Genomic DNA, 576,716 nt, shown 5'->3' with positions numbered 1-576,716 from the left:
GACCATCTCTCTCAAAAGATATTAAATAGCCAGTGTTTCTAAAAGTCAGTTTTATTTCCAGAGAATGTGTAAACAGAATAATTCAATTGACCCAAACTGATGCTTCTTAGATTCCAACAATAGGTTTCTTAATAAAACCAGTGAATCCTTTGTTTTCTAAAGTATGAGCCCAAAAGGCTTACAATACAATAAAATATTGGAATGACCCTACAGCAATATTACCAAAGACACTTTAATTTATTGCCTCTGTAGATATCTTCCGAGGCATTCTTTGTGTAGAAGTACTTTTACATTCCAGAGGTCAAAGACTACCATGCTATGCCTTTTTCAGCCTCAGAAAGGAGGCTTTGGAAAGCATTTACTAGTGGATAAAGAGCACCAACATTATAGCATTTTTTGTTTCCATCATGCATTTTCAGCATTATCTACACAAATACAGTTGGGAAAACACCACTGTACAGGTTAACAGCAGCCAAGTTAATAAAACAACATTGAATCTTCATCATATAGCCCGTCATTGGTTTGTATTGAGCCCTTCTTTCCAATAACAGCATATTCTCCAAGCTGAAACACCTACATATTTGCTCTCTATTCAGTTAGTTGTGGAACGTAATGCTCTAGTGAAAGGGAATCGGAAATGAATGCGTTGCTTTCCAGTTCCAAATAGATTGGGTTATCTAGTGCAGCCTTGATGAAAATTGTGTTAAATAAACAGTTTTGCCTTGGCTTTAACTTCTTATGCATTATCAAATTTTCCACCATCAATGACATTTAATTTTTACACCAAGTGTAAAGAAGCTCTACTTTGATGTGTTCGCATGACAAGTTAGAAGCCAAAATAATTGATCAGGAATAACCTAACAGAATTTGTCCAGACTGTGGAATACTTTCCGCATCCTAAAAAGCTTTATTTGCTGGTAAGGACAGATGCTCTGGAGACAGAATGATTTCAACAAGAAAAACAGGATTTACAGATAACATGCCTAGACAACCATTCCTTACTAGTCACCTTTCCCTCTATCCTCACCTTCAGGAATGCTGCCACATGATTAGCAGACAAAAATCACTTCTTCAAAGTCAAAACATCCCCTCCCCAAAAAAGCCACATGAGAAAGGCCAATAAAAACCTAAAAAAATCATTTTCACTTGAGTATTTTTCCATGGGGTTGTTTTTTTTTTTTTGCTACATTGACATGCTACTTTTGAAGCTCCATTACAGCCAGGCTGCTATATTATCTCTTTGGCATTTGATTCAGAATGCAGGCACTAGAGTTTTCATAACAAACACCAGTAACTACTGTAATCCTAAAAAAAAAATAATCTAGGTAGTAAGTAACAGCCCTATATTTTCTATGCAGGTATTTCTACTACACATGTTATTTCGTGTACCAGTTGTTTATGTTTTTCATTTTCAATGTAACAGCCAGATTATACAATGTGAAATCCTTCTTACAGAACTGTGTCATTTCTTATATCTGCTTTTCCATCCTTTAAAAACGGTTCAGCAAGTTAAGGCAAAATTAAAATTTGAGACCCATCTCATTTTTCCTAAGAGACGGTGTATTGCTATTGTGGTAGAAAGCTGAAGAACAGGGAGATCCATCTCCCAAAAGCACTAGGAGTTCTTGAATTGGTTTTGACTTGGGTATCACTTGGAAGTACTTCCCCTTCCAGGCTTCACTGTGGAAAGAACAAGAATCTATTGCTGTCATCTGTTAAGCCTGCCCAGTATATCCAAAATTCTGAGACTTTTTTCCATGCATACTCCATAGAAATAAGTGTATTCCAATGAATACATCCATTTGTTAACACGCATCAACATCTGAACTTCTGTAGTACTCAAGAAGATAGACTTCTTTAGTCTCCATCAGGTATAAAAGTATCAATCATAAGATACTCTGAACTGAGTATTACATGCATTATAACAGTAAATAGTGAATGAACATATGGATAATCCCACCTGGATCATTATCCGTTTGATAAGACTCCATACAGGCACAGCAACAAGTCATCTTCCCTAGAAGATGACAACCTAAGATAAAGGGTAAAAGGGCAGGGGAATTAGTCTCTTTTTTGGTGAGAAGGAGAAAGAACTGCTTCTTTTCCATCAGAAAAAGAAGAAATTTCAACAACTATGCAAACAGACCATCAGTAATTAGAAGAATCTGCCCAGGCATGAGTCCAATGGAGTAAAATAACAAGTGAGATGGAGTAAAGAGGATTTTACAGTTCAGATGTGGGAGGCAGCTTAATACTATTGAAATGGTAAAGGAAAGAGGGACAGGAAAGCAGGTGAGACCTATGAGAGGGATAACAGAGTTGTTATGTGCCAGGAAAAGGAGTGAGAAGACAGTAAGTTCTCTGCAGAGAAAAGAAATCCAGAAGTCTAGAACCTCTATGTCTTTACTTTCCTAGGAGTGTTATGAAGAAGGAATCTCTGAACATTGGCAAACCTTAACTATATTGGACTGGAGGAACATTGAAATGGCCGAACTACAAAAGAATTGTGGCTCCTTTAAGAAGAAAAATAAGACAGATATTACAAAGCAGTACGTAAGAGGACTTTGCATGCACAGTTTTATCATTGAATACATCAGGAAAAATCCATTCCACATAACACTGCATGCAACTGTCTTACGTAAGCTTAGGAGCCAAGACTTTGGGGTTTTAACCAGTTTACAGCAGCTCCTATCAGGAAGGTTTACATAACAGTAATTTTCTGAAGGACAACTCGGAGAGTAAGCGACTCAGTAATAATTTCTATCTCCTCATGCCAGCTTTGGTGGATCTGGTCCATCAGTACACTGACGCTCAGCAGGGGGCTGGAAGTTGTATCCTTTCCTATTTGAAAGTGTGCTGTGCCAACACGTGACAATCTGTGGGTTACAACATCCTCTTATAACAAATATTTATTATACAATGACCGAGAACAGTCAGAGTTCTAGGAAACCTGCAAAAGATACTTTGTGAGAACAGGCACCAACAAACTAAGTGTGCACGTTTATCTGAATTTACAAGTTTTACACTTCAGAATTAGCACACATCATGTAATAAGGCCCTTTTGGATATCAGGCCCATGCAAGATATCAATACTGTTCTATCAGTTTTAAGTGGTATAATAATGTACTATCAGTACTACCTAGGATGAAAACAAGATATTTAAGAGTATGAAGCTAGTAGTAAGTAATTTTGATAGTTTCCTTCAGCAGCTACGTAATTAAAATTAAAATACCCCTTTGAGAGAGCCATAAAACTTTACAAAGTAAATTAAAAAAAAAAAGTTTAAGCATATGCTAAAAGCAGGAACAATTATAATTTGTTTCAGTTATATGCCTCATCTTCAGTACAGTTTTATAAAACTATCAGGTCTGGATCTGCTTTAGAGTCCACCACGACACATGCGTTTTAAAGGACTAGCATTACAGAGACAGGAAGCCTTATTGGCAGATGGCACTAACCAGGAACAGAAGCATACACTATAAATCAGTATGTTGTCAGGCTGCTGATTTTTCAGTGAATTAGAGGGAAACTTTTTTATTCCTACATTTTTGGCTTTGGGCAGTTTGCCATTAAAAATAGAACCAGTGAATCAGTAAAATTTATGTCCCACAATCTGCATGATATTCATGATAAATCTGTCTTCTCTCATCCTGCCAGCTCCTTTAACACCACTGCAAGTGTCAACTTTGTAGATGACTGACACAACCAAAGACAAATTGGAATTTTTTTTTTTCTATCTGTGTTCTAGATAGGATACACTGATCAAATCCTTTTCTTGTCTAACAGTAATTAGGTCCTGATTGCTTGACTTGCACCAAAAGTATGAGAAAGTGTAGAAGCTTAACTTAAAATTTCATATTCCTTTTTTAACTAAAACTTTCACAGTGCCCTCATTATTCTGAGCTATTTTCAGAACAAACTACCCATGAGGGAGGAGTTCTCTTCTGGTCAAAACCCTCCAAACTGAAACTAGGTCTTGGTCCTATTATTTTCTCTGCAATTTATTTTAGTTATGAAGAATCTTCAGCAAGTCATTTACTCACTCTGCACTTGTCTTCTTGGGATTGTTTAACACATGTAACATGGAAAAAAATATTTCAAAGCTGTCTTATCCATGAAAAAAATATACTGAATTTCTTTTGAGACATGCAGACCTCATCATACATATGTAATCAATTATGCATTACCTCAGTCACCTCTCCATAGAAAAGAATGCGTCACTTTCAACTCGTAAGATTTTCGGAAGGTCTCTGGTAGCTGGAAACTATTTTTTCCACATTCTTTTTTGTTTCTTCTATGATTCAATTTAAGAGGACAGCACAGAAGGGGAGTGAAGTTCTACTAGAGTATTGCTTTTCATCCTCTACTGGCTATAACTTTGTCCACGCGTCAACATGTTAACAAGTTTCCCCATCGTTGCACATATAGTCATAAAGTCTATTTGGATTAGAAGAACATTAGGCACCAGATCCTATTTATTTATACAAAACTTGCCACAGTAAGATGCTATATCTTGTTTGGGACCTCTCCAGGCAGCTGTAAGGAAATTTGTAATTTTTATTCAATCTACAAAGCATTTTTGATTCTTTCCTAAACAACACACTGTAGAATCAGAAGATTAAAGATTATTTCTTTCTTTGAAGCTTGTATGCAGTAATGAATAAAAGACATAAAATTGTAGGAAGGAAACATGCAAGAAGAGTAAAAGAGCAGAGACTTATACCAAGAATGTCAGTATGAAGTAAGTCTTCAAACATCAGTAAACCTCAAATTCTCCTTCCAAGATTTATTACCAAGTGTAATAAGTGGTAAGTAATGACAATGCTCAGAAATGTCAAAGCTGAATACTCCCTTTTTGTCTCCCTGTGGGTTTTTTATTTTAATTGAAATCCATTATCAAACTGGATCCCTAGAAAATAAGATTGAAAGCAAAAGGAAGAACTGCTCTCTTAGCCTGCTACATTGGTTTTAAAACCTGTGTTAGACCTGATACAGCTTCACAAAACAGAGCAAAAAGTTGACAAGTATTTTTTGTTAGATTTTTCTGCATCTGGTTTCTTCAGATGGAATGATCGCAGACAATTCAACCTAGGACTGGTATTTAACATGGCTCTTAACTCTGTACTAGCTTTAGAATATAAAGTACACATTTCAATATTTGTACTATACTGAACTAGGTGAAGAGGGAGTTTTTGAATCATCGCCCTTTGAGGTATGCCTATATTCCAAATGTTACCACAATCTGAGAGAACAATAAAATAAATGAGATTAAGCCTATGACAGATCTCAGTAAAACCAAGGATTATTTGGGAGTCATACAAGATGGATCTAGAAATACAACCCATTCCATAAACCAGTTAAATCCTTGGCGTCAGAAGCTAGAAAAAGTAAATAAAAACTAAGGTCTCCAAACCATTTTCTAATCTGCCATACAGAAAGAAATAGAGAAAAATGTCTCAAAAATAGATGATAAATTTTTGATAACTGATATCCAAACTCCAGATTTCTTAGGTTGCTGTCTAGGGTAAGATACAGTTGTCTATTGCCAATGACTGAAGAATACATTGGCAAAAAATTAAACACTGCAGAAAACGTCAATTAAAAAAGTGAAAATTAAACTGAATTGAAATGCTTCCGTTAAAAAAGAATTTTGCAAATGAGCACAGAAAAGTGACTTGTATGACAATGATCCAGATGGAAATCAGCCGAAATAGCTTGACTATATGAATAAATTTCATATAAATGTTATCCTAAAGAACAATTTTGCAAATATTGTGCTTAATGTTAGACCTTTATAAACAGCTGCAAGATGAAAGAAAAGAACTACTATTTGAAGGAAAAAAATAGCATGTATCAAGTGATTAAATACAATTGTGTATATGTTAAATGAGCTCCTTTATTAAGCTTTATGCATCAAAATAAATTCCCTAACACAAAAAAACCTACCAAAAAATCTAATCACTTTGTTAGGTTAGTGTGATTGCTTAAAAGTTCATTCAGGAATTAGCACAATAAATTAATATTTAACAATATTCATTACCCCACTGGGCTCACAAAATATTTCAGATCTAGGAATTAAAGCCTAACAAATTTACCATCAAAATAATGACACATCCTCAATGATGAATTAGAGCTATTGTGAAACATGGGACAGTACTTCACAATCCTTTTCTGCAGCAGCAAGACATCACACACATTCAGCTCTTTTAAGATTGCTACTGAATGGTTGCCTTCAGTTGCAGATTTCTGTACAAGACAAACTGGAAATAAACAGTTAATCACTTCCTTTACAGTATCCTGACATCTATCAGAATTATAGGGTAGCTTTGGATGTGAATAACAAGACTTAATGAATCAACTCATCAAATCCTCCATCTTGTGGGTTTTGGATTTTATTACATTCCCCAAAAGACATAGATATGGATTTAACAAATTTTCTTTAGTAGCTGTTGTGTTGGTAGGTACATACAAGGTAAGATACTCAGAGATTGTATTTACTGGCTACTGTTATTTCTTAATCGCAGCACTACTGAAGTTGGAGGAGCTCTTAATTCATGGTCTGACATGAAATTGCACTGTTGTACATTACTAAATAATCACCCAGTCTATAGCAAATAATTTTTAACTGTGCAATTCCAATTGTGTAATTTTGAGACAGTGAGTGCACAGAATTCCTTAGATCTCGCAGACATTTAGTCCTATAATATCCACTTTCATAAATCATAGCTTTCATCTCCAGCCTAGATACTGAACTCTTAATATATGATCAGCAGTCAGAGCTTTTCCTACCCTAACACAATGCCCTATTCACATTCATATACAGTTGCCAAGACATTTCTTTTTAATAAATTCCCTTAGTTTAATATCTATGTTAAACAGTTTGTTTGCGACAGCAATGCTACACAACTCAGCACCATTTACCTCTGTGGTCACAAAAGACAACTCAAGACGCTGCCTGAGATCACTAAAGTCACCTGTCCAGAGAGGACCCTTACTTCATTTCTGTTTATGCTAAACTCTGCCTGTCTGGCAGTAGTTACGTTTATAACTCCCTTAATAAAGTAAATGCTAAAATGTACTCGCTTTACCATTAGATTGTAGTGATGAAAGGGATTGCATAAAAGTAGCAGCTATTCCCAGAGCTGCTTCCTCACCACATTATGTCAGGTTTATGACTGTGTAGCATTCTTGACATCAAAATGGAGAATCAGACACTACCTTCTTCATCTCCCAATAGCTGCTTTAATTAGAACTCAGTATATTAATAACAACTACATGGTAATAATGTTCATGACCTATATGCCATAATTCTCAAAGCAGTGCACACATTAAGCAATTAATTCTCAAAACAGCTTTATGTGACAAACAAATTTTATCTCCTTTTTAAAGACTGGAGAGCTGTAGATTTGAAGCTAAATGATACTCCCATGAAACATCATTTAGAAGTAAGATTAGACCTCAGCAAGTCACAAATATGACAGTATACTCATGTTTTCCTCTTCTGCCAATACAACACAAAGCTTTCAAGGTAAGATTTATAATACAACTATGTGAAAAGACATATAATTTGCAAGAAAAATAAAACAGAAAATTAACAGATTGATTAGCTCAGCATTTTATAATTTCACATCATGATGGAAACCTTGGGCTATGTTTCAGCCTATTACACAGCAGAAATAAACCACCAAGATTTCCCGAGTATTCATTACAGTATTCACTCCTGAAGTAACAAGTTCCATGGAAACCACCACACTGCATTTAGTTTTCAGCTTTGCTCCTTAGTTGTTCTAATATTAGAGTCTTAATTTCTCAGAATATAAGGATTCATAAACTACCTGAATTAAGAATACCAAAATATTTTCACTACTATGAATACTAAACTTGCTCTGTGAATCCGTATTACCTGAAGGACGTTTTGATGGTTTTTGGCTAGTCTAAGGGGAAGAGGAACATTGTGAGCCCGAGTGAGGCTAAGATAACTTAGTTACCATAACAATACCTTTCCAGGAGCAAAGCTTTGTTTGAAGTTGTTCCAGGTTCTGCTCTTTTTTACCACGTGCTCTTCCAGCAGTGCCAGAGTGAACAAGTTTGGTTTCATACATGCCAAATATTTGACAGATTTCTTCAGTATTTCTATACCATAGAAAAATAAGCAACTTGATACAGTTTCTTGGTTCAGGGTTGCAAGTTTCCCACCTGCTTCAATTGCAGATGGACCTCCACAGTCAAGTCAACTAAAACAAGGGTTTACAATCTAGGATGTTTGGGGTTTGTTTGGTTTTTTGGTGTCTTTTTTTTCCCCTCTGATCCCAATGTTATAAACCATGCTTTAAAGTGGAGCTCTACTATTTGTGCTTCTCAAGTCACCAAAAAGGACTTTGAGCTTGATACTCCTGTCGCATATTCAGACTTCCATAACCACTAACTCCAGCAATCTCCATTACTGGCTGTGACCATTACTACCTTGTTTTTCTCCCCTGTAGTACTTTTGTAACAGAAGATGAGGAATTCAGTCTTCATTGCTTACGGGAACAGAAAGAAGCTGAGAACAAATTCAAATAAATTTCAATGGACAACACAAAACCTGAAACAGACAACTTTGGCTCATCAGTGGTATGCAGAATCTAACATAAACCTTGCAGTCTTTTAAAAGCAACTCTCAATTAAGGAATTTTGTGCTCTTGAGGTGCATCTTTAGACAGATTTCAAAGTCTTATTCTGTGTATAGGTAAATGTAATTGAAATAAAAAAAGATATAGAGAATGCATGCAATACATTAAGGTGACTCACATTGAAATGTAAAAGATAGCAGGCTGTATTAGCAAGATCTGTTCAGTGTACCATAGTAAATAAAGGAGGCTGACTAGAGGGCTCAGATTGTTCTTGATGTAAGCTATTTACCATAAGAAAGAAGAAAATATCCTATGAAGGTAGGGGGATAAACAAAGATAATGATCATTCCTGGTGAACTGTGTTGCCATTAAGCTGTTGAACAAAAGGAGAAAAGCTAAAAGGACAGTTCAGGAGACAAGAATGGGGATTCACAGAACAATCCTAGGCATGATGTAACTTAGACTGGGTGAAGGCCGAATACTGTCAGTTTTTCCACAGCTTCCTAAGGATACATTTCAAACTTGCTGTTTACTCTGTGAGCACACAAAAGCTAAATCAATCTAGAGCCTTCGGAGACCAAGTCTCCAGAGACCACTATGCAGGTGGTAAAGTTATATTTTGTTTTAAATGAAAGAAAACCTCACTGACATCTGTCATTCCACTCCATACCCGAAATTCTGTTGTGTCCTTGAAAACAGCTAGACAACTGTCCCAGAGGTCAGCAGCACAACTTGTTTGCTTTCAGTAAGAGCACAGCACTCCTGTTTTGATGCTGTCTGCCAATTCCAAGTTACTGAATTTGGTGTGTGATGGTAGAGGCTATTCTCCTCCAGCAAAAAGTTCCACTTATGGCCATGAATTACAAAAACAACTTCAAATTTTAGATGACACACCTGACTGGGAATGTTATTCTCTCTGAACTTCTACAACCAGGAGTTATCGGCATTGTATGGTTGCACTCAGTGATCTCAGAGGTCCTTTCCAACCATGAAGATTCTGTGATTTTCATAAAGCTTTGAAGTACTGTGCTCTCCATCCAAACAGTTAAACATGCCTGTCTCCGACACAGCTATGCTGCATGAACTGTTATGCATCCCATTCACATTCCCCATCTCCTATGATATGCATCTGCGCACAACTACACAGGTTAGAACTTCTGGAAAGATACATTGAAAGGATACAGGCTTACCCTTTAATATGGAAAAAACGCAGGAATGGAGCATTCAGGAAGAAATTAAATACACTAGATGAGCATTTGACGGTGCTACACAGCCCATCTCCAAAACTTTCTTCTTCAGATTCAAATGCGTTAAGACAACCATTTTGCTAATTATTCAGCAAAACAGAGGGTTGCCCATCTCATTATCCATTGACACAACACGAAGAAAGAAGAAACAGGCTTTTGAAACTTAAAATATTAAGAAGAATGCTTCTGGCTAGTCGAACAGCACTAGGAAAAGTGCAAGAAAAAGGAAGCTGGGAAACTTGACACAAATTTCTTCCAAACACCTGTTAGCAATGACAGGCACTTCTCTAGGTAAGTCCTCTTAAAACAAATAAGCTGCAATGTTGGTTTATTAGATAAGAAAGCAACCACAAACTCTGTACAGTTTAGGTCAAGTTATCTTTTGCTACTTTACCCCGCACATTGTTAAAAGACAACAGTTCCAGCTAAATTTGCGAAACATGATGTAAGCTCTGTTCTTTATGCAGTTAAGTGTGCTGCTGGACACACCTTTAAGTGTCCATACAGACACTTCTAACGCAGCTGCGTGGAGCAAGGGGACTGTAAGATTGGAATTGTACTGAAAACAGTTAGCTCTCTTTAAAGGCTTTGTGGAGCTTGGGCACGAGGGTACATGTGTGGTGGTTCTACTCCTTGCTTGAAGTCTGGCTGAAATAGCTACATGTCAGGCAGCAGAGGCTGAGAACAATACTCAAGCCTTTGGGATGCCTTTTGCATAATGACAGCAGTTGTGTCCTCTCTACAGTGAAGTAAACTGTACTCTAACAAGATTTTAGTGATATGATCTATATCCAAATATTGCATGACTGGGCAACTGCAGTACTAACGTTTATGTCAATGAAATGAAATCAGAGATGCTACAAAAAAAATCACAGTTCATTTGAAAAGAATCTTTATAAAACAAATCTTAATTTATAAACATAAATGCAGCTGTAGAAGTGCAAAGATATCCACCCTGTAAAACATTTCCTTACATAAATATGCTACACAATAGATGACACTTTGGAGTATTGGGAATAAAATCCTGCTTCCTAATTAACAAACCAAACAAAACAGACTTGAAAATTAAAATTAATTAAAAAGGCCAGTATCAAATAGGATCAACCACAGGCATTACACAGTGAGGTCAATTTGGGTTTATTAATGACTACTGGAATATTTTTCTCCCTCAGCTAAATGACAGCTGCACTTAATCTGCCTAAAATATCTTCAGTGTAGAGTAGTGGAATGGAATGGAAGTAGGTCAAAGGACAGAGCCAGCAACCAGCTGATAACAAGCTTTAACAATAGCCAAGTGCCAGGTCAACTAGATTTTGACCCCAACATTTTGGTTTCTGAAATGACCTGGAAAGCTTTTCATAATTTAAATAGTTGCTTGTGCTCCAGTTCAATGACCATATCATATGAAACTTCGTATGTAGAGGGGAAACTGATATAGAAATTAAGTATTAATCAATTTGTGTCAGCAGAGGAGAGAATAATATGGAAAGAGAAGGCTAGAAAGCATTCACCAATACTGCATCAAACTGATCCTCCCCCCAGTTTGTTTACCAGCTACACCCCATGAGTACTTCCCTTCAAGGTTTTTCAATGGAGCCACTTTTCACAGTTCTTTGTAAATTCTTTTGGAGAATTACTTATTCAGGGAAGAGAAATCACCATCATTGATCATAAATGTGTCTCATTTCATCATAAATGAGACAATGCCAGGTACAGGATCATTTAAAAGAAACAGTAAGTTGATGGAAGCATATCTATAACAACACCCCTGAGTACTCCAACACTTACTGCCCTCACGTTTCCATTTCTGAAACTTGCTAAAGCACTACTGCAATGCAACAACACACCAGATAATCAATTGTTTAAGAAGTCTGATTTACGGCAATTCCATTGCCCTCCTCACATCTTTCTTTACCATCCTTCCTCAGAGGATTCAAAATGTTTCATACACACAGATATACACACAGATGAAAACTTTACAGTACAGGCAGGTTTGTTGGGTTTTTTCCCGGTCAGGTAATCTGCATGACAGTTAGACACTTTCATAAAACAAAACAGAAGAACACAGAAGTTTCAAGAAAACCCTTACAAATGAAGTTTTGAACAGCTCTAGTTAACACTTTCAACCAAACTGCAAACCTCAACTTCTAAAGCAAGAGCTCTCTTTGACCTTGCTGTCATACTCTATTGTTTTGCTTTTCAGTTTTCCCACTCAGAAGCCAAATATTTTGTATTTTATTATCTCTTATGTGTGAAAGACACCTTATCCTATCAGTTAAGGTATTTATTTTAGATTTTTATTAAAAACAGTGGAAAAAAGCTACGCATAAGGCAACACAGTAAGTAAATATCTTCTGTGGAGTTCTATAATTGCTTCAGAAAATTGCATCTCTTCCCACAAAACTAGTGTTCTACAACTAATTTCTACATAGCAGTTAGGAAGCAATTTCCAAGTCACACTCGTTGAGTTCAACAGAAGAAACAGCTTAACATGAGGGCAAGAAAGAAAGGAACTTAACTCTATCAATTTCTTACTATTATTTGCCAACGTTACAATAAAGGGACATTAAAAAAATAAAATTCCACAATGTTTCATTCGTCATTTTCACACTGACACTGAACCAAGTCTAGCACAGTGAAACAGAATAGCCAGGGAAAGACTTCATTATTTATTTTTAGTCATGAAGCAAATGATACAACAAAGAGCAAAGACTTAAAAAAAAACCCAAACAAAAAAGTCAACCCCAAATCACAACAGGCATACAAATTAAATACAAGAAGCAAGGCCAACAAGAAATGTTCGTATGATTATGTGGGCCTCAAAAGAACCTCTCTCAAGTCACATACACACCCCAATGAAATGCTAAAGATACTCCTAACCCTTGCAGGTCAGCATTTCCTTTCCATACCACTTTTACTTAAAGTGGTCTTGTATATGTGTAAAGAGCTGAGTGTCAGCTTATCAATAATAGTCCATCCCTGATACAATCTGCACTAGAGACCTAGAAAAAGATTTGATATATTGCCTGGAGACTTTAAAATATGATAAGTAGATGAAACTGCAAACTGCAGATTAGCCATTGCTATTAAAAAGGAAAGTCATCCGGAGGGATGTTTTGTACAGAAATGTTTAGCAACTTTCTGTTTCTTTTTCAGCTGAAGCAAGATCCAGCAAATCCCTGACACTAGGATAATTGGGATGCAGGAAACTTTCATTAGAATGACAATCCAAGAGTGCTTTGTTAAAATACCAAACTCTGTTTGCATTTGCTGCTCAAAACAGTATTGAAAACAAACCAGATGTTACTTTCATATTCAAAATTTGAAGAATTTTTTTGAAGTAGCCACACATTACGATAAAAGCTCACAAAATAAAACAAGAAGAAAGAAAAAGAAAAAATCTCTTCCACCACCTGACAAAACAAAAAGTTCCTATTTGCAATTGTGCTAGGCAACACATACAATGAAATTATGTGTTAGAGAAGACTTATCTGCCAGAGCATCCAAAAGTATTGTTGGTACTGCAGAAAGTATTGCACTGAGTAAACAGAAGATTACAAGGGACCATCTGGGTACTCAGATCCCCTGCTCTTCCTTCACTCGCCCTCACCCATGCCCTGCTCAACAGGGCCAGCCAGACTTTTCTTCATCCACTAGTAGGCACAATGCCCACAGAACGCACCCAACAGCCCAATACAAAGAGAAGGCCAAAAGAGCTATGATATGCCTAAGGAGTAAAGCAGGCAGGTTTATGGGCTCTACCAGTGCCCGGGCGCTTACTGCTGCAGGGAGTACACTAAAGAAACCTGCTGTACAGCTCTCACACAGGACAACCAAGCAACAACAAAAAACCCAAAGGAGAATTTTCTTTTTAAGAGCCCCAACCAAGACATCCCAGACAAAAAAACAGACAAACAAAAAAAAAACCCAAACAAAACAAAAAAACCCAAACAAAACAAAAAAACCCAAACAAAACAAAAAAACCCAAACAAAAAAAAAACCCAAACAAAAAAAAAACCCAAACAAAAAAAAAACCCAAACAAACCCACAGCAACAAACTGATTTTAATTCAACCCATATACACAGGACAACACCCAGGCAACACCTCAAACATTACCAAGGCATTATAAACTTTCAGTCATCACGCAGCCACGCTACCAGTCACCCTTATTCAAAAGTTCATATTGCTACCTCTAATTAAAGCAGCTGTTCGGCTTAACTAAGGCAGAAGCCTGGCAAGCACCGCTTGCCGCGCAGCTGGGCACACGACACCCACCGACAGCGTGTGGGAGGAGCAGCCAGTATGGGGGCCCTTCCCGTCCCACCCTCTCCTCGCAGAAATTACCATTAAACTCCAGCCGCCTCCACCGCCGCCGCGGCGGCCCTGAGGGAGGGAAGGGGCGAGCGTTAGCCCAGGGGCATTTAAATAGCCCGCCGGCGTCACGCGGTCTGGGCGACCGTTAAGCGCTTGCTGCCGAGCGGCCCCTCAGACACCGCCGGCCGTCACCTCAGGTTCCAGGCCGCTCCTGAGTGGGCCTAGGAGGACGGTACCTGAGGGCCTCCAATGTTTTTTTTCTCACTGAGTGGCAACAAACGCTGAAAAGACTGCAAGTTTTAATCTGAACGCGTTTATGCTTCTGGTGTGGTCAGAAATACAGCTCTTTGATCTTCAACATCTTAATACGTGCTCGCAGCAAGAGTTCTGGTTTCATCGTGTTACGTGGTGAAACTGTGTTTCATGAGGAGATTATGGTGTGCTTTCTCTAGGGTTATGCAAGCAAGATGAACTGCGTGGTATTTGAATGTATTTAAAAGCCGAGCCACGTTAATTTTGTCAAAAGATAAAAGTGCATGCAAGAGGCTGACTGGCTGAACAACCGAAAATAGTACACACAAAAGACAGGAACCAGAGCCACTGCAAGAAAAACTTCCTGAAGTCAGAGGGTCTCACTGACAAGCCTAACCCAAAGATTAAGTAGATCTTGAAAAACAGTAGAAATTGTTATGAATAAGCATCTGGCCATAAAATTTTATGTTGTAAAATAGGAAACACCAAAATACGGAGCTCACTTTTTCTTCCCTGCTCTGCCCCCTTGCGCCTCACAGCCTGACACTGGCAGGGGTGCTGCGTTTCATGGGGCTCAAAAGCACTCAAAAGCAAAGGTGCCAACAAGATGGTCTTTCCTTGGCACTTACCTTTTTATTCTTTCTTGCTTTGTGTTTTCCCTTGAAGTAAAAATGACTCACCATGGAAACATATGGCATTTTCTAGGTATTAAAAGGACAAGACTTAGGGCTGCATGCAAGAGGACCTCCCCTTTATGGCTTTTTTCCAATATTTGGGCATCACTCTCAGTCACAAAACCCACTATCTAACCTTGTTGATGCTTAAGTTTCCATATGTAAAATTGCAGAGGCTCTTAGGTTTTGCGGCTCTGCATGCACTCGGCCATCAGTGGTGTGATAGCATAGACCTGCCTAGTGTCTAGGTTTCACTTAAAAGCTCTGCCAATGCTCATACGAGGTGTGTGCCTGCCTGTTGCATTTGCTGGGTGGATTCTGCAGTACGCAGACTGCAGTGGCTCAGGAGCACAGAGTTAAAAGGGACTTCCTGACCCACAGGGTCATGGCTCCAACACCATTAATTAAAAATGCCAGCAATGTCTCTTGTAGGCAAGTCCAAGCACCATCTCACAGCTGAGGAGACACAATACTTCCTTGTGCCCATTGAGGCCTACTCAAACGTGCTGCAATTTCACACAGATGGAGCAGTAATAATAGAGTCATGAGGCTAATAACATTCCTATAAGAGCAGTGGCTTTACTAAATAAAGCTCCCAGGTGAGCCTGGTGTAAGATCATGACTCACTCTGGAGGGAAGAGTAGAAAACAAACCTTAATACCTGCTCATGATCTGATGCAGAGAAAATTCCCATCTGGCTCCATATCTGTGCTTGGCTTTATGCTAAGTGGATTAGCAAAACACCAACCAAACACATCTGAATTTCATGCTCTTTGCTCTTTCTGTCAGCTTACTAACACATTCTCCACAGAATTCAGATTTTCTCTTGTGTGAAAAACATAATACATTGAGTGCAGATTTCTGTGTGTACCTTGCCAAAATTCTACCTGTAGCTGGAGCCAAACCCCAATGCTGCAGAGGTTAGTAGAAATAATAACCTTAAGCCAAACAGTATATCAAAATAATAAAAAAAAATTTCTTCCTGATCTCCCACAGGTACATCAGAAGAAACCTGAAGGCCTGAGATTAACACGGTATAAACACAGTCCAAATAAACTGCGTGACTGAGCTTTCTACCATGGTTCTGCAGATACACAAGTACAGCAGAAAAACTAAACATTACTAGGACAGAGTAAGGTGACAAAGATTTTCTTGAAAAGGGGAACATTTGTGAGAAAAAGCTAGTAGCCCCACTTCTCTTATACTATCCTTTCCACACCAGAATCTTCTAAAATGTCTCTTTAATTTTATGCTGGATATGAATGCCATCATTTAATCATCCAGAGGCAACCTCTGTAAATACAAAGCATCAGGCCCATCTCTGGGGCCATGCTCTCTCAAGAAGTTGAATGGTCCAGTCTGCCTAGCAGCACAGCCAGACAGACCTTTCCCCTCAGAGTAAAGGAGAGAGGCCCTCCAGCTACTACCCCGTTACAATGAAAGGATGGATAAGGGGGTAGCAACCTGTACTTGAATTTGCACCCATTCTTTACCCCTACAGACGGCAAATGCAGGGACCAGGTGATAGATGTGTCAAGCATACAGCAAGAGCCAGCACTGTGTAGATCAAAAGATGTCCCAGTCTCCCATCCCAGCAGTTGGATGCCTTACAGAAGCACGAATCTTATGAACTTCACTGAACACTGAGAGTGCTCCTAGCCAAACCATTTGCTGTTCTACTGGTTTGGTTGACCACAGCTTAGGAAAGCATCCAGGAAGTTAGACTTGAACGCCTGGGGTGACAACCTTTTCCATGGTAAACTTATTATTTGGCATACATTTCTCAACTAGAAGGGCTGCTGTTTCAGGAGTTTTTAAAATATTCCTAAACAATATATACAGAGTTTATCACTATTTATGCTGAAAGTTCTTAAAATTTCTTTATTTAGAAATAGTGTTTTCTTCCAGAAGATTTGTGTTCAAACTATGGTGTACTGAGCTTGGGTTTGGTCAATATATTTAGAACAAAGACATTCAGCTACTACAGCTTTTACTAATCAGGAATTAGTAGACGTCAGCCTGTCACCAGGCTGACATCTGAATGAATCAGTGTGTTACATGAGATTGTTCAGCAGATGTTTTACTGGTGCAACCATTAGTCAGAGATTACTTCCTTGTAATTCTCTGGTATTCCTAGAGGATGATTGATATCCAGTGTCATCTCACATAAATTTCTGTTCCTTACTCCTCCATGTTTGAGGGACTACATGTTGTGAACCACAACAAAATCTCCTAATACCTGATTTTGGACCTATAGACCCGTTTTAATAGAATTACAAAAGCAAACCTAATTGACATAACTTAAAAGAAAAAAACTCTCTCTGGCAACATTTGAAAATTTTTGAAGTATGCTTCTGTTGGGTAACGCGCTATCTTTAGACAACCACATTTTTGGAGAGGAAGAAGAGAGAGAACAGCCATCAGACTTCAAAGCATTTCTAATGTTTGGGATGAGGCATTGCATTAGGAAGCCTGTTGATCATTTTTTTCATTAAATGCTTCATGAATATTGCTTCCTCTTCTCTTGTAATCCATGCTTGTTTCCTTCAGAAAGCCTTCCCTTCAGCTGTTTACAATAGCACAGTGGCAGTGAAAACAGGCTCAATTAGAGTTTGCCTATTTCTGAATAGTTGCTTTCATATGTTTCTATTCTTCATGGGAGTCACTAAACACCTGCTTCGTTTTTCCTCCCCTGCCTCATTATTGTTATCTCTTCATTCTTCCTTCTGTTTTGTGTTTTTCTTCCTAATTAAACACCTTTCACCTCTCAAGTTACAGAACTAAAGCGATGTTTACCAGTGTCTCATAATTCACTCTGGATGCATTACATCCATGGCCAGTCCATGCACTCTGTGTAGTACTTAGGAGAAGCTAAAGGGGCTCTCAGGCCCCACACAGAAAGCGTGTGTGAATCTTGGCCAATGCTCCTTTTGCTCAGAAGGGGAGAATCAAGGGGCACGACACTGAGAGCATGCAAAAAAGCCCACACGGTAGCAGAGGCCAGGGACTGTCCTGTGTGCCAGAAAAGGGATTAAAACTCCTAATTGTGCTCTAACTCTAGTCCTCTCGGGGTTCAACTTTAGATCCTGCCAACTATTCTGGGATAAGTGCCTTGCACAGGAGGGCTCAGTCACAGTTGCTTCCTAGGCATTAGAGGAATTAATACAATCTTTAATAATCTCTGCAAAAATCAGGCTCTGAGGTTTTATCCAGCATTCATGCTAAGCACTGAATCTGCATCAGGAGTCATGTTTCAGAGCTATACATTAATCTGCTGTTCTGTATGGTCATCTTTTTTAATACTTAATGGAATTTTGCTGCTTGTTTAGCAAAAAAACTTGTCTGCAAGCCATCATTTGCAGATCTTGTTTGCTATGTTCTTCCACACTGCTTCTCTAATGCTACATTGTACCTCAGCCTTTCAAGCAGGTAGCCTGTAGGGCTGAGCTTTTGAATGGCAGCTGCATACTCGTTTTTTTCACTGGGATTTTAGGGTAGCTTTGCAACCCTTAGTTGTGGCTGAAAGACAGAATTTGTTCCTGTGCGCTTCTTTAAGGTGTCATACAGATTAAGAGCGGTTCTGATTTTTCATTCACTTGCTTCCCATCAGGAGAGCCTGCACAATTATTTTTTTTATTCCTTTACACTGAGATCAAATCTATGAGAAAAATATCTGCTCAAGTCACCCTAATTTCAACTGATATGTAACACTCTCTCCCCCTGGCATTTCACTAACTTCAGTCTCATGCAATTAGAATACACTTTACCAGAGTAAGAGAAGGAGGCATGCACATGCAAGCAAACATATATGGAAACTTTAAATGATTTTATTAGACCCTAATAACTAAAATTAAAAAAAAAGTACATCTGAAAATCTAAATTATTATTATGGACTCATTTGATAGGTGAGCAAACCAAATACACAGGAAGAAAATGATTCCCACAGCACACACTGTACTGAGAGAGTGTTAGCAAGAACGGAATTCTAGTTTCCTGGCCCCCTCCTCTAACAAAGAGATCAAAAAATCTCTGGGTTAGCTGTTTATGAATAATTGTACAGATACAAGCCTTTTGAATTAAGTCTTCCTTGATTTACATCAACAAGTTCATCTTTGAATTACTGCCCTGAGGGATCTAGATTTAGGTTTGGAAATATCTGCTTGCATTAGTTCAAGTCAGTGCCGTCTGGGAAGCAACATGAAAAACCCAGAGAAAAAGCATCATCTACTGATTAGTCCCAGCTGTAGTGTAGGTGTGGGAACTCATGTGTACTAGTGGGCTTCAAAGCCAGCATTTTCCTTCAATTCAGTCTCCACCAGCTCATGGTCTCTCCATGATCACTCCCTTAGAATAGACAAGAGAAGAAGTGGGATCAGATACAGACCAATTTCAGTTCAAAACACAATAGCTCCCCTGGAGAACCGTATCACACTAAAATTAGCCTATGTAAAACCCCAGGAGCTTGCTCTTTTTCCCATCAAAATTAGGCCTCTTTTCTTCACCCTGAATTCTTATCTTGAGTCACTTCCTCATCATTATTTTCACCATTTGTGCTTTGCAACGGCATCATTTTATTTTGCTGCCATCATGCCCAGATGCAAGAGCCGCTGTAGTGTAGTCATAAAATGTCATTTGTGGTAGCCTGCCAGTGAAATAGAATAGAGTGGGTCTTTCAGATAATTCCTGGGACACTTCTGGAGATGAAATGGTATTTCATGGCTCTTTTTCCTGGCATTACCTACAAGCCTATAGATTGTCATGATTTTACAGTAAAACCATTGTCCACTAGAAAATAAACCGAGATCTCAGTTGCTTATCCCCAGAGGAAAATGAACAGTTCTGCTAGCTGAGCTGTGTTCACTTGTTTGAGTTCAGACCAGTCACAGAGAGATGAAAGACTGGTATCTCTCTGCTAATAATTCTGTCCACCTCAGTCATCAGTACCTTAATACCTCCTAAAGAAGCAGAAAAGTGCCTCTCACGACAGTAGATTGTCTCAGAAAACCTTGAAAAGGTTAAGTGAGCAACAACTGAAAATGTAATTGTATTTATAATGAAAATAATTATATTAGTAATTGTGTCTTGCACAGCTTTTTCACATTTCATATTATCAACTTGTATCTACACTTTAATCAGATTAATGGTATCATCTACTTTTTTTAAATGCCAAAAAGACTTTAATAAAACAGTCCCAGAGGAATTAATTGAAGAAAAAAGGAAAAAAAAAAAAAAAACACAGTTCATAGAACTACCAGAATACACTAAGGCACAAATGGAAATATACACTCAAGAGAGCAGCAAGGCAAATGAGTTGAGAAAACCAATTCTTTTACAAGGGGAAATACATTTTTTTAATGCACTGCAAATCTAAGCATTTCTAATCTGCAGCCTTTGATGCCAAAGAGATCAGGTTCTAAAATCATGTCTGCTTTGCATTACAAATACAAATGCTCCTTTCCAATAGAGATAGTGCCAGACAGCATAACTTCTCCGACAGTCCTCGAGTGTTGTCAGTGGAGAGACAGAGGTGGCCGACCAGCAAAGCTGAGATTGCACGTCACCAGCCTGGCCTGAGGTGGGCTGTGGGGTCCTGCTTCACTGTGTCATGGGGAAAGCCAGGCAGTTCTCCCACAGGTACAGCAGGCTTAATCTGAATAACTGAAGGGGCATTTTCTTGAACGTGAAAACAAACCTGAGTGAATTACATGAGCGGAATGAGGGAGCACTAATATAGGAAGCAGCAGAATAAAAGAGTAGTCCAAAGTGTCCAGGGCTTGTGGTAAGAGAGAAGGAGATCTTCCATGCATAGCAAATACTGGATTTATCGAAGTGAATCCAAATTATTTAAGGATGAAAGAGAGTTTAAAATTATGTTTCTATATTTGCCCCATTAAAAATATCTGTCCCTCAAAGGTTTCAAATAGCTTTCTTCAAAGAAAACTGTTGACTTTGAATTTTGTCTCTAAAATAATTTCGTGTCAGATTTAGATACTTGCTACATATGAAATTTAAGATAAAAAGGTCAACTTCTGGTGGATTTTCTCTCTGTAGCAGCAGGTGGAATTCCTGGAAAGAAGTAGTGCTTTATTAGAATGATAGTGCTAGGAAATTTAGATTTTTTTCTGATAGAAGCAGAAAAATATGTTTGCCGTCTCTAAACTTTGAAACAAAGAAATTTTAAAGCGCCTTCTGTCTTTTTTGTTAAAAGCATCATGTCAGATTCATAATAATCCATTTTAGTTTATGGCCCTTACATTACTAAAAGGAAATAGTACTTCTAAGCTTTACCACATGGGAGTTTGCATGACAGAGAAATTTGACTTTGCCAGAATTGCATCTTCTGTCTGCTCTGCATAATGCATTCCATTCAGATGCATGTTGCTCTTTCTCCTGGCAGTTAACATGTGCAACGGTGTGTTTATGCAAGTTTGACCTTCCTGTTCTTCCCTGTCTCATTTCTGTTTGCGTGAGCACTGTGAGCTGATAAAGTGAAGTACATTTTTAAGGTCTCCTCTACTTTGAAAAGCCTTGAAAAGAAGACACCTCTCTCTCTGACACAAAACTCTTAAAAATAGACCAGACATATTCCTTCCCAGCACAATCATGAAACGACAGTTAAAGCACTTCATTTGTTGAAGCAAGGAAATGAGTAGCATACAATAGACTTGCGCTATGCTTAGCAAAGGGTCCATGAAACAAAATAAGTTAACAAGCCTGCCCACCCTGCCAGGTGATGACTGGTTCTCTATAGACCCCCCAGCCTTGAATGTTTTAAGGACATTAGTTATCAAATACAATAAAACCAGAAAAGATCATAACCAAGGTTGACTTACTAATTTTCCAGTTTTTTTTTCTCTTCAAAGACCAAAACATTTGCCCTAAGCATAGTTGGTGCCACGCTCCCACACATTTAACCACCCAAAAAGAGACCAGCTACTCTCACTTGATTTTATCAGTTTGAAAATGACTTTTTTCTTTAGTCGACAGCTGAATGTCCCTTTCCCCAATAAACAGTTACTCCCGTTAATTAAGCAGAAAATTAGAATTAATTAGTTTGCACCAACTAACATTACTGTAATATTGGCTTCACAGTTATCTTTCCAAAAGCATGCTGAGCTACCTTGCAACTCAATGAAATTATCTAAATAAATAATGGGGATTTTTTTTTCTCACTTTTAAGCCAAAAATCAGCTGATAATCACATTTATGAAAGGAAAAGCCTAGCTGTAGCTTTTATTGAATATTAAGCTCTCCCACAGAAGAAAAAAAAAAAAACAAACCCACATTCAAAAAAGACCACATTCCTGCAGACTATCTCATAGGAATATAGGGATTGGTCTGTTTGGTTAAATCAGCTGGTCTTCAAATCATCTCTCATATCTTGGTATTTCAAAGATGGATGTAATAGACAATACTACAAAAATATAGGAAATTACCGATACCGAGGCTAGCTTTTCCTAACTGGAGGTTATTGATTTAATTGAACTTCCAAAACCAGCAGATTTCTAGTGATATTCTCTAACACTGTCAGTTACGGGAATCTGTTATCAGTATATCAGTTGCCATATTTTAGCATCATATTTCCAATAACTTTACATATATTGAGAAAAAATTATTCTGTCCTTTACCAGAAAGATTCTAGGGAAAAAGCTTATAGGTTAACCTGTAACATGAGTATCTTAAAACTGCTAATTGGGAAATTTAATACTGCTGTAGTTTGTCAAATGGACTTAAAAAATTGTGATCTGTTGTGGGATAGGAGGGCTGTTTCCACCAGAAAACAAGACTAATATCACCTCAAGTTTCTGACCTGTGTCAGTACATGCTTTCATGAGAGAGTGTTTCATTGCCTGCTAGTATTTTGCTCATATGAGATGTGGATTGTGGTCAGAGTGGTGTAATGGCACCTTTATCATTAATGTTGCATTTGTTGCAATAGTGTTTAAAGTGAGACAAGGTTTAAAAATGGTTATGGTTTCAAAGGATACAAGCTGCTCTGAAGAACTGCAGAGCAACTACCGAAACAATCCTCAGTATAAATCCAGACTGGGGGGATGAGGTATTGGAAAGCAGCCCTGAGGAAAGGGACTTGGGGGTGCTGATGGACGAGAAGCTGGACATGAGCAGGCAATGTGCGCTTGCAGCCCAGAAGGCCAATCACATCCTGGGCTGCATCAAAAGAAGTGTTGCCAGCAGATCCAGAGAGGTGATCTGCTTTGCTCTGGTGAGACCTCTCCTGGAGTACTGTGTGCAGGTCTGGAGCCATCAATATAGAAAGGACATGGACCTGATGGAGCGGGTCCAGAGGAGGGCCACTAAAATGATCAGGGGGTTGGAGCACCTCTGCTATGAGGACAGACTAAGGGAGCTGGGGTTGTTCAGCCTGGAGAAGAGGAGGCTCCGGGGAGACCTCATAGTGGCCTTCCAGTACCTGAGGGGGGCCTACAGGAAGGCTGGGGAGAGTCTGTTTACAAAGGCCTGCAGTGACAGGATAAGGGGCAATGGTTTTAAGTTGGAGAAGGGGAGATTTAGATTGGATATTAGGAACAAGTTCTTTACCATAAGGGTGGTGGAACACTGGAACAGGTTGCCCAGGGAGCTGGTCGAGGCCCCTTCCCTTGAGATATTCAAAGTAAAGCTCAACGAGGCACTGGGCAACCTCGTCTAGTTGGGGTGTCCCTGCTGACTGCGGGAAGGTTGGACTAGATGACCTTTGGATGTCCCTTCCAGCCTGGACCAATCTATGAATCTATGAATCTATTTTATCTCTGCCAAAAAATCACCAAGTGTGTATTGTTGGGCAACTAATGAAAACCAATGCTTTTCAGCAGGTGCTTATTAAAGTGCTTTTAATTCTTTGCATCTGGGTCTGGTTTGCAGAAGGACTACTTGAAAAGTAGCTAATCAGAACTGTCCACTGAATGGATTCATTAGTATAAAAGGTTAAGATATGTCTTATAAATTGGATATCAAACAAACAAACAAACCAACCTCTGCACCTTTTAGTAGTGCACCTTTATCCTATCCTTCAGTTCCTCATATGTAAAATGGGAAGAATGTCTCACAGGTGTGTTGTGAAGATAAAGACATCAGTTTATGTCAAGTGCTCAGATTCCATAGTAAAAAAAAACCCACAAATAAAAGCCTTTGAGGGCATTAGTGAATGTTCCATCCAAAGGGAGTCAGAGTGGTGCAGTAAATAAGGCACTGAGACACACAATGAATGAGAAGGATGTAAAAAATTATGTTAAATAGCTAGCCACAGAGGGAGTGTAAGGCATGAGGAAAGAGGTCATGAGCCAAGAGCAGGGAATGAGGCAGGAATCTGTTGGAAGAATAAAGCAAATTGATTTAAATGGTGAATTAAGTGGATGCAGTGATAATTTTGGTAGTCCCTGATTTGTTAGCAAATTAATTTTATATTATTTTCTTTGCTCTATCATAATAATATCAGGAGTGCTATTTTCTGATGAAGTTACACAGATTTACTTTGTACAAGAAACACACTAGTTGCAAACGGTTTTTAAGAAATAGGTCAAAGAAAGTATAATAACAACTTTAGAATCAACAAATGCTGTAATTATATTGTACTTCAGGAATAATAAATCACTCTTAGAAACGCTTTGGTGTATATATTTTATTTTATCAACTCATGCATTTAGTGTTCTTGCAGCACTCCACTCACTAGGCTTTCTTTGTTAATAGAGAGCGTGAATAAAAAAAAACAACCAAGATACAAAAAACACATTTGAATTATTCACAGTAATGATTTCACACCTAAACATTACATGAAAACCACTAACTATGCTGTTAAAATAAAAGGTAGCATGACTTACTAGATGATTCTGAGAATGTTTCACTTGTGAAAATGGATTCTGTACATGTTACTTGATGCAATATAACTGAATATTGCAAAAGTCTAATTCCAAGGTTTCGGGCATTGGAAAGCAGTGGCAGGCAGTGGGCTTGCATTTGTATTCCCTTGAAGACATATGGACAACTGTATAGAAGTCCTTAAAAGAGAAGGCAGCCTACTGCCCTCTGAATCTCCCCTGGATAATTTTGGAAAAGTGACAAATCCAAGAAAAGAACTGGAAAGCAGTAGTTCAGAAGACCTGGCAACAGGTAGCAATTTAAAGGGCCTGCACTTAACATCCAATCCATGGCCCAGCCTCATAAGCATATGATATGCCTGAAAGTGCATAAAACCAAATGTGGATTTTAGCACAAGGATGTCAAATTCTTATGCATTATCTCAATAACATCTATGAAAAGGTGAATTCTAGTTCTCATTGCAGATGGGAGTTTAAAGATGAGTGGGCTTATAACTTACAGCATGCTTGTAGCAGGCTGAGAGAGTTGGGGTTGTTCAGCCTGGAGAAGAGAAGGCTCCAGGGTGACCTTATAGCAGCCTTCCAGCACCTAAAGGGGGTCTACAGGAGAGACGGGGAGGGACTCTTTATGGGGGACTATAGCAATAGGACAAGGGGTAATGCTTTTAAACTGAAAGAGGGGAGATTTAGATTAGATATTAGGAAGAAATTCTTTACTGTGAGGGTGATGAGACACTGGAACAGGTTGCCCAGAGAAGCTGTGGATGCCCCATCCCTGGAAGTGTTCAAGGCCAGGCTGGATGGGGCTTTGAGCTACCTGGTCTGGTGGGAGGTGTCCCTGCCCATGGCAGGGGGATTGGAACTCGATCTTTAAGTTTCCTTCCAACCCGAACCATTCTATGATGATTCTATGATCACCTCTAGAGAGCGCTCTGTGCTTTTGTCATATATGTTCAGACTTCTAAGTTTCACTTAGCACAGCATTTCTTACAGAAAAAGACATCCGTACTCTACTAGTGGAGGTGATCAAAATGGTCTGCAAGTGCAGTCTTGCTCCCTGTTTCCAGTTCTTATGGTAGGGCAGGTACCATAGCATGAAGATGAAACTAATGAGAGGGTCCCTGTAGGTGGGAGTTTGATGTCTGTATAGCATCACAGCCCCTCACCAGCTCTTTCATACCGTGTCAGTCAGGAGGCTGAAGTGCTATCGCTCTCCTGATGGCGTTTGGGACCAGAGCAAAATCACAGGCCTACACTGGAAATGGATGCAATGTTGGTTCCATGGTCTCCTCTGTTTTATCTTCTTTTCCCTTGCTGGATCCTGGAAAAGAGCTTACATACTGTCTTTTGGCTTTCAGCAAAATGCTGTAACTGAACTATTTTCAGCTTCCAAAAAATTATGTTTTCAACGACAAATTTAAACTAATTGCTGTTTTTGCTGTTACTTCAGAGCCTTGTGTTTTGTTTGATCAGCTCTAATATTTATTTGTGGGTGCCACTCAGGAAGCAATTTAGCCGATCATCACTTCTACAGTGAAGTGCCACAAACTTGGTTTTAAGCCAGAGGTTACCATGCACAGGGTAAGTAACAAGCACAAGTGATGATTTGGCTCAGATGGAGCTCTTCCTGGGATGCTGGCTCTTGCACAAGAAGTAGTACTTTTGCAGCCCTTGAAAAGGGCAGCCCTAACTTAAAACTGCAGGACAGCAACCTCTGTTGAAGCTTTGCATTCTACCTCTTCTTCTGTTTCAGGCCTGGAGACTAACTTGAACTTCCAGGTCCAGCCACAGAGCTGAGCTGATTTCAGATTTCTCAGTTCTGTAGGTAAAACTGAGTTTTTCAGTGGTGGTGGAATGGGAGAGAAAGGAAGTAAGGGCTGGAAGGGAGGAAAATTCAGATTTAAAACAGGGCTTTGGTTAAAGGACCAGTAGTACAGGCAGCTGACTGTGATTCTTCCTCTGCCTTAACATTTGACGCAGCCTCTGTTACAAACCACCCCTCCTCGCTCTTCCTGTCCCGACCAACCATGTGTCCCCCGCAGCCGTGCTTCCCTCATTCTCAAATGCCTTTTGGCTGACGTTCACAAGGGAAAGAAGGAAGTTGGTTTAGGTCAAACTATCAGAGGACTCCTGCTGCTACTGGTCTCACCACACGTGAGACCTGACAACCTCATCATCGTCCATCATAGGAGCAGGCTAGAGGTGGGGGCAACTTGTCAGGTTAAAATAGCTGATTCCCTATAGTTTGCAAGCTACTGCCATTTTTTGCCTGTGCCTGTGCAACCTCCCTTACAATGCAGGACACTCAGACCCTTTTGGGCACTTCACTGGACACATGTATGGTCCTTGTACTCGTATGAGGTTTGGAGCAAGCCTTCAGCCTTTTAAGCAATTAGACTACAGTTTATGTTCATGTATGCTCAAATCTCAAGGCTGTTTTCATTTGGTTGTTACTCAAACAGGCTGCCGCTCATAGCGCTGGGAGCTTGCCTTAATAAAAAATATCTGAGGGAAAATAAAGTACTGTTGTTGGTACTTAGCTCACAGGCAGGACTGAAGGACTGCAGAAGAATGATGCTTAGCCATCTCAATGGAAAAATAAAGTAACACCCTTTGAACAATAGCAACCTCTGTAGGCTCTCCTAATTTATGGTGGATATATGCGCCGTTTGGTTTTGGAAAAATTTCCTTCAGTCTGAACTAGGAGGAATTTAGCGCTTTCAGTAAAACATACCATCAATTCTGTTGTGATTGAAAATGAAAGAACGTTTCCTTTTTATGTTTCTTTTATATCTTCTTTGTTATGATTTTTTTTTAATAAAAGGTTCAACATGCAGGAAAGTGAATAAAGAAAAGAAACAAGACCCTTATTTTAGTCCTTTTTTCCTGCTAGGTTTTAAAGTGAAATAAATTAAGTTTCCTCAGACAAACTACAGTCCTCTTTTTCTTTGCCTCATTGTGTACAGTGTGTGTATGTGTAAAGGAAAAAGAATTCTTGTCTGAGATCTCTCAGCTGAAAATTTGGGCATGTCATTGGAAAGCTGCAATTTTTTTTCTTTATTTTTCACGTGGCAAAACAAAATTTATACACATTGTATCTGACATTAGAGAGACTAAAATGATGCCTCACTTGGGCTTCCCATTCAGCAATCTAGGATGGGAAACAAGGTGGCTTTTGAGCTGTAGGCAATGTCAGGCTGTAGGATAGCTGTGCATGACAGTAGCTTAACCACATCGGTGACAAAATACAGACTGTAGGATTGTTTCGCTAGAGAAAGGATCAATAACACAGACTTTGATTACTTAAAAAGAAAATAAGAAAAAAAAAAAAGTTGATGAAGCTAACTGAAGTTTAGAGAATTGCCTGCATCTATATATCCTATAGCGGAACAGGAGAGAAGTTTGCCCAGTAGCCTTCTGCAAAAGGAGGGTGAAGCTCATGCAATTTCCATGATGCACATTTGTCCTTCAGAGCTTGGGATTCATATTCTCCCAGACTTACCTATAACATGCCAAATCAACAGGTAGATACAGGCAATGAGTACCATCAGGAGTGCCTGAGGTACTACTGCTGCAGGCTGGGGAAACATCCTGAGGCCTTGGAAAGTCACGCTGCAGTGGTTGTAGAGCATACAATGGCCACATCAGAGATACTTGGTAAATATGTATTCCAGTAACAGATCAGATCTTCCCATTGTAGAACGCCTGAAAGCATTTTGAACTCCAAAGGGAGAAAAGAGATACTCTGTAATGTTTGCCACTCATGCTTTTCTGAAGAAACACAGATCTCAACACACATTCAGCCAGAGTGATCTCCTGTTATAAATGGTGTATCTATACAGGGCTTTGAGTGCAAGCCCAGATTTGGGAAAGACAGAGAGTGAGGCCTTGGTTATTCATAAAACCCCAAGGAAGCTTTTTGGGTAGGACTCCCTGGAAGACTTTAGACCAGGGTTTGGCATTTTCAGAGCACATCTGTTCAATCCCTCTGGAGCTGGGACTCAGCTCTTCTTGGGGTGAATGGAAGGCAATTATTATTTTCATACCATCTTAAGTCATGTACATGTACATCTCAAGTACCATCCCAAATTGATGGATGCTTATTTGGGAGTCCTATTTCTTGATATAAGTTATTTTAACCAGGAAGAAGGAGGCACAAATTTGGCGAGGCTAATTATTTGCCAAACAATTTGTTTACTTTCTGATGTGTGTGATAACCTTTGTAGTAGGTGCACATGAGAACATGGCATTTTAGATTAAGAGGAGTGTCATTGTGTTTAGCTCAAATGCCTCTTGGCAGGCAGTGAAATGGCTGGCTGTGTATTTACATGCAAAATGTCATTTATATAAATCAAATCCTGAACACAAATACCTAGAGATATTGTTTTCCTGTATGCAAAAGTTCATCATGATATTTTGTGTGTTCTTGAGTGTGAGGCATGAATTAATTATTTGAAACAACATTCAGGAGCTGAAGACAGTCACTGCCCGTCTCTTGGACAGTGTGTAGAGAAATGGTGAAATCTGTCCCCAAACCAAGGATTTTAAGATTTTATGACAAAGTGTCTACTGTGTGAGAATGTCTTGCAGAGCAGAATCCTAAGCATTTAGGGAATCTAAGCTAGAAAAAAAGTTAATACCGTAAAAAATAGCTGGTCAGTCTTGAGAGCTAAAAATCAGAAAAGAAAGACAATGGAATATCTTAAGTGAAAGAAAATGAGACAAGAAATAGTGAATTACAATAGCACTTAAATTTCTCACCTGGGATTAGACTCTCTCTTGCAACCTGTTGAGTCAGAGAAGGACTAAAGGAGATATTTTTTGAAAGGCATGTGGATGCTTGAAGATGAAACTGGTGGCCAAGGTATTTACAAATTGCTAATTTTAGTGGAGCAAGGCAGTTAATTGACTCTGGATGTTTTTTGATGCCTGTTTACTCTGAAAAGGGTTTATCACTGTTATTTGGAGAACATTTCATAGTCACACACAATGTGTATGCCAGTGTCTGCTTCTCGATTCAGAAGAACCTGAAATTTAGCAGCATCTTCTTCACATGACACTTAAGGTTTTGTTTTTCCCTAAGAGTCATTCATTGAAAATGGACTCCACCAAACTACTGTATGGTGCTGAGCACAGCAAGGTACAGAACAGGATCTTTTTTGTCTCGTTTGTGTCTGTGATTCAAAGACTCACCTGCAGCTTTCAGAGATAAACCACTGTTGAAATTTGTGGTTATGCTTACTATAAAAATAAGCCCTTCTAGTCCACGATTGTAACACTTCCCCATCCTGAATGGTGTAAAAAGCAGGAAAACAATCCTTGGGATTCATCCCAAACAGAACTGACTACTAATCTGTTAGCAGAAAAAAGAGAACTTAGCTTTTCCCTTCCCTGTACGCTCCTCTGAACTGCCAAACAATAAGATAGAATAAAACATTTTTGTTTCAAAGCGTCTGGAAAGGACTGCAATAAATAAGGCTTGTGGCCCTCCGGCCTTCTTTGGGTCTGAAATAACACAGGTGCTCATACCATTTCAGCCCAAGTTAGAGGCATTCTCCTCCTAAAAACTGCTTCCTGTGAAATATTCAGCAATCCCAAACTGGATCCAAAAGCAACAGGTGATGTTCAATACTCCCTGTCTCCTTAATGAGGAAAAATGGAGAACTGGAACACATTTGAGCAGGTGGGAAAAAGTTACTGCAATCTTAATTTCCATTCTCTGAGAAAACCCAGAGGCCTGATATGAGTGAGTTTCAATCAGATTTCCACAGAGAAGTGTGTTGTTATTTTATCCATCTGACATACGGAGAGATTGTCTTGTCATGGTCGTTTCAGTCACGGACATCCACTCTTCTCTCTGCTCCATTTGGTTTTACAAAATGTCTAGTTTCTGCAAGAAGACTGGTTTTGCTTTTATTTCTTCAGCTGAATTGCCTCTTGCTGCCTTAAGCAATTTTTGTTGGAGAAGCTGGGCACACGGGCATAAGGGATACTTAATGGTATCTCTGTTTGCAGGATGCCTTCCTCATACAAAGATTCAAATCAGAGATTAGGTGACTTTGTGACATTTTATGACATTTTTACATCCTTTTTTTGTGTGTGTGCTTGTGTGTGCTATAGCGTGATTGTTATCAACAGATTTAGTTCATTTTGGGGATCTTGCTGTGCTATGTTTTATGGGGAGAATTAATAGGTTTCATTCGGCCATCCGATATGGCTGGAAAATAAAAAGATGCTTGCTTGGGCTCACCCCTTCTTTTGAGATCTGAAAAATAATTTGCATGCTTGCAGTAAGAGTCCTAGCTATGCAGCTGTCTCTTATCACACACTGTTCCCAGCTTTAAAATGTATGAACAAATGTATTTGGAGTGATGAATAATAAATAACCTTTATCTCAACACACTCTTTTATTCCACAAAGTCTCAAGGTACTTCACAAAAAGTAATAGACTTTCTACAAAGAATAAGGACCAATGTGCTGCCCCCTCCAGAAGGAGAAGTGGGAAATCCTTAGCAATACACAGCTACTCTGCAGAGGACAGATACACACTCACACACACAGAGCCTTTACCTATTGAAGCATGCATAAAAAATAGGAAGAGTTCTCAGGGTTTTGCCTTATGTCCACAAGCACTTGTCTGCTGATGAAAAGTAAATGGGAAATGAAAGATAAAGAAACGACAAAGGTTGCATTATCCTGATTTCCGAAGTCTTAATTGGATTTAAAAAAGAACAGATAGTAACCCATATTTTGCAATGCCAGGTGAACTTTAAAAATAAAGTGGGACTGACCAGCTTGGAATTTGCCCAGAACACCAAGTTTGAGACACTTGCCTATTGGGAAACCACCCAGTCACTGTCAAATATCTTGGTTTCTCTGTATGAAGGGGCACAGCACCTCCAGCGAGGGCAGCGTCCTCTCCAGATTCTGGGCATTTGCTAAGTGCCAGCTCACAATTTCCTGACAAAGTTACTGCACCGCAGTGTCACGCACTTGTCTCACAAATTTTTCTTTGAGCTTTATGCTGCAGTTCTTTACGTCGTCGGGGCAGCTAATGTGAATTGGCTTGGGGGATATAACCCTTCATAGCCTGTGGCTGGGGGCTTCAGCTGTCTGCAAGCCCCGGCCTACTTTTGCACAACACAACTGTCGCCGTGATAGAGTTTTATAGAAAAATGCTGTTAAGGTGTGAGAAAGACCATGAGTTAAAGCCATGCAGGATAAGAAAATCAAAACAGTAGACCCAACAGTATTTGCTGAGATGGGGTTACTTAAAGCTCAGGGATTCAAGAGGAAAATACTGACAGGAAAAGCTGTAAAATCCTGGGGAAGAAAAGCAAGAATAGGAAGACAGCAAATCAGCAACATCAAAGATCAGCCTACACCAAGGAGCTAGATGCAGACCCTTCCTTGCCTGACTGATGACTGAATCTTCAGCAGAGACCCATCCAGAGTCACAAGAATATTTGCATGGCCCTGTAGCATGGTGGTCCTAGCTACCCACTGCACGCAAATAAATGTTACGTACTCTGAAGCCGTTTTTCTTGCTTCTAGACTCAAGCACAGTAGAGGTACCCAACCAAAAGCAACCCAGAGGCAAAAGACTAAGGAATAAGTGAGCCTTTGCATGAAGGACACCTGGTTCCATTCCTCTTCCCCTCGTTAATTCCCCACTGTCCATTTTCTCTGGGAAGCCCAAACTGTCAACTGGCTCCATGTTCATGACAGCTGATCATGGTAAGGGAAGAATACTGCTGGCTGAAGAGAGGAAAGGAGATACATTAATCAACCCTTTTCTTTCACCTTCCTCTTGGCTAAAGAAGACGGGCACAATTAAGTGATAAAGGAAAAAGGAGCAGACATGGGAAAAGGATCCAGCAAGATGAGGTGGTTCAGAGTAGAACTGGAAATGAATATTGCTGCCTTTGGTATGATGGCTGTGTTGACTCATGACGCACGCTGGTACTGATCTAACTAGGCTAGAGCCACATTTCTGTTTCTGAAAGGAAAAACAGGAAACTTAATCTAGATTAGATGTTCCCTGAAAAACAGAAAACAATGCTTTTGTCCCCTAATGGTTGCTCTTCCCATAAGAAATTTGGTAGTGCAGTAAAATTTCCATCTAGTCTGGGCAGTAGGAGCTCAGGCATTCGTTGCCAGCACCCACAGGCTTCCAGTAGCCCAGATAGGAGTGAGTTGCATAAGCAAGGCTGGGGAGAAAGCCTGCTTCTAGAGAACTGACATCACTAGTTTCAGCAGTGATCTGAAACTATAAACAGACCTATTCTGATCCACATCAGCTGTCAAGCCTGGCTTATAGCCCAAGTCGGTAATCCTGCAAGCAATGCAGATTTTCTAGTACAATGAAAGAGTTCCTTTCTTCCCATTTTTATTTTTTAAAAAGCTCTCTTTTTAAATCAGGGTTAAATCACAAACAAACAAATGCTAATAGAAAAGATCACACGCATAACCCCCGCAGTGTATTTACCTATGTAAATAACATGTAATTTTCACTATCTAATTACTGTTTCATGTCCCATTTCCTGCTGTAATCTATATTTAAATTGCATATTTGCCTCTATCTACTTTCTCATAATGTGGCTTGATATGAATATTCATACCACCATTGAGTGTTTGATTACTTCTGTGCTAACCTTGAAAACACTACCCTTGCAACACAGCAAACAGCCGGGTGCTGTGGTTGTATAACAGTGAAGAAAATAAAATACAATAAATAATGCTCAGACTGATTTAACAGCACTCTTTGGGGTCAGACCATATTTTCCTTTGTTTTTTTCCTCAGCAGTCTTTTTTTCCCCCTCTTATAAATGAAATGAAGTTAGTCCTTACTATGGTTCCCCAAATTATAACTCTAGAGACTGGATTTCCATGGAAAAGGATTGGTGCAAGCAATAGGTAATGCAGAATTCCTGCATGTTTTCCAGACAGGAGAGAAAAACAGTTTCTATTGCAGCTGGATGCACATTCCCTTTTCATCACGTGAAATTTCAAGGAGCATTTTTGCTGTTCAAATCAGAAGAAAAAAAAGAAAAAGAAAAAGGCACAGTCCGGAGGAGTTCTCAGAGGACCAAAAAAAAAAAAAAAAAAAAAGGAGAAAAGGAGAAAGATCAACAGAATTAAGTCTGCTGAAGCATCCTGGAGCCAGTCTGAAACAGTTTACTTCCATTATGACTGCTTTATATCAAGAAGTTTTGATGTTCATCTTTTATTTCAAAACAAAGGTGTTTTTAAAAAAAAAAAAACAAACAACAGAACAATTTCATTTGGAAAAAGAATGAAAAGACAAATTATTTTTAAGACTTCGTTGTTTCATAATTCAAGATCTGGGAAGAGAAACAGACTATTTCCCTGCTCTCTTTTACAGTTTAATACCTAGGACTGAATGAGCCGTGCCCTGGCAGTGCCCGTTGCCCTGCACTGACTGTGGAGGAAGTCTAGAGCCACTCTGAGGCTGCCAAACACAGGAAGGTGTGCCCTGGGCTGGGTGACTCCCCATCACCAGGACCATTAACTCGTGAAAGACAGACAGACAGGCTTGCAGGTGGCAGGAAAGGGGATTATTTTATGTCAATGTCGTATTGACTCCTAGCCACATACAAAACTTTTCTGGTCTTGTTTTACCCCCTTTTGAGAGACATCTACACATCACGGTTTCCCCACCTTGCACAGTTAAGCTACTTGAGGGCATTTTAAAGATGCCTATGTAGCAGCTGCCATTCACCCTTAAAAAATAACTTGTCCTGCCTTTTTTTTTTTTTTTTTTTGAAGAACCCGTTACTTCAGTCTACACTGTTTATACGTTCACCTCTGGGGGGTTTCTTCTAAGTGTCTTCACACAGAAGGCATCATTCTCTAACAATTTTGCAGTTATGAGTCAGTGACTTCAGAGATTTCCAGCCTACAGAAGAGGGAAAGCTGGTCTGAGCTAGAAAGTTACTTCTGTGAGAAGCCATGGGGCGTCTCCTACTGAGACACGATTTTATTTCATGGCCTCCACTGATTTATCATGTGCTGCAGAGTAGTTAAGGAAGGGAGCTATAGCTGCCGAGAAAACACAAAAACTTCAGGCTTCTAAGGATCGTCAGCTAATTAAGGTGTAGTGGCTGAGAGTTATCCAACTCTACAATAGTCTCCTCTGTTTGCTGTCTCCATTGCTACCTATAGAAGTCGGGCTCTCTAAATCTGCTCCGCAGAGGCTGAATATATTCACTCCTGTCCACGTTAGGATCACAAATGGACACGATCAGCATGGCAAGATTTTGATAAGACAAACTTTCTCCCGGTTCCTAATTATCAGCTTTGTTACAGTACTGGCTAGGGACCAGGCTGAAATATATCCCCACACTTCTGCACATGGGGGTTTCATGGAAGTAAGAACTCTAGCATTAGCTTAATGGCACTCTGCAGAGCCGTTTATTAATTTCATCAACAATGTTGAGAGCCAGCGTTTGATGGGGGCTGAGCTCCCAAGAGGTTTGAGGGGACTGCACCCCATATTGGGAGATGACAAAGGTACACTCACCGTCAGAGCCCATTTTTGAAAATCAGATCTTAATAACTTCATTTTATGGGCAGATGAGAGCATTATTCACTGAGGACCACTTCTTTCCCACACAATACATTTAAGAGAGTTCTACTGGGATATAAAAATGTAAAAATGCAATTGCCAAAGTTATTAAAATTAGATCGTTGCTATGTAACATGCTGCCATTTTTTAATCTATGCAGGCTGCATCTTGCTCTTGGACACAGTTCAAAGCTGAAATGGACAAACTTTAAGTAACTCTATAAGGACCAGCAGGAAACAATAAGATCCCAGAACTGTTCTGAGCTTTAACTAAGTTTCATCTTTAATGATTCTGTTCAGCCTCCAAATAAACTGAATAATGACTAGAATCTAAAGCTTATTTAGGAAGTTGCCATAGTAACAATTAACTACCTCTAAGCCTTTCAGCTTTATTTTATCTTTTTTCACTGAGGTGCCCTAAATTACTCGAAACCTGAATAGCTACAGTAATATATCCATGTCTTTGAACTAAATGACATGGTTTTTCTAGAACTCTCATTATGTGAATATTGATTGAATTTCTAATTGGGACTAGGCATCATCTTGCTGACAGCATCACTGAGAGAAACCATGTGAGAGTGAGAAAGATTATGAACAGAAAAAGTAGGGGAAAAAAAAGAATGCTGTTTCCACTAGGAAAGCAGATAGACTAATCAAGCTGAAGAAACAGTGAATGGAGCAGGATTAGCTTAAATGATTGAGTTTATATGGACTACAAACCTCTTCCAGATGCAGTGCTGTTTGTTTCTGCTATTATCCTCTTACGTTCTATTAAATATAAAAATATCAGAGGAATCCAAATTCTGATCTGTGGATTAAATAATTATTCGTGCCAGTTGAAAGGGTATATTAACCCTAATTATTCTAATTTAGGTGCATTTTCCACTCACTTTGTCCTGGCATGAACAATCCTGAAAGCATAAATCATTTTGTGAAATGTTGTGCCCTGTATTTTCCTCTGCCACTTTACCTATTGTTATTTGACTTTATCTTTGATGAAGCAGAGCTGCTGAAGAGAAAGTTCTTCTGATGTAATCAAAAATAATTGTCATATTCTCAAAGCTTAAATTGTGCCCAGGCACCCATTCTCGGTGTTTTTCCTACCAACTAGCTTTAATCCTCAAATGCATAAATCTGAGCCGGAGAGGTTACATCTAATCTGGTGCATTGAGATTGTCCTTGGACTGAAAATCTCTGAAAGGCTCATACCAGCGTTTTATTTCCTTCAGAGACTTCAAGTATTACTGAGGGCAGACTGTAGGAAAACGTGCCATGCAGAATACCCTTACCCTGCGTGTGCAGCCTCTGTGAGCTGGTGTTAATCAGTATGCTCCATGCACGTTCAGGTTTCTACTTATCTTTTTAGTTGTTTCTGTTGATTGTTTTCTCAGGAGTCGCTGTAGGTGCCTGGATTTTCTAAGTTACCTCTCCTGGGCATGGCCAGAAGGAGCCACAAAGTACAAGCATTTATTCATATTTCTTAGACAAGACTGAAGTCTGTAGCATTCACACATGCTGCTATTCTCATATCTGGTCTGTATTCACGGTATTTTGGTTATCCATCTTTCAAATCAATCCCACTTGTTTTGTGCACAGCCCTTATTTATTTATTGTACTAGAAAAACGAGTGTGTTTTCACCTTGTGTTGTTTTTTTACTATAAAGACAGTACATTTCTAACGTCCCAAATGAAAGGGGGGAAAAAACCCCACCTATTAGTGGCTCTATTCAGAAAGCAAGTAGTCTTTCTTACATCAGATAACTACAAGCAGTAACTGATAAAAATTGAACTTTAGAGGAATTGGAGCAAAATAATTCCAATTTCACTTGATGGTATGCCTTTTCTAAAGTTGGTCCTAAGGCAACAGGGAGAAAGCAGATGACTTCACTATTGCTTTGATGAAAACAATATTCATCTGGATTACCCTTAAACCTGCCCTGGGGTTTAATAATCATTTTAACTGCAGATAGCTTAAGAGAAATAGCTCAATCCTAGTTTTGTATTATTTTTCCCACATCTTGAAAAGAGTCTCTGCAAGTCTGCTGATCGCCTCTTGATAATGAAAGAACAATATCCTAAAGCAAAGATGTTAACTCCATCCCTATATCTGACAGGAAGAAACACAATCATAGAATGCAAATAAAACCTGGAACAAAAGGATAAGATATGGTCATTTTTGAACCAGAGAAAATGATTCAGCAGCCTTAGATTTCTTGTCTGCACTGCAGTTCTCAGAATTTTCATAATTTACATGACTAAGAGATGTTTGGCTGCTCAACCTTGTAATTCACAGGCAAGTAGCATCTGGCTATTTACACTGTTATATTGACCTTGGAGAGCTTCCTGTACATATTTTTTCTCTTGCAAAAATGCCTATTGCTATCACATAAAGCAAAATAGCAGTGACGCTAGTCTTCAGAACAGTATGTAGCATTGAAGTAGACTCAGCTCCTGGGCCATACACTGCTCGCACTCAGCATAGGACAGGACAGTCATATGGAATGGAAGAACGAATAGACAGAGTTTTCAGCCACCACTATACTCTATAGTGTACGGTGCAAATTTGGGCAGTACAAAAAGGTATCTATCACTCACACACCTTCCAGCCAAACCACCTTTCTTCCTTACAAGCCAGCTGCCGGTTTCTATCTCCTCTTACTCTTTTGCTAAAATTCTCCTAACAGACTGGTAGGACAGGACAACTGGAGGTGGCTGACTGTTAAACTCTGACTTGCATTACAGGGAAGATGGATGAGCGGAGGAGGGAGAGCCACCAGGGCTGGGGGCTGTGTTGATGCTGCGCTAGCTGTGGCTATTACTCACTGACTACCAGCTGGCTGCCTTATTGACTGGGGGATGAACTGGGCTAGGGAGGCTAGAGAGTAAAAGCAGCATCCCCTCAGTGGGTGCAGGCGTGCTCCAGTAGATGCAGGGCTGGAGGCTGCTCTGAGTAGACTGACCACACGTCAGCTGGCAGGTGAGTAACTGCCCACCCACTCTCAGCAGCTCTGGAACAGACATCACTCCCATACCCAGCTTCTCCAAGGGCTGCTCACAAGATAAAGGTGAAGAGCTAGAAAGGCAGTTGCAACATATACAATATCTATTCAGCAGCAGTTTTCAGAAATGGCTTCTGGAAGTGCCTACCCCACCCACCCAGCTTTCTTCCCAGGATGAACACACTGCATTTTCCAAAGACATCTCTCTTTGGGAACAGTTCCTTACCCTAGGCACTGACCTCACAGCCACCACGTCTTCAGGGCTTTCGCCCCTGCTCCTGATGCCCTCTGATGCTCTGTCTTTCGTCTCCTCCCTCCTTCTGCTTTGCTCATGTGGGCCTCTGGCTTGATGGGACAGCTGTTTGCCAGTCCTTTCCTTGAGACCTGTGTGGCAGCAGAGCAGAGAAACATCACAGCCCCAGAGTCTGCCCCCCTCCACACCTTGTTTTCAAGGAAGGCTCTGACATCTCGCACGAAGGGTCTCCCCAACTCTTCCTCTGGCCTGTCTGCCTTCCTCTGTCAAGCTAGACGTGGCCTCCACACCGTGTCCCATGCCACCTGCAATGCTCAGCACAGTACCTGAATGTACAAACACAACACGCCCGCTTTCATACATATGCTTCATTCGTTCAGCCCTATTTAATTCAGACACATTGATTCATGCATTTACTTTCCTTGGAGATATTAATACCAGCTCATACATACAGAATGAGAAGGGAAGTAGCAATAGCATTGAAATTGGCCTGTAACAGATGTTAGCAAAGATAGTTATAATGTCTGCCTGGCATACATCTTTGTTTCTTGGGTGACGTGAGTGGTAGAGAAACAGGAGAGAGAGAGAAGGATTGTAAACCTTAGGCATGTGTTTGGAAATGAAACAATTTTGTACATTCGTTGCCTCTGTCTGGAGAGAAGACATCTTAAACCTTATGAATTACACTCTGAACCTAAGGAGAAAAAGCTATACTTTTGATTTCTTGCAGAAACGTGTTGTGGTTTTTCTGTAGCAAGCAGAAAAAAGAGCGTGCTTTCAAAAGTGGTAATGGGAGGCAGTTACAAAAGAACCCAGCTGTTAGAGTCCAGGTGTCCTAAGGCTGGAGCTTGGTGCTGAAAGGCAAAATGCTCAGTTAAGATCTGCTTTATATCTTCAATTAAAATAGTCAATTTTAGACAAATGCACAGCTATTTTCCTCTGATATTTGTGAAAGCACATTTTCATTTTACCAAGGAAAGTGTTTATAGTTATTAGACATGAAAGATGTAGTAAATAAATGATTTGTTGTCAAACACTGGAACAGGCTGCCCAGCAAAGTAATTGAATCACCATCCCTGGAGGTGTTTAAAAGATAGATAGACATGGTGCCGAGGGACAGGGTTTGGTGATGGTTTTGGCAGTATTAGGTTGATGGTTGGACTCAGTGATCTTAAGGATCCCTTTCAATTTGGACTGTGGATTCTGTCTCAAGGGGTGGTTGTGAGTATGAGGTTTCTCTTTTTCCCCTCTCCCCCAGCTTCTGAAGTTCTCAAATAATATTTAATCATTAACAAAGGTTTGTAATCATTTCTAGACTAGACCGCTAATTTACTTCTCATTACCCAAAACACACACCGACACTATTAATGTTCAATATTACATACAAAGGCAGTTGATTTTTCATGATGCTTTTAATATTGTCTTATTTTGTGATATGTGGTGTAACTCCTGGGGTCCAGCGTTTGTTTCACATTCACAGAATGGCAGAGTCTATAATCATCATGATGTCCATTGTAAAGGTCTTGGTCTTTCTGATAAAAAAATGACTTAATTGTTTTGCTTTACTAAGTCACATTAAATACTTGGTTTGGTTTTGTCCTCTGCTCTACACTGTCCACTGAAATAAGTTCACATCCATTATAAAAAAAAAAAGGGACAAGGCACTGAAAGATGCAATGGAATATCACAATGCTTGTAGCTGTCACATATCTTAAATCTCCATAATTATACTTTTCTTCAGAGACTCAGATCTACCATTAAACCTACACCCACCTTAAGCACATTTGTATTAAAAGTAGTTATTCAATAAATTTCAAGTTCTGTTCCCTAAATGTTAAAGAAAGAAATTACAGAAATATGCTAATTTCTTTATGAACTTTTTCAGAAGGACTGCACATATCTTATAAGCAGATAGTTGAGAGCAATTTTTTTTAAATTATTCAGTGTGTTCTTTGTATTTAATAATATGATTTACTATTTCCACTTGACTAATACCCACAATTAATTATTATAAATAATTATTTCTTTATATTATGGCATTTTCACCAATGTTTTTGAGTTACAGCTTTACTGATTTTCATTAATTGTAAGAGCTCACGTTTTCTCTACATACGTACCCCTGTGTATTGCTACTGGGTTGGCAAGGCTGTTTTGCATGTCTGCTATTGGAAAAAGAAAAATATCTCTGAGTCTGTGCACTAGTTCATTTATTTTGTGAAGCCTGGTTTTATCTTTTGATTTGATGATGTAGCTCATACGGGCAGAAAGTATCTGATTTAAAAAAATAAATCTGTTCCTGTAGCCATAACAGTGGCACAGTCTAAGGATATAAGGAAAATAAAAGGTGAGCAAGGGAGGCTGAGCCCAAAATACTTTTTGTTTTGCCACCTGTATGAATTAATTTAATAGAAGATATTACTTTTCCACTAAATTGGGTGAACTCTTAAGAAGGGGCTGGGTGGCACTTTAAAGAAATAGATAGGGAAAGACAAATAGTCCATTGAAGATAAGCAAATTCCCCAAACCCCTCTGCCTAACTTCATTTTATACTGTATGATGAGTCAAACATATGTTTACGCTTCTGTACTTTCTGTCCCAATCACAGGAACAGAGAAGCACACTTTCAAAGACATATGTTTGTCCAAAAAGAGACCTCTTCCTACAAAGTCTAAGACATCCTTGAAAACTGAAACTTGAAAGATTTGGCTAAGGCAGGCTGAGTCCTGAGCCCTGTCACTGCTAAATTGACGAGCTCTGAGGAGTCAAATTCACAAACTGGACATCACCACAAGAACTTCAGATAGCGTTATTGCGAAGGTAATTGTTAAAAAGTCAGAAATAGAAATCCATACACTAAAAAAATCCCCAACTCCGTACTGTGCAAATAGAAATCAACATTTTTCATAAACTTCAAAATGTTTTAGGGAAAAAAAAAAAAAATCATACATGCGCTTTCTACCCTGCAATACACTAAACACTAATCAAATCTTCCTTATACTAATACTAGAGGTAAAAAAAAAAAAGCACATCAGCTTCACCTTAGAAATCTTTTTTCAATGACAGCAAATCAACTTTCAATGACAACAATTCTCTAGAGATACCCATTGAACAGCTATAACAATCGATAAAATCATGCAACACATTGTTTCCTCTGTTTAATAAGGAGGGATTGAAGACAAGTTTGTTGTGCATTAATTAGTAAAAGTAATTGTTAAAAGCTCCTGTTCGTCAGATTTCAGAGGGTTTTTTAACAACAGAAGCTATCTAATGACATTAAGTAATTCAATGTAGATGAGGTCATAAAATACCATTGGTTAGGATAAAAGCTCATGCTGATTTCTTGTTCTGTAGGTTCAAGGACAAGTCCTGAAGTATTTCATCTGAGGCAACTAAGTTTAGAAAAGCTGAAGTTAAAAGTTTAACAAAATGCAAACAAGCCAGTTCAAGAAAGCATGCAGAGAAGCAGAAAATGGGGTTTTTCGCCCCAGAAGATTTGCTCTTAAATTTAGTATCTGTAAAAGTAGCTCTTGACTGTTTAATGTGAGAGCCTTATAGCAACTAGATGAACAGTGTTCAAAATAGAGTTTTTATTCTACATACACACACACAATGTAATTCTAGCATGCTCCTGCCCTCAAAATGAGCTAAGGAAGTAGCTGGGACATTATTGCAGTAGTCTTCATACTCCCTACCCATCAATGGATGTGCAGTATCTGTGCTGCAAAGATTTTTCTGCTCTTTAAGTCTAATTATGAAGAGGTAATATATACAAGGCTTGCTAGCAAGTTTCTTTTTTATGTGATCTTGCAACCTATTTAGAAAGTAAAGTATTCCAGAGGGAATAGAAACATTCATGATTGATGAAATGCTTTGGGCACAGACTCAGAATGACACTTACCGGATCTGTGCTGTGTACCCCTCCCTATTCAAAATGCATCAGTTCAGACATATGCTTCAAGATCATAAAATTCAATAAGATTTAAGAACATGCTTGAATACTTTACTAAGTAGGAAGGCATTCTTTGGAAGTATTGGGCTGAAAACTGTAACTTCTTAAAATAAAAACGTCTGGCTATCATTTAGTGTGATATCCATAGTTTAGGATTCCTCACAACAATCTACAACTCTTCCCACTAAGGTTCCTAAGACTTTAGAGCAGAACCTTAGTTATCAAGCATTTAATAACAATTTTAACATTAATGAATGGTCTCACAGAAATCAGAGCATCATCAAATATCAATAATTGATGACTAGGAATAAACATTACCAGGTGCTTAAGAGCTTTGCTGAGTCCAAGTGTGTGAGAAATTGTGGCACTAAAAGGGCAATGATGCAGAGGAAGTTTGTTTTCACAGCAATTAATTTGCTTAGAGATGGTCTTTTAAATAGAGTTCCCTGGCTGATAGGGTAAATATTTGGTTTGGTACCTAAAACGATATATTATCCTAAGAAGTCACTTTGTAATCTGCCTTTAAATACCATGAATTTCAGTATTTGAAGAGACATTCTGCAAATCAAGATCCATTGCTTTACATCAGAGCTTGCAGTTAAATACACTGAAATGGAGATTAACGGGCTGTATAGATGCATATTTCCATAACTTACCTTCATCTGCAAAGGCATTGACAATTGAAGTAGATTATCATGCTGTGCTCATGAGTTAATGACCAGAGTTAGAACTGAAGGAGTCAAGTGAGTCCTTCTCCATTTGATACTTACTCTGTACCAACTTTTGTCTTGTACTCTGCAGCTGTGGCAAGATATTTTTCTTTTGCTAATTACTTTTTTATATATATATATATACACACACACAATCCATAGCTGGTTTAGGGTGCTCCGTTACCTCCAAAGTGAAAATATCTACAAGCAATGAGAGTCTTGTAAAATGATGAATTGCAACCCTATAACAGTTGTGGGGAGTTATTTCATTGCACCTCATTTTGTGTGAATCTGCATTCAACAGCACTAGAGAAGGCTGTCAGTGCCAGTGCACTGCTTGGACTTGCCAAGGCCTGAACACAAGGGCACAGCAAAGCACTTAAGTGGTTTGTCAGATCTCACCAGTACCACAGTGCACTCCCAGTCAGGCACAGCATAGGGCGTTTCTTCAAAAATTCATTATCATGATCTGCATGCCATTTTCCATATGCTTCGAATCAAGGCTTACATACATCTGCTGAGCTCATCCCAGGTGGAGTTCAAACCATCTTGAGATTGAATTCATAAAACTGACATCGGATCACTATGCATCTTGCACAAGTTGCTTAGTAATTTCTTGTTCATATTTTCACAGACATAGATTTATATTCACATCCCTAGTGACTATATATATTAGGCTAGATAGATTACTGGACTCATCTGGGAGGGCATGTTTTATGTCCCTATGGATAGCCTTCTGTCAAGGCAACAGTAGCTCCCAAAACATTAAGGATATTCATCTCAAAAAGATGTTGCTCCTCTCTCTGGAGCATCCTGTCTTCCACACTGCTTTGCATGGCAAGCCCCTCTATCTGTTACAAGCAGGAGAGAAGCACAAGGAATAGAGTGAAAAGTGATCTATGATGGACTTTCTGGGGTTTTTTTCAGTGGTTAGCCTCTGCAGTGGATGGTACCAACTTCAAGTTAGTTCCCTATTCTAATTTCTGTGCTCCTTAGTTACCCATAGTTGGTAAATAAATGCTTCACAGTGAATCGATTGAGTATATTGGGACTTGAACTACAACTGCTCCTGCTGTGGGGTATTGAAATATAGATAAACAGCAAGTCAAAAGTGATACAAGTCAGTAGAACAAATATAGCAGCAAGATACTGTTTTTAACTATATAACACAGACCAGATCCTAAATCACATCGTATCTTTATTTACTTGTCCTGGACTGCATGAAGGGAACAGTTGGCAGACAGCAGCTTACTCTCTTTTCCTGTTCTATCTCTGGCAACTCTCTATATTTATTGCTGAATGACCCTTCATAACTTGAAATTTATACTAACAGTTGCATGACAGGTAATCACTTGCTTGAAAAGAAAATGGAGGCTGGCAAATTATCCTTAAATTGTTTGATTTATCCTGGAACAACAGAGGTGAAAACCTTTTCCATCCCAGCACACTTGTCATACACTTGTATTGTAACTGGGAATCTTGGAAAAGATAAAACAAAATCCAAAACAGAGAGTCACTTCTGGTTTTGCTGAAAGGCAATTAATTTTAAAAATCCATGTATAGTTTACATTTTTCATTGCCTACCTAAGAACCACTTTATGGGCACTCCTTTCTGGTATTGCCTTGCAAGGATATTATGGTTGCCATTGGGAGAAGTAAGGTAAAATTCCACTGCTCAATGTACTGAAGTTTGAGTCTGTCTCCTTTTATTATAACTGGTAGTTTTCTTAATATGCAAATGTATGGATCACAGACCTCCCTTCACCCCTCCTATTTGTATTCCTTAGTGTCTACTGCAGCTTACAATTATGTTTCTAACTCTACCTAATATAAAGCACTCCAGTTGCCTCATTGTAAATTTGATTTTGGAAAGCTGACTGTACTTCAAAATGACTTTACTGTTGATGTTGTACACTGTACAAAATAGACCATTCAATAACATTCTGATTTAGAAAGATTCACAGTTTGCGTAAAGTAATCCAAACTGGACAGAGAAGTAGCCATTCAGATCCTTCTTGCGCACTGGTGAATGAGTTTCCCACTGTGGGGAGGTTCATATCTCATCCAAATTCAGAGGTCCCAGTAGCATTCAAGATACCAGCAAATCAGAACTACACCAGAAGTCAATCAATGCTCTCACTGTGACTAACAGCAGAATTGGCAGTAGCTCCCATGAAAGCACAGAAATTAAAGAGAAAAAAAAAAAAGAGGGTGTGAGATACTGTTAATGGGCTCCTTGGCATGTTACTATTTCCTACTGAGCCAAGTTTCAGAGAAGAAATTTTAATGCAGATAAAATGTGATAAGTTAGTTTTAGATAAGATATACAGAAATCATGTTTCCTCATCTTACCATTAAACACACCCAGTCTGAGTGTACCTGCAATTTAAATATTTGAGAGCTTACTATGGATTAAAGTGTTATATAGCCTCAAATATCTCACCTCTACCAGAAGCTTCTTGAGGAACCTGAAGGAGATGTCAAATGCTACAGTGAGTTGTGTCAGTATGTGCAGATATCTAGGTACAAGATTTAATGCATCTTTGAAGTACATCTTCTCCTACCTAGAGAAGTTCTGTGGCAAGAAGGAGGGGAACCTCACGAGAAATCATTAAACAGGATCTGACGATGGATAAGAATCAAAGGAGTCAGTCTGGAGCTCAGTGCAATCATTTCTAAAAGCTAACCACTTTCTGTGAATACTGACAACTTTGGAGAAATGCTGCCTGGATTGTAGATGAACAAGAACTTCTGTTCTGAATAGTAAAGACAATATCTAGAGCAATAATGAAGGTCAGGATGTGCTTGTTTCTGTTTCACCTTAGCCTGTAAACGATGGATATGTGGGGCTGATATGCACAAATTCTTTGAAAATGAGTCAATGGATTCATTAGAACGTGGATCCAGATAGAGGTAGTGTTTTGGCAGATCACTCTGCCAAAACATGTATGTATGTATGTACGCACATCCAGTGAACATTACTTATACGTTACACTGCTTATTGTTTTTAATATAGCAGACTAGAAAAACAGAATTTTGAGGGCATCAAGGGCATAAGTGAGATCATGACCTATTATGTATTAAATGATATCATCATGTATTAAATCACAGCCTCCTTTAATCTCTTAAAATGAAGAACCCAAAGTAAACAAATCCTGTATCTTTTCTCCCTCAACTCCATAGTCTCCATTCTCCTCAGATGACCCACTGGCAGGATAAAATAAAACACGGTGCAAGAACTGGAAGATTGGTCCAGACAAGTGAAAAACCAAACACACAGCACTGCTTTTTAAGTGTGACAGCAGTTAACCATTTGCTGCAATAAGATGCAAAACAGATTCTTTGGTTCTAGAACTCTTTCAACCAAGACCAGATTGAATATCATCCCCAAAACTTTGCTCCAGCTCAGCCAGAATTTGTGAACTTGATCAGGACACTGGCAGCTGAAACTCTCTGGTTTCTGTTATGTAGAAAGTCTGATTTCATATCATAGTAGTCCCTTTTGGTCTTAAAATCTATAAATCTGTTTTCAACCATGTCAAGTGCTCTTCATACAAAATGGAATCTCTCTTTGCCTTTACTCTCTTGGCAATGGATCCAGCTAGCTACAATTAAGTTTGGCAAATGAAGAATCTACAAGACTGACTTTTTTTTTTTTTTTTTTTTTAGACTGCCTGCTGAGGCTTTGGCTCTGTGTTAATTCCAAGAGACTGCCCTCTAGCCAGCCTTTGCATTTTTTCATTCCATCTTGCATATGAATATTTTACTGTGCTCCAATATAAAAATTTGATAGAATTTGAACTGAGGAAGCATAGATGAGACAAGGATATTCAAGCTTATCTTTATAAAATAAAAATTATTTTTTTCTTTGCTCTCTTACTAAAGCAATTGAGATGAAAGTGTATTTGTTGCTCCAAGTTTTGGAGGAAAAGATATTTTATATTCTCATATTAATCAGGAAACATATTAGAAAGCAGATATACATCGTAATAGCCAAACATGACAAGTGACTGACCTCAGTGAATAACCACACAAGCAATGGAATCCTTTCCAGTGCCAAAAGAGAGATTGTTAATCTGTTCTGGGCGATAACTCTAAAAAGTCACACCCACAGAGCATCTTTTCACTAAGACTGAAGTGTTAAGAGGCCAAGCTTTTGTATAAAATAATACTGATTTACTAAATGTAAGTGAGCCTAACAGTGGAGGGAAATGGTAAAGACAGTTTACAAGTAAATTGGTTATGAAATTCTGGGTATTTTATTGACAGAAAGGAAAAAAATTATTACCAAGTAGGTAGATAAATATATTCCAAGCTTGAAAGTATGGATTACTGAACTGAAAAATTATATCTTCTTGACTATAATTGCATAGCCCCTAAAAATAGCAAAAAAGTGTATTTGGAGTGTTGGGTTCCAAAAGTTTGAAAATTAATGATGAAGTAGTGATGTAATTTGGTGCCAATATGTTTCAAGTTATCAAGATGTGAGACATGTCAGGATTTTTCTAAATAGAAACTGAAAAATGCTACCCACCTTGCAGTTACCATCTCCAAAATAGCCAGTGCTATAAATAGTAATACAAGTTTTTGAGCTATCTCCCTTTTAGTAGAAGTTTTAAATGCATTAGCCTTGACACCATACCCGTGCTTCTGTCACTTAACTTTGCAGTTTCCATTTCCAAAACCAAGATGCCTGTACTGCCAAATCTGCCCATGATAATCCCTTAAAACAATGTTTATTTTTATCCTATTAATAATTTTAAAAAATCAAGTCAATATACTTCCCAAACTGCTCAATGCTGTTAACATTCTCCTTTTAGCTTTGCATCATATGCAACAAGCATTTCATTTGCCTAATGAAAAACATATTTAAACTAATGAGTACACAGTGTTTTTATTTACATATGCAATTAAAATTTATCACTATTAATAGCTGACAGAGGGGAAGAGAAAGTGTGATTATTCCAGTAAATGCACACTCTTTCAAGAGGGTAATACTTCATAGACGGCACTAAAGATAGAGATTAAAAATTGGCATTAGTGTGGAAAAAAATAAAACTCGAAGGTGTCCTAATCCACATGGTCCATTTCTGCAGACAAAGCAATTAACACTTTCCCCATCCCTAGGTGCACCAGAATTTATCATCCCTTTATAGAGCCCCCAGCTTGCCTTCCTATGCTTCCTGGAGGAGCACAGGTGGGTTTTCCCAGCACAACCCATTTCATATTTTATTCTGCAAGAACAGAGCTGCAGGGACCAGTCAGATTTGTGCTTCTCAGAGTCTGGTGGGAGGTCAGTTAAGTAAGAGAATATGCTGTTCTGCAGATACGCAGGAGAGAAAAAGCAACAATAAACATACACTGAGTGAGGCAGGAGAGCCAGGGTTACTTGCTACCAATGGCACAGGAGTGAAAAAGATGAAGATGGGGCTGCCTTCAGCAGAAAACAGCTATCTGGCATTGACATATAGACAGGGCACAGTGAAGTGAGATTAATCAAAAAGAGTCAGTGATACAGAGATCTTTAGCCCACCCCATTCTTCTTAGAAAGAGAGTTCAAAGACAAGCATTGGACACCAGCTATCACCGCATGGACAAACATGGCAAAGAGTGCTATATCTTCCACCTTTCTGCTGTTATCTTTCACAGGTGTTACAGAACATGCCAGGGGAAAGCAGATTTCTGCTTAAAGCTGCACAGTGTGCAAATGTGCTCTCACTAAACAGTGCTGTTAAAACAGCACACATTGTTCTGGCGAGTGACAATTTTATAAGCAACACTATAAAGGCACTCAAATCTATGGGATACATCATAAATCCTTGATAACTGATATGCACTGATACTAATTTTTTCTAAACATTTTTTGAATGGTGCAAACATAGCTAGGACATGAAAAATACTAGTAATATACATTAAAATAATCTTACTGCAGTTTTACAAGCATTGATAATTTTGCTTTAATTTGAAACTTTGGGTTGTCCATTTTCTAATTTAAAGCAGGACATAACGAAGAGATAGCATGAATAGATATGAAGATTTAATAGATTTAATAATAATACATGTGCTGGATAGTGGGATTACTTTTTTTTTTTTTAAACAGGCATTCTTGATCAAAATCGTTTCAAGTGGAGAGAGAAACTACAGTTGAAAAATCCCGAGTATAAAAGCAGTACGTGTTTACTGCAGCTGAAGGTTTGTTACCATGCAGATTGCTGGCTCAGTCACTCTATACTTATGCGAGATCTTCCTGTTTGCAGTGGGAGAGGGGTCAGCAGCACTTGTACCAGGGCTGATTGAAGTAGTCATTGCTAGTTTGCTTGCACAGAGACAGACAGACACCCACATGTTGCAATGCAAAAATGATTTGAAAAACTAAAAGTATGTGAAAAGTCCAAGTCTTACTGTCTAAAGATTAATAGTCCCTGCAATAATTTTTAGTAGGGTGAATAGCTTTTTAAAAAGGTTAACACAATGAAAGGCCCATATGGAGTTCTGAAGTGATTAAAGACATTTGGGATAGTTTTGCATACGCAGTCTCTGTGCAAATATCTGGACACAACCATAGCTAACCACTACAGATCCATAGTTGGATAATGAAATACACCACTTGTATGCTCAAACGTGTGGGTGCAGATTTAGAGGCTGTAACATTTCTGTGTCTCCAGATGGTGCTGTTACAAATTGAATTTTACATTCTGTTTATGTGAAAAGGCAGGATTTAGTTATCTCTTGGAGAAACTTGTCGGTTGTGAAGTTCATTGTAAGAGCTGAAGAAGTTATTTACTACCTAAACACTCAACTCCTAGGTGCTACTGCTGTTTACAGCATGGACCATACAAGGAAACAAAAGGACTATCCAATGCCAAAAGACTAGAGTATCACTTCTGAATTTAACAGTCTTTAAGGAAATATGCAAATGATAGAAAATAGGCAAACAAATCTGTAAGCACAGACTAGAGGAATCACCAAGTGCTACGTACATTATAAAATCAATCCTCTTAGTCACAATGCCAGAAGACAGATTTAGAATCCTGCACTTAGGTAACCATTTCTTCCATTCTTCCCCTTCTCTCTTTTTATTCATGGCCATAATGTATGTGTTGTGGGGAGAATAATCAGGAGGATAGCTATATAAAAATACATACCTTTTTCTGCTGTACGTCTTTGATTTGTCTGTCTCTTTCCAGTACCATACAGTACCATAAAGCATGAGCAGGGTTGTGAGCACAACAGAGTCAATATTGCTACGGAAGACTAAATTGTACTCTTTTCCACCTTCTGCTACGTTAACAAAATTGCCTGGTAAGTTCTGATTCTAGGACATTTGCAATTTGGAGTAGCTGCTGCTGCTGAATAAAGCAGAAAGAACATGTTGATTTTTTTAACTGGATTCAATTGTTACAGTAGGAATATTTTTAAATTATTTTTTCCAAACTCTTAAGATTCATAACGTAGTGCTCTAACTATATTAATTATGGAATACTGAGCTGTTATTTTAGGAGACTTAATTTTCTAACTAATCGCTGCATTGCAAATGTAGTTATTAGATGGTTCTAGAATCTCTTCCCCCCCCCCCATTTAATTAGTATTTCAAAATTAAATAAATTGTAGTGTTATGGTAAAATGACTCAGCTAGGTTCTAGAGGGCTGTAGCTGCTGTAGCTGCAGCGCCTTGAGTTCTACTGACAGTCTGAGCTCCCAGGAGAAACATTAAAAAGCGTCTCAACACATGCTTTTTGCCTAACGATCACTGAGTTCTATTAAAACATGTATGTACCAGTTTGTTTGAAGAAGCACAACATATGAATTAGTACAAAATGGCTTTCAAAAAGAAAAGAACTAATCAGTGTGTGAAGGTAAGTTTAGGCCTCTGTCCTTCCTTTTCTTTTAAGTTTATGGATTTGGGTTTTTTCCCCACTCTGGAAATTCATTGAAGCTTTTGCCTTTAAAATTCAGCATATTTTCACAAGAGTAATTTCCAAAAAAATATGTGAAGTGTACTGCTCAAATGCAAGGATATTGCACCCAAAAAAACCTGGCCAAATAACATAGCTGCTTGGATAGCCAGCAGAGAGTGTTTGCATCAGAGCAACTAAGCAAGCAGGATAGAAAATGAGTTTTGGCATGATTCTAGGAATTAGCATTCTCCATTTCTATGGTAACATTGATAAAAGCTTGTAAATAATAATGATATATGTGCAGAATAAAAATAAGTAAGCTAAGTAGAGAGACACCTATTGTAAGCTTAAGTGTTTTTCCCTTTTTAATAGGAAGCACATGCACAAATTCGCACACATCTAAACTTCAGTACAGCACAGTGATACATATTATTAGCTTAGTTTGTCAGCAAGATGGGCGTGTGATGAATATGTATTTGACCAAGGATAGCTATAGAAAGACTATTAAAATAGACAAATATATACAGTGATTATGGTTGTTCAGCAGGCATTTTGTAGAATCACAGATTCATTACTAACTACTAATGAATTCTGGGTACATTAAAATTCTTGGCAGTTTTTCTCTGACAAGAATGACACAATGACAGAAAAACAATAGAAACTTTCTCAGCTAGGAAAATTTTGCCTGATGTATTTATATTCTTACAGAGAAAATAATTTGCTTTACCTTGAACTACTTTCGATATAGCTATTAACATAATGTCTTATAAAATTCTTATATCTGTAAATATATACATATTTATATATTCTCATTGGTTTATAGACCTGTATCTAGGAAAAAACCCACAAAAGTTTCTCCTTATCAGGATTCTCAAATGTCAGTCGCACTGGAAAGAAAATCACAATTAAACATAATGCAAATCTTACCATACCCTCCCATTCCTTAGTGGAAAACATGTTCCTGATGATAGAGAGAAGTCTGATCCCATCATCAAATAAATCAAAATCCATTACTGGGAAACAAGGAAGAGCAGGAGGGATGAAGAATAATAAAACCTCATCTTCATGTTAATCTTTGCTTCAAATATGATCTGAATGTGCAGCAAAGCTCTACCAGCTTTACATAAGCAGGGCTTTTCATTCATTTTCACAGGGTTCTGTATTTCTGAGTTCTTGATAGAAGAAAAAAAAAAAAAAGCCACTGAAAGTTGTCAAGTCTTTTTAGCTTCTGGGTGGAACTGAATCCCTGATCTGAAAGACTCTGATTTAGCAAGGTTTCCAGGGCAGACTCAAAGAATTCAAATAATTTAGAGCCACTGTGTGGGAGATGAAGCATCTAAGTGAACCAGCAGAAGCAAGAGCAGTCGGGGGAAAGTATTGTCTAAATCAACTGGAGGTATGACTAATAAAACACATACCACATTATGCTAGAGGAGGTATAAAAACTGTTGCCCCAAAACAAACGATATTTGGACAAAAGATACAGTACAAAACATGACAAAAAGCTGCTGAAAACAGCTACAGTCAGTGCTGTTAGTGAGCACGTGTCTCAGCCTTCATTCCTTGGGTGCCCACCTTCAGCTCCCTGTGCTGTCTCGTGCTTTTGCTTCCCATCCTTTGGGGGCCAGACCCCTACCCCTTACCTTAGATGTCCTCAGGTCTGTATGAGGGTTCACACTTCCTTCAGATTTCATCCCTCTGGATAACTGAATTTTAAAACTCTTTGCGTACAATCTTTTCTGTTTGATAGACTTAATCAGGAACAAAATCAGGAGGCCCCTTTGAAAGTCCCAGTCAGGAGAGTGGCTGGATGACCACTGGAGCTCCCTGTGAAGTGCAGCCTTGCTTGCCTTGCCCCCCAGGAATACCACAAAGCTGCTCAATTCAGGTAGAAAGTGAAATGCTTTGTTACATGTACTTGTTTAGCATAGTTGCATAAAAATAATGAAGATATTTAATTCTGCTGGCTATTCCAGACTGTAGCTATTAGAAAGCATCAGTTGACCAGCACTCAGCAGGTCACGCTTACCTGAACGTGCCAGAGTAGACCTGCGTAGAGGGTAATACCTGTCTGGATGAGCTGGAGCAGACTGGTCCTGACCTGTGAGAAAAGAGGTTTTGAGCCCTCAGACCAGATTGGTTTTCTCTGACAGAAAATGTTATATAAGAACCATGACAGCATAGATTGGGGAAGAGCGAAGAGCCACACTTTTCTCCTGGCTTTTCTCATCAAAGAGGTCTTGAGACTGGCTGTCTTGGCCTTGGAGATTAAAGAACATGAAAATATGAAGCCATTGGAGACAGAAGTACGGCATCAGAGTCTTGATGTTGTCACTTGACTAACCTGTTTGATTAGTGCTTGCTTTTACAGCTGTTATAATTTAGATTATCACAAACTCCTTGCCAAAGAAGCACCTGCTTGAAGTTTGGAAGTTTGCCTGGTTTCTCACTCTATCAGAATATCTCAGCTATCATGGCTATCCCTCAGTTCCCTGATAACAACAGTTATGAGAGTACAACATCAGAGAAGCTTTATCTCCTTTCCCAACCCCTATCATTAAAAAGCAGTTGGAGTTAACACAAACGGTAAGAAAATGCTGCCAGGTCTGGAGTGCTTTGTGCTGGCCCTCCAAGCCCAAGCACATCACTGGGTGTCAAAACTTTGTAGGGATAAAACTTTCAGCAATGAGAACTAGTTAAACATGTTTAGTAAAGGAATTTTAGTTTCCACCACTTCCCACCATGCGTCAGTGCTGTGTGCCTTGTTTCTCACATACAGTTTCCCCAGGGAGAACATCAGCTCTTAAGGAAGATGTTAGGAAAGGCTGGGGACAGGGAGAGCCATGGCAATTAGTATCTGAACTGTTTGAAACCAGAATTCCTACAGAATAGAGGTAATTTGAATAAAGCAAAACCGAAATAATCATCTTTAAGTCCCTCGGTGAAAACATTTCAAAAGACCATCCAAAATGCTCTTCTGAGAGGGACGTGGAACATCATTTAGATGCCATGTATGTTACAGTAGTAATTTTGGAAATTCAAACTGGAATTTTCTCTAGTCATAGCTGTACACAAATCAAGATAATTAAAAAATTATAATGCATAAGATATGGGTCTTCCTGGGATAAAGAAAACTAATTTGAAGGGTAATTTTCATAAAAATGAAATAAAGAACAGATTAGAAGATGCGCAATCCATGAAATATTAAAAAGTTTCATTTAGGTACTTGCTATAGGACTTTAACTTAAAAAAATAAAAAAAGAGGTAATTTAAAAGATTGACTGGCCTCAGGTTGAGAGATACAAAAACATTTGGATTATTAGTTCTGATGAATCCTTCATCTTGTTGTTTCTGCAGCTCCATCCTTTTTCCAAATGTTAATAAATTATTTTTTTACAGAATCTTTTAACTTGTTATTAGAATTCTGTGTGTGGAGAGGTTTGTATTGAGTTCATTTATGCCCCAAACAGGAAAAGACAGAATCCCCTGCCTTTTAATATTACACTATAAGTAATACAAACTGTATTCGCACTGCAAGTTCTAACCAGTGTCTTAATTGGTCAATATCCTTCCTTGTCAATTCAACTAATTAACAAAAAACAGAGCCATGTCATAACCTCAGCACTATTTATGGAAAGTACTGAACAAAACCAGACTAACAGGATTGACACAAGGAAGTAAAGCAGAATCCGCCATTTATCACTTGCAGTATTTTTCCCCAACGCTTCTGAAGTTGCTCATTTGTACAAGGCAGATGCTTTTATCCTTGTATGCACATCTGTCTCTCTCTATATATACACTGATCTGTAAAAAGTGTTTATGTTTCTATAGATAATAATCACACTTGAATATTTCACTAGCACAATAATTTTTCCCTGGAGTGCCTGTATTTATTCCAATGCTTTACCTTAAGCATACCACTCTGAGGTGCTTCTTACTAAATATATTTCTTCCATCATTTCCCAGCTGCACTTGTCTTGACATATGAATTCATAAACCCCATACATTAAAAAATTCTATTACATCAGTGCTTTTATTTACAAACACAGATTGAAATTGGTACAGAATTGTCTTTTGCTGTAACCAGTGCCACCAAATCTAGATTAATGCCAGGACTCCAGCACAGAAACACAGCTATGACTCCTAACATCCTAAGTCTTTTCTCTTTTTAATCAATTTTGCCTTTAGCTAAAAATTGTGGTAATGTAGAAATGAACCTGTCAGATGTAATTTTACTTCTCCAGTTTCTCCGTTGGAAAGCACAGAGCCATGCTGTTCATCAGTGAGAGTATAGCTGCTTGAAAGCCTTTAGCCAAAGTCTCTTTTTCAGTGTATCTCTCCTTGCATGTTTTAATTTAAAAAGAGTATTAAAAAAATAATCATTCAGATGTAGAACTCTTCCTCATATTCAGAAAGAAAGCAAAGATTTCATTGCTTAGCTCTTGCAGCATACTGTGGTCCTCCCATTAAACACAGGTCCCAGAATGGTACATTTTTAAGCATGCATTGATTCACTTTTCCAGAACAATACTTTGCCATGATTGCTTTTCTCATATCATTTACCCCTTTAACTAAAAATCAAAGTTATTCACCAACTGAGATTTATCGAGCCTGACCACTCCTGGAGCCAGCACTAGCAATATTACAGAAAGCCTTCATACAGATAGAGGCCCCCGTGGTAAGCTACTGGGTAGATGAAAGCACAGAGAACTGAAATGACTTGCCAGAGTTTAAGAAAACTGCTTAAGTGATTTAGGAATAAAAACTGGGATCCAAGGAAAAGATAGGCTCACAGTCCCATCGGGCTGCTCGTGTGCCTTACACCTGGAAGAGCAATATTTTGCTCCTCAGTGTACAAGTTGCAACTTGCTCTGACAGGGTTATTTGAAGCCCTGTATGGTACATTTTTTTTGAGTAAGAGCAAACACAAGGTGGCTGATTCTGCCAGCAAAGGCTGTGGGGACTCTCCCGCACATGATACTCCTGGGGCTACGTGCCAGGGGCCTCAGCCCAGCCTTTCCCTCAGAGGGCAAGCACCAATGCTCTTCACAGAGTGCCCTCAACCAGGAGTGCAGCCTAGGAGGAACAGTGTAAAAAACACATGAAAAACATTGCAAACATTTTAAAAAAAGTTGTTTTTTTTTTTTCCTTTTAATTCTGGGCTGAATGCATAACTAGCAGTAATTTTGGAAAAATACTGAAGGCTGGTGCCTTAGGGCAGTCTCTCACTGCTGTTCTTTGCACTTCAGTACATACTTTCAGCGCTTTGCCAGCAGCCCTTTCACACAGCTTAATCCTTATCCTGGCAAATCTTAATGCATAGGGATTTACAGAAAAGAGATGTAGAATTTCTTAGTTAGGACTATGTCATATGTGTAGATTTCTCCAGGAGTCCCTTTGAGTCCCCTTACAGAAATAGTGCAATGCAAAGGAGCAATGATAATAGCCAGAATTTGGCCCAATTTACCCATCCTTAAAGAAAACCAAGAAGCTACACTGTGTACTGAATTACAAGAAAATAATCTTTGTTTACTGGACTAAAGCCTGGAGATCCTTACTTGATACAGAGAATGGAAGCAGTTTTGTGGCGAGCCAGCCAAGAAAAACATCCGTTGCTCAGCACGACATCCAGCTAAACTAATCTTTGTTTTCCACAGGAGATGTTTTTTCAATAATTTCTAAGAGCTAAAGGACTTCATTAAAAAACATGCAAGCATTGATCCAGATGTTAAGCCTCTCTGTTCAATGAGAAGCCCTCTTGGAAAGCAGTAAAGAACAATTGGTTCATTGTTGTCTGGTCCTGAGAAGAGAGAAGAATATTGCATATTTATTTAATGTTACTATATGAAGGAATTTATTTCATTGTTTAGATACCATTTGAAATGCATTTAATTATAATGGTTTTGTGTAATTAAAGTGTAGGTAAATATGCCTTATTGTGGCACTGAAATTCGTTATTGTTGCTAAGTCTGATCCAAAGAAAAGCATAACACAAGAAGTGAAACAAGGCTCATTTTTAAACAACCAATACTAAGCAGAAGTAATGTTTCTCAGTTGCTCCTTATAGACTTTTCTTTAGTTCTCATTTTTAATATTACTTTTTTATAAACTTTAACCTTGGAAAGTTATAATCTTGTAAGAATAATTCTTAGAAGGGTAGGTAAGACCTAAATTGAAAAGTAATCCCATTCATGATGCCAGAGAGATTTGTTGCATGTTAAATTTGTTTCCCAAATTTCTGTATAGGCCTGGAAAATCCTGTTGTCCTTTGCCAGTTTACTTAGACTTAATAAACTATAATTAAGGAAAAAATAAATTCTAAATAAACCTAGCTCTGAAACCTGAACGCTGGGTACCTTAAATGGCAACTGTCTGGGGTCAAGTTCTTTCTCAGTGTCTCAGCAAGTTATTCTCTTTCTGCTCCATTGGTGGAGATTACCGTGAATTTTCAGGAGAGTTATGCTTTGATCTCCACTCTCCTTTAGGTTTGGGACATCAAGCCTCAATCTTTCCTGCAAAGCCACCCCACTTCACTACAGTGCTTGCAAAGGAGCTGACAAAGCAGATGCCTGATGGCAGGTCTGTTAAAGTCAGTAGAATTATAACAACATGATTTTTCTTGTTATTTTTTAAATGAAAAGAAAAATCTGCACTATCATGTCACACAGCAGGCTTTGATGAATGTCTCAGTTCCCACTGAGCTGCCCTGATTTTTCCTATACTATCTTCTAGCTAACTTGCATCAGTGGTTATGTCTATAAAACACACTATCTTGCTCTCCCAACTCCTAAAATACTTCAGTTCTGTCCAGTTGTTAGACACTTGAGCCCAATGTTTAGCCTCTCGTCCTCTGCAGAGCTGGAGATTGGCATTCAAGAATCAGCAACCTAGTGTTCTTTAGAAATGTTTTAAAATTTAATGATGTGACATGTCCTGATGAGAAACATTTAGATCCCAGTCTATTCATGTGAAAGTCAAACGCCCTCATCACTGTGTTCCCCACAGACAGCAAATTAAGTTTGTAAGTAGCACTAAGTCCTTCTCTTCCTCCTCTGCAGATTTGGCACAGCAGTGTACAAAGAGAGAGGAGGAAAGCAGGGTCCCCGTGACTGCCAGGTGTGACAGATTCAGATGATGTGAGACTTCACTAAGCATTTCTTCATAGGTCTCTGCCATTACAAATGGTCATAATTAATGGTCTTTTTTCTGTTTCAAAGACTGCCAGAAAGAACGTACAGCAATTTAGTAGGGAAATGAAGTGAGGAGGAGGAAAGGGGACTGCTGAAGCTGTGTCCTGAGAGTGGTTTTGTCATACTTAGCACGTAAGACTTTGACTGGCTTTTGTGGTGCTGGACCTCAGAGATCAGGCTTCATCAGGGGCATGTTTTTATGGGAAAAACCAACAGCCTGCCTTGGGCCATACATTCTTCAAGTGGGGGAAGTTTTGCCTCCACATCTGATACCAGGTATCTGTTTTCCTTTAGGGTATGGCAAATAAAACAGATTTTGTCGTATCACCTGGATAGCAAATTTCCACTGCTAGCATACTAGCATGCTTAATTCTGAAATATGCTGTTCATTTTAGTTCCTCTCAGCCTCAAGAGTTAATGGATTGTTTCTACCAAGGAAAATATTTTTTTTTTTTTTAAATCCTAATTTACTGTAATCTTCGGATGTTACAAAGAGCTGAACTGAAGTCAAATGAGAGAAGGTATTTTGACATGAGGAACAGATCACGAATTGTAATTGTGTAATTGTGTTTTAGTTATGCAACCTACAAAAAACTTAATTTTGTTGATTAGAATAACCTGTGCTTTCAGTGAGCTTGAAAGTACTTGGTTGCAAAAACCTGCAGATCGGGATGTCATCTCAAAGGAAGAGCACCAAGCCCCTCTAGGAAGGCTGAAGATATTCAAGAACTCCTAGAGGTAACATTTGAATTCTTGGATTATCCAGGTCAAAAAACCTGAACCACCCCTTGTTATATCTTGTACTCTTCTTTTCACCACAAAGGAAAAACTGGTATATCTGCAAAAATAATTCTAAACATACACTTATAAAAATTATTTTACTTTACAAACTTCATACATTTTTCCATTAAAGAAAATAAACCCTCTAAAAGTGATAATTTTACCTAAATAATCCCCTGTGCACCTTCTCTAACCCATAGCTATTAAGCAGGAAATAAAAATCTGCAGTGCTATTTTGCCTCTTAGAACTTAAACTAAAGATGTTTGGCACTGGAGCAATGTCCTCACTGTTAGATCATTTGTAAACTCCAGAACTAGCATTTATCAATGTTGAAACCTACTCTGCACTTAATTTTGAAGGGCTCTTAGGCTCTCTAGTCTTCTGAATAAAGTCTAACTGTGGGTCTCTCATTCACAAGCAAACTATTTGACTGCATGCAATCATTTCATGGTATTATCACCTAGCTTTTATTGCCTCAGTTTGCCTTTATTACTGTTTTTATTACCAAATTATTAGTGAATCAACATTAGTTCAATATAAAGGAGGAAGGAAAAATAAACCAATCAACCAGCCCATCCGTCTTGAAATGGGTTGATAAAGCCAGGGCATTTCCACACTAAGGAGGAAAATCAATTTGTTAACCTGCTCATTTCTAAGAAAGACAGTGCTGGTTTGGGAAATTTCTCATCATATTTATAAGGTTCCAATTGTCTATATACTTATGTCACTAAGATTATTGTTATTGAATAATTATGGGCAGGCACTGAAGCTACCAATAGAAAATACTAAAACCTTCAATCCAATAGAGTGTTAAATTCTTGCCTAATTTGAGCACATAACTTCAGGAAGTTATTCAAATGTTTCAAGCTAGGTAGATACATTTTCAGAATGGGAACCGTATTTACTGTCACTTCAAAGATGATATTTTCAGCGGCAACAGCTTAATCAAGATCATCTCAAGCAAATAAGTTGATAAAGTTCAGGAAAACCAAACACAGAACGATTGCATTAGACAGTAAAGAGAATAAGGAACATTTTATCAAAACACAAGCTTTTTCTTGGAATGTTTTCTAGTTCATTAGTGCACAGTTTTGAGCCAAAGACCAATAGTAAATAAGCAGTACCCTAAAGGCAAAAAAATACACTCATTAACCCTAGGTCAGGTTCTCTATGAATTTCAGAGAGAATAACTCACTAGGAGAATAATGTTCAAACATCCACAACTTTCACATTTTCATTTCTCTTTCTGTTCCTCAGAGACCCTTCTTTTTGTGGTCAAAAGAGCGCTTGCAACCCAGCAGCACACAAAGTTTAGCAGAGTTCAGTAAGAGAAACATCAGGCAGCAGGAGGCCATAATTTCTTGGACACTGAACAGTGATGTTTCCAGCAGCCACTCACCACAAGTGGGATCCTCTTAAATAGATAGATCCTTAAATAATGGGAACCTGCTCTTAAATAGATTTGTCCACCAACCACATTAAAGGTGCCTGATACCTTGCTGGAAAGTTGCCTTTCAGAAATTTGAGAGTCCTTTCAATGTGCAGATCTGGACATCTCTTCTTGGGGCACGTGCTTTTATTTGAAGGTGTGTTCAAATAAGAGAGAGCATGGCCAGGGTCCAATATCTAGGTACCATCGGTGATTAGACTTTCATCTTCACTACTACTTTATTAAGAAAACAGCATAGTAAAATGTCTAAAAGTAATGAAAGAAGATTACGGGCCTGAACAAATACAAAGAAAACAAAATTGTTTTTGTAATTTGTAAAGCGTGCCAGGCTAGTACACTAACAGGCAGTTTAGAAATGCTTATTAATACAAGCACAGAGACAGAAGGAATAAAAGGCTAGATCTAGAAAGGCTGTGGATATAATTATGGGTGTCCTCAGAGCCTGACATATTAGCAAATTTTGAAACTTATTCCTAATGAAAATCCTTTTAATGAAACATATTCATGAAATCTGCATTGATATTATTGCAAGCATCTAGACAGAAATTTACTTAGGAGAATTACTTCCATGCCAGTCAGTTTTTCCAATTTAATTTGGAGCAGCCTGAATTTACTGAAAAGTACAAAATTGATTGATTTCTGAAAATCACATCTTGTAGTAAATGGCATTGTTCTGTCTGGGGAAGGAATTTGCCATCATTTCTCTCATGTGCTTGGTGGAATTCGATCGATGCAGCTTCAGGCAAGAGCCTTGACTCTGGACTTTTTCCTGCAGAGCTCTCTGGAGACAGGGCCGTGCCTCCAATGCTAGGGGCTGATGGGCAACGTTGGTAATACAAAGCTCGGTCTGCAAGCAGAGGCATTCTATTTCTTCACAGACAAACAATATGAGCAGATTTGAGCTTCCCATAATTAATCTGGCCTTTCAGATTTCTAGCCTTTTTAGATTACCTAAAACCACTTCAGAAGGTAAAAGTGAAACAAACACAAAAAAGGCTAAATCAAACTGCATTAATTTTTGGGTTGGGGAAAAGATCCTGTTCTTTCTGGTTAGATCATTGTCACTATTAAACTTGAAACCTAAGCCACTTCTGATTGATACAAAATAGATGATAACTGCTGATAACTGTCAAAATCTAAAGGAAACCCATTAACTCTTCTCCCATCTCACTTCTAACCAGAAGAATAGTACCGGGAAGCCCTTCATAGATCAGCAATGCCACAGTAGATTCAGGGAGCCACATCATTCAAAAACCAAGTCATGCAAATACCATGAAATGAAGTTGACAGCTTTCAAAAATGGCTGAGTGATGAACAACCCTCAAGCCATCAAATACCTCATTTATGACAACACACAGATACAGGCTATTTATGGCCACCTCAAGTCTCCAGCAATGCAATGGTAAGCTATCATCGCAGCGCTGTATTACATTAACTGCATTGTCAGAGATACATTCCTGAAAAGTGCAAGAAAGAGAGAAAGAATGGTTATTTTTTCTGTGTGCTCTTTTCACCTGTAGATCTGCTAAAGAATTCACACAGGTCCCATTGGCTGAAGGAGTAAAAATCTCTCTAACAATCCATATCTATATTGAAATTTTTTTTTTTTGCAGATGACAGACACAGAAAGCAGTTTAAAGGCATTTACTAGAACATATTCATTCACAAACAATATTTTATAGCTTTCAGAAATATTCTTGATTATGGTTCTGCCCTCTGCAGTAGAAGGCAGATATGTTTTAAATTGTTGGGATAGGGTTCTAAATATTGTCTCTTATTCAGAACAATTTGCTCCTAAGTCAGGCTGCACACATATACACATGTTCATTTGTAGCTTGCAAGCAGCCATCCCGAGACACTCCTCTGCCCTAGCTAGTCAGCTATGCTTGATGCTTGATTCCCTTGCCAGTGCCCTTCCACCACTTCTGTTGTTTCAGTTATTACAAGAGGCTTTCCATTGCCCACGAGGAAGAAAAAAATTCACCTGACACGTGCTTTCAAAGAGAAAAGCACATTTGTTACCATAAGAAATACAAATACCTTCTCTACTTCAGACTTATAAACTGAATTTCTATTAAAACATTTTCTTCACCTGACACTGGGAACTGCAGCCAGAAGGGATATTGATTGCCCTGTACAAATGCTTCAGTGTTGGTTTTAACAACACTGTCAGCCTGCTTCACCTATCATGCTAATATATTTAGCAAAACCCAATCTGCAGTCTGTCATTTACACAAACCACTGCACATTCACTGTTTTAAATTCTCATTCCATCACATTTATACTGTTACCTACATAGTCCCCCTTACAGCACACAAATTGCTGTATCCATTTGAATTTCTGAAGCAGGGAGAAAAAGCCTACGGCAAGGATTTTAATGGAGCCACACACACGCCCCGTTAGCTCCTTTGCCTTTTGTTGGAAACCCAGCTCCATCCCTCCATCTACAGTGAGCCTTTAGACATAGGTTTTGCTGAGCATCAGAGCTCTGTGACAGAGTGGCACTCCACCATTCCTGCTTTAAAACAAAATGAGTTAATCGACTAAACCTAAATCAGTTCCCTTCAGCACCCGTTCCCTTGGCAGGGTCATGGAGCCAGCCCACCTCTCCTGCCACTCACCTCTTCCCACAGCCCCATGACTTTTTCTTCTTGTGCCATGTGACAGAAATAGTGACATTTCCAGAGAATTATTTGCTCTGCACAGTTGTTTCAGGAAGCATGTGTGTGATCAACTTTTAAAGCGGGGATTTATAAAACAATCATTGTGAGGTCTGAGGATTCAGTAATTACTCAGTGCAATTAGTCCCCAAAGTAGCATGAGACTGCATTTCCGGGTGATCCAAGCTACAGAAACATGACAAACATCTGAAAGAAAATCATTCTATCTAAAAGAGGTTGAATAGGGCAAATGATCACTTTGGGGAGGGGGAAAAAACAAAGGACTGGAGCTAAAAGGCAGACCAAGGGAATTTGAAATTACTTTCCTATCTTTGAGTCCTCTATCTCCTCTAGAAGTGGACACCTTCCAGATGCAAGGTGTTGTAAGTGCTTTTGCTACAGCAACAGTTGAATAATGGCGCACAATTTGATATGAAGTTAGACATTATTGAAGCAGAATAGAATGGTTTCATGCCTCTGAATACTACTGCCATCTCCCCTTCAGTGGCAGCCACCAGCTCACAGATTTTAAAAGGTTTTCCATGTGAAAGCTTCATTGCAAACATCTCAGCAAAGAAAGGATTCATCATGGCAGAGACTGTCCAAAATTATGTTTTTTTTCTTAATTAAAATGTGCTCTCCTGCTTGCTCTCAGTATTTATGACAAAAACAACATCAGACAAAGCACTTTTTCCTTAACAGATGAAGATGACAAATGGTAAATCTTCCTTACCCCATCACTGAAGAAATATGGCAAAAGGAATTTATGAGTGTCACGAGGGCCACTAACTCCATGCCTTCTAGGACAGCACACTCTGTTCAGAGTAATGCCTGCCAGGGAAACGCACGGCATCTGCCCTCATAAGAGCAGACCCAGAAGAGCACTTTTAATCCCTCATTCCTTCTCAAACACGCCACTGCGGGAGCCCTGCAGGAGGTTTTAGGTCTCCTGTTTGCTCTGATTTGAATCAGCAACAGAGATGAAGGTTGCCTTGCCCCTCCCAGACTGCATCTGCCCCATCAGATACCCAAGTTAAATCCTCAGTGAGCAAAAATGCTCTGTCAACAAGGAAAGGAGAAGTAGTGCTTTCTACTGCTGGGATGGTGGAATAGCACTGGAGCAGATGAATCAGTAAAATGTGGGTGGCTGTTTGGGAAAACGCATCTCATCTTAAGTGTAGATACCTGCACTTAGATGAGTCACACCCCGTTGTTTTCAAATCAATAATTTGAACTAGTTACTTGCAAGCAAGATAGACAACATCAGCTCTGAAGGTCTAGACAAAACTCTGAACTGAGTGTGGGACTTGCTATTAATTTTATGACTTTTTTGATCATTACCTCAGGGAGCTCATCCCTCAACAACGGCCAAAGAAGATCAGGTGTGAGGGCTGCGAGAAGCATGTTCCCACAGCAGGAGTCTTTCTGCACTGGAACTTAGGGAGACGAAAGAGGTTCAGGGGTTCTTTAAACAATATTGGCCACCAGAATGGGACAGATGTGTTTCAGGAATATCTGATTTTCAATACCCCCAAAACATCTAATCTAACTTGAGAAGAAATAATAACATAATTAGGATTGTATCAGAACTTAAATCTTGACAATTTGGTCTGTTGCTCCAACTGTCAAGATTTCCATATTTGGATTTACTTACAGAAGCCTACAGTTGATAGATCTGTACTTTGCCACAGTCCAAAAGTTACGTAGAAACTCAGAAATGTGTCCTTGCTTGAATATTATTTCATCTGAAGTGCAACTAATAGGAAGGTCACATTCCACCCTTTTTCCTCCCCCCTCTCCCTTAAACACCTTATTTGCTACAGCCACAGAGATTTAGAAAGAAAAATCAGGGCATCATATAATGATTCATAGCCAAGCATAGCAGAAGCATTAATCATTCACATCTTTAACTCTAAAAGCATATAAACTTCCAAGGATGATCAGTCAGTGAGACACATTTATATTTTAGTTGGAAATCAAATTTAGAAATGGAACATCCTGAACTCCTGACCAGAGAACAAAGTATATTAAATGCCACAGAGCCATTTTCAAGGAGTTCAGCACATGGCTACTACTCATTTGAAAAGGTATCCTTTCATATAAGCAATCCTATTATTTGCAATTCAAGTCATGATTCAAGAAAATATCAGGAAAGATGAGCCAGAGGAGCAGAACAGAGCCAAGCAGGCAGAGCCTGCCTGTCTCTCTTAACAAGAGCACTAAAGGAAGGATGCTGATGCTCGATAGCAGAGTTGAGAACTGGAAGACCTAGTGTGATTTATCCTCCTGTCTGAATAGTCCTCAGTGATCTTTCTAATGATTCTCATACATTTCTAGTGGGCCTTCTGGAGCTGGAAATGATGAAAGTGAAGGCACTGACTGTAAGCTCTGTACAATGATACATGGCAAAAAGAAAAGGCATTGAAAACATCCCTAGGAAAAAAAATAATCCAGCAGACAAGTGACCAGCAGCGACAAAAATCTATGCAAGTAATGAGCATAGGAGGAGGCACACTATACGATATTTTTACATGTGTAGTAGCATTTTATAAAACAGTCCACAGTCCAGAAACTAGAGAAAACTCCCTTCATTGCTTAGAGTCAGGTTTTCATTGTGATGGTGATACAGCGATAAAGGCAGGTGCCCACACTACCATCACTTTCACTGCAAATTCAATGTGTCCTTTTTGCCACTCTGTATCTCCCTTTGTATTCTTTACAAGAAAATGAAATGCCTTCATATTGTCTTTTACAAAAAGCAATGTATGTTTTTTAATCTCACAAAGTAAAAACATTTTCCCATAACACAAGCTGAATTTCTGTGTAAATTAGAAACCAAAGTTGTTAAACTCTTACAAATTCCTCAATTATACAAAAATCATAAATAACAAATATTAGGGGAGAAGGAAACAGAAAAGGTGATGGCAAGACCCTCTTCACAAAAAAAAAAAGAAAAGAAAAGGTTTTGTTAAAAAGTTTAGATTCTCTTTATACAGGTAGTTTTCTGATAAAACAAATCATAATTATGTGCCATTTGCATTATTTAACTTCAAACAAACTGAAAGTCATATTAAAAAAGCAAACTATATATTTTCCTTTCTTCACTTTTAGGTTTATTATACCAGTAAGTTAACTTACCATGAGTAATATTTGAACTCTAAAGCGATTCTATGTATTTGGTTGTCACAACAGCAGCAGTATCTTCTGGGAATGAAGCAATAGGAAAATAATTTTAGCTATAAGAAAAGATTCTACTATACTCTTGATGAGACTGTTTTGGATTATGTGCTAGAAATGGAACCAGGACCGGTGAACTAAGAGCAAGTTTGAGAAGTAGTAGAAGAAAAGCTGGCAACAAGCTCAGCTTTGTAGCTCGGAAGCCTTGAGAGCATGTTTCATTTCGGAAACTGTTGATACTCCCAAAGCAAACACTTCCTGGAAGCCTTGATGCTCTGGAAACTGGGTGCAGGGCGAGGTTTGCTTCTTTTTTTGAGAACTCCCCACTAGCTAGAAATCTTGCTTTTTTGACTGCTCTTCTGCATAGTGACAAATGTACAAGGCAGCATCCCAATTAAATGGCATCTTGCATTCTGCCAGAGCAGGAACCACTGCTCGGCATTCAGAGAATGGGCACCTCCCACCCGCAGATGCATTACCCACATCAGCATTATCTATGGAAAGTCAGCTTACTTCTGTTACGGAGGAGAAACACTTACAGGATAATAAAAGCCACTAATACAAGATAAGAACTGTTAGCAGGAAATCATTTGTTAAGGCTGAGAACCGACTTGGCAGTCCTGTCCTGCCAACCTGGTCGCTGGGGAGAGGTACTGCTTTACATAGCAGATAACGCCTGTCCTGACAGATAGATCTTTCCGCCCCGTGTCCTGCAAGTTATCACCCACTGTTCTCTGAGTACGAGTTTTAGCTGTATGCTCACTGATGCCTCTCGTCACCTCAGTTCACAAAGACCACAGCAGACACTGCATACAAGAAATTAAGTGTTTGACTACTACTAGTCCTGACCTGGCTACCGTCACAGCCTTCCGGTCAGACAAGCTCCAGAGGGGCTACACCTGCAGACCAACCCAGGTGCAAGTACCCCATGGGCACGTGCCCCATTGCTGTGGGGCAGCATTCCAACCCCCACACCCCAGCAGTGCTCTGGCAAAGGAGCAGATTGCTAGAATTTATGATTTTTCCCTCCAAGTTGTGGCTTGTCTGTGCATAGTAACCTGTGATCTACACTTCTTTCTCATTTATAAGAAATAAGAATATGGTAAGATGGTAAACATACCATCTTCTAGGATGTCACTCCACACATTAATAATACATGTAAGAATTATTTAAAGGAAAATGAGAAGTTTATCATTACCTTTATCATAAAGCTTGCCAGAAATAAAGCCAGGATGGCACCTGTGATTGTCAGTAACCCCTAGGTATCGCTATAGTTTAGGACAAACCACACCATTTCTAGGGCTAGAAAACAGCTGAAAAAAAAAAAAGCAGGCTCTGATAGCACGTTATTGCCAACAAAATTGCTTTTGTTACAAGTAGGTTTAGTGGCACAAGGTAAAACTGTGGACCAGGCTAAGAATATACGGCAAAGAAGTTACAGATCCTTCATAGCTCAAAACAAAGACCTGTATATTAATATTAGTTTGCAATACAGGGCATTTTGAATTCAGGCTTCCAAGATTTAGCTTGCTAGCACTTAAACCCAAGGACCTGTGTAAGTGCCATTGGTAGTCATTAATTCCAATTAAAATTATCCCTGCTCAGACATTGGTGTAGCAAGACAAAACAGCAAGAATGCCAGTGAGAATTTCATTTATTAAATAACTAAAGCAAAACATAAAGTAGGAGACATAAAAATTACTTTATCATTAGCGTTTCACATGCCTGAAAGGTGCATGGTTGAATGTAATTTTCTGCATTTATATGGAAATCAAGATAGCCTACTGCCTGAATGTATTATTGCATTCTGCTTTAATATACTGACCCTTGGCTTTCTGCTGCTATGAGCTTCACCCCAGACGAGGCTGCCGTAATGGAAATCTGCTCTCGAGGCAGCAAACTCTTTTTAGATATCTCCACTCAGGGCACAACTGGTAACCAATTTGAAAAAAGCTCCAGAAACTTACAAAACAATGGTTTTCCAACAGGGAGGACGAAGTGGCTTGCATACCTGTGCAGGATGGGAGGGATGGGAAATGATTTTGGGAATAGGGGGGGCCAGCAGCACAGCAGCATTCACCTTGCTCATCAAGCAGGTCTGCAGGCAAGCAGCAGCTGGGGCTCAGCTGACCAGCAGCCGCCTCTGCACAACGAGCTCTCTGTTGTGATTTAAAGCAAGAGTCCTTTTTGTGCTTGCCAAGAGAAATCTCTCTCCAATTGCTCAAAGCTCAGATGAGCTACTTCAAAAGAAAATAAGCATTTGTTGTTTCCTCTCTAGCAGAAACATACCCTAGAGCCTCAGGTTTATTACCGACTCCTGTATTTGTGCTCCAGCTCCTAATAACGCCCATGGTGAATGGGCTCTAAACAAGGAAAGAGCAAAACAAAAGCAAAATGGATAAAAACCCCTGAGCAGTATGCTCATTAACAGTGTAATCAAGCACTCCCTGCTGACAGCAGGTATCTTTTGAGTGATTTTGCTGGATTCTTGCTTGGTTTTTAGTCTTTGACACTCCAGCAAGTACACTTGGGAGGGCTGAGTGAGAGAAAGGAGGTACACGCTGGCGAGCGTGACAGAGCCGAGGAGGACAGGGACCCTGTGCCTGACGCCTCCCCAGCTCAGCTGGCACAGACGGTAGCAGCATAAGCCAAGAAAAGGACACAAGAAGAAGCTGTCAAACCCAAATTCCCTGAACAAGATCAAGCTCCAATGGGTCTCTTCTCCTTTAGCCTCACCTGAGAACATCACAGGTGTGATGTTGCAAAGCCTCAGAGACAAGGCCTGGTTGGTTGAAAGTTTTAAATATCCTAGTCTCTCTCTCTTTAATTCTCCATTCTTCTTTAAGATTCTTATTGTGGTACTGAACACCTCTATGACTTGATAACACACACCTTTGTCTTTCCTAATCCAACCATAAAACAAAACTCGGTTCCATCTGGTGGGGTTGTCCTCTTTGTGAGTGGTTATGTCTCACACAGGGAACAATTGCTGTGCTCAAATACACCTGGGGGGTCTCCTGCACAGGGAAATCATTTGAGCACGTGAGGATGTGCTTAACTTTTTATATGCAGAAGTTCTATCTGTTCTTAAATGTAGAGTTAAACAGTTTTTGAATATCATAACCAGATATAGACTATGAAGCCTTTACTGCACAGTTACAAATAAAGGATTTTTAACATAATCTTTGTATTTTCACAAAGCAGGTGTGTTCTCAGCTTTAGTCAAGGCATTGAATATTTCCCCATATCTACTTTGACTGTTCCCCACCCCTGTTTGCATGCCTTTAGAAGATCCCTACATGAGTAAGTCAGAGGCAAGTCTCAGCATCACGCTGCTAATGCACTGAATTCTGCTTTTATTTCTGACTGTTCAAGTTGAATACGCAGGAAGCGGCTGGACAAAAATAACTCTTGAGATGTACACGACATTTGGGAATGAACTGACATGTTGATAAGTAAATCCTGCAGTGTGTGCCAAATACTTTTTCTTTTTTTTTTTTTTAATAAATCTACAGTATTAATGAACTAAGTAGCAATTTCTTCCGTTGTAAACTTTCTCCTTGCAGCTACACAGCACTGTGAATAAACACCCCATCACGAAGTCACAGTTTATGGCTTGTCGATACACAGCACAACAGTTATGGCAGCTTTCAGAAATGCCGCTGCATCCCAGAAGGGCCAGAGCCTTTCGGCAGCAAATGCATCACCTCAGGCTGTACACTTGTTAGCTCTACCCGCTGCCAAACTGGGGAAGCAAGAGGGCACAAGATCTCTGTGAAAAAAAAACCCAGTATGTTTATCCCTAGCACAGTGCCATCCTGCTCCCATCACAGGCTGAGGAACCTGAAGGAGCAAGGCTGCCGCTTACCAAGCTAGAGCTGCAAAATCGTAAAGACCCTTTCCAGAGCCTGCCACCCATTATTCACACCACTATTTCGCTTTGTACTGTAGGAATTTCACACATGGAAGGAAGTTATTTTTATTGCTATGCATGATGTCAGAATGTTGAGTGGGTGCATGGGTTCACCTATCTCCACAGCTATGGTTCAAGCCAATGAGATTTAGTTCATTTTTTTTTTTTTGCGTGTGTGTGCGCCCCTCCTATCCTGTTACCTCAGCCTTAAAAGAGCTGAGTACTAAAGGGATATATGCCTATCAGATTTTTATTTCTTATCTGTTTAGTCTGAACAACATAATAGAATTAAAACAGTAAATTATTACAGAAGCAGAGAGCTTATTATAAAGCTGTTATGGGACACAGGAATTAAACAGCCTTTGTATCCTCTTTACAAGCTACCTGCAGGAGCAACAGCAGGGAATTAGCAATGACTGATACTTGGCCTTTGCTCAGCTTTCCAGGGCAGGCTTCACCAAGTGCCTCCTTATCTGGGCTGCACTGGAGCTGTATCAAATTTAAATTAATTGATGTAAAAGCTGTTTCCTGTGAGGTTGTTATCTTGGCTTGAAAGCGAACCAACACAAACTACATTTTAATATAGCCTACTATACAATCACTGACAATTCGCACTGCTGTAATTAGAGGCTTCTAATGTTTCTCACCCTCTTAAAACAGCAGTTCCTTTCATGAGGCATGCAAGCTTTGCATATAGCTTATACAGCCTCCAGAACACTGTTCGTTCAAAGCCTAAAACATAAGCAGGAGAGATCCGTTTATAAGCTTGTGGTTGCACTACCTAGGAAATGAAGTGACCTGAACTCAGCTCTAACTATAAACAGCCCTTCTCATCATACTTACTGTGTTAACAGCCTGTGAGGAGATAGAAAACTCCACAATACGAATGTTTTTCTAATTAAATAATTTCCCAAAATACTGGATTGTGAAGAACAGGTGCCATTTGATAGAGCCATTTGAACAGCCATGGCATCCTCTGCAGACTTTTAAAATCAATCTGTACTTGGGAGGAAAAAAAAAAAAAGTCTTAGGAAAGAAGTCCTCATCTGTGATCAAGATTGTGAATGTGTGTGCTGTGGGCAGAACAAACTGATAAATGCACACTTGTATATGGGAAAAACACATTAGTCAATATTGCTGTGTGAGAGGGAGTTAGAGTCCTCATAAATTTATAGCTAGACATTAAATACACAGAGGTTTCTTTCTTACCTGAAGTTATCCTTGACTGATTTACATCTTGAAGTATGAGCAATAGATCCTGCCTCCTGCTCTGTCATGTATCCTCTTCACCTACATCACTGTACTGACACTACAAAATACCTGGTGGTGGTTTTGCCCGGTGGAGGAATGAGTCATCCCGCCACAGCTTTGAACCTCAGCAAATCATGCTTGAATTCTAGAGGAGCACAGGATTTGATGCCTGTGCAAGGTGATGCACGAAGGCATTTAGAGACCAAATTAGACTTTTTTTTTCCAAAGAAAAAGAATGTAATTCATAAACTATTGAATAGGGCAGTAGGTTTTTAGCTGTTCTGTTCAAGTCTAAAATTAATTCAGTATGAAGTTACCTGTGGAAAAATCTTCTGCTCTCTGCTTTGGTTATGGAGAATCCCCCTGTGCTGGGGACGTCCACCCCCCTCTTCTGCACATTCATAGCCCTGGCCAGATTCCACTGGTGTCTACACAAGTACCTGGGGGGCTGATAGCACCCCAGCAGGACTGGGTTAGGATATAATAGCAGTGTCACTTGCTATTTCCACTAGGGAAAATTTATATAAAAACATAATGGAAAAAGCTCAAAGCTCCTGATTCCAGAACTTAAAGCAAACGTGATATGGTTTCTCTGAAACAATCTGAACAGCCCTTTCCTTGGGACAGTAGTAACAGAGACACTCTGGCTGTGACTCCAAGACAGAAGACACCAAGTACCCCTATGAATCAACACCTGATTTCCTTTGATCCACCTTCTCTGCTAACACTCTGCCAACATACCTGGGCACTTGACTCATCATTAGGAATGGCAACCACCTGCAGGGACAGCTGAAAGCAATTCAGGGTTTCTCATAATTTGAATTCAGTGGATCATTCCTCTTACATTCAAACAATGACATTTAATTCCCACTAGATTATGCTGTGCATGTTTGAATTGTGGGCTACTAAGCAGTCCAAAAATGGGAAATAAATCCATTTCATCTTTTTTTTCTCCCTGTGCTCTAAAATAATGCTCAGTTCATCAGCCAAGAGTCATTGTTGTGATAGGGTACACAGAGATAAGAATAGATTCATGTATAGAGTAGGTACCAATATTTGATCTACTTATTACACCGAAGTCCTTAAAGGGTCATGAACAGAAATGATACCTTCAACATAATATACGTCATGCAAAAAGTAAAAGCACCAATTAATATGCATTTCTTGATACCATCCTGGTCTTATCCTGAATATGAATTAATCTTCAGACACTTGGAAGAAATGCATTTGCTTCTCTAACTGCATTCAAAATATTTTTGGCATGCTTTCAAACCTGATTGCCTGTTGATGGGAATCTAATGCTTCTTTCAGTTTAACAATATCAAGACAAACAATTTCCTTGTATTGAGGCAGCACTGTCTTAAGTGAGAACAGTTAAAAAATACGAAAAGCAAGAGTATCAAAGAGAATTACCTAGTCAATAAAGATTGTTATTTATGTTTAGGAGGTTTTCAGTGTGACAGACTGCTTCACTTCTGTGCTTTGGTTCACTTTCCTGCCTTTCTTTTCAACCCAAGACAGAGAGAAAAAACCAAAATAAATAAGTACAGTGCAGCTACCAGAGACTTTTAAAAAAAGAAAACTGCTGGAGTATTCTTGCGTTTAAACAGACAGCATGTGCCACAGCTGGAAGATTCATAAAGAAAAGAAACATAAAATGACATGTAAAGAAAGTCGACAAACATCTTCCATCTACAAGTGCTCTGAAGCCCGATTTCTGCAAACATAGCTTTGATACCTTCGCAGTTGTAGTCTTCCCTGATAATTGTATTTGACAGAAATTCTTTTAGAAGTCAAAATGAACCTATTACTAAGCACATTTGCTACAGGGGGGACAAAAATGGAGCTTTTACCAAGTTATTCATTTTTCTTACTTTTACCTAAGTGCCTGTCACTCTAAATCCGTGCAAACATTTGGAGCCCGGTTTTGTCACACGGTTCAATCCCCCCAGCCCACTGCGCAAGGGAGGATTCTGCATTTCCCACTGCCAGAGTCACTCCAGATTAAAGTACCTGGAGGACAAGCATCATCTCACTCCCCCCCAGTCCTCTACTTTCAAATGCTAGCTGTATCATTACTCACCTGGAGCAGTGCTTTAATTCATGTCTCAGAGGAATATTTACAGCTAACTGTCAGTGCAAGTGGCACCCTGAGCTTATTTTTGTTTAGCTCCATCTTCTCTGCCCTAAAAACCTTGAGTCTGTACATTCATTATCATCTGGAAGTTGTGGCTTCCCATCATTAAAGATACGCTCCAGAAAAGCTTCAAAGGAAAGCCAAACTTTCCTGGTTTTTCTTTTCCCTTGCTCTACGGGCTCCCCTGATGGAATTTAACAGAGGTTAATTTATTCTGCTTCTGGATGCTCTGCCTACCATTTCTTTGATTCTCTGCAACAAATTTGGAGTAGTAAAATGTTTGAAATTGGCCTCTAGCCATAATCTGACAAGGTTTCCCCAGGTGATTTTCCTCTCCATTTTGTTGACGTATACCAAACAACACTGCCTACACAGCACACATATGCACCAAAAAAAAAAAACAAAACCGAAACTTATAAGCCCTGGGAGGCACTGGTACACTTACTTTTTTTTTTTAATCAAGCCATTAAAATAAATGTAAAAAACATCATTCTAGATATTGAAGACGAGTTGCTCTGAGGGAGCTGGTCATGCAAGGCACGTATCTGAATCAATGGACTCCTGCTCTACAAAGCTTTTTCACAGATTTGGAAGCCACTAAGGCTAGCTGTCTTTGGCCAATAAAGACAGACATGTTTATGACCCCGTGAGCCACAGAAATAAGCTGTCACTCCACCAAAAACATACTCTGACAGAGGTGCATTGCGCAGGGAGAACCCAAAATTCTCATATCACCTTTTTTGCCCCAACTGTTGGACATAGTTTATCTGTGAGTTTCAGAAGCTGCATTTTTGTCACCATAGTGTTTATAGGACAACACTGACCTTCAAGATGAGATATAAATGGAGCTTTCCCCTTTTTAAATTAATGTTTTCGCCTTATTTCTACAGAATCCATAAAATGCAAATGTACACCATGAAAGTCAAGTCAACTGCTCTGCAAAATATACACCCTGCTGTGGGCTGGTTAGATCCAGGACTGTTCATCTGTCATTTGCCTTGTTCTGATAACAGTGATTTTCTTCCACTTGAAGTGATACGTGCTTCTGTTTTCGGGACAGCAAAATCAAACTTATTTTTCCATTTCTATAATTATTTGTTCCACTGCTTATTGCCCTTTAAGCTCAATGGTCCAGCCAGTTTCCCACTCACCTTATCATCCACAGCTGAGATGCGCTTTGCTATATTTGCCCTGGCATAGCTGAACACCCTGAGTTAGAGTATGTTACATGAAATATATCCAAGTATCTCCAAGTGTAAAGGATTACAAACATCACGTAAGAGTTGTTACAGGAATACACTGTCATGACATTCAACTGAATACAGGAAGTCTATGACTAAACACAACTTCCATCATTGGATGTCTGTGTCTTCACAGCTGAATAAACAAACAGCCCTCCAGTCTCAAGTTTGCTGTTATGTGGAAATCTGCCAGTATTTAATATTATGATCACTAATTTTTGACTTCTACATTTGATTTCCTATTAGTTCTCCCCCTCAGAGATAATGCAATTATTTTTATTCCAGAACTATGAGGAAAAAAGGCAGACTCACATTTAGCAAGGTGGTGCCCAACAGCCAAATGGTTGTGAAATAATCTCTGCTTGAATTTCATCTAGTTTTCACTGGTTGATTAATGACTGAAAGCAAATATATATACACACACACATTGGGGTTTCTGCCTTTTTTAAAAACAAAAAACAAACACCAGAACACCAAAACAAACCACGCCTCTTAGTCCATTCCCTGTTCCTTTTGTTTTCCTCAGCTAACAGTCCAAGGGAAAAACACTGACCAAAATACATATCATGACAGTTATAATCACAAAAGTATAGATGCTTCCGATTTTTCAGCTTGAATTCTGAACGCAATCAACAATATCTAAGATTTTTAAAAAACAAACTGCACCCTTTTTCCAGGCCTTTCCTAAAAGTAGTGCTATGAAATCTCCAAGTTAAATTTCTCTTAGCAACCACAGAAAGTACATACATAAATGACAACTTGAGCATGAATAGTAAGTCTGAATTGCAAATCTCTCATAAGCACAGAAAAATGTGAAAGTGAAATAGAATGCAGTAAGATTTAATTAAAACTAAATTAAAACTTTACAACTACTCTAATACCACTCTTCCCTACCACTTTTAGTAGGAAAACAAGAAGTAACTGTCACATGCCAAACTACTGAAATAATCTATTTTAGAAATACATGGAGGCTATTTTTTCTGTGCATGGTCTTTATTTTTTTCCCTCCCGTCCCTTTTCCCCACCCCCCTGATGTTACTTCCCCTATTCTGAGATCCTGTCATGCAGTTTTCCCAGCAGGCATTAGGGCGATTCTCTGGCTGGAGAGCTTCCTAAAAGGAACGTAGAGGGCAGAAGGAACTTTAGCTGTGGAAACTGAAGCTGTAGATCTTCAGCAGCTTCAGTAACTTCATCAGTCTTTCCCTGCAGACCTCTCCTGCATCCAAGACGTAACTTGTACGCACATATCTGAGGTGCAGTATATCACCTTGTGCTGTCTCCTCACAGTCCTATGAAAAGTCTAAAATTTGTGGAATGATGTCTAGTATTTCCTCTTGGGAACAGTAACATTTTCATTGGGTTTCAGCTACTTGAATTGTTTTGAGGAAATCAGTAGGCACACATACAACACAACTACATCAAAATAGGATGCTAAAAGCACATCTGATGGAAAAGGCTATCCTTGGTGCTACAATATGCATATGTTTTGAAAAATTCAGTCCATTTTTTGAGACCATGCAGGGGGGCTCTATTTTTTGGGTAGTCACTGGTGGGTGATTGGTAAAACTGATTAAACAATTAATTAGCACCAGCAAGCTCTCTAACTACTGAAAGATAAACTGGAAACTTTTATTTCAGTTAGGATAAGTAACAAAGTCTGTCCAAGCTTTCATAAGCATTTATGTCAACTAGCCACAACAGCTTTTTCTTTGTTTTGATCTTTCCTGGACAGGTGAGATTATTCTTCAGCAGTGTGACTCAGTGTTTTCCTACTGACTGAAGCAGAGGGGGCAGTCATTCATGTCCATTCTAGCTACGAACATGATATGAACAATTGTTCCTTCCCAGCTTCTCATCTCCATAGGGAAGTATATATAGCATACATGTAGTAATATCTCCAGTATTTAACATGTCACTGGTAAGCCATGAGAATACTTAGAGAGCAACCAAGTCAAGTATGACTCTCTATTTTTGTTATTCCCAGTATAGCTAGTGTAAAGAACCTTCTTTCCACATTTACTATACCTTTTTTAGTGTTACTACACATTAGATATCCCAAGACAAAATATTTATTTCTTGAAACTTCATTTTGTCTTCCTGCAATTGTGAAAAGTCTGTGGAAGATATTGCTCAGGCTTGTGTTTAAACATTAATCTTTATTTAAAGATTTAAAACATCTAATAAATTGATCACCTTGAACTAGCTAAACCTTGAACAGTAGCCACATTAAAAAAAAAATAACTACTTTATTTCTGAACTGGAACTCCCACAGGGGGCATTAAAAATACGAATTCTAAGTACATTAATTAATTTGGAATAACTTTTGTTGGGTATCCATGGAAATATGCTTTTAAAATACACATGGAATAAAACTATGGCTTAGTGCATCTGTTCTTTGAAGTCCACAAACCCATACTTTAAATCACTCTTAAAAAAACCCAAGCTGTGTGTTGCTTACAATACTGCCTGGAGTTTGTGTGTGGTTACACCAGAGAGTACATGAGCCTCAAAGCCTGGTGCAAGTCAGAGAGCAGAAGTGTCCACCCTGGGAGGATGAGCTCCCCCAAGCACAGCCAAGAGGTGGGGGAGCACTGTTAGTGCTGACTTGTAATAGACTCCTCACGCCTGCCAGGACACTGGCTGCAAGAGAAATGCTTTATTTCCCTTGCTCTGTAAATAAAATAACTGTATGGTTTATTAGCACATACAGGTGTGACCTTTCACAAAGCAAGCAGCATTTCCCCACTGCCTGCCATGGATTTCTGTTTGTGCCATTGCTTGTCATGACTCTTGATACTTGCTAGTGTTTGGGGACATTACCTTCTCTATTCCTGCCTTTGCAAATACTTTCCTTGGGTTTTATGGAATTTGTATTAGAAGACATTGCTTTGGCCAGTTTCTCTCTAAACTGTTAAACATTACCTTTAAGAGCTCACATATGGTCTGTAAATACTGGAAAAGTTAAAGCACAGTGCCCCTGAGAAAGAAGTAAGGGTGGGAAGAAGGAGGAAGGCTAACAAGTAAGTTTCTTTTCTTAAAGGATACCAGAAGGACAAAACTATTTGTGAGAACACAGAATCAGATCAAGATACTTCTGCACTTGAATTCATTTATTTAATTCATTTGGGTTAAGTTTTGCAAGAGTCTGCACGTACTAACAAGAAACACAGGCTTGTGAAACACCAACTGTACCAAACCAATCTGATTTTCTTCCCTGACAAGACAGCTGACCTTGTAGGTAAAAAAAACACAAACTAAAAAACGCCCCAAAACCCAACTTTTGGTACTCTGATAAAACACAGTGGAAACATGGGCTAAATGAAACTACCGCAACATGAAGGCTGAATTAATGGCAAAACACTTTGCACTCAGTAATTATTGAGTCTTCATTGCCAAAACTGGGGGAGGCATTGGCTGAGGTCTTCCTTGGTGGAAGGGAGTCATGGGGGCAAAATGGCTCCAGAACAATGCCTCTGCAGAGACAGGGGCACCTCAGGCTGAGGGATTTGTAGCAGTCTTCAAATAGTCACAGAGCTACAGGCAAAGTGGGAAACAGTGATCTCTGCATGTCAAAGATGAATAAACCAAATGAAGTAATTGTCTTCACTTGAAGCAAAGGCAATACAGGATTCAAACATGAAACAAGCAGAAGAGGTTGCCCAAAGAAATTACACAAGCTTTGAAGAAAAGTTAGATGAGCACCACCAAAAGGCATGAAAAAGTTGCTGTTACTGTAGCTTCTTGATGTCCCTTCTCAGCCCCATTTCCTGAAACTCCTGGAGAGACTTCTTGCCTTAGCCTTAGAAAAAAGGATGGCTTATTTAACAGGTATTTACATATCTATTTAGAGCACTTTGTATGAATGAAGCTAAAGCAACTAAAGTCAGATAATTTCTTAGCCTTTTGCATCTTACCAGTCCTTAAACAACTCTAATATAATTTAGCATAATGCTGTTGATGTGTCTCTGGGACTCCTAACCCCCCAGAATTTATTTTTATTATAGTTAACAGTAGGTTTGCTTTCAAATGTTTCAGTAATCTTAACATCTCCTACAAAAACACTCCTGTTACAAGTGGCACTATCTCTTTTCACAGCAACCAATAAAAGTAAATACTCTTATCCTTTAAGCAAGCCAACAAGACAGCATATGCATCTTTCTGAAATTCTGCCATGTTGGTGGGAGGTTAATATGTGCCTACTCCATTAGCAGGCTGAGACGCATCATTTGTGTTAGATATAGCAATTGTTTATGATTCTAGCTGCAGCTATTTGCACTGATGCTTAAGCTCACTGGGCTGATGTCGTTTAGAACGTCCTAGGGAATAGCCTGTCCCTCTCCATCTGCTCATTTTGACCACAAAATTAGATCAACTAAAACAGATAATAGCAATAAAGAAATCTAGAAGGAAGTATATTGGAAGAATATGAACAAGGCAGAAGCACATAAGTTAAATAGAATTCAATTGTTGTAATGAAAAATACTTTCTTTAGGTACAGACACAACAACAACCACACTCTCTCTTTGCTCAGAAAGCTATATGTCATACTTTAGAAACACGGCTAACCTGCTCTGTACTTTTCCTGCTCAATGCTGGCCACAACCACTAATTTGATGAAGGCACTGCAATAGTACTAACTGAAAGAGAATTAATAGCTGGGAACTACCTCACCCTATGGTAAACTCCCTCCTTGCCACACTGCTTTAGCAGACACTGGATCCTATCCACATCTAGGGGTCTAGGACAGGCCCCATGTCCAGCTTCTGGCCAAGCAAGGACCAGCATGGCTATTGACACAGGTCTTGCCATCAGAGCTAGGATCTACTGTCAACTCACATGCAGGATTATTTACTGCTGACAAGCCACCAGGAGTCATCAGATGTATTTCATTGCTGCTTTTGGCACTCCTGCAGTCCGCTGCCAGTGCTATTTGCTATGTTTAGAAGGTTTGATTGTCTTCCTGCATGGGAACAGAAACCTGGACTCCTCATTTTAGGATACTGAGGCAGCCGTGGCCACAGCGTAGCCAGCCACTGGGGTTTGCCAAGCCTGGCTGCTGCTCCCAGCATAGTCAGTTTGTCTGCAACTCATTTCTCCTCTCCAGAAAGTCACAGGTGCTTCTGCTTCAATTGCCAAGCACATAGATATTCCAAAACACTCTCAAAACAATGGTACTACCATAAAAAGTCTGTTAATTGTACCACATGCTCCTTCTAGGCAACATAGAGAAGAACACCCCAGTGGGAGGAGGGGGCACACATGCCTATGAAAGCCCACCTGCAGGGTGGGAAACAAAGTTAAGCAAGAGAAAGACAGACTGTCACTAATAAAGAGTAATAGAAATAAAATTTCAGTATGTGTTTTGAAACAGCAGCCACAGCAGGAACACTCCTTTGATGCTAAAGATTAACATCCCAAAAAATAAAATGAAAATTTGGTTCAAACTCTCCTACATATGAGCAATAACAAACCTGACTCGCACAAGCATGATTCAAGCACAGCTCTGCTGCAACAGCACCAGCTGCTCCAAGAGCAGGGTCAGGCTAGGACCAGGCTACAGCATGCCAAGGGGTGGAGTGACAGCACAACTCTATGCACCAGATACCTGTGCCAGCGCAGGAAGCCTGATGAAATCTCCTGTCAGCTTCAGGCTCAAAAATATCATCTCCATGTGCTCTGCTCCCAAGTGACAAGCGATAGGACAAGAGAAAATGGCCTCAAGTTGTGCCAGGGGAGGTTTAGATTTGATACTAGGAAAAATTTCCTCACTGAAAGGGTTGTCAAGCATTGGAACAAGCTACTCGGGGAAGTGATTGAGTTACTATCCCTGGAGATATTCAGAAGATGTGTAGATGTGGTGCTGAGGGACATGGTTTAGTGGTAACTTGGTAGTGTTAGGCTAGTGGTTGGACTTGATGGTCTTAAAGGTTACTTCCAACCAAAACAATTCTATGACAGCAGGGAATACTGCTTTGGTTTGGAGGAGCTCTACTCAGTCCCACAAAATATTTTAACAGCTGGGAAGCCACTTGTGTGGATCTGGACAATCCAATACACTGAGAAATACCCAACTAATAATGAAAACAGGTACTCAAGACCTCAGCAGCCAATACGTATGGCACCCCACCATTCATGGAACCAAAGAGCCAGAAGAGACCTGGAAGATATGGTACTGGAAAGAAACCATCACAACTGGGAAAATGCCCATTATAAAAAGCTAATGAGGATTGACAGAAGTGCTTTCCCAAAATGGGAGAAGATTATGGCTGTTAGATCAGTACATGCCACTTAGTCCCAGGCGGTTTCCCACATATTTCAAGATGACAAGAACATGATTTTCAATACAAGAAATAAGGTAGAGGACGCATTTCCTGTTCTCCAGTCCAAGGACCTTTGCAAGTCCTTTATCCTTGCTTTCCCCACATTCATTAAATTCTCCTTTCCATGTCACTTCCTCTTCAGTCCAGCCTATCATGCAGCTCAGTTTGTAAACCATAGAAATAGTTAAAAGGTTTTCTTCAGTTTTAAACTCATGTTTTCCCCCATACATTCTGAAACAAAATTAAAATTCTATGTCCCTCCACACCTTTTTGCACATTGCTAGGGGCCATCCTCATTACTTGTATTTGCTGCTTCTTCAGGAGGGCTGCTGCTGGGAATAATTGCCTTTCCCATAGTGGTTACTACAAAACGACAAAACCATCCTTGGCTTCCTTTCCCCAATCTCCATCCGAATACAGATGAGGTGTATCATTAGTTTATGCCAGAAATCACCATGCTTGGATTACAAAGTCTTCAAGTCTCTCCCACATTCAGCTGAGAGCTGCTTAGAAATACTGTGCTAGGAAATATTTTAAGGGAGTTTTTGTTCAGGCTTTGTTATATTTTTGTCAGACCAACTGCTAACCCCTATCAAAAATGCAGACCAAAATCTGGGTTAACTGACTAATTTGAGATAAATTCTTTCAAGACTACCGATATGACTTCTAGTACCTATGTCTTCAGTCAGCTTCCCAATTCTTTGTTAGCACTGTAGAGTTAAATAACCAAAATTAGACATTTCCTATTATTTTAGAAAAAAATAAAATCTGAAAACCAGAGCAAGAGGGCTGCCTTCCTAACCAGGCATAACTTATCTGCAGTTTGACAGAAAGCCCCACTCCCCAAGGTCTCTGGCTGGATGGATTCATCACCTCTACAAGTAACGTGATGTATAGTTTACAGTTATTTTAGTTTCTTCTCAAACTCATTCTTATGCTTCTGAAACCATCTTAAAGCTTTCCTGATGTGTATATCTTACATAGCCTATTCTAAATTACTTAAATAAAAAATAAGAATTTTTGTTGTCTGGCCCAAATACCGCAGGGTTGTCCTACACATAAATCATGTTTCTAATCAGTTTATCTTCTTGTTCCAGATGGGAACCTCATACCTTATCTTTCAAACTGACTATCATTTTGTTTGTCTTGCCCAAGATGGTTTTTGTCAGACCACAGATCAGCCACCTGTCCACTCCAGCATAAACTGCTTTGGGATTTTGCTTCCTTTAGATGCAAATTTTTGTTTGTTTTCCTCCAGAAACTCCAAACCTGTCCTTTTTAAAACATGTTTAAATAGTTACTGATCTGTTTGGCCCTGGTTATAAAGCCTAAGAAGGTATCAGACATCTACACTTTCATCAACAAGCTATATGCATAAATACTTAGGTATTTATAATACAAAAAAGTAATTTGAATTACACTGAAAGAAGTGTAATCTAAGGAAAAATCCACACACTCTCTAGCAAAATACAGCAAAAGCACCAGGGCAGAGATGCAGAGATACTGTCAGGGACCTCTGACACCTTTCTAATGAGCAGCTACAGCATTAGTGAAAAGACCACATCCAGCCCTTGCTAATCAGTTGCTAAAGTAATGATGGTTTCAATCACCCTGATGAAGTTGATGACAATGATTAAACTGGCTACTTAAGACATCTTCTTGATTAAAGTGATATTTAATTCATAAATCGTGAAATTCACTCCTGTTTAGCTTCATGACATACCTTTCATGAAACTCAGGTGAGAAATTTTCCTCTCAGATGATAGACCCCTTTTCAGTTCTTTCCATTTATACATGGGATGAGGTAGGCTTCGCCCACCTAAGAAATAAGGTATCAGACAATTGACAAGCACTTCACTAACACCTCTTCTTGCACACAACAGGAACCCAATATTTTACAATTCTAATAACACAAACAAGAGAAATTCAGCATTTGGCATTGTGAATTCTGGACTCTGGGCAGTCTCACAGACTCCAAACGTGCAAGAAGTCATCATCTTATTTTTCCATTATCAACCAGATAAAATAAATGTCTTTTAGATGCTAGGAATCATAAGCCATCTAACACATACTAATAGCAAACACCTTATTCTTTACTCAAACAGGCATGTGATTATCCCAGTGTGATTATGCAGAGGGGAAAAAAGGAGTACTAGTCTGTTAGGGTATCTTCAGCTAATGCTCTGATAGTACTCATTGAAATTCCCTCTGTTCCCTGTTATTCTTTCCCAGTATTTGCAAGACTTTAATAGAAGCAGTAAATTTCAGCAGAAGAGTGCTAAACCAAAGGACTTCAAGTAATACTGAAGTTTTAATTACTTCAGGCCAATGTAGCCATATAAAAATAGTAACTTCTTGAGGAAAAGAATTAATGGCCCAGTACAGTAATATAATTAGTGATAGCCTTCTAGGAAAGATTAATTAATTCATGGAGAGGAAGAGCTCTGTTAGAGAATTTAATCTATATTGGCTCAATTAGCTAGATAGGAATAAAAGATTCATGTGATCTGAACCCAAAAGTTACATCTCTATCTTGCTGATCTACATTTACAGCAAAAGTTATCACCAATAAAAATCTATAAACACTGCTCAGTTCAAACTGAGAAAGCTCCCAGAGCAAGGCATACCCTATAGAGGTTGGGTTGAGAAGCTATTATATCCACTGGTGAAATACCAGACTGTTAACAAAGAGTAGCAACCAAAAAGCACCTGATCCCTGCAGTGCTCTGGAAAGCTCACAGATCAAGCACAGCTCAGAGGGAAATGCAAGATCTTCCTTTCTCCCAATTCTTCTGCTAGTTGCAGACATCCATCCCATCCATCTGTTCCCACCCACCACATTCACCTGTTGGGAACTACATTGGCTTCACATGTCCCTTACACTGCTGGTTGCAGAGGGGACAACAGATGTCCATAATCTTTAGTTCACCATGAAACTCTTCCCTGCCAAATTACTGCTACAACATTAGCTCTTTGGATAGCATTGGCTCAGCAGTGATTTCACAAGTGGTCTCAGCAGGTGAGTGCACACACCCCAGCATCTCCCAGAAAAGCCCCAGGAAGCTTTTCCCACCCCTGAATAGACATCTTCACCCAGTGCAGCTTTCTGGTTATCAGGACCAGCCTCAGGCCCTCTGGATTTCCCAGAGACTGGGACAAAACCAGAATCACTTTTTTTTTTAAAGAAAGTCCTGAATAGCTGTCAAGTCTGTTATCCCTGATATAAATCACAGCCTAGAATAGCAGCAGTATTTTTAGAAAAATAGCAGCAAACTAGCAAGCATGACACAGAAAAAGAACTAGAGCATGAGATACCATAGAAGAAACTCCAAGAAGGGCAACTGGAGATACCAAAAAGCAAGTGGGGGACACACCACAGCTGTAGGGATTTGTATAAGCTATTACCACCACAAGTCCACAGCACTGAAAAGTTTTCTGAATGGAGAAATAGTGTGAAGAAACCATTATAAATGGGAGATATTGAGTGAAGTGAGACAGGCATATGTATGCCTGCAGTACCCTATCTGACTGTAGAATCAGTACCATTATCTACCATTCCAGGCTACAGAAGACTTCTTAAAAAGTTTGTTTTCCTCAAGTTAGCCCCTAAAATTAAAACCCTGTAACTTTCTCTGGCCTACCTTCAGGAGAAAAAGTAGAGGAAAGAGCTAAACAAATCTCTCAAACTGAGTAACTTCTTTCTAGCAATAATAGTGCTTTTTTCCTCTAGCCACTTTGATTCCTTAAAAAGAAATCATCTCTGCTGGAAAACATCACCAGCAGATTAGTCAATGGATTAATCAGTCTGCTTCATCCACCACACCTAGCTCAAGCTATTTGTCACACTGATGAGTTAGGAGGTACAGCTGTGGATCAAGAACCCCCAGGCACCAAACATCACAGGTTTTACTTGCAAATCCCTCTCTGGTTTTGCTCTCATGGGATTAAGCTGAGCAAAAATTTGTATTTGGAACCACCTCTTTTTCTGGTAGATAACTGCCAAGAAGTAAAATCAGGAGTCCTATTTTCAGAGTAGATTCCCCCACCCAGTTTTGCAAAATAGCTCCCCTTTACTGACCTGGATCTGGCTGGCTGATACCCATCTGAATATGGAGGAGGTTCACAGAGAATTTGTTCTACACCATTATTAATGCTTGGCACACAGCTTTCCCAAAAAATCTCTCTTGAGCTCAGGTGAGATCCACCCTTTTCCCAGGCCTTGGCTTACTCCAATTTCTCTGCTGCAAACAGCCAGAGCTTCCCAAAAAGTTAGCCTCTTCCTTGCGTCTTTGTACCTGGCTAAGTCCTATTGTAACAATGCTTATGAATAACTACAGTTAGTTAGTACTACAAACCCCTCATTTTATGGAGCAGTGCTACTACTGAAACAAAACAGCTTCCTGATCATCTTTGCTTCTTCAGCAGTGCTGGAGTAGAGACATGTTGCAAGCAACTGAGCACTTCACTGTGATCTGCATGTGCATGTACTCACAGGGTCCTAGCAAAAAGTATTCTTACAATAAGACATATTCTTATTTTGCATAATACCAGTAATATCCCTATGAGCATTTTACTAGCAAGTAACTGCAGTGTTTGCCATTAGCAGTAGACATAACTTAAATATAGCTTAAGAGGTACTTGTTAGAATTTTTGACAGCTTGCTATGGATCTGTGTAGAGTATGAATTAAATTATTTAAATGGTTTGAGGAAAGTTTTTGTTCTGCATATGATGGCCTAAGCAAAGTGGTTTGAATTATTAGGTTACAGATTGTCACAGGAAAATTCTGAAGCTGTATAATACTTGCTATAGCTTTGCTTCAGATAGCAGCCATAATTAATGTGTCTTTGACAGTGGCAAATGACATTCCATAAGCACATGAAATTTTAAGCAAGTATCAAACGTGACTCTTAATGGGAATTTTATGAGCCACTCGCATTACATTCTTATTTCTTACATTTAAGTTGCACCCTTGAAAGGTAGCATAGTTCCTCAGCACATAGGCTGCTTGATTGGATGGTTGGACAGTATGCAGTGCCTATTGTGGCATAAACCACACTCTAAATAAGCTTCAGATTTTTCCATTCTGGAAAGCAACAGACAAGAAACTTGCAATTCACCCTTGGGTGAAAGGGAAAACAAAGGAGATATTCTTTTACCAAGCAGGTACATTTCAAAATAATCAACCATATCTCTGAACAGAGAGAAAGCTTTAAGATAAAGCTATAAGACTGTTGTGCTCTAATATCTTAATCCTTATGCAGTCTAATAAACTCAGTTACTATGCCATAGAGCAAATAAAATAACAACTACAGAAAATATCCAGTGAAAAGAAAAAAAAAACAAACCACAAAACAATAACAAAAACATTTCCTAACACAAATGTTTTCTCAGAAATGGCACATTTAGGAAACAAACCTCCTGCCAGAACCATACCTCCAGAGCTGCCTCCTCTCAGCAGGACAAGGCCCTTCCGGTACAGGCACACAAGGGGGAAAGACCTGGACTTGTGGCCACTGGTGGGGAGATAAAGGGTGTCCTCAGTGATTTCAGCTGTGACTGCAAACCAGGTGAACAGCTTCATCCAAGACAGGTGTGTGGGTTGCATGTGGGTGGGAGCCTTACCTGCAGCAGCATTATACTCCCACCCAAACCTGTCCTTAGCCCTGGGCAAAAGGAAAAACCTTCTTATTAGACCAATGGGTTTCGGCATCCAACTCATCTGAGCCTGTGCCCAGGGGATAAGGTGCCTGGAAGAGCAGCTTTGAATGTAAAACATATTTCTGCTATTTTGTAACGTCGGTGTGTTCAAAAGCACTTGGACTAACACTGCTAAAGTAAGGCAGATTTCAAGCAAAAAACATGCATTAGCAGAAGCCAAGTGACAGACTCAGACAGCTATTCTGAGCTACATGAAAAAAAAAGAAGAAAAAGCTGAAGTGTTAGCCGGGAAAGCAGGGTGCTGCAGGGCCAGGAGCAATGTGGGGGAAACTGGGAGAGCCCAACTCAGGCTGAGCAGAGCTGTGGAGCACCCGCTGACCTCCCAGCCCTGCACCCTCCTTCCCTTTCTGGTCCTTGGCTGAGATTTAGCGTGCTTGGCGCACTGTGAGCGGAGCCGGCAGTGGCAGGGAGCTGCAGAGACTCGAGGCTTCACCCAGGGGCTACCTGGCATCAGCTAGAGAGGTGGTTTTGGAGGCACTCAAGCAGAAAGTCTCTTTGGGGCTTGGATGATGAATAAATGTGGCGTGGAGCAGTTCAGCACAAACTGCTGGGGATGCACATGAAAACACAACCCTGGGCACAGGGGGAACGGTAGAGACAAGAGGAAATGGGCCCAAGTTTCACCAGGGGAGATTTAGGATGGATATTAGGAAAAATTTGTTCACCAAAAGGTTTATCAAGCATCGGAACAGGCTTCCTAGGGAAGTGGTTGAGTCACCATCCCTGGAGGTGTTTAAAGATGGCTTAGGGACATGGTTTAGTGGTAGTTTTGGCAGTGCTACGTTGATGGTTGGACTCAATGCTCTTAAAGGTCCTTTCCAACCTAGACAAGTCTATGATTCTCTGATTCTCTCTACACAAGACACTGGGGGCTGTGAGGAGGGGTGGGCACCATGTCCCCTGGGCCTGCCCCAGCTTGGGGGGCCTTGGGAGGTGGCACCATCCCAGTGCTGTACATTGGTCTGGATGTGGGTGGGTGACACTGAGATTTTGCCCCGACCCCACAGCCACTGCTGGGACACCTAAGTCTCTTTCACTGTGTTCAGGTGGGAAGTCATTTTGCAAAGAACTTGTGCTTCCTTTTTCTGGGACTCCAGAATTAAAGATATTGCTGCCTCTGTCTCTCTTCTTGGTAGATCCTCCGTGCTAATTTTGACACTTCAGGCTTTCTACCGGTTTCATTTAGCCTAAAACCGAGGCTTGCAGGCAAGACTGGAAGGATTGACTTCAGCAGCAGAAGACTTGGGCTTTCCAAGCAGGTGCCTCTGTGTGTGCCAAGATGCCAGAGACTCCTTAGCCTTGTTGTCTCAAACTCCAGCTAACCCCAGCCGATCCTCCCTCCAGCGAGGCTGAATGAAGAAAGCTTTTGTCTTCAGACGGATGAGTCTCAACCCTCTTTGCAGCTTTGCTGACAAATGAAAGCTCTGAGAGAGAGATGGCTGGAGACAGCAGGAGCACACCGCTTCAGCAGGAAAAAAGGTCTGAATTCAATAACACAGTAAAACTCATTTGTGACACTAAGTAGAAAAATGATACTGTTCTGCTCCGCTTACACATATGGTAAAGCAACCTGGGTGCTGGGAGTATAAAAACGAGTCAAAATACAGATTGATTCTGAAATCAGTTCTTTTTTTATCCTTTAAAACCATGGACAGGAATGTACAGCTCCACAAAAACGGAGGCCAAACATACTGAACCAGAACATTTCCTGGGATGCTGCGTGACAGTTTTTCTAAGGCTGTTTCCTTTCAACCACACTCAGTCTAAAAGCGGCTTCCATTTGCAGTTAAAATAACTGTGGTACACATTGCACACTCCTGGAAACACAATCTTTGTCATAGGCACTATGAATATTTTTCTTCTGTTTTTGTTTCTGTTTTTACTCGTGAAAAAATAAGCACAGTTGAAAATAAACACCTTCTACCCCCTTCTTCAATGTGTTTAGGCTATGTGGTTAAGTGGATATTCTCTCCAGCTATTTAGATGAATAAACTTTAAGTTGGAGCATTCTTTTCTGCATTCTAAAAAAAGTTTGTGTATGTAGCTTTACATATATATATATTATTCAGAAGCCCCAAATCCATCTCAAGTGTTTATCAGTGATTTTACTGACAACAGAATCAATTTTCTTGAAATCAAAGAGTTGTCTTATTTCAGTGAATGGTTCAAGACTTTCAGCTGGTAAAAAGGTTTCACAAGACTCGCCCTACACATTGAGAACACTCAGACTTCATGTCCACATTCGGTGCTGTTTCATGCACACCTACAGATCAGTTTTAAAGTAAACCTAATTTTATGTAATATGGAAAAGATCTAGTGATCAATAAAGGAAATCATGTAATCAGGTATAACTACAATAAAAATTCATCTATTTAAATGAAGCCTGATTGATTCTAATTGATAAGTGCTCAGCAAAAAGTCTGAAATATTAGATTTGTGACTGTAAAGACTAGTTCTGGGAACCAATCATTCCACTTTTATTTCTGGACATCTTAATGTCCTTGACTAAACAGTGAGGTCTGAAAAACTATTTAACCAATAAATCAGGCACATGGTTTGCAAAGGCAATTCTTCCCTTGCAGTTATTCCAACTATCCCAGCTGGGTATTCACAGTGAATAAACCACGTTTTCATCACCTTTGTTCCATTTTTAAGTGCTTTCAGTACAGGGATTTGCTCCAGGTCACCTCAGCAGCCAGTGAGGGGTGCAGGGCACTGCCTGGCATTCTCTCGCTGACTGAGGAAGCCAGGCAAAGAGCTGCCACCCAGATCCTACCCACAAGGACGGAGAGTTGCCCATCAGCTGTAGTGCCTTCCTAGAGCACAGGCGTTTGCACAGTGATGTGTTCTCTTTATTCTCTGAACCCATCTAGAGACAACTTTAAATTAACATAAATGCAAAGCTACTCTACTACTTACTGGAGAAACTGAAATGAAAATCACAACTTTCTTGCCATATGGGGTTATAGAGGAGCCTTGTTTTAAAGGATTGTGATTTCTAAGTTTTTTTCCAAGTCACTCTTTCATTTTACTCTTGGGAGAGTTTCTCATTTTTAGCGTTGGAGGTCTCCCCTACTGTGAAAACCTATTCCTCGCCCCACAAAAGGGATGATCTCTCATAGCCCAGAGTGCTGCCTGCAAGGCTGAAGGAAGGACTGGTTTGCCCTGCTTGCCAGAAAGCCATGTGAGGCTTGCTGTGACACCCACATCTCCGGCAGTGGGGTGGCACTGCCGCCTATGTCATAGAAATGTCCATTTGTCCAATGAAACTGAGATGGAGGTTAAGGAGAGTGGTAAGTGCTGTCCTGAGCACTCTGAAAGTCCATCCTGAAACACTACAAACCACCAACAATCTCAAACAGGCTACCAGTTTACATACATCACAGCCTGCAAATTAACGTGACCAAACCATACAGAGTCATTTTAGCATTACCAATCTGTACGAATGCCAGTGGAACTAACTGGAAAGGTTTTTGGTAATTAGCCCTTACTTACACCCCTGTCCACACTACAGAGAAGGCAGAGCACATCTCTTGCCTTAGCTTTGCTTAATGTTTTAAGTGTTTTTATGTACACTGGCTCTTGGAAGAAAAAAGGTTTCTCAAGAAGAAAGACAGACTAGATAAGCACACACATGGACAAAACCTGCTCAGAGTAACTCTCCCCTGCCAGGGTGTCAGTTCCTACTCTGAGGTCAGAATTTTAAAGACGTCGTCTCCTGAGCTGCCTTGGAAGAAACCCTGCCATCGGTAACTGAGATGAAGATGCAGACAGGCCGAATTTGCCTTCACTGCTTCTCTATACAACATACAGAGAAGCAGCATAGAGAATTAAATCTTAAAGATAACTTTGTTAAATAAAACTAATAACGTGAAAAATCAGCCTGGAAGCTGATCCATGCTTAGATGTCAATGCGTACAATTGCTGCAGAACAAGCAGGGAGAGTTTTGCTTGTACATATACTTGATTTTGGACTGCAAGACCCAGCTCTGACCTGTAGCATCGGAGGACCTTGCATCACTGTCAGAACTGGAGCTGAGTGATCACAACCAGTTACTCTGGCAAAGAAAGATCAGCGATGACAGCTTTAAGAAGTCTTTGGAAGCAGCTTCAGCTCTGCAATAATCAAGGAGAATATGCAATGAAGTATGACAAATGAGGTTAGTTGGAATCAAACTGCTTTAATGCTGTTCTGAAGTTACCCTGACGGGCAGAGATTTCTGCTCGGATTGCTCCAGCTCCAGCAGTGGGAACTAAGGGGTCAGGTCAAACCATGAGCCACGGCCTCACACACTGTAAATCAGCACTGCTGATGGCACTCCGTATAACCTGACAGCAACTGTGAATCTGTCCCATCATTTTTTAGTTCTTATTATTTCACTTCGATTTAATGAGACTTCATGGAAGTCAGTGCTGACACCTGCCTTTCGGTATGGCCGCGACGGAGGAGCTGCAGACATCTCTGGGGCTCGGGGTGGGCCAGCTTTAGAAAGGAGCACAGTTTAGCACCGCGGAGGTGGAAATCTGGGTTTTATTTCAGTCAGCTCAACTGCTGAGCCACCATAAATATCTTCCTCTGGGAGCCTCGTTCCCTTCACATTACCTGTGCTTTCAGTGAAACAGCTGCCACTTGCACAACACCAGAGTCTGACCTGGAAATTTTACATAGTCCATTTCTTAATTTGCAAATATATTAGTTTTATTTAACTTTCCATGTAAAACCCAATGTTGCCATTGATATGCACAAAATTCTACAGCATTTTATGGGCAATTTGATACAAAAAAGAACTAACTTGAACATGCTTCTCAGAGAATGGTTAGAAAGGTTTCGGTTGGAAGGGACCTTTAAAGGTCATCTAGTCCAACCCCCCTGCAATGAGCAGGGACATCTTCAACTAGATTAGGAGAAACATGAAACACAGATATTACCCATGCTCCCTTACTGTGATGTAAATCTTAATATTTGTAATTTAGATATGTAACATCTAATCTTTTAAAAAATACATAACATAATGCAAGCATTTCAAGTAAAGGTAGTTTAAAAAAATCACAGAAGAAATTTTTTTTTTTTTTTTTTAGGTCTTTGCTTCCAAAATTCAACACTTTAAAGCATCCCAGAATTTGGAAATCACTAACTTAAAAACAAACTACTGATGATGACCACAATTTCACTGACATGAGAGAAATCTGAAAAAGATATAAAAGTAAGGCAAGTTTCTCAGATGACGTGACCTGACACAACTCAAAATCCATCCCTCCTCACCCCTGGAAAAAGCTGTGCCACAGCCAGAAGCTCCCTACCCTCTTCTCCACAAGTTCACAGTGTGCATGGTGCTGGGTGGGGGGGTTGTAATACTTCTATTAGCTGCTTTTCCCCCATCAAGAACAGTCAAAATCTCAGCTGTTTCTAGGACATTCAAGTTCAGCAGATAGCCCCAATCTTAGTATCAATTGGTAGGTTTTTGGAAAATAGTCATGGAGTAGTCATACCTCTTTTCTTTTTTTGGGATACTCATTTACTCTTTCCTGGAAAAGATCAGAGATAATCTAAAGCAAATGAGTTTAACTTGACTCAGAAAGCCAAAGTGAAACCTATACTGCATTTCTGTCCTGCTTACGCTGAAGTATGCGATACTTGCCTCCGCTCGGTATAGGAGTAAGCTTTACATTATAAAAGAAACATCGTCTTAATGTATTGTCCAGCAAGGGAAATGCTAAGCCTGAATTCCTTAAAAAAAGAGCTTAGACATATTACTGGCATGACTTATAAAATGGCCTCACTCAGTCTTCCTTCATTTCCCTGATGCACCTCAATAACCTTCAGCTACTACTGTTTATTTCAGACAAAGCAAGGAACTATCTTCTCATTTTACAATATGAATTATTCTTTGTATTCTTTTCAATTCTTGTATTATTATGTTTTTAGTTTCCAAATATTTACACAACTGAGAGCTCTCATTCCATAGTCCTTCAAAGCAAGACGTACATTAAAACAATAACATTTGTGATATAACTCAATTTTATGAACTTTGGCATTATTTATATTTATATTACATAACTTAATCAAACACATGTTAGAGGTCTTAACCTTTGGGGAAATTTTAGTATAAAATTTCAGAAATTTGCACCTCGCAGAAAATTGCATTTGAATATATATTTATCTCGGGACACTTCAGATGACTTCTGGTCTTTGGTACTCTGAAAGAAGTCAGAGGCTTCCGGTCTGAAAATCTCACAGTAGTTCCCAGTGCTGGTCAGGAGAACCCAAAGAAAGCATCTGACTCAGAGACTGGAAACGTTGATACTGACAGATATGAAGGAACAGCAAGAAAATGCCTTGCAGCACAGGCTGCATAAATCCTTCTTCAAGGGCAAGATTTCCCATTAGGTCTACCCAAAGCAGATAAATGTAAGTGTATAAAATTTTGAACGTTTTAGACCTTAAATTTACTCAGTGGACATCCCCAGTGTCCCAAACATTAGGCTGTAAATTGTACTCTTGGTTCTGAGGGAAAGGTAAAATTGAACGTGATGCTGAGCCATCACAAATTCGGTGATTTCAGTAAAACCAGAGTGGGCATAGGACAGCGCAGAAGCGGATCTTGCAATGCAAGAGCAAGGAATAAGGACAAGAGTAATCAGTTCCCAGTCACTATAGCGATGTGGTACAGACCATGGTCACTGTTAAGGAAACAAGAAATATAAATTGCATGTAGGTCTCCTCCTGATGGTGTTAGAGAATATATTGCTAAAAGCTACAGTACAAATACAGGTTTTCCATGCCACATACATACGTTATATCCTATATTTTATTTACATTCTTCAGCCATCAATAAACCCCTTTCCATTATAGCTATAAAATATTATAGTTCCTCATAAAAAAAAAAATATTATAGGTTGTCTTGCTTTATTTTATTATTTATCTGGCAAAAGTTTCATAAGAATAGCCTTGTGGTACTAGGAAATCACTCCTTGTTTACAGGACTGTTGACCAAAGAGGAGACTGCTAAATCTTTTCAAGAAAGGAATGATCAGTGTAGCCTGTTGGTGTCATGTGATCGCCATCTCCACAGCCAACATTGAAAATCATGCTGTAATAATAAAGAATCAAAACATAATTACCTTTGTTCCAAGGGACAGTACAAGCATTACAAATCTGGGATTTTCTTCCCCTTTTCCTTTTCTCAAATACTACCAACGTTGTCATTAATAAAGTCAGGGAGTTTTACTTTTTGGCATTTTCAACAAATAAACAACTATATTAGTTTTTTACTAGTAAGATGAAAACACATTTACCCCCTGCAGCGTACACTGTGGACGGCTCTTTCCTCCTCCTCTGCGGCTTTCCCCAGTCCTGGGCTACAGCCATGGCTTTCCACTGCCATTAATATATTCTGTGACTGTATTTCTTGCAAGAGACTACTGATTCCTATGGCCCAATCCTCTAACTGCTATGTAATAAAAAAGGAAAAAAAACCACTTTATTAGTAAGCTTACTGCTGTTGTAGCTATTTCATTTATATGTCATGTTTGAACTTTGCTATTTAAAATAAAAAAATCCTGTTTGATACGATGATTTGGAAGTGCCAAGTCTAAAACCTGAATAACTGGGTGTCACAGTTGTTTTCATGTGAGTAGACACCAAAACAAACAAAGCATAATCTTGCTACAGACTTACAGTAATAATGCAGTACAAAAAGAAAAGAAGTTTGCATCACCTTATATTTGCAGCAAGATAAAGAACTATATTATTCTATGAATAATTTTTAAATATCATTTAGATAAAAACTTGTTCTCTTTGAGGAAATCTAACAGTCCAGCATCTGGACCACAAAAAGGGACAGAGATGGCCTTTAAGATCATGTGTCAGACGATACAGTTAATGGGATCACTGACCTGTTGGGCTACCGAAATAAAAAAAAAAAAAAAAAAAAAAGCTGAAAAATCTATAATAAATATTTTCTTTTTCCCAATCTGCTTGAAGATGAACATTTAAATTCATGCCAAGATAATAAATCACTTCATAAACTCCTTGTTTTCCCAAATGAAAAACAGTTTATAGGGAAATTCCATTTTATTGAAAGGCAATTGACATTAATGCCGTTTTCAAAACCTGTTTTTATTCCAGGTCTGCTCCTTCAAGCTTCAGTTTTATTTACTGCAGCTAGGACTCGGAAAGGGTTCTTCTTTGGTATTAATTTTTCATAATTTCTTATAAGAGTAAGAAATGTTCAAGCAATTCCCAAAGTTAGACTAAAGGGAGCTGGGGATGAACTGGGAAGAGGAATCCAGATTTTCTCCCTACTTAGATGAGAAGTAGACATGAATTATCTGATGGAACATTTCGATTCAGGAGTGTATCTAGCACATCCCTAGTCATAAGCACATGCCATTTTCACATTGTTTTTTCAAAATTTAAACCTGAAGCTCTAGGATCTTGATGACTAACAGCGGAATTAGCTACATGGTGGTAAATTCATTGCTGTTGGAGCCTGCTCAGTGATACTCAGCCCTTTTAAAAGATAGACTGACAAACTGATCACTTGGCCAACAAACCTTGTACTATATTCTCATGAGGGTGTTCACACACTGATATGAGTATGATTTTCATAACCAAAATGAAGGTGGCTCCATAAATCAGTGTAAGCTACTAAGCTTTGTGACACTACATTGGACACTGAGCAAAAGAGATTTGGGATGTGATCCTCTATTAATAGAAACTGTCATTACTGCATTGACTACATCAGCTGAGAGTGTGGCTAGGGGGCTAGATACCAGAAGCATTCTGAAGAGCTCTTTTTCCATGGATGCACTTGTTGATCTAAACATGATCCTGTAAGGATTAGAAGGTTTCACCTTTGGGTCATGGGTGTACTGAAAAGTTTTTCAGTGGTTAATGCTATGAAATGTGCCCATACTCACCTACATTTCCTATTTCAAATGCTGGGATCATTCTACTGGCTTTTTTGGGGTTTTTTTGTTTTTTTTTTTTAGGGTTATTTTGGTTTGTTTTGAGGAAATTCTATATGGAAGAAAAAAAAATCAGGATATCCACCTCTCATAATTTTGCTCCACAGTATTATGCTGAAGAGACACAAGCTTTCTCTGTTCAGAGAAAGTTCAATTTACTTAATTAGCTATTCTCCCAGTTTACTTGAGTGTAATGCTGCGTGTGTGAATTTTCCCACCAGACTACACTTGGAACTTCATAGGTCAGATATAATTTTTAATTACGTTACAGGTAAGCGACTGAGTTCAGAGCCTCTTTTAGGGAGATTACAGTCTGTTTCCAAGGCTGAGAACAGATGTAATTTTAGGAATGAACTGCATTTTACACTGAATGGCATCCCTTCCTATCCACTTAGTTCAGTGGCACCATAGGGGTCAGAAGTAAAGCAAAACTTGGCCTACCATTTCGGCTGTTTCATTACAGCTTTCTTTTGTGTCCTCTACGTAATTACCAGACCTCAGAGAAAATGTTGTCCCATTCACTGTAAAATAGGAAGGTCCACGGAGGAAAATAGTTGCATTAGCGAAAGACACAAACGACATTAAGGCTACCTAGTTTGATGTTTTCAAACCTTTTTCTTTTCCTCTGCAAACAATGACAGTTTCAATAGGATCTGAAGCGATACTCTTAACAAATAATACACTAGTCTGTCATATGGTTAATATTAACGTCTCTCTATTCAAACATGCTGAAAACTGAATAGAACAGTTAACATATAACAGTCACACATCCTTTGCTGAGTACAAGATCGCATCTCTAACATGAACTGAAGATATCCTCACCATTTCAGATCTTCATCTGTCATTCAACATTTCATTCTCTTAAATACATTGCTCTTCCCCTCTTTCTGGGTCTTTCGGGGGTGATGAGTGAACACATTCTCTCCATAAAGGCATTGCTTATGATATGGTTCTTTCTTCAACAGAAATCTTGCCATGTGTTTCCAATATATTGCCAGGTGAATTTGCAGAGTTCAGTAGGATTTGGGGGCAAGAAGGCCTTACATCTGGATTGAAAAGATTTAATTTTGGAACATCTATTTGGGCAGGATTCTGTACTTTAGTGCAGAGAGACCACGTCTTGATTAACTTAATGGTGAACAATTAATCGTGATCGCGCTTCAGAAATTATTGAATTAGAGCTTTATATAGTAGCCAGTTTTTTATATTACAGTTATGGTCACAGGGTTTATGGGCAGAGGCAACCTCACTTTGCTCATGTCCTGAGCTGGTGGGATGGGAACGGTGTTGACAGAAAAGTCACACGACTGTAGGGTTATGAAGATGAGCCCCATCTAGTACACCTCGTCTTTCAGAGGTGGTGTGGGCTTGGGGCCATACACACCAGCTCAGCTCATGCACAGGGAGATTGTGCCCAGCCACAACATATTGCAAAACACGCCAGGGTGAGACCACTCCTCACGGTGATCCCACCTTACTGCTACAACAAAAGCTCTGAAGAAGGGAGTCTGAACAAGGCATGCTCCATCCTGGGCCGTAAAGCATAGCTTGCCCTCAAATCTTTTTTTATTGAAAACACACAGCAAAGATTACAGCCACAGAAAGTTCTGTAAACAAGACAATTTCATCAACTTTATCTTAGGAAAAAACAAAACCAAAACCACAAAAGAAACTCAAAATAAGACTTGCTGAATGAAGACTGTGAATAGTAATTGTTTTTACTGCCTTAACAAAAATAATGACATACACCTTCAGCATTTCTTTTTCCAAATTTACTTGACAGAGGTTAAAATATTGCTTTATTCTCACTCAACATACAACAGCACTGGATGATCGATTGTGCTATTTTGGGAAGTCTTGAGACTTGTGAACTGGGAAGTGTGGGGCACATTAATAAATTTAACAACTAATTTGCTGCAAAGGAATATTTTAATACATTCTGTATATACTGTAAATTTTTTTTTAATCAATCTTCTGACATTAACCAGGGAAGGCGATTTAGCAATTATTTATTATAGTTAATTTTCTTTTTCCCCACAAATAAGCAGATATTTTAATACTAATAAAACCAGTAATGTGTCTGTTACTGAACCCAATTCATTGCATTATTGGCACATTGTGTTACAATTTATGGGGGGAGGAGGGACTCAAAAGAAAGCAAATGCAAAAAAATGCTTATAATGCAATTGGGACACGGCAACCAGGAAATGACATTTCTTCTCTAAGGCCTTGATCCCCTTCAGGAAGTGATTTGGTAGAAAACATCTGCTCTTATATGGCCCCATTAGAATCAGATCTGTGCATGCTTGTGGGTCTGCCCATACGGAACCATCTGCAGGGTTGAAGCTTTAAAGTTCACAAGCCTAAGCCACGATTAATTAAAGTGACTGGAGTACTGAAAGCAGGAACAAATTAGGGCAGCGTGGACACTTATCGGCTGGATTTTGATCATGTTGGATCTCCCTGACTCTTCTCTGAAAAACCCATAATAAAAAATAAGTTAAAAAAAATACACACACACACTCAGAAGTGCTCCTTGAGAGCTTACAAATACTTTCAAAGTATAACAGTTTAGAAATGTTGAGGGGTTGGTAACGAACAACAGAGTTTATGTTCCCACTCAAAAAAACCCAAACCCAAACCTGTCGTAATACACACTTTTGCGCTTTCTCTTGTTCTTCCTTGCTCTCTGCCAAGGCAGCTCTGATAGGCAAAGCTCAGAAGATGGAGCAGCCATGGGCTCCTGACCACTGCATCTCTACAGACCCCAATCCCACTCCACACTTGGCCAAACCCAAAGCTCCTAAAGGACTATTTTGGGCTTACTGCCACACTAAAGTAAGGTCAAGAGTTAAGCATCTGGCTCAATTTAGGGATTTATTGTCATTCCACAGTAGGTACCAGACCTCAGAAGTAGATGTCTGTGTGCCTAGTATGAACCTGGAACCAAGAGGAGAGAGGGAGAAGGGACCAGGTCTGTGCCGGGGTGATGGGACTCGCTCCCCAGGGTCTGCATCCCTGGCCAGCAGCTCACTGCAGCGCTGCCCTGAGACCAGAAATGAATCTAAGAATGATCTTGGCCTTTACTGAAAAGACGACACATAGCCTAAGCCTTCAGACAGCTGAATGGGACTGTGGTGAAATGCTCTGTAACAGAAACTGTATGTGTAATCCTGCCTAGAAAGCACCTGATGTACGCTTCATCCCTCCTGGAACTTTTCCCTTAAAAAAATATTTTGTTAAAAAACACTATGATATGAGGGCGATTGACTATTTGGTTTCTTCTAAGTAGATGCTCTTAAATTAATGCATATAAATAATTTGTATTTAATTTCCTCCCTTCCTCTTTAGCAAAGTATCGAATGCACAGATCTCGTTTTCCCTCCCACAACCCCCACACAAAGTCACTTGGTCAATACCGAGTCTCTTTGCGTTTCGCTTTTTAAGACAAATTGTGCCTCTCGCTCTGACTTGGCCATGGGGCTCATGGGCAGAAAGGCCGTGTTTTCACTCGCGCTGCTCTCTGCTTCTACGCTCGCCAGTTCATAGTCTTCCGACCGCCTCGCGTCCGTCAGAATCCGGATCTGCTCCTGCACAGTTTCTAGCAATATTTTGACTTCGTGTTGTTCTGCTATAAGACAATTACTGACTGGGGAACTCACATTGACAAGTTCAGCTGAATAGGAGTTTTTGCACCATTTGATGCCTGTTACTTCAGAAACATTTTGCATTTGCATGCAGGCTTCATCCAAGCCCACAGACGGGATGATGGGAACGGAGTTGGCCCTTGAAGATGAATAGCCGACCAAGTCCTTCTGATCCACGTTATTAAAATAAGGGGTTGTCTCTCTTGAAGGCAGTTGCATATTTATTGAAGTATTCTGAGGAGTTTTTAAACCACTGGATGAATACCTGGAAAGAGTAAAAAGAAGTTTTTGTTGTACATCAAGCGGTCAGATGCAATCGGCAGCAGGAACGCTGTATGAGATGCAGTGAACTGTGCCGAAAAGATACATGTCATTCTTCCCTCGCGCTAGGAGCACTTGGTAATAGTAGGGCCCTGGGGAAAACAACAGACTCTGGAGACCTGGTTTTGATTCTCAGATCTGCTGGTGGCAAACCACTGCTTTTCTCTCAATCTCATTTTGCCCACCAGTATATGAGAATAACGACAATTCCTTTTTAGAAGATTTCAGGACTTATACTGTATTATCAATTTTCTTTGAAATTAAATTTGAAAATCTGTTCCTACATTCCTAACTGGGGAAATGGATTGATGCTGTCTACAACACCAGAACTCTCGATGTCAAATGGCTATTTTAGGAAAAAAAATTTTTAAAGTTGCAGGAAAAAAGAGCTTTAAACAAAACACGGTTGTGTAGTCTTTCTTTACATCGAAATGAAAATCTGTGCTCCTCTTCAAACAAGCAGAGCATCTAAGTGTAGCGTACCTCTGAAAAATATGGTGGTTTTTTTTTTCCAATAGCCCATACTCCTAATGTTGGCCTGATTTGTTTGCTTAGATCTCATCTGGAAATACAGGTAATATATTGGGCTTGAGCAAATGTCTGTGTTTTCCTGATACTGAAATCCTGTGTTTCAAAAAAAACCCTCCACCTTTATCCTCCATTAATACATATCATAGCATGATTTTATTTATTGTGAGGCAACTTTGGTGAATTTTTATCAACATTTCCATTTTGTTTCAAAGCCAAATTCATTATTCTGATCAGAAAGTGTTTTCTTTTACAGGAAATACTTGAAAAACAGAAATGGAAAGTATACTAAATATAAAATAAAGGAAACAATGACCAAAAAAAAAAGATGTTTCCCATCTGAGAAGTAGTATTACTGGCAATTTGGTGCTCTAAGAGTTACTATATCTAGTCATGATTGCCAAGGACCACAGACATCACCTCAGTACCGGAACATATTTTATTTATAATCAGCTTTCTGATCATATCACTATTTTATAAGGCAAGCTAATGGTGAACTCTAATATGTTTTATCCACGGACGAGGAAAGCAACAATTAGGTCTGTTGTGGAAGCAGGTGCTTTGAGCTCTGACTTGAAGGGTATGTTTCTGAAAGCTGCTTAAGCCTGTGGACTTCACTAGGGATATCCTTCTACTCTTACCTACCTTGCTGCTTTTTGGCATTAGCAGAAAGAGAACTAAGGAAAAGAAAGCGAATTGCATGAAACAGCCATAGTCCAATATTAGCACACAATGCTAATTAACTGGAAAGGCTTCCTTTGGCCCCATCCTTCTGGCAAGCTGTCAGACAGGAGCGAGGAGGAGATAGATATCTTTAGGCTCATTTCCAGCAGAACACCTCTGACTTGTAATTAACTTGTCTATGGTGGCAGCGTGTTTGTACAACTGCTTGACACATTAACCTGTACACGTGCACGCATGCAGTTCTGCGCAGCCCCTGCACCAGCACTCTCCAGGCATCCCCAAAAGACCGGCTGGGAGCTCTGCGATAAGGAGGTGCTGTGATCTTTGCTGCTCTCTGATGGAAAGAGATACTGCTTTGGGAAGCAGGACCCAGGGGAATAATATAGCAAGCGGCTTTTTTGGACACGTGCTAGAAACTTCTTGTACATGCCATACAGCTGCATTTATGTTTTACATCTGAGCCAGCTGGGACTCAGCTTTCGGTTAATTACATTTGCACTATGCTTAGCCACATTGTAGCCATTTATAGAGGGCCTTTTTACAACAGACTTCAAGAATCAGTATGAATGAAATACTGATCAGGGATATTATTCCCGAGGGAGGACAATTAAAAAAAAAAATAAATGAAAAACAAAAGAGTGCAGACCTTTGGGTTGTGCCCATTCTTGTTTCCTTTGCTTATTATATAATTGTTCAAACGACTATAGCTGGAGAGATCGCATCAGTTGCATTATTCCCTTTTTTGGTAATTCGGGCCCTAAATATATTCTGGGCTGCACCCTGAAAACAAAGGGAGTGAATGTTTTTAATGACTTTCACATGCAATGGATGTATTATATGGATGATATATAAGCAAAAACAAGAAAAGACTGAATTAAAATGTGTTTGGTGAGAAAACAGTAACATTTGCCAATTCCATAATAGAGATTCAATTATTCTTGCTATTTGGAAAGCTAATTGGCAGCAACAATAACATGTAACGCAATACCTGGCATATTTCCATAATATTTTTTGAAGTAAAGATAGACACACCAATTTTATGCCAGAATTACATGTTTCTGCCCTGTGCTCACAGGGCTTTCAAAGGAGGACTGAGGTTGAACTAAAGCACGTACACTGTGTGCAATAGGAATGGTCTTAAACTAGTAGGGATATTACATCTAAACCATGTGAGATTCAGCTTTTGCTTAATTACAAACTGATCCATGCTCCTACTTCGAACATCCAATTGCTGCTGTTTTCAATAGACTGAGACTTAGACCTATAATTGCAGAATCTTAATTACATTTTCTTATAATTAACTTTCCCAGAACTATAGTTCCTCCTAAGATATCTTTTTTTAATCTGAAAAATTATTTTGTCTAAGTAAATCCATTCATGTGCATGTATTCCAAAGCACAGCTTTCTCTCCACCCTCTTTCTAAAACCAAGCAAAAAAAGAAACTCAAACATTTATAAATATGCAACAGTAATTACGTTACACTCATAAGGTGTTTAAGAGTTTAAATTAAAGAATAAAACTGAAAGAAGCATAATAATTTTACTGCCCCCTTAAAATAGATATTAAAGAGAGACAGAAGGGATCAGAACTTAAAATACAAAATGTTTTTTTATTTAGCATAGTACCAATAGATTTGCTGTAAGCCCTATTGCTATAGGTTCAGTACATGAGACTGACAACAAGGTCCGTTGAGAGGATTGGGAGTCACTCCAGTGGCATCACCAGGCTTTGGTCCAGCCTTGTAAGCACATATACCTATATCCCCCCCTCCCCCGCCCGATATGACACATTGGGTCTTGTATACATAAACACATTTATGTACACAACACGCATTGGACTCAATGATCTCAAAGGTCCCTTCCAACCAAGAAGATTCTGTGATTTATACCTGTATATGTACGCATTCACAGGCTATAAAGCAGTACTTCTAACACTTCATATTGTGCAACGCAAACAGCTGTCACCGGAAGCATTTGATCAAACCACTGTCCATTTAACTGCACGTAAACTCCTGACACCCTCAGGGACTTGAATCGGTCTCTGAGATGTGACTGGCACGGAGATGGTTTGTTTTCTTTAAGCCCCTCATTTCAGGCAGGTTTTTCAACTCCTTCAAGCAGCATACTGATGAAATAACTGATATTTGACTCAGACTCTGCAGATATTAGATCCTGTTGCAAATAATGACATCTGGCGCTTCCTGAAGGCAGCAAAAGCTTTTTTCTCAATGTGGGATGGGAAGAGGAGCACTTTTACAGGACTAGACAAAAATTCATCAGGTAAATTAGCCTCTTATTTATAAAATATAAACACATAAATTCTGACTAAACTTCAGCCAGAGCTGCTGATGGATGACCTTCAGGCTCACAGAATTGGAGATAAGCCACTTTGATTTGTGCATCCCTATAGGGAAAGATGGAGGTGAGAAGGGAGAAGAAAGGAAGGAGTGCAAGTTCTGCAGGGGACGAGGGAACTTTTAATTTGGGTTGGAAATCTAATGAGAATACCAACACTATGAAACTAGCAAATATTTAGATAGTAAAAAGTCACCCAATTTTGGGGAGACCTCTTCCTAAGTTAGAAGAATTCCACATGAAGCAGAATTAGTGAATTATTTTTTCCTTTTGTTCAGAGATAAGATGCATCCTTATATTTTGGTTGAAAAGATTACTTCATTGCTGCAACACAAAATAACTTGCCAAAAGGTTTGTTACACTCTTAAAAGCCTTCATTTTCATAAAAACCATCAATAGTAAAGCATTGTAATAAAGCATGATCAAAGAATTCCTTTTGTGTTCATGCCTAACACTGACATGAAAAAATTCCCTTCCATGGGTACTAGTTGAAGACTTTTGGAACCGTATTTGTGATATACACAGGCTGCCGTGACTCCCTGTCACAACACCACCTGTTGATGCACTCGGAGAACTTCAGAGAAAGGTCCCAATAGAATCCCAAGGACTCTATTGACTTAGAGTCAATATTAGGAAGGTCTAATTCTACAGACATCCCTAGCGCACAAAATACAGATGAAGTGCTCTAATGGACTGAGGCCAGAAGGGGTCACAGTCTTGTCCAAATATCAACCTCTTGCAGAATTGCAAACTTAAAATATAGGCCAGTACAAGATGATGCCTGTAATATCCCACACCCATTTCCTATAGAAGCGTAAATACAACTACCAACAAGACAGCTTTGCTGGTTTCTAATTCACTTCTCACGCTAGGAAGGGGCTGCAGAACTATCCAAAGCCTGTGTTACAAGACACGGCCACTGAAGGGGGAAGGCTCTTAGCCCTGCCCCTTTCAGCAAAGGTTGCATTCAGAGTCACAACTTTCATAAGGATTTATACATACATTATCATACAAACAAACAATAATATATTTACTGCAAGAAGCAATAAACAAGTTTTTCCCTAGAAGCAGCAAGTAGTAACAATGAAAGAAGTATGAGACAAATTTGTACTTTTTAAAAGAAGACACCAGACACCCAAACCTTTTGCTGCTTTGCTTTCTCCCTTCCTAGCTAAGCCGTGTTCTTGGCCTGTCTTTACTAATTGCCGAGGCCAACTTTGTTAAGTAGATTCAGCTACAGATGTTTAGTGAGCTAAGGGCCCCTCTCATGGAGTTCCCCAGACTGGGGAATCCCGCTGCAGGTTGGGAAGCAGCTAGGGAGGTCCTGAGGACACATGCAACAACACACGCATGTAACGACGCTTATTCTAGGCCAGCATTTGTGGCTGTCATTTCCCAGGAGGACAGAGTGGATAGTGATAATAGCTCCTTTATTCCCCGAGGAAAATTAAACATGTAGGTAACCTCAGTTCCGCACTTCATAAAGACAGTTCTGATACCAAAACGTGCAGCTGCCTGCTCGCGGTGTAACCGTTTGCTTCGCTGCACTTAGCTGTGACTTACACATGTCCAAATGAAATTGGTGTTTTATTCCATTCCAGATATCACTCCTATTTTTACATATAATATACTTGTAGTGATTCTGGAAAGTCTTCGGAAATCTATAGGGATATGTAAATATTATACAAAATACCTCAGCAATTGCAAAAGACTTCAAAGGCAGCTGCAGGTGCTCAGGAGCACCTCTGAAATTCAGACCTTATGTACAGCTGGAGCTCACATTCAATATTATAATAAGCTGAATTTAAAAAGAAAAAAATATTGGATTCTTTGTGCATTTTCAAAGACAAACCTATGTGAAGTGATTGGTCTTCACTCTACAGCAAACATACTTCACAATGTACAGAGATTTATTTAAAAAAACATGAAAGATGGACTTCTGAATTATATTCTCTTATTTGCCCAGTGCTGTTGGAATCAAAAAATGCTATGCAAAAGTTACTAGAACATCACGGCACCGCTAGAAAAAGCATCAGTTATAAAGAGTAACATTGTCAATCACTTACAGTTTGTTCTAATCACTCCTTCTACAGCCTTCAAAAGGCTTAAAAAGAGCAGCCAGCCAAATAAAACCGCATTACCTTCAAAGAGCCGGTACGCTGAAAACATTCCTCTGCTTTCAGAACTATAAACCCTGGATCCACAGTACGTTACACCAAAGTCGGAAGGACTGTAATGGCAAAGCGTATTAACCGCATAACAGCAGCCACTCACAAACTGGCTCACTGCAGTTATGTTAGTGCTTACCCGTGACAAGGTATTGTGTCCTGGTCTGTGATCCTTGACTCTTCTAGCTGTTGATATGCTGGTCCTGTAATTCCATTGAACCTACCCCGAGGTAAGGGAGGAGTCCTCCGAAAGGCATTTCTATGTAGCATCCCACTTTTTTGTCCTGGGCTGCAGCATGAAGAAAGACTTCTAGGAACAACACCAAGAGTACAGTAAAAATTATCACAGAACAACTGTAATCTTCTGCAAATTAAAGATTCAGGATTAATAACTCATGGATTACTGTTTTTGTAAACTTTGTTGTGGTGGTCTATGACATCAGTAGAAATTCTTTTTGGAAATATTGTACTATAACCCACAGTTAGCTGCTGTCTGTGCAGTATTTAATACACCACCTCTCTTCTAGGAAAGAAAGTAATTGCCTGGTATATTAAATGTTTTCTTGTACTTGATGAAGGATGCTTCTTTTTTTTCCATGCTGCATACCATAATCCCGCTATATAGAGGTGACTCCTCAGACAGTATAAATGAACAGCATCATACCTACAGCTGAGCTTAAAATCAGATCTTAGATTTAGAGTCCACTGTATCATCTATCAGCCTACGGCGTCTTGCTTCCTGAGACAGCAACATTAAATTGGAAAAAATATTAAGTGAAGAATGTAAGTGAAGCTTATCAACTGCAGCTTAAAGAAATCATCTATGACATGTTTTCTCCATGTTGAACAAGACTTCATTTCTATATTGTTTTATTATTGTTTTATATACATTGTTTTCTTCTTTATACATAGATAAATACTGTTTCTTTATGTGATACAATACAAACTTGAATATGATAAAAACAAGTAATAGTTTTTCTACTTATTTTAGAAAACTGCTTTTGTAAATAACAACTTTGTACTGTTTTGGAAGGAGAATGGATTTTTTCCATTTCATACAGGAATTAAAAGATATCTAGAAACTATAGATTTGGTATATTAACCATAAATACAGCTGTTGCTAATGCAAAAATAAGGGAACATAGAATTAAGGCATTCCTACTGTTAACAGTAGGTCACAGTACTGCATGGTATGACTGGCTATTCATCTTCCAGCTACTCCTACTTCACTTGACATCTCTTCGGTCTCAGAAATGAGTATGTATTACCTAATATTCTGTCACATCCTTAGCAATGTTTTAATATAGGTTTTGTAGATGCATTTTAAGAATTATTATTTTTGATTACATGAATAATTTGAACTTCTGATACAATTCAGCTATGCAAAAGTCTTTTGGTAAGTTTGCTTCTCTTTTCCTATTATAATGTGACTTAAAAGCAATCTGCATTTTATACCTAGTGGGAACTTCATTTATAGTTAGGGCCACATCTACTCCCAAAGCAAATCTTGCTTGGACCAAATATGTTGGACAAATTATCTTAGTGCCTTTCCATTAAACCTGACCTTTTCTCCCCAAAGTCAAAACATAAAGAAATTCAACAGTCTCTATCTACTGCTCAGGCTAGCAGTGTTCCATCACAGTCTCTGCTCTGTTCTCTTCCACATTTTTACTTTCCTGGTTCTTTTTAATTGAAAAGATTGATAACCCATAGTAATAGCACTCCCTCTAGGATTTTCCGTGCTTCCTTAAATAGGTTTTCCCTTAGCTATTAAGGAGGCTGCAAAAAAACTTTTAAAAACCCCCAAAGTACTGGCCTTTCAATTCTGAAGGCTGAGTTCAAGTTGTGAGTTGCAGTTCATGTTCTGTAAAATAACACTACCACTTCACAAAACAACTGACAATTTCTGCTCAGGAGAGTCTGAGATTATGACAGCAGGGGATCTTAACAGATGCAGCTGAATGAATAATTCGTGATGGATAATGAATTTCAGGAGTTTTTATTGATTGCAGCATATTCATCAATGTAGTAGAAAAGTCAACAAACTGATTAATTTAACAGACTTTAGATTGATTGCAAATATGTGAGACTCAAAAGGCATTGTTTAATTGTGGTTGGTTTGATGCACGTCTTCCTTCTTGGATGACAGCACATGGTCTCCCATCTAATAACATGCAAATTCACAAAAGCTCTGTATTACATAAATGTCATTGCAACACATACAGGTATACCTGAGATAATTCATATAAACTGCAGCAAAGACGCATGTAAATGCCCTGTCTGTGCTTCCTTCAACTTGCACTGAAACTCTCATTGCTACCTCTAACACTAGACACTACAGGCTGCTGAAGGTGCGTGGGCTGGTTAGACTGAAGGGATCTGGCACATGCCAACATCTTCCTGCAATCACAGCAGCTCCAGCACCGACAGAGCTTAAGCAATCAATTTGTTGCTAATGTGAGGTTCTTATGCTTTCAGCGTTTCTGACAGAAATACCTGAGAGGAAAAAGAACAAAGATAATTTGTGGTCACGGACAAGACAAATTCACTAAGAAGGACCAGGAAATATTTACAGATAGTGCAGCTGCACGCTGCAGGATAACGCTCATTTCTGGAAGCACCAAAGACAAGATAGTAACAATTTGTGTTAAAAGGTCTATGAAAAAGTAACTCCAGTATAATAAAGTTTTTCCTTTTTCACAAAACTGCTATGAATGTCAAAATACTCTTCCTCCAAAAATGTTAATATAGTCCCTCTCAGGCTTCTGCTCTATTGCTCACGTAAAGTGTTCCTTTCTTTGAGGAAGTGTTCCTCTCCTTTCGGATTCTTCAGGGAAAACATTATGGTTTCTTCCTCCCTGCATTCCAGTCTAACTGGGTGAAAGAATCCAGCCCACATTACTGAGCTGTTCAATAAAACAGACCAATAATGAAAGCTATAGCAGATAGGTATTTAAAATCAGTTACTCCAGAATAACAAAAATCAGAGTATGTTTGAACTGATTCACAAGTTATGCATAAACTAGGGAGAAATATAGTTCTGATGAATTAATGGTTTGAAAGACGTAGTTCAACCATCTCTAAAGTTAATTAAGAATTTGGGATTCACTGTTGTAAATCGTTTTGTGTGAAAATTTTCTTTAGGTTGAGCAACCAAGTAAAAACGAAATCTATCTCAGCAGTTGGAGGATTCTGTTCTCAAGGCACATACACAACTCCCAAGGGCAGGTAACCATGTTCATGAAGAGGAGAAGACTTGTAGTGAATTTACGGTAACTCTGGGAATCCTCCTGCACTACTTTTTAGTTAATTACTAAAGAACATTGATTATACATCACATTATGAACACATTCAGAAAGAACTTTGTCAACAGAAATATGAAGAGAATTAACAAGTGTTGAAACTTTGGATGGGATCCCAATCCTTCCCTTCTTGTTCAATAAGCACAATGGAGGTACAGAAATAGTGAGTATAACCGTGATTGTGTGTATATCTATTTTAATTATTCATGATTGCAATTCATTAAAATAAAGATGTTAAGTTGAGGGAGGAAGGAAAGTTCTAAAACTGATTGTAAATACTCTGGCTCTGTACCTGCAAAAACTATGCAGAGAGGCATATTATATTACGCGCTATATTACGTACTGATCATGAGATGCAAACATTAGTGTTGAAGACATGGTTTTGTCCTTGCAAGACAAAAACATTAAATACATACCCCAGTGACAGAGCTAGCTGCTAGATAGACTGTGTCTTCTGATGTTTCCTAGGAGCCACATTTTCAGGCTGTTAGACTGCTACCCTTTGTACATATGAACTATTCAGACTTTCAACCAATTTTCAGTTTTAATAAAAAGGGTCTGTTATTCCTGAGAACATAAGCATCTCTCAGTAAATACGGTGCAACAATAATAACACTGTATCACAAAGCCCTTTTGTCAAATTGGTTACAAGAACGAGATAACCCACAATAAGCACGTCTCTGTTGGAGCCTGTGTTACAGATGGCTCCCCAAAGGGAGAAAGTTAGCATAATATTTGGGACTTCAACAACACTGTATGTGATTAAGATAATACTACGATTGTAAGATTATTATGCCAAAAAAGCCATGGCATAAGCGAACTGAACCTAGTAGTTTTATTCCTTTTTTCTCTATAGCATTCTGTATCCTAAGCATTTAAACATCACTCTTTTCCCGTGTCTTTGCAAAGTAATCATGTTCTGCCTCAGTACATGATTATTGTCTAGGAAAACTTCTAATCTACAATGGCTCGATGACCTGTGTTTCCTAGCTTGTGTTTATGAACAGTTACAGCTGGTCAGGTTCTCAGCCCAGGTGATGGAGTAGGACTGTAGCCTGCTGTTTGCAAAACTCTATTGTCCCTTCACATATGCAGGAGAAGCTTTCCAGCAGTCAGCCTATACCTACAAATCTACTCTTGATTTTGGAAATGTGTGCATTGTTGCTTCCATTACTTATTATTCACATATTCAGTAATAGCATGTGCCGGGGCTGATCGGGGCCTTTGCAACTCAACATAATTTCTTCAACACTACCTATATCATCTGGTCCACCATGGTTCCAACATACTAAATAGGATACATACAATAGGAAAAGGGAACAGAGCATTCGAAGGTACCTCAGTGGCACTGAGTTTAATCATCTGCCATAACTTCATCATATACTTCCTATAGTGCATTGATCAACCTTCATCCTAAAACTAGAATGATAACCAGGCTACTACTCCAGAAAGTTATTCTATATTGAAAACTTTGAGGCTTCTTTTCAGTTTAAAATTATTTATGATGAGTATACATCTATTTGTCATATGTGCCACCATACTCCTTCATTTTCAATGTCTTTTACTCCTCATTAAGCTTTCTCTGATGTATTCATAAGCAGCAGTCATATACTCTTTTCAGTCTTCTGAACTAAAGACTGAAATGAGAGAGACTCTCTAATACTTTCTATGGAACACAGATTATTCATTCCTCATATTAGCTCATTAATGCAATTTGAGCCCATAGTAATCAAGCGACCATTTTAACCAGGTGAGATAATAGTGGTGTATTCTCATGCTATATTCAAATGAAGTTACAAGTGTCTCATAAAGTGGTTTTAATTTTTCTGACTTTCTGATGGAAATGTCTTGATTAATACTTCCTCTCATCCCATTTATCTTTTGCACGTCTGCATCACTTTGTGACTTGGTTTCCTTTGAGCAAGTAGTATATACTGAATCTTTTCTTCCTCATTTGCTTCTAAAATTTTGTTATTAGTTCCCAAATGCCTGACCTTGTAGTTAGTACTGCTGAACTTCAATCCACCTCTGTTATGCTACTCTTCAAAGTTATTCAATTCATTCTTTATAACTAGATCCTTATCTGCACCAAGTCTGTCTTTTAACAATTTTTTTCAGTATTTTCCAACTTTTTTTGTACCAGTCATGCACAAAAGCATTAAACAAAATTTGTACCCAATGTCAACTACTACTTTGAGAGCTCTATTAGTGCTCCAGTGGTGAATGTCTTCAGCCCAGCACGTACCTTCTCAATGTAACTCCTTACTATCTCCCTTTTAACCACCTCTGTATATGTGCATTATATTTTTTCTGCCTCTCTTTACTTTCTCCCATTAAAGGCATTAGACGCATGACAACAAATCAAACATTGACTCAGGCTGTGCGATCTAGCTCACCTACACCAAATACAAAGAAAGTCATTAGTGTAGTGTTGCAGGAACTGCTTCTGGTAAACCTCATGAGAATTTTTAGCCTTTTTTACATCCACCCACAGAATCTGCTACCCCCACATTTGCCCTAAAGGTAGTCTAACTCAACATAATAGGTCTTCAGTTCCTTTGATAAATTTTTTCTCTTCCTAAATATTTGACATTTTCTATTCCATCATTACATGGCACAGCTCCCATTTTGATAGATTTTGCTACCACATTTGAAATTTCATGAGCCAGTTCTCCTTCCAGACTTCTTTGATCAAGATTAACCAGATCATCTTGACTTGAGGGCTTTGATTTCTGCATTTTACTTCCACTTTGACTGTAGTAATGTCTATTTTCATACATTTGATTCCATTTCCATTCTACCTTTGCCGTCAAATAATCATCCTAACTGAAAAATGAAGTATATTCATTCAGGATTGCCCTAACTGCTTCACATATTATCTCTGTCTCACCACAAGCTTTGCTTCTTCGTGTATGGTACTCCTTCATACAGCAAGAACAACTGATTGCTTTCAGTATTACCAGCAATTCTTAACTCTCAGTGTTTCCTGGAAATGTTCGCTTCAAGCATGACTGCTTGCCCTCTGTGATATAGTTTGTTTCTTCTCCTACACCCCATTCCTCTTAGGCATTCTTTTTAGTAAGTTGCTCCAGAAAACTATGTTCTTTCCTTGGGAAAATACCAGATCCCTTATTCTTCCTCCCTTTCAGGCTTCCTCTGCCTTTACATTCTTAGTTGCTTTAGTTTATCAATACTTGTTCTTTGAAATTGAATAGCCTTATTTACAGAATAACTTACATTTACTCTTTCTGTTAATTTAAACTAAATCAATCATATTGGGAGCATAAAGAATAAAATGCTTAATAAAAAAAATGTTTTTACTGTGTTTTTTGTAGTGTTAAAATCTCATTAAAATGTGAACAAATTATTGTAAATTTCAGAGTAAGTTTATCCTATTTTGCATTTTTGTAAGACAATACAACTGCTCCAGGCTGAAAGCCTCTGCGTTTGGCTTTCATCATGGTATTCTCTGAAATGAATCCCTCTAAAATCAATGATGACTGAATCAATGAATGAAAGTCAGAATGACTAATTACCAAGAAAACTGCTATTCAAAGGGATCACAACTCAATCCCATAATTAATAAAACTCTAATTTGTTTCTATCCATTAGAAATTAAGACAGTACGGGTTTTCTTCTTACTAAAATCAACAAATAATCCAAGATGAACTTTTGAGCACATTGTGTATTTTAAAGGAAGTTTACTGATTAAACACATTTGTTACTTTCCAGTTCTGACAGCACTTAGAGTTGTTTTACATACGCAAGCAGATGATGTAAAATTCTTCTACCGTAATAATAGTGCATAATACAGGTGAAATATTTTAGAACTAAGATTCAGTGGAGATTCAAATTTTCAATTCAATCTCTGCAGTAATTCTTAGCATGCAGCTGAGGTTGGTAGAGACAGAAAATTGTGATTACCTAGTAATCTGAGTGAAATAACTAGGTGATCTCGGTCAGTCAAATTTCAGCAACCCCAAATGATTCTCCACCTTGATAATCTTACTGCCAGGCCAAAACTGTACTGGTTTTGGGAACTGGAAATAGACAGTTCCTGATTTTAAGAAATAATCACCCATCATTAATGCCCTTGAAATCACCAGCAGACAAAACAGCTCTGGATGTGGAACAAAATATATCTGTAGCAAGCAGAAACAAAACAATAATATAGCTTAACAGCAGCATAAAACAGAGAACCTGTAGAGCTGCTGTAATTTTTCCAGGTTCATGGCAGGTTTGGAAAGGAATTAAGGGATGTTTAGGACAAAACGTACCCCAGTAGAAAAAGAATTTTCCTCATTTGGCCACATTTGACCATTTGGCCAAAGTAAAGAAAGTGAGTAAATTAGGAAGCTGTCACATGGTGCATAAATTAGACAGCCTTATAAGTCTTAAATGTTCAAATCTGTTGCATGTTTTATGAAGCAAGGGCCTTGTATAATAAATCTTAAGTTACAAAACTACAAAAAGAATTCTTTATAAATTAAGCTAGTCATTCCACATCTTAAAACAGTTCTGAAGCAAAGAGTCTTAAGATATACCGGTGCTTGACATCTGCAAAGATGACAGATGACTGCTGGGCTTTTTTTTGTTTGGTTTTTTGTTTGTTTGTTTTTCTGGGAAAGAAAGATTTTGTGTGCAAAGGTGTTGAAATGAGCAATTTGGGATTATGCATTAGTTCACTATAAATTCAGTGTGTCTTATTCTGTAATTTCCCTATAGAAAATAGGGACTCTAGAGAGTCATTCAGCTTTTATTTTAAGTGACGTTCATAAATAAAATATTTTCAGTCTTTAATTTATTTCCATTTATTTTTAAGCTTAGGTAATGTCATGGTAAAGCACCTAAAACATTTCAAACCTGGATATTGCGATTGTGTTATTAAAGGTAAGGGAATGTCACTGTGTGTTTGCTGAACTTCACCCTTTGACTAAATGGAGATAAAGTTTCCCCCAAAACTACAGTGGGAAGCATTCTAGGTAGCAGTTCCATAGTTCATCTATGATCAGTAAAATTATTAAGCATATTTTGAAAATCTCTGTGTAATAAGGAATAAGCCCTTAGAAATGGATCTGACATGACAGTTGGCATCATTTTTTCATGCCAAATTAAAGGCTTAAGTAAGGTAAAAGTAGTTAGGATCCAAATATCCCTTCCTGGCTCATATGCTGCACTTTGGTAGGTTAAGCAAATCATTCATTCAGAAGAAAGGGAACATGTAGATGACTGGGTACCGCAATGAAAATGCATCAAATACTACAGAAGCTAGATCGTAACTTCGTGCAATCTCAGACTTCTTTTCTTAAGAAATTTTAAAAAATAAGTCTTCCCCTCCAGATTATCTAGCTAAAAAAATTCTGAACTCATTTTTCTCAGCCTTTTTTCTCAGTGTGCTCGGCACCAGACATTACCACTGCCATTCCACAACGCTATTTCTTATACCAGACATGAGTTTGGTTTCTAGTCCCGTAATGAAGCATCTGCACTCTTTTTCATCCAAAAAGACTATAAGCAGAATTCTAATCCAAATGCTATCCTGTGATGGGTGACTTTCCTCTTTTTTTTCCCCTTGGAAACAACCATACAAACTTTTCAAAGACTAGTTTTCAAAGGCCACCATGTGTTCATAAATAAGCCATTATTCATTTCAAGTATTATTTGTTTAAAGAACCAATGAGAAAGGTTGGAATTTTGCAACCACGTCTTTCTGCAACAAATGAGTCATTAACGTCATGAACATGGATAAGGAAAGTCTTGTTTTTAATGGTTTCTCAAACTACAGTTGTTTAATTCACTGCTCTGTGTCTGCAGCTTGGATGGTGTCTTTAAATGCTTCCTCCAGGACTTTTACAAAATGCAGATAAAGTCACTGAGCATTTTTATTGCCTTTTATGTCTGCAGATAAGAAAATGCTTGGACATCTGCTTAATGAGCCAGCTGTTGGTACTGTACCGTTCAGCATCTCTCCAAGTCACAGCACAATAACCCCAGACAGGTATCAGCAGTTCAACACCATCCCTCGGCAGCCGGCCGAATCTCCCATCAGAGAGCTGTTTGCTTACCTGTGTTGCTTGATGGGCTGGGTTCCTCTGTCGGGAGACAAGGCCTCTGGGAAAGACTGAGGGCCTGAAAAACTAGACTCCATAACTTTGTCCAGAATAGGCCCAGGATGCCTATCTGGTTTTGAATACTGTGACACAGAGAATAAAATTAATTAATACACAAAAGGCAAAGTACATTGTTGATGCTATTCAATCAGAATTCATATCAGAGCAGGGTAAGAAGTGCTCTAATGCATTTTTAAATTAAAATTAGGCATTGCAAGTAATGTATTCATTCACTACTGTTTACATAGCGGAAAGTGCTGGTGCTCATTATCCCCATTACCTCCTCCACATCAAAATGCTGATATCTGCATTAGTAGCAAAATTACTGACTGATCTGCCCATAATGATAGGGAAAACCAATTCCTTTGACTAAAAGCCTGTTTTTTTTTGCGGCTGAACAAGCAGACTGAGATCAAGAAACGCATCTCAGAGGATGGTCAGCACCTTCTAGGGTCCTTTGGTGATTTCAGTCAAACAGTGCTTTTCTCAGCATGCGTAACTATGAAAACCAAACTGAAAGGGCATTTCTATCATCAGATAAGTAGAAAAATATCTGAATCCTATCCATAGAGCCAGATATCCCTCTGAACAAGTCTGAAACTTTTGACCTGTGAGTATCTGTGCTAGTAAGAACAGTGTAAACATAATTCTTCTTGTGACAGTTGTAGGCGTAGGGCAGTCTCTGGGCACATAACAAGACACAAAGGTCTGTAAAGCAGACACCAGACATGAACAAGAACAGATTTCCTCCTTGCTTTGTGATTCAACTGGAAATTCAGCAAAAATTGTGTCTGATCCTGAATGGAGCCAGAAGGTAAAAGTATAAAAAAGCTGCATTTTGTCTTGGAAGAAGAATCAATGTTGTTGGTGGTTACTGGGCAATATCTCAGAGATATGAGAGATTAACTCACATTTCCACTCAAGTATGAAAAATACTGCATTATGAAGATTTTTTTGTTGCATTACAACGACCTGCACTAGAACTAATTGGTCTATTTTTCTGTATTGAGTTTGTATTTTTAGTCCTAGATACCTAGATATCCTAAATAGATTTTTACAATAAATTGGTATTGTGGAAGCTATTATATGATTAAATATTTTCAAAAGAAAATACAAAATAAAATAATAATAATGTAAAAAAATCAGTGGTAAAAAATGCCATGCTATGATACAATAGCATAAACAATCATGGAGAAGATACTAAGATATCTTTCAAAGTACAGTTCTTCATAATTATTTTGTTGTCTAAAAAGGACCAATAACTCCTTAAAAATACAGAATTATTTTCTGATTCTCACTTATTCTTGTGTACATTTGCCCAGACTTCAGCAAAAATGAAAAAGGAAAGTCATACAGGATTGCTCTCTTTTAAAAATGGGTTACATGCAATTTTCATCTATCTACTCACTTCTTATGACTGATTTCTATAGATAAAACAACTGATCTTCAAATTTTTCTCCAATGCTCTTCTCCTTCTTTCTGTTGTGTGAAGTACCCACATAAACAGGGCCAAAATCACTGCTTACGTGTTTCTGAAGGCAAAGCTATGAGCATGACAATATGCAAAATGTTGCTGCATGCATGAAGTAAACACAAGTGAAATAATAAGAACAAACATATTCCACTCATATTTCTTTCAGTTACCATGATCTTAGTTGTCACTTGTAAATGTTGTAGATAAAATATTCAGACAGAAGTATGATTTTTAAGCTACTCATGTCTTTGAAGGTTTTAAACTTTAATAGTTATCCTGCCAGCTGCAGAAATGAAACTGTCTTTGATTTCTGACCTGAATAAATCAATGTAAGCTATGTAAAGAATGCGTTGTTAGTGCCAGGAAGCTATTTCTGTCCTTTTTTTGTGTTTGTCCAGGACACTAAATTGAATAATCGAATGTCTTATAAGATCATGAGTATGAAGTGAATCATGAAGGGTAATTAGAGATAAGTTGTGCCTTTTGCTACATCTGTGGTTAAGGAGTGATGGTATCCAGAGCCTTTCCTCATCACAACTGTGCAAAACCAGGACCCCCATAAGCTGCTCTGATGCTGACTAGCAAACTATACTGAAGCACCACCCAGGCACAGCCTGCAAAGTATATTTTTTCCCCCCAACTGAATGTTTCTTTTATGCCATCTTCAGATAAACCACTTACCAATTATCATAACAGCCATAACATTAATTACAATGAAAAAGTGAATCACAATTTAAATTGAGGGTGTGCATATACAGAGAATTTGAACAATGTAATTGAACTAATTTGGATGCATCACATTATTCATACATTGCAATAGGTTTAAACAGTTGGGTTCATTCTCCTTTAGCTTAACCATAAGTGTTACATCCTTTCTCTGAGATCATCTCTGGAGAAAAATATCTTCATATTTCTGTCAGGATTTTATAGTAGTACCAGTTGGTGTCCCTAGAAGTATAGTATAGGATTACTCCCCACCCATATCCCAGCAGAGCCCATCCCGCTGCTTCCACAGCCCCGTTCTCGCCTGGGTTGAGCTCTGCGGAGCCCACTGACTGTTGTGAGCTGCTGAATACTCAGCCATGATGGAGAATAAGCTGTGGAACACTTTTAAAGAACTGTTGCAGTATGTTGAAAGCATCATTGAAAGCTCATCTGTATTATTTTTTTTAATGGTTTTATTGTCTTCTTGCTTAATTATTTGAGCTTGTTTGAGCAATTACTAAGAAACACTGATGCATATGGCTCAATAAATTAAAGAATAATGATAGCATTTAAAAATAAACCATTTTGCAAATTTTCAATTTTTCACAGTTTCATGGAGAAAAATCATCTGTTATGTACAATTACTCAACTCTTTGACAATAAAATTCCACCCCCCACTAGTTAATGCTAAGCAAATCTGCAACGGCAGCCTGGGCCAGGAGACAAGAAATCAGCCTCTGCCACTGACCTCCTGTACCACTGTGAGCACTTAATTCCCTTTCTCCGTGCCTTGTATTCTTTATTCTAAAATGTAGGATTCATGAATAACAAATGCTACGGTACTCACATGGTACAGAATAGCTTGACACTGTTGTCCTAGTGCTATGCAAAACAAAACATCCATCCCTCCCCCTGGCTTTTCTTAGCTCTTCTGCCGCAATGATTTTCCCAAAATAGTAGTAACAAAAAGTCCAGAAATGAATGTGGCACTGGAAAAGAGGTGATGTGGGGATCCCATTACAAAAAGGACTGAGAAGACAGAGGGGCCAGCTTTAAATTACCTTCAGAGAGGGTGCCTCAAGGAGGTAAAGAGCCAGTGATTTTCCTGGGCTGACCTTGCAAGAAGAGCCCATCAGGTAGTATATTTATCATCTTTACAGCTGTTCCCCTATGCTCTATACATTTTGTTGCCAACACTACCTCTAGACAGAGGCCAGTAAACCCAAGTTTGTCTATTCTGGCAGTTCTTCCTAAGTAGTCATACAATATGGAAATGGGAAATTTACTCTTGATCTTAGCTGATAAATCACATCGTAACTCAGACAAAACCACACTGTAATCTTTGAAAGATTTAAGTGTATCTGGTGCTCAACATGTATTAATTGCATTTCTGTCACAGTGACTAAAAAGAATTTATTTCCTACTACTATCAACAAAAGGCAACAAGACACAAAAAGAACATTTTTTTCCCCCTGGTTATAAGAATATCAGAAGCCTGGAGCTAGTGATTGCAAGCTATTAGAAACAAGTGTAGTGAAAAGTGAAACCGCACACTACAGCATGAAAAGCATATTAACCAGCTCAGAGGGAAAGTGATGGGGAATTAATAGATCTACTTAGTGCCATGGGAGAAGGTATTAAAATCCACAAAGGTGAGAAAGGCCACTTTAAACAACCATGACAACTCAGAATCACTAAAGAAATGGCAAGGCTTCAGCTGCTTTTTTTTTTTTTTTTATGTTGCATGACGTATTTGTCAAGTTACGAGAATTTAAAGAAACCCTCTAGTCAAGCAGGAAAAAGGAGCTAATAATCAAGAGTGTGATTAAGACTCACGAAGACTGGTGAATTACAGAAAAATCAAGAAGAGGGCCACACCACCTCCTCTCGCCCCTTGCACAGTCTATGAGGGGGCACAGAGAACTTCTCTTTCTAAGAGGGGCAGCTGAGAATGACAATTTATTTCCTTTTGCCTATGAGGGCATTGAACTGTTTGCTGCAGTCTTGTGGAGCACATTTGTTAAATATCTCTTGAGGATAATATAATCTCTTTGGGAAGGAGTAGGTAATACTAGGAAGTCCTAAGTTTCATGCATGAAATAAATCTGTATCTCCTTTTACCTCAAAAATCTTGCATTAAAAACTGGCATATCTATCTCTTCCTGACTGAGGACTTACAGAAAAAATACCAGTGCATTAGCTAGCATCCAAATCCAAGATGCCAGAAAACCTAGCAAGAAATTTAGTGTGTTGCTGCCAGAATATTTGGGAAAAGCAGTGGACTTGAAGGAGATTCAGGAGGAAAACTAGGAGCTGTGTTCAAACAGTTATTTATGAATCCTGCTTACAGTACACAGTATTTTTAATCTAATTTGTATCTCCAACAAAATATTGGAATTGATAACAAGGAAAATAGACTCGGCACAGGTTACACAATTACCAGCCATGAGCAGCAGGAATTCGGAGAGAATACAGCTGTCCTGACAAAATCTAACCCTTTTTTTTTATTATTTTACGGAATCACAACTGAGCAGAGGAAGGAAGTGGCGGAGATGTAATGCATTTGAGTGTGGGAAGGAAAAGCATACGATACTTCAAAATATTGTCAATGCAAACAAAAAGCTATATTCCCTGCAATATAGCAAATGACAGGGAGGCATCCATCTTTTAACTTAAGTGCCTAACTCTACTTGCATTCTTCCTCAGCCTCAGGGCTTGCCAAGGCAGGTGCTGGGATGTGGCCATTCTTCCTCAGGTGTGTTTACCATGCTGACCAGAGAGGGCAAAAACCGCAAAGAGAGTAACTTCTTAAATGAAGGGAGTTTTAAAAAGCCTACATTTTTCAGTTGGCCAGCTCCATTTTTTTCTGAATATCCTGTTGCTTAACTTGAATATCCACATATGAAATAGCAATCCAGCCATATGGATGTTTAATGAACTTGGGGGGAATGTCCAACACTTCACATTCATTTCTTAAACACTGCCTTTTGAAATAAGGATTGCTGCAAGGTAACCCGTAGTCTAGATGCAGCAGGAGAATTCTGATACAAATGGAGAGTGTTTTAAAAGCAAACATTCAGAGCTCTTAACATTGTATATGGTTCTCATAATTACACTACTGTAAAAAAGTTTTAATTGGCATAGAGGTAGGATATCATGGGGAATGAGGTGTGCAGTCCCTTTCCTTCTGCAGTAATACAAATAGCTGCCAGTATAATGAATTAGGCTAGAATAAAATGCAAATTGGTAATTAATTTTCATATTTGGTTAAAAAATGAAATGTGTGGCTTTTCTGTTAGCAGTGATTTTGATACATTCACATGGCTTCTCTCATTTAAAAAAAGATTAAAAATTGGCTTTGAAAATAAGTAACAAAAAATAATTCTTTTCCTAAAGTCCAGTCAAGAGTAAAAAGGGAAAAAAGGGATAATGAGGAAAAAAGTACTTCACTGAGATTGGTCAAGCCCTTTACAGCCACAAACCACTTGAAACACTATCTGCTATACCCTGGGTCTTGGGAAATAAGTAAAACCTCTTTCTAGGACAACACTGCATTTGGAAAGATCCATGCATCCTTTACTAAATGTAGCAATCTCTGAGCCAAAATGTGATGGCTCTTTCAGAATAGACATTATTAGAATGGTCATCAAGAATAAGGAACATTATGCAACTATTCTCAGGTCTACACTAATGTATTCTTCTCTACTGAAGAAGAAAAAGCATGGTGAAAAAACTGAAAGCATCACAAGGCCCATTCAAAATAGGCAGGTGAAAAATATGGGAGAATCTTTTAGAGGAAGTGAGAAAGGTGACATATAAGCAAGACAGTTTTCCCATGTAAGAGGAGCACCTGGAGTGGGAAAAGAAACGGCTTCAGGATTACATAAACCAAAACCCCAGATCGCAGGACTAGACTCCAGAAGATAATCACCTTAATTTAAATTTCTTTATTGGCTTCTGTAAATGAAGAGAACTAAGATTTCTCCCCTAACCTACATGGTGAGAGCTGCAGGTGGAATCGCAGAGAAATGGCACCCAGGCAATGACAGGCAGAAAGGCAGCAGTAGGGCTGTGGGAGCCCTCTCCTCCCTGTGCCTCTGCCCGCTCCCTTTCCCACCCAGCAGATATGCCCGGGACAGATCTCTGGTCTCTGATGGGGAGTCACTCAGCCAGTCCTATGAAACGCCATTTCAAAGTTCTTTTCTGCTGCCTCGTCATACCCCCTGCCCTTTATTTTCCCCTCTGATCTGCCAAGTTTTGTAAATATTTCATGAACTGCCTACATGCATTCCTGTACTAAAATCTTGCTAACAATAGAAACCATTATTACCCTCCACTGTTACGCTACATCCTGCACAAGGTCATTCTGTTTTTCTTCCTTAGCATCTTTGCTCCCAAAGGGAAAATGCATTAATAGCAAGGAGAAAACAGCTGCCTGCAAAGCAGCCACAAGACCAAGAAAATGGCGTATTAATTACCAGCACTGATAATGCCAGTCTGAACAGCATTAAAAGCTGAAAAGCAAATTTAGATTAAAAAAATAAATAATAATAATGGTTTTCAATCTCTAATATCTGGAATCTACACACTGCTATTTCAGCTATTATGGCTATTGTTATGGCAAAAGAAAAAGAATTAAATAAAACTTGTTGATATTTTCTTTGAAGATGCTCAGAAGACATCAAATAGTTCACCGTGATGATAGGTTGACAAAATATTGCACTGAATTACAGTGAGAAAAAGGCAAAAAACATATTCTTAGTGTTAACCAAGACCTACTTTATGTGTTAGAACAAAAGGCTCACAAAAGCTCTTTACAACTTTACCTTTTGTTGCCATCATTACAACCCAACAAGACACTCAACAGCTTTTTTTTAGGGGCTTAGAAGTAATACGTGACTGAATGAACTGAAAGGGAAACAAAGAATTGCACGAGGTTTTTGCAACTGTGATTATATTAATTTAGTGGGGCTATCTTCCTTCTTGAAATAGCATATTTCTCCTGAACCACAAAGCAGATCACGACCACAATGGTGCTCCTATAAAACAAAAATTTAGTGAACACAAGCAATGCTCTGACAACTCCTCTGTCATAGCGTGCAGGCTCTGCTTACTCTGAATTGGTTAATGGGGCTTATACTTATTTCTGCATTAATTGGATGTAAACCAGGCATTGTGACATCTGTGGCTAAGTGGGCATGAGTGCTCACTTTTGGTAAACTCCCACTATTTTGATGGAATCTGGCAAATAAGGTAGTCAGCACTTTAAGAAAAACTAAGATACTGTCTTTGTTTAAAGAAGAGTTAAGCATTTAGAAAAGCTTCCATACATCTTTTATGATTTCCTATTGTATTGCTATCAGGATCCTTCTCAGTTGTTCCAAAAACTTTGTTTAAAATAAGCACTAAATATGTGTGACCGGGGGGAAGAAAATGACATGCATTGGAAAATATCTTACAACCAGAACTAAATGAATCGGTCACCGTCAAGTTCCTTATTTCAAATATGCTTTATGTTTTTCATGATTGTGGGATTGTATTAACTTACATATAACTATACATAGAAATTGACTACATAATTTTCAAATTTAGTTTGAACAAACTAATCTCTTTCTGGTATCAAAAATCCTTTTAACTCAAGACCCAGGAAAAGGAGACTGTCTGCACAGTCTTCCCTTGGGCACTAGTTTACATGTGCAAATTTAGTTCTAGATTTTGAATTTACTCTGAATTAACTGTAATGTATTTCTACATTTTTCTCATGTATGTTTATTAATTATTGGAATACTTGAAATTGAAATCACTTAGGATCAAGGACCCCCACTTCACATATAAACCATACATACAAGCTAAGTTGTTCCTGGAAACTATAGTAGTAATTTCCACTGCTAGATGTAGAGCTAGGGGGCTCAACATGCTCCATTACATGAAGAAAATGTACCACGATCCACTGAAAAAACTTTAGAAAAAAAATCCCTGCTTGGTCTTTTCCATTAACAGGCCTGATAGAAAAAATTTTATGAAAGAGGTGAGAATTCTTGTTCCAATTGCTCAGATGCTAATAGCAACATGGCGATGTGCTGCCATCAGCAGCAGGAACTCAGCCAGGCTATTAAGTGTTGGAGCTGGCAGGATTACTTACATTTTGCAGCTGGACTCGGCTTTGTGCCACACACTCTGACTTTGCCATCATGCTGGAAGCATTTAGGCTGTAGGTTTTCCTATTCTGTGTTTCTTTCAGCTGTTCATGAATTTGCTTTGTTTGTTTCCTGCAGAGAGAAATAAAATTCATGTAAGAAAGAGTTAGTTTGATCTTCCACTATAGCCATGATATTTTTATAGTCATAGTTCCCTTTGTTCAAAACTTCAACGTATGAGATTAACCAGCTGAGCTAATTCACTAGTGCCTAATATTTCAATGCAGTGGTCATTTTCTGGCGAGGCTTAAGAAAGGAAAAAAAAAAAAAAAGGAGCTCTTCTGTTTAAAAGATCTTTTATTCTCAGATTATATAATAGCATGCTAGTTGTTTTAGTGCAGGTTTTTGTAAGATCATCTATTACATATTTAACAATAGCTTGCAAGTAGGACTGCATATTAAAAAAACATTTTGCTCCAATTTGGAACAAAGATTTTGGCAAATACAGCAGGCATGAGTCCCTGTTGGCTATAAAAAGTATTAAAGAATCAAAGATTTCTGCTAGTAGCTGATTAGACTTGACCTATAACCCAGTATCTTGTATAGACCAGCTTTTGCTTACATGATTAAACCTGGAAAAAAACATCAGTATGGTATCTGAGGCTGTGTTTTTGACATATTATAGTATGATCCACTACGCCAGAGCTAGGATTACCACTAGATGAATCGCTTGCAATATTCAGGAGATAGCTACACTATTAATAAAGCTTTTCTGTTTCTGCCACACTATATTGGCAAACTGAGTTCTGAAGTTCTTTACATGACTGGGGATATGAGGCAGCAAACTTCATTTTAAATATTTCTTTTATATTCTGCAAACAGATATCTAAGATGGGCAAAAACTGTTAACAGAACATATTTAAGGTCTTTTATAAGTCTTCATTCTTTTGATAAACTACATTGTCTGAGACTATCACAAGAAATAACTTCACAATGCTATTTTAATTCTTTCTTTCCTTCCTTCTCTTTTCCTTTTTCTGTCCAGCAGATGCATCTCCAGCAATGAACATGCAAAGGCCCCTATTGTAAGCGTGTTACAAATATGAATGGCATGTTTTAGGTATAGCTCGGAGCTAATAATTAGTAAGATTTATGAACATGGGTGGGTGAGGAAATAATTTCTCAAGTGCAGAAACTTATTAGACTTTCAAAATTCTTCCTTAGCCAAAACAACTTGTAAAGTTAATATTGGAATAATCTGAATAGATTTATAACTTGAAGGATTATAGTGTCAAATTAAATTAATTAGTCAGATGATTCTGAAGCATCTCTTTTCAAAACATTGTTTGATATCTACTCCATTTTGAAACCAATGAAATCAAATAATTTAACTTGTAAAATGTCAAAATGAATGCGTTATCTTCTCATAAAATTCCAGGGGAAATTCATGAAAGCAATTTTAGAGTTTTTATGAATATTTATTTTCTGACCAGCTGAATTATATACACTGAGGAAATAAGCACATATATCCATACATCCTACTGGAAAGCCAGCCACCTGCGCGTGTTGGTCTCCATAATGGTTATGGAACATCCAGTCTTTTTTGATGACTGTTTTTGAGTGAAGACTTCATATCAAGTCTAAACAATGACAGCGAAACACGATCACAGCATCAGACTGGGAATCTCCTCTATACATACAAAGTTCTTAGAACTTAATCAGGAAAATAACAACACAAATGACAAATTTTTGGAACTCTAATTGGGATTTATTTAGAAAACCTGAGTTTAGAGTTGTTTCTACATCTATAAACATGTGTAAGTAAACTGCAATATTCAGCTTCACTGCTGCAATCTTTAACAATATAATTGAGATTCCCAAAGGCAATTTACTGAGAGAAACAATCAAATAATTAATTTCCTTTTATGATCATGCAACCTAACAATTGCATTTATGCATTTTCATATTTTTATGAATGTTTTAAGGTTCTAAAAGGTTTGAATCTTTTAAAGGTTTATGCATATTCATTTTGCCAAACTATAAGAGGCACAGTTATAAAACTAGAAACTATTAATAATTCAAAGTTACTCACTGACCAATATATTTATTTTATAATTTTTGTTTTCAAAACAAATGGGCCTTATGTGTTCTACTTCTGAGATATTTGGCAATAAAGTGTTGTTACTTTAGCATGAAATAAAGTCACTACACATCTACAAAAGTCTAGGCCATAAAGAGCAGCCCATTACTGTACTCTCCCTCTGTTTCTAACACTTACAGCACTTTTTTGATTACCCTAAAAGGAATAATTGAAAAGGCATAGTGCTTAATTATAGTTCTAAACTTCCTCAGATTTAATTTATTTAAAGAAGGACTTCTAATTTAATGGTGCATAGGAAGTACATATCTCTAGCAGCAGGTATTACACAATTGTCAGACTAAGAAAGTCAGCGTCAGTGTCTTCATGAAAACTTTTTTCTTAAAGGGTGCACCATTCAGAGTTTCTGTAGCTGTTAGTAATGTTTTAAATTTTTGATACATCAAATTAAACTCAAGGATTATTCCCCATGCAGGAGGAATGCTTTGATAATGCTTAAGCATGATCAAGATACATCTGCCTGATGAAGAAGCTCCTGGAAATCTGTTGACTAAAAGCTAACATATGATAATGGTTGAGGCACTTTAAATGTGTTGTTTTTTACACCCTTAAGACACTACCCAATGTCACAGTTGTGATACTGTTTTATGTGGCCTCTATGCAACCCAATCTAGACACTCTTATTTACTTTTTGGACAGTTTGCCAGATGGAGCAACAGCCAGGGAGTTAGGGATTGACTGGTGTCTTACCATTACTGTGTTTCACAGAATTGATAAGATCACTTGACTGAACTGGAGGGGCTCATTTTCTCATTACTCTTCAAACCTCAATTCCCAGAATCTGGCATGAGCACACTTTAACTCTTCCCAGTAACTCCTAACTATCATCTTTATAATGCAGGTAAAAACCCAACCCAAACCCTCACCTCCTGCTGAGATATGAAGCACTATTTGTCTTGTCAGTTCATTTTTGAAGCATTATTTCTACTAAATATTTTTAGACACAGCTCTCCCCATGACCTCATCCAAGTCATGTTACCTGGAAGGCTGTTCCAACCCAGCTCTCCACGACTCCCTAGAACACTGCAAAACCAAGAGGGGCACAGCTGAATGACAGAGGGACATTTTATTCACGCTATGCTCAGTTGTTGACTGCATGTTCTTCCAACTGACAATCTCCTTCTGCCTTTTCTGAATCTCTCTTCATCAGTAAAACCCCCAAGCCTTTCCAGGAAGAACCTTATTCTCTCTTCTTTCTTCTGCAGATCTAAAATGCATAATGACATTTCTAATGCAGTGGCAAAATGGCTCTTTGCTCACAATTTATACTACAACCAAGGAGTCTGCAGAGAGGTACTGTCCTGCCACAGCATCCTCCCAGCTGGCATCACTGTCATACCCCAGGTCCAAGGAACAACTAAATGAAATCCCTCAAGACATAAGAACAGGTAGGAGCGTTTAGGTGAAACATGAACGAACTCAAATCTTCACTCAAATCATGCACGAACTACCCCTGAAGTTTGGGGGGATGAAAAAGAATAAAAGCGGATCTAGTGACTTTTCCAACTTTTTATTTTTCCCTGATTGAAATGTCAAAACATTTTCTTTTTTTTTTAAATAAAAAGTAGTCCTCATCAGATTTCCTACCCACTAAAATAAACTCTAAGAAAGGGGATTCAGCTAAGCATCCAAACTTATAAACAGTGCAAACCTCCACATTTTTGCTGCTTGGCCACCAAGACTAACCTCATGCAGGTACTATTTATATTGATAGGTGTTCTCTCATTACCTCCAGATGGAACAGGAATGAGGGATGACAACCATACGAACATATTTATAGATACAGTAGCACTGACAAGCGGGTCATATAATTGATATGAGGTTTTTGCAACTCAAATTACACACATAACAATAAATATTATAAAATAATATTTAGTTGAGAAGATAAAGAATAGAGTGAAAAGTATTTCACTTGAAACTAGCTTAGTACAGATGATTCCACCATACTTAGTTGCAGTTATGCAGCTACATCAGGAATTTACAACTATTAGCTACAGGTTACAGATATCTGCAGAGAACTTGTCTCTCTCTACATTTCTAACTTTACCTTTGTTCTCAGCATACAGAAACCACAGGGGCATTCAGGGATATGAAATGAAATGCAAAAAGGAGATGGTACGTTTAAACTTTTATTTTCAAAAGAGGAAAGTTATTATTGTACTAATAGTAAAAGACACAAAATTATTATTGTCAAAAACAGAACTGGAAAGGACACAATCTCTTCTTTCCTGATATCAGAGAACAGAAAAAAGAACATATATTACTCCTGTTTACTTTTTTTTGAACCTAGAGAGTGTAGCTAGCCATGGGGAACTGCTCTAGCCTGTCCAGAGATAACAACAGCTTCAAAAGGAGGAGAGAAACTGAAGAATTGTAAATCCATAAAAAGGACAGAAGCTAAATAACAAACATGCTAGACAAAGGCTCTTACTTTGTTTTGAAGTAGAACGCTGCACAAAGCATGCCCACTACGACTATGCCAAAGACGATACAGGAAATAGACAGCACCTGGCGCTGGTACACTTCTTCGCTCTCTGTGAACAGCAAAATTGAGAATTATGAAAGCATCAGGAAACAATACTTGCAAAAAGTGGATTTCAGCACATCATGATTTCACTAATGATGGACAGATGCGAGCTATTTGGAGGTCTAGGTTGCCCAGTTCCTCAACAGAATGGATGCTTCTCTGAACCTTTCACCTCGATAAGGTTCATAGAGTCATGGCCTCTTAGGAAAGTTTTAGAAAGTGGTTCCAATACACACTGAGAGATATATAATCATAAAAATCAGGATAGTTTAATATTTTCTCTGCCCTACATGCTATTTTCTGGCTTTTTTAGAAAGCTTCTACTGTCAAGAGGATAAAGAGCCGTACAACCATGGAGTTATTCTGGCTTAAGGCAAGACCTATCAGAGATCTCACAAGGTCTCACAAGATTCAGAGCTCTTTTTTAGCTACCCAAAAAATGTAAGGTTTTTTTTTGATTGAATGGTGATTACCATGCCTTCCATGTTATTCCCTGTACTTGAAGTTTACGTACAACATACCACAGTAAAAAAATAATTCAATCCACTTGGATGGAACCCAGTGACTACTATGCTACAATGCACCAGATATTGCTTTCATGGGAGTCTATTTTTTTAAAAGAAATTTCTTTGATCAAACTCATAATCTTCTAATTAATTTTAAAACAGGAACAGAATGAAAGTGAAAAATAGAAAAAAAAAGCTAAGAAAACACGAGAAAACAGTCATTCATGACAGCAGACAGAAGCTGATAGGTAACTGGAGTTACACACACTGAATGCATTAACAGCTCCTAAAGTGTTATATTTTATTTTTATAATTTCAACTGCTTCTCTAGTCCAAAGTGCTAACATGCTAAACAGTTTGTTATTTTGTAAGATCAGTTTCTCCAAACATGCAACATACAAAACAGTATTTCCATTCATATATTTTAGATAGAAAACCAACATGTAGGATTGTCAAAGCACAGTACAAGCACTGTACACTGACAAACCCACATTTACTTTCTATGTTGGTGACCTTCAGTGCAGACCCCCCCATCAGTATCAATACCCGTCAAGTAGGTGACAGTAACTCCAAGTTCCAGGTTCATAAGTCTCAGGTTCATTAGAAGAAAATATTGTATGACAATATCAAGGTGAATGTAGGCAAATACTGAAAAAAATCTACCCCTAACTGGAACTTCAGTCAAATACTATCTGTTGTTATAATGATTGAGGACTATGTACAGTATCCTAATCAGTATTAATTATTAATTTCTCAATAATTAATATCACAGTGCTCTTACTAAACATTTGGAATCATAAATGCAGTCATTTTTCTGTTGTAGGAGTCCCAGTCGCTCTTTATAACGCATTAAAAAAAAAATACAAGTAGGAAATCTTTATTCCGTAATTATTTCTTTACTTGCTCAAAGAACACCACAGTGATTCAGAAGCCATTTCGAAGATGCAAAACATCCTCAGCTCCTGTTGAATTATCTCATTTAATTTTGAAATTCTAAAAGATGTACTTCTACAATATTGTCTTCAAAATAAAAAGAAGCAAATGCAGTACACTGCATTTGCAGTGCATATACTCTTTACATGTCTAAAATATATCTGGAAAAGTTGTAATTCAATAGGAAATGCTGATAACATTGCAGTAAAACTGATTCCAGTAGAGCTTTAGGCCTGTTCCTCATTAGCATATATAAAATTTGGTTCTAGACAGTAAATCTTCATTGGCAATGAACTAGATGTTTGGGAGTTTAATTTCTTTTTTTGTTTTGTTTGTTTGTTTGTTTTTACTAGGTTGTGTAAACACAATTATCGACTTCTCATTTTCACTGCAGTACACAAAGGAATAATCTTACAAATTTTAAATTCTTATGTTGAGGTGGATCACAATGCAAATAGTTAAAGAATTGTTCCATTCAGAAATTGTTAATCTATTCTACCTGAATACCAACTTCAGCACCTATTGCTTAAGACCACAACTAAAACATACATACTGTATGTAATTTCACTCAAACATTGAACCATAATTTCACTCAAACTTTGCATATAATAATAATAATAAAAAAAATCTATTCATTAAAAGAAATTGATTTAAGTAGTGTGTGCAAACAAGCTTAATTTCGTTTTTATTTCAACCAAAGTCCTCATTAAATAATTTACTTTCTTTTTCTTTTGCTATTTTTTTGAGAAATGTTGAGTTTAATGCAACTATGGTCTTTTGTCAGTCTTGAATAGCTATCACTGTCTTGTTAAAGATGCTTTAGAATACGTCTTACCAAGATAAAAGCACTTCAGAGACTGGACAATATTATCTTGCTCAGACAACTGTGTGAAGATTTAAGTCTTTTGTGTAGACAGATTAATCCCTGTCACTAGCTTTCAACACATGCTGATCGATGCTTTCTTTCCTTTTTGTTTATTTTGTACAGTGCACATTTAAAGAACTACTTATCGATTAACTTTACTCCATTTCTTAGACACTTCTGTTCATTTTTTTTACATCCTTTAAATCTTTATTTATGTATTGGACTCTAGCATATTTGTCTCCAACATCTTAAAATATAATCAGTTAAGCCTTTTTCTGTTCTCTGATCTCCCTCATTGGCTTTTTTAAAAAAAAAACCACCTTCTTCCTGATAGGAATGTAATCTTTCTCTCTGTGCAAACTTTGAAGATCTCCTCATTGTTGCTTTGATTTAACCTCACTATTGCTCTGTAACACGTATAGCACAGCTGAGATCCTCTCGAGCCAAGGTGTACTGAATAGGGCCTTTAAAGAAGGCCGAAGGCTACAGCTGAGTACTGCAAAGCACTTTTGTTCTCACAGAGCAGAAAGCTGTAGAAATTCAATGTTTAGAAAATAGAACTGAAAATTCCTTCTCCTTAGTTGAAGACATGCATCAACTTGTGCATACATGTATTTACATACTGAAAGAAACTTCCCAAGGTAATCTAAAGTGTGACTGAAACTTACTATGATAAGTCTCTCTTTATTCACATATATTCATATATTCCTTGTGAAGTAAATCACCTTAATTACATTTGACTGAAATAAATACTCTAGGGAGAGGATTCCTCTTTTAATGAGCAGCCAAGAAAATATTTCAGCTAAAAAAACAAATTTAAACTGCCATGGATATTCCTGGATAATCCAGCTGAGTATTTAAGACTACAGAACACAAATTCCACCAAGCATTCAAATTATACAAAAATACGTAACCTATAGCAACACAAAAACAACCACAGAGCACAGTGCTGAAAAATAACATAGTAAACTCTTTAGATGCAGACTATTTTGCTTAAAAAAAATTATGGAAAGAAAGATCTTCCCAGAAGACAGAATGACAAAATAAACTCAATGGGACATGAAGCCTGCTGAAAGGTTGGATTCCCATAGACAAGTCCCCATTCACTGTGTGCTGTTACACGTCTATTGATTCTTTCTTATTTTCATTCCTGCTAAAAAATTGTCTTTCTCCCTTCATCTCTGTCGTGTCACCCAACTGACTGTAAACTTCTCGTGTCTTATGTGCTCCTTTTTCTAAGCTTATCTCACACACTTGCTATCACAACGAAACACAAAATAACTACTGGTGACCCATGGAAGAAAAGTTTCTTCCAGCACTCACTTCACAGTCACATTTCATCTGTCTGTTACTACGAAAAAGTACATGCCATATTAGGTCCTAGAGTTTGGGGTTTTTGTGTTCTCTTTCTCTTTAAAATTTATTCTTAACAGCAGACATCTGTCTGCTTTATGCATTTGGAAAGACCCACTGAAGCATACGCGTAAGTCTTTAGAGGATTAAAAAGTGTAGGGTAGACACATTTTTTTCATGATTGTTACTTCTAAAGGATATGGTAGTTTTGTTGTGTAAATAAGCTGAAACTCGCCTCTTCTTTGTGACTTTATTATAAAAGGAAGAACATTGGTACAAGGACCTTGAGAAACAACCATGTATGTTTCTAACCATATTACTGAGAAAGAATAATTTAGTTAATTAATATCATTACCAGCCATAATTACTGGATCTTCTAGTTCTATTGTGTATTTTCTGAATTCATCTTTGAAAGGTATTTCAAATATGAAGAACAGTATTGTGCATGTGGCCTAAGCAAAATGATAACAAAACAATAATTGCAGCTTTCGCCCTTGTGGTGCTTATTTCAATGGCTCTTGAATAAAATCTCAGTATGGTCACAAGCATCACAGAGAAGAATTACTGAATATTCAAACTGAGCCAACTGAGAAATTATGACATTTACCATATGAACATATTACTTAAGCTTTGCTCTATAAAGAAAAAAAAAATACAAATAAATGTGCAGATTATTTTTTTCTGAAGTTTTTACTCCCAGCTCCAAAAGTACCACAAACCCCAACAGCATTCAGCATTCCCTTACTTTCCTCACTCCCCTTCCCTAAATGGACCCGCTCTGTGTTGATGTAAGTAACAACATGCTACAGAACAAATATGGAAAAGCCAGTATCGTGTCATTGGTATGTATGATAAACAGTAGCTTTCTGTGTGCTTTCTCCAATCAATAAATGCCAATGAAAATTTATGAAAATAATTCTAACCCTTATTTTTCACCACAAAATTTAGAGATGTTCTTCCTCACCTTTTTCTCAATCCCTGCCATTTAAGAGTTAACAGAGGAAGCATGACCTGATGGATAGAACATAAAAAGAGCTTTTCCTCAATAAATTATAAGACAGCATGAAGGCAGGCTTTCTTTTTGTGCCCATGCAAAAACTAAGCCATAAAGCCACCTTCACTGTAACCTTACCGCCACACACTTTTTTCACTCCCTGCCCATGTATTTTCTGACACACCTGTTCTCATGCCATATTGTATTGGAATGTCCTGCAGAGCCAGAACTTTGCTACTGAGGTGAACCTCAATAGCATCATTTGCCACTTACGCTCTTATTGGTGTCCTGCATTCTCAAAATCCCATATACAACGACAGAGGAATAGTACATGGAAATCCCATAGAAAACGTCAAGATTTTCAATAAAATACAGATTCCATAAGTTAAAAGGCAAGAGAGTAGTTAAAGCATTTTTCTCAATATACTTAGATTTATGTGTGAAAAGTGCTGAACTATATAAGGCATTCTAAATTTAATTCATGAAGAGAATAAAAAAAGCCTGCATGTTCCGCAAAATCTGTGATTCAGACTTCCAACTCTCCCAAGAGTTTTCTCTGTTCTTTCACTTGCAAAAACCTACCGTACAGATTCACTGCCATATGCTGTAGCTTGTGCTAAGGCAAAACGATTTAACAGTTGAATGCTGCAAGCCACAGTTCAAACATTTCTTCCATAACCTTGGGTAAGTCAAGATCCTTGTTCTTTCTGTGACCATGAGGATAATATTGCCTCTTCCATTTCAGTGATTAACATGATAAAATTTGATATAAACATATTAACCTCTAAAGGAATGAAGTCTATGCAAATGTATAAAACAGATAAAGCTGCCCCAGATAAGCATGTTCCAACATTTTTAACAGCATATGCATAACTTCACATAAAATACCATGTTTTATTCTAATTCTCAGCTACCTTTATTAGACGCTGAATTTTCTCCCTTCAGTTTTTGCCTGTCTGCGTAGAATTTCCCTTTTAAAAGGGCTTCAAAACACTTGGGTTCACAAATTAGGACCTGAAGTTTGTATCTGCTATCGTTTACAGAAAGGGCAGAGTCAAGGTTAATAGCACAGATTCACATTTCAAACTGGAATCAGAGCAAGCTGACTTCTGCTGGCAGAAGTTCATAAAGCATTTCATAGTTTCGATAGTGATTCTCTCTTGGGAAGAACTGTTCAATGATTCTGATTGTAACGAAGATTAACAAAACACATTTTCTTGTACTTGTGGAACATGCATAGCAGGAGGATCTTAATGAGAGCAAAGTGAAATAGATGTAGCCCATTATATATTATAATTGCATTATATCATACATTGTTTGGCTATTGGAATTTAACACTCATGAGATCATTTTCCACATGTACTGAAGGCAGAAAAGGAAGGGATAAGTATTCAACCAGACTGTCCTGTTTTGAGTACTTGATTCTACAAGATTAATGCTGCATTAGCACTAGTTTTGCATGGAATATTAAAAACGAAGGAACAAATTAACTATAATGTTATAGATTCATTGTGAAAAGGGATGCAAAGGTATGTGCTCTAACCCTGAGCTCTCAACCAACTATTTTAGGTTAGTGAGTGAAAGGTGAAATCTCATTCACAAATTTATGAACCAAAATCTCCTGACACTTCCACCAAAGCCATCCTTAAAAAAACGCACAAAATAAAATGAACCAAACAGTGGAGAGTTATTTGCAAAAAAGAAAGAAGAGAGGCTAACCTTACACAAGAATGTCTAGTGTTGTCTATGGTTACAATAATTGAAGTGCAGTAATCAACAAGTGAAGGTGCCAGTATTCTTAGTAACTGCTAGTTGTTATGAAGTAAAAATTTGGTAAGTACTTTTAAACAGCAAGGTCATAATTCTGAAGGTGAATTCATTTTAACTTTGGTTTCCTAAGAAACAATCATTTCCTTTTGTCTGCAGGCAACTTAGGAATTTGGGTCAGCTATAACCAGAACTCAAATCTAACAAACTTTCAAAGCCTTAGTTAAGTACATTCAAATCAACATATTTATTAAATCTTAGGCTTGAAATAGCTCAATAGTAAGCTAAGGGATGAGAGGTTGCTTTTTCCTTTTTAAGAAAAAGACTGGTTAGGAGTTTTTGTGTATTGACAATTTGAGTAAGACAATCCAATTCTATTACAAACTTTATCTACTTTCATTCTAAGATGGATAAGGTCAGTCATCTATCAACAAAATTCATTACCTAAGTTTCATTAGCCTCTGTGCGCGAGTACTAATTTTCCTTTTTGAAAGATTCTGTCTTGGAATTTATTACAGCAATTCTAAGTTTCTCTAAGACCTTCTATTACTGCAAAAATACACCCAGTAAACTAACCTGTACTAAATTATTATTATTATACACTAATAAGAATAAAAATTACATATGAACTTTGTTTTTATCTTACTCGTTTTTGATACAACCTGAACATAAATATTTTAACTTGAGTTTGCTAAGTATAAGAGAAAAACAAATATGAAGGCAATTCTTCCTCCTCCAACTTAACTTCCAGTCTGGATAAAGGGGAAAAAAAGTTACCTGGTTAAGAGGTTGACAGCTAATATTCTATGGCAATATTTTAGACAATGAGCACACTGAAAAAAAACTTATGATAAAAAGGGTAAAGCTGTCTAAAGCTGTGATCCTCTGACAGTAATCTCCCTGCCTGATGGCTGCCTGCATTTTTGCTGATGTGTGAAAGGGATGAGCGACTAAGCAGCAGCCCCCTAAGCAACAGCAGTCCTGAAGGAGAGAAACTTGATATCTGGTGGAGAGAAAAAGAATTCCCTAAAAGATCTGAAACATTTCATTTTTATCTTATGTTAGACCCCTGTTGAAGGCATTTCTACTAAAAATGCATCAGGTCACTGAAAAATAATGTCATGGTAATACAGTGTGAAATTCTGGGTAAACAGCTACAACTAAACGAGATGAATTCTTGCCCTAATCTCACATGAAAAGTTGCAGCTTGAAGATCCAAAGCTAAAGACTTACTGGAGATGTTCCTGGGCAGTAAGGACTGCACATGGCCCTGAATGCTGTGGTATTCCTGCAACTGAGTAGCAACTGAGAAAAGAACAGCTTTCAGCAGAAAAGAGGAGGGAAGTAGCAGGCATTTTCAAAGAAACTGTGTCCCTTTTCCCCAAAAGGGCCGTGCTGTGTCTGAAATGGAGAGGGATGGGACCCCACAGAGCACCTATTTTTTGGCAACTCCTATTGTTCAGTGCAAAAAGGCACTGACCATCAATGATACTCCAGTCACCAAGCCAAACTCATCCAATTTAGTTATAACCAAATCAGCCATCAGCAATTAGTCCCATAAGCAGTATAGCAGTTACTGGTTTCTGGACACACAAAGCTCTGCCTTTATTACTACAAATGAAAATGAAAAAGAATTGAGAATAGAAGACGAAGTAGACACCATGAGCAGCAACATCCAAATCTTAATTGCATGATGAGGCAGACCAATTTGCCCCCTCATTCTTTGATTGTAAAAGAAACTTTAAAGTCTCATACACTTTTTCTTTGTGTGTATTCACGTTGCACAAGAGAACCTCAGTGTCAATGCTATGTGAGCGCTCTTCCTGGCATGATGGATGGAATGGCCAGCAGCACCGAGAAGCCACCGGAGATGGGACAGCACCAGCAGCACCGACACATGGATCCAGCAGAAAAGGAATAGCAATGGAGTGGTACCAAAGAAGCCAACTGCAAAATACACTGGAAGAAAATCCCAGTGGGACGGCTGGAGGTTTTTAAATCTTTGCAGTACTCTGCAAGTCTAGGTGGTGCAAAACCTCTTATAGTACCATCGTTATGCTTGCTAGTACCTCAGTACTGAACTAATAGCTATAACTAACAGCTACTGAACTAACAGCTAAAACGAATTGTGTTTTAGTTACTGAAACCTCTTAGCTAATAGCCAAAACTTCATGATCTACCACTAAGTTTTACTCTTTATGTCAATTCTGCTTACTGACAATCACAACTCCAAGTATCTCCAGCTTCTACTGCAGGTCCAAGAGATGCAAATTCAACCCCTTAAATGAGGTCTTTTACCATGAGACCACCCTCGGTGACAGGATCATACCAACTCAGCAGGCAAGGAGGGCATGCAAGATGCTGATAATTTAGTTTCATGGCCAAACACCAACAAAGAAGATAGTCTGCACAGTTCCAGCTACCTTTGTGTTGACAACATTGTTGACTGTTCTCATATAATACTTTTGAAACCATTTGAAATTTAGGTAAGAAAATCCACATACCTCTAATATCTTACAAAGTCTGAATGTTACCTACTGGTCATCCATTGAACAAAGAAATTTGCAACATTTTCTGCACTGTACAGAAAAAAGCTAGTCTTTCAGAGATATGCAAAAATTTTCAAAGCATAAATCACGAAAGCTTAAAGATTGGAAAATATTACAAATATACAGTGATCTATTTTTTTTCTAAATGAAATAACATTCTTTTGAGAAGGATTTAGTTTTGGAGGTTTTTTTTTCAGTGGTGATGTTTCCATGTATACATTCTTCCAGGCTATCAATTATTTGCCAGGTTCTAGAGACTTTTCATAACGTAGATTTCTCACAGAAAGCATTATTCCGTTGCTCTCTCTCTCTGACAGAGCATGTAAGGTCCACAATTCCGTATGGGAATCCTAAGTGGGGGAGAAATGGTATACTATCCTGCTCCAGAATGATAACTCACCCCTTTTCCCCATCTTAATTTTTGGCTGCTTCTTGGCATACCTCTTCATCTTCCCTCTCTGATTTTGTCATCTTCCTTTTTTTTTTTTTTTCTTATTTTTTATTGTAAGTCTTAAAACCAAACGCAGTTCTGCACTTTAAAAATGTCTTTGCTATCATATTTTTCCCCCACAATCAGCATGAAAAATCTTTCAAAGTGAAACTTCTGTTAAGCATTCATTCTTCTTATAATATGACCTTCTATTTCTGCAAAGTCCATGCTCAGCTGAGCTTTCCAGCTCTCCTGAGGCCCTGGTTCAGCCATTCTTATTGCTGGTAAATGGAAGAAGCAGAAGGAAGGACATTTAGACACAAGATTCCTGCATGAGTTATTATAGAGTGTATCACGGTTTCTTAAGACATACATGTATATACAGGGACTAATCCAAAGACCATTAAGTGTAATAGGTGTCAGATCAGATACATAATCATTGCACTTTATTTTATAGGGAGCTCCATAAAGACAGTTTCTGAGACGTTTATTGCATAAAAATATTATGGCTTTATAAAGCAATAGCATTCTTTAATTCTCTGTTAGTAATTCCTTGGCTGATGAGGGTTGTTATTCCTAAGATCTTAAGCATGGCCAACATCTAATATAATGATGTCTTAATTTCCCAGTTGATATTTTATTTGATCTCAGAGTTTGCATTGCTATTATCAACAAAGCCCTGTCATTGGAATATCTCACACAGTTGAGGCTTATATATTCTATATCTTGCTCACGTGCTAGTATTGAACATTCCACTCAAATCTCAACCTCACATCAAAGCTGCCGAAGTATATTTGGCAGCTATTGTTGATGGCTACATTGTCAGGAGCTCACAGTAAGTCAAGCAATATTATAATTAAGTGCCATCTCTGTCTTGACTGCTGCTGTTATAACCAGGGTACTTTTATAGATTTCTTTACGACTAAAATATGGTGTGAGCAGTGGCAGGAGAACAATAGAAAATGATCGTTAATAACTTGAAAAATTTTTTGCTTTTCTTCTTCATACGCTAAAACAGAAACACGGTGTTCTACCTGGGAAGGGTCTGGAGGGTGAGGACAAGGGCTTAGCCAGCTGCAGAGAGATACAACAAGGGACACGGTGTTGCTACAGAAGTACAACAGTTTCTGAACAAGACTCTGAAGGAACAGAACTACATATTTATGCATTACCTTTTTGCCAAACTCCTTGACCTGCCTTCTCCTCACAAGCCAGTGACCAGGAACGGATGGGACAACAAGGAGATAGACTGCCAAAGGGAGTCAGTGAAGTGTCCTTCACAGAGTGTTGTATCAATCTCTGCTCCCCTTGAAGCCATCCCCACCCAAAGCTCCCAGATGAGTGGAGGATTAAGGGACTGTATACTTGTGCGCTCATTACTTGCTCTGCTGATTTGCCTACCCATTCCATGAGCCAGTGCAAACACATGTTCACTCACCGTAATGACTACAACACTTAAGTCTAGGCAGAGAGAAAACCGGACTATGCTGGCAGAGAAAGAAAAGTAGATACAGTGACTGTAAGGAGCTATACTCTTCCTCTAATCCTCCAGAGGCTTTTTGCCAACATGAGGGATAATGCATCCAGTTGTTCATACCGAGCAATGGCAGATGCTTAAATTCTACTCATACGAGTAGCAGTGTTAAGACATGATTAAGCCCTCAGCCCACAAAGTGTCTAGCAGAGCGCTCCCTGCGCTCTCCCACATTGAGGGATCTGCCTCGTGCATTTGGCAGCAGCGGCAGGTAGACAGCAAGCTGCCAAAACCAAGCCGCTCAAGTGCTAGCTTGTACGTGTATGCGACTGCTGGGACGGCGGCAGTGCAAGCCTGATCGCATTCCTCTGCTTCAGGACTGCAGGGCATTAAAATCCTTAGCAACTAACATATTGCATGACATCAATAATACATCCTAACTGTGTCCCTAGTTAAAAGAAAGTTCTTAAAGTAGTTGAGAACACAGTTTTACTTATACTTGTAGCTCCTCTTCCTGGCCCCAAAACATATACACAAAAAGCAATATACAGTCCAATCTCTCTATATTAATCTATTTAGGTGGGTTTTAAACACACGTGCAAACTGCAGCTCAAAGGGATGCAAACACATGCTTAAATGTAAGCATGTACATAAACACAAATACATTTTTTACTAATAGATTTTCAAATTGCAAAATCCCTTACGTATGCCGATTTTTTTTCCAAGAATGAAGCACAAATGGTCATAAAACATTCACAAACTTGCCTTCAAAAAGACGAATGGCTATCCAAAACCATACAGTGTAACATAACTTCTAATCTATACAATAAGAAATTAAACTCAGGAATAGCAAAAGTATTTTCAGAATGACACATGAAATGATTTTAAAGTTAAAAGTGACTTAAGTAAATAAATATAATAACTATCAAACTCTCTCTGACCCTGAGGAGGTTTATTGATAAGACAGAGCCAGCAGTGTATGGCAGGAGAACAAGACAAAACAGACAGTATTGGAAACAACAGTTTCCCACTGGATATGAGGAAAAATTTCTTCCCATAAAGACAGTTGGGTGGTGGGCCAGGCTGCCCAGTGAGTCCATGCCTTGTCCATCCATGGAGTTTTTTGGTACCCAGCCAGTTGGCTAGGGAGGTCGTGAGGTCCCTCCAAACCTGAATTATTTTACGACTGCATGAAAGGGAGCTGCTTTACACAGTCACTGTGTGGCAACCTGAAGGACATGTTACACCAATGTCAAACGTTTTCAAGTGAAGCCTGACTGGTGGTACCAGTAATAAACATTTCTACAGAGTGACTGGGTGGTTGTTACAAGCCAGTAACTGTCATACACGATAGTGATGCTGGCAGCACAGGGCAGCTTTTGATGTGCTTTGTAACATCTCTGGTCATGATTTTTATCTAAAAATTGCAAATGGAAATACTATGCCAGAAGTAAGCACTACTTCTGGTTCATCACATTTTAGCGTAAAGCTCACTTTGCCAAGCAGTCATGGCAAAGTGTTTTCTGACTCATGCTTTATACGACAGCCCTTTCTGTTCCGCTCAGCTTCATGTCTTTTAAAAATATTCACATTATTTTCCACGGCAGTCATGATGGACAGCTTATGACTATAGGCACAAATAGGTGTGGAGCCTTGAACAAGCATTTCTGAAACATCACAGCTCTGAGTATGGCTTAATGAAAAGAATAAGCAGACTTGGAGAGGCTGAACAGAACAACCCAAACAAAGGCAGCTGAATAGCATGCAATAATTTGGCCTTCTTGGGTCTGCCCATGACCCAGTTTTCTTTTCTGACTAGATGAGACATATTTTGAGGGTCTCGGATAGTGCTGGGCGACCGAGGGCAGGCTGATGGGGAGGCAGGAGGTGACAGCTGCTGCATTTCCATGTCATGAAAGGAAAAGGTGAAAGAACACAAAAGAATAGACTGCAGAAGACAGTGCTGTTTACAATCCCAACACCATGAAAGAGGTGTGAAAGTTCATGGAGACACCTTTATGATTGCAGCTAAAATCCCACACAAAAAGGCTTCCTTGCTGGCCGACCTGCTGCCTGTGGCTCTAGGTCATTGTTCTCTCCTCTACATCTGAAGTTACTCATGTTTTAAAATTATATGCCTTCATATTTCCTAGCAGCTTTAAATAGATGTGATTAATTCTCCTGCCATTAATTCAGGAAAAATCCAGTTTGCAATATTATGAAGAAGGTAGCTAGGTATAATCTCGACACGTCTTAACTGTCTTTGAATTTTTCCTTTGCTGTCAGGTGTTGCTAAAACCAAGGAAAACGCATTGCCTTTCCATGCTCTCTTCATACATCCTCTTTGACAACTCCTGTCTGTTTTTTGTCTCTGAGCAGGAATACAGAGGAAATTCCTTCAGATGACCCTTCTTTACTCATCATCTTAATGGTATACATCTTACTCCTAATCTAAGAAACAATCAGAAAACATATGATTTATCGAGTTGCCAACATATTGCTGTCATCAATTTCAATTTTCACAATACTGTCAGAGAATGCAGAGGTGGCATGCAAAAATGGTAGTTATGAACTAAGAGAAATGAATTAAATAAATTGTCATTAAAAACCTAACGACTTACAGCTTCCTCAGTTGCTAACAATAAAGGAGACATCAAATCTCAGTTTAGATGTCTTTTCCTCTAAAACAGTTTTGTTTATATATGTTATATATATTACAAACATACAAAGATATACATTTATACTATGTTAATAACTGGGAACTAGATTCAAAAACCTGCCAGACTGATATTCCTCAACCTCCAACTCTTCTCACTTGCAGCTTTTATTAAATCTTTCAGTGTATTTCCACATTGTTTAGTCTCATTTTTGAGTTGAAAACATTTAAGCAGTGTTTCGATGGATTAATCTGGGAAATCCACCCACTGGGATTTGTGTGCAGAGTAAAGCAAGAATTGCTAGGAATAGTGGGGCTGATTCTGGTCTACTTTGCAACATGCAAGAAAAATTCACTGAAAACTTAGAGTCATACTGATGTAACCTCAGAATGTGCATGACCTGCCATTGCTCCATGTTGGCTGGAACAAGATTTGTCATTCAGATGTGAGCTCTCCTCTTCTATTTTGTCTCAAATGGTTCTTATTGAGCCAAAAACCATTTCCAGGTATTCTTAACTGGCACATGGAACATCAAACATTCCAATAAGGCAAAATCAAACCCTAGAAAATACAGATAAGAGAATCAACTATCAGCTATGTGTCCCAATTAAGCAAAGCCTTCATTGATTATGCCTCTATTAGGTAATGCCAAATTTCAGCTCATAAGAGTATTTCATAGAATCATAGAATGATTAGAGTCAGAAGGGACCTTAAAGATCATAGAGTTGCAGCCCCCCTGCCATGGGCATGGACATCTTCCACTAGACCAGGTTGCTCAAAGCCCCATCCAGCCTGGCCTTGAACACTCCAGGGATAGGGCATTTCCGTATAGTACAGTATGTGAAGCATGCAAAAGAAACTTCAGTATCTAAAGAAAACAGATCTTTTCACAGAGAAAGGCTTGTGAATCCTCTGACGAGATTTTGAGAGGACTTAGAAATGCTGACCAGGATGCTCCCTGAATATACGGCGTATTTATGGTCACCTGTTTCCTGCTCCTTGCTTTACTGTTAGTCATCTCATAATGAAATTACATACTGAGTAATTTCTTCTTTAAAAGTTGTTGGTTTGTTTTTTTTTTACCTTTTGACAAAAACAATATTATATTCTAAGTATTCTAGAATCAGCCTAAATTTCCATAACTTTATGAGCCAAACTATGTCCTGCAGCGTACCATAACACTGCGATGATTTCTGACCTATGCTACTTGAATTTATGGAGAGAATCATATCTGACATCTCCATCAAATGTTGTGGATGCCTTCAAATTCATTGAGTCATTGAGGTCATTTATGAGATGTTGAACTTCAGTAAGTGACTGTGTCAAAGTATATATTTTTGCTTCAGTGAATTCACGAGCATGAGCCAGTCCATGGGAAACAATTTAGGGGGGGGATATAATTTTAACTCTTGCACTTGCAGTGTATTTGTAGCTTACTATCAGGTTTATCCGATTTTTTTTATAAAGACTAGTAACTTTTATTCTATGAACAGTATAGAAATAATCCAGACTTTAATCACCATTGACAAAATGCACTCTGCTTAATCATTCTCAGTTATATGCAGTTCAGGTACAGAATACTCTGGAAGGCACTCTTGCCTTCTGGCAGGTCCCTAAATTGAAACACATAAATAGAAATCACCTTATACATAAGCCAGGACACCTCATGGAATTTTTTGAAGATAAAAAGATGGGTTTTCAGTAAATTAAGATCTTCCACTATAAAGTTTAATGAAAAAGTTGCTTTTCCGCAAAAATAATTTTGGAAGTGAACCCCTTTCAAAGTCTGGAAAATGTAAAAATTTACTTAAAATAATAAAACTATTAGTTCTATTTTTATAAAGAAACCTATAATGTAAGAGCTGTTCACGTATTATTTTACATTTGTAAAAGAAATAATTAAAAATTCTGTCAAATATTCACTGCAAGTACTGATGAAACAGTATACTAAATCAGTAGAAAACTTCCTACCTACTTGTAACAGGTTTTTAAATTACTCATTCCATACTGTTAGTAACATAATGGTTTTAACTTGTTAAAACTACCTGTGATAACCAAGACCTATTTGTAGTAACCAAGGGTAAATCATTGAAAAAAACCCCCAGCAATTATTTTTACTAATATAATGTATACCAAACTGTCTTCTTTCCTTCAAAAAAGTCCACTAAGTATAGGGAGATGCTACTTACTGATTCTTCTCACAGAAGAAACAATGTTTTATATGGTGGAGAAAGACTCTTCTTTTTTTCAGAAGAGTCCTTAAGTTTTATTCTTCAGATGAAAACTAAACAAACTGCAATGAAGGCTGTCATCATTTTACTATTAGTCAGAGAAGAACCAAAACCCAGAATTAGAAAAGGAACATTGCAAGTGCTTTCGAAAGAATTTCTCTGCAAAACTCACTCCCAAAACATCATAACTAATATCCAATATTTCAAAGATATGTGAAAATCTCTTCAGATGTAAGGTCAAAATTTACTCTGGATCAAAGCCCATCCTTCTACTTTTTCTAGCGTAGCATTGGGTCACTATCAGGAAACTGCTCCTGAGTGGATGGGAGAGGAAGTAGAACAGCGAAATCGTCCTCCCAAGTCAGCCGAAAATCAGGATGTTTTGAAAGTCTGTAAGTTCTGTTGAATCCTATTGTTACCTTAACTATCATGTTTAAATTCTTGTGGTCTATGTGTTGCAATTATGTACACATGCTAGGATTTTCCCCAAAGGTTTCCTCAACAGTTAAAGAAAATTCAAATCTTGCTAATTAATCTTTCATATGAAATGGATTAAAATTGACAGAACAAATCTGTGGCCAGCTAGGTACAAGTGATATAAAGCCCTCTCCTATAAATAATGGAGCAGAAACATCTGAGATAAAGAAAGGATCTCAAGGTCTAAGTTCCTGTCTAGATGCTTTGAGGTTTGCTTTTTTTTTTTTTTTTTAAATTACACTTCTAGAGCCTAAGAATGAAAATTTTAAAATAACCAATTAAGAGAAGCATGTAAGTATTCTTCTAATTTGGGGAATTAGCAAGTGTGGGGATGAAATTATTAAAGACAAGGAGGAAGGGTTTAAAGAAAACTAGAAAAATTGATTTATGTGCTTTCCCAGCACATACTGTTCACTTCTCATGATGCTGAAATGTGACAAACTTTTCTGCTTGTCTGTTTGTAAATTCAGTAATGATGTTGCTACGAATGAAGAGAGGCTGAATAACATGCACATGATGCATATGATCTGGATGTACGTTAGCTTGTCTTTAAACAGGCTGGAGCTACAGAATACTAAGCTAAACACCAGGGCTTTCCAAGTAGGCATTCAAAGGTTTATATATGTATACACACACAGAGGCACCTTTTGTCAGTCCCTCTTGGGTGCTCTTATTCCTCTGCAGTAAATCTCCTCCGGCAGTAGGACTCCATGAGTAATAATTTGACCAAGTTTAGGTGACTGAAGCAAGTACCCACGATGAAAGCTCACTCCTAGTACAATCAAAACAAGTAGTACGTTTCCTGAGAAAAGGCAATAGTCCAAAAAGCCATTGACTTTTTTCAGCGGAACAAAGCATTTCACTCCAAGTCTTCTTTTGCATATTCGGTGAATTCATCTCATAAAATATTTTCTCCTAGAGGTAATTTTTCATTCTCTTAGTAGAGTGACAACAGATTGAAGAACTATTATAATTTAAAAATCATAGTTTTCAAAACTAGTAACTATTAACTATTCAAAACTAGTAGTTTTCAAAACTACATAGAAGTGTAGGTTGGCTTTTCTTTCCTGCTCTTCCTAATATGAAAATCATATATGTTTCTGCGAAGCAAATCACACAGATAAATCACATATGCTCCTGTGAAACAAAGAAAATACATCATACTTCCACAGCAAACAAAGTTTCCTAGCTATACCTAACACAGTGTTTCACATATTTTTGGCATAGTACTATTGTTCAATACCTAGCTCTTAAACTCGGTGGAATCTATGAATAGACTCTGTACTTAAGGTGAAAACATTTAACGCTGCTTTACAAATTATCACTTGACAAACCAAAAAGCAGTAAATGCTATTTCTTGTTGCCTTATATTTAATATGCTGTAATTACACCACTATATTGCTTTTACTCATAGTAAAAGGAACTCAAACAGCAGTGAGATCAACAATGAATTTATGTAAGATTTTCTTACAAAAATATGTTGGAAGACAAATGTGACTAAACAAAAATCATTCAACATCTTAAAGTAAAAGCAGACATTTCTTTCTTTACCACTAAAGAATAATAAAGAAAAAAAAATCTTTTACTGATAGTCTAAATTTTTTCTTCTTCCCATCTGCCAAGCTTCCTGTCATTCCAGCTCTACCTGGGAAGCCTCTCAGGTTTAGCAGAAACAAAATAAAGGACGCCAGAAATTTTTCTTCAGAAAAAAAAGCTCTTTCTTTTTCTAAACAAATTCCCAAACATGGACTTTCTAAGTAGCTCATGTACACGTGTATTTTAAAGGTATGCATTGGTACAACATGGTACCCTAATGTATCTTACTCTATTTAGGTTAATATTACACTTCCTTCTCTTTTAAATTATAAATATCCTTGAAGGCAAAGTATCAATAAATTTAAGTTTTGTAGGTACCCATGAGGACATAATCTGACTTTTTCATGTCTTCTAAGTCCTCTTATACTAAAATGTCCTATCTACCTAGTTTACAAATCAAAAGACACTTTGTGTTAATATTGACTAGTGCTCTCCAAGTAGCAATGCAGCTCCCTCAGGAATAATGCAACGTTTTATATTGAAGTACTTTACAAACTTATTTCAAACTTTCTGTACAAGATCTTTACCTATTGTTAAAATTATCAAATGTCTAACCAGAATTCTCATAAACTTATCTGCTTTTTGTTTGTATAGAAAAATAGGATGCCAATATCTTATAACAGTTCATGTAATCATAATGAATTAATTATAAGATTTTTTTTTCTATTTCTGGCAAAACAACAAGAACTCTACCTCTTAGACCACAAAGATGCTGCTTTTAATGGAAACATCAAAAAAATCTCATCGTTGAATCCATGCAGTTATCTCTTTAATCCAAACCTTTAATTTCTCTGTAATAATCTATCATCTTTTACAAAAATAAAATTTTAATAAACAACTCCAATAACTTCTAATATAAGAAGTAAGTATGAAGCTTCCAGAAATCATTATCTATTTAGCTACCTATTTAAGAATTCAGTTAAATATTTTTTGCTTGGTTTTCAACAAAGCTGGATCATTTTGATATAAAAGAAGTCTCAGGACACAAGAACCTTGCAAGAGCTATGAATTCAACATGGCCCAGAAACTTTTTTTTGAGTTTAGGATTTGCTTTATCTACTATGACTGATAAATTTTATTTAATATATATTTTTACTCAGTATCAAAATTTTGGCCCTAAAGTAACCAGTTTATATTATGATTCCAGTGAAAAACTGTTGGCTGAAGAACTCCGTAATCTTGTAGTATCTCTTCAAAGCCAAGAAACAATACCATCTGCATCCCCCTCAACAGGCATAAACTTCTCTTTTCATACCATAAAACTAAGGATTATAGAGACATTTAGCAATGCAACCAAATGCAATCAATTTTTTCTTTGTAAACCAGCATGAAATACAAGGCTTTTTACAAATTCAAAAATATTCAGATATGAAATGAGGCAATAGCCTTTTAATGTTAATCAAATAGCCTGGTGTCAGCAATAGCTCTGCTATTTAGCAGCTCATAGAAGCTACAACAAAGGAAGAGGGGAAAAATATGTTTGAATATATCCGGTCCTAATAAATTTTACCTCCTCAGCCAAACTGTACCCTGTTGAACTTTCTCTACTGAAACATTTCACGTCTATGAAAAACTATAAATAGGACCATTAAATAATTTTATATATGTATATGAAAATAATGTCTAAGCACTGCCCACTGGACCACTGAATACTCTTACATGTTCCAAAAAAAATTCCTCTCCAGAGAAAAAACCACAGCATTGAAAGAAACATTTCAGAAGTTTATGGCCATGTGACATAAGAGATGTTATGAAGAAAATGATTTTTTAGCTTAAATTGTAGCAAGTCTATTCAGGTAATAAAATACAGAGCTATTTCAGTAAACTGCCAAGGAAAGAGAACTTCGGACAAATGCTACACTAGGGACACTCAGTTTTGTTGCTATTTCTGTGATGTTAATACATTGATTACAACTTTATTCACTAATGAGCAGTAATTACCACTAATGAGCAAGTGAAGCTATTCAGGAGATGCAGATAATCAATTTACTTGGTTTACTATGCAATGCATGGTAAACTACTTGGATAGCTTTTCTTGCTGCTAATTGAAAAAACAATGAGCCCCCAACACCAGCCTATATACTAATTGAAGAGACACAGTAAAAATTGAATTAATGTATTGTACTGAAAATTGTACTTTACATATATTCAGAGATACTTGTTATCTCATATCCTAATTATTTTTAATTTAACAGTTATTGCACTCCATTCTGGTAAGATGTGCATCTCCTTCCTGTTTTTGGTTTTTTTTTTAATGCAAATGCTCTTTCAAAATTGGATATTAATTTGTATGACCTTTTCAATAGTTTTGAAGAGCAGGTTGATTAACTAAAATTATCTCTAAATATTTGACTAAAGAAAGAAGTGAATTAGCTTCAGTTGTATTAATCCCATACTGTTTTCCCTGTGAAAATCTACTGCTTGCCTGCACAAACAATTTTCTAGAACTGAAAGTATTTAAAGTAAATTTTCATTTGTTTTCATATAAATTCCTATGAGACATATGATTCATACGGTATGTGACGGGACATGGTAAACACCGTTTCCAAAAAACTAAGCACAGAGAAACTGCAGGATCCCTTCTAGGAAGCTGAGAAGCGATCGAGTGAGCCACATAAAACCCATTCTTTGAAGATGAATCCACATTCCGTGCCATATAGTTTTGGGATACTGAAAAGGAAGCAGCACCCACATAAACCCCTGTGTCTAACCAAGAATGGAGTTAGAAAGAACCCATCCTGATACATACCCGCTTCTCTCCCATCTACAGTCTTCTTTGGCACAGAAGTAAAATTCACAGTCTGTCTCAACATCTCCTCCTGTAACAGGTTTCCATATTGGTCAAGTGCAAGGCTTGGTTTACTCCCCATGTAGGTGAATACTTTAATGGCATGTGAGGAATTCCCCTCTATGGTATCCCAGGGATAAATAGCTCCCTTTGGCCCCAGGGCATGTGTCCTACCAGTGATTCCATCGTCATGCTGCTATTCCATCTGAATACAGTTAGGAGGAACTCAGTTGGCAAGCAGAGAAATTTCACTTCATAATTTAGGGAGCACTGCTTTATACTGAGGATTTCAGTCAAGCAGTACTTAAGACATTATTCAGTTATATTTGGTTAAGACATCATTCTGGCAGCATGATCAGCAGCATCCAATCAACCCAGTTCAGATATTTTAAACACAAATCACTGAATTTTTTCTAAGAACTAGCTATTTGTAAGAGTGGTAATACAACAGACAAAGCCAGGATTTGAGATTAAAAATCGAAAACACACACACACAAAAGGTAATTATGTTTTATGAAATGTTTGCTCAACTGTTATTAATGTTAGGAGCAATACGAACACAGTCAGCAAACACCAATCACAGCCAGGGTTAACTCTTCAGCTGAATGGCAGATGTTAGTACCTCTGATATGGGGAAATGACTCAAGCTAAATAGTAAGTGAAAAACATGCACCCTCTAATTTACGGTACTTTTCAGTACTCCTGAGCTAGTGGGATCTATATTAATTCTCATGATAACATGTTTGATAATGATCACAACAATATTTGAAGCTTTGTGGAAGGAACAGTGACAAGAGTTAAAAAGCCAGAACTAATATTTATATAAGTTATTGTCCCAAGGTGGGAAACCATATTTTCAGTAAAAAATTTTAAAGCAAACAGCCTACCTTTCCTCCCCAGAAAATTTAAGATCTCAAACTTCAGTCAAGGTTTTAGGATTAGAACTTTTAACTACTAAAAAAAAAAATTTAAGAAAAAAAAAGACTGGTGAAGGTATTTAGCCTAAATAGTTTAGAAGAGATTTTCCTAAGGAGCCCAATGAATGTTTCAGCTGCATTTTGGTTTAAATTAAGTGGCTACTTTATGTTGTGCTTCTTTGTTAACTGCTGCTGATGGGCAGCCACAGCAGTGCAGATGCAGAACGGCAGTAAAAGATTTTGCATGACGTGATTATTCACCAGTAAATGAGTCTGGGGACAGACAAATACTGCTTTCTATGGACAGCTGTATTAAAGTGCCTGGCATGGGCATTTTTAGTAAACACTGAGATGGTAGCTCCCAGAGTGATTATTGGTCGTGTGAGGTTATGAATGGCAAGATTAAAACTGAAGGAGCTCTATTCAGCAGCAGAAACTCCAAATTCTGCCAACAGGCTTTTTAGAAAATACGTATCAATTTCCTTTCAAATAATTAAATTCTCTCAGATGCTACTGGGGTTCATTTCTTCCTTCACAAAGGAAATTATTCTCCTTACTGTTTGCAAGATTAAATAAAAGTAGCCTGACTGAGTATGTGTGTCAAAGCCACCAAGTATTTTCATAGACACATTGTTTCCAGTTATGGCTCAGGCTCTTCCACGCTGAATAAAAAGAATAAATTACAGGAAATAAAATATGAAAGTGAAATGCAGGTACTCTTCTGGTTCCTGGATGATCAGATGGACAGATTCTTATGTAAAATTAACAAACCTGAGAGGGAAATACTGCACCCCTGCTATCACTGGATCAGTCCTGATCTTTTATTTTAGTTTGAGGTTGAGAAAAATATATGACTGTATGTTTGCAGTGTCAAAAACACACTGTCTGAATAGAACCTAGCAATTTGCAGAATAAACTCTCTGGGGCATTGACCACAGTTGTATTTTGCTTAATGTCCTGGACTCTCACTCTGGATCCTACACACTACATAAAACAAATAAACAATTATAGAGATCTAGAAGATTTGAAGAAAAGCAGCAATAAATTAATCTCTCCATCTCAAGCTCAGTGGATATTTGCTGGGAAGTACTTTGCATAGATAGAGCTTCATGTTCAGAGGAAGCTGACTAGAAGATAAAAGGTCCTGATAACCTTCAAAGCTCTACTCTATCACTGGAAAATGAAAGTCTCCCAGATAGCTCTCCAATGGATTAGCAGCTTCGTTGTGTGCAAGCCCTCCCCATGGCTTTTCATTATATTTCATAGTCACTTAAGCCTTTTCCTAATAAAAAGACAATGCCAAGGGTGAGATTATGAAATACTCCAAAGTTAATTTGATAACGGTTTAATTAAATGTTGCTCACTAACAACATTTTGGGCATGACTCAGACAATAAAAAGGAAAAATGAATGCTGTAATTGCTTCTTTTGCTGCCTTTTCATAATCTTCTAAGATGCTCTTCCCATGACATTGCCTTTCAGAGCGTGCTGCAGAAGATCTGGTTACATGACACGGTTGCTCAATTCAGTTTTACACCAAGCACGAAGGATTCATTTTGACTCTGGGTTTCGTATGGAGCAGGCTCTGCGTGATCAGATTTTGTCTGCTGCTTCTTAATCAAAATAAGAGGGGCAGGTCCTCAAGGGGAGTAAGTGAGCGTAGCTCTGTTGAAGCGAGTATTGACCAAGCCTTCTTCCAATGTCAATAGCAAAATCTTCCTATTAAATTCAAGCTGTACTTTCAATGGTGATGCACGTCTCTGTGCGGAGAAGGTTCATGGCACTTCTTACAAGCAAAATTCTACAAGCAAAATTAATTTACTTAATAAAGACACTTAATAAATGCACACTTCTCTTCTGTATTTTTCTTCAGATGTTGCTTCATTCCTTCCTGCTGCAAATACTGCATAGTTTGTGCTCTATGTGCCACGTAGCATGCTTTCACCCTACAACTCCTCCATGATGGATAAGCAAACGGTTTCCCCAGTATCGCCTCTATTATAACCTCTTCTACAGGGTTTTGTTTCCCATACATTGTATTCTTTCCATATGTAAAACAACTCTGATTCAATGCCAGCTTGGAAATTTTACTTTGATAAGTAGTTTGGGGTCAGTGCCTGATCATCTGTCTTTGTCGAAACAGGCAAGTTAGTAACATATTGCAAAATGTGCACAACATCAACTATTTTCTGTTGAAGATGTGGAAAGGAGTGATTAAGCTTACATTTCCCCTTAACACAATAATCTGGTTTGTTAAAAACCTATATAGCCTTCCAGTAGCTGTTCAGCATAATTATCCATTAATGAGGCCCAATAAATAATGATGATGTACTACAGTTTTAACACAATCTAAGGGGATATATAAGAGTTTTACCTGGGCAAACTAGAAACCTAAATAAAACAATGCATAATGTCAGGGAAATTAAATAAGGAAAAAAAACATGAGTTTGTTTTCAATCACAGAAATGCCTATAAAAACATGCACAAGTAAGAAATACTATCACATGAAAAGCAAATTAATTAAAACCCAAGAAGAATATTAGCAATACCACATTTACTAAGTAGTGTACAAAGCCAGGGACCTCTCTGAATCAGATGCTCTTATCTCACCTACAGAACGGCCAGGAAAAAACATTTCTTGTGTTTGCAAAAGCAGAAACTTGCAGCAGTTCAATGTATGATAGGTCACCATCCACACCACAACAACCTTCATTTGTCTCCTGATCACTCATGAAAACGGCACATTTTATTGATTGTTTTCCCCAGATCAGCACTGATTTCTGAGTCAGAAGCAGACTGGCTGTAACATTTATTGAATTGTTTCCTCAGCAAAACTCCTGGCTTCACTTTCGCCATAAGAGCCTTTGTTCCCAGACTTTGCTTTTAGGGTAACAACAGGAAACAAATCCTTTTCCTCTACAACAGAATCACAACATTTCAAAGGATCACTGCTGCCTTTTCCAGCCAAGCACACTGTTGTCTCCTACCCAACACTGAAGTGGTTTCTCCATGTTTTCTTGAAGAGGCGCTGGACTTTTCCCTTTGTTTTTAACTTTACTTTTCCTGCCTACATCAGCTTCTGTCTTAATCGATTTGGTGTACAAACATGGGTCAACAGGAGGGATTACAGCATTTTACGACCCTGATACATCATGATCCATGCTGAGCAAACAACCCTGGGAAGTAATCCAGCAGACGATGGTGGTTTTCAGACACTACTTGTCTCCTCCCTAAAAAGCAGCAATTTAACAGTAGGAGCAGGAAGGCACAGCAGCAAAGAGAAGGGCATCAGGCATACCATATCACAGTATTTTAGATGATAGAACATTATTTCTTCACTGTATTCATAACAAATGCTCTTGAAAACACCAAGTGTGACACTAACAGTGTAAACTAAATGGAATTTTCTTATCTTATAAAGGTACCCCTGTGGTTTTGGACGCGGCTTCAATTGTCTCTTTACCCCTACTTAAGACAAACTAGGCAGATACCGGGGGATATACAGACATAAAGGAGTGATCAGCGCATATACCCCGTCAGGCAGTTACGCAGATGTGTTATGCTGCCCCAAAAAGTATCTAACAGCAGTTCACAAAAAGGCTGGCAACTCTACCTGGGAGCACTAAACCTACTACCACCATTAAAATCCCACATGCACCTCCCCTCACAGGTACACGTGAACATACCCTCCCACGCGCAGCAAGTGGGTGAGCAGCTCAGCTACTCCACGCAGCACTTGTGCCTCTTTAGGGAGGTGGAGGAATCCAAGCACAGCTGCCAAAGTGGCTCTCATGCCACGGACTACATGTGGTGTGAGCTGCATTTGGCAGGAGGAAGCCAGAAAGCTGCTGCGCATATGCCCCCCGATCCTTCCCTGTATGCTTTGGCTCAGGGAAGGATGGAAGGCATAAAAAGGCATCCCAAAAAGCAGATTGGGACTGTTACTAAGTAACTGCAAACCTTTCTACAAAGGCCTCTCAAAATCAGAAGGCATCCCCATATCAGGATACCGTCTTCACACCACCCGCCCCCTCCCCACCCTGCTTCTGTAGAAAAGGAAGTAAATTTGGAGTTATGGCTATCACACCATGGCCAAACCTTGCAGGTAGTGGAAGGCTCTGACCTTCGCTAGTAATGGACTATGTATGATTGGTTCATCTCAGGAGCTGAGGTCTTCTAATTCAACAGCATTAAAATAATGAACTGCTTAACCTCTTACCTGCGTGGTACTTTAGATATTTAGAGTAATAACAAACTTATTAACAAATAATGATTAAATTTGGAATTATGAGCAAGAAACCATTTTTCTTTGTAATATTTCCTAGTAGTAGAAGAGCTGAAATAGTTCCTTTCTGCTTTCTGTTCAGCGAACAAAAACAAGAAGCAGAGCATCCACAACGTGATTGTCCATATTAATAGTATTCTTAAGGGAAGTAAAAAGTACTTTCATAAATTGCTATAATTGTGCCCGGACAAAATGGGATATGTCATTAGATGACGCACGATTAGCTCAGTAGTTAGATTAGAATGACAGTATAGGGATTTTTCTGTGTGTTTGTGTATAGCACAATGAAATAAATGTGACTTTAATTAAATGTGTGTGTAGATGCTTTAACAAAAGTAGAAGCCAGAATAGGAAAATAGAAAACTAGAAAGGATTCCAGAAAATAGAAGAGGAATCTATACACTCAATAGCTGGTTTAGGTATTTTCACAGACACAAAAAATTTGTGAGTTCAGTAATTTTCCATTAACACCTTCATTTCCTTTTACCGAGTCGTATTTTAGTTCATGAAACTTGATTTTAGAACGGATTACTCTGAGATTTTCTGTCAGGAATTAAGCTTTGTTTCATCTAATATAGTCATGTATTTATACATCTAGCCACTTAACAAACCTTCATAAGATATAGGTGCACTTGCAGGTTATAACTTTCAATCCCCTATCAGTGTAAAAGGATGCTCTCTTGACAGGTGCAATGATAAAATATGTGAATGTCAGGTTACATAAACAAGCCACAGTTACGTTACTTTTTGAAAATTATTCTTATTAGAAGTGTAAGCTATAATCTATCGTGATACAAAAGTATGGTTTTGATTTTTTTTAATCAATTCTATTCATTTCAGAGACAATTCAGCCACTTGTAATCAGAGCGCGTTATCTGAAATGACTTGTTCACTAATGATACAAACAGTTTCAGATCACTTTGCTACCATGTATTTTATCATATTGCACAAGAGAAATCTCACATTTATACCCAGAAACACAGCAGAACCAAATTCTTCAAAAAGAGCTTGATCTCTTCTTGGTTAAGAAAGTAAAACTGCTGTCAAAATTCTTTATCTGTTTCTTGTCATCAACCTGTCAATGAATTCGTACCTGCCTGCAAGTCTGCTTCTGTTCGCGTCTGTGCTACTGTTCCAGCTCACCTTTTCATTAGCCCTAATGGCAACACTGGCTGCCAGCTGGCAGCCCTCCGCTGGCCAGAGAATTCCTCTGGCCTCTGACATATGGCTCCGTGTTATTCCCATCTAAATGGGACAGGTCAGATATGACCGAAGGTGGAAGATATTTTTACCATCAAATATCTTTAACAAACTGCAGGACAAACTTTAAAAAAAAACAAAACCAAAAAAACTACCAAACAAAAAACCAGAAACAAACCTAACACGCAATTACCAATTACCGTCATCAAAAGCATAAAAGGTTACCTCTGGTTTCCAAAATGGAAAGATCTTCTACAATTAATTTTTTTGGGCAGAGAACTAAAAAATCTCACACAGTTGCATTCAGAGTACTTAGTGTATAAAACATCTTAATGCACGATCACTTGCTGAAGAAAATGAAAAATAACGTTAATGAAAATGACTGTATCCTTTTACTCTCAAGTTAAATGACAGGGGAAAAAATATTAATGTATATAACAGAAAGGGAAAAAAAAAAGCGAAAACCATATTATTTTCTGCCTATTAACTGCCTATCATGATGAATGGGAAAATAATTTCTTTTTAAACTATCAAAACAACTTCCTAGCTTTTCAGTTATGATCACCTAACCTAAACCAATGGCCTTCAGCTTCTTAATTTTAGAACCTGCTTTTCATAAAGGTGATAAAATACTGTAGGTCTGGATAATTACAAAGCCGCAGAGGGAGCTTTACTTTAGAATTATATCACATACATTTTCTGCTAGTAAAATGACAAAATTAAATGAGGACTAGTATAGTTTTGACAGGGCAAGAAAAGACGAACTATCAAAACTAAGACTAAATAATAGTTTTTACCTATGAAAAGCACAGCATTCTACATAAGCAGAAAATTGAGTATCAATAAGCAATTATTTTTCTGAAATACAAAGTATCAAGCAGCAGAACAGACATAATTACAGAATATTTCTACACAAATAATAAATGAAAATGAGACATTTTAACTAGATATAAGGAAAATCTTTTACCACTAGGACAGTCAAGCACAGCCCCATCTAGGAACGGGTTGACCTAGAGAAGTCGTGCAGCCTTGCTCCGGTTTTTAAAGACTAAGCTGGATAAAGCCCTGAGCAGCCTGGTGGCACCTAAGTTGACCCTGCTTTGAGCATCAGATTGGACTAGAGACCTTCAAGTCTTCAGGTTCTACCCTGAATTATTAAGTGGTTCTGTGACTTCCGTTCTACAAACACTTGTTAAGGAAACAGGAAAACTCACAGGCACACCAGCTAATGCTCTAGAGGACAGACGTGGGGAACAGAAATAAAAAGTGCATGAAGGAGCAAGACAGTTGGCATAGAGCAAAAGAAAACATTTTTTTTTTTCAATTACCACATCTTCAAAGGTAAAAAAACAGGAAGTATCAAGTAATATTTGGAGATAAAATTAAGAATTAGAGAAAAAAAGATTTGTATGCTAGTAAATAATATATAATAGCTAGTAAACAACATATTATAGATCAGGAACCACTTCAAATATATTGCACAGACAGATTAGTACATAAAGATATAGCAGAGAGATATATAGAGCAGATAGATACAGAGATAGCAAAGAGGGAAGGGATACTCTAAATTATTTTAACAAGTATGTAGTTCCTTGCACTGCAGTGCTCCTCACAAATAACTAAAAGTTATTAACTAGATAACTAACAGTTGGGACCTTGGAGATAAACATGAGGTTGGCAAAAATGCTGAAAAAAATGAAGGCTAGCATTTATTACTGAATTACAAAAGAGGTTTTAAACTATAGCAAAAAAGAAATAAAATAAGAAGTTCTGAATAATAGATGTGGTGTTCATATATGGACTTATGAATAATTCAGAAAATTTAACATTACAGACTTTTGGTAAGAAAAGAAATAAAGATAACATCAACAGCAGAAGTAAGAGCAATACCAAAATAATCAGGGAATAAGAGATGGCGGCAAATAGGTGTGCCAAACAAGGAAAAATAAAAGGAAAAACACCTAAAGGAATTAAATAGCTAAAAAGCTATTCTTTCAAGAACAGTGACACAAGAGTAATGACAGAGAGGGACACACTCCTTTGAACAGCAGAAGACCTTGCAAGCAGGTCTATAGGCACAGCTGTGCTATCAACACAAGCATCAATATTTTTTAGAACACCGAGAGCAAAAGAATGAAGGATAAGATGAAGATATCAAAGAGATTGAGCAAGCAATAAACATGACAAAAGAATAAATGAAATTATTGATGGGACAAACCTTGATACCATAAAGAGTACAGAATGGGCAAAGAGAGTAATGTTACGTCATGGAATGTCTTTATGAGAAGATAATTCCAAGACAAGTGAATCACATACTGCTATTTTCATTAATTGTTATCAGCGTACTTTATTGGGAGAAGAAACTCTACAATTTTAAACTGAAACTTTAAACTTATAAAAGAATTAAAGAAATTGAGCACATTTTGGTGGGGGTGGGGGAAGAGGGGGAGCAGTGAATGGGCTTCTTAAAACGTGAAATGTTTCCCCACCACATTCTTCACAGTACTGAAAAAGCGAACAGGCTATGTCTCCATTTTTGCTGCATGGGTGAGATGGTGAACCAGCAGGAGCAGAATCCAGGAACACAGGCTAGACATGCAGCAAGGTATCTGTAGTACATTTCAATCCTAAATTCACAAGGCAGTTCGTCACAATAAGAGTTACAGCTGTAAACTTAAAGGTGATTCCGAATTTTCTTTGCACAAGGACTATAACATCCTCACTGCACATGAATGAACAGACTGAAGGGGATGATTACTGAACTGATTCATGGACTACAGATGCTAAATTCAATCCATAAAGGTATTGAGGCAATGAAACGATAAAAATAGCTGATACCTGAATACTACCAAGTCCTAAAAGATATAGAAAAAATTACAAATCACTTGAAAAAGCAAGCCAACGGCATTACATTACTCACCCCTTGAGCAGAACAACTCCTGCTATAAAAGTTGAATAAAGCCGCATCAATGACAAGGCATGCATTTTAATTGTCTTTCAGATGTCCTCTATCCACAACAATTGCATCACAGTCAATTAAGAAACTTTGGCCCAATACAAGTCAGACATTGCCCTTCCAGTGTAGTTCTTGCAAATCACTAGCGATATTTGGCAAACCATTCGTAAATAACAGAATTCCCATATTTTTGTTGAGGTTTTAATGAGATAATCTAGTTGTATTGGAGCAAAATCTTGCAGAAAACATGTAGCTTAAAATAAGCAATTTTGAAAAAAACATGAGTAGTTACTTAACTTCAAAGAAACAGTGTAACTTAAGACAAGGACATCCACCTTTTCTTTCCAGTTCACCCTTAAGTCAGTTCCTGGAATAAATTCATTTAAAATGACTTGATTTGTTTCTACAGGATTTTTATAGGATTCACTCACCTTTTCCCACTAATGGTCAGCCACCTTATTTCAAGACAAGATTCACTACTAATTCAAAGAATGAGATACTCTGGTGCTACCTTACCTTTAAAAGAGACTCCATCAGGCAAGAGAAACTCTAAAAGCACACTAGAGAGTTTTACAAGAAAAAAATGACTGAAATAAAATGTTTACTTTTTTTGGTGATTTTCTCTTCATCAGTTATGAAATGAACAGTTAACTGAGAACACTTTCTTCTTTTTGTCTTAAAAAAACATTGCCCAAAGTAAAGAAGCATAAAGAAACTTCATGCAGCAAAACGAGCAGGAGAGAGAGTACTATTCTCACTAAGGCAAGTTATTAACTTGAATTTACTAAGTCTTATGTTTTATGGTACACATTATAACAATGCACTACATGCAACTATTTCTAGCTCAACAATTTTTAAGGTCTAACCTGTAAGTCCATTGTAATGTACAAAATTTCCAGCACAGCTGGCTTTATATTAACAACATAGACTCTACCTTACAGACTCAAAGAAAAACGTAGCACAAAAAATATCTAAACTTTTCTCATTGGAAGCAAATTGTCCTTATCCTGAAAACCAATTTAAATTAGTTGAATGAGATTAATGAGCACAGTGTAGAATAAATACAGAAAATTAAGTAGCTGGTATTTTTTCATTAATATCCCATGCAAGTGTATATTATAGTGATAAATACTTATTTTTGTTTTTCTAAATCTGATTAACAGTATTAACACTGCTGTATTCATTTTCTGAGCATTCATATTTTATGAGCTGGGCAAGTAAGTGTGTATTGTAACTCCCATTTTTCAAATTCTGTATCACTTCTGGATACAGGAGGGGACATTACAATAATAAATGACTAAGACTTCAGTGCGCGCGTATCATACTCTCTATTAAAGCTAAACAGAGTAGTTGTGATACAACTGATTTGTAGTTACTCCCGTGAACAGCAACACACACTTAAATAAAGTTACATTGATCAGCAAATTTATGAAACTGCATGGGTATAGAAAAAAGAAAAGAATGAGGTGGGTATAAGAGAGAAAAAGTAGGGAGAAGAATGACAGTTCAAGAGAGGAAAGGAAGATACTCCTACCTTTGCACAATTACACAAAATTAGCTCTACATGCTAGGTTTTGTAACTACTGTTGAGAGATTCATCTGTTTTTCAGTTTTAGGTGATTTAGAGCCAATCAGGAAAAGGACAAACTCACTTCATGTGTGAATCCAGTCACACAATCTTGCTTTCAAGTTCTGTAGATTATATTGGAAATAGTAGAAATAATATGGAAATATCCATTGACTTCCATCTGGTTTAGTCAGAAATCACGAGCAAGACAAAAGTAAATCTTAAGTTCAACACTGCAATTCTCAAAATTTCCAGCCAATGAACACTGTGAAAACACCCGAAGTCCTTGTAGGCATCAATTTTAAATATTCTTGGCTTGCACAGAGATACTTATGTCTTTACAGCAATGAAGAACTTGGTGCTTATCCCACGCTACGGCAGACTGGCAAGAAGGCTGCAAATGGAGCTGGCCACCGCACAGGATGGAGGTAAGGCTCAGGCAGGGCAGCGTTCGGCACTGCAGTATGGAAGTTCTTCAGCTGATTTAATTCCATGTTCCTTTCATGACTCGAAAGCTCGTACTTTTGGAGACTGAGGTCATTATTGGAATGACAGAAGGAAACAACTTACAGTCCTAGCCATTAACAGCAATGGTTGGGAAACCTCTAATCAAAGTATTAACACTCTTAATGGCAAATAAACTTCTTTTCTCTTACTTCCATCTCAAACGGCTTGGTCTAATTTATTTTGTCTAGCTCTTCTCTATCTGTTATTTTGAGTGAATTATATATTTTGTATTTCAATATCAGCTAGTGAAGAATGTAAATTGTTTCAGTTATTTCTGCTGAGAACTTCAATACTGTCACATTTTATGCTCCTCCATCACCAGGTTATTATTTTATATTTCCATTTTGATTTTCCTTTCTATTTGAATGCGAAAAGCAAAATTACCAAGAAACCTGAAAGAATAACCATAGAGTAATACTATATTACAATAGAATTTACTTGCTAATGTAGGCATGAAGTAGTACATAATTAACTTATCACAAAAATAAAAAAAGGATCATATTAATTCATATGAGAATTACTGGATAACTGATACAATAAATATAACCACAGTGACTAAATTACATGGACATGATCCAAATGGTGTTTGAAAATTCTGAATCCATACTAAATGAAATACCTCACGGTGATTAATTTTACCATTCAAAGGCAAAAAGTCAGCACTGGTAAACAAAAAAAGCTCATCTGTTATCTGCATGCAACAGTTTGCAATTCTATGATTATTTAAACTGTTGTTCAGCATTGAGCACACAAGAACAATATATGCACACTAACGCACGCTACTTGTTCTTTTCCCCCTCCTTTGCTGCTGCTCAGGCTTGTTTCCCAGAAAACTAACTGTTGGGCTGTCTGGTCAGAAGCAAATACTGATACTGACAGACACCCTGGGTAACCGGACAAACAGCGATTTTCAGCACAGAAAGGTTAGCTTTGAAATGGGAATAAACCAATGCTGATGGGGACAGGAAATGGGATCATGAGGCAGTTTCCAATTATCATAAAAATAACTTTATTAAAAACAATCAGCCAGAGTAGGAATAATATCTCTGCACTTCTCCACGTGCCAATATCCTACAGCTCCTGCAAAAGAAAAGAAAAGGAAGTACATGAAAAAATAATTTAGCGTTCTACATAGCGCATTGGCAATTTTTCCACACTGCTTACCCTTCTCCTCTGCTTCCAGCAATTACTGGCAGGACACTGTCTCTACTCATTCTAGGCATAGAGGACACAGAAAGATTTAGTTCACTGTCAGAAACATCAATTTTTCTATACAACCGTAATATACATTACAAGCGTACCACTGTCATGGAACATTTATTGTGATACTCACCTTCTGCTTTCCGAATCCTTGCATCATTTACTGGATGAGACTTGACATCTACATAACACCTTCAAGTAGGAAAAGGACAAAGTAACACTGATTCACCATGGCTGCGTAAACAGGGCACAGCTCTGGCGTTTGGAGCCTCTTCTCCTGTAGCAAGATAACTTCAGTACACAGTAAACAGCCTTCTACTAGTAAAAAACCCCATCCTAGTAGCCTAACAATGGATTCCAAGTTCTCACGGGCATGTCCGGGTTGTACTTACTACTTTGAAGCCTCCTCCCAGGTCCTCTCTCAACTGGAAATATAAAGTCTCACTGGTAAGTCTTCTGACAGCTGTCTCTACCATCATATTTGACATGTAGATCTCGCCTTTGTCCTGCTAGGCTTGTTTCAGCAGCGTACAATATATACAACTCACTGCCAACATAATTTTGCATCTGGTTAAACTGCAACTGAGCCCAAACAAGGCCAAGAGTAAAATCGCAACATTGTAAGTCATCTAATTGCATTAGCATACCCTTGTGGTGTCAGTTTTAACAATTCCTCAAGCGCAGCAAAGCACTTACCTAAATACCACATTCAAAATGCAGGTTATGAGACTGACTAAGTATAAGGTCACATTTAAATACACAGCTGTCTGTTCAGTGCTGGTGCCATTGAATTACCTGTATATCACGATAAAAAGTGTTTACCTCTGAGATACACCAGCCATGCAGGAACCTTGGGCACATGCCTAATCCCAAACCAGAAAGTACACAGAATTTGCACACACAGAGACATAACACAGAAAAGCCCCTCTGTATGCAGATGAGATGCTGTGTCCTTGGTTGAAATCCAGCCTCAAAGCACACATCCTTTCTCCGCAAGGTGACAGTACAGAACAACTCTTCTCGAAACCAGCACCATGGAGAAGTTTGTACCTGGCACTAGGAGTTACATGGAAACTTACCTGGAGGCTTGTACTCGATATCCATTTTTAAGGCTTCACAAATTCTCTTTTCTAATGTACAGATAACACTTTGACCTTTCTAGTACTAGTATCAGCACATTGTGATACACATTACACACTCACATGGGACGTGACAGGCTAGTGGTTATATGCAGCATTACTGATGGCATATACCCACCTTTACAGATTGACACCCTGCTTAATGCAACTACTGCCTCCTCCTAACCCAGCCTCCAGCAAAACAGAGAAACCTGGATCAATTCTGGCTTTCTAAACTTGTAAACATACTGTATTACCAATTTTTTTGAAGTTTCCATAAGTTTCATCACAAATTATTAGTAGCTTCAGTTAGAGAAAGCAGAAGAAACCAATCACAGAGGAAGGTCATCAGAGTAAGTTACATATATTGAAATTATTTTATCCATTTTATCCACACAGTTCACAGCATTACTGTTTTGAAAAAGCACTACAGGCTATGAACAGCACACTTAAGTTTACCACATGGTGAATCTTAGTCTTGTCTTTTAAAAATAATGCAAGTTAATCCAACCCAGTTCATTGCCAATACAGAAAATGCAGATAAAGTGGGAAAAGGACATACCGAGGGAATTGCAGATGGTAGCACCAAACCAAGATGGTAACTAGGTCACAAAACATCCAGGAATAAATCTCTCCCTCCCACTAAACAAAAACCAAACCATATTCCCCAAACGGAGTCAAGATGTTGTAAGGCAGCCTGAACCATCTTCACCAGATGCACATTGACTTTCATTTAAGAGGTACATTTTCCTAAACAGGTACAACCACTGGCAGAGCTTCCTCCAACCCCTGAGGAATCTCTGCTTTATCCATTACTCTTACAGCACACGGACATCAGATATTTCTATAAAATTCTCTCTTCTGGTGCTCATGTCTCTTTTCTCTAGAGGTGATAAATGACTCTTCTTCCCAGCTAAAAGAATCCCGTGGAAAGTGCTGAAGATCTAAAGCCATTTCACGCCTCAGGATATTATTGTTATTTTGCAGCATACTTAAAAAGAACTTGTATTTCACAAAGCAAACAGAAAGACAAGGTCCCAAGAGTAAAGCTAAAGCTAAATTTAAGAAGGTAAAATCAGAAGAAGGTAACGAAAAGTTGGGGCAGGATGAAGAACAAAGGGATTCAAGGAGCAATGACAACAACGACAGTAAACATTACAAATATCAATGCCTATCAGGATAGCCCCTCTTAATTTTTCAGGAATTTACTGGAGGAGTACTGATGAAATATTTTAAATGCTTTTGATTAATAACAATATAATTATTAGTCAGGTATGCTTTGGTAATACTGGGGGATGACTGTGATCAGAATCTCTAGTAACAGATTTTGTGTAAACAGGAGCATAAAACAGTGTGCCATATTACCAGAAAAGGATCTATCTGCTTTACATTTTAAAAAAGGAATCCAGGGAAAATTGAACTTTATTTTTCAAACATATGTCCTTTAGAATATGTACATTCTTTGCTCATGTAATTGAACATTCATCCTCTCTTCCAGTGAGGACAGGAGTGTTACAGGGTTTTATAACACATAAGAACGACTAAATGGTAACTAAGGCTAGGACCATCCATGCAAACACTGGTTATTTATTTTCATTGTCTCTTTGCTGCTACAAGACATTGAGTTTCAGAGGACAGCTCACCAGCTGCACATTTTGTGAGCTGTGCAAGAACTAATGAACTTTGCCTTTTTATTTCTTCACAAACAGGAAAAATACTAAATTGTTGCTGTCTTGCTTATACTGCCCATTAGCAAAACCAACTTTTGTGGTCTGGAAAAGTCAAAATGTATCTGTTGCAGTGCATGACACAAGGTCACAGAGTCAATTTAGTTAACTGGATCATGTATTCCTGGAGTCTTAAGCATACAACTGTCTTATCGCAACAAGGAGGCAGCGAGAATCAGCACAGTGAAAATAAAGCATGCACCATCTTCTCCAACATTAACTGTGCAGAGTACAGCAAACTGAATACATTTCATGTTGTAGTCATTGCAAGAAGATATATAAATTTTCATAGGATCCTGTTCTTGAGTTACTTTATTGCTTTGCTCAATTAAATTTTATTTAATGATTCACCACTTACAAGGGAATTATATATCATTGTTACTCCATTGACTTCAGTGAAGGTTCTTCTGATTTATCCAGAAAAACATTTCCAGAAAATGTTCTAAGGAAAAATATTTATGTGTAAAGGCCTAAGTATCAGCACATTAAAAGTAGCCACTAAATATAGAAACTGCTATATTATTTTTACAATTTACACATGGGGAAATTTAGGTTATCACATCATAACTGTTTTCACCATTTATATTGGTTTAGCTACTAAGCAGCATAAGGATGAGGACTATTTCATGTAATGACTGTATTTCCATCAAAACTGTAGCGACCTGATTGTTATACTTTCTTGGGGCATTTCACTTTCAACTGTATCCATTGTACATTTCTGTTACAGAACAAAAGATAAAGATTCTGGATCATCAGATTAGGTGAACTGCTGTAATAGTCATGTTTGTTCATGTATTGTAGCAGGTTATTAAAATACTCACTCACCTTCACATTTCATCCCTTAACACAACTTAACTCTACCCATTCTCAGTGTAAGAAATAAGTAAAACTGACGATTCCTTGTCTCAGGCACTGACTTTTTGCCAAGAACACTTATTTCCAAAGGTCACTCTTAGGCTTTTTGCATCTCCTTGCATCTGACAGTTAAAGTAATGATTTCACTCTGCAGCTGGGACCACATGCACGAGAGCGACCTCCACAACTCAGATTTCAACTGCTACCTCTTGCTCCAAAGTAACCTGATCAGCCACGCTGGCTATCAGAGAGATTTGGCTCCGTCATCAAATTTTCCGGCAGACAAAAATAAACAATTAAGTCCCGAGGTGTGATTAACCACTTGGGTCAAAAAAATGATAATAAGGTGTAGATACTCATATCCTCGTGCTATCTAATGCTAACAATACATCACTTAAGTTTTCTCATTGAATAAAAGCTGCTTCTTTCAATCTCTCTTTTTTTACAAACTAGCTGTCTCACATGAGCATTACCAACAGCCAGCCTGCTTTCAGTTGACATGACGCTGTGAATACGAGTAGATTTCCAGCTTGTAGGAACATTGTAACAATATTTACTTACCTTTGCGTTGGAAATTTAAGTAAAATTGCATGCATTATCATTGGTGAGACACTTTGGGCACCATGCAGACACGTGCAAGAACCCAGACCCGTGCGAGCTGTATGCCCTTCTCCCATTACGAGGAAACAGGGAACACAGGCAAGGAGGTAGCGAAGTCTGCACCCTCTTGCAAGGAAGAAATAGTTTCTGCGTTACACACTACTGAAAGCGATTCCCCGGAGAGCTGAGGAATCTAAATGCAAAAAGCCTGGCAAAAACTACTGTAACTGAGAATCTGAGGCACAGAGAGATTAAAATACCTTGCCCAAAGCCTTTCTGGAAGATCGCATCCAAGAAGGAAACTGAATGTAGCTTTCACAAGTGAGTCTCAAACACAAGACTTTTTTTTTTTTTTTTTTTCCTTTGAGGTACTACAAAGTGTAACTCATTTCCTTATCACCAGAAATTTCATAAAGCTTGGCCACTTTGATCATAATACTTAAACGCACATTTTCAAGGACACAGTGTCCCTTGAGCACATACTTGGCTTTAATTTAATTCAAGAGAAGCTGCACGTGCATACATGAAAACTGTACATTGTGTTACATTTGCAACATTTAAAAACAGACATGCCACATTAATATGCCTGCATTTATCTCTGCTACTCATACAAAGAGACAGACACTGCAAACCAAAGCCAGAAACAATATTAAAGTATCACGTATTCATGTTTGGGAATGCACAATATTGAATATTGTACGGAATATGAACCTCACAATATCCAAAAGGGGAAGCGGGGTGTGAGAATATGAGAGAGGTTAACACAACAGTCAGTGTGGTATATGAACTGAATGCAAGTTCAAAAAGTCCTGGACATGAGACCTAAGGATCTGGTAGGAAACAGATTTCAACAGGTAACGGACAAGCAATGTACACAGCCTTGAACTACTGAACTGGCTGCCACAGGAGCTTGTGAGGGAAGACAGTATCAACTGGTTCACAAAAAGATACACAGATACACAAATTCATGGACAACAGATTCCTAATAAGACAGTAAAAGGCCTGGGTAGGTATATACACTCCAATGATTCTTGAGAGTCTAGCAAAAAAAAAAAAAGACTATGCTCATCTACTTTTCTTGGTGAATGTACACTAAGCTGGATGTGTAGCTAGTCTACATTTCATCTGTCCCCTGATGCACCTCTATAGACAGATATTCCTGTCCACATGAGATTTTAGCTTTACCTACTGCGGAAAGAGTTCAACCTTTCCTGGGAAGCCAGGCTCACATGGTTGTCAAGCAAAATTTCTGGAAGATGATGATGGAAATGGAATTCCTAAGGCAACTGAGCCCACAAACGCAATGAAAACATCAGAAAGAGTGTTCCCTGGATCACATAAAACAAGGCTAAGTTCTGCAGCATCTATACGTTGTTGTCTTTCATAATTGGAAAATACACTTCCCACTAATTGCAATTATTTTCTACAGTACAGAAGTAAACTCATGGGAGAGGCTTTGCATAAGTTGCCCTAATTTGGTGAGTATATTGTCATCTGATCTCTGTATCCAGGGTGGGAATTTGTACTTTGCTACGTGTGCGGTGATGATTCCATATGTGCTTATGCTTCCTAAGTATTCTTCAGAAGGATTGGAGGAGGGTTTAAGAAGCACAAATATTTCACTTTTGTGTATGATTCTGGAACTTGCTTTTTTCTAGCGCACAGAAAACCACCTCAAGCCTCATTTTAGACTGCTGTCATAATATTTTCAGGCTCAAGACACAAGATTTCATTAATTTCTCTACCATCAAGATCTGTTCCAATATTAAATAAGACAATCAGAAAGCTACTCATATGAGATGACTGCTCTGTGCCAAGACTTCAGGGGTTGGCTTTATTTCAAGCCTTAAGGAGATGTCTTAAAAAAAATAAAGAGGAAACTAAAATGCTCAAAATAAAGTTAAAATAATTCAGCTTTGCCTCCTGGGTAACACTTCTCTGCTTCCTATGGAAAGGCTCTCTTGAAGAATCCTATATATATTCCTTATCCTGTTTCTTTTATGTATATGCTTGTCCTTCAACTAGTTTGCCTCAAGACTGCTGCCTACAATTTAAGTTAAGCAGTAAAACTGGGATATATGCAAAGCCTTTAAAGTAACCATTTCCCAATTGTGCTTGTCCACTAAGTCTGTGAAACCACTTGCATCAATTCCACCAGTACTTTTCAAGTTTCATACAAAGTGATGTGAAACACTAAACTTCTGGAGATCACAGAATATTTCTCTAGAGAGAACTCTTCTCTAGAGAGGAGACAGGCAGTTCTCTAGGTATGGTGCACAAGTCCAAAAGCAGTAGGAAAAAATCCGTCAACCTACTGGCTATCCTCTTACTAACGCAGGTTTCCACATGGTTAATACTCATCACCATACTGATTTCATGCCAATTTATACTCATCAACAAAATCCCCATATCACTGCTTACAATCACTACGCTAGCATATTTTTATTTTTAAAATCTAACAAAAATAAGTAAAAACATAGGGAAAGGACACATTAAAAGTAAGTTTTTATGACTTTCATATGAATTTGCAAACTTTTTGTTATAGTGTTTTCAGTCCTATTTAATAGTTTATGCAAGCTGTTTTTACACAAATAATGCACCAGTCCACTAACTCTGCTAAAGACATACCTCCGCTTCCTCGAGGAAATTACCTATGCTCTCTGCAGATCACCAGCTGAGAGGTGAAGCGGTGACCTGCTAAGCCTATCATTCCATCAGGCTATGCATACATTACAAGGCAGCAACTGAGTCAATAGAACATCACCTTTTCCTTTCCAAAATTATAAGAAGCATTTATTCACTCCTGCTTTAGCTTTTTCCTAATGTGACGTTATTTCACAGAATCACAGATATTTGTCCCTTTTCTTAAAAGCATTTCTCTGACTTGTCTGTTAAAACGTAACATGGTTCTTATTAAACCTAGTTACATTTAACATTGTAATCAACACCGAATTCTGAAAAAAAATATTTCTAATTCAGAATTTACTTTCCTTTACATGAAGATAGGCATTAACTCTTTCCTAAAACCTCATACAAAACATTACTCCTCAAATATAATGATATGGCCATATAATTCTTATATTACATTTCATTAAACACCAATAAAATACCAAAACATCGTTATGTAGTCTTTAAAGCCCCTAGTGGTGGGCAAGAGAAAAATTAAATCTTCATATAATTTCAAATGTAAACAGTAAATGTAATAGGAGCCCAATCCAAAATCCAGTGATGGAGGCCACGGGAGTCCTCCCATTAACTTCCATGTGTTTTGGGATAGGGCACCAAGATAAATGTTAGCAAGTACAAGGAAGAGAAACGAAAACTTACCCATGAATTCAATTCCTAAATGGTCTGCTATATCCAAGAAAGCATGTAAAAGAAAAAAGAAGAAATGGAAATGTTAGAAATAGACTAAAATGTAAACATCACCTTAATCATCCCATGTAGCATTCAATATTTACATGGCAGAGCTGCAGAACACAATGAGGGGTCAGGGGCCCACTGTGTGGGTACTGGTCACAAAGAAAAGCAGAACCCTGTCCCTCGAAGGGCAATCCTAAAATGGGAATTTAGGCCACTGAACTGTCACAGAAGGGAATTGTATTTGGGACGGATACAAACACCTTTACCCGTTATATTTATATTCGACTGAAGTGGCTCAAGCCAGCTACCTACAGGAATTTCATTTTCTCTTCCTTCTGAAACTCCTCTCTCAACATGCTAACCCCTATCATTACTTAGACAAGGTTCTTGCTTTCATTTTCTCTAGCAGAGATCAAAACATAAAGAGATGAATGGAAGGCTTTTACTGAGTTTTGCAGCTCTCATTACAGCACAGTGGCCATGCACCCAATGTCATTGCATCACTGCTATCTCTTGGGTAACAGAAAATCTGACTGCAGGAAATAGTAGCCATGTTCCCTCCCTGGCTGCCATGATGCAACAATTTCAAGATGTTTAGAAACGAAGCAAAAATTTTAACCTTTTTAAAATATTGACTGAATTTACTACATCGAGTTCAAAATATTTCAGAACCCTTTTTTCACATGACAAATTAGGCTATGATGTCTCTAATAGACAGATGTTTTAATGCAAAATAGATTTTAATTTATATAAAACACTTATTATTTTTAAGTCAACAGGAAGTTTGTTTAAGTTGATATGCAATTAAGAATAACAAACTCCATCCTGAAGGAACAGGGCAACAGAAATAACTGACTTTTCAGAACTGACTGTCTCAGGAGTAGTAGCTTAAAATCCAAACTGAAACCGTGGAAGGCCAGACATTCAGAAAGGCTACAGAATGCAGTTCTCTTCTATGCTAGATTTGAAATATCTTGCTTTTCCATGGGAGGTAATAATTTGGATTGTAAAGAACAAAGGCGGCATCCAGGAGAAGGCATCAAGGATCAGCTTGCTCAGTTCACTTAACATTCAAATCTATATCATAGTTGCTAAACTCCACATTTATCGTCACGCAGAAGACACAATATGCATCTCAAAAGAAAAGAAAATAAAATGATGCTATGTGGGATAAATACCTTATTACCATGGTGTTAGGATAGGCACATTATGCAAGCCTAGTGACACCCAAATGAATTTTTCTTTTTGGTGTTAAATATGTAACTCAAACCCATACACATATGTATTCCACATTACAAACTTCGAATCTGTATTTTTACATTTATGTACAAGTGCCACATACAAACATTCCTGGTGCATTTGACACGGGGATGTAATTTTTATAAGAGCGCAAGATCAGAAATATCAAAAGGGCATTCAACATACTCTAGCCACAGAGATTTGTAACTTTTTTTTTTCCTCTAATTTTCTGTACCTGTGAAATCTGCAAATATTATCTGCGTGCAATTCACACCTTACATCCTTCTGTAAACTAGATCAAGATGCAGTCAACTGCTTACTTTAAAAAATAACAGAGATCAAAGCACCGTAATCTGGTTTTCAAGGAGCTAAGGATAGTCACACATGAAGCAAGATCATGCAATATCATCTTTTTAAGTCTATGTAAAACAGCTGAAAAAACAATCCCCCTTTCCTACCTGGACTATACACATTCTCTACAAGTTTTCCATTTGCAATCTCCTCACTGACTTCATCAAAACGGTTAAAAGGCATTTTCTCAAAAACTGCATACAAAATATACCTTTCCTTTAAAAATATGGAAAAATGTATCTTAGTTCGTCTTTGGGTGGCTTATACATAAGTGAGAGTCAAGGGTACCTGTAGCCTTCCTGGGAAACATGTTCAAGTGGAGAGGGTGGAAACACATCAGGTTATTTAAGTATCTCATGTGCCTTGAAAGCAACGTCAGTAATCAGCGTAATATATATTGCTGGCAAAGCTGATTTACCCAGATTACGATGAAAGGATGTCTAATGGGATAAACCTTTACAGTAAAATATCCAAGCTGCCAATTTATATCATTAAGCATCGTTCAACAACCTCCGTGTGCAGCTATCCGGGAATAGAAAATAATAAAATTATAATTCTTGCGGATTTAGTGCACGCTGCCCCTGGCGCAGCCGTGGCACAGGCACAACGGCAACCGCGGCCAAGCCGGGGAGCCGGCCCCTGCCCTCACCCTCCCGCCGGGGCCGCGGCGGCAGCGGAGCGGGGGCCGGGAGCCAGGCTCGGGGGCTGTGCATTGCAAACGAGCCTTCCACGCAAGCAGGTATCACCCAAGCGCTGCTGTAATGCAGTCAGCCATGGCTGGTGGCTTGTTCTTTCCTCCCCCTCCTGCCTCTTTTTACAACTGCAGAAAGACAGTCTGGAACAGGACCGTTCTCCGTGTCTTCCCCTCGTTCCCGGGTTAGAGTGTCAAGCCTCTGTGTTTAAAAAAAACCAAAAGACATTCTGATCCCAGAAACAGAAGCGCTACTTGGGCTGCTCTGAGACTCCAGAAGGAAAAAAAGAAAAAAAAAAAAGAAAAAAGAAAAAAGCTTAAGAGCCCAAATGTGCTCACGTTCTTCTCATCCTTTTCCCCACTCGCTGCAGAAATGCAGCTGAGCTCGTGTTATCAAAATCCTAACTTTGAAACTTGTTTTCCTTAATACAAATATGGCTCCTGCAGCAATGGCGTTTACCAAAGTGTTCAGCATATTGAATCAGGGACGCAAGGCAAGGAAGGGGGTTAGAAGAAATGTCAGCAGTCGTTAATCATACCCTCTGTTTGGTTCTTAATGTTTTTATCATTCCAAGATGTTTACTCCACTAGCTACAGGAAAAAAAAAAAACCAAACCAAAATGAAAAAATATTACAAAAAATAAACAAACCTAAAGCTCACATCTTTGCCTCTGAAAAAATATTAGAAAAGCAGAGGAAATAATTGCTTCCAAGCCCTTAGCTCAGCTGGCCCCGGGGAAAGGCCACCCCCACAAGCCACACACACCTTCTCAGAAGGCAGGAGGCAAATGTTGTCTCTCTCTCGAGAAAAGCCTTTGCACTGCAGCTTGCCATTGCCAGCAGAGGAGTGACGGGATTCTCATACGGGTCAAAGGGCTCAGAAACCTCCCTGCTGGAACTGCAGCGACAAGAGGAGTCCCCAGGGCTGCTTCCCCCTGTACCCACCCCAAGTTGGCAGCGAGGGAAGGAGGGACGGGAAGAAGTACATGGAACAGGTTATATCCATCATCAGGCTGCGCTGCTGCGGTGAAAATAAACGCTTTTGCGAGGTTGAGTTTTAGAGATGGGTTTTTCCCCCTTGTAACATCAGCAAGAAACTCCCTCCCCTAGCAGGTCCATATGAGAGACCAACATGGCACTGGGAACTGCACAGCGGGGGCAACTGGGGGGAAAGCAAGCTGCAGTGGCAACCTAAGGCTGAACCAAACATAAAAATGTAAAGTATTGACCCCTGACATGCCACAAAGGACTTTCATATTGCTATACAGTCGTAATACATAAATGATAAATTGCCTGCAGAGCACTTCCTTGGACACAGCGCGTGCAATGCCAAGTAATTCACCATCAAGCAATGCAGTTTCCTTAAGGACCCAGTTCAGCAAAAATGTATATGAGAGTTATTAATGTGCTGAAGCGTGGGCGCTGCTCCACAAGATGGGGTCATTAACCAAATAATGGGACTGTATTTTATTTTTGTTATTGTGATTTCTTCTTTCTTGCTAGTATTGTTATGATCTTATAACTAATATATTACTCAGTGAGGAAGATTATTCACTTTTATATTTTATTTTATGAATATTTCTGTATTTTGTTGTTGATGTGGGAAAAATACTGTGCCTTATGGTCCTTGCACTATGTGAATTTGTTGCTAGTATTAAAGCCATTTTAATTTATACTTTATGAACACATACACACCTGGGAATACTTGATAACAAGCACCAGAGAAGATAAATTCGCACTCACTAATGGATTAATTTATTAGTGCTTCACAGAGAACATGCAGCCTTGTGTCTGGATTGTGGTTTGCTGGGGCTTTTTTCTTAGTCATGGTAACACTGAGATTTTTCCCCAGTTAAAGACAGGTTTCATTATCCGAGGTACATTGTAAGCTACAGTATGAATAGAAATACAAACTCAACATGTAAATCTCACTGATTTATAGAAGAAAAATTTTGAACATGAAAACACTCATTGTAGAGCACTACAGACATCTTAATCTGTTCTAAGGATAGGTTGACTTTGGCATGAAGGAGACAGCTTTAGGAAATGAGTCCAACAGCAAAGTATTTTGCTCTGCAAATGAAATTTATCTGTTCCAATAAACTCATAAGATTTGTTAAATTGTCCTTGGTAGATTATTGTCTTGAACAGAACATGCAACACGATAATATGCTGCAAACTATTTTGGGACAGAGCAAGTACTCTGAACAGATTATCTGGCTGGAAGGAATAGGACAAAGTTTAACTCTTAAGTATTAGACTGATCAAACTTGGTCTGAAATTAAGAAAAATCCTTCCGTTCAGAAGGCATCTAGATTAGGATACTACCTAAACATACAAACTGTTGCTGTCTTATCCATTATGTTTTATTATGTTTTACAGCACACAGTTATCAGCCTATTTGTGTATTTAATGAAACTAAAACCGTTAACTGGTTACACACATATATATATATGAGAAAGTATGTTATTTTTTGAATCCTCAAGTATACTCTTTTTTGATGCCTCATTTTGCATGTGAGCATATAGAGTTATGGGACAAGGGATTTCTCTATTCAGTAGGAAAGACACATTGCTTCCGTTTTCTCTCTGACATCCACAGGAGGCTATCAGACTTGGCAAACTGGCCAAATGCTCTCAGAGGTTGGTTTGGGGAATTTTCAGTACCACAAAAAACCAGCAACAGCATGTATTAATGTATTTTATGAATCTCATTAGAAAGCACAACATTTAATTTTGTTGTTTCCTTTCGAGAGATTCTGGTGATTTGTTTCTGTAATTAATTTACAAAAAAAGACTCTTCATATTTTTTAGAGGGGTGGAAGAAATGGTTGGGATGGTTCAGGGGAATCAGACAAGTAAAAGCAAGACAGTTCAACTGATTATTCAAAGCTTCTTCATTGAAAGACATGATAGAAATTTTCCTCTGTAGGACATTTAAAAAAGGACCAAACTAAATCCTGAGAATGACTTTGAACAGACTGATACCTGGTGCCTCCTTTTACCCTCTCGAAAAAAGAGGATTATTAACATTTTTCCAGATGTATATTTTCCTTGGCAATAGGTAGGCTGTTCACTACTCGTTAGCTGGTGTAATAGTAAGTATACAGAATATCAGTAATTTGCCCCGCCTATGTCAAGAGACAATGATGAAAACTATACATACACAGCCCTTAGAAGATACTTGGTCAGTTTTCAATGAAATTGTAAATCACGGTTACAGAAATGATAACTTTAAAAAAAAAAGAGCGAAGGCCATAAATCTATAAAAACATTCACAATCTGATATATTCTCAGTATAAACAATGACAGAAGATTTACATTCTCAATTTATATATAAAGGATTAATTTTTTTATTTAAACCAAATTAAAATCCTCAATCTGCAAAAATAAATATTGAAGCCAACATCTAGAGGTTAATTGCTTTATCTGTTTCTTTTTAAAGGGAAAAAAAAAAGGCAAAGGATAAAAAAAAATTGACTTGCTGTGAGTATTTGTACGGCTCCGGAGAGACTATAGTATTGTCTCAGGACAGGATCTCACCACCCACCATCAATTCCATAACAAAGGGACATTTGAAAAACATCCAGCAGAACCTGTTGTTATATAAATAATACAAAGTGCTGAATAATGGAACTAACTATTGATTTTCTTTCCCTTTGAATGACAAAAGCTCTTGGTTGTGGTTTACATCACCATAGCTGAAAGATTGTTTCTAACTTTGAAAAATAAATAATAGCAACGCTCCCATCTTCACAGGTTTGAGACAAGTTGGAAATCTCAGCTACTTACCTCATCTGCAGCATGCAGGCTCAGAAGATTAGCTTGCCTCTTTATAATTTTCGAGCCCTTAAATTATCATCTCCACAACTAACAGACCAAGTAACTTCTCTTTGAGGCACTATGTTGGATTTTAATGAAAAAAATTTAGTCTTGTCAAACAATGTAAGTAATCTCTACTGATATTCACAATACTGTAAATCAGTGCAGATTTTAACCCTAGGTTAATTTTTGTTACTGTAGCTATAAATTCAGTAGAACAAATAAGCACCTGTTTAATTTCACATCTATGAATAGCCTGTTGAAATTACTCCACTAAACTGAAGAATTTGTTTAAGAATTTTACCAGATCCAGGCCAAAATGTTAAGTGTTAGGTGTCAGCCAAATGCAGCAGTGCTTTATTTTTCTCTGAATTGTTTTCATCAATGAGAGGACAGAGCAGGTAAATGTTTGATGCTGCTGCTGTATGCAGATATATTTTGCTGATTTACTTAACATTCATAAATCAACGTATAAGGACTTTAATCCATCCCAGAATATCAGCATGCAAACACTAAGTCCACACAGATTTGTCTCCACTCAGACGACCTGAAGATGCTTTCTTATTTTATTTGCTTAAAATGTAATGCTGTTGGCATCAAAATTAGTAACTATATCAAATGAAAACGAAGCTGCCCTTATAAAGCCTCGTAGCTCACAGTGACAAGGTTATTTATGAAGTTTTCTCTAAATATATGTTGAAAATGATAAAGCAATGTGTGATCACTCCAAGATCAACTTCCCCCCCACACCCTGCAATGAGACTGCAGTAAACATTGCACATTGTATCCTAGTTACTTGATTACTGCTGTCAGCATCAACTGTTATAAGCAATGATTCTGACAGATATTCCTAGAAAAATAAAAATTTCTCCGATATTCTGCAGTTTTGACAGATCAGCAAACCCCTGAATTAGCATTCTAATTGCAAAAAATGTAAATTTTCTTTTTTGTTTCTGTTCATTACTGAAGCCTATAATCTCCTGTAAAGTTCCTTTTTTTCCTCCCCCCCTCCCCACCTCTTGGCTCCAGACATGACACTTTGATACTGCCATCTAAAAGTCCAACCTCAAGTACCAGGATCTCTGCCTGTGCTAAGAACTACACAAAGGCAAAACACTGATGTAGCTATTTGACCTACTTTTACAGTTGTGAACTCTTTTCCTGGGCTTCTGCAGTAACTATGACAATGACTGCACTTGTCCCACGGTCGCAATCGCATAGTAGGTGATTATGTCTGTCACAGCTGAGGAACTGTCATAAGAATTAAGCTATGGAGCAATATATTCTTCTATCCTTCTCTGTGTCATTAATGCAATGGTTCCTGCAGAGCCGAGACTCGCACTGCATAAAATCCCGGTCCCATCTCTTACAACTGCTCCAGGTTTGCACAGTGGCATCACGCTGCTCTGCAGATGGGCTTGCCTTTATCTGCAGGAATGCTGGCAACTGGGTTTGAACGTATTTATCTAAGTTGAGCTGAGATGTTTTAAGTCATTAAGCACTTCCACTGAATTTCAGTAGCAATTGGCATGATTAGCCACGCGGAGTCCTTTGAAAATGCCAGCCTCTACATTGGAGAAACTAGTCCTTTCCCAATTACGTTGTGACAAGGTCTCATAAAGCTAGACAGGAGAGGGGTCTCATAAAGCTAGACAGGAGAGGGGAGGGGAAGCATATTTTTCACCAAAACCCACAAAAAAGTACAAACCATACCCCAAAAGCATATTCAGTACTTTCAAAACATATGGTCTGGAAAGTTTTTGGAACCATGTATGAATTGGATTACTTATCTTGTCATAGGCATGAAAGATTTCCCTTGACTGCAGTGTTCTGTGGGAGAAAGAATCCTCTTCTGGTTAAATAAATGACACAAAATGTCTATTAAGGTGGAATAAGTCTACGAGTTTCTTAGCAATTACTGTAGGGATTTTTGCACTATTATTTCCAAATGGGTATTTGATAATATGGGTCTGTAAAATATAACCAGGCTCACAGAAACATTAAAGGAATTGCTAATAGCTCCCTCATCTTATGAACACATGACATTTAATAAACATTTCTCATGCTAAATGTTACTTTATTCCTTCCACAGATCATTAAGCTGTCCTTCACTTCCCTACTACAGGAAAATGTTTCAGATACGATCGTGTTTACTGCTCTCTAAAGGCAGAGAAAATTTTGTAAGTTTTTGTCAATTTCTTAAAACCTAATTACTTTCTTCAACTTCAGGACAAGGAATGCACATCAATTTGTGGGGGGAAAAAAAAAAAGCTTTATTCCCTAACACACCAAGTAATTTAATTCTACTGCAGTCAAAAATAAACTGGCAGCAGCAGAGTACAGGTATTTGCACCACGATTTTTACAATATTGACTGAAAGTTTTAATAGCTGTGAATTATACATCTCTATTCTCATGACAAGAAAGTTGCCAGATTTATTTATATCCACATTTAGCTTCCCAGATAACTGGCCTCAGTTTTGCACAAAAGGATTTGGAAGACTCAAAGATGTGCGATTCTCAGATCTTTTTAGAAAGATGCTGGTTTTTATCTGCCTTGGTTTGGGAAACTACATTTCTTTAGGCATCCAATTCTGAGAATAGTAACTATATTTGGTGTACACATAAGACACTTTCTCATATTTTTCGTTTTAAATAATGTAGAATGTAGTAAGAGAATTATTTAAACTTACTCTGATTACTCTGTGCGTGTGTCTCATACTTGTCTAAGTAGGGGCCTTACGCAGCAGCGTTACTGAGCCTCATTTCCAGTAGTCCTGTGTTTCGGGCTCAGGTGATGATAAAAGGGCATAAGCTTTAATCAAAATTTTCCTAGTGTTTGTGGCACTTGCTGCCTTATGGGCTCACTGGTCTCCTGTGCAATAGGTACTCCCACGTGTCAGGAGTCTCTCAACCCACCTTCCTGAACCATCAAAAGTTTTTTAACAGCAAGATCTCCAGTGTTCTTCCAAATCTTACTGAGAGTCCTTTCTCTGGGAGACCAAGCATGGAAGTCCTTTTACACCTCAGATCCAGCTGCAGGTGAGCAATCCACACATATGTGGTGCTCAAAAGGGTTTTATTTAAAAGATGTTTTCACCTATGTAGGTCTCCCCTATTTAGTGAGGAAGAAGAGAAGCATCCCTCCTTTTTGTTATGTCTTTCAGTTTTCACAGGGCCATATACTTGAAAAGTTAAAAGAATTTATTGCAGCAAACTTTATCAGAAAACATAGCATTTGTCCAATGCCAGTTCACAGATTACTCCCGTTACTGTACAATTCTCCCATATCTGTAAGAAGGTAATATCATAGAATCATAGAATCATCCAGGTTGGAAGAGACCCTTGGGATCATCGAGTCCAACCATCTACCCTACACTACAAAGTTCTTCCCTATATCATATCCCCCAGCACCACACCTAAACGTCTCTTAAACACATCCAGGGATGGTGACTCAATATGTATAGCAAGGGAACAACTCCAAATTGAGGCACATCTCTCCTTTTTTTTCCCCAATGCTAACTCCCTCTCTGTTCATTTTGCAGCTCAGCTGATACTGTTGGGTTTGTTTTCTTTTTTTTTTTAAAGAAGCTGCTGCATTGTTTGTTGGCTGTCATGGTGCGCATACCATGCACATACACGACATTGCTTGCACTGCATTTATGAAGTATGTGGTATTAAACATTAGAGGGACAAAAGTTCAGGTATAAGTGACTTGCTAGAGAAACTAATAAGTTTTATTTTTGTTTTTGGTTTGTTTTTTTTTCAGCTGTGAAATGACTACCACAAAAATTTGAGTTTCCACCAAAACATTTGAGCAGTTACATTTTATTTAAAGCTAGTCAGTACACAGAGACCTTTAAAGCAATTATTTTACTAGACAGCATTTTCAGATTCAAGGAAAGGCTCCTCGAAGGACAGGAACACTTCAGTACTCCAATTTGAGTGCTCTCTCAAGACACCTACCAGATGCCTTCCCCAAATCCTGTCCTGTGGGGTTGGTGTAATGTATGAACAGTCTTAATGGAACTATACTGGTAATTGTCACCCTATTTATGGTATCAAACCAGATGGGAGAAGAACAGCTCCATTTTTCTCTAAGTTAAAATCCTTTCTTGACCTCTAGGAATAACTTGTTCAAGCTAATCAATACTAAGCCAGGTGCACTGGAGAAGCACAATGATTTGGACAATAGCTTTGCAGCATACAGAGCGCTGTGTCTGAATCGACAGATTTTTGAAGTGAGATAGTGAGATGAGTTATTTGTTGAGATGTGAAAACTATGGAGTTGAGGTATATTACCAAGGCATCAAGGAAGCGTGTCTCTTACCTAGAGCTGTGACGGTTCAAATGTTGCCATTTCCCTTTGATTGTGGGTGTTGGTACACGTTCCCTGATGACCAACTTGTGTTTATGAACCCACAGATAGTACAATAAATAAATCCCCATATCACGCAGTCAGATATAGTACATGCAAATGGAATCATGGCTTTTTTCCATGCCTAAGATGCCTTGTTTATTGAAAGGTTATGGAAATATATTCTGCTTAGAAGCCATTAGCTAATAATATAAACAAACAAGTAGCAAGATGGATGGCAAAAAATAACCATATCAAAATAACCATAACTTCCTCACAGAGTCTGAGCATCTTGTGTCATTTTGGATACATGACATGAATTTATGACTCTGACACGTAGGTAGCAATCTGAAAAATTATTTAATTGCTATTGTGTTTGAATAATGTAGATGTTCAAATTCTTTGCTACTATAAATACATTAAAACAACATTAACTACTATAAATAGATATAACAAAGGTGGTCTAACTACGTTAATGTTTGGAATGGTAATACGACTGATCCATGAGATTTGAAGCAGACATAGGGCCATGATAAAAAGAATCATTAGCTGCTATCAAAAGCAATAAAAAGCAGCATATTGGAACAAAAGCATATGATGTGCACACAACCCAGAATCACCTACAACAAGAGCAGCAAAATTAAAGCTGCTGTTTGGCCCCATTTGTATATAGCAATACACTGCAATTAACTGTTATGAATATAATGTGAGATTAGTGCCAAAGGGCCCCGTATATAAAAATATTAAACTCATTGAATGTAATCAGTCAGAACCATTCAAACAAATTAATTACTTGTGCATGGATCGGATGTAAACCAAAACAACCAGAACTGCTGATCCCTGCAGCACTTGTGGTTTGCACCTGGCCCTCAAGCCAACTCATGGACTACTGCAACACCCCACACAGAGCAGCATATTAAAAAAAAAAAAAAAAAAAAAAAAAAAAGTTAAAAGGAACAGAATTTGTTCTGTAACCTTCCTGAACATCAACCATCATTTAAAAGCTAGACAAAGAGGTTTAGATGAATGTAGATCTCATTTGTTAAAAGACTCCACGGAAAAAGTCAACAGAAAGCCAGTAGGGAAGATTGGAAGAGCCACTATGGCCCGCCCTCTAGCACTAAACCAGACAACTGCAATTCAGGTGGAGGGTAAGCCTGTCATATACACACTACAGAGGGTAGGAAAATACCCACGTGGGATTAAAGTGTATTAACTGTTCCCGTATTGTCCAAAGCACTTATATCTCTAAAAAGTAAAAATAAGGCGATTATAGAATTTTTCTCTCATCGTTGGTGAATTAGAGCCAGAGCCAGGAGGAGTATCGAAATCACCTTTACATGAAATCTAAATTAATTTTGAACCAAAGTCTATACAAGAGGAAAATGAGTGAACACTACTAGAGCTTCTACTAAAGCAGCCTTTGGATAATCTGCTACCCAGATGAAATGGGGTTTCTCCCCTTCAGATGTACTAATCTGAGAAATTAGACGTGTATATGGTTACAAAGTAAAAACTATTGCATCTCACATGTAAATTCCAATAAAATCTCTAGGAAACATTACAAGCAATTTCTAGCAGAAATTCAGGATACCTTACCAAAAGGTATTCTCTTTTTAGCAAGTCATAAAACCAAAGATGTATGTGACCCACCGAGAAGAAAATTCTTTCAAATTACAAGAGGAATACCTAATATATCAGCATTTCAGGAGGAAAGTAAACAATCCTGCTACCTGTGCACATTTTTATTTTATTTTTACTAAATGAAACTGCATCATGAATTCATTCATTTACAAATACAGTTACATTGACCACAGCAAGGTGAGGAAAGCTCTGGGTTATCAAATGGACCTGCATTTTATCTGCCAATGCAGCCTGCTAAAATGGAGGCACAAATTGGCAGGTGACCTCTCAATTAACAAGACTGTAGTCATTGGGTTGGGAGCCTACATGGAAAATTCCTTTTTCACAGTGGCAATATTACAGAGCAAATAGTTATAAAAGTGTCAGACACACTGTAAAATGTTCACAAAGCTTAATACATTGAAGGGAAAAAGAGACAAAGACACACTTCTGTTGTGATTTCCAATATATTTATATTTTACTTGAGGGTCAGAATTTCAGGTACAGAATAAGATCAGGTAGGAAAATTGACCTGAAAGATGGCAAAAAGGTGCCAAAGTTGAGCAGCACAATTTTCCAATGCCTGCTCCAAACCCCACTAAAGTAGAATTGCTGCTGACCTGAGATGAAAACTGATTTCACAGCAAACTTTGGGAAGCTGAGTCTGTTAAGCTGAGTCTCATCAAAATCGGGTTTTGTTTTTTTAAAAATTTATTTTACTTGTATACAGTCTCAAAACCAAGAAGTCCAGCTATCGCCTCTTTTTCCTGTATCTACACATCTATTTTACTGTCATGTTAGTGGCAGGATTGAGAAGGAGCTTTTAAAGGGGCTATAACCAGTGAGAAAGACAAGTCCACTAATGATGCCATGAAGATGCCAGACATCAGTGAAGAAGACAGCCTAAGGTTTGTGTTCAGTGAGTAGATCCCACCCACATTACTCTAACTCAAATTCATTAATCAGACTGTTAAACAAGGTAGTTTTTCTTTGGAGCACATACATGCCAGTAAACAGCAGAAAAGAGAGGTTTAGAATATGCTTCTGACCCAAATCCTCCCTTTCCCAGAACGTTTAAAGAAGGGGAAATATTATTCTTCAGAGGAGCTATAAGGCTCTAGCAAAACAATATCTGTATTTTCTGGGACTCTTGCTGCAGGTCTTCCCAGTCAACCGGGCCATACATCGCATTTACCAGAAGTGCTCTTTTTCGCTAAAATGCTGTACAGAATAGCAATCTCATCCTGCTGTTTCCTCAGCCCATTGCATCAAATGTGGTCTGAAATCTGTGTTACAGAAAGGACCGTATTGTTGCTTGAGCTAACAGCAGCATCAGAAACAGGTCTTTACATTTAAGAGTAGCTTCACAAAGGACCAGAAATAAGGTCCTGGAAATAAGCTGATTATCAATGAAAAAGTACTACCTGCTATTTCTGTAATACCATTAACTCTATCAGGTATGCAGATAAAACCAAACTTTTTTTTCAGGCAGATATGCAAAAATTCAGTATTTTGCCCTACTACCAGAGAACATTGTCAGCAGCAGCAACATTGTTTTCCTCAAAGGAAAACAGTTGTCTATTGCAAGTTGTAATCTCCTCCTTTTTTTTCAGCAGCTATGCACTACATATAACTAACTATCAAGAATGTTTTAAGATGAAAAAGCATCTGTCTCTATTTTTCATTTGCCAAATGCACCTGCCATTGAGGATTAGTGATTTTCTTCCCTTAAATAAAACACTAGAGAGGCTAACACATTGTTAAAGACATATTTAGGCACCTAAATACCTCTGTAAAATACAAAACCCCAATACCTTTACCTTCGTAGAACAAAGCTAAAGTCACTTTCAAAGTGGAAACCAGTTGTCTTAGGGACATACTTCAGAAGCTCTCCGGAAAAATTTATTTCTTTGGGGTAACATCTACATTATAAGAGAGACAAGTGACGCTTGCACCTAGCCTTACATCCACACATTCAACAAGTCAGCAGGAGGTTTACCTGCATGCAGTTATTGCAGCATGGAAGAACAGCCATGCATGAACTATCACGGTCTAGGAACACCTCGTGGTCTTGCACCTGGTTCTTCCATGACATTGCTATTATTGCTCATGCTTGGTAGATCAGGTTAGCTTGGAGACACCTAGATTTGCTATGTGATATCCATTTTGCTGATATGACTACTACTGCTTTTGCCAAACAGTTGCATTAGCAGAAAGAAAGCAGGGCACCAAAAGCTGGAGTCTGCATACACACATGTGGAAAATTTCTATGGAGGTTCAGCAACCACGGCAGGGAAAAGGCAGTGAATCTGAGTCACTTGTGCCATCATACAATTATGTTGACCAGCTGAGGTCTTAAACATCTCTTAGGCTCTGAGGTGCAGATCCTGATTTTTCCAATGTGTAAGAATTTTCTTTTGATTTTCAGTCTAAATTCATACTGCACCAAAGTACACCCATTCATTCTTGCACCAACTTATCTTTCAGCTTCAATCATTCTTATCTTTCCTTTATATTTATCCACTTGATGTATTTATAGACCCAACAATATCTCTCTGACATATTTCCCAGGCAATCATTCTATACAGTTGTAATTTCCAGACAGACATTGGAACATCTATCAATTATTGTACTGGATCAGCAATATATTCACTCAAACAATGGTGTTCAAATACTTTTAAAAAAACTAATCACTGCCCCTACCATCACCTCCTGCATTCCTATAAAACATAGCATGTGAAAAGAGCAAAAACCATACCATGTATGTATTGGTGCTGCCAGAATCATCAGAAACAAAACAAAAAGCCCCACTGAGCAAGAATAAAAGAGGTAAAAACTTTGACTAGTGTCTTTGAGTCAGACTCTTCGAGAGAGAGCAGTATACTAGATCTGCCACCGAAAGTGCAATTTCACCCCAGCAGGTACATTAAGCCTGTGCTGGCTGGCATGGCTGCTCGCTCCACTACTGGCCCAGCTGTGAGAAAACTGTCATAGTGAATCTGAAATTTTCCTTAAATCCCTTTTGCCTAAGAAGAAAAATTCTGCCCCACTAACTAGATTTTATCTAGAATTATTAAACGGAGAGAACATTTTAAATAGAGAAAATGCATTCCCATTGTATTTGTGTGACAACTTCCAGATGAAATAAATCAAAACAGTTCAAGAAGATCTCTTTTTCCATAACCAAGTTTTGCAATAAGGAACAATTTTCAGAATACAAATCCTTTGGTTTTAGAATGGAACATAAAATTCAAGACAGAGGTCTTAAGATTGCATTTCTGAAAGCAACTTTTAGAAAATCATGTTGTGATAATTACAGGTTATGTATATATATAGTCATACAAGAAATACAGTCATACGCTGTACTTTCCTGTCTTTTGTGTAGATACTAAACACTGCTGCACAAGACCATCATAATATAAATACTTTTTTCTTTATTTCTTTTATTTATTATTTTTCCTAATGCTCTTTAGATTGTTTGGACAACTTACAATAGTAATTTTGATGTCTTGTTGACTTCTCTTCCCTGTTCAGTATGCCATTTAGACAAGTTTAAATACATGCAGAGTAATTACATATGAGTTGTTAAATGCTTGCCTACCAACTGCCACAGTACCTGGAGAAGAAATGCTTGTCGAAGGATTAATACAAGCTGAGGCCCACGTATGAACCTTACTTCTGGAAGGTATTCTCAGTCAGTGGTAAAGTTTTACAATAAGCACTAAGGTAAGTGGCAGAAGACAGACAAATACACCAAATGCCATAAAAAAAAAGGCACGCAGCCCTAGTCTGCCTGGGTTGAAGTCAGTGTCACTGTGATGGAGTCTCAATTAGCTGCTCTACAATTGCACAGCTTCATTTTCTTACAGTCCATTAGGCTAACTTTAACAAAATTATACACACTCCAGGGCAAAATAACCAAGTAAACCAAAACAAAACACTGATACTGTTTATAAACATTTCCTTAAGAAATTGCAATTTTGAGGATAAACGTTTCTCTCTTGAGCAAACTAGAGCCCATTCCTCCCAGTTCTCCCCTTTGGATGACCACAGAACCGGGATAGGGGAAAGCAGAGGTATTTTGTTTCTATGAAACACATTCCCCCAGAACACATCACCTCTAACTGGACATTACTAAATGGTATCTCCACCATAACAAGGGAGAATTAACCAGAACAATAATGATACAAATCAAACTCTACTGTGATGAATACAATTAATTAGATTAACTAATTAGCATATACCTCAGCTAGATTAACATTACGACTAACCTACTCATGGCCTTTCATCGGTTGTGCTAATTTCTGTTTTCTTTACTTATGGCCATTAAATGCAAAGTATGTTAGATCAAAGAACCATTTGAAGTGAATTATAAGGAATGAACCACACCTTTTTAACACTATCATCTTTTAGACATTCAGAAGTAGGTCAGATATTGAATGAAATAAATAAGACCTGTTCATTTGCTTCACCTGCAGCAGACAGGGATAGCTTATATTTGGATTTGACCTTTCACATGTTTTACCAGTAAATGTATGTTTTTTCAAGTCACTGGTAGCAATGAAGGTTCTCTTCTCTTTTTTCAAAAAAGGTGCTTATAAACAAATTAATTGGTATGCAGGATGTGCCACCAAGTCAGGAGATTTCATCCATTTTGATGGGTATTTTCTACGCGTTAAAGACAACATCACTGAGGGATGGAGCACTGGCTGAAGGTGTTACCAAAGCAGCTCTGAAAGTCGGGGGTCCCTGAGCCCCGTGGCACAGTCCCCTTGCAGCACAGTGTCGACTATGTGCGTGATAAACCAGTGTCAAAGAATACAAACTCCAATCCAATCATTCCGTGATTCCGTGATTTATTTTTGTCCTCTTTGTAACAAATTTCTCTGACACAACTAATATGTTTGATTTGAGGCCTGGATCTATCGTGCCCTAACCTGAGATGATGACGCAGATTTTCACAAGCCACTCAACATTTTGAAATGCACGTGGTCTGGCCAGGATATTTATACTACTTCTCAATGATTACAAAACCAGAGCGATGAAAGTTAAGCACAGTGCATGCTGGCACCTTGAAATCAGCTGACAGCCAATAAAATGATTCCTCATGGAAATAATTTTAATTCCAAACTATTCCAGTGCTTTGTAATGAATTCATACAGGGAATTTGAGATCGAGCACCAGATTGTTCAGGCTCTGTTCTCCCTTCCCCTCCACCTTCTACTGTTTATTTGCGTAGAAACCCACACTGGAACTGTGACTTCTCACTATTTTTACGTTTACTAGTGAAAGAAAGGCAGCAGTGGTATTTTAAATGTCTGAAAAATTGTTAGGATGCTCTGCTCTGCCCTGCCATGAAGCCACTCCTTTGTATAATCAAAGTGGAACAGCAAATGTGCTAAACACAGAAATGGACACCACACCTTGTGCCTTGTCCTGTCAGACACTGTCCCGCCCTGACATTGAATGCTAAGAAAGGAAAACCAGAAGGCGCTCAGCCATGAGCAGCACAACATGCTAGTACAAGCAGATTTAAGTTCATCCCATTTGTATGTGCTGGTCCTTCACTTTCAGGTAGTGTTTAATGTAACTGAAAAAGATGCTTTTGTGATTGTGATGGAAAGGTAAAATCTTTGCAGTATTTTTGGATTGTAGTTTACTGTTAAATTGTGTATTTTAGTGCACTTTCATCTTAGAAAGAGGCTGACTGCCTATATTTTTCTTAAGTTATGCCATGAGGAAATATAATTTGCCTTTTAATAGAACCATCAAGAACCCGTTCTCTCCAGTTTACTATATAGATTTGTATACTCCACACAAAAATGTTATGAGTTTAATTGGAACAGACAGCATGACAGCATAATTTTATACAACTGTTTACAATTACTACAATAGCAAGTTCCACATAGGTCTCGGTGATTTTTCAAGAGCATTTGCAGGCATAAAGTATGTGTTAGAAAAAAAAAAAGTAATTTGCTACAGCTGTGCAAAGTGGATTAAGGAAATCTATCAGCAGTGACACAGATATTTAGAAGTGGGAGATATTTTGCCCATGTGAGCACAACTGTAAGATTTGGTGATGTTAATAGCTTCTTTAATGGTTAGATTAAATAAACTATTCTATTTTAGCTTCAGATTTATGGTACGTAAGAAAAAGGCAGACTTATAGGTTAGGAAAGTATTCTGGTTATTCTTCACTTAAGGAGAGAATGAGATCAATTAGGCAGAACCAAAGACCTTTGGTACTCTAAACCAGAGGAAAGCACACAGCGTACACAAAGTTTTGGCAAGTTGTGCGAGAGAGAAGTAGCTAGACAACAAGAAAGGAGGAGTGTAAAAGGCAGAAACACATAGATTATGGGCCTAGGAAAAAGTGGTGGGAAAGGCACTTCTCTGGCAGGTTTAGTACCAGAGCTGTGAACACCTTCCTTTTGTTTGATGTGTCCCATTCAGACAAGAGAATTTGCTCATTCTATTGTAAGCATAATCGCATCAAATATACCTGGGTATTACCAGCTTGTCTTCCCAACTGCTAATTTCACAGAGTCTTCAGTTTTATGGTGATATAAGTTCTTCAGATTCATCATGCTATAGATTTATTCTTTATTTACTTTTGAAGATATCCTCAAGACCCAAGAGATCCTTTTTGACCTTGAACTTTTGTTGTTAGATTTGTCATCCGCCCAAACCAGATTAGCATAATGCAATAAGGACAGACAGGGAAGAAAACTGGGCTGTGATTAATACACGTAAATTATGTCAAAAAAGGGCCCCACGAGAGTTACTGGGTTGAAGACAGACAAAATTGCTTTTCTCCTTTAGGGAGAGGGGCAGGCAGAGCAGTATTTATGCAAGCAGGCAGATTAATAGGCTTTTGCTGAGCTCTGCGCTGCTGCAGCTAAACTGCTTCCACAAACTGACCTAATTCATTTGGAATTTGCTTGGGTTTTTCCTCACTCAACCACAGGACAAGCATAGTACGCAGTGCACTGCAGTAATGATCTTGGAAAGTCACACAGCCCCATACCAAATAAATTTCTCATGAGCAAATTAAAAGTTCATAAAACATTGTTGCAGCACAAAAACTGATCAGCCAAATCAGAAAAGACTAGATTAAAACTCATATACTGTAGTCAGAAAACTGGCATAGTAATTTAAATGCAGTCAATGACAATTAGCAAGCAGCTAATAAGCATCTAAGTTACAGGACACTGCATATCCAAGTGCTTTGCAGCATCAGTGACCATTACATTTATATACTGACAGACCTCCTTTTCTCCACTGTACTCATCAGCCTGATTTCTCAGTCTCCCAGTTTTCCTTACATCCACAAGATAGAAAAGCCTGTGTGTGGCGTTGCCAAACACAAGGTAACAAGTTTCTTTTACAGATTGCCTCCTCTCTGAAGATGGCCAAAAAGAAGCTGCTCTTGTTCCCTTGTTTGTGGCAAAGAAGTCTCATGAGTGCAGAATTTCTATAGAGGAAAAACACACTGCTTCCATTCCCTTTGTGCCACCTGAGTAATATGAAAGCAATGATTTGAGTGGAAAAACATCACATTTTCTTTCTAGACAAAGCTCCTGCTTCTGTGCAGGACATTAGTGAAGGCAGCAGACCACTGAGTCAAGAACTAATATATATGTATGTATGTATGTATGTATGTATGTATAATGTGGCCAGGTCTTATGGTTCTACTGAGCATGCCTCTGAAAATTTCAGCTCCAAGAGTCACCATTTCAGTTTTTTTTTTTTGTTAAATATAAATGGAAGAGAAAACATGTCTGTCCTCTGTGAGAATACAACTTCCAAGAACTCAGGAAACAAGCAGAGAAATAAAGAAAATTAAAATGTATTAAGTTTTCAAGTCCTACTTTTAAGCAGATGCTACTGTTTTTAGCTAGCTCATATATTGCAAAGGTAAGTTATGAAAGAGTAAGAATAAATTTGTGAAAATTACTGGGTTGATAAACTAAAAAAGTGAAAAGGGCTTTTTCTTAGTGTGAGGGCATAAAGTAATGGATGTCTATGTACTGTGCACAAAATTAAATTTATTTTTAAAAGGGTGGGTTTAAAAACAGAAAAACGCTACACTCAACGTCCTTTTCACTTAGAACAGAAGGGCTAGAAGTGCCCAGTGCAGGACAAACACATCTTTAAATTTTTGCCGTGCTATAGAGTTTCAGCAGGCACAATGCAACCCCACCACTGATCAGCCTGACCTACGTTACCACCAAACCTTAGAACTCACTGATCACGTTTTATAACTGTGAAGAAGATAAGTTATGACCACGCCAAGTTGCAGTCCTATAACTGCCTGTTCACAATGCAGATCTTGGGAAGAATTGTAATCAGACAAGTCACATTATGTTACTTGACTTTGTAAAATAAAAACCAACCAAACAACCAACAAGGTATGCATCGAGCCTTTTCTTTCCCAGTTGATGTTCTTCTCCCTCTCTGTCTCCTCCCTGTTCTGCACTGGTGGTTCTGTTTTACTTCTCCTCTATTAATAGGTAACACAACTGATAACAATTTCCACATCTCTGAGTAGAGAGGCTTGTACACCAAACACCTAAGTACCAATTTAGTATCTGTAACAACTTCCGTAAGACTCCACATATTCCATATACTTCCACTCCACATACCTAGTGGCAGCCTTTAGAAAGGGTTGTTGAGCTCTGGGCTCTGTCAGATTTGCAAGAGTTGCACTTAGGAACAGTCACAATGCACACATGAAATTTAAGGACAGATTCTAGGGAAATTCTGTATACGTTTTGGGGTCAGCTCTTTCTCCACAACCCTGTCTTAATGTCTCCCTGGAACAGTCCCTTTTCTTGTGACAACCAGATGCTGGAAAGCATAGAGGATCCTAGATATTATTACGAGTCCACGGGTGCTGAAATTCCGCTAATAATTTTGCGCTTTCTGCCTTTACTTTTTCCTTTGTGTAAGAGATTTTGCATTCTTACACAGCAGACGCATTGTTTTACATTCAAATAGTGGTGCAGCTGCTGGTACCTAAGGCTTGAGAGATTTATTGTGCACTCCTGTTATTATCCATAAACAAGTACATTTGGATGCATACCAAACAGAAGCTGCATCAGTCAATCAAACTGCTGGACAACTTATCCAAGCTTACAGATAAATGTAAAACAAAATAAAATTCTCCAGGCTGCTTCTTCAGAAAAATATGTATTTCATAGTCGTGCACTGACATGGATAACGTACTACTTTCCTCTTCAAACAAAGCAAACCATAGAAATTTGTTTTCTAAGCCAATGAATGTATTAAAGCAGAAAAAAATAATCATTCTTCTGCATTGCTGTCAATAAAAAAAAATAGCAACCATATCAATCAGTTTGTGTAACAAGAAAAAAAACTATGTGACAGCATCAGGATCTCAGCACATCCCACTTTGCACACAAAACAACCGCACTTCATCTGCGGTCACTGTTGTACTGGGCACACACTGCTTCTTTCCCAGTCACTTAACTTATTCTGACATCTAATTTTTGCTTTTTTTTTTTTTCTGGTGTAAATGCCATATTTTGTACAAATGGAAACAATAAAAATTTCTGTGTATGCTTTTTCATGAACAAAAGAGACCAAAATAAAGAACCATAGCAGTCCAAATCCAAACTTGGCAACCTTATGTAGTTCTTTTTCAGTCTTTATCAATCAAAACCACTGAAATAAAAATAATGATACAGAGAAGAGCTCTGAACTAAATTTTTGATTGTAAAGCTCTACCAAAAGTCAAAATTGTCTGAACACAGTTCTCATTAACAACTCTGGGGGAAAAAGGTGTTTTGAGTTTAACGTGCACCAGGGACGAAGAGATATAAATTGGGACATCCTATGGTCAAAACCTAGAGAGTAACATTCCTGCTGCATTGATCAAAGCAGATGTGTCCATTCTAATTTTTCTTTCTCTTCTAGCTTTTTATGGCCAGCAATTCAAGACACTCGGAGATCTTTCAGAACATCCCAAAATCTCTCTTCAGCAACCTGCCTGACCCTGGAGCGAGATCCTGACCATGAGCCCAAGGCAGCAGTCAGGGCTCTGAAGACCTGAAGTCCAAGTTTGCTCACAACCATCACCTTGAGAACGACTTTCCATCTGCTCCTCCTGGCCTTCTAACCCTCCTGCTCCATTGTCTTACACAATTAAACCCCCATAAAACTCAACTTAAAATGTAGTATTTATCTTGTATTCCCCCTGATTTGGTTTTGTCTTTTTTTTTGGAGCCAACCACCTACTACTAAAATATTTATCTACTCCTACCATGTATACGGTAAGCAGTAAGGGATTTTGCATAAAGAATAAAAAGTGATGTGCTTAGGCACTAATCATGAATTCCTTCCCTGATCTCATATTTTTCCAAATTCCCTCCTCTTGAAGAATCTCTTACCTAACGCCTAGCACACAGCTACATTTACTGCTTTTTAAACTTTACTACCACTCTTGGCGATATCATTTCCTTTGCGGCTGCTCTTTCTTCCACGCAGACACAGACCATCTGCCATCCTGCTCACCAAACTACTTGTCAGCTTTAATATCTGTAGGCAGTGAAGGATATTATAGGCACGAAGTACTTCCATATTTTTCTTCCTAAATTTTGGGTTAAGGAGAGTATTGTATCGTAATGAGAAACTGACTACGAAGAAAAGCAAAAGTCCATACCAGATAGGACAGGCGTAAGTAAGTTTCATTCTCATTTTAGTAAATTTCATTCTCACTTTAAGCTTAAGTAATTTTCATTTTCAGGACAAACTCAGCTGCGCAGTTAAAATACACAGCAGACTTTCCAGGTCTTATTCTGGGCAAGCAAAGGCTCATTTGGAATTCATTTCAGCAAGTCTCTCCGCTTGGGCAAAATACAGTTCCACAGTACACTTTAAAAAAAAACCACACCAAACCCAGCACTCATTGGATTTTATTTTTGAAAAAAATCTCATCCACATTGTCCATCTTGACAGACCTGTGCAGGGCAGTGTAGAAAGATCTGGATATTATGTGTAACACACGAATGAGAGAGGCTAACTATTAGCACCCTGCCAAGTTTTAGAAAAAGCCTTAATTTCACAAGTACTGAGCAGTATTGACCCAAGAAGCAGGTTGCTGATGTTGCATTATTTCATTTACAGTTGAGATATACCTAAAGTATCCTAAACTAAAATCTAAGCAAGGTCTAGTTCAACCTACTCCAAGCCTATTTATTTATTTATTTTCCTTTTCTTTCTCAGTTTCCTCTTATGCTAACTTTGTTAACAGGGGAAAAAACAAGAAAGAAAAAAGAAAGATATTTTCACCTTATTATGTGCTGAATTCTGGCAGTCAGCTTCACGATGCTGACAACTCACTGAGTTCAGCTAAGCATCCCTGGATTTGAGATGTTTTGCTGATCCAGCAGGGTCAATGTCCCTGCTCTCACTGCAGATCTGCCCTAGCAGATACTGAATAATTTCCCTCTATTAGGAAGCTGCCAGACATAGAGCAGAGATGACTTTGAATCTTCCTCAGATTTTCCTATTGAAGCTTCTTAAATGGTCAGAAGAGCTAGTATCATCTAGATAGCACCTAATAACATTGAAATTTGGCTTTTGTCTAATTTGCCATATTCTAATCAGCCTCTGGTGGAGCAGAAGAGTACATCTCCAGCATTAGCTGCCTTGGGAATATAAAGTTATCTTAATTCAGAGATCTGCAGAGTGGTATGAAAAACCACGTACAGCTTATGCTGCTTTCACAACATTTTCTGCTATGAGGTTTCTGACTGATGCAGGGTTGAGGAAAGGAGAATTCCTGGAGGGAGAAATGGGTTATTCTAAATGTACCTTCAAAGGCACAAAGAGCTCATAAAACAAGAATCAACTGAAATGGGTCATGATCTCCCCAAGCAGATGCATCTCTATATTTAGCAACAACCATTATAGCTGTTGACACCTTAAGAAAGTGTCCTTATCACTACCCCAACTGGGTTCAACTTGTTATCTTTTTACTTATAAAACCATGTAGTAGCATTGTCCCTTAGTCACAGAAGTAGCAGCTATACAATATTGTGAATATGCTATATTTATTTTCAAGTAAAGAGCAGGAAAAGAGTTTTCTACAAAACTGAATTGGATAGCAAATATTGGCTTATACAAAACTGAGTCCAAATTCTGAAAATTTTCCTCCTTGCATGACACACTGTGACAGATATTGTCAGCTAATGGTTTTGCTTTTTTTCACATGGCATTTACTTTTGTCTTTAAGGAATAAATTCTGAAAACAAATGTATAGCTTATAACTATTACTGTATGAAAGTCCTGCTATGCTCACCTCAACATGAATTCAAATTAGAATTACTGATGACTGCAAAGTCAACAGCTACAAGAAAATAAAAATTGATGAGATTAATACTGGGTCTGATCCATCAGTTTCCCTTTTTCTCCCTCAGAGGAAACATGTATCATGTCAAAAAATGATGGTCTTCCAGAAAATACTTGCCTTTGTCCACCAGCAGAAGCCAGGCTCCTATGTTAGAGCTGCTCAGCTTCAAGGAAAAAGTCTTTTGAGAACAACTTATTAAATCCAGAGAATTAAAATATGGCAGTTCATCTCACTATCAAGAAAACAGCAAATTTGTGAGGTAAACCACCAATTAATGCAAATAATTCACTTTGATGCTTCAAATGTGCTTAGTATCTTTTATATGAGTAGTTCTCCTGAGAAACAATATGCATCAGTATAGTTTTTTGCAGAATCAAGACCTAAGTCAATATCATACATTTTGTAAACTCCAGCACATTCTATAATATAGATGAGCATTAAGGGAAAATTTTGTGCTCTCTCCAGGGTAGGGCAGTACTGTAACAATACACATTTTACTATGGCAGAGATTTCAAGTCTACCAGTTCATCACTAGAGCTAGCTGGGAAATAGCAGAAAATGCTTAGTCTTTCTCTTCCAGAAAAGAAACAAGAAAATACACCGACCTACTGTCTTTTCTGTGGCGTGATTTAAGCATTCATCTGGAAGAGAGGAAAATCAGGTCAAGCAGAATAAGGACTTGAACCTGTGTTCCACCTGTTATGGACAAATATTTTGTTCACTGCTAATTTGGGGCCTCACTTCTCCTATCAAATCAGAACTGTTTTATTCTGAGCCTGAACAAACTTTCCCAATAAAAGTTCTGTCAAGGCACATAAAAAGCTTTGGTGCTGAAAATGCAACCTTTTTTCAAGAAAAAGTCAGTTTTATTAAAAAAAACCCACAATAAACTAGGTTAAATTTAGACACTGCTTTTCACAAACAGCCCACACAGTGGATATTTTCTCCTGATAAGCATCAGGTATTAACCTCTTTCTGTATCTTCAGGGATAATTGGAGCCAACTTCTTTGGAAACAAAATGGAATGTGGACATCTGTTCACTATAAACATGTAAAGAACATTTTGGACACTAAATTAAACTGCAAATTATATTTTTTTTATTCCATTTTGTGGCAAAAGTAAAAATGATATATAAGGAAGAAAAGGAAGTCTAAATGAGACAGACCAGACAGCATACGAAACGCAATTTGTGATCTAGGTATTCATCTGGAAGATGGGAAACAGGTCAAGCAGAGCAAGGAGTCAGAGAGGTTTCAGAGAGGGAGCGAAGGCCACACGCAGTGGCAAAGTGGGAAGAAACCCACAGCAAAAGCATGTGGCAAATATTGAGTGGTAGCAGAAGTTAGCACAGAGTGAAGAGTCACTAACAGAAGTGTAATTCAGATGCTGAAGGGGAAAAGCCCCTCAAATGGGGAAGGAAATAAAGTAGATATGTTGGAATACAAGGTAAGAGGGAAAAAAAGAAAAGAAACTAGAAAATAGGAAATTAGGCAAGTTGGCCAAGAAATAGAGAATGGGTATCTTAAACAGCAGAATATGTAGTACGCTCAAATCTTTTCCTTTGATGATGATAAACCAGCTGAGATGCTAAAATGGCTGGGGAAGATGGAAAGAAGATCAAAGAGCAGAACTGCTTGCAAAATCAAATGGGCAATGACAGGCAGAGGTTAGCTATTATATTCAGTCCTTCAGTACTGTTTTCTCCATACGACCTTTCAGACCTGTTTCAGACCATCAAACCTGTTACTCGGACTGCGTATAGAAGTAACAAGAGAAACTTTCTGTTTCCCAGGCCCCTTCTTAACCTGTAACTGCTGATGGCAGCAAACAATTGGACTTTTTCTCTACAGCAAGCTGGTGCTTGCAGCGAGAGCAAAGAGTCGGGGGCCGTGGGAGCAAGGTGCTCCCTGAAAAGGCTGGAAGTGAATCAAGTCCTCCCAGTATAAATAACCTCATCAAGAACTGCCTGTTACAATCTGTTCTTTGATTTGCTCCTGGGACAACAATGGTTTGTCTTTTAAGAAACCATTTCCATGATAAAATTTATCACTGAAGAAAATGAATGCCTATCCTCATGGTTGACAATCTCAACACCGCAATGGTCAATACAAAAATCTCAAGCAAAATAGTAGTCATGCATGGAATAAAAGTCACAATAGGACAAAGTAACCATGAAGGATTCATTAATAAAACATTTACCAGTTTCAGTGAGACCAAGATTTTACCATTTTATCTTTTTGATGCAGGGAATAACAGTTTCATAAATTGCTGGGTTTGCACAGTAAAATTGTAGCCAGAAATGGCTGTTCCCTGTTGCCAAATATGATTATTATGGAAGGCCTGAGAAATGAGCCTGAAAATGCCTTCAAGACTCTAAGTACTATCCTTCCTCTTAGAAGAAAATAATTACCTTGATGTGGCAATCAAACTCATAGTATTGCTGACCCTTAATGTTTTCAGTAAGATTGCCATTATCTGTGGAAGATACATATACACACATTACCCCCAAAGTATCTGGTCTTCACAACAACGCAGAGCACTTACTACATTAATATTGAATGATACACTTATTCCAGATTTTCCTTAATAAGCAGAGATAGTTCAAATGAGCTGAATCAACACTGGGAGAAGCTCCACGTGAAGTGGAATCAACAGTAATTGCCTTAATAAGCATCCTTGTATGGACTTAATGTAAAGACTGTAGATCGTTTAAGAGCACAGAGGCTCTTACAAAGTATTAATTTTGGGAAGATGATCAGTACACAGCAGAGATCCTTTCAGAGGAAACTGTAGCTCTCGCGTATGAGCCCCTTAATATTTCTGCTCTCAAGATAGTTAGTGTGTGCTGGACTGATCTTGAGATTTGTGCCTGTAAGAATCAGTGCAGAATTTGTCTTCTTGGTTTTTATTACTTACAGACCTAAAACTGTATTGCGGACGGGACAGGTCAGAATATCAGGCATCCCACAAGTTCATGATTTATCTGCACATGCACTGCTGTGTTTTGTACTAGAATCATTGTAACATAGAACCACTTATAGAAGAAGGCAAAACACCCAGTTCAGATTTAGATTTAATACAGACAGATATATTTAAAGGTATAAGATTAGTTACCAATAAGAGAAATCCATCTCTTTTCTCCATGTTCTTACTAGCCCCTGCAACAGGTTATGACATCTTTATGAAACCTATACCATACCATCTCAATTAATCCTGACGCATTTAACATCAAAAGCGAGACTAAGTCACTGAGAAAAAGTGAAATGGTATTGCTAAAGCGAAAAGCTATTTGGACAACTGAGTAACTAATTTACAAAGACAGAACCTGACAAAACGAGTGCTTTTCAGCTAAATTACTGTCATGTTTTGTGCAATTTTTCTACACGTCATCTCACAATGACCCATCTTTGCTTATACTATTCTCCCTCATCATGAAGAGCTATGCTGAATTTTCCTCTCAGAAGGCCTGCAAATGTGTTCTGACAAGTCAAATGACTGATTCTACCTTGTCCATCCAGGCAAAATCAGAGAAGTTCTTCTGAAAGACAGTGGGAGATTGACACCAACAGTAACATGTCATCAGTATGAAGAGTATGCAAGTCAGAAAAGTTAGTTATTCAGACCAACAGGCTAAATTAGACACTTCCAGTGTGTCACAGAACATATACTTCAATCTATATTTATACTTACGGTTTTCCAGACATGGGATGGCCAACAGCAGATTTAGGAAATCATAACGTGTTTGTAAGAGGAGTGGATAGGAGAAGTTGATGTTTCACAGGCTCATCACATCAGAAGGTGCTTGTTTAGCGAAAGCGCTGCACCGCCTCTCATTCAGGCACCGAGATGAACCCAGCACTCGTGGCAGAGCGGGCTCACCAGCGGGAGAGCGCGATTCACAGCTCCCGTCCCTTACGTAAGGCTGTAACCTCTATTGACAGCCATCTGCCGTGGCTGTTGTGTAACAAGCCGTAGTTGAGTGTTTCTGCCATCATATGGTAAATTTCCTTAAAATACACATGCAAAAATCACTACACAAAGACCCAGAAATTATTTAACTAGATGCAAGTCCCAGATTTCACAGATGAATGGTAGTTTCGAGCAGACTTCAAACTCCTCTGCATGGGGGGACTGTAATTTTCTTCTTGATTTCTAGCATCTATGGCTTACAGGAGGACACATTGATCAAAACTTTTTGTTGAATGGGATTTGCATTGCTAGTTATCTCCATTTTCTGTCTTCCTTGAGATTTATACGCAGATTAAATAAAAGGATTTTTTGATTTCATTATTATCCTTCCACATATAGGCAGTTTTTAAGGAAGGAGAAGGCAACAAGTGGTTTTGATGCTTGTTTGGTTTTTTTTTCCCTGCTATTGCATCTATGTGATTCCAGCTTCTCATCACAAATTTCTACAGAGACACAGTCTTCACAAGCTGAATTACAGAAGACCACCTATGGCCTAAAAGTCATGGAAAAACGAGACATACTTCAATACTTTAAATGAAAAATTCTGAAAATAAAACAGATACATTCTTATCTTCCAGGAGAAGGGATGAACAGAGAATAATAAAGAACCGATGTTCCCTTAAAACTAATAAAAAGGATTTTGGTCAAATTCAGACTGAATTTTTCTACTTCTCCAAATAAAACTGTGTGACGACTTCTTTAAATGTTATTTTAGCCTATACTAAGTATAGACAGATATGAATTTTGTAAAGGCTGACAATTAATTTAAAACCAAAATATGAAATGGAAATAAATTCTAACCCCACCTTCAATCTTTCCAGAAAGAAAGCCAGGGGGTAGGTGAGAGGGTGGATGGGGGCATTGTGCAAACTTACTGTTGGTTGTTTTTCTAAAAGGACTGCAAATTCAATGAAAGTGGTGGTGGGGGGAAGCTCTGGTTTTGCACACAAAAGTAATGAAAGCAATTAGATTTAATGCTGTTTGGAAACGGCTCTCACACTGGTGGATTTTGTTGGTTTTGTTGTTTTTACTTGCGAAGATGAACACAAACTTAGAATCCGAGATTTAATTTAAAATAGTCCCCTCCTGCCTTCTACATTAGAAACATGAAGATCACCAATACTCTTGTGATTTTTAAAATCTATCCTGCAGTACTGATAGAAAAAAAAAAAAAAAAAAAAATAAAAAAATCGCTGAATAACATCTGTACTGCACATTCTGTACAAATCACTGTTAGTTTACCTATAGAAACAAATATTACTTCCAGTTGCTTACTGTGTTACTATAATATTTAGATTTTGTTTTTTAAGATTTTGAGAAACAACTATACTATCAAAAATGACAGTGATTTTGAATGTGGTTTTCTCTTCCCGCTGCATTAGTAGCAAAGTTGTGATTTCAATTAATCTCTCTTGAGCTTTAACTTTTCGATATGTTTTGACACCAAACACATTCATGCTTCCATTTATCACTGGTCAACCATTTTACTAAAGTTTTGTTAATGTTGCACTTCTGATTTTGAGCATTTGATTGCAGTTCTGCAGAATAAAGCCTAGGTTCCTATTTTAAAGAAAAAAGAACCCCACAAAACAAATCGAGAAGATTCATACTATTCACACAAACTAAAATTTTACAGCTTCAGCACAACTCAAATTTGAAAATACATCATCTTTTACAGTTTGTATCCTGAGGTCTCTACGCACACTTGATCAAAGAGGCAGAAAAACATGTCCCTCATTCCCCAAAGGATATATTTCCTTTCTTATTTTACCTTGCTGAGGTTTCATATTCCCCAGCCCATCTCTTATGTGATGCATCTTTTCCCATCTATAGATAAATTCACTAAAACTTCTGAAGTGACTTTGTTGGTTTTCTCCTTGATTGCTATTTCTATTAAGGCAATTCCTTCCTTCCTTCTGTTCAACCTTTAATGCATCAACACTAATCTAGGTTGATTTGTGATGCATTTGAACTGGAGGAACTCTGTTTATATATCCTTATAAAGAAACCGTAGTTAACAGAAATGCCATACCCACTTGATGGATGCTAACAGATCTTATACGGATTTGTAATTTTCAGGGACTTCACTTGACCATTGTCACTGCACAGCTCTTAAAATCTAATTTTACAAGGCAATGAAACATCACCTTTTGATTATTTCATTTTTGTAAAAGCTTAATGTCCTAGAGCAACATTAACGATTTTTATTCTGTGAACATACAGTTGATGTAGCACTCTCTTTGCAATTAGATTGATAAAACAGCATAAAATGACAATTACTACAAAAGAAATTTGGTCTGCAGCCGCTCCCTGCACATGCTTTCTTTGAATACAAAACAGTCTTAAATAGATGGCATAATTACTGCAGAAAGGCTTAAAAACCTTTTATTTTTGAAACAAAGTCAAGCCACAAAATTCAGATTTAGATCCAGATTTCAAAAGGTTGGGGGGGGGATGTTAAACAAGCCCCATGTTAAATCTGTTTTAGAAGGACTTCCCCTCTGCAAAACTCAGATATCCTCCTCTGGCTAGTAAGTCCTCCTATTTTCCCTAAATTCTGTTCCATTCATAACTGTCCCTACCTACATCCAACCTTCAAATTCTTTCCAATAGCAAAATCTTATTTTCTCCTATGTCTTCCAGAAATAAAAAAAAAAAAAAATTCAAGAGGAATGTTGACAAATTCAGAAAGATTAAGTAAAGTTGACAAAAAACCCCATTCAGGTTCTAGAAAAACAATCCTTCAGTAAGAGAGTCAGATGTTTCATGTATTTTATTTATTCAAATTATTTGAAAAAATAGTCTATAGATATTTCACCACTGTGATGTGATTCTTCCCTCTATTTAATAACAGTCCCTTTACAGACTACCTTCGTGGAGTCCAGTGCAGTTAGCAGAAACTTCAAAGCCAGTTCTGCTTAAAGCAGGAGGCTGAACTTCCTGAGTTCTGCACAGAAATTCAGACTTCTCTTTCAACCTAAATTATCCTATGATCTTACAAATACAAAACTGGACAGGGGGGAAAAAAAGTTAAAAAGAAAATAAAGGGAAAAAAAATCAGGTAAAAAGCCCAAGATTTCTACTTGGGCTTTTTGGTGGGCTTTTATTTTTTTGGAGTAGGTGGGTGTGGGTCTTGAGGCTTTGAATACATTTCTGGTAAAACACCTTTTTCCTTCTTAAACTATCTGGAGTTGTTTTACTTCACAGTCACAGTCTTCCAGGAGAGGGGGTTTGATCCTTTGCTACATAAAGAGTTAATGTAAGAATGAGTAACTGCAGATTCCAGACATGACACTTGCAGGTTTCTCTTTGATGAGGTTCAAAAAGAAACATGATGCGTGCCATGCTGTCACAGGTTAAAGTACTGTAAGAGCACAGGCCATAGCAACCTCTATAGGAATAAGACTTCTGACATTTGTAAAAGCCAGTTTAACTGACCCAAAGTGAAACATGGTGGAAACCAATAGAAAAAAATATCAGTGTAGAAACAAAGTGTGCATTTTAACAAAGAACATAACTGATGAATTTGGGCTGGGCAAAAATTTTGTATGGAAGCTGAAAAGCCTTGAAACCCTCAGAGAAGGGATGATAAACAAAACCTGTTTCCAGTGGCTAGTTCTTGCTGATTTAAGTGGTTTACAAATGAACTATGATCAGCTTACAGAAGGAATTACGTGATGGGGCTGACTGCAACAGCAGGAGTGTGTCCTAATGACCTATAAGCTTTCTATCCTTTTTTTTTTTTTTTTTATCCTTTTAGAAAATAATGCATTTATTTTGAAAAAGGTTTGGACAACATTCCCAATATTTGATAGGGGTTCCCTCTTCACTTAAGCTTCTGAGGTCAAATAGGACAACTTGAACGTTAATATAACAAATGTAAAATTAATACTGCACATTTTAAATCTGAAATACATTTTTTTGCATAGGAAAATAGCTTTCAAAGCTAAGTTAAGAGCAAAATAGCTGAAGGCGGAGTTCAGCAATTCTGTAGAAAAGGGGTAATGTGACAAACCCATTCTCAAGGCCTTGTTCACTGCTTTGGAATATCCGCACAGAACAGTCAAAGCTTTAAAGTTTATACTTTGCCTCAGGATAAAAGATGATCACAATAAATATCCACAACCGACATACCACTTACCTTTCAAGACTTGTTGGGCCAGGCAGGTCTACTCCAGAACACTATAAAGGATAGTACATGAGTACATTTGTACAATTTATGTTGTATATAATTCCCAATCCTATAGATACACACAGGACTGCACATGCCTGAGAAATGACTTGTACATAAAGTTATATTAGAGTTGTATTTATAATGTTGAAAATGTGAGTGCTCTACCATTGCTATAAACTGTATTTATAGAGGAGTTAGCTCAGATGGAGAAAGCTGAAGCAGTGTTTCAAATATACTCCTATCCTTTCCTTCCAGCATGTGAGAGCTCTTTCTTTTCTCTTTGTTCCATTAGTACTTCCTTCAGAGATGACGCAGAAGATGACTGAAAGAGTTCAAGGACTTGTCCTGCCCAATATTAGCAGGGCTGACAGATCCTCTTCTTGATAGCATTGTCGGTGCTTATTGGTGACGTTATTAATTTTGTTAGGTTTTTTGTGGCTCCCATGGTTTAGACAGGTTTTTCCCATATTCCAATATTAACAAACTTCTCAAACTACTTCCATTTGGATTGTTTTTTTTTTGTGTGTGTGTGTTTTCTTTTGTCTTTTGTTTGTTCTGTGTTTTTTTGTGTTTTTTTTTTTGTTTTTTTTGTTTTTTTGTTTTTTTTTTTTTAAAAAACAAACCCATCTTTCACTTATAGCCAAAAAACCTGGTTAAGAGTGGAGAAATTAAGGGAAGTGGAAGCTGTTAATATCTGTGATGCTTGAAAGTCCAGTAGAAAGGCCTGTGTTTGGGGTGTTTTGACATTGCTCTATGTGTGTCCTACATCTGTTTCCTTATAATTTGGTCCTAACTTTGAGCTGAAGAAAGGTAGCGGACAGCAGGTCTGACTGCAAGAAGCCATGGATGGCTATTCAGGAACTCTGAAACACCAGCAGGTGGTTTCAAGAGGTTTCCTGAAAACAGAATCTTAAATATCTTAACTGCTTAGTTTAATAAAACTACATGTACACGATTTATCGTGCATTAACCCATATAAAGTACTCCCATATTAAATAATCTGTATTCATATCTGTGATGTAAAGTCAAGACCTGCCCAACAAACACCTAAAACAATGTAAGAAGCTGGTTTTGGCATGATACTGTTAAAAATATTGCAGAGACATATCACAGTACTTGTCACTATGCAACCTCAAATAATAGCCATGCTGAACAAGTTTGGTTTGTTTTAGAGGACTATTAAAAAAAAAAAACCAACCCAAACAACGAAACTCTTGCACATCTAAATAAATAACAATTTTAAGACAATATTGTTGCTATATTCCAAGTTACTGTGGTCCAGATTCACTTCCCATTTAATGAGAAGTGAATATTCTAAAATGTAACCTGCACTATCATAGGCAAGGTAAGATTAAAACTATGTTGCTTCAGTATTTCACGTACGCAAACTTCAACCCTAAGCAATCCCACAAAACTCAAATGAGCTGGACTTGTTTATGGAGCTTGACTGTCACCAGCCAGTGTTAGCTCCGTGCAGTCCAGACACAAGGGCACTCATCTGAGTGTTCAGTTTTTGGAAATTAAGCCTTGCATTCTGAAGCCACCTCCAAATTCACCCTTTAGTGTCCGCCAGAGTTCTCTTCCTAATCCAAACACACATTCAACCACAAAACTAAGTTTTTGCAAAGTAACACAAGAGCCTTTGGAGATGATCATATTAAGCTTGACTACTGCGTCATACTTTTTATATTCCTCAGGTTATGTGAATAGGAAATATTTCTGCCACTGAGTGCTAATTATCTGCACGATATTAATTTTTTTCCTCTCCAAAAGGAAGATAAATCCATTACTGATTGAACTCCTGAGCAAAATGTTAACGTTGTCAGTGTCCAGCTGCAACACAAAGTTTCTAACATCTACCTTTCACGCTAGGCATGCTTACAAGTGCATACGCACATACATCCACAGAGATATATCACACTATGCCAACACACAGAAATGCATCTGAGCAGAAGCTTTACCTCTTTTGAATACAACGGAGGATCAAATATAAGTTAAATTTCAAAACTGACTGGGAAAGTAATGAACTTACGTTAACCTTCTTTATTTACATTGGAAGAGGCCTTCTTGGGCCATAGGTGTTTCCAGTGGATCTACATCAACATCAAGCCAAGGTCCCTTGCTCTTACATACCCTAAATAACATAATTTTGAAAGAAAGCCTCAATAAAAAAAATAATTTTGAAAGAAAGCCTCAATAAAAAAAATAAAAATTGCTTTTGTAGTCAGAAGGTGTAAAAAGGACATTTCAGGAGAACCTTAGCTTACTGAGCAGAATCAGGTGGCTGAACAATTCCACAGAAACAACGCAGTTAGAAACCAAGCAGAGTAAGTAAGCATCTCCCAAGAAAAGAGAAACAAGTCTGCGCAACCAACACAATGCTGCAAAGAAACAACAACAATACTGTCTGCAGTATATAAACACTGTAGGGCTTCTGGTCTTGTTAGATGCAGCTTAATCTGGAAAGTCTTTTCTGAGCTTTGTATTGTATCTATATGATTTTTACCTCTACTCTTGAGAGAGTAAAGCTACAGTTCCCTCTTAAAACCAAGTCAGACAGGCATCACCTGTCCTGTTGTTAATTGATTTTCCTTCCAGGATGCAAAGTACCTTTTTCCTTGACATATACACACCTTCTTTTTATCTGTGCACATACAGCTTGGCAGAAGTAAAACCTGCCTATTCATTACAGGCTTTGCACTTTACCACTAAAGGTTAAGCAAAAGGAAAAGCTAAACCAAATACAAAGCAAACTATAATGGGAGCTGTACAACATCAAGAATTACAAAACAACAGGTGTCTTTGGCAACAGGCTTTCACATGGAAAAGCATGAGGAAAAAAAACATAAAGCGCACACACACACACAAAAAGACTAGAAGAACAAGCATTATGCTTCAAAAAACACAAACAAAACAACCCAAATCAAATTTTAAAGAGCACCCAAAACCAGGAGACATACATTACAGCTTCCAGGTATAAGAACAAAACCAAGAGATTGGATATGACCCTTTGTTGTATGTCACTTCATTTAGAAATTTAAGATGAATGTTAATTAGTAAATTAATTAACTTCCAAGAAATTAATCTTGGCTAATATTTTTTACATAGTTTTGTTACAGAATTTTAAAAGTGCAACAGTGGAGCAGGAGAACATATATGCACAGATGGTATTCTCGCATATATTGAGCAGTATAATAGAAAGTTACTTTGTCTCCACATTACTACCTAAAAGCACACCTGTACTCCACAGAGAGCCTTCACTTGTAAAAGTGAAAAAAAAAATGTATTTTGCGTAAAACTGACACTGTGTATTTCCAAGGAGATTATAATCTCTGCAGTTCCAGACAATATGAATTTATTTTCTTTTGAAGGAACCGCTATGCAGCCTATACTTGGCTTCCTTTTAGGTTATGTAATTTGATTTGTTCTCGGGTCTAACATAGAGAAATGTGAACTTTCTAGCTTTAAGCAGGGACAGTATTATTCCTAATCATTAGGAATCAAGTCCTCTGATGGCCTGCCCTGCTGCAGCAGAACATGTTTTGTAAGAACAGAGACCGGAGGATGCGTTTTCATCCTACCAACAAAAGCCACACCGTTCTCTACAGGCAACTGCAGTGGTCCGTAATATGCTTTCTGACAATAGGCAAAGGGTCATCTTGCATGGCAAGAATAGCCTCCAGCATGGATTAAAAATATAAGAAAAATGTTTGACGTACTTGGATCTGACAAGATTGAGTCGGTTTTCGGCAAAAATTGGTCACAGCGAACTCCTTGGTAGCCCTCTTTGCACCTGAGAAAAAGGGGATAAATGACAAACATACGCATGCGATAGTAAAAGGTTAATTTCAAGGCAGCAAAATCAACTGACATTCTCCCTGCCAATGCTCCGAGGTACTTGCATATTTACAGCTATTTCAACTATTATGGAAGCAAGGTTATTACTGAAACACAATGGAAGCACGTAAAATCATTTGTAGTTCAAAAAATTCCCCTCAACCCTCTTTGATTGTTTTAGAAACTATGAAAAGAAATATCATTTAAGCATAACTCTCCTTTTAAATATCAATTCAGTGAAACAATCAAAGAAAAATCCTCAATAAATTAGACATATTTGTAATAAAATAAACTCATTAGGTAACACAAAGCTTTATAAAGCTTCTGTATTGTACAAGCATCACATTAACAACTTGTATATCTTTGGCTGTTTGAATAAGCAAGGAACACTTATATAGCCATTAATTTTAAGACTAGTTCTACTGTGCTTAAAAGATAACATGTTTAGGCATGATAGACAATGTCAGGTGCTGTTTTTAAGTGAAGAGTCTTAGATGTCCATGGAATTAGATTTTAAACACAACATAAAACAGAATATCCTCATAGCTTAACAAACATGAACTGGCTTTGACTGAGATTCTAATACTACTGTCTATCTTGAAACCTTACTTCGAAGAAACTCCATTTACTGCATTTGGACTGTTCACAAAAGTCTCTCTCTCTCATTTCAACTAAATGTATCAGAATCAGGCCTTTAATTATTTATTCACCAAGCAGTTTTTCAGAGAAAAGTGATGGACACTTTAATTATAAACGATAGCAACAGGGACTCCATATCTCCCACAGCTCTTGCACATCCTATAAACAATATGCTCAAATCAGCATCATCAACTTCATTAGGATTGACAACTGCAGCTTGAATTATGTGATAATGTCGAGAAGTTATCTGCTCCTTCACAATGTTTCAACTCGGGCTTCCTCTAGAAGTTGCCTTTTAAAATGCTTTTGGGTTAACAAAGTAATGCTTCAGTGAGAAGTACATCTCACCAGCCTTGATGCAGGGATTACAAAACACATTCGTGAACAAATATATAAAGTATAAGAATTGCCATCAGACCCCAAAAAGCAGTAAAAATCTATGGTAAAAAGAAGATTTTAAAAAAATTTATATATATTTCAAAACTTCCCTTTTGTCTTTGTGAAGGATACTGAGTTCTTCTCCGGAGGTCAGCTTCTTACTGGCACTCCTCTATCTATAAAATGACTAACTGGGAAAAAACTGAATTCAGATCCTATAGCAGTGGTCACAAATTACCAGTTAAGGAAAAAATGTTTGGTTTTTTTTTTTTCTTAAATGCAGAATATTAAATTAAAATTGTCCACTAGTCAGGAAAACTGAAGAAGTGTCCATATACTCAGACACTGCTGATTATGAAATATCAGAAGTTGTCTCACACCAAATGGAAACACTTCTTCACAGTCTTGAGAAGAGCTGACAGACCTCATTTCAAAGCTTAAGAACAACTTACATGGGTTGGGGATATTCTTGTCTTTGCATTAGCATTTCCTATTAACTTTTTGACATACATTTGTACCTGCCTCAGTTACTATTACCCTTAAAACCCTCTGTGCTAAACTGTTGGTCTGCAAGTCACAGAAGCGTTCATCACACAGCCTAATTCCACAACTGAACACCTTGATGTTACATGTGAGGATAAAGAGTCAGAGAGTGGTGACACCTGAAGAGCTGTACCGAGCACTCATCAGCACGTGTGTGTGAATGCCCATCGGCCAGAGGCAGGCAGAGAAATGCTACAAACACCCTCAGGCCAGCAGGAGCAGCCCCTTCCCTTCCTCTCTGATGGCCAACGGGGCACATCTGAGCCAGAAGCTCTGCTGCCTTCCTTTCCTTACCACTCCATTCCTCACATAACAGCTGACAAACAGAGTCCACACCATCAATTCCCCTGTCAGATGGTCCAGGTAATTAATTTTTCATGTCAGAATTGAAGGAGAGAAATTTTGCTACTGTTAGCTGCTAGGGTAGATTTGGGGGTCTCTATTCCAATCCTACCAACTGTGTCATGGTCTGAATCAAATATCAGACTTTAAGAAAATATTTTTTGTATCTCCCCAAAATGACAAAAGGTGCTATGGATATTTTCACCTTCCATTTAACGTTGTTCACAAGGATTAGATTTTATCATTTGCAAATATGGCAGATACCGATAAAGTTGGTGGCCTCAAAAACAACCTGATGGGAGACTCCTGTAACTGGTAAAGTATCACCCCAGTACAGGACTCTAAATTAGATGTGTTTCCATGTCTTTCTTTTCCTGACTTTGTAAGAGCAATGGGTTGGAACATCATATATCACACTCAGATTTATAACTTCTCCCTTGTAAAACTCAGCATCCCTGGTACCTGACTGAATGGCATGCTGTCACAGCTATGCTGTGCAATCTGGAGATAATGATGGGGGATGGATTTCTGCTCTTAAAAATGTATTGGCTATCATATCAAACTATTATTTTTATCCTATGTCAGACATATACTGCTACTTGTCTCCATCACTGTGAAACTGGAACATACAGTAATCAGCTGCCTGACTGACCTGGATGAGTCTAAAGCAACATTTTCACTTACCTGTACACTTCGATAAACATGCCACAGGAGAAATTTATTTTTGTTACTTTCCAAATTTAGCACAGAGGTGACTGATATACCAAAGAATAAACATAGTCCTTTAACGTAGTAACATAACCTTATACTAAGATAACAACTACTATGACCATGTACAGCTTGTGTTTTTAAAAAAATTTATTAACTTTTTCAGCAAAGATAAAAACCAAGCCTCCTAGTTTCATTAACAAATTATTTTTGAAATCCATAAGATACCAAATAATAGCAATAACTGCTCTGCTAATATTAGACCAAAGTTTAAACCTTTGTAATTAAGTCTTGTGAAATAAGTCTTATAGGACACACATTTGACAGTCATAACGTTACAATATGATAAAAGCTGATTGTGTTATGGCATTCTATAATCTTTGCTAAAGCATCTGCCATCCGTCCTCAATGGGCAGATGCAATAATTGTGCCCACGATACCTGACATGCATATATCCTGCCAATTGGCATCACACCTCTAAGGTAAAAAAAAACCCATCCTGACAAAAAACCCTATTACAACAACACTGTTGTGTCACCTACAGAAGTTCAGGAAAGTCCAATTGCGGTCATTCAATATTGCCACCTGCATTGTGAATGATCACTTCATATTTGTGGATGTATTAAAAGCGCTGTGAGTAATCAAAGAAATCTTGAGAAATGTTTTGATGCAGCTGTTTCAGAAATAATAATCTGATGATGTGACAAGCAAATGTTTATTAGATATGCCTTTAAAAAATAGAAAAAGAAAATGAAACTAGGATAAGACATTGCTTGTAGTGAAGCGAAAGCTCTGATCCACATGTGGGATTCCCACAGCAAAGGCCAGAAAGGATAGTCTAAGCTCCATTCCAACACCAGAAATCAGTTCTGTGCTGAAGCACTGCACTGAGTAAGCATGTGCCCAAGCCTGCTCAAGTGCAGACCAGGGTGAACGGCTCTAATAAATAGCGTTAATTATAGCCTCCTTGCAAAGTAAACACGAAAACAGAATTCCCTATTTTGCATTCAGATTTCATCAAAATAACTGTATCTGTCTAGGCTCTAGACCAAAAATAACAACAAAAATGTATGAATGGAATGATTTAATCAGAAATTAAATGGCATGAAAAGAGAATCACAGGTAAAGCTAATCTACAGCTGCTAAAACACTTGCAAACAGTACATCTCTAAATGGTATTTGTTAAATTCAGCTAAGGTTATTTTATCACGTGTTCTTCACATCTTTCATTGGTAATGTACTTTCTTTATATTATTCTTTTTAAGATCACCAAAGACAAATTGCATTGTGCATTGCACTTTACAGAATCACCCACAACGTCCTGTGTGTGAAAACATACACACAGAAACACTTTTCTCTTTCCTGGTAAATTTTTTTTTTTTCTTTTTACTCGAGCATATTTGCACTTAAGTATTAAACAGTAAGCAGTTAAGTAGGCAGTAAGTAAGTAAGTAAGCAGCATGACAGTTATTAGGTGAAGATTTTATTCACAACGGAAGAAAAATGTAATCTTAACAGTGAGGGTCAGACAGGATGTCTTCTCATGCAGCATGGCACTATAAGCAGAAAACAGGCTTCATAGATTCAACAGATTAGACCACTAAATCACAATTTAAAATTTTTCTTAGTGGATGCCATGATCAAAGCCAGACAGAAAATGAACGCTTCATAAAAATCAATAGTTTGCTGGTCAGGCACTCACCTGAGAAGTAAGAGATTCACATTCAGTTTTTGGTGTGAAAATGAAGTATTAAAGACTTGAGCCCAGTTTTCTATATCACAGATATGTCCTGATCACTTGATTATTATCTGTTTTAGGAAGGACTGCTCTTGTATTTACTTGAAAAAAAAAAATCAGAGATATTCAATTTCATCTCAAAATAGATTAGGGAGGGAAAAAAGGCAATGAAAAAGTTTCCAACACAGCTCTAATCACGCGTGAGTGAAACAGTCATGTGTTGAGCCTTGGACAGTTACTATTGTTATCAGGTAATTGTTTACACCCAACAGAGCTTGTAGTGAGATACAAACCCAAAGTAATATTTTAACTGCAAATCAGCTAATGGTTATTGGAGACTTTTCCAGAAATTGCAGGGCTGAGGAGACAAGGCATATATTGAGGAGTGCTGGCAGAGATGACGTTTTTCCCTTTGCAAATCTGTTTCTGTAGTTTCACAATGGAAAGACTTTTTCAAGTTGATATGACTTTTCCAATATTGTTTCATAAAAGGATCATGCAACAACTTACGAGCAATCTGTTAAAGGAAAAGGCTTTTCTTAATTGTGAGAGTGACCGTGGGTGTTGGACCGTAGGAGCTCTGACTGTGTGCGGTCTGTGGGCAGTAAGCACATGGGGCAGGGAGCACAGACGGGAAGAAGAGTGGGAGGAAGGGTGACAGCCCCTAATACAAAACCAGTTACAAAAGCAATAGGGAAAACTGCCCTTCATTAATTCCTCCCTTGATCGATTTAAGACTCCAACATATATAACTGAATAAAACTCAATCTCTTCCTGAAATGAAACACTGGACTTTAAAGCTAGATGAAAAGAACTTGCAGTTTTTCAATAGTTTCCGTGAGTGATATAGCACATCTACCTCACCACAGTCCAACCTATTACAGAGAATCACTTTTTAAAATATGCTTCTAACTGGCATGTTTCTAACTATGCTTCTATCCTTCTTCCTTGTCCAAAGATGACAAACTGTAGGTATTTTGTAATCAGACTTATGAAATGCACCAGAGAGATCTTCCATGTGGATTCACTATCTAACACAGCCTTCAGGTCTTGGTTGTGGTAATTTTTTTAAAACCCACAATGCAATCATTTAAGTCATATACGACCACAAAAATCCAGTAGCCTCTACTACTTTATATCACTAGAGTAAAGCAATTTCAGTAGTATTTACAGACACCATCAGTAAGCAAAAGAGAAAATGCTCCAAAAATCCAAACATGGATTTTTGACCACCCTTAGTAATCTTCAATAAAAATAGCCAAGGCTTCTAGCACCAAGAAGCAAAAATGATACCTTTTGTGCAAAAAAGAGTAAACAGAACCAGTCATTAAAAGGTATGCTTAGATAGGTGGGTCTTTACTTTGAAATGCTGTGGATTTATGACTGCAGCAATACAGTATGTGTACCTCTATACCAGAAGACTTTTGGGCACTTCTTGCATAAAGTTCTAGCCCTTACAGTCTATGTCATGCACAACATATAACTTACTAACTAAAATTAAACTAAAGTCAATATAAACAGATGAAATCAACTACATTAAATTAAAATGAATGCATGGCATTAGATAGAAGAAAACTAAGGACCCAATAAGAAGTTGGTTAAAGACACAGTATTTCTTGAACAAGAACATGAATCCCTTCAAGATGGGAAGGCCAGAACACTTGCCCAGGAAACTCTCCCCCCTCCTCTTTTTCTTTCAGATTTTTAGGTTGGTTTTTTTTTTTCTTTGTTTTTTTTTTTCTAAAATAATGTCCAAAACAGAGATGCAACTTACTGCATAACAAAGGTTTCATATCAGGATTTGAACATACTTTATGTTTTGAAGACTTTGCAATCTATTAGGAGATGGAATTAAGATATGTATCTGCCTTTTTCTTTTCTAAGAAATAAGGTTGACTATTATGTAAAGAAATAGTACAATTCTTACAGAATGGACAATATCAACTTTAGGGAAAAAATATCACTTCTCTGTCAATTTTCTTTTAAAACATTGCAGCTGTTAAAAATAAGTAGAGCAAGTAACCACAAAGGAAATTATATTGAAAAGGCAGCCAAAGAAGGGTATGAAAAGGTTTTTTCTATACTATTTGCCCTAGAAGCAGGCTAGCTGAAAAATTCTAACATCAATAGAGAAATTGAATCATTCTTTTTAAAAATCATACTTATCATTGGTATAATTCACTATATTTTTTCAGCATTTAAATTGCCAGTGCACTTCTCTGAAATAGGGAATTGCTATTATGCTCTTGGTGCAAATGGCATTGAGATTGAAGGTCACAGCTACAAAACCCCGAGTCATTGCCCAGATTTAGATAATACAACTTTCAACTAATTTGTTGACTCCAGTGTTTCAGGCTCCTTTAGCCTTGGAGAAACTAAATGCGTATACTTTTGTAAAATCTGAATTCTCAAAATCCTCTGTAGGAACCGTTGAGCTAAGTGAAGCTTTTAGCATTGAAAAAAACAGTTATGTCGATTTGACTTAAATGCCTAAGCCAAAATTATGCTGGAACTACTGAATTATCATTCCTCTCCTGATCTGGATGGCTTTCCTTCTTTGTCTTTCATAAAAGGTAGGTCAGAAAAAGAAATAAAAATTAACAAGAGATGTTATTAAAGCCATTTAAGCCATCCAGACCCATGGCAACACCTGAACTTATAATCATTTCATGTCCCCTCAACAACAGAACTTTTTTTTATTTTATTTTATTTTAAGGTGTTCCCTTAAAAAAACGAAAAGGTGTTTCATATACTTAATCAAACCACAATATAGTGGATCTATAATACAGTACTCACTTAAAACTCAAGTTAGGTTTTGTAACCCAAGATATATTTATTATATCTTTATATATAAATTTATTTTGTTATTGATAGTTACTTGGTGTCAAATTTACTTGTGGCATATCCACATGCAGGGAGTCAAGATTTCACACTAATACAAAGGCTTTAGGCTTTTCAGGGGATAAGAATTATCTTCACCCACTGAAGATAATGAAAACCTTAAGAAATTATTTTTCCTTTTGTTTCCATAATATGTATATCTGGATACAATCCTTAGGCATAACAATTTGAAGTGGCAACTTCGCAATTGACTGTAATTTAGTTTCAACTAATGCAAGATTGAAGAAAGGTGTTGCATTTAGTTTTTTATTGTAGCAAGCATGTGAGAATTTGAATAGGGTACAGTTAGAAGTCAGCAACAGGTAGCTAGAATACAGTCATGTTTCAACTTTAGTCAGTTGTCAGTGGTGTATAATCATATATATAGAAGGCACTGGGACCTAGACAGACCTACTTATGCTGCTTGTCCAATCAAAATAAATGTATTTATTTAAATCCGTATAAAATAGACAGACGCTTAACGTCAGTGCTGAACGGAGCCTGACTGATGTGACTCTCCATCTCTGGGCTGCTACTCTATCAATTATGCATGTCAAATCTTGCTATGTAGTTTCAAAGAAAAAAAAAAACCAAAAACCACAAAAACCTTTTACTTGTGATTGAGCTAGGATGAATGCTATGATTTCAAGAGATGACATCCTCTCCTGTCGTCTATGCTTCATTTTCCATCATATATTTTAACAACAAATTTTCTAGTTTTGAAGTCCTTTGTTTCCTTTCAGCTGGAGAACAGTCTTTGAGTAAGACTGTGTTCAGGAACTATCAAACCCAAGCGTATTTGGGTGACTAGAGAACAGACATCATGGCGATCACCTGGCTTGCTCAGTAATCAACAAAAATGAAATCTTTGTCTGTCCATTCACAGCTTCATAATACAGAGCAGTAGTCTATTGTGCTGGAGAAAAATTCAAATCTGACAGGACTGCATTACTCTACTGCAAAAAACATGGCTAGAAACACAAACACCACAGACAGAACTGGGCAGAAGCAGTCACCAAAAATAAACAGAGGGACCAAGGCTGACCAGCATTTACATGCCAAAAATAACCCATCTGTAGAAGAAATCCTAAGAATCCTGAAGTATTGCCACATGCTTAGCATCCATATTCCAATGGACAAGGAAGATGAAAGGAGCAAAGATGCGATACTGCCTTCTGAAATTAAGACTAATTAAACAAAATTATAGAAAACCCCAAAACTTTAATGGAGCAGTGTATGGAGGAGCACTTTAACTCCTAGTTTTCATGGTAAAACTGGATTTGGATGAAGGCTGGAAAAAGTAATCAATAACACGCAATGTTGACAAGGACAAGGCCATGCTTGCTTTATGCTAAATCTTTTAAAATCACGGTCCCAGGAGACATATCCTTGCCTATATCAATTAGAAAATCATGCTTAGTATCAGCTCAATTTTTCACAGGTGCACTCTAGTAAAATAAAATGTTATAAGGTCAACAAGTGATAACTTTTATTCAAAAGCTCATATGCGCTACTAATTCCATCTGCTACTGCTTACAGTACTTTGCAACTCTTTCTATGTCAGACAGTACTGGACAGGCGACACAATTTTTTCATTATAAAAGTCTTGACCATTACAAATATACTACTCAAAATCAAATAAGATATCAGTATGTGGAAAAATCTTTTTGAAAAGATAGAAATGTGAACAGGTTTTGTGAGCATTCTTCATTTTAAGAATATACATTTTTTAATGTTTAGCTTTTGTTACTTTATGTTATCGCTGAAATAAGGAAACTTGCAGTTGCTGCATAAATTGAGTCCTCAATGCCAATATTAACTCTAAGACCTGGAAATGCTAGATTTAATTCAGTAGAGGTGGGCAAATGTTTAACAGGACATTTTGGAAGCAACTCTGTGCCTGCACTTCAGAACTGCAATTTCTACATTTTCTTTTGCTTTTTGAAGGAAGATTTTAGTGCTGATTTGTACCAGGAGCAAGTTGCCACAGCCTGTTCATTCTAGTAGTTCAATTCAAGTTCATTGTATATATCCATACCGTCTGGCAGCATTTTGACCAGCCTCAAGTGTGGCACAATGCAATAATACTGCCCCTGTCCTGGTGCTTTATTTTTCAGATTTAACTCAACAGAAAGATGAACACAGACTTTCCTAGTCCATGTTGCACCATTAAAAAATAATAAAAAAAAAATATTCCCTCCTCCTTAACAAGAAACCTGTAACAAATCTGTAAACCACAAAAGCATTAGAAACTGTCTTGGAATATCATCTAATAAACATAATGTTTAACCAACTAACTGAGCAATCATTTCTCTGCTATTTCAGATTTAACCAATCAAAAAAACTGAAAAGCTTTGATTAGGTTTTTCCACAATATATCTCTGCTGTGTGATAAATGATTTACTATGGATGATAAATGAATATAGTCTTTCATTATGTATGGCATTCATCAGCTATGAGAAAGCTTTTGAATAAATGGAAAGTGATTTCATACCATATTCAAAGCATCATGCAACTAAGGCACAGATGAAAGCCACATTCAACACTTGAAAAAACAAATTAAAATGAGACCTTTGCTTTACATTGTATCTGCCCAAGATTACTATCTATATAAAAGCCCTTCAGAACTCTTCTTGAAATCATCTTTCAGGGACTGGACTTAGGTAGGAAAAAAAATATGTCCAAAAATCAATAAAGAAGGGATTAAAAGATGGAAGATTGATAGATGCTATCATGGTACTCGGTCAGAACCTACCTCACCTTCAAGTGGCTAGTTATTAAAGATGGCAATTACAACAATAAGTGAGGCAATTCTAAACAGGAGTGCAAATTCACTAGTAGGTGGCATAACAGGTTTGCTGGATGTGTTTCTTTCACCAGTTTCTTTCCCACATATTACAAGCTCAACATTGAAGCCTTTTGCTTCCAGCTACTTAATGAAAGCAACAGTCCTGGACTTCTCTCAAGAACTTACAAATGTTTTTCATTTTGTTTCATGGAGTATTTCCCAACTCCAAAATAGAGCCAAAAATACACAGAGAAATTAAATTCTCTTTTTCAAACCCAAGACAGAAGTACAATGGATCCTTTGCTTATCATGAAAAAGTCATGCAAGATTTCCAGTCCAGCCCTGCAGATTCAAAACACTTGTCAAGTTTCAGCAAAACTTTATAATTCTTTTTTTTTTGGACAATTCAAAATTCACGTAAGAAGTCAGATGCTTGACTAGTAATAATATCTGTATGCAGTAATGCTTGTCACTCCTCTCCTCAACAGCTCAAGGCCACATCAAGCCAATGCTTATCCTCAGAGACAGAGCACCTCTGCCAGGCCCTCAAAACCCCTCGGTTATTCAGTTGGGTATTTTTTTTTTGTACCTGTTTTTATACCTGATTTGGAAAGAATAATTGAAGCCACTCTGGAGATGCCAGTTAAAACATCCTTAACTACTAACAGATGGTCTACATAAATGATGCCCTCTCACTTTATGGCAGGAAATAAACATGCCTCTGCTACTGTATTTTATATGATCAGCACACATCACATTTTATAGATAAGAACAATTTGACATGCCATGTAATTGCCTAGCAAAGTTCAAATAGAGAAATATTTTCCAAAAGAACTCTTCCTTAGCATATTAAGTAGAATTTAGAACCCAGAAAATGAATGGTGTTAACATTCAAGCAAGCCATTTTTTGGAGATATTTAAATTTGTAACTGAAAAACTCCAAATCTTTAAAGCTGTCCCATTGTACAGAAAGGTTTAGTAACAAGTCTTGTGTAGAATAATTTACTTCTGCACAGACAACTATATGTATTGTAATGACATTATGGCATATGTATTACTATGTAGATTTAGCATAAAACTAGCAGCTAAAGCTGTCCTGCTAATGGATCAACAGCTTACAAGTCAGCAAAAAGTGCTGGGGTCAATTGACTAAACCTAGAGAGTTTAACTTCTAGAGAGGGCAGGAAGATTCAGCCTTCGTCTCATTACTGTGCCTACTGCAGCCGGCAATCCACCGCCTTAAAGCTTCAAAACATGCAATGAAGACTCCAGCCCAAAGTCCTTCTGAGTTTACTCTGCTCTCTCCTTACTTCAGTGACAAAAGAAAAAGTCTGTAGGAGCTAATGTTGGAGAAGCACAAACCTGCAATAGGAACAGCACCACCCAAAAGAAAAAAACCTAGTTACCCAATCATCCACATAAAATGCAAGTGGATTTCCACAAGAACAATATGGAAGATCCTTACTACACTGAATAAGCAGGAAAATTAATTGAAGCGGAAATGACGTGTCTAACATAAACCCCCCCATATTATGTTTTACACAAAATTTTATTAGAACAAGGAAAAAACTCCCCTCTTTGTTCCACTGTGAAATCTTGACCTGAAGCCTTCTTAGTTAGTTTCTTGCTTGTAAGCTAAAAGAACCCGCATCATTACAAAGTGTTAGTGATTCAAGCATTTTTGTCCACAAGTTATTAGTGCAAGTTTATTTAAAGTTTCACCAGCCAACATATTTGTAATTTAATAGGGTTTGGATGAGTATGCTTCAGACTACAGGATGTGTATTAACTGCAAGAAATTCCATTTGACTACTGGCAGTACCCGACCCATCAATGCACTGACATCATTCTTTATTTGTGGAAAATGGAAACTTTTTCAATGGAAAACAAGGAACGTCAATTTATTAATTGTAAATAGCAACACAGTTCCACGTTATGAATTCAGCTCAAGCTCCATTTTTTTCACATCTGTTCAAGAATCTTTTAAAATTATAATTGTGAGCATGTTTGGTACTTTACTACTGCCCATCAATTGTGGAGGGTTTGTTTACATGACACCAAGTCTTGTAACAATCTCCTTGAATGCAGCTATTTTGTATACAGGATAAAATTTCCAACCACACCAAAGCCCAAGGATGTCATGATGCTAAAAAAATAATCAGGATAATGTTTGTTTGCTAAGCTTGCATTTAAAAAAAATAATTCAGTTACCTGGCAAGTCTGGATTAACACAAAAATCACTGAAATAGTTGGAGACATGCTGATCAACATAAGCTATGCATTATTTGGAAGAAATGTACGCCTTAGTTTAAGAATAAGAATGACCCAATGTAATAAATATTGTTAAAAGAAAAAATTTCTAGCAAGGGTGGGGAGCGGTTTGCAAAAATATATAGCAGAGATGAAAGCATGCTATTTATTTCTGATTCTAATATTATAAAAGTTATTTTTAATACATTACCTCCAAGTAGGTTAGCTACCCAAAACGTGATACGCAGCAAGTAGGGGCAAATTGATGTTGTTCTACGTCCATTTTAATACTCGCCCAACATGCAAAGCAGCTGTCTGGCTGACACAATTCTCACTACCGACTATGTGCTAACACACAGAAATCCAAAACATGTTATTTCAAGATTACTTGTGGGCAGAAAGTAATATAACCAGGACATTTTAATTTGCTGTCTTTCCTGCGGCTTCTGTAAGAAGAGCAGCAGAAACAGAAACGTTATTAGAGGCAAGGGAGCTCCCAAGAATTGTGTCAATATTTACACTCAGGTTAACACTACTGAGAGGATTAAGTCCTTCCTAGCAGTTCAGCTCTGCAAAATGCCAAACTCTCTTACATTAAAGTATACGAAGTGCTTAAATTCAAGCAAATAAATGGAAGCTAGATGAAAAATAATTATGCATTGAAGAGAACAGCATTCACAAAAAGACCTGCTATATTTGAGTTGACAATTTGTGTCTTTTCTCAATACATTTTTTTTAAAAGCAGGCAGTTGCATGAAGTCACCATGCTCTGCCACAACCTGCCAAATTCAACAAAAAAAGAAAACTTTGAGAATTGGAATATTATTAAATAATGGCAATTCCAACAGCTAGCGCTGATCTGACATGCTTGTCGCCAGAAAATACTGGTCATACATACAAGATTCTTGCTTGATTCCATTTTCAAAATAATGGCAGCTGAGGGCAATAATCAGGAAAGTCATTATGTCCCATTTAAGATCATTTTGTAGATTAGAATTAGTCTCTGACAAGACGTCCCTATGAAATTTGAGGAATACATTTGCTTCTCTTGAATTCCTAATCATAAATCAACTTAACTCAGTGACATGTTTCTGATAATTCTCTTCTGAATTCAGGTGAAAGAAAAGCAGCACAGCTCATACTGCTTCTAGACAGTGCTACCAAATTTTTCTTGTCACATCCACACCAAAAGAGCAGAACGGGTCATTCTGATCTTATTCATTCTTATTTCAAAGGAAATAAATACTAAAGACTAAAGCCTTTATGGGGAAGAAAGCAGAGGATGTCTGCTCCGCAGCTCTGCTCCAGGAGCCACACTGCCTTGCTCTGGTGTGACCTTCAGCCAGTCACTTCCCAGTACCACCGCTCCCAGTGCTGCTGCAAGAGCAGCGCAGGAGGATCAGCTCAGCCTTCCCCTCTGCTGGAACTTTGTGAGGGGAAATTATCAAAAAAACATGCAGTAATGGCAGTAATGTAAGCATTGAAGCTATACAGGTAATGAAATAAATACACCTTTGTCATTTTCTGCAGAATGCAGAAATCTTGCATTGTCAAGCTTGCTCGTCATTCAGCATTTTTCTCTTCAGAGAAAAAATGTTGAGACTTTTTAAAAAATGAAGCAACATTAAACATGCGTTAAACACTGGTTATAAGGAAAATTAGGATGTTCTCATTTCCTTTTTAAAATTTAACTTCTAAAATATTAATATGTCAAGTAACAGTAAAGCAAAGCTTGGCATTCCCCATCCCACTGTCACGCAGGATATGAGTTCCTTTCCAGAAATAGGATATAAAGGCTCCTTGTATTTTGGAGCACAGAACAGTAAGAAGGGAGGAAAACCTTCTCTGAATGATCTCTCAAGGCTGGATGGTGAATGCAGTCATTGTGGGTATCAGCTAAACCATTCGCATGCTGAGGCCAGCACAGGGATGTTAGTTAGACATGCGTACCTTTACTATTTCAGCTTCAAGACTTTTACCATTCCTCCTCCTTCATTAGGGTCTTAATGCTAGGAGACCCAGAGAGATGCAGAAGCAAGACTCTCCAGATCAATCTGGAGAGATACAGGTGTCACTGGAAGAAGCCTGGTCCCTGCTACACCGCCCCCGCCGCCTCACCCCTCCCCCGCCCCCCCCAGTTTTCCACCTGGGCAAAGTAGGATGGAAGTACTCAGCAAATCAGAGCAACTTTCAGGGGCTGCCTGTTGAGCCCAGGATCTCAACAATGTAACCGCCAACATCACAGCCTGGGGCTCCTGCAGGTACAACCACCAGTTGTGCACTCTGGATGCCCAAAAAGCACTCTGAAAACCAAGACAGTTGGTCTGATCCAGTCTCCAACATGTCAAAGAGATCGCACTAGTACTGTTATAAGATACAAATCGGTTGTATTTCACTGTCAGGATAACCACTGTGACAAGCCACTTCAATCTCATTCTTCTATATCTTGAGACCATGTTCAATTCTATAAGCATCTGAGAAACAGATGATTTTGCTAAACAACATTATACTAATTTATTCAAATATGGTTTATATCATGACACAGTAGCATACAGCTCAACACAGATTACTACCCACGAATTTACTGAGTTTTTGGTAGAATTTGGCAGCCAGAGTTGTGTTACATGATGCAGCAATTACTTTATTAGGAGTAACTGAGTTAGCTAATCCAAGGTTAGCTCGGACATTTCTTCACTCCCGTTGTTACAAACTATTCTAAATAACATATTGCCATCCTTGATATTTTCACACCATTGCTATTTACTGGTATTTCTCCCCTTATAACTGCACAACTAAATAATTGCACTTATATATAAATTGATTACTTAAAAGTCAGCCAAGCCCTGCAGTGAAACATGTTTATCCCACTTTTGTGCATGGAATATAAATCTTCATATATCAACTATGACTGGAGTCATTCCTCTACAAACTCATCATCATTATAAGTTTATCTATGCCTCTAATAAGGCAGATTTTTTTCCCCAGTGGTGAGAATTTAGTAAGTTCCTTTAAACATCAGTACACAGATCAGAAAATAAAAAACGACCAGGCTTGCTTTTTCCAATTATACCAAATAGCCTTTTCCTTTTTGGTTGTCTTTACTGCCTTTCAAACTTACTAGAGATGAGGTGCTCATTAATTTTATTTATTTTTACCAACTGAGTGTGTTTCCAAACAGAAGAGGACCCCTCTAGAAAAATATCGTCATCACATTGCCCTTATTGCCCAAATAAGTTGGCTCCTTCTGTTAAAGTATCTGCCCCTCTACTCACCACCACAATTCAAATGACCTACGTGGTAAATTTAATTTGGATTCTATCCTGCTAAGGATGATTTATAATATATTTTGCATACAGAATAAATGCTTATGTTTTGAAATATGGTAAAAGAATAAAACTGGTGTTAAAGCTATGCTACTCCATTTCTACAGAGAAAAGGTATGATTTGGTAACAAATAATGCCTTATTTCGTCCACTCGAAGAGCTAAAAAACCACAGTTCTTCAGCCCCCATATGCTCCTACCGAGTGCTTAGTGGAGAAGAGAACTTCTCAAAATAGATTATTATGAATAATATTTTAAAGAAATTGAAGAGATAACCAGCTTAAAGCAAGTGAGGGAATCCATTTACTTGCAGTTTAAAATACTCTTAGTTTACCTCAGAAGTTTGAGTTCAAGATTTATGAGGAAAGAAACATCAATTGCCCTTAAACCTGGTGCACCTTTCAATCCATTTTGTGCTAAACAATCAGCAAGCATTCACATGGGATTTACAGTGAAATGGTTTCATTTGATTTGATATAAAATTTAAAAAAAGTACCCTGATGCAATAGAGAGAGATAAAACAGTGTTACCAACTTAAAGCTAGCACAAGGATTAATCATCTGAAGTCTTAAAAATAACATTAAGAAAAATACACACCTCTGTCCTTTCCTTTTATATGCTTAATGAACTTCTTAAAGATTACACTATTGATTTTAAACCATGTTTTTAAAATCCACGTTCTCATTAATTTGCTTTGTTTCCAGTGTTCCTCTGAAACAAGAATAAAGCAACATGAATGGAACCAGATACACTGGGGGCAAAAGTCAAGTTAAATCTGAGCTAGAAACCAGCCTCAGGTTAACATAACCTAGTATGATGCACAAAATTAAGTTCTAAGGTTTTTTCTTAGTAATTTTGCCTTGTCAACTCCTGACTTTAACTTACACAGTCTAATTACAAACTAAATGCTAACAAAAAAAATAATTCACCCAAACACCTAAAAGCATCTTGGCTTCTAATACATAAGAAACTGACATTATTCCATTCATTTCAGAATACAGTAGCATATGGGTACTACACTTGAAAAAAATAATATTAATAAGCATATCTGCATTAATTTTATAAGTCAGACAGGTAAAGATATTTTTGTGCATTCCAAATAATTCTTTTCAAGAGTCTCATCTTTTGATGGTAATCATAAACACAAGAAAATCGCTCATTTACATCATCTACGAAAACATGCTCTTAGTTTCATAAATAATGGTTTTCTCAGATATGAAATATGAAATTATGCCTTATTTAAACAAACTCAACCTGTAAAGATTTACAACTTAATATAAAGGCTTCTGTCTCTAGAGTCATATAATGGAAAATTAAATCCATCAATCCTGAAAAATGTTTTTCGTTTTTACTTTACTTCAAATTATATGAGAGTCAGGAAAAAAGTTTTAAGTAATTAGCAGAGTTTTGCATATCTATCACCGTTAATAACCTGAGACCCAGAGTGCTATGGAAGGGAACCAATGAAATGAATAAACAATATAGGAGTCACGGGAAAGAACTGCTTCCTTCAGCACCTTCCTGGAGTTTGCTTTTGGAAGACCGAGGCCTTTCTGTCTCCTCCTTTCCCTCCAGCTTTCTGTAGTTATGTTTCACCAGTACTTAAACTTGGGAAAAGACATTCCCTGGTAGCAGGTCTGAAATGCTTCCCCGCCTTTATTTCTTGCAGACTGGATTAATTCTTACCCTCCTCTATTCTACAGGTTTAACAACCTGCCTCAAAAACAATATATCCTCTGAAGTGTCCTGATCACCTACATATCCCAGACTGATCCAGAATTCCAACTCTCAAAGATGCTTTCTTGAAATAATACCGTGTATAAAATTTCATCGACAAAGTCACTATGGCACAGAAGCAGCAGCTGTATGACAATTAAAGGACTGGGGTGTCTGTCATGAGGAGAGGCTGAGAGAGCTGGGGTTGTTGAGCTTGAAGACAAGGCTCAAGGGGGATGTTATTGATGTGCACAAATGCCAGGTGGGGGGACTGCAGAAGACAGAGCCAGGCTCTTCTCAGTGATACTCAGTGAAAAGAGACAATCGGAATGCATTGAAATACAGGAGACTCCACTTAAAAACCCCTCTGTTTTACCGTGATGGTGGCAAAACACTGGAGCAGGTTTCCCAGAGTATCCATTCTTTGAAGTATTCGAAACTCAAGTGGACAGTCCTGAACAATGTGCTTTAGCTGACCTTGCTTGAGAAGGGGTTGGACTAGGTGATCTGCAGGGGCCTTCCTACCTTAACAATTCTGTGATAACGGAAAAGATCATTTCTCTGAGAATTACAAGACCTCCCACGGCAAAACCAACAAAAAAACCCCACAACAAGATCTCCACTAGTGCAATCTTTACTAATGAAGCAAAATTTACCTGAAGCCCAGCATATTTCCTGAAACCCAGCATAATTGTTAACAATCATTTGGCATCATGAGAGACAGATGAGAGGAAAACAGATTTACATAGCTGAAAACAACATTCCCTGCTTTCTAAATGAAGTGGTCATATCAGTCATGGAAATCAATTATACAGGCTTCTTTACTTACTAAAGAAAGACCTAGGATCTATACATAGCCATCGTTTTCTCCTCTCCTTACCCCAAAGCTTGAGGTCTGGTTTCATAGTCTTTGCTTTAAAAGTAACTCACCTCACTTAAAGCTATAATACAGAGAATAAATGACATAAATGAAATGCCATGTGTGAGCTGATTAAATTATAGTTTCATTTTTTTCCTTTTTTATAAAAACATTTGAAGACTTTTGACCTTTTTATCCTATTCTGATTGATTCAGTAAATTGCACCCTGGGGAGACAAAAAAGAGGAAGCAAGAGCTAAATCAGAGACAGAGGCAAAGTAAAAGACTGCACACAGCTTGGAGAAAGCACTTTACCCACAAAGCAGATGGTTGTGAAAAACAAGACATTTTTCTGAAGTCTAGCTGACGCTATCTGTACTAATTCACTATCGGAAAGCAACTGTCAAAAATATCAGTACAAAAAATACAAGCATTTGTAAAACATTACACCTATTTTTCAACCACCTCTGTCAGAGGCTTACTAATTTTTTTTCCTCAAGAGACACTTATTTCAACAATCACCCATAACTTCTTTCAATATGTTCCCACTATCTCTATATGAAGCTGCAGATTTCAGAAAAAGGAGAGCCTTTAACGATTCATAAAAGTGAAGCAGCACTAGTTAGATCAGAATGAGAGTAAAGCAAAACCAGTGTCTGAAATTCACTGTGTAACTGAGCTCATCCAAGCCTCATACCTTCCTTGGGAAGCAGGAATGTACACAGGACAAAGGTTTCTCAAGGAAAGTCGACATTGAAATAAGAATTAGTCATGGGACTAATATTCCAAAGTAGAGCCTCATTTTTTGCCACCATCTTAACATCCAGCCAGTATCCAACATTATCTTAATGATACATGGAGAATTTAAGTTATTGAATACCCTTTCTCCTCCCCCTGTACTTCCAGTAGGAAAGGATACCGATGTACTAACCATTGCCCTTCCATTTACAGGTTTTCCTAAGGAGAGGGGATGTGAATAGTATGTGATAACATCCTGATTTTATCTGGTATCATACAATCCTGCTCACCTAGCTCCAGCTGGACTAAAAAGCAATTGGAAGAATTACAGCTCTTTTCTATTAAATTGAAGCTTGCCTAGCAGTCAAATGTTAACATAATGCTAGTCTCCTCACATGTTACCTGCAGTGCATTAAGCACAGAATCTGTTTTTCATGCCCAACTCCCTACCATGCCTCCAAAATTTTTCAAACACACACTGACTTCCAGCCACCGCAACTGATACTACTCAACAACTCAGCACAGCATCAGCTATCTTCAGAAGGACAAACATCAGAACTCTCTAAAGGCTTAATTGCACTCTAATCCCCTTCTCAGTTTAGCACCTACTCTTCCCCTCCCAACCCACCACAGATGTCGAAGTAAACTCTACATGACCCAACATTTGCCTAATTCAATTTTAGAAGGACAATATTGCCCCTAAAGCATTCTGTTCTACTTAGTGATATAGCCACAAGAGCTGCCATCTGGTGGTGGGATTTCAGTTAATTAAATTAATGTTTCAAGATTTGTGGCCATCTGGTGAGACAATAAAGCTTCCTTGCTGCAGCAGAGAGGAAATATGCCCAGCTGAGCCGCATGCACTTACCAGTATGATTCCTCTTGAGTGAAACCAGTTCTTCACTCTCTGAGCTTTCTTGACAAGCAGCCCGACAAGACCTCCCGAAAGGCAGAAACTCAGGCTATGGCTACTCAGGCTACTCCAAAGCAGAATTAATTCTACGGCTGCCTTGACTTTTTGGCACGCCAAGACAGTTGCATTAAACTTAGAAAACCTGCAGCTCAAATGGGAAGTATCTCTAGGTGGAATGAAGTCTAAAAATTAAAGCATAGTGTGGACCCACACCTCTCATGGCAACATTAAGATTTTAGAATGCAATAAAAATGTGAAGATTGAGATGGATTCCCCAGGCTATCATCTTATTTTAATACCTTCTCCTACAGCCTATACACCATGTTATGAGGCTAAGCATTTACACCACTCAAAAGTCTCTTGTTAATTATATTAATTTCCTTATGTGCTGCAGAGTGGATCAGACTCCCTTCCTACTTGATGTGAGTCGAACCCTCTCCACAAGCAAAATAACAAGTTTAAGAAAGTTGACTACAACTGGTGAGACAACAAAAGGTTCATGATTGGTTTTTCTTCTTTTTATGCTAGCACTTTTTCATGCTAGTTGCTTTGTATTTTATCAGTTAGTTTTGCTTGCCTGCTTAGGCATGTACTTCAGCTCTCAGTAAACACAGGTTTCACAACTATAAATAAAACATACATGAAATATGTTGCTGTCTACAGTTTCATCTCCCTCTGCATTTTCCTAAACTTCTGCATTTTATGCACCTATGTTCTCTAAACACAGACCCTGTGGCACTTCAATACACTTGTGGATGCTCTAGATGTTCTAGCAGAAGAGGACTGCTGTCATTTCTAACTATTTTAAAACTCTGAACAGATGTTAGACTGCACAACATAACAAATAACTTCAGACACATAAGATGAGATGATTTTTCCAAGACATTCATAAAATTCCACTATGTGTTTTTAAATCCTATAACTGTTCCAAGGCTGAAAATTGAATTTTTACAATTATGTGGATATTCTATAGTTTATCTGAATTTTTCATTATCTTTTAAATACTCTTCCTTAGTGACAGAACCTACAGGAATTACATAAATATCTTTTCCAAATATGCAGTACCACTGAAGGTCCCAAAATGATGGTTTCAAAAGTGTTTCTTTAGAACACCAAAACCCCCCTTTTAAAGCATCTGAATAATTAGTCCTTATTTTCAGAGCTCAAATATGTGAAGGTCTAAAAGTCAATGGAACTGGCACTTGGCCTCTGAGATTGATCCTGTCAGCCTCTGAGCTTATTTCCTTGCTCCAAAGAAGCACTTAACCATGTTTAATATCTAGTGTGAAGTTTCAACGCCAGCACTCACACACCCAAAGTTTAAGTGATTTTTGGAAAGGTTGCACAGGTAACTTCCCTTATATCACAAAACATTTCTCAATTATAAACTCTCTCCCAACCCTCCGCTGGACAAAAAAGTCTTCCCTGGGGAAAGTTAAAACCCCCAAAATCCTGATAAAGTCTGAAGGAATCAACATCTCTGGAAATGAAATTAAAGCTTTTAAACACGCTAAAATAAAATTAAAAATCTCAAATTTTCAACACTTGAAGAAAAAGTGTTGAGCATTCACTGCTCTCAAGAAGTGCATTTACACAGACAGGGAGGTTCCCACTGCTTCAGAGTAGCTGCACAAAACTAATATTAATAATAAAGCCTCAGTATAGTTCAAGTCATAAATCTAGGACTTTGGCTTACTCTAGGATTTAAGTGGACTGTAATCTAAGACAAAAGTGGATTGTAGTTCATACCTATTTCCTTACATATTTCTGATTTTTCTTTTAGAAGAATAATAGGAAATAAACTATGATTCTGATACTTCTTGTGTGTTTTATTTTTATATTCAATTTACCTTGCACAAGCAAAACAGAAAATCATCATTTATATAGTCTAACCTCAGCCACTTTCTAGTGTTTAGTCAGTAATATTTTTTCCTTTTTTTTTAAAAAAGAGAGATGGTTTAACTTATTTTAACTGAAATACTAGGTGTATTAATTGAGAATAGATAGAGAGAACCCCCCCCAGCTTAAAACACAAAAAGTTACATTATGTAAAGGATTTTAAGTCTTGTGAACTAACTTAGTGGAGCTGGTACCAGCACAAATATATGTCTAAAACAAGCCAAAGTAGTACACTATTTTTTGCGTTGTAAGAGAATTTCACTGAGCACCTTCAATATAGATGACATGCACAGAGAATTTTAAAAGAAAGATTCCTAGAAATATTGCAATTTTTTGTAAAACCTTTTCTTTACAAAACCTGGGGTTTTTTGAGAAAGTTTATGACACCACTTTTTGTATCCTTTGGCAACAGAAAGATTTGTCCTTATGTTATGTTAAATTAAAATGTCCCATGTCATAAGCCTCATGACACTGTGGCTTATAGGGTATTAGAGGTCCAAGAACTAGTATCATCAGATTTTCATCATAAAGGCTCTTATCCAGAAACAAGCTACAGCCAGTCAGGCATTCAATATATACACATAGAAAGACAGTAAGAATATTAAAAATATTAATACCTAGAATAAGGGTGGAAAGCACAATCAGACCTTGGAGTATGATTTTTAGCTGCAACTGACCAAGAGCTGCATGGCTGGCTGACTTTTCTGTAAAAGAGTAATTCTTAAAAACAAATGATAATCTGAAATGCCTGAAGCATGCTCAAGAGCTATCCATTTTTCATGGGCTCGAAACCATCTGGACCAGTTCCAGGTGATCACGTCACAGATACACCTGGATAAAAAAAAAAAAAAACTAGCCACCCAAACATTTCAAGTATTTCTATTGTGTTGTTTTGTTTTTTTTAAAAAAATATACATTCAAATCTTAAAAGAAAAAAATCATGTCATAGACAGCTGAATCCCTCCCCCTCATTTACAGTACTGAAAGATTCGCTGTCCTTTATTCCTTTTGAAATCAACATAGATACAAAAAATGTCTATTTAGCCCAAAGACGGACGTTACTTAACCAAGAAAAAGAAAACAAGAGACCTTTGTCTTCTTGATAACTTCATCATTAGTTATTCCCACTTTTTTTTTTCTCATTCTGATTTAAATTAATTCTGTATTCTGTTGGGAGCCAACCTCAGTACAGCAATCCTCTTGGTTTTTAACTCCCAGAAGACCACCACCATCACCAGGTTCTCTCCCCTCTGTCTCGGCACTAACCTGGAATCACAATGAAAAAAAATATTGCATGGAGGGGTTCTCCATTGTTACTCTAAAATTATCACTTGTATATAAAGAAAATATACATTGTCTTTTACTCCCTTTTTCCAAGACCCTGCTTTAGGAATGATATTCATATTTTAAAATGCTTTCTCAGAGAAAAATGTCTACAATAAATGGTGTTATACGCCTCACAGCTCTCTGTTACAAAGTTTTTAAATCAGAAGTCTCAAACTCAGGGTTTCATCTAGATATTGGGCTAGGGAACATCATCTCCATTTTTTCCCCAGGCAAACTATGAATTTAACTACATTCTTGTCCTCAAAGAATTGTACAGAGTCATAAAATAAGACAACAGAAAATAGGCTGATTTTATGGATTCTTGAAAGCCTGAAGTTATCAATCTGGATAGCAGAGGGGAAGGAAAAGAATTGCCTCGCTGGAGATGACAGGTAAATGCTGCTGGTAGCAAGGACTGATGTGGTCACAAGAGCCATCATTTTCTTTTCTTTCTTTTCTTTTTTTTTTTTTTTTTTCAGTAGACGTTTTCCTGATTTAGCTGCTTGAACACCAGTTTTACCTATTTTCAGTGATTTCCTTAAGCTTTAGGCTTTTCTTTTTTTAAGTTCTGTGACAATGTAACAGCCCCAATAATTATATCATACGTATATGATATAATGCACTGATAGCCAGGGTAAGCCAATTATTCAAATGACATAGATATTTCTATGTAGAGAATAAGACCATTACATCAATGCAATTTCCAGATGGATACACAGGCCTTGGAAAGAAATTGTGTACCTAACTTCAACTTCATTCACTTAAGAAAATACCCAGTAGATGTGCCCTAAATTCTATCATTAATAATAGACAGAAAATAAAAAGTTGTATTCATACTTGTCTCTGGGCATTTAAAATTGTTATTTGCTTACTGTTTAAAAAAAAAAAATGCTTGTGCTGTATGAAAAGAAAGTACAAGTAGAAAGCTTGTTTGGCCAAAACTTAATTACTCTATATATCACTGTGCCATATTTTTTTCTGACTAGAGGCAAATTCAAATGAAGACTGAATGCAAATCAATCTGGCAACAACAGAAGACTGACACCCAGTCATCAGAGAACTCCCTTTTCCAAGAGCTCCCTAGAACTTCACCACAGACCCCAGGCAGCTAAGATTCCTGTGCATTACAGCAGAGCTTTGTGTGCTTGAATATGACGACAATTATATGGTAATTGTACCAAATACGGATAGGCGGAACAGTTAATATTAAATTGACATTTTTCCTATGACAAAAGCAGTACCTTTTTCAACAGCAGTTCTAAGTGAAATTTACAACTACCTCTCGTATATGTTTATATACATTCCTATATATACACACTACATACTGAAAATACATTTTTTTATATATATATCACAAAGATTGGAAGAGGAAAAAAAATCCCTTGTGTAAAGAGCTAACACGTCTCTGGCCTGCAAGAAGTCAAAGTGGCTGAAATGATTTGAAGACTTTCTCTATTTTATAGCAAGTGGGTAGGTTAACATGCACAACAACCAGAGAAAAACACAAGAAGGAACTGAGAAGTCTTACACTATCATTTTCTTTAATCAAATGTAAAAATAATTCATCTGTACTGTATTTTTTCTACTTGAAGAAAACACTTTATAGGGAAAAAGCACTCACAATTTACTTTGCAATACAAAATTGCTAACAACCTCCCCTCTCTAAATTTTATTAAAGGAACTATACGATCAATCAACAAAACACCTTGATGGAACTGTGCTTAATTTATTTGTCTAACACTGGTGGTAGAAAGCTTACCATACTTTACTTATGAGAAAATTCAATGATTACATTTGGTAGAAGAAGTGTTCAATTGAATGTGCTCGTAGCCCTCTGGCAGAAAGCAGAGACTCAGACTCGCTGGCAAGTAATGGGAGTTTTATGTCAATCTTAGCCTATCCTGAGGATTATCTCCTGGTCCCTGTTGTTTTATTATTTGTTTGATTTTCCAAAAGATTATTTTCCGTCAGCTCCCAGAAACAAAAGATTTCATGATGTCAAATCCTTATCACTACACACAGATTGATTTCACTTTGGCATCTTTGCAACGTGATGCTGATAAAAAGCAACAATGACTTCAGGATAATTATCTAATCCCAAAGAAGTGCATGAATAGTGCACGAATAACTTCTTCACTGAGAACACACAAACCCACAGAAATTTAGAACATCCAAAATACTCTCATTTAAAATCTGAAATAAACAGGTATTTGGCAATGATACACTCAATATAAATATGCTTTCCCATTGCTGCTTCTATCAATTTCTATTGATTATCACTTAAAAGTATCAATAAAACACATTGCTTATTTGATGGTGGCTGTTAAACTGTTGTAGTTTTATCATGAAACACTAGCTAAAGTGTTCCTTCCACATACAGTACATTGAGGGACATAATGCATGCTAATTGAAAATACAACAAGCATTTCAGCCATGCACAATGAGGTTTCTCATAGCTCTCAGACTGAACGTTAGCCCTAACTTCAGGAGCCTGAACTTCCCTCATTCTGCACATTTTTCATACCCAATGTTGTAGGTTGCAAAAGGATCCATATTCCTTAACTACAACAGCATTATTAGGCAATAGCAATTTGGTGAATTTTGTTCCTTGGGAAAATCTCTCATCTAAAGGAACACACAAATGAAAGACAATGTGCATGGATACTAAAGCATGTTTATAAAGAAACATCCTGTTGCTTTCACAGATACATCCTTACCTTGGAATAGCCGCCTTTTTGTTAGTGTACAGCAATAAGGAATTAAAATGATGTGTTTGCTACTTTTAAATCTTAATTTAAAAGAAGCATATTATGCACTGTTACATTGTCATGCCCACACAATTTATTCATCGCCTACCTATATACAGGCATTTCACACAACATAAAGGGATTGATGAGCCTCAGAGTGGGAAGGCCCAGAAAAATCTTATTTCTCTTAGAGAGAAATCCTCTGATTACCGTTTAATACACAAATGGTATTGACAGCAAAGTTGTCAATGCCTGGCAAGTAATCTATGTGGAATTAGTTAACACACTTTCTCCAGTTGTGAACCATAGGGCTGTATTTTTCTGAATCTCCCAACAAACCTGTGTTAAGAGGACAGAATGGGTGAACTGAAAAATATAACTCCCCATGGTCAAAAAGTGTTGTAATCATGCAGAGAGTAGATCTTACAGTCAGAGTAACAATATCCTGAAGTGGGAATGAATACTCCATTTTGTTGTCCATGCACTTGATCAGAAAAATAAATCGTTCTCAGATGAAATGTGTATTCAAACTTCTTTGTATTTCAATGAAATGAACATAGACTCAGAAGCTACATTTTTTTAACAGAAGATCCTGCATCCTGGCAGGATAATCCCTTTCAATATTAGAGATTTATTTAATAAAGGTTATTGTATATCTGGATTTCTGCAAAGTATTTTATGTAATAGCACCTGACATACTCATTAAAACTTTCATTATGTGGAAGTAACTACTCATATGTTAGATTAATTAAGAGTGCCTCTCAGACTTTAGTAAGTAAAATTACTCAGGTCTTCTGCCTTGATTGGCTGGGTGGCTTGTATTTGCTGAGCTTGTTTGTGGAAAAAAAAGGGTTACTGAGACACTTTAAAAAAATAAAATACAACCAATACCAAATACTTTCATCATGAAAGATGAGCATGGCAGAATGAAGTAGGTGTCTTAGAAGGAAAGTGGAGCTGGGCTAAAAATAAATAATAAAATTAAATTCAGATTGAATAATAATATTTTAATAAATTTCAAGTTGGAATAAAATTAAGTTCTGATTAATAAATACAATTTGTTTATCATAATGAAATTCAGTTCTGAATAATAAACCTTTTTATAGGTCTGAAAGAAAAAAGAATAGTATCAAAACCCCCTGCCCTATACACTGAAACTATTATACTGGAAAAAGAAAGGAATCATTTGCATTAAAACATGTAGAAAACAATGGCAAAACTAAAAAGGGAATCAATCTTTTCTTTCCAGCAAGTTTCTCTAAGTTCTCTATTGCATAAATGCTTCATAAAATTGGTACAAAGTTTAAAAGACAGAATAAAAAATCTATGTTATATAGAAATGTTGAAAATAATCTACTGCTATGTAAAATAAAACAAATCCCACTGCAATTTAGGTACCATTGTTTACAGTTACAAAAATATTTAAAAGACATTTACGGATGCACTTTATTCCAACTCTGGATTACTCTTCTTCCACTTCGTTTCCATTCAGGAACCACTGCTGCCAGGAATTTCTAATTCATGTCAATGAGGAAGTTTCAAATCTTCCTCATCTATTTATTTCACAAAGAAATGCAAATTAGAATAAATATAATAGGTGACCTTATATCAAATGAGAAAAATCATATGCGTGATACTCTTTCCTAAATATATGATTCAAAAGAGGATAAATGCTCAAGCACCAGCAGTATTTTTAACGTATGCAGTTGGTGGATTTAAATTGCATTTTAGTCAAACATTTGGTTGTAGTTGCAAGCAAGTTTAAACTCGAATCAGTTCAGTGTCTAAGTCTGCTTAAAGTTTATTTTGATGATAAGCCCTTTCTAATCCAGCTTTTTAACACACACAGAATTTTTAAAATATAGAAGACATGGTTCAAGGATCTCCACAGATAGTAATCTAAAAACTGAAACATGTAACTAATTTGAAAATATTTAATTTTAACGGGCATTGCTTCATCTTCTCCTGTAATACAGATTAAATTTCACATTAATTCCGCACTCCAAAATATTGCATAAATTAGGCATATTTCAATTGTTTAACTTCAAAACCAGAATGAACTTACTAGTTGAGGATTAGTATTGGAAAACACCTAAATGAGAGAAAACGCTGCCTTAAAGCTGCTTTTTCTGTAATTTACTCTCTGGGAAGAAATACTAACATTATGCAATGTTGGAAATAATTCTTCAGGTGCTGAGACTGTATCTCCAGTGAACTCAGGGAAGTCTTATGGCAGAACGGTAGGATTCTTTGAAACTGGGAGAACAGAGCTTCCTTGGCTTTGGTATTTTTCTGATTCTCTCCGTATAATTTGATGGTTACACTCAATTTTCCTATTTATTACTTACTTTTGAACACCATGTAAGACAGAACTGCTTAGACAGATGTCTAATCATAACTGAAATAGGAAAGAAATGGGTCTTAATCCAGCAAAATGCCTATGCATAAGTTAAACTTTAAACAATTAAACATATACTTTGGGTAACACTAATCCAAATTTTTCAGTTTACTAAATTTAACAGTCTATTAGAGAAACTGAAGAAGTATGATTTTGGCACAGCACTGGACACAGTGGTATGTGACTGGCAGTTATGGCAAATCAGAATTATTCCCTCATTCTGGGCTTACAGAAATTGTTGAAAAATAATCAGCTTCGTTAATCATCACACTTTGAGGACACTACAGAAAATAAGCACAAAAGGGTTATAATTAAAGTTTTAGTTGTCAATGCCCTTAGACAAGAATTTTACATAGACAAAAGCTGTCACCAGCTACCTCTGGAGCAGCTGATTCCATAAGAAAGGAAACGTTACCCTGAAAGAAAGTGAAATAGAATGTGGAGAAATTTCACGAGTATGACTCAAAGAATCAAAAAAACCTAACCTGTTAATAAGAAAAGCCACTGATCAGAGTCAATTGCTACTGATCTGTCACGTCAATGAAAGCTGAAAACATACTCAAATAGTGTGAAGTAGTCCCACATCTTCAAAATAAATTGCTTTCCGTGAATATAAATTCAAAGAGAAGACTAATGTAAGATGATTTACTCAAAGATCCTTAGGCGCACTGATATTTTCTGTATTATTTTGGTAAATTCAGTTCTGTTAAAATACAGAAGGAAAAGGTTAACATTCACATGTCAGCTTTCTTACAGATTAAATCAGCTTTTGCATCAAATGGCAAAAAAGAATGGTTGTGTGACATTTTACAATCTGGGGAAGGAAAAGTTGGAATAATCAGCTTCAGTGAGAGCAGGGAAAGTCAGAGAGAGAAGCACAGGTTTTGAAGTGCAGATGAGGAGGCATAAACCTTAGCAGAGAATAGGGACTGGAAACAAGGGTAACACGTTAGTAAAAAGGAGGAAAATTGTGTTTGAATCTCTGCATCAGGGAAATAAAATGAGGTGGTAGAAAACATAAGGACGAAAAATGAATGTAAAAGAAAAGAAATTCTGAACTTTAAAGATAAAAGAACAAAAAGGAATCCATTGCAACACACCCAGGCAGTAATCAATGAGAAGCCAATTTTCCAATATTTTGAACTACAGAACAGATAGAACCATTTCTTTTAGCTGAGAAGTATCGAGGACCACGCTCATTAAAACCAAAAAGAATTTTCAAGTTATCTACATTAGTTCCACAACTGTGAATTCTGAACACCGAGGCAGTAAAATGTAAGCAAAAACAGTCTTTCATGAAATAGCTTATTTTGCGTTCAGAAATACCCATATTTAGAAATCAATACCAGCACAATTTTTCCATGTCCAGTGCTTCAGCACGAAATGAGTCCATGGACTCATATTTCTTATTCCCTTCACCGTTACCATGCAAAATGAGTTAAGTTTCTAGAGGGTAGGAAATCAATTTTAAAAATGCACAGTATAAGACTACCTATTGCAGTTTTCCTTCCTACCCATTCCACATGACAGAGCTCAAGACTTTTTTACAAAATCATGAACAGCCTGGCTCCTACAGATTCCTCTACTTTGCTGCAGAGGAATTTCTGAGCCCTTTAATCCCAACAGACACAAAAAGATGGACACGTTAGAGAATATGCTTCTGCCTAGGTTTAAATCCCTTCCTCTCTGACATTCAATAAAATGAAAAAGTGATATATACTAGATTAAATATCGTAATTGCTATCACATGGCTATGACTATGTTGGATTAAACATATGTTGTAAGGATATAGCAAAACAAGATATGTCCCATAAAATGGATCCATCTTAGATCTTATTTTTCTTGTGAAAGCTCAAGGAAGCAGTTACATAAGATTTGGAAAATTTAATTAATAGTTCCCCAAATCCTTCATATTTACAATCTCATAATCTGAGCGTGTAATACCTTATGGAGCAATATTGCCAATTCTGCTAGGTGCCTTTCTAATGTTTTAGCTCAAACTAATGGAGGGCTCAAAGTTTTTGACTGTGCCATATGACCACTTGTAAGTATTTTAATTTCATTCAAATACTGTATTTGTGCGATACCAAAATTCTTAGATTTTTCTTTCTGAACTGACACACAAGGGCACATTTTTCATGCTATCATTTATTGTTCAAATACATGCAATATCTTATTATTTTTACATTCTTTTTCATTATTTAGAATTTTTGAAAAAAAAACACAAATTAGGTTTTTACAAAATAGCTGTTAAAACATTTCAATAAAACTTTGGAGTTTTTTTTTTTAGTTACCTACATTAAAATAATATACAGATATTAAAAGTCTTGAAAAACTGCCATTAAAACAACTACGAGAAGTGTCTCTTAGCAACAAATACTCCAGGGATTCCAAAACTAAACTTTCTCCTTTGGCATGAAAACAAAGCCTGGTAGAGGTCAAGATAAACCCAATTATAGACAAGAGAGAAAACAAGACACATGAATTCAGCCCAAATGCAGAGTGGCAGCAGAGCTCTAAGTCAGGGTGAGCTTGGGAATCCCAAGGCAAATTTGCTGCCATTATAAATGCTCCTGACACCAAGATCCATTTCCATTCAACACTAATTACAGTACCTCAACAACCTTTTTTTCCATTTTATATTCCCGAGAAAAGCTCAGCACTGTTCTGGTACCACAGGAAGCACATGCTTCCACCTCCCAGTTGCGGAGTCAGGTTGACAATCATGGGTAATACATGGGGAACTGACGCACATCTGCCTGGTGTCAGGCACAACTGGTTGTCTTGGCCAGTTACATCTTGCCCATTTGCTATAGAAACAAATACAAAACAGTCAGAGAAGTATTTGGCCAAGTAATCAGTTTTTCAGATAATTTCAGATGGCAGTGGTCACCGGTGAGAGTACAACAGCATGAATTCAGCATGGGCACACTCCATGCAGCACTATAACTCCACGCTCTGCTCTGGAGGACAGAAGGACTGGGGGAACATGCTGATGAACAGGTTCTTTAAGCATTGAACCTCTGATACAGCAAATCTGCTCCTTGGGGGAGCTTCAATAGAAAACCTACTCTTACAACATATTTACAGCAGCCCAGGAACTCTTCTAAATCCTACTGATGTTACAGACAGGCATGAGAAAAAGTACAGCACCGTTTAAGTTGGGAATGTGATTTTTAATAGGACATCATATAAGAAACATAAGAAAGCAGCCAATATGAGAGATGATGATCTGACATACAAAAAACAAAACAAACGCTGTGAGTGGCTGCCTCAGCTGAGGCAGGTTATCGCATTTGGTTGATATAATGCAGCTAATTTCTCAAAGAGGAATATTTTATGTTTTTGATTTAAGAACCTTCAATGCTGTCAATTCCATTGGGACAAAAGAAGATAAGGTTTTTAACTGAAGATGAGGCGACAGTGACTAGAAAAATGTAAAATTTTAATACAGATTCCATGCCTGTGTCACAAACAGGAGAAAGTGAGCTGGGTGAAAACACAATAGCAAATCCAACTGTACTCAGAGGAACATTTTGTGAAATACTTATCACTTAAGCCCTACTTGTCACTTAGAAAAGGAGTTACTCCACAGAATACGTCTAGCGCTAACCTTATCCAAATGCAAATATAATCCAGAGGGAACAATCTGTTAATTGAACAAAAATGCATGTATCAATGATATACAACCGACATATAAACACCACCGGAATCACATACCTGAGCATCCCCCAGCCAACTCAATGAGCAAAAAATTGAAGCAATCACAGGACTGAAAAAGCACGTGCTTTATTTGGCCAGATTCTGAATTAAATAATGTAGCATTGATGTCTTTTAGTGTAAGCTTACATGATTAAGAACCTGAACTAACAGCAATGCCAAGCAAAACAGAATTTTTTTTTTCTCTGTGAGCAATTTCATTAAGATTTTAGCCTTGACCTCTCTGTTGTTGAATGAATAAAGGACGGATCATTTTAAAATGGAAAGACAAAGTGAATGAAAAAAATCCAAAGTAAATCTTTAATTAGGTAAGTCCTCTTTTGTTGCCTGGTTCAGGCAAAGCAATAGAGCATATGTTTCAAGTGACTAAATCTGCCTTCAGGTTTCTGATGAATATGTCTCTGTGGGCCTGTTTCTGTCAACGGCAACATTTTTTTTTTATGGCTTTGAATTTGCTTGCTGGCAGCCACCTGTTAATAACACCACTACAAATTAGTGGGGTGCTCAGGAGTTTGGACAATGATTAAAAAGTAATTGAGAGAGTGCGCTAAAACATATCTAGAAACCATAACATCAACTTTAAGCCACTTCTTTCTTGTTTTGGAAATAATTTCTCTTTGGGACATTCAGTTCATCAAACAATGACTGGAAATGCAAGCTATTTCCAGTTCTGTAATTGAGTAGTTAGTAAGCCCAATTTCGACTTTCCTCTCCACTACTGCCACACACTATTTGCTTCAAGCATGCATAGATACTGTCCCAAATTTTGATCCAGTAACTCAGTGGTGAGAATTACTATGAATATCAAGTTATAATAAATTCAGAAGATTTCCTCCTTGTCACTGCAGTACCACATCCAGAAGCAGTAGAAGTCTAACCATGACAGGATGCTCAGATAACTATGGTTAAGCACAGCATGGGACCTCACCTATCTCCGGAGATCTGAGATAGACTTCAACTAGGTCTGGCTCTCCTGATTGAAGTCTCTTTTGGTTAGCTTCTTTCAAATCTGTTTTGACTAGTTCAACCTTGCACTTGGCCAGGGAGCAGCACTGACCAAAGGAACCATCACATCACTATGATTTATTGCTCCTCATACTCAGTCAGCCAACGTCTGCTCTCAAACCTCTCGCTGCCAGAAGTTCCTAAACCTGTGCATACGTTTATGATTTAATTGACTTACCTTGAATCTAAGCATCATTTTTTCACAGAGCAAATATGTTAGTGACTGTAAACAATTGATAAAAAAGAAATGGAAAGACCTGTAGACTACTGAAAGATCACTAGAAAGCCTTGGGTGTTTTATTTAATAGTGATCAAAGGAACATAATGACTTTGTAAGTAAATTAAATGGGCAGCCTCCACACCATTTATTCCCCTTTCTATCAGACTTATATCCAAAATAAGTTTTAAAGATTTAATTTCATACAACTGCTATTAAATGACTGTAGTTGGAAAAACAAGCCATGTGAAGTTCAGCAAGCACCTTAGATTAATGTTACAAAGTTTCATGTTACATGTATTTTCTATTCTTTTTTTTGTTGATAGGAGGTTTTCTCCTCCTGTATTACGGAAATAATGAAAAAAATCTGTAAGGTTCAGCAGGAAATGGTCTGTTTTTACAGAGCAGATGAAGTATAGGGTTTTCATAGCCATTGATCTTCGAGGACAGAGGTAGCCATGTTTTAATCATTTGCATAACACATGCCCGTAATCAGGAGAAATACTGTTTCTGCAGTTTATACTGTTTTGGTGGTTGGACACAATTTATTTGGGGTGAAGTCGGTGGTTACACCAGCTTATATCCGAGTAAGGTTTATTTCAGCAGATCAATACTGACATACAGTGCACTAACCCTGAAGAAAACACAGACCATGGCAGTGCATGAAACAGCCTTCGCCCCTCTTCAGACACACCTGTGAACAATAACGTTGCTGTAGCAGGAACTCAGAAGAGCCCAGATGAGACTAGTTTCCTAAAACACAGCACTACAACATTCTGGAAATTACAATTCTACCTAGAGTTTATTTTTCCTGCTTCTGCCATGACAATTAACAACTATTTTGAGACCAGTAAACTGCAGATTGCTGTAGCAAAAGCAATGTGTTCCACCACTGTGCTAGCGATGAAATACAGTGCCTGCTGCAGCCTGATCTGCTCTGCCTGCACTATGATGCTGCTGCTGCAGACAGATCACTTGGAGTACTTACTATTTCCGGAAGGGGTTCCTAGAATTGATGCCAACTGAATGTGCTCTCATCGTAGTCATACGAGACTTTATCATAGAATCATAGAATTGTCCAGGTTGGAAGGGACCTTTTAGATCATCGAGTCCAACCATCAACCTAACACTGACAGAACCCGTCACTAAACCATGTCCCTAAGCACTACGTCTACCCTTCTCTTTAATACTTCCAGGGATGACGATTCCACAGCTTCCCTGGGCAGCCCGTTCCAATGCTTGATAACCATTTTTCCTAATATCCAATCTAAACCTCCCCTGGCACAATTTGAGGCCATTTCCTCTTGTCCTATTGTCTGTGACTTGGGAGAAGAGACCGACCCCCACCTCGCTACCTCACTACAACTTCCATTCGGGTAGTTGTAGAGAGCAATAAGGTCTCCTCCCAGTCTCCTTTGCTCCAGGCTGAACAACTCCAGTTCCCTCAGCCTCTCCTCATAAGACTTATTCTCCAGACCGCCAACTTACCTGCCTTTTCCTCTGGACATGCTCCAGCACCTCAGTGTCCCTTCTGTAGTGAAGGGCTCAAAACTGGACACAATACTGAAGGTGGGGCCTCACCAGTGCCGAGTACAGGGGGACGATCTCTTCCTTAATCCTACTCACCACACTGTTCCTGATACAGGCCAGGATGCTGTTGGCCTTCTTGGCCAGCTGGACACACTGCTGGCTCACGTTCAGCTGGCTGTCAACCAACACCCCCAGGTCCTTTTCTGCCAGGCAGCTTTCCAGCCACTCTTCCCCAAGCCTGTAGCGCTGCATGGGGTTGTTGTGACCCAAGTGCAGGACCTGGCACTTGCTCTTGTTGAACCTCATTCTATTGGTCTCGGCCCATCAATCCAGCCTGTCCAGATCCCTCTGCAAAGCCTTTCTAACCTCAAGCAGGTCAACACTCCCACCTAACTTGGTGTCATCTGCAAACTTACTGAAGGTGCACTTGATCCCCTTGTCCAGATCATTGATAAAGATATTAAAGAGAACCGTGCCCAGTACTGAGACCTGGGGAACACCACTCATGACTGGCGTCAACTAGATTTAACTCCATTCACCACCGCGCTCTGGACCCAGCCCTCCAGCCAGTGTTTCACCCAGAGAAGAGTACTCCCATCCAAGCCATGGGCAGCCAGTTTCCCCAAGAGAATGCTTTGGGAAACTGTGTCAAAGGCTTTATTAAAGTCCAGGCAAACAACATCCACAGCCTTTCCCTCATCCACCAAGCAGGTCACCTTGTCATAGAAGGAGATCAGGTTTGTCAAGCAGGACCCACTTTTCATCAACCCATGCTGACTGGACCTGATCACCTGGTTGTCCTTCATGTGCTGCATAGTGGCACTCAAGATGATTTGTTCCATGACCTTCCCAAGCATCGAGGTCAGACTGACAGGCCTGCAGTTCCCCAGATTCTCCTCCTTTTTGTGGATGGGACTTTCTCTATGATTTTTCTTTAACATTTATTTTGCTTCACATTTGAAGACCTTACCTATCCAAACACATCTGAAAAGAAAATCTTAATTCTCAGAAGAGAAGATCTAGATTACTTTAATATTGGAGAAAGAAATGCATATTCAACTACTTTGGCAAAATCTTATCAGAGAAAAGTCAATTTATAATTGAAACACAAAGGAGAACGAAGTTAAATATAAAGATAAAAATGGGAATTCCACCTTACTGAAATATAGATAGGCGTGTGGGTCAAATTTAATGACTTGACTAAGCTAGCAGTAAGTGACTAAGAATGGTCTTTAAGAAATTGGGACATTTAATCTCAGGCCCTAAGGATTAAGAGTATGGTCTGAAGCTCAGGTCCCAGACTTGCTTTGATTGAATCATATTCTGCTTGGGAAGTGTTAGAGAGAGTCAGAAATATATCTTCACCTTCACACAACAGTTTGCCATAGTCAGAGAGGCAAAGACTGACCTCCAATGCTGCAGTTAGTTTCTATTATAAATTCTTGCACACAAAGGTTTACTCTTTGCTAATTATTGCCTCAACTATGATGACGATGAATTCATTAGTAGTAGTAAAAAAAAAAAAAAGTATTTCTATAACACCATATTATTATGATTAACATTTAAGTTGATGGATTACTAGACAGTGAAAACTGGTGCTAGAGTTTAAGTGGGGTACTTGACTAAAAAGTAAATGAATACAGAAACTTTTTCACTGCGGGACAACACACGACCTACTGCATTTGGCTGATCATTATTCTCCAAAATCCTGACATTAACAGCCATGCAAATGATACCATGATTTACTGTCCTTTTACTGCTGTTTTTCCTACATGATTTCCCTTAAATTGATAAATTGAACTTAGAAATTCTATAGCAACTTTTACTAAAAATGTCAAAAAGATTTACAAAGTGAATGAATCAATTAATCAGAGCACCACAGTGAGGTATTTTATGCAATGACATCGCAAAATACAAATGCAAATTTGGAATACATATAAAAGGAATAAATTCAAATGTCATGATACCAGAATTGTATTTTGTAACTTGGGTGTAATTGAGCCTGAAAATTGGTGAGGACATAAAAATAGAAGGATTTTTGATGAGGTTTTTTTTTTTTTTTAGAATTATTTTTTTTTTTTATCAACAGTACAAAATGAGAGAAAAATAAAGGAAAAAGAGCTCTGTGAAAAGTCATTTCCATTCTTCATGTGATGGTCTTAAAGTAATCACCAAAATCTATATCTTTAATAAAAAGGCTCCTGGGTACTTTGAACTGTGTAGCTGATTATGGATTCTGTTTTACTGTTCATTTATTTGCCTTTTCTAAATCTTTGCAAGGACCAGCTATGCCTGTAGCTCCCCTAAAACAATGCAAATCAGGAAGAGCTCCTCCAAAGTCAAAAACATCGCACATACTTAATTTTGGACAGCAGTTGCACTGCAAATCAGCCTATACTCATACAACAATAAACAGCAGTCATACAATTAATAAAAACTTTTCCTATGTCCTCCTTCTTGGAGGGTAGCCTCATATACCCACACTTACTACGTTAAGTATGAATCTGTCCAGAAAGCTCTAGTGATTTGCCTAAAGTGGAAGAAACAGACCTACCCCAGCTGCAACCACAGAATACAAGCAGGAGTTGGAGAGATTTCATTTTTTCATTTACAACCCTAAAATGACAATTGTAAATGAACTTCTTAAGTTTTCTTGTAAGTGTTGATATTTAATACGCAACCCTACTAAATGCATTCTAGTTCAACAAATACATGAAAAAATAAGGCCTGCTACTTCCAAGGTCAGCATAATAAATAAAAAAAAAACTTCATAAATATTTTTTCAAGTGATATATTGAGAGTTATAAAAAAGCGTAAATGTATAAGTTTATAATTTTTTCAAAATAAATTTTTTTCTTAACTAATGTTCTTTTATTAGAGAAATATGTCATGAGAGAAAAATTCAACTTTCTATCTTTGCACATCATTGTTCAGAAGGTGTATGCATCTGCACAACTGACCAAGTAATGGGTTAAAATCTGCACCACAAAGAGACTTCAACATCAAATTATAAATGAAGACTTTTCTTTTGCTTCTAAGGTGAAGTTTATGGTAGCTCAAAACCAGCTTGTTTATGCTTGACAGATTTCCCATGAGATCTATTAGCATAATATTGATCAAACGTATTTCCATGTGTGAGGCCCCACTTCAACAAACCCCATCAAAACAGGTTAACTTCAAGGCAGTGAATTCAAGAGAACTATTTATTTTAAGTGATTTTCTTAGATTAGGACCTAAAATCCAAATCCCAGTCCCTAGCTTCAAAATACTCTCAAAACTCAACTAGATTTGCCTTTAAGTCTATGTGCCACACGTATCACACATAGATGCCTTTCCGATTTTTTTTTTTTATTTAGGCTGAAAGCAAATGATCAAATCTATTCCATAAACCCAGACTGTACAATATTGCTATTCTGGACAAGATAGGATGAAGTGTGTATCTCAACAAAGAAACCTTGTCTCATGCAACACTGTCCATTTTTAAATATATGTTTAAGATCCAGAAAGCTCTAATTACCTACTCCCCAAATCAAAACTATTTAGAACCACATTCATTGTTCAAGTAAGTTTGTCTGTCAGAAGACAATCACACTGTAAGTCACCATTACTCCTTCTTCCTGTTTTTCTAAGCACAGACAAGCTATATCCAAAACATATTTATGCTGTGCTGACCAAGAAAATCATCGCTGGAAAGCCATGCAAAAAGTGGAGTCTCCTACACTTCAGCTCTACTCAAAACAAGTAAACTTGTTATTTAGAAAGACTTGCAGAATGACTAGATGCGCTTGCCAAAAAGCCTGCAATAAGAGAGAAAACGCTTCATAACAATAAAGCGAGTTTATAGCCCTCTCTCATTTAGCATCGTTTCTGCTCTGCGCTGCAAGCCAGGGACGCGGGGAAAGAGGCATGTTGGACCTGTCACAGTGATCTACTGTCAGATATGATAATATCTGGTGAAACAACGAGAAGAAAATGTTGGTTGTGGCTCTATTTCACAAACCCTAAAACTGCAGAAATAATTTATTTCTGTTGCACAACTACTACCCACACATTCCTTCCCAGCTACAAATTTTGGCTGCCACAGAAAGCCTGTCTCACCCAGTGCTCTGAAACTCAACAGTGGCACCTCGTGGCTGTTCTTTATCACAGCTCAGCATCTACAAGATACTAGGGGTTTTTGTGGACTGCTTAAACACAATTTTCATTTTTGCAGCTGTCTAAAAGTATGTAGAAATTATTCTCATTAAAAAAGCTCTGCTATCTCTGCCCAGCATTATAAAGTTAATTTTCTCATTTCCATCTGTTTCAGGTTCTATTCTGCTCTTTTTAGATTTGGGTTTGGTTTTGTTGTTATTGTTTTGGTTTTTTTTTTTTTTTTTTTTTTTTTTAATATGACATCTCCTTTCTAATCAGCTGGGCATTGTTATAACAGCCCTTCTTGTCTCTGTACAATGAGAACAGGAGCTGCTGATTAAGCCCTCCTCCCAGTTTAAGTGTGTTTCAGATTGGTGTTTTGACTAGAGAAATTTAAACAGAGCACTAAAAGAAAATTCTACTTTTTAAAAATTAAATACTAACGTAAAAGCTGGGACATACAGAGACCACATGATAAGCTAAAGAAAAAAAACCCCAAAATGGAGAGATTGCTGAGAACTTTTTATATTAAATAGTGTGCTAGATTTTTTCTGGAACACAAAGTTGGACTCCTGTCCCAAGGAGTTCACAGGCAAGTATGGATGCTCAAAAGATATGACAAAAGTATATAAACCTGCACAACGATGGTGCACACATCACCAGTTTGAGCATATTGAATTGCAATTTTACATCCATTTGTTCTAGGGTTTAAAACCTTACCATTTTCTTTGATCAAGCTTTAAGTTCACAACCAAACATGCCAGATGACAACTGTGCACAAGTGTTTAACACATGCAGGAAAATCTCTTCTGACAGCCTCAGCTCTGTATTTACTATACAAATTTGTATTTATTACCTCCATATGAAGATGTCAAGCATACTTTTTCTTCTCTTGCTTCAAAGCTGATACCCTGTAATATCTTGTTACTGTTTTCAAAAAACTCTTGCACTGAAGAGATGGCATAGTAAAATACTTCCTCATCGTCATCAATATCTAACAGGACACTGGGGAAGGGGGGTGGGAGGCTGCCGAGGAGCCAAGCTGGCAGGTGTAGGCGTGTGAGAGAGTACCCTTTCTTCCCTAAATTTTACAGAGTGTAATCAGCTGCCCACATTTTCAGCGGTATGTAGTAGTACAGTTCCCTGAGCAACAAAAACAGCCTCCTTGCAAAAAGTAGACAATTCACCTGCTTGTTCTTCAGGAGGTCAAGTGGCCAAAGCCTTTTCTCCCCAGAAGCTATACTTCACCAGTACCCACACATGAAAATACAAAATGACAAAGGTTTCCATGGACACTGGCTGAAATCAAACAGTCCATTGGTGACAGCATCAGTTCTTTACTAGTGAAAATGGCAGTTTTGACTGAGCTTTCTCAGACTCATTGCAGGTACTGGCTGAGGTAAGCACTATACTATCTATGCAAAGAATTAATAATCTACCATCAGTATAAATAAATTCTTTTTCCTCATTAAAGGTGCTTCTAAACAGATATAAACAATAAGTAACTCAAACATCAATCTGAGTGATGTCTCATGCGAAGACGTCTCTTTGGCTCACCATATTACCACTTCACTAGATAAAAGCTAGGGAAGAGATAATCCTCATGTCACGACCTTAAGTTCACTAAAATATAGCATAAATGGAGGAAAGAATCCCAGAACTGATGGCTTTCCATTGAGAAAATTCTGCTTTTAGTCCTTATGTGTTTTAATTTACAGGATGCTATTAAAAGCAACTCATTTACTTCCAATACGCCAAGCACTGCAGGAGTAGGCTTTATAGGTAAAGCTCATCACCTTGAATTGTACCCAGAAGCAATTAAAAAAGCAGCACAGGCTCTAGTGAGCAGAGGGGAAGCACAGGGTCTACCATTAGCACTGCTAGCGCAGTGCGCACATCCTCAAGTCACGAAACATGACTGCACACCAAGTCCCTTCTCTGCAACATGCCATCCACTTGAGCATTCCCCACACGCACGACCGGTAAGCAAGTTGCAGTAGTTAAGTGTTCTGAGCACGTACTGTTGTATTCAAAACATACACAAGGATGCTATAACAACAAGTCTTTGTACTTCATATCGCTTCTACAAGCTGTGGCTCCTTATGCTGAAAGTGGAATACTGCAAATCCTCGAGGTCCAGCGCATACCAGCAATCTGTGCCCTAGGTACGGGGCTGAGTTTTCATGGGAGTGACAGGGTTTGGCTGGTGAGGCAGTAGAAGCTTTTGAAAATTAGAGAAATAAATAACCTTCAGTGTTCATTTACTGACCACAGTAGCTTGGAAGAGTAACTGAAACCCAGTGATGGAGGTATAGGCAGCTTAACCTACTGTCCCTCCTGCCCTCAAGTGATCCAGCAGCTGTTTTCCAAATGCAGTTGTTTTGGAAAATGCTATGCATTTGGAATAATTATTCCAAATATTCATAGCAGTTCTTTCCTATGATTATAATGAAAAAAGCCACCCTGTATCTTTTATCAATTACTAGATATTTTTCGTAGAACAAACTACATCCCTAGCACCTTTTCCAGCATGAAAACAACACCTCCCTAAAGTAAGTTTCCAAACTAGACTGTTAATCTAAAGGAATTTGACATGAAACTCCCGTTAAAAGTCAATGGATCTTTCTGAAAAGCCTAGTCCTAAACTAGCAGGATCCCATAAATACAATCGCATTTGTAAAGATGCACACAGATCCAGGATTTTCTGAAATATTAAGTCCATGACAATCTCATTCAAATTATCAAATTTATTTTAGCTCTTGCTTTGCACCAAAGCTTATATAAAGAAATCCTCCATCTGCTACTGCAGGAATGACTTCTCTCCCTAAAATACCTTACATGTCCAGAGCAAACTAGGCCTAAATAACGATTCACTGCTGTAGATTAATTGCACAATAGGCCGCTTTTGTATCAGCACATGTTTATTTCAGAACAAGACACTGTGTAATTATTCCAAATATATTAAAAAAATCCAGTGTGCATTGATAGGATTCCCAAAGGCATCCCGTTGTAAGTGGAATATGCTTCCTATTAAAGTACTCCCTTTTCCAATTAAGAATCAAATGCAAAATTCAGTAGGCTTCCAAAAAGTTAAAGAGTACAAATAAAAGAGCTATTTTCTATTATGCTGATCACTGGATGGGTATGGCTTAATCTGCTTGTTAGAAGAGAAATACCTTGCCAAAATTAACAGATCTAATACCTTAATCTGTTGTACCACATGCATTAGCCTATTAGTGAGCAAATTATGGAGAAATCCAGACAAGAACCACACACAATAATGTGCTTAGCAGAGACATGCAGTGCCTTCCAGTATCTGCAATTAACTATGAATTACAGAGACCTCAACCACCAACAGCTTCCTCAGTTAAAGCCTCATTTGGTTTCCATGTTGGTTTCACTGCATCTCAGAATGACTTGAGCTCTTGAGAATATGATCCAGCCCATTCTTTCTTACCCAGAGTGTGCACTAGTACTTGCAATAGGTTCAATTCTACCAGATGAAAAGAACCAGATAAAAATATCACCAGTGGGGTGAGAAGGAAGTAACCCTAAAAACTCATGATGCTCTCACCCAGACTTCTGTATCCCCTGAGAAAGTTGCATCCAAAACAAAGATTTTTTTACACGATTGTTAGAAGTCTTATTACTGAAGAAAGCATGGAGAAGAGTACACAATGTTGTGACAATCACATGGATCTACTCATCTGGCCTCCCAGCTACTGTTTCTTCTTGCAATGTGTCCATCACTGGATGGCTGAGGAAAGTGCCAGTAGCATCACTGAGTGGCTAGACAAGCTGCACAAAGCTCTGATCGGCTCCTTCAGTTCATGCCCTGTTAGCAAAACTACGACAAAAAAGTTTTATACAATAATACCTCAGTCTTCAGAAATGTCAGCCTGGCACTTTCTTAAGTACTAAATTTACTTGCAAAAGTGAAAGTCTTAGAGGCTCCAATGATGTAACTTCATCTACTGAAGCTGTTGATTCAATATGATGGAAATGTTTCATGCATTTGTATTCATATCATATTCATAATGGTTCCAAAGGAGCTATTTAATGTCAATTAAATGCTATTATAGTGTCAAAGGGAGTTCATTTTCAATATATTTTATTCTTCCTTAATACTTTGTTGCAGTACTTCTACACTTTTATTTCAATAACAGTACAGGAAAGTTAACTAACTACAAATGAACTGAAATAATGAACAATTTCCTTTTGTTCCCAAAGCAAATTACTCTGGCACTCGCCTGTCTGCCTGTCCAGTCTAAAACATGGTCTCTTTGTCCTCCAACACTGAACAAACCAAGAGGAGTAAAGAGTGTAACAATATAGGAACTACTCTCTGAGTAGGTCCTCTTCTTCCTCGGTATATTTCTAATGACGTTTCATCTCTTTTCTGGTATCTACACTTAGCTACTGGGGATAAACTCATTCCTTTTTGTCTTTATCAATGCTTCATTCTCCCACCCTTCAGCTGGTTTTAGGCTCTCTCTCACTGTAACCATTGCTCTGATATCTTCCCAGCAGTTCCCTGCTTCCTGCTTTAACTAAAAAGTCACGACAACAGTTTTCTTTGGGTTTTTTTTCCCCATTAACTGGCAGACCACAGTTCAACCTGGCTCTCAAACTCTTTTTGAGCTAATTCTGGTGTAATAACTCTTTTGGCTACTCCTCACAGACTCGCTGCCCTGTATAGATTTATTTAGTTATATTTGTTTAACTAAATCTGTGCTTTTCATCAACTTTTAATAGCAGTACACACTGCTATAGACCGGTACTCTTAACCAGTCCCCTATGTGATGGGAGTTTCTTCTATTATTTATTTATAAATGCTTTCAGATTTGTCTCACATCTGTTCCATATGAACTGGCACAGAAATGACTGACCTGATGGCGCAACAAATCTGATTGAAAAGCATGAATTTCTTTCCAGTTTACATCAGGTCTGATAGATGAAGGTTAGATTGACCGGTGTGAGAAAGAACAAGATAGAGAATATTTCCCTTCTTCTACAAGACCTAGAAAAGACTGGTTTTCACAATTTGCTGTCCACTGTCACTATTACAAGACTTGTTTCAAATAATGTTCTTTGTCTCTAATGACATCCTCCATTCAAATTTCATGTTTATGTCCACCTGCTTAACACAGAAAAGTGCCAGTTTAAGAGGGCGATAGGGGAGCAGTTACTGAGAAAGGGTAGAAAGCATCGGTTTTGCAGCAGAGTACCTCATTCCTGCAGCACAACACAGTACAGCACTGTCGTCTTCTTCAATAGACATCACCCTGCTTGGCAGGGAATTGAAAACTAGGTCCCATCTTGACATACCAGAATACATTTAAACTTTAGGTTAATTAGCTCCAAAGGTTGTGATTGCTCCTGTCTCCTATGGTGTAGATACAGCTACTGTTGCCCCTTTTGCCTCAAGAAAGTTACATATTTGAGGCTTCACAATGCGTATGCTATAAGGAATTAATGATGATGTCTACTCTTTTTAATTTACAAGCAATTATATGAAGTCAATTATGTAAGCTTAGCACTTAAGCAGGCCAATCACCCTGCTCACAGTTTCACTTCTATTTCCAGACAGTGGCTCATATTCCCAAGAACTTGTTCTCAGAAGAATTCTGCACAAGAATTAGTGAAGGCTCCATTGTCTTTGGCCAGCTTTGCGACCCTGAGATGCACATACTCCTGGAGTCTGTAACTGGACTTCCAAGACATTTCTTCTCTCTGCTCCTTACCAGCTTTTCTTTTAGTCTACTACCTTGATTTCTACTGTTTTACTAACTTAGTTAACAAAGGGTTTTAATGATGCTTTGCGTTGACAAAAGTATAAATGGTAACTAAGTTGCTCAGTATCTTCAAGACAACCTGTGTTTGCCTGAAAACGCTCCTACTTATAGCACCTTCAAATATAATAATATATAATTTACCAAGATGACCAATTAAACTGTAGCATGAATACATTTATAAACATTAAGTCATATTAAAACAAAGGCACATTCAAGTGAGAAAATTATATGAAATTACAATGACAGGGTTGTGTAAAGGCAACCATGGAATTCAGTTCTGAATATAAAATTCTGATGAAAAGGAAGTAAATTGGGAGGTCACAAACATTTCTGCAGACTAAATGCCAAAGTAATTTTGTACCTTGGGTTGCAAAGAGAAGGTGCCATTTTCCAGAGGTAAGTAAGGACAGGCAGATACAGAAAGAATGTTTGTGCTAAAGGATGTAGCTAGAAAATGTTCAAAATCTGGAATATGTAGGATTGGCACTGAATATTTCAACCATAATCGTGCTAATTCAACAAATGACAATATGCTTTACTCTCTCCTCTCTTATCAAGGAGACAAGGGTATTCTAAGGTGATCTACAAGACTTTTTTTCTTTCAGCAATTATTCCTATGCATGATGCTAAGTCTCACCAATGTGCACAAGGTAACCAGCTCTGTTTCTCAGAGGCAGCTTACTCTAACATTCACAGCAGGCAGACTTGAACAACTTGGAAAGGCTGCTTGCTTCTTTATCATAATACTTATAAAACTCATGGCAGATATTTTAAATAACAATAATTGTAATCTGCCTTACACCTTTTAGAACCTTACCGTAAACTTTTCTAAAAACCAGATAAAAATAGAGGTATTGCAAGTTAGTCAACCAAGACAAATATATAATTTTGAGAACCTTCATAAATACTCCTTGAAAAGTGTTTATGTTGTGAAGTCTTTGGCTAGTTACTTTGAACTTTCTTTTCTAGTTTCATAACGGATTCCAGAAGCTCTCATTTCAGACACGAGCTACAGCACACTACAAAGGTGGCTAAAGTAACCTTACCAAGGTACCTTTTTCGCAAGTGGAAAAATCCCCAAACTGTTTCTGGAGCGAAAGAAACAGTTTTTCTCCTAACAGGTCAGATTCGTTTCTCTATAAAGATATAATGGAGACAGTAAGGTTAAGCCAGTAAAGAGGGATCTCTCATCAGCTCCAGCTTTAAAAGTAGCATTTTCAGGTTTTTTTCTAGCTTGCTGTCAGTCATTCGACAATCAAGCACTCCTAATGCTTCCCTATTCTTCCCATGTCAGTGGCAAAAATGTTCTATTAATATAAAAATGAAACTGGGTGGCAGTCTCTAATGCAAGTTGCCTTTGCTCAGCACTGTCAAGAGAACAGAAGAGTTCTGTACAGTCAGAAACCAGATGAAATAACTGAGAAAAACCTCCCCAAAACAGCTCAAAGGGACTTGCTGAATAAAGACAGCGTTCATGCTGCTTCCCTGACATCCTATGAAAAGATGATCTCTCTGAAGATTTCAGATCTTTCCTATGAACAAACACAATTGTTCTAGCCAGAAAAAAACCTAAAAGTTATGATTGCAAAAAGGGATAAAGACAAAAGATTTTAACTAATTGAGCCTGTATTTAATGCCTTAAAATACTGATTTAGCAAAAATATCATTATTGCTTTTTGAGTCTTTACTGGCAAAAAAAAGTAGTGCATTTTACAGAATAAGCATGCATAGTTACAAGACCAAGCTTATTGCAAATAAATACTTTTCTTTCAGTAAACTCACTGTATGTGTTAAAAACAATTTCTTAAATTAATTGTGTTAACTTAAAATAGAAATTCTACAAAGTCTGCTTATTTCCCTACATGCTGAAGGACCATTCAGACCATATTCTCACCTTTCCAGCTGCATATCTTTTTGGAAACAGCAATAATCATACATTGTGCTTTTAAAACATAAGTTTTTCAAGAGTCCCTTTAAGCCCCTGCTTATATCAAAGCATATTAGCTAAGTCCTATCAAATTGGATAAAACCGTTGGTATTTGGTACTACAGAACACAATACCACTATCAAGAACAGTGATTTAATTTTTTTTTTTAGACTCCTTTTCTCTAAAAAAACATCCAGGATGTCACAGTAAAACACTGCCAAGTGCCTCTTCCATTCTATCTTCTCTTCTTTGCACGGTTTTATGCATTTTTGTGATGTATATACATCAATTATATCTCTATCCTACAACTGGGATAAATAAATGAGTTTCGGGGGGTTTTTTGACATATGTATCACTGTGTACCTTTCCTAAGCCTGATACAGGTAATGGAGAAGGGTTTAACACTGCAGTAATAAATGTCAAAGAAATTTGCTCTTTACAGAGATAAGCAACTATCTTCAGAAACACTTTCCTGCTATCTGGAAAAATGTATACTTCATAATCTCTATTGTTCAATTTATCATTGCCTATTAAACACAGAAAAAGCCTATGTATTAAACTCAGTTTTCTGATATATGAAATACATACTATTTTCATTTTAAATTATTACTACTGAATATCTGCTGCAATGTTAATATTTTGTTGTAATACGTGGAGATCTGCAAGTCTCTCAGGTCAACATGACTCAGAAGGCTAGAAGAAAAGTGAAAAATAAATATGTCAAGAATCATAGCATGGGTTTCAGCATCTGTTGATCCACTTGGTTTCCCATGGCAATCTTTCATTATAAGACTGCAAATTACTCATGCATATCCTTTCTTCCTAATTATGGGCCTCAATTTTATGAAAGCCTCTGTAATTCATAATAAACAGGTTACCCTTTAGATTCAACGCAAAACGAATCACCCTTGGAGAATGAATCTCCTGTAGCTCAGGTCTATTTTAGCCATATAATTTGACAGCAATATTTATTCAGGAATATTTCTAGTTTTATTTTTGTGAAAGGTAGTATGAAGGAAAAATCCAAAGAGACTGACAAGCAGTACATATAATGCACAAGCAAATGTAATCTTGAAGAAAAGAACTCAGAGTAGTGGAACACATTGCCACAGCATCTAGATATCAACCTCAAAAATAAGGATGTACAGGTCACAGACATGTCTGCTATGTTTCAGTGAGAAGCAAAAGCTTTATGTTTCAACTGCTTTGAGCCAGCCAATAACAAGTAGGCTGACATAAAAAAGATTATACTTGAAGATTAATCCATAGCTACCCTTTACTTGATAAGTTTGACTGTACTTTCTTTTAAAGCATCTGCCACGTTCCAACATCACAGAAAGAACCACTGGACTAGACCTGGTACATAAGAATGTTCAAGCTCTAAAAAAAAAAAAAAATCTAACTTCCTATGATTTCCACATTGTATATAGAAGAAAAGTAAAAACAACAGTATCTGCAGAATATCTATACTATTCATTACCACTGTGTATTTTTTGCATCTATTTAAAAGTTGAGACTGCTGGTCCAGCTCTTTTGAAATACAAAGGAGAAGGCAGGGCTGTTTGTGTGTGTGAAAATGCATCTATCAATATTATAGTGTCTCTGGAGCCTTGACTTTTTTTTTCCACTGAATTTATACTTTGCCCATGAAAATAAGGCATTAATCCACGATTTGACTCCCTAAGGCCATCCCAGTGTTAAATAATCTAGATTCACATCTGTACCATTTATTACATATAACTGCATTACTGAAACTTACAGTAATTCCTCCCTGGAGTTTCTGCTTTAGTATTTTTCTACTCTCTCAATGGCTAACAACTCTGAATAAGTTTGAACTATGAGGCAGTAGATGAGTCGGGCGCTTAAGAACAGACAAGAGCTCTAGTCCCAACTATGCATCGAAGTCTGAAGAAATGAGAGAAATCACATTTCTCTGCCTCTGTGAGGTTCTAGCTGAAACCAGTTTGCAGGACTGAGTCCAGTGATGAAATATAGAAGAGCGTACCATTACAGAACAGAGGCTATACATATGGGTTTAAGTTTTCATTCTTTAAAAAGCTACCGTCTAGATGGCTGAGCCACTGGGATTGTTTCGAAAACCCAAACAGCCACCTATCTGCAAAGACTACAGGCTTTCCAAGCCCTGCAAGTCATATCTTCATCTTTACTAGTAAGATTCAAGCAACTTTACTGGCTCAGCCACAGAGAGATTTCATGAGTATAAACACAGTAGAGACTGATGAATATGATGGTAAGACCATGGTGACCAGGCAATTAAATTTTTGGGTTTCATATGGACAGAGTCTGTCTTCAGGATGCTGCCTAAATTCAAGGAAAAGAAGCTTATTAAAAATGTGGAGCTTGCAGCTCTTCCACACCTTTGCTCTCTGAGCTTCAAATGGTGTAGTGGTTCTTTGTGGATTTTTGTCCAGAACCAGTGAGGAAGCATTTCCAGGGCACTGAAAACATACTAAAGTGCTGACAGAAGCTAAGTGCTCCACATTGACATTTAGGGGATTGGAGAGTATCAGGCTAAAGCTCTTCTGTGTCTAGAGATACTTAATTTCAGCAGCATGCTTGTATTGTATTCACAGCATTAGTCCTAGAGAGTTCTTCCAGATGCATTCCTAAAACTGCAAGTGCATTTAAGATAGAGGAAAGTATCTCTCCCAGCAAAAGTAATGAATAATATATTAATCAATTAGAACTTTTATGGGATAGGTAATTACCCAGACTTTTAAGAAGCTGCTAGAATATCTAGCATCACTTTCAAATCATTGACATCTGGAGCCAGGGATTTCCAAATCCTGATAGAGCTACTACAGGTGTACCAAGTTTTAAAGGGTCCTTAATTATGAATCATAAATGGTCTAAAACCAACCCAAGTAGGAATGACTTGGGTTTTTTTACTTTTCGTGGAATCACTAAACTTTGTCCATGAAGACGATAAATTAATCTAATCAGAACTCTTATATATAATAGAATTTCAAGTGTTTTTTCCAAATAATCTCCCTCTAGTAATAAGCACTAATCATCTGCTACAATTATGTCTAGCTAGAATTATGAAATACAAATGTGTAATGTCGATGTTTAATTTTGTCTGTTCCTTTTGTAAAACATGCAGAAAGATTAACATTTCAGAGAACTCATACTAAAGATACATAGCAGAAACATGCTTAAACTGTCAGATTACCGCAGAAGAAAATCTGACTCTCATATTCTGGCCTTTTTTCTTTTACACTTTTTATTTGGATTTAAGTAGCAGTGTGATGTTTCTGTTCCACCTACCTGTCATCTTTGAAGCTGATTTTTAAATCCGTTAACCTGATTAGTCAAAGTAAGTGGTAGCTTGAATAGTAATTTAAACACAGTGTAATATAATTTGGAGAATGGAGAGTTTATTTTAAATGACAGTGCATAGAAGTGTATGTCTCATATACATACTAAAACAGGCATAGCATTTTAAATTCTAAGGCTAGTCCTATATATCAATTTAGACCTAGTCAGAATTAATTAGGGAAGTCATATTTTCAAAAAACAGATTTTAAGAAGTAACACCAGAGAAGTATTTATAGAATTTTAAAAAGTAACATCTCAAATGTATTGAAAATTTAATGATGATTGTGGGCAGACTATTCTGATTTTGGGAGGAATTTTGCCAGAGACAAAATGAAGATGTGTAATGCAGATGTGCAGCATTTTCAAGACGTCTATCGCATGATCTTGGACAGAGACACCATATACAACCCTGGAGTCCCTGGGATCCTTCTGCAAACCTGAGGGCAAAGTCAGATGGTGACACACAAGTGGCTGCCTCAATCCTTTAGGAAATGTGGGAGTGCATTAATTTTAAGTTTCTGATCATAAGGAAGTCATGATATAAGTAAGTTATGTTAATAGCAGTTTTAAGTGAAAAAGTTGTTTTCTGTACAAAATCTAGCCAATGCAAAAAACCTCTTGTTGTGAAGGGCTTTATTTCCAGCAACACTGCTCTTTGTGGGTCCCACTTCGCCTATTGTTTGAAATCTCCTCATGCACAGCATAGAGCCTGTGCTGGCATTCTTCACTTGTATGAGGGGTTTATTTTTAAAGCACTCCTACCAGCTAGGGACATTAGATGCATCAGAAATGAGATATTAAGAGCATTTGCAAAATCTGCTTTGGCAGCCTTGCAAACTCTGGAAGCAGAACTAGAACCTAGGACTTGGTTGGTTCCTTGGCTAAGATTTAAGGGAAAAGGAGACTTCACCCAGGACGAGTAAAAGCTCCACTCCTGGATCCCAGTAAGTGACCCCCTTATTTCAGGAATACTGAGTTTCAGCTTCCTTTTCACCCTGTGCTATTGTTTAGACTGTGGTTTCCTCTGCACTATCTCAGCCTGTGAATTTATATATGACATCTAGAGAAGAAAAGTGCAAAAAAATTTTTGAACAAGTTTACTACTGTTGCAATTGGAAAAAATGGATTTTTAACAGATTTAAAACAACAGTCACAAAAAGCTTTCAGAATCATATCACCTGGATATTCACTGTATTCAGTGAAACTGATTTAATTTCTGCCAGCTTATCCAGTGATAGAATTGAGTCTCTTACTTAAAAAAATGCAATAGGCCTTTTCACTACAAATCTAATGGCACAGAAATCTGATCACAGACTTGGAGCTCAGGACTTGAATTTGCTAGTTGAGGCCAAATCTCACTCCACTCCCTTGGCATTTCCTTCAGAATACATGGCAATATTTTTTATTATTTAAACAAAGCTTTCTGAACTTAACGCATGACACCTTTTGTCTCTGGAAAACAAATGAATGAACTAATACATATAGGCCACAACAGTCAGAGCTAGACTAGGCAGTATGAGAGCCAGTATAATTCTAGATTTCCTCTACTTTAAGTTCTTTTTAAGGCCTCTTTTCAGGCACAAAGAACAGGACCTTGCACTGCAAATTATCTCTCCTTGGATCAGGACATCAGCCTAAATACAAGAGGAATTTTCCTTTAAAATTATTTTGTTTTAAAGCTAAATTTACAAAACAAAGTCTAGTGCTAAAAAAATAATCTATTGCTCTTCACATACCAATTTACAAAGTGCTTAGTCTGCATAACTGACATCAGCCTATCAAGTTACTGCACACACAGGAGATCCCACTCCATTTCAGAGAATACAATGCCTAAATATTTTTCACTTCTGTGATAGTTATTGACTTTTATTAGAAGCAGTTTTATTTTAGTCTTCAGAAATTTGTACACAGATCCTCCCAGCAGATGCATACAAAAGTTGTCTTCCAAAAGAAAAATAAATGAGTGTCTGGCGTATGTGATGTCTCATACATCATTAGAAGCATCACGTTTTTAAGAAAGATATTTAATTTGGGGTAAAAATTCAACAACTTTTACCCATTGGTCTCTAAGGCTTTCATACAACTATGATCTACCTAACTACATTTCATAAAAACTCAAGACATAAATGCATCACTAAGCATTTTGAGATTCATATTTCAATCCTGCAAGAGCTCACAAATCATAGCATGTCATTTAAATGCATATGTTATGTCACACATTGCAAGGTCACTGCAGCAGATTAAAGCAAATAGTCAAGCTTTTAATAGCCCAAGAAAGTACAAAAGACAAAGAATTGCAAGGAACAAAGGACTGCACTTGAGCCAAGATGCAATAAAACAGGAGACTTCTGACAAAATCCGGGAAAAGGTTTTGTATAAAGTCTTTCTCCAGGAGTTCTGCAGAGCTGCTCAGATTTTGTAGATATCCTGCATCAGAGGATTCCTAATCCTTATCATCATCTTTATTAAAAGAGATAAAAATACTCATCAGGATTCTTCTGTCAAATGGGTCTTCAAGTGGTCCATTTCTTCCTAAAATACCAATTATTAAAAGCGAGTGTCTTTTCTTTCCAGTGTAAGATTGTTGGAGTCTTCAATCTGGATACTTCAAGAGCTCTACTGAATAGATTTAGTTTTGAGTGGTAAATGGATGAGAAAGGTCAAGTGTGTCAGATGCAAGATATTTTAAAATCATAAAATAAGAAATAGCTCAGAAAGAACAGAGGAATTAACTAAATTAATACAACTGCTACATCCTCAAAGTCCTTCGTAGGATGTTGGAGACAATTGCATTTATTCGATAACACACATTAACATAATCACATTCTATTAATTAAAAATATTTCTCATTAAAATTTTCAAGGGCATGTATGTAAATGCAAACCCGCAATCCTTAGACAATGGTGGTATGGAATCAAGCAAGAAATAAAAGCTTTATGCTACTTATTACTGAGCTCAGAAGGTCACACCTGTGAGCTGTCTCACAGAGGCTTCCCTTTACTCATCATAGAAAAGCTCTTGGAATAAACAAGTCTCCACTGACAGTGATGCTACTGGAAAATACACTGAAATCCATATCAAAGTAAGGCCCACAGGAAACTTGTGAGGTTTCAGAAACTGTTCTCATTCCAGCAGGCGATAACTGATATCTTTCACATCTCTAGCTATAACAACAAAACAACCAGGACACTGGAAAGACCCACGTCATTCTTGCAAAAAACAGACCAGACCTCAGCAATTAAGAGTTCCATGTAGCAACTGAGAGGCGTACACCACAATCACTGCCTCGCTACTCTCGCTTTTTGTGTTACTCAAGGGCTTGGGACTGTTCTCGAGTGTACATTTTTATAATTGAAACAAAGTTATGATGCCAGATGTGGTTAAAACGATAAGACTTTTACTTCCTGAATCTGAAGAGTTAATTCACATCTCCTCAGATTACTTTATGGAGGTGAATAAGCTGAAGAAGTTCCTGGAAGAAATATGCTCACAATAAGTGCCTACTGATAAAAAAAGTGTATCCGCCAGATTAATTGAAACACTCCTGCCTAGCCTCTTACTTTCTGCATTCTCAACTCAGCAAGTCAACTGCAAAAGTCACATACACAATTTATAAAATAGCTTTATAAATTACAGTTTCATCAAAGTTTATTTATCTTAATTTTATCTTCTCTGCTTTGAAGTCCATACGTCAAGTGCAGATGATAATCACAGCAGAAATACATCTAATCCACCTTACAAAGAAAAGTTTGTGTCTTGTGCTTTTAAGAAGGTACCTGTTGCGTTTGCAGATGATACTGAGAAACACTTTCCATTTTCAAGAACCATTAAGAGTACTCACGTAGCATAGCACTCAGGCTTTTTGCTTGAGCTCTAACATTTGTTACTTAGCTGCTCTTTCGCAGATGATTACTGTTTATTAACTTTTGCAGGATATATGTTTGTCTATACTATTTGTGACCTATAGTGAATATAACTATGGTGTCCTGCAATATGTTAGCTGGTTTAAATGATTCCCTTAAACTGCTTCACTGAATATCACTAATTGATTATAAATGTGATGATCATGAGCTGTCAGATTCTTCCCTCTAGAGGTCTGCCTGATTTAACAGCAGAATGATTAGACTATGATATATTAAATTCTTTCATAAGCTGATTAAGAAAACATATACTATACGTAAAATACACAACAGTGTATATGAAAACCAATAGATAAATATCACAGTCTTTACTATAACAACCATTTTATAAATTTAGCATAATAGCATTTAAGACATTGTTCTTTTCTCTATGTTTCTGAATTGACAAATTCAATGTTGCAGTGTTTTTAATATAAATTTTTTCACCTATCCAAAACTATCACTGCATAAAATCTTAACACAAAATGAACAAAAAAAAACCCAAACCAAACCCCAAATCATACACCACTGCTATTACTTTTCAGGGAGCTTGGACTAATGTTAATGTTAACATTAAATAATATTAGAATTATGTAACGCTGACAACCATAATTAATGAACATTTTGTCATCAAAAAAGAGAAAATAATGTCATGAAAGAAAGTAAAGAAAAAAAAAAAAGGAACCTGTGACTGATCACCAGAAATACATTCCTTTATACATTGTTTAGTACTGGAAAGGGACCGTGGGCGATCAACCATACCAATGCTATGCCAGATACATGAGTAACTACGTTAAAATCTCAAACACAAGAAATTTTTTTATTATTATTATTTTGATGGTGAATCTTCTCCTAATAACCAAACATCTGAGCTAGTGCAAACAGAAAATTTATTCCCCTCCCACACACAGCCTCCTTGGAGAACAATCAATCACTTTACAAGACTCTTCTTAATTTTTGAAGTTCTGCACATACTCTATGGAGTCTTCTTTTATATAAGACAGAAAAAGTAATCCATTAAAATTTCCTTATGTATTACTTCACTGAAATTGACTGTTGCAGCTCTTGTTCTTCAATGGAATATATTCAAATTACCGGATTTTTCTTTAAAAAAGGGGCTCAAAATCTGGCCAAAGCCTTCTAGCTGAATGCAAACTGGAGTTCTGTTAATATGTCCTTAGATGGTAGTTACCTTATTTTCCAACTATCACATAGGAGAGTCAGACGTAAAATATTAAGAACCATTTTATTACTCAGCACTACTCACTTCAGAGTTCACCTTCCCAATTATAGTATTTTGCATTTTCACAGACAGTCCTTTCAATTTCTCAAAATTATTATCCCATCACCAAAACCATTTACAATTTCTTCACATTGGCATTCACAAATTATAAGCTTCACTATCACCATTAAAATAAAAATAAATATGAAAATAAAACATTAGAACTAGATCAGGATATTGATCTTGGTGCAAAACTGCTGACAATTATTCTTTGACATTCATTTGCCAACCACATGTATCTTTGCATTATCATAGTTCTTCTTGGAACACACCTTAATTTGCTCAAAAACGCAGACAGACCCCTATTAAAACTGAGGTACTGATGTATAGGTTCTCCCAAGCTATTATCTAGATTACATATTCCAGCACAGAAAAAGATTTCACGTATCTCCCCTGCAGCACAATTGTACCACAGCTCCACCAAAAGGGTTGGCAGCAATGGCCCTGCCATCAGGACTATTACGTTCAACTCAATAAAAGCAAAACTTTTTCTTTTCCCCTGCTACTAAAGAAGTCCTCTACAAGCAAACCAGTTTTCACCATTCATTACATATATATGAGCTAATACCATTTTCAACAGAGAAAGTAACTCTGTTAATACTTAAATGAGATAATACTTCTATTCAGCGACCCAAATATTGCTCATTACTTGTATTTTGCAAGCATTTTAAGAACTGATGAGTATTATCTACATCTCCAGCTATAAACTGGGCAGCCGCCTTCATCACCTGAAGGTTATACTTATTTATTTTGGCTAAATGTTACATTTCTACCAACTAAAATATGGACAAAGACGACCTATTGCTTTGGGTGCCAGTGAGGAATACAATGGGTGTATAAATGCAAAAATGGAAATAAATGACATTTGGGATGCTTCATTATCCTGTTAAAATATACTTCCAATTTCACCATCCAAATTAATTCTTTTAAAAGAATAATTCACGCATGCCTTTACATGCCAGTTTTTCTTTTACTTATCGCTTCTACCAAAATCTACCAACTGTAATAAAAACGACTAATGTGCTTTTGCCTTGAATTACTTCACATAACACAGGCAGACAATCAAATCCAACTCTGGATGGCTGCATAGCTGTGATCACATCACATTATATAAGAACAAACATGAAGATAAGCAAAGAGGGATAAAACCTCAGAAGCTCTTTTTCATGACTCCACAGTCCTTTCATTAGACAACAAGAAACTAAAAAGTATGATCTGCTGAGGTGCATTTTACAGTGTTACTGGAATATTTGGTAAGGCTATCATTCAGTTCAAGCTGTGATCAACAGTCTCTATCTTTTTTTCTATATTCTCCAGGAGAACAGATTGGAACACAAACTGCTACAGTGAGTTGTTTAAGTATAATTACAGGTTCTTCAGATATATTTTCACACTTCACGGGATCAATATATGTGACAGATAAAGCCCGACCTAGATTCGTACTCCCACTGCATCAATTTAGGTAAAGGAGTTACCTGAGAACCAACATATTAAATAGAGAATGCAAACTCTACTAGACTTAACAGTTTGTCTACAAGGGAGGGCAAAAGGTTCACACTGTTACACAGTTACCATCATTATTCTGTGCCTCCTCAATGCATTTATTGCTTAGTGTGCAGAATCTAACGTACAAGATGTCACAAACTTTGTGCAGCTATTTAACAGGCTGAGACAGCTTTATATTGAAATAACAGGTTCTGAACACTCATGAAGAAAATAAAAGTTTTCATTAACTTTCATCTTCCCCTTATTCTTGATTGAAGTTGTATTTTCTAAACTAGTAACAGAATGGCAAATCAATCTAAATACTTCGTATTGATCTGTGGTTATCCAAACGCAACAGAGACAACACTCAATGACAGAACGGCCATCTGACTTGTAAGATGACCATCTATTTTATTTTCATTTACCCACAAGGGACAGGGAACAGCAAGTCTGCTGAGACTTGCACTACTGGTACAAGGTCTCCATTGCTTCCCACCCTCAAAACCAAATATGAATTTGTGGGGCAGTGAGCCCGTTTCTGTCCTGCCTTAACTGGACCCAGTGCAAGAAGTTGTGACGTAAGATACAGGTATGGCACTGGGCATTGTCTCTCCCCCTGGGAAATCTTGCCCGAGGGCACAATCTGCAGATCAGAGCCAGTACAACAGCCCCTGGCCAATTGTGGGACACAACATACCTGTCCACACATCACCCTGATACACCACAAACCATGTCATGCAGTCAAGGGATTCTCACACCAAACAATCAAAAATCCCCTTTTGCACCTATGCACATAGCCTGGCACTTAAAGATGAGTAAGAGTCACATCATTAGAAAAGAAAGAAAGCACATCTTTTCCTGAAGCTTTATATAGTGAGCACACGGCCCTTATTGCTGCAGAATCTGTATCCTCCTGCTGGACACAATTGATTCCAGCCTGAAAATACAGCAACTCTACAGTGAATAGCCTGCAAAGAATTTCTAAGAAACATATTTGCACATATTGAAGTCCTGTTACTGTGGACTAGTCAATGGAAGAAGAAACATCTAAATTTAAAGTCAAATTTGTTCCCAACTTGCCCAGACCCAGGCCTTTGCAGCCTGTAAACTCAGTGATCCAGCTTTTTCCTCCGTTGTTCTGGGGAAGAATTCCTCCAGTTAAAAGATAACCTCTATCCATTACCTTCCTGGGTAAGAAGAATTTATGGTTTGTGCCGAAAAAAATCAGACTCTCAGTAGTTGATAAACTATGAAGTATTTAACAGTAAATTACGTTGGAATATATTTCTACAAAATTTCATAAATCAACCAGGTGCAACTCTTCTATTCAATTATCTCCATCAAACCATATTTATTCTCACCCAGAGTATTTGTTCCCAAGTAAAGCACTTGATATCCTGAACTCCTAAGCATATGCCAGGTGAATGAAAGTACCATGTGGCTAGAAAAAGTCTGCACGGAACACTTCTTCTATTTCAAAATAGAATAGCTACCAAAAATTCTGAAAACCTCTTCACAAGGAAGGATCATTTTTGTAAAAAATGATAAAGATAAAAATAGCAGATTAGGAGTATGTTCATATGGAAAAACATACTACTTACAAGCCCTGTAACTTTATAGATGAGGTCCACACTACAGCATGGGATATACGCAGCAAAACATGGTTCTCCCACTAATATGTCTCGTAGCACAAAAAGCAAAAGCATTTCTACAGTGGGACCCACAGGCACTGTCATAAAGTCTTAAATGAGTCTCTGTGCAATTATGTGTAAAGAAAGTTGAGAGATGTCTCCCTGATTCTGTGAAATCATTGCTCCAAATGTATGACTTTGGACCTGCAGGTCCCAACAAGCATTTGAGAAAGGACAGGGTTGAGTCCTCCTAATACCCCAATCTCCTCTAACTCTGGGGTATAACATGAAGAGAGTGCTGTGTACAGAAAGCCAACTCCACTCAAGTTGCCTACAACATAAGAGGTTATTTTACATCACAGGAACAATGACTGGATATAACCGCACACTGACTTAGGCAGGAAAAGTGGTCAGAGATGAAAAGCAAGGGCACAACCTTCTTTGTGCTACATTCTCTTCAGCACATAGTATTGTCATTAAAAGAAACTAGTTGCTTTTCTTTAAATAATTTCAAATGGTGACACCAAGCTAATCTTTCTATACATTTAAAATATTAATAACAAGACAAACACCTCGGCATGTTTCAAATTTATGCTACAGGTATATGAATAGAAAGAAAATGAATAGTTTCCTTGTCAAGAGCATGAAACATACAGGATGAGATCAGGATTAAGTCTGTCAAAACCTGCCAACAGCATTTAGAAAGAACCATATTGTTCTGTGTATCATTGCAAATCCAGATAATATCCTCAATGACTGGAGACCAGATTAGGATTTGCATATGATGTCAAAAATGGGTTTGTACCATGATCATAAGCAAAATAGTTTATAAAGATCTTGCACTGTCTACTTCAGAGCAAATCTCTGCGCTGCTTTGCACTTAATACATTCAGAATTGTATAACACCTTGAATCAGCAATTTAAAAAATCTTCTATTTCTTCTTTACTGTATCAAAAGCAAATTGCATATGAGAGTACTTGTATACACATAAGAGTATATATAGGAATGAGTCCATATAGGAATACTATTGTATATAGGAATAGAGCAGCTATCAGCAGCTAACGAACAATATGCCATGCAATGATGATGAAGATGATAGAGAATAGTTTCAGATAGTCACTGAAACCAATGGCTTCTGTGAGCACTTCAGTACCTCCCAAGGGACTAAGAGCTCATGTGTGATCAATGACTAACATTTTTAGCAAGAACGTGAGAGCTGAAATGCATCTTTAACCAAATAGTATTAACAATAATAGTGAGAACAATGATTTCTGTTGTTTCTTTCACAATTAAGAACAGAGTCCTACATGCATTACACACTGTAAATAGACAGCAAGTATTTGTCATCCCTTGCTACAACCAAGACCATCAGTAGCAACAACAGAAATTTAAAAAACTGTCTCAGCACTTCCCAGTATATGCTCTCTGTCTCTGCTCAGCTCTCTATCCCATCACCGTCATCCAAGAACATGCAATGAAGTAAAGAGTCCTCCTCGGACTTTGGTACTTTGCTACTCTGGAGTTACAAGAGGTACTTTTACACTGAGAGATACTTTTCACTGGAGAAGAAGGAAAAATTACTATCTTGCTGGAGAGCACCTCTCTCTCCTGAGGCCAAAGAAAATTCTTTCCTCTGCTGAACGAAAGCGGGCCACTGTCAGCGAGTTTCCAAAATCAGTTATTTTGACATATATGATTCTATTAACCGAAAAAAGCTCAAGTTGGCTCTAACCTTGCGAAGGGACACAGAGCAGCACATTTATTATAGTTTTTATCAGCTGCATCTATAAGGAAGGATTAACGTTAACTGTGCATGTTGGTATGTGATCAGGCAAGTGATTACATGGGAGTAACATTTCAATCACAGCAGTATGACAGTTGCAAGTAGAATAAAACATTCAATAATTTTCAGTATTGTTACCAGTCTTGTGTGATTTAAAAGGAATCATACTGCAGAACAGCACAAACTATATACAAAGGGTTTGTTAGGCAAGTAAACAGAAGTTTCTAGAAAGCTTTATTTGGGGACAGCATTTTTGAAAAAAATATCTGCTTTCAATTTTATGTAAGAAGACATAATATGTTTGCCTTTTAACAGAGCAGTAGTAGGTCTTCCATAATCCCACAGACTAGTGAATGAGTTATGAATGTAAAAATCAACCCAATTGCCACATCTGAATATCTTTTGAGAGTGCAAGCTGAATAAACATGGCTAATAACAGACATCAAAACAGAAGCCTTACACACTGACAGCTGACCAATAAGTCATTGAACTAGCAATGTCTGAAGACAGAAAGCCTGAGATTTATGCCAACAAACAAGACTGTCTTGACTGGTAATTACTTTCTTTCCCTAGCAAACCCCAAACCACTTCCACTTCAACATGTGTTTTAGGCAATTTTTTCTTGTGCTTCCTCGATTCTGTTTGCAGAACTTTGGTTGCTTGGAAAGAACCAAATGATGATTATGTGTAAACTATGACCATGTGTGAGAAGCTGTGGAAATCTCAAATTATTTAAGAGACAGTATTTGCACATTTTCACAGATAGCTGTTCATTTGTTCATAGTAACATTTTCTTACTTGAAAATAAAACAAAACAAAAACCTTTTTCTGCTGCATAGAGAAAAATTCTTTCCCTGAATAAAATGCCCTGAAATTTCATCAAAATTCTAAACTGAAAAAAGATTGTGTTTTTCTAAATAATTAATTATAACACATAATCCTAAATGATTTAGAAAGCTCCGTGCACCTTTAAAATTTATAAATATATGCCATACTTATTTCAAGAACTGTTATAACAAGTACTGTTAATTTCTCTATTTTGATTAACAACTGCAAGGAAGATTAAAAGCCTTGTTTTTTTTCCCAGGCACTTTATTCCCAGGCTCAAATCTACTTACTCAAGTAAGCTGTAACACTTGAATAAAGTGGAGATTTATATTCCAGTTTTCACAAATTCCAGACATTTCACAAGAGGAAAAAGTGGAAGTGTCTCTCTCTTTGCATGCATTTAGCAGGTTTCATTTTTTCCTGTTGCATTCTAAAACATAATACTGTATGTAAGCATGTATGCTTACATACAGTATTATGTATCGCACAGGGAAGTTGTGGATGCCCCATGCCTGGAAGTGTTTAAGGCCAGGCTGGATGGGGCTTTGAGCAACCTGCTCTAGTGGGAGGTGTCCCTGCCCATGGCAGGGGGGTTGGAACTCAATGATCTTTAAGGTCCCTTCCAACTCTAACCATTCTATGATTCTATATATATATTTCTGTGTATGTCTGTATATATACACATAAATGGGTGTATAAATGTATGTATAAGTATGTGTGTATAAAGTATATACATGTAAATATACTTTTAAAAAAGTATACAGAATGCAAATCAAACTTAATTACTACAGAGTAATAAACAATAATCTTGATATTGAATAACACTAAAATAATACAGACACAAGAAGCCTGCATACAAACATACATGGAAAGAAAACAGTTAAAAGTAATCAGCAATTATTTCCCTCCACTGTTTCTGAATGAGAATACTTCCACCAGAAGCACACCTGTACACAGCAGTGCGAAGGGCCGTTCTAATTCACTCTAACACCCTTCATGCATTTTGCAACAAGGCAGCATCCTCAGGTCAAAGGACACAAAATGTTAGCGTCAGCACTTGTATGACAGATAAAGATTTTCATGCCAATCTTATCATTCTGAACCTTTAGGGTTAATTATATTGCATTAATGTGTAACTATTTTATAACAATTACCTAATAAATCTGCTTTTGAATTTTTCAGCTTTTTAGAATTGTTATTTTTATAAGAAAATAGTTGCCGTAGCAACACCAATTGTCACTGCTGCTTATTATAATTTTACCACTTTATTCATCAAAAGTAAATTAAAATTATGCAGAAAAATCAAATATAAAAATGTTACTGTTATTTATTCTATTGTATAAGATTTTTGTATTGTAAATTATTGTAACATTTCTGAGCACTCCTTTTTGTATAACTGGAGTGAAAAGAGAGCTCCGGGGCAGAACCCATCAATTCAACAACTCAACAATATTCAAATTTACTGAGAACTCATTATTTCTGAATAGATTACCTGTTTCATCTATTTCACTTTCAACAAGGCCTTTGCTTTGAACTGTTAAGAAATACATTTTAGTGACAAAATTTTTCCACTGATGTTTCAGAAATTCATTCATTTTCAAAATGAAGTAATTAAATCTGACTTCCATTGTACAATGGTTCAGACTGGGGCAAGACAAAGTGGCCTGAACATTCAGTTATTAAACCTCTCCAAATGAAACACTTAAAAACCAGAAAACCAAAAGAAAAGAAAAGACCGAGTAATCATTTTCAAATACAAAGCCAAAATGAAAAAATCAACATTCAGTATCTTGCAGGGACTGGAAGCTTTGTGTGAATAAAGATTTAGGGCATGTTTAAAGGACGAAGAGAATACAAATTAAATCTTTTACCCACTAACATTTACTCAGTATTTAAGAGGAGCCAGAAAGAATAGAGAAATTCTGCATGATGAATTCCTTTTGGCCTAAAGTTTCATCATAAAGAGGAGTTGGGGTTTTTTAATGCTTAGGAGTCCATGACATTGCTGCTTTGGTGGACCTGCAATACATTTGCTCAGCCTTCAATAAGGACAATTGGAATAAATGCTTATTTTCTATGGCCTTATTGCTCCTGCTGCCATACCACACTCCATCTTCTGTCACCAGAACTGAACATTATTTAGCTAGTAGCAGAACAACATTGTAAATAAAATTAATGTTTTAAGCTGCCAAGATTGCACAGAGCCTCAGTCCCTTCTTATACAAGTAACACGGGTCATCTGGAAGTAATATAGGTCATTGTCTCAAGTGTGGCCCTCTTCCCTTACCAGCAATAAAAGCTACGGTCTTCTAGTCTTCAGCGCTTTCACACACAGGAATTGTTTCATACTTTTTTAATGCAGAAGTTGACAGCGGCGCCTCTGATAATTGTTGTCCCCTCCACCAACTGCCAGACTGCAAAAGCTTAACCTCTATTTATTATCAAATGCCGGTTAATAAAAGAATCAGAAATTACTTGTGAGTGTACTAGAGTATCATATCTATTGAATAACATCCTTAAACATTCTTTCTTCACTTTCATTCCCTCACAGCTGTGATGTAAAAAAAAGTAAATAAAAAAAATTTTAAAAAAATCAGGACTATTATTTTAAAGAGTGTTTTGGCTGTTCTTCTGTATCCTTTGTGCATTCAGTTTCCCCATAATTTGATTAGTAATAAAATATATAAATAAATATATATAAATATATATATAAATCAATATAAAATGGAGGAGGGGATGCCTTTGAAAACTCATATGAAATAACAAAGTATGTAAAGAACAAGTAGGTGGTTTATTTTTCCCAGAGATTGATATTCTACAATAAATACTTCCAGATGAATCATTAATTTCAGTGATTTCTACACCCATTCAATCGTAGTCTTAAAGAAAAGAAATATGCTATTTTCAGTAACAAACATGACACAAGATCCAGAATTTAGTACAGAAACAGCAGAAAACTAGATGACAAACCGTTCAAAAACTGTGAGTACAAGATGGTATTACAATGAGAGACTGTGCATGAAACTCTCAATACCTGAATTCATGTAATACACGTACATGGATTCAGTACAAAAAAACCTCCAAGCTATTAAAGTACTATTTTATTGAAAAACTCCAGAAAACTGAGCTCTCCAAGAGAAGTGAGTGAAGATGCAAGTATTTCAGAAGATGTACTATTTCAGAAATACATTCAGAAGTCTCCGTTCAAAGGTAATTGTAGAGCAACGCTCCCAAAGTTTGGAAAAGATCTTACGGGAAATGACAGTAGGCTGACCAAAAATAATGGAAAATAAAAAAGGGAAAATACTTATGGGCAGCCATCTCACTGTAGTCTTTTGAATTCATTTTGTAAAAACTTCTAACTTCTGGGCACACATGCACACACCTTGCTCCAACACATTATTGAAAAAGATGCTTTGACTTTATGAAGCCCATTTTCTCAGTAGGCCTCACGTTGCTTCACTGCCGAAAAAAGAAAACATCAAGAACTACAGCAGAGTAGGTGGTAAAGCTACTATCCCTTATTAGGCTGAAAAATAAGGGAAAACATGTAACCCTAAGTGAAGATTGTGACCCTAGTACATCTGTATGTAAAAGCCTCATTATTCACTCAATGATGGACTCTGAAAATATCCCACAAGACAGACACTATTTTGGAGAATCACAAACTCCTGTAGGATTCAGGAAGCCTCTTTCTATGAATTTCTCTCTGCTTACCCATAAAGGCATACCAGTTCATCAAACAGGATGTTGCAGGATTGCTTCCGTCATTTCGACTTTGAACTCTATAAAGAGCTATTCTGAAACCATATTAAAATACAAGTTTATCTGCCTGTTTCATTTCTGTATTAACTTAAAAAATAAAGCTTATTGTAGCTTGGGTCCTCAACTAACTATGCAAAAAATAAACAAACTGCCCAGTAATACAGTATTTATTACTCAATGCCTCATTTTTCCAAACTTAATAATAGATATGCTGCAGTATTAAGAAATAATACACATCCTAAAGCAATGTAATATAATATTCTAATATATCACCAGCGTGGAGCTCATGCCCGTATGGCATAATCAAAGTTCTTATGACAAGCACATCTTCTTTCACTCACCCAAAACTTTAAAGTAGTTTTAAACAGATATCCTGTAAAATCCAATACTTTCGTGTCATTAGAAAAATAAGAATGTTTCTTTTTCCATTAGGACATGGCTCTTGCTTCTAACCTATATAGGTCAGACCAAAATATTGAAACATTATTCAGGGAAAAAGTTATTTTGACTAGGTTATTTAAAGGACTCAGAAACATCCTATTTTCCTTTCCCCTTCCCATCCCAGAGGCCTATAATATTGATGCATGGCATGGGAGTCCATTTTCTTACAACAGAAAAAGCATAAAACATAGCAGAAATAAGACTAGAATGTTTACAGAATGCTAGAATGTTTAAAGAAGTTGAGCAGTTTTAAACAAAGTTGGCCTCAAAAAGCAAGACTGCTGATCAGAGCATAAGACAAAACCGTCAAAAGCAAGACTTGTCATAAAGTTTCTTTTCAATCTCTCCTTCTTTCTTACATGCCCCAACACTTAACCTTAATGTACTAAGCTGATGGCACACCATCTACTTCTTTGGGGAAATGCAATGATGTATTTTATAGTTTTTTCACAATAATAAAAAACCTCCTTCTAATTACAAACATAGGAAAGAGGGGATGAACTAGAAGAGTTAGAACTAGAAGAGGCACTGCGTTAGAATTAACTGTGATTTATGGTCATGTCTATCAAGTACAACACATAAAGGATGAGCTGATGAAAAGTCCAATTTCAAACTGCTTCATCTTCATAAAAATATCATGGAAAAGATATAAGGTAAAAATGATAGAGAATAAAATGTTTTATATTAAAGAAAAAATTCTGTAGAGATAAGGAAGACTACTCCATTCATCTGGAGCCTGTTCTACTCTAAATTAAACCACAAAATTTAGTTATTACTCCTTCTGAGACACAAGCTTAGTGCTTTTTTTGATATTAATGTGATAAAAACTGAAAGTTTTCCAGAGATACCAGAAAACGTTTCATGCAATAGTGGCTCTGAGCATTTCACCAGTGTGTAAGCATAGCTAAGTTAAGCTTCCCATAAGGGCTTCCATGCACAGAAACCATTTCATTGAAGGTGAAAAACATAGCACTGTATTTGCTTTCTTAATACATTCCTAATAATATCCATTGAATGTAAATAACCCAATAAACTTTATTTCCATAAACAAAGAGGTTTTCATTTATTTGAGCTATCAGTCTGGACTGTAGTACTCTTCCAACTTCTGCACAAGCTGTACAGCAGCTATGGAGGTAAAGACAGCAGGATTATAATATTTACTTATATTGCCCTTACTGAATACTGGATGATATAGCTAATGGGTCAAATTGTGACTCCTCTTGTTTGTATACAAAACTACTTGTATGTTGATAATATGTAATTCTTTAGTTTGCAACCATTCTCTAAACATTAATTGAAATGTAAAAATTAATCTGAAAGTTTCATGCGAATAAATTAAGTTACATGAATGTTGTTAAGTAACTATTCAAAATTAGAATATATGTTTGCGAACAAGAGTTGTACATAACAAGCTAACCCCGCCACTATAACACCACCAGGTAAGGCTCTTTTCAGTTTCAAAAACAGCACTCTACCAACCTATGACAGTAACGAAGTTTGAGAATTTTAATTTTTGAATTTGCTAGTGGTTTCCTTCTCTCCTGCTCTCCTTAAAAAAACCTGCTCTCCTCTTGTTCCCTATCCCATATGTTTACTTGACTAGATGAGACTGGATTATTGAAAGAACTGACAAAATGAAAGCTCAAAGTGAAGCCAGAGCTGCTGCATCACCTTGATCTAACAGAAGTGAAGAGTAAAATTTGTTTTGTACCTGCAGTTCAGAGCTGGAGCATGGATGTTACAATACATATTACACAAAATCTGAGTGCAGTTGAGCTAAGCACTAAGCCGATGTTGTTTGCTGGCTATTAATTCCAAGGAACAGGGAAAGCAGGCAGAAGTCTGGCAGGAAGAGCCAGAGAGAAAACTGACTTGATTCAAAAAGCCATTAAAATTGCTAGAACAAACGAACAGCAAATTATTCCCAAAGAATAAAACAAGCAGCATAGAAATTACGCATCTTCCAGAAGTGATACATGTCAGATGTTGCCTTATACATGGTTCTTTATTCAGTTTACTCATTAAAAAATAAACCTTAGTTGTCCTTGCAGCTTTCTTACATTTTTTAATGCACTTTTTTAAAACCTACCCAACTTTCTTCTTTGGGCAAGCCATGTAATATCTCCTTACATCTTTAATTCACTTTTAAAAAATATTGTAAGCCTTGTCTGGTTTTTTGAGCAAACCACATAATACCGTCTTCATCTCCTCCTTGTCCCTTCTTCCCTACAATATAAGTCAACAGCAAACATGATTTTATACTGAACCACCTTCCCTCTTTACTCTCTCCTCTTCAAAAAGTCCAGTGTCCCTGAGGGCTTTTCTGAATAATAACTTGGCCAACTCCATAGTTTTATCACAGAGCTTTGGTGAAAAGAAACTCTTCATAAATTATTACCTACACTTTCCTACCAGAAATAATCCCTATAATTCAACGCATAAGACACAGGCACCATTAACTAAGAGACTGTTTAATTAGTCTCTAAATTGAGTTGGTGTTAGAATTCTCATGCTTCCAGTCAGATTGATATTCTGCATAAGCAGATATCTAAAATGGGGTACCTTTTCAAAAACCCTTGGATTTCTTCAGTTTCTAGTTTACCATCTTTTTTTGAACGCTGTGTTACAAGCAACAACACAAATAATGTATATCAAATCCCACGAGCCTGCTATCCTGCAGAAAGACCATCTAGAAACATTCTCCTTACCCTTTCAACCTAACTCCACATATTCCCTTTGAAAATTTCTCCAGAGTTTTGACTTACTACATTTGCATGAATACCAATTCATGTTGTATATGAATATATCCAGAAAAAAAAAAATTATACTCCTGAATGTCTTCGATATTCAGAAAGAATCCTTTTCCAAAGGGAGAAAATAAGCAAGAGGGGAAAAATAAGAAAAATATAAAATACCAGAATAAAATAACTTTGGAACCTGCAGCAATAACCATAAGTTCAGTCTTAAATATTAGCTAGTCTTCCATGTGAGACTAAAGTAAAGATTAATAGCCTGAATATTATCTTAGCAAGTCTCACATAAGCCCATTGACTTCACTATAGTCATGTGCACCAGAGCAAGAAAGAACACAGTCGGTCTCATTATAAATACATACCGTAACATGCCCTGAAGTAAAAAGTTACGCTGTGGCAACGCATTAAAAAATAATATACAACAAAAAAAATCTCAAACATTTAAGAAGTAGGCCTTCAGTAGTCTTTCAGTCTGAACATTTCTTTTCAGTTCCTTTTAGACTTCTTTTCAAGGTTTTAGAAAGTCTGAGCTGAAAGCAATTAAACACAACCCAGGTGTATACTCTGTAACTGAAAATAGAAGTAATGATAATTGAAAATGCAGCACTGAAGTCCTACCTTAATTGTTAACAATAGTAATTATAGCAAGCGTTAACAGTAGGTTAAGAATTTGATATCTGTAATGAAGAAGCTACAAGTGAAAAAGATTTCTGACTTATGAAAGTTTACTTTTCTTAGAAGTGAAACCAGATATAAAACTGTATGTTTCATCTCAGATTTGAGAAAGCCTATGCACACATATACCAACAAAAAACAGCCAAATTGACTTCTAAGAAGTCTCTGCAGGGCAAGGATTATTGTTATGGAAATGGACCTGAAATTAAGGAAATGCTTCTAATACAATAACACAGGACATAAATAAAACCATTTTCTAAAGCAGCAGAAAGGAAAACAGATTAAAACCTGATTCAATGTGGGTGCAGGTGGGAGGAAGAGCCATTGAGACTGGGAAACAGTAGTATGAATTTATAGGCAATTGAAGTCTTCTGCAAGTTGGCTATTTTTTTTTTTCCTAGAAAAATACCTATATGGCAGACAGCATTTATCAAATGGAAATTTTACAGATGAGTAAAATAACTGATTCAAATAAGCTATATATAATCTTACCAGAACAGTGCTGCTCTGACTCACCTGTCATATTCTATTCTCCATTATTGGAACCCACTCCCTCACCTACTTTTCCAATCTACACAGTGCCATTTAACATCACATCACACGCTTAATAAAAATTACCTATCTTTAAAATTATGGACTAATCCTGAGCTGAGTTCATCAAAGTTGAACACAGATTTCTTTCTCAGAACCTGCCTCTAGGCCTGTTTAATCATTTATTTTTTGTCTAAGACTTAACAAATAATTTCAGTAGCTATTTATAATTTTTGCATGAAAAGTATATATGCATAGCAACTTAATTTTCTAAGTTGAAATTATATAGGACAGACATGGTGGAACTCCCAACTTGCATCTCTGATTGCAGCATTCTGACAGTAATCACTGGGTTTTCACATGCAAATCAGGATGCCAAACTCACAAACCATCTTTCCATAGGCATTAAGATCCACGTAGCTATGTTTGGGCACAGCTGTATGGACCACATGCAAACCGGCAAACCGCATGTGGGAACTGAGACTCAAAAAAATCACCCACATTTTTTAATATATATATGACCGTATCCACACAGTTTGCATCTAGCCTATTTCTAACATCCTTGTTTCTGTTAACAAGGAGGAAAATAGCCAAAACTAATGTTCACACATTGTAGTATTTTAAGGGGGTTTATTTTGTCATTTCCCTCATCCTCTGTTCAAAAAAGATGTCATAGCACTGAACTATTTTAACATGGAATAGGAAGGAACATGGAAAATCAATTTTAACAGGAAGAGGACAATTTACTCTTCAGCTTAATAGAAAAAGACGTAAGGGCAACCCTAGTCTGGATAGCAAGACAATCACAACGCAAATAAGACACACATTTTAAAGCAAGATAAAACTACTGGATTTTCCTTTCAGTGAAAACTTTGATTTAAAGTTGGATGCCTTCTGAAAGATTAGGTTTAGTCCGTTTACTTTGATGGGGGAGACCTGCCCATTTTCACAGAAGGTACACTTTGTTTATTCCTCAGGCGAAAAGAGTTGAAGTGGTGATTTAAATGTGTGGCCAAGTGCCAAACAAACCACCTGCTCCAATTTCAGCCTCAGACCTGTCCACAGATTCTGTCACCATGTTTAGCTCAGTCCAAGAGTCTTCTTGTAACTGGAAAAGAGTAGGGTCAGATACATGCAATATTTACAAGAAGCTTACAGAGCACTCTGAGGCATCCTGGAACCAGAAGTACTAAATGACTTGACTTTATTCCAGTATCGCCTTTCTGTAATTTCAATTGCACCACTTAACGACTGTTCTTGAAGTCAGAATTTGAAATAGCCCAATCAAATTAGACACTTCTGAATTTAATAGCAAGTACAGAAGTTACAAGGTAATCCAGTTATTATTCCACATAGTTTTCGGTATATAGCAGAAGTTTACCACTTATCATTTATATTCTACCTGATGTTTAATGTAATTGAAAAACAAATATGCAGACATTACTTCTTGTACACTAAGGGAAAAATAAGAGTCTCATCCAGTTTATTGACTTCTACTGGATTTCTTGATACATGTTCAAACTTATTTTCTTTTAGACATATACTGACCTGTAAATCCAAAGAGACACCAAGTAAAGAAACTGAATGTTAGAAGAATAAGAGTTTGGGTGTGTTAAGAGATTACAAGGCTGTTCTGACCTTTAATAAAGTATTTGGGGGGAAAAAAAAAAGTAATTTTGTTAGTCTTAAGTAAGACTTTCAAGGAAGAGTTGGGATCACAAAGCACAAGCTAGATTACCAACAGGTCAGCGAAAGTAAACCTGATTTGCTCCCCCTAGGCCAAAGCACATTTGCAGCTCAAAGCAAATGAACTCAGGTGGTGCTTCTTGCACCAGCTATGGAAAACCACGACCATTAGGGGTTTTTATCTGGTTACTTGTTGTAGCTACAACTATGAACACGTGGACAGGTGTCGCAAGATAATTTGGGTATACTCACATCATTTGTAATTACAAGAACTGAAAAAAGTATCTGTCCTGGTAGAAACACCATACACTCACAAACTGTAATGAGGGTGGGGTGAGCTTCAGGATAACTCCATAATCACATAAATACCTCTAAAAAGAAAATACACTCCTGCAAGTTTCCCTCACTTGATGAATACAATTCTAGGGTATCACTTTATAGTCTTAGATGGGTGCTATATATTAATATACCTGAATGAAATTAAGATCTCAAGTACTAGAGGTAACTTCTGAATTCTGTTCACAGAGTTAAATTTAGCCACTCTGTTGCCATATCAAAATTTAAGCAACAAATGAAATAGTAACATTTTACTTCCGTACCCTTTCAAATAACTAATCAATGGCATTGTTTTGCAACCCTTTATCCACTCACCCCCTTCAGCACACCAGTGGTTCAGAACTCCAGATCGCTGACAGCCAGGTCACCACTGGGCTTTTTGACTGAAGTCAGAAGTAGTGATTATAGAGTTTAAAAAAGATTTCTGTGCAGAAATCTGAGTCACCACATAGAGAACACGAAGAGCAAAACTTAAAGTGCAGTAGTGGACAGAGGAGATGCACACAATAAAGAAACCCCCAGCCTCTGAAGTCAATAGGTACTGCAAAATTGCTGCTGTACAAATCACACCGCAGCGTTGTCATAAAGAGGGTGTTTCATTAAAAGTTCTGAATAGATTGACACTTTCTGAAATCATGCATTCACTTCCTTTCATGAAACTACACATTTCTATTTCCCTTTCAAAACATGCACACAGAGTGATTTAAATCTTCATATGATGGTTTACTGTTAAATGAATTCTTCAGAAGTATCGTGACAAGTACATAGAAAAGCTTATATGAACAATGCCTACAATAGAGAGCCCTACATGTACCCTTTATTAACACACTTCACTTGGCCTCATACAGTCCAGCTTTGCAACATAGCCCCAGAATAAATAATTAAAAAAATTAAATCCAGTGGTTTTTTACTTATCTGATCTTCAAAAGTCACCCAAAAAGATAAAAAAAGAGGAAGTTTAGAACGCCAATGAAGATTGGCATACAGAAATAGCAGAATAAAACCTGGAAGGCAGCAATTAACTTGGATTTCAAAAAGACTTTTCAGGAAACTCAGCATCCAGGCATAAAAAGGATTATCTGTCCTTGCACAGATACTTATCAGTAAAAGTTGGTAAACAACAAGTGAGAGGGAATGGTTGGTTCTCACAGCAGGAGGTGATCTCTAGGAATGGAATTGAGCAAATGTCTGTGCTGGTACCAGCGATGTTCAGCACTTTCATAAATAGACTAAAACCAAGCTGAATAGTGAGGTGCCAAGCTCCTCAAATAGACAGAAAGAAGTACAAATGGGGAAAAAAAATAATAATCTTTACCTATCAGTAGTCGTTGAGAAAAGTAAACCAGGAGTTAGGAACTTTTAGGAAATGAACACAAGACAGCACTCATTTTGCTATTGTATAAATCCATGGTCTGTTCACATCAGTGCTGTGAGTTATCCTGGTCCCCCCACCTCAAAAAAGCTGCAGTAGAACTGAAAATTATTTGGAGATGGAAAACTTAAGATGGACAAAGGTAAAATAACAACTTTGGTGCAAGAAACCCCTACATACAGCAAAACACTTCAGTCTTTTTCCAGAAAGACATAGCTGAGGGGAGAAATAACAAATGCCTATAAAAACATGGTCTTCAAGGTCAAGGTGATAAAAATTGATTCTTCACTCTGTCTTCCAAAATAAGGAGCAGGAGGCATCAGCTGAAACTAACAGGAAACAGCTTCAAAACTAGATAAGGTGACTCATCACTCAACAAATAGTCGAGCTGTGAACTTCCTTGCTAATGGATGTTTAGAAAGGTAAAGGTTATACCTAGATTTAAGGGAGACCGAACACATTTGAGTAGGAGAAGGTTGTTAAAGATTTGTAAGCCCAGAGAAACTACACTGAGCCCTGAACCGCTTGATCCAAAAAAAGGGGTGGAAAGGTATCAAGAAGGAACATAGATACTTCAGCCATTTTCTTACAGCCATCAATGTAAACAGAATAAGGGATTAAATGGACCTCCAGATTGACCTGCTACAGTCACCCTGATGCCAAGCTGGATATAAAACTGTAGTATTACAATAAAGGTATGATATTGTTTTTTATAGTTAAAGGAAATGTAATAAACAAAATAATTGCTGCATGTGGAACAGAATGGTAAAATGCACAGATTGATAAAACTCTGCAAAATGATTTTGAAATGTTACATCTTTGCCACGTATTTAAGAATTTTATATTACCCTATTGCTCCACAGCCATTCTAAATGAAGAATTTTAGAGCAATTAATTTTAGGAGGTTGATTTTTTTTTTTTTTTTCAGAAGCACAAATAGAACATTAATTCTAAAATTCATCTAAAATTATTTTGTTATGAAAGCTGAAGTATTTAGAAAAACACTACAGAATTTATTCTAATTTTTGTAAGCAACATCTGGCCATCTCTCATCATACTCCTGTGTTCTGGGGCTTTTTTTGGTGCTGTTTATTTCGGTTCTCTGCCCAATAAGATACAGCAGAATCTGTAAGCTATTAGTAGACATTGTTGTTTTCTCTCTTTTCAAATGTACAGTCTTCACCCAGACAGGAAGCTACAGCTAGATGTTGGGGTGACGGGGTGGACAGCGGAGGTACAACACAAAATAATGTTTTCTGAATTTTCCATGTCCACCCTCTCCTGTACAGACTTCTGTTCTCATTTTATGGCAAAAAATGGATTGTCTTTATAAGTTACTGATAAAGGCAGAAGTTATTTTCCAGAGAAAAAAGGAAAAATAGATGGAGTACGTCAAAACTCACAACAACTGGTGGGTTTTTTTTGCGTTTTTCTTTTATGAAGTACAGTACGTGTTTTGGGTGAAGGAATGAAGGAATGTAGAAAAACGACTCCCTAAAAATCATGTGTTCTTGCACAAGATACTAAGATGCAAAGTATCATATCCCATTCTGCCTGTCCATGCCTCAAGCATTTCAAATTTTAATAACTTGAAGAATGCATTATGAAAAATATTCTACAGAAGATGAAGCAACTTTTTAATGGCTTTTTCTCATTTTTTCTTGCTATTTTCTTTACCTAACACTATCAAGCATGCGACGACTGGAAGCATCATGTTTTAGCAAGGAACAGGCATCCTGAAAGAAGCTCGTAAATAAGCTTACTACAGAATCATAAGAGACTGATAGAAAACATCATGTAAGCAAAGCTACCTCAGAGCTAGAGAAACACAATAAATATTTTTACTGCAAAGCTGACAATAGAGAACATTTTCTTTGCATTACAATCAGGTCCTATAGCAGAGATAGAACTGAGCCACATGCACCTACAGTTTTATTGTATTTTTTTAATCAGACTATGCCTTAGGCAGTTACCTGCCTATGGAGCTGGAGACGGCAGTGTGCAGGACGGTGACTGGAATCAGAGACCATCTCAAGATCTGTAAAAACCACAAATGGGCATCTCTGGTTTCGAGAAGTCCTGCTCAGGAAAGGACAAGAACTGCCACTGCACATGGTGGTAAAATGCTGCTGGCATTTTACTCACATGGTGAGCTTGTACCCTGGTTAAATGCTGCTCCCTGCTCCATTCCCACTTTATACATGCACGTTCAACATAGGAACAACTGAGCTCTTTGTGCAATTTTCTTCACAGCCTGAATGTCCCAAATCGTTACAGCACATGTGAAGGAACATTTTGTTCAGATAAGTAGCTTGACAAACTGCATTTGCTTCACGTGCAAATTTTAATTCTATCCACTCAGCAGAAAAAAAAGGAAGGACATAATAATGCTTTTAAGAAACCAGCTGATCATTAAGGTTGAAGCACTCACTACCTGTGCTTCTTGTGGTACTTACTAGAATTCTTGAGTGCAGACCCTTTCTGTGGCAGAATTATTGATCTTTTTAATCTCAAGTTGTGTGACAATGCTCAGGATTCTTTCTTCTATAACTCCCCTTTCCTGGTTGGGTTGTAAAATTATTTATTTGTATTTTATGGGATAATATCAACATCATTATCAAATTTTGGAAAAAAACCCCACCACACTTCGAAAGTAAGAACACAAAATATGTCACACTGCTTTCTATGTAGTCACACATCACCTATCTAAAATTCTACGCCACTGAGAAATATACAGGTTATATATATATGTATATATACAAAAAGCACAGGTTATGTTAGATATATATGTATATAAAAAACACAGGTTACTCCCTGTGTTGAAGTGGAATAGACTTTCTACATAAATACTCTCACAAACATAGCTCACAAGTGGGAAAATCCAGAAAGAGCTTTTCATGGATGACCTCAAAGAGATTTGATCTGTGTACCTTAGATAAATGGATGACTTGGGTTTTCTAAACTGGAAATTTTAAATTTGGTTAGCGCAACATTTGCCTATGGATCATTTGTTACAATTATGCTACTTAAAAATGCATTCTTATAGGATTCATCTTCCTGAGGCATCTGAGCTGTTTATAAATATCCTAGATAACATGATGAAAAATAACACTACATGTTTATGAAAAAAAAAAATTATCAGTATTTAAGCTCAGAATACCTTATTATAACTTTATTGCAAACTTTCAAGAAAAGTCGAAGTGTAACATTACAAAAAATGTTTTCTTTAACTTAATCCATATTGAATGAAGTTTCTGGAGATAAGTTTTTCAGTGTCAAAACTATAAGCCACTAGTTGGACAGTTATTTTATCCAGCAGCTGCTACAAACCTCAGCTGACAAAACAGAAGAATCAAACCCTGGAAAAGCCCTTTTCTTCTAAGCTTTGGTAATTCTCATAACTTGCAAACTGTAAATTAGGTCCTAAATAAAGGTCCTTCCTCCAAAGTTATCCTAAATTTTACTTGCATTTTCCTCCCCACTTTTCTGTTTGGTTTTGTTTGTTTGGTTTTTTTTTTTTTTAACATGATGGAAAACAATTTGGTTTCTTCTCCTAGAATTATGACAGATCAAGGTTTCTGTGGTTTTATTATTCAACATAAGAAACATACAGTTTACTTACAGAAAAAAAAAAAAAGAAAGAAAGAGAGTAACAGACAGAGTAACAGAGACAACTGCAATATGCTGAATAATTATAAAATATGTAGAGATGCACCAGGACTATAAAGCAGGGGTGATGTGGATAGCATGGCAGACTGAGATACAAAATGCTGTTGTCAGAACAATTTACTGAAAACTAGTCCAACCAAAACAATGATGAGCAAACAAAAATAAAATAAAAAAATAAGCAAGGAAAACCAAGAAAATATTAGCTTATTTTAAAAAATCCAACCAAGCTAACTTTTTTTTTTTTTACTTTTAATTCCACACAGTGCTGGCTATTTTTGACCAGAATAAAGACCTTCATGTACTGAAATTAGTACAGCTGAAGGCCACCAAATGGTCAGACTGCTACAGCACATCTATAAGGCTGAGGGAGCTCAAAAAGATAAGTTTCAGGGAAAGTCCTATTCCTGTCTTCCAACTATGCAGTGGGAGGGTACAAGCCTGACTCTTTTCTGAGGTGCAGAGTGACAGGATGACAGATAAGGGACATAAGTTGGAACATGGAAGATTCCAGTTAGATGTAAGGAAATTTTTTTCCCCTTGAGGCAGCTAACACAGTGGAATGGGTTGCCCAGAGGGGCTGCAGAGTCTTCATTTCTGGAGATATTCAACACTCAGCTGGACGCAGACCTTCTAAGTCTTAAGCTTTAAAAAACAAAACAAAGCAAAAACAAAACACCTAAAAATCTGTAATATGTTCTCAGGTTGAAGTGCTTAACCTCCAGCACTTTAGCTAGTGATCACTAGTTAACAACACAGAATATTTGGGATTTAATTCCAGTGTGTGGTCACATGGCAAACTTTCAGCCATTCAGATACGACTTGTTAGAAAGAGCACTACTGTCAGTAAACAAAGAGGTACGTTGTAACACAGTTTAGGTTACCGATAGCATTAAACAAGCACTGGCTGAATATACCAACCAGTCAATAAATTAAAACAGCATGAATAACTCTTTCATACTACACTTTTCTAGGAAATTAATGTCAACTTTCTCAATGAGACAGCTAATAGAGGCCAAAAGTTCCCTTCTGCTATTCAGAAAAGGAGATGTGATGAATGAATCAGTTCCAAAGTCTCTGGACCCATCTTATGAACTGTGATGATGACACCATTTAGTCAGACTCAAGCTCCTGTTCTCATTTAGTTTGTCTGTTTTGTCTCAGCACTAGAATCATGCAAATCTAATCTGGAAAGCCAATGACCCACAGTCTCTCACTATTTGCTCCACTAAATTGTGCATTGTGTATATTGGAGTGAATACTGTCTATTGGAATGAATAATAATCCAATGCAAAAACTCTCTCTCTTAGAAACCTCATACACATGGACCAGCAGGTTTTGAGTACATCAGCAATTTCAACAGAATTTCTTAGAAAATAAGACGAGGAAAAAAAATCCCACAACCCCAAGGAAGAATTCCATACAGAAGCTAATAAACCAGCAGAAAATGTAGTTACACTGGCTTGTGTTTAAGCAAGAATATTGTATTACAATGAACTTTCAGCAGAGTTCAATAAAATAAAAGCTCAGATATTCATTTTTATTAACTTTACTATACTTTTTGCCTTAAAATAAGGAAAAAAAAGATAAAACAATTTTTTTAAACAAAGAAGCAAGTGCCATATGCATTTTCATAAATACTTAAATTACCTAAAATATTTTGCCAAAGAAAAAAATCTAACTACTCCTGTAAGTGAGCTGAATACCATTTCACATATTTCTATTACTTTCAAATAATTATGCCTATTTAGGATGGAAAAATGGTTTAGTAGTTATCTAGAATGAAATTCTCTCTTGGTAAAACCCCCAAACATTAGCAGAAACCTCCTTTACATTATAGAATTCTGTGTGTACATTTAAAAAAAAAATAATCAGAAAGAAAGAACATCAAAACGCTAATATTAAACAGTGACCACAGCACATTTAGACCGATAGGTACACAAAAGCTTTACAGAGGTTATCTTTTACTTCCCTCTTACTGTATATGAATAGAATTCAAAAGGATGCTTTAGCTTTTATGAGGACCATAAACCAGCAACCGCTAGTTTTGCATTCTTGTCTAAATGTAAATGTAATGGCACGAAACTATTAGTGTTCTCATACATTCAAAGCCATTTGACAAACCATCCCAACTGCCAAATCAATCATTGTATTATTAATGTGTCATGTGTGATGCCTTTGAAAAACTAAATGTATCAGAAAAATCTAAATTACCCTGTTCTACTGTTCATAACTTTTATTATACGTAACAGGTTTCAAAGCTATTTCTAAGTACAAAAGTAATGCTGTTTTGGGAAAATCAACACAACAAAGATTCTCTATATCTAAAGTTACTGGAGTTGATATGAACCATGCATTTTAATACCTATAATGAAAACTAGGAACAGTAAAGCAGGTAGGTTAATTCATTACTACTCAATTCTGCAGCCCCCATCTGCTAATTCACCTTGAGTTCAATCGAGTACCCAAGAATAAGCAGATATTGAATAGTGTCCAAAGCTGAAAAACCCCTTCCCATGTGAAAACCTCATTCACTCTGTTAGTGTGAAAAAGGACTTTTCCAGTGTTTGTGTTAGCCACTGAATATATAGATAAAACTTCAAAAAGGAGAAATATCGTTACTAAAATATAAAGATATTTTTTGCTAGCGGAATATCTTGAAATTAATGTCTATTACTAAGCAACATAAATTATCAACAGATTTCTATCCAAAGCATGATCTGAATAGATTATTCAAAGCAAATTGTTATGCAAAGACTCTGACAAATCCACAAGCAGAACCAGCCAACTGAATATTTCATATTCATATTTTACACACAAATAAATAGCATGGCTTCCATAAAAGATGTTTGTTATTTATATGCTGGGCAAAAGAATCAAGTAAAACAACTGCAAATGGTTAAGATTTTACTGATGAAAGAAATCAGTCCCTCCCAAAATAAAGGGATTAAATGAGAAAAATCTGAATCAATTCTTCGTAAATGTTAAAAACCTATGAAACTGCTAAGTACCAAAACTTCTGAAATCTTGCAAGACTGAGCTCCTTGCTTTAGGGACCCCTGAACACAAAACGGAAGTTGTTCTGTGGCTTTCAGGCTAAAGATCATTCTCCTCTAGCAGCCTGCAAAAATCTGTTTATAGTACATCATCTCTACCTTTTCCTAAGTCCATGATTCCTTCTACCACAAGTAAAACAGATGGGAAAATCAGCCCAAAAGTGAGGGAGGAAAACAGCTGACAAACTTCAGACCTGCTGGATCTTGTGGCTGCTGACCACAGCTGCTGACCAGTCAGATGATGTAAAAAGCTGTTAAAATAGAGCTGTTATTGCTCTATTTCCAACCTGTTCACATATGCGAAGTCATCACCACAGACTAGGAAGTAAATCCTTATTATTTAGATAATTTTTTAAAAGTTTTACAAGTTTTATTTATTTATTTATCTTTAAATATGCCAGAGTGAAATTTGCCCTCCTTGGTCAAAAATATAACAGCTATCTCTATTTTTAGAAGTATGAAAAATTTTACTGATTAAGTGCTCCATTCTCTTAGAGCATTATACACTTCTGCCATTTAGGAAACACCATTTTTGCTGAGAATAGGAAGCTTACTAAGAACAGTCTTATTGCTCAGTGTTTTTCCTGTTACTAACTGTTAATCTTTTCCTTATTTTTACATAAAAATTTGTGTGATTTGGATTTAGTAACCAACAGAGCTTTGCCTCACTCTCACTTTCTGCTCAGTAATCATTACTGGAAGGTTGTTATTTTACAATGATTAGCTTTAATATTGTAATTCAATATACTTGAAATACTAATTTCCAGCATTCTGATGCTTACATCTTTTTTCCCTTGATCCAAATATACACTTGAAGACTAGTATTAGATATGATAAATAGGTTTTTAAACAGCAATTATACATATCTCATTGCCAAAACCAGCAATTAACTCTTTTAAAAAAGATTCAACACATTAAAAGCAAAAATTGACGCAAACTTATTTGAGCAGATGACATTTATAAAAAGAAAACTATTGTATGAAGAACTCAAAAAAGAAAATGAACAAGAACATCCAAACTTCATGCTAGATGAGCCTATCAAACAGAAGATACTGAAGGATTCAAGATGGGACCACACAGGGTGAGTCCACAATTATTACACTATTAAGCCTACGATTATTACACTAAAGGATTCTTTTCTACTGAAGATAAAACATGATCTAACGGTATCAGCAAAACACTTCACAACAGTCAGAGAGTTAAAAAATTAAGCACAAAGTCAGTCAGGTTCTTCTTACATGTATTACTGACAAAAAAACCCCACCTCGTGGCTATTATTCAACTAGTTCTCAGTGCAGGAAGATTTACATGTAAATATGGATATACGTAACAGGAGGAGGTTTCTAGTGCAGAGGTGATAAAAATCTTTTTTTGATAATCCTAAGGACTTTTAGTTGTTCTTTTTCAGTTGTTAGAAACTTCTGTCCTTTCTTTCTTTCTGAATTCTCCCACAATCCTAAAGAGATGTGAATTAAAACACTGGAGCTGACGAACAAATCTGGCATACTTCGCACAATGAATTAAAACTGACTCATGTGATATTTCAATCAGATGCATTTGAACACTTTCCAGGCAACATAGACAGCCAAATTATAACCTGTGAACTTCAGGGGCCTGCTGGGAAAATATAAAGCTTACTAATATAATCTATTGTTGCATTACAGTAATGTCAAGGAAAACCCAAATGCCAAATTACAGGGCAGACAGTAGAAATAAGAGCGGGTTCTTAGAAATAACAACCTACCAACTTCCCCCGGCCACCCTATTTTTGAGATGGTCTCTTTTGTTAAATACAAAATATTTCTTGAACAGAATAGTATTTTTTAAAATAAAGTTTGACTAGTAAGCGTAAGAATGGTTAGTTACTTATACGTGGTTTTGTCAAATATTCTTCTCATATTTACAGGTCAGAATACTGGTCAGAAAGTGATTCTTAAAGCATTTGAGATTCTAGATGTTGTCCAGGAAGATGGAGGATCTTATTCCCAACCCATGTCAAGTAAACTTCTGCATGTAGTCAGACGCTGGTACCAAAAGCTACACAGCAAACCAGAGTATATGACAAACGCGCTTTGATTTTAGAAACTTTGAATTCTATTGATGAGATTTTTTTAATACTTATTTTATTTACCATTTTACCATAGATTTCTGATCACTTCTGCAAAAGAGTAGCAGAGTAATAATGGAATGAATTCTTTAAGTTTACCTAGGAATAGCTGCTCAGTAAGATCTTGAAATTATTTTACCGGCCATACAAAAAGGACATCATCATCATAATCAATTAAAAAAACCATACATTATCTGTGCTTAAGGTGAAACAAATTATTGAAGTAGTTTATTTCTAAACTATGAAATCTATGCTTTACCCAACTACTATATAATTAAGAATATACTATTCTTAATTAATTTATGCACAAGAACACATTTGAACAGGACAAAACATTTGTGTTCATGTTAAGTTTTTAAGACACTCTCCTACTGGTTATATTAAACCACATAGAAGCTAACACTTAAGGTGATGCAATAGCAATTTTTTTTCCCCACATGTGAAAAAAGAATGGCTATACTATTTCTCTAAGCATTAAAGATTTATCTTGCCATACGTTCTCACATGAAGTACCTTAGCTTAAATGCAGACTTTGTTCGCCGTTCTTCCAAGGGAAAAAAAGAATGCACCTTCAGGAAAACACCCTTTTAGTATAATATCTCCCTTATGTGGGAAAAGAATTTTCTTACGAAATTACATTTTTATTTTCAGTTTACCTCAGGGTAACCTTTCAAATGGCCTAAATTCTGGATATCTGTCTCAGATATTTATTCTACATTTTCTGAAGGGCTTCTGGATTTAACACTGCTGACACAAGCTCCTGTAAGAGGAAAACCTCAAATACTGACAAGCAAATCAACCTGATTATCATCTCAAGCATCCAACCCCTCTGAGGCTTACCTTGCACTTCTAAGCAGCTCTTTCCCAAATATAAGGACTCTGCTTTATTTTGCTTTCAAGCCCTGCTAGATTACCCTGTATATATGCATACTGATTTAAAGAAAGCAGCTTCAAAAGACGACACATGCAACAGTATAGCAGTTACATTGAACAGCCAAACAGTATTTTAAGCAAAAACTGCATTGTTTACAACTACAAAATTCAGAACACTTTCCTGACACTCAGAGAGTTCATTTTCCAATACTTGGGATACACATCTCCTTTTTGAAAGGCACAACTGGGGAAACAGGTATAAACGTCTCTTCTTTTAGATAAGGATAAATATAGCATAAATGGAAACCAGAAGATAATGTGGAAAACTTGCTTAAGAGAATGTATGTTTACATCTTTATTAAAAATTAGGAAGAGGTAAAATTAAAGCTGTCTTCAAATTTCAGCGTCCTAACACTGCTCTGAAACATCTTTTTTGAGACATTTCCGTAAGTAAAAAAACCCCACACAACCTTTTATAGAGTGGCTTAGCACTGCAACAGGCCATTCAGAGCACATGGTGTAATCTCTGTCCATCAAAGTCACCAAAACTCAACTGGAAAAGGTCCTGAGAAACCTGATTTAAACCTTACGTCATCCCTGCTTTGAAGGGGAGGTTGAACAAGATGTCTCTGACTTCAGAATGCTAGGCAAGTTCTTCTAAGTAACCATGAACTGGCATTTTTTTTCTCCTGACACCCTAAAGACTAGCAGCTGACTCACAAACAGCTGTATATAACCCCTCACAGAGTCCAGCATTTTAAGTCAGGCACTCAAGAAATGCATAATTAGAACTGAAAATTCCTGTTTAAATGATTTTACTAGGACCTTGTGGAGAAAATGTAGCAGAAACACGACACACACTCCCTATTTTCAAAGGTCGGCAATCTACCCTGTTATACAGCTCATCTCTTTCTACCCTAACATTCTGTACTCTACCCATTTTTTCAACACTTCTCATTCTCCCAGTTCTTCCTCTACAGTGAATAGAGGATCTTGTAGAAAAAAGTAAAGCCTTTATTAGAATATACATTAACTATACTATGCATACATATATGTATATGTATAATATTGATATACAATAACCCTGATGAACTAGTGTATCTAGTCCATCTTTCTCTTGAAAATAAATCTTCCCACCAAATGAGTATTTCAAAAGTAGTGAAGAATTTACACTAACAAACGTCTCAGTGAAAAAGCAATTACTCAAAGCATTTATATCAAGCTCTACTTCAAGTACAAACAATGAAAGATTTTGACTACAATTCCAGTAAGTATCAATGTTTTCCAGTGCTTTGTTTTAAACTACAAATCATATTCTAAACCACATTCTGTTTGGAATGAAGAGATGTGTCTAATACTCCTTAGAAATGCTTTTCAGCCACAAATCTGCTAAATGCCAGCCCTGCCACTCTTAGAGTTAGCTGTAATTAAATACACAGACAATATAATAGCTGTAAGTATTATAATTCCAAGCGGATGCTTTGTGTATACTAACAGAAAAAGCAGAACTATATCTTCAAAACGGACCAGAAAACACAATATTTTATATTCTGCAATCTACCAAAGTAATCTACATGTTAAGAAAAGAAAGTAAAAAAAATATATAAAAGTTCCTTCCCAAAGTAACCTTCATGCTTTAAAAAGGAAAATAAATAAAACCCCTCAAATTCCTTCCAACCACTAAAGAAAGGAAACGAACCTCTTTAAGCCTGCTTTAATTTTTTTGTTAATTTTCTAATCTGCTGGGTAGATGTACACCCAGTTTTACTGTATGTTTTACTGTATGCACACTCAGTTTTACTATGAGAACTTGGAAACTAGTAAAAAGTTGAGAAACATTAACAATAAGCTGGTAGCTAAAAAATAATAAAACAAAACAGGGAGTTTAAGGTTTTTTATAACTTAATTCATTTAGATGTTCTTAATTGGAGAACACAACCCTTTTACAAAGTATCACAGTTGCTGTTGAGCTTTCATCACTCTACTCAAAAAGAGTCCATATTCTTCTGCTTAACTGACCTTAGATGTAGATTCATGAATCTAAAATTTCGGTGAATTACAGTTTTCTTAAGGTTTCAACAAGTCTCTCATCTCAACATCCCATGCAAGTATTAAATATTCATTGGTACCAATGCTATATATGAGACTGTTCTGCTCCAGAAATACATCCTGAGATTATTACCAAACTGCTCTAGATCTAATAAAGCCCTAGTGAGTAAAGCTGAGGATGTGGATAAGGGTAAATGAACACAAATTTTGCCACTTTAAGAAACAAGGAGCTTATTCACTCCTCGTTACCTCGACATTACCTACTACAGGGGCAAGTACACCTAACTCCTCTCTAGAGGACAGCACACATGTTCCTAAGGTCTCCAAACCTACCTTTGAAGTAGTGCTTCAGGAAGTAAGAGGTTCTGGTAATTTTACTTTGGTACTTCTAAAACATAATCATATCTTTCACTAGATCTGTCTGCTAAAAGCAAACTAATCTGTCAATGACCTTGGTAATGCATTATGAAAAAATTAAAATGAAAAATACTATGCTAATAGTATCTTAAATAAAATAATTTTATGTCTTCGGTATTTAGTTTTCTTAACATACATTTTTAATAAAGAATATATAACTAGATAATTCGTATTCATAGACAGAAAAAACTACTGCTTTTTCTTTTTTTTTTTTGGCAAAAGAAACTTGCCAAAAGCTGGTGAGCCAACAGATTCAGAGTGCTCATTCTCCTCATGTTGATACTGCGGAACATTAATTCTTCTGGTCACTTTGTACCCATATTTATATTCTTTCATCACAGAAAAAGAATGTGGCAGTGTTTTGAAAGTGAAATAAGCTATTACAAGTAATGCACTACCCCTCTTTTTGCATCCCTCTATCAGCAAAGCAGCATTGAAAATTCTAATTAGAAAGCAACTACAAAGCAAAGTGATATTTCACTAAAAAGATCAAAAAAGGCCATCTCACATTTAATGTTTAGAAATTTAATTTCTATTTTGTCAGCTAGCACATATAACAATCGTGTTTTAAACTAGCTATTGCTGTTTTGGCCACCTACTGCACAAAATCAAACTACTTTACAAAGGTTTTTTTCATTATATTTAATTTATGATTACTGTTTTAGCCCAACCTGAGGAACTCCTATATAATTTATTCCCTTTCAATGAAGTAGTACTTGATCCCAGCCCTACAGCTATCTTGAAATCTGTGAACCACAGCCTCAACTGGTACAAGTAAGCAGAGCTCTGTTGAGATTACAAAAAAAATAAATCTCATTGCTGGTGCTCACAATATCTGCTTTTAAGATATAAGCAATAAGAAAATTGCTTGAAGTGGCTGTATAATTGAAAAAATAGTCTTTACAAAAATCAAAGAAAATTAAAAACAATGCAGTACTAAACGTCAAAGAGCATGGAGGAAAATGAAGTAGCAGGGAGCTAATTGAAATTTTTATTACTACCTTACAGGAAAGGAAAAGAGTTCCTGGTTATTTGGTTTGTTTGGTGCAGAGTTATATTAAGGAGCTATTACAATGAACCTTGAGGGTAACTTAACTTTCTTTAAATATAAAAACAAGAATTCTCCCAAACAGTAATATTATTCCTTCCATAGTGATAAATAAATGTGTGGTATTCAAGTTCTCCACAGTAAACACTGCTCAAGGGCACACTGCTGAAGATATCTGCAATCCTTGATAAGATGGACAGAGAAGGATAGCAATCACCTGAATGAAATCAATTTCTCATGAAGGATCAAACAGCTTCATAACTGAAGCTTCAAGATTAAGCAACAGGAGCTGCACTCAAGCTACTATTTTTTAGGCTTTATGTTCCCTGTTCAGAGAAACCACCAGAGCACAGTATACAGGTACCCAGGCAAGCCCTACAGTAAATAACTCCAGGTGTGGAAAGGTTGCATTAACCAGCACCACACTTCAGCTGATCAGACTTCAAAAAGGCTGAATATCCTCTGAACCCAATTCTGTAGGAGAATTTCCTTCTGTGCATAGAATCTAAACGTTCTTTCTTTAACTCCAACTCAAAAGTCTGGTACTTCCCAAATATGGTGTCCCATTTCTTTCCCAAATGAAGACATCCGTGAAACCCTCAATATGATTATCATCTCTGTTCCACTGTATTGTAAACTATCTCAAACACTAAATATAGTCCCAATGCCACTGTAAGCAAAAATGATCCCCCAAACATCATGGATGGGCAGCATCAGCCAGAACACTACTACCATATGTAGCATCAAATTATACGTAGTATTAGACAATTTTCCAATCTAAGATTCCTTTCTTCATTTTAGATCTAATATATACACTACCAAATAATTCATCTGCAGCAAACATTACATATTATGTAGCACAAAGTAACATGGAAATATGTACAAAAGTCAGAAAACTTGAAAGAAGAGTTAATATGATTTTTTTTTTTTTTTTGAAATACGGAGTATTTATGGTAAGGAGTATCTGCAGTATCATACATACAACAAGTGCAAATATTTTGTTAGAATGTTGTCATGGTTTCAGTTGGGATAGAGTTAAATTTCTTACTAGCAGTTGGGATGGGATAGTGCTGTGTTTTGGTTTTGGGATGAAAATAGTGTTGGTAAAACATTGATGGTTTTAGTTGTTGCTAAGCAATCAAGGCCTTTTCTGCTCCTCACCCCACTCCACCAGCGAGTAGGCTGGGGGTGCACAAAGCTGGGACAGGTGACTCCAACTGACCAAAGGGATATTCCACGCCATGTGGTGTCATGCTCAGCATGTAAAGCTGGGGGGAGAAGAAGGAAGGGGGGAACATTCAGAGTTATGGTGTTTGTCTTCCAAAGTAACCGTTATGCGTGATGGAGCCCTGCTCCCCTGGAGATGGCTGAGCACCTGCCTGTTACTGGGAAGCAGTGAATGAAATCCTTGTTTTGCTTTGCTTGTGTGTGTGGCTTTTACTTATTAAACTGTTTTTATCTCAACCCATGATTTTTCTCACTTTTATTCTTGCAATTCTCTTCCCCATCACACCGGAGGGGGAGTGAGCAAGCAGTTGCATGGTCCTAGCTGCCGGCTGAGGTTAAACCAGAAAAAGACTTGAAATAATAAAGGAAAGGCATTACATCTAATTAAGGAAGAGTGGAGGGAGGAAGAGAAAGGCAACATTACTTAGAAGAGCTATTTATGAACAAGATATCTTTCCACTAGTTGTAAGCTTTGATGGCCCTAGATAACCTTTCACCCTCAAAGCTACACAAGAATAAAATTTCACTAAATTTTCAAGTGCAAATAGATACTATCATACTTTTTCCTGGTGTGTTTATAGAATACTTAGGCAGGCCAGGTCTTAAAATATTTTGTGTCTGCAGTAGCAGATGGGCTATATTCCTTGATAGGTTTGGGTTGGATGAAAGATAACACCTAAATGTGGAATAGTACACACATTTAAATACAAAAATGTAAGATGACCCATCGTGTGTGCCATGTCTGCACAATACACTGTCAAGCAGTACATCAAAAAAAGATACAGAGTACAGGGAATAAAGAGTATAAGCAAACTGCAGATGCTTTTTTTCTTAATAGCTTATAAAAGATACACACATTCATTTTGAGATTATGTATCCACAGCAAGAACTAACTTTCTGGAGCATAAAACTTATGTAAAAATGCACTTAAAGGCACTATAGTGATTTACAACAATTAAATATGTGGTCAATAACGCATAAGGTTTGCAAAAACATGTTTCTGTTTTTTTTTAAAACAAAAGTCAAATTAATACTGCAGATGCATATAAATGCTGGGAGTGAATATGACTCTTCTGGCATGCTAATAAAAAATATGTGACACTCTCCTCAAGAAGCAGGAATAGACAATAAAACATATTACCAGACTGTATCACCTTCAAAATGTGGACATTAACTGATGTGTATATGGAAGAATGTTAACTACATGCTCTTACTTTCCTTCACATGGCATGAGGAAAGCTTTCAAGTTGTAAAGCTGTCAAAAATATCAGGTCATATAGTTTCACCTGTCACTGAAATACTGTAATAAAATTTATTCCTGAAGAGGCTGTGGAGAAGACATCTAGTCTATAAAAGAGAGTGGCAAAACAGTGGCTGTTAAACAGTACAAAGTGCTCATTTTTATGGAACTATCCTGCACACTGGGAAAGTTCAGGTGTGCTGTCTATCACATCATGCCTCCCTGTAGCCTAATTCTTTCCTCCCTGTAACTAAAAGTCACGTGGAGCTGTACAACAAACCAAACTTGTTAGTCACAATGTAAAATAAAATCACATAAAATTCTCCACAATGACTAGCAATGCTAACGCTACAAGAGACAAATGCCCCTAGGCAAGCAAGTCATAGCTGATTTATTTTTACCACCACAGAATAAGCTAATGGTGTCTAAAATGAAATCAAAGGTCCATCAGAATTGCTGGTTTCAGCAGATGAATGTGCTCACCTCCATGGCCTGGACAGCTGCCTCTGAGACACGTTGAATTGCAACTAGCATCAGCATACAGAAGCCTGATTTTAATCTATTACAAAATGAAAGGCTGAAACACAACAGTGGCAGTATTCTTGCCACATGGCTCATCAGAGAAATATACTGATTCCATTTTGAGTGGAAAACACAAAGTATTTCACTAAATTGTAACTTCTGCTTTGCATGTATTGCTTAACATACCCTCTTCTGGAAGCAAAAGTGTTTTAGCTTTGAGTTAGTGGCGTGTTCAGCAAAATTGCAACACTTCTGACTCTAGGAATTTGACTCAATTTTCACTCAATACTTTATTTAGATTCAAGTAAGAATGTGACCACATGGGCCACTGTCCCCCAACAACAACTACAGGGCACACAGCACTCCAGCTCATGGTTCTAATGTAATTGTGTGATTCTCTTCATCCCGTTCTCTGTTAAGTCATCTAACTTTGCTAAATTTTAAGCAAATTTCAGCAATTTCAAGCTAGCTTGGCTGATTTGGAACTGATTGGAGTTTTCACACAATCCCCCACAACATTTCAATAACCCCAACCTCCAAATGAGGTTTTTCACTTCAGATGTTTTCAAAACATCTGTATGATCAAGCCCTAAGTAACTAGGAAAAAATAAAAATAAAATTGCACTCTTGTTTTTATCTTAAGGATAACCATACTTTCCTTTCCTTCATTCCCCTGTTATTTTTCATTTTCATATGGACCTTGCTTCTAGGGTTTAGGTACTACCAGCAGCACAGCTGCCAAAAATACTCCCGATTCTTCTGGAGGCTCTTAAGGCTCAATTGCAAATATGAGAATGAGTTGATATTTGTTACCTCCACTTTTTCAAGTTTAACTTGGCAGACTCAAAAGGTCTGGGGAAAAAATTAATAAGGTTGTTCATCTAAACACCGAAAACCAGACTTGGAGATGGAGTTTAGCTTATAGATGTTCACTGAACCATGATCTGGAGCAACAGCTGTAACTCAGCAGTTTGAACTCCATGCACTCATAACCCAAGGTCTTGGTAAGTCCTCTGACAGTCACAATTAAACACAAAATACAGAAGGGAAGAAGATTTGCTCCTTGTGACTTGAATGATATGCAGGCACTGGAAAAACTAATTATTTCAAATATGTCAGCATAAGAAACATCACACAGCCAAACCACAGTTACAAATCTCAGAGAAAAGGCCATGCTGCTATGAAGAAGCTCTGCAGTTTTGTCCTGCAGGGCAATGACAAGACGCCAGTCTCAGTGTCACCACTTGAATTCATTTATGGGCTTTCAATTGTATGAGATCAGTAATTCATACTGAAGGCAAGAGATGTCACAGCTAGTGAAAGTCATACAGAACAACAGAACGGGCGCGTGCTAGCTCAGTGTTGTTATTGAAGCTGGGTGATGATCCCTCTCTTAAGTAAGCAGAAGAAATCAATATAACTGAATTCAGTAGCTGATTTGTGTGCTTTCAGCAATTAATCTGGTTGTGCTAGGGGCTTTCACATGGGATATTACTAGAATTAAAACAGAAACCTTTTATTCATGAGATAAGTGGATAAATGTTAAAATTATAACAGAATCCTTCAAGGTTGAGACCTAATAGTATGTCTGGAAGGAACCCTTATCTTTTACAGTGGGAAGTAAGTCTAAATTAAAATGTTATTCTATAGTTTAGGCAGCTCACATCTAGCACCAAAGAGAATTGATTCCCCTTACTACTAGAAGTAATTCAGATCAATGCCATGGGATAAAAGCCCAAACATCCCTTCTACAGATTAAAGCACCATGTGCCAGGCTGACTGAAATGCATCATCTCTGACAAAGTCCACACCTCAGGCTCTGATGAGAAGGTACATTCTTACAGAGAATATTCTCTTGAACCTTGACACCATTTGTGCATGGCTGAAAATAGAAGGCATCTAACCTATTATCTCTTCTTCCAAATTGTTTATGTGTGCTGAAAGAGAGGCAGGCACCTACCCAGCAGAGGCAAATTACCAGGCACCAATAGATACGATACTGCACAGACACAAAACAAACTGGCACACAGCCCAGAACCCCGCAGAGAAAATAATAGGTTTAGGTCTAAAAATCTCAGAAGACCATACCAGGGTTTTGTACCAAAGAATGGCAACAGGAAGCTAACTGTTCTGTAGCCTTGAACTTCTGTTTGCCAGAGGAAGCTGCCAGCTAGGTTATAAATTACACATTTATAGCTATTTATTAAAATTTGCCTACAAAGTAATCAACATAAATTCTTAAGCTGCCCTGCTTTTCCATATACCAGGTTGAAGCTCAGGCCTTGTGAACTGTCATTTGATTCTCTTACACAGTATATATCACACAGGCTGGAAGATGGTACAGGGGTATTACAGGGATTAAAGCAAGCCTCTGATCTTCACACATAGCTCCTGCCCACCATGGGAGACAATTTATCAGTTATGTCGGTGAGGGAACACAGATGGATGTTCTGATAAAATGTGATGTACATCAGTAAGCTATTGATACGGAAACATCTGTGATGCATGTGTGTAACACATAAGTAAATCTATCCAGAATGGAATTTCCAAGTGCGTCACTGCTTGCAGCTTAAGAAGTGTTTGAAACTTGTTATTTTTTTTTCCTTAATGGAAGAAACACAACCAAAACCCACACATGCAATACATACCATTAAAATATATGATTTGTTTCTCATCTTTGTTTTTCAGTGCGGATGCAATATACTGCTAACCTAACAGGTCATTCCCAGCCTGACCACCCAGGAACACATGTGCTTGCACTTAATAAAGCTGAAGGGGTTTTTCAGACAAGTAAGAAAAAAAATATAAAGATAAAATAAGCATAGGATCATGTACAAATTCCTTTTTTCAGAATAAACATATTAGTTGTGTTGTATGTAAGAATGCAAAAAATCAGAAGTAGATTGAGATGACTTAAACTATGGTGAAGGAAACCACCCAAATTATTTTCTCTCAAAATTTCATGTTTTACTTCTTTCAAAAGTACACCCACTCTTTGTGCAATAACAAGTGTGTTTAGAATTCAGGTACAGGTTCATAATTGACACCTGAAGTCCATTTTCAATGTAGATTTTACAAAAGTCAGAAGGAAGAAGGGTCAAAGATGTCTTTCCTGTGAAAATCCTCAGTACTATAACCAGTGGCAACGTACCTGATTGTCATATACAGTATGACCATATGAATTGTTTTTTCAAAAAAGTGAAAACTCCATCACTGAACTAGACAATAAAATGAGAGAGAAAAAAATAATTTTAAGAAATATGTGGAGTATTGTCCATGCTAAAAAGCCTAATTCTTTTATTATGTCATATAGTGCAATGCCTAATTGAATTTACAAAAGTCAATTCTGGGGAGAAAGAAAGAAAACATTTTGCTGTAAATAAAACTCCTAACAGATTTTTAAGTTTTCTTGCTAAACACACTCTAGAAACAAGACAGCGGTCAGATTAATATCATTACAATTGACAGAGTGACATATCGAAACAATAGCATGAGAAGTCTGAGATCATACATAGTGCACTCAACATGAAGCATTCTCTCAGACTTGATCTTTAGCAAAATGGAAGAGATGTGAAAATAGCTAGCTCCGCTACATACATGGAAAGAAACACAATGAAATTGTGGACAATTTGGGGATTTAGACTGTCACCTGCTGTCCCTGGAATATATAAATACACTTGTATACCTTAAATTAAATCCTACAATTTATTCGAGGCAAGCTAGACAAAGAACTAACTTTTTAAATACACTTAACTTCACAATCAATGTTTTAAAATATACCATGTGGTGATGCCTCCGTCACAAACGCAAAGACATAATAAAAACAAAAACAAACTCAAAATTATAAACAAATTGACACTATAAATCCACTTTATGAATCCTACACCTTCTTTTCACAGTAAATGTGATTAAATGTGTAACTGCAACTGCCATTGCCAGAGATTCACCTTTATAAAAAATGATTTGTAATGGTTTTAGATTTACACCCTGACTAATGAACAAATAAGTTACTTCTCTTTAACGAATTATATTGTTACTAAAAGGAGAAAGGTGCAGTTTCCTTAACTGAACATGGTCTCTTCAAAGGTTGCTGTCACAGGCCTTGCCAAATGCAGCTGTCTTTGCAGTGCAAGTGCAAGAAGGTGAACACCAGACCAGGTAGACCTTGTATTTCCCAGAAAACTGTTGCTCCTTTATGAGTTTCCTCTGGGAGATTCACCTGAGCAAATACACTCAAATCATGTGTGATGGAACTGAGTAGCAAGGCAGACATTTCGTATTAATGCACTCTTTGTTCTAAAAAGTCTAAAAGTCTAAAAAGTCTAAAAAGACTGAGTAAGATGTGGCAAACAGTATCGGTTAGATAGCGATTCTCATCCTTTCATCTTTTCAGTGAATATTATGTCTAATATTTTTATATAAATATTCAGCTGTTCGGGACATTCTCTGTGTAAAAGTGGTAATATATATTTGCCTCTGTTGACTCAGAGATCTAACTTTTTCCAGATGTGATCAAATTAGATTTATACTCCTGTCTACTTCTTTCAAAAATTAAAAAAATGTTAAAAAAAAATTAAAGGTAATTCCAACAACAAAAAATAACTAAAGAGCTTTGTCAAAGTGGCAAGAGGTTATGGACGTGCATCCCTCTTCAACTCTTCACTCGTTCACTTCTCCTGACATTTCTTCCATCGTATAAGTAAAGGAAACAAATCAAACCTAATCTGATCAAGTAATAAAAGTGCTATGATTTCTTAAAATACCTTACCCTGAAAGGATTACTTGGACATGGTGAGTAAAATACCCTTTTTTCTGCAAAATAATGTATTTAGTATAAAACCATCATAAGTAGGCAGCTATAAAGAGCTCTCAAAAAAATCCTTTTTTCCACATAAACAGCACCAGGGTGGGCTGGACTCTGCCTGCATAAAAAAAAAATCTCTCCAATGCTCAAAGAAAAACACTGTCAAGACTCTAGAAAGGCTTTGGATTCAATTAAGTATCTAACTATACAACTACCTTTAAACATATAAGTATTTTCAGTGATGTGAGACAAGCCATGTGCAGAAACATATAAAGAATCAAATTACTTGCAATTTCCATTTTCCTTGAATACTTACCTTGTAAACATCAGATGAACTCATATACTGTACTGAGGCATCTTAGGTATGCTTAATTCCTGGATTACAGCACTGAAATTTTTAAAATTAATTTAAAATTATGAATAGTTTGAACTCAAACTCAAAGAATTGCCATCTGTTCTCAAATTTACTACTATTTCTTTCTGTTTCCTTTTTTGAAACCTCAGTACTACTTTACAAAGAAAGAGAGTAATAGCAAGAAGGTAAATTAGCAATAAAGACTAGACTTCTTCAGGAGCCAGAGCAGGAAATGAAGCCCAGGAGTCTTACGTGCTCAATGTCTGTCAATGTGCTTAGTCAATGTCTCTGACTGCTAAAAGACTAACAAGGGAAAGAAAATCAAAGTAAATGTGAACTACTTTGCCTCAAATTAGATACACATACTGAATTTTTTCCAATAAAGAGGAAAAAAATAGGTTGCTTTTTTTCCCCAACAAACTAAACAGTATTATCTCTGGATAAAATTATCCCAATTGCACTCTTTTTCTCCACAAATACTTTGCACATCGATACAACTGCATTATATGTCCGAAATAACAGCTGCATGTAATGTCAAATGTTTGATCTCATAGTTTTCTCTCTTTCACTTTATACTATACACAGATATGCCTATGGCATGCATATATACACTCAGAAAACTACATTAAGTAGTTTTACAACTTAGATCAACCAATATTTAACATAAAAATATCACATTAATAGACGCTTTACGTTTCTTTAGGTTCAAAGAGGAACTTGTTCCATCTTAAAATACTGCCATATTTTACAATACTGCTCTTATCAAGAGCATAAGAAGAGTCCTAAGTCTTACTCTTTGTGCTCACTTGCTAATTTCCCTAAATAAAACTTGTCATCATTAATTTGCCCATAAGCACCCAAACCTATTCTTAATATTTTATATGGAAAACTGCTGAACAAGACCTTCCCCTGCCCCACACCTTTTTAAGCTTTAGATTTGAAATTAGGCAAATAATCATTTATTAATACAAATTGTGTCCCTTTTTGTTACTAACAATTGTTTATCATAACCAAGAAGCTTATTCAGGATTCTTTTGACCTAAAAATCATAGATTAAATAACTAATAGCTAAAATCAGTTTAGATGCCATGCATCTACCTTTCTGACTAAGACCTGGATTAGAGATTGAAAATGCAGTGGTCAAATCCAATGTTATCCTCTCAGAACATTTGGCTTTAAAGTCAGATTACCTGATGTGTATCTAAAACAACATTGATACCATTCTGTCTATTTAAAAGGCTTATTTAAGTTTTCTTGTGACATTCAGGTAGGGCTGTTAAGTAAACAGAGTTGGGAAGCAATAAAGCAGTATGAGTTTGGAACCCGTAATTGAAACTAAAAAACCCCACATAATTTATGCAGAAGAGTATATACAGAAAAGTACATTCTCTGCTCTACCATGAAACCCAACCATATCCCTCCTCCTCACCATTCCTCTTTTTTAGCATTAAGCTTTCCCTACCTGATGCTACATCTGAAGAGAAGTTTCACAAGTGTATTTTCACTAGCATTCACATTACGCATGAACACTTGCTAGCTGTGTCAATTGTTAAGATAAAATCAAAAAAGCATGTAAATATCTATCTATAAAATATATTAGTATTAAGCCTTCCAATATTTTTACTAAACTGATAGCAATTTCCACCTCCATCTCTTTTCTCTTTTTAAAGGCGTGAAGTTCATTCCTTCCTAAAGTTCAGTATATCCACGAGTTCACAAAGATAATTCCCAATGGATCTGAGATTTTATTAGCAGCTGTTTATGTACTTACTAAACCAACTGAATACATTTCACTTACTAAAGTGTTCTCTAACAGGAGACGGAATTCTTCTCCCTCCCTCACTTTATTAATTGCAACCAATTCACTGCAGTTGACCTTATTTACGAAGGCTAAAGAAAAAACGAGTTTAGAAACTTCTTGGCATCATACGTGCATGGCTGTATAATACTAGCACATTGAGCCTTGGAAGTTACCTGACAAGGTGAGATAATAAAAATAACATACACGGGACATAACATACACAACCCAAGAGGGTTGGTTGAGAAGGGCAGTAAAATCACATAACATTTGCAGTAGCTTATTCAACATTACAAGTAAGTTTGCATAATTAGTGTCCTTTTCTAATTTTTTTTTAGCCAACTATTTTTATAACATTTTTCTGTAGTAGCTCAAAAGCAGAGTGCAACAGACGCGCAAAGCCCGATGTTGCTGAAACAAGGTACAAATTTTATTAGAATAATATCATTTTTCTGCTCTATTAATATAATTCTTTCTTTAGTTTATATTTGGAGGGTTGGTGGGGTTTTTTGTTATAGAGAATGGCTTTGGAAATAGGCCAAAGTAGCAAGCCTGTTTCACACCTAACATCAATCTTTTCTTGCCTCTTTTCAACTAAGAATGGAAATTGCCAATTGGAGAGGTCTCCTGCTGCAGTACCTACAGAAGCAAACAGAGAGCACTCTCCATGCTCTGCCAGACTCCTCTCTCTACCTGCCACCTCCGTGTTCTCAGTTTTCTTCAGGCAGTGCTGCTATCCTCAGTAGAGAGGTTACCAGTCTCTTCCCATTTCTAGATTCTCCTCAGTACTTTTCCATTCCCTACCTGGAATTAAATGTGTAGGAGTACACATCAACTACATGTTTTTATTTATTTATTGGGTGTGTCTGTGTGTGTGTCTGGGAAACAAAGATTGAACACTTTTCAACAGATATGAAAAACACGGGGAAAAAACCCACACCAGAAACCTGAAAGCTATTTCCATACATATAAATACAGCAGCTGAGGTATATTCCTCACTTTCCATTGCTTAATGAATAGAGTTTGTATCCTTATTTATCCTCAGTCCTGAGGTTGACTCGTTCTATATTGTATAATGGAGAAAAAAAAGAAGATAGCTTCTCTAGCACAAGCAGTTTGAATACTGAAATTAATTATTCTCAGCACTAAAAAAAATTAAAAAGGATTAGACAGTTATTCTCCATTTTTTTTAACTAATTGTTTACACTTCTATGAAGTATAAAAGGATATAACAAGGTATAACAAGTTTTAAAATTAATTTTCTAAACACTTAGTGTCTGGGATTGTCACTGTGATTTTTGGACATATTTTTTGAAGTGTCTGTGTACAACCAGCTGTGATGATGTGGCATGTACAGTTTACATCCTTATTACCTGTTCTAATGACAGGTACATACACATTAGAATGAGTGGTAAAAGAAAGAAAGAAAAATACCTTAAAAACCCTTATTGAGAAGCATATAAAAACGTAGTGTGACCTTTCTAATTTCTGCAGCACTAGTTGGGGAAATGTAACAAAATAACCCTCTCATGAGCTTAAGATTTTACCACAAAAATAGCCATAGATAGAGACATTCTTAAAAAAAATTATACAAAATGTATGCATTAAGGCAGTTATTTAATAACCCCACTTCATAACATTGCTAATACTCTAGATTTTTTGTTGAAAGAATCAAACTAATTTGGTACAAAGTGAGACTAGCGCATGAGTACTGCTTAGTAAGTATGTGCATGCACTATAGGGGAGAAATCTGATCTTTCCCAATGGCAAATCACAACTCAACCAAAGCAATCCATGTCATATGCTAGAATTTACTAAAACAATTCTAACTCAGTGTTGGAAATTAAAAGTAAATAAGTAAATCTATGTATATTGTTTTTCTTAGGATATTTTTTTTTAATTCTGTAATAATTCCTTTAGTCATACAAAGATTTAAGAATTTTACAAAATGTAATTACAGACTTTATGTGCCTTGATTTTTATAGTACGTTACTGGTATTTGTCTAAGTACAAACACTAAAAGTTACAAAGATACAAAAGTAAAAGGACACCAAATATATCAGGAAAGAAAACTATTTTCATTATTTCACATTGGGTTTCTAAAAGTCTCTTTTACTATAACTTAACATTCTGTTCCTTTTAAAATATACGATTCCTATCACAATAAACCCCAAGCTACATGGCAAATACACAGGAATATTTTTCCAGTGTCTTTTATCCATTTGCTACCACATCAAGTGTAAACAAATAAAATGCATTTCAGGGTTTGCAATCTCCTCCATAAAATTTAGAATTTGTTTCACCAGTAATTATTTGGTCTTTATTTTCACAAATACCACGCTCAGAAAAGACAACTTGTTGTCTCCTAGCAAGGAAGACGGGGAGAATTACTAAGATAATTTACATGCTGCAATTATCCTACAGCTTTCACTTGGCAGAAATCATGTCTTATGACATTAAACCAAAAGATACATTCTGCTATGCAAAGATACCATTTTCAAAAATGAGTACATCAAGTTGTCTCAAGGACTTGTTTCCTGACGGAGGAAAGAGATTACCCACAACCATATGATCCCATTATAGGTAGAACTCTACAATACAAAGCCCGAAAATGAAGCAACATGCAACTTGGCTTCAAGTTTTGTTACAAAGTCAGAAAGAGACAGACTGAACTGCTCAGTGAGTTTATGACCGATTTGTTTTATTTGGACAGATTTGTGTCTCAGAAAAGAAATCATGCTAGCTCCTCAGTTGGATAGAATTGCTGCAAAAATCTGATAAATGGAAATAACTTCCATTTATTTTCATTCTGATTTCATTCAAATCTGAAATTCAATGAAAAATTCATATGGATGAGTAGCTTTGTGTGACATAAATAACCATACAGTAAAAAACTCACCAATAAATTTCACAAAGCTCTATTTATCTAAACCATTTCACTGAGATACCCTAGTACTGCTAACTACCCAGTCAACCCCCAACTTCATCCTTCTGGGTACTACTTGCCTCTGCCCTTCGGAGGTCTTGCACCTGCATCACAAATGTTTTCTCACTGGTTCAATATGAGCAGAAAATTACTGATTACATCACTCTGTTGAACTGAATTCACTCCATCACAGAACCGAATAACCTATGGTAGGGGCTTGATTCTGTGGAAACTACAGCAACTGCCAAGTACATATGATAGCCACTGATGGTGACCCTGGTCCTACACATATCAGTTGCTTTTCTCCTGACTTGTTAGAAGCTGCATAGGGACCGGTTCAGGGACCCCAGTTCAAGAAGGACAGGGAACTACTGGAAAGAGCCCAGCGGAGGGCTACAAAGATGATCAAGGGAATGGAGCACCTCTCTTATGGGGAAAGGCTGGGACACCTGGGTCTGTTTAGCCTGGAGAAGAGAAGACTGAGAGGGGATTTAATCAATGCTTTAAATATCTGAAGGGCGGGAGTCAAGAGGATGGAGTCGGGCTCTTCTCAGTGGTGCCCGGCAACAGGACAAGGGGCAACGGACACAAGCTGGAACACAGGAAATTCCATCTAAATATGTAGAAAAACTTCTTTCCTTTGAGGGTGCCAGAGCACTGGAACAGGCTGCCCAGAGAGGTTGTGGAGTCTCCTTCTCTGAAGATACTCAAAACCTGTCTGGATGTGTTCCTGTCCAGCTGCTCTAGGTGAACCTGCTTTGGCAGGGGCGTTGGACTAGATGATCCCTTCCAACCCATACAATTCTGTGATTCTGTGAACAATAGTCCTATTCAATCCCAAAATGCCATTAACTGCAAATTGAAAAGGTTTGTCTTACTTTCTTTTTTTTATGCCTCTATGGGTATTTTGAAAATGGAATTTATGAAGTAAGCAAATATTCTACGATAGTGTTTTATTTTATAGAGCATGCAGAAATCCAGCACAGTTTCAGGTCTCTCTAGTTGTAGTTTAGAAATCAAATTATTTCTAGTCAAAACCAAACACAAACGCACTGAGTTTTCAAAGAAGCCTTTCAATATAAGCCAAGTGATCAAAACACTTCAAACTATGTGCCGACTATCTGTAAGCACAGGCAAAAGCAATACAAACTTACTCAATACTGTCCTAAAAGTGGGTTTCAAAGCTAACCAAGGAATCAAGGGATTACATTTTCAAGCTGCCTTACTTTCACATTCAAACTGAAAAGCAATCAGATTTCACTGTAACAAGTTTAGTCTCTCAAAGGAAACAATCTACTTAACTCATTCAAATGGACATAAAAGATCATCATAAAGTAATAGCTTCTGGCAACGATCAACCTTGAATACTGTGACCTCTAGTAAAATTCTCTGAGCTACTCAATTTCCCTCTTCAGCATCTTTTGGGCAGCATCATTCTGACACCTGTTCATGATTACACTGGACATGCTTTTCAAATGCTGACCAGAGCTGCAAACTTCAAAACCAAACAAGCACATCCAATGCCATCCTTTAAATATGAAAGCCAGCTGTCAAAAAGCTCTGTAAAACTGAGAAATCACGAAGAAATGTTCTTTATTTTGGGAGCAAATATTCCTCATCAGGAACAGATAAATACCAATTATAAAGAACCAATGCACCTGGGATTGTTATTCTTGAAAACACCTAACAGATTTATGGATAGCTGTTGTATTCACCTTTGTCCTGCAATAAACATCTGTGTGCAGGTCATGTTTTACTGCTTCAGGGATACCTGTTTGTGTATTGATTGAAAATTAAAATGGTAATCTATGTCCTGTGCTCCCATACTGGACCACTGCAATGTTTTATTTTATCGATTTCCTGGTGGTTCTTTGCATACATTTAACAGCTTATGTGAAACCTTGACAGCAAGGTCATTTCAAACAAGCCATTCCCAGTTTCCCTCCCTTCACCTCTCCACAACAACAAATCGTTAGCTTCTAATTAAAACTTGTACATTTGGGGCTTTTTTAATCTATAAAGGTTCTTAAATATTAAGTCAAAATTTCTCTTTGCCCTCTAGCGTGTGCCCTGTTTCCTTCATATACTCAAGCCCAGCAAAGCTTTTCTTGAAAGCATTTCCCTGTTGAGTGGGTTTCTCCCCCTGCCCCCTGCCCCAAGCTTTTAGCTGCTGTTAACCTTGTATGTCAGATCAACAATTTGTTACAATTAGGCTGACAAACTTTCAGCTTTTAACTCCAGTCTCAGAGCTCATTTACTTGATATAATGTAAGCTTAATTACCTAAGCTGCTAATTCTTTTAAAAAAACAAACCTGAAATATTGTACCTGGCATGAAAAGTCTTCCAGAAGTACACTTTGATACCAAGATAATTGACAAGGCTTTGATTCTTCTGAGCACGTATTGATTTTGGACTCAAAGGACCAAGATTAAATGATGATCCTTTTAATAGCATAGAGGGTGCTTGCAGGGCCCACCCTTGGCAAATGGCTTGGACAAAAACATGGACTAAAGTAAGAGCATGAACGTAAATAGCATGCGTGGACTGAACACACAGAATTGTCTGCAGGGTGTTTGCCTAAAACTGATCATGTCAAAAGAGGCTACCATGAGCCCCTGTGTTCACAAACCAGCTGCGTTATACATCCATGCACATCCACAGACATTGCAGTCACAAGAAATCTCCCACAACATCTACTTTAGCATCTTTTCTACTCTTAAGAAAAAAGTAAGATTAAGACATTTGCCATATACAAATGAGAAATTAAACAAGTGCAAAACCCAATTGCATGCTTTCTTCATGTTAAGATACTCAGTAATTACTAAAACTAGGACTATGTTGTCACTTCATTATAGTGTTCATAGTCTGAAATTCAGGGATTACTTTTCACATAAGGACCAGAGAAAGTGTGATGAAAAGAATTATTAGATTGCTCTTTGACATCATTGGAATTATTGGGTGAAATTTTCTCCTATGTAAGAGATCTTTTTGCTGCCCCACCTATGTACTTTACAAAAGGGAAATGTTTTTTGCATGCACTGTATGGGTATATTGTTTCAATTTTATTATATATAGCCTTATGCCACACATCATTATGGATGCCATTCTCAGCTGGCGTGAACTTGCAAAGTTAGCATTTTAACAGAGCTCTGATGATTTTCACCAACTGCTGAACTGTCCAGTAAATACAGTGAAGGCGATATACTGAAAAACTAACTGCAATAGACTTCATGAATATTCAGTACTTTGTGATTATAACTTGTTTTAAAACTACCTATGGACAACACACAAGTCAAAGCACTAGAAATTTCTTTGAGAATAAGGCTACATTCAGCATCCACTATGAGGACATAAATTGACAAAACAGAACCCCAAGCCCTCTCCAGTAAAGGCTGAATTCCCACTGCTGATGGCTATCGGAATACGACAGGAAAAATTGTATGCCAATTACATACAGATCTAAATGTCCCATGCTCATGGAATATTTTTAGACAAGGAAGATGGTTTTTCATTGGATATTTATTATCGGAGTTTCATATCATATTTAAAAATAAGATTAATATATTTCACTATATTTTAAATAATTAATACATTTAATGTGTTTACATAACAGCATGTACACGAAAAGAGTATGGAAATATCTAGCTCATCACATAAAAGTACCTCAGGCTACTGATGTTTATCACTGCATTTACTAAAAGAGTGATTAATCTTTAATTAACTAGATGGCACAGGGTGTGTATGACTAATCCACAAATATTCCACAAAAGAAAGTGGAACATAAGACAAAGTTTTCTGGTCCTTTCAGGAAATTCTTAGGGCTTCTTAGAAACACAACTTTGCAAGATGAAGCAAGGGATCTTAATTTTCTTTTCTGATAACCTCTGGTCTGCACAAAGAATCAGAACAATTCAGATTTGAAAGGAGCTCAGCAGGTCATCTAGTCCAATCTCTGATCAAAACAGGGTCACCACTGAATTCAGACAAGGTTGTCCTGAGCTCTCTCCAGTCAAGTTTTGAACACGTCCAAGAACAGCGATTGCACATCCTCCCTAGACAGGTCTTTCAATACCTAAATACCTTCAGAGCGATATTTACACATACCTCCCTCCCATACCAAGTCAGAATGTCCCACTTCAACTTACAACCATGGTGTCTGCTAAACTACTGCCACCAGAAACAGAAGCTAGTTTGGAAATAACCGACACTATTTACACTACTGTGCACAAAGGAAACTGTGTCTTCTGTTCTATGTATTGTTCCCTTCATGTTTTCAGTCACTGCCTTTAATGAATTTGGTCAAGATTTACATGCCATAGTTCCATTTGTTATTTTAAATAAGAGTTCTACTGCTGAAATGACATCTAACCTATGGGTTTTGCACACTGATGTGGACTTGTGCACTTATATAAAAATTGAGGACGGTACTTTGAGATTTGTATCTGCAAAGAAATCCAAGTTAAAGTATCATCATCATCTGTAAGACCTTTCATTTAAAAACAAGAGAAATAGGTGAGCAGAGGAGACAAGTTTCCTAATTCATCATGGGGACTATAAAGACCGATTATCTTGGTTTCATTACAAGAAAAAAGAAAAAGCCCTTCTTGAAATACTGCAAATAATAAGTAGTTTCAATTATAATTATTGTGTTGACAACTGTAGAAAACAAATATTTCATAAATATTAGTTTATACTGGTTTATGTGGTTGATTTTATATAGACACCAACATTCAGTAGTTACTGTTAGAACTACTCATGATAGCTAAGGAAAGTGATTAATCATGACTACAGAATTACACCTTAATTAATGCACCACAATACTATGAATAAGGTAAAATGTGCCATACTGACTACTTGCAAATGTGGGGTTTGAATCCATACATTACCGTCCTGGTGCTTAAGCTGAAGCAAGTATTCATGCACTTGGTACAGAAAATCCAAGTGGGACTAAACAGAAGGCAGGTTTGAGGATGTTCTCAATAGTGCTGACCTGGGACCAACCAGCACTAATGTGCAATACGTCTACAGATCAACTAAGGTATTTTGCATGGATTGCCCTCTATTAAAAAAAAACCAAAACCAAAACAGACAGAAAATCCCCACAAACTCCAGAGAGGCTGCATAAAAACTCTTACTAAGTTGATTAGCCCTAACTTTTCACCCTGAAGAAACAAGTAAGCCATTTCTCTGTTTTCATTCGGTTTTTTTCTAAGATCAGATCCTGAAAGAGAAGTGAAAAAGCAAAAATTTGATTTGGTATTTGTTTTTGAACATAATCCATTTATGCATAAAGTATGTGCTTCTTTCCTGACTATATCTAAAACAACAAAATGACAATCACAAAGGATTCAATTCCAGCAGCAGCTGAAAGAAGATAATACGTATAATAAACTATCTATAAAACCTGAAGTCGAGAGACAACGCAGGCTTCAGTCATGAAGATTTACATCTGACCCTGTTAGGTTCAATAGATTGGTTTATAACACAAGTAAAAGGAAAAGAAGAGATAAATGGGAACAGGCTAAAAGAACAACTCCCAGAATATTAGCGTCTGAGATAAGAGAGCAGGCAAAAATTCAGCTAGTGATACATATGCATGTAGACTTTTCATTCCACTAAAAGCCACTTCTTGTTATTTATTTAGCTACTGCTGTGATTAAATAGTATTTAAGGCAACGATCAGGCTCAGCTTAATGTAACATCAGAGAAAACTAAAATAATTGCAGCAATCTGCCGTGCAGCATGCACATTCCACCTCATATGACAGCAGAAACCAGAGAGCTTCCCAATTAGACTTGTACATGCATCAGTCCTTACTAATCAGCAGTGAGTTAATCGCAAAACAAAGACCTGCTTGGTAATGATTTATCAGGTTAAACTACACATCATCAGCCTGGCTAACAAATGTATATTAGGTAACTCCATCTAGTTTTGTCCATTAGACAAAAGTCTAATGCATAATCAATTTCAAATGCAATTAATAAGCCCACTTTACAAAGCCATTGGAGTTGGGTGTTTGAGAGGCAATAATACAAAATAATCTATTTTATAAGGAAGGTCTTATAGGATAAATGTATTTTAAGCACACAGAGAAAACAAGGATGGGTTGAAGGTACATGGAAGTCTCAGACTGTGACACTGTTTTCTTGACCTACAAATCCCAGGAGATCAAGACCACCCTATGGCAAGTGCAAACTTCTAGTAGAAGGGAATCAAAGTCCCATGTGGAAATACCAAGACAGGCAAAAAGACAAAGGCAAAATGACTGTTTCAAATAAACTTTTACTCTCTATTCAAAAACCAGGAACAGACAAGCAAGTATAAATGTCGCCTGGCCAATAAACATTAGAGGTTAAAAGCCGTAGCCTATTTTAGGACCGGATGACTACTCCTGAAAAGTTCAGGGTTAAGTCAGTCCTAAAAAGGAGGAAGCAAAATAATGAGATTTAATGCATAGCATGGATTCTTCTAAGAAATACCACAGGAATGTACCTCTGGATTTAGACAGAAGAGCAAGAGCTCTCCATGACAATGAAACGCAGCATAATGTCAACTCCAACAAATTCCTTGTAAGAAAATGGATATGTTTTAATTTTTATACTTGTACACCTTTTAAGAAAAAATAACCACCTAGTACTTAATTATTATAAAGGGTAATACAGAGTTTCTATTAGCTACACACAAACTGCCTAATCATTTTATGAATTATAATTGTAAACTTCGAATCTGTTTATTAGAGCCCCCTCTAATTCCAGCTGAGTATAAATTAAGAGGAGAACAGGGCTTCCATACCCAGACTTTATGGATGATAATAAAGATATTTATTGCCACCATTGTGTAGCACAAATATAACACAAACTAACATCTGCTTTTAGGATGAATCGAAAGAAAAATATGTCAATCTCCTAATTCCCCACAAAACACTATGAAAGTCTTAAGGTCGCAAAGGCTGCCAAAGCTACCAAATTTTCTGATGGTGCAAAGACTTGGAAAAGCTTACATCTGTCAGTAATTAATCTGAAAACAACAATGGCAAAATAGAATCCAATCTTCTAACTGACTGAGGACCCGTTCAAATAAGTTTAACAGTTAAATAGCTTGTATGACTATTAGTCTATAAATACCATATTTTTTTATTTTTATTTAGAAAGGGGGAAAAAAACCTTTTTTTTTCAAATATTAATTTTTTTTTTGAGACGTCAACAGATTTATTGAAAACAGCTGATGGGTACTAGATCTCACTGTTTTTTTCCTATAGGAATTAGCTGAGTTTCAGCGCTAGCAATATTGGAAAACCTTGTCTGGAATTTTGCCCATTTACAGACACTAGGGAAGTTTTTCTGGTTAGTCTGCAAACATTTTCAAGCAGTAAAAGGCTGAGATTTTAGTTCTTAGTTTCAACTTCATAGTTATATTACTCTGATCCTGGTGTGAACAATGATTCATTAAGCATGAACCCATATTTTCTCCCAAACCATACAAGCTCATGCTGTCGTGTAATGCTCTAATTCTCTCTGTACCTAAAAACTGTGTTCCGGGATTAGCATGGTTACTCTTTTAAGGTTAGATCGCTTAATCCCGAAGTAAAAATAAATTACAGCAGCATCAGAAGACAATTTAAGAGAAGACCCTGTTACCATCCCACTTGATCGCAGTCACTTTTATACATTCTTATTTTCCTGTAATGAACTTACTGAGTCCTTTCAGTAACTATACATAGAGCAACAAATTTGAAATTAATTTGGAATTACAGAAAAGAGACAGAACAATCCCCCAAAACGGATGCCTGGATAAATAAATAATCCCTCAAAGTTTCCAAAAAGAAAATAGAAGGTTTCTAGCTTCTGTTAACACCACCACTAAGAATTTTTTTATATAAGAGCCTGAAACTGAAGTCATGTGTACTCATAAATTTACTTGTGAGCATTGTACTCTTGTGCACAAGGCTTGGAATTATAATATTTTAAAAAATTTAGATCCTGCATATACTTTACTTCTCTACTAGGTAATGATTAACTTTCCAATCTGTTACTACTGCAAAGCTCTTTCATTTCTTACTTATCACTGAATGAGACCGACCCTTCTCGTACATACGTAGGTAAACGCATATATGTGTGTGTGTATATATAGATAAAATTTTTATGCTTTAAAAATATATACATACAATGTTTTGTTCCTTGCAGCTATATTGTCTTGAGTTACTATATTTTTTTTTCTCACTTACTGGCTTTCCAATATTTTTTTCAGAGAGCTTAAACATTTTTCATATGAAGCAGAAAAATATCAGCAACTAATCTCCAGCATAATTTCATAATTATGGAGATCAGTTATATTAAGCAATATAACCTCTACATAAGAATTTATGTCAGATTGTAATTATTATGCTTTGTAACGTCAGATGTCTCATACTCAGGCAGTCTGTTAGTCTGTCAGGAAACTATCAGAATTTAAAAGTTAAACATAGAAAAAGAGTGACAACATATTCTGACATATTCCAGGTATTTTATTGGGAAATTCCAAGTCATTGCTGTAGGAGAAAAGGCTTTTGCCCAATGAGTGCATTCACCAAGAGAGGAGTATAAGACACGGCCCCTGATATGCAGCATAAACTCAAGAATAAGACGTATTTGGGATGAAACTGCTGTGTCTGGGATACAGTGACCATTTTCCCATTTTTCCCTTAAGACCTTGGGAACACTATGGCTCTAAGGATGCATTGCCAGGATCGAGTTCAGAAAGGGATTTAACTGATGAAATAATTAAAAGATTAAGAGCAACTCTCTTTGTGCTGTGGTGAGCATGAGATTAATACTAGACAGCTATTACAAAATGAGACAAACAAGCCAAAATTAACATTTAAACAGGAGAAGAGTACTTTGGACTAGAGAGGCAGATCTGTGATCTGTTTGGTTTCACCAAAATGTTTAGTGTGATTATGGATTATTGCTTGAAAATAACCGTAGGGAAAAAAAAAAAACAAACCCAAACCAGATAAACATCTTATCCTTGAAAACTATCAAAAAATTACCAAATGCAGCAATAGACGCAGCAATGTTTTTCTTCTGTCTAACCCAACAAACCACAACATTTGGGACAATTCTGCAATAATATCCAAATAAATTCATTAATTCACTTTCTGTCAATATGTGGCATCTTGTTTGCTGATTTATGTTTACAAGGTCAAAAAAAAATCAAACTACACAAGGAAAGAAGCTACAAAGTCCCCCGGAAAAGAGCAGAAGTATCTTGATGCCCAAAATTCAGCATTTAATAAGGTTTACTAGAAACTTCATCTCTGCAAATATTATAGTTATCCATCATGCATAATGAATTAACTTTGCATTTCACTTAAAATTCATACAGTCTGTTTTTTTACTAACATGTTGCATATATCACCACTGTCTCATCCATTTTCTTGTATTCAGGAACACTACGCACTACTTGCAGAAATGAGGCAGAAATAAAAATCTTTGTAGTGCAGCGTACCAAACATTTCCACTGCTGCAAAAGTCATTACCATTCCAGCACAGAGTGCTCAGGGTTTCACAGGAGTGAGCATTTAAAAACCACTGCTATGAGAACTTGATAGCTCTTTCCAAAAGAGAATTTCTCTGCTTCTTGCTTTAAGATGTTTTTTAGCTGTACATACAGAAAAAAAACCATATCAAATTCTAGCTGTTGCTGTTTTCTAAATGTTCTTTTATCCCATTTACTCAGCCTCACCTTGCAATCACACATACTTCTCCTTAACCAGTTATTTTCCTCAATTTAAGATGACATTATCACAAAGGATCACTGAATACAATCAATTAGCTTTTAATTTCATAAAGTTGCAAACAATTTCAGTAGAAAGTACAGTCCTTGAGTGGTGCTACCATACTTTCTTTCCTTGAGGAAGTTCCCTCTTCTCTATATTGAACTTCTTAATCTTACAAGTTCTTACAAGTCTGTATACTTGTCATATTCTTTTTTAAGTACGTGTTTCCTGTAAGTTTTGAAGGCTTGGTTTCAAAATAAGTGATAGCCACATCTTGCACTCATAGACAGAATGTGTTCTTTTGCACATTAGCATGTTCTAGTAAGTGCTTACACACTCCATAGCTATTCCTAGAACATGAACATCAAATGAGACTTTTGTTTTCAGTATTTTCCTCCCAACAGATTAATGATTAACTCTAGTAGAGATTTCATCAGAGGGCTAGCATCTAATTCATAGATTCATAGATTGGTCCAGGCCAGAAGGGACCTCCAAAGGTCATCTAGTCCGACCTCCCTGCAGTCAGCAGGGACACCCCCAACTAGACCAGGTTGCCCAGGGCCTCGTCGAGCTTCTCGAAGGCAAAATTCGAGAATCTAAGCATTACTTAGATTAAGTTTAGTAACTTAAGAGATGATTGACATCAACATGACCCAAAGCAAAGGCTTGGCATATTGACCACCAGCAAATTTCTTCCTCCAGCAGTTGGGCACTGTCTTTTATTTCCCAGGCAAACACATTTTTCCTGATTTAAGTATTACATCAGTCTGTAAAGGTTTAATCACAAGGGTTCACTTGTCGTGAATTTCCCAGGGAACTTCCATCACTGACTTTTACTTTAAAAACAGCAACAATAAAATAGCAGTAATCAATAGCTCTACATTTACACTCAGATTCATTTTCTAGACTAGCTGACAAGCTGTGTAAACTGAAACACTAACTATTCGTCACAAGTAATGCAGAGAGCAAAATATTTTAGGAAAGATGAAGAAAAACAAAGCTGCGTTGTCCTGCAACGTGGAAACCAGTGAGTCTTACTATGGATACAAGACTCTCAAGGATGCCCTTCTCTGTTAAATCTAATAGCGTAGTCTTTAATACCAGTTGTGGCTGACTTTGCTTGGCCGCTTAATTCATCTCCATGAGATGGTGGCTGATATTTCCCGCGTTCTCTCTGCAGCAAGACAGCCCTCATTACCTGACTGGAAGGCAGTTAGGTACCTCAATGATTCATTTCTTTGAGAAGAGCAGCAGATCTCAGAATAAAACTGCGATTTGTTCTCAGGTATAAGAACATTCCACTACAGGCTTACTTTTCTCAGAAATGACACACTAATTTTAAGGTATTTTAGATGTATGTTCTTTGCCATTCTTGTGTGAACTTTTTTTTAAAATCATCACAAGTCACATATAAATCCTGTTTCTGTCCTTAAATAGAAATCCACCAAGTTACTATACAAAAAATATGATAGTAATAATTTGTCTTCAATTTTAAGTGGCTGTTTTGTTTTAATTATTATTTTACTTTTCAATAGGACAGACTAATATGCTAAAAGGAGCCATCTTTCTTAATTATTTGGCATTTTTCTACAGCAGGTTTCTCACTCTGTAAATTCACATTGGCAAAAACTTCTTACTGCAGAACCTGGAAGTGCAGGTGCTACAGTAGCTGTGCAAGGAAGCTGATGACAAACACAAGCCATGAGGCTCATCAGACTTTGCCAAAGCATGGGGTGTCCTGCCCTGTGGGACACGCCAGGTAGAATCAACAGTTCTAGGATCCAGGAGCCTTTGTGAGGGAAGGAGGAAAAAGCAACCATAAGCATTCCACAACCATTCAGAAAAGAACATTTTGTCAGTTTAGCAGAATTTTTGTAAAACATTAAGCGTTTTGAAGAAAATATATTTTGTTCAGGAAAACAACATTTTCTGACAGACGTTTGTTTTGCTGCTAGTGACTCCTGGTTCCCAAAGAGTGGGCAATTCTAAAGCTCCAATACACAGAGCTAAACTCTCAGCCCCACTCTAAATGCAGGAATAGCGAAATAATGAATAATAATAATAATAATAAAACCCTGAAGTATTTAGTTATCAGCTCTATAGGTACCCAAAATTGAGACACATCTCTCTCTCCTGAATGGAATAATCAAAATGGTCAAAGTAATAGACACAAGGAAAATCCTAAAGCTTTCCTGTCCCCAGTACTACTACCGTTTTTTTCAACATCTTGTCTAATTTGAACCAATACTGCAATATGAAGTTAATTCTCCTCTTCTTGACTCCATTTTAGCAAAGCTTGTCTCTATCACACTAGATCAATATCTCATTGATACATACTCTGCCAGACCTGCTGCAATGTCATGTTCTTCTGCTGCTCCGTAATATGAACTGATTAAGTTCATGTAGCTGAAAGCTTCTGCACGTGCCAAATGCTTTATAAAACAAATGAACCATTTTTCTAATAAGACAAAAATTATATAGACCCTGGACACCGCAGTAACATGAAGTTCCAATGATTTCTGTACTGTTTTTTGGTCAGCAAGTGATGTACACACAGAAGCAATTTGGCATGAAAGCAACACCACAGATTTATGGGCAACATTCCCTTATGTGTAATTTTCCTCAGCACACAAAGACTTTGATGGTGCTTGAATACAAAACCCTCTATATTTACACAGTTAGGCCTATTTAATTGTTGCTGGCTTATTAATTCATCACATTCTAATTTTTGTTTCCCATGTTCTCTGTGTACTAACTCATGAAAATTCTCATTCTCCATCTTTTCCTCTGGAGTCCTCAAAGATGATCAGCATATAGTCACTCTACTGCCCTAACTATGCCCCTCAGCCAGCAACCACAGTCTTTACCGGTAACGTTGCCCACCTTCTCTTATGAATTTGGCAAGAGTTTGAAATGAATTTTTCCCACTGGAGGTGGTGGGGGTGTGGAAATCTGCTTCAGGCTTTTATTAGTATTTCCCTGAAAAGATTAGAGAAAACCTCACTTTTAGGATTTGGTCATCCTCATGAGCTCTATCTGGAGCCTGGGCCACAGTGAGAAATCTAAGCAGAAACTTGAAAATTCCTCCAGAAGGCGGTCCACTAGCAATGCTCCACCCAGAACAGTCATCACACTTTACACTGCTCTCCTCCAGACTTCTGAAATGGTAGTAGACCCAGAAAGCCAGAACCTCGCTACTACCTGAATGGTATCAGAAATGACAAGAAGAATGAGAAGAAAGGGACACAAAGAAGAAGGGCAGAAGCAAAGTGGCAGCATGATTCAAGTGTAGCCCCTGCACAAAGTTCCATTCTGCAGCGTCAAAGAGTGCCAGGGTGACCCCATCAACTCCAGCCCCTTACCCTTCACTTTAAATATTCTATTTATTATTCTAGCTTTTACTTTTCAAAATCAGAATAACAGAAAGAAAGGATAGAAGAAAACACCTCACATATTTCTGTATGAAACATGAAAGGCCAGGAAGATCAAACTGAGGCTTTACTTGATTTCTAAAGCTTTTCCCCCCCCAATCCTCAATAAACCTTTTATAAAAACAAACAAATATTTTTTTTTTTTTTTTTTTGTAAGTTGCTTTTAAAAAAATAAAATAAAATAGCCCCATAAAGTCAGAATGAACCATCACAGGACAGGAAAAGGACAGACAAAATGCCTGTTGCAAAGACCTTACACATTCCCTAAAAAGACCAAGTACTACTGTTTTCTAAGAAATATGCAGTAGCTGATGGAAAGAAGCTACCATGTCTTCAGCCTTTCCCATTAGATAGTACTTCAGTTGTAACGTATTTACCTGCTCAGTTTGAAAAGTATTTGGTTTTCCATGATACTACTGAGATTTATTCAGTCATTGAAATACTGAACTCCAAGCAGGATGCCTCCTGCGTAAGAACTAGCAAGTATATCATCTAAAAAAAAGATACTACAGATAATTCAGCTGCCTCATGAAGAGATAATGAGGCAATCTTAGAGTTTAAACTCAAAGTTAGAAAAAGGGTTTTCAGACAGTTATAAGCAAAAATCACAATGACGATAAATTCTGTCACGTGCATATAAACTTAGCTTTCATCAAAATATGAAGGCTTTTAATACAGATCATGCTTCATTAAAAATAAAACACAATCCTACAGAGCATTGGAGAGCATGTCATCCAGCATGTCTCGTAATTTACCTTGCAGAATATTCTTTTTCTTTGTTCCAAGCACACAACTATACCTTACACCCAGTCTTCTTTCTTTATATCAGTCCTTTAACAGCAATATTCTTTTTTTGTATCACAGCTCCAACTTCAAATTGTTTGTATTCAACCAAAGAACAGAAACTACAGACTTAACTACAATATCCAAAGTGAAATTCAAACTTCGTCCTTGAATATGTTGATATGTTTAAATTATCCAGATTTAAATGTTGTCTAACTTTCACTGTTTCACTATATTTTGCTCCAAGAGCAAAAGATTGTTACCATGAAAGCTAGACAATTGTGATTGAAGACCTTGAGTTTTCATTGAGTATTGGATTTGATTTTTTGAATTTGCAATTTTGTACCTTTTTACAAAAATATTAACCAAAAAATGGCAAAAAAAATTTACAAGATTCCTAAATTTTTTATTTTCTTGCAATTAATCACAGTGTTGCCATTTCCATTCAAGGTGTAAAGGCTAACTAAAATAATGTAATCTCAGCTTGTTGTAAAAAGAAATCTAGTGACTACCATGTACTCAAAGTTCATGATTCAACTAGACAATTTTAATTTTGCTCCTATTACTGTATTATTGCTGTTACAGCATGGAATCAGAAGGCCTTGATCAGGACAACTGAAATCAACTGAATACTGCAGAAAATTTGCACACCAGCTCCAACTCTCCTAAACCATGCAGGGTCTGCACTTTCAGGGAGGGAACTGCAGCATTTGCAGGTCCTTGCCAGGAGAATAAAGGATATTAAGAAATACAGACTCACATGTAAGCAGAAAGCAACCTACATCAGCAACCTGTCCTGAGGTCAGGAAAAATTTCTTTTCAGATCTAACATCAGCAGAAGACAATAATTAAAAATAATTAAATAGTAATGAAAATAAATTTTAATTTAAATAATTAAAAATGCAATAATCTATGCAGAGACATTACATTTTCTATTTGCATTTATATCAAAGCTAAGACAATGGTAAATACTATAACACAGTAAGTCCAAACTTTTCTTCATGTTCAGTCGTCTTTCTTGAAGAACATGGTGATTTAATAATCAATTTATAGTTAATATCAGGTGCTTCTTTTGCACCTTCCAACAAGAATAAAATAAATATGCAAACGTTTAGTTATTTGTTCAAAATACAGAATTCAAAAGCAACACTTTAAAGCTAAGTTTCAATTCAACAATCACTGCTGATAAAAAAGAAGGCATAATTTAAATTAATTTGGGTGTGATACTCTTCAGAGATTTAAAATATACATGTTAAATAAAATATTGTGGCTCTCTCCAGAATAAAAACTCTGCTTAAAGATACCCAGCTAAAGCTCTGCCGAGCCTAACGGCACTTTTCAGCAGACACAATAGCGACCTTACACCATAAGGTTTTTCTAACAAGTGTTAAATATCCATAGTGGATACACTGACCTATTTATAGGTGGTTTTTTGTTCTAACTTGCTCAATTATAAGATATGGTACATGATATAGCAGAGCATATTCACAAATCACAAGCAGTACACTAAACTATGCAACAGAAAATAGGAAGTTGGGATACATGGGGATCCTCAGGTTTGCTGCCAATGGGAATCAATTCTGCGTTAACGGAGATTTAAAATGTAACAGCAAGTTACACATTTACTCCAGGGGTGATCACCTTGGAAAACAACAACTGAGCAACACATGTAGCACACAGCAGGTCACCTCCTGTGGCTAATATAACTCTGGAGGGAATAAAAAAAAACCCTACACGATACTGAGGAGTCATCGTTACATATCTCTGCTTTAAGAGTTTAGTGAGAAGTCAGAGTAAGGCAGCATTCTGATTCTGCCTTTTGTCCTCTTTCTGTCATTCCACAGTAGGGTTTTGGTTTGTTTGTGGGGCTTTTTTGTGGTTGTTTTTTTTATGTGTGTCATCAATTAACTTTAAACACTAAATTGATTCTAATAATATAATGTTCCCCCTATTGAAATTGCATGTTCAGCATTAATCAGAGATACTTAACAGAAATGTCTATTATAATGTCTACTATCAAGACATGTTCTCATAGTGGTCTTAAAAATCCCTCCTCTGTTTCAATGCACATGGACATTCATAATATACTGTGGCACCAATGTCTGTTTATTTTCAAGAAACGCATAATAAAAAAAGTTCACATTTGGACTCTGACGCAGCCTAAGACACTGGGAAAGGGTCCCAGAGTGTCCTTAAATACACCAAAAATCTCGAGTGTTTTTGGCTGTGTTTTCATTACTCAATAATTTGTAACTTCTTCTCAAAGCACTTTCATACAAGACCTACAAATCTTGGCAAATCAGAAATTTATTTTATAGTATAAACTAACAGTTAGGTCTGCTCTCGTTTCTTTTTCTCTTTTCTCTCTGTTTCTCCATGTGGGAACATGGTCCTCCATGGCTTACAAATTCAAAGAAACCAAAAGCCTTGGGGTTAGGGTTTTTTTTAGTTGAAAGAGGACAAAATAACAAGCTTCTACGTTTGAATTTCCCACAGGTCCAATTTTAATTTGAAGGAGAAAATGAAAAAAAGCATGAAGGGAAGAACTTGTAGAGAAATAAAAGAATGCTAGATATTTTAAAATCATCTAACGTTCTATCCTACAAAAACAAGATGTGTAACATAACTAAAAACATATCAAATCTCTGGAGCTTGCTTCTCCATTCTACAATTCAAAGTAAAAAATTTCTCACATAAGTTCACTCCAAGTCCCCACTCCCTTAATATGACTAATAATAATTTTTTCCTTTGCCTTTATATTGGACACCTTTAATATCAAATTTCTGATTTTTAGGCCATAAGTCAGCAAAAGATAACAGGTCATCACTGAGTCTAATTATCCTCACTACTGTTCTTCAAGTCACTTCTTTATGCACAAAATTAAGAACACAAAGAGATGAGGGAATAATGGATGGCTACACATATAAGCAGTTTTGCAGAAGTCAATTGTAACTGAGGTTGCCATGACAAAGCAGAATAGAGAAATGCCAGGAAAGAAAAGTGTAGACAGCTGTAACATTTATCAGTTTGTTTAAACTAATTATTCAAAAAAAAAAAAATAATAGTATATATAACACACAACAGAAACTTCAGATTTCATTCAACTCTAGTATTCCTACTGAAATCAGTCTAGGACATAATTAAATACACATAAGACCAGTTATGAATGTTTAACTTTTAAAAGCAAACAGTATCTTAGTTTCAGATAACAATAAACACCAGGTAGAGTTATTAGGATAACTACCTAGTGATGTATAAACTATAAAATCATAGATACAGTCATACCATGGCCTGAAACAAATCTTTGTCCAACAGCCATAACATTACATTAAATAGCACACATTAGAAATTTGTTTTCTGAAATATTCTATATTTTCTGGCGTGTTCCTCTATTTTCCCAAGATGCAAAGTCCTTTAAATACTTAATTTCATACACTGAGTGGCAAGCAAGGCAGTGTATATATATAAATTATGTTTATTTATATAAATATATAAATTTCAAAATAAATATATAAAAATACATATAAATATGTGTTTTTATATCAGCATATTAATATATATAAATGAATATGTAAGTATCCCTTTAACAACATTCTGCCTTAGGTTATACCAGACACTGTATCTGAAAGATAAGTAATTGAAAAGCCTCTGAAGAATCATGATCTTAATGATTTTTTTTGTCTCTAAATTGGCTACTGTGGATTTAACTTGCCTGTATAATATCAATATTTAAAGGGAAAAACAATGAACTTTCTTCTTCACTTACTGGAATAGTATCCCTGTATAGTCCAAAACTATAATCCCTTCAGGCATCCCTTTTACCCATCATAGTTGTGTATCTAAATGACATCATAAACCTAACGTGCCATATAGGAAAGAGCTGTAAACAGCAAGAAAGAGGATCTAAAAAGTTTCCGACACTGTTGATCAAAATTCCTTTCTCTTACAAATTTTGAAGAAATTTATAAATCGTTACTTTTTCAGCTTAAAACATCTGTACTGCTTCCATGAGTTGCAACTTCAGAAAAGTTAAAATAAACAGTGTTTAACATCCCTCACTCTCTTCTCTCAACAAGTTTGATATCAGGCAAAAACACTTTCCCCAAGTGTTTACTGATAATAATTTCCCATGATGCCCACCATAACAATACAGACTGCAAAACAGGCAAACTGTAATTTTTAGCTGCTTTTTAACTAACAGCATAATTCTTGTTAAAACAGCAGTTTGCTATCCAACAAAGTGGCTGATAAGGCACAAACACAGCCCAAAAGATGTTTCATTATATCCTTCTGGAGATACCTCTGAATATAAAATACATCTGCTTCTTACTAAACACTGTTGGCAGGTTGCTTGAAGAGTTCATCCCTGTCTGCACTGGGCTAACTTCAAGGAACTTGTTTGAAATTCAAACAATCCATTCTCTCCTAAACACTACAGTAATTGGTACAGGATAAGAATCAGAATATTTATATCTTTAAAATTAGACAGGCAGGTAATCTGTCATATATGACTTATCTAAGATACCTCATTTTTCATAACAGTAGAGAATCCACACATTTTTTCTCACTTCCCCTCTTCCTACTTGAGACAGTAGGAAGGGCTTTCTTTGCAGAATGAGGGATAGAGGAAACAGGTGTTTTTGTTTGTTCTTCTTGTTTAGATTAATCTAGAGTACTGGTGGATTAAAGTTTCAGTAGTTAGAAACAAATGCCAACTATATCAAAATGCTATTTAAATGACTCAGTTATCCAGAGTTTATTTCTTCTCCTAGCGAGTTTTTTTCCGGCAGATCTTCTGGGAGAATGTCTGCAGATAGGATTAGATTGGAAATGCTATTGCTCTCAGTGTACTTAAGACACTGGCAAGGATGAGAATTTAAATGAGAGATTTCAGATGTCTGCATTACGCACTTCACAAACTCCTTCTTGCCTAAGGGAGGTAACAACAACAACAACAAAAACCCTAACTCATTTCCAAGTTAATTTAAAACCAGAGTTTGATGGCAGAATATTTGCATACATTAGCTTCAAACCAGATTCAATATATGCCATCAATATTTGCACCCATACTTTCAAGGGTTTTCCTTTCTACAAATACTTTGTGTGTACTATAAAAGCTATACAATCTGTTTTTCACTGGCAGGTTTTGGAAGGCAAGGGGGAAAACCCGAATTCTTATAAATTGATGCAATATTCCTTTGCAGGAGAAAGCCTTCACCATTTTGTATTTTTCCAATTTTCAGAATGTAGCTTTTCATCTTGTATTTAGTTTCAAAGAGCATGTACTGAGTAATAGCTTTCTGTAGGTCACATAACTTTATTTTCCTTTAGAACCAGGAAAGAGGAGGCAGTTTAGAGGCACTTTCTTCCATTTACACATCAACTTTCTTCATAGAAGTTTGCATTTTATATAGAATAGATTTCAGTCACCTCTACCAGTAGAGATGTGCCATACAATCAAGATGCCTTGCTAAGTTATAATGACAAGACAGCTTCAGAAACATGTGTAGGCACAAGAAAAGATGGTGATAAAAATTTAAGGTTCCACCAATTTTAAGTACTCTTGCTAGTGAGACATGAGAATAAATGCTAGCACAGCACTGCTTCCTAATCTCCCACTTAGGTGCCAAATCAAGAAATCTAAGAATTATTAGCAGCCTCAACAAAAACCTATCTCAGCTGCTGAGCCAGCAACTATATTTCTCACTTCTCTCAACTGAAATTCAAGCTTATAGCCCAACTCTTACTTTAACCAACTGAAGGGATCTTGCCAAATGCAAAGGAAGCTGAATCAAGTCTCTTTTTCTTCCAGTCCTCCATAGAGAGATGATAGTTTACTTAAAGCTTCCAGAAATATTTTTGTTTCACACATGCTACTGGTTGTTCTTTGAAATAATACTTCTTTTACATTTGGGAAATAACTGTGTATACACATAAATGAAAGAATTAACACTGTTTGATTTGACAGCTATTATCTGTGAATTAAAAGTGTTTGGCTGAAAAAAAAAAAAAAAGTAGGCAGGGGAACATGCTAAGTCTGTAACTATGTTTCCCCACACTTTGTTAACTGAAAATGGATTTACATTAATCTTTTAGTATTCTGTGAAAGAGAGGTTTTCAGTCGTCTATGCTGACATAAGTTTAAAAGAGGTAAATTCTCTGAAGCATCTAACGTCAACTTTGGATGCACAGCTAAACAATTTATCCTTTATTTCTTCTTCCTCAAACTCTTTCAAGAATATTAATTTGAATAAGCATTTCAAACAAGATTAAATGGACTAAGAATTTTATTTTCTTTTTATGGATATTTGCTCAAATCAAATGAATCACAGGTGAATTAAGTTAAATTAGTGTATAATTCAAATATCTTGGCATGCATTTTGTGTGTTCAGTATTGTGGCTTTTACCTTATTACTCTGACTAGAAAAGTCGTGTTCACCGTAACCTGAAGCAAGAGTGTAAATTTCATTACTTCAAAAGACAGAAATGGAACCAGGAAATTAATACTGTTTAGTAATCAAAGCTTTTCAAAGGGAAGTCATTAGAAAATCTGGCCTGTTTAAGGTGCTCAGCAGAAAGCAAATGAAACCTGAAATTCTAAGAATACAGACCATAACATCTCCATAGAAACTTAAAACTATCACTAAATACAAAGCTTTATTTTATTTTTTGTTTTCACCATGAAATTAATTTATCCTCCCCTAATTAATAAGACTAATACAAACTTGTTTCCAGGAAATATTTAAGAGGTATAAATGGGTAAAAGATGTTTGCCAGTGACTCCTCTAGTGCATAGAGCTGTTTGATGCAATGATACTATGTGAACAGCAACAACAGTAATAAACACTGATTTACTGCAGTACTCAAAAACTTAGCATGTGCTGAAGGGTGAATTTTTGTAAACACATCAAGGAAAATGTCTGTCATGATGTTTGAAATACAGACTGTTACACTGCTGCATTAGAACACTCAGTTCTGCATATATTTGAAAGTAATTGAACTTCATAAGACTTTTCAATTTGCATATATATATATATATATTTCAAACTGAAAGTATTTTCCAGTGCAGAAGTTACAGAAGACTGAAGAAGGTAAGTATCTGCTAAATGCAATAATCCAGGGGAAAAATCTGTAAATAAAAAAAAACACTGTAAAATGGAGTGTTGAGACTGTGAAAATTAATCAACAATTAAAGTACTTTGACAAGAAGCTTTCTCAAGAGCCTCTATCTTCTGAATTTTAAATTATGAAAGCATGAATCAGGTGTTATTGAATACAGTCATGTTTAGTGTGTATATCACATATTATGTTGTTGCACTATTTCACCAGAGGAGAATGTTAGACGGTATTATCTTTAAATTTAAAAGCTATTTGTTATTTATTGAATTCTTATAACACCAGACTTGGAGGGTTTTAATTTTAGAGGACTATTAGAAAAAAGAGTATGGATATCTGAGAAAGTTTAGCATTTGGACAAAATAATTTAGTTTTGATTCTGATTTGTCCTGGTTTGAAGTAAAACAGAACCAATTTTCTGTTCTGTAATTTTACATTTTTAGCTAGGCCTCCTCTAACTCTCTGAAATTAACAGCATATTATGGAGAAAACTGCTCGTTTTCAGAATGATAAGACCAATGTTTGTGCTCCATGCCAAGGAATGATATGCAGAGAGACCCTTGCTTATACTTACTGCTATAACAACTAAGGTCAGCCAATTTCATTATTTTCCCTGTTAGAGGGTCAGAAACGGAAAAGTGTAGAGGGGTCACATCTGTGGGGAGGGGCGGACAAGACAGGCGACCCAAACCTGACCAACTGGGGTATTCCATCCCATCTGCCCCATGCTCAGTATAAAGCTGGGGGATCAAAGGGTCAACTCTTTTTCTGCAATGGCCGATGTCCGAAGAGGACTCTGTCTGTTCATCTGCCTTTGATCCCGATCCGTGTGTTCCTGACTCCAGAGCTGGAATCCAGTTCCCATCCGTCACTGAGTCCAGTCTGGGACTTCCCCAGTGCCTGCCGGTGACGTGACTGTCATCCTGGGAGCTTGATACGGTTTTCTATATATTGTATCTATTTCATTATTTTCTTCTTTATTTTTATTTTAATATTAATTCTTCATTAAAGTAGTTTCGTTCATTCTAAACTTCTAAATCTCCTTATCTCTTCCTCTCCTCTCTTTTGCTGGGGGCGGGGGGGGAGAAGGGCCATCTGTCGGTCTAGTTTTGGTAAATTCGGTTGAAACCATTACATGATTAAATGATTCTAATTAATTAAGCTCAAATCTTATGTGCTGATTACAGAAAATATCAGACCAAATGGTAAAAATCATGTAAGATCGGGTAATACCAAAAAACGTATGATACCTAGGTAACAAGTACAAGTCCTACAGTTGTCTTGGGCTTTACACCATTTCATTTTGAGGTTTAGAAACCATTTTTCTTAACAGTTCCTATCTAAAAAGGTTTAAAAGGATAAAACAGATACGTGACAGCAAAGTCATGCAACCTCTTCCTGTAATTTCAAGGGGCAGGAGCTTGAAGGAGAACACACAGAAGTGGTTTGGCTTTTGGGGGTGTGTTGTTTTTTTTTTGTTTGTTTGTTTGTTTTTGTATGAAGGAAAAGAAATATCTAAAGCTAGACAAGAAAAGCATGACGTTTTCCAATAAAAGAGGGAAAAGTAGTCAAACTGCAGATTTGTTATCAATATTAAAGAAATAAAGCTATTTATTTATTTGTTGTTTACTAGCACTCTCTCAAGTGCTTGCAAACAACTATGAATGTGGTCGAGCCGATTCTACCCTTGGGATATGCAGTCCGTGTGACAACATCTTGGCCAGAATTTCTGCTTCCTGACTTCTTACAGGCCCGAGTTTTGAAAGGTATCAGAGTCACCATGCTTTAAGCACACAGGGTTTTTCATTTGAGCTAACAGAAACAACCGCATTGCTGAAGGCAACCATGAGTTGTGAAAGCACTGCTGAATAAGCAGGTGAGGTAATAATAATGCAATCTGATATCTATATTAAAATACAGTTGCTAAACAACAGCTTGGAGCTACCTAATGTGGTATTTTCAAGTTCACCTCAGCTTTTCTGAGGTAAACATGAAAGTAAAAATGGCAGCATTTCCAGCTCATGATGTGTGCAACTACGCAAATATAACCTGGGTATGTGCTTCAGCTATGCTCATAAACCAGTAATTTTCACAACAGGAGGTCTGTTGATTGCCCTTGACATGGAAAGTAATCCTAAATTTTAAGCACAGCTTTCTTCCTCCTTTAAACTCTTGTAGCTGTATGTTACATAGTCAGCTTAATGCAATGGATTATTTTTGATTAAACTAACCTTGTAATACTGTAACATCAACAAAATGTTTTATTTGTTCAATGCTATTCAATAGTGAATAATTTTCTGGGTTTGCTTTACCTACTTGTTGGAAGCATTCTGGAAAAGCGTCACTGAAATACAAGATGGGGGAAACAAACAAAATGGAGTAGCTGGTATTTTAAAAGACCTAGGTCAGACTGCAAAAGCCTAGATAACAAGTCACATAACTAAAAGGGGGAAATGGTCTTATCTTTTTAGATTTTTAACTTACAGTTAAGTGCACATATCATATGCCATGCTCAGAGCTGTTCTAAAGTCCAGTCTGTTTGGTTCCTTTCTCTGGCTTTTACTGACAGCAAGGGCTATGCCTGGATTACAGTTACTACTATGCAAAAGACTCACAATTAAACCTGACTGTATATAAATATTTATCCAAATTGGACTTTCATTAAAAGGGAATTCAGTCCTTCTGGTCTCAGGACAGATTTAAAAAAAGCTGAGCAATGCTTTTATAAATTTTTAATCAACTAAATGTGAAAATGGAAATTTTTATGCATTAAAAAGAGCAAGATCACCAAGCTCAAAATTCATCAGAACAAGACGAATGCATCAAAACTAGATTCTCCTGTGAAATCTGAAAAATCTAGAATAGCAACTACATTGGTGCTCTTTGGATGCTTATGTACAACCTGCTGTAATTTGGTTAACTGGGAATGATGTTTTGCTTATTGTGCATTTGTGAGTCTATTCTTTCACCCTCTGTTGTCAGAAAACTAATTCAGGTGTTATACTGCTTGCTTTGTGAAGGACAGATGAAAGACACGAACAAAGGACAAAAGGAATATCTCATCCAACACACTCAAATCTATAAAGAGTACATTAGAGTTCATTGCCAACACCAAGATTTCCAGTGTGTACACAATAGTCTTAATGGCTTCTTACAAGAGCGAAATTTAACAGCGCAATCCACTTCTCCCCTCAGAAGTTTTAGCCACTCATTCATTCAGTGTTTTCCAGTCCTAAATGGGTAATCTGAAGAAAATGAATGGACTGAAAAGAAAATATAATGTAGAAGGACTCACACAAAAAAACCCCGCTGAACCCCAAAGACCCAGAGTGACTTGAAATAGGGTCTTTGAAATAAAATTGTATAGACAATTTAAACTTTTTAAAGCCCGCATTATGTAATACCCAGTTAAATGCCAATGTGTCAGTGTTGACTGTGTACTGGATTTGTTTTATGTAAATAGCAACTAAAAGCACCCTCACCATTCAGCTTAAAATCTCAAGATGACAACAGGGAAAAAAATCAGCATATGGAGAAGCTAAATATGAGTTTTCCTTACTGTTGACCTACCGTATCCTTAAACCAAGCCTGTGTTAAACTATTCACAAAAATAAATACTGAAGTCACACCTTTTAAATAGCACAAACAACATCCAATATTATCTTGTTATCTAACCATGCCGGAGAACTCTGGCCAGTTTACATCCCCAGGCAAATTTTCACCAAGACATGGAAGATGCATGAGCAGGGCTGCTTGTTTACTGTATTCCCAGTGGTTTTCTGAAACATGGCCTCCCTCTTGCCCTTTACCAACAGTGCACGCTACTCCCACTCCCCACAATTACAGGTTCAAACTAGGTAAGGTACGTTATCTTACAAAACAGAAGAAAGTTTCAGAGCCAGTGCTCTACAACATCCAGCTGCCGATGTCATTACTGACTGCCGGAATTCGACACATGCTCATCTCCTCCTATTGTCCAACAAGAGCGTTATGAATTTTGTCAACTCTGAAAGGTGCTTGACCTGTCAGTTGAGACTTTTTGCACTGACAATATGGTTCACGAGGACAGAAAAGTAGTCCATGATGTAACTCGAGTATTTATTAATTGCTATTGAATTTTTTTTCTTTAACAATCATTAGCATATTTGTCCTTAAATACGTGCACACAACAGGAACTGCACAACTGCCTAAGCATATCATCTACCAACACTCTTTAAACCCGACAAAGTGGGACAAAAGTTTTTTGCTACATCAAGGTCTTCTATCTGCAGCTGTTCCACATGGCAAATTCCCATTTCAGTAATTGGTACTCTGTCCCCAGAACAGATGCAAAATCAAACTCCCAATGAGAATACACAATGCAGCCTGATTCTAAGAACAAAGTATAATTTCGCTCTCTAAGTCTTCATAATTCTGTATTCAAATGATTCTTTTAATTGCAATGGGAATTCCATAACTCTTTCATTCTCAGGGAAAATGACTTTTTTTTCTAGCTAGAGGACAAATACAGTACATCAATATTGTATTTTACTATATGTGTACATTCTAGCTGCTATTTCAGAGCATGGTTCTAGACTACAGATAGAAAGCACCTGCATACCACTCACTACAGCACAGGTCCTGACAAAGACACATATAGTCCCTTACCAACATAGAGATACAGAATTTGAAGGGCAAATTAAAAGTTTTCTCTTCATTAATGACACACATATCAGTATCATAAAAGCAATTCTGAACTGAACACTGAACAAGCCACTGCTTGCAGTGTTGAAGGTCCTCGTAGAATTAAACAGAGCATTATAACTAGTTTAATCACATTTTAAATTTTTAAATCTGTCCTCTCTTGTTATATGCATTTTTATTGCCTCATACATGTCTTTTCGTGTTGCACACTTCAAAGTACCCACTGAAATAAGCAGATGTTTAATTCCCAGAGAACGTGTCAATGCCTGAAACTTGTACAAGCAATGCAAATCTGTTACACACAGGAGCTAACAGATTCACAAACGATACCCAGATTTCCCTATGGAAGAATTACACAAGAGAAGGTGATGAAAAAATTTCACTGTGCTGGAAAGAAAACTCAACATTCTGGCTTGTTTATTCTGGGGAAAAGCTTGGATGGAAAAGCTTCTAACCATTAGTCAGACTGCAGCATTAGAATCACAGCAAATAAACAGGAATTTGGCAAAGGCAGACAACAGGAAAGATCTTGAAAGCCAAACCCCCAAAATGATATCTCTTATGAGACATACTCCTGTAGATATTTGAAAGTTTAATCCATAGAGTTTACTAAAACAGTGTGTTCAAATAAATTAGCTAATACATTTACCAGCCTAATGAAAAATCACTCAGGAAAGCTTCCAAGTATCTCAGGTTATTGTTTATATTAGAGATAGCTATATAGAGCTCAGTTTATAATTTGTGCACATGAAAGTATTAGATATACCTTCTGTATCTTAGGAGTAGATTAAAACATCAAAAGTAGAGGTTTTCATTTTTGACCACTTCTGTTTAAAAGATCATTTAAATAGTTCAGAATTTTTTTTTTATTCTTATCTTTAGGAAGATGTTACAGTATTCCTTCTGTGTATCGCTCCCTTTTACTGGCCACTACATCTAGAATAGTTATATTTGGTAATCTGGCTTTCTTTTCTGATATTCTTTTAAATACATTCAACATGGTCATAGATAATAACAGAAGTTCAGGAGCACAAAACTGTACAACAGCTATATAGCAGATTCAGATGGCTATTACAGTCAATTTTATCTTTCAGTAATTAAACTTATGAAACCCTAATTCTTAACACTACTAACTGAACAACTCTTCCTGTCCCTCAATGAATAGTGTATACAGATATAGTCAAAGCTCTACTTTGAGTACCCAAAATAAAAGAACGCTTCTGGTATGTAGAGGAACATAAGATTTTAGTATGTAAAAAAGAAAACAAAACATTAATCCTCACTTTTTTATATGATTATAGAATATATTGAAGATTTTTCTTACCTATAAAAGTAATCAAAATGTTGCTTTTTGTATTTCCTTATTTGTATTTACAAATATTACAGACTGGTAAAAAAACCCATCAACTGTGATGGAGCCAATCAAATTGAAGACAAATTCCATTGCTTTGTAACATTTTAAGTCTGAATGTTTATTTTTTCTAATGCTGTCTCCCTTGGACAGAAGACTTTTTCGTAACTTCTTCGCATATGACTTACCGGCAGTGTTTATGTGATCCCGTTAAGGTTTCAATCACAAAGCATTCCCCTTCATTGAGACAATATGCAAGATCCTTGTCTTTGCATGGCTTAAAGTGCTCAGATCGCTCAGTGGAATACGTTGTAGTATCTATGAAGGAAAAAAAATAAAAAAATAAAGAAATGCTGTAAGGCTAAAAAGGCTAAATAAGATATACTTTAAGAATATTCAATAAACAAATTTGATCAAATTGGTCTCAGTAACATCAACTGATCAAGACAGACTAATTAACAGAAAGCAAAAGCACAGGGCAAACAAACTTCAATGTGACTGCAATATTATTTCCAATCAAGCTTCTTAAAAAGATTCACAAAAGGAATCCTATATTTGGAAACATTATCAGAAAACCAAACCAGGCTGCTGCAAAGTTGAGTATAATTTCAATGACCTCCAATTTCCAAAGTATCCCTTCTAAAATGTAAACACACTTATTTTTTATTTTTCAACCAGAACAACATTTTCATATGATTTTAAATACAATACACAACTATTTTCATAAAAAATTAGCAAAATTAGTGTATTGGGCTTGCATGGCAAGGTTTTAGTAGCAGGGGGGTTATAGCGGTGGCTTCTGTGAGAAGGTGCTAGAAGCTTTCCCTGTGTTTGATAGAGCCAGTGGCAGCTGGCTCTAAGATGCACTCACCACTGGCCAAGGCTGAGCCCATCAGCAATAGCGGTAGCACCTCTGGGATAACGTATTTAAGAACAGGAGAGAACAAACACCCCGCAGACACCAAAGTCAGTAAAGAAGGAGGTGAGGAGGAGCTCCAGGCATCAGAGCAGATTCCCCTGCAGCCTGTGGTAAATACAATTGGTGAGGCAGACTGTCCCCCTGCAGCCCACGGAGGTTAACAGAGGAGCAGATATCCACCTGCAGCCTATGGAGGACCCCACACCAAAGCAGGTGGATGCCCGAAGGAGGCTGTGACCCCATGGGAAACCCCCATGCCCGAGCAGGCTCCTTACAGGACCTATGGCCCCATAGAGACATAAGCCCACGCTGGAGAAGGGGAAGAGTGTGAGGAGTCCTCCCCCTGAGGAGGAAGGAGCAGCAGAGATGACGTGGATGAACTGACCACAACCCCCATTCCCTGTCCCCCCACACTGCTTGGGGGGAGGAGGTAGAGAAATGGGGAGTGAAGTTGAGCCCAGGAAGAAGGAAGGGGTAGGGAGAAGGTGTTTCAGTTTTTATTTCTCATTATCCTCCTCTGATTTGACTGCTGATAAATTAAATTAATTTCTCTTAGTCAAGTCTGTTTTGCCCGTAACAGTTATAGCTGATCTCTCTGCCCTTATCTCAACCCAAAGCCTTTCATTATATTTTCTCTCCCCTGTCCAGCTTTGGTGGGCACCTGGCATCCAGCTAACAACACTGAAAGAAAAAAACAAAGCCAAAAACCTAAGGACATTGCTAATTTGATTCACCAGTCACAAAAATTGACCCAGAACTTAAACACAAGCAATGCACTATAGATTGTGTCATTTCAGGTACATCATCTGTAGGTTTTTACAGGTCTGTTGAAACACCCCCACAACACAGTTCAAAAAATTAATTACAGTTTAAACTGTTGGCTGTAGCTTTGGATTATATAGTTAGATAATGAGATTTGGAATAGGCTGACAGTATGTCAGGGTGAGCTATCATTCCTGTCTTCTAACGTATCTCTTTAACCTTTCTAATCCAGTTGGATTAATCAACAATAAAATGAAATTTTCAGAGCAAGATGTCTGACTGACAGATATTTTTATTTTCTCCACTAAGACAAGGATTTTTCTAATGAACTATGATTTTCAAAGCAGACAACTATTTCCATAGAGCCATCGCTCAATATTCACATACAATCTTAATTCTCAAAGTTTAAATTCCTACTCACTTTGTGGGCAAAAGGACCAAAATCTAATATAGTAATACACAGTAAAACTATAAGAGAACATTTTATTATAAACCATATAGACTAGCACAAAATATTTTGTTGCCTCCTATCAAAGGAACGAAGCTGTGCTCAATGCACATGGAACTTTGCAAACTCAAAATCATATAAACACATTAACTTGTTTTTTGCTCATAACTCGATACAAAGTAAATATCCATTAAGCTAATACCAGAGTTGAAAACCAAAACTGAAATACAAGATACCGGTAAGTATGATTCTGCAAGAAAATTCAGATAATTCCAAAAATCTTTCACAGTAACTTTTTTCATTCTTAGTCTGTTTAAAATAACACAGTGCTACAAGTTTCCCTTGTTATCCAGACTAAGTGAAGGAAGATTAATAAAATACCTTTGAAAATAATATGAAAATCTACATTTAATCTTTGTATACAAAACTTTTTTTTCCCCCAGAGAGAAAATATTTTAGCTCAAAGTTTTCAGTGGAGAGAAAAAAAAAAATCCTGGGAATAAATTCCAACAGTCTTCCCTTGAAATGTTTTTCTGAGTCTGTTTGCAGACTCAGAAAGAAAGGTCCTGCCATTTTTCCAGATAGCATCATTTACAAAAAAGGTGTAGGCTATATAAAAACAACTATGCTTTTAATGACTGCAAGCAAACCCAAAAAATGACTGCAAGAAGTGAAATATATCAAAATGAATTTTGGAAACAACAGAAGATGTTTGTAAATGCAAACACTGAGTAGCACATCACTATCAACATTTCAAGAATGATCAGCTTTTATGTAACAAAACATCTTCAGGTAGAAAAAAGGTAGCCCAGTTACCTAAGGTCAATATTACATGGGAGAACTTAAATAATCATTTAAAATTTGCTTAGAAAAAAAACAAAAACAAAACCAACAACCAAACAAAAAACAACAGTAATCAGATATGAACTTTCTATCCCTTTTAAATATGGAAAACAGAAGATAATATTATTTGAAAGCACTTGTGATAGTTACAAAAGGTAACTAAAACTGTTTGATGAACAGCAACTCAACTTGATATGGCTTTAGAGAACAGAACACTTATATTTGTCAGCCTGCTCTGAAGAAAGAATCCATGCAAATACCTTTATGAAGGCAGTCACATTACATAGACCAAAGTAATCTGAGATGTCCCCAAAGGACAAGAGCAAAACTAAGGAGAGACACAGTTTCAGAAAGTGTGTCTTCGAGTTACTGATGTACCGAATTCTCAGAGTGTTTGAAGTGCAGGATACTCCTACCACAATTAACTCAAAAATACCTTGTCAAGGTCAGCATTTTAAAGTTTTAGATTAAATATATTCTTCAGAGGTTTCGTTCTCTTTTATTTTAATCTCTTCTCTGTTCAATATTATTCAAGATTAAATCAAGTCCACAGCAGAAACTTTTGCCAATTCAGCAGTGTCAGAACAGAGCGAAGACTGAGCACGTGACATTTTATGCTGGCAGAAGTGCCACCGAGGATACAGCTACAGCATAGCTTAATTTGAGAGCTAATGGAAATTACACAAGTAATTGGACTTCTCTGCTGATGTAAATTGTTAAACTATGGTCTGCTGTTCCAGCAAGCCAGCCTTCCAGAACTGGGGTTGCAGACACTTCCAGAGGAGTGACGTGGTGCTGTGCCCATGCAGAGTGATGGGGGGCTGGAGTCAAAACACTCCTCTCAAAGCCCCATCTGTTTAATTTATAAACAGGCATAAGTCGTGATACTTCATTTTCTCCACTTGCACATGATTTCAAACCTTTTTTACATTGCTGAGTTACGTCTCTGGTCTTTCAAATTAAGTAAAACTCACATTGAAAGGTACACAATAATTTGTGACTCTTTTTTTTTTTAAATGAATACACAGTCTCATTAAAAGTCAGTTTTAAGTTATAGCCTTTTCTGTCTTGGAAGTATTTGTGCAAGTCTAGCCAGGCTGATGCTCATGGGAACATCCGTCTATGTACAGCTGATCTTTGGTCTGCAAAGACTAGATGTCTTAGCTACAAAGGTCGTTCACTAACGTTCAAATGCTCAAAAGCCATGTTATCAATTGATATTCTAGATACCTCTAGAGCTGTTTCGCATTTTCTGCTGGATATACTCACATACAGGATATGTAAGTTTTCAGAAAAATTACAATCCTGCTGTTATTTCATGTTACACTCACGATGGAACAAACTTGTTACAGCTTCATCAAATAACGAAAAAACAAAATGTAAAAACTTGGTCTAAACAGAACTACAAAAAGAACAAACAATAGCAAACACTGTAGAGACTATATAGTTTTCTTCATTCTTTTTCTAATAAATAATAAGTCTTATTGTCTGATTTGTTCCCCCTCCCTCCTTTTTTATGGCTCCTAACCAAGCACTGAATTGATTTTTCCATGGTGGAATTGTCCTTCATATCTTCAGAAGCCTGCTAGGTATCCACCATTCTATTATGAAGTTTGATTTTTTCTTATTTTAAGTGATAAAACCTAGTCATTCACAAAGTGACTCGTACAGCCACTTAATTTATTTTCTAGTCTTTGAACATGGGTAACAGACCTAAATATTTATAGGTAAAAAAGGGAACTTCTGTTATGCGTGCAGATGTCCTTGAGTCCAGTACTTAAATGCCAATAACCCATAATGCCTTAAAGTCTTCTTTTTCCTTTTTCTTTTTTTTTTTTTTTTTTTTTTTTTAATTCCTATGTGTTCAAGTGTTTCATGCAAAAGCAGCAGGGACTATTGATTTCTGCTGGAGTCTTTCCAACTAAATTGGAACAAAGAATTTCTAGGCACTTTTGTTCTATTTTTCTTGCCTCACTATCAGCAATGCTTTATGTATGATTCCCATACTCCAGAAACAGATATACCATTGCCAAGTCTCAGATATCACTGTTTAATCAAATGAACAAGAACACAGTTCACATTTCACAGGAAAGCTTCAAGATCTTTTATTTAGCAGCACTGAGTTGTTTTTAAAAAACGCAGTCTTTTGGGAATCTTGAAAAAAAATTCAGTAGGAAGTTTTTAGATGTTATTTTATTTTGTTAAGGTCTAAAGCTTGGTCTAAAGCAGTGTTAGTGACTTTGCATTCTTGTATCATTAATCTATTTCATTATGGTTATACCAGCACAGAATGGCTCATTATAGCTAATTTATTGAAAGATCTTCAAGGCATAATATGGATACTATAAATACTATCTCCCCTTTCAAGGCTACCAGTTTCACTGTTTCCAGTACTAAGCTCTGATATTAACAAACCTGTAATTGCAAAGGGCAAATGCAGGAAAAGAGAGAATGCAAGATTTAAAATATCCTGGGAAACAGCAGCATTGATAGCAGCTGTTTCTGTGCAGACTGCAGCAGCAGCAACCTTTTCCATCCATCACATCTGTCTGGCTATAGAAATAGATTTTACTGGGAACATCTCAAATTAAAAAAGGTTTTGCATGCAAGCTTTAAATGATACCCACACTGCATGCTCCTCAATGTATACATTTTTTCCGGATAGACAGCCTTATCCGAGAGTGAAAAAAAAATGATCTAGCAGAACAAGAGATTAGAAGATTCCACTTAACTTCTCTGAAGTCTCTAGTGGAGGGTCATACAAATTTTGTAACTACATAGTAACATTCACTTCTTAACGTAGGTATAGTGACTACTTAGTGCATTATCAAGGAGGAATATTTAAGGCATCTTATTTGGTTTAATGCAGAGCTTACACATGGAAAGGCTTTTTAAAAATACTGCCTATTTTAACTACCATTGGGTATTATCAGCTTTATAGATTTATCAACATGCAAATTAGCTTTTCCTTTACTTCGTTATCCATCTATAACTGAGCATTTCTGAGAACCATTGACTTACTGAGGCACCAAAAAAAGTGGTGCCATTTTTAGATGTACTATAGAAAAGTATGCCAAGTACAAACAACTTGACTTCCTCTGACAATCCAATTGCAGTTACCAAAAAAAACTTTCACAAAAAATCCCAACATTTTTTACAATATATTTTTATATCACTATTGCATTCTATAAAGAAGGTAACATAAAAGGTCATTTAATAGCATATAAAGACTTAAATTTTACGTTCACTGAAGTCAATGGTAAAATATTTACAATGACTCATTATAACCAGGGTTCCCCACACCTCTTATAGGATCATACAGTGCTTCTTCCTGATATTTTAGAATTATGTGGTAGCCCTACTAGAAAGACTCTTGCAAAAATGAAAATTACACACAGAATAGTTTTTGTACGACTTTGCTTGCTCACAGTAACCAGAATCTTATAAAACATATAACCTAAAATGTTTATTCCTGTGCTTTTAGAAGTAAATTAAATGTGGATAGGGAGAAAAGATACCAAGCCCTAGCAAGATATTAATTAAGGGAGGAGGAGTGGAAAACTTAAATATTGCTTGCAAGTGTTTGTTATGATATAGCCTTAGCTGATGGTAACTCTTAAGTATTTGTATCTGTAAAGTAAACATTCAAGACTACTCATTTTTAATGCAAACCAGAGATCTTCCTTTGTCAGTGTTAACTGAATACTAGTTGGTGTTAGCCATGCGAGACTGCTGGCATAATTGAATTTAAAAATTCCAGTAATAAATTATGAGAAAAAACCTAAAGATATCTAGAAATTAAAACCTTTTATTAAATAGTAACAGGGTTCTTGTTCTAAATTTACTTGAACTGTTTGCATACATTTATCTATGATTAAAACCAAAAACTTAATGAAAATATGAAAAATAAATTTATTGCATTTACAGAGCCAGTTTTGTATTAACTAGCAATTGAGTTTTGAATGCTGATTACTCAAGCAGCTACTCCTTAGCCATTTTGTGCCAGACAAAATTTACTTAATCCAATAACACTTAAAAGGATTTGATTGCATCGTGATATAAAGCAAAATTGTGCTATAGATATGGAAATACTTGTAGCTTTTCTATTATCCTTCAGATTTAAATGAATAAATCTGTATAATTTAGCAACAAACTGATAAAGCAGCAAATGCATCAAAACATCGTAATTTACACTATAGTTGGGTTCCCAGCCAGATTGTGGAGGTGGCCGAAATTGCTATCAGTGAGGGATGGTCTGAATGTTTTTCCTTTGTGTTTAATTCAGAGGATTATATAAGGCAGCTCATGTAGTATTAACTCAAGAAGCACATTCCTGTGGAACATTTCTCTGTAGGTACAGCCACATCCTTGAGCAGACCGCTTTTCTCCCTGTATCAGCAGAGCACAGCATCACATTTACAACTGCATAGAAACAACAGCTCCAGCTCCAGAAACATAGAAGAAATTAAAGAGACAGTCATCTCTCCAAAAATCAGCACACATTCCCCGTGACTCCAAAATTAATTCTTAAAGTGTGACCTTTTTCCAGAAGTAAATGTTTTTCACATTTTCCAAATGCTTTATCAGTTAGAAATCACAATACACAAGTACTAAGCCATATCTTGAAAAATATATTAAAGGATTTTCAATCTACTAGTACATTATTAGCAGAATATCATGTGCTATTAGAGAAATGCTTCCTGCAAAACTTACATATTAAAGTATGCCTTTGCTTGCACAACTTAAAAAAATAACAAACCAAGCATCACAATTTCTAAAAACAATGTACAAAAAAATGCCCATCTAATGATATCTTGCAACTGAAACTCAAAAGCAGAAAAGCAAATAAAGACAGCATCCCTTCAGAATGCATTATGTGATCACATCTGTCAGAACTAAACCCTGAACACCAATGAATTTCATCTATATATGTAGAGAACTGTACATCCAAGGCTGTATTCTCCTGTACAGCTCAAACTGAAATCGGTGAAAGCTGAACAAATGGGAGATGACTCAGGAGAGAGCCCTGTGAGACACAAAAGGCCAGGGTTTTTCAGAAGTTCAATGTCTAGGAGCCAAAGAAACAGAAGCGACTAAAACTCTAAAAGGCTTTTGCATTCAATGTGAAGAGTTATTCTGAAAATTGAGTCATGACAGTTCTGATGAGCACTCTAGGTGCAGAGTGCTTTTGCCAATCAGGCATGTATTCAAGTGTCCTTCGGTAGAACTTTATTATCTCATTAATTGGTCTAAAAGAAACTCATGAGGAATTCAGTGAAAAATCGGTGTCCTCAAGATTGTGCCAAAAGTGGATCTACCATCCCCCACCATGGCTTCTCTCTCATTTGACTCTTAGCTGTCCTGTCTCACTATACTGACAACCTCTGCAGTCACCAAAAGCCCTTGAGAGCAAGCACCCACCAAAAGGGGACAACTTTCTGGGGATGTGGAAATAGGTCTAGGAATTAGTCTCCAATAGATGGATAAACTAAAATACAGTTACATTTTGCGTTTTGCAGCATGATGATGCAATCAATACTTAGGAAAAAAAACAAACCATAACATACAGAACAATTCTGCATAGGTTAAATCTATAGGAATAGTAATAAAGTTGCCTTAAACAAATCAAAATCTTTTTCCTTTATTTTTCATGCTCAGCTTCAAGTGATCTCAAGAGGATTCAAATCTCATGGCCTAGAGAGGACTGTTACTTTAACTGGATTTGGTTGGAGTTCCTTGTAAATATGTGAAGAGTTTCAGAACTTTGCACTTTCAAATCTGATATATTTGGAAATATAAACAAAATGAAATATAAGAGGAAATAGAGAAGAAGGAAATATAAGAAAATACAGGAGAATTGCAGTGAGCTAAATAACTCAATATTGCTACAGAAGGAAAATAAGAGTGATGTTACAATCATTATTACCTGCAGTAAAGAAAAAACCAAAAACCAACAGTCCTCCAAATCTTTTTCTTTCTTACATCACAGCTTTCCTCTCTCTCCTCCTGCCCAGGAAGCACAATGTGTGCGTGGGAGTTTAGACACAAGGACCAGAGGAAAGATAGATAATGACGGAAACTTTGGATCTCGATTTCTGTGCTGGTATATGCGGGTAGTTCCTCCTGCACCCACCACCTGCACTACAGCTCAGAGGTAACAGCGCAAGAATTAATTGTAGCATAATTCCTGCAGATCCCACGTGTAGCTCTGTCTTGTTCCACACCACCTGGTTCCCATCACAAGTCACATCAACTATCCAGTTTCTTTATCCTTTATACGTGTCATCATAACCCAGCACCAAACCTTCAGCAGTTCATTCTACAAACTCCAAACACCAATCTAGATTAGTTAAACTCCATAGGCTCTTCACTTCTATTTGAAAACTGCATAATAGGTAACTATGAAAAGTATTTGTGCAATGGACAGATACTGGTAAAAAAAGAACAATTACCTTGTAGTTAGCTATTTCAACATAAAATAATAGCTTAATTAAATCACCTACTCTTTTTCTTTTGGATGAAGTGATTTTCTCCTTTATCAGCATATCAAACAACTCAGAGAGGAGAATAAGTGCTTCTGTGGGTCTTGGGAGGGTGGTGGGCACCCTGTTTTGATGCCCGTTTCCTAGCCTGCATCACCCTTCCCATCACTCAGAAAAACTGAGATGCACACATAAAAGTCTGTGACAGCTCAAATTCCTAGTTGAAAGGTCCCAAACACTGATTGTCTCGGCTCCTGGACCTTAACTGGTCTGACCTTTATCATCCTCTGCCTCCTGCCACCCAGCATTTGCTCTGCTGCCACTATCACCAAATCAAATTATGTTCCCACAGCTGAGAAACCTTCAACTAACTTTAAGGCACATAACTGCCACTTGAGAGTTCTATAGAAGAGAAGAAAAAAAAAGAACAGTAAAAATTAAATGAATGACTTGTGATTTTTCTGCAAACCAAGCTGTTATGATAAATATATAAATTAGAAGATATCTCATCAGACCTCCTGTTCAAAGTATAGTTAACTTTATAGTTAACAGAAGTCTGTAGTAATTCTGGCCGATTTTTTTAAATCTACAAGGATAGAGATTCTGTGACCCTTTATAGCCACCTGCTGCAGTGCATAGTCACTCTCATTCACAATTTTATTTTGCCTCCTTATATCAGACTCTGAGAATATATAAGGCAATACTCTGAAGCTGATTAAAAAAAGCCCAAACAATACTGAAAGCTACACAACTGAAATAGCTTCATTGATGTATGAAAGAATTCCTTAAGAGTTTCTTAGTAGAAATGAAAAGTTTGATATATGCCAAATAAAGGACGGGAACTGTTTTGTTTACTTTCTGACTTTAATACCCTAAAGAGCTTTCCAAAATGATATGAAAATGAGATATGACATTTAAGATTGTGGATACACCTAAACCACTTCTCAGAAGAGAAAAGGGAGTTTTATTGCCTGGTATAAAAGGTTGCTGTACTGATATTGGCAATGGATCTGGTGTGAATTCTGCTTTCAAAAATCTGTTAAACTATTCGTGATGAATGCTTGAGCAGACATTCACTCATATTAATTACTCTTCTTTTGACTGCTCAGGCCTCTCCAATATTTTCTGTCCTTACGTAGTAATCATATCACAGATAGCAGCTAGGTAGGCTGTACTGTGGTAAAGTAATGGAAAATTACAAGTAGTTAGCATTCAATAGCGATAGAGCAAACATTATCAACACTGAAGCAATCTTCCATTTCTAAGAATAACTGTATCATAAGAAAATTCTTCTGGGAACAAGTATTTTGTGATTTACAGCTCATTAGGACCATCTGTAAATTCCTTAAAGTGTGATAAGAATTCAATTACTCACCTTTGTATTTTAAAGACTTAATAATTATTCCTTCTAAACATTCACGAAATACAAAGGTTAAAATAGAAAATAAAAATGCTACGCACAATACAAGGAATAGACATCTTGTTATAACACAAAGATATTGATTGTCATGACGCTGTTCGTAAGCTTCATTGCAAATTCCAGTTTTATGTAGAGATTTTTAAACATTTGGCAAGTGATACATAACTTATCCAGACATTGCTGAGAAATTAGTGATTTTACTAAGAAATTAGAAGTGGCACAACTGTAAATCTGCTCAGACTATTAAGTACAACAAGCAGTTCAGAGCAAACATGTTTGCTTTTCTCTTATGAACATAAAAATACAACTCAGGCTTTTTCACAAAAAACTTAAAAAGCCTTCAGCTCTGAAGACCTGAGCCCTCCTGAAAGGACTGGCTATTTTTGCCAAAAGCTTGTCTTTTGTGTATGCAAATAAGCAGCACAAAGCATACCCAAGAGTGTAAAAAGGTAAACATTGCTGTTTAGTATATGTAGGGGGATTTAGCTTCCCCAGCTATTGCTAAAGGAAAGAAAAACTAAAACTGATAATGAAGGCCTCTTTGTTAACGATAACTGGCGAGTTTCCTCACTGAGCACCAAGGCTTTTTCAAGCACAGATTTGTAATAATCTGCATTTGCATCTCTTTATATACATTATAGTATAGAAAAGTTCTTCTGGAAACAAAGTATTGTGCAATTTTATAGATTTTTGTAATAAGCAGAAGTACAGGAAAACAGAGGTCTGTGGCTAAACAGGGCGGGGAAACCGGTCACTAGCAATGCTGACAAAGCCAAGATTCTCCATATCTCCTTTGCCTCCATCTATACCGGTGCAGCTGGACCCCAGGTGACAAGATCAGGCAGCTGTGACAACCCGCATATCAACCTACCGGTGATGGAGGAAGGGCTGCCTGTGGCCTCTTGCAAGGCCTCAGCCCCCACAAACCTCCTCACATGGGGGGAATCCACCTCAGGGCGCTGAGAGAAGCAGCTGACATGGTTGCAAGGCCTCTGTCTATAAAGCTGAAAGTCCTGGCGACCAGAGGATGTCCTAGACAGCTGGAATAGGGGAAATGCTATACCCATCTATAAGGGGAGAACAGTGGGTATTGTTTACCTGGACCTCATCAAAGCACTGGACGCTATTTTTCACAGGTTCCTCCTGGACACACTCCTGGACACAGGGGGCCCATTCAGGTTTGCAGCCTCTGACAAGTTGGTTCTCTCAGGCATCAAACCAGGACACCCCCATGCTGCTCAACATCATAAATGACCTGGGCGGTGGGATTAAAAATATGGCACTACACTGGGTGGCGAGGTGGACACGTCAGAAGGGAGACCCATTTTATGGAGATATCTGGACACACTGGAAGAGCGGGTGAGCAAGAACTGTACCTAGTTTAACAAAGACAAGTGCACAATCCTTCACCTGGGGCAATGTCACCAGAGAGTCCAGTACAGGCCAGGATGTGTGTGGCTGGGGAGCAGCCTTGCTGAAAGTGACCTGGGGGTCCTGGTGGACAACCAGCTGAAGATAAGTCAGCATTGGGCTGATGCAGCAACAAAGGCAGATCAGATCCCGGGCTGCACAAGCAGGGACATTTCTAGCAGAGACAGAGACATCATCATCCCACTCTACTCAGTGCTTGCTGGGCTGCACCTGGAATACTGTGTTCAGTTCTGGTCCCCACATTTCAAAAATTATGTGGACAGATTGGAGAGGGTCCAAAGGAGGGCTCAAGAACCTGCCTTATGGAGAAAGACTGAAGGAGTTGGGTCTTTTCTCCCTACAGAAGAGAAGGCTCAAGGGGAACTCATCGCAGTTTTCCAGTACTTAAAGGGCAACTACAAAGAGGACAGAAACTCTCTCTTCACAAGGAGTCACATGGAGAAGACAAGGGGCAACAGGTAAATGGTGCAGTGGGAATGGTTTCATCTTGGTATAAAAAAAAAAAAAAACAAACCAGGAAGTTTATAGTTAAAAAAACAAACAAAAAAAAAAACAACAATCACCAGACCAACCTCCCCAGAGATGTGGTCGGAGTCCCCATCACTGGAGGTTATCTTTTCCGTGACAGGTTGGACTAGATCATCTTTTGAGGTCCCTTTCAGCCTAGGCTGTTATATGTTTCTATGGTTTATAGTTCTTCTGGATCATTCAGAAATTCCTTAAAAATTGCACAAGAATTACCCAGTACTATGTTTTAAAAATTTAATAGATCACTTCTTACAGTCACTGACAAAGTGCTGTAGGCTAAAAAATGCCTAATGTAATAAAAGGATTATACTAGTCATATAGGGAAACACTTTACATTGCAATGTAAAAATATTAATTATCAAGCAGCTATGAGTAGTTTGTTTGACTGGCAGTGTGAAGCTCTTTCTCCAAGGAACTGAAAGAGGTCAAATAATGCATCGAATAGAAATGAAGGAAGAAATAAATGCAATTTTAACTCTAAGCTTGTGCATATTTCCAAGGCATGCAATCTAAAATTTATTCACTATTGCATTTATCATTTTGACATCCTTGTGGGGCAGACATGCAAAGTCAGGCTATGAAACATTAACATTACTCTCAGCATTTCTTTTCATAAATAAACCCATATATCCTACGTTATATATACTTTTTTTTAATCTAATCTCCTCACCTTGATTCTTTTAATTCAGTCTTCCAGAACAGAAAGGGGATAGGTATGAAAAGGCAAAGTGTCCTTGCAACAGTTCCTTCATTCTGTACTGCTCTGTTCCTGTGTATGGCTTACCTCGCAAGATTTCTCTTGTTCTCTTTCTCAGGTAAGGAGAACACTTTTCCATCCATTTCTGACGTGGCATTGTGAGAAGTGTATGTGCTGCAAATACCCTTGACCTTACTACTAGCACACAACAATAAACTGCTCAACTCTAACGCAACTCTATCTGCAATTCAAATCTAAATCATTACCCAATAACTGAGACAGAATTTTCTGCTAAATTCTTGGCAATTGAAACTTACGTTGGTACAAAAGGCGTTTAGAATAGTTGAAAATTCTTGGCTTGGCTTCTTACCATTAGAGAATACACAGCCTTAGTGCAATATACATAGACTGGCTAACTGTGAACAATGGAACAAAGGGAAGCAATGACATGGAGTTTGCGACTATAAGGAAAGGCGCTTTTGCAGAGATACAGTGAAGTGCACTCTGCAATCTCTCTTGGGACCACGGCCACTACGAAAAATATTCAGTCAGGGCTCCTGTTTTTCACTTCAGTTTCCACAAACCACAGCGCGCTCTGAAGTTGCATTTGGAAGCACGCTGTCTGCATCCAGTGTGCTCTGTAGTTCTAATTTTATAAGCTGTCAGCATACTCACCCTGAGTAAAGTAGCACAGGTCCCATATCTTATCAACTCAGTGCTTGATTAGCAAGTTTCATGAGTCCCAATTATTAGTCAAAATCTGCATTTCCCTTTGCAGTGTGTTTAATTCATTAATTTTAATATTATATTAAAAGTTAATATATATTTTCTTCCTAGAGTGCAGGTGGTTTACAACACGGATGACTGGCAGGGAAGAGAAACATGCGCACAGCTCTTTTATATAACGCTACTGAGCAGATTATAAACTATCAGAAACTCAATTAATACAAAAGCTAGCTACCAAAAGGAAGTCTAACTTATTTGCCTACCACATTTAGTAACCTCTACGGCAGCTATATCCTGCCACAATCATCAAGAGAGGAAATTTAATTCAATCCAATCTTTCAACAGTGACAACAAGCTAGTAAACTAATAAGTCATCACTGTCACTCTTCTCTGCATCTTTCAAGTTCTACTAGCTCCTTCTGAGACCTAAGCACCAGAAGCACACAAAGCTCTCAAGCCTTGGAGTCTGCATTGGTTCAGTGACTTAAAAAAAGCACTAACACACCATCATATACACCTTTTCTAATAATTCCTTACTTATTACATACACAGAGTTTATAATATTGTATACACACATATAGGCAAAAAAAAAGAAAAACAACAAACCAGCATCGACTGCCACGGAGTTTTGATTATCATTAGCTATAGAACTTAGATTTCACTTCCAGGTTCCAGGCACCCATGGTATAAGAGCATGGCACCCTGATTTGCTGGTGGCATTGCATCTCACCACCAGTTCTAGCTGCCAGAGCACTTTGAGGTTATAGTTCTTCCTGGGCATTGTATTTTTCATCATTAATCAGTACTAAGCAACAGAAGTATTATTGCAGGCAAGCATAGTGCTATGCAGTAAATAAATACACTCTCCTCAGCTTTTTGCAGTAGAATATGCTTATTTTGATATAAGTTATGATTTCTTTGGGAGGCAGTTAGATAATCTAGTCAGCCTTTACAGTGCATACTTCAACAAAAAGTTGTGAAAGCTATGATTAAGAGCATTCCAGTAATTGTTTAACTCCACTGATGACCATGAAGAAAAATGAGAAATAATGAGAACTAATATTAACTAGAATTCTAAAGTTCTGAAAAACTCTTGGGTTAATTTTCTATTCGTTAATTACTGATTAAATTTTGTAGGTATTCTCCTTTGCCTCTCTCCCTTTTTTTTTTTTTAAAGGAAAAATATTATGTATTCTTTTTAATTAAATCTTAAAAAAACCCCAACAACTCTAGTTTCATATATCTGATAAAGAAGTGTAATTGAGGGAAAATAAATGAAATAACCAGTTTTTCCCTCCAGTGTTATATATACTCAGAAAACACAAGGTCTGCAGGATGGGCTTCTAGCACTATAAATTCCAATGCTACAAAACCCTCATTCTTCATTCACACTTAAGTTACAATGAAAACAACGTGACAGAACAAAGTGACCACTGCTTGCATGTGAAAAAGGGTAAAATTGATGTTAAAATAGCACCCACAAATCTGCACTATTGTGATATTTTATGAAATTTGCTATTTTCCCTTATTAGAAAAGAAGAGGAATGGAACATCTGTAGCAGCTTCTCTTCTCCCTCTGAGAAGCATTAAGATGCAGCCTCATCTTTCAGTTCTCTCCACTCTGCAATTAATTGGTTTAGATCATACAGACTAAGCACAATTGTAGCAAGCATTTTTCAGTAAAACTGTCTTTGCAAGAAACTAGTCTTGAAATAGAAAATAAAAGAATTCCTCAGCTTTCCTACGCTCCTGAACCAAGTACATGTTAACATAGGCATCCACCAGTGTTAGCTACTACAGAACATGAGATATTAAAGTTGCATCCCTGGTTTATTACTCAGATTAATTCAGTATATAATTTAAATTGAAATGATATCTCCTACCTTTACCCATGAGAAATTTGGGCATCATCACAAGCACTTTCTGTCTCACTGTACCAGTTTGATGGTTGCAAAGCAGTCAGCTTTCCACTGCTAAACAAAACAGCTTGAGGTTCAACAAATCAGCAGTGTTGGCATCTGATATAGCTAAAGTAAGGGGGAGGAGAGTAGTTGCGAGATGGCACTGACAACTTCATTTCCACTTCTGTGCAAATTAGATGTAGGCTGGGGCACAGAAATGGAACAAAATTAGACATTAAATGTAGGACTGCAGGCCCTGGTTGACTAAAGATATTAAAAGAAAAAGCCAATTAAACTAGCAGTTTAACTTACAAACTGCAGCATCAATAATGTTCGTAGAATTACAAGACAATAGCAACAGAAGTCCAGCTCTGGAAATTCAACACTGAACACCTCCAATGGCAGCCTAATTCCATTCTACAAAGTCTCCATTGGAAAATGCATCGTATTCACTACTCTAGTGCCACCACATTGGAGAAAAACATATACAGAAGTAACAGCTGTGATCACTGAAATATGAGCATACAATATGAGCAATTAACAGCTGAGTAATAAAAGATAACAGAAAAAGTGTAACATCCTCTTCTGATGGTTTCTAATTCTTCCTTAATGCTAATATATACAACATATTTAGCCACAGCTGAATAACTGTTCTAATTTATATCACTCGGACATCTTTCAACCTGCTAACCAGAAAAATAAGCACAATATTTCACAATCTTCTATTGTGTTAGGCTATTTTTAATGGCATTTTATAACTAGTAGGAGATTTATTGTCTACTCGGAAGCTGCCCAATAGGCAGCTAACGTATCATTGCTGCAGCTGTCTCTGAATTTGTCATGTTACAAAGCTGACTCAGATGGCTACTTTGTGCCAGAAGATTTTTGGCGGCAGTAGCAAAAATCCTAGTAATATCCCCTCTGGAGAGCACAACTGCTACTCTTGGAAGTGTGGAAAAGGCCAAGAAAAAAAATACATCAGCTGATAAATCAAATAAGCTGGTTCCAAAATACTTCAGTAATCACTGTCAGAAGTTCACAGGAGACGAACCTAAGGCTAATCAATTCCTCTAAGAGCATCCCATTAAAAGTTTGTGGAAAGAACTCCAGACACAAATACTTGTTCATTACAGTATTTCTCTCCCTCCTCTTCCAATGAATGATTAATTTTTGACTTTGTTTCCCCAGCCATGTTATTTTTTTAAAATAATCTTCATGTAATGTTGCCCAGGTAACACAGAGAAACACTTTAATATTTGAGGCTTTAAATAATGGAGAAAGTGGATTCTTTACAGCAATATATCACCACGTTCATACAGGTTCAAGGTTTGTGCTCAGCTGGGAGAGACAAGAAACAAATGCCTGCCATAACCAAGATGCATTTGCTTCTCAGACATTCCCAAGAAAACATGAAGATGATTTCCTTTACAAACCATCTGCCCTACTGTTTTCCTATGTAAATCTTCCCAAGGCAAAGATTGCTTTATTTGTGCAAGTCCTGACCAAGGATAACAGGAATGGGTGTGGAACGAGAGGGTTAGGGAAAGAAGAAAAGCCAAAAAAAAGTCAGATGCTAATGCATAATTTCTCCAAATAGATATGACAGAGTAGCAGGTTTACAAAACAAAACACAAAACAAACACAAAACAAACACAAAACAAACACAAAACAAACACAAAACAAACACAAAACAAACACAAAACAAACACAAAACAAACACAAAACAAACACAAAACAAACACAAAACAAACACAAAACAAACACAAAACAAACACAAAACAAACACAAAACAAACACAAAACAAACACAAAACAAACACAATTGCAATTAGCTCACACACAGATCTCTTCAGGAAAGAAGCGTTGAGAATTACAAAAAGACCCACCTAACATCTCTATGTAAACCTATCTTTTACATAGCAGAGATGCAACTTGGATTACCTCAAGACTGCAAAAGCGTAAATCATTAAACAGTGGACCACATCAAATTTTTAAATAGCAGGTATATATTTAGGAATCAAATATTTATTTACAGATTTTATCCATTTATATATATAAACAAATATAATTTCACAAATGAGTTAAAGCTTCCACTTATACCCCAGTTTAAAGCAGCTAAATTGTACCACTGCTTTTTCTCTGATTAGACTTACCTATAAAACCAATCCAACATGAAACCAAGGTTACTAACATCACTAGTTAAAAGGGAAAAAGTCCCAAATAGCTATGCCTGGTTTGGAATTACTCATTCAGATTGAAATTACATTCATTTTGAATGTGAGTTTTTACTGATTTTGGGGTGGTCTTCTTTTTTTTTTTTTTTTTTTAAAGGAGTTATTTTTGCATTGCCTCAGTGTTCAGGTCTTTTTGCCAACAGTAATTTTAGACTAAATGCACTCAGAAGCAGCCGATGACGTGTGATGGTTTGGACCTAATTAAAATCTGAGCAAAAGCTTGGAGAATTTGGGGACACAGGGAATCAAAGTACACAATCAGAAGTTCTCTGGCATGTAGAAAGGGAAAACCTTTGGCTGCAATAATGTCTTGTATTGAATTAACCACCTTTTGCATAGGAAAATGCTTTGTTAGTGCAAAAGTTGTTTAAACAGACCCCGTGCCAGCCTCCCTTGAACAGCAACTGGCATGTGTAAGAGGACACACACAGATCCACATCTAGGAGGAAGATATAATCAGAATTTCTTTCTTCCAAACTAATCTCATTTTTGCTGCAACAGCTGCTGCGGGGCACTGGAAGTCGGAGTAAGCTAGAACAAGCTAGAACGTTTTTCAGATTATCTAGTTTGCATGAGCAACGTGGCTGGCATCTGGTGGCTCTAAAAATAAGTATTTATCTTTAAAAAAAATTAAAAAAAAAGAAAAATCAGTCCTGAGATGGTGGAATTAAATGTTTCACATCCCTTTTGGCAGCTTGTATCTCTCCATTTGCCAGCTACTCTATCTTCTTTCTATTTTCTCCGGTTGAGTATGTTTCATGGTTATTCAGTAGATTTATGTATTTTCTTTATGCTATTGCCTTAGTACTATCAAGCATCCAAGATGATAGTTTCTGCTAGCTAATTCTCTTCCTACTAGATGACAAGGACTTCAAAGACAAAATTATCATCTTGAGTCTTTATTATCCAACCTTCCCACTTGTGCGTACACTGCATGTAAAGTTTGTTTGAGGTGCAACTTGATAGCAAAGCAAGACACAGAGCACATCAGTATCTGCAAAACCTGTCAATGCAGATGAGCTGTTAGAATTCAGTATCAAACACAAAAGGAGCGATATGCCCTCCATGCACTTAATCACCAGGCTAGGTAAGTATATTTGTCTATGACTACACATGAGATATGGATACTACTGAAAATTGCTGCATGTTTTAGTGGCATATCAAAGCTTAAAACAAAAGGAAATGGCTTTTGAGTGCCAAGATCTAAATCCCACCTGAACTGACTATTTTAAAGAGAAAAATCTGCAAAATCACCAAAAGCCAGTATGGAAGAAAATTAGGATTTCCAGACATCCTCTATCACTAGACAAAGTCTCTGCAGGTATCAGAAAAGCACACAGATCTGTCTGTCCATGTTGCATACACCATGGCTACTTAGATCAATATCTGAGTATGATTAATGTTTTTTATGTTCCAAGAAATATTTTTAAAATCTTTGCATCAATAATTAACTTAACATGGCCAATTAGTGCTGCTAATGATTCTTTCAGAAAATAAATAGATCGCTGATGCTGCATTTTTCCACACCAAGACAACTGCACATGAATCATGAGACCATGGGTCTAAGAAATCTCACGTCGCACAGCACTTTTCATCTTAGAACCTGCAGTGTCCTTCTACATAGAGCAATGCAATGTAAGAGCTTCTGGAGATTTTCCTAGGCTCACACTTCACCATGGCATTATAAAGCAGATGCAAGATTTCTGATGAGAGCAAATAACCAGACAAACAGCTGAAAGCTTGCACATTTATAAAATCTTGGCTGAAATTCAGCCTTCTAACAGCTGCAGCCATGTTCATGACATTTTGAAAAAATCTGAACTTCAGTCCTACAAAGATTTGCTTTTGTGTGCAAGTTTTTGCTGCCCTATTTTAGGACTCAGAAAGGACTCATCGCATCTCTCTCTCAGGGTGAAGCTTAATTTTTAATGAATTGTAATTAAGAACTCAAGCACCACCCTCTGTCCACCCCCGCATGGCTTACAACTCCAGCAACCATCTCTTCACTATTCCCTTTCCTCCCTCTTCAGTACTGGAGGCATAATGTACTGAGTGTAGGACCCTCCCATCTCTTCACAGAATTAGACAGATGAATAAACTGGGACCAAATCAGGAAGCAATTCAGATTATGGCATTATTTCAAAAGCTGTGTACTTTGAACATTCCTTGAAATGCCCGCAGAAATCTGAAGATCAGTAATTTTATCAGCTTTCATATCTAGGACACATTTTACATAGCGAGAGCTTTCAAGGGTTGAGGGTTTAGTATTCTGAGCTATCCTAAAAATCAGAGTATAGAAAAAAAATCCAGGACAGAATCCACCCTAAGAACTAGAACAGTTAGAAGACTCACACTGCAGATGTTAATATTGTCCGTACTGCTGTGAGCTGTGTTTGATATTATTTGGCTAGTGCCAGAGCTATGCACAGTACTACACAAAACACAGGAAATCAAGGTTTACTCCAAGGAAATTTGTCTCTCCAGTTTTAGGAAAAAACCACAACACTGCGTAGAGTTTCACAAACTACTACTTAAGTAGTCTTCCTCTCTTGTTATTATTTGAGTTGTCCTTACAGATGGCCTTTAATAAAAGATTTATAATTGAATGCAGTCCTGGCCACCCAGGATATGGAGAAGGCTGAGGTCACAGCAATCCTAAGCAAAAATACAGGTTGGGCGGAGAATGGCTGGAGAGCAGTCCTGAGGAGAAGGACTTGGGGGTGTTGCTGGATGAGAAGCTCAACATGAGCTGGCAAGTTGTGCTCACAGCCCAGAAAGCCAATTTTATCCTGGGCTGCATCACAAGACGCGTGGCCAGCAGGTCGCAGGAGGTGATTGTGCCCCTCTACTCTGCTCTGGTGAGACCCCACCTGAGTACTGTGTCCACTTTTGGAGTTCTCAACACAGGAAGGATATGGACCAGTTGGAGCAGGTCCAGTGGAGGGCCACGAAGATGATCAGAGGGCTGGAGCACCTCTCCTATGAGGACAGGCTGAGAGAGTTGGGGTTGTTCATCCTGGAGAAGAGAAGGCTCCGGGGAGATCATATAGCAGCCTTCCAGTACCTGAAGGGGGCCTACAGGAGAGATGGGGAGGGACTCTTTGTATCAGGGAGTGGAGCAGTAAGACAAGCAGTAACGGTTTTAAACTGAAAGAGGGGAGATTTAGATTAGATATTAAGAAGAAATTTTTTTACTGTGAGGGTGATGAGACACTGGAACAGGTTTCCCAGAGAAGTTGTGGATGCCCCATCCCTGGAAGTGTTCAAGTCCAGGCTGGATGGGGCTTTGAGCAACCTTGTCTAGTGGGAGGTATCCCTGCCCATGGCAGGGGGGTTGGAACTAGATGTTCTTTAAGGTCCCTTCCAACCCAAACCATTCTATGATTCTATGATTTCAGACATCTAAGCTTTTGGTACCATACTCATAATTATGACATATCAATGAATTTAAAAAGAAAAAAAAAAAAATCACCATCCTTATTTTTTCCTGCAGACCCAAAAAAGAATTTATAATCTTCTCCCCCTCCTCAGTCTTTCATTTCACTACTTCCATACTGCTTTCATCTGGACCTGTTGAAAGACACACACACACTTCCCAATTCCATTCCAAACTGGAGGTATCTTATTTTGCAAGCTATACTTCATTGGTTTACAATTTGTTATTGAGTGTCCTTCTCATATAATTATGGTATACAGAAATCTAAATGTGCACAAAAACTGCTGCATAGTAGTTTCACTAGAACAGATGCCAGAGCTAGTATTATATATTAGTTGTTCACTACAGTGCAAAAATTTAGACTGGTGGGTGCTCTTATCTATGTCTGATTGATTATGGAGCCATGCAGGTGCTGTATGGAGCATGGAGCTATGTCGTAATAACTTTTGACAGTCATTTTCAGGATTTGTGATTGATAAAATAAAGTTGTAAGTCTGACAATCTTATAATTCACTTGGGTTTTAATAAAATTTTAGTCACATGTGTATGTGTGCATACAGTTACATATATGCACTCTGGCTTGCTTGCTTATGAGGACATCAGTTGAGATTTATGGGCAGAACACCGGTAAACAACTTTGACATCTCATTTTAATTTTATCTGGGGAGAAGCAATAACATGAAAAAGACTAAAGAATTATTCTGTGCTTCAGCTACCATTTTAAAACTATAATGTACAACACCTCCGCCCCAGAGATTTGCGTACTTGTGGCAATGTTAGTATTTCAAGAACTACAGGTTCACTTAGAGGTACGAGAAAAAAACAGCAAAAAAAGCTACTTCATTATCTTCAATCCCAACAATAAACATGGTATATTAAAGGCTTCAGCACATTAGTTAATGATCTTAGAACTTTCTAATGATATGAAACATTTTGAGATCCACTATTTGTCACATATAGTATATTCCCTGGGTTTATTTGCTATGATCTAAACTTTCATATTCAAGCAATGTTTCTAAAACACTGTTGACAGTAGTTAACATGCTAGGCTTGTTTCATTTTAACTACAGAAGACAAACCTCTGTATAGATAGCGCTACAGAAAATTCTATTCCACTAGACGCAAGTTTAGTTGGATATTCACTGGGAAAAAAACATCTTGAATAAATCACCGTATCATCATGGCTCCTTGGCCTCACTGACTGACACACTACAGGACTATGAAGGGAGTGGAAAGAATAGAAAAAGAAAAATCACTCTTTTCAGCCCAAGTCTGTTTAGAAAGGTATGAGTTTAAGCAGCATCATTTTCCTGCCTTCTCCATCTTTGTTTTGCGCTTAGTTCTTTGGAAAGCTTTCCAAATGGTAAAGACAGAATTTGATCTCTGAACACATCTTTTACAGACACTTTTATCTCTACAAACTCAAAACTAAACTTTTGCCATCCAGTAAGTGTGAAAAAAAACCCAAACCAACCAACCAACAAGAATCAGTCTCAATAATGTACATCATGACACAAAGCAGCCCACAATTCGCAGGGGTGGAGGAGGAGAATGAAAGTTTAGCCTATTTTGGAAGAACAGCTTTTCAAAGTGCCCTTTTTGCTCAAACGGGATCATTTTTCAACAGAAAGTTCCAGCCAAACTCCTGCCTGGACCACTCCAAGCACAGAAGTGACAGGAGCTTCTGGCAACCTCCAGCACAATTAACAGGGAAACACAACAAAAAAATTTCCCCCCCCCCCCCCCCCCCCTTTTCTTCAAAGTACCCAGAGACAGACCTTGTCCTGGAAAAAAGTAATCTAAATCAAAACAAAGAGGAGAAAAATATCATTATTAACCTTCAACAGAAGTACAAGTGAGCCACAGAGGAACTCAATGATTCACTAGATGTCACACACAGTGTTTATAGCAGAGCTGGGAAATAAACCAAGAATATCTGAACCATGCTAGATCTGCTGTCTCATAAATTTAATTTTCATTTTCACCAAAGCTTTAATAAATAAGAATGTGCATCCCAAACACCAGACCTTCATAAGAGTTAGGTATAGTTAGAAGCTCTTTAAAATGCAGAAGTAATTGTCAGAGATCTGTAAAAGGTACTGGGAATTAATCAGCTATTTCTCATCCTAAACCGCAGAAAACAAAGTCACAGAATCATCAAAGCTGGAAGGGACCTTGCAAAGTTAGCTAGTCCAGCATCCCACTCAAAGCTGGGTCAGACGCTGAATTTAGATTAGGTTGCTCAAGGCTTTGTTCTGAACAGTCTCAAAAACCTCCAAAGAATCATGTATTTAAAATGAAAGTGACATGAAACATATCACGGAGAAAATATCCTGAAGAGATATCCTATGAAGCACCTTTTGAAGAAAGCAGGCACGTTCATTCTGATCATAGACAATACTGTTTCACGTTACCTCTCTGAAATACTTGACCTGGCTTGGCTGTGCAGCAAGCGAGGGCAACAGGAGGCCAAAAAGACAACACAAAACATCAAGTTAGACATCCAGCCTGTCTGTATTTGGGTATCATTTTTCTTTTAATTTCAGTTTAGTGTAACGACAAACTGTGTTTAAAATGCTAGAACACCCCCACCCCCAAACCAAAAAGTCTTGGATCAACCAACTGTTTCAACAGAGACACTCTGTGTGTGTGAACACATATATGCACACCCCTTGTACCATGTTTGGGAAAACCATGTTATGACATTTTTACAATATAAGGTTTCCCAACCACTGAGTATGGAAGCATCTGGAAAAGCGCCTAGGTGAAATAATGATAACTGGGGCTCAGAGTACTATAAGGAAATTACTATGAAATAATAGCTTATTTAAGATATATTCAAGATGAGGTATTTTGTCATATTTTGGGAGGCTAAGTTTTTCTGCTACAATACCTGTATCATTCTTTTTTTCTCTTCTATACAAAAACAAAATAAAAAGAATTGTTTTAAAAAATAACATAAATCAATATTTTAAGAGAAAATTATTTTCTGAGAAGTATGTTCTTGAGATAACTCAGTGTAATGGTGGTGAACTGTAAATCTTAAAACAAATTACACATTTATTTTGGAGAATACTCTCTAGCAATCATTGTCATTTATGCCTTTTAAAGAACATACGATGTTGCCTGTGTAAACATTATTTTGTTCCTCTGATTGGTTTCAATAAAGTAATTTTTCCAGGCAGAACCTCTAAATTACCACATATTGAAAAGCGTAATGTCCTACACCCATCTGGTTTGGATTTGTGAAGTAGATTGTTTTTCATACATTTTCACCTGCATGGAATAAAACTGTGTTGATGAAGCAGTAAATATTTGTTTATTGGACACAATGAAAGATGAATTCTGAGCACAGGCCACCATTAATTACTATAGGTACTCTGCCAAATATTTACTTAAAAAACATCAACAAACCAACCAAACAAAACAGAACACACTTGCAGAGTGACCCATGGGGTTCAAGCACACAGCCCAGCAGCTCGCTGCACATCAGAAAGCCTTTTTGGTTACCATCTGCAACTGAAATATCCTCTTGCTTTTTTGACCTCTGTTATGTTAGCTTTTATGCACCTGAAATAAAACCTATTCCTGTTTTCCTTCTGATACACTGGAGGGTGTGCTGAGTAGCTATGACGCATACTAAGATCCCAGTTTATGGAGTTGCAAAATAGCTCTGCCAAATCCCTGGATAAGAAGTGCTTTGTAATTCAGTTAAAAACAAACCAACCAACCTAGCCAGTAAACCCCACTCACCCACAAAACCCACCCCCTAGATCAAGAGAAAAGATAAGAATTTAATCAGAAGATACGCAACAAAGTTATATATTAATAGAAAAGTTGGGGGGGAAGAAAACCTCAAATTCACTAAACCAAAAAAACAAATGTTTTCTTGCTCCTCCTCTTAGCCAGCTGGCATGCTATCTTCTCCAGACAATGTTGAAGCCCTGGTTTCCTTTTTTATATCTCTAGGTTACCTATCTTTACATTATGCATATCATAGAGATGAGAATCTCCAACAGAGAATGCTCCCACTGCTGAGCTTTCAAAGACTGCTGTACATCAGTCTGGTTTTAAGTTCCTGATTAATTAGAATGTGCTTAATTCAAGACATCTAGAAATGACAGCAAGATACAAAAAGCAACTGACTTTATTCATGTCATCTGGGAACTCTTACAGTCCAACCTTTAGTTAAGCATTATGTCTACAGATTAGGTTACCTGCATGAATGGTACTGTTGATTTCTCATACCGAAAATCACGACTAACTTTGCAACTCGGAGTGTAGGCATCCACCTCTTTAGGACAGGCTTTTACAGTGTACTACACTGTACAGTAGCGTATGGCACAGAGATGTCCAGCACTTCGATAAGAGCAGGCAAGTGTGTTACTGTGTCCTCTTGCCTGGATTTCAGAGGATGCAAGTCTCTTAGAGACCCAGAGCAAGAGTACCCTGAGTGTCCACTCAAGTTAAGTGCTTTGAGAACTATCCACTGTCTGAAAAAAATTCGACGTGGAAAGTTAATGCCTTGCACATCTGAAACAGAGGTCATTATTTAGGAACACAGGTTTGCAGATATTCATTTAAATGCTCTTATTTTAAAAATAAAATCACATGACATTCTATTCCAGTGCATCTGTACAGTCAGTGATTCATCTAATCAGTTTGCTCTTGTGCAGTCTGATTTACTAAGTAATTGCAAGTATAAGTACCTCTTAAATTGTTTTACTGGATTATTCCACGGCAGTTACATGAGGGTGAACTGCAATTTACCCCCTGTCCAAAGGCAGAACTCTTGAAAGCGTCACTTCTTTTGGACCACATCCTAACTTTCATTGACACAACCTCAGCAGAGAAGTCTTAACCCTAAGAGGTCTCTGGACTGTCTTTTCAGTGTGTTAATATTGGTTATGTGGAAAAGGGGTGAAGAAAAATCCACATCAGCGTTCCTAAAATTAGTTACTCCTGATCTAGCATTCTGGCCTTCACGTGACCAATATTCAGAGAAGTTTTTGAAAGACAAAAAAATAAATAATTGTTATATTAGTATTCATATTTAGGTTGCATTTACTGCTGTTGTCGCTTCTCGATTCTAGCATCTCTTCATCAGTTTGCTGCCTGTGGATTTATGCATTCAAGATATGCCAACTCAGGGATCTCCGCAGCAGTCTCCACTGCAGACCATTCACAGGTTTGAAGATTCATGAGAAGTCTGTGGAACAGATTGAACTGTTACAGGGGCTGAGTCCAGCCTACAGACGATGCCTCTGGCTCCGTGTTCTTACACCACAGTGACTGCGATGAGTTTTAAACTAATTAGTACGTGTTCTACTGGCAACATACAGTCTCAGAAGCATGAAGCTCTGGACAACTAAGTGTGAAAATGTTTACTCAGTTCTCAGGTTCTTGCAGCATGTGATGAGCTGCTGTGGTTAAGAGCAGGCTGTATATGCAAACTAGTAGAATTCATTACCACTCTCATCTGCTGTGAGAAGATAGCAAGACTGATTTCAATCAGCATTTTTTAGATGCAAGTTGTTTACATTACATACCTACAATTTCTAATGACAATCAAGAAGCATTTCACCGTACAACCTCCTTTCCTTCCTCCTCAAGAGTTTTAATCTAGAAGAGATTAAAAAGAGCAGGAACTGTGCAAGGTTTATGACTTGTTCAAGGCTGCAGAGCAAATAACACTGAGAACTGCAGTTATCTCATTTGACAGCGAGCCCAGCACACAACCGTCCTATGCTGGTTTGAATTAGCAGAGTTAAGATCCCATGTTTCAGTACGATACCCGTTCATTGATTATGTTCTTTATGTTTGGTTAGAAAGAATGAGGGAAAAAGAAGCCAGAATTAAAAAAAAAAAAAAAAAATTAGAAAAAAAAGGAAAAAAAGGGTGGCTTAGGATATCTTACCAGTCAGCTGCTGTTCGTCACAAAGTAGTCTTTGCAAGATTTTAAGCATCAGGACATGAAGTAGCATAAGTTTTTATGCCCATGCTAATGTGCCTCATTCATATGGACGTGTTAGTGCAGTTATTACCTTTGTACTAACATGGCTCTGAATCAGAACTAGCCCGGAGTAAAGGCAGAGTTATTGTACATCTGTACAACAGAAGCGATATCCTTTCCACTGTGATCGGGATTTTAGTTTGCGATACACAATATTTTGTTCATAATTTTATAAGAATATCTACTGAGCTTTATAGAAATAATTTTGAGTGAGACAGGAAGAAGTTTAATTGAAATACAGCGTTTTCTGCTCCTTAGGACTTAGCAGCCTGGCATACAGATACTTTAAATACAGTTCTAATAGCTGTTGTCTTAAAGTGGTCATGTTAGGAGTATATAAAGAAATGTGGTATATAAAATACTGTATTGCCTCTAGCTGTCAGTTAGAGTCAGCCCGATTTTTGAGGGCCAAAGTCATTTGAGTGGCTTGACACTTAATGTTTTAGTCTAACTAGAGTTTGAATGGCAAGTAAATAGTAGGCTTGCCCTTATTTTTATGAAACAGTTATATAATGTAGATCTTTCAACTTCACATTCTTCAATAAGAAAACAACTATGGCTTCTTATATTCATACAGAATATTTTTTATGCATAATATTTTAAGAACTCACTGTTCCAGAAATTAAATCACTCTTTGTGAAATAAAAGCAATAAACTGATGTCACCCAACATTTAACAAGAAGTGAGACAATTGCATCAGTCGCCAATAGAAGTGCATGTCTGCAGGCAAGTGATACTCAGTTCCTGCTTACATCAAAAATCACTGATTTGGGGGTTTTATTGTTGGTTTGTTTTGGTTTTTTACGGGTTCAGAGTTTAGAACAATTTTTTAACTTAGTTTATCTGAATTAATGGAATAGGAAAAAAATCACTCTTCCTATGAAAGCAACACTTAAAAATATGATACAGAAACGACCTACTCCATGAACATTAGGCACCAACGAAGATAACAGCCAGACTTGTAGATCCATATTTGTGATCCAAAAATTCATTACAGGAATTCCTAAAGAAAGTCAGTAACCTAGTCTGGCTAGCAGCATGATGCACCTTTAACTTCACTGCATGGTCACGTGAAGGTTCTTAGCAGGATTGTCCCAACAGCCTGAGCATGACTGACTATTACAATAGTACAGCTTTAAGCACATATATGGCCAGATGGTTATACAGTGCATCTGCTGCTCTATAACCATCCAGTATCAGTCCTGTGCACGTTCAGTGGTACTTCTGAATGTACATAGGTGTTTTGATTGTGCAACACCACAGTGCTCTTTGCTAAACAGAGCATAATGGTATGGATTAAATTTGGAAACTTGAAGTGAGAAGTCCCATGGAAGTCCAGACATTATGTATAGCCTTAAATGCCCACTTAAGAGCATAGAACAGGTGCTGCAATAATTCTGTAACTCTTAAGAAATACATATGCACGAGTACTCCCACTGACTTAATTCCGAACACTCATCTGAACGCTTCTTCATATGAATAAGACCTGAATAAATACGTAAGACCATAAAAAAATTCAGCGCAAAGTATAACTAAGATACACTTTGCATGAGTCATATAACTTCACTGGGGTTTAAGATTCACTGTTCAGATCTCGTCTTGTAACTCAACTGAAGTCATGTATAAATCAGCTAGGAAAGTAGCTACGATCATTAAGGAAATGCTGGTCTCTCTAACTTTGTCTTAAAAACCTTTAAATCTTTAGAAAAGTAAAAAAAAAATAAACAAACCAACGAAGAAATTGCTGACAAGTTATAAAAAAACATAGTAGAGCCTAATATTCACATTACAAAAGTTTTGGTGACTGGACATCTATTTCACAATACTCAACTGGCTGGGGCTAGGGAGAAAAGAAGGTAGAAGGCTGGTTAAAGAAATGCCAAATCTATTTTAAAAGGAAAGATTAATTATTTCCCAGAGTTTTCCCACTTGTAAAATCAAAATATTATACTTAGTTTTAGGTCAGTTTGCCCTGGATTTGACTACTTCACTGTGCTACTCTAAATATATTAGATCACTGAAGTACCTGCCTGTTCGCAAAATACTTGTCAAGGTGTTTTATAGCCCCCCTCTCCTCCACCAAGCCTGTGTCTCTGCTCAGCATCTCCTTTGATCAGCACCATCCACTCAACAACCGCTTATTCACTGCACAGCTGTGTCCCTTTGCTTTCCCTCAATGCTTTAAAACGTTGCAGGAGATAAACTTGCAGGCAATACCCTTTCCTGCTGAGGGCTGGTTAGCAGACCATTTCTTATCTTCTGTTACAAATACCCAGCCTCAGTGATCCATGCACATAGACACTGCTACTCAGCTCTGTTTATTTGGGAACACAGCCAAACAGCTGAAGAGGCAGAAACCAAAACCCACAATCATCAGCTGGTACAAAACGTAGCCGCTATTTGCTCGGTAACACAGGTCATTCTAAAACCAGCACAATTCCTCTGTTGCAAGCAGGTCTTCAGTCAAGTAGTGAATCAGAGCCTGCCTCTGGCTTTCTATACCCTGCAGAGAACTACCCTGAGTTCACAGAACAATTGCCTCTCCAGCTACTGTGCTGATTTCCCAGCACTATACCGGAACAATGAAAAAGTTACCCAATTGCAGGAGACGTATGAGAAAGGTCATTTAAAAGTGTTCATTAGGTAATAACAAAGTGACGTAAAGATGGGAGAGAGGGAAACAATGGTTAAATTAATTCCTTTGACTAGGCTTCTCCATATTATTCATTCTCCATATTGTCCATTTCACAGACAAGAAAGAAATCTGACATTTTAATTTATAGAAGTAGTCAGAGCTTCATTGCACATATACTTAATTTGTGAAAATAAATTGATAGCTTTCTAGGCAAAATAGATCTGCAGCTAAGGTCTTAGGAAAGCATGCAGTTGTGACTCTGAATTCGAGATTTCGAATCACTAGGGTTGAAAGCGCTTTTGGGAGGTCCAATCTCCTGCTTAAACAGGGACAGCACTGAACTTAACTGGGTTGCCCAGGGCTTTGTTTGAGCACATCTCAAAAGCCTTCATTGAGAGCGAATCCACAACCTCCCTGACAACCTGTTCCAATGCTTAGTTACCTTCAAAGTAAAAGTATTTTCCTTATATTCCATCATAATCTTCCTGTTAACGTTTCTGACCACTATATCTTGTTCTCCTTCTGCGCACATCAACCAGGGGTTAGTCCATCCCAAACACAGGACTTTGTATTTGTCCTCACTAAATTTCGTAAGATTCCTGTTGACCCATTCCTGCAGCCTGTCTAGTTCCCAGTCAAGGAAAAGTGACAAAGGTAATTTCTGAGGATACAGATATCAGGGTAAGTAAGATAAAGAATCTAGACAACTTTGAAATACAGTCTTTGAAGGTTCAACTTAATGGCTAAGATGCATGATTTTTCATAAATAGAAGATTTTCAATTCATAGGTTATATTACAGCTAGACATCAGGAGGAAAACTTTCTAATGATAAGGACGGGCTACTGGATCAGATTACTCAAGGAGGCGGCAATGACACCTTCATCAGACTAGATGATCTCTTGATTGCTACATTATTCTATTATTTAAATAAGTGCATATAAAATAATCATAGGAATAGGAAAAATAGTGTATTTTGCTTTAAAAAGAAAAGTGTGTAAATAAAACCTTCAAAAATTTCATTTAGAAAGCATTTCTACAGGGGTTTTTGTTGGTTTTGGTTTAGGTGGGTTTTGTGGTTTTTTTCACCCCAATGGTTTGCAGTGGATTTCTTCCCTTACCTCATCAGAACAACCTCTGGGTAAAGAATCTGAAATAAGCATGTATGTGGCAGGGATGCTTTACAGTAATACTGTTGCTAGTTTAACTGAAATTAAAAAAAAAAAAAAAAAATTATTTTCAAAATTGAAGTCTATTCAACTTTACTTCCCAGAACAAAACACAATAAAAACCTAGAAACACTCTTTAGTATATCCTTTTTGACAATTTGAATGGGTTACTCTATTTTACTTATTTTCTAACCTATTCTCTTTAACCCAGAATCATTACTGATTATATTTAGCAATTACAGAATCCATCAAACTATTTCTACAAACTCATAAGTGAAATAAATTCAAATAAAATGTTTTAAATACTCCTCAAATTATTTTTCAGATGTTACAGAGAGTATAAATACTTGTCTATATTTTTACTCTTATCCTATATAGTGACTATATGTTAGTACTTTTGTACAATTTAAGGAATAAACAAATAAGTCTGCATGGCAGCCAAAAAAAGGTCTAGAAATAATGTGTGCGTGCTGAACGGTCAGCCTGTGAAAGCTGCAGTCTGGCAGCATATTTTTCAAAGACCTGCAGGTATTCTTTGAGCTATGCTATGTTAACCTAGAAAGAAATCATCCAAAACCAGAAAAATCTTAGCCTTTGAAATTGCAGTGAGGCCAAAAAGTAGCCTTTCGTTTGCCTTTCATCAAGCTAACACCACCATAAGAATTACAAGTAGGAGGAAAACTTTTCATTCTCGTTTCCATAGGAAACTAATGCTGCCCTCAGATGTACAGAAAATATGACATACTGTGCTGCTCTTTCTGAATTAATTTTTTAACAGAGCGGTGCGTAGCAGGATGAATCCATGTGTTCTGGAACATCAGCAAGCATCGCATGTGGCTTGACGCGCAAGTTTGGCCAACGTGCCATACAAGGCACAGCGACTTCAACAAACCTGAGATAATTGGCATGGCATGATTTACCTGCTGGCTCTGTTCAGCTCAATTAGGACTTCTGGAGAGCACATCTCTGGAGACAGTTATTCACAGATGTGTCTGTCTGAATAATGTCTAAAATTATTATTTCTTCATCATTTTGCTCTCTTGCCATACCAGTCTATAGGTAAGGATAATAATAAAAAAAATTTACTCTTGCAATTTTCTGATTTCAATTTATCTTCAATTAGACCGAAGTTTTATACATAAAATTTTGGGTTTGCCTTTATACCATTACAAAATGAACAGACTGGATATAATTTCCTTCTCAACACCGTACTTGTTCTTGATACATTCAGAAAACATTAAACCTGTGATTTTTCTCTATATTTAAGAGTAGTTACTCCCTTATTTCTTCTAATGTAATTTTCTGGATCTATTTCTGCCAGTTTCATAATGCATAGGCATATCTCCTTTCAACATTTAAAAATAAGTAAATTCACATGCACTAAGAAAAACTATTTTATAAAAACTACATATAGTCTACTTAAAGTAACCATAATGTACTACTCAGTAGTACAGCTGGAGATATTTCAGGGAATATTTATTATCAGGCATTTCCTACAAGTGCTCTTGTAGCTCTGCAATGGCAGGTAGCCTAGATGATGCCAATGGCTTGCTGATTCATGTTTGGAGTCTACAGACTAACAGAGCTCCCCAAAATGGGCTTCCCTTTCTCCATTTACATATATTGAACCTTCAGTGAAAGGTATTCTATAATGAGGGCAAAGCATAGTGGAGAACATCAATGAAGTATCTTCGAGACAGAGATGACAGAGATGGCAGATAGCCATCCCGTAACCGGAATAACTTAAAGGAAAAATGAACAAAGCGAGTCTGTGTTTAAAAAGGAAGTGATACTTGTATCTTTCAGTAGCTAATCCATAGTTTTAAATATCAGACCAGACATTTATTGCTGAATGAGAGTTTACAGGCTTGTATTTTATTGTGATTTTTCTAACCCTCTCTACTCCAGGATACAAAGGCAACAACTACAACTTAAAAAAGTACCTCCCCTGCTGCCTACGCACACATGCACACTCAGAACCACTTTTTCCCTAGCAAGAAGTGGGGAGCCGAGACAGCTGCCCCTCACCGTCAACCAAGAAAGAACAGTTACTGCTCTGAAATCCATGACAGCAGATAAAATACCTGTTTGCTGAGCCTTTCGAAAATAATCCCACATCTTTCCCTTGTCTTCCAGCAAATTCCCAACAATGTAAGCTGAAGCTCCATTCACCACCAAGTGTCTAAATTTCTAGCAATGACCATAAGTACCCAACATTCAAGTCCCAAATCACACAACAAAGAAATAAAACGAATCACAACCATATATTCACACCTTTAAATTGTAAAAATACCAGAGCAATGCATTCTAGACACTGTTAAGTATTTATAAGATTCCCACCGCAGTAGTGCCATTGCTTTAATTTTATTTATTATTACAACACCTCTATGAATAAAGGAAGTCCTTTCTTCCCACACTCCTTCACTTAAAAAAGGAAAGGCAGCTTTGTATCTTGCCCAAAGTCTTGAAGGCAGTTTCTGGAAAGGTCTGCTGCTCTGTCTGAAAATCTTTTCCTTTAATTTCTGTACATTTCATCCCCATAGTAAGGCAAACACCACATATATTAATTGTGACTTAAAATGGGCTATGGGCAGGCTCTAAAATTTATTGTGAAAATAGGAAAGGAAAAGTGCCATCATACAATTAAAGAACATGTCAAGCAGTACACTGATTTATTTATTTAATATCACCCAGAGAACTAAAACAATTTAATATAGCACTCAAACATCTGCTTAACAAAGTCACTGCCTCCTGTAAAACCCACCTGGACATTGTAAAGATGATCATGTTTCAATATCATTAAAGTTGCTATTAAGAAATGCGTATTAGCCTTCCCGCTTTCATGATGAAAACATCCTTAAGTCCCCTGTGATACTATTCTAGTTTCTTTCTAACCTCCACAGATGTAATCAGAGCTGCACCTGAATCTGCTGGTGGTTGCAGATTTGAGTACCATGTTTTTTCTAAAACACGTGCTACCCATGTCTCTCCTCTAGCTCATTATCTTTAAAAGATAAAACTCAGACTTACACAATGAAATGCATAGCAAGATATAACCTTCAGTTTTACGTGGCGGAAATCCATCATTTTTGCAATGAGAAAAATCCCTATGGTGATACACTCCAGACAACAAGATTACTCTTCTTTCAGAAAATTTTAGTGCTGTTAAAAGTTGATATATCTAAAACGACTGGAAAGTAAAGTTTCCTATTCATCCACAAGAAGCTACACCACAGGAACTGTAGCTGGCAGTCAAGATAGTACCTTTACTTAAAGAAAGCATTTATACACATAAGGAATGAGGATAAGGTTATAAGCAATAAGGATATAGATTGCAAGCAGGTTACTGAACACAAAGCTACTGCAATAAAGCATAGAGGCTGAACAGTTTGCCTTATACCTGGTATGCATTCCGGTCCCCGCAAGTTATCAGATGAAACAGGCAAAATTTAAAATAGGTAAATTTAATGGGTAAAATCTTCATCATATCACTTCAGTGATTCTATTAACTTCCACAACTTCTAAATGGCAGAGTTTTCAGAAAAAGGGAAAAGAAGTACACATACTGTGTAGCAAGTAACTATTGAAAAGCCTCTTCTTTTTCCATCCTAACATTTTCTCTCAGATATATGATGTAGGGTGAGGTATGTAAAATTCTGCACACTTTGAAATGTTCTGGAAAGAATTAATGGCCTACCTAATTGTCTACCTGGATCTCTCCAAGTCTTTCAACATGGTTCTCCACAGCCACCTCCCAGAGAAACTGATGGGTTAGGGTCGAGACAAGTCATCTGTACGGTGGGTGGGGAACTGGCTGACAGACTGCACATAGAGCATGCTGGTCAATAGCTCCTCTTCAAACTGGCAACCTGTTACAAGTGGGGTCCCCCAGAGATCCCTATTGGGCCCAACACTGTTTAGTATCTTCATAAGTCATCTGTATGATGGGATCAAGTCTACCCTGATGAAGTTTGTTGATGATACATAACTGAGTGGGGAAGTGGACATTTTGGAAGAGAGCACCACCCTGCAGGAAGACCTGGATAGGCTGGAAGAGTGGGCTAACAAGAACCTTATGAAGTTTAACAAGGACAAGTGTAAGGTCTTGTACCTGGGAAAACGTAATCCACGAGTGCAGCACAGACTGGGGTCTACCTGGCTGGGGAACAGCTCTGTGGAAAGCGACCTGGGTGAAAACAAGTTCAATATGAGTGACCAGCGTTCTGCTGCAGCAGAGACAGACAACAGGGTGCTGGGTTGCATCTACAAGGGCATCACCAGCAGAGGTAAAGAAGTCATTAGCCCATTCTACTCAGCGTTTGACAGGCTGCACCTGGAATCCTGTGTTCAGTTTTGGTCCCCACTATGCAAAAAAAGACATGAACAGGCTGGAGAGGGTCCAGAGAAAGGCCACAAAGAGGAGCAAAGGACAAGAAAGCCTGCTGTGTGAGGAAAGGCTGGGACAACTGGGTTTGTTCAGCCCAACATACTATTGGTTGATGTGGATCCTGAAGGTACCAATTCTAATTTTATTTCCTAAAATATCTAGAAATGGATTGCATATTGATTCCCTCCTTTGCAAGGCAGAAGAGATGTGCCACGGTTACCTTTGGATGCTTCCGCTGGATTGTAAAACCACAACATTACTAATTGAGTACAACTATAATTCTGGGACAGGGATCCATGTTTTAAGAGGCTGGAACTGTGTTATCAAAACATCTAAAAGCTTTCTGAGATGTTCAAACTATTCTGACCTTGGCAAAGGAAGTACTGGTGAACACACTCTCCTCTCCTCCCCTACCCCTTGTAATTGCCCATTCCAAGTAATTGACTTTTACATATATTTGATCAGAACACCACGTCAATCTTTCCACACATTTCATGTATACGTGATGCAAGTCGTTAATTAACATTAATTACATGATATTAAGTCACAGAATGCATGTCAGAAGCCATATAAATACTTAATCTGAAGAATTACTTAGAAAGTACATTTCTGCAGTAGTAAATAATTAATCCTCTCTGATCATTACAGCAATGGCAGTAATTAAAGAAAATAAGGCAGCACTGAAACCATTAACACATACTTTTTTTAAAGCTGGGATTTTTTTTGATGTGGTTACCTTCTTTGTTTACTGTAAACTTATTCCAATAGGTACAGAAAGACCTCATATTTTTGAGCGTTAAAATAATCTAATGTTTATCTTGACCACCAATGCTTTCAGAACTTCTGTGACTTGCAAAAATCTCTCAGTAAATTTTCCACTGTGTATGCAACCTGTTACATCCTAGGGTAGTATTCTCTATTACTATAAATTCATCGAGATTGAAAAGGAAAATCTGCATTTTTGCTAACATGCCACAAAATGCATATTTTTCCTTTTATTTCTAAATTGTGTAGAGCAGTCTGTTTAGCTGGCGTTACTGATTGTAATATCTCCATGCAAAAAAAAAAAAAAAAAAGATACACACAGCAAATTCTTTCAGCCCTAATGAAAATAAAACCAAAAAATGTTACCATTAAAATGAGATTTATCAGACGCCACTGATAAGTGAAACATTTTTGGTACAGGAAACAAAGTTAGTATTTCAAATACCAGTCTATGCAAATCAAGAAGTGTTTTGGTCCCCTCACCACGCTTTTTCTGTAAATACCAATTTAACTGCTGAAACTATACAGCAACAAAACATGCAGTTAAGCTTTTCTCTTAAAAGTTTGCATAAACAAGCCAGCAAACTAAATATAAATGGTAAATCTATTATTACTAGTACAGCCTTTAAGACAAAATAATTCCTTCAAATTTTCATTGAATGTATTTATATATCTAAAGAATGGTTTCATCTTAGTCCAGCTGAGTTTAAGGGCTTTCAAATTGCAGTCGCTGTGGTATGTGTGTAGAGAGTGGTAAATTCCGGCATATACAAAGGAAAGAGAAATTAAGCTGTGAAGCTGAATAAGCAACAGGGCAGTAGAAGAGTCAGTGCACAGGGAAAACAAAGCAGTAGTGTTTAGTTTTAATAGGTAAAGCATTTTAGAAAATCTGGAAATTCTTAGTGCATTTGGAGACCCTCACCCTTGCAGTCTCATTGTGTGAATTCCAGTTCCTCAGTTACAAAATGAAGTGCTTATTATCCCCCAAAAATGTAAACATGGTCTTAACATTACTTTGGTGTACAAAGAAAACAAAAGGCAGTGCCGTGTGTATACTACATACCAAGGCATTTTGAGATCAACCATTACAGTTTTGTTTGAAGTTCAGGAGCTAGTCCAGCAATATCCCAACGCTTGAGAATATTGACACAGTCAATGGTTAAACATATTAGGGGAAAAATAGCAAAACCCAAGCCCCATTCAAATCTAAATCATATTATAGAATACATTTAGAGGGGGGAAAAAACAAATAGGTATATAATATAGCTTTATTATAAAAGAAAGCTTTGTTCTGATTAATTGCTTTATGTTAATAGAGATCATACATGATCTTTATGGGATAGTCTTTAGACTTGCCTACATCGACAATCAGGCCAAAAATGACTCTGAAGCAATACTAAATAGGAATTTGAAGTAAACTACAATGTTATAGCTATTTACTTTGATACCATGACATAATCCACATCTTTTAAAAAGTGAAAAATAAATCCAAAATGATAATCAAGTACAAAACAAAACAAGTTACAAAGATAAAAGATTGGAACAGGAAAAAGTCCCCAGAAGTAAGGCTGGGTACCGAAACAAAGAGGGTAAGGGACAGAAGCAGCTCCCAATTAAAACTTCCCTTCATATGTTTACACTTACTTGCAAGTTCTCCTTATAAAGCTGAATCATAAAAAGCTCATAAATCATTAGAGTTTCTCATACATAATTACAGAGTCCTTAATTGAGCTGAATTAACCAAACTAAATTACAGCCATTTTGATTCAAATCAACTTTAAAATGAACTAAACTACAGCAAACCTTTGTTTAAAACTTTAAGAATTTGACTCTACATGAATTGCTGTGTACAAACTCTGCAAGTGTTCTACAGAGTTCGTCACTGTGCGTAAGAACAATTCCAAAGTATATCCCACACAGAAGTCAAAGCACAGAAACAAATTTCTTTCACCTTAATGACATATGGCCATTGAAGAATCACTTGGGTTTTGATAACATATGCACTCTCATTATTTTCCTGAAAATGTAAGCAACATGAAAATAGTGAATAATTCAAAAGTTACTCAATACTGCGATGTCTTAGAAGTTTGCAACATATTTTGACTAACCACCTACAGATTAGAAGAAGAATCTATCATCCATCTTGCTTGATAAGATCATAACTTTAATAGTTAAAAATCACAATGAAGAGGTTAGCTCCAGCTATGATATTTACAGGAATTTAGGGTCAAATCTATGCACAGCCTGATCATCTGCCAAAAAAAGAAGTCACAAAGAATTAAATGAGTGTTTGATAAATTGTAAGAACATCTTTGTGTTTTTCACACACAGCAGACTGTATGTGAAACAGGAATCCCAGAGGGGTTCATATTCTTTAGAGCAAGAACTAAGATAGAAATTTTAATAAAACCTAACCTTCATTTTTGGAAATGAAGAAATGTAGCAAATTACTAAAGTAAAAAAAAAAAAAAAAAAAAAAACTGTCAATGATACTCAGATTAAGGAACAAGGGTAAACAAAATATTAATACAACCTTTCCTTTAACTGATATATTACTAAAGTAATAAAAGTCATTCCACCCCAGCAAAACTCTTTGTATTGCAAGCACACTGCTATGGTCCCGAGTGTTTAAGTCTATCCTTCAGATCAGTTTCAACTCCAATTTCACACACACACTTTCAGGATAGGCCTTTGCTTCAAAAAAATTTCTTCAGGAGTTCAAAAAGTACGTGATACCAAGGCACTATTAGCTTTTTCTTTAATGATGAGAACTTCTGAAGACAAATAATTTCATTATCTTTTTGTCTAAAAAAATAAAAAGCATTCTTATCTAATAATTGTATCACCTCCCTTCTGAATATGCTGACATTTTGACTGCAGGAGTTAAAACCCCAACAACTGTTAAGCCAAAGGTTGTGCTGCTCTTTGCGTGGAACATCACAGGAAGAGATCACTAAGCTACAGCTGTATTTGCCATCACCCAGATTTATGGAGACATAATATTAACACAGTGCAAATACCAATGAAAATATTTGCAAAGTAACCATTTCCAGAGATGTCAATGGTAAAATAAAGAATTTCAGCACAGACTCCTCTGGAAAACAAGATTAAACAGGCAAGTAGAAAAATTGACTTTAAATAGTAATGGAGTGAAAACGGGCAGGTGGCATGTGTGTATCTGTGAATTGCAGCACACTGCAAGTACGGCTCACTTTCGAATTGTGATTTAGCTGCGGTATACAATGGTGCAGGCAGAATAACTTGAGGTGTTGAAGATCATAGAGCTTTCTCTAAAGTAGGACAGTCATGATTACATAGAGCTGATGGACTGACAAGCACTACCAGTTATTTTCATCCTTTTGTTACCAATGCCAGCACCAAAGGAGGGGGTTTCGAGATTGGCAAGATGATCTACCTACCAATCAAGTCTATGATGTTCACCTTTAACACTTCTCCAGAGAGTCTCTTACTATGCTTTTTAATCAGCAAATCTACAAAAATAAGGTTTGGGATCCTCTACTAAGTTCATTGGCACAATGTGTGATATATGATTAATTTAGGCACCCCTGAGATAAATAGCATAATGCTTCCTCCTGTAAAGGCTGTAGCACAAAAAAAACCCCACCAACAAAAACAAACCACCACCCAAAAAAAACCACCCAGAAACCAACAAAACTTCTTACATGAAAGTATTTTCTTCAGTTGAAGGGCAACAGATCATCCTCAAGATTTTATAATGGACCCCTTCCCCCAAAAAAACCCCAACCATTCCTTCTCCTGCCTCCCTTGCTCACCTGCTTACATTCTCCTGAAACTTCCCAGCATTGCCACTGTTACACCGGGCAATAGTATGAGGCCATCTCTTTCCTGAAGATCAGAAAAATCTCAATTCTGTATCTTTTTTAAAACAAATTTAAGCAAAGGGAAAATTAATGGTTATAAGCACAGCTTAAGTATCTTAAACCACAGCAAATGGAACCAAGAGTCCCTTACTTTCCAGCATCTGATTCTTCATGTGTATTTCCCTCCTCCTCTGGCAGCACAGGGGAATCTACTTGTTTTTTGCCGCTGCTAGTTCTTTTTCTTTCTTTTTAGAAAAAAAAAAAAAGTCTTCTAGCAGTGTCAGTTATATAGGTTACTAATTAATTAATACTATGTGCATGCTATATTCTTTGCTTCCAGTATTTTTGTGCTGCTCTGCTTATTCTTTGAATTCATTTATCTACAGTAACTGTTAATTTGAGACAGGACACGAAAAGGTTCACCCTCCCTGCTCTGCGGTTTTGCCTATTTACTCTTACTGTGGCTGCTGCAGGGATTCATAGCTGTCCCCCTGTGGACTCTGACGCTCTGAAATGGCGATGTTGAAGAAGCAGAAAGGGCAAATGCATGCAAAAGAGAGGCAGCAGCGCAGGGATTTAAACACAGTCACATTTTGCCTTTAGTGATCTGGGAGGATGCGCAGCATACTGCAGGTGACAAATGAGATGAGTCTAGCGCTGCCAGCGTAATCCAAGACACATCTGTTAAAAACACAAATCACAGCAGGAGTGGTGTTGTCTGCGAGATACGCCTTCTCCAGAAAAAGGTCAATAGCGATGAGGACCGAGATACAGTGGCAGTACAATGCAGGGGTATATCTGTCTTTACCTTATCAAATAGCACTGAGCAATCTGACAGAGGCCAGTGAAGGGTGGCTTTATCAAAAGCAGACAGATTGATTCAAAAATCACTCGAAAAGTTTGAGGGTTTTTTATAAGCTAACAATGTTATTCTATTCTCTGAAGCGATTCCTAGGACATTGGTGCTTTTACTCGCTGCAATTTTAATAATCCTTTAATCTTGACAACAAACATACGAATGACGCTGCAATATTTTTCCAATCATTTGCATTTTCATCTGCAAGTCGTTTCACATACACCATATTTTACAACTTTGTTTATGGGGACTAGAACACTCTCTCCAAACAGAAGAGGAGAAAAGTATGACTAAAAAAAAAAATCAATCAATCAATCAATTATTTTGACCCAGTGCAGAGCCATTTCTTAAGAAAAAATTACTGTGTTAAAGGAAAACAGGTTGAAAAGGATCAGGTGCTTAATGCTTCTTGGAGTACTTATTCTAGCATTCTGATCTGTTTATTTGCTATGCCATAAAAACCATGAGCTCTTTCTTGAGTTTAAAAAATAGTTAAAAAAAAAAATCAAAATCCTTTTCCAGAACAATCTTCTTTCTTATACTGACAAAGTGAGCACATACAAACAGTCTTTATGAGAAAAATAGTGAGGTCAGGTTTTAAAATATTTTTGACTTCTACTGTTTGCACCTGTGTACACATTTTGTATTTTACACTTTGGCTACTGCTTTATTTTTAAAGTATGAAATTCTTCTATAACTGCTTGTGTCTGAGAGACACGAGAGCTTCAAATTCTGCACAAGTATTTGCACATAATTGGGCAGGATAAAGTTGGCAAGGAACGCTGCACACACTTGCCCTCACTCGAGACAACAGCAGAATACTGCAGTAGGGTGATGCTGTAAATACTTCAAAGGAACGGATGATGTTTCTGCCTTCCTGAACTGAGGGGTGGGCCTTACACACCCCTGTGTGACAAGCAAGACCTATAGGTAGGGGCATGTGTAATTAAATAGTCAACAGGACCTTCTGCTTCTGAAAGTCCATTCCATTGACCCTACAAGTCTCATCTTCAGTCTTGCACCTTCTCCTCCATTCAGTCCGAATTCCTGTGAACAATTGGAAATCTCGCTGAAAGAGGAAAGGTGCTTTTTCCCATATCAAAAAGGCTACGCTGCTGTGTTTGCACGGGTGTCTCAAATAATACAGGTGCCACATTCATTCTAATCATATTAGTCTCTCACTCCATATGTTCCTTTGATAAAGCAAAAGAATAGAAATGTAATGTGGTCTTCCTGAAAAAGAATAACCTTTTTTTCCTACAACACAATGCTATGCTTTTTTCATTATAAGGCTGGAGCCCATTTTATCAGCTATTTCTAGTTTATTTCTTTGGAGTGGTGTTCTGTGCTGTACCATTTCCTTCTCTGCATCAACTGGAAATTCAGGGAAAATTTGCCCAAATTGACAAACACATTAAAGAATTTTATGTAAGTATTTTAGCCCTGGACTTTAAATCTTATTTTTCTTGTTCTTGCTCTGTTCATAATTTTTATTTAAAATAATAATAAATAGACTGTTTTCTATGTAAATAGCAATTAATTTTGTGTATCAGTCAGAAGGCAGCACTTCTATACAGGAGCACCAAGTTTGTCCTCTAGTGACATAACTTCTTTATAGCTATAAATGACATCAGACAAGTGATTTTGCCACAAATGCACCATTTGGCTAACCAACGACATAAAATAATAAAATACCCCAACATACAGGCTAACAAAAAACCCCCTCCATAATCAGTTATTACTGCTGAAATATCCCCACGTGATTTAAAATTGAAAAGAATTCAGAAAACAGGAAAGTATTCAATTCTGTAAGCTTTAGTAGGAACGAATCTTACCACAGAGTAAGCATTGCACACTGCTAGTCTGCATCAAAGGAGGATGTGGCACCTTATTTACAACCTTAATATTTTAACATTATTTTTTATAAAGTGAATTACCAGAAATTACTCTGTAGGTCTCTTTGAAAGTCACCATTCTTCCCACCCAGCCCCCTTTAGAGCTAAGAACACAATCCAAAAGTGTCAAAATGCTTCCTAAGGATAACTAGAAAACTGGATATTCCAAAAGAAACCATTGCAAGTGGACTAATAACGTATTCCATTTCAGTGGTAACTTTTTGCTTTATATAAATCAGAACACAAAATGAAGAGTTGTGTTAAAAAAAAAAAATCCAAACACCTTTTCAAGAATGCTGGTACATGACCTTTTAAAGCTTTTAAAAAGGTGTGCTCCACTGTCCTTCCAACCCTATCAAAAACTAGTATAATTTCACAAAACATTAAGACTCTAAAGGAATGGCTTTCTCCAAGTGTAACAGAAGTACAATTTGCATCCAGCTCTAACGACAGACAGCAATCTATTACCTCCTGTTGGCACTGTAACGGCAATAAAGCAAAACATGGCTTTTTTAACCAGACAGCAAATACAGCTTGTCAAAACATCTACTCATCTCTCTCCCTTTCAAAGAGCCATTAGCTTCTGGTGCTGTCCCTTATCTAATCCAGAAGGATCACAAATCACCTGTTATTACAAAAATTAAGTGGTTGTTTGGTCAAAAAGATGCTCTATTTGACACGTCAAGTGCGCTACTGTTATTCCTGCTCCTCTTTTGTCATATCTAGACTCACCTGAATTCACATCAACAGTAAACTTTAGCACAGCTCAAGAATCAGTACAGTGATAGCTGATAATTAATGGCACTGTTTGCATTGAGACTTCAAAAATATGTATCCAGCATTTGTCACATAGTTTACATGAATACATTATCTTTACATAGACATTTGCAGCAGAAAGACTTGTGATCAATTAAGGTGACAAGAAAATTAGCATCTAAATTCACTGCACAATTCACATTTTATGAAGGCACAGAAACCTTAGAAGGGCAGAAAAATTAATGTAGCATCCAGAGTCTGGCAAGCCAAGACGTACGATACTGAGAACGCCTCACCTCAACAGCCTATCTGAACAGGCTTCAAATCTCAGTTAGTGTAAAAAAGGAATGAGAAGATGAAATCAGATGAATCTTCATATAACAGTAAAATTCTGAACTAATATAGAACAACATCACTCCTAGTGAAGGATCTGGGAGGAATATTTGTGTTCCCTATTGTACACACTTAGAGAATCCAACATTAAATCTTTCAGGCTATATTATTTATTACTTCAAACCACATAGACCTCTTCCATCAGACACATGGAAAGGAAAATATCTCAGCTGTATGTAAAGATATGTTTTCCTTTAAGAGGTAGACAACAGCCTTTATGGTTGGTTCTTGGTATTGTGGCACTGGACAACTGCAAAACAAAGATTTTGAGAGATGTAATCTACTTTTGTAAGCCAGTTCCTTCAGTTGATACTCAGTTCTCCTCAGTTCAAGACGTTACCATGTCTAACTGAAAAGAAACAGTAAACTGCTTTACCCAAATAACATTTATGATTTTTTTCAGCAGAGGATCAGCAGCAATATAACCAAGAGCTAGGACCAGAATTAAAACCAGGAAGGTGGCTGAGTAACCTACGCCCAAGCAACTACTGACATCAACCATTTCTGATGTGTTCTGAGACAGGAGTCCAATAATTGATATATTTGCATTTAGACAGTGTTAAATGCTTGTGTACTTTAAGAAAGAATTCAGAAGAAAGATGGGCTGCTTTGAAATGTTTTCTAACTCATAATCCCTAATCCTTTGCCTAACCAATATTCTCCTTTAAAAATTATATATCTATGCCATGGGGACATTAAATTTTTTTCCCCACAAGTGTCTCGCATAACTTGTCAGTAAACCAAGCCATTTTAACACATATTATTCAACTCCATGTCTTAGAGCAATTGAAAAAATTCACAATCATTACATAAAATCCATTGACAGCTATTCATATGACTAGACAACACTGGAGAAATATTGAAAGATCATGATAAATCACTGCCATCACAACAAACAACATAAAGAACTCTGTACAAGTCATTTAGTAAGTGACCAAAAAAGAAAAGATCTGACTACAAATCTAAAATATCCCATTATATTAATTCCTATGACATTTTGTCTATCAGAAAATAGCGTCTGTGGCCAGATTCTACCAATTACAATCATAGTTTAAAACACACAACACATACATAAACAAGGCAAAAAAAGAAAAAAATCAGTACAGGCCAAGAAATGGAAGCATATTTCTACCTTATGATTTGTTTTAAAAAAAAATTGCCTGACTTGAACCTTCACAGCAAAGAACACCGAATAACATTACAGCAGATGCAAAAGCCATGCCTATAGCACTGTTTTAATCTGTACCACATGCAACACCTCATTAATGATGTTAGCCGATCCTGTTCCTACTACTTCGTATAATTGTTATCTTGTTAAGAAAGAATTATTTGATAACAGTGTGTGGGAGAAGTAAACCGGAATATTTATTTTCTGGTTAAGTTGGGATTGAAACAAAAGGTCTGTGAATTAACATTATATAATTACTTTTCTCGCTTCTAGCGTGGGTCCCACACAATTCCACATCTCTGCTAATTCAAACAAACTCCAGGGGGAAAAGGGCGGAAGGGGGAGGGAAGGTGCAAATACCAGTAATTTGCCCTACAAATAGCAGCAAAAAAATTATAGTAATTTTACATGCGTCCATACTAATAGCAAAATACAGAACTGTATAAAGGCATTACATATTGCAAGATAAAAACGTATATTTTTTAGACTTTTCTTTCTATTTCGAAGTCCATATATGACATCAAGAAAAGGAACTGAGATTGGGTGAGTAAATTCACAGAAGCCAGAATTTTATCCTAATCATCTTCTTCCTCTATGAAGCCTAAAGATGCACAAGTTTCCATACTCAAATAATAATTAAAAAACCACAAACAATCTACAGCTGGACACATCTTCTGTGACCCTCCTTTATCCCCTGCCACTTTCTTTGTCCTTAAAATCTTCCTGAACATTTTGAGAACCTTGCTCTTGTGATTTCAATGGGAGTTATATTCAGATCTTCATATATGAAATATACAAAGAGATTGCATTTAATTGTCTAAATACAGACTTATTTATCCACATGCATGTTTTGATTTAGCATTTTGCTATCTGAAGCGCTAATTTTCTCCTCACCCTACTAGAAACTGTTCATTATCTCCAGAGACTTTGGAATTTTATTTATTTCTTTGTAAAGGTTTTGTTCCTTAGTTTGGTGTTTACCTATTTTAAATCCTGTTATTTCATTATTTTTTATTTGCCCCTTCCTGCTTTCCTTCTCAAACACAAGCTGAATAAGATACATAGTGCGGGATTTTGAGCTTGAGACAAATTGCCTGTCTCACTATTCACATTGATACCATGGAAATTTCCAGATCATTCAAATTACTATTTCACAGACAAACTGGATGAGTTGACAGTTGTTACCACCTATAACTTTAGTTCCATATCACAGTAAACTGTGATATTGAATGACAATGTCTAATTATTAATTCTTCATACTTAATAAATTTGTCACTGAATTACATGTAATATCATGTAATTTTTTTTAAAACATAAAACATGTATACAGAAATAAACATATAGGCAAACTTCAGTTTGCCAAAAGGACCACAAGATTGATCCCAGAGCTCACAGAATGAGGGCATTGCCCGTTTTTCACAAAGAGGCGAGTAGCCAACCCCTGGATAATTTTACTTGATCCCCACTGCAAAGGTAGCCACCAGATTTAGATCTACAGTATGAATGAATATTCATTCTTCTTCTGTGTCTTAGCTGTAACCAGTATCTTCTGGTTATGGTTCCAAACGCTTCCAGCTTGATAATCTCAGCGACTCTTTTTGATCCCGTCTCTCTGTGTTTGACCCAGGACACAAAGCAGCCCCTACAGAAATGACTAATGATTCATTCTTTCAGCTTTTACTGCCAACACTCATAACCCCTTTTATATCCATGAGCTTATAAAAGATTTGAAGCACTGTGAGCACGTAAAAATAATTTATAATCACTGCAAAGTTTCAAATTTTCCTGCAGTTGAAAATTTTATCTGCAGAGTCAGGAGAGCAACTTTTGGGAAAAGTGAGGGGGTGGGAGGGGGAAATATACCAAAACATAAAACAGTGTTAGTTGGAAAGACTACTATACATGCTGTTTCAACAGCCATTCCATGAGGTTTTGATTTGTTTCCTTATGTTTCCCTACATCGACTATAATGGTAAACACCAATGAAACAAAGAATCACACAGAGAGACATCAGCATATGAAGTGATTCAGTCCCCAGCAACACTTAATCCCTGAAGCTCTCACCATCTTTAGTAGGATACACTGCTGCCTGAACTCATAGGCTGAAAGAAAAAAAAAAACTCCCCAAACTAACCCACCAGATGCCTTATTCAAGTGACCCACAAAGGATTCAGGAATTTCCATCTAGACATGCTGGTTTGAAACTGTCAAGCCAAGGACAATATTTTATGCATTTGTAATGAAAGAAAAAAGTTGAATACACACAGGTGAATTCTGACAAGCTTGGGAATTAGGACCGAGAGCAAGAGTGACAGCTGTGTTTGTACTCCTGCTCTGCAGCTAAAGAATGTCCTGTGTTGATGCTCAAGAATTTACCTGAAAATGCTTTCCCAAAAGTTTGCAATACATTCTTAGCAGTTCTCTGTATTTCTTCTGTTTCTTTTTTCCTCCACTTTTTGCTGCTTTTTACATCTCACTTTAATTCTTCCATACACTTTAATTAAACCCATTGAGCTTTTGAAGTTTTCTATTAAATAAAAGCGTATCTTGCACACCAGGTGGGCAATTACAAGCACTCACTGCTCTGGTCTGCTGCTGAATTTTTCAAATTAGCTCGCCTGGATCTTATAAGAGTAGGAACACATCATTAGACAACATTCAAATTCAAAGGAGGCATTAGGAAAAGTGAAACAACTGCATTTCACTTATTTTTAAGATGTAAACAGAACTGATGATACAGCCACTTACAAGTTATTGAGTAAAAAAAAAAAGAAGTGAACACCAGTAAGATATGTGGAATAAGTTTGCAGAACTGCGGTATTTTGACTGTTATATTTAAAGACCTAGTTACTGCTTCCCTCTGCTTCCTGCCAGAAATTTTGGCAACAATAGTAGACTACTACAGTCAAATGAGACACGTACCAAAAGAAGCTAACTCAAATGAAACTACTGATTTGGTTTAGATTTTTAATTTTTAAGTTCTGCATATGTTGAAAGCATTTATCTAGTATTTCATGCCTAATAAATAAGGATTAAACCAATCAAAAATTAGCAAATACTGCGCAGGATCAGTAATTCATTGGCCAACATGACAAACCCTTTCTGCCAAGAGAGGCAGAAAATCAGCTTCAATGGACCTCGTTGAGCAAAATTAAGCAGCAAGCTGTTTACATATTGTTTGTCCAAGCAAAAGAAACAAAGGACGCCAGCATCTCACTTGACATTTTTTTTAGGTCACAGAATCATAGAATAGTTTGTGTTGGAAGGGCCTCCAAAGGTCATCTAGTCCAGCCTCCCCTGCAAACCAAGTATCCAGCTATTTATACTGAGCATTAGCTGATACACAGCTGAGATAACTCCAGGAAGAGAGAGAAAACTCATGGCAATTCGTACAGGTTTAGTCTCCTAATCTCAGTTTCTTTACCCCTGTAAGATTGGTTATATAATGTACAAAACCATTAGAAACAAGGTGTAGAAGTCCAGAGCCATGGCGATCAACACCCGTAGACAACCAGCCAAAACCTTCACAGGGGAGTGGCAAAAGCTGACATTTATGTAAACATGTTCCAGCTCTTGGGACCTACAATCCTGCATGGATGTGCATTTCTGTTGAGGCTGGACACGAACACATGACATCTCAGTGAGGCAACAAAACTGTTAGCTGCTCTGAAAGACTACTTCTAAACTGAAATGAATGTACAAACTGCAAGGATGTGTGGAATATAAGGATATCTGGTTACTGACAAATTCAGAGAAAGACAAAAGACAGGAAAAGTAATAAATTAACCACCCAGCTGCACAAACCTTAAGAAGGAGGGGAGGACAGGGATGATAGGGCAGTGAAAGAAAGAGGGGAGGACAGAGATGACAGGGCAGCGATGGCCCTGCTTTCAGAGCTCTCTCTGTTGATGTGCGTGGCTGTGAAGTGTATGTGCCCACCTGTATCTCTGGAGACTGTGCCCAGCCTTGTTACTGGCTGGACCTACAAATGGCAATGGCAAAAAGACCAGATCTATGCAAATCACAGAGTCTAGTCATACTGTCCAAAGACCTCTACCTGAAAGCAGCTCCTCAAGTGGCACAGCAGAACTTTCTAGCTTCCTTTCCTGTTGCCTTCAGAGAGAGCATAGTCAATAAAATACGAGGATGGACACTGATGGCAATTGTTAAATTGGCTTTTCATGGCAATAAGGGACTCTGCAATCAGTTTGAGTTACAACAGGCTGCTCTAAATTAAGCAGTGTGACACAGTACAGCTGAAGTTTCTCCACACACAACTGATTGCATTAGCGACATCACATCTTTAAACAGAGAACAGCCGTTCTCAAGGCACTGCTGTAATTATAAATACCTCTCATACTGGGAACAAATTTACTTACCAATACTCTCCAAGCAGTTCTCTAAATCTTAAAAACAGATGACCAAATCAAGCGGTCATTCAAGCAGCTTATCCTATTAATCATGAGGAGGGAAAGATCTTACGATTTACAATCAAAACTAAAAATAATTTTCTCTCAAATCCCAAAACAATTCACCTGAACATCCTTAAAGGAAACATAAGAATGAGACAGTTTATAATAGCTTTGGACAAACCTACTGGGGTTCGAATGTTGATTGCATTTGGCTTGTGTGACTGCATTATTTCTTCTCAAACTTCTTCAGAGTGGATAATTAAGGAACAAGTCTGGTCAAAGCATAGATTATTTGTATGTGTCTTGTGGCCCCTCTGGTTGAACAGGATACAGATCTCCCAAGCCCCTCCTCTCTCTCTTTTTTTTAAAACACTTCCATACATGTAAAAAAAAAATCCACAATTTTACAGGAAATCTGGCTGAACTTATTTGGGCCTACAAGCCCAAATGGTCAACAATGGTCAACAAGATAAAGTCTACAAGGTTAAAACATATACAAGAGCCGTAATGTAGCCTCACCATTACATCATCTTTTCAGCTATATTGTTTCATCTTCAGTGTTTATCACAAACTTGCCTTCAAGCAATCCCTGTCTTTTTATATGGTCTCATTGGATTTCCTAGTCACTGAATTTATGGTAAAAAAAATGAAGCATGTGTATCTCTGAAGTGTGATTGTATCTATTCAGTTTGTCAAGCAATACGATACCTATAGTCCCACCATTATTTATAGAATAAATAAGGAAGTGGAATACAGCCTTTGGCTGGTTTGGGTTATTTTTTCCTCTACACAAGTGAAGTTTTCAGACCTGATTTTCATAAGCAATACACACTGCTTGCAAAGTCGGAGAACATTGAAAAAGACAGCCTTATAAACTGGCTAAAACTTTGGCTTTGTACTCATACTCTTCTTATTTAAGTTACCAATTTTTCTACTGATAAATGAGAAGAGTTGTAAACAAAATAATCTATAATTTTCTATTTTGAAATAGTTATTTCCTGCTTGATTATCTAAAGGTTTTGGTCAGCGTACACATTAGTGCTGCATTCTTCGTTTCAGGTCTAATCATTTTTTCTCTATTTCACATTTAAAAGCATGTGCAAATATAATTCTAGGATTGTTTTCCTAATGATTGTAGCCAGTGATTACAAAGAAGGATTAAATGAACTAACGCCTTCTATGTTTATTTCTATCTTAGCTGTAGATTTATGTGAGAAAACTATTGGGAAATATTTTTTCTTTTAATTTATTTCATACGTTCTGAGATTTATATTTATTTCCAACTCTTACCTATTACATCAGAACACACACACAAAAAAATCAATATTGTCTTGATGTATCTTACAGTGACAAAGAAAAATATTTAGGTGAGATATTTGGAGTTATCAACTCAGAACTAACACACTTTAAGGGACAAGAAAGTGTTAAAAATATACAACTACAAGCCCTCTTCAGTGGGACTTGATTTTGGGGGCCTCACTGGTGTGATGAGATCAAAGGTAGAAACTGCTCCATGGCAAGATAGGATAGGGAGGTCACTTAGTTTTGAAAGCACCTTTGTATAAAGATTTGCAACTTTATAGATTAAGACTATAGCAAAATAAAGGGTGTATTTGATTGTCACTAAATAAACAAAAGCACTCCTGAAATGAGTTCTCATCAGGATATAACAAAGAGCAAATCACTCCTTAGAATTTCCTCCAGCTCTTATTTTAAATGGATTTCAAAAGAGAATCAAAATGAGCATATCTAAAAAGAAGTCGAACCTTACTTGGAGGCAGCTTAGAGGTTTCTCACAGACAACATGCAAAAGGTGACAGAAAGCCCTTTGCCCTATTTACTGCAGAATTTGGAGGCTTAAAGTACTTACGCTGCTTTTATGAAGCACGGAACATGAAACTTTCATCTAGTATAGTCTTTAGGCTACACACTGTGATAAGATTGAAGGAAAGGTGGCCTGGACGAAAATCAATTCTTTTTGCTTGCAGCCAAATTTACTATAGTGAATGAAAGCTAGAACATATTGACACTTCTGGCAGAAAGTTTAAAAAAAGCCGAAGAAAATAGAGACTTTTCATTCTATTATGAGCTAAGCAGCTGAGGACAGCACATATAGAAACAAGAAATCATTACTAAAACAGAACACAGTGGAAGCAATTTGAAGATATTAATTTTGCACCAGACAATATTTTCAGTGCAAGGAATCCAAGGTGGGTTTGTTCCTTCTCTCACTTGAGAAGATGAACAAGATCCTCAAATTAATGAAGCAAGCTGTAACAGAACAGAGCTGGACACCACGTGAAGGCGTTCTGTGTAGACGTCTTCATAATTATGTGGAAGCAACTAACTATATTTGAACCTACTAGGATACAGGGTTGATGGCTTTACAGGCTACATTTCTTGAAAACTGCAATGTAAATAGAAATTGATTCTTTTTCTCAGTTAAATAATGTCAATTCTATTTCTTTGGAACAAATGAGCTCTCTTGCGCTACAGGTTATGTGAAACTCTGGGAGCAGGTTATGTATGGAAAGGGCAGCACACTCAGCTGTACTAACGTACTATGGCTGTGACTGAAAATTCAGCAATACTGCACAGAGTAATGGAAAGATGCAAACAGCTTTGATCTAATATTGCCATTATCTAATATTGCAAACATCAACCTCTGTATCACATACATGGTAGTAAGAGTTGTTTTAAGATCATAAAAACAATTAAAATATAATTATAATGAATGTTCAAGTGTTCTAATTTAATTAGCCTACACCTGGTTTTACTACATCAAATTTCTTTTAATGTTTTATATGTTAAAAGCACTTATGAAATTACAAGCAATACAGTAGGGGGAAAAAAATCTTTTACCAGAAACAAATTTTATTTCTTTAGAAGTCTTCTTACAGTAACAGCATTTAAAATGCTTATATTGAGCAACACCTGTCCTTGCCAACTTTTAGGATAGGCATAATAACTTTTGGCTAATAAGAATGGGAGAGAGACAATAATCATGGAATATTTTGAGAACTGAGTACATGCATTACAAGCCCTCAATCTGAGCACAAAGAAGGTATAAGCAAAGCTGTAAGGTAAGATGTTCTTGACCACAAAGACACAAGAAACAGCTCTGCTCGCCAACTCCAACATGCAGGTGAGGGATGACATGGTCAGAGAAGAGGAATACAGAGTGACAGGCTGCAATATCCTTCATAACCAAACTATATCTAATTCAAGGCATAAACTGAATCTAGCATTATAAAATTTCCTTGGTCCAAGAAGGGATTATGCTGGAAAAAGAACAAGGAGATCTAGTGCACATGAATGCAGAAGCACCTGTGCCCATCTCCAGATGGGATGACCGTGGCCATTGCTCAAGCTTTGCCACTGTGCTCTTTCCTGTTACGCCTCCGAATGACAGGGCCAAAGGCCGTTTATCCGGATCTCCCGCTTTCAGACACATCCTTTTCTGAATTATGCCTGTCCACTCTTGCAGCTGAGGTGATTTTTCTCCGCAGGTACACTCCTCTCGTGAACACCAAGCTCTTTGGCTGAATAGCTCCATCACAGAGCCATATGCACCAGCAGCAATGGGGACAAAATGAAACCAAACCTTCTGTTTGCTTTAACCTTCTTCCTCACCCACACAATGCAACACCACATGTCCCCTAGCACATGGCAAACCACATGCAGGAGACATCTCAACACGCTTTCCATCCCACACCAGCTATCCTCCTGGGGCTGTTCTTTCCTCAAGGAACCTGGATTTTGGCAGGCTGCTTATCCTGTGCCCAGGACTGACCTGCAAGGTGGTCCCAAGCTCCACTAGTACTGCCAAAGCAGAGTAGGCAACGTGATCCCACCAGCAAGTCCAACTGGCTTCCTTGCTGATGATGTACAATTAATATTAAAGCCGCAATGGACTTAACAGCCACTTAAAGGCTTGGTCACTATGCAAGACAGAACCCAATGACAGGCATTGACACCAACTGCAGAAGTTTGGAGGAAACTGGGAATGGAAGAAACAACAAGAGGAAAATGTAAGAAGCCAATGTATTATTTCCCTGATCCCCTTCCTCTCTCCCTCCCTCTATTCCCTCAATAAAACACGCACATTTCAATACTGGAAAGAATTACCTCTACATGTGTTTCTTTCATCAGTCTGGCACACACTGTGTTTAAGATAATAAGGAGAATGAATACGTTTTCCTCCTGCCAGATGTGATCTGGAGTCAGAAACACCTCAGCTACAAATAAGTTCTACCAGCTCTGCAGGAATCCTTTATTTTATTTTTAAGTGACTTAAGTAATTTGAAAATTATTTGCATCCACAAATTTTCAATCACTGAATGGTTGGAGGCTAATTAGAGAATTATCTTTCCAGCAGGGAAGTATTCACACTCATTTTGCCTTGGCAGGTTCTGCTCATTGTTAAAGTAATATTTGCCTATTTGTTCTAACAAAGTATGTTAATAAATGATAGGTTTTGAAAGTAGATAAAAACCCTTGGAAACAGAAATCCGTCCACTGGTGTACTTACATCCTGATGGCACCAAATGCTTCCAGTCAAAGAGCTGGAACACCTTCAAGTTGCCATGCCTACAAGTAACCCCATCCTTCTCCACAGCCTTCAGATAAGCACAGATCTGAAGATTTTGTAAATATGCTCTCTTAGCTTTGTCACAGACAAACATTTTTATTCATTGAGACATTCTCTTATTACTCATTCATATTGGCACAATTTTTGCCTCTTTAATTAAAACTCAATGAGAATACTATGCTGTTGTTGTAAGTCACCTGATTTGTCAGAAGAAACAAAAATTCTGGCCAAAAACTATTAACTCCATCTAAGCTTCAGCAGAAACCAGAAAGGGTTGCAAGCTCTTCCCTTGTTTGCATTGTCTACCTGAATTTCCACTATGGTAGTTCAGCCAAGTCTTCATCCATTTTCCAGAACACGGGCTTCAGTTCCTCTAGTAGCTTCAAAACTTCCTATTTGAAACAGTTACAGTATTTGAGTGCTTACAAAACCTTGCTGAAGCTTTGATGATATCATTCCAACAAAACTGACCTTTACCATATGTATCTGGGGTGGGGGGGACACAACCAAACCAAAACAAACAAAAAAACCCAAAACGTAATTCAAAGTTTTCATCTAGTTCTACTGAGTAAATCCTGGATAGAGTTTGGTGTGGGGTAAAGGCAAACAGGCCCTATGAGGTTCTCTAAATGATTTACAAGTTTGCAGAGCGCACTGGCACCTCATTTGCCCAGATCGCTTTTGCAAATCTCCAGTTCTTAACACAGCAGCCACAGTTTAATTGCAACAGCATGGAATCTGCTAGACCCACAAAGTTTCTTACCCATGTGTTGGGTAAGTGGCTTTGCTACTACACAGAGAGCTTGGAACCGCTGTGCTAAGTTGTTCTTGAAATGTGAGCTAGATTATGTTTGCACTCACACTTGTCAGCAACACAGACAGACCTCAGGATCCCATTAGCCACTGCATTTTAACCACACAAAACAGAATTGCACTCTCCCTCCAAACAAAACCCCACAGTATAACTTATTATGCTGTAACACCCCCAGACTTCAAAGACACTCAGAAAAGCATTCAATTCTATCTTTTGAGGGATCAGTTCAGAGAGCTTAGTTTCACTATTTGCCCAAGCAAAAGAGCTTTACGCGATCTAAGATGGAATATTCTAATAGGAAAAACTGCCAAAATGAGCAACATTAAAAAAATGAGGGGTGGGAACTGAAGGGGCATTAATGTAACTTCCTTCATAAATGCAGATCTCAAATTATGAGGAGGCTGATCACACTGAGGAACTGAAAGATTTTAAACAAGGTAACACTAGTAGCATTCAGCAAAAACAAAAGAAATGTAAAAACATGAACAACATTAATAGAGTACAAGGAAAAAATTTGATACTGACAAAAATAGTCTCAGAATATAATGATGTGGAACAGTTGTGTTGTACTTCCCTGAAGGTAAAGCTATAAGTAGCATTATTAATTGTATTAGAACACCACTTTCAGATGTGATGTCGCACCACATTAATTCTTATAAATGCATATAACCCAAGGCAAAGTCTTGAACTCCCACTAGGTAAAAGGAGAGGTGCATTAAGAGCTGAATAGAGTAGGCTTTGGACATATGGGAGAGCTGGTACTTTTGCTGTCCTTCCTTTATATTGGACCATAAGAAAATATCTAGAACATCTCAGACATTAGGCACATACTGCAAGTACGCACTGAGACTCACAAAAGCTTCATGCAAGATGTCTAGCAAGAATCACCCTGTCTACAAGAAGCAGACTTGCAAATAAGCAGTCAAATGTCACAAATATTCTCAGGTTGTAATTCAATTAATGCTTTCAATAACACAACTATTACAAAAGAAAACTCTACTTGTATAATCAATATTAGTCATTACGAACTTTATATCAGCAGTTTTACAGCTAGACTCATGCAATAAATGTATTAATCTCCAAGTACTTGATTTCTTGATGTTATTATGTGAATTAAAGATTATACTTGATTGTGTAGAAAAATATATGGAACCATCAAAAGGAGTGAAACTGCAGGCAAGTACTTCATATTTCTCAAATTTAGCATGGCACGTATTCCAAAAGACTAGAGACAAGAAGATGAATGAATTCACTTTGTGTTAATTGCAGTGGGTAGCCTGTAACTCAGTGACTTACTACACTGTTTGTACCAGCCCCCTGCAACCACATCATATGGCATAAAACGACCACACTCTTTACCAATGGCCAAAGAGCAGGTGTCACTGCTTTCACATATGCTTCTTAAGCAACCATTCAAATAGAAATACCTAGCCTATCTATACCAACATGATGAAACTACCTTGTTTTCATGAGGATATGTACTAACAGCTAAGCAGCTTAATATAGAAGGACAAACCAAAATCCAAAGTGATTTTTAAACGTTATCTGTTAGACTACATAGAAACCCTTTAATGTTTTTTTCGAAAAAAAATAATATAAAAATCAAAGAGCCACCCATTAGACTCAGCAATTCACAGCACAAAGTGAATTCTCAGTTATACAATGGGTTAACAACTTTTTTTTTTTTTCTAACAGCCATTTTAATCATATTCACCACATTTCTGATGAGTCCAGAAATCAATAGATGTGCCACGGTTCCAATCGTAAAATGAAAAAATATTGGTGTTTGCAATATATGAAAATAAGTCAATGTTAGTGAGGCCTAAAGGCTACTGCCTATTTTCTACTTTACTACAAAAGCTCTTAGAAATTAGCAGGTTCCATAAACGACTTCGCTATTCTCCATCTCTTGTGCATTGCACTTATAATTTCTTGCTTCCCTTTGAGATTTATGTTAAGAATCTACTTCTCACTGATAATGCTTTATACGTTACAAGCATGAGAGTGCGCAAGACAAAAAACACAGACAGTAAAAAGCAAATTTCTCTTCCCTTCAGCCCATATCTCCTCAATGTCTAAAGCTGGTAACGCTATTTACTCATTCCTTGCTTTTATGAAGAATAAGTTTTGCTCCTCCACTAATTTCCAGGCTCTCGTTTAAAAATCAGTGAGACATCAAAAGAAATTAGTACATTTTCCTGTAGGTGTGCCTAGTTCTTCCAGAGTATGGATCAAAGCAGGAGTAAATTTCTATAAACACTTCTTATTATTTTTTGGAGCATCCACCAACTCTTTCAAGCATGCACTGGGGATCTCAAATTGGCCAGTAACAGATGACAGTGGTTCCAATTTCTATGGTTTCACAAACAAATTTAACTTTTTTTTTTTACCCTTCAGGTAAATGATTATACAGCAGCAGTCCATCAACAGCCCCCATTCCCCATTTTTTCAATTGTAAACCCACACTTTGCAAACTGATAACAACCAAAGACCCTCCATTTTGATCTGATTAGACTGCTGCACAAATAAGCATTTGAAGAATCTAAATGCAGGCCAGTACTCCCCTAACAAATATTCCCATAGACTACTGTTCGGCAGCTTCATTCCCATTAAGTGAGGCCACAGAAGAGAAAGACATTGATGTGCAGAGGAAAATTTAACAGTTAAAGGGATCAAACTCCAATTACGATGTCCTTGCAGTACTAATTGCACATACCTCAACAGGTCAGTGGTCACATTTTATGATCATTCTAGAACCGTGAAAAACATGACAGTATATTTCAGGTTACTGGAATGGTAAGAGCTGTAGATAGGCCATTTTACTTTTTTTCATTTATAAATAAAGCTATACATTATAATCTTAATAAACACACTTGCATATACATCCCTTCTACACAGAATCAAAAATAGTCAGAGAGAAGAGAATGCAGAATAGTAAATTAGGTAAAATTTCTCTGCTCAAAAAGAAGCTGCATTCAGTGGCCCAATTAACTTCTTCAAACAAGGCAGCTGATTGTAACTTCAGAAAACCATGCCAAGTGGCTAACATGAAGATCAAAGCATTTTACTGTCTGCCTTGAGAAGATTACAGTGCTAGAGTAAAAGTGATACAGACAAAGACTGAGGAAAGATGAATCGATTTTCTTTCGGAACTGAGCAGTTGGACGTTAAAGTATTTGGGCAATTTTACATTAGAAGTCCATGTCAGAACTGGCAGTCTCAGTTCTAACACTTAAGGTCCTTCCTCTGATTAGTTCAGTAAAATACTTCTAAGCGAATGTATACAGTATTATTACATAGCCAAAAATAAAGTTGTAGCAGAACTAGTTAGTTGCTCTTTGTACAGTTATACCATTATCTCTGGTCTCAGAGGGTTGAGCCAAATCCTCATTTTCCAATACAAAATAGGCAGCATATCGTAGCCTACTGGTTGAGATTTTCACCCCTTTGCCAAATAAATGAAGGACTGGGTAACATACAATCAGATTTGTCACATCTGTGAAAAGAAAAAACTTTATCCTGGCCTCAGAAAATTGGTCAGTTCAATGGTACTCCAAGAAACACGGTACGTGCTGGTACTTGCACACATTTATAATACAAGCACAGAAGCTGCAAGAATAAAGTGGACAAGGCTCTAAAGAACAGCCAGGCAGCACAGGCTTTCCAGAAAGATGGCCAGCTAAGCAGGGAAGGTGAGAGGTTCCTGCAGTTTCACACCAAAAGCATTGAATGACAGGTGAAAGATATCTAGAGAAAGTGAAATTGCCTGCAGCCTTCCAAAATGAGACGTTCATCACCTGTACTCTCATCTCTGGCAAGTTCAAGATGCACATACTCATCCTTATGTAAGTTCATTTATAAGCGTTAATAAAATTCTCGACCTCCTTTTTTCCCCAAAGTTCAACTGTAAATATTTGTGTGCTCCATCATGAGCACTGTGATGAAATGAAACCTTACACAGAGGGTAACAATATTCTCGCTCCATAAAACATGATTTTGAAACTATGCTAAAGGAGCTTCTGTAAATGCTTGCAGGCTGCCTATTCTAAGCAACTAGAGACAGTACAATTCACATATAATTGCCTAGTTCATTACGTCAAATCTTGTAAATATTTTATTACACTGCTTTACAGAAAATGCTCTTTGAATCTGCCACTGCTGCACATTCTACACCTACTCAGCTATTATGCTCAAAAGAGGTGAGTGCCCTCATCCACAGCCAAGAACACGGTATCAGAAGCAATACAGCAAGAGCAAGTAACTACAGAGAATTTACACTGGATAGTTTCTGTGCATGGCAGCCTAAAGATTTAAGCATGTCTTGTTCAAGTTTTGGTTGCCAGTGGCTCATTCCTCTAGCAGAACCCCTGCCCTGCAACAGGAAGTGTGAAAATGGGCAACAGAAATAGCATAAAGGCAGCTATACCAGAAGGCAGTTACACGAGCTATACATTTTAGATGGGCAAAACCCCAGTATAGTATTATTTTTCCAACTAGTCCAGCCCTTCTCTTCCACAAAGTAAATAACACTCTTGGCTTACTTGGTCCTGAAGTCTCCTATGAAAGCAGACAACAAATTAGGTATTGCCCAGAAATGCTTAGTATTTTTGCATTTTGTTCCAGTCTACTTCACTATAGTATCATGCAGTCAGAATTCATATGAGATCATCCTTCCACACTTCACTCAAAACCTTCCTTCATTAGCTTGTCTTCTCCCTCTCACAGTTAGTTAAAAAGCTATTAAAAATTTATGGCTAAAAATTATTAAGGTGTTCCCTTTCTACGTACCGCATCATTCAATGTATATTGGAAAAAGCCAAGTATCGGGTTTGATCAAGAACAGTTGACTGTAAAGCTATGCTTTTGTTAAACAGTAACGACAGCTAGAGGCGGCAAGATTTCAGGTTTCATTTGCTTTTGCTAGCAATTTTCTTGTACTGCTTACACACAAAATACTGCTTTAATTTTTATATAAACGTTTTAAGTATAGAACTGGTCTTTAAAAATGAGTATTTGTGGAAAAAGATTAAAGCTAATAAATAGTTGTGATAGTTGAAATGAGGACCGAGCTATGAAACTGAAATGAATGATTCAAGCATCCATACCAGTTACAAGTACAATTTTTCAGTTAAGAAATAAGATGCAGCCCTGTAAAGAAAAGTCATACATTAAACCACTAAACCCCTTAAAAGAAAAAAACAAAGTTAACTATTCAATCATTACCACTCACAGAATGAAGAATCTACAAGCAGAAATGCTCTCTTACCTCCTCACTTATTACTTGAAAAGAGGCCCTGGGTTTATTAAGTCAATAACAGTGGGTACTACCACAAGACCTAGCATATTTAATACGACAATTTCTGAACGTACTGAATAAAAATTCCAATTTAGCCCCTAAAAAACACCGGTATACTTCCATGAGCCAACATCCTACCTGTTCTCTTGGGCTAGATTTATCAACAGGAATAATACCTAGGGGGAAAAACTTGTCAGTAGCACAAATATCGAAACAGCGTGGCTGGTGCTGTTTAAAAGGTTGCGCGAGAACTTTGGTTTCAGGATTAGAAAGGCAGAACTCTCAGAAAATCAAGCAAAACCCCAAAGCACACATTTTTATGTACCACTACTTGATTGTTTGCTTGATTTAAGATCACATTGTCTTGAGTTTGGATTTTTATGGTTTTGTGACTGAATCGTGACCATATTTTTCGTATTTTCTATGGCAAAGAAACCCTGTTTATGGCAGATATTTAAGTTTACTTTACTATCACTATGACTGATGGTTCACCTATTACATGTGATCACTTACCATCACCCAACTGGTGGTTAACAAGACTCAGAAAATTCCTCCAACCTTCTTACAATCCTTCCATAGCTTTTTCTAAATATGCACCTTGTTAAGTAATGGAACAGTCAACACATTTATTAGCAAAACACACGACTTAAAATGAGTTGTGGGAAAACTGAGCCATAGTTGTTAGAAAGAAACTCCCATAAAGTTAAAAGTTCTTGCAAAATCATAAGGAATTAAGTTGCTGTGTCCATCTGAATGTTGTAAGCAGCTATATTCTATATTTAAAGGCTAGAATAAATGGCCATATATTTCCAATTACAGACAAAACTATAGTGCTTACAATATTAATTGACTTCTGAAGCCAGATCCTCACAGCTTTTAATATAAAACATACAAGATAATACACTGTTGGATAACTTCAGTTTCAGTCCAATTACTTTTGCCTACGTTAATTCTCTGTTGCAGAAACATAGCCTAAACATTCTGCATGTGATATTACAGCAGCTACATGAGGATAATTGTTACAGTTGTGATAGCAACAGCTAGAAGAAAACAGCAAAGTCACAGTCTGGAAAGTTTCAGTTCAAAAGACTGAAAACATGGATTATGGAAGTCAACAGACAAACTTCTGATTCAATCTTTGCTATCTAAGAAAGATGTTTTGAACTGGGAATATTAACTGTGAGAGGTTTTGATGCTGACATAACTCAAGCGTATAATTACAAAGTGTGAACATTTAGAAACACACCACTTATTTCATCCAGCACTATATTATCTTCCTTCTTTAGGATCAGGAACAAAAACCTCCCTTATATTCTACAGTCACTTTTAATAGGCCATTTACATTCACACGTGTTTATATATATAGCCATAAGCACTTCAGGGTACTTTTATACCTATGTTAAATAAAGGAAGGATTATTTTAGACAAGGAAAGTATAAGTGCTTCTACGAAGCTCAGAAACACCTATGGCAAAACCAGCTGAACTCTAGATGAGGGTACAGAGAGTATGTACATAAACTTCAGCAGCATGAGTCAAGTTCCAAATTGTTTTGATGAAAATTTAAACAAAAAGCCTGACTTGTTCTACTCACTTGATATTGACAGCTGCAAAAAAATAATGCTTCTTTTCAGTGACATTAGCCATTGCAGGTCTTTTTTAATTAATGCAATACAAAGTTGGATGACTTCTCTCACCTGCATCCTGGTGTCTAAGCTGTCACATGAGCAGTTCACTCGTTCTCCACTTACCAGATAAAACCATCTCAAAGTCACTTTGAACCGCCACTTCGGCACAGGCCGAGCGCTAGAGAACATCATTCATTTCATAAAGACAGTATCTCACATTTCAATCTATATCAGTATTAACATGCAATCTACATACAGCAACTTGGTCTGAAAACATCTCTGGAATCAAGTTAAATGGTAACCATTTTCAGGAAAAGTGCATGTTAATACCAAGTTAACTGCTGGCTCCTCATGATGTCCACAGACAGACGTGCCCCCTACGGGTTGTGCTCAATAGCGCAGATACTGCATTAGATTATGATTAAATCTCTCCATCATAAACAAGAAGAAACATTAACAGGTACTTGTTAGCATTGAATCACATCTCTTTATTGCAATGTTTCTCTTTATTGCAATATAGTTTTAATTAGTGTTTACAAGACAGGCCTGTGAGATCTAGTGAAGCATGGGGCGCACAAGATGGGTTCTTAAGGCATCCACTTCTGTCTATTTAATCATTATGGTGATATACTGAATACCATGCAGGATATTAGACACATTCATTACGATATTATCTTTGCTCTCCAGGAGGGATTTGATTTTTTCATATTAGTTAAATATATGCTGTAGAGTTAACCAATTTTAAATACCCATAAAAACAGGGAAGATGATTCAGTTTAATCCGTGTTCGCATTTTATAAACTTATACTGTTTGAAAAAGTCCAAACTTTAGATAAAACCCATGCTTTTCATTCATGCTCTCTGTCCTTGCTTGATCCCCCAAAATCTCCCCCAAACCAGCCAGCAAACTATTTTTCTACTTGTCCAAATAAGGAAGGGGGAGGCAGGGAGGAGAATCATTATACACCTGCACTTCATATGTAAACTTTGAATCCCAGGAAAGGAATACATAAATACCAGCAGTTTTTCTGTCTCTGCAGAGCAGACAATAAAAGCAGAGCTTATAAGGTCTTTTGCTGCAAGGAGACGCTCCTTAAATCTATTCCCAGCAGGAATTTGATTTAGCCAACCTCAAAGGAAACTAGAAGCAAAGAAGAAACTGGCAACTCAGAAATGTTTTTCTCCAAGTGTTTCCCAGGATTACTCTGTTTTAACTATCCTTGCTGAAGATTGCACCTTATATCATAAAGTAGCACTTAATTTGCAAGTTTGATCCTCCATAGTCTTTCCAATTACTCATTTTCCCTGCCTTCTCAGGTATCACGTGTATGAGTAAAGACTGCTGGATAGAGCAGCGAAAAAAAAAAACAAAAAAGAAAGAGAGGACAGTTTCTAAAACCTACTTTCACAAAACGTGAACATTAGTATAGTATTGTATCAGCCATGTTTCAGGATCATCTCATTCATTTAGAAGCTTTTACATTAAAGTGTTTTCAAAAATAGAATTTATAAAGAACATTTTTAAAAAATTTTTTTTGATCAATTTTTCTGCTCTGTCCTTCAAGTCATGCATATTTTTATGGTAGACTATTCACAGTAGAGCAAATCTTGAATCACATTGCAGAGTGAATCTTGTATTATGAAAGCTTTTCTGGATTTAAGTTGTCAGTTAACCAAAATAAATTTTAAATTCACACTCTCGTGATGTAGATAAAGGAACATGACCAAATAACTTCATGGAGCCTCATATTTTTCTCTACAACCATGGGTAATTTGTTCTGCTCTGGATTAAAAACATACCTGAGAAATTTTCACATTTGAACAAGCTACCTTGAGAAGAAAAATGGAAGGACACAACCTTCCTATAGGGAAATGGAAACACTTACTCTTTTCTCTGTAAAACAAACAAAAAAAAAACCGTTAGAACCTTACTGGCTTTGTACAAAGGATAGCTTTTCTCTAGCGTTCAATTCCAGTGAAGATATAATTTTATCCCTATTACACAGCTCTTTGTGTAGAATCATAGAATCATTCAGGTTGGAAAAGACCCTCGGGATCATCGAGTCCAACCATCTACCCTACTCTACAAAGTTCTTCCCTACACCATATCCCCCAACACCACATCTAAGCGACTCTTAAACTCATCCAAGGATGGTGACTCAACTACCTCCCCAGGCAGCCTGTTCCAGTGTCTGATCACTCTCACTGTGAAGAATTTCTTCCTAATGTCCAGTCTAAACCTACCCTGTTGCAGCTTGAAATGGCTATTTACTTCTTTTCCCTGACTTCCAGGTGCTGGTTGATAAAATTGTATCCCTGCTCCACATCCAAGAGAGTTTTCCCTTAATGTGAATGACATAAAGTTACATTTCAAATGTGTTACAAAGCTATACTGATTCGGGAAGCGAACAGCTTTATCCATAGTCACAGAAGGTGGTACATATGCTTCTGATCACATAAGGCGACAGCGGTCACACATCTCTACATTCACAGATCATATTTAAACTGAAGCGCTCTGTGGCTGGGCAGAAGCTAGAGGGAGAGTCCCAGAGATGGAAGACTCTTGGCTGCAACAGTTAAAGCAGGTGCACAACTTTCACCAATAAAACATATAGATTCAGGTTCTCTACAGGAAATCTCTTCACCACTTTAAATACTGTGAAAAGGAGTACTATGGTAATATTTTAGATTTATGAAAAAATCAACACAATAAAGAGATTAAAATATTTTCCTAGCAGTTTACTAGGTTTTACACATACTGTCCTGGTTTCAGCCAAGAAAGAGCTAATTTTCTTTCTAGTGATTGCTGTGAAAGGAATGTCAATAATGTGCATTGGTTTAGTTGTGGTTAAGCAGTGTTTATACTTTTCAAAGACTCTTTTCAGCTTCCCATAGAAGCTGAGAATAAGCATGGACAGCACAACAGAACGGCCAATGGAATATTCTGTACCACAGACATCACGCTCAGTATAGAAATGGAGGTTGGCCAGGGAGGGCAGGGGGATATCCATGATCAGCGCTCAGGAATTCACCGGGTGGTGAGAGTGATGTATGTCATTATTATTATTGTTATTTTCCCTTTCTGTTGTTGTTCTATTAAACTTTATCTCGTATTAAGCTTTATCTCAAGCCACAAGTTTTTTCTTTTTCTTTCCCCTCCTTTTCTCCCTCTTCTCTCTGCTCTCCTGGGGAACAGGGGAGAACTGTACGAGCAGCTGCATGGCCCTTGCTGCTGGCTGGGGTTAAACCACAACACATATCAACACCCACTAGTTTCTATATTTTACAAACATCAATATTTATCCAGCATCATGAGAATAATTCAGTGTTGGTGATCTCATGAGCTGCATTTAGCTGATGTTACACAAGTCATAATAAACCCTCTACTACACCACCCAGCAGGACATACTAGGTCCCGAATTTTCCTAACCTGCTATCAAAAGTAACTGCAGTAGCTGTATAGCATACCTTCAGTCACATTTAACATTTTAACAAGTTGTCTGCTACAGGCACGCAACACTAGAGCAACAGGGCTAATAAGAAGGCAGAACACAAAACCAGAGGTAGCCACTTCCTCTACTCAGACACAGCACACAGGTACCCATGGCAGGTTTTCCTTACTGCTGCTGCCAGGGACTACAGTTTGTTTCTGGGACAACTCACAGTTTTTAAATGGCAGTAGATTCCATGACTTGCACCAAATGCTTTTTCCTACTATCCTCTCTCCTGCACTGTGACCCCCTCCCCCCAGGCACAGGAACATATTCACATTTACCACATTACATATGAGGAATCGACACCTACTACCATTACCACCACAATTCACCCAGACCTCACTTCAGCATAAAAGATCTGCAAGGAAAGAAACAACTATAACAAGAGAATAAATGACAATAGCACAACACAAAATAACCCTTACTTACAATGGGATCCACAAGCTTCTTCTTTCATGCTTAAATTGCAACGTAAGCCTCTGCCAGGCCTGCTGCAGCAGCTCTAACACCATCAGTAATCTCATGCACGTTTTTAAATTGGCAAGTTCATCTCTCTGAGGCTGAAAGATGTCTCCAAACCCACAAGTCGTGTTGCCTATCCTGAACCTTTCCCTAGGTCAGGACTCCAGGTCAGCAACGCCTTCAGTCATCCAAGATTTAATTTTTTCTTAAGAAAAGGAAAAAGCTCCCACACTCTTTCCCCAGCAGGTTTCCTACAGAGGCAGAAGAGCAGCAGCACCCCAGCCTGCCCGGCACCCTGCCCAGCTCCCAGGTGTTCCCCATCCCTCTGCACAGCCCCCTGCACTCTGCCCAACTCCCAGGTGTTCCCCATCCCTCTGCACAGCCCCCTGCACTCTGCCCAGCTCCCAGGTGTTCCCCATCCCTCTGCACAGCCCCCAGCCACCCTCCCACGGCTGCTCCCGAGGCACAGCTGAGCCTGGTCAGCAGCCTGACCATAAGTCAAAGAGGCAATAAAGGTCAACAACAACTTCATCTGGGCTGATTAGGCCTCGTGTAGCTGGCCTCTACAAACGTTCAAATATTTAAACATGCTACATGCATGCCTGGGTGGCAAGGTTAGTAATCTACTGAGACTGAAGTACTGGCTATCAAGGTGTGGAGGGGAAAATACGTTCATTAAGAACACAAGGATTTTAATTTTAAATAGGTGACTCATCATTCAAGGTTACATGTTTCAGTTATAGTACAAACAGGAAGGAAACATAATATATCTGCATAATAATATTTTATTAATGATATTAACTGAGAAACATCAAAGCCTTCTTTCATAGAGGCTTGGTATATTCTTATCCACCCAAGCAGCCAGGAAAAGCTGCCTCTGGGAGAAGAAGGTATTAGATATGGTCAGCCCTCTTTCACCAAAAGATAAAATGGGTTTATATTAAAACCTGGAGAAGAAACGATCAAGCAAAGCTTTGATAAATCTCACTGATTGTTTGTGTTTTCAGCAAATTTTGGATGTAGAAACAACTCCCTGAAGAAAAGATGTGATCAGAGTAAAAAGGAAACAAGAGCCAGCAAGAACCTATCTGCTCCCTTTAGTGATTCCTTACATCTGTGAGTCTGCTGCGGCTGCACACCTTCGGGCAGGTCATTCTTACACAACAACATCCTCATCCTGGCTGGGGAGAACAGAGCAGCTCTTACCACTTACTGCCTGCTGCACTCCTAGTTAGAGATAACCACACCAGCTGCATGGGATTCACTCATAGCAAATTAATAAACAAAGCCAATAAATAAAAAATTGTATAAATAAATAATTAGAAATAATACATTCAGACCCAACTGTGGAGGATTTAGTATACAATTTTACAAATATCTAAAACATTTTCATCAAAATAAACAATTTAAATATAAACTTACATTTTAAAACATAATGAGTCCGCTACATCCATGAAGTTCGGGATAAATTTCAAAGGGAATATATGTACCTGTAGGCATCATTTCTTTTTCTCTTTATTATAATCAATTAACAAACTTAATCTATTCCTTGCGTCCATATTCATACCCATAAATTTAAATGATGTTTTTAGGATACTCTTGCTCATAAAACAAGCAGGTTTAAAAGATTTTTACTGCAGATAAATCAACATGAAATATATTGTGTATATTATATATAATTAAAATTTATATACAAATATTTTTCCAAAGAAAATAGATTAAGCCAAATCTCACTTAGATTTTCTCACATGATGGAGATTGCCATCCAATAGTTTGTTAAAAACCTGCCTTTTCTCCCAGCAGATTTTATTAATGGCTAAGCATAGCTCTGACATCTGCTCTGTTATGGATGAATTTAAAAAAAACACTCCCACAGAGCACTCTAGAAATGAGCATAAAAAAGGCCAGCCTAACAGTAATTTCTTCCATGGGATAGAGGCATTGCAAGTAACTGCAACATTTCTTAACAACACACAGCTTTATATCATATTTACTTGCACTTGCATCAATTATTAAGCAAAATTTTCACATACAGTTTATCCATCAAAGTAGAAAAGTCTCCGATGAAACGCTGAAGCCAGCTGTATATTCAAGCAGAGACACCCTTGCTACAGAGAGAAGCTGCTTGTTGTTTAGATACATGCTTTGCCATAAGCAATCTTCATGATCTGAGACATGACAGAGAGGGACCTCAGCAAAATATGGACCACCCTGTAATACAAAATAGTTTTCATCTAACTTCAGCGTTCAGAGCCCCAAACCAGATAGAGGTGGTATGAAAAAAAATCCTCCATCGTGCGCAGGTTATTAAAAGGAGCAGCACAGAACCCTTTGGTGGAGGCTTCCTCAAGCCTCAAACCACATCTGTAAACATTACTGGTTATCCTTTTTAAGGATAAAATGGTCTATCTGATTGTTTTCCACATTTTCAGAATACCAAAGATATAAATGCAAAATAATGTTTTGTTGGGTTTGCACATGAAAGGAAAAATGATAAAACCATTCCTGAGCCTACTGTTCTGACCTGCCTGGTCTCAGAAATCGTACTATCAAGTATGTCTAGAATGAATTCTTTTTTCTCACTGTGTATCATTTATTTTACACAATATGATATCTGGGGACTTCAATGATATTACAGCCTTCAATCGTTTAAAAAATAGGATTAAATCATTTTGAAAGTTCCAGTAAAGGACATTTTTGGCACAGTCTGCAAAAGAACTTGCTTCCTGCTTCCCAGTTCAAATCACCAGATCGTACCACCCACCACAAGACAGAGAAGGTTGGAAGCACAAGCAAAACCAGTATAAAAAATAAAAAATAAAGATATGATGACTTTAAGATACTGCCCTAGTAATGAGTCTGTCAGGCTCTGTAAACTTGGGAGTTTCTGACAGGAAATTCTGCCGCTGAGTTTGCAGGAGAAAGGAATTTCATTTTTATTCTTCTACTATTTGCCTCGATGATTAATAAGATCCAACAATTAACGATTATTTATATGCTGCCCATCAAACAAGTTACATAGATCAAAGATGAGCAAATATTTCTTACACTAAAAGTGCACAATAGAAATGGGAGAAGGAAGTAAAGTAATGAGGAGCAAAGATATTAGCATGTAAACAAACTATCATAATCATTTGGGATTAATTTATTTATGTGCTCTAATTTACTTGAGTTGCACCAGAATTACAGAAAATGATACTTTAGAAATGCAAACTAACATCTTGGCTGTAGCCATAATTCAATTGCAAAAAATTAATACAAATTTCAAATTGATGTTCGTGTTTTCAGGCTTTAAATATAGATACAAGTACTGCAATGAATTTGTTCTTCATAGCTGTTCTAATATTTGACCATTTCTTAATGGGAATTGAATAATTTTGGCACAGCAGTTTTCATCTGGGCACATTTCATTCGAAGTTGTTAATGTTACTGAAATGGCTGACCCATGTTTATCATGTATATAACAATTAAAGTTGCAAATAGCACAACTGAACATTACTAACATGACTGGTTACAAAATCTGTAGGACAATTAGTCTTTATATATTTTAAAGCCATTAAGCATTCCTACATTGAAACTAGATGGTACCGTTTATAAACTAAATAGCTCTTTCATCTGTACTTCCCATGTTAGCTCAGTAAATTAATGCTTTCAGGGCAATTTAAAATGTAAATTAATCTGGAAGCACATAGTCCTGCTGAAAATGAAGTAATATATTAAATGGATGTTTTGTTCTCTGAGGAATCAAATTTTGAAATTGCTGTTTTGAGAAAGTTCAGGCAACATATTTTTGTCACTTCTGACAGAATAAACAAACATAGCTGTGCTTTTCAGAAACTATTTTCCAGCATTTGGTGTTTACATGGACCTCCTGACAAAAAGTAGGGAAATGTTAGGTGAGCACTGAAATGGCTTATGTTATATTTCAGTGTTACATTGCTAGATTTTTTGAACAATTTTTCTATCATGTAAGAGCAGAGAAAGCCCATTCATGTCAGAAGATGAGGACATTAAACAGGTTAGGTTTTTCTTTATAAAAATATGGACTATTAAACAAAATAGTAGATGTAAAATACGACATTTACTTCATATACTAACTTTACCTAAAATCTGGAGATGTAAGACACACAGAAATAAAATTTCTGGAAACAGAAATATAACCTGGAAATAAAATTTTATGAATGAAAATACCTTTGTAATAATAATAGTTTAAAAGAATGAGCTGAAGCAGAGAGAAGCTAAGTACGGACGCAGTGATGTTTTGGTTGCCTTAAGCATATGGACTCAGCAATCATAATGGGCAAGGTAAGGTTTTCAAACCTTTTCTGATTTGAGAAACCACTCTGCTCCCCAGTTAGAAAGAGGGAGAAATAAGAACCTTTGCTCTTGCAATATCCATATGCAATACATTGTTTGTTGATAGTTGTGCACATAAAATTGTACAGCTGGTAAAGATACCATGTAACAGCACTGGAAGAGGGAGCATGTGCATACCCATAACAATGTTTGAAATCACTGAATTTTTTATACCTGAAGTCAATGTGTTCATATTCATGGGTGTCTGTAATGAATGTATACATTTGACGTTCTTGTATTCAACTGTCCGAAACAGGAGAATATTTTTTAAAGTAATTTAGATTACCTAATAGGACAAGTTATAGAATGTTTCACCACGTAGAAGACTTTCCAAGAAAATATAAGTAAGCAGAAACGTATGAAAGTGCTTTGCTTTAAATGTAACATTTGATAACAAGAGCTACAATTACTAATCAAAGGACATCAAAGACAAAATGCATACACTCCAAGAGTTCAAATGCAAATTACTCCTTCAAACAGACACTGCTTCATGCAACGTAATTAGATTCCTACCAATTATAGCATTAGAAGCATAATAGTAAAATACAAAACATAAGTAGGAATAGGAACACATAGGACACAATAGAAACTCATATTTTACTCTTTTTCAAAAATTCCTTTCCCTATTTTGATTTATGTTAATCAGTTAACAGGCAGACAGGGAAAAAAAGCAAGCCAGGGCTAAAAGACTGAGATTTTCTTCTTCATTTCTTCTCTTTGGTTCTCTCCTGTTTCTTCCCGATACCAAGACTCATCCCTCAAGCTTGTTCTCTTCCAGCCCTTGCTTTTCCTCAGGCCCATTTTCCTCTTATCTAACTAGATCTGCCTCTTTATCTAGCCCAGAAATCCCTCCTTAAATTAAACAATGGTGTTTGGCTTATGTGTGACGTGCTCTTTGCCACTGATTTGACAGTTTCAAATAAACCACAGAGGGAATCCTGGCAGAACTTTCCTCTATTTGGTATGGGGGAGAACGGGACAAAATAAATGCAAATAAATGAAGCCTGAACCTTTGGAGCCTCTACTACGATATTTCTTCCATTCATAGGCCAGGACAACTTTATTTAATCATTTTTCCTCTGCATATATCACATTCAACTTCCGTTCAATTAAAGACAGTTTTTGAAGTTTGTGGCTTGACAGTACAGTAAATCTAGCTTTAAAGCTGACAGTGCCGGATCAAAATCAATAGAGTCATACAAGCTAAAGTGCTGATCCAGCATGGGCTCAGCCCGCTCATTCAGATTCATTCTGAAGCGTTCATAGAGTAATTTATACTAAGCACCTTTCTGCTGAATAAGATGTCTCAGTGACACTGTTCTACAAGGAGACATCACAGAATGCATCTCGCCACCAACCGAGGCAACATAAACTCTACATCATGTATCCCTTGTTTTATAATCTGCCAGACAGATTATTTCATTTCCCCATCACACCTAGATCTACCTTGTACAGCAGCGCACTATTAAATTACATGGAACAGCCTGTCCCCAGGTTAGACAGAAACACAGGTGCTTCTTGGGTAGGAAAGCAGCAGCCAGGTCTTCATGGACCAGGAGTGCAAAGGAGCTGTGACTACAGGTTAGAAGTTACAGGAGCTGGATGAACTGCTAATTGTCTCTGATTATTGACATTTCCCTTCTTTGGTAAATACCTGTTACCAGTCTTCTCCATTCCCTGCCCTGGAGGAACTGATCTGTTGCTATCAAATCCAAATCTTGACATGCCTTGATTTCTCCCTCTTGGAGGTGACCTGAAGGGCTGTGTGCTTCCAAATCAGAGGACAAAGGAGCCAAATTGTTCTTGTTCTTTGTACAAATTAGAGAAATATTGATCTAAAAGCTATATGTATAAAGATCCCAAGAGGGCACTAGGTTTACATTGCCCCAGAAAAAAAGGGGAGATAGGAAAGAGTCCAAATCTGCACAAAAGTGTCTGTGGGCTCCAGTAGGCAATAACAGCACCTTTTAGGAGGAATGAAAAAAATCCTGGAGGGCTCCAGGCACATGATAAGGCTGAGATCCTTGCCTGAGGCTGAGCTATCTCCCTAGGTGTGAGAAACACCTGGATATGCCCAGGCAGTAGAACAGAGGAGTGCATGTCCCTGTTCACAGTGTAGATTGAGCCTCAAAAATTCTCATTGTTGTCTTCTCTGGAGCCATTGACTGTTGTCTACTGTGGAAAAGTATCACCAAGTACACTCAGCTGAAAACATTCACAAGTAGCTCCACAAAAATAAACAAGAAACTCAGTAGCAACCTAAAAATAGTGTTTATTTGGGAAAAAACGGGAATAAAATTTTAAGTGTCAGGGTATGAAATGTCATTCTGAGAGTGACAACAGTGTGGAAACCAAAGATTGTAAGAAGTATGAATTTTGCTTTTAAATTGGTCTCTGTTGTCTCAGTTTATAAACACTGACAGTCTACAGCTTGGCAACATAATTCAGTTTTATCTAATATGTTTTTTCCATCATCTGCCGCCAAATAAATATCACAAATAATGTGTAAGCAGTTTTACCTAGAATAAAAGCCTGTAACAGTGTTACAACATAATAGTGGCATTCAGCAAATGCAGCCAGGAAACAGAATGTGATTCAGTCAGAATTAATATCCTAAATTGATGCACAATGAAAACACATTTTCCATCAAACCTATTTAATGCAGCATGTTTTCTCAAGTGCACCAAGGCAGCAGAACTAGCTGGGATCCTGCGGGAAAGGATTACAGATTTCTTGCCTATCCATATTCTGGCACACGGAATTAAAATTGGAATTGACTTATCACTTTGTCCCTTGATATTTTACCTTTTTTAAATTCTTGTATTATAAAGTTGGTCAGATGCCTTCAAAATTTGCAGCATATGCTTCCCTGGCTTCCACCTTCTCCCCTGACTAGGCAGAAGAGAGCGGATGGCTTCTGAAGCGGGTCAGACCTGGGGAAGGGCTGGTAGGGATTTGGAATTGGTGAAATGTAACAAGCTCTACAAACATTCAGGCTTGACCATTGGGAAGTCCCGTGTATAATTAGGGAGCTCTAGTCCCTCTTTCTAGTTCAGCTATGTTAAAAAAAAAAAAAAAAAAAAAACCCAACCCAAAAACCTTTGAAGATCTGTTTTGCATTTAGTTTCAACAAAGAGGTGGTTTTGTTCCAGGGCTGAAAGTAGACACTTCACCAATTTATAAAAAGACATAAGTAAAGAAGCAGCGATCTCAATTATCATACACTTGTTGGGTTGGTGTTAAGATCCAGCCTTTGGAGAGAATTCACAAATGGACTTCAGAAATTCCTATAGTTTGTGTTTTAGGCCTCTCTTTAATCCCCATATCTCAGAATCACAGAATAGTTTGGGTTGGAAGGGACCTTTAAAAATCATCTAGTCCAACCTCCCTACAATGAGCAGGGGACATCTTCAACTAGATCTTATAACCTGTATCCTGTAGATTATACCAAATATGTTTTCTTTCTTCACTTTCCATGGAAAAAAATGCTCTGGGTCATAATTGCCACAGAAGGGACAATATATTTAATAAAACAAATGGAAAGAACTTTTGAAGATCAGGTATAAGATCAGCCATATTTCACTGAAAACTTCAAAGAAGTGAAGAAATTACTCTTAACAAGCTAGTAATGTGCCTGACTTTCAAAGAAAAAGGCCTGAATTTTTTGAATGAAACATTTTGAAAATTTCATGTAATATATCCATTTTTCTAGTAATTGGTTGCCTGTGTTACAAAGACCACTTGCTGACTTTTGGTCTGCCGAAGACAATGCTCAAGAAACAGAGTGCCAAAGGTGAGTTTTCCCTCTCTGCCTTCTACATACCATTTAGAAGCAGCAGAGCAGCACTAAAAAACCCCTTCAAAACAACAAAATAATCTATATCCTGCCAAGAAAAGAACCCAATAGGGCAAGCACACGGGGAGCTCCTCATGGGTTCTCCTATGTATGTCAGGGCGTTAGGGATGGGATTTTGCTTTCTAAATAGAAAAAAATTACAACTCAAAGCCCAAAGTGATTTTAAGCAGTATCTTTCATGAAATCTCCCCTCTTCCCCCATAAGATCAGCATGTGCTTTTTTCCACTCAAAGGCAGCTACCAATCACACCTTCAAAAAGCACTTTCTGGAAAGAGCAAGTTGGTGGACAATGTTTTAGTTAGTATGCTCTTACAGGGTCAAATTCTGAATCTAGGATCGGGACCTCAACTAGACCAATTCCTCCTCATCAGCACTTTGGATTCATTCTAGGAGCAGAGTGCAAATACTCTTACCAAAATCCAAACCAAAACAGCTAGGTAAGAGAATTTACAGTAACATATTTGAACCTCACACATACAGAACATTTCTAAAATTACTCAAATGGAGAATCTTACGGCTAATTCTGGAAAATATAGTACTGTGAGGTGACCCACAGTCTTAAAGCATTTGAATAATTTCATTCCTCTTCAAGAAAGCACATAAACATATGTTTAACTTTAATCATAGATCATCTTACTGCTTTCATCTGGGCCTAATCATTAACCATAAACACGTGCTTAAATGCTTCACTGAAAAAGGATGAGATTACTCACACACTTACAGTTAATTGTATGCTTAGATGTTATAGTGGCCTCTTGGCAGGCTGCACTGTGCGCTGTGACTATTCAAAGCAGAAGTAAGCTGTAATGTCCTACAGCAAAACCTGTGATTGTGCCCTTCCTTCCTACTCCATGGTAAGTTGTGTGGGGTAGGTCATGTAAGGCAGTCTCTGCATGGAGTTCTCCAGTGGGACTTGGCCAAAAAAGGCCTGAAAAAAAAAAGTACATCTAATGAATTGATCCAATTCCAATAAATTCTCTAAAACTGAAAATTAATTCTTTCCCAGTAAGAATACTGATTACAATTAATAGTTACTATTAAGTCCACTTGTCAGACTCTAAGATTAAAGTCTAGTTACTAACTAGCCTAATCAGCTATTGTGAAGGCTGCAGAACCATGCTTTTTGTTACATACGAAGACTCTATCTTCTGTAAAATATCAAGCTTATTTTTCCCTAGAGCCTCAAGCAATGGTACTGGAGATACAGTCTGTGTTTCAATTCTCTCTCTCTCTCTCTCTCCCCTCCACATACCATATTTATGGCCCTTATGACTGCAATGTCTTACTGCCTTCCTAGAATTTGGAAGATAAAAGTAAACCAGACAGAGTTCATAGCAGCAAGCTGAAATCCATTTCCACGGAACTAATTTCAGTTCAAAACATGTATCAAATATCAAGTCCTTCTTCTTGGAATAAAAACTGCGTTATAAAAGGACCAAGCAGTTTTCTTCTAAATCTCCCATGATTTCATATTCAGTCATGTCAAATTGTTTAATCCAGTCAAAGGCTGGTAACCAGCACAGGGATAGACAAATAAGTATATGAGCACTTTAAGAAGAAAATAGGATCTGTAAAACTAATAGAGATCAACACCGTAACACAGCTGTTTGGTTTGTATCCACTCACAGAGCATTGCATTTAGCATATAAGCCACTTGTCATAGCTGTTGGTCCCCTTACTGAAGCATTCCTCCTAACTGGATTGCTGTACTGTAATGCAATGCTACATTGACTGTCATGATTTTTTTACAGCTGGGCAAGTAAATAGCCTTTGATAAATGCTACCACTTGTTATGAAACCAAGCATCACTTGTCCCAGGGAACAACAACTCTAGACTATGTCCATCACTTGGAAAAGACTTCCACATACTGTCTGCCACTCTTCTGTCACAGTCCCTGAAAAATCCACTCCCTGCCTCATAATACTTCTGTAATTAAAATGCCTTTCATTTTACAGTCTCAAGGCACAAAAAGAGAATTTTAAATACACATCTTAAAAAGCAACGCATTTTGAGTAGCTATTTGACTTTTACTAAACTGAAAATATTTTTCAGCATCTACGGTGACATGAGTGGTTTTGTTCCTGTGGTTAACATCATTTCCAAAATCAATTCTACTTCTCACAGAGCAGACTAACTTGAAATGGGATATTCAGGTTGAAATAAGGTACTAATCCAAACTGAGTTCTAGGTTTGTCATTTGGTTGTTTCTCGGTATTTAAGAAATATACAAAATTTAATTGCCAGTTTTTGTCTGTGGAATTCTCTAGTCAACTGAATTCCAGCCTGGCTTACAGAGCAAAAATCTAGGCATTTGCATTGTTAAGCATTTTTTTTTTTTCCAGATAAACCCTGCAATACAATAAGCATTTTGATGATTTTGGTAAGACTAAAACCAGTAAGAAATATTAGTTAAATATTTTTAGATAAACTTCGGCCCGAAATATGTGAGGAAGAAAACATTCAGTGAAAAGAAAAGGGTAAAATACAAACCAATCAAGTGGAGGGGGAAAACTAAACAACCTCCATCCACCCCAGCCCCAACTTTTAACAGTGTGATATTTGAGGTCCGAAAGCTGAGAAAAACATTTAATCTCTACGCCCGGCAATATAGTATCTATATTTACACTGGTTTAAAAATAACTGAAAAGGTTACTCCATGTCACAATGTTACTATTTTCTTAATTTAAATTTCCAGCGGTTGCTTCTGCACATCAGTCCCTTTGGCAATCCCAGCAGGGAAACTGAACAATGGAGAAACACACACAGAACCCACAGCATCCTTTTGGATCTTTTACATCTAAGACTTTTAAGGAACATTAGCGTCACGAGGAGGGAAAGCCTGAATTGCCTTTAGCTTTATCATAGTTAGCACAGCAGTTGTTTGTAAATAGGATCTCAGGAGAGAAAGCAATGTGTTAGGTTCTAAAAATAAAGGAAGAACTTAACTGGGGAAAGGGGGAGTATTATCTCTTTGAATGGTTGTAGGGCACAAAATGGATGGAGTACAATTTAAACGCAGAGGCAAACTCCTGCCAGGGGGTAACTGCTAGCAAAAAAGCCTGATGAGTGGAGAGCATTACGGAATAATAATTAGTTTGATTCTGTCTGAAATTAGAGCAGTGCAGAGCAGCCCAGACAGCGGCTGTGCATGGCATCGGGAGCCAATACGTGGGTTAGGACATTGCCGTGCTGTTACCCACCGGGAGACACATGTGGCTTGGAGGTGATCAAAGCAGACAGTACTGCCAGGATCTTTAGGGCCAGCATCTAGCAGAAACTTCTTAAAACTACATTCCACTTTATTCTCAACTGACTTCAGTTTTCTAAACACATGAACAAGCGATTTCCAGCAAACCACTGCTCTTGTGAGGAAAAAAACCCAAGATTGTCACCACTGACCATAAGCCAAGCTGATGTAACCTACCATCACAAATTTTACCCTGCTCAAAAGAGATAAAAAAAGTCCACGACCCTAATTATTTTTTTCAAATTAGTCTACTTGTGAAAGGACCACTGTGGCACAGCTTCCCAAGCAGTACTCTTCAAGACATCATGGCAAAGCACACTATCCAAAATTTCTTCTTGCTAATTTTTTTGTGAAAAGAAATTCTTGCTTTGCAGACATGTGCAGATGTCTTAATCTCCCTAAAAAGCCTTAAAATTACTTTATTCTGATAGTGTTATTATTTGCAAAAACTACAAGCATTCAGACTTTAAATAGTAAAGAAATTAATTATATTTCTGAAACAGTCTGAATGGTTCAGATCTACTGACAAGGAGGTGAATTACTGATAGTAAATTTTAAGGTGTACAATTAATCTAATATAATTTGTCATTATCAAATGTGTTAAACCTGTGAGAAACAAAAGGTACTTTTTTTTTCACTGAGTTCATGAAAGAAGAGTATTTGTTAGTCTTATGGGCTTAGGTATCTGTCATTTATTTGGATAAATAAGTATTGCCAGAAGCATGAAAATAACAGTCCATTAACCAACCAGTTCTGTCTGTTTTTTGGCCCAAACTCCTGGTTTGGGCCAAATATAAAAAACTTATATAAATTCATTAGCATAAAGTGACAGCTCCGGGATTCCAGGCTCACTTAGGAGATTTTAAAACCTTAAACAGAAACAGACTTTTTGATATATAATTTAGTCACTGATAATTCAAACAAATGTATTATATGGGATCAGATTAATTACCCTAAATCCAACTTTGATTCCTAATAACACCTCAAACCAAAATGTTGATAGATGATTGATAAAGCTCAGATTGATCGTCTGAAAATTAAATGCAGTTTACATTGGCTATCATCACAAGCCCCTATAAATTACTTTTACAGATCTCTATTTTTCTAAATAAATTTACTGTATTTGCTGGCATGCAACCAACATTTCATTTAAAAAATAGTTCCTCCAGATCTGTGCAAAATGATTTCTAGAAGCCACTAAAAATTTACGTAAGAGATTGTAAAGGGTGGTTAATAAAACTAGAAATGCAGAAAAGAGCCCATCTCTACTTATTCACCTCTTCTAAGTGGAAAGCTGAGTCCTGGTTGGCCCCTTGCTGCTAGGGTTTTGTTTCCTGTTCGAGTTTTTTACCTGAAGTTAATAACAAAGATCAGTAAGCACAAATGTACCACAGGAGCAAGGCACGACTGAATTACAGGCAGGAATGTTGGAAAGAAACATGACAACTCAGTGTCCCTGTGACGATTCAACTCAAACTCCACGTAAGCATTAATTCAGTTCTGAATCAGCCATTAGGTGGGAAAGGGAATCTATAGCTTTGTTTTAAATATCTCCTTATATCCATTCCAGACAAAAAGAATCAGGTTGAAAAATGAGTCCTGTTTCACGAATTTGAAAGACTGAATAAAATTATTCAGAGAAATAAAAATTAATTTTTAAAAAAGCTGTAACTGAACAGCAAGAAAAAAACTTTGATGGGGGCAGGGAACTAGTTGATGGGGGGGGGGGGGAAGGGAAACACCCAGCATAAAAACAAACGTATTTGATAAAGGGTGCATGTTGGAAAAAGGCAATCCTCGTACTTGTTTTTCAGTAGCATCCATGCCTTACCTTTATACTACAGCATATACACTACCCATCCCCAGCAATACTACCTGCAATGCACGGCGTGCTCTGATTTCTGCTGTATTACAGCTTGAGGTTTAGTAGGCTTATCGCTTCATGTCATCTCCTGCATTTTTGAACAAAGTACACAGATTTGTAAGGAATACTGATAGCGTTTGCTGTACACATCTGTTTTTAAGAGACAAAGAAGCTATTTATTTATAAGTCACTGCCTGGTATCTGCCTAGTATCACCTTTCACAACACTTGGTATTTCCAAATGCTTTGCTCATGTTTTCTTTTTTCCTGATGTTTAAAACGGCAAGGGAAGAGAGAGAACTTCCACATTCCAGCCATCTCTTCAAATCTAAAGGAAAGGCAAAGTATGTGTCTGTTAATGATGACACTCCCAAATGGACTGAAGCTCCAGGTTCAGGAAAGATGCTTTTGTAGTACATATACATAATAATTTTATCACCAGGATCCTTTGCTTCAACTGCTACAGTCAAATAAACAAGCTCTTTTTGGCATGTAAGATAAAAGCCTTGCTCCAGTCTTTTGGCCTTTCTTACCAAGCAATCAAGAAAGTAAGGACATGAAGTATTCATCAGAATAACTATTCACGTCTGTCTGACTTTGTTGAGCAGTGAAATTCCATCTTCTAGAAAAAACGTAGCGTGCTCCTTTAACTCCAACTTTTTATTCTGCCCACTGGCCCAGGCCCTCTGTTTACTTGGTAAATAGAGCTGAGTCCTCCCTGGATGACACCAGCCATATATACACCCCCTGCTGACTCTACTATACATTTTAATTCATTCTTCAGTAATACTCAAACCCCTGAATAAGAGTTAGAGTTGTCTTGGTTTAGATCCTGTATAAACACAATGTTGAATATAAACAGTTGTAGGAAAGAAAGAAAGGGACATGGGAAAGAAAAGGAGACTTCTCAACAGGTCTCAGATGTAAGGAAGTTGCCAGTGAAGAGAGCACTAAAAACTTTATTTTTCTCTAGGAATTTGTCTCATGTTGAACTTCAAGCTCTGTTCCAAACACAAGACACTATGTACACAAGTACATATGGTAATGATTAGAGCAGATCAAAAAGGAGAAGCATGCTCAGTTCTTGTAAGGAATCAATCTATCTCCAAACCTCCTTGCTATCACATAGCAGCTACAAAGAGAGAAATGTTGATACTTACCATCAAGAGCTTGTCCCTAATGCTCATAGGTGGGAGAAGACCACGCTCCTGGTTACTAAGGAAGCACACTATAGTGGGGGAACAGAAGAATGGCTCCATGGATGAAGCCGTACCAGCCAAGCACCTCTGTGGGAAGGAGGCTGCTGCACACACACTAGTACAAGATGTATGAGCAGCTATGCAGAACTGATGCCCCAGGAGGGAAGCTCCTGGGTGTAGATTCTGCCTGCCCCAAACAGAAGCCTTTGCAACTGCTTCGGGCCTCTCGAAGGAGCACAAGTGCCACTGACCTACTCCTGCCCGATCTAAGCAAAGCAATTTTTTGCTTCGGGGGAAAAAAAGACAAAGTTGTAAGTCCAAATAGAAATAAAATAATTTGCCTGCTTGTCTTTTAACTTTTTTCCCCTCTGTAGCTAAGCACAGACAACTACGTAGGACAAATGCATTCAAACAAAACTTTATAGCCATACAACAATACCCAATTTGCACTCAACCATTACTTAGGAATAAAAATGAGGACACACACAATGACCATATACTACTCTGCAGCCTCCTTTCTTATTTTCTAACATTTTATTCCAAAACAGATTGATGCACCAAGCTGCTGAAACCTTCCTGCCTCCCATTTTCATAAACAAATTTTTTCCAAAAAGTGTGGTTTGTTTTCAAATTAGATACCATGTTCTTACTCATTAGCTACTTAACTCATGCTTCATGTGTGAGATAGATACTCACAAACCAAGCTGGAAAGATGAAGATTCTTGTATATGCTAAGAATAAAAAAGCAAGACTTTCATCTCCAGCTTCTAGTCACAAGCATCAGACCAAGTCTGCATGGATAGCAATTACTCAGAAGCAGGTGGTATCAAGTTCTGTTGTTTCTCTAAATAAAAGCCTTCATGGGTGGAATCAGCAAACTGTCAACTGATAAACAGGACACAAATAATTTTCCCTAAAATACGTCTGGTTTGTAGTCTAAACAATTCCTGGAGAATTTAACAGCCAACATTTATAAAACAGCAAAACCTATATAAAACCAGTGATGATTATTTTTCCTTACTTTTGAATTCCTTCATCTTTAAAACCAAAGAAAAGATTAAAAGTGTTATGTAAGTTTATGCTGACTGAAACTGTTTATACAAAATGCAAACAGCTAAAGAAAAAAACCAAGCCTGTCAAAGTCTTAAAAGCAGATAAAGATAAAAGATTGAGTACTTACACAGAAGTAAGCTTGAATTTTTATATTTATCTAGGGATCAAGAAAACAGAATTATACTGATAATTTTATACTTTTTCTGATATCAAAAATCTTGACGGGCTTCTAAGAGTTTTTTTTCCTTGAGGGAAGGAAGCTGCAGAGCAGGCAGGGATGTGACACCGGAGCAGCGGTGCTGCCTCCCATGGCCACAGGCACAGGCTCCCAGTTAACCACCGTACTCCACCTAGGAGGACAGGGTGATAGAACAGCAGACACACAAACAACTAGAAAAAGCAATTAACGGACTAAAAATGGATTCACAGGGACTGAATATCCATTTTCCCACAATATAGGGAATTACAGCCATTCTTTATTGGGTCAGGGAACATATAACTCCAACGGCAGTTGGTCTAAATGATTGTTGTAGGTCCCTTCCAACAGAAATAGTCTATTTTATTCTAAGTGTTTCCCACTTGGGGAAATAGGTTAGAAGGATAAGTCTAGCAGAAGGCTAATTCATATGAACTCCTTAAGTAGGAGCCTGTATCTCATTGTTTACATGGAAAAATGGAAACACGTAAAACAGTTTATGAGAATCTACTTTTAATTACATCTTTTAAAGGTACTAGCTGATCAGAATAATGCAATCAGTTGAAGAAATTAAAAAGGAGGTAAAACTGTTAAACTGGTAAAACAGCTACTTCCTCCAGAGCTGACTGATAGCTATAAATAGGTTTTTTTGATTAAATAATTACAGGAAAACAAAACACCACAAAAAAAAACCCCTGCACAATTACCAAGAGAACACACATTTAACTTTTAGGTGCAGAAAAAGGGCAGATAAATTTGGCACAACAGAAACATCATAAATTTCAGGAAAAGCACAATTTACTTGATGATTCTATGATTCCAGTTGACAGAGCGTTTGAACATGAAAACAGTTTTCAATAGGTTTTCAAATCTCTGAAAAGTTATTCAAATATAGGGAATGAAGGTGATGTAAATCTCTCATGTCAACTCCATTTGAGAAGTTTTTGCTCTTTATCTTTTAATACGGTAAATTGTACTTGGTGCAATGATCTGATTTAGAATCTGTTTGGTTTAGCATAAATTGTATCTTCTGTTACCTTGTGCAGTGCATGACACTGGAAATGCAGCCCAAATTCAGGTCTCTGAATGAATTCTTCACTTAAAAATGTCTTTCAGCTCAGGTGATTGGGAACACAATCATGCGCTCTCCATCACTTTGCTGTACTAAGCATTCATCTTTTATGCTGGTGTCAGCACTACTGCAGTTTTACCGCTTTCCTATTTCTTTTGTATGTAAATCTCCAGAATAATGAACTAGAAGCTATCATGCTGTTTGAAAAAAATCTCCACCAGACATGAATTGTGTTTATCCTGGCTAGGCAGGTTTTATCAGGATTTGGAAGGTGGCACGTACTGCCTTAAAAGCTTTTAGCTAAAACTCAGATTGCTTTAAAGTCGATGCAACTTCCTAAGTTTTGTTCTATGCCAGATGTTGCAGAGGGTATCAGACAAACCTAGCCTATACAATGCAACAGTTTGAGTGAAGAGGTATTTTTCGTGAAACCACCAGTCATCAGTACAATATTACAGCTTGATTATAAATGTCTGTGCTTGTTCATCAAGATTGGCCTGGTAATATGAACCTTGGCTTGTACACAGAAATTTCCCCCCTGCCCGTAAGTAGATAACTTTCCATTGTTGTCTTCGTGAATTTTTGAAATTGGTGACCCACCTCTGGAGTTAAAAGTATTTTTTGGCTGGCCTCTTCAAAGCCTGCTTCTGCACATAAACAGGTGAGACGCTATGGCTCTGTGGAACTGTACTGAGTAAGCATGCAGTATGACCTCAATTCATACTGATTGTATTCATTCCCAAAGTGTTTACAAGCGGATTTGCAGAGCATGCATGGGAATTGCTAACTCACCACTGAAATGCAAAAATCTCTCAGGTGAAACAAAGCAATTACTTAGGAGTGCCCAACTCACTCGATTTATCAAAGCTAATTATTTGAGGTATGAACTGATGTTTCACAAGGTAATTCATGGTTCTTTCAGAGGTGTAATTAAAACTGTAACTCTGAGCTGAGTATCAAGGCCATGCCCTGCCCTTGTCTCTATGCTTTCTAGACAAGCAGTGAGGCATATTGAAATGCACACAGTGCACTGAATCTATTTAATGTATTTTCTAGAGGCTGGATCGATAGACTGCTGAATCCATTCATAGTTTGATCATCCCAAAGAAAATTAGATGCTGTTAGAAAAATAACAGAGAATTTTCTTCTTATTTATTTAAACACTAAAAGAGGTCATTTCTAGGAAGGTTTCCATAGCAACCACCACTGTCAAAGATTGAGGAGAAAGGTGTTGGTTGCGCTCCCTCCCTAATGAACTGGAATTAGCCACACTCCCCTTCCCAGCAGGAGGCTGCTCAGCCCCTGTTCACTTCATCATTGATGCATCTCCCAAGAGCGTGCCTGGAACCACACCTAAAAGGAGAGCTGCTACTTCATGAGCACATTAAAATATGAATTCACTAAAATTACTTTTTTCTTGCTGTGTGGAAGGCTTATCCTGATGGCAAACTATGATCAACAACCAGGTACTAGACTGAGAATCCATAGCTGATCTGAGCAGAAAGCAAGAGATTAGCGTAGTGCTTAATATTTCCCAGCTGGACTGGGGTATTATACACATTAGCTCTTTTCGTTCAATACTACTAAAGCCGATGCAGCATAATATTATTTCTGATTTTTTGTATCTAAGCTTGAACTCAGTCCCTGATAATAAAAGGACAAGTCACTAATCCTCTGCATCTCACAGTTGCTATCACCTGACAATTTTATATTCATACTTTATTGATTCCTGTGAAAGAAATATTCTCTGTTGATTTTTAAATTACATATATACAAGAAATGGCTCAGCCTTATCTCTGCCTTTGGCTGGATACAACAAAGCTATGAAGATTTTTTTTTTTTTTTTTAAAGGATGATAGTACAAAGGAGCGTGCTGACAATGTGATTTAGATCTGCTTAAAACCAGAGAGTAAATCCAGTTTAAGACAAAGTTGAAATAATAAGTTCACCTTATCTACCAGCACAAAGATGGAGTGGGAGAACAGTCACATTACTGGAAGGATGCAGTTTGGAGAATGACACAGCATCTTATTTAAAATTTTATTATTTCTGAAAGACATACTACATGTTTTCTTGTCATCAACACAAAAGTTTAAAAAAAGTCAGGTTTCTATATTAAATATGTGTGTGTGTGTGTGTCAAAAACAAATGAAACAAAAAGCAAGAGAAGCTATCTATGAAGCACTAACTTCCTCTGCTACAAAACCATCATGTGAGTCATCAGGAGTAGTAGAATTGAAACCGTTTGACCAGTGACAGAGAAGAGAATCCAGCCTTAAGCGATACAGTATTTTTCCAGAGAAAAATGCCTGGTCCTGCAAAGTGTCTTGTAGATGGCCTATATCTTTGTTAGTATTTCTACATCTCCAGGAGGTTACATTTCAAACCACTCTCAGTACCTCAACAGTCAGTTTCCCAATAGGCTTATAAGTGAAGTATTCAGAATTTTAAAAGCCTTGAGCACCCTTGAGCCTTGAGCTATTTTCCAGCACTCTGATGGAAAGCATTTCACAAATCTACCCTAACATAGCTTTAAACATCAGCTAGCAGTTCCTCATGCATCTTTCTCTTGAATCTCTTTTCATTTGTTCTTCTGACAGAAACAAGCACAAGCACAACATCCTCTGGACACACAAGCACTTCCAGTACTGTTAAAGGTTTCGGCCCTGTCAACCTTCCTCTATAATTATATTATAAATCTCTTCTTTTACCATTATGCAGAGATCAAGCACTCCAAGGAACAACCCTCTTACTATAGGTCATACATTAATAGCTGGATCCTGTTCTAATTACTGTGATGGTAAACCAATATATAATTCATACAGTGAAGAAACAAGAGAGTCTGGCCAAGGCAGTGGTACTAGTTCCCTAGCCGATTCAGAACTACCTCCAGAGTGGTTCTTTCATTTGTGCTCATCAAGAGTCAGGGAAGTTCAGGGCGAAATCAATAAAAAATGTGTCCTCCCTCTACAGCCTGGGCAGAAATAGCCACATCGATACAGAAAATCAATTCATTTTTCTGCAGTTGCATAGGATAAGCATCAAGGAAGACTAGACACATTTGACTTTTAAAATAAGCTTAGAAAAGGCCCAAAGAACCACCTGTAAGTCTGACATTTATGAAAAAGATTAGCATGTCTCCACTCAGAAGTAAGATTTTGAAAGTACTAGAAAATATCCATTTTTAGAGACCCTTTACTTGAAGATCTCAGACCTCTTTACCTTTGTTATTTTGACATATTTTATTACTGGAACCATATAAAATGCAAAATTCTTTCTATATCAGCCTTGTTTACTGAAAGCAGCAGCAGTCAATAGCTTCCCACTTTTTAGGCCTTCAACACAATCTTATTTCCCAGCTAAATAAAATTTAAAGTAGCATTCATGGAAGATAAATCACATCATACAATCTAATCCAAACAGAAGGCACCGTGCGTAAGCAAAGTCCATATCCTTTCAGAGAAGGTGGCTGAGAAGCGTGCATGCTGCTGGCAGACAGGGCCTTCCAGTTCATTAGTCACCACTCACCAGTGAGTTGAAAGACCGCAACTTCTGAGGCCTGAACTTTCAGGTGAGTTATGAAGTCCCTCCTGTTGCAAAGGCTGCTGTTTATAGCTCTGTATTTCCAGAGGATCTCTTTGTGGCATTGCTTAAGCAGCAGAGAGAGAGCTGGAAGCTTTCCAATGGAAACAGGTAAACAATGAAGCTACTGTTAATATATCAGGATTAAAAAAAAAAAGCGATGTTCTTTCTGAATTAAGCACTCCTGCTCATTTGGCTAGAATATGCTAAGGAGAATTTTTGGTATGACAAGGAAAAACAATAACAGAATCAAAAAAAAATGTTTCTTGAGTTGAAATGTCACCATTTCAGTAAGAAGTTCTTAATTTTACTCTATTCTTTACAGAGAAGTAGCTACACAGTATAACATGACATCTTGAAGAAAGCTTATATGGTAATTAAAGAACAATGAACGTATTGCAACAAGGCTTAAACTGGTTGAAAGAGATGCGTTTCATCTTGCAGACGCCACCCTCCAGCCTGGGCTGTGAATGAAACACACCAACACAAATGGCCTGGGCTTCCTAAGCAGATGCACAGCACAACCTGTCAGGGGCAGCGCCAGGGCAGAGACAAGGACCTCCCCATCTAGGCTTCCTCCGAATTATTTAAATTATCACAGAATTCACTGCTATAGAACACCACACTTCAATTAGCTGCAATGTCTTTGCAGAAAGTCCAAAGATGTGAACGGAATGCATTGTCAGCAGTTGCTGCCAAAACTCTCTATTTCTGGAAATTCTGATTGATGATATTTTAAAGTATCTGAATGGTATATGTATATATACCATTGGATATGTACATATACCGTTGGATCATAAAAGATAAAATACATAGGGATGTCACTAGGAAGTATGCTATACTTCTAATTTGAAGTGGTAGCAAAATAAATGCAATTTGATCCAATGTACTTTACTGCACCTGGGGGGGAGTGATTCATTACATAATTTGAGATATGTTGTCCAAAAGCAAAACGCTGCTTTTAATGCACACTAATCGGATGTGTTTCCTTTACTATGAATGTTGCATACCATTAAAAAAACCCAACCAAACAAAAAAAAACCACAACAAAAAAAGGCCCACACAACCAAAAAACCAATACTGGTCTTAAAGATTCCTAGCAGTGTTTGCAGAATGTCCCAAGTTCCACCATACTGTACTCCAATGGGAGATATTGTTATTTAGACATATTGCAGCTCCCAGAATAACCTGGTCATATGTTTACTAGGCAAGAACAAGAGGCGAAGCAGACCTTGTTACATAGGATGTATTCTTACCGTTAACCAAATTCAGTGATAACATGAACTAGATTGAGGCAGCCAGAAGACTGCAATAGATGGAGGAAAAAGTGAAGTGAGTCAGCTGGCTGTGGTGGACATGGACCCAGAAGCTTGAAATGTTGATGGAATCAAAGGAAAGAAGAGAAAACAAAAGAGATGGTCCTGACTTCAAGGACCCAAGAAACAACACAGCACAATGCCTAAGATCAGATTGGATCTCACTTAATTTTAGATTTGCTTATTTGTAGTAGACATTTGAATCAATGTATGTATTCTGCAATTGCTGATGATCAAGTCATACATCAGGTGTGTTGGTGGCGCAGTGTTTCAATACATTCATGTTTTGAAGAGTCACAGTAAATTGGATTAGCTCTTCGTCCTCTCTGTGGGAATTTTCTTACCCACTTCCTTTAAACCAAGGAGTGAGTGGACTGAAAGCATTTTGACATCTGGCTGGCCAGAGTGACAACTGCAATGGCCCCAAGCTGATGTGCAACGTGTAAATCCCCATGCATCACGGTGTAATGCACTGACTTACAAAGCCACTCCGGTACACAGCAAGCAACACACCTCAAAATATACACAACACTGTTTTGTACACTACAAGTTTTTCATTTAGGTGTTTCCCTAGATTCAGCCACCCTGGGGCTGATCATCAGAGAATATAAAAAGACAAACCTCCAAGTCAGTCAGTATAGCTTGGCTGAAATAAACCCAAAGACCTCATTTTGAACATTTCCAATAAAATTGAACAAGAAATACCAGCAAAAGGTATTCTATCATCATCCTCAAAGAAAAAAACCAGAAATTATAGACTTGTAACACTCATAACAGGAAAGCAAGAATTGTATTTTTAGCAGTGGGAGATAAAATGCATCTATTCATCACTCCTTTCACATTTTTTCAGAAACTATTTAATGGCCATGTCTTCAGCTTTCTTCTTACTTGCTCACATGGTCTTTCACTTTGAGTAACAGCTAAGTTCAGCAACCCATAGGCAACTATTTCCAGCAATTTCATAACAATTTTTAAAAGTGTTACAGGATATTAATGAAGCACAGAATTCACAATACACCTTTCCTACAAGTTTTCTCTAATTTATAAATGGAATCAATGGAATTCTGATTAATTTGTATTTACTGCCGTGCTTTGTTTATCAAAGAAACAACTTTAAGCTCCTCATCTCATTATTCTCAGAAAGGGCTTGTAGCTTCAATATTTAATGTCAGGGACAAGGAGATGGAGTTATAAAATAACCACCGCTTCATCACTGATTCCATGAGTATATGAAACGAAGACATTGTGATGTACATGGTAAATTATGAACAGAACAACTGGTATTGCATTCCCTGCATTAGAATGGTTCTTGCTGCAAAAACAATTCAGTTTTTACCTCTGGTAATCACACTTCAAAACTGGTTGGGATCAAAGATAAAACTGAATATAGCAGTGACATCTAGTCTTCCCACTCTCCCACAGATATCAACTCATAATACATCAACTCGTAATACAACACAGGAAAAATATTAAACCTTTATAGTATTTTCATTTCTAGAGGAATAAAATAATAGGCCTCAAGATCTTATCATATTGTTCAAAATAGCAATGGATAAAAAAGGAAGAACAACTATGGGTTCCAGGTTCAATTTTTAGAAATATTAAACCAGCACATTTTGACACTTCCCATTTTAAACAGTTAACCTTTTTGACATGCTGGTATCTTACAAATGAATGCTGAAGGTTTCTTGGAAAGGCCACAGGTACTCCAAGGGCTATGAGAGAAAAAGACAACTGCATTCTATACAGCCATTCATGCATTAATGGTCAAAACAGCAAACATGTTATGCTCAATGAACGGAAGCACAGCAACACTTCTAAGGAAACCATGTTCATTATTTTGCAATTATTACTGAATTTGTTATTATTAGCATGCTAGGCAACAAGAGCCATAGCACTAAGGGATCTCTAGGAAGGCCAATATGGTAGCCCAAAATGCACATTCTTTTTATCCACAAGTAATTTCACCACATCAGTGAGAACCTTTCCAAATGCCATGACACTGAGGTCTGATGTGTATGACGATGGGGCTGACTCAATAATAACAAGCGGCCTAATTATTTCAGTGTTAATCCTACAAAAAATGAGGTCACCCACTCTTGTTACAGCTGCAAATACGTAAAGTCAAATCATTCTTCACAGAAATTTTACAACGTGGTAAAACAACTGACTGTAGATGGAGTGGATCAGCTAAGCAAAATGACTTCGGGAATAACAGTATTTATTTAGATTGATAGGAGTAGGCTTGAAAGGTATATGGTCCAACTACTGCCCACTCAATTTATGCAGCTATAACTCTTACCCACATTTTACTTGGCACATGCAAAATCCAAAATTCAGTGTTTCACTGATAACAAACATTTTACCAGATGGTCACTTAATCAAACGTATTTGCTTGCTAATACAGAAACTTTGCAACTGCTAGCACATTTTTATAACATTGACATATTTATAAATCTAAAAGCTGTTTCAGCTCTTTCTATAAAGTCAAATATTGTACAATAAATACTGCAACAGAGTTACCGGTTTCAAAGAGAGTAGATCTAATACTTTTTGGTTTAGAACTTTTACCTCTATGCTTAAAGATTTGCAAGTTTGAGTACATCAGAAAAAACCATTTTCAATCTATTACCTTTGGAACAGAAGTGAGAGTATAACCATTGTCTGCAGGCTTAATTTTGCTATGCAGAGCTTGGGAGTACACTAAGACATGTACATAATGTTCACACTGCAGAACAGCGCATCAGAGGCTATACCTCCAAAAGAGAACCTACCAGCCATAAGGCCTTCTGCTTACTGCTGTTTCACACTGCAGTCAACTTCCATGCTAAAAAGCTCAAGTGTAGGAGAAGAAATTAATTTTTAGGGGAATACTCCAGATGGACCTGTTCAGACAGACAGAGTCTGATCCAGCCAAAACTCAACTCATCCATCACATTTGTCCGGAACAGCTCATGCTGAGACACCAGAAAGCTGACAAACATAAGGCTCATCACAAAACTTACCAGACTGCCAAGACAAAGGATTTGCCATGTCCAGACACGTCCATTAATTCATAATAGCTTCTCAGGGTTTTTTAAGTTATTTTCTTCTCTACATAGCTCAAAAGACAGGAATAGAATGGATTATCAACCAAGCTACTTTGATGAATATAATCAGTGCATAATGTTTTTTGTTTTGTCTTTTTTTTTTTTTTTCTAAAGTAGGATTCTCTGTGCAGTGTGATTAATTAAATGGAGCTAAGGTCTAGTCTCCGTTTAAAAAAGCATGACTTAATAGGACAGATGTGTATCAATGTATTTGTCCCACCAGCATATTTGTCCTTTTATTTTCATCATCCACTCCACCTTTAGTTACTGAGAAAAAACCTCAGAAGAACGGGGTTTAAAAACCCCCTGATTTACATACTAGACCAGTTAAGGCTAATTATGCAGACAGGGCTAAGTAGCATCACTTGGACTCATTGTGTCAGCTTGAGAAGACATAGCTCAGAAAAACCAGGAACAAACCAACCACCCAACAACAACCAAAACAAACAAAAAGCATTAATGCTCTTTCTAACAGTGTCAGCAGGTTTCAAGTCACAATTTGAAAGAACAAAACCCACATTAAATGGAATTTGTACACTTGCCTGCCGCATCAGAGTCTCAAGTCAACATCCAACACACTCTTTATAGTGATCTGAGAAGGAAATCTAATTTTCCATTTTAGTCTGCACATCAATACCATCTTCCGGTGGTAAGCCTAGCTCTCTTATTCCCATGCCATATGGCAAATCAAATTCACAGCTTAAAGTCAAGCAGTCGCAACTGACTGACTGTAGGCAGACTTTAAAATAGGAAATTCCTGTTTTCCTATACAGCCCTCTGCATTATCTCTGTTCAAATATTTATTAATTTTAACTAATATTAATTATTAATTTAGCTCCCAATGCGTTCCTTTTCTGGCAACAGTATAGCTTCAGTTTAAAGTGTATTCAGTAAATGTTTTATTGATCAAATACCAGTTCTCTTTAGGAACATCCTCAGTGATATGACAGGAACAAAACTTCAGAAAATCCTTTAGGATGCAAAAATTTGAAGTCACTTCTTTTAACTACTTACTTTTCAGCATGACGTCTGAAGTGAGAATACAGAAAGAATTTACAGGTGCATCGATCCAAGGAAATTGTTCTCCTCAACATCTGAATTTAAAGCCAAATTATAATATTCAGGATAGACTCTTTGATTGCCCTTGGTTTACCTTTAAAATTGACTATAAAAAAGGATAACATGCATGTTTTACTATTCTTTTTTGTGCCATCATTCTCCCTCTTTCATGGAAGCAAAAAAGCAGTATAAACTCCAGGAACTTAACAGGCAGCAAATGTTTATTTTATCATTACGTTTCCCTTCCTGCTCTCTCCTCATGCCCTTTGTATGCCAATACACATTTGTACTCATTCTACTTCTTAATGAATCAGATAAACACAATACACTGGAGGATGCATGAATACTTTTTTGGTGGGTGTCAATATTTACTACTATCATTAAATGATACAGTTTACAGCATTATGTACAAAGGCTATTTCCAATAAAAAAAATACTTTATCTAAGGAAGTCTTAAGTGGTGTAAAGAACAGGTATTTTAATGTCTCAGAAGACATTCCAGGAACCTTCCCCTCATCAAGTTTTTCTTGATATTCAGCCTACATCTTTCCACTATTGTTAGTAATTAGTATTAGTAATTTTTTACTAGTATTGTTATATTATTGTACTAATATTATTTTGATGCTTATATTCTTCTATTACTCGTAGGATGTTATGGTTTCCTAACTCCCAGACATTACTATTACTATTATTACTTACACCAAGGTAGAATTTAAGAGATTTCTTGTATGGATCAAAAATATTTTGGTAAGAGTTCTACAAAAACGTAACTCAAAATATTGTCACTTACAATATAAACATGTGCAATAAATACATAGGTTTAGTCATTCATTCAAAATTAAATCCTTCTCTTCCCCTATAATTGTTATTTCCCTCTGAATGCCTTTCAGTTCGCTGATATAGCATGATGGTCAGATAGAACATAGCAGTTAGAATGGTTTCCAGGTGTCTAGATCATACAGTTGAAAGGATCATACACTTGCAGACGATTGTCATCTTCTTCAGAGCAGATATAAAGCAGAGTGCGCCTTTTTGCACCATAAACTCATGCTTATAAGGCGCGCACCCAACAGAGTCCACTGACATGGAGTTAAATGTAGTTTTTCCATTGATATATCAGTTTGCATTTTTGAAAGCAGTCTCTCAATTTGTTATGTTATGCCAATATTTCAAAGCTCGCTACTTTTTCCTGATGATGATGAATTATAGTCAAACATCTCTCTCTATCAATTTTATTCCAATGATGTGTCTGTGGCCATATAAAGCAATCATTATAGTTTCCTCAGAGCTGTTTCCAACCCTTTTTTATCTTTACAGCACACTGAATGTTAAGTGCTGTATTTACCAAATGCTAATATGGAAATTAGAGAGGGAATCTTACAGAGTTGAAAGGGAATACCGATATTAAAGTCTGAAGATTCTGTGCAGAAAGCTAAATCATTAGGCCTTAATATCTATTGGCCTTAGGAACACAAAACAGCTTATTTATGCACGAAAGATGCAATGTATTTACATTTTTCCAGTTCATGAGTGTTTTGATAATTTCCTGTCCTGTACTTTGTCTCCCATATAGTCTGTACAAAACAGACATGTTTTTCACATTTTGGTAAACAGTATACAATAAATACAATAGCAAGAAAAGAAAATCCCACATATTTTGGTTGCATAGAAAATCTGAACCTGAAAAATTGGTTTTAAAGTATTTTTATCAAAAATCCTATTTTTTTTTGAAACTAAATCTAAAAAGTTGAAGTGAGATTACACTGAGGTATCCTTTTTTCATATAAACATTTCAAATGTCTCAAAATGCAATGGAAAATGATGGCCTAGTTTACTGTCTTTTTCTTTGACCTTTTTTAGAAGAGCAAATTACAACCTCTTTTTCAGTATTCTTTCTAAAAGTTGGCTTTTACTACATAGTGCTGTAATGGTAAAGGCAGGATCAAAGGCTTACAAAGTATCACACTATTTCAATAATGAGTTATTAATTAATTAATATTTACTGAATTTTTATTTTAAAAAAACAAAATCAGTGCTGCTTTTCTAGATCATGCTTAGTCATCTAAAAAATCAGTATTCTTCCACACAACAGAATTATCCATCACCTTTAAATAGTGTCACAATTAAAAGTCGTGGTATTCAAGGAAATTTTACAGGTTAACCTAAGGACTCGTGTGAGATGAAGCTCTATTTTTCCTCCTTGATCTTAAAGCATTGGCCCAGTTTACTATATTTTATTTCATTAATGTATCATCACTGGAAAAGAAAGTATTAACTACAAAAATACATGGCTTATCAAAAGTTAAAATGGAATTACACTTAATGGAAGATCTAATACCTTCCCCAAATGCATTTAAACCAGCTACAATTGCACTAACAGTTTCAGGGAAGTTGTATTAAGAAAGATTTATCATCATGATCTGATCATGTCATCAGAAATTTTCTGTGGACTCCATCTTACATATGTTCAACAGGATAGTCTGCAGGAGAAACGGGCAATTGCAATAACCATTTTATAATAACTTCCTTTCAGCCCACTATTCCAGCTGCTCAAAACTTTCTAAAATTTCAACTTTCTAGATGCAATTTCAATAAACTGGATGCAAAGAACAAATAGATCTAGTGTCTGATATCTGGCTAGAAGTAGAGTTTAAAGTGAAAAAAACGTGAAGAAAGCAAGAAAAAGCAATTCCCTTCCATGTTTGTTTTTAAAAGGAGAAGACAATCACCCTAGTCCTTTAAGAATTCAGGAGATCTTAATATGAAAGAAGGTATAATATAACACTACATAGGAAGACAGTTTTGGATAAAAATGTCTAGTTAGACAATACCATGACTTCTGATCTGAAAACTCCGAGCAAATTTTCACTGTATTATTTGCTATGTTCCCAATACAACCAACTTTAATGATACTATCACAGCTTCTGAAGATGGATACCTTTATAGGTAACTGAAGGTGATGATATTCAGCAGTGAATGCAGAGATAATCATTGTTTTTAAAGGACATTGCGTCGTAGCTCAAGGAGGTAAATAAGAGCTCCTGGCAGCTGGTGACAGAAATACAAATTCAGTATGGCAAGGGAAAAAGCGGCTTATGTGAGAGGTGTAGAGCTGCAGCTGCTCCACTGTACAACTGATGAAAAATCAAGTCGTTCACCAAGACGAAAGCAAGCAAACACCCTGCTAGTTAAGAAATCCCTACCTTCCACTTCAACACAAAATTCTACAGCTTTATCTTTTCACAGTTAGAGAACCTCAAATTACTGAATATGTCCTTAGTTCAGTTACTCTCCTGACATAAAAGACAAAGTCGTAGAAGCAGAAAATGCACTCAGCTCCCTTTGCACCTCCCTCGTGTCATGTTGTAGCTCCCAACCATGATTCTTCTTTGTGTAAGCAAACTGTAATTGTTTTCTTTCCCGTTTCAATGGGAATAGAATTAGACCCAAAGCTGTTCAATTATAAATGTTGCCCATGCCTCACTTCCACTAGCCATTTGTGATGACCTATCAGTGTGCAAGTGCCCCATTTGTGCCTGAAACCTTTTCAAATCATATGAACCCCACACAGCAACAACTTCAGACTTGTGAGTGAAAGCTTGCTGTTTGCATTATTTTAACTTTGCCACAAAAGGGGTCACATAGCAGTTAAATCTTGTCATGATTCTGCAGGCAGCTAACGGGTGTATCTCCCATACATAAAACAGTGCTGTGCTTCAACGAATAAAGAATTTTTAATGCAAAATACAACTACAGAATCTTTCTTTGATTGGTTGGTTTTTACTACAAGTCTGTCCCTGAAAAGCCCTATTACTTGTTTCACTGTTGGCAATATAGTAGAAAGGCCATTATTAGTGGTTTCCAAAATGCTGTTAACAAGACTGGAGTATAATTCATGCAAATAATTTTCATTTCAGAAAATATTTTTACTCCATTAAAGATATTTTCCCATTTAGTTTCCCTGATGGTAAAAGCCACCGGTAAGAGACGGAACCAATCAAGGAAGAAGCAATTGCTTTTCTATTGCTGATCATACAACAAATTAGAGCTAGTCAGGCTTCCACTGAAGCATCAGACTGCTGACAGAGAGAACAGCACTGTTAACTACCGATTCCTGTCAATCATGTGGCAACTTTTTCTGAAAAAGTGTTTAAGGCTTCACTTTCCTAAGCCACAGAAATGCTACAGTAGTGTTCTAAAACAGTACACAGCGATAGGCTCGAAATGATATGCATATTCATTTTTGTCTGAAATACGTATGTGAACAGTCCATGATGAAAGAATCAAATTTCATGGGTAATAGGTTCAGTGATTATTATGAATTGTCGGTATTTAATTAAAATACTTCTACTCAGCCAAGAAGGTCATTATTTTCTAATGGAAGCTGGAACATTTCGATGCACTCTCTCAGTTGTCATCACATCTTTGGCACACTAATTATTTCTCTCAAATCTACTGCATTTGCACTGGAATTGTGTTGTGCATGTAAAAGTAATTAGAAAATTTCCAAAAGCATTAACCTGAACCATGACTCAGTTCTGATATTTAAATGCAATAGGCCAGGGGAAGGGGAGGGGAGGGGGGGTCTTTTTTTTGTTGTTTTTTTAAAGTTACACAGAGTTACTTGAAAAAGAGCAAGAGTATTTATTTTTTCTATCAGTTTGTGAAAGCACAGCTAAGGGTCTACCTATGCAAGCTGGAACGATACCCAAAACAATAGTTACACATGCATATGAGATAGCTGAACATCTCATCTGGGACTTCTGAAGTTGCCTCAGAAACCCAGCTGTCTGGTTACACAAATTTATGGTAATTGCGTGTTCAAACACCCAGGTACAGATGAATTATTGGTGGATCTGTGAGAAAAGAAACTTGGCTTTAAATGACTGCAAAGCAATTACCCTGCTGCCAGGGCCAACACTAACGGTGCATCTCGGGAAGTGGCAGAGTCGGCAGCCGGTCCAGAGCCACTGATCTTCCCTGGTTCTCCTCACGTCTGCCCCACAGCCCAGCTCACCCTGCCCAAGGGCAGCCTGGCTCCTTGGCACACACACAGCACTGCCGCCGCACCCAGGATGGGTGGGAAGGCAGAAGCACAGCGAGATCCCCAAGAGCAATCCAGGGATACTGGACACACAGAGTAACTCACATCAAAGCAGGACGTATATAAAGCCAGTGTTTGCACTTGCTCCCTGTGACCCTGATCCAGGATCTTAGTAGCCCTCAAACATGCTGGACCTGAATCCGTGAAATTTCTCTCAATGTTCAGTACATGAGCAAATGATATATGCTGTGATTCAGGGAATATGTGATAAATCATAACACGAGACTCTCCTCAAAGCATCCACATCATCACGCTGCTGTAGTTCTCATATATTCAGCAAGGACAGTAAGTGGTAAAGAAGAAGTAGAAATTTTAAGAAACCGTAAAGGACAGTTCCTTAAAAAAATCACCTTTCCCAAAGAGGTTGTGCATAACATCTGATGGTGTCTGGGAGATAGGCACCATTTATTAAAATGCACCTGTTGCCAAATCCTTCCAATAAGTGTCACACAAATGCACAGCTAATAGAAATCACTGGCATCTACACAAATCGTATAGAAAACTAGTAATTTTGTTATTAAACATTTATATCTCTCTGGAACTTCTATGCTCACTTGGTTTATCAGATGGCAGCGCTAAACACTAAAGAACTGAAGATGAGATAAAAATCTTTAGTTTAACTACAAAAAATCCCAGAGACAGCAAGTTAGTATGATTGGTCTTTAAAAAAAAAAAATAATTATTTTTAGCACTTGTTTTGTCTAACAGCAGCAACTGAGAAATTTCCAGTGCTATGTACTATTAGAGTCATTAAGAAATGACAGATACTAGGCCAGATTGTACAGCATTATCCCTGACACTGTTCTCTGGAAAGTACCCACTATAAAACCACCCAGAATTTCAGATTGCCTGGCCAGCTAACACTGAGCGGAGAACAAAGATGCTTTCTCTTCTGGTATGATTTAATACTCATAAATGTGTGCACCAGCATGAGAAAGCTGTATTTCAAATACCATGTTGTAAAACAATAAAGTACAAATTTCTGCTCCAGTAACACTGGCAAAAATCAGTTTTCTGGCTTTCATTACTGTTGTCAGAGGATTTACCTGTTTGCAAATCAGTACTGCTAATAAGATTCATCTCTAACCTGGTTTAAGGTCAAAACATGCTCACAGTGGCTGACAATACTGTAATGTAGCCATCATTCATTTCTAGATCCAAGCTTCTTGCTTTCTCTCTTTCGATCTGAAATAAACCAGCTGAATTGAACATAAACATCCCTGGCCACAATTCCTTTTCTAAAGGAGATTAAATCTGTAACTGGAATTGAGGATTTCATACTGTAAAATAGCAGGTGATCAATGCCCGAATGACACAAAGAGGCAGCACTAAAAGAGCACTGGGATTTGAAGAAGGATGTGTAGAATAAAAAAGGCACAAAGCTTTCCTCCACCTGCCGCATAATCCTCATAAATCAAACCCTGCAGGTCACACCTTCTTGCTGGTGGGTCTCCTGTGTACATTGATGGATACAATCTCTAGTATGGAGCATTCAGCCCACCTCAGGAAACAAAATTTGTACATACTTACCATGGCTTTTAAATTGAATCAATTATTGCATTAAGATGGCTTAATAATATGAGTAAATTCATAGTTAGCAGGAATTCAACCACTTTTTATTGTAAATTTGATATTCAGAAGATGGAGAAGGTAAAAAACAGATTAGGATGCTACAGTAACTCATTGTAGAATCTTTGAGAATTACATTTTTCTAATCCAAACTGGGCAACCTTTCATTTAAATTAACTCTATAGAAGATCAGGGACGAGAGTGATTAGAACGTCCTTTCTAAACATTTACAGACTGGCTGAAGATGGGGATTGTGGTTTGGATTCACATTGCCACACTGGGAAAAAAACCAAACACTTTTACACTGCTGTAGTAACTCCTGAACATTTGTCTGTTTGGTTTATTAAGTTAGAAGTTACTGTCTGTGATATAACCAAACAAATAGCTATTGAAGTTGGAACAGCTCTTTCAATTAGCATTGTCATACAAACAAGAACATTTGCGCTGTGAATGAGTAAGTGGCTGGTACAGGCAAGAAGAAGGACTGCTGTCTGGGGGAGACTGAAGAACGACTGCGATGTTAGGATGCGAGCACTCGTGCCAGCTCCCCCCACTCACCCACACCCTTTTCCAAGACTGCATTGCGTGCGCTGTCTCAAATCAGCCAAACGTTATCAGTTGGAAGATGGGAAAGTATGACTGACATAGCGCGAACGGCTGGCTCCTTTCCCCCTCGGCAGCAGGAGCAACCCACACCAGATCTCGAGCAGGGGAAGGTGGAGCTGGAGTGGGTTTACACGCTTACGCAGCAGCGGGGCAGAGAAAAGACCCCAGGACACACTCCCCTGCACCTCCTGTGTGTCCCTGCCAGCCAGGCCTACACAAGGAGCCTCAGCATTCCCCCCTCTCACTGGAATATCCAATGGCTTGACCCCTTCCCCATGGTGACAAGGAGAAAGACCACAACGTTAGCCTGATGCTGGGCAGGGGAAGCGCCCCTGAGGGACCTCGCAGGAGGACCAGCCTCTGAGGGCTCTTCAGTGCTAGGGCTCCACAAGGAAACCACTGAGTGAGACAACCAGTCGTACCTGGCCCACAGAGAAAGCTATGGCGCTGAGTTGCAGCTCCATCCAGCACCGAGCTGTTGTGAGGACTGCCTTGTGGGACGTCGCGCCTGGGACTGCCAAACCTGTTGGAAGTTTCTGAGAATTGGTCAGTGGGAAAGCAGGGTGTTTATTCTTGAGAGGCAAGTACAGTCTTCCTTTCCTTCTCCTCCCGGTCCTAAACTGACAAGCACACACACACAAAACCCACCCAAGCTATAATGAAAAACCATAAAATCTTTCCTAAAAGTGTTCACCTTTCCTATGGCTGAAAGCAGCCCAACAACAGTAAGAAAAGGAGTGGAAAGAGAGAGTGAGGGGAAGGCAAATGGAGCCTGTAGAGCAGAAAGGCAGAAAAGAGCTTAAAATGTCAATAGCCACATGTTCAATCAGAATGGACAAAGTTATGTTCCTGACCCTAAAATTACAGCACACCAAATAAATAATGTAGTAGCATCTATCTTCATCCTTCTTCTGATTCTCAGTGTCTCCTGACAGACCAAACGGAAATTAACTCCAACAGTACAGAGTCACCGGACTATTCAGGTTATCCATCCCACCCTGCACAACAGCGTCAACAGGCTGCACCACAGAGTGTTATACAGACAGCCAACAACTGTCTGACTGTAAGCACTTAGATTCTTAAATGTTTAAACTTTGAATTTAAATGTTCAAAATTTTAAACATACCTAACATGCCTATGCCTAACTTGTTCAGATTGAAAGGTATCAAGCCGTGTCTTGACAGTGGGTTTAATGAAGATTTAATTATATCATTTATTCTATGTTAGCGGCCTTTAATCCCCTTGACAAAACACTCTCTTGCTAGTATTGAAAGGATTGGTTTGGCTTTAATTTAAATGAAAGATTGGCCAGCTCGGTGCCTGATTAAACAGAGGTGTAGCAGCCACCACTGTACCTTCTCAACAAACATGAAGCAATGTATCTGAGAAGTATGCAGACACTAGGGTCTCTCTCTTCCTCTCTGGACACTTCACAGAAGTCAAACCAAGTCAACTGGGTTGCTAATCAAAAGGGAAGCTGGGAAAAAAAAAAAACCACAATCACATAATAATTGGAGGAAAAAATGCTGTTATAAATAAATGTATTAAGCACCTCCTAGTAATTACCATAGCTATTGGCAGCAGGTAAGGACTGTCTTTTCAGATGTCACAGAAATTGATGCTTTTACAGAGTATGAACTACAAAACCTCTAAGACTACTAAATTAAAAACAAAGTAGATTGCCTCAATGCAGTACATTTACTACTTTGATCCTTCATGCAGGCTACAGTATTTTTAGTATGTAATCACTGGTATTAATTTAATTTATTTTATTAAAAACTATTGTCCTACTTTATCAGGTTACTCTTATGCCACTGTAAATCTTATCTGAGGGTGTACCAATCAAAGCACCTTCAAAAGACAGATTTAGAGCTGCCTGTAAATTGGAATGCTAACCCCGCTGTTAACACATCCAGGGAAACAGCCTCAATAATTACATTACTTAATTATTTATGATAGGTCAAATTTGAAGTTAGCATAATTTAGTATTTCTCTGAAGAGCTCCTAGCTAGGATATTTTAGTTGACTTAGTGAGTAAATGAAACCAGATCTGATTGATGAGGTAGTAACATTGGAGATGTTCAGGCTTTGCAAGAATGGTGGTGTTTTCTAATGCCATGCCTCAGAGCACTGCAGAAATAATGGGATCACATTTTCACTTCTTATTGTCTGCACCGTCTTCATGCTGGGATAGCCACTGGTATGACTTAAGGACAGCACTATAGATTAGAAGTGCCCATTACCTCCTCTGTAATTACATCAGAATGTCTCTCCCAATAAACAACAGAAATGGAAATTGTTACTATGAATAATGGGTTTGGATTCAACACTGAAGAAACATAAGCAAGCAGAATTTAGGAAACACTGGCAAACCTGAAAGCAGAAGAGAGTGGCTTTTCTTTTTTTTTTTTTCTCTTAAGATAGAATATAACAGTCTTCACTCTAAGGTCACATTTGCATTTACCACATAAATACATCTTGCTTCCATCTCAGCAGCAGTCAATATCTTAACAGCTGTAACTGTCAAAAAAAAATCCAAGAAGCTTTAAATTACAGTAACTTCTATGACCCTCCCGTAGACAATTCAGCCTTTTATATAATATTGTTTTCTGTCCACGAACAGCACCTAACATTTAATTCCAGTTTGACAGACCTGCTTAGCTTGCCTTGTTTCACTCAGGACATTTTTCAAAAATATCACACAACAGAACCTATTTTTCCAGGAGAACTTTACAATACAGTGTGTTACCTGCCAAGATAAGAGGAGATTACACAATTATACTTGTGTATACTATATTGACTGAACTCAATACAATATTTTTGGTAGGGAAAGATGCAGGTGGAGATACAGTGGATTAGTACAGGATCATAGAATAATTCAGGCTGGAAGAGATCTTTATAGGTCCATCTGGTCCTTTCCCTGCTAGCAGGGCTAATGCCAGGTTAGATAAGGATGTTCAGGAACTTGTCCAGCCAAGTTTTGTGTACCTTCAAGGTTGCAGATCCCACAAAACTGGGTACTTGTCCACAAACTGGTTCCGCTCATTTTTTAAGATGGCACATACGATGAAATCTTCCATGAGATCCTGCTATCATTCAGTTCAGCAAGACTAAGCTCACAGCACAAATTGCTCTAAGTATTTCACCTCGATGAATGAATGAATTTTGTACAATTCAGATTCTTACCAATTGAGTAATTGTACCAATTACCAAATTACCAATTACCAAAAGTACCAATTACTTACTATTGAGACTGAGATCTTTTAATGGACATGGAAAGTAGTTTTCTACTCAGACAACTTTACTGTAAGTTTTTATACTGTTTTTCTCCCTTGAGAAAATTACCACAAACACAGCATTTGCAAATTTTATTTTTCTTAGACTAGATTCTAGCATTGCCTTATAAGACTGAACACAGAACTATCCTAAATCTTCTTTTCTGAGAAGAAATGAATATATTTACTACAGAAAATGCAATTCAACGTCTGTCTTAAAGTCTTGGGGCTATTTTCCTATAACATCTTGTTTGTCAGCAACACATGCAAAACTCCAGTGGCACAGCTTTGAATGTCTTTGTAAATAACGGCACTGAGAAAAAGCAACTACATTTAGTTTCAGCGAAAGGCGATTTTGTTTATCATAGAGAAAAAAAAATGGGGGAAAAAAAAAAGATTTTGTTCCACTTACTACACATCAAAATTGATTAGAAAACTATTCATGTTAGATTGTGCAAATACAAAAGCAGTTTTCATTAATATGATTATATCTCTCACTATGGGAAGTAACATGGTCGTTTAAGAGATGCCAATTTGTGTCTTTCAGTGGTGACTGTAAAAAGCCTACGCGGCATCTGCCCACTGCTCCACACTTTCTGTGACTTCTGAAATATTTCAATCATTGTCCTGGAACTGCCTACTGAAATAAGCACACATTCATCAGATTTAACACCAGCTTCCATCTCTTTAGTGAATTGCCGAGTGTAAAACTACAGTGTCAATTAGTGACAACTGATATGACTAAAATTTCATAAAAGCTTTCAAGAAGCGACCTTTAAACAATAAAAACATCCCATGGTTTGAAATATCTGAGTCAGATATAACAGATGAGATGACTTTTCTGTACCCCTTTTTTCTGCCTACTTGCTGGATATGCATTGATGAACTGACCATAACTGCCATCATGAATTTAATTTATACATACAAGAACACAAACAAAAATCCTAACAATTACCAAATAAAGCATCATGATTAACTTCCCCCAGGTTATCTACTCACTTTTCCCTATCTTTTCCTAAAAAATGATCCTTCTAATAATTCCATTGGTACGTTGTAATTTTCTTAGTAGTGATCTAAAGAAATTAGCGAGGCAATGATTTCAGGATGAAGTGTTTTTAAATCAGTAATTTTAAATCAACAAATATAAATGAAAAAATGCAAATCCAGAAACATTGCTTCTCTTATTACTATCCTTAGCAAGTTGCTTTGAGATGTGAAAATTAAACTTTTTCCATTAAAATGTCAAGTTACGTTATGTTTGGCCTAAGTCTAGTTTTTGTTTTCTAGACGTGCTGCAACATCAACAATGTCTGGCACTGCCCTCCAATCACCAGTACTACGGTGCTGAGATGCATTAACAGCTTGCACTGGGGTTGGCGCACAGCACGTTAAATGGCATTTCAAATAACGTGATGACATGTGCAATCCCTGGGAATTTCATCATTCATTTTTGGACCTGCAGTCCTCCACAAGGTGTTACAAATCCACGTCATTTTCTTGAGGGATACATTCAGCATTTAAGTATCTGATTAAAAAAAAAAATTAAGTAAAATTGTCAGCACTTTATTATCCATTCCCTATATATCTCAGCTGCTCAAGAGCTCAAGTCTTCTTTCCACATGCTAACAAAGAGATTACTTTAGAGCATATCCTTCAGTATGTTTGTCCTGACTACAAAGATATTCCTGTGCTTTCAATTAAAAAAATGGCCAGTGATTTTCAAATCAGGCACCTAACGGGCATGCAAACACAGAAAGATTCTGCAAGGAGCGGCACAGACTCATCCCGCCCACCACGTCTTCCCCCATTAAACTCTATTGGCAGTGGGATAAATAGTCTTCTAGATGCAAACCACAAGAAATAGCATGTGCTCATTTTCTCAGTATGAATATCTGGGTCTCTCTTAGTAGCATTAGGCTGATTTAATTCTGCCTGTACAGCTACACTTTGTTAGCTTTATCTGCAAATATTCTTACTAGCTGGAAAAGTCTGGCCTAGTGGAAGAATAGCTGTTTATTGTTTCTTCACCTAACCTGGCAGTTCTGTCAAATTACTTGTACTCAGGGTATCTGCAGATAGGTGTGAAAGCAATTACAGAGATACCTAGTCTATTTTTCTTTCTTTTTTCTCCTCAAAATTTACCCACTTCAGACCAAAGTAAAGGTTTGGAACAAGTAATATTCTGGGCTTCAAAAAACATCTCAGTTTCCCTATCAGTAACACAGAAGTTGCAAGAAATCTGGTATACTCAAGAATGGCAACAGATAAAATTATAATTTTTGCCACATTTTATTCCATCATTATTGCTTTTTCAAGAATGACAAGAAGAAAGGGATTTCCTTCTGTTTTGTCAGGAGACTGCTTCTTGCAGTCTGTGGAAAGCCAGCACAGATATTTTGCTAAAAACATGGTGTAGAGGAGACCTGAGGACCTTACGCTTTACTGCAAAAGACTTCTCTCTCCAACTCTGACACATCCTCCTCGAATGTCAATCTCATCAGTCTGTGGCAAGGGTCAGTAATCCCTACGTGGAGGGAACAATCCCCCCAGTGAGGCCCAAGTGCTTAAGAATCTGTGATTAGTTGCAGCAGGAACAAGAACTGAACAAAACTGTTCCAGCCAATTTGGAATCCAATAATGAAAACTTACCTAGAAGTAGCTGACAGTCTTTTAAATGCAACTCGCAGGAGTGGATCCTGAAGTGAGACACTGCAGAGTGCCTTCGTGTCCACAGAGCTACATGTGCTACAACTGTGAAACATCTGCCGGTTCTTCCTGCTGGCCATCATCCGCATTTTAGAGACTCCTCGTGGTTTTGGCATGTTTAAAGGACAGTAAAAAAACCTTTTGTACCCTTTACAACAAATTTTTCTTTTGTTTCAGTCACCAAAAAAATGCAGTTTAAAACAAAAATCAAAGTACTCCCAAACCAACAGGAGAGAATTCACAAGAAGTTTCTGAACCCAAAAATGTGACATCTGTAGCTCAGTTGCATACCTGATAACTCAACTGCTATATTATGGAGACAGATGATTCTCCTACTTATCATGCCTGTCTTACTTGACATGAAGACTATCTTATCCTCTTTTTACTTGTACTTTTGTACTTGCAAAATAAGGATAGGGTAATTCCAAACATCACAAGTATGTAGTGAAATGCATCTCACTGACAATTAAACAACTCTGACTGTAACACCCAAACATTTTCAACTGCTTCAGAAGTCAGCTTTCACTCTCAGCCTCCAGAGCCTTTGCTAGAGGTATGATATGTCTTCTTTATGTATTTCTTAACAAACAATTTTCACTAGGAAGAGTTGATTTGATTAAAAGAACTCCATGTATGGTATAAGTTGATTTGGTAAATAGCCTGCCTCTACATTTTGAAAGTAAAGCTAAGTCACGTGAATTCTGAAGTTAATTTAAATTTCAAAGACCTTCACATTTTAAGGAAAAAAGAAAAGCTTAAATTTAAATAAGAAATATGATATATATTTTTTCACACAAACACACGCTAATGGTATTTTTAAGATCGTTAATTTTTCTTTCAGGGACATATTTTTCAGGGTTGACTCTTCATGAAAATATAATTTCCTGAAATACTGAAAATTCACTTAAGTGAGAATGCCATTTCTTACTCAATTCATATCAATAGGTATTAACATTGAAATACAATCACCATTGTCATTTACATGTGAGTGTTAATCTTGATGTGGCTGATTATAGGTATAAACATTTAAATACTTATCTTCTTCAGCGAAACCCAGCCCAATAATGTTAACCTCACTGTTTTTCCTGTGAAAACCTTTACCACAGTTAGTGTTTCCAGGAATCAAAGGTCATTAACAGATGAAAAATGGTCTGTAAATGACTTCAAAATTGTCAGGGATTTAGATTTAAATCTAATCAATTATTTCTGTATTGTACACACTGAGTCGGCTTTGGCTTATAAAATTTACCTTGCATAAATGTTTCACATACTACAATATGCCAATTTAATAAGCAGAAAACACATTAACAGGAGGATGACAGTATCAGTGTTATCCTGCCTTCTGCAGAACAACTCCACAGAATTCCATAAAGCATATTAACAGCAAAAGTTTGACCGAAAGATGGATGTTTATCCTCATTCTTGGCTGTCACAACAGGAATCCTTTAAAAAGCCATTGAGAAGTATAGGGAGTTCATGAACATCTAGGCACATACTTCATTATCTGCCATGGAGAAAGGGAACGTGGGATGGGGAAGGCATGATCTCCTTTCCTCCTTTACATCTTGCCCGGAAAGGCGTTTAAGCTATTCTGCAGCTGTCCTACCGTCTGACACCATGCGCTCGGGAAGGACCAGGTAGCAGCTCTTTAGAGAGATCTAACCAAATGCCTCCCTGAGGAGGCTAATTACTCTGGTGCAAACACCAGCAAAAAGTTCAGTGTGTAAGCCAGATCCCAGCATAAGCCCCAGGGCACAGGAAAGGAAGACAAAAGTAAACGTCTCTTCAGATCTGCATATTGAATTAGCTTTGTTATATATTTAAATAATAAAATGAGCCCTGAAAATTAACTGGTTAATGAACTCCTCAATTCTCTTGTAAATGAAATGAGAAAGTTCATCTTTTGATGATAAATAACACAAAGCAATTCCTGTTCTAGCATGATGCCATGCTAATGGCCCTTTAAAGCCCCTGGTACTCAACAACTACTGTCTCCTAGATCAGTGGGAAACATGGAAATGATATAGTAATGTTTTTGGCAGTACTTCCTTTCCTTGACAATCATGTTAAACAAAACTGTTTCATACCAGCTTACTAAATAAGTAAATCAATACTTAGTCTAAACAAAAAAAAAAAAAAAGCCACATAAAAATTTTCAATAATACTATTATAAAAAAAAAAAAAAATTAAAATAGTGCCTGGCTGTGATACTTCTGTCTGTCTCCACACTGCATGAGAATCGGTGAAGCTCTCGCAAGGAACACGGGATGGCCTCACTAACCTCGAGAGATTTGCAAGAGAAATTTGCCTGCCCAAGCAAGTGTCTGACATTCAAAACTAACTTCCTGAAACATAACCAGTGTGCAAGAGTTCAGCCAACTAATGGATTTTAACTAGGCAAAATCGGTACATTTTTATGATGAAACTGACAGCTTTGGCTCCACACTTCATCTTTTAAATGCCACGTACACCTCAGCTGGAGCACATCAATAGTACCATTGATTTTTTTTTTTTCCCATCAGTGAAATTACTCATTTTCTGCAGTTGTAATGATACTGCAAAATTAAAGCAGCTATTTGGATACTTGAGACCATTAGCTCAGTCCTCCTTAAGGTACGTGCCTTGACGACACCTCTGTATATGGCTAAAGCTTTAATGATATCTGCTCATGGTTCCTTCCCTTGCCTCCTATTGAAACTCTCACTCAAAAACCCCAATGCGCCAAATAATAAAAATATTCTTTACGCATTAAAAAGAACTTGGAGGAAAAATGTAATATGGATCAGGCTTCGTGCTGGTCTCTCCTCCCCATTGTTGAGAATAATCTCAAATATCATCCAAGTTATCACTAGACAGTTTTTGTGCTTCCACTGCTCCAAACTTGCTTCTTTCATAGTTTTAAAGTCTTTTTAACTGCAGGTGAGTTATGGAAACTTAGCTTTGAACTAACATTCATGCCTGAACCTTGTGCATTCTCTGGCTTTTACAAGGTAATTGGATTCTGCTATTAATGGTCTAATAATGTCCACAGGACATCTTAAACACAAAGCCTTCTCTGTGAGCTGAAGTCTACTATGTCTCATGGTTTAAGTTGGGATAGAGTTAACTTTCTTACTAGCAGTTGGGATAGTGCTATGTTTTGGTTTTGGGATGAAAATAGTGTTGGTAAAACATTGATGGTTTTAGTTGCTAAGCAACCAAGGCCTTTTCTGCTCCTCACCCCACTCCACCAGTGAGTAAGATAGGGGTGCACAAAAAGCTGGGGGGGGGGACACAGCCAGGACAGCTGACCCCAGCTGGCCAAAGGGATATTCCATACCAGGTGATGTCATGCTCAGCATGTAAAGCTGGGGGGAGAAGAAGGAAGGGGGGATGTCCTGATTTAATGGTGTTTTGTCTTCCCAAGTAACCATCACGTGATGGAGCCCTGCTCCCCTGGGGATGGCTGAGCACCTGCCTGTTACTGGGAAGCAGTGAATGAATTCCTTGTTTTGCTTTGCTTGTGTGTGGCTTTTGCTTTACCTATTGAACTCTTTATCTCAACCCACGACTTTTCTCATTTTTACCCTTCTGACGCTCCCCCAGGGAAGGTGAGCGAGCGGTTATGTGGCCCTAGTTGCCAACTGGGATTAAACTATGACACTATGTTATTAGCTATCCTATTTCACTTTTTTTCTCTCATTTGGATCTCACCCTGTAAGTGAGATGTTAAAAGCTGCTACTTCATTATCTACTTTAAAACATTTTAGACCTAAACGTTGCATTATGATGTTAGGACAACGTGGGATTTCAAAGAGGAGACAGGGAGCACCGACAGACGAGGCCTAAAAGTTTGACAGGAAGGGGCTATAAAACAGAGATGTGCTTTTAATTGAACAAATCACTCTCCTGCAACAATAAAAGAGAGTCCATTATTATCTAGATAAAGTTAGGGGTTTTCCTTTTTAAAGTAAATTGCTAGATGCTAGCATACTGAAACAGAGAAATGTTTGCTGTACAAACTCACTAATTTTAAATGCATGTTCTACATTGTTCAGAAGACTATAAATGTTGTAACAATTAAGCATGAAAACAATATTTCTCCATTCATAGAGCACAAAATAAATAATTATCTGAAAATAATTTTTAAGTTTCATTATTTACATAGAAGTAGGTATTTTATAGCACATAAAGGTAAATATGTGGGATGAAATCCATAAAATTTCAAATCAAAATATATTTCCTGGTTTCTAGGTCATTCTTAACAATCAGACCTTCTTTTAAATGTCATTCTCCAAGAGGTCACCACTCCCTCCCCACTTCACACCACACACAGCTGCTACAACAGTTAGCGAAATTTATTTTACTCACTTTTTTTTCTCCACACATTTATTTTCTGTATCTTTTCTTTAAGCAATAGGAAAAACATTGGACAAAAGGAAATGGGGGGAGCGTTAATTTAGTTTGCCTGTTTAAAAGGTAGACTGTAATCTCAAGGACATTTAGTGATGCCCAGCTCTTATCAGTACAACTGTTTCTTGTGTGCCTTTGTGTATTCAAAATAAAGTTTCATAACACAGGCAAAGTAAGCTTTAAATTATTTCTTCTGCGATCTTACTAGATGACAGGAATCTCTAAGTCATATTTACAACAATAAGTAAGAACTTAGGATTTTAATATCAGTAATGTTTTCTTAGGATTAATCCTTATCTTACAAAGAGTGCTTAATTACAAAAGTATGACTGATCCCTAACAACTACATCTGCATTAAATTAAATTCTCCTATGATCAACAGGCCAAGCTCACTTCTGCCTTTTCTTACAAGAGGAAATAAAATTGTCAGTCCTTATTAACATGATAACATTTAGACTTCAATCTCAAGTCTTCCGTAGTCTTTTCATGGTATTTTTGATGAATTAGACTTTGTAGACAGGCCTAATTTTATACAGGAGAAAAATACTGATAATGGGCAGGATTAATTAGCAGATAGTATCATACTAAGAGGGCTTTTAATGTACCCACTAAAGAAAATATGCCCTAGCAATGTCTGTTGAAACATTATGTTCATTTAAATTTCATTGGGAAAAGATCCAAACATTGTTTTGTTTTTTTTTACAAGGTATACAAAAATTTTATTCCTTAAAACATCTTCTACATTCACATTTTTTCTAACCAGCAGTATTTTAGATCAGTGTCAAAACAAAAATAGACATTTACTAGATGCAAGCAGACCACAGATATAACCAGAATGTTTTGGGGAAAAAAAAAAAGAAAAATATATCAAGCTGCTACAGATAATTTCAATGAAATCAATGGGTTCATCGGCACCCAAAGCAATTGCAAAGAAGAAATTTTCTAACACATATGATCTGAAAAAGAGAATTAATTTATTATGGCACTATGCTTTCAGCATTTTTTTTATATGGTACAAAATTTCCTCCCCAAAGCTAGCAGTTACAGTTTAAAGTGAATTACAGAAAATAATAAAAGCCTAAAAATCACAGGGATTTTTTCAAATTATTATATTGGCTTTCGACAAAATACCTTGTGCACATAATTACTTGCAGTTTGAATACCTCGAGTTCATGTAGCTTAAAAAAAAAATCCCATCTATTCATTTTTCTTGTATCACTATTAATACTCAACATCATGATAACATTCCTACTTGCTTAGGTCTGCAGAAACAGACCTCACTCAGTATCACAATACATGCTGCTCCAATTCTTCAGGAAGACTAGTAGTCGCCTCCTCCAGAGCAGATGGAGGTGTCAGCTCCATTCTCTCTCTTACCTGACCTCTACTTTGAGGAATATTTTTAAGCCTGTATTGCTACTAACATAAGGAGTTCTGTCATTCCTTTGAAATTTGTCTTAAACTCTCTCTATATATAAATGGACTAGTAATAATCTAGCAATTCTTGCATGATTTCAACCATTACTTTCAAAAGAAAATTGTATGCCTGACTGATTTCAGTATGAGGCTTTTTACTTTCAAAACTTCTACCCTGAAACTTTGCCTTATTTCACTATTTTCCCTAACTGTTAATTGTTCACAGTTCAGCTGCGCTGAATGCATCCTTCCCTGTACACTCCCATCTCAGCACTGAGAAAAGCTGCACCAAAATCTTTATACACCTTACAGACATTTCACAGTTATTCAAACAACACAAAGCTAGTTATTTAGATTAGTCGGGAGACAAACAAATTGCTAGCTATATACACAGAGATTTATATCTGTCTGTATAAATACAAGGGATTTATTTGTTTCAAAAGCTTGCAAATCTTGATTACCCTGACTCTGCCATAGAGGTTGGACGTGCGTGAGGATTTGTAGTTCAATCCTTACTGAACACGAAGCTAACTAAAGCAGCTTAGACAAGATCTTTTATTTGATGGCAGAGAACTAATCTTGGATGCAGTACAATGTGTACAATCTCAAATGACTATAGTGATTCTATCACCCCACTCTTTTACATCATCTACACGTCATAATTGCAGCCAGATAGCCCCCATACTTTTATGCTGCAGCATCCCATCAGTTTACGGTACCCAGAGCCAGCGCCACTGTTTGAAAAAGGCACGGTCAGATCTCTCACTCATCTCTGCCTCCTCAAACAAAGCTGTGGAAAGCATCCATCTAAATCCTCCCTGATCGCCTTGACGTGATCTCGCTTCCAGAGCTGTTCAAACATATGGCCAGCAATCAGGCCGTATCTAACCTCACATTTACCAGAAATGTTTAGAACAGCTCACTGCCCCCTCTTTGTTTGTATTTTCAGTTTATACATATGTCACTCCCTTGAGACACTATTACCTCGCTGAAGTGAAAAATCATATCTGTATACATGAGAAAAATAACACTGCTACAGAAAATGTGAAAACTATTGCATGATAAATCCTCCATGCTGCTTAGAAGAAATACCACAACTCATAAAAGGGACAAAGTTCATATTAATGCGCATCCTGTAAACTTTATAGGACAAGGTTCCTCATCTATCAAATCACAGGAAAAAGGTGAAAGAATGACTGTGCATTTTTGGCTGTTATTTCAAAACCAAGGCTGTTGAGCTATATGCTTATTGGCAGAATTTAGTTTCCACAAGGGCTAGAAAATTTCAAAAAGTTTCATGAAGTCAGACATGACACACACCTACTGAATCTGATTCTTGGGGAAAAAAAATGTCTTTACCTGTGCGAAGGTAAAGCATTGTTACACCTCACTGTCTGATCCAAACAAAATAAAAATATACTACCTTGAAGCAAGAAAGTATCTATAGCATGATAAGGGAGATTCTCAGATTTGAGGTACTTTTATTAGGAAACAATGTTTCATTAATTAAACTGATATAAAATATTTTTAAGCATTTCTGAGAATTTTTTCTTTATCATCTAGATACTTGAAACCACATTTAAGAAAAATACCTCGTACAAAAGCAAATTGATGATTCGGTGACTTCTAGAAGCTCCAGCCCTTGTACTAGTTGACTTCTGCTAACTTTACTGCCAGTCAATGAGATCTGCGTGACAATTTGTAGAGAGAATGACAGTGCTGACAGGCTGGAGTAATGACAGACTGAAACCAAGTGAGGCAGGATGCTTATGCTCTCACTACTCTAGCTCAAGGAGTATTTACATAAGGCCTCTAACAGAGAATAAAAGCACATATGGAAGAATTATTGCTGTATTTCCTGGTGAATGAATACATGAAATATTGAAGCGTGGATTACATACACAAGAAAAGCTTCTGAGAGAGCATGAACTCCAAAGGAATACAGCAGAAATGATAAAGTTTATTTGTTACGGTAAAAGCCAACATTGCATGCAGGATAGCTTAGAGCCACTACATATTTCCTGATTTTATTTGGACACACTACTACTAAAGACACACTACTGGCTAAAGATAATGTGAATATAAAGCCTCTGGACACAGAGTTTAAAGAACTGATTAGAAGAGAGCTAAAAAACATCTCTAGGAGGAAAAGAATTCTGTTACTTTTGCTGAATTGTGCATAAATATACATACATATACAAATACACTATATATAAAAGCATACATATATAGTATAAATATATATACATGTATTTTATATGTATCTATATACATGCAGACTGTAAAATTGTCAAAAACATTCAGACATTTCTTTTGTATTACATATATGAATATATATATGCTTATCTATATATAATGAAAAGTTAGTCCTGATTAACAGTTTTTAACCATAAAACATATAGCAGCAAACACAGTAAAGATGATTTTAAGTAAAACAAACTTACGTACTCTGAGTTACCCTAAAAACACTGCACCCATTGTCCCACCATGGCAGTTTGCTTGTGATGTATTTGCGGACTCCTCTTTAGGCATGAAATGGTATGGAAAAAAGCCAGAGTAAAAGCTCTGCAGAGCCTACTTGGAACTCATGAACGAAGAACAAAAGAATTCTTTTCACACTGTAATTCCCATTTCCTTTTATTGCTTATAAGCTCTGGTTTCTAAGAGCATATAAATTAACTCTGCGTTTCCTATCTTAATACAGGTAAAAATTGCCAAGCTAACCTTATCTGGTTTACAATTTTTAATATTCATATTTCCAGTGTAATATGACAACTTTTATGTATTTTCAAGTTGAATATTGTATTTTATATCTTATCTGCATATGTGATACATTTTCATTTTACCTTTCACAGTGAAGCAATAAAAACTTGTCTTTCTCGTATATGTGGATACTCAAGGAAATAGAGACAAGATACCTTTACGTGCCAGTAGTGTCATTAAATCCTGATATTTTACCAAGAGCAGATGTTCAGAAAGCAAGGATCTCAAATGTCAGATTTTGTTTCTTTTTCAAAAAGATATTTTGTCTTCCTCAACCTGCAAAGTGACATATACACTGCTAAAGGTTACAAACGCTAAGAGCTAAAGAGTTAAAGGTACCCAATACAAAACAAACCCTCTCGTTTCTCATCATTTGTTGTGATATCTCTAATCACACTGTGTACGCCTTAATTGGATTCAGCAAAATCACTCGAGCTTTTTGTGTTCTGAAAGCCTGAACAAATGGATTAGCATGCTGAAATCTGCACCTCAAAAAAGATAAAGGAAGGATTTTTATTTCCTTTTGTTTAGCCCAATGAGGGAATTAAAAAGATATTTGGAAACTAGAATTATAGCAGGATTCCAGACAGTTAAATCTAAGAACACATAGTCTCAAAGGAATATTCCAGACAAACAAGAAGTTATAAAATAAACATATTCCCTTTAGCTACATAGGAAGAACATATGCAATGCACTCTGCATCAACTCTAGTTCTATAAAAATTACTTCTGTGTCACAACTTTCTACATATATTCTAATTTAAATATGTTAAAACCAAATTAAAAAAATGCCACTGATTTTTGTGCCCTATTTAAATTTTTTCCTAAAAAATTAATACCTAGACTTTTTATCATACAATGTATATAACTAATAATTCCTTGAAATTTGCTGTTAGACTAAAAGTTTGGGTGTAATTCTAGGCCTAGAAATGCTAATTTTCAATTTCACACTAAGTCAGCAAACCAGAAACCAAAAAGATTTACTCTAATCCAAAGAAACAAAACTGGCACCTCTATCAAAATGTTTTGACTAGCACATGAGATACTCTAAGCATCCCATCAGATCAACCAGCTACGGGTAATTGCATCTTCATTAGGAAGGTGTGTACCAGAACTGCTTAGGAATCCTACACAGCTGAGTGCAAGCTGCACTGTGAGGGGCTACCTAGGGGGCAAACAATTTTTTTGCATACTTACATATTTCAAGTAAAGATGCAGTCATAACTTCTGCATTTTATTAGATGGAGATAATGCTGATTAACAATAACAGCTCTTTAACTGCAGGCTGGAGGGAAATGCAGACCGATTTGGAATAAAGTAATTGACACAGATCTAAAAACATTGCTTTGGAGTGCACAAGAGAAATGATGTTTGCTTATTTTTCTACACAGATTGAAGGACAGCTTGAATGAGTCATCCTTAAATGAGTAAACAAAAAAGAGAAGCCTGGGTTGAACAGTTTCCTTTAAAAACTTGCTGTGGACATATGGCTACGCTGTCTTGTACCAATGAATGTGAGAAGGACAAACACCGGACGCACATAGTGGAAGTATAGATGCATAGGACTAGTCTTTAATGTTAAAGATGGGGAAAAGCACAAGCAAGAACTAATTTTCGGCTTTGTAGTACCATCTATTTAACCCTTTGAAAGTATAATTGCTTTGCAGCATCAATGGTGGACTCCCTCAAGCCATGCTCAAAACTTCTTCAGTAATTCACAAAGTAATTATGTTCTCAATTTAGAAATACGTATGGTAGCAGCTTGGTATAATTTCTATTTTAGGACTGAACCATGTTCAGTGCACATTTGTGCATCATATAGATCATTCAGTGTTTAAAAACCATATTGCATGGAGGAAAAATAGCTAATTTATTCAGTCCTTTTAGAATTAGTTTTCATATTGGAAAATTCTGAGGAGGACTAAACACCTCCAGCTGCCATAGGCTTCAATGATGCCTGAAATGTGAAAGGACTGAAATCATCTTTATAACCCAACAGGCACAGATTAAGATTCTCATATCTGAACTTCTTCATGCAGATAAATGAAGAAGCTCTGCATGAACTAAGGCTCATAAAAGGAAAACCTTCAAAATTAGTGTTTATTCAGCAAGAAAAACAAATGTTATATCTACCCTGAGCAGATGAATAAATCTACTTAAGTCAATAAGCACTAATGAAATGAATGGAACTAACATTGATTTCTGGGCAGCCAGGACTTTGCCCAACGTATTTACTCTGAACAAAATCATATAAACACATTAATTGACTGCAAGGTTAGGGATTTAGAAAGATACAATACAAATTCCACGGACACTTTTTTAAACCAATACTTTTGACTCAAGCCTTATTGTTATTTGAACTAATTTTCTCTTTAAGTTCTGTATTCTGAATCAAATCAATAAACTATTATTACCAAGTCTGTTTTTACAAAAATAAAACACTTTATTCAATAAAAACATAGGTGCTTTCAGTCTATTCACAGCACATGACCAGCCATGAATGCTGGTCAGATGTGGAACTTCGTTGCATTTAACATAGAGTAATTATTAAAATAGAAACACAAACTAAAGAAATATTTTGTAACCTGATTTTTTTAAACTATTTAATATTTATCAATAAATATGTAACTCAGAGAATTATTTATAAATCATATCAGATCTAGGCTTAGGAAAAGACAAAGATCCAGAATTACCACTTCTAAAAACATTGAAAAAATATGATTAAGTGCAGCATGAATAGCAGTGGCAGACTTCCTCCTAACTTGAGACTTTATATCAAATAGACTGTGTAAGTTTTGAGACAATGCAAGCCAATCTCATATCCAAGAACTGGAACAAGTAAGAAATATATTAATCATTGATACATAAAGAAGTGTCGTCAAACTTAACTACTCAAGCTGAAATGTAAAGTACCTATCTCAATATAGTATATTTCCCTATAATATATGGAAAGTTTTCAATAGAACACTTTGGATAAAGTTTGTTTTAAGTTCACAACAGCCCTAAATGTACACATCTAAAATTTAAGAATTAATAATATTTATTTTAAAATTTATTTACTGATATAAAGGATCTGGGAAGACCTCAGGAAATGATTCTCTGTCACTTTTAGCCACAGCGCCAATGTGACCAACAATATTCAAAGTCCATTTTGTAAACTTAATACGCATCAGGGACCAGAGAGACACTACTCTAAGACACCTCTGTACAGAAATCTCTTTTACTTTCATTCATATACCCTAGACATTAGGAACTTCCTATAAGCACACAGGAAGAGTTATAGGAGTTCACACCAGTTTTAAAATGATAAAAGCCTCTCACAAGTATAAAAAGATTCAACGTTTCATCACTTCAGCTAGACAATTGTTAAGCGTCACAGCCCAAATGAGACAGAAAAGCATTTTCTTTCAGTTCTCATTATCTGTGATGGGTTTCATTCTTCAAAAGATAGCAGTGGAACTTCAACATTTTACAGGTACTTTTATTATTTCAGTTCAAAAAATAGAGAAGACTCCATAAGCAAAAAATAACAAAAACCACTTATGTTTTTGTTGCTTGCAACAGGTATGATGGAACAAGGTATAAAGGCGAATGTATGCGTTGGTGTGAATAAATGCCAAATCATTATCAAATAAGCATGCCCTATATGACCTAAACATTTTTTTTAAAAAAAAAAAAATCTACCTTATAAACCATCCGGAGACCATGATTATTTTATAATGAATGAGTGGATGATTTTATACATGACATTAGGAAAAATAACTGCAGTACTCATGGTCATTGCATATATAAATTCCTAGACTGCTTTGTTAGGTTTGTTATATTGGTTAGTTTTAGATATGAAAACATATTCCAGCTGTATGAGAAATGCAGGGGATTACTAATTCAACTAGAGTCAGCAAAATGAATGTGTTGCACAACCAAGCAGCACTCTACGGGAACTGGAAAGAGATGCGAGGCATTCTGCTTTGTTAAAAGCCCCATGTGGCACTGTATCCACCTAGGCTAATCCCATTTAATTCCTACCTATAAAAATACTACTTGTAGTCTACTGGACTGGATTTCAAGAAAAGTTCTTAAATAAAAGGGAGATGAAAGATATTGCAGAGAATTAAAAATGTTACCCTATGTCCCTTCAAAGTGTGCACTATAACTTTTGAGATTTTTTAATCTCCTTTTATTTTTTTAATAATAGAAAAGATACATTTTCCTGGTATACTTATGTTTAAATAATTCTCCTAGCAATCAGGGTTAGAAGGAATTCAGAAGATTTCAAACTTACTATTAAAATAATTTATGAGCATATTACTTAATCAAGGTACATGCATGATAATTAAAGGCATTTCTACTAAGGTAGTTCATGCTTTCTAGAATCATGGAAAGCAAAATCAATTCTCAATTTTATGAAATACTTTTACCCTTTGAAATTATTAAATGATTAATTATGAAATCCAGATTCTTAAATGGTATCAAAATACTGAGATATTTGTACTTAACATTCAAAGCTATGTTCTTCAGCTCTATCCTAACGGTGTGTAGCAGCATTGTAAATAGATTAGACAGAGTGTGAGGAAGGGAATGTTATAGTTCCATCATAGAGATCAAATAGGAGAGTTTATTACTGGATTTACCAGCACTGTTGCAACTGAGCTGCTATCACTGATGGACATGTACAGGTATGAGTTTGACAGAGATACAATGGTTACTGCACCTGAATTACTGAAATTCTTGTATGGAAAAAGAAAAGCATGAAGGCAAGGAGCAGCTACGAGTATGAATCAGGATTTCTGAATGACTCCCCTCTCACTGCAAAAGCGTAGCGTAAGAATAAGGTGATTGTGAGAAAGAACTGAGTTAAATGTTTCTGTGGGAGCCTGGAAAGAAAACATACAGATTAATACAATGACTTTACTTATTGAATAGTTTCAGCATAATTACAGCTATATTAAGACTGTCAGAGTGAGGCATCAACAGTGCCATCATAATGCCTACATAAAAGGTGACTCATCAGAGCCCAGAAATTCAAGTGAAACACTTACTGTCACTTAAAACGGTTTAGGAAATGAAAGCAAATTTATGCAGCTTAACAGACTAACTTACTATGCCATTTTAATTATTTTTCATTCAGACAGGTTTTTCTTGGCACATAGGACCAATGCAACAAGAAGTTTCTTTTGAAAACGATGTAGCAAGATGGTATCAATTAAGGATGCAAGACTAAAAACAGAAGAGAAAAAAAGGAAAAAAAAAAAAAAAAGGAGAGATGGCATCTAAGACACTAAATGTTACAGCTCAGTTTTACAGAAAGAGGAACAAGGAAAAAAATTAGGAGAGCCCGCAGGCCTTTAAATTTATACATAGTCAATGAATGAATTAATGGACATATTTTGCTGGAAATGTGTCTAATAGAGAATTATGCAACAATTATTCCTGAGGCTGTAAGTAAGCAAACTTATAAGCCATTCAAAAAAAGAGCACATAATATTTCAACAGTTATTCAGTATTCCAAAAGTATAAAATCTGGACAAAAAAAAATCCGAACCACATTTTTCATATAATGCAGAATATCATATGTCATGTCTGTGAACATCCAGTGATCTGAGACAGTAATACAGTGACTTCAACTCACTGGGACATGACTTTTCCAGCAGCGAATCTCCAGCACAACAACAGATGAGCCTGGCACCACTTCCCTCCTCCCTGCAGCCCACTCCACTCTGGGAAAGCAAAGCAATGGTACTTGTTCTAGTTACTCCATACGGAGACTCCAAGTGATTTTGTCTTGTTTGTTCTCCTACAGGTTGACAGTATTTTCAGTTATGGAACTGTACAATTTGTGTCATATAGCAGAAAAGCACAATTGAAAAAAAAAAATCAAAATGGCTTTTTTAAGAAAAAAAGTATATTTAACAATCCTATGCAGAGTCGATTACAAACTTTCTTTATTGCTGGATAATGCATATCTTTAAATTTTTTTGTGAAATACAGGAAACTAATCTTCCTAGATCTATAGTACGTAGGATTGGTTAATACAGCTAGAAAGAAATTCCACCTTAAATGCATATATTTAGATATCGCTTCAATTTTAACACAGCCTAATAATATAATAAGCTAGAGAACTGTACTAAATTTTTGTGAATTGCATGATGAAAGCGCAAAAAGTGTTATGAGAAAACCTATGAAAACCCATGAGCTTTGGAAAAATACATGCATCCTTTAAATATCAACGAAAATGCTGTTTCAACAAAAGAGAAAGTTCTGAAAGAAAGCCTAAAAGTTCCTTCTTCTACTTTAATAAAAAAAGGTGTAATCTCTAAAATTTAATCTATAAAGTTATACTACTTAAGTACAGACATAATATAGCCAAATGTTCCATTAAACAATATAAAAGTGAGCCATTCCTTTTGAGGGAAATTCTGAAAAAAATATTAAATTTTGGAGTAGCGTACTCTGATTTCAGTAGAAATTTCAATTTTCCAAGCTCTCAAAAACATATTTCTATAGCATTATCATACACTAGAGCTTACTTTAGACTGGAAGTTTTAGGTTTTGTGAAATAAAGCTATAACCTCCAACAAATGTACTTAATATGCTTAATGGTTTGTCAAGGTCAGTAACATACTACTTCCTCAGATGCTTTTTGAAATTATTCCTCACGATCCATGTATTATGAAAAAAATACAAGGGAAAATAAATGGCTGAAAATTATGATATATACTGAATAATCGAGAAGCTACTGACCATCAAACTGCTTATTTCAGAAATACTGAGGTAAATTGTACCGAAATCAAGTATCTGCTAGAAGTAGCAGAAATATGAGACAAATACTGGTGACTAATCTCCTGGCCGTAGCAAAGACTTTGAACGGAAAGTTTAGCATTAAAGTATTTTACTAAATGCTCAATCCCTGTGAATGGTTCACATTGTACCACATCCTTAGAACTGTTGATGTCAGGCAGATATTACATGCTCTCTTCCGCTTGGATGGGAACAAAGCCTGAAACTACATCTGTGTATGAAAATCAAAAACAGTCCAAGTATTCTTTGTTTAGAGTGGTAGGGTACCTTCAGATTGAATTTTTCTTTTAATATTAAACTTGTTAGGTTTTCATTCCAGTTACATCATTAATAATGTAGGAATGTATCCTACACAGTAGCTGCTTCAAGCAAAGCATCCTTCCAAGCAACATCCCAGGATTGGATTGCGCCAGCCTACTCTAAAAATAAAGTCACCTGTCATGTGGCATCGCACCAGCTATGAGTAATCTGTGTTCTTCCATCTCCAGCTTTCAACTAACATGGCAGTTTTGAATACAAGTCTTTTCCTGAGCAGAAAATAAAATAGATATTAAGTGAGAACAAGCCCAGCAAAACTGCTTGCATTGCGTTATGGGTTGCTGTAGAACGACACCAAAAATGTACTTCCATGTGGCTGCTCCTACCCACTTCTATTGTAAAATACAGTAGATTCTTTTTTTTAAGTTATGTAACAAGAACTCAAAATAAAGCATTCACATATTCACTTGTGTTGTAAAAGCACAAAAAGCTTCAAGCAATAAATAGCATAGAGCTGTTAATTAGTTTTCACGGGTTACATTCTGCCACCATAAAATGTGACAGAAATTGGAAAGAAGAAAAGGCAGAATATTCTCCAGAAGACTATATAAGGATCCGAAGAAAAACTTGGTCTCCCGATCTCATGCTCTGCATCTTGTATTCAAATGTTCGTCTGAAGGGAAGTACACAGTGACAAAATGCAGTCATTTTGACTGAAGAAAATGCAGGCATAAAACAGAAAAATTGGCACTTTACAGATTATAATAATAATAGATAAAATAGATCAAGGACAAGCAATGAAACAACATATTTTTGAAAGTATACATATACTCAACTTCCAGAACAAAACCACTGTTTGACAGTAAGGGCCGGGGAAATTTTTTTCTCTGGTTGTGGATTAGATCTTTCTTGAGCAGGGTTATGGGACTTTTTGAGGTCTTTATTAGCTCATGCTAGAATTAATTCTGGTGGTCTTTTTCTCTTCATACATAAGCCAAATACATACTGAGAGGTGAACAGATCACTAAAACCTGTTTTTTAAAAGGCAATTGCTGCCTTCTGTACCTAGAATTCATCACTGAAAACCACCTTCAGTCCAAATAATATTTTCTGGACCTCCATAAAATACCTGATTTTTACTAGAGCGTTGATTTGTTTTTACTTTTTTTTTTTACCTAGTGGTTACAGGTGTGTCGATTTGTTAAATAAAGTGTTTCAATTTTAACTCAAGAATTTTCCTTTTTCCTTAATCACTAATGCAAACAGAAACAAACACACATACACTTTAGAGTGAACAATCAAGTTGACCAGCACAGCAGTCATTTTTGGTTAGCAAAGCCTTCAAGAGCAGCATGAATTGTTTTCTTCTGTCAATGATGAGGAAAAACCCCACACTATCCATTAGAAACCCACATGTACAAATATAACTCACCAATAAACAGACACACTTCCTGATGCAAAAAATCTTCGGTGTCTGTGAGATTTATTCACACCTTCACCTTAGCTGAAAAAAAGGCAACAAGACAACTTCCTACTGGAGCACATTTAAGAGGAATTACGAACTCAAAAATAATTTTCAAAACTGACATAAAGGAAGAGAGAACTGACCTAAGGCATGTTATCTCAAACTTGCATCAAAAATCCACATTGCCTGCCGTGTTCAACCTGCACTAGCACAATTTACACTTCTGTGGCTGGTAATTCAAGCATGCAATGCGGCTCCGGTCAGTGTAAGGGCTGTCTCTAAGAAAAGATGCGTTACACGTGTATTGTTTGTCAGCAATTACACACAAACTTGTCCTTTCAGAAAAGAAATAACTTCATGACAATCAACAGCTAGCCTAGCTGGAATAAAGGTTTTGTATTGTGGTGGGTTGATCCTGGCTGGACGCTCTATCACTCCCTCTCATCATCAGGACAAGACAGAAAATATAACAAAAGGTTTGTGGGTCGAGATAAGGACAGGGAAGTCACTCAACAGACTCAAGGAAACTAAATTCATTTACTACCAATCAAATCAGAGTAGGGTAATGATGAGAAATAAAACCCTAAATCTTAAAACACCTTCTCCCTACCCCTCCCTCCTTCCTGTGCTCAACTTCACTCCCCATTTCTCTATCTCCTCCCCCTGATCAGCACAGGGGGACAGGGAATGGGGGTTGTGGTCAGTTCATCACATGTTGTCTCTGCTGCTCCTTCCTCCTCAGGGGGAGGACTCCTCACACTCTTCCCCACAGCCTCCCACAGGAGAAAATCCTCCACAAAATTCTCCAACGTGGTCCTTCCCACAGCCTGCAGTTCTTCACAAACTGCTCCAGCGTGTGTCCCTTCCACAGAATGCAGTCCTTCAGGAACAGACTGCTCCAGCGTGGGTCCCCCCACGGGGTCACAAGTCCTGCCAGCAAACATGCTCCAGCATGGGCTCCTCTCTTCACGGGACCACAGGTCCTGCCAGGAGCTTGCTCCAGGGTGGGCTTCCCACAGGGTCACAGCCTCCTTCGGGCATCCACCTGCTCTGGTGTGGGGTCCTCCACGGGCTGCAGGTGGATATCTACTCCACCATTAACCTCCATAGGCTGCAGGGGGACAGCCTGCTTCGCTATGGTCTTCACCACGGGCTGCAGGGGAATCTGCTCTGGTGCCTGGAGCTCCTCCTCACCTCCTTCTTCACTGACCTTGGTGTCTGCGAGGTTGTTGGTCTCTCCTATTCTCACTCCTCTCTTCTGGCTACTGTTGTGCTGCACATTTTTTGTCCTTCTTAAATATTTTACCACAGAGGCACTACCACCATCGCTGACGGGCTTGGCCTTGGCCAGCAGCTGGTCGGTCTTGGAGCCGGCTGGCATTGGCTCTATCAGACATAGCAGAAGCTTCCAGCAGCTTCTCAAAGAAGGCAACCTGTAGCTCCCCCCTCACCAAACCTCACCATGCAAAACCTATACATGTATGATCCTCACAAAAATTAGAAGTGAAATAATAAAAATTCATCATTAACATGCTAAGAATATCGGTTTTCTGCAATGAAGAAGTTGCATATATTACAAATGAGTTTATAGAGATAGAAAGAAATTACATAATGTGAGAGCAAACAAGCCAGTTGCACTTATTTCCCTCTCTTCTTTGATTTCAGCTGACCACTTTTCTTTTGAAAAGCAACAGCAACCACTAACTTTATCTGTGCAAGAAAACATTGCATTTCAAAAGTATAAAGGACTTCTGTAAATTTGTAAGCTATAAGGCTCCTTTGAAGCTACACAAACAAAAAAAGAAACATAGCTTTTAGTAATCTAAAACATTTTCCCTTTTGTTTGAAGGCAACAAGGCAAAACAAAAAAGGTCAAAAAACCCACTTCAGAATCTGGAATCAAAGCCATAAATCTGTAACAGTCAGGGTCAGTGAAGATGGGCAGACATATTAACCCAGGGAATACATGATAACAAAGGGAGAATAATCAAAAGGATTATTGTGTGTCTCACCTCTGAAACTAAGTCTGAAATGGGGTATTTTGACTGGAGACTTTCCATGTAGAAGATATGATATACATTAGCCCAGAAGGCCTGAAGACACTTTGAAAATTAGAAAGGCTCAAATGTCAGCATTTCTATTTTACAGCATTAAAATTATCAGAAGCCTTCTTTAATTTAATAACCAGCTGCCTAGCACATAAATGAAAGAGTTAACAAAACAATAAACAACGAAGGTATGTTAAAGAAATGTTTCATAAGGAGCCTGAGAACAGTGACATTTTACCTCAAATCAAGAACTGAAGGATGTGCCCTTATCAGGTTAAAAAAAAAAACATGTATCCTGGAACTATCACACACAATCCACAAAAAATTTTCTTTCTATTAAGAGAAAGAAAGTAGACAGAAATACTACAGAGAGAGGATAGATATTTTTTTTTTTTTTTAATGTTTCACCTCTTATCTTTTAACTTCTCATTTCTGCTTCTCATCTACTTTGGGCTATTATTTATGACAAAACGGGTGACTCCCAGATAGTGAAAGCCAAATTCAACTACTAACCTGGCTGATATTTATATCCAGAATGAACTCAGTCTTATACTCAATACTTACAAACTGTCTGGAACACTTCCATCACAATGTGCTGAAATTCCTGAGTAAACTAGCTGATGGATTTTTCCATTACCTTCTGAAATAATAAATATATTTGCCAATAATTTTGTAAATATTTTTGTAATATGTTTAGCAAGCAAATAAACACAACAAAATTCCAAGAAAAAAAAAAACCAAACAAACAAAAAACCAAACAAAATCGTTTAAATCACCAACACAAAATTGGAGAACATGAATTCACAATCATTCAGGCCTGCCATGTCAATCATCATCGGCTCATAAACTGATCGCTGCTTGGAACAAGTGATTTAAAGGGGTTTATACATTCAGATTGCAAAGTGCAGATTAATAAGAAACTACAGCATCCCAAATGATGCAAAACACCACTCTGCCTCATCCCACACCTTCTAGTTACCTGCCACTAGTTTATCTACGTGCCTTACACACACAGGACTTGCTTCTGAGTTAGATTTGTAAGAGAAAAAGGGCATGAGATTTCTCTAACCAACACCTACTGCATACACATCTACATCTAGTCTACTAAGCTTTCTCTCTTGTCAATGAAGAGACATAGGAGCGGGTATGCAATAATTCATCTAAACTTTTAGACAGAGATGAGATAAAATGAGTTGCATTAAAACTATGTCTTCACACATTCAACATACTTCAGTTAACTGTTCTAGTCCCTTTGTTTTTCTTCCCCCTTCCCCAGAATTTGATGTAGGCTAACACTGAACTTCTCAAAGTTGTGTATATATATATATAATATATACACACATATATATATAGGCACTTTGTCACACTACATCCTAGGCAGATAGATACAGAAAAACACCTTCTACTAATTAAATCACTAAGGCCCAAAGGAAAATGATAGTTTTCTTGAAATGTAGGGCTATGCATCCAAATTCCCTTCACTCAGAATCATGGAAATAAATCATAATTCTACATTTCATTAAAATACTAAGCTACATTTACAAACAGTAGCTTCTAAATGTACTGTTCCAAAGTAGAAGTGGCTCATCCACCTCAGTCTCCAGCAGTCACCATGGTCAGTGACCAGAAAGCCAAATTATTACTGCGTGTCTATGCTGCTACCCCTACACTGCTTAAATAGTCCTATTTCTTCCGGGTTCTCGGATCTTGAAGGTCATGCTACACAACATATTTATTCTGACAAAATTTTAGAAATCTGACACGAAGTGACAGTGAACAACAAGCTTTACAGTGATTGAATTTAACCAGTTTAAAGTTATACCGGATTTAAATTGATTTTATCCTATAATATTTAGGGACGCACTGTACAAAACTGCATTTTTTTCCTTCCTACTCGTCTACACAAGCACATTTTTAAAACAAATCCATATTTTTTTTTCTAACATTGTACAGTAATAATTTCATTCCCTGAATATCTTAAGGATATTATTGTTAAAGTTGTTAAAGATCAACTGAAGTGTAACCTTTATGATAGGTCAGTAAACATCAGATCAGTAAACAGAAACATGCTTTTGCCTCCAGTGAATATATTGCATTTTAAGAGCTGTGTTCATCCCATCTACAAATACAATTTAGTGTAAGCATTCACATTTTATTTTCTCACTTCAAAAATGCCCAGAGTTCAGCTGTAACATTTATGCTTTGATCTGCTTGAATAAAAGACTATTTGAAGTTTTTGGTTGGTGTAAATAAAAAAGTCAGATAAAAACATTTCCTACAATTCTGAAATAAAAACCAAAATCATATTAGAGTTGGATATCTGATGTGTCAAATTATGATGACTGGAAACACATTAAATAAGAAAAACCTCTTACATTGCATTTTTCTTTAAACAATTCATTTCTATTCTACACACTTAGTTAAATGCAATCACAGACCAAGTGCAGCTGCAATTAGTTTGCACTTCACTACCCGTATCGCTGATTATATCTGGAGAGGTGTAGGGAATAATAGCACTCGTCTGGCTTTTTCACTACCCAGTAGTTGTTCACTACAGAGGTAGGACTCATGAAGAGTGGCTACCATTCCTTTAGTGTTTGCAAATAAGTGGCTCTCCTAGCCCTCAAATTACCTGCTATGTGATTTTACTGTATTAGCTTAAGCATTCTCGTAACAACCTACCGCTCTATTCTGAGCATAATACCATCTTGAGAGAATTACAAGGCATGTTTTCAAACAATAAATTAAGTGTATTGCACACAGGACAAGCTGATACAACAGGGGGGCATGTGCAACAAGGTGAAAAAGCTGATGGCTCCAAGTAGAGATTTTTCTGCACAACAGAAATACAACAGTTCAATAGTTTGTATAATACGTTGACAGTCCTTGAGAATTACTAGACCACTCCAGAAAACCATAAAAATAGCTATTGTTGTGGCATTTCTTCCCTGTTAAGACTTAGGAAATATTCCCAGAGCTGTGACTCCAGGATTTTAGACTGAGACAGACAAGATTACAAAAAGGATGTAAAGTACTTTATTGCCACTTCAGATATAAAGCTGGAAGTGGAGAGCTGCGCTGGTATTTCAGAAGCCTGGGGTAAACCAAGAAAGCATCCATGAACAGACCACTTCGAAGCGCTTAAAATGTTTAAGCATTTTGCCAGATACACTTGTAGACTCAGAAGTTGCACAAATTTGCTGGTTCTCATTCACCTCTTGCGGAGACCAGCTGATGCTGCCAAGTTGCATAATGTGTGTGAAGTATGGAATAGCTCAGTGACATCCACAGACAAGGCCAGAAACAGCCATTTTATCTATTTTGGTAAAAACTTGTCTCCTCAAGAGAAGCAGGTAAAGTAGCAGTTACGTTGTTTCAAGCAGCAACTTCAAAGTGCCACACAAAGGGATCAGTGAAGTGCAAAGACAAGCAGAAGAGCAGCTGTGCGCTCTGAACTGCCACATCGGTGGTTAAGGCAATATTCTCTTGTTAATTACTTGTGCTGGTGGTCTGCGCTGATTTGTAAAGAAAAAAGGGCCAGATGAATTTCACCTGACTTTGCGATTCTTGGAAAAAAGGGTTTGAGTGTGTACATACATGTACCTTTGTAACAAAACAGAGCATCCAGCGCAAACCTAGCATATGCTTAGAAATCTAGAATTTAAAAAAAAGTAAATCTATTCTACATGGAAAACATTAAAAACCTTTCAAAACATATTTTTCTTAAAAAGATGAACCACTTCATCCTAAGGAAAAAGATACCTGAAAGACTTGAAATTATGAGAAAATTCATAACAAAATGTGAAAGTCTCTTACGTGTAATTCCAAAAAGATTAGAACTTCTTCACTGCACCACTTCAGAGCGTGCTGTATCCAGCACTTCAGTTAGGCAGTGTTTAGGGTTGAAAACCTAAGACCGCATGAGAAACAGGTAATCATTTTGGTATTATCCTTAATTTTCCCAACAATCATTGCCAGAAAGAGAAATGCAAGTAATGGTGCTTTTTTTTTTTTTTTTTTAATTCTCATTACAAACTCTGTCTTTCTGAAGCAATATCAGAATTTTAATGACTCATATATTCTGTGAATGAGCATAATGAACACTACCACTCTGACACTTTCAATGTTCTGTAATTTGATTTGTTGGCAATTCCTATTCTCTCCTGTTTACAACCTGCAGGAATGAGGTGAAATATCCAGCCAGTCAAAATAGAGAATATTTATAAGACTCAACTTTATGGATTCACTTTAACTCTCCAGTAAAGTGAAGAGCTTTACCTTATTAAACATCTTGAAAAACCAATATGCACATAGCCAAGCAATAGCAATCTTTCTGAGAGCAGCCATATTATGAGTTTAAACAGCTTCAGGGGAGAACTTAGCCATATGTTTAGCAAGTCTCCCAAAAGTTTAAATTCTTCTGCTTAATAAAGTAGATACACAAATGCTAATGCCCCTTTCTTAGTGCAGAGCTAAGATGAATTTTTAAATTTTCAGTTTCTGTTTTCTCAAGGACGCAAGGAGAAAGCAAAGTGATGTGCCCGTCCCTCCTCCACTGTGGACTGACCAGCTGATACGGGAAGGTTGCCCAGCAGCGAGCTGTACGGCAGAGGGACCAGTTCATCTCCTCATTTCCAAACTGTTTCAGCGTGCCGTCACCCACACTCCCCCTCATCAGTGTGATTCCATTGCCAGGATGACCCTGCTGTCACCCAGATAAGGACTAACAGCTACTCCTTTCATGGTAAATGATGCTCCCTATATAAATCATACCTGACACCTGCACGGTTACGATAGCTGGAACTTGTCTCTTCCATCAGTTATCTCAGCTGTGCCCAACATGACCCTTTGCACCCTCTGCCAGAAAATGAGGAAAACCTTTGCTAAATGTTCCCCAAACATTTAGGTTAATAAGGTTTTGTGAAAATAACATTTTAGGGTTCCTAATTCACTTTTTTAATGGATTAAACAGAAAAACTTATAATTTTATAACAATACACCCAGCATATCTCCATATGTTTATTGTCTAAGCTTTCAGCAGATAAACAGACACATATAACACCTCTAGTTTAGGAAGTTTATAGTCACTGTGTGTGACAATCATTATCTCATTGTCCATGCAACACGCTGCATGGACAGCAGTAAAGATAGAACCCTCTTGTCTCTCCACAAGCAGAAAACAGTAATATGAGGTTTCCTCAATATCCCTCTTCATTCGGAACTGGAAAAAAATAAGAAATAGATATTTCTGGGAAGTGTGGTTTAGTCTTTTTCCTCCAGTGTTCTCTGTTGCAAATGCTGATTTGTGCCTAATTTGATATTTAATCCCTGTGTCTACTAGTCTATAGTGATATCCATCTATCTATATTTCACCTACTGGGGGATGGTAAACAACTTGTTTTCCTTCATCTCTATTCCAACATCTAAAACCAGTCATTTTTGACATTTCAGATTTGCACAATCAACTTTGATACAAAAAGCTTTTTTATGGCCTGATCTCTTGGACTGAATATAGTTTTAAAAACTAAGCAATTTTTCTTATATTTTAAATGCTTAGGAAACAATTAGAATCCTCTTTTCCAAAGAAGACTCCTTTATAAATCTTAACAGCAGTTTCAAACTATTTCTTAATGGTCCCTCTGATTTATACAACACTTTAAACACCACAACATTTTAAAATTAACTTTGTAATATTTTTTAAAATTCTGTTTGAAACACCAAAAAGTACCTCAGCAAGGAATAAGATGCAAGCACCAGCATTACTGATGAAATCCCATTGATACATTTCATATACATGAAAAATTAATGCAAGTTGAATGGCAAACACTGAATAAATTTATTTTAGCATGGAGACTTCCATGTCACACTTCTGGCTGATGACAGAAATCTATTAACAAAATTAAGTCACAACCTTTTAAGTGTATGAAATATTAATGTATCAGGGAACAAAAGAAAACAGCTTTCAGACAAAGCAAAAATACCTCACCTATGGTGAATGTGATAATGGTGAATGCATATATATTTTACTGTGAAATACTATAACATGGCTCAATGGTTTAAATAGAAAAGCTCTTAACTTTTCTAGTATTCACATTAAAAAAAAACAACATATAAACAACAGCTCTTCATTGTATTTTGCTCAATGTACAAAAAGAATGAAACAGCATCCTCTTAAAATCTGCTCATTTAATCCAATTTTAAGAATTAAAAGATAAATGCTTCATCTATCAGTTCTACTATTCTCAAAGCGCTTTTGTAAACTAAAATAATTTTCAAAATTGCCCTTAAGATACATTTCAAGCTTTCTGAGATATTTGCTTAGCACGTGTATGATATACTGTGGCCCAAGGAAATAAGTACCTCTCAAAACCAGTTAAAAAATTCAGAATAGTAGGGGTCCTTTTCATCTGTTTTCTACATAAATAAGGAAGCAAGAATACTTCACAGTAAATTTCCAGCATTTGTGTGCTTTGCTTCTGTAGTACTCATCAGCTTGACAGAAAATACAGGAAAAAATGCTTAGATACTCAGCTTCCACAGCACCTTTTGTTCTATTTGATGGGCAAGAGCTCCAGCCACAATACTTCTTTTCAGTGCCAAAATCTTTATTTTAAAGTCATTCTGCCCTACTTACCTGGCATCTGTTGTGCCTCTACCCCTAGAAAATACCGTTTTCTTATAACCTTCTCACATCCTCTAACTGTTCCTGCTTCTCCATGGCAGGGTGTGCACTTTCAGAGGGCTAATTACTCTGAATTGACTTGCTATACAGGCCCTCCTAGCATACAAGAAGAGAGTTTCTGAGCAGGGTAGGTTATATGGCCCACATAAAGTGAAGCACCATGCTATCTGAAGCATACTAAGAGTGTTTACATAAGGAATTCATGCTGGTTTACTACCTTCTATCTGGGCTTGCCTTTTGAGCCCTTGAAATGTCAGCCAACTCCAGGGAAGATTGCATCAATTTACCGACTCATTATTTGGGGTTTTGGAGGCTACTCCTAGGGAAGCAATACATGGAAATAAAAATTTTGCATCATCAACTTCTGGCAAATCTCACAAAGGAATCTACACTGAAACAGCAAGCTGAAAAACTTGAAACAGCAAGTGAAAACACAGCTGTGATTTCAAGAATTTTAAAAGCCAGAATCCCTCTGGTCATTTCACAGGTAAATGTGCATGTAGAGTGGGATCAAACTGTTTAGAAATACTTAAAAACAATAGATCTGCTTGATTGTCCACGTACTAACAATGATATAAACACACAGTAAAGGAACAAGAAACCTGAGAAACTGTCAGAAATGTAGACAAATCCCCTGAAGTCCCACCCACATATGAATCCCAGCTTTTTGTTTGCTGGACTCACGCAATTGAAACAGCCTCTCTCTCCTGATCTCTAGCTCCTAAGCCAAATCCTTCCCTCAAAGGGGGAATCGCTCTCTGAAAGCCATCAGAGAGCCATCGCTCTCTGAAAGCTGAGGGTAGAGAGGAAAGTTCGGGAGAGGAGCAAGTGAAAGCGTGGAGGAGAAGGAGCAGGGAGCACATACACAAGCTTACCAACCGACTGCCAGGAAAATAGTACTGTCCCTCACCTCAGACGGTAAGAGTCAGCTCTTTAGAGGGGATGAAGAGGATTCATGCTAAGAATTGCTAGGCAGGAAAAATCTCACCTTTGACAGAATATAACATGCAAATTTTCCACTCAACAGAAGTATCCACTAAAACTACAGAACAGTTCCTCACTATGACCAGTAAGCTTCCGTTGGAAAGATTTCCCCTGATTGGGAATATATTCTTCTAAACTTGACCTACACCAGCAGAGTTGATTAAAATGAATAGTTAAAATATGGAAATCTTGCCAAAAAAAAAAAGACATGCTTACCAATATTAAATATGCCCTGGCTTTAAAAAAAACAAAAACAAAAACAAAACAACAATAAATCTCAGTTAGTTACAGGCTTGCTTCATGTCAATATTAATATAATGCTAAAAAGAAAAACCCCAAAATATGGAAATCATTATTACTTGGACTCCAGCCATTCTCCAGATCTGTATTAAAGCAAGTTTGCAAGTGGAAAGCATTACAATCTTCATGGATATGTTCAAGGATACTGCTGCAAGAATATTCTGGATGTATATCGGTTTGGGGTTTTTTTCGCCCCAAGTTTTGATACAGGTTCCTTTTTCCTTTTTGGAAGACTATTACAAGATGGCTTCCTAACTTACAGTGAGAATGCAGGTACACATTTCAACAGCCTCCAGGAGCAATATTCCAACACTGTCTAGTCATACATCTTTCTCTCAACATATTGATACATAAGTAATAAAGTGTTAAACAGATTATTTTCTTATCACACATTTCTGGGTGTCATCCTCATCTGAGTAGAAGCTGCTCCTTGTGCAATAATTATAAGCTTATCAACCAGAGAATGACAGACAGATTTTCATTCCTTCAAAGGAGAAGCATCAAGCTGTTGCTGTGGTTTATTATATAAAACCCTTAGTTTTGATAGGCGATTAAAATGACAATTTTCTAAAAGAGCCATTCTCCATCAGATAGATTTGATTAAATTTGCATAGCTTAAGTATGAGAATTAAAATTACTTGAAATTGAGATAAACTATGATTGAAAGCATACACACGTTGTCTGCACAAGTGCCTACACAACAAATTCTTTAGAGCCACGACTATCAGACTATTGGTGTGGCATTTACGCAACGTCTCACATGGGCTCCAGCAGCCCAGGCAAGGATACTATGCTGCCAAAATAGTCTTCAGAAAGTAGATACTCAAGGAGAAGAACAGAATGGATGTAACAGTCAAATCAGGGAGAATTACAATCCATAATTCTCTATGTGCACTATATAACTCCAGGAGCACTTCAGCTAGACAGCAATGGTGCTATACAAGTACCACAGAAGCAAGAGAAGGCTTTAAAGTCAAGACAAGAGCCTGAATGAAAATCACTGGTCTATAAAAAAAACATGTTAGAGACAGAAATAGCAAGTAATTGCAGCCCTGCCTGGATAGGGGCAGAGACTAATGTAAACGCCAAACACAGCAGCCACACGCTGCAGGGTAAGCAAAGTAAAGAGCATCTGCTCCTTGGATTCATGGTCCAGATACCAAGGGACCGAGGCCTTGGTCCAGGCACAAACCTGGCAGGGGGGAGATGGCCCAACCCAGGCTGAGGACACGAGGCTGCAGACAACCTTCTCTTTTTAAAAGGGCACATCTTTTTCATTGCTGAAATGAAAACAACAGTGTCATGAAACAAGAAGGACAGCTTAAATTATGTCAGTAGACTTTGATCCCTGTTTGAGAGCTGGCTGAATCCAGCCCTCATTTGAGGGCACAGCACCCAAAGTTACATTGTTGAAGTCATGGCAAGATAAAAAAAAATGAATTGCATTGGATGTATCGGGATGTATTTGGCCAAACTCTACTATGTATAGAGTTCTAACTGACTACAAAAGGAGTCAGGTTAGAAGGAAAGAACCCTCCCCTTACCGTTTTACACTCTCAAGTTTAGAAAACATTCCAGAATTTAGTACAACTCTGTACGACAGCACAACACAGCGAACCATTAAGAAACAAAAGTGACTTACTGACTGGGGTTTTTTTGATGACAAATGGGATAAGTATAAGCAAATAAACACCTATTGAAAGGCCACTATTAATTTTCTCCTTTCGATAGTTAAAATAATACTTGAAAACACTTATTTTTCTTTGTCATTTAAAAAAAAATAAATTATATATATAAATATATTCGTTCCGGGTCAAAATAAAGCACCATTACTGGCAAGGAAAACAGTGCTTTTCCCCTGGAGCTCAAGAACTGATACATCCTAGATCCACCAAAACTCAGCAGAAATGTGTGATGTGTTAAAAAAAGTAATTGAAAATAAATATTATACTTATTTGAAATTACAAACCACTTCACACTATTAATTACTTCAGCAAGCTGTGTATTTTTACACTTGTAATCACTCATAGAGATAAGATTGCTGCTAAAGCAGACTCAAAATAAATATACATGCCAATAGCTGTTAAAAAAAAAACAAACCACACACACACACAAAAAAAAACCAAGCTAAAAGAACATTTTCCCCAACCATCTTGAAGATGCTGATTTGTGCTCATGGTTGCTGAGAAATCCTGTCCCTACTAGCCCTGTAATGATGATCTGGAAGCCATGAATGATCAATCCATAATCCCCCCTTACAGCTACCAGCTCATAAAAGGTTTTACTGTATTATGGAATCAATGTTTCCTATATGATAGAATTATAGAACAGTTCCAATTAGAAGGGACCTCCCTGGAGATCATCTAGTCCAAGCCCCTGCTCAGAGCAGGTTTAATTAGATTAGGTTGCTCACGAACTTGATCACCAGGTATCTCGGAGGAAAAAGGAATAAAAAGAAAACAGTTCCTCTAAACTTCTGAGATTAGTAAAGAGTAAGAGTAATTTACCATGCAGAGAAACAGATTAAAAGCTATAAAAGAACATCAGAAAAAGGGTTTATTTTTAAACATAGAAGAAAAATTAATGTAATTGCAAGAATGAAATTATTAGCAATATTCTTTAAATAATGGCACATAGGACAATTTGATTATCACATGATTAAAATGGGTCAAAATCGAACAAAATTTCCCTGTAACTTATTAAAGACAGCCACCCTTTTCTCAGAATTGCATAAACCAAAAATAAACATCTCAGTAATGGATTCTCACTGAACTTAATAAGAGAGTCTTCCTTTAAACACGAACAGAGTAACATCTTCAGGTCTATTTAAGATGACAAGCAGGCTTTTATGTATTTGAGTGGGCAACTTTTTATACATTTACACAACCTCCAGCACATGAAATCTTTAACTCAAGATTACAGGTAATATGGGTAGAAGCAACTTTTCAACCTTTGCAATCAGAGCCTCATCGACACCAAAAGTGTTCTTGCAGTTAAAAATACAAGTTCCCTGAAGTTAGGAGTATTTATGTGCTAAGGTTTCCTTTGAAAACTTTTACAGCATAGCTATTCTGTAGCTATGTCTCTCTTTGAAAGAAAGGGGGGAAAAAAAAAAATTATTTACTTGACTGTGGTTACCATTATAACAACTGAGTCCAGAAACAATGAGGGGGGGGGGGAGGGGGGGGGGGGGGAAAGAGAAAGAAAGCATAGATTTTCAAAGAAAAGAAGAACCCAGGAGCACTGAAAAAAGTTCTGAGTAGCAGATAAATCAGAATGAAATAATGAAAATTGGCAACACAGAGCAGAATATTTCAGTCACCTCAGAGCCTCTGCTGAATGCAAATCAGGAGATCCAGACACAGGAAAACATAAAGCTGGATTTCACTAAATCTATGGGAGTGCTTCTACAGATCAATTTCTTTTCTCAGTTTCTAATCTCCTAAAGTAACACATCTTTGCTTTAATGTTCTAAAGATCTCAATACCACATTCCTAGTGCAGGACATGGAAGTACGAGAATATTCCTTTTTAATCCTGAGCAGACTCCTCATTTCCTGGCAAAGCAATACTATATCTATCCATCTGATTTCTCATGCCAGTCACAGAGCGGTGCCCTACATATTCTACAAGGTCTCCATAAAAAGTGCAGAGACCATGCTGCTCTTACTTCCATTTTAGCAGATTATTCTGCAGCATTTTTACCTCTCTAACTCAGTGTGTGTTAGAATAAGTACTCAAGTAAGGAGATTTTCAGAATATGTAAAACCTTTACTCTTTCAAATGTGTGACACATTAGCACCATCCTAGCTATAATATTCAACTAATATTTCCATGCATGTCTGGTTCTTACAGCTAAGAAAGCTTTCAGCTTTGACTTTAAAATTTAAAAATATTTCCATTGCTTGTTTGTTTTTCCCAACTAAATAAAGTAGCATCCTATATGGGAGGTCAGAAAGAATGCAACACCTGTTTTACAGTTTCAGAAGATAACCGTATTACTCACTAAGTGTGTACAGTAATGACCTTGGATATCGTTGATGCCAACTTTTTTATACTGTCCAGTGACCTAAATTTCTGTTCATTATTTTCATTATAGGCATTTTTCTAAGTAAAACCAATTCTTCAACAGGGAAAATTATAATGAATTTTCCTTTGTTTTTCCTTTGTTAATCATATATGCTAATTCTTGTGTGTGTTAAACTCACTGAAAATTCTGTTGTAAAAATTCCATTGTAAAAATTCTGTTCAGAGAATTAAATGTTATGAGAAAATATATTAATGTTTACATAAAGTCTGGAGAGAGATGTCCCTCTTTATACTCTGAACGGGATTCTATGAAAAATGAGCTTTGTATTAGATCTGACAAAAAAGCCAAAGAATCAGTTTTTTCAGACCACAGATTATACAGTAATTGTCTTGAGCAATTATTACACATATTCAACTGAGTGAAAAATGAGGCGCTTATACTGGACATTGCATCGCTATCTGTCACCTCTCCTCCAAGTTCCACAGTGGCATTTCCTATCCCTATTTCCATATATATATCAGATCTAGTACCATCTAACAGCAATAGACTAAAACTGAAGAGTAGACTAAAAGCAATGTCCAAGTTACCTTTTGGGCAAGAGACCTGCAGGTTCACTTATATTTGTATAAATTATGGTATAAGTCAACTGTAGGTAAAGTTTTTTTAAGTGCCAATAAAACTTTTCTAAGCAATGCTATGATCTTCTAAGGTGTTGGTACTATAAAATGATATAAACTAAATTTGAAGTGCTAGTGTCCTTTTATTTTTTTCTTTTAATATTAACACTGGCTACCAATGGCAAGAGAGTGTGCAAACAAAGAAAAGCAAACTACAAGGACCTCTCCTGACAACAGCAAAAATTCGACATCAGAATTTTCTATTATTTTTTTTTTAATTTGTTCTGGGCTTTAAGGACATTACTAATTTAGAAATTCCCACTGAAATATATTATCTTTGCTTTCATTAAATTATTATCCAATTCCAGAAGTTGGAGCTAAATCAATAAGGCAGATATCAAAGTTTGCAATACCGTCGCATACTAACCCAGAGATGTTTTGACTCAAGTTGTGCCAGTTTTTATAGAAGTCAAGTATTGCTAAAGAATCCTAGTGCAGTCTCTGCTTTCAGAGCTGGGATTCTGGAGAGCAAAGTGACTGCCAGGTCCCAGCCACGTTCAGCCCCCTTCTCTGAGCTCAGGTGATACAACCCAGCAGCGCCAGCAGGTAAGGCCAGAGAGGAACAGCAGGCACAGAGCAAACAAGGATAAATTTCTTACTGGTGACACAAGGATAAGTTTGTCAAGTTCATACTGCTCCCAAGTTTATCACAGAAAAGCAATTTGTACTTGTGGTTTTGTAAACAAAACAGGCTCTGTACTCTACATACTGATTACCCTCCAGAAGTTAACTCAACTGACTTAGTTTCTGCATCCATAAAATGGATGTATATATCACAGATCTCAGATGGAAACACAGCTAATGGACCACTTGATAAATGACAAATCAGAAAGCTGTGGCTCAAAGACCGATGGAAATCAGATGGAAAATAGTTGAGGATATGTGGAGAATCCAGCTCAAAGCATGGAAGTATATCTGGGGGAAAAAGTAAACTAAAAGCACAGGGACAGTGTCATCAATGCGCTAAGCCAGATTCCTGCAATTTGCTGCTCTCGTTCAGGAACGCTCCAATTAGAATGAGGTAGGGCTGAAACACGGAGCCCTACCTCCCATTGAACAGTTGCTCTTGACACGGCACGCCAGGGGTCTGCCCCCTGAGCAGCAGCAGTGGTATTTGAAAGACAAGTTCTATTGAGTGAATTGAATCCAAAAGAGCACTTAAAAGTGATGCGCAAAGTGATATTTCTAAATCAGGTTTAAACCAGTAATCTACTATTAACCCCAGTTACTCACAGCTGCAATGTTCCACAGCAACACACCCCGCTTGACTTGCCTTGGCATCTATAAAGTGACAGTTTTTGCAGCATTTTCTGTTAATTACATGAAAATTATTAATTATTCTTTAACATTTCCCCTGAGACTGGTAATTTTCAGGTGCTAACTAATAAATGAATCATTCTGGTAAGCTGAAACATCTCAATTGCTCATTCTAACTTGGAGAGCTCAGAATTATCACCGATACACAAGAAAGCTCTGTAAAATTTCAACGAGGTGGCAAATAACAATTATACATCTATCAGACAGATGCACACTCAATAATGTAATTAAGTCATACAATGAGGAAGTTCCAGTTATCTGTATTTCCTCTGGAATATTCTACACAGTCCAATTGCAGTACTGTTCAAATTACTACTGATTTATGTAATACCACATGGGGTACATATAATGCAGTTTTGAATGAGAGGCACTTAAATTTCAACTATCTTGTCTAAAATTACACAAACACTCACACAACATTTTTTGCTCTCGCAGCACTTGCTTCCAGCAGGGACACAGCACAGAAGAATGGCCCATATTGCCAGGAGGAGGGCTAAGCGCTTGCTTGCCGAAGTGATTTGCAGGGAGCTCTGTTCAATAAAGGAGCAGCACGCTCTTATCGTGTAGTCCTGTGGTACAACTGAAGGGAACTGACATATCAACTGTGCACAGACCCCATTTCCAGCTGAAGAACCATGCTCCCTCCTTCTGTTATCGATTCATCGCTTTTAAAACACAGCAAAACATCTACATAAAGAAACAGAAGTTTCTGCTTAGTGCAGTACAACAGGGATAACGTGTTTATTCTGTACCAGTACAATATGGGTTTGAGAGATAATAAAGACATAATAAAGAACTATGGGATGGATGTTACACAGGTCATATGTATTTCCTTTCACTGTAAAGGGCACAGATTTGATTTGGTTCACACCCTTTACCACAAAAAATCAAAATTTAAAATGATCAGCAACATCAATGGTAAGATGTATGTTCCAATAAAAAGCACCAGCAGAAACACATACAATGGATTATAAGTGAAGAGCCAATTCTTTCCTAAGTGGATATTATTTTATATACAGAAAACCCATTTTAAAAGTACCAACACAATTTAGACTAACTATATCAGATATCAGCACAGCTTTTGCTCTAGATGTTGTCCTGTAGATTCTTTTGATATCATTTGTCACGCACACTACCTCAAGATAAGGAAAAAATGGCATAAAAAATGTTGAGTAATGTTTTCATTAAAAAATTCAACTATGCTAAGCACAACAGAAAAAATTTAGCCGTTGCAGTCACCTGCAAAAGAGTCAAGTGCAACATGAAGCTTAACAGATTTTTAATTACACCTGAAAAATATATTTTTATTCCCCTTTATTTGATACATCATACAGTGATAGAGTAATGAACAGAGACACGTGCAATTTCAACACATACTTAATATTTTAAGTGTAAAGCACAGCATATTTGGCAACTCCTTCACTGCTACTTCCACTCAAGTGTAAAACAACATTACTGTGAATTCTGATGTGCCATAGTCTTTCCACCTCAGGCAATGATCTTATACCTCATTAGCTAAGTAGGTCTGAGCGGGATCAGAACTGAAAATGTGCAAAGGGGTCAAGATTCAAACCTGGAGGATATTTGTACGTGAGAAGAATTCAAACGCACAAATATTCATCTGAACAGCTCTAATCCCCTCATTAGACACAAGGACCCGCACTTTCTTTCATACACCAGAGCAAGCACCATGCTGAGACTTTTCCCCCAAGACCTCGAGAGATCAGTTGCTCCGGTTTTTATTTTTTGGTCTATTTAACATGATTTTACATGATACATACATACATCGATGTTGTATACCACTTGTTCACTCGAAAGCATTTCTCCCTTTTTCTACTACGCCATGTGACAAAATTGAGTGAATGATGCAAAGGCGTAAATCAGCCAGACTTGGTATTCTCTCAGAATATTATAAATGAGACAAGACTTCCTCTCTGCTACTCCAATCAGATTCCCGCTAGCTAACTACCAGCTCTAGCTTTACCATAATTCCATCCAGAACAGCTATCACTTTATACTCACCTATACTTATCCTAGTCATCACATTTATGGTTTTTAAATATTAGTGGTCATTCACAAGACTTTTTGAGCCTATGTAGGATACCTTAGTTGATTAAAAATCCACACTAGTCATTCAGAAAGCTCCTTATCCAGAAAACAAATATTCTTTTTTTGGTGTAAGCTACCTAGACCTGCAGTTCAAAATTTTTTAACTTCATACCAAATTATTCAATATATTAGTTAGTTTACTTGTATTTCATTATGTCTGTATGGCATACAACTTCTCTCTTCTTAAGTATTTCTGAAAAATTATATTTTTAGTCTTGCTTCCACCGTTCTTTACCAAACCTAACTATGATTAGACCTATGTTATTTTTAGAATTTCACTGCTGCCAAATAGATTGTAAAGAAAACAACAATAATTCATATTTGTTCTTTTCAGTTACACTCTGAGATGATATCATTTTGCACTTGCTGACTTCCTAACACATAGTCCTCTCAGCTTTTCCACTTTTATCTATTTATTGTTCATCCTTATTACTCCCTTGTTGATTAACTTCCCTTTTTAATCACATTTTTTAATCCAAAGAAGTTCTCTTTCATGATTAATGAGTTGTATTCTTTGGCATCTAATGAATCAGACTTGCAGTTCCCAATTATCACCGGTATTCCTATGTATGAGTACTACCTCCCACACCACTCGCACCTAACTGCTTTTGACTTCACATACATATATTTATATATTAAACTGGCAAGTATGCCATGTTTACTCTGTAACATTGACTGTACTGTGTTTCTACATACCAAACAAAATTATCATAATCACTTTTCGTTCAGTGATCGGTGACCTAAATTAACAGTAGCACAGCAGAATGAGGGTCTTTATGTAATCTAAGGTAGCTGTAGTATTTTGCATAAAACACTAACTAAAGAATTAATAGCATGTTATTACCTGTGACAACATGAGTCCTCTCCTCATTCCCAAAAGGGATAAACGAAGAGGAATCAGTATGTGAAGAAGCGTGCTACATTTATTCTACTCGTCTTCCAAGGCAGGATATGGGGGAGAGGAAAATCCTGAGGTCCACAGGGAATAAAACCTACCTTGAAAGGCAGGCTGAGGAAACAAGGCTCCCCAGGAACCAACTGCTGAGCTGAGCTAGAAACATTTTTTCATGTTTCGAGAGCTGAGATATAATCATATAAATATTTTCTTGGATACTCCCCAAACGCAAATGCATGCTCTAGGTCAAAAGAAGTTTGGATTCTTATCAAAGAATTCTCTCAGCCTTATTTTTCTTCAAATACCGAAAAAAGAAAGCCCCCAAATCCAAACCAACTAGACAGGAAAGTTTTACTATGTGTGCTTGTACTTTGCACTTTCACAGAGACACAGGTATGCTAATCTATTTCAAGGGACCATTTTTAATTTGCAATGAGGAAGAATGTAGTATTACCGAACTAAGTTTCCTGAAGGTTCATCTTAGGTTCTATATTCCTCAGCTGTTAGATCCTGTTTTGCACATGGTTGAAATATAAGCGTATCTCTGTCAGCAGAGGCTGCACCTCAGTAATGAAGAAAGCAAAATGTGTGTGCACACATGTATCTTAGCAATCAATTAGTCAATTTTACAAACATTAAGTTGAAAGGGATGGCTTATGCCATAAAACCAAAATCATTTGTGCAGACTTAGGAGGATAAATATTCCCTTTCTATGGCTAAGGCTTTTAAGTGTCTAAATCACTACTGAAAAGAAAATTGGAAAATTTTCTTGAAAAATGGTAACGCATATATGGTAATAATCGTGCGTTTCCAAGAGTTGATAAAATAAGGTTTTAATTACGCAAGTACTCGTACATCAGTAACTTGCATGTGAGTAAGCTCTCTGCATAATAATATAGACACATAATATACATCCATAATACACAGTTATAACTGAATGCTTGTAATTATTTTCAGGATCAAAGCCCTTATTAAAAATTCAAATTAAAGCCTTATAATAGTAGTAGTCATGATGGACTTACATGCAGATATAATGAAATTAAGTCCTGTAATAAGTGGTATGTTTTGCATATACAATTAGATAATCTTAAAAATTATCAGTGTAGGGCTGACAATTGCTAAAAGAAAAGAGATTAAATTGTGACGATATTACTAACATTTACTAGGCAAATAAAAATAACAAAACTGTAGAAACAGTATTCCTTAGGAGACTTGGTGAACCTACCAAATCATCAAAGTGATAGGAAACCTAAAGGGATGGGATGTTTGGCTGTCTCTGGGCTAATGACCTGAAACTAATCTCTGGGTAATGACCAACGTCGAGGGACTGCAGTAAGAAAGAAAGTGAATTCTGCTGCCTCCGACCTGTGTCAGCAACAGCAAGGCTGAGCTCTTCCCAGGAAAGCAGGAAGATGAGTTACAGGACACAAACGTTCATCAGCGGCAGCCACACAAGGATCTTCGGGGAGTTGGATTTTAAAAAGCATACCAAGAACGGAGAAACACCATCTCTGTCCTGCCTGTTAATGCATTAAACACTGGTCATGAAAGAGCCACCTCTTTCCCAGGTCTTCTAAAACTGCAGAGTGTCAGGAGGCAGCTGGAAAGCTGAAATTTTATAATAGACTGACCGGTCAGTGAAGGATTATTTGGAAAGGTATGAAAACTTGAATAGCGAACAAAGCTTTTACATTTCTTAAGTGCTTCTGATTTTTATAAAGCATTGACAGAAGTAACTAGCATCTTCCCTTCATTATCTACCAAAAGTGGAATAAAAAAAATACTAGTCTGGGGTGAAAGTCAAGCCCTACCCTGATGATACATTTGAAGAGCTGTGTGATTAATTTATTTAGAAAAAATGGTCTGTATTTATATTGCATTAGAAATAAATTATGAACTCAAATATCACCATTTTCAGCGGAAAAAAAAAAGTAAAAATATCAATTAGATACAGAATACAAATACTTAAGAGTTTAAACTGAATTACATTGCTTGAACTGGGATAGACTTACAAAGCATGTTTTACAGCTCATACACAATCTCAAATAAAAACAATCAGCAAAAGTTTGAATTTACAAGTAAGAGCTGAGAAACAGTTTTTTCCGAAGATGGCACTCAAAGATGCCATACTTCAGAGGACACTCCAGTCTGACTAAAGACTTGTTTGTAAGAGTAGGCTCAAAGAGTAATCCAAATACTTCTGAAAACTGTCATTCCTGAGCAGAGACTTTTACTACTGGAATGTCACACACAGTCATCAGCTCTGCTGCAAAATTTTTTAAACAGTCTGAGATTGAAGCTCTTTTCGAGAATCTATACATGTTGCTGAAGGCTACCGGGAGCGTCACAGAAATCTACAACAAAGCTTTAAAAAGGGTTTGAGATTGAAGCACAAATTTTGCTTTTTACCGTGTACCCCTACATGCCACTAAAAGTTCTCAGTAGTGTTGCAGAAATTTACAGATTGTCTCAAAGTTAATAAACATTACTGGAAACAGTCATCTCTAAATCTTTGTGTTAAAGACTGATGAGGGTGAGTTTTGTACACTACCAAATATGAGGCTGGGTCCCATAACCACAAGCCCTCACTTTCAAACATCTATGTATGGCTGGGAAAACTGCTTCCAATTTGAACATTCGGAGTTTCAGCCTCCACTCTTGCCAAATGTTTTCACTTTGTCTACTACATTGTAGTATCTTCTGCTACCAAGCATTTCAGCCACAACAGAGGAATTCCCTTCCTCGTCTGCTTCAAAAACAAAACATCTGAACAGCAACAAAATAAGAAACAGAAAAATCAAGGCATTACCCTGTGTGGTGGAGCAGGCTGGCAGCCCAGCTCTTACAGCCCTCCAGGCTCACCTGTACTCTCTTCTGCAAGAGGAGACCAAATGGTGCTGTAAGGAGGACTTCCCCTGGATAGACTGAAACTTGCTACCTGAGAAGAAATGTTTGCTCATCTTCCCTCCGTTCTGCAGTTTTTTCAATGTGGTGCTATAGTCTAAAGATTTAACAGAAGTTTTTGCTTCAACATGCTAGGTCAGCATTAAGATCATTGAACAAATAGGGCTCTGTGGCAACAGGGGTGTGTGCTTATTAAAAAAATATTTCCAGTGCAGAAGATTGAGACTAACAAATATTCTCAACTGATGAGTTACAGAAATTCTGCAAGGGAAGCTACACAGCCTGAATTCAGCGTCATTAACTCCCAAAGGCAAAAATAGGCCAAAGCATGTGAGCTGTGGTATCACTGATGCCCTCTCCCTGTTCAGAAGCTGGACTTCCAAGTCCTATTTAAATCACATGCAGGTAGCAGGGCTCCGAGACACTCATCGTGCTGCTAAATTTAAAGACCACTTCCATAAAGAAGCTCCAAATTTCTCTGTTGTTAGGGATCAAGTAACACTTCCCAAACTCTTATTTTGTTTTAACTGAGACAGCAATGATGCGTGGTTTGCACTTAAAGCCAAATATTCTTGTACTACTGACAACAGTAATCATTGAATTGCTTTAAAAATAATAAACTATTTCTAGCATTAACACACTCTTAAAAGGTATCTGCCATCAGCAGAGCAACAGGTGAAATGGCAATGGCAGAGAGAGCTTCAGATGACAGCAAAGATTTCAGTGTGCGCCTGTTGCGCTGAGCAGGTGGGTGCTGCAGGAAGCCCCGGGCACGTCAGGAGGTCTCCCCAGCCCCTGGAGCATCCACAGGCTGCAGGGGACAAATGACAGGGATGGAGGAGAGCACTACACTGGTCTTCCATGTGAGAAACCGAGGAACAGTTTTGCAACCTGATACTGTAAGAAGTTGCAGGAACACAGGAAAGAAACTATGTAGGGAAATACCACTGAAGACAGGGAAGACTTATGTTTAGGTTTGTTTTCTGGCTTAGTAAGGATTAATATTTGCTTTCATAGAAAACAAAGGTTAAAGACACTTAGAGCTACCATTTAGGTATAACCACTTTGATGAAAAAGATTATATATAGTAATTTGTTTTAAAATTTTAAACATAATTAGAACATAAACTTAAAAACTAAACTAGGTCCACCAGGGAAAATTATTTCTAAACAAGAAGATACACATTCTAACATTCACTCAGATCTTAGGAATATATGCTTGCTAGCTAGTTCATGCTGTATTTCAAAGAGAATCCACTATCGGTATTAAGAAACAAATGAAAGGACAAAGGAAACAGCATCATAAACCCTACAAAAATAATTGCAAATTCCAACAATCTGTCAGGTGCAGTGTTGCTAACGCTGTATCACAGCTGCATCCTGTCACAGATGTGGCAGGACAGGAAACACTTGCAACAACAGCAGCCTCGAGGCTTTTGGTTGGTTTTAAAGTAAAGCTTTAGATCATTATTAAAGTCAAATTTAAAAAGTGTAAAATGGATTCTTTTTGTAGTATAAAATGGCTTATTTTGTAGTTTCGTGTAATAGCTCACCCAAGTATTAATTTCTTGAATTTATAAAAATGGTGTCTAGATCATTTTCCCTGTAGCTTCTTCTTAAATATTCATTCAACATACACATTTAGTTTCTCCATAAGTTTCTTACTAAAACCTTTTTTTCTTAATCCTGCCTACTGCAAAGAAACAACTCTATAGCTAGTTCCTGGGGGGAGGGGAAGAAAAAAGAAAAAAAGACATTTTTATTGGATTCTTCCCAGATGTATTGGATTATTTTTTTCACCTTTAAAAAGTAATTGAAGACATAAATAAAATGCTTGTTTCTACATAAATAGTGAAAATATTTCAACAAAAATATTGGATTGTATCCAGTCTGTATCACTAACTTTTAAAAGGAAGAACTGTCCCCCAGTCAATATTCAACAGCTATGACAGCTAAAGTTAAGCAGCAGAGTACTTAAATTAGATTACTAATTAGGGAATACTAGTAGATTCAAAATGAGGACTCTGGCTTCCTCACAAAACATCCTGCATAACTGACAGTTCTTTTCACTCCCATTTATCAATCTTTAAAAATAAAGCCATTTTTATACCATGTTTGCTATGTCTAAGATGACATTTGAAATGTGCTTTGGGATTCCCAGCTACTAGTAGAATGAAAGGCAGCTACTTGTTTTAAGTTCAAATAATAGCAAAATGTAGAACATATTAAGAAAAAACAAATACAAAAATTAATATAAGTACAGTTTTATTTTGCACATAGGGAGGGCAGGAAACGTGAAGAAAAGAGGCTTTATTTTCAGTCTCTATATATCTGGGTATTGATGAGCATGTGTTCTGTCCGCTCAGACATGCTGGGAACATTTTCCTTCACATTGTGCAGTCAAGAAGGGAACTACTGAAGAAAAATTTGAGGATTAATCAGTGTGTTAATTGAGGTTATCTAGATCATGATAGATGGGGACAACGTATTAAGCAAGTTACTACAGCAGCCAAACTCCTCTGTTAAAACCAAAGTTAATGGATAAACAAACTTAAGTTTGCTTTCTTATTGATTTTTATCCAGCTGCAGTGGACAATAAAAGAGCTATCAGGGAAAGCTATCCATTAGCTGTCGACTCAGAATGCCTTAAGAAGCAATTGCTAATCCTCCAATGATATCGCACTAAATCCTAATCTCTTCAATTTGTTCTTGGAAGAAGCATTAAACTAGTCATCAAATCAGATCTTTAATGCTTCTTAGAGTTATTCAACCTGTAACCCATTAGAGATCATACAAGTACTAAAACTTTCAAATCCAGTTAAATTAAATACATCAAATGGATGTTGTCAATGGCAGGTCTACACCTTCCTGTGTTTTGTGTGATGTGAAAAAAAGTCAACACAGAAAAGTGGATCATTATAATAAATTTAAAAAAAAAAAAAAAACACACACACCAAAAAAACAACCCTTGAGATTCATAAAAATTGCGAGACTCCTGTTGTGTTTCAGTTTTGCTTTGCAATATGATCTCCTTTTATAAAAAGGTATAAAATACTTATTATGTCATGGAGATAGATTCATTAAAAATTCAGTGCTCATATCATTCCAAATAAACAGTAAAATTAAAAGACATTATTTTTCTCATGTTGCTAAAATCTTTGATTTAGGTGATTGACTCACCTAGAATTATATGAGACACAACCACCAAAATGGGTACGGCTAAACCAGTAGGAAGCGGATATAAATTCTAAGACTAACTTAGCATTTTAGGAAAGGAGAAAACAGTGATGGGGCTTTAAAAAATATAGAATATGGATATTAATTTCATGAATTAACTGTAAAAACAGTAATATCTCCCTCATATGTTGTTAAACGAAACAATTCTTTTTGCTTCCCAGTGCCATAGAAATAGTTCACTTATAGGCTTTTGATTAGAGTTCTGGTTAGAGCAAAGAGGTAAAAATTAGCAATCGCAGATAACCATCTAAAAAATTCAAACTTCTTCAACTGGGACAAACACAAAATATGATGCTTAAGCAGAAATGATCAACCAAACAGCACAGAAAACAAATGGCTACTAACAAAACAAAAACAACAAAAAAAAAAGAAAGGAAGGATGCCAAAGGGATGCAAAGCGCATCATCTACTCTACCTACGCACCTCAGAAACAACAACAATAGTAGTATCATATTAGACATTAGAAGAACTTTCCAAAGATAAGGATTGCAAAACACTAGAATAAAACTATCTTTGTGGAAGCTCAAAGACTGGGCAACAGAGTGTTACAAATCCTCAGATTATACCTGACCCTGCCCTGAAGAGGAAACTGTGAGAAGACAAGGGAAGGGACTAGTTAGTCTGTTCTGCTTTTGTGATTGCATGAATTCACAAATATCGATCTCCAAAGTAGAAAGGGACAAACAGACAATTATATTTAAAAAAAACAAAACAAAACAAAACAAAACCCAAAAAAACAGCAACAACAAAAAACACCACACACACCCTTCACACTAGAAAACTTACAAATATTTTGATTGCAAAATTGCAGTGGTATAACTCAGGAGAATCAACAAGGTTAGAGAACACATGAAGAAAAGTTGGAGCCCACACGCTGCTGCATGAAGTGCATACCATGGCAATTGCAAGCCTATGTTAGAGTAACTCTGAAAATAACATTTTTAGTATATAAAAAGCATTTGAATACAAAGGTTGCACAGTAAAATAACACAAACGGGCATAAAAATTGGTTGACAAAAATAATTTTTCATCGGGCAAACAATAACAGACCTACATTCATCAAATTAGATAAACATAGTAGTATTCTGCATTTTCGGAGACCATTTTGGGCAAATTGTTTTGAAATGAGTACACTAAAGCTTATGATGTCACAAAACCCTTTACAAATCTGAAAATACATTTTTTATTTGTGTCTACTATTTGGTGAAATACATCTAGAAGTAAAGATAGGCCAATGTTTTCAATAAGGAAAAGGAATGGAGACAAAGTCCAGATGATGTTTTTAACAGCAATGACTGGTGTTCAATAGCTGGGGCTAGATGCAATAGGAATTGCCGTTCAGAACTTTTTAACGGATTAGGACACTTGTTTGAATGTCTCATTCCATACTTTCTATGCTACCATTTTAATGTTCTAACTCACAACCTTACATATAAGGGACTATTTTACTTGACAGATGCTCATGCTGAGTTCTACAAAACCACTATTAAGGATGTATGTGACCTGTGGTGATATGTTTTGATTGCTTGACCAGGAAAAGTGGTTAGGTACACTTTACAGAATTTAGCTGAATTCTCTTCCTGATATACAGTAAAAGTTTTACCGCATGTGACCTCTGAAAAAACAAACACATTTTTACGTATTGGAACATGTTATACATCTGCAAATAAAAAAGGATCCCACTATCATATTAAACAGAATACGGTGGTACCTAAAATGCAATAAAGTGTTCTATTTTTAATATTCTGTATTCTATCCTTTTAAATACAATATTGCTGTATCTTCTTCTAAATATTGAGGAACGTGAACAAAATGTAAAAAGGCTTTTTCTTTCAAAATTATATTATTCTTCTCTGAATTACTTGCTCAGGAGAAAAATAAAGCCACTACAAATGTACTGATCAAAATAAAGCTTTGTTAGTACCAAGTCTAAAGAACAAAGGCAACCTACTGTATTTCTTTAAAATTGTTTTCTTAGCACATGGAAATATTCACTTAAATCATAATTTCTGGAAAACAGCAAGAATATTAAATACAGAAGTGGAAAGTGTCAAAAAGGCGCTAAATTATAAAAAGAAATATTCTAGGAAGCTTAAAGTATTCCCTGGGAAGCAGAAAACAATCAAAGCCCACACAACTTATTTTTAAGTGGAAAATAGAACCCTTTTAAAATGATGGAACAATGTCTTTGAAGACATATGTCATTCAGAATACAGATGCCCTACAACCAAATTCAATATTCTATTAGAATTTTATAGTACCGTATAACGATCTAAAGTGATGAAAGGTCGTTAAAAAAAATAGCTGCATAACCATCAAAGAAATGCCCAAACTTTTTCTCTATTGAAGTTAGAGACATACACCCACAAACACACATTTCCAAAGTAAAAGTGTAGCAGTATGTATATCCAAAAGAAGTTATATGTAACCAAGAAGCAGTTACAGGTGAATTAAGACAGAAACTACCCCATGTGTTGAGGTAGGGAAAGAATGATGTAGCCTGCTATCTCAGTGATGTATTTTGTCCTCAGAAGACAAATCTGGCAGATGTAAGCCCAAGATACTGTAATGGAAAGGAAAGGCAGAAGTGGCAAAACATGGGAAACCATATTAAAGCATCCTTGGCATTCTCTCCAAATGAGGATCTTATCTTCTGAAAGAAGATGCCAACAGGAAACTGATCCTTTCTCAGAGTCAGAGTGCTCTGACTGCTGCTCAGTCAACAAATCATTCATGTCATTCAAGCTACAGCTCTCAGATGACAGGCAGAGAGATGCAAAAAAAACCCCAGAAGTATCTACAGCCACCAAACTGGCAGGGAACAGGAAGGACAAAGACTTGCTTATTGGAAAGGCCGACTGAATGAATCCACCTACTTGAGCACTACACAATGCTTAGGAAAATGCCATGTTTATGCACTATATTCATACCAAGAATGTAACTTAAGGAATCACAACATAGATTTTGGAAGATAGATCTATACTGCTACATGAAAACATTAATTTCTGGGGGTCATTCTCAAATACTTTATCCCCATGTGTAACAGAAAATACGCTCTCAATGTTTAAAGATAATATAAAAATTACTCACTTAAATGCAATGATCATGTGAAAACTCTGGCAGACAGGAACCTGAACATCGTTAAAAGCTGAAATAAGTCTTCAAACTCTTCCTCGTGAAATAAAGGCAGGAAAGACTCAGAGGAGAGTGGATAACTTGACAAGTTTCTACCTGATGGATGCAAGCAAATACAGAAAATTCTAGCCCACTGCGGCCATTTAAAAGGTCACAGAACACACTAAACAGGGGAAAATATGACTGTATTCCTATAGTCTATTATTTTGTTATTTCTAGCAGCAAATCGTCAGCACGTTAAACAGCTGCTTCTTGGAAAGGATGTCAGGCGATCAGTTTTGACTTGGTTCTCACAGAAAAACAGAAGCTGATTCAAAACATGATGAGAGTATGATGCAGCTCAGTCATGCCAGAAAAGGGGGATGACAAGGAAGACAACAGTCATTACAAGTAATAGGCAAAGCTTTTCAAAAGACTTGGGAAGCTGGGAAAAAAAAAAGGAAGGAAATTAAATGGAAGGGGTAAAGTCTGAGAATATAAAATAAGAATTTCAAATCTAATGCAGGAAGGTGTGCAATTCTGCCTCTCCCCAAGAAAGAACACAGCAGGGGAAGACAGCAAGTTAAATAACAATACATCCTTTCAAAAATAAAATCTAGCCTGAGCAAATTATTCAGGAAACCAAGAGAATTTTAAAAGCTATTAGGTAAAGGCAATAAATAAGGCATTTAAGTGTATCAGTCACAGGAAGGCTATGAAAGAATCAGATGTTCCACTAAAAGATCACGCATCAATTATGGATACTGCAGATGAAATACATTACTTCTGTGCATTGATCTTTACCACAGAATATGATGGGGAACCATCTCCTACAAACTATATATTTCCAGTAGGAACCACTTATAGAGAAAACAAAGCACTTACATAAAAGCAGCATCAGGAAAAGGTTCCAGAAGATGACTTTCTAAAGCTCACTGTATTTGCCAAAAAATGAACTGTAATGTAATTAAAAAAAAAAACCAAACAAACAAAAAACCAAACAAACAAACAAAAAAAACACACACACACAAAAAAAAAAAAACCCACAAAAAAACACCACCCGAGAACAAATGGATAATCATAAACAGATACCAAACTATACCTTTGACTCACAAAGGTGGGCCAATGTATTCCAAATATTTCTCTCTCCAAAGACTTTCAGAAGATTTTTGTAGACCAGAAAAGACTCCGAAGAATAATTCTCAAAATTAAGCAAGTTTTAAGTACAGAAGAGTTATTCTCTGCTTAACTGAAGCAAGTATTGAATTTATGTTTTGCAGTTGCCTGCATCAAAATCTTTGACTCTAACACAGCAATCAGCAGAGAAATGGAAGCTGAGGCGTGACAGATGGGACAGGGCAAGAAACAAGCAAGACAAAGCTATCATTGGACTTTCATCGTAATTACATAAGACACTCTGAATTTAGAATTTTTCTTTTTAGGTAGAATTTTAAAAGACATAGCTGCCCCTCACAATGTATTTTTTGAAAACTAGCATTTTGGATTAAATAATACTAAAAAGAAAATAAGAACGTTGTGAGCACTATTATAGTGAACACGATCTTTTGGGGCATGATTCTCTGCTCATTTAGACTTGTGGCAACTTTTCAACAAGGTTCAGGGGCGGTGGAGCATAGCGCACTCAGGTGATGATGATGATGACAATAATGAAGTGTTCATTCAATTCAAAGTGCAGAGGTAGCATGGACAAAATAACAGGTTCAACTGCCTAGGAAATCTTTCTTTTGGGGAAATAGACGAGATCCACCAAAATGGCCCATGATATGTGGAATTCCCTCTCTAACTCATATTACTACTTTCTCTTCAGTAGCGCCACCCATCCCAGGAGAATCCCTGGGAGAAATATTACAGGATCTGGCTCGAAAGCACAACCGGAATTGATCCCAGACTGCATCACCTGATTGTGGGCACAGCACATCATCCTGGGGCAATTTTCTTCTTAAGTCTTCAATAATTCACCTACCGGCAGAAGTTTTATCATAATAAATTAGGGGTATGAGAAAGCATGCTAAATCGTCACAGTACATGCAATTCCACTGGTTTTTCTGATCTCCTGAGCTTCTAAATCTGTCTTTCTCATTCCTTCTGAGGACAAGACCTCTGCTCCCATCTCTACTGCCCTGTTCTCTCTGGGTATTTCTGGAAAAGCTTAACTGAACAGCAACAATAGAAGAATCAGCACAGAACACTGAAAACAGCATTCACAACTTCACTACATCAGTAAAGCACAGGTAGCATAGCATATACCATAAAAATGAAATGAGGAAAGACAGCTTCCGTTAGGTTTATTGTGTACACGTCCTTCAAATAATACATCACTTGGGAATAACTGTTACATGTCCCTATTAAAAAAGTTCTACAGAACCCAGCAATGAAATTTCTATATAGTTATTAGTCTATGCTTTGAGAAGCAAATATAGCAGGATATGTTAGATTTTCATGCCTATTGCAAGATTAAGCTCAAAATTTTTTAAAATGCGCAGTACCAAATCCTCCTTTGATCATATCTTGATTGCATGTAAAAACTCCAAATATACTGTGTGAATCTCTTTTTATTTTAGGTGTGTTTACAAAATCATCTTAAAAAAATCACACTTTCTGTGATGCATTTCACAGTGACTCCGCATACCAGTTACACAATCAACTGCTTGTCTCTACGAGAAGTCGGTCATTTGGTGGAGTTTCACATGGTTTACAGAGAAAGCACCTCGGACTTTGGAAAACTGTGGGCTTTTTTTTCTTCGGAACTGTTTAATAAAGGGTTTGCGACCTCAACCTTTTTTAATGTAAATCCTTATTAAGCAATGACCTTGAAACCTCTGGAAGTTCAGTTTTGGTAGAACTGTTTGAACTTGAAGCTGCAAAACTGTACGACTTCGCTTTCTGAAGAACAGACACTTTTCTCAAATGGGGACTCCTGAAGGGAAATTCTACCTCCCACACCTCTTACATGAAGGTCACAAAAAAAATACTAGACACAAGCGGGATTGTTTGGGATACCAGGAGTCTACCTAAATTAGCCATTTGTTTCATACTAGAGTAAATACTGGGTCAAAACAAGTCATTGAGGAGGTCTTCGATTCTCCAGGATTAGTGCACTGGTTGTTTAGATTATAAATGCTGTCTTAACTTACAAAATGGGTAAACATTACCTTACTTCAACAATTTATCTCACAAACTTGATTTTTTTTTACATACACTTTCCTTTTAAGACCTAAGGTTTACAGTGCAGCTTTCTTTACAAATGACAAACGTCACTAACAAAGCCGCATTTGTGGATCCCCAAGAAAGTTCCAAGGCAATGTCATCACTTCAAACTGAGATCCCCATAAAAATCATTTTATTTCTCCTAATGCTTATCTGACTACCAACTGAGCTCCCTGCCACATGATCACAACTGAAACATGTGGTGTCCTGGTTTGAGATAAAACGGAACCAGCTTTCAGTTGGTGCTGTTCATTACCAGTTCAGTAATTTTACTTCTTAGCTAAGCCTCTTCTAACTCTCTGAAATTAACAGCATATTGTGTAGAAAACTGTCTGTTCTCTGAGTGATAAGACCTCTGTTTATAGTCAACACCAAGGAACAGCATGCAGAGAGGCTCTTTCTTATACCTATTGCTATAACAACCAAGGTCAGCTAACTTTGTTACTTGCCTCGCTGGAGGGTTGGAAATGGAAAAATATAGAGGGGACCCCGCTGCAAGGAGGAGCGGACAGGACAGGTGACCCAAAACTGACCAACAGGGTATTCCATCCCATCTGCCCCATGCTCAGTATAAAAGCTGAGGGATCAAAGGGTCAGCCCTCTTTCTTCAATGGCCAATGTCCAAAGAGGACCCTGTCTGTTTGTCTGCCTTTGATCCCAATCTGTGTGTTCCTGACTCACATCCGTTGCTGAGTCCAGTCTGGGACTTCCCCAGTGCCTGCCGGTGACATCATCCTGGGAGCTTGATATGGTTTTGTATATATTGTACACATTTCATTATTTTCTTTTTATTTTTAATATTTCATTAAAGTAGTTTAGTTCCTTCTAAACTCATAAATCTCTTTATCCCTCCTCCTCCTCTCCTTGGAGTGAGAGGTGGGGGGAAAGCATCTGCCACCCGTAATTGGCCAATTTGGCCTAAACCACAACATGTGGAAAGGAAGGGGGCATACCACTTGGAAAGATTTAACTTTTATGTTATTTTTAAAGGAAAACCATCTGAAACCACAAACATTTTTAGAGCTTTGATGTTCATGTAATGAGATTATGATACGAGTGGTACAAATCGAGACTGACAGAACCACTGAGAGCCACGCAGAATATAAAAACCCCGTCGAAAACCTTCTACACAGACACTAGCCCACTGTTCAGTAAAACAGATATTCCAGTCGGTCACGGCTGTGCCAGACTGAGAGAGTTTGAATGCGTCCCATATCAGGCCACTTGCAGAGCCTGACTTCAGTAGTAACAAATGAAGATCCAAAGGCTTCATCCACTACTATTAAAATTAACATAGCGTTAATATTACTTCAGCATGGACAGGATCAGTCCCCAGACAGACTGCTACCTGTAGTCAACCCAATGATTGCCGGGCAAAAAGACATCCCACCTTAGGTGGTGCACACCATACCCTCCGGTCATAAATAGGATGCCAGCCCAAGCTGGTTGTTAATAATACAGATCCATTCATTTATTACTCCTCTTTGTTTTCAATCCTTTTCATTATCCTATTTGCAACCAAAATACTTCCAGCTCTCCATTCCAAACAGCAGATTATGCCACTTAATGGCAATTAAATGTCTTAAAGGCATTAAAAAGGCTATTACCATAACATATTTTCAAGCACCAGTATAAATCATTTCCTATAGGCTTTGAAATTCATGAGTGAGCCTCCAATGCAAACATCCGTATTAGAGTCATACGTCTGGCTGTTACCACATTAATCTTCAGTAATAACTAATGTTACTAAAACCTTCCCAAACTGCTAAGACAATCTGAATATATGAAAATTTTAAGTTGATAAACAATTGCTTACCCACCTTTAGTAAGTTTCTGTTACAAACATTGTTTTTAAGCCCCAAACCTAACAGCAGGATAAATAGCAAATGGGACAACACTTAACAAGCTTTACATGTACCTATTTACACTACAAAGCTAAACATATCAGTTCAACTCATGGAAAACATTTTCAGGTAATTAGTTAATTTTAAAAGAAAAAATGCAAAACTTCATTGATTTTAGAATTCTACTAGTGGAAGGGGGTTGAAAAGTGAAAGCGAAATCAATTACATCACCAAAGACAGAAAAAGCATTTGCCAATTTTTCTCCAATTGTATTAGTTGATCTACTAGAATATGTCTTCTACAAACCTTGTCTCATTCTCTGAGATCCTCTCCAATAAATATATTATTATTGTTAGAACAGATTTCTTTTACTTAGAGATCAGTATAGATGCACTTAATAAAAGTCAACTATGAGAAAATGCAGAACAGACTAGGCTAAGCAAGTCACTCCTTTGTAACTGTTTATTTTAAATGTTAGCTAGAGCCCACTTATTCTCACTTATCTCATTGGGTTTGGATTTGGCTAAGGATCCCACCTACTCAGAGAGCATTTTGACTCTATCTATAGAAGACTACACCATACTGAAAGTGTTTCTTCCTTTTGATGTGAGATATGGCAACAATAACACTTCAGTTCTAAAATATAACAAGACGGCAATATAAAACATAGTAGTTACAAAAATTCCCAGTGACAACTGACTAAAAAGTTAAGCTAAAAAGATTTAAATTGGGTTGTCATAATGGCAGTTTTTGGCCTAATGAGTATCTCAAATTCAAACCTGATTCAAGTCACTGCAGGACAAAAATAAAAAATGATGAACTAGAGTAAGTGGCTTGTTAGAGTGTCTCGCATACAGCCCTGCCTGCTGGCAGATACACCCCTGTTATTCAGGGCCTTAACTTGGCTATATTTGGAGATATGCTGTTAAATCACCTAAGAAATAAAAGCTTCCATCCCTTCCTCCTTAGTACTGAAGTCCAACAGATTTCACTGTCAGAAAATTACTGAAAATGATCACACACACAATCAATGGCACAACCCAGGATACCAGGTACTTTCTGAAATTTAAAATAAGACTTGCTAAGTGTATTTCCTTATTACTTTCTGAACATCATTGTAACACACCTCTCGCTTCTCATCTGTACCTCTTTACCAATGTCCTTATTTCACAAATAATAAAACCTAAGCTTAAGGAAAAGAAGCGACCACTCTTGGTCTCCTAACTTCCAGTAGCCAATAACATATGGTCTGTTACTTTTACTGAGGTTTGAACAACTTTTGAGGATGAATTTCAGACTAAAAAGCAAGCTGAAATTGTGAAAATGAAGTCATTCTGTAGCAATTGTCTATTATAAAGGCTCTGTGTTGTCAAAGTCACCCTTTTTCTGGAGGAAGTGGAAAGTCAAGGTAATTTCATTCAGTTGTAACAGCAAAGGGCAGAGCTCTAAAGACAACAGAGCAGCATGGAAGTTTACTTAACCCTGAGCACTGTCTTCACACAAAGTATCTCCATCTATGCACTATGGGATATACCTGTTCAATACCTGATGGGAAGTTATTTTGTTCTGTAATGTAGGAAAACATTATCCAAAGTAACTAACAAAGACATGAAATAGTGCTGAACCTCTGACACCACATTTGGAGTTTTGGGTTTGTTGAGTTTTTTACATGAACTTATTTTCTGCAACTACTAATGAAAGTGCATATCACATATATTTAATCTAATATCCTCCTATTTCCTTTATTTATGTGCTTTGATTATCCCAACCTTTATTTAAGCAGAGATGACCTGAACTTAGAAGCTTTTAATTACCTCTTTGCCAATGCAGAGTTGGACCAAAATCTGGTGATAATTAGAAGAGCTTCATTATGTTCTAAATTCTTTAACAAGCTTTAATTATTAGTTCTCATGTAAAACATTCATTCTAGTGCCTGTCTGTGGTCTATTCTGCTTCTTACAGAACTGCAGAGCAGCCTACAGCTGCCACTGAATACTCCGTTACATGTGAGATGAGTTCCTTGGGTTCTAATTCTATTTCATTACACAAAATATAGTAAATTTATTTTAAAGTAGTATTTGCTAAAGGACAAGGTCTAAGAGCCTGTGCTGTCATATAGATTGCATTAATAAACAGGATTACAAACCTGAAAAAAATATTAAGAGAGTGTTAGAATGTTAAGGGATGGTTGAAAAATAATCTCTAATTAAATAATTCAAATGTAATGAATTTAATTAGATATAATCTCACAGTATCTTCTTAAAAGCATTTAAAAAAATAAGCTCCCTAATAAACCCACACTGCCTTTAAACAGACAAAATTCTTACAGTATGCCAATAAAACATCTCATGAGAATTATTAATCTTTTTATCACTCAGCATACCTCATCCTCACTCTACCCACTGATGGATCTCTTTTACAGTAAGGACTTTTAGCTTAGGCCTGTCCAACACACTTGATTTTCTACGGGTACATCACTCACCAGCCAGGACCATTGTTAAAATTGGGGATTAACGTATTTTAATTGTTATCAAACTTGAATAAATACCTGTTTGCATTTCCAAAATAAGTACTGTAAACAAACCAGGAATGAGGAGCCATTACTCAGTAGCTCCTCCAACCGCGTACGTTCACATTTATAGATGCACCTTACATCAGTGAAGCTGTGGCTGGCTACAAATCCCCTACACCTGCCACGATAATAGAGAATAGCTTTTCAAACATATATAAACACAAGGTGTAATCAAGCTTTGTAGTCTACCCAGTTACTGAAACCCAGTAGATGCAAGTGATCTCTTCAATCTTCTATAAAATAACAATTACAACAGCAGACTCTTCTTTCTTCCCCACTAAAGCATATCACACACTAACATTTCAGCTTCGCGTATTCAGATTAAATCCAGCCATCCAAGAACTAAAACCCATAAGAATTCCCTATTGCGGGCAGATATTTCTAAAACCAATTTAAAATATTAAGTTACTATTCTTGTTTTTCATTTAGGACTAAGTAAGTCTCTGTAATGAATGTGCTCCAGATATGAAAAGGTATTAGAAATGCTTCTTTCCCTCTGTGCTTTTGTAGAGAACAAGGCAGGACAGTTAATGCTGACAGAGCCAAGGCAAAGGCTGTGTCTTCCCAGATCAGGCCGAAGTGAGCTGAAGAGCTTCTTCTGCAGAAGCGCAGGACGGGTACGGCTCACCCCGTCACCTCCACTGCCCATCCACTGCCTTCTTACTCTAAGGCAAGGTGACAGCAGCCACCAAGTGGCAAATGTTCACCTCCCCCAGTACAAACGAGCCTTCAGACTGTAAATCCTATGACTCTAAATGTATCCTGTGAATGTTGCATTTTCTGTGTCGCTTTTATTACCATTATGAACATCAAGGTCATCATCTCCACAGCTCAAAAGGTAATTATTTGAGGCAAAGGTGCACCCTCCTAACAGAGCAGTTTTGGTAGGAAGAGAGCCTACATGCACTATGAAAAGCTGCTGCAGAAGTACATAGTCTAAGTTTAGTAGCAGACTGCATCATTTCTACATTGCTTTGAGATAATCAGTGAATTTAAAAGTGTGTATGTTATAAACTCAGAAACAGCATTCAATGAGTATTTTCACCTGTTAGATACTACAATTTATAAATTATTTTGGTTTGCAACCTGTATTTTTCTGACTAACATTTTTAATTGATAGAAACCAATTACAATCAACTTCATAACACTGAGATAGTGTCTTATAAATAAGCATCTGACCCTGTGAAGTATGCACTACTAACATGAATTATAAAATAAAGATTAAAATCTAAAAGGAAAAAAAAAACCAAACTGATTAAGGAAAAAAGTGTTGCTGTATGTATTTATGCATGGCATGTTGGCTTTTTAGGTTATTAAAAAAAAAAAAATAAATGAGGGGATTGAACTTTTAGCACTATGACCCTTATGTAGCTGGGCCAGATTTCAGGCTAAAGACTAATGTGGTTTAGCTACTTATGAAATAATTATAAAAGTACCTCTACCCTTCTAAATCAGGAGCACTGACATTCATCAGAATAATCCCCTCAGTTAAGTTCCTGAACCCACTGCCCACTGAACCCTGGCAGTGCCAAGTCTTCATACTTGATACTGTGAAATGGCAGAAGAATCACCATACCCTTCCAGTGCAGCTTATCTCTAGGTTTCAAACAAAAACCTTCTTTCTCTTTTGTAAATTCACTGACAGATTGAACAAGAAAATTAATTTCCTCTCCACGCAACACTATTCTTAAAAAAACACCAAGAAAGCACACTCCTTTGGAAGAAAATTAACAGATTGTTTTTATCTAGTATTACAGGATCAATCCTAAGTCAAAACTTCTGGGATAGCTTAGTACTATTTTGATGATAGCCCTCTGACCACTTGTACTGTAATTCACCACGGGGAGAGGAAACAAAGGTTGCCTACATCTTTTTTTAATATTCAATGGTATTAGTCAGTGAGAAGGTTAACTAGCTACAACTCTCAGCCACTCTGAGCACACTATTGGAAATACTATTTTATTATCTATTAAACTGGGAGACATAAGAAAACACTAGCATTGCACAATGCAGCACAATTTTGCAGGTTAGCAACACTTTTTGATACAAGATTTTTGTTTTTGTTAAAATCCTGATTACATTCAGAAGCAGCAGAGCAGCTGCAGGCTGGATTGTACGTTTTCCACCTTCTTTGCCAACCACATTAGTAAAAAAAACCCTTGTCATTGCAGTTAAAGCAGACCACCAAAGCCCTTCCAAGACAATAACCCCATCTTATCTCAAATGCTTGCTTTACAAGTTCTGACATCAGTGAGAATAATCAGATCTGGAAAAGAGGCTATTTGCTATTAATACTAATTTAATGGTTCGCTGTTGCACAGTGCTATAGCCCCTCTATCTGGTAACAACCAGCAATCAAGGCTCAGTTCCTACTGAACTAGAATCTTGAACTTTAACAGCAATGATGCTGTGAAATGAACAATGTGAAGATAGCTTCGTAAGTTTTGTTTCAGAAAATAACTGAATCTTAAAATACAACTTGCCGTATCTAACATTTTAGAAAATATTTTCTATCTACAAGCTTTAGGTAAAAGTCAGCGTTGGCATATATCCTAGCTGTGGAAGTAATACAGAGGAAAAAAACATAGAAAAGCAGAAGTATTATTTTCCAGAATAGTATATTTTTAAAAAAATAGAAATCAGGTAAGGAAATAATTTAAAAGCGATGTGCAAAAAAAATTCATCAGCCACATGACTTGTGACGCTCTACAGCTAAGCAACGACAGTCCTCCAGAACCCAAAGATTTTACTACAGAACATATCTCAGGCAAAGAATAAATAGGATAATGGTATACTTCTCAGAGCAGTGCTAAACACGACAAAAAAGAAAATGCACTAATGGAAACTCAGTTCTAATAAGCATATTTAAATAATGCTGTCAACTTTTAAAAAGCAGCACTTTAAAGCTGATGTGCATTTATTTACACAGGCATGTTTTGTAAGCATTCACACTGCAATCTAAGACAGTAACAGATTTAATCACACAGAAGTTCAAGACAAATTGACCCTGATTCTGCAGATGCATAACTCTACAAAAGAGGAAAGGCATCACTCGCACACCCTAAACTGGGCTTATGTGTTTGCCAAATCGGGCCGTATAGCAATCTCATAAAAACCAAAGACTCTAAACTACTTAATTTGGCACAACTTCTACACAGAACACTGTCAGGATATTTTTTCCTCAGTTCTCTGCTAACAAAGTTACAAAATGCATCAGTGAAAGGTCTTTTCATACAGATTAAAATGCTAATTAATTTTTCAACAAAGAGCACCTACCACATCACCAATATATATGCACTGCTAATGTCCATCTTCACTGTGAGCATAAAATACAAGGCGGGGGGGGATGGGACACAACTGTCGGGCCCTTAGAATTGCCAAGAGATCAATTCAAATTTCAAAAGGAAAAGACATAAAACCAAACAATAACAAACAAAAATGAGATGTTAAAGCAAAAAGCATAGGCTTTGCAAGTTGTTGAGCTTATTTTACAGGGACTAAAGTAGGAAATTCTTCAAGTATTTCACTTTATCTTTTTACCCTGTTATGTTCTTATTGGAGAGTGGACCTCTCCCATTCTACCTAAGCTTTTCCCAAAGGTTTAATTGTTGCAGAAATACAAAAATCAAACTACTCTGAGGAAAAAACATAAATCAATTTGGACATGTTGCTAAACATGATATGAAGCGAATTATCTTTGAAGCTAAATATTTTGTCTCCTATAGTCAGCAATCATCAGAACTATACCATAAAAAATTAAAAAAAATCAGGAGTAATATGTTGTAAAAAAGACCTGAATGTCACGGAATCCTCCTATTTACAAACCACATGAAAAAGACGTCTGTGGAAATGCAAAATACTGCCCTTGGAGGACAGAAAAGATGGAATAGTGGAAGAACTTTGTAGGTTTTACTTATTTTATCTGTATCCTTAAATATTACTAGAGTAATACTGAGAATATTGATAAAGTTTCAGAAACAAACATTTAAACAGTTAGCAATAAGTACTTAGTAAATGTATTTTTCCCTATCACCACATTTCAACAGGAAGAGTTGATCCAACCAGGTATTTCTTCTTTGAAAAGGACACTGAAATTTATAAATACAGTTGCTATTTTAATTTTCTTTGTGGCTGCTTTATTCATTTTTCTCCTCTTGAATGCATTTTACCAAGGGGCCCCCGAAACCTGTGTGATAAAAAGTAAAAACCCAGTCAAAAAGCACTTGTCCACCAATGTGCATTTACTTTCTCTGTGTGTTGCCCAAAAGCCATTTGAATGCTCATCCTCTGTCTTGTTCTGGTCACAAGTGTCCTTGCCTGGCAAGCCCGTCTGCTCAGCCCTCACAGGGAGCTACTTCCCTCCACTGAAGATGTACTTTACTCAGTGGAGTGGCTTGAGATTAGGTATGAAGGGGAAGGTAAAAGTATGAAAGTAGGTAAGAGCTGTCCGCCTTGGAAATTTAGTTCTGAGCAATAAAAAAACACAGCCCCAGTTTTGATCTGGAGCACAGCTGCCTTATTAACTGACACTTCTAACCCTCACCATATCGATCCAAGGACTAAGTCCCTTAGAGTAAGAAATCATCTCCATAACACAAAGCATCTTGTTGTCTTTCCTAATTGTGTTTTGTCTATTCTGGTAATGCAAAAAAAACCCCAACACAGCTTAATAGTAACAGTGAAAACAAATCTCTTCCACACAGCAGAACCTGAAAGAGACTTTCAAATTAAAAAAGATGCACTTTAACTTGGCTTTCACGGAATCACGGAATTCTCAGAGTTCATTCAAGCGAACTCAAGCTAACTCAGTCAAGTCCACTTAGCTACAATGAAATCTGCAGGTTTCTTTTCTGAATTACACTGCAAGGACAAGCACCACAACCAAAGTAGCTGCCTTGTTTAGCAAAGGCTGGTCCTTATGTTACCGCAGGCTTGGAGGTCCTGATCCTCCTTGAAAACAGGTACCGGCAAATGCGCAAATACCTGCTTGTGTTCTGCATGTGCACACATGTGCACACGCACATACGTGCACAGTTAAGATGGGAATATTGCAAACTTGTTCACAAAGAACCTCAAAAGAAACCACCAGGCTCAGAGACACCCAAAAGTCTCTGAATTTATATATTTATTTATTTATCTGACCAGGTAGTCCTACACCATTTTACTAGTCGCCTCTCCTTGTGCAGTTTGTTTCCAAACAAGTCATGGGAGAAATCAGCAAAACCAAACACTAATATGCTTTAGCTACTTCCTGAAAGCCACACGAGCTAAAGAATTTACAAATAAAGTCAAAGCCAAATCCATACCAATCCTTGTATTTACTGGGCTTTGCAGGAGGTTTCAAAGCAATGAGTCAGATGATAAATGTACTGCAACACTAGACACAATACTGTAGATAGAGACAGGTCTTTTGCTTTAATTTTTAATTTCCATTTTCTGTGGGTTTAGACAAACCACTGACATTACTTTACCATAATACTTTGCAATGAATCAATACTTTAATTTAATAATGGTATTCTGTTGTCAACATATAATATATCACATAATGTCCTTGTATAGATGCTAAAAAAATATGCCAAATAAAATGCAAGGCTTTGCTTTTACCAGTGATCACAGGTTAAATCAATGTAATGAGAATCCTTACAGCCCCCAAAAGAATTTTCTTCAGGGTTAAAAGGCAGCATGGAGTAATTTCAGCCATATCCCTTCATCTCATCATACCAGTGCTGTGAAAGCTCTCCTAGGTCATGGGATTCCAACGAGTATTTCAATAAAAGGAACAGAGAGGAAATATACCTGAATGGAATCAATGTACGTATCCGTGACTGGGACTCCTTTAAACATTCCACTTCCTTCTGAACTCAGTGATAACTGTGCTAGTTCCTAACTATAAAGGGAATTATAAATGGAAAACAGAATTAAGCCCAGTGTCATCCAACTTAATTGCTGTAAAATCTGAAAAAAAAAATTAAATTATAATAACAACCACTTTAGTGGTGTGACTGCAATTCTGTATTTATTATTTTTACCTAGACAGTAGCCTTCCTGTTGACAAGTATTCAAGATTGGAAACACAAATCTAATCATGTCTGTGGTACACTGACTCATGGTATGTGAATAGAAAGTAAGTGGGAATGAGGAAGAAGCAAATGCTTTCAGAACTCCCAGTTATTCGTTTCAGCATTTTTTTTTCAATTCAACAGCTTTTGATGCATTACAAATTGATAAACAACTGGCATATTAATCTTAGTCAATGCTAAGGGCACGTGCTTTGCAGTCATGTGTGTTCCCCTCGATTTCAATGACAGCTCATGATCATAACGCGAAGTGTTCACAGATACATGTCATTTGTTGGCAGAACGTTTTAGAGTTCTGGGAAGAGTAGGTCTGGTTTTACTATGGTTTGGCACCTCCCACAACACTCTCCAGTTGGTGAAAACCCCGCAGTTCCATCTAAGTGTCATCCTTAATGTGAAAAAGATATTTGAGTCAGTGCAAAATAAAACAAACAGCTTTTACCAAAATGTCAGTGTTGGTAACAGTTCAGCTGCCAGATGCTTGTTACTTGAACCCATGCCGTGCATAACAAACAGACAGAGATATGACTAGGATAAACGACTGGACCAGAAAATCTTTAGCAGGAAATCAAAGTATACTCAGGCTGCAGTCTGGAGACATAAAAAAAAGGTCACAATTGGACTTCACAAGATGTATTGATTAAGAGTTCTGTAACATCTCTTTCCTTAGTTACTATGCATTAGTTGAGCCCCACCTGCCTGACCTCAGTTCTCCGCATTAGCCTTTGGTCATATGAACTCAAGAGAAACCACAGTGCTATTTCATAGCTGAATTCACACAGGAATTCGTATAAGTACCGTATCTCAATTTAAAGATAATAACATTACTGAAGAACCCAGAATACCATGAAAAATGCATATTGGAAAAATCAGGGCATGACTCTTTAGAAATTAAACCTATGGCTTCATAAAAATAAAACTTCACTGGTGTGTTCCAGTCAGTTGGTTGATTTTTCTGATCCTAGGCTGGACTATCCTTCTAAATCAATGATTGATTTTTATGTTGAGCACTGGATAAAGAGGCTCACACTGAAAAGCCACAGTCCGTGCATAATCATGAGAAAAACATGCAGGCACAAGACACAGAGTGAGATTTGATGAGTAAGTGGCTTTTGCTTAGTCAGAACCTGAGGGATCTTCATCAAGAACTTTCAAAACAGCTAACAGATAGCTTGACTTTGAGTGAAACACAACCAAGAATTATTGTCATTATGCACACCCACAAAAAAGTGAGAGATTTCACAACATCTCCTCAGATGAATACACACACAGAGAAAAGGCTTTACCAACATTTATTTCAGGTGGGCAATCATCCGGCTTTCTGAAGAAATAACTCCCGATTTGCCTTCCATTTTCCTAAGTCATAATTTGAGTCTATTTTAACCTGTTAAAACAATTAAATAAACTGCCACATGAACCAGTATAAATAAAGACAGCTGCTTCTTTTCTTAAAAGCTGTGAAATGCTAAATAACCTATGACTCCTGCCCACATATGTGCCTTACCAAGCCAGAGGATCACATAAGGGTGTGCACTATTTTGAAAGCTGGGGCATCAGATTTGTCATGTCAGATTTGTATTCACACGGTATAATGGGATCCATGACTTTCATTTCAACAGCAGCTGGAGCAATGGGCACAGAAGGAACACGGGAAACGTTCCCATGCTCAACCTCGGAAATGAGAAAGAATTTCTTCTAAAAAAAAATCCCTTTCTTCCCAAGAGCTGTTAGTGGCAGATGCAGACACTTGCTGTGGGGTCACACCATGTCAGCAGTTCACGGCAGAAAGATTGCATTTCTTCTCCCCCTCCCCTCCAGTGAATACTGCAGCCTCAGAGAATTTTACATGTATCCTCAGAAACGCTCATGTGTATCAGGAAAGTACAGCTGTAAGGCTTTAAAAAAAATTTCCACATGCCCTACAAATTCAAATCCTTTTTTATGTAATCTATTTAATCTCCCATTAATGATAATCTCTGCTATCAATGTGCCCAAACAGGGTCAATTTCTGCCAGATTTGCACTTCTTGCATTTCATCCTATAACCAAGCTGTATTTAATGAGGGGAAACACCCTGCTGTAAAAGGTATTAGCAGTCTCCCTAAAACAAATAATAGTTACAAGACTCTGCAACTGCCAGGAACATTTCAAGATTGTGGGTTTTCTTCTTCCTTTGTGTGTCTTGTGTGGATGAGAGTCCTGCCAGCTGAACATTATTTATTAATCAGGATATTATTGCCTTCTATACCTTGTAAGGAGACAGCATAGAGGGCCGGAAATTGCTGTGGATATCTCTTATGTACCCAAAAAAATAGAAACGGGAGAAAGGAAGAGATTGCAAGGGAGCATTTTGACCCCAACAGAACCCACCTGGCAAGCCCAGGCAGCATTTCAGACACATACAAGTCAGGGCAATTTGAAACACCATGTAACATACCTGGTTCACACAAGGTTTGAAAATGGAGACACAGGTTAAAAATCAGGCTCCCTTTGCTGTTTTTTGTTTTTTTGTTTTTTTGGTTTTTTTTTAAGAAGTGCCCTATACAGCTCCCTACAACTAAGTGAAATGGGTAGGGTTCAGCTCCACAAGAGATCTTCCTTCTGGTAACAACTGACTTCCTTAGGTGTTGTACCTACAGAGCAAGCAAGCTCAGACACACCTGTAAGGGACGGTTCTCTCTCATTTACTGTAGCAGACAGTGGGAAAGCGAGTTATTGCCTTGTTTGCTCTTCTGATTTAGTGATAGTTTTATTCGTAATCATTCCTAGCACTCCACCACCTGCACACCCACCCACCCACACATACATGTCCAATTTGCTGCTGTTCTCCCGATTTTGTCAGTTCACAAGATCAGTTCGCTCTGCATATACTCTCTGCTCCGGGGCTCATCAGCAAATAGATTTAATGGACAAAATAAAGTTCAAATGACTTGCTAACAAAATCCTCTAGTGGAATAGCCAACATTAACATGCAGAAGGGGAGCCCTGGGCTGTAAAAGCAATTCAGGTGGTAGCATTCAATTGAATTGACGTTCCTAGCAGAAGCAGCTAAGAGTTAATGGAGGACACACGGCTTCTCATTTCCTATGCTGCATCCAAGAAATCGCAGAAGATGACTATAATACAGTATAATTGAGCATTTCACTAAATAGCATGGCACATAAGTTCTTTTTGGCACGGATTGCATTTGTCCTAGATAACCTTTACGAGAAGCTGAAAGTTGATGCATCCCAACCAAACGAATTTTCAGATTTAGCCCAAATCCCTAGGTTTGTGCCTGGGAGGGTGGGAAGAAGCAGCCACCGAGCATCAATCGGGGAACTAGCCCCCTCCTCTGCTTAAAAAAAAATAGTCAGTTACGGCAAGACGGTGCTGTGGCTACACACAGGAACCGGGAAAGCGTTTGGCTGCGTCTGCACATTCGCGGGGTGCCCTATGCTCCTTCCTGGTGGAGCTGGCGGCGGCTCTTGAAAGAGCCGGGCACTGGGACGGAGGGAGCATCCTTCCAGAACCCGCTATTTCAAAGCGGACGACTGTGGAAAGCCAAACTCCCTCACAGGCAGAAATACACGGGCACAACCCACCCCGCGCCTCCTGAGAACCACTCTGCCCCTTCTGGGAGCCGCCGCTGCCTGGGGGTCATCAATTGTCCCTCTCGCTCAGACACCTCCCAACACCTCCTAAATACCTTCCGCAGACCAAGCTGGAAGGGGAAAGGAGGGCTCTACATCTTTCCTAAAAACCACAGCGAAATCTAGTCACCTCAAATGGCTGCTCCTGCCTCACCATCCATCACACAAGCGGGGAACTTGCCCGGGGAGAAAGGGGGGCGCAAGCGGGGGAGGGAGAAAAGAAGCGCAAACTTCGGAGATCTTCGGCCTCCCGCAGGGCAGCAACCGCACGGGAAACCCGCGTTTCCCGCGGAGACTCGGCAGCGACCTCCGACCGAGACGTCGCCCCGACCCCGCCGGCGCTCGGCAGACACGGGGTTTTGACAGGGAGACGCGAGCGAGCGGGCGCCGCGAGGGCGCGGGGCGGCACTTACGGGTTTTGGGGGTCGTGCTGGCCTCCGGCGTGGTGGTGGTAGACTCCTGGAAGGGAGACAAGGTCCAGGACGGCGCCGAGTCGTGGACGTAGATCTTGTAGGAGGAGGTAGCGTGTGCCGCAGTGGGCCAGGCGGGCAGCGGCGGGGTGCTGGGGGCGGCGGGCGGCGGGCGGGCGCCGCGGCCGGCGGTACCGGGGGGGCCGCTGGCGGGCGGCGCCGTGTGGGGCGCGGCGGGGTGTCGCGCCGCGGTGGGCCGCGGGCCGCCCCGCGCCGGTCCGCGGGTGCCCGGGGGGCGCGGGGGCGCCCGGCTCATGGTGGTGAGGCGGGGGCTGACGCGGCTGGGCGGCCGCGGCGTGGCGGCGGCGGTGGTCTCCGCGCCGCGGGGGGGTGCGGTGGGCTTGGAGAGGAAGAAGGGGTCCTGCCCCACGCCCTTGGCGTCCATCAGCTCGGTGGGGACGTACTCCTTGACGGAGCCCACCACGATCCACTTGAGCAGCATGAGGCTGAGCCCCAGCCCGATGAAGCCGATGAAGAGGGGCACCACGCAGAGCCACGTCTGCTGCCGGTTCCAGACGATGCAGTCGCTGCAGCGCAGCTCCCGCGGCGGCCCCCCGGCCCCATCCCCGCCCGGGCCCCCCGCCGCCTCCGCCGCACCGGGCGCCGCGGCGCCGGCAGCCCCCTCGCTCATCCTAGGGGCCGTCCGCAGTGCCGCCGCGGCCCCGGGGCATCAGCGCGCCGCGGCTACCGGCGGCATGCGGCGGAGGGGGGCGGAGGAGAGCGGAGCGGGGCGGAGGGGAGCGCGGCGCAGAGGAGCGGGCGGCGGGAGCGCCCCGCTCAGTCACGCCGCCGGCACGGCATGCCCCGCGCAGCCCCGCGCAGCCTCCCGCGGCCGCGGAGTCAGCGGGACGGCCGCGCCATCCGCCGGGCGCCCTCCTCTTGCGCTGCCCGCTTCAGCCTCTTGGCTCTCCTTCTTCTCCCTCCGCTCTCAGGTTTTTCTTTTTTCTTTTGTTTTTTGTTGTTTCCCCAGGTAATAAGTCGCAAGAATCAGCCTCCTTGATTTATTTTTTTTTTTTATCCCAAGCGTGCGGCTCCGGCGGCGGGCAGGCACATTCCTTCACATCCACGCTCCTTCTCGCCTCTCCTCTTTTTTCTCTCCCCTCGGGGCTGGGAGATCTTTTCTTTCCGTCTTTCCTTCCTTTCTTCCTTCCTTCCTTTCCTCCGCTCCCTCCCCCGCCCGCTCGGCTCCTGCCTATGCCCGGCCGCGGCGCAGCAGCATCCCCCGGCTGCTCCGCGGGGAGGCGGCGGCGCGGCGCACCCGCCACTCCGCGGCCCCGCGGCCAACCCGCGGCCGGCGCCGGGCCAGGGAGGCCGATCCGCGGGCGGGGCCCGGCGGCAGGAGGCACTGCTCCGCGCAGCTCCTCCGCGCCCGCGCTAAGTCCGGCCCGGCATCGAAACTCCGGCGAGGGTTCCCGGAAAAAAAAAAAAAAAAAAAAAAAAAAAAATCAAAATCCACAGACACACACACGAAAAAAAAAATTAAGATGAAACCCTGGAGAGGGGGTGGCAATGACCCAGTCGGCAAAAAAATACGGATCCGGCAATTAAATAGGCACGCAGAAGGCAGCTCCTGCCAAGCTTGCAGCTTCTGTTCAATTGTGTATTCCTATCGCAGCGCAGGGGAGGCAGGCTAGCGCGCAGAAAGTAAGGCGCCTCCCACCAAAGCCTAATGGTGGTTTCTTAATGCGCACAAGATAAATAAATGATCCAGGCAAACCCCTCGGGAGGGTGTATGCTACGGCAAGCGGAGCCTAGGAGAGGAAGGAAAGGAAAGAAAAAGAAAAAAGAAGGGGAGGGGGAGCGCCTGAACCCATCCTGTGGTAGCAATCCCATAGGCTGCTGCTCTGTGTCAAAAAAGACATGTGTGGAGGGAGCGGCAAGGGGGGTGCGAGTGCGTGAGGGAGGTGGAGACACCTTCAGAGAGGATTCCCAGCGAATGACCAGGGCTCAGAACGAGAAGATGTTTTCCGACGCTGATGCTATCCTATAACTAACAATAAGCATTTTGTTGTTGTTTCTAAATGGGTTTTCCTAAAGTAAAACAAAACCCACCAGATAGCTGCAGCAAAAAGATAGTCCTTTTCAGCAGCCGGGGGGCACCTGATGGCACAGGCACATACTGAGGTTGCAGCTCTCAGGATGTTCCCAGACAAGTTTTGACATTGAAACCGCTCCGGCTTTTTGATCTACTGGAGTTGAACTCCAAGTTCAACGTGGTTAACAGTGTCTGCTCTCCATTCACTTACTGGACAAAACATTTAAACAGCTGCGGTGGTCACTGAAGGTTAACAGCAGTGTACCAAAAGTAGGTTTATCACCATTTTCAAAATTTGAGAAAATTGTCTGTAAGATTATATACGTACAGAAGCTTTTAACCCTTTCTTCTGAACTGTTACCTCATTGGTGTCATTTCCTGGTATTGACATGTAACTATAATTTCCTTAGTCATGTATTTAAAAGCATATTAATATTTATACAGAGTAATTGAGCAGAAAAGCTGGAAACAAAGTATGAAATACATTTGTTCTGTTAATACACAGACAAATATAGAAAATAAAATATTGTAACTGAAACTTATCTGCTTGAATTTTTCTTCAAAATGAATGTTAATAGCATTTATAATATAATATCAAAATCACATTAACTAGGCATCTAGATTCTTGTCACTTCAAGCAATCCAACTGGAGTTTGGAAGCTTCTCTAAGATAGATCTGTGCTAACAGCTATCAGGAAAATGTGTGGAAGTGGCTTATTAGGTAAGTGTATTGTTTAAACACTTTCTCATAAAAAACCCCTTTGGCATTGCAAAACATGAATATATGGGGTTTTAATCCTTCGATGAAGAGGCAAAAGGATTAGGAGAAACCTTTTAGAAACAACCACATGAGCATAGCCCAGTACACAAATGGATGCCCAGTAAAGCAAGCAAATGGGCCAGACAGGTAAGTCTTGGGAATCCAGGGAAGCTTTGTCACTGATTTTATAGAATACAGGATTTTTTATGGAAATCTACAACCAGGTGGTTTGAGCCTGTCCTGCACACTCCTCACCTTCCTTGCAGACTATGAATACCTTTGTCCTGCTCTGGGCTTTGCGTTGCCTGCACAAATGTCCTTGAACTCTTGCCTCTTCCGCAGCCATACTGCTGTTCACTAAGCTCCATATGAATCATTCTTTGTATTTGTTCCCAAACAATTTGTACGTGCTTCTTAGGAGAACAGAACACAACAAAAATGTTTTATAACCCTCACAAGACAGAAAGCTTTTACTTTTCTCACGACTATGTCCTGAAGTCTTTCAGTGTTTCATCTGTCTCAACTGCATTTCTTCCCCCCAGTAAGATTTTCAAGCTGTCAGCTCCTAAAATTTGTAATGGTTCTAATGGAAGACATCAGGATGTGATACCATTAAGATGACTCAAGTGTAGCCATTTCATTGTTTAATATTGAAAGACTTCCTGTATTATGAGTAAAGATTTTCAGGCTTCTTTTCTTACAATTTCCCACTCTTGTCATTGAGGGTTTACAAACTATTCATGAAATTGATTGTAGAATGCTCTCAATATGCCTTACTTAAGTGAATTACTTAAAAACAGGTATTCCCCTGATAAGTTAATGAAGGTCTTGCCATTGACTATTATCCTCTTTGAAGAAAGTTCTTTGGTCTGAAAATATGAAATGGCTTGGATCTTGATACAGGAAGCTCAAAGCAGCTTTCCCTTAACCCCATAGTAAATGCAAATGTATTTCAAATAGGATATCCTTCGGTTAAAAAAAAACAAATGCCATGCACCTAGACAGACACTTGAGTACAGGCAATGTATGGAAACCTCTTCCTGTAATAATTTAGTCATGAGTTAAAATGTTATGATGTGTACAAAAACACAGACTCTGAATGCTTCTAGATTATTTCTCTGTCCTCAAAAATTAATATTCAAATCATAATCAGTTTCTCAAATCAGCCCACTCTTGCTAAACTGAATCTGTTCAGTGCATTAATTCTAATTTACGTAGGTATTTGGTAAATTTCACTTGCATTTCTTCCTACTCATTCTGTATCATAGCCCAACTCTTTTACTTTTTCTGGAAATATGTTTATCATGATCAGAAAACAACATATAATTTCTTTTTCTTCGCTTACTTTTCTTCATAATATGCAAAAAAAAGTCCTTAGTATCTCCTTGAGGACATCTGTGACTGGGATGGAATAAAATTATCTATCTACAGTGGAGGCAGGAGTGGTATTTTCTGAAGGACTGGTGTGACATACACATAACAGATACACTGTCTATGCATATATTGCCTTGTTTGTCACAGGGGGGGTTACGTTTTGGCTGTGCAGTAGGTATGCCACAGCTAATGGTTCTGTTACCAGGGTGCTGTTCCTGACTGGCTTCACACATGCCTCCATACAGCAAAACTGCATACAGCGACATAGTCTTCAGATGGTGAAATGTAATAAAGGAGTTAAAGGTGTTAGATTTACTTGGAAATTATTAGATTTATCATGGAATCAGTCCTAGAAATCTCAGGATACCTATCCTCAGAATAGCCAACAAAAGAAACAGAAGTTCAGAATTGGAAAATAAGACCCTTGTGGAGTCACGTCCATTTCAGCACCAAAAAATATGCATGTGAGATGCTGACATTCCAATCCCACATACGCACACAGTTAGAAGCCTTTCTTTGCTCCTCAACTTTACAAAATATTTGAAGACATTCATTGTTTATTCATGTAAACATGACCCAAAGCTATGAGCAACAAAACTTCTGTAGTTACTTTGCTTTATGATGCAATCAGCCACTGATAGCATAAACAGTCTCTCAAAATTGTGACTTCCTCCAGCACCCACCTCACTCGCTGTGTTCTGGTAGTTTGGCAATTGGATGTGGCAAACAAAAAGGAATTTCACAAAGAAGGTTGCTGGAATTGGGGCTGGTTAAATCAATAGGTGTTACGCTGCAGGGGTATCTTCCCGAACTAGGGCATTTGAATATTGTTTACTTCATTCCTCCTCTTAGCTTTCATCCCCAGCTCAGCTACAACATACGTGTCCCTGATGGTTGGTTCACAGTCAAGGAAAACCTTGCTTTTTGTCTGAGGTCGGCATGTGGCTCTCTTCCTTCTTCCATGTGAAACGTATAGTGTTCCGTTGATCCCATTAACCAGTGCTCACAACTAAAGTGCTCTTTCACACTCTGATTGCTATAATAGCCATTAAGCAAGACAAACAGACTGAGCTTTATTCACCTATCGTGTTGTCAAGAGACTTGGGCTATATACCTGTGCTGTAATGTAGAGCCCAAAGTATTCCTCCTTGTGTTTTTACACAGGATGTTAGGAATGCTCCTGGTACCCAGGAGGAACGGCGCAAGTCGCAACAAGTGAGAAATCCACTGTGGAGTTCAAAAGCATGGCAGCAATTTGCGACGTTAGCAAGCTGCCAGTTAGCATTATGTCAGTCTCGGACAGGTGTGAGATGAGTGACAGTTAATTTTGGAATAAGGATAAGAGTCTGCTCTCTCTCACTGCAATATAAACTCTGAATAACAATCCCATGGCTAAATTAATTGGATAAAATACACCTGTCCTTTCACACAGTGCAAGTATGCTGATTCCTCCTCAACAGTCAGCATGTCCTCAGTTTTTCAAACCATGTGTAGCCTATTTGCAAATGCCAGGACTGCCACTAAATATTTAAATTACACTTGAATGTATGCCAATGAATATATACAATTCAAATATTTATCTTGGCATGGTTCGTAATGATTAATTGAAATACGTCATAACATTAGCAAAAAATCCCACACCCCAAATCCTACAAAATATGTTTCAATAGTAAACTGAGTACTTTCCTTGGAGGAATTTATTACTAAATAACTGAAACCCTAAAGACCTGACTCACTTTCTATTAAGTCAAATTCTCAGTATTCTTCACTTTTAGCTGACTGTAAATTCTAAAGATTTCAGTGGGAGAAATTCTCTTTGGCAAGAGTAAAATCAAAATAATTTTTTAATTCTGATTTTAGTGGTATTGTATCAGTCCCTTAAGAACACACTTAATAATGATTTCAGACTGAGAAATATAGTGACTAGTCTTAACAATGCCCTTGCGATACACTGAAGCCACTGCAACATAACAGAAATGCATATATTAGTCTTCAAGCCTTTGTAACCCCTGAGATTTTCATCAGGAACATAAATTTAGGATGCTAGAGGAAGAAAAATTTGAAGCAAATACAGCAAATGCCATCAAAAGGGCTTGCTCCAAAGTACGATGCAGTCAGCAGAAATCTTTCGGTTTATTGCACTCTATCTTGGACTAAGCCCTTAACCAAAATTCAAATCTTTCCAAGATTTAGGACAAAATGATGACAACAGCAGGTGAGAAAGCCAGTGAAGCAACCAGTCATCAATAGAAAATATTATGACTCACTTCCAATTTTTTTTCCTGAAAATCTACACTTTTTCCTATGCCAATTAGTACACCTGATTCCAATTAATCAGGCAGAAAGGGAATATATGCTATATTTCAGACTTTGGCGTCTTTCCTTTTTTCTTTTCAAAATTGTTTGCTGCCCCATGTAACTTCTGTCCAGTGCAGAGAACACTGCTGCTAGGTGTTGCTTGGTGAATGATCTGGCTGTAGATATTGTCACATGACATGAGATACATTTTGGAAGTGCTCGCACTTTTACCAGGAAATAACAAATAAAGATTTAGATACCTTTAGTTCTGCTGCCATCGTAGAAGCTCTAGTCTTTGCAGAGAGGTGACAAAGAAACTATTGCTTCTGCAGTGATTTCCACATGTTACTAAACGGGTGAAAAGGGTAAGTTGTAAACTCTTAAAATGTACCTGAGAGAAAGGCAGGTGCTTATCTGGGTCCTCCTCTCCACGACAGTTCCAGGGATGGGCAGGGTTGTGTGCCAGCAGCCTCCAGGTGACGAATGCTCCAGCAGTAGCTCTGCTGCAGAGGCACAACCCTGGAAACTCTTCCAATAACGGGTCGGAAATGTTTCCCCTGGAAATTAACCCAAAGTAATAGAGACTGTCAAATTTAAGAAGAGCATGAGGCATCCAGATACTGAATTAGTTTCACCTATTTTGGTTTCAGAGATGAATGTCTTTAAAATGGTAAATCTGCAGGGGTAACAACACAGAGCAAATAGTGCACCTCCTGTATTATTTACTAATACTAATTTTATTTTCGGTCTTGATTAGTTTTGATGGTAAATAAAATTACTTTCTGTCACAGTCTTTGGCTAAATAGTACATTCATCATAGCTGTTACATTAAAAAGAGGGATTTTATATTTAAATAAATTATTTCAATTATTTTTGTAAAGTTATTAAAGTGATCAAAGGCAAAGCAAGGCTATAGAAGCACTGCAAATCTATATTAGAGTGAGGAATAAAAGAGCGACGGAAAAAGTAGAACTTAAAATAAATTAAATGCTCTCGTGAAGTCCAAAGTTGATAGGAGCAGAGATAGACTAAACCTTCCTCATCAGTCCCAGCAATTAAGTAACATCCAAAAGGACTGGCTTCTTTGCCAAGAATGACCAAATAAATGACCGATCAAGCCAAATATTGCTGCCGAATTTAAGTCATAGGCAAACAGTAATAAGAGAGACTGCTATGAGCAATTAACTGTTTTGTTTGTGTGGATCCTAGAGAAATGAACTTGGAAGAATTATTTTCTTCATAGTATTAGCATACATTGAGAAATTTATTTTTACCAGACCATTTTATTGTAGTACAGAGTAGGTGCCAGTACTGGATAAGCCAGTTCAGCTATGGATTTGCTTTTGTCTTGCATAAGTTCTTTTATCACAATTTCCTTATATTCAGAATAATGTTTCCTTACTACTTTGTCGTCAGTTCCTTAATTTCATTTTGGTAAAGCTCTGTAATGGTGCTTTTCATAGGTCTATTATCAGTGTTTTGTTTGGGCTGTTGTTAAGGGGAGTTGGCCACATTCAGGCTGTGCGAGTTCAACCTGAAACAGTGCTTCTTACATTTGAAATGTCAAAATCAGCCATTGACACTCAAATCTCTATGTAACAAGCTTGGAAATTCATGGTTTTAACCTTGAATTATTCAAAGGTAGCAATGCTGACCACCACTGACCCATACCTTCCCTGCTGTAATAGGCCAGCTCTCCTATAGCCAACAGGAGCGTGTCCCGTATGTTCGAGGAGAGAATCCGTCCCATGGAGGCCAGATTTCCATACCCTAATGCATCCGTTAAGCAGCATTTATTCCTGATATGACCTAATTGATATCAGATGTAAGGCAATTGCCTGGGAGAATTATATCAAAAGTAATGAGTGCTATTAACGTGATTTTGAATGTCAGACTTCTACTACTAAGGAGGTTCAGCAGCTTTAGCAGGTACCTCTTTAAAAGCTGCCCCGAGTGTCCAGAACAGCAACAGGTAGAACAGGCCAAGGGGGGTGAGTCTCCTTATCCTTCCACATAACACAAAAGGAATTAATTCTATCAAACTTCATGGAAATAGCTTGGCAGCATCCGTCCTTAGAATTATATTTGAATGACCCTTTGAAGTAGAAAAAGCCCACAGGATCTCATGATTCTCATAGCTTAATCAGGAAGAAAAGCTGGATCTTTCATCTTTAAAGCTTTGATACATCCATGAAATCATTCAAATTTTCCAAGCATTTCACCTCTTGGTGGATTTCAACTATGTAAAAAAAACACATTTTCTTTTTTTTCTTCAACACAGGAGTCGGAATAAACTGTTTCTTAGCACCCCTATGTAACTATGAGGAACTTTTCTATACCTAGCCTAAAACAGCATAAAGACTTATGAAAAATAAAGCAGGTGAGAACCTGGTTTTTATCACTGTTGTGTATTTCAATTTAAGTACGAATGGAGAGACACTAGGGAGGGACAATAAGAAGTGAAACAATGCCTAGAGCAAGATAGCTGCTGAATGAATATTTCAAAAGAGAACAAGAGATGGAATGTTAATTGATAAATACCTGCCTGGTATTTTTCTATATAGAAACAATTGTATTAAAAGCTGTGAAAAAAATAAAAGAGAAAATAAGGAAGAATGCACTCTGAAAATTTTAGGATTTTGAAAGCAATAGAACTACTAACAATTAGCCCAACTTTCAATCTGAGTTTTAAAAATAGTAGACTTTTTTTTTTAAAGTAGGATTCAACCTTAAACTAAGTACCAAAGTGCAAGTCTATGTTTCCACTTACTAACACTGTAGGTGTTAACATTTATTTGTCCAATGGAAAACTAGAGATAAATTAGTTAATTTAAAATCCCAGTTAGTAATTCTGAATCATAATATTGTATTTCTTTGTGTGTACTATGAATACATCAATGCACAGTCCTCATCATGGTAGTTATACTCTACAGTTCAATAATCAGGGATTTAATATTGAATAAACATTATTATACCAATAAAAATATACCTTGCATACTCTGATGTTTTGATAATAGTAAGCATGATAAACAAAGAGTTGTAAGGTTTATTGAAAGACTTTTTCTTTTGTGTTGTTGGGGTTTTTTTGTGAGCTAGTTGGCTAAAGAAAACAAGCTTTCAATCACAAATAAAGGCTTTCTTTATTTAAAATTCTTTCTTTCCCTACAAAATTACATTTTAAATGTCACTAGCAGATCTAAAGGGAGATGGCAAAGCTTTTATAAATATATGTATGTATGCATGTATATAAATGTAGACGTGTATGTGTATGTAAATGTAGGTATATATTTGAGGAAGAAGATGTTAAAGCTGTGGAGTAAACAAAAGAATACGTACCCTAGTTGTGGAACAAACCTCTACGACTTTGTCCCATTTGGTACCAAAGCAGCCACCAGTCAGCTGCTAAGCAAAGTCACAGAGCTCAGTTTTGCATACAAATACACATGTGCAAATGTACAGTACAGAATCACTAAATTGAATCATATTTTAAGGTTGAATTATACATCCATGACCCACCAGGCTATTCTGACAGTTAGAAATTGAAGCAAGTCTCTCACCATCAGCTGGGACACACGGAGGAATCCCTAAACAAGACAGCTATAAAATGGGTTTTTCAAGAACAAAATCATGTAAGTTCCCAGTCACAAAGCAGGGTCAGACTTTCTGTATATCTTTTCTGTGCAAAATGAAGATTTTAATTTAAAACAGCTGTCAGCAAAGGCTAAGTGGCTAGACTTCACACACTGCTCAGCTATTCATTTCTTCTACAGCCATCCACATTTCCCTTCGTCTCTTTTGGGAAACGGAACCTATTTTAAGGGTAAACTTCTCCAGTCAATCTGTCTATAATCAGGGAATCAAGCTCAGCAGAATGGTAAATCTGTATTCAGAACTCAGAGGCCAGAAATAAAGGTTTCAAAATTTGTTGTTTCAGCTCCCTGATCACCCAAACCTGTAGTTAAGGAATCTCGACCATCCCCAAGGTGTCCACATAAGCTTCTACTGCTATTTGTTCACTTACTGCTATTTGTTCACTTCCTATATTTCTACATTTGTATGTAGTACAAAATAATGACATCCACAATGCAGCAAAATATTGTTCAAACCTGAGTGCTTTAAACCTTCATTTTCAATGTTTATTTGGACATCTTATATAAAGCACCAGTGTCAAAAGTGCTGCAGATCATCTGCTTCCATTAAAATCACCAGTGAATTGCATGAATTCTGTATAAACCTAACTTTGACAAATTTACATGCCTGAAAGTAAAGGTTAACTGAATTTCTATCATTCAAAAGTCAAGATGTTTTGTTATCCCTGAGCTTTTGTACCCTACTTACTGCATTCTTGTATATACTTTGATCAGGAGGCAGAGGGATGCATTAGGTGAGAAACCCTGATCTAGTTTTTGGTGTGAAGAGGAGGCAAACACAATGCATGGTATAAATTTACCTTATATAACTGTGTTCATGCCATGAATGAAGAAGAACCTGTGCTGTGGATGCTGCTGCCCTCCCTCTGAAGGCAGGGAAAGATCAGCTTATAGATTTCATTACTTCTGCACTCTTGAGGATATGCCCTAGATTCAGCTGTTCTAAACTTGAGTCCTCAAATTCAGCCTCCATTTCTCAGCCCTGCTGTGCAACAGGCCAAGCTGTACCGGCACCTGCGAGAAATTTACCTCTAGCAGCCTGTGACAAACAGCTTTTTCAATGAAAACTCCCTCTAAAACATAAATATGCTGTATATAAATTCAAAAGTATACGTAGGCATGTATACAAAGAACAGAAAATCTATAACCTTTGGTCTCAGAAAACCTATTGCATCTCACAAACATTGGGATATCCTAGTTGTTGTAAATCTATCCTTCAGAGTCACTATCTTCATTCATTGGTTGTGCGCAAAATGTCCTTAAATACTGAGCTGGCTTTCTATTCTAAAATGAGGACGCTTTTAATGATTAAGCATCCTTTTGATAAAGCAGTGATATAATTTTAATTACTTCCCCAGTAATGGTCTCACCACTAATTGTTAGGAGGTAATGCACAGAAGGGTGTCTTGCCTCTGGTCCTTGCTTCATCTCCTACTTGTTCATCCTAAAAGCTTCTTTTGATGGAGTTAGAAAAAAATCAAGCAGGCAAATGTGTCCATATAGCTAATAACATACACATGGTCTGACTTCCTCCACAGCATGTTGCTTACATACACAAGTAAGATAAAAATTACTGCTAAGATGAAAAGCACTTTTCATCTTAAGACCCCATTTCCTATCGCATAAAACTTTCTAAAAATATGTTCCTTTTGAGATATATATTTGCAATTTCAACGCTAGCAATGCCAGCCAAAGTGGGAACTTTGAAGGAGATGTTAAACTCAATCAGCTCAACCATTAAAGTTATGCAAATGGAAAAACACATTCCTTCTTTTTAAACATTGCTACATTTTAGTTGCAATCATACAATTCAAGAAGTGAGGATGGCATATAAATGTCAAAAACTTGACAGCATCATAGGGTGAAATCCAGTCCCAGCTGTGGTCAATAGCAGAGCTTCTCTGTATTTCAACAGGAACATGATTCTACTTACAATCTTCACAGAGCAGCTGAAAACTGACTCAAGTTTAGAAGTGAAAATGTTGAGATTACACGGCTGTAGGAGCAGACAGCAAATTTTCACTGCATGCTACTAGTTCAGGAAGTTCTGAAGCAAAATGCACTAGAGTGATAGTAAGACAGATGTGTACTGCACATCATATGATGTCATTGTTATTACATTTTGACAGTACTTGCCACCTTGTGGGAAGGAAGCAACACAAATGTCCCATTCCTTGTCATGAGACCATGGTGGTGCAGCAGCGTCCTCCAAGATGAAAGGTTTTTCTCTGAGGCTGGTGCTGCTTGCTGTTCAGCAGCTATCATTGTCACTAGCTTTTGATATATATGAAGAATAAGTTGCATAAACAGTGAGGAAGCCTACTTCCTCCTACCTTGTTTAGGACATGCTGGAAGATATCCCTCAGAAAGCCAGCAGAAGTGCTCCCTGCCCAACCAGAGTACTTATTCGAGTGGTGGCATGGCGGTTCCCTTCCCCACAACATTCCATGCCTTTACTTACTCAGTCAAAGAGATTTTTTAATTAGAAATTATTTTCTTCATTAAAAACCAGTAAGATAAGGAGAATCACCATTTAATTAAATGTATTCCTCTTGTCCTGTCATCTTTCTTATTACAATAATATTTTTGGTTTGGTGGTCACCTTTGAAAGTGAGCTGTTGAACATATGCTTGCCTTTGCAACTGGGTCTTCTTTTTTAAAAAAAAAAAAACTGGCACAAACAGACAAAGAAAAACCCAAACCAAAACAAAAATAACCATTTTGAACTAACTCTAAACAGAAAAAATCTGAATAACATATTTTTGAAATCATTGTTCAAAAATGTCACTGATGGCAGTGCAGTAGTTTAATCAAATGTTTCATACTGACTGTATTGAATTAGAGAACTTTCTTGTTAATATAGAATATTCTATATTCTTATTATCAAACTTCTATGGTTTGCAATTTAGTCAAGCAAAATAAAATCGAAGTCAGACTTACTGTAAAAGCCAAGTGCTGACATTCCTACACAATCTGAATTACTTGTTAGTTCATGAGTAGCCATGCTCCCTACTTTTAGAAAATAACAGGAAACTTAGATTGCTCAGTTTTAAATGTATTGTAAAGTCCTCATCTCCTGAGAATCTTGTGAAACATTAAGAAGATATATCTATGGCCAAGGTAGCTGGAAATCAAAAACAACCAGAAAGATAGGAAATTAAAAAAAAAAAAAAAAAAACAAAACAGAAACCCAAACCAAAACCAAAAAAGCAGATTAGCAGATTCAAAATCAGAGCAGGAGGATGTACAATCTCTTCTTTCTTCTGAAGCCAATTTTTATAGTCAAATGATGTATAATATACTGGGGTATAAAGAGTTTGCATTTTTATTCCAATTTGCTTTTCTTCCAAGTTGAGAATCACAAGCAAATTACTGTAATTGCAATACTTTGCATACAAATAGTGATTATAGTTTAGTGGTTTGTTAGGACACGACACCACACAATTTATTAGATCAAATTGAGTGACATCTAACACCATACCAACTTTTTTCAATATAGATAAATCAAGTAAAGCTCTCTCAGAAAACCTAAACATTTATGACCAAAAAATTATGGGTGTCGAACCTATTAGGCACCAGTTACACGATCCTCAATTCAGAACTATGAAATAATCATAGGAAAAAGCAGTCACAATGTAGGATGGCATTAAAAACCAACAGCAGCAAAATCAATTTTAATTAATTCCCAAAGAATGAATATCTAGAGACCAAAACCCTTTCTCTAATATATTAATATAGCTTATTTTATACTTGGTTAGTTTTATGGAATTCATCAAAGGGATGCTGAGTGACTGAAAAGGTGCACATGAAAGTACTGAAATAGTGAATTGCATGCAGAGATATTTCTACATTTCCAGAACTTTACCTTTTTTTTTTTCCCCTAATGTATTCTCTTATAGAGTTAAATACAAACACCTGGAAAATGGAACAACTCTCTAAGGTTGTGCATTCAGAATGAAATATTTGGACATACTATTTATTGTCAAATTAAAATTGCCCATAGGAAAAAAAAAAATGGCCACTTCATGCACTAGAAATTGTAAATTTTAAACTTTTAATTAGATTCTACTTATAATGGATATATTTTGGATAGTATTTTACAGATATGTGGTATCATAGCAGAAATTAGCTGAGTTCTGACCTATCATTTGAATCCAAGTGCCATTTTTATAAAGCTAAATTACAGTGTATGTTTTTTCCTGAGGAGCAGAACACAAATCAAGCCAGTGACAGAGAATTTAAGTGATGCATTTTTAGTTTGTTTCTTCTGAAGTTTAAATTTCTGGCTTTTAATAGAAAAATTATATTCTGTTGTTATATGCCAGTGATGACGGGGTAATGGATTAGGACAAGTAATTTCTTCCACCACTTTTGCATTTCTTGTATCCTCTAAACCAGTGTCTTCAGTCTTAAAAATTTCTAGTTTGTAGACTACGGGTAGTACATAGAGCTTTTTTCATATAGCTTTACCTTCACTTATTAATAATTCCTGCCAGTAATAAAAAACTCCAGGGTGTTACCACTTGAATAGTTTTAAGTGAGATACAGCTGAAAAGCACTTTAAATACTTTCTAGTAGTCATACCTTTCTTGACAAGTTCTATTTCACTACACAGATGCTGCTTGGATGCTGATATGGTCCACTCATAATATGTGTCCAGCTCAAGGCATCTAAGCTGGCAAAATTAACATTCTGGTATCCGTACAAGTGGTGGACAAGCCAGGTTTCCAATAGCACTATAGGATGCCTAGTGTGTTTTAAGGAAAGGTGGAAGTAAGTGTATGGAACTAGTGCCTTTTTGCCTGGGTGATGGATTTAAAAAAAAAATACTGTAACATTCTCTCACCATCTGGCATAGGAAATGGTATTTCTTTCCTATAAAAATGTTGGTGTTAGAACTGTAAAATCTAGTCAACCAAATATCAGCCTTCACCAGGCACTGAGTTAAATCAGTATTTCTGCAGTGTTTGTATGACATACTAACCCTAAAAGCAGTAATGTTGATAAATAAATCATGGGTGCTCTAAGCTATGCTACTAAAACAAAAGACAAATGAAACTGTAGCGTGTTGAGGACAAGAATAACTTTTATGATGAATAATTTTTAAAATATTACTTCATTGGTTTACGATTGCAGTTCAACTGACTTTTTCTTAATAGAAAAAGTAATTCTGTAGGTTAATCAGGATTCTAACAATCCTCTGTACAGATGACATGGGAGTCCTCCTCATCAAAGCTCACGGGTGTGCTATTAATATGCCCACAGAAGCCACTACAACTACAGCAGACCGAGACTCCCCAGGTTAGCAGAGGGACGTTTTAGCTATTTACAGAGGACTAGCAATCAGTAGAAAACAAAAATTAAAGGAAGAAAAATTAGTGATAGAAGAATACTCTGAAAGATAGTAGTTGTTATTACAGAGATGGAATATCACTGAATTGATCTCTTGGCTTCCACAGTAGACTGATACCTTTTAAAAAAAAGGCATAGGTAGGACAGGAAGTTGGTGATACTTCATTTGAGTTTCCTATTCTTTTGCAGTTTGCTTTTGGTGTCATGTTGCTAAATTTATGATTACTAAAACTTTTTTTTTCTTTCCCTTATACTGAAAATCGTCTGATAATGGTAGTAAATGAGAGAAAAAAGCACACCCAAATAATAGTGCTGCAGAAGCCCTTTTGTCTACAAAATCTAGGTGAGGTGCCTTTCCCAATAACCTGCAAAAGTCAGTCTGGTAACTAGTAGCATCGAGTGCCAGGACACAGAAAATTCTGTCCTAGTGAATAATATTTAAGGAGCAGTGGTGGGCTTCACATCAGAAAAACCCTGTCACAGACATATGCAGTATTACTGCAATGCTTCCAGGGCTGGGCAGTGACTAGAATTTAACATGGAAACAGTTTTCTTGATTTCATTGTAATTGGTCCCAGGCTTAAAATTAAACTCAAGCTTATGTACTTAATTTACCTAATTGCCTTGCAGTATGAAGTCTCTCTACTTAAATTGTTAGCATATCATCCTGACAGGTTGTAAACTACAGTTTATATCAATGCATAAATGTAAAAGTATTGATGTACATTCTGCCACCACAGGACATTGCATAATTTACACATGCATTATGCAGCCACACACACATAGATCCATATCAGCCTGAACAGCTGTATCCAAGCTGTCTAGATTTTAGCCACCACCACCCATTTATTCCTAAACCACTTGTGCTAGCATTGTTTTAACGCGGTAAACAGACACGTTTGCCAGAGCAATCCTAAAAGTCATCTATAACTGCACATCATATGTGCCTTCTATATTGCAAGAAAAAGTTACCTTTCTACTTGCAACCTTTTAACTCCTCAGACGAGAAGAATTTTGCCTTGTAACCACAGTGCCCAACTTAAAAGCTGTTGTGATAATCTGGAAAACACTGCTATCCTATACATCTAGACAGAGCTTTTGATGCTCACTCAGAATCAGGGGTAAGGCCTCCCTGCCCAGAGGAAACAGCTCATGAACCCCCTGCCCAATACCACGGCTCTAACGCAGAAAGCCCAAATAACTAGCTGGGGGCAGAGCGACGCTGCAGTCTATTCAGCCTATTAACAGTCCCCCCAGTTGCTAGAGATTTAATCAGGCACAGACGCAGACCAAAATGCAGAGGGGACATGTGTAATGTGTGGGTTCAGGAGTATGTCATTATGTGTGGCTTCATCGCACATTGGGCTCAGCAGTGACTAATGGAGTTTCCCTGTTTGACTCTTCAGCGAGTAGTGCATTTTCCAGGGGTGATGCCAAGTACGGTTGTGCTGTTAGTGTGTGAGTTGTGTCAGAGTACTATGAAATGCAGAGATAACTTTTCTTGCAGGTTTTGCCGTGTGCCTATCAGATCTGTAGTGTTACTTCTTGTACACTGCCAACACTTTTTTTATACAGTGTCAAATACCTACCTGGCAGGTTGCATCTAACGCTGAAGGCATTTGTTTGGCAGAGAGACTCAGAATCTTCAAAAGGCATTTACTGTTTTCCTTCCTCTCTTTTCCCCTTTCCCTTCCCACTTTTTTTATTTGTTTGTTTGGTTTTTTTAAGTGTCTGGCCTGCAGCATGTGCCTCAAAACAGATTTAATTGCTTTCTAGGACGCTCGGTGGATTCAGTCCAACCAAGAATGCTTCATAGGATTTGTTTAACCTTTTTTGCCATAGATGGTACAAATGTAAAATTGTCTGTTGCTATTTGATCTATAAGCTTTCACCCCATCATTGTGTGTGTCTGCAATTGCATGTCTCTCAGATCCTCCTCTCAGAATTAACCTTTTTCCATCCTCAGTGCCACTTCTACTCCTACTACAGGCCGTGTGCCTATCAGATCTGTAGTGTTACTTCTTGTACACTGCCAACACATTTTTTATACAGTGTCAAATACCTACCTGGCAGGTTGCGTCTAACGCTGAAGGCATTTGTTTGGCAGAGAGACTCAGAATCTTCAAAAGGCATTTAACAGAAAGACTGATTTGAGAATTGACCTTCTAATCTCAGATAAGGAACGAACAAAAAGCATAAACTGGAAAAATAGTAATTTGTCCTGAAGAGAATGGAAGTTTCATCTACTTTGAATTAAAATTGGAAAGTAAATTTGATACAAAAGGATGAATTTTATGCTAGTTTCAATACAGTTTAATTTCATTCTTTGGCAAGGCCTTTTACTCCCAGGCCTGGTAACAGTTCCCTTGCAGTGGCCCTGCCTCACTCACTCCCCAGCTTTTACCTCGAGATTCTCCGACTCGAGGCAACTTCATTCCCACGGCTAGGGCCGACAGATGGACCAGCTCAAGGCTTGGTGCCCATTACAAAGCTTAACCCACTGGTAGAAATATTGCAGACTTCAGTTTACAGCTCAGTTCTCTGCTCCCTTCCATGTTTCCTGCGGGAAAGCTGTTCACGCCTCCGAGGCCCAGCTGCACAACAGAAAGAGCAAGAGCCTTCACTGCTCCTATTCCGGTTTGTTCGTACTGGCCATGAAGGCCTCAGGGTGTAACCGTGCTGCACACAAACTTTCCCTGCACCACCAGTTGTCTGTCTTGGCTAGACCTTGAGGCTTTTCTATAGCATGAATAATTATTGAGAGTTTATTTACTAGAACACAATTAGAACCTTTTGTAAGACGAGAGACTGCTCTCCAGTCACCATATGAATCAGGATAACATTATTACAGTTAGTGACTGCATTTGATAAGATTCTTAGACCCTTTTTTCCCCCAAATTTATAGAAAACTAAGACTCATTAAGCCTTTTTTTCTTTTTTTTTCCCCTGTTTCCTTTACACTTGCTATGCTGCTTTTCAGGATTATCCTAGGTCTTGTCTAGGAGTTTGGGAACACCTTAAATACTATTCCTGCTTTGTCATAGAAAGGACAGCAATAGCCTAAATCCATCTGTAAAATGAGGTATAAGACCGTGAACGTAATTTCAATATAATTTCAGCAGGGTAGGATCCATCCTTAAATGTTCTTCTAGTCAGTAATTTCTGCTTTGATGACGATTATTGTTTAAACGTAGAAGAAAGTAAGAGAGTTTTTATACAGTGTGGGTGTTTTCACCTGCTGTATGTAAAAAAAGACCCACAGCTTGAAGCACATCAGAGTAGCAGCAGTAATTAGGTATTGACATATCATGTGAGAAAAAAAAAAAGAGCTTGAAAAATGATAGAGCTTAATAAAGTTTTAGTATCCTAAAGCTACAAAAAAAGTTCTCAAAGGGAAATGTAAATTGTGAATGGAGAACGCTTATGATTCTTAGAAGGGATGATCCATAGTAAATACAGGGAATAAAGACAAATTATCCCGTTTAAATCTGTGCAAGGAATAGGACCACACATCTGTATGCAGGCCTTCAAGTAGCCAGATAGCTTTTTACAAATACCAGTTTCCATATCACACATGGCACCTTCCTGTAGAAGCTATTACAACTGTTAATCTCACCTAATATATACCTGCAGTGACAGCATCTACTAGGAAATTTGCACCCAAAAGAAGTGAGAATCCTTAAAGAATATTGTGTTCTGAATCCATTTAAGACCCTAAAACATTCTGGACCAAATTTTTCATTGGAACAAGTCCCTTACAGTTCTAAAATTTTTACAAGCAATGTTTCATATGTTTTGAAAGCCAATGCTTTCAAAATAGAATGTAACTGTGTTACTAATCATGATGAGAATCAGTAAAGCATTTCAGATCGATATAATGCATCTAAAATCTTAGGAGACTGTGGTAACCACATGCATTTATATATCCGTTTTCTAAAATGAACCAACAATTCAATTGAAGGAAAAATCAGGGTAAACCAAATTGGAGTCCTCGTATTCAAACAGAAATCTGGAAAGATCAAGAAAAGATTTAGAACAGCTTGTACTAGCTGAGACCTGGTCTCGTGTCTATTAGAGTCAACAGCGAACACTTACAGGGTCAGCTGGAGCTGATTAGAACTTAGATCCGACACGCTGGTAGGCAGCGGGTTTTTGCTTGCTCCTATTCTTAGAGTCAGCTGCTCTGAGCTACCTCACCTGCAGCCACATAGGTATTTTTGGAGTCTGGAATTTCCAGCCTTTTCACTTCTGTGTTCACGTACAGCCTCCCAGACAGGCTCACCCTACAATTCCAATTGGGCCCGGTAGAAAATGTTAAGATTTGAGCATTTGTTTCAAACTGGAAGGCAACCAAATTTTTGAAAGCTTTCTTAAAATGGAATTGCTTTTCTCTACCCATATTGAAATGCTGGATGAAATGTTAAAGAGAAATATTGAATTGGCCCTCCTGAGCATAATTTTTTATTCATTAGGTTTTTTCCCCTCATTTGTTTGGCTTTCTCCCTTGTTCAACAAAAATGATTTTCAGATTAGGACATTATATAAGAGTATTTCATATATGGAAAAAATTGTTCTCTGCTTCACTCTCCTTGGTATTTCTCAGTACAAAGATAAAGGGAGGCAGTGAAACAGGAGTTTGCATTCTGGAGCTGAATTACGTTACAACAACACAGATGGAACTTTAGATGTAAAGTTGTATTTTTAGCCAAAGCACAGTTGAAGCCGTGTCATCCAATGTAGTTAGAGACATATACAAAGACGCTTGCAGTAATACACATTTATCACTTTTAGTGAATGGCTGATACATAGTACCCTGTGTAACCTGTCTTTGAGAAGTACAATAATTTAACATATATTTTTTCCTTTAACAGGAAAGAATGGAGTATTCTATTCCCATATGTGGCCTCATTTTGGGTCTTCATTTGGCTTGCACTCAAACTATTCCTCCAGTTTTCCTTTTGTGAGTACCTGTGTGTGAAAACTGATATTTTCATGGGCACTTGTGTAATTGCTCCAGGGTGAAACATTTGCCATTTCTGTCAAAGCAGATATTCATTGTAAGAATTGTGAAATTCCACCTCCAGAGCACAGGTGTGAATTTCCATACATTTGCAATTGTCAGAGGGAATGTTCAATATTTTCATGGTAAAATGATCATTTCCAACAGCAAAATCCCCTTATTTCATGAAGGATTTGAGGTAGAATCAGAACCGTTTACCTTTATCACAAAGTATTGCTGTGATGTTTCCCTGGTATGAAGAGGCTTTATTATTTCTGGCATATTGCAAATCTAAGCTTAAAAATTAGGAAAAAAATCTATTAAAATAGGAATTTGAAAGCACTGGAAGGATTCAGAATTTAAAAGAACTAAGAAAGGCAGGGGTTTGGGTACAGTTCTCTGCACAGATGCACGTTCACAGTTCTCAGTTCCTGGGCTTTGATATCCCATACAGACACATCAGTGAGTGCTGGGCAAAACTGTCTGACAGGATGAATATACACCCCTCCAACAATTTGATCAAGGAATAGCTTGCAAATATACATAAGGGCAGCAGTAGTTCCTTGTCACTGTAGGTTGTCACTAGCATTAAAAGATTAAAAACCCATTGGAAGAAACTCTTCACCAAGTCCTTCCCCATTAAAGAACAGTTCTGTGAGGAGTAAAGAGAGATCTGAAAGATCTAAAAGGTCTATTAAGTGTTTGGAGGCTTTGGAGCCTCTTCTGGAAAAATGCTGGATTTCGTATTGCTTTATATTTCTGGTAAACAGGATGCAGATCTTGGGTACAGGCTGGGGAGAAGTATACCTAGTAAAAAAGACTTAAAGAGAGAATCACCCAAAGAGGGAGCATGGGAAGGCACGGGCTGCTTCTTGGAAAGCCTGTCACTACTAGTAAGCACTGCTTTTCCACAGAAAAGATGCCATGGAATAGCCAAAGAACTGCTGCTTCTAACCTTAGTGCCAATAAGCAGCCATTGCAAGCTAGTCAGTGTTTTCTTAGGCATTAAATGTTTAAGGAGATGAAAACATGAATTTCTTTTACCTGGAAAGTTTCATACTTCATAGTAAGAAGTCTTCAATAGTATTTTGTAAACTAATAAAGCATAGAAACTCAGAAACAGTTTTTTGAATGCTGTTTTTCTTGCCTTCCTTCCCAATGGGAAATAAGAAAAGGGCAGATAGCAGCCATGCAAAGCTGGAGAGTGGGTGGTCAGGGTGCAAAATGTTAGATAACCCAGCAGTTCAGTTGGCTCTATTATGTTTCCATGACTACACCTTGAGTCCTGCCCTGACACAGTGTTTAATTCATCCCAGAAAAGCAAAAAAGTTAATTATCGAATAAATGATAGAGCCCCACCTACTGTTGTTTTATTGTATGCATTTCTAGAAACACATACACACTTAATGCAAATATAATCCATTAGTGTATGGATGGGTGTTTCTTTTATAGGAGCCTTAATTATGGATTATAATCCCACAATATATTTTGCATACACACATGACTGTTTAAGTTGTCATTAAAATCCAGAAACATCAGTGGATTTCTTTCCATCACTCTGTGATTCAGGCTTTCCTGGTTAATATGAGCACACACACCTACAAAAAGCTCCACAGGGAAAGATTAAAATTTTTCAAAAAGCCCTGGAAATCTTTTGGTCAGCAGTTGACAGAATGAATACTCATTTCACTTACAACATTGAGGTTTACAGTCACAGAGGTTCCATCACCCGTTACCATCCTTATCAGATTATCCGACACATGGTGTTCTCCACCCAGACTCTCTCTGCTTGTGTGAAGGAGAACAAAGTATTGCAGCAATGTGGACATCCCTTGAAATGGCAGAAGTTTTGCAGTCCAAATAGAAAAGCTTGAATACAACATGCATAGAAGATAGGATATAGGTTATTCTCATTTTAAGTACGTTGAACAACAGTACTCAGAGAGTTAGTGAAGGTACCATCCAGACAATAAAATGTCTTGTCCCGGCTGACACCCATCCAATACATCCTCTGCTCATAAAGAATGCAACACAGAAATTAACTCCCTGTACACATGAGACATATAGGCATTTGAAAATGCCTCTTTCACCTGTCTCCTTGTCATTTGCTTTGCTTTTACTTTAGTTTCAATTGAACTGGAATTCCCATTGCAAAGGGAATTCTTGAAGGAACTTTTTGAAATCCCATGTCCAAAGTGGAAGGCATATTTTGAAAACACCAAAACACATTCTTGTAACCTGTTGCAATAATAAATCAGTATCACATTTTGCAGGTAACGTCTTGTCTTTCAACTCTTACCAGTTACTACAAGTTCACAGTTGGGTGCGATTATAAAATAACAGCACAACTGTGTCAAAACTACAAGGAAAAAAGACTTTGTGCAAGCAAAGTGAATTGAAATAGCTAATAAAATGTGACAGCTGGAGAAAAGGACCAATTCATGTATTGCATTGAGAATGGCAACAAGCTTCAAAAACCTGTTGTTAGCTGGCAACAATTGTTCTATTCTGTCAGTTTAATAGGTGATAAGCCAAAAAGGTGGAAGGAAACCTTCCGTATTTTCAGTACACTTATTTCCACAATTTCATGGTAGTGTTTTGATAATGCTTTTAAACAAAGCTCTCCAAAATATGGTTGCTAGTGTCTTAATAAAGCTAAATAGAAATAAATTTATAAATTCCTATTTGAGTATTAATTTCTTTAAATGAAATACAGACATCTCTCTAGCGTGACCTTTTCCTCCTTTTTTGCTCAACCACAATTCTTGCTGACAGCAGCTGGTATGGGTTTTTTAAGTGCCCCCCAAAAGATACTAGAACATTTGAGATTAGACAAGTAAAGGACATGGTCATAAATATTGATTGTTTGTTGTTTAAGTTATTGTTGTTTTAAGTTAAAATATTTGATGATAGGTTGCTGAAATGATTAATATTCTTTTAATTTTGCAAAACTTTGAGAAAGAGCTTTAGCAGAAAATTCTGACATTTTCTAAACAATATATTTAAACACTTCATATGTAATGGTATTTTCAAAACCTGAATGTTTATAATATTACAGTAAGAATTGCTAACTCATGAATGAGAGAGTACACCTTATTCTTGGTACTACAAAGCACTGCACACCAACCTCAAAATATATGTTTTCACAGATTCACAAAAAATCTAGTTTATTTTAACTTTAAATGATTTTGGTTTGTTTTCTGTTTGGTCACTGAATGGAAAAAGGAGATTTTGAACTTTCTAGTTTTCATTACTGAAGATTTGAATAGTGAATTTGTATGATTCTCTTCAAAGAAAAGACTTTTTATGTGTGCAAAAACCAAAAACTGTCCTTTCTAGCATCCCTGAGGGAAACAAATCTCCTCCTGCTCAGCTTATCACCATTAAAATCTGAGGTGTAGCTGTGCTCCGCCCTGTCTTCAAAAGTCACCCACTGTGCTTGCCCACATATATACATTAGTTGATTAAGCAAGATGTGCTGTGCTACATGCAACAGAATATCTCAGATAAGAACAGGCTCCTGCCGTCTTTAGAACAACTTTTCAGAACTTAAAAGTACGTAAAGGTACTGCGTATAGTGTGACGATATTTGAGAGTAAACTATATATACGATAGGTTTATTATATCCATTAAAAGCTTGCGTTTTATTTATAGTATGATGTTTAGTATTTATATATATATATTACCTCCTGATCAAAATCAATAGAGGATTAGGAACACAGTTTTGAAAAACATATTTAAGAAAAGACAAGTTGTTCCCTGAGTATTTGGAGCATATCCTTGAACTGCATGGCATTTATGCACAGACTGAAGTTGAACATTTCAAAGTTGTTCTGCAGAAGTGTATTTTTTTTTAAGGAAGAGCCACATAATGCCTTTGATGTTTGCATGATACTAGGTCAAGAGTGCATTAAACACTCTATTTTTTCCCCTTGGAGACATCACTGCAAGGACTGCAGAGCTGTGGCAGCAAAAACCACTCTGTTAAATACAAGTGCCAAAATCCAATGGCAAAAGAGACAGGAACCTAAAATGGTGCAAAATACTTCTGGCAAGCTAATATCAATACATTTTATTGTTGTCCGTAACACCGGGAGACCAGACTGTATAGTCTGCAGACTTTGTTTAGCACTGGCTCAAAGATTTTATGATATGCAGTTCTTCTTATTAAATTACAAAAAAAACTTACTCTGGAAAAAAAGAAATATGGGAAAGTCTGATATTTAATGCAACAATTTGCTAAATAGTTGAAAGTGTCACTATACTGCTGAATAACTCAGTATTGAAATCCCTCTCTGATTTCTAGATCTGCTTTTGAAACACAACCTCTACTCTGAACATACAGGCTGTGGTTTTGCTGGCTAAGGTCTATTGGTTTGGCAATCTCACCTGGGTTCTGACTCCATCTTGTTCTCTGAAATGACAGGGCTTCCTGAGAGTGAACAGATCTAGGAAAGAAAGTTTCGTTTGGGAGTCAGGATGAACAGGAGAGGGATGTCATAGCCAGTTTCTAACAAACTAAATATGAAATGAAGAAATATGAGTATTTCTGTTACTAGTTTTTCATAACACTTACCATTTTGTCCTTAGAAATACACCCAGATTGAATACAGTCCAAAGAGATATCCAAGTCTTGTGAAGCATAGCTATTTTTTGAATGTCCATATTGCTAAGTATGCAACTCACAGAATCCTCATTACCAGTTAGGACCTTGTGTGAATATCAATTTTCATATCACATGGGAGTGTGAAAAATGGAATTTTCTCTAGGACAGATCAAATGACTGGGATTAAATCTGAAGGACCAGATATGTGGAATAACTCCATTGACTCTTCAGATTTAGGCAGCTTTACACCACTTGGGAGTCTGGCCTAAGGTACATATTAATCTTTTTAAAATATTTCGAGCATTTCAGTAGTGTCTTCTAATAGCAGCTTTAAAAATGTCTTACAGGCCTAACAGTATGTTAACATTAGGTGTATTTTTTTCTCATATAACAGACACAAAGGAGAAAAAAAATTATAAATATCTGAAATATTGCAACTACAAACTCATATCACAACCCTGATACTACCTTATGGGTATCAAGAAGAAGGAGATTTTCCAATAATACTCATGTGAACTTCAACTTAAGTCACAGAAAAGTAGTTCTGCCTCTCACACATTCAGAACAGTCAAATTCATTTTATCGCAGCAAGGCGTAAAGTGAAATTGGAGACTACAAATAAAAGGCACACAGGTTTAAGAGGCATATATGTTTATAGCTTATTTAAAATGAAAATTTTTTTAGAAACTTAGATATAGCATACCTATACCAACCAGCTCCACCTGTTTCTCTCATGTGTAAGATACTCTAAACTAAAAAGATTTTGCTGCCGGCTTCAAGTAGAATTGAGTCCTAAGAGAAAGGCAACTTTTAATGGCAAATTCAATGCAATTTAATGGCATGTGAATTTTAAATAGAGCAAAGTGAGAGAATGTCAGCACAGCTGAATGCTACAGACTGTGGGAACAGATTTGCGGTTGTACTTTTGTCTGCATCTTTATTTTCCAGGTATACCAGCTGCATCAGTGCAAGAGATTTCAGATTGACTTCACAAGCCTACATATTTTCCAAGTCCAATTAGGTTTTATATAGAAGGTTTTCTTGTTGTCCTTGATGACTCTGGTGAGATTTAATTCTATCTGGACTTTAGCTTGCCTAATCTGGTTCCTGGCCACTCGGGCAGTTTCTCTGTATTCCTCCCAGTCTACCTGTCCTTGCTTCCACCCTCTGTAGGCCTCCTTTTTGCTTTTGAGCTTATCCAGGAGCAACTTGTTCATCCATGCAGGCCTCCTGGCTTTCTTGCCTGACTTCTTTCTTGGGATACACCACTCCTGAGCTTGGAGGAGGTGATCCTTGAATACTAAACAGCTTCCTTGGGCCCCTCTCCCCTCCAGTGCTTTTTCCCATGTTACCCTGCCAAGCAGGTCCCTCGAGAAGCCACAGTCTGCTTTGCTGAAGTCCAGGGTAGTGAGCTTGCTGTGCATCCTCCTCGCTGCCCTAAGGATCTTAAATTCTATCATTTCACAGTCACTGCAGCCAAGCCTACCCTTAAGCCTGACATTCCCCACCAGCCCCTCCATGTTGGTAAGGACAAGCTCCTGTCCTTGTTGGCTCCTCTACCATTTGAAGAAGAAAGTTGTCATTGACACATTCCAAGAACTTTCTGGATTTCTTGTGCCCCGCTGTGTTGTCCTTCCAACAGATATTGGGGTGGTTGAAGTCCCCCATGAGGACCAGGGTCTGTGAATGCGATGCTGTTCCTATCTGTCTACTGAGGGCCTCATCTGCTCCGTCGTCCTGCTCAGGTGGCCAACTATAATGCTTTTATAGGTTCAGGATTATTAATCAGGATGATTAATAAATCAACACAGTCGTCCTCAACTTAGCAGTCAGTATTCTTTTGAAGCATTACAATGCTTATTTCAGTTGTGTTATTTTTGAATATTATGTATTTTCCATGTTCTTTTTTTTTTGCTATGAAATCTTTTGCAACTTCCTAACTGTAACATTGCCTTTCCTCTCTTTGTGCTTACCAATTTGTTATTCTACATTCTGCTTGATGTCAGATGGGACTACTAATATAGTATGCACTCATTCCTGACTATAGCACAATTCTGTGTTTAGAAAATCCAATATAAAAGGGAAAAAAAAGGAATAATATAAAGATTCAGATTTTCTTATTTTATGTTGAAATATTACAGTGTGGTCTTCTACTATTTCTGCTGAAAACACAGAAATTATCTGTAGTTATTTTCCTCAACATATTTTTCCACAATGACTTCTCAGCAATCGCTGGAAAACAAAACTTTGCAACAACACTACAATATCAGAAAAAAAAAAAAAAAAACAAACTAAAAGCAAGAAATGTAAAACCTTTCCAAGAATCAATAAAGCTCTAATCATGAAATGAAAAGCTTTCAATACATCTCAAAAAATAATTCTGAGCACAACACAAATGCCAGGCTTCTGCACAAAGATATATCCATTTGGCTTCCATTTCCAAAATATGAACATAGAACTAATTTTATCTTTTGAGACAGAAATACAAATATTTTGTACAAAAAATTTGTACGGTCATTGCAACTGTCAATAAATATTCTGAAACACTGAATTAGAAATACTCTTACTTAGTATAAGTTCTTCATTGATAAAGGACACATTTCGTATTTGGAAAATTTCAAAGTCATTTCAACAGAAATATGTAGGCTGTATGGACATTTATGTTTGTGATGTTGCAGCTCTTGTAAGGAACAGAAGGTATATGGAGAAGTGCAAGGTGTCAACCTTGATGGGTAAAAGTAATACTTCTTTTTCCTTCTCTTTTCCTGCAAAAAGGCATACCACTATCTGTACTAGTGAGTATATAACCTTCACTGAATTCTATTAAAAGTTTTACCTTTTCCCACTTCATCGTTGCCTTATTAATGTTTCTTTAGTTTTAACAAACAAGTGAAATAATAGTGAAGACTAACAAAGCATTTCTAATAGAAATAGGGTGAAATCAGTGCTGTAATTCCACATAACTTTATGTAACTTAATCCTGCTGGGACAGACCTTGAAATAGAAAAAACAGTCCAATTCTATTCAAGTAAATGTGAATTTTAAGAGTTAAGACTGAATTGCATTGATTTTAATTGTTTAACAACAGTATGGAGTGATTCGTGAAGAATGAGTCCATAACGCCTCCATGAAATCACAAATACCTTTAAAGACTATTGTAGAGCATGAAAATAATTTGAATTTTGTTTATTTGTTTCTATGTTTTAATCCACAGGAGGTGCTAAAACATTTCCTCCCATGAGTAGGAAAAGAAACAAGGTATTTTACAATTCTTGATTATTTCTACCTCTAAATGGGTTGCTCAGTATAGCTTATTTGCTTTTTCCTTAACAGCAATTTCAGAAAGGGGATTTAATGACCCAAAGAGAAGCCAAGACCAAAGTAACTTAAGACTATTTCCTTCAATTTCTGTTTCCTCACTTGGAATTTTTAATCCATGCTCTCTTAACAGCGTCACTTAAGCAGTGTGATATCAAGGGCAGAAATCAAGTCAGATTTCAGGCAAAGTATTTCATAGTAAGGGAGGAAACAGGAGGGAACACACCCCACACCCTCCCTTTTGCTCATAAAGCTAACTATTTAGGAGACAGTAGATATGAACACTGTAAATATGAAAGGCTTAATTATAGTTCACAGTTGTTCTCTCCATTACCAGGAAAGAGAGGAAAAAAGTCAAAAGCAAGGGCATATGAGGCTCGTTAAAAAAACTATATAAGCTCTCCAAAAAACCCGGTCCTACTGACACCAGCCAAAATGCCTACAGGCAATGTAATTTACATTTACTATTGCATAATTTAAATATAAAACAAAACCAACCCCCCCCCCCAAAAAAAAACCTCCCCAAAAAACCCCAATAAACATAAGGAGTGCAGAGTTAGCTGCTTCTTGTCAGATTTAACCATTGCTGGCTGTTTAATTACTGACCAGCAATAGCAATGTGTTCTTTCCAAACCTGTGGGCACACGGACGTCACTGGTCAGTGTGTGGCATTTTGTGACATGTGGCAGCCTGACTTAAAGGGCAAGGTTTGTTGTGTTTTCCCTGCACCTTGCAGAGGCTGCTGGCAGCAGTGTCAGGAAGGTTGCAGTGTGCAACGGAGAAGACAGGGAATATACAGATGTTTACAAGCAGTTTAACCCCTTTCTCAGTGAAAATACTAAAACCTTATCCCTGCACAATATTATTAAGACAGGAAGTAAATTTAGAGCAAGAAATTTTATCCCTGCCTGTATTCTCTTGTCCTGCTAGGAAAGTAACTGAAGTGTCTGTACTGCCCAGCCCAGCATTCAAAATGCTGCTTGTGGAAAACAATTCAGTATCTTCACAGAAATCCTAGTCAAGCACCTATTCTAAGAGATATCCTGATTAAGCCACAGATGGGAAATGGATTTGCTCCAAAAAAGTAGGAACAAGTTTCAGCAACAAGAGGCAGCAAAAAGATGGGAAAAGTGTCTATGGGGGGAGGAGGAGTACAGGGATGGGGAGAAGGGCTCATTTCCTTGCCTTGCAGGAAAGCAGAATGGGAATTTAATAATTGAAAAAGAATCTAAAAAAAAGTACCCCTCTAGCAGGAAAGTTCGTGTCATTTCACCAGTGTCAACTTTATTCTACAGTTGTTACCCATTTCTTTATAGTAATACCATCAAGATGTGCATATTTTCTGGGAAGAAATATCCTGCTCTCCTTCCCCAAAATGAATGAATTTGCAAGAGAACTTTAATGCAAATCAAGACTGATTTTATCCTGTTTCAGGAACTATTTTTTTTTTTCAAAATAAACTCTATTGAAGACAATAGAAAACAATAAATTGAATATGCCAGTTTTCTTGTAAGCACAGTGTTTTTCAGAGTGCTTTTAAAGCTGGAAAATCCAGAACATGAGATATAAAAGTGTTTTAATCCACAATCAATCTATCATGCTGGCCTATTTTTAGGCAAACGTGTTAAGGAAAAAGAAAAGAAAATGAAAGCAAGCTAAAAGCGACAGAGTGTAATAGCTTGTAGTGTGTGAATAGTCCAACCAATGAACTTTCTAGACCTACACAGAAAATGAAAAAGGTGAGCTTGTAGGAAAATGTTTCATTTATATTCCTGATAACGAATCACACTGGTGTACCATACATAGCTGCAGACTGCCATTCCACTTTGAGCAACAAAATAAAATGGTTTTAGGAAAGGTGAATGGAAAATTCCTCTTCTGTAAATAGATTTCACAGGTGAGATAATATAAAAAGAGATAGATTTCCCATAAAGAGCAAGCATACTGCAGCTTCAACTAAGACTGTCTAGTCTCTGCAGGATCCCAGCAGTTGCACACTGAGAAAATCCCTATCAGCAATTTTTATTCGCCCTCCACCCCCTACCAGCTCTAATAACACCTGCTAAATTTATTTGCACGCTCTGCTATAGGAAATAAAAATGATGTTTTGAATGATGATTTTTAAATATCATGTGGAATGCAATATTCTTTGTGACAGAACAAAGTAAAATATCCTTTCAAGGAAGTCACGATGTTAAACATTAGCACAGCTGCCCCATTCCTTTTGACAAGTGATGTAAGAACATCTTCTCACATCACCTGGTATTTGTGTTGTTCACAGGCATATAATTATTTCATGGATCCTCTCTACTTCCCCATGAGCCTGGGGATCCCAAACTTTTCTGTCCTCCCCTTCCACTTGGTTTCCATAATAATGTGTTTCTTCTTCAAAGGTTCTTCCTCAGTTTATCGTAACTGTTCATATTGTACAAAGGTACAGCAAAAAAGAAGGATTAAAAAACCCAATCCCTCCAAATCCTGAGATACTGTAGCTACCAAAGTGCTGGCAAAGCAAAGAGACAAGTATCTTAGGGATGGCATTTCATGAATGTGAAGGCGATTCTCAATGGACTGAGATTCCTTGTCATCCCTGAATTGTCCCTTGCCCTTACTCCTTGTCATACCACATCCTACCTAGAATATTTTGTATCAAAAGCTTTCCAGTGAGATTACCGAGATCAGTGACAAAAAACTCAAATGAATGGAATTAAGTTAACTGCCAGAGACAGATTTTTGGCAAGAGGTGAAGTTTGGTGACTGTTACTCATCACAATTAGAGAATCTAAAATTACTGTATTAGTAATCAGCCAACTGCTTATTTATCACTCTATCCCTGAAATTACACATCTTACACACATGGTGCCATTTCAGGAAATGACATCAAAACCATGTAGGCCTTCTTATATAATTAGGCTGTTCTTAGTAGAGTGCAGCATCTGCCCCAGTAATAATTACTTGTGCATCCTATATTCATAAGTACCCACCCTTCTATAAGCATATACCCAGTGGATTTATAACAATATAAAACATCATTTAAAATGTTATATATACACAGTGATTTTCAATACTACAACATGGCAGTTACAGGAGAATGCCTGGGAGTTGACATGTTTTGTTAAACTTTATTTAGATTTACTTGCAAATTAATTCTGATTTCCCGCACACCTGATACTTTAGATGAGAGTAGAAAAGCAGGACAAATCCTCATGACAAGACAAATACTAAGCTTGAGGGTAGAAATACTGCCTCAAAAAAAGCCCACTACAGGTCTTTGAATCAGCATCCTTCCACAATTGCTGCCATAAATTTAAAGATTGGGAGAATTGCATGTAAGGCAGCCTTGTTTCACTGTAGCTTTTTCAAGTGTGAGCAACTACGGTACTATAAACAGAGAATCTGTTTGGGGCTGATGGACTACTCGTTCCTTCTGGTATGTGCTGAGATACATCCTAGAAAAGAAACTTCGGTTTCAGCATATCTGAATATTCTGGATCTAAACCCACTTATAAATTCCTGTTTGTAAGATAGTTAAAGATACTATGTTGTTCTTTTATATCTGCCAAGAAATGTTGGTCTCATACACCACAGAACAATCCCATGCACATATATACAGACATCCTAAGAATTTAATTAGCCTTTATGTAGACATGAAAGAACATTAGTAATCACATACCAGCTGACTCACCTCACACAGAGACATTTAATGAAATTGTCTCCTCCGTTTTTGTAATAATTTTTCCAAAAAAAATTTCAGAGAGACTTTAATATCCTTAAAGAATGCAAAGATGTCTTTTGTGATGGAACAAAATAAAGGAAATAGATTGATTGACCACAAACAGTTTGCACAGAAATGGCAACAAGAGCTCTAAAAGATTAGTTGAGCCAATAATTGATAAACAAAGAATATGTAACAAACTGGAAATGCCAAAAGTCTATTGCAGAACAAATGAACAAACAAACACATCACACCCCCACAATGTGGGTTTAATTGTGTGTCTCTTTAAAATCCTGATGGAAAAATCCATTTAGCTCCTAAAATCCACATAGCTTATCCTTAATAAATGTTTACACAGGGTTTAAATATAGTGCACTTAGATGAAAAAAGGTTGTTTATCTCTCTGGAAAAGATGTGATAGAAAGCTGGAAAAAAAATCCCAAACCTGGGAAATAGATATTATAATTATTCTAGTTGGTGAATAACTTCAGGTGTTTCACATGAGTACTTAGTTTCTATAAAAACTATGCTGGAGGCAGCAAAGAGTAAATGCAGTGTCAGCCTTACACTATTCTTTTGTTGCTTGGAAAGCCAAAACCCACACATTTTGTATTGTATTTAACTACAAGATAGTAATATCTATACTTTTATTTATATCCTGTTCAAGTAATTTGGTAACTTAACAGTATTTTGTACTCTTTCTGATGTTTTGTAATATCATATTTCCATATCCATGTGCTTTAAGATAATGCTGACAGAAACTTCATTAGGGACTAGACACTGGATGAAGAGAACCCTATTTATTCAGCAAAATAAACAAATCGGTGAGTTTGATTCCTTGAATATCTTATAAAAATCTGGTTCACTGACTACATGAAGTATGGACTGCGTAGCTCCTTGTAAGGCAGACACTCTGGCTTCAGCAATACTAATAAATAAACGTGAGCTAAAGTGAATGTCAAGTATTGGACCTCTTGTCACTTACACTGCTTATCTGACGATTTAGTTCTCATGCCTATTTGAGACAGTTAAAACTGTCTCCAAGACAATATCCTAAGAAAACATTGAGGGATACACCTAAGTATTTATATTCAGTATTATTTCTGTTTAGCGTTTGAGATCTTCCTGGTCCAAGGCCTGCCTCTGTAATTGCAAACAGTCTGCTCTAGCTGTATGGGTGTTGGTCAGTTTGCACAGCCTGCCTTGGACCCAGGGCTCACTTTCCAACCATTTTTTATTTAACGTTCAAGATTAAAGCATGCTCCTGGCACACGTAAAGAAAACCCAGCAAGACTCAAAGCCCCAAATCTGTTCCCTGAAGATATCACAGCAGATTTTGAAGTCAGTGCATTTCTGAGGTGTTCACACTCTTTGTATTTATATTTGTATTATTGGGCATTCATCTGTTCTGAATCTGGGCAAATATCTCCAAATTCTTAATTTTTCAAGACAGTGCTGCTTTATTATTTCCTTTGTCTGTTAAACAGACCCCAGCCTCCTAAGTTGCTTAAAAAATGAAACCCCTGAACATTAGGAATGATGCCATTTAACCTTGTAGCATTTCTGAACCTAATAAATGTCTGTCAGTTACAGGGACCAACAATTAAACACACTAAACTCTCAAAAAAAATCCAGGAAATGCATAGGCTGCATTTCTGAGTCTTTTCTGAATGAAAGCACCTGGGGCATAAAGTCACACGACTGCTCAAAGTTCTTTGAGGCTTTTTGTATCTTTATTTGTTCCTCTCTGTCTCTTCTCTTATCCTTTTTTCCTTTTCTGGACATTGATCCACAGGTGAAAATGCTGAGGCTGAATAAAAACTTGGTTTTGATAAGAAGAAACACAATACACTGAACTGCCTTGTTGGGGGCAAGAGCTGATTATAAGGGATTGTGCTGTGCTGTTCTTCCCCCCAGAACTGCATGGCTTAAGCTCCAGTACCTGCCTGTTAGAGAAGTAGAGAGGTTTGTGGCACACAATTTGATTTCAAATGCTGTCAGGAAAACTGTTTTGGAGGAAAGGGGATTGGGAGGTGAAGGACTTATGAAATGCTTCTTTCTGCCTTGCTCCCACCATTCCAGACATTAATTTTGCTTCCTTGCATCTTTGATATAAATAAAAAACCAACAAAAAAAAAAATTATTCCATTTGTCAAGACAAACAAGTGCCTCAGTTGGATTTTACTTGTCTGTCTGTCCAAAATTATGTGGCTATCAATCAGAAGTACTTATATTTATGAAATTCTAGCCCACCAAAAGGCACAACACAGAACACATCAAAGACTCTTAGTAGAGTGGAATTAAATCAGCATGGTCAGACTAAACCATTGTATGTTTTTCACTAGGAGCAGTTATTTCAATCTACAGTTGCATAGTAGTCCTCAGAAGCTTATGGAAAATTTTTGTCTGAGTTGATAGGATTGCACAGCTTGTCCTAAATACCAATAAAATCAGATTCTGTAAACAGATGTTACTGGTAGTTTTGAAATTGTACTAAAAACCCAAGCAGATACAACTATTTTTAGGTTTTTTCCTTCTTCTTGGAAAGAGTAGGAAAGAAGAACTTATAAAGTGTTGGTTTTGTGCTAAATCTTAAAGCAGAAGAGAAGCAGCTTGCAACAGACAGACACATAGAAAACCATCAAGGTAAGTGTGTATTAAATGCTCACAATACATCGATATCGTCTTCATTCAGCATTAGAACTGAAACCCCCTCTAGCAAATTTTTATATCTAGTGATTATAGTTTCTAAAACTCATTTAAACATATACAGCTTTACCACAGACCTTAAAAACTTTAACTAAAACAATGGATCCAAACCGCCCCTCCTAAATTCTCCTATTTGTTTTCATCAGCTGTCACCTTTTTTCCTGGATATCATGTTTGTGTCACATAAATTCAGGTTTTCACTTCAAAAGCCCTGAGATCAGATACCCTAGTCAGTCCATACATTCAGATTGCTACATACCAAATGAATCCATATTTTCCCCATTAAGTTTCTTTCTGTTTTAGCCAACCCATTTCTTTGTAGTAGCTTATCCAAAATTTTTATGTGTAAATCTTTTTCATCAGAGATGAAACATGGATATCAAGGAAAAGGCTGAGAAATTGATCCGAAATAGTTAACTCTTGCTATCTTGTAAGTATTCATCCAAATATTGCATTATTTTATGCAACAGTGTTTGTGTTTGCTCTCTTTTATTCCTACAAAACGGTTGACTCCCTCCAAACAACTTCCTCAACTTATGTTTTAAGTATGTTTCATTCATAGAATGATTGCATCTAAATGGACCTATGTATTGTTCAACATAAAGTCATTTTTGTCTCAGGTGGCAACAGTCCTTTCTGTGTATGTCTCATAATAAAGGAAAGGAAAATAATAAAAAGTAGTTGAAGAGAGCTGTAACATCAAGAAAAAAAGGTTAGTCAAAGAATCTACAGTATTAACTCTCTAATATTTATCTATTCTTTTCTCTGTCAAATACGAAATAATGACTGCCTGAATACCACATCTAACCACCTTGTGATTTCCTTTATAACAATTACATGTGAGAACCTATGGTTCCCTAATAAGGCACAATATAACTACTTTGCATAGTGGCCAAACAATACCCCAGAGTGCTTTAAGCTAAATGATACAATAGCAGTGGTAAAAAAGGTAAGTGAAAGCAAAAAGAAAGGAGAATACTTAAGATGACAGAGGAAGCATATATTCTCAGGGGATTTCTAAAGGCAGAGATGTCATAAGGTTATCCCAGATGCCTGAGATTCTCACAGCAGCGATTGCAAGCTGGGAGAATAGGAAAATAGGTAAATATCAGTAGGCAATGATCAGGTAAAACAGAGGTACAAGTGGAGACAGATGTTCCCAAAAATCTTTGTGCTGTAATTTGATATGCAGAGCACAGAAACCTGCACTGAACATATACGCGTAACCTTTCACTAACATTCTCAACATTACTACATTTTTAGAAAGCTTGGATTTTTTAAAAAACATTAAAATTTGAACCCAGAAGTGCGTTGTATCATCTCTGTGTATGTGGAGTTGCAGGGAACAATAAGTTGAAGAAGGTTAACGCAGATCACCAAAATAAGCTTTTGTAGGCTTTAGCATGGAAAGTCCTGGTACAGGGAAACCAACACACACAGCCATACACATACACAAAAGCACAGCAGAACACTAAAGTGGACACAAATGAAACTGAACTGTAAAGAAAGAAATCTCTATGTATCTTAGAAAGTGGCATGACACTAAAGGCTGCACTGAAGTCAACGAAAATGAGGAAAAGCATTCATCAGTAGGAGGGAAGATGCTAGCAGCACAGAGTGAATGCTTTTTTGGACAGACTGACCCATTATTGAAAATGGTCAAGGTTATTGCTAAATAAGTGGTGTTGAAGGGCAAGAGACAGCTATTGTGTTTACCTAACATAGGGGGGCATAACATATGCCTCTACTATCTGCTCTGCCCCTATTTGCAGCTGAGGTCAGCTCCTTATCTGTTATCAATGTTGTAATCAATAATCTACCTCTAATTTCAATCTCTTCTTGGGCAGAATATACAGACTGCTGTAATACCTTGTACCGCTTTTATTAGCAGTTACATGCAACTATTGCAGGTTTTAAAAATATATATTACTGTAACACTGCTCCAAGAGAAGATTCTGTAAAGGCATCAGTATCTCAGAGCTAGGTAGAGGGGAAACTTAACTCAGTGTAATAAGCAGCTGTTCCCCAAATGCCAGCACAGGATATCACGTGAAGTCATTGTGTGATGCACAGGGAAGCACAGATGCAGTTCTGTATCTACTAAGAACTGTGCATTTATTAATTTTCATAATATTATGCATAGCAATTTACCAAGAGTTTTCAAAAGTCCAAGGGTCTTTTATCAAGCATTTTAGCAACCTGCAACCAGGAAAGCCATTTCCATATGTAATCGGAGCATACAGAAGAAAGGAAAAACAATACACAACAGTGTAGTCCAGAAGTACTGCCAGTCATAAGAAACTAGCAAAATGAGACTAATGCATTCCAGGCTAGACAGAAATGGGAAAAAGAGCATAGATTTAACGTGATTGTGATCCTGGATTTTCCATGCTTGTGATCCTTTCCAGGAAGAAAGATGATACAGAGGCAGGAAGAGGAGGAGCCAGTAACATCTTAGGTAAGAGGCATAAAAGACATTGAAGACAAGACAGAGAGAAAGAAAGATTTTGGCTTAATGTAAGAAAAGGGAGCTACCTGTGGTAGGGTATTCCTAAAGACAATATTAAATATAATTATTAAGTATATCAGAGCACATGTTGTTGTTTTCTCTTTTTATAACATTACTCTGTTATTGCAAAAGGACATTATTTTATCCTTTAACCCTGCCTAGTGAATGACCTGGCACATAAAGAGGCACACTCTGCTTCTGCTGACCATGTGCACTGACATCCTTGTGCAGGTGTGCATTAGAGGTGGTGTCATGGACTAAGGAAACAACGTGACATCTAGTCCATAGTACCAGTCATGACATCTCTCTGGCATGTCGCAAAAGAGTGTGGATTAGACCTGAATACTGAGGATCTCCAGATAAGTCCTGTGTGTGATAACTGCAATTAAGCCTCCGTATTAATCATCAGAAAATGGGTAGAAATCAAGATTTGCAAAAGTTTTGTCATTTGGTAATTGATGCAACATATCTGGACTTTAAAAATCTTTGGAAACTCAAATTTAAACCTCATGATTATGTATGTATAGTATTTAAGCTACTTAATATTTCAATGTTAGAATTATTTATCATGTCAACAACAACTTGTCACCTTTGAACTGAATCAATATTGCTGTTCTTATGCCACTAAATATAACTTTTTAATAAGATTTTTTAAAGTCTACAAAGGAAAATAATGTGTATGTAGGTCTAACTACCAAATAAAAACTATACTATGCTGGGAACATTATAATATTTAAACATAAAATAATATAACAGAAAAAAATGTATCAAAATGTTATTTTGTGAATCAAGCATCAGTTGTCTTGTTTTGATGTATAATTTGTTCTCACTAAAATTTCTGAAAATCTTCATTAAACATGCAAACTATTTGCCATATAGTAAGTCTGGAATTTGGACAAAGAAAAATTCCAGAATATCTGCAGGGTGTTAGTCTTGATTTATGCAATATGTAGAAATGGACAGAAAGTATTCAAATGCATTTATGACTCAGCCGTCAGTGTTTCTGCAAAAGAATGGAAGTACTGAATTCCTGCAAATAATACTTAGAAGGCAAAATGAGATATATTGATTTGCTTTGTGTGTGAGATGGGAGTTACCAGAATTTGTAAAGCTGTGCATGCTAGTAATCTTTTGCTGTTCTAACTCACCCTTCACGTTAACATTCTTATAGGTGCTATTTTTCTCATGTATACATTTATGGAAATAAGAGAGTAGATGCATTTCTTTTTTAACTCAAGAATCAATTAAAATTTAAACACATTCAGCATACCACACTTTGATATTTCATTACTCTGTCATCATTGCTGTAGTACAATATTTGAAACTGTGACTGTCAAGTTGCTTTCTTTAATAAAGGGGGCGGACACCAGAATCCAAACCAAACCCAGACCTCAGAATAGGTAAACTGGAGGGATGGAAACAGAAAAAAGATGAGAGAGACCATTATGAGTTCAAGGAATGCATAATGAATAAGAAATAAAGGTGAGAAAAATTAACATGGAAATAAAAAAAAAAATATCCAAATTTACTTCTCTTTATTAGGAGTTAGAGAATTTGGGGTTGTGAAAGTGATTTTTTTTTCCCAACATTTTCTGCACTTGATGATCATAATTTTTCCTCATACTAAAATGAGGAAAATCTACATTCAAATAAAAAGGATGAAAAATTTCATTTTCCAGTTTGTTCACCTGCCAAGGAGAAAAAACTTATACGATAAAATGCTAATTTCCCACTTAAATCAACAATTATGCAAGCATCGCAGAGCTGAAGTAAGCGCTAGTGTAACTACATGGCAGAACCTCAGCCACAATAAGATTGTGAGTGCAACTTCAAACCAAAGAAAGATGAAACATTGTGACCTTGTACTCTGGTGAAATTCTCCTACTCATATTTGCAACCATCTCTGAATTCGCACAATTAATTATTTTTGTTTTGTTCCTTTCCTCTCCCCCTATTCTCGTAAAAAGTGTCAAAGATGTGACTTTTTTCCAGTATTACAGTTGCTCACAGAGACCTCACCGATGCCTCCTCTGCGATTCAGTTATTATGGGGGAGGAGAAAATTACTTTTTGTACAAGCATCCATAACTTTCCGAAGAATCCAACGGCCAGTGATCCCTATGAAATTTATCAGAGCACTCATGAACAAAAAGTCTCAAGTCTGGACATAGGCAAAATTTCAAGCCTAAGAATACTTTTAAATAGAATGACTTTGTAATTTGGCACTGGGAATTAAAGGTCTCCTGCTTTATCTTAAAAATCATACATCTGTATATCCTCACAGTATAGATTACAATTAGCTTCTAGAGGCTTTAAATAAGGTCGGTCCTCTACTGGTTTAGAGCTCACATACTCACGAAGGAATAAACATTATCCTGTTTGAGGAGTATGAGCAGGGGATATAGAAAAATTTGTGAAAAACAGCATGTTACAGAGGCTGCTTATTTTACAGCTGAATACAGAGAAACTAGATGTGCTTTGCAGACTTCTGAGTGTCAGTTTAAAACCTTAATTCATAAATTATTCTGTCACTCATATGAACTAACAGATCATACTCTCAGATGCATAACCCTACCAATATAACCAAACTGCAGCATTAAGCCAGTGTTGAATGAAACAGAAAAGGAGGGGGTCTTAATGAGTCCTCTGTTCTGTGCTTCACAGCCTCTCTTTCTTACTTGGAGGGCTCCTGTACAAATGCTGACCTAGTCAAATTCTGCATAGCTAATAAAAATCAAGGAAGACAACAGCCTTGGGTGATATAGCTGTAGGCAATTGAGATGCTTTACAAAAACCCTGTACTGAAAATTTTACAGTCAATTTTATTTGAGCAACAACAGTGAAGAATCTGAACAAAACACTGAATCAAATACAGAAAAGCATGAAGCATTTCAGAAAAACTGAAGCCAAAAAAAGGGAAAGTGTGGGTTGATGGAATGGAAAAAGATAGGCAACTAGAGAAAAGGTGTTAACAAGTGAGTGCCTCACAAAATTACGAAAATTTACCTTTCCTTCTTTCTTTCCCCATTAAGGAAGAACAAGTATTGTATAAAGAAGTGACTGTTTTTCAAATACATCAGAAATAAGCCTCTATCACTTTTTTTTCTAGTCATAATTAGCATTCTACAAACTTTGGATTCTACTGAAATTAGTGGATTATTAAACTTATCTTTTCAATGAGGATGAAATTATTTAATGAAAACTTAAAGTGTCATGTATAATTTAAAACAAATGTGTATTTTGTAACGTTTTTTGTTTTAGGACTTATATGAAATAGAAAAATGCTATTTTTAATTGTGCTTTCACATTGAAGGAGTATGCAGATTTTATGAGATAATTTGTAAAATATCAAACTACAATTATATGTGTGTATACATATATATAATCAAGACATTATTACCATGAATATTTTGATATTTTGAACAATGTCCATCATGATATCTTATATCATGATACCTTCTATACTTTCCAATATTCCCTTTCCAGTTCTGCTCTAATCACAATATGCTTATCTACCTGTATATAAGTATAAACAAAAACTTATAATTACAAATTTTTTAAAGCTTAATAGAAGTCTGAAATTAATTTTTAAAAAATCTGTTTCACATATAAATGCCTCTCCAAGAGAATAGATGGCATATCTAAAAACAAACCGATGAAAGTTTGTGTCATCCAAAAATATTTTTTTTTATTAAGGCTGGTCAACAAATTCCCTCTGCCCCCCAACAAATCACACCAGACAGTTGTTTACCTGGCTCTATATCTATTGCCATTCCAGTTACTTTAAATCTGACATTGAAAAAAAATTATTAAATCCGTTTCCTTATGTGCTAATTGGGCAAAATAATTATGACAGCATATTCCTTAATATTGTGATTTTACTTTAGACACCTGACAGCTGAAGGGAAATGCCAGGTCTGTGGAAACTTTAAGGAAGGAACAGTGGGCATTGGTTTGGCCCACGCAAACCGTACTTTTCATTAAAAGGAAGAGAGAAAGAGCAATAATTTTCCCCTAATAATTTCAAAATAAATACTGCAAATCAATAGCAAATAGATCATGAGAATTGAATGTCATTTGTGTGATAAGGTGGGGGGCAGATTCCAATGAAATATGATGTTCTGTAAATTGATAGCTGATAAAGACAAAGATTTCCTTGTTAGATATTAGGATTTGGATGTAAAAATGTACAGTTTCTGAAGTTTTCAAACCTATGATTCAAAAATTATGTAGCAGAATGGCAACAAGTTATGTATACACCTGGAAGAAATCATGTCAGTATCTCAAAGTTTTAATATTCAAAGTTATCCAGTTACTTTTAAATTGAAAATCCCTGACTAGTCCTCGCTTCATTGTAACTTTCTATTTTCATTCTATAACGTTTCGCCTCGTGCTGTTATCTCCAAAGGACTTTGATCAGATTATCAGAGCACTGCTTGAACTACAGTTCTGCAAACACTAAGTACAGTAAAGCTGGGTTATGGGCACCACCAAGTCACAGGTATATAGAGCTCAGGGAGCCATGACTGCGTTTGCAGAGAGAAATAATAAAATGCAGTTATGTTCAACATAGTGGTATGTTTTCCTACAGGGTTAAGTAAAATTTTAATAGAAAACTGTATATAATTAAATGATGTCATTTAGTAGTGAACAAGATTATTTGGTTTGATGACTCAGGGAACAGCAAGGCTCTACACAATGACTTGAAGAGACTTAGATAGATTGGATCATTGGGCCAACATCAATGGTATAAGTTTCAACAAGGGCAAGTGCCAGGTTCTGCACTTGGGCCACAATAACCCCGGGCAGCGCTACAGGCTTGGGGAAATGTGGCTGGAAAGCTGCCTGGAAGAAAGAGACCTGGGGGTTCTAATTGACAAGCGGCTGAATATGAGCCGGCAGTGTGCCCAGGTGGCCAAGAAAGCCAACGGCATCCTGGCTTGTATTAGAAATAGCGTGACCAGCAGAAGTAGGGAGGTGATTGTGCCCCTGTACTCAGCACTGGTGAGGCCACACCTCGAGTATTGTGTCCAGTTTTGGGCACCTCAATACAAGAGAGATATCGAGGTGCTGGAGCGAGTGCAGAGGAGGGCAACGAAGCTGGTGAAGGGCCTGGAAAACAAATCATATGAAGAGCGGTTGAAGGAGCTGGGACTGTTTAGTATGAGGAAGAGGAGGCTGAGGGGAGACCTCATCACTCTCTACAACTACTTGAAAGGACACTGTAGAGAGGTTGGTGCTGGTCTCTTCTCACAGGTAATTAATGACAGAACGAGAGGGAATGGCTTCAAGCTCCAACAGGGTAGGTTTAGACTGAACATTAGGAAAGAATTTTTCACAGAAAGAGTGGTCGGGCATTGGAATAGGCTGCCCAAGGAGGTGGTTGAGTCACCATCCCTGGAGGTGTTTAAGAGACGTTTAGATGTGGTGTTGGGGGATATGGTATAGGGGAGAACTTTGTAGTGTAGGGTAGATGATTGGACTCGATGATCCCAAGGGTCTCTTCCAACCTAGACGATTCTATGATTCTATGATTCTATGATTCTGTGAAGTTCTTTTCCATTAAACGAAAATGTCCTTTTTGCTTTCTCTGCATTGCTGTTTGTAATTTTTATCATCTTACTGGGTGCTATTTTACTTTTACCAGGGGGCTAATCGTTTAAAGCTCCTTTTAAGCCAAGATGCCATACCCCCTACCTCTTGTGTGTCAAAATGACAAAAATGTGTATGTAGATTCATGCTTTTTTTGATTCCTGTAATTTGCTTGTGCAAACATTTTAAATTTCTTGCTATGTTTTCCCTTCCATTTATTATTGCAACCACCTTTTTATGCCCTTTTACTCAAGGCCAGGTCAGAAAGAAAAAGAAATGATGCCAGAATAGCTTTTTAAAGAAAGTACTTACAGCCTACAAGATTTACAAGGCAGCAGCTAGTTACAAAATAGACATATTTCTGTCATATTTAGAGACCAGTGAGCAGAAAAACCTGATGGGATAGACTTTTATTACACTCTACCTGTATTTGTGGTACAGGTTCTAACCTAACAGAAGCTCTTTTTCTAGATACTGGATACTGAAAGCTCCTTTTGAAGGCTGGGAATGGTCACATCTAGGTGGCAAGGGGAAAAGAAAAGCAAAACTAGTCATTTGAAAAGATTTTGCTTAAACTATGCACTCATTTGTACTTTATCATAGGTATCCAACACCAGGAGAGCAGCTAAACTAGCTAATAGTTCTCTCTCTAATGAGTTTTGAGACACCAGGACTGGAATCTGAGGGTTAGAGTCTTATCATTTAAATTGAGATGTGAAAGAGGTGAAAAGAATGAGAAATCCTAGGTGATCACAACTGATCAGACTGGTTGTCTGGTTACAAAAACAACCATTGTCTCAGTGACTAAATATGGACAAGCATGTCATTTGGCTCGCCATAACATGTCAGGGTCTCTCTCCTGTTTATTGGTAGAAGAGCTATTTGAATGCGTGGCAATAGCTTGTCACTGAATCTTTAAGAAAAGAGTAACTTACACTTCTTGTTATTCTGGTGGTGCACGGCCATGTTCCTAGTTATTCTGAGAATACATCCTTGTCCAGGCATGACCTTTCAGTTACAAGAGCAAGAGGAATGAGTAAAGTCTTTACGTGAATACTAATTTTACTTTACGTGAATACTAAGACTTTTAATAAGAAGTTTTATTAAAGTTTAGTAAACTTTATATTAAATATCCAAATCATCTTCAGGCTGAGTAAGAGAATAAAATGCCATATATTTTTAAAGCTGATTTAGGATAATAAAATTTGCATATGTGTGGTTTTTGTGTCTGTGTTCTTAACCTTATTAATTCCAGATCATCCTCTCAAAACAAGGTTACACTATTAACCCCATGTATTGGATTTTTTAAATAAATCCTTCAGTGTTTCTTTTTTTTTTCTAATTTCTATGTGTGACAGAAAATAAGAAGACAATTACTATGAATTTAAGACATCCTTTTTTTAAAAATAGAAAAAAGAATATTTTCTTCTATGTCTTTTAATGATCTTCAGTTCTTCTAATGATACTAAGTACTACTTCTAATAACAGCAAAATAGTGGTAGAATATCAAAGTAAGAAGAATTATGATTTTCAGTTACGGCCCTTCTAACAGAATAAAATTTTTCATTACTAGTTTAGAATACAATTTGGCTTCCTTGGTGGTTTTATTTTACTTGATTTTCTATTTGAAATTTTGTATTATATTTCTCATTAAAAAACCCAGGAAATTTCTCTCACTATTGCAAAACTTCTGCAGAAAGAGCATATGGAACTCTACTTTTAAATTTTTTTTCTGACAATGTCTCTTGTTTTGTTTTCATTGCTTTGCAGTGGGTTCATGTTGTATTATTTCTGTACAATAATATTTTTTTTCTACAACACCATTAAATGATCCATAAAGATGTATACATCTTCTGGGTTTTGCTAAAAAGTCCAAGTTATGTGCACATGTTTCTGAAGAGTTAGAAGGACGTGAGTTCTATTCTTTCCCTGAGGCTCAGAGGAAGACAAATTCAGGAGCATGTCCTCTCTAGGAGATAAAATGTGACAAAATAGAACTGGCTACTTTCTGAAAGTAATCAAAATGCTCCTGCATCATCTTTCAAAATAGTTACCTTGACTCTAAGGAAATAAAAAAGTTTTTTTTTTCCTTCTGGAAATAGAAGAGAAAGAAGGTATTCATATTTACTATGAAAAGCAAGAATAGTCTTTAATTCTGAAGGTCCAAGTGTATTAAAGCTGATCGAAAATGACAGCCTCTGCTCAAAACAAACTATTTTCTTTCCTCAAGAAAGAAAAAAAGGCATTTTCATTCCCCCCTCCAAATTTTCAGCTTCCTGTGTGGGTATTGATATAATCAGAAATAGAAAACATGTAATCAAAATACCATATAAAAGCCCATTCTTTTGATATTTCCAGTTTGACCAAACTTGAAAGATGCTAGTAACTTGGAAAAATTAAATTCTGTGAGATTTGTGGTCTGGCTTTAGATCTATAGAAGACCAACATCCAAGAGAAAAATGGAGAGGAATTAGCAAATTTACATGTTATTTATTTCTATAATGAACTTGCAAGATGGGTAATTTACTGTATATCAATGTCCTTTTCAGTAAAAAGAGGGATTATAAAAAGATGTAGATGTAACATTGTTGCTTAGGGAAACAGAGGAGAATTTATAGCAGGACTGTTATATCAAATGTTGAAAATGTTGGAATTTGTAACTTAATGCTGGTGGTTCCAGTCAAATGTGTAGGGCTTTACCCTCATTAGTGAATTCAGAACACGGGTTAGCAAAGTATTTTCTTCTAAAAAAGTGATTTCTTACAAACAGTATATTCCCAGCACTTCGTCCCCACCCCAAAGTATCTGCTCTTTGTGTTTCCTTAGAAGAGCATATTATGGTCAAACCAGTGTGGAACGTTGCTGTGTTCAGTACTTTTCGCACAATAACGGCAGTCATTGCTTAAGTTCTGCAGCTGTGCTTGAATGCATAAGCAGCTTAAAATTTGTTTATCAATCCATTCAACCTGTAAGAATGTAGAAAGCTATGTCTGTTTCTCTCATACCTTCTAAGTAGCATGCCATAAATGAAATGCATTACCAACAGTATCACCACAGGATAAAAAAGGTAAAACATTTTATGTTACTTAGATAAATTTCAAGCAAATTCTCAGGTTTCCATGGCAAAACATATTCATCTGGTGTTTTTCACGATATTTATTAATTTATTCAAAATCCCTATCTGAAATTCTATGCACATGCACATATGAAATTCTAACAGATCTAAATGTACTAAACTCCCATAAATACAATCTTATATCACCACCATCTTGACACACTCCTATGCAAATCTCATGAATAATTATCTCAGCAGAATAGCTTAAAAAATGAATGACCCACCCCACTTTCTCTAAGAAGCCCAATGAACAGATTTGAATAATATGGGTGTAAAAGATATCAAGCAAGCTCATTATTCAATATTTTCCTAAAAGAGCCTCTCATTTATTTCCCCAAAGTGGCTTTAGATTTTACTCTACAAAGTTGTTTAGAGAGGAAAATTCTAGATACTATAAACTTCTACATTGTATTTGTCATAGGGATGCAGCCAGTAGGACTGTAGACCCTACTGCAGATACGTGTTCCTATTAAAAATGGAATTAAACTGTACCATACTAGAGAGCAGTTGCAATTACAGTTAACTGTTGATCACCCTCTCCAGGTCCATTACAAGAAAGAATGAATTGCATTTCTTTGAAACAGATTATGCTGCTTTGTTGAAATCATCTTCAAGGTGGGGGAAGAAGGAAGAAGGCCCCCTGTTCTTTGAGTGCAGCGTGCTTAAGCAGATGGGACTATACATATGGATGAAATAATTAAGATTCAATATCTAAAATGCACTACACATTCTGCCCTCCCTGCAATTAAGAGATTTTACTTTAGGCTACGGAAGCATACTCCTACAAAAGCCAACCCAAAATAACTACAAAGAACTTTCTATATGTTAAGCTAAAAAACACTCTAAAGAGGAAAGTAAGGCATGATATGCCATAACTGTTTTTCAGCACAGTAACAGCAGAAACATAAAGGTGTTACTCCAAAACAGGATTTATGAATTACTTTCACTCATGTTTATATTTTGATCTAAGTATTTTGTAATGCTCTACCTTCAATTAAAACACTCATTTTAAATTTTCTTTTAAAATAAACTATCTTATAAGAGTAGATAGTTATTCAAGGAAAATGAAGTAACAGAAATTAGAACACCAGCTGGGCTGCACCACATTTTCTGGAGGAAAAGCAAAATGGTGATCTTTAATATTTTCAACTACACTAATGACACTCAAGGGCTTGCTGACAAATGTTAAAGAGTGAATTTAACCTTTAACCCAAGTGTAGTCATTAAAATCGTATTCTGAAAGGTTCAAAATACATCCTTTTCCCATAACAACACTCTGCACTTTAATTATGCAGTAGCTATTGTAGTTGATCTTCCATTTGCCTCACCTTATAATAAAGACTAATCATATTTTAGTTGCTACTTTACCTTAACTGAGATTTCCAATCACTTGTGTTAGTTTGCCAGTAAATGCAAATTTTTTTCTGAACTACAGATTTGGTGTTGGCACTTTTAATTATGACTCTAAATTATAGCTACTTTTGAATTCCCACAAGACCTTCCAAAACCAGGATGGAAGCATTTTTTTCATCATCTCTGCTAGTGTTAAATGACCAATACACATTGTTAAATGTTCTTGATCCATGCTAGAGCCTCATTCAAAGTCTAGGTTTCTTGCAGCTGTAAAAACAAATGAAAATAGACAGAGGACACACTCTTGAAAAATCAAGAGCATTTTAATAGAGATTTTACAATCCATTATTGGAACTTTATAACTGACTTCGAAGTTCAAGAAAAAGATAATTAAATATGCAATTTTATAATCTTAAATGTAACCTATTATATGAAAGTAGCTCATTACTTTAAATATCAGTATTTGCTTTGACAATAACAGGAAAGCATTTTGCTTTACCTACCACAAGTAGCAACACTTAAGAACTCCTGCTGCGCCACTAGCTATGATTCTGCTGAGAAAGAGGGATTCAATATACCTGTTAAATGCAAATGAGAAGTAAGTTTCTGACATTCAGCCTTATTCTAAAAGTTTTCCTTCTGCTCCTAGTCAGTCAGAAATTACAACTCTACTTACCCTAAGTTACATCCATAATTTCAAGTTAATATACATTAAATGAATGATAGAGATTGAATCCAAACAAGTTGTCTGAGTTCCTGTTCCTGTTTCTTCTTCTGGAAAACATATATTTGATTTGACTATGCATTTAAATTTGATCTCTCATCTGTCCCTCATCCTGGCAGCCCTTCACTGATATTCTCTGTTCTGAGACTAATAAAAACTCTGCAGGCTCCTTATCCCCAGAGTGAAGAGAGAGATATGGAAATAGACTCGAGCAGCTGACATCAGAAAATTCCTTAGGTGTCCTTGCTAAAATGGAAACCAAAGATTTTCCCATGAACAGCTCAAAGAAAAGCACTGTCTTGCTCCAGAAAAGCTAACAGTTCTTGACTAATATTCAAAATCAGACCAGCAATTTCCACTGGTATCCTCTGTTAAAAAGGTGTCAGCAACTATATTTTCTCTGTCATGGTATATGATGAACTGACATCTCAAAGAAAGTGCCTTGATACAATCAGACAGGTTAAACTCTAACTGAATGAAAATATAGAATATATGTTTAGAATGATGATTTTAAAATTTGTTACCACACAAAACACAGTAAGCTGCTGGTGGTTACATCTTTTCTCTCTCTCTGGTATTCCAACAGTCCTATCTGCTGATAGATGGAGATGTGGAAAATTAGGGCCAGAACATTTTATGGTTCAATGATCTATACAAACATTTGGATTGTGGGTGGAGCCAGTTCATGCATTAACCGACTGCTTCACTGGGAAAACTTGGAGATGTCTTGCCTGGATTACTGTAAATCATAGAAATTTAAACACTATTTTTGGATGTGAGAGAACAGACAGCCCCATTAAACAAATGAAAGAGTTTAGCCTGATAGCATATGAAAATATTCTAGCCACTATCATTTTGAATAAAGTTTAGGTAAAACTTCATCCCTTAAAGATATTTCTTAAAGGAAAGACTTTCTTCCTCTGAATCCAGTTCCATTAAAGGGTTCGGGGCTTTGAGTCAAGTCAGATGAGTGCATATATTCCTTGCGAAAAAGAGCGTAATGCTAAGCATTTGGTTTGTGCACTGGCTTGTGTAAATGCCATTCATAAGGGTCTAGCATTTCTGTGCATATTTTGTAAAAAGCTTAAAGGCATAGTTTTACTAGGGACGGCATGGCCATGTAAGTCTCTCTCTTTTGATTCTAGTCTACTGGTATACTTAGTTTGGGCTCTTCTTTTAGAGGACAACTCTTTTCTTCTCATATTGTACAAAGCCTATTAAAAATTACTTATTAAAATAGATGGTAAAGTGATTACTTTTAAGAGCTGGCCAAAGTGGTTTCAACTAGAGGTTTTTAAATTGAATAATGCTTTTTCAGCCAAACAGAAAAGGGCAATAAAGAAACATCAATTTAACTGGTCCAGGGTGCACTCTTTTTTCAATTGATATACAGAGAAGACCTAACTTGAAAACCTAACTTTTTCAATTAATTAAATGTCAGATACATGGAGACATTCAGAATGATTTCTTTTCAGTGTATCATGGAAGAAAAAAAATGCAGAAACCTCTACCAATAAATTGTTGTTACTTGACCTCTCTACTTACTAGTCAATGCAGTGCTGTAGCTTTTAATATTACTTGTGAACAGGACGCCAAAACAGGTGTTGACTGCATCATCTTGTAGTGATGATATCATTATATTTGAAACTGCACCACATTTTCAACTGTTTGGTGTGCTGACTGCCTCCAGGAAGTGAGGGAGGACATGTGATTTAAGAATTATTATAATGGTTAAAGATAGAAGGAAGATTTTTCAAAGTCTCAAATGGGAGTTGGATACTTGAAATTCCTCTCAAACTCTAGCCATTAAGACTTCTGTGAATTTTATATATTAAAAAAAATCTCAAAGACACTCTATTTATTTGGCTGTATTTCACTTTTCTTGTCTATCTACTTAACCTTTGAAGAGAGATAAGCAGAAACTAACCTCAACAGCATGAAGGAACTTATTCAACCTGGAAGTTTTAAACTCAGACAACAATAATATCAAGAGTGCTCAGTATGAACATGCACAGGGATCAGACTGATTGGTCCGAGGAAGGTTCTGAAGTGTATTTATACCCCATGGGAATGTGCATCAGTCATACGCACAGACCTATTTGAAACTACATAAAGAGGAATGATGAATAGGAAACAACAGCTGACTCAGGAGGACTATAGAGTGCCATCATACAGTGTCACTGGGGAGGGAGCAATAAGGAATATTAGTATGAGAACGGCGATGATCATGATGAGCAATTTCTGCACAGATAATGGTGCTCAGGTGACCTCTTATTGCATGAATGAAACAGGAATCTACTGTGGACCATGTGACAACACTACACTGGACAGAACCCTTATCAGACCAGCTACTTGTAACTGAATGCTGCAGTTTAAGTGATACTGTGTGTACACAAGGAGGAAGAACACAAACAAACTAAGAAAACCAAGGAAATAAGGCAAATTGGGGAAAAAAATCTGGTGTCACACAAATGGTTCCTAATCTCCCATGAGATCTTATTCACAACAATGTTTCAAATGTTTAACATAATTGAATGGAGAGACTTTTATACTCTGGTTGCATTTCTCCCTACAAAACCAGAAATTCAGCAGGCTTGATGTAGCAGCAACAAGATTCAGATACTCAGAAAAATGAGGCATCAGAACTAATGTAAAGTCACCTACTTCATGGGAAGAGTTGATATGAAAACATTAAAAATGGGTGGGAGTCCATGGATGTCTAAATAAAGAATAAATCAGATCTTGAAGGTTAATGTGTCCTTTAAATAAACAGCAGAATTTGGGTGATCTCTTCACTTCTGGTCTGCACTGATGGTGATATCTCACAGTTATGATGATAGATAAGCATGCTAAGGGAGCAATCATCCATGTAAATTTGTCTGACATTAACAAGAATCGAGAAGAGGGAGGCAAAGCAAGCTTCTACTTTCAATAAAAAATAAATAAGGTGTTAGTGTAGCACATTTGTCAATACTCAGGCACAGAGAGTGTAAGATTTAAAAACTCAAAGCACTAAATGCAGCAGTCCTTCATCACACAAATCCTGTTGAGAACAATGCAAGTCTTGCTGGGACAAATTTGTCCCAGAGACATGATAAAACAAATAGTGGTTATTTCTGCTTGTTTCATATTGTCATGTTTAAACATAAATGGGTGAATTTCAAGCACAGCAGGAGAGCAATAGAAAAACTGTGGCTTCAGCAAATTGCTAAGCAACATCTCAGTGCCTGCAAGTCTCACTCACAAGCCTCTGCCAGACCAACAAATACAGGAATACTGAAGAAGAGTTCTTAAAAGCCACCAAAAAGTGGAGAAGTTCATAAATCTATAAATCAGAATATAAGATAACAAGTTTATTGGCACCACTGATTCAGAGACTTCTTTAAATAGCTTTTTCCAGCTTGAGCCACTGAGAGACCTAGAAGCTATAATGCTTGTAATACAAGCAATACAGTATTTATGATACAAGCAATACCATAAATATTACTTGTATTAATAATGCAGGTAACAGGCTGAGTATTGCCTGTTTACTCTACAAAGCAAGCATTACTTGAGAACTTTCAGTTGAGGGTTAAGATGATGACAGCTGATTTTCACTGATTCTTGAGTTCTAAACCAGCAGTATTGAGATTTTTTCCTGAAATGAACCTGCTTTTAGACATACCATGAACTTAACAGGTAGATTTAAGACTAAAAGTTTTCCTCATTTTGTTTTCTGCTGCCAAATCATGGATATTTTTAGTCTTAGGATGAGAAAATTTTCATTTGATTCCTTTTTAATAGAAACTTCCTAAAGGAATTATGGAGTTAAGTAATTTACATACAAAACTCAATTTTCAATAAGAATGTGTCCAGGTACTACTTTGGAATCACGTATCAGCATTACATCTTAATAACTCAAACATGTTTAATACGTATTTTCTTAAACTACTATTGGGAATAGAAAAGAAACATTTCCAATGGAAAAATGCAGTAGTGAGAATCAAATGACTTGACCAGGGCCAACAGAAAGTCTGTGGCACAAGCAGGAAAGTCCTGACTTCCAGTCTAGTGCCTTCTCAACAGGATCCTACTTCCTTCCAACAAAAGGGGGAAAGAAACCTCTAGATCAACTTCTGCAAACACAAATGTACCGATGCAATTGGGTGCCAACTTGGAAGTTTTGCTAACCTTTGTAAACCCAGAAGCATAACGTTAGGTATCACATCAGACACGCACTTTATTACATTCAGATCTAGTGACAGTAACAAATCCCAAGAATTTCTATGGCATGCTTTGAAACAGTTACACATGGGTATCAAAATCATTCCAAAGTCTGGCCAAACAATGTTTCTCTATCAGCAAAAGCACGTTTAATATAGTGCAAATCCTACTACTACTGACTTTCATTATAGCACATGCCTTGTTCAAAAGCAGGGTCTAAGACCAAGTGAGGACGCATGTGCTCCAATTTCTATGTTTCATACTTCCCCAGCTAGAAAATAAGTATTCTTTATTACTGGATTGCATAACACTTAATTATAAATCCTCATAAACACTTCAGTCACCTTTTCTTCAAACTGCTTTATTCCAATGGTTCGACAGTTACTGCTTTTGCTCTTTCACACAATATGAACAAACCACAAGGTCAAACCTGTCTCCCAAATAGGTACATAAATGACTGCTACATGCAAAAATTGTTTCTCTGGATTACCATGAAAGCTTCTAAAACACACAAAAAAACTCCCTTAGGACACATAAGGTTATAAAACCACATAATATTACATCCCAGAACCTCTTTACCTCACTCCTAACTAGGTACCAAAAAGATCAGAGGAAAATTCAGGTTGCCCATGACCTCAGCAGGACATCTAGCACTGCTTCCTGCTGAAAGCAGGGTCAGCTGTGACAAGCTCATCAGCGACAAGGCACCAAAGCCTTCTCTCACTTTCAAAGGTGTCATGGACAAACAAAACAGTTGGGTATGTCACAGATGAACTTCTTTTGTATCATCAGCAACAACATTTTTTGCAAACATCTAAAAAAATCTTGCACATTTAAATGCTATTTTGACAAACACTACTTCCTTTAAGATTAATGGTGCATTTGTATAATATCTGGAATTCATGAATCATATATAATAATGGGGAAAGATTATTTGACTTCTCTGATATATATTTCTCTTTAGTCAGCAAGAAATGATTCGGATGTTAAATGATGAATGATTGCTCTGTCTGCAGTCCCATGTTCTGTTACAGCAGCTAATATTTCTGAAATTCCTGAAACACTTATAAGACAGTTTTTATTGCTGGTACTTGTTGGGACTTTACTTTCCTTCTGGAATCATCTTTCATTTGATAATCTTTTCTCTTTTTAAACTCAGGTTTGAATGAAAATAAGAAGCACACAACACTAACCACATTTCACCTTCGTGGTCAGTAAGACAACCATACTTTAAATATGATAAGTTCTCTGTAAAAGTGTCATGTAGCTTTACATACTTTAATATAGATTAAACAGAACAGGAGGATTACCCGTTTCTGATCTCCAAGGACAGTTAATTGTCACAAAAGGTAAAATGATATTTTAAACTCTCCAAGAAAGGCCAGCACCACCTGTAGTGACTCTTGTTTAAGATACCAATAATGGAAGCTAAACATGTCTCATGCTAGACTTCCTTACGTCAGACTGGTAACTTCAATCTTAAATTGTTCAAGTTAATCCTCAGATTTTATCAACATTTACCAAGTGTGATACTTAGCCAAAGTGACCAAGTCAAACTTGACATACTGTTTTGTACAGTACATACATCATTCTGTTTTGACAGTAACTACTGTCTGATAACTACTGGGAAGTATTTTTCCTAATCTGGTAGCATAACATGCTGAAAAATGGTGACTCTCACTTAAAACAAGTTTGAAGGATTATATATTTTAAGAGCTTTTCACCACGGAAAATGGAAAAAAAACCCTGAATAAGTTAGAGGCTGTGCCCAAGGTGGAAAGACATCAGAGGTGAGAACTCGCATACAGTTCTCAGAAAAATCTATGCCAAAAAAGACTTTGCCAAAAACCTAAGTTAGTCTCAGAATGCTGCTGGCAGATTTACAATACCCATTTTTCAGACGTGATGTGATATTGTCATTCCATCCACATTTTTGCTTTGTTGATCATGATATCCTGCCAAGTTGACTTGCACTGACCTAATGAAGAAAAAGGCTGGTGGAAGGCTGGCTACCATTTTTGTTCATTGCTGGCCTCTCTGAAATCCACTGCTTTCAATTAGAGCACTATCCTAAAAGCAATAAATGCTTAATTCACCTTAATTAAACTCAGAGCACAATTCAGAACAAGTCCTGGACAGTCTGTTGGTGAGTGACCATGACAGATGTACAGTAAAAGGTAAGTGTCTCTTCATGTGTTACTTACTCTCTAGCTGCTAGATGGGAATTTGGTTCATGTGGTATCTGAGGCACCAATCCTTAGTATGTTGAAAAATACACTTCTCTCTCAGAAGTTAAATTATTTCTTTTCCATTTTACTTTGATGAATCCATATGTTACTACAATTACAAATTTTTTAATTTAAAGGCATTAAAATTTCATGATTTCAGACCAACACTTAGAAATCAACAAACCTTCACTGAAGTTATTAGAAGTGTGCCAATTTCCATAGATTACGGCCATAACCTCAGGAAGTGGTCAATAGCTTACAACCTGCTATTACTCCCTAGAAGCTAACACGAACTAATTTCAATGGAAATTAGACACAACTTCGGCTAAGCAAGGTCAGTAAATTGCTTAGCTCTTATGTAAAGGAAAAGGAATGGAGGAAGGGAGGAATAAGGATGACAGACAGACATATATATTCTGATCTTCTAAGTCAGGGAAAGCCTAGGCTTTCTCCTGTAGGCAAGCGCGGGTGAGGCTGGAAACATGCAGCTGCTGTCACTGTGCAGTGCAAGAAGGACAGCTTTGGGGGAGCATTAAGGAAAGTTCTAAGGCACTAAGTCAGTCCTGTATCAATTCCTTTCTGGACGTACAAAATGGGAGTCCATGGAGATCCACATGTCTATGCAAGACTGAAGAAAACACGCCGTTATCCACTCTCACAAGTGAACTACAGAGGCTTGTTGCCTCAAAAGCATAGGTCTTCCTATGAGAATACTGATTTTCCTGTAAGAATCTATGTGCTATTTCTGACTAAATTTTTTTAGTTGGTAAAAACCTAGCCTCCAACTGATGTCTTTGACCCCCTCTCAGGTTTGTCTTCCCTTCTTTATTGCCTTCTGGTTGAAATTAGATAACAAATTCAAGTATCTCTGCAAGAAAGCACAGAGACACACAAAAAGTACAATCGCAAACTTTGTTTTCAGAAGAAGGATACAAACCTCTTTTTACTAATGAAACGTGCACTGAGAGTGACTGAACTGCCACAGCATTAAAATCTCTCTAAGCTGTGTGTTCACTAGGAAAGCCATTAACAGATCTCTGAGAAGAGACTTGTAAGCTAGTGCCAGCTGAACTGATACATCCACACAAGGCAGCACAAGCACAGCTCCAAACAACCTGGAAGCAGCACAACCAAATGTATTAGAAGTGCACTTACTCTTGACAAAACTAATTACTTAAGGTTGGCCAATGTGGCTATACTACTTTTTATTCCTTGAGTATGTTCAGGACATCTGTTTTGAATTTCATCCTGGGTCATGACCATAATAACAATTCCCTTTAATTGCCTGCATTAACTGGAGACAATAAGCTATTTTGTGCTTTCAGATTTCCAGGGGATAAATTAGTGGAAAAGATTTTAATGAAGCTAAAAAACAGATGATAAGCATGGGTATACAAAAAACGTGAAAAGTACTCATCCGTAACTAAGGTGGATTAAAACCCCACCATGAACTTTTTTTATATAAGTCATCTTTTGATTTCTCTGTCCTTAAATTGGTGGTACCTAAGTTTCTTTGTTTGACTGTCGGAGGATTTTAGTTTAAAACCAGTTTAGTATCATGGTGTATTGAGTATTGAGATGACATTTAAGTTTGTGACATAGGTGTGAGACTGGACGATCTCTTTGTACTTCCAAAGAGCACAGAACAGTTTAGCCTGGAGAAAAGGAGGCTGAGGGGAAACCTTATCACGCTGTACTGGTACTTGAAAGGAGGTTGTAGTCAGGTGGGGGTCGGTCTCTTCTCCCAAGTCACAGGCAATAGAACAAGAGGAAACGGCCTCAAGTTGCACTAGGAGAGGTTTAGATTGGATATTAGGAAAAAAATTTACACTGAAACGGTTATCAAGCATTGAAACAGGCTGCCCAGGGAAGTGGTGGAATCACCATCCCTGGAGGTATTTAAAGACAGGGTAGATGTAGTGCTTAGGGACATGGTTTAGTGATGGATTTTGTCAGTGTTAGGTTGATGGCTGGTCTTGATCTGAAAGGTCCCTTCTAACCTAGACAATTCTATGATTCTATGATAAATATTACACTGGATACATAAAATGTTTTTCCTTTAAATCCTCAGTATAAAAGCATCTTATCATGTTATGCTGGGCACAAAGTATTAACCCAACATTATTTATTTCCCAGTAGACTTTTAATATTATTCTTCTAATTCAAAATGATGGTCAGGGAAGGACAATTGAAATTCAGCCTTATGTTTAAGTTTTACTTATAGTTGCCTCTATCACTTTCATTTTGTTTTGCTTTTGGGTGTTTTGGGGTTTTTGCCTCCATTCTTTGCCCATAAATCTGTCCATGAATCCATGCTTAACTCTGTTTACTTTGTTTCACAAGACAGTGTCCTCTTTGTATTCTTGCGCAGGTGAGTTATTGTTTTCCAGAAATTTGTATCCTAATTTAGCTGTTTATGTGTCATTATATTTCCTGCAAAGGTGCTTTGTTTCTCCTCTTTAATAAGAATTTGTGGGACAAGATAAATCACAAGATACCACCTTAGCAATTGAGGTATATTTTCTTTTTCGTGAAAGAGCTGTTCAAGAAGTGTGCATTATTAAGGGGAACAAAAATATCAAGTCGCATGCAAAATCCCACTTTAGAAATAAAGAAAACATTTTACAAAGCATAAAGATCACCAGCATAATTGCATGGCAATACAGCTGAATGGCCTTTAGATTGTGTCTGAATCAATTATTTAAAGGGAATTTTCATACAGAAGGACAACAAAAAGGGTTGTGCATATCCTAAGAGTGACTTAACACTTTATTTTACGGGCCATTTCCATATTGTGACTAAAAATACACAGTTCAATTCATCAACTGTAACCTGAACTAAGCTTCCTTAGACCCTTCATTACTTCACAAAATCCTGATTTCAGAGATGAATTTCTCCATAAATTCTGGCCAGTGAAACACATTTCCAGACCCAATTAAGAACTGGACTACAAGCTTAACAAATTCATGTTCTGAATTCATTTTAGAATAGCAGATATAATCCTTTATGAATTATAAAAGAGCGACGCAATCGGAAACAAAAAATAAATATAAACTAATTGCATATAAGCTAAGTACCAGCATGTTTTATTTCAGCTGATTCCACTGCAGGACTTGAGTTATACTAGACATCCCTGAAATTAATTTTCTAGGACTTTCTAGTATAGACACCCTCCTCTGATTTGAGGAAGGCTTGGCTCAGGATTCATAATTTATAGGGGTGGCATGAGACAGTTAAAGGCTTCTTATGTACACTGACAGAGCCAGTTGTTGATACCAGAAACAGTCAGAAGTGCCAGATGTGTCACTTGAGAAGAAGAGCCAGGCGTGATAGCAATAAAAGTAAGAACTTGTGAGAAAAGCTAAAATAACCCCTCAATTCTCCTCTCAATGGAAATCGACGATCCAGGATCTCAGGATTTGCTCTCATCCTCCTCTTATATTGGCTGAAAATGTTTATTTTAACACTGTGAGTTCCAAATTACAAAATGTTGTATGACATGTTTTTGATTAAAATAGCTTTCTTATTTCAGTATGGAATTGTTTCTGCTGGCTAAGCAGCTGGTATTGGAGAGCAGACACAGCTCTTACCTTTTAATTCACTACTAGTCATACCTAAGATGATGCATGACCTCCATACTACTGACAGGATTTGAACCATGAGAAACTTTAGTCAGTTATGCTGGCATTAATCAGCTAAATCTGGCTTTGAACATTTTCTAGAGCAGCACAGTAGGAGTGGGATGAGGGCTGGAATATGTCTGACACTAAACAGAGGCCACTGCCTGGGGAAGTTCGTCACTGTGTCACTGTCGTGTGATGGTGCTTGCTGTGATTTGCTTTAGAGCAGTTATTTTCCTCTCTGGAAAAAGATGCCCCAAACATAAAGAATTCCAAGTTATTTGTAAACCAGCAAACAGGACCTCTCATTCTGACTCCTTCGCAAAGCAGCTGCTCTGAAATTTACTCACACTTATTACGTATCACTCATACGTAATACGTATTACACATATTACTGCAGGCACCACAGGTCCCCAAGGCAGTAAGAGGATACATACAGAGGATATAGAAGAGTCTAAATTCTGTTTACAATTCAATATATAAGGAGTTAAAGTTGGATGAAGATGAAGAAGAAGAAGAAGAATCTGTTGACACTTTTTAAAGACATGGATGCCATGGTTACCTCCAGAGTGGTGTGATATGTCTAGTAATCATTATGTAAGAGTAGAGATCTGAATTTATAGGGAAATTTGAATTTAAGCTTAAGAAAAAAAGACTGACAAAAATAAAAAAAGATCCCAGACTTCATCCAAATTAAATAAATTTCATATATTACAATAGCTTAACAAAATATTTGGTATACCAATCATCTAGTCTTTAGGACTAATGCTTAGTGAATGAAAACAATTAAAACACGGCATAAAGCTAAATGATAAAATTAAGCTGAAAAAAATAATGTAGTATTATAATTGTAAAAAGTTAGCTATTCATTGCACAGCAAAACTGTTATTTTTCCACTGAGTGTATTTTACCTCACGGTTCCTAAGACAGAACAGAATCACAGAGCTTACAACATTCATTTCACAATCATACTTCTAATTTGGCATACAAGCAGCTGAAATATATCTAAAAATTATTCAATCTCTTTCAATCACAGGAAAAACCATTCCCTTATCCTAAGAACTAGCAAACTACTAAGGAAAAAGATGCACATTAATGACAGAAAGTGACCACGTTACTCTCTGTAATAATGTTTCGTTTTGAGTGTTCATTGAATGGAATTAAATCAAATTGGAAGAAAATGCACGTGGCAATTCCACGTCTTTATATATATATATATATATTTGTAATTTCTGGAACACATTTCGCTCACTTTGTATTGATTTTAAGATATGCGAAGTCAAATAACTTTTATTTTAGCATGCTGAATTTAATTTTTTTTTTTTGTTTCAGACATAACTTTCTAACTTGCCTTCGATATATCTGTTAGGTACAAAACATGAATGAAGTTTGAATGAGTTAGCTATTAATTGTCTATTCATGAATTTTCAAAACTGACAATTTTAATTAAACTGACATAGTCATCCTGCTGTCTTCCCATCTTGTTAGACCTGGTGTAGGATTGGGCTGTTATACACGAAATAAATGTCTGAATACAAACAACTTCACTCTTATGAATAATATTGTTATATCAGCTCAAATGCATAACCTGGGCTAAAAGTTATTTATTTCATTGGGAAGAGCAGATCTTTTCCACTGTGGGCCCATTGACAGATGAGGTCAGCACAGGAGATACACACCGGAACCACTACTTAGCCATTATGGAGACTAATGGGGTAGATACAATCTGATAAATGTACAAACAGGTTACATTCGTTTCTGCATTCATATATGCATAAACTATAGTGCATGATGCAAGCTGAAGAAAGTATACTTGGAAGTTAAAAATACATTTTGCTAAGAAGAACCTGAAGGCATATTTGGAAGAATATGACGATAGAAAAAGGAAAATTAATGAGAGCTAAATAACCTACTGATTACTGTACTTTTAATCATATTCTGCTGGATTTATTCAAAAGACGGGTTTGGTTGCATGATTCTTATTTTGGATTCATGGTGTGAGAGCTAGAATAACTTTTTTTACATTATGAATATTTGGCTCAGTAAAATATTCGTTACGCTGTAGCTCATTTGATTTTCAATAATCTTATCTGGCACAGCCTATAAGCTAATTCAAAGAGAATGACCACTACCAGTAAGCCCCACTCCAGGCTCTCTTAAATTAGTTACATACTGCTATATACTGCATGCTGCTGGAGCTGTGTTAGTTTTTGTGGGTTTACTCTCAACTCTGGTGACTCAACTAGGGAGACAGGCTTTATGCTTCTAAAGGTATGAAAATTTCTCCCAAATTGTCAGGGCATACACTATTTTTTGCAGGAAGATATAAAGGAAAAAAACTCCAAACAATTGCTTACTCAGTGCAAAGTTTTGCCTTTGTCTGGAACTAGGCTCCAGTACGTTTCCCTTCCTGAAGTATTTCATCTTAATGGCAAAAAAACGCAGAAACAAAATAAGAGCTAAAGTTAAAAATGTTGTCACTATCCAAATGAATATGAAATTTCATAAATATTATGGCTTGTGCTATAGCACTTCAAAAATACTTTAAACAGATGGACCAGTGAGAATGCCATTCATGTTTTACCAGTCAAGAGGCATGTTTTAAGTGCTGGCTGAAACACACAATATGAAGTACATTCCCCATATAGCATGAGAAGAAATGCCTTGTTTGCTGAGAAACTATGCAAAAAAAAAAAAAGCAAACTGAATGAATGGCATAATATTTTATACATTTGTGATTTCTTGGGAAGACATCAGTGGTCAGAGGAAAAAAATCGCTGTTATATTGTAGCAGTAGAAGTAAAAAAAGAGAAAAATCTTGGTTTCTCTGCACAAAAGTATCACAGGATTTTCCAAACAACTATATGGATGAAAAGATGAAAGCTAAAAATTTCACATACTGCTCTACACCAGAAAAGCACAATAACATTGTAAAAAGCAACCAGGGGGACAAAATTTGTCTTCAGTGACAGTGCTTTAATGGAGATAAAGAAGCAGGATACGAATCTTAATCCATATTTTAAAGATAAGGAAGACAGATAAAGGGGGAGGAGGAGGAATATATTCTGTATTTTTCACTATAAGTTGAGATAGTCTCTTGCAGAAAGGGCACCAGTTAATAAGAATGGTCACACTCCAAAATTTCACTATATACAAATTCCAGTGAGCTCTCCCCAATGTAACCCACTCTATGATTTCATCTTTTAAGTTCTGAAAGCGAATCATATAAAAACATCCTATAGGTCAATTTGATTTTCTGATTAAGATTTCTGTTCCTTTATAGGCTCCGCAATGACTAAACACACAATGGTAATAAAATGTTAGAGGCAAAAGCTTTAATTTTTACCTTATACGATTACACAGAATTCAGTATTACTTTTAACTCTCAAATATACAGGATTTTTTTTGTATAGGGCACAGAAGTATCCTTGTACAGGATAAAGAAGGAAACGGAGGCAGAGCTGCCTCAGAGTAGGAAAGCTAGTGTTGGGAACTACTTTCTGTGTTTCTAAACACTAAACATATTGTGACTTTTTAGATTTCCAGCATGTAAAACAGAGAAAGTCAAGATCATGTGTTGTTACTTGAAGACCATAAGAGATAAGGAGGCATGAAGTTATAGCCTTACACTCCACCTAACTACAGAAAAGTACAAACTGAATTCAGATAATGTCTCCCACACTATGTAATCATACCTGTTCAGGTCCATTATCTGAGAGGGAAAACACCTCTCTTCAGTCTTATTATCACGAACAGTAGCTTAAGGTCAGAGTCTAATCTTATGGATTGGCATTCATGAGTCTTAACTGATGATTCCTGTACACAAGTATAGTCATTGGCTATGCAACTCACTTTTTTGTTGAGTCAAAACAAGTTGAAGTCAATACATCTCTGCCAGCTGCATCTGGAAACACTGTGAGGAACTTGGAGCATTTGAATTTCTTTGCCTTCTCCTTTCCACATCTGATCTTTATTCTGTAATAGAATGATAAAAGAAATAAAAGGCAGAGAACTTCCATCAGTTTATTATAAAGTTACCTCTGCTCAGCTTAGTTAATGAATTTAATTGAGACAGTCAATTCCATTTATTCTAGAAACAAAGTAATGCAGAGAAAATACAAGTGACTTGTCAGTGTTTTAGGTAGAAGGCCACACAGTGTCGTTCCCAGTCTCTTATTTAAGCTACTTCCCACATTTGTAGGAAATTATTTCATCAAATCTTTCTAGAATTTATTGCTTGCTTTTATATGTTTTCAGTAAACTAACCTTTGGAATGACTCTTTTCCCAGTTCTCACTATTGAAAAGTTTTTGATGACAAAAGCTACTTTTCACCCATCTGCCAACAGTAGAAAAAGCCACACAAATTGGCTTCTGGCACCATAAAAGGATCTGCAGACAGTTCATCCACCCAATGTCTCTGTTACCTTTACTGTTACCCCACAGAATCACAGAATTTTAGGTGTTGGAAGGAACCTTTGGAGGTCATCTAGTCCAACCCCCCTGACAAAGCAGGTTCACGCAGAGGAGGCTGGACAGGAACGCATTCAGGCAGGTTTTGAGTATCTCCAGAGAAGAGACTCCACAACCTCTCTGGGCAGCCTGTTCCAGTGCTCTGTCACACTCAAATTAAAGAGGTTTCTCTCAGCTAACAAGATCAAAACCGCATGTATACCTGCAGATGGCATCCAGATAGATACCTCAACTGCACCACTGACATAAGGTATTGTCATGGTTTAACCACGGCTGACAAATAAGCCCCACACAGCCACTTGTTCACTCTCCGTCCTGGTGGGATAGAGGAGAGAATCAGGAGGGTAAAAGTGAGAAAAGTCGTGGGTTGAGATAAAGACAGTTCAATAGGTAAAGCAAAAGCCATGCACAAGCAAAGCAAAACAAGGAATTCATTCACTGTTTTCCAGTGACTTGCACGTGCTCAGCCATCCCCAGGGGAGCAGGGCTCCATCACACATAATGGTTACTGGAAGACAAAACGCCACAGTTCCGGACAACAAATTCCTTCTTCTTCCCTCAGTTTTACATGCTGAGCATGGCATGGAATATCGCTTTGGCCAGCTGGGGTCAGCTGTCCCAGATGTGTCCCCTCCCAGCTTCTTGTGCACCCCCAGCCTACTCGCTGGTGGGGTGGGGTGAGGAGCAGAAAATGCCTTGACTCTGTGCAAGCGCTGCTCAGCAGTAAGGAATTGAATTGTAAAGTGCTTATTGTTTTCATGTTATAGACTCAATTGATATGTCTCGGTATTTTACGATAATTTTCAAACACAAACTATCAGAGATATCTAGTGTCCATCATGAGCACAAACTGATGCTCTGATCTTTCAAAATCACAAGAGATCTGCAAGCCATTCTTCTCCTCACACACCATCCAAGGGACTACTTGGAAGTTTCCTAAATTTTTAGGCAACAGTAGATAAGTGGCAGTACTTTACTTGAACTCCAACACAGAAATGAGGTATTGAGTATCTTGTCATTTATTGCAGAGAGACTGAAGAAATTACACTCAGACCTGCTGCCCATACTATGCTACGCTGCCCCTATGAACAAGATCAAGTCAGGGTATGAGATAAAAATCTGTGAAAATACCTGTGAAATAGATGGATCAGAACTAGGTTCAGGCTTATTTTTCATTTTAAACCACACTTTCATTACCACAGATTCACACACATGGAATTGTTCTCCTTTCTTCCAAGCCCAATATACCGGTATCTCTATAGCAATCACTAAAGTGCAGCAGTTATTTTCCCGCTAATGACTATGCTGGAATAGCATATGGAAAAGAATTCTATTAAACACTAGTTCAGGAAGAAATTTTAAAAAAAATAATTCTAACTTCCAAATATTATGGCTGACATGAAACAAGGATGGACCATGTAGGCAGGGGGACAGTAGCGGCCATAACTCTAACTTTGCTGCCATTAATGTTTATGGTGTATATGAAGTGGTTTACCAACATGCTGATGGACTGGCAAAACGTGGAAGTACACAATTTATTCCTCCTTGCAGTAGCTATAGGAGATCACAACCACAAATGCATGTTTCAGTAGAGACTATTTTAAAATAGAGAGCACTATTTTGACAAGAAGAGAACTACAACAGAAGATTTATTATTCAGTGGAATAATTGGTGAATGCATTATCCTGTAAACATTTAACTATTATAATCAACTTAAATAGTCAAAGCTGCCCTAGATTTTTTTATTGTTTTATATTAATTTGAAAAGAATTTATTCTGTTATACTCACATTTGCATTAATGTAAATGAAACTAATAAGTTAAAACTCAAAGTTACGTAAAATGAGAAACATAACACATTTTAACCTTTCTGTGCTTAATCTGCTGCCCATGCATTCTCATACATGCTGCAATTTAAACCAAGATGCTTTGGTGTGCTACCTATGCTATATGTGCTATCTATGCCCACAATGAAAATCTGATAATGATTTTGCTAGGATATGCTTCCAGCAATCCTTGGTCCTTTTCTCACCTGAAGTTGCTCTAGAAAGTGGCTCGCTGTGACTGGCTCGCTCACCTCTTTGCAGACATGTTATTAACATCTTATTGAGACCTATCTAACTCTCTGTGCTTCATTAGTCTGTTTGCTCCAGTCAGGCATAAACTGCTGATTTTTGGATTAGCTGCTTTTGTCTGTCGATCTGCCCTTGACTTACAGGCTGAAATGTTTCAGCAGTGGAATAAATACTTCGAAGCGTTTCAGCAGTTGTTTCTGGACCACGTACTGACTGACTGACGTTAGCGAAGACTGCATGTTTTGCCATGACTTGGGGGTATCTGTAGACTCTCCGTATGTGAACCAGGTACATAGTATGTATAAATGCAATACCTAGGTACAGGAAAATTTAGCCTAACATGGTGGTATCAGATAATCATGTAGATCTCAAACCGAAAGCAGAAGCATGAGATCTTTTGACTCTTAACAGAGCTGAGTAAAGCTCTAGCTGCAGATCATCAGAATCCGCTGTGTGAAGCTGCATCAAAAAAGCCACACTAAAGGAGTGATGGTACAAGCTCTTACATGGTTTTTAACAAGTTCTAGTTTTAGCTTGTAGGGGTTTTGCAGGAGTTGTCTTGCTTCTCCTTTGACTAATGAGGCCATACAACAGCCTCAAAGAACCTAGCAAAAGAAGGTTTAGCTACAAATTTAAGTGCAGAAAGATTGGGAAATTAGCATGTGGAATGGTGAAGACAAAAGGATGCTATGTACACTGTGATTTTGATGCCAATCAAGCTGGTGGCATCTGCATCATTATTGTTAGGCAGAGAGAACAGGAATCTGTGTAAGTTTCAAGGCTCCCTAGACACATCCAGCTGTTTATTTAACGTGTGCAGAACACAGCTACTGGACAACAATGTGTGTCTCAACAAATGCAGTCATAGAATGTGGCTTGTCATCCGTGATAGATCATAAAAATCAAGAAAAACACCAAGGTTTTGACTGGATGCTATCAATGGTTTGATTCATTCTTTGCTTTGTGTAAGGATATCCAAGTGGGAAAGAAAAACATGCATTTAAAAATATCGCTGATAGTTTAATTGCTGAAACTTGCTACTCAATCACTGCTCAGTTGTAATATTGTTCAGGGCATGGAGCATTACTTGAAGAATTAAAGACCACCTGAGGTTAACAGCCCACAGCTAAGCCTTGAGCCTGCAGCTTTCTCAGATAGTCATTAACCCCCAGGAATTGCCTTGTGCCTCCATCATTACTTCTAATTTGAAATGGGAATTTTGTCCTTTTAATTTTCTTTTCATAAAATGAAAGTAGTCAATTAGACTTTGTCATTAAATCACATCTGCATTGATTACCTAGGAAAAAATAATGACAGCAAAATTAAATTTGCCTATTTGATCATTGAATCCTGATTAAATATTTGTTATAAACATTTAATTCCAATTAAATTTGCATAAAAACCCTACATTAGGCACAGATGGGTATACAATTCAAAGCTGAAACATGTCCTGACATGGTACTTCTATTTTCTTCCTTGCTGAACAACATGTTACATTTGTAAGAAACATCACTATTTAGATTGAGTATCACCGGACTTTTAATATGTAAAAGTAGCTAGGGAAATACACAAATGTTTCAGCAATCTGATAGTGGAATCAATTTATATCACAGTGATGAAGACATTCTTAAAAGAACTAAGTTATCACAGAATTACTTTTTTTTAAAGGTAAAACAGAGAATAAAAGAAAATACCTAGATAAGATTTTGGACAGTGATCCAAATTCTCTTACTCTAGAAGCTTGCAGTGGTCACCAAAACCAAGTTACAGTTCTGTCCATGATACTGTTCTCTGGTGTAATCCCACAGAATTCCAGATGCATCAAGAGACGTACAATGCTATGATTAATAGTCTATGGCTCAGGCTATTAGCAGCCATGGAGAGGACATTATACCTTAGATTAATGTGTGTTGACACACCAGCTTCCGAATTAAAGTGAAATAGATTGATTGAAACTGTGATTTTAAAATGAACTTAAGTGCAAAGCTCCAAAGCTGCTTTACACTGATCTTTGTCAACTTAGCAGTCTCTGCTACTGAACGGCACCTGCTATGCTGACACATGGGCATATTAACAGAGGGCTAATCTTCTTCCATTTTAGATAATCACAGTATATGTGTTTGTTCTCAGCTACCTTTCTTGTCTGCGTACAAGTTTGTTCTTGTGGTACCACATACAAGTGTGGCCAACGTAGCCATTCTACGCATGAAGTCGGAAAATTGAGTCTGAAAATCAGACTGTGACCCACAAGCAAAGTGCTTTAAGTCACAATGTCTGCTATAATTCTTGTATAAGTAAACTAATTTTCTGTGACAGAGTTTCATTTCACCACCACCACTATAGTCCCAAAATTTTCCCATGTCCCTTTGTCCTGGTCTCGGTTGGGATACAGTGAGTGAGCGGCTGCGTGGTCTCAGTTGCCGGCTGGGGTTAAACCATGACACCCCTTCACTCCCTGTTACAGTACTCTCAATTTCCTCTAAGTCCCATCTCCTCAACTACAGGACTCAGAGAACAGGTCTGTGCATTGAACCTGAAGCGAAGAAAAAAAAAATTAAGTTTCCTCACCCTTATATAGAAAATGATATATGTTTTTTGCTTTTTAATTCTTTTTCAAAGTTTCATATATTCATGAGGTTCCATTCAAAATGTTTGTCTGTAAATTCATGGTTTGGTATCATTGGAGCACACAAAAGTTCATAGAAATTAGTTGGTATACAAACATACTTGACCAAATAAATTGAAAATATCAATAAACATGTAAAGACTTTTTTCTCCCTATCTCATTTCAGCTCCTCTAATATGGAAGCAGATAGAGCAGCATAAAATCAACAACATCTGATCTTAAAACATACCTAAAAATTTTGAGGTTTTCTGAACGTTTCATTGCTTCTTCCATGTTTTTTTCCAAAAGCTTACTGCCTGCTTTTTCAGGGTCTATATTTAGACTGTAGAAACCATAGCAAAGGCTTCATCTTTTTAGCACCTTTTCTTTAATCACAACAATAACATGAATGACTTCAGTAAGAAGGCTGACATATTTGCTCACTTTCATGATTCTGCTAACAAATCAAGGATCTCAGAATTATTTCCACAGTAGCATTCTGAAAGATATCGCATGCATTCTACGTGTTGTCAATAAACCAACCATGAAAAGTATTTCAGCCATGATATACTGGATGGTGTTTGTGAAGTAACGGGAAGGTTACCTGCAGATATAGCCAGCTATTTTTTTTCCTTCTTGCAGCTGCCAGATGGCGTTGAACTGAACAAACTGCTATGCGGAGTAGCTGAATTTTTACTAGGTAAGTGTGCCATTACACACAGTGTTTTTATGTTTTCAGATGCCTTAGGGGAATGATACATGCATATTTGATCCAATTTAAAAAAAAAAAAAAAAAGAAAATATTGAATAATCAGCGTGTTCTTTGTGTTGCCTTTCACACACTAAATTACAAATTATACAGATAGAAATACCTTTCTATCAAAAAATCGCCATCCAATCAAAGCAACAAATAAAACTACTGATAAAAAACAAATAAAACTACTGATAAAAAACAAAACAAAAATATCTTTACATACCCTGCCGTAATCTGAAATATAACAACGGCTATCACATGGCCTACATGTATTTAATAAGAATAATGAAAGATAGCACCTCTTGCTATTCCTAAAGAAATAAAATAACTCTGTAGACTGAATTATGGATTCCAGTTTCATTTTACAGTACTGCAAACATATTAAGGATGCGATTCAATGGACCTCACATGACAAAACAATAATCAAGACTTTTGTTTTGTTCTTTTTTTAAATAAAGGAATGGCTACCGTAATTAGAATTACAGGAGTCATTTTTAGATGCAGTAGGTGGAATGAAATGAACCAAGGCAAAACAAAAATCCAAACCTCCGAATCTTACTCTTGAAGAGAGAACGGGGGAAACTTTCATGGCCACATATGGTCTCATCTGAAAGAGCACTTCCCACACTAACTTCCCACTAGTACTTTATGAAACATTGGTTCAAAACTGATTCAAAAGAAGGATGACCTAGTGAGTCACCAGTATCATTTAAGGAAACATATGAAATACCTTCAAGAACTCTTGCCCTACGATTTGATCTTATCCTATTTATAAGAGCACTGTCTGAGATTGCATACAATTATTGAAATATTAAAATAGATTTAAAAAATATTTTCTGTATGGAAAGCACTCTTTCCACATTTATTATGGAAGCAAATGAGAACTCCTGTTCTCCAGTACTTTACAAGTAAAACCATAGTAATAATTTCCGGGCCTGTCACTGCCACCTTCTGAAACACTGAAATGCTAGTCCTATAAATTAATTAAAAATACCATATCCTATTTATACATTACTAACATAGCAAATGTTTACTCCAAATAGAGTGCCTCTTTATTAAAACCAAGTTTACTAACCTGTGCATGTTTTCAGCTTTTATTACAGAACCACGATAGGGTGATGGTCTTGCAATTTAATAAGATTAGCCATTTGTGAAGGATACATATTTTTTAAACTTCACCACTAATGTGTTATTTTGTAAATAGATGAGGACCTAAGGATGTTTAAAATGAACATTAAACAACTCAAGATGATCTTTCATTTCTTTAAGAAATTAATTCACTGCTAATGAAGGGTGAAAGACTGACTGACTCAGTCATTAATTTAACCTTTCCCTCTTGATAAGATCAGCTGAGCTACTAGTTCTCACTTACAAAGATATGTCAGGGGAACAAATCATTTTATAACATCTCAGTGAAATGTATAATCACAGTAGTATTTACAAAATGCATTAGTTAGAAATTTACTGAGACACCTTCAGGTTATTAGAATAACTGATTAATGAGCCTTCCTAATACCATATGGGCATCACCCACAAACATTTTAGAGATTCAAGTTTAAAACTATTTAACAATTATAACTTGTAACAATGAGCACATGTAGATTCTGCTCTTCAAAAGGAAACACCTGAGCTCCTAGCAGGCCTAACCTATCTAAACAAAGCAATATGTATATGAGTTCCTTGTACAAGGTTTTGGAAAAAAGAAAAAAAAAAAAACCCAAAACTCGGAGAAATGTGATAATCGATATAATACCAGCCTGACTGGAAAGAAAACCAAGGAAGCAGCAGTAGGACAGTAAGTCCTGTTGGAGATGTCTTCACTTACATTATATATTCAGATGTAATTCCAGTCCTTCTTTTCTTTTTTTTTTTTTTTCTTTTTTTTTTTTTTTATTCTCGTATGTTATAGGCTCTGGTTTCTACTAGCAGCATGTAAAAAGCCTTTTTAGAGAATAAATATAGCACTTAAAAGACTTATCTGTATTTTCCAGGACAGACTGGTTTACTGAATGTTTGTGTGTCAAAAGACAGACTGAAGACAATGTTCTTGTCTTCTATGGAACTTTGCAAGCCCACACTGGAAGGCAGCTTTATTGCATGCTTTACTAGCAACTGAGTTCCCAATAGTACAGTACTGTCAAGAACACTATTATTTGTTCAGGTAATTCAGTGTGCACAACTACAAGAAGGAAAAAGAGTCCTTACAAATCACAGAATCACAGAATCACCTAGGTTGGAAGGGACCCTTTAAGATCATCTAGTCCAACCAAAAAAAAAAAAAAAAATCAATATCATCTCAGGCTAAAGCAAAACCAGCCTGAACCCAAACCAAGGAATCAAGTAATAGTCATAACCTTCCTGCTGAACAGAATTCCAATGTTGCAGATAATCCTTCATCATTCTACATATGAATCTAAAACTCCAAACACCTATTATGAGCTACTCAAATTATGTATCATGACGGTCGATACAAAGCTATGGTCCAAACCTGGGGGAAAAAAGGAAAGGAGGTCTTTCAAGGAGAACATGCTTGAAAGCGTTTAGACTTTTCAGTCCTAGGGTCCAAACCTGAATGAACACAAATTGGGCAAAACTTTATTTAGACTTTGGCTTATTATTCTTACTGAATCTAAGAATTAAGAAAAATAGATAAACCTTCACTTTTACCAACTCACTAATCTAAGTTTTAGACATAAAAGCAGACATCAGTCTACATTTTATACTCAAATCCAAGAATGTTCATCAAATGCCAGAAAAGTATAGGATCTTTTTTTGCACACATAAGATAAAATTTCATAAAATATAGCAATACTCCACAAATAAGTATTTGTACAAAGATAAATATTTGTGTACAAATAACAGCCTATAGCTCTCTGTGGATATTCTTTACATGTAATTATTACTGTAAAAGGCAATAAAATTAAAAGTCTTCCTCATATCTGTGGAATTTTACATTCATTTTGCGTCTGTGGTAACAGCCTATCCATTTGTCTAAGTGCTATCCTAGTAAAGAACACATCTGAAATATATTATTTTCACTTATTTTTGATTATTGAAAGATATGTTTGATTTGATTTTTGATATTTTTTTTCCCTTAACTACCTTTTGCCTTCAGGTAATGAATGTAAATGCAGACATCTATTAAAAAAACTGCACAGGAAGCAACAGCATATGCTATTCATCAGCAAGCACCAGATGATTCTTTATAACCACTGGAAATAAAGTCTTGTCATGTTCTTTAAATAAAATATCTTGCTTTTATCTAATAGTAACATTACATCAAATCAGGCACAGAAAGGCATAGATAACTACAGCAATGTATAGAAATGAATTCCAGTTGTTAATCATATGTCTTGGAACATTCATTTTGCTAATATTGGTCCCAAAAGAAGACAATTGGAAGAATGGCACCCCAGCTCATTTTTATGATAGAGCCAAAAGTTTATTGGACGCTTTCATCAGAAGTCTATATGCACTCAGATTTATGTAGCCAGTTTATTCTAAATGGAAATACATCTGTAGTATACAGCTAAGATCAAGTGGCTAAGATCAGCCACTTGGAAGAACTGCCAAATACAAATATGAGACATTACAGCCATTTGGTCAGAATGACCTGCTTAACTCCTCACTGTAGAACTAGGAAAGAAATATAATGGAAATAATAATGAAAAAAGACAGAGAGATTCTCCAAGAAGATCTAGGTTAAGATTATGTTAACACTAGATGAAGAATTTTGCAATTTTTGTTACTAAGAACTGAAATCCAATGCCAGTTTTAAAATGTTTCATTAGCATACTATGGACTGCCCCTTGAGAAAACTATACAAAATCATGTTAGGTTCCTCATAATTCTCATGTATACACAAAAAAGAAAAACCTGTTAATTTTAGGCTATCTGGTTAAACTGTTAATAATTTTATGATTACTTGTGTAGATCATTTATAATACCTAAACATTAGTTCACAATCATGAAATTTACTGCTGGTGTAAGACAGGACAAAATAGCTCACTGTTAGTTACTGCCAAAGAGCTCAGACAGGTTCCTTAGGCATGTTAGATCCTTAGACAGGTTAGATCCTTAGACAATTTAGATCCTTAGACAGGTTCTGGATCTCTGTTCCTTAAGTGGCTTCATAAATTTTGGGGTGAGGGGGTGTTTGTCTTTTTTTAAAAGAAAAAATTAACTCTATTAATCTCAATACTTTAAGATCACCAATTGCTCAAATGCTTCACTCCTAGTATTTAAGTGAAGAAAAAGCAATCTCAGTTTACTTCCTGCTGGTGTGTACATAAACAACATTTATCACAATAAGCACTAACTTCCCCACATACTCAGCCGGCTATCTCAGCTCATCTTCCTCTTTAGATTCTTAGTGAAAATCCTTTCATACTCTGATTGCATTGAAATAAGATTTATTCTTCTCTTGGTTTCCCTTACTCAGTTTTTTCTAACATATTTACATGTCTTGCTTGCTTTTTCTCTGGTGTGTTTTTGCAATTTTTGAGTAAGACTTAGTGCACCAGTCCAGCCTGTTAAGAGAGGAAAATAAAAACTAAATGTATGCAAGCAACTACAAATGAATAAACCAGTAAGGGCTATTGGTTTTACCCGATTCTGGTTTGACTGAAGTATGCCACTGCTGATGAGGGACCTGAGCTTGTGTTGAACAAGGGGCCAATGTGGCCCTGGTGACCTTGCACAGCTTCAAGGGAAGTTAACAGAAATTGCTGGGTATTTAGCACTTCGGGGGGGGGGGGTGTGTGTGTGTGTGGAAATCACTTTGTTGGCTGCCTAAATATGGATTTAAGAGCCCAGCTTTGGTAATTTTTTAATAGTGTGTCTCCATAGTGTTCAGTACTATGTATACCGAAAAAAACTATTTTCTTCCTTTCATATCCCTCTTTTACCAAAACATGTTTTTATCATAAGAGCTCCAAGCAGGATTATTAATATACAAAACTGCTTCATTGAGCACTGTGTGAGAACTTCCGACAACAGCATTTTAACCCATTATTTAGTAATCTCCTCTCTCATGATAACTGAGATGTCTGAGCATGTCACCTCCACTGGTTGCACTCACAGTGTCTATAGTTCTGTCTACCCATGTAATTGTAAAACTGTATGAAAATGCGAAGTATATTTAATGTGTTTTCAGTGTCATTCAGCTAGAGCATTATACAGCCACAAATCCCAGTCCTCCAAGCTTTACCTTAAGGTGAGTTAACTTTGCAGCACAGCCAGGACCAATTTTCTGGAAAAACAACGCTCAGGAACCAGCGATGTTATTGCTCCAATTGGTATTATATTTATGTACTTTTCTTACTATGCCCTGGAGCTAAGTTCACCCAAAAGTAAAATGGGACCCAGAAAACTTTTTTTTACTTCTGCCATGATATACCAAGAAAGTTTAGTGCAATGAGACAGCCATCTCTGTTTTGTCTTCTAGTACCTGTGGTTTACAACAGGTTGCAGAATCCCTCTCTTAAACATTCATCTGGTGCTGTGCATCACACCCACCACAGGGCACATCACAGTATAGCGGGTATGCAGGAAGGTCCTCTCTCACCCCACTCAGATTGGGTCTTCTGAGGGCTCTGCACAGTTCCTGATGGATTTTGTTTTCTAACTTTATTATCTTATTACTTCCTTCAAAACCAAATTTTGAGGAACAAACCCACAAATTATCAGGAAATCCTAAGTATAATCCGAAAACATTTGAACAAGCTTAAAATATATAGTCATGTTATAACGATTATCCCATTCAGTAATACAAATAAAGGAAGTAAATGCTTCAGTCATAAAGGAGTACCCACAAAGGAGCTCCTGAGAACAACACCTTAAATAATGTTTTTGTTGCAAATTGCCATAAGGTAGATGATACACAGGTACTTTCCTATCCAATAATAAATTCTGTTCCACAAATAAGTCCTGTTATCAAAGCCATGTACTATCTACACAAACAACACAGTAGGAGGAGGGTTTCAATTCCCATGCTGCATTGGAAACAGCTTCTTATTGTACTTGACATGCTCCTGACAGATAAGACAGAGCTACTGCTCATTTTCCTACCAGTGATCCTTTGTTTGGATACAACATGATCCAGCCCAGTGCATAAACCTCCTGCAACTGTATCAATTCATTCCTGAGAATAAGTGAATATGGAATTCTGAATGAAGTATTAGCAATTTCAAAGGAAGACATGATAAAAATACTTGGCCAGTCATCTGAAATACTGAAGTCTATAGCCTCAAAAAAAGTTAGGACCCTATCTAGGTACATAGCTATGCCTCAGTTCCAGTGCATTGAGCAACAGCTTCACAGAGTGCTCTGTACCTCACATAAACAGGAATATTCCTCAACTTTCCAACAGCAGGCTGCTGCCATTATTCTAACTATAATCCTGTCTACAATACATGAAAACTACAAAGAAGGTAAAGAATTGAAATAACTTGGCCACACCATTCCATTGTTCCATTCTTGCCTTTAGTATAATTTACAGTGCAAACACTTTCCCTTCATATAAAAGCCACATTGAAATGACTCCTCAGGTCACCTGAAAACTATGCCTAGTCTTGCAAATCAAGAGATTCCAGTCTAGTAAAAGTTTGCATGTTGCAATAGTAAGTTAAACGAAGTATACTATTAGTTGGCCAAAAGTATTTATTACCTGATATATATGTGTCTGGTATGCAGGCATGAAATCACAGGTAGAACTAGCTCTAAAAAGCTCAAGTTTGCTGATTGACAGAAACGAAAATAAAGTTCTGGTAGTGAAGCTGTGGTATCTACAGAACACACTGCCTGTTATAAGAAGCCAATATTTCAACAGTCATCTGTTGTACAACAGTTATTCCACCATGGAAAATAAAATATCAGGCACAGCAAATTACTAGTGTTATCTTGCAGAAGCAGAAAACCTGGACTTGGAATTAGTGAAAACTATTCCTCCCTTCTCTTTATTATTTTAGCATTCTTCAAGGCATGTGTAATCATAATATGAAAATAAACAGATATCAGAAGTAGAAATTGTGAGAGAGATTTAGTCTAGAGAAAAGAAGGCTGAGGGGAGACCTTGTCGCTCTCTACAACTACCTGAAAGAGGTTGTAGAGAAGTGGGGGTTGGTCTCTTCTCCCAGGTACCAAGTAATAGGACAAGAGGAAATGGCCTCAAGTTGCACCAGGAGAGATTTAGATTGGATATTAGGAAAAATTTCTTTGCTGAAAGGGCTGTCAAGCATTGGAATGGATGCCCAGGTTGAGGTCACCAGTCCTGGAGGTATTTAAAAGATGTGTAGATGTGGTGTTTAGGGACATGGTTTAGTGATGGACTTGGCAGTGATAGGTTAACAGTTAGACTCAATGATCTTAAAGGTCTTTTCCAACCTAAATGATTCTATGATTTGCAGGGTGGCAGCCTATACATTCATATCCTAACAACATGGGATAGTGCTGGAACATTGTAACAGGGTACTAACACCAGGTATGTGGAATTATTGAAAATCTGTTACAACAGCAGACCATGTGGTCTGCACAATCCTAAAATGATGACAAATCAGCTATGATCAAGATGGAATAGTGACCACAATGGATAACCCACAGGAGATCATCGATCACTCTTGGCAGGACAGTCTCTGTACTGTGAACTAAACACTAAGCCAGATCAGAGCTCATCCAAAAAACCGCCAGCCTGGAAAATAAAGAGCCTCTGGCTTCTCAGCAACATCCCGTGTGAACAAACATGAGCTATTAACTGTTATTGACATGAATGACGGGACTATGAATGAAGGGTCCTTCCCAAAGCTGGACTGAACACAGCTGAAACAGGGAAAACTATTTTCCCCTTGCCAAAAGAGGTTGTCCCCGGTAGTCCCGAGGCAGTTAGTGCCCCCGAGGCTTGTGTGGTGCTTGCTGTGACTGACTCGCCCTGTGGCTTGCCTGCTTCCAAAGCCACTGATGGTTGTTGCAGAAGCAGACACAGACAAAATTAGACTTTGAAACCAGTAACCAACACAGGCAACTGAAACCATGAAACTGTGCTATCAGCCGACAGTCTTGACAGGAGAGGTTATACTCTTTCATGGAAAATAACAAATGAATGAATTTTGATTAGCGACATTTTAGCTTTACCTTAGCTTTAACCATTTCTGTAGCTGCTAACAGTGGTTCAGCTGTATCAAAAGTAACGTTATTGGAACTGGTGCTGAAAACAGGCTGCCTAACTCATTAAACTTTTTTAAACCACAGAACTACTACCCTATTCCAAACTAACTTGCATAATGGGGGTATGTAACTTTGGTTAAAATGTGGAAAATGGTTTCTTTCCTAAACATGTTTTTCATACTAAAAAATTATGCCATTCCTCAGTCACCTTCACACCAATTTCTGCAACCTTTCCTTACAAGTCCAATTTTCTGTAACTGTAATTGTTTTCATTGCTTTGCCCAGTACTTCTGCAATTGCTTCACTTTGTGACGAATGTAGACTCACGACAACTTTCCAACTGAGAATTTACAAGGGTTAAGCAGCTGTATTATGTAACATTTTACCATTACACTTTTGTTTATGCATCTCAGAATGATTTTGCTAGTCTTTTTCTCAGTGAAAAATCATGGCTGACATGTAATCAGACCTTTGTCTTTAGAAGAATTACCTAGTCAGTCATATTCAATTTTATATTTGTGCAGTTCACTATGGGTAAGTCTGTAACTTCATATTCACCATCACAAAATTGCCTAATTTTTTTTAAAAAACACCCCATTTCT

The 576,716-nt window shown here is 37.3% G+C and overlaps 1 protein-coding gene across 1 annotated transcript; it reads right to left on the bottom strand.

Annotated features, from left to right (window-relative positions):
• Positions 1-99,543: 99,543 nt before the first annotated feature.
• On the bottom strand, positions 99,544-500,522 carry NRG3 (neuregulin 3). The gene is made up of 9 exons (XM_074154671.1): positions 499,835-500,522; positions 331,324-331,453; positions 205,490-205,563; positions 169,134-169,160; positions 128,160-128,262; positions 123,576-123,702; positions 115,210-115,337; positions 105,982-106,152; positions 99,544-100,051 (listed from the first exon to the last, which is right to left on the bottom strand). The coding sequence occupies exons 1-9, from the start codon at positions 500,520-500,522 to the stop codon at positions 99,544-99,546; spliced, it is 1,956 nt and encodes a 651-aa protein (XP_074010772.1).
• Between the last annotated feature and the right edge of the window lie 76,194 nt (positions 500,523-576,716).

The sequence above is a fragment of the Numenius arquata genome, chromosome 10, assembly GCF_964106895.1.
Source record: "Numenius arquata chromosome 10, bNumArq3.hap1.1, whole genome shotgun sequence".
Taxonomy (NCBI): Eukaryota; Metazoa; Chordata; class Aves; order Charadriiformes; family Scolopacidae; genus Numenius; species Numenius arquata.
Note: the sequence above shows the minus strand (reverse complement) of the source record. Positions and strands in the feature narration are given on the sequence as shown.

Excerpts from the sequence above, each read along its gene's own strand:
- NRG3 (XM_074154671.1), bottom strand. The coding sequence starts at position 500,522 with ATGAGCGAGGGGGCTGCCGGCGCCGCGGCGCCCGGTGCGGCGGAGGCG. Across the intron at positions 128,263-169,133 it reads TTTAGGAATTGAATTCATGG|AGAGCGAAGAAGTGTACCAG; the intron begins GTAAGTTTTCGT and ends TGCTGTTCACAG. Across the intron at positions 123,703-128,159 it reads GCGTTCTACTTCAAAACAAA|GAAACAAACAAAGCAAATTC; the intron begins GTAAGAGCCTTT and ends TTCTCTCTGCAG.